General features: G+C 37.8%; 22 protein-coding genes, 2 long non-coding RNA genes, 1 other non-coding gene and 2 pseudogenes across 50 annotated transcripts; 15 read left to right on the top strand and 12 right to left on the bottom strand.

Annotated features, from left to right (window-relative positions):
* Positions 1–30265: 30265 nt before the first annotated feature.
* On the top strand, positions 30266–36099 carry gdf10a (growth differentiation factor 10a). Its single transcript, XM_087803119.1, has 3 exons — positions 30266–30596; positions 33344–34365; positions 34431–36099. The coding sequence occupies exons 1-3, from the start codon at positions 30413–30415 to the stop codon at positions 34620–34622; spliced, it is 1398 nt and encodes a 465-aa protein (XP_087659245.1). The 5' UTR covers positions 30266–30412; the 3' UTR covers positions 34623–36099.
* Positions 36100–40243: 4144 nt separating this feature from the next.
* Positions 40244–43382, bottom strand: znf488 (zinc finger protein 488). Of its 2 annotated transcripts, none has more exons than XM_087803366.1 (4): positions 43038–43382; positions 42500–42719; positions 41405–41636; positions 40244–41321 (listed from the first exon to the last, which is right to left on the bottom strand). In XM_087803366.1, the coding sequence occupies exons 1-4, from the start codon at positions 43190–43192 to the stop codon at positions 40351–40353; spliced, it is 1578 nt and encodes a 525-aa protein (XP_087659492.1). In that variant the 5' UTR covers positions 43193–43382; the 3' UTR covers positions 40244–40350. The 2 variants fall into 2 exon arrangements, with proteins under 2 accessions (XP_087659492.1, XP_087659493.1); XM_087803367.1 differs by having other exon boundaries at positions 42993–43053.
* Positions 43383–46130: 2748 nt separating this feature from the next.
* Positions 46131–73747, top strand: antxr1d (ANTXR cell adhesion molecule 1d). Its single transcript, XM_087803365.1, has 18 exons — positions 46131–46409; positions 51410–51481; positions 51593–51664; positions 52663–52744; positions 52987–53017; positions 53097–53170; positions 54159–54227; positions 54301–54381; positions 54456–54516; positions 62671–62769; positions 62853–62922; positions 64852–64930; positions 65091–65186; positions 65244–65282; positions 67021–67119; positions 67182–67346; positions 68316–68396; positions 72941–73747. The coding sequence occupies exons 1-18, from the start codon at positions 46261–46263 to the stop codon at positions 73196–73198; spliced, it is 1677 nt and encodes a 558-aa protein (XP_087659491.1). The 5' UTR covers positions 46131–46260; the 3' UTR covers positions 73199–73747.
* A 557-nt stretch (positions 73748–74304) lies between these two features.
* On the bottom strand, positions 74305–89863 carry rrp12 (ribosomal RNA processing 12 homolog). The gene is made up of 33 exons (XM_087803364.1): positions 89678–89863; positions 88158–88387; positions 87667–87750; positions 87532–87608; positions 87362–87467; positions 87175–87291; positions 86084–86222; positions 85893–86020; positions 85730–85828; positions 85577–85668; positions 84600–84812; positions 83406–83520; positions 83205–83347; positions 83017–83138; positions 81801–81865; positions 81582–81741; positions 81359–81513; positions 80408–80475; positions 80254–80347; positions 80029–80187; positions 79888–79968; positions 79721–79826; positions 79553–79660; positions 78804–78961; positions 78647–78738; positions 77631–77786; positions 76545–76717; positions 76371–76478; positions 76268–76311; positions 76125–76197; positions 75328–75395; positions 75182–75264; positions 74305–75119 (listed from the first exon to the last, which is right to left on the bottom strand). The coding sequence occupies exons 1-33, from the start codon at positions 89814–89816 to the stop codon at positions 75017–75019; spliced, it is 3858 nt and encodes a 1285-aa protein (XP_087659490.1). The 5' UTR covers positions 89817–89863; the 3' UTR covers positions 74305–75016.
* Positions 89864–90677: 814 nt separating this feature from the next.
* On the bottom strand, positions 90678–101159 carry ubtd1a (ubiquitin domain containing 1a). The gene is made up of 5 exons (XM_087801983.1): positions 100399–101159; positions 98973–99062; positions 93424–93651; positions 92208–92393; positions 90678–91389 (listed from the first exon to the last, which is right to left on the bottom strand). The coding sequence occupies exons 1-5, from the start codon at positions 100448–100450 to the stop codon at positions 91175–91177; spliced, it is 771 nt and encodes a 256-aa protein (XP_087658109.1). The 5' UTR covers positions 100451–101159; the 3' UTR covers positions 90678–91174.
* On the top strand, positions 92313–104831 carry LOC148069723 (uncharacterized). Its single transcript, XR_015712964.1, has 3 exons — positions 92313–92441; positions 92500–92569; positions 104707–104831. It is a non-coding gene; the product is annotated as an uncharacterized LOC148069723 (long non-coding RNA).
* zdhhc16a (zDHHC palmitoyltransferase 16a) lies at positions 101313–106088 on the bottom strand. 3 transcript variants are annotated; one of them, XM_087801979.1, is made up of 11 exons: positions 105960–106088; positions 104991–105235; positions 104728–104922; positions 104546–104634; positions 104195–104223; positions 103978–104111; positions 103794–103877; positions 103641–103726; positions 102085–102208; positions 101945–102015; positions 101313–101883 (listed from the first exon to the last, which is right to left on the bottom strand). In XM_087801979.1, the coding sequence occupies exons 2-11, from the start codon at positions 105216–105218 to the stop codon at positions 101781–101783; spliced, it is 1143 nt and encodes a 380-aa protein (XP_087658105.1). In that variant the 5' UTR covers positions 105219–105235; positions 105960–106088; the 3' UTR covers positions 101313–101780. The 3 variants fall into 3 exon arrangements, with proteins under 3 accessions (XP_087658105.1, XP_087658106.1, XP_087658107.1); XM_087801980.1 differs by lacking the exon at positions 103794–103877; XM_087801981.1 differs by lacking the exon at positions 105960–106088 and having other exon boundaries at positions 104991–105241.
* Positions 106089–106805: 717 nt separating this feature from the next.
* mettl18 (methyltransferase 18, RPL3 N3-histidine) lies at positions 106806–111221 on the top strand. The gene is made up of 2 exons (XM_087801982.1): positions 106806–106939; positions 110321–111221. Exons 1-2 carry the CDS (start codon positions 106847–106849, stop codon positions 111212–111214), a joined length of 987 nt encoding a protein of 328 aa, XP_087658108.1. The 5' UTR covers positions 106806–106846; the 3' UTR covers positions 111215–111221.
* A 2431-nt stretch (positions 111222–113652) lies between these two features.
* Positions 113653–115314, top strand: LOC148069720 (uncharacterized). Its single transcript, XR_015713000.1, has 2 exons — positions 113653–113831; positions 114128–115314. It is a non-coding gene; the product is annotated as an uncharacterized LOC148069720 (long non-coding RNA).
* Positions 115315–116177: 863 nt separating this feature from the next.
* sufu (suppressor of fused homolog (Drosophila)) lies at positions 116178–125400 on the top strand. Of its 2 annotated transcripts, none has more exons than XM_087802798.1 (12): positions 116178–116538; positions 116770–116904; positions 117081–117217; positions 119913–120055; positions 120485–120570; positions 120707–120779; positions 120945–121098; positions 121635–121737; positions 121832–121966; positions 122849–122987; positions 123943–124011; positions 124071–125400. In XM_087802798.1, exons 1-12 carry the CDS (start codon positions 116390–116392, stop codon positions 124158–124160), a joined length of 1413 nt encoding a protein of 470 aa, XP_087658924.1. In that variant the 5' UTR covers positions 116178–116389; the 3' UTR covers positions 124161–125400. The 2 variants fall into 2 exon arrangements, with proteins under 2 accessions (XP_087658924.1, XP_087658923.1); XM_087802797.1 differs by having other exon boundaries at positions 116184–116538; positions 120942–121098.
* A 2111-nt stretch (positions 125401–127511) lies between these two features.
* Positions 127512–135270, top strand: LOC148069718 (E3 ubiquitin-protein ligase TRIM8-like). Of its 2 annotated transcripts, XM_087801973.1 has the most exons (8): positions 127512–127667; positions 128462–129044; positions 131347–131442; positions 132644–132877; positions 133755–133786; positions 134076–134191; positions 134653–134856; positions 134916–135270. In XM_087801973.1, the coding sequence occupies exons 2-8, from the start codon at positions 128472–128474 to the stop codon at positions 135107–135109; spliced, it is 1449 nt and encodes a 482-aa protein (XP_087658099.1). In that variant the 5' UTR covers positions 127512–127667; positions 128462–128471; the 3' UTR covers positions 135110–135270. The 2 variants fall into 2 exon arrangements, with proteins under 2 accessions (XP_087658099.1, XP_087658098.1); XM_087801972.1 differs by having other exon boundaries at positions 134653–135270.
* Positions 135271–135686: 416 nt separating this feature from the next.
* npm3 (nucleophosmin/nucleoplasmin, 3) lies at positions 135687–139019 on the bottom strand. The gene is made up of 5 exons (XM_087802799.1): positions 138879–139019; positions 138620–138708; positions 137153–137272; positions 136996–137089; positions 135687–135980 (listed from the first exon to the last, which is right to left on the bottom strand). Exons 1-5 carry the CDS (start codon positions 138946–138948, stop codon positions 135880–135882), a joined length of 474 nt encoding a protein of 157 aa, XP_087658925.1. The 5' UTR covers positions 138949–139019; the 3' UTR covers positions 135687–135879.
* Positions 139020–140489: 1470 nt separating this feature from the next.
* oga (O-GlcNAcase) lies at positions 140490–153005 on the bottom strand. 2 transcript variants are annotated; one of them, XM_087803350.1, is made up of 19 exons: positions 152573–153005; positions 152155–152206; positions 151333–151430; positions 151107–151237; positions 150874–151045; positions 150688–150786; positions 150333–150617; positions 150096–150254; positions 149842–150032; positions 148827–149078; positions 148540–148743; positions 148247–148421; positions 146392–146445; positions 145325–145410; positions 144315–144419; positions 143549–143640; positions 143292–143484; positions 143062–143221; positions 140490–141785 (listed from the first exon to the last, which is right to left on the bottom strand). In XM_087803350.1, exons 1-19 carry the CDS (start codon positions 152736–152738, stop codon positions 141649–141651), a joined length of 2811 nt encoding a protein of 936 aa, XP_087659476.1. In that variant the 5' UTR covers positions 152739–153005; the 3' UTR covers positions 140490–141648. The 2 variants fall into 2 exon arrangements, with proteins under 2 accessions (XP_087659476.1, XP_087659477.1); XM_087803351.1 differs by lacking the exon at positions 146392–146445 and having other exon boundaries at positions 152573–153004.
* Positions 153006–154445: 1440 nt separating this feature from the next.
* On the bottom strand, positions 154446–166881 carry pprc1 (PPARG related coactivator 1). 5 transcript variants are annotated; one of them, XM_087803342.1, is made up of 14 exons: positions 166595–166881; positions 164954–165052; positions 164727–164879; positions 163762–163839; positions 160444–162061; positions 159829–159882; positions 158751–158811; positions 158505–158578; positions 157288–157945; positions 157015–157215; positions 156878–156956; positions 156696–156817; positions 155403–155554; positions 154446–154882 (listed from the first exon to the last, which is right to left on the bottom strand). In XM_087803342.1, the coding sequence occupies exons 1-14, from the start codon at positions 166673–166675 to the stop codon at positions 154779–154781; spliced, it is 3534 nt and encodes a 1177-aa protein (XP_087659468.1). In that variant the 5' UTR covers positions 166676–166881; the 3' UTR covers positions 154446–154778. The 5 variants fall into 5 exon arrangements, with proteins under 5 accessions (XP_087659468.1, XP_087659471.1, XP_087659470.1 ...); XM_087803345.1 differs by having other exon boundaries at positions 157288–157942; XM_087803344.1 differs by having other exon boundaries at positions 164727–164876.
* On the bottom strand, positions 155622–155758 carry LOC148069715 (small nucleolar RNA SNORA76). The gene has a single exon (XR_015713109.1). It is a non-coding gene; the product is annotated as a small nucleolar RNA SNORA76 (small nucleolar RNA).
* Positions 166882–170623: 3742 nt separating the features above from the next.
* Positions 170624–196779, top strand: ldb1a (LIM domain binding 1a). Of its 3 annotated transcripts, XM_087801974.1 has the most exons (12): positions 170624–170835; positions 173757–173881; positions 187495–187597; positions 190078–190122; positions 190348–190423; positions 190744–190846; positions 191394–191566; positions 191647–191769; positions 191859–191936; positions 192003–192126; positions 192627–192769; positions 194946–196779. In XM_087801974.1, exons 2-12 carry the CDS (start codon positions 173854–173856, stop codon positions 194997–194999), a joined length of 1050 nt encoding a protein of 349 aa, XP_087658100.1. In that variant the 5' UTR covers positions 170624–170835; positions 173757–173853; the 3' UTR covers positions 195000–196779. The 3 variants fall into 3 exon arrangements, with proteins under 3 accessions (XP_087658100.1, XP_087658102.1, XP_087658101.1); XM_087801976.1 differs by lacking the exons at positions 170624–170835; positions 194946–196779 and adding an exon at positions 193240–193856; XM_087801975.1 differs by lacking the exons at positions 170624–170835; positions 173757–173881 and adding an exon at positions 185253–185487.
* Positions 196780–200651: 3872 nt separating this feature from the next.
* On the top strand, positions 200652–213804 carry prom2 (prominin 2). 2 transcript variants are annotated; one of them, XM_087802821.1, is made up of 24 exons: positions 200654–200810; positions 202942–203260; positions 205876–205940; positions 206007–206212; positions 206445–206565; positions 207392–207455; positions 207521–207610; positions 208083–208279; positions 208453–208527; positions 208644–208707; positions 209118–209262; positions 209326–209478; positions 209546–209669; positions 209755–209843; positions 210609–210693; positions 210791–210934; positions 210990–211058; positions 211128–211220; positions 211291–211344; positions 211715–211795; positions 212005–212073; positions 212140–212229; positions 213378–213490; positions 213562–213804. In XM_087802821.1, the coding sequence occupies exons 2-24, from the start codon at positions 202951–202953 to the stop codon at positions 213593–213595; spliced, it is 2535 nt and encodes an 844-aa protein (XP_087658947.1). In that variant the 5' UTR covers positions 200654–200810; positions 202942–202950; the 3' UTR covers positions 213596–213804. The 2 variants fall into 2 exon arrangements, with proteins under 2 accessions (XP_087658948.1, XP_087658947.1); XM_087802822.1 differs by lacking the exon at positions 213562–213804 and having other exon boundaries at positions 200652–200810; positions 213378–213494.
* A 4072-nt stretch (positions 213805–217876) lies between these two features.
* Positions 217877–220834, bottom strand: hps6 (HPS6 biogenesis of lysosomal organelles complex 2 subunit 3). The gene has a single exon (XM_087801970.1). It carries the CDS (start codon positions 220482–220484, stop codon positions 218028–218030), a length of 2457 nt encoding a protein of 818 aa, XP_087658096.1. The 5' UTR covers positions 220485–220834; the 3' UTR covers positions 217877–218027.
* A 58620-nt stretch (positions 220835–279454) lies between these two features.
* Positions 279455–390471, top strand: LOC148069709 (A-type potassium channel modulatory protein KCNIP2). Of its 5 annotated transcripts, none has more exons than XM_087801984.1 (9): positions 279455–279693; positions 384762–384860; positions 386311–386435; positions 386498–386567; positions 386667–386737; positions 386807–386914; positions 388479–388583; positions 388651–388713; positions 388773–390471. In XM_087801984.1, exons 1-9 carry the CDS (start codon positions 279618–279620, stop codon positions 388818–388820), a joined length of 765 nt encoding a protein of 254 aa, XP_087658110.1. In that variant the 5' UTR covers positions 279455–279617; the 3' UTR covers positions 388821–390471. The 5 variants fall into 5 exon arrangements, with proteins under 5 accessions (XP_087658110.1, XP_087658111.1, XP_087658114.1 ...); XM_087801985.1 differs by having other exon boundaries at positions 384762–384864; positions 386315–386435; XM_087801988.1 differs by lacking the exon at positions 384762–384860.
* Positions 301196–301913, top strand: LOC148069710 (uncharacterized; annotated as a pseudogene).
* Positions 390472–390522: 51 nt separating the features above from the next.
* On the bottom strand, positions 390523–394944 carry cox15 (cytochrome c oxidase assembly factor COX15). The gene is made up of 9 exons (XM_087801977.1): positions 394788–394944; positions 393471–393652; positions 393285–393407; positions 393035–393221; positions 392788–392955; positions 392064–392145; positions 391134–391288; positions 390952–391065; positions 390523–390890 (listed from the first exon to the last, which is right to left on the bottom strand). The coding sequence occupies exons 1-9, from the start codon at positions 394860–394862 to the stop codon at positions 390759–390761; spliced, it is 1218 nt and encodes a 405-aa protein (XP_087658103.1). The 5' UTR covers positions 394863–394944; the 3' UTR covers positions 390523–390758.
* Positions 394945–395456: 512 nt separating this feature from the next.
* Positions 395457–399103, top strand: cutc (cutC copper transporter homolog (E. coli)). Its single transcript, XM_087802497.1, has 9 exons — positions 395457–395533; positions 395594–395664; positions 395725–395784; positions 395851–396060; positions 397223–397258; positions 397329–397462; positions 397535–397562; positions 398226–398331; positions 398408–399103. The coding sequence occupies exons 1-9, from the start codon at positions 395505–395507 to the stop codon at positions 398517–398519; spliced, it is 786 nt and encodes a 261-aa protein (XP_087658623.1). The 5' UTR covers positions 395457–395504; the 3' UTR covers positions 398520–399103.
* Positions 399104–402050: 2947 nt separating this feature from the next.
* Positions 402051–418001, top strand: abcc2 (ATP binding cassette subfamily C member 2). The gene is made up of 31 exons (XM_087803397.1): positions 402051–402280; positions 403818–403997; positions 405778–405918; positions 405987–406127; positions 406199–406321; positions 406387–406442; positions 406825–407074; positions 407137–407318; positions 408053–408230; positions 408295–408549; positions 409447–409512; positions 409590–409727; positions 409787–409933; positions 410215–410299; positions 410403–410469; positions 411046–411172; positions 411334–411510; positions 412012–412179; positions 412318–412498; positions 412854–412992; positions 413048–413150; positions 413227–413446; positions 413513–413667; positions 413924–414079; positions 414402–414728; positions 414801–414902; positions 415598–415741; positions 415872–416030; positions 416780–416946; positions 417073–417267; positions 417722–418001. Exons 1-31 carry the CDS (start codon positions 402236–402238, stop codon positions 417849–417851), a joined length of 4704 nt encoding a protein of 1567 aa, XP_087659523.1. The 5' UTR covers positions 402051–402235; the 3' UTR covers positions 417852–418001.
* An 869-nt stretch (positions 418002–418870) lies between these two features.
* LOC148069705 (rho GTPase-activating protein 19-like) lies at positions 418871–428591 on the top strand. The gene is made up of 11 exons (XM_087802462.1): positions 418871–418953; positions 419190–419437; positions 420467–420547; positions 424456–424665; positions 424751–424977; positions 425637–425723; positions 425821–425886; positions 426369–426551; positions 426616–426711; positions 426827–426943; positions 427923–428591. The coding sequence occupies exons 1-11, from the start codon at positions 418904–418906 to the stop codon at positions 427926–427928; spliced, it is 1371 nt and encodes a 456-aa protein (XP_087658588.1). The 5' UTR covers positions 418871–418903; the 3' UTR covers positions 427929–428591.
* Positions 428592–431937: 3346 nt separating this feature from the next.
* On the top strand, positions 431938–525294 carry slit1a (slit homolog 1a (Drosophila)). Of its 7 annotated transcripts, none has more exons than XM_087801968.1 (37): positions 431938–432403; positions 440118–440189; positions 442410–442481; positions 444971–445042; positions 480091–480162; positions 480506–480577; positions 482352–482423; positions 482851–483014; positions 486779–486926; positions 493323–493394; positions 496305–496376; positions 496446–496517; positions 496643–496786; positions 497697–497860; positions 498391–498414; positions 502310–502454; positions 503558–503632; positions 503701–503844; positions 503906–504049; positions 504117–504283; positions 505449–505581; positions 508476–508544; positions 508615–508686; positions 508752–508823; positions 514278–514349; positions 515244–515407; positions 515489–515613; positions 515683–515780; positions 516024–516163; positions 516237–516330; positions 516404–516541; positions 518180–518408; positions 518885–519015; positions 519262–519416; positions 520636–520924; positions 521453–521664; positions 522711–525294. In XM_087801968.1, exons 1-37 carry the CDS (start codon positions 432201–432203, stop codon positions 522947–522949), a joined length of 4602 nt encoding a protein of 1533 aa, XP_087658094.1. In that variant the 5' UTR covers positions 431938–432200; the 3' UTR covers positions 522950–525294. The 7 variants fall into 7 exon arrangements, with proteins under 7 accessions (XP_087658094.1, XP_087658092.1, XP_087658095.1 ...); XM_087801966.1 differs by having other exon boundaries at positions 519262–519455; XM_087801969.1 differs by lacking the exon at positions 498391–498414.
* A 1920-nt stretch (positions 525295–527214) lies between these two features.
* On the bottom strand, positions 527215–533352 carry LOC148069703 (peroxiredoxin-like 2A). Of its 2 annotated transcripts, XM_087802552.1 has the most exons (7): positions 533259–533298; positions 531505–531697; positions 530407–530577; positions 530160–530251; positions 528806–528946; positions 527760–527924; positions 527215–527696 (listed from the first exon to the last, which is right to left on the bottom strand). In XM_087802552.1, exons 2-7 carry the CDS (start codon positions 531668–531670, stop codon positions 527601–527603), a joined length of 831 nt encoding a protein of 276 aa, XP_087658678.1. In that variant the 5' UTR covers positions 531671–531697; positions 533259–533298; the 3' UTR covers positions 527215–527600. The 2 variants fall into 2 exon arrangements, with proteins under 2 accessions (XP_087658678.1, XP_087658679.1); XM_087802553.1 differs by lacking the exon at positions 531505–531697 and having other exon boundaries at positions 533259–533352.
* Positions 533353–534236: 884 nt separating this feature from the next.
* LOC148069702 (peroxiredoxin-like 2A) lies at positions 534237–535927 on the bottom strand (annotated as a pseudogene). Its single transcript, XR_015712986.1, has 5 exons — positions 535526–535927; positions 534844–534935; positions 534646–534786; positions 534409–534573; positions 534237–534352 (listed from the first exon to the last, which is right to left on the bottom strand). The product of XR_015712986.1 is annotated as a peroxiredoxin-like 2A (transcript).
* Positions 535928–541010: the final 5083 nt, after the last annotated feature.

Below are 541010 nucleotides of genomic sequence, written 5' to 3'. Positions count from 1 at the left end.
CACACCCACGTCCGCTTCCCCCTCGTCCTCCAGCTCCCATCTTGTTATGGGGAGGATTTGTGGGCCGGTTGACAGCAGACCTCATCTATGTAAAACCCATTTACCTGTTTTTATCATTTCATTTAGCATCCCAAATTAAATGTTCAAGTCAGGGAGGACATTTTCAATCCCATGCTCGCGTCTATCTCCACCCGGGCGGCCGCCAAAGCTTCTTATCACAAACACGCTAATAAAAGCATCTTTGAAAATTCACAATCTTGGGGAATTAAAAAAGGTCACTGTAGTACAACCGATGCTCCTTGGCTTGGTCTGACTCTGAGTGTCTCAAGAAAGAGGGTCTAGGCACATTTCAGCAATTCAAACTTGACAGTGGCTCCTCATTTATTGAGTTAAATCGCATTTTTTAAAGTCCACAAAGGATTTTTACATTTTATATTTTTCTCTTGTTTAAATTAACAACATTTATTTAACTACGTTTATTTTAACTTCAAACTCAACATTGCATATGAGGTGTCATCTCTCTCAACAACCCTCTAAGTAATGGTGACGTGAACTGCACTAATAATACTTTGCCGCCCAGCCAACCAACAGCTTTTCACGACTCTGTCCTGTGGTTCTGGGGAAGTGTAACTTCTGTTCAAATGAATCATTTGTTTCTTAAAAAACATGTTTTTTGCTCATTATTTCTTATTTTTCTTAGATGTTATGTGTTTAAGATAGTACAGTTAGGGAAGACAGATCCATGTGGGAAAACATTATCACTGTCCACTGTTGCACAATCAAATCTGCACATGAGGCATGCTTGTAAGACATATCACCAAGAGTTCTCAAGAAGTTATGATAAACAAACTTCACAGCGACTGTTAAACTTGTCAGCTACAGTAAGAAAAATGTCTTTTTTTTTTAAAGAACAAAACAAGATTACCTTGTTTATTAATTACCTGGTGGTTATTGTGATTCTGTGATTAGGTCATGGGTCAAAATGTATTTTTAATTATTAAGAAATTAATAATTTCTTTATTAATGCCTGATGAAGACCTGACATATATGTATAAATAATAACAATGTACCAATATTCATTGACTATAAGGAGATAATACAATAAATAACATGGGTAATAAATCATGTATCTAGAGAGCAGGACCTCGGTTCATCAGTCCGACAGTTTTGTTGCAAAATAAAAGTTGATTTACACAGAATCTTTTTTCATACTTGCAAACTTTGTCACTCATAGCTTGTTCCCAGGTGAGAGGAGTACGTAAACGAAAAACGTGTATTTTTTATTCTTCCCAATTTTCCTTAAATCTCCAAATCTCCACTTCGACAGCAGCACAATCACTGAAATGAACTTCATCTAAACACACACGAGTCATGGGAGGCGGAAAACAAAAGACAACATTCTCAGAACTGAACAAAGCCGGTGGTAAAGTCATTAGTGGACGGAGGTTCAGCGACTTGGTGTGATTTAAAGGCTGGAGGAGGGTGAAGAAATGAGCTCATGGCTTCTCAGTAAATTCTCAACAACACTGACACTAGTCTGTTTTCTTTTCAGACACACAGTAATACCAAAGCCATCTGACCTTTGAATTTTACTTTCTGACAATAACCCTGGACTCACACTAAAATATGTTCTGTGTCCAGAGAGTGATGACACTCACAGGTCATCAGTTCACTCAGTCGCATTAGTCATATATCAAAGTCAAAGGTCAACAGACCAAACTTTATCTGTTATTAAAGTACATTTACAACCTTATCTAAACTAGAGAGTCACAGAAAAACAATCTATGTTAAGGTCCACAAACAAGTTGGAAAATAAAGCAATGGGCCGCTTTCTTCGTTATAAGCTCCGCCCAATTAGACAGAGGGCTAAAATATTCTAATGGGTCAGGTAGCTGTCAATCAAAAGAGCTGATTTGGTGTTTAAAAGATGGTTGGATTAACCTATGAAATATTGGGAACATGTAAAGTGAAACCGTCGTTATGAAGACATGTTATAATTTAAAAGTAGGTTTACATCTGCAAATGTTGTTTTATTTTTAAATTCAACAGGCGCATTTTACTTTTAGCACTCGTTTCCTGCCTTAAAGCGCCGCTACGTAATGCAAATAAAAAAGAGAAACCAATCCTATTTGTGGAAAACGGTGACCCTGTGATTCTTCTTGTGGATTCATTATTAGTACCGAGATATTTGATCAAACAGTCATGTGATCGTCTACGCAAAAAAAAAAAAGTAGCTCGGTACTATCTGGTAATGTTGGTGACACTATTATAAATTAAACGTTCATTCTGAAAAGGTTTGGAATTTAATATTTAATTATTTAAAAAAAAAAGTCAACCTTTGAATATAGAAGTTATTGAATTAGATAATTAAAAAATAATAATTAAATGCTTAAAAAATAATTTCAATAAAACAAATTCAAAGTTTCAACATGTTAAATATTATATTCAACCCTTAAATATCTGACATCCACACTGAATACTTCTCCCATGAAATAATTGTTTTCAGTTCAAATCACAAAAGCTCAAATATTTTTTCACGTCACTCACTGTTTGTTTTTCTAAAACTCCACGTGTTATATTCAGAGCCCAGGAGATCAGGAGCAGAATTTGTGGGTTTAGATAAGGTTTGGATAAACGCTCTGCCCCTCTAGGTTCAACAAAGCAGAGAATTATTAGCCCGCGGGATGGTTTTGAAAAACACAGCCGTCATACACCATTTGGATTATCAGCAAAACACAGAGGTGAACTGCAGCTCATGTTTTCAGATCAGGCGGTGAGATTAGACAGAGGCCGATGAAAGAGCAGCTGCAGCCAGATAAGGTTGATGCAGAGCTGCTGGTGAAACAGTGATGAGTTGTTCACGTGATTTTACAATTGAAGATAAGGAGGTTCATGAGGGCCGTTCATTGTGTTGAGTGAATATTATTAATAAAAAGGGGACACTTTGTAGTTTTTGTTTACAACATCAGTGATTAAATCCTCCATGCTAATGTGCAGTCATAGAATGTGCTCAATATTAAAAAAAATTTAATTCTTTTGTGGTCACTAGGAATATCTTCCATGGTGCCAAAAACAAATGTTTCTTAAGGGATATAAAATAATCTGCATATTTCAGACAATCAGGTCTTGTTTGTTCAAGAGCTGCAGCCATGTTGTTCACAGAATTCTGCAACAAAATTCAATTATATTCATATCCAAAGGATGAATTTGAATATTAATTGATTTTTTTTATGGAGTTTGATAGTCTAATCCGAATATTTCAAAACTGAATTTTCGAAATTGTGTCATCCTACCAGAATCCAATCGAGCGCTGAGACACTTAATCAAACTTTTAAATTCACATCAAGCTGTAAAACCCACTACATTAGTTGCAAATAGCTAAAATATTCCTGTTGGAAACCGTGAATTTAGGCGCCAGGGCTTCTACGTCATCATGTGATCGTCTGTGTGTCGTGTGATTGGCTGAAAACTTCATCAAGTAGTTGATCCTCTTATGATTGTCCACTGACACTTAAAATTCAAATTCAACCTTTCAAATATATACAAATTAATCAATTCAATTAATAAACCAAAAAAAATTCAACCTTCAATTGTTGAAAAATGCATTTGATTAAAAAAAAAAAACATTTTTATAAAAAATATGAAAAGTTTAAACTTCTGAAATGTTAAATTAAACCATTAAATATGGTGATGTCCCTTAAATACTTCCATAACACCATAACCAGAACTTAATACTCGAATTGTGTATTCAAAAATGTTTCAATCAGGCACAATTCTACAAATGTCTTTGTAGAAATCAGTTAAAACCGAAATAATAAATTCACCTTAAATTTAACTTTGCTAGGCGTGAGTTCAGTCTTCTGAGAATTGGACGTCACTGAGTGGCAAGGACGGTCTTCTCTTTGTCACATATCTTCTCCAGCACAAGGTTGATCAACACCTGCTCTCCATTACTTTTCTCTCATCAAAGTGACAAAAAAAAAGCGTCACGCCTCGCCACGTCGAAGATGTTCCTAAATTAGAAAACTATTAAAGGAGAGGCGCCGACGAACGCGTGGCGAGTGTCGTCGTTTATCTTCATTTACGCCGTGATGGTGTCCACAGAGGCGGCTAATTGAAAAGAGGCTTGAGAATGCGATTGTTAGCAGCCATAATAATTGACTCCGCTCGGCTCGTGTAGTCCGGGGAGTCATTTGTATTCATTAGCGTGGATTCAAATTATGTTTGTGATTAAATCGTGACTGTGGCAGGCAGAGCAGCCGCTGACAGGGACAGACACTGATGTGACCTTTGCTCAGGGTCACCGACTCTTTGCCTCTCACCAGCCTCCTCCGTCTCGTCGTCATCAATCCACGTCAGATTCAGGTTGAGATGTTAGCTGTGATGAGCGCGAGCCGACTCGCTGAGCAAACAAACCATCCGCCTCTGAAGATCAAAGACTTTGGCAGCTGACTTTTCCTCCTCTTTGTTTACATGGATGTCGTTTGTTGTGTCTCACGGATGCCATTGAAGCTGCTTGAACAACGACTCTGAGATGCTGAAGGTCGTTGTCATTATATTGCACTTCAAGCCACTGAGCAGAAGAGCTGACGGCCTCTGTGTTGATGAATCTCAGTGAGAAACTTCATCAGACGCTCGCTGCCAAAGGTCATATTTGAATGGTCTGAAAGGTCAAAGGAAGGAAAAGCCACCACAGACATTTTAATAACATCTGTAGTTCATTGTCCATCACTTAAAAAAGGAACTTAAAATTAGAGAGATTATGAGAGTAGAAAATATCAATACCCTTAATTATCAATTATCGATTTTTTTTCACAATACTGTATCGATATTCCACCGCCCTTGAGGGATATTTTGTATTTTAAAATATTCAGTGCATTTGTTTATTTTTGTGTTGCAATCAAACTTAAGGCTGGCAGATGTCCATGCGTCCTCCACATCTAAAGGAACAATGAAATCCTGTGAGATTCTGGTGATGACTGAGGACGAGAGGATACAGTGGACTCCAGCAGCTTTTAAAGCAGATGTTTGGACATGTTTTGGTTTCAAAACAAATGAAAGTAGTTACGAGTTCTGTTAAATGAATACATACAATTGTGATGAATCTGTTTCTGCTCTGAATTAAAAAATATCTGTAGTATAAAAAACGTAATTTAGGCAAAGAATAACCCTAAAGTCTGGAAGGATTATATGCATATTTTTAGTTTAATACAAAATGTTAAGTTATATTGTGAGGAAAAAGTAGAAATGTTGGGATATTAATACAAGTTTGTATCTCCCTACTATCATCATAGACATGGTATGTTATGTCCAACACAATAATTAGCATCTCGCGAGTGTAACTGCCAAGAAATGGAGAGTGCCAGCCCCCTGCTGAGAGGCTGCTTGGCTGCCTCAAACGCCTCCTCTGCAAGCTTCAGAATTAGTGAGCGACTGTAACAAAACAAAGGTTGAAATGTTTCAGCTTTTATATCAATAAATACTCTCTAACAATTGATTTACACAAACAACAAAGTACATACTGTTGCTTAATGACGTCCAAGCAGAGGGAAACAAACTACATTTTTCTTGGTGCTACACTTATCAGTCTTTTGTTGTGTAAGGGGTACGAACCAGCAACTAATAGTCATTTTATGTATATCCATTCATCAACGATTAAAAAGAGACCCATGGTTATTGCAAAATTGAGGAAAAGACAAATTGTTGGGTGTGTTTGATGAACACAAATATCTTAACCAATGGTCTCCCTGAAAGAAATGAAAAGATATACTGTCCTGTAACAGACAGTATGGTAAATATACTCATTTCCGGCCGGCCCCCGACTAAGAGTATGGCACCCCTGAGTTACAGCGTCATTCATTCAACTCAAATCTACAACGTTCAACCTAGAAGGAGACTTATCTTTAAAAAGATCATATGCAAAACTGACTCAAATATTAAATCTCAGTCATATATAAAACCGTATATAGTTAGTACCAGTAGATGGAGCTCAGATCTCCCTCGTCACATGACCTCCTTAATATCAGTTTGACTTCAGAGGAAATGTCATCATCCGTCCAAAAACACGGTGGGTCAACTCTGGTGACGTTGTGAGTTATTTCTAGTCATGGCTTGTCAGTGACTGACGGAGGGACATCCTGGAGCGGGCGCCACGAGAACAGATTTCCCTTCAATTAGTCATGAATCACTCTCTTAAAATGCAGGAGCTCCGTGAGCAAACACTGGGAACATGCAAACACACGTGTGGAAAATCCCAGTTTCCTTCTGACCCGGCTCTGCACCGGGCTGCGGGAGAAGAGCAGCAGCTCACATCAATGGAGCTTTTCTCTTGAGGTGAAGGGAAACCTCTTTTCCTCTCACACACACACCGAGCCTCAGAGGGCAACCCCCTCACACACTCCCACGCTCAAGGCCTCCGTAAATGTCAGACCGTGGGAGAGAGGGTTTATCTTGGAGCTGTTTGGTATTTTTACACCCAACTTTACAGCCTCCCACACACTCGCACACATGTTCAGCATCTATTCAACAAAATATTTTATTTTTTAAAATGCATACATAGAGTGTGTTTTACATCTCAAATGTTTCCTATCAACAATTATCAGTATTATTGGTAACCTTCACTCAACATATTATTTTTTTGATCATAATAATAATGTCACTACAAATATCTACAAGGATTCTCTCCTATATCTGGAGGTGTTCCGGGGCCAACTGGGAGGAGACCTCGGGACAGACCCATGACACATAGGAGATACTGGGTCTCCCTCTCCGACAACACTCCACTGTTCTCTCAACAGATGGATTCATGGTTGGATGGATGGATGCATTGATTAGGGATGGATTGTTGGATGGATTGATGATAAATGGATGTATTATTGAATCATGGAAGATAGATGTATGATGAATGGATAAATGGATGGAAGAAAAAATCTATAGATGGGTGGATGATGGATGATAAATGGATTGGCAATGAATTGCTGACTGGACGTAGGATTAATAGATGGATGTTGAATGGATTATGGATGGATGGATTGATGGAAAGCTGAATCATAGATGACCGATGATGAATGGATGGATATATAGATTAATGATGAATGGATGGATGGTTAAATCATCGATGATGGATGATGAATCGATGGATACATTATTGATAAATGAATGGATGGATGGGTGATAAATGGTTGATGAATTGATGAATGGATGTAGGATTGATGGATGGAGGATGAATGGATGGAGGATGAATAGATGGATGGAGGATGGATGTATAATGAATGGATGGATGGATAAATTCTCAACTCATCTTTATTTACAAAGCACTTTAAAAACAACAGCCCTTGATACAAAGTGCCGTACAACAACATAAAATTATCACTTAAATAAGAACAGTTAAAAACACGAGGATAATATAATAATATAATATAATACAATACCAAATAAAACAAGTAAAAACTAGTAAACGGAACTCAAGATTAACTAAGTTAATAAATAATTAATGGAATATGATCAATGGATGGATAATAGATGGATGGATGTTTAATGGATTGATAATAGATTGATGGATGTTTAATAGATGGATAATAGATGGATGGATGTTTAATGGATGGATAATAGATGGATGGATGTTTAATGGATGGATAATAGATGGATGGATGTTTACTGGATGGATAATAGATGTATGGATGTTTAATAGATGGATAATAGATGGATGGATGTTTAATGGATGGATAATAGATGGATGGATGTTTAATGGATGGATAATAGATGGATGGATGTTTAATGGATGGATAATAGATGGATGGATGTTTAATGGATTTTAGAATAGATGGATGGATGTTTAATAGATGGATGGATGTTTAATGGATTGATTATAGATGGATGGATGTTTAATAGATGGATAATAGATGGATGGATGTTCAATGGATGGATAATAGATGGATGGATGTTTAATGGATGAATAATCAATGGATGGATAATAGATGGATGGATGTTTAATGGATGGATAATAGATGAATGGATGTTTAATGGATAGATAATAGATGGATGGATGTTTAATGGATGGATAATAGATGGATGGATGTTTAATGGATGGATAATAGACGGATGGATGATGTTTAATGGATGGATAATAGATGGATGGATGTTTAATAGATGGATAATAAATGGATGGATGTTCAATGGATGGATAATAGATGGATGGATGTTTAATGGATGGATAATAGATGGATGGATGTTAATGGATGGATAATAGATGGATGGATGTTTAATAGATGGAGGGATGTTTAATAGATGGATGGATGTTTAATAGATAGATAATAGATGGATGGATGTTTAGATGGATGGATGTTTAATAGATGGATAATAGATGGATGGTGTAATGGATGGATGATTGAACAGATGACGAATAGATGGAGGATGGATGGATGATTTATGGATGGATGGATGGTGAATGAATGGATGTATAACAAATGGATGGATGGTTGAGTATATGATGGAAGAATGTGTGATTGGATGGATAATGAACAATGGATGGATTATTGATGAATAGATAAAACCAAGTGCAACAATAAAAATCAAACATCTCTTAAATCAATGAAGACGAACTAATACATGCTGTAAAAAGTTTATTTATCGAAGAAAAATCATCTTCTATTTCAGGCAAAGTAGATGTTTAAGTGTCTCCTCACTTTTAAGAGCTAAATAGTCTCATCAGGTCCAATATAGCAATTCCTGTGAGTTACATGTGGACACACAGTCGGTGGTGCAGACAGATCCAGGCGTCTGCTAAATAACATGTGAATCGCATTAGCATTCATGCTAACTTCAGGTCAAGAGAAAATATTCTCCAGACAAGCTCAAGAGTCAAGAAAGTGTGACTCCAGATGTGTTGTTGAGGGCAGAAGAGCTCAGTGATGCTGAGGGTGTGAAGGGTGTTGACGCCCACTGTGGCCTCAGACCAGCTAAGATTTGCTTAATGTTTTCATCCAACAGTAAAAAAAAAAATCTCCTCACATTCACCCACAAGAGATCCAGCTGTTGTTTGTTTCTCCAACATCCCAAACGTGGCGTCAGGAACGTTGACAAAGGCTGTCTCCCTCCCTGCTGCTCCATCCAGGAGCCTAAACTACTAATGGCCCCCTAATGTATGAACGCCATTCTGCAGACATTAGTCACACTTACTCCTTTTCCCTGGCACACACACAAACACGCACACACACCCTCGGAGCGCGACAAGACATTCGTCACAGTGGCAGCGCCTCCTATGGTTGTGTTGCAGACGAAGGGCCAAGGCCAGCGGCGGAGGGTCTAAATCCTCCTGCACAAACAAAGCATGTCAGAGGGGCCCGTCAGAGGCTTTCTTTAGAGAAGAAGATGTTTGGAGGACAAAGGGAGGGCGGCGCGACCGTGCCACTGACTGCTGCAGATAGAGATGTGTGTTCACCAGCTAGAAAAGGCACGTCGTCGTGTGTGGAGAACCTTTTGATCGTATAGGAACCTCTTTGAGATTTTGTTTTAAAGTAACTCTAATGAGATCCTGACGTCTTCATCCTCACATCAGGGAGGTGGACGACCAATAAAGTGCATTTAATGCTTCATTAATCTGAATTAAACGGAGAGTCTTTGGAGCATTAATCAAAGTTTATGCATGGAAACCAACAACGTTTTATTGTCCAGACATGTCAACAAACTGCGCAGCTGTCGGAGAAAATTTCTCTTTGATGAATTAATCACATTCATCTTTCCGCCCACGAAAATAGTCCATCAAGTCCCTTTGTATTAAATTCATTTCTCTCTTCATTGATTCTCAATATGACGTCCTTGTGATTGATTTTCATCATTTATTCAATGAAAGATAAGATTTTCTAATTATTCCAATATTCTAACATCATTAATCTCAATCCATTACAACATTTAGAAACAAAAACATCTTTATTTGCCAAGTATACATTATCAATATACACAGAAATGTTCTAATTTGAATTTTGTGCACAAACGAAATATGGAAACAAAATTACAAATACAATTGGAATAATTTGAAAAAATATACAAGATAGTGTAAGAAAAGTCTGTTAAATCTTATTTTTTAAGCTATTGTTTGCATGTTTATCAGTCAATATAATACAAAAGACAATGGAGCCAAACTTCAACGACAGACCAGTTGAAATAAGAGTTGATGGAAGAACAATACTTGCTTAACTGGATTTTTCTGACCCCGGGAAAATGATGTTTAGTGACTGTTGATATTTTATTCTGTTAATATTAGTACATTAACAACTTTATTGAGACTACACACTTAGAGAAAACAATGTTTGTAAAGGTCCAGCTGATTGGATAAGTTAGACAATGAAACAATAGGTTGCTTTCTTTGTCATAGGCTCCGCCTGTTGAGTCCAGGATAGCAAAAAGGTTTCATTGGATCAGCCAGCTGTCAATTAAACTAGCCAAGTTGATGTTTGTAAGATGTTTTCACGATACCATATCGATATGTATAGCATCATAGAGTTTGTTTTAAAATTTGACTTTTTTAAATGTATATTTTACTATTTTCAAATCATATTTTATTTTTTCATTGTTATTTTATGGTTGATTTTTTGATTAAGTGTGTATAAAACAAAAACAAAAACATTTTTATGAAATTTTATTGTTGGTTTTATTAAATCACAGCATTTGTAAATGTTTGTGTTGCAATAAAAGTTCTGGCCACTAGATGCGAGCAGTCATTACGTCTTCTGCGGCAAAAGGAGCAATTGAATCCGACGAGATTCCAGCGATGACTGAGGATGAGAGGATACAGTTCATGTGGTCTGTAAATACTGCAACACGAGTAAAGTACTCAACAATACTACGAATATATCCTTGTTACTACAGTATCACGATATATTGTATATTTTCTTCTGTAATGTGATACAAAATATATTCTACACAATACACACCCATTAAATGTTGTGAAAGGTAAAGCGAGACCATCATCACGGAACCATCCCATAAATTTTGGCGCCGCAACATGATGCAGACAAAATATCTGGAAAGTCACTTCTTTCCTTTCACTAGGTGAAGTCTGGACTGTCGATGCTCGACGTTCTTTGAGGACTTCACAGTGTAGGATTGATTTCGTTATGCTAATTAGACAGAGGTATGGTAGAGTTAAATGTGTCAAACTTGACTGACCTATAAATGATGATATACACCTCATGATTTCTCTCTCTACTAAAATCCCTCTCCTGCTGATAAGGCTGTAATGTTTAATCACCTCCTCCACTCTCTGAGGAACATTTTCCGCTGACTAGACTTTTTCACACGTCTGGAAACCTAATACTTTTTAACAAGATGAATCAAAAATACTAGCAAGGATGTTGACACACGTGGTAACAGTAGCAGCAGAGTAGACCAGACATGTGACCGCCTGTATTTGGATCACGTTGTTGGTTGAATATTTGGACGTTGCGGGAATTATCAATAAATATAAGAATATAAAAGAGTTCCAATTATTTTTTAATTTAAAAATACAGACACCACACTTCATGCAAGCTTATGACCTTAGGCTGTCCCTTAATGAGTTTCTTGCTAAATCATTTTCCAAATGTGATCGAGTCTGGGTGTCCCCCTGCCTCTCGCCCAATGACACTGGGATAGGCTTCCATAAGGGAATAAGCGCAACAGATAATGAATGAATGAATTAATACTGCATCACTTCAATATTTGAACTGAACATGTGAATAAGTCACATTAGGTGCCTATTAAGAGTTTCTGCTGCGGCCGCAACATAGAGTTGCTCCTCAAGTAATTTTTATTGTATTTTGTATGCAAAACAAAGACCAACCAACAAAAAACAGAAGAGGACCGACAGGTACCAGACACAAACAGGTCTCGTCCATAGACCGAGGAACCAGTTTTTTAAGACCGAAATACAGTATTCCTTCTTGATGTGCTTTTTAAAAATGGCAGGTTTGTTTCCTGCATTAAGAGTCTGGCTGCTGACTCATCATTCTGTCTAAACCAATCAGTGGCCGGCAGTCAGTCGACATGGCTTGTTTGGAACCAGACAGGAGATCAAAATAGTGTCTGCTTCAAAGTACTCTTCTGGTGAAAACACAACACAAACCGGGTAGAATCAGGTTGAGTTAAGCAGAATCTCTGGTCGTCACTAGTGAATGCATGAGATGCTTCTATAGATGTGTAAAGAACTCACAGAGTTGGACAGTCAAAGTGACTGAAATGTTACCAGTTGTATTGAAAGAGAGTCAGGGGGTAAACCTAAAGCGTCAGCCGCTAGCCGGGTCAGTGGCCACCGATTTTTCGGAGGCCTCTGTGTTCGCACCGGCCTCTGCGTTCCCAGCTCTCCTCCCCTGAAGCACGGTGGGTGAGTTTAGAGCAGCCCAGCAGGCCGTCGCCCGTCACAAAAGCCTCTTCCACCGCGGCCAAAGACGACCAGCTGGTGAGAGTGAGCTCGGAAAGTGTGTTTAGGAGGCGCAGAAATAGCTGCTTCAAAAATAACAACTTCTTTACGGCGCTGACCTACACCGAGAGAAAGACTTGGATGTTGAGTTGGAATAAATCATGGTGTGGATTCATCAGAGCATTTTATCTCCTCAGCAGGCAGGCCGGGGCTGATAAAGCTGTTCGCTAGCAACGGGAAAAAAATAGGAGCACGAAACACAGAGAATGAATAACGTGCTGGCTGTCGTGGTGCGAGGAATCCAAATTAACTTCAAGTCAGAGCGCTGCCGAACTTGTTGAACAACTCCCGGCCGGAGCCGCGGGGTGACGATGACCCGAGAGTCCGCAAACACGCAAGAATGTGAGATAATATACGGGAGAGAACAAAACAAGGGCAGAACTAAAGAACCCTCAGGAGCTGGCTCAGCTGTGCTCTGTGAAGGAGACCCTGACAAGCGGCTGATGATCATCGCCTCTCATCCAGTCCTGAAAGAACACCAGTGGCCAACGAGTGCTGTGCATCTGTCAGCTGTCGTTTCGCTTCGACTCGAGACGAAAAGTGTCCACTTCCTTCCTTTCAGGCCTCTCAACGTCTCATCACACTCTCTTGCCATGTTCGCTAAAGTGCTCGAGAAGAGACTGGAAGATATTTTGCAGTCCAGAAACAATCAGATATCTTCCTTCAGGCCTGTCAAAACATCTGGATCGCTGCCATCTGGATGTTTAAGGACACAAGTGTTATTCAAGCTCACATACTGTTGAGCTCAAATCTAAACTTAACTTTATTTCACAGACTAAATTGAGTTTTCTAGTGAAGTAACATTAGTCTGTGACTCTCATTTCAGTCAAGTTTACTCTGAAATGAATATGTGAACTACACAATTATTAGCAAGTGAGTATTTTGCCATATGGTCATTTATATCCATATTTTTACTTCAACCTTTAAAAACTTGTACGTCTATTGGATTTAAGCGTGGCAGGTGATGTGTATTTGTGTAATGAGTGAGGATGTGGCCTAAGGAGATCAACACTATAGCTAAAAGAAGACCTGGGCCAAGTTTAGTAGAATGAATTTTGACTTTATCCGACAGTTTTGTTTCGCTTAACAGGTCCTATAATCTGGTGAGCCCTATAGTCCGAGAAGCAGTTAGTCCCACACATGCCTCTAGTGGGTCGCTAGTTGTTAGCCCAAGATTAAACTGTATATAATTGTTAAAGTGCTGTGTTTCTTTATTCATCATTATTTCCCACATGAATGACTTTTAGATGCGAGAAAGTGAAGAAACAGTAAGTGGAAGAAGGTGGAAGAGGCGGACGGGATTAGTTTTAAAAAGAATGGCTCAAAGATAAAAACATTCCAGCTGAGGGAGGCGGAGTTATAACACGCCAGTGATCGTAAAACTATGTTTTTCTTTCTCACATTTGTTGCACATCTGCCTCACAAGGACACTTCAGAGTGCATCGATACTATCTGGCTCCACATGCGGTCACATTCCGCTTCGATTGCTTGTTGTGGTCGAGCAAACTCTTGGGATAACTGACCTGATCCGTGTTCAAAGTGGCTCGTGCTGATCTTTGCTGACACGTCGTTATTATTGTGCTATTTTGGGAGCGATCTTCACGCCACAATAACAGGCTTGTATTGTTGCAGATCGAGCCAGAAATTAAACAAACCACTTTAAGCTCGGCCTGAAACGATTTCATGGAGTCCAGTCGAGTCGGACTTAATGTGGTGGATTTGGGTGGATAATAGCAGGAACGTTATGAATTCCGAACACACTCTGGCTCCACGACAGTGATATCATGGGGCCTTCTTTGACTCGGGAGGCATACGGAAGCACTTCAGAGGATCCCGGCTATGGTTTCACTTTTCATTCCCCCCAAAAACCATGATTATTCTTTTGAGTTTCACTCCGTCGGAACTGCTCTCAGACCTGGAGGCACCACGGCAATCCTCCGGCTCTGTGATTTGCATGTCAGATTTTATGGGAACCCCTCTGAAGAGAGCCGCTCGTTATTAGAAGTCCTTTTAAAAAAAATGATCACATAAACATAAACAAGGCTCTGGTGATGTATGAGCACATGATGAAAGAGGCAGCGACTAAATTGTCGCTCTCTTTTGGGAATAGCGCACCCTGGGAGGTCAGGAGCACCAATTTACACTTCACTAATGATTTCATTTCCTGTTTATAAACCAAATGGATCACGTGACCACTGGTCCCAGTCTGCACCGAATGTAATTGTTTGTAAAGGTCACTAAAAGTGATGCTTTTAAAATATTGATGTGATTTGCTCTTTGACTAAATCATTCATTTATCAGCCAATGATTGCTCTTCACACACACTTGTGTCTGTATTTGCTTGTCCAGAGAAACACAATCAGGCCCAGAGTTCTGCTCTGTGACTTCTTTCATCCATCACTTCAAGGGCTTTTAAACACACAACTCTTACATTCAAATTGATGCTGCTGAGATTTGGGGTTTTTCCTGGCTCCTGCTCAATGTAAGGCTGCCTTCAGGCTCAGGTCACGGAGGTCACGCCGCACCTTTCCTTACGTTCAACTCTCATATGAAAGCATCAAAGCGCCGTGGAGGCGACGTGTGTTTCATTCAAACTGACCGCTAATCCTTTCGAGCTTCATCAACACCACAGCGTCAACAGTGATCTTGATCTTTCCTGCTGCATTCCTGCTGTTAGACCAGAGTCTTTATTACGTCACCGACCGACCAGTTACATGTCGGCATAAGTTCCACAGACTGACCTTCAGATAAAAGCAGCATGTATAAAATAGCATGACTGGTGAAATAAAATACGTTTTATATCTTGCCCCAACGCTGGCTCAACAGTGAAACTGGTCTGGTTTCTATGAGGGTTGTCTGTTGGCAATAATCTAGCCATACAGTAGGAATCACAATACAGGGACAACGATACGATATACTGTGATACTGTAGTAACAAGGATATACTTGTAGTATTGTCGAGTACTTGACTCTGGTGTTGCAGAATTTTCAGACCAGATTTGTTTTGAAACAGGAATATGTCTAAACATCAGCTTTAAAAGCTGACGGAGTTGAGTGTATCCTCTCGTTCTCAGTCCTCGCCGGTATCTTGTGGGAATTCACTCCTTCCTTTTGTTGCAGAAGATGTAATGACTGCTGTCATGTAGTGACGTAACAATTTGTGAATATTTGCATGTTCATTTTTAAAAAATGATACAGTACTGTTGAATATCACTACAGTATAGTTGAAAATGACCTTTAAGTTTACCAATATTTTTTGACAGCACTATTCTCTATGCAGTCTGCAGACTTATTATCTGAGTAAACACGGCAGAGAAAACACTCTTTATCCAAAACATAACACTTTTCTGACAACAACAATCAATGCAAAAGACGTTATATAAATAGTTTTCTTTCTGTGTGCCTTGGTAATACATGACAAATGAGATACATGGTGGTGGACTTGCTAGTGAAGCTACATGCTAACAGAGCAGAGAACACTTTTCCTGGTAAAGATCTGGACCCTCAACAACAAGAAAGCTGCTTTAAGCTGGTCTTCAATAGTCAACATTCTTCGGTGTGGACTGATGCTACTTCAGGCCTTCTTCTATCCTGCTCCATCATTTTTTGCTTTGATGTGCTGTTGACCTGCTGTCATTCGAAGACCCCACAGATGAATTCCACTCATTCATTTTCAACTAAAAGTCAATAAAAATCCTCGAAACTGGAAACAAATGTTTTCATCTTTCATACAAGCAGCTTCTCCTTCATAGCGTGATCGGGAAAACTGTGTAATGTCTAGTTTATCATCTGGTCCTACTAATAAGGGCTGCGTGGGCTGTAATTCTCTTGACTTGAAGGTCTCTCATTATGATTTGAGCTGGTTGAAGATCCCTCCCCCTCTGAGTCCGCAACGATTTGAAGTCAATCCAGCAGCACCTATGAGAACTTTCTCTGGCAGCTGGTGGACAAAACAACTTGTTAAATACTCTAACAAAAATACACAAAAAAACTGTCATTTTTAGTGCTCAATATCTATAAAATCCAAACGGATTTCGGTTTCAAAAATTCAAACCGAAGGTTGACCTGACATCACTTTCTCCATTGGCCGCTGACCTTCAAGTTCCCACACTGACAGCTCCAAAATATACACAAGGAATTTGGCCAATGTTAGACACACTGCCATCGAGTTTCAAAAATCACAAGTTGGCGTACTGAGGTTGTTGGCTTGCACGCCCAGCAACGTCACAATGGACTTTGACAGCTCTGCTCACCTTGTTTGACTTCAGAACACGAATCCCAGCAAGATTTGAACAAAAAGTTAAGCATGTCATGTCTTGTCACGATAATGCACTGATTCTGTGATTCTGGTGCTGCCAAGTTAAACATAATGCTCAACATTCAGCTTCTGTCCAACTCCATCCCTCACAGACCTTCTCTCCTACAAGACTGGTTATGCAAAACTAGTTCCTTCGGGGAAGCAACATGACGAGCACGAAAAATATTTTTAAAAGATGGCAAATGAGTAAAATGGAAAGTACAATACTTACACAATACAGGGGGCAACGATATGTTATATTGCGATACTGTATATATTTTTAGTATTGTCGAGTACTTGACTATGGTGTTGCAGAATATAGTCGTAGCTGCTGAAGTCAAGTGTATCCTCTCGTCCTCAGTAATCGCAAGTATCTAGCAGGATTTCATTTTTCCTTAGCTCAGGGGAATGTAATGAATGCTGCCATCTAGCGGACAGAAGTTTAATTGCAATTGCAACACAGATAAAAGAAGTATGATAAAATCTAATTTGAACGCCATATACAGTATATATATATATATATATGTATGTGACCGAAATCCGAGCTGAACGATTAAAGACCGGTGGAACTGACTTTGCAGCTGATGAAGACACTGGAGCTGCTTTTCCTCAAACTGCCACTGCAGTTTGCCTACCGGCCTGTGGTTGGTAGAAGATGCTGAGGAGGCTTCGATCATTTAACATCTGCAGGAAACTCCTCTGCATGTTCTACCAGTCTGTGGTGGCCAGTGTCCTGTTCTATGCTGTGGTGTGTTGGGGTGGAAACGTGTCCAAGAGGAGTGTCAACAGGTTGGACAGGTTGGTCAGAAGCTCTGTGGTTAGAATGAAGCTGGACTCACTGGTGACAGTTGCTGAGAGGAGATCACTCGACAAACCAGATGCAAAACCAATAGACTCAGGGACTCATTCATTCCTTGTGCTATTTGATTGTATAACTCTGAGTTTGGGGGCAGGAGTGGAGTGAAAAGATGATGTATTCTCTTCTATTCTTGTTCTTGTTTTTATGAAACTTGCTGTACCTTCTATTGCCTGCTGTGAACTGGAAACCCAATTTCTCGAATGAGATCTCCAGAGGGGTTAATAAAGTCAATATATCTATCTATCTAGATATGCCAATAATTTCTCACACCCCCTTTTTGGCAACGGAGCTATCATCTTTGCTGATGACTTGTTCATCTGTTATGCAGAACCTCAGAATGATTCAGATACAAGTATATCTGCTCAAAGAGTGTAAAAACCTATATGTTATTGTTAAATCTCCTTCAGATAGCATCAGGATGTGGTCCAAACACACTCTGACAGCACAACAACAGGGTGACAGAGATATAATGAGAGATAATCTGGCACTGACGGAGGTCCACTGCCGCGAGAGCATTGTCTGTGGCGGAGCTAATAACGTCCAGCCAGGCTGTCTGATCCTTGATCCTTGGCCCGGGTCCAGACCGGGCATGCTGCTGCTGTCCCTCCACCTCTCATCTCCACTCCCCGATCTGTGATGGGGGAGGGCCGGACCTTTGATCACTGTCTGCCTGTCATTTGGCATTAGGAGCTCTGGGAGAGGGGACTTCTCTTCGGGACCCGGGTGGACCAGAACGGTGCCGAGACAGTGGAACAATCGGGCCTGTGTGGTACAACAGGCGTCAGGGCGTGAGCAGACGTCCTCTGGTGTGTGCCACATGTCTCACCCCTGACACTGTCATGACCCAATAATCACCCCTTTTACAGCTTTATCGCCCCCAAATAGGCCATGTGACTTGTTTGAAATTAATCTTAATCTTTAATTTTAACTTAATACCAGCCCTGAGCAGAGGCTGTAAAGAGGTTCCAAGTATTTCAGAATGTTGTGTTAGGTCTGCACCAATGACTTTTCTTAATCTGATATTACTAAAAAGCCTCTTCTTAAAACAAGAAAGACGTCTGAACTTCCTAAACTACCTTTTTTAAGGAATGCAGCTGCTCTAGTTGCCGATACTTTTTTCGATATTTTACAAAATCACTTCTATCGAAAAGAAAATTATATTACACAGTACAAATCCCAAGTTAATTTTTTTTCACTTTTAGTCAGTTTCTACTCAAAGCCTTTTTCTTACATGAAAAATAAACAACAAACAGTTTCCAGTTTAAAAGTACACTTGGTAACAAGTGACCAATCAATCTGATGTTCCCTGCATTTGACAGTTTTTCTTCAGAAGAATCAACACATTATCAAATTTCCATCGATCAGCATTTTGTTTCTAGCATGTTAAAGTTACTTTTACCTTTTCCAATACCTCTTACAACAATGCACACCTTACAAACTGATGGAAGTAGACTGCGACGCAGCACAGCACCTAACCATCAGGAACAATTATGGTAAAGTGTATTTCTCAGGGACACAACAACACAATTTTGTCCAGAGCTACTGCTGAACCGGCACTTCAACCCAACCATCCTACTCTTCTTAACTCATGCATGTTGCTCATTAGTTTTGCTATAGTTAGAATTACTTTAAATGTGAGAATGAACACTTTTATTTTAAGTTTTTTGGTAAGATGGTAGTGAAGGGAAACCATGATAACTTTCTCCAAAAGCCTAATTTTCGACATTTTTGTGTCGTTTAATTTTATTTTTGTTACTGTATATGTGACCTTGTCTGTGTTGTGTTCTTTCAGTATTGTTTTGGGGCGAAGTGTAAGTGTGTGTTTTTGTGTAAATAAATTAACGGCTTTGCGTAGATAGTTAACTTGCATCAAGAGAACGTGTTGATAATCACTGGTGCTGATATGACTTTACATGGTGAATGTCTAGTGTTTTGCTAGATTCAGATTTGTATTCATAAATTATAAACCAAAGTGAAGCTTCAAAATGTACCAAATATGCCTCTAGTGTTCATCTCTGTGGTGTTCAAGTTTGAGGAAACACAGACTTTTCCAACAAACAAATAGAGCCGCAGTCCCTGTATCTTGTTTGACTCCTCAAATGGTTTAAAAGGTGGAACAATAGCCTGGACTGCGCTCGCCAGTGTGACAGCACTCCCATACATAAACATGCGCACACATCCTGACCACGCTTGCATGTTCAGGAACATCTGATACTCCTTCTCTTCTAAAACCCACTGTGTCAGGAGACTTTTCTGAAAATGATTTGACAATCTTGGCGACTTCAAGGTTTCACTTCACATGGAGAATGAAAGTTGCGTTTTGCGCATCTGAAAGCATTCATAAATAATAGTTTCGTCCTCCAGTTAAAGCTGTGATAAGAATAACCAAGCTCATCAATCTTAAACTTATGGAAGAGTGATGACAACGTCAAATTTGTTCACATGAAGCAATCTTCAATCCAGATTTTTTGCCATTTGTCATCCATAATCCCCAGAAAACAAGTACCAGGCACTGAACATTGATGCAACAATGCAGATTTAAAGTAGGAAGGATCCCTTATAACTTGTATTGACCACCCAGTTTACCTCAGAGAGAGGAGTTAGAACTTTCTCTCAGGACTGTAAAACTTAATCACATAGGAGGCCAAAACCTTCTAGCAATCTTCGGCAAGGGCCAAACTAATTTTATATTTACCAAACTGTCTCGCAAAAGTTCATTCCTTCATCCTCACTGGCGGTTTTCTGTAGTCTATGAGAAGTTAAGAAGTGTTTGAAGTAATTGTCTTTCATTTTCATGGCCTCAAACTTCTGCTGCACAAACCGAGAAAAAAGAGGAATTATTAATTCCACACCCTGTTTCACACCCTATTCTACACCCTGGTTGATCTCTGAAGTTGCAACAACTTCACGTCAGTAATGTCGCTGCTATTGCAGTAGTCAACAAACTCATCAACTGCCATGGTGCAGGTTCGAGTCCTGGTCAAGTTAACTATTAACCAAGACCATTATTGAATCATGGGAAAAAATGTTATTGATTTAATAGTATTAATTCAATTAAGTCAAGTCGTTTTTAGTTTGATTAAGAACCGTAAATATTGACATTTTTTATTGATGGTTTTATTCTCAGTTTACGAACAAATGTTGAGATTTTTATTTTATTTTTGTATTGCAATTGGCAGCATTCATTACATCCTCCGCTGTAAGTAACAATGAAATCCCGCAAGATCCCCACAATGACTGAGGACGGGTGGATACTCCATCAGCCTTTAAAGTTAAACAAATGAAAGCAGTTACGACTTCGTCGAGAGTCATGTGGTCTATAAATTCTACAACACCAGAGGCAAGTACTCGACAATACTGCAGATATATCTTTGCTCCTACGGTACCACAATATGTTGTATCGTTGACCCTGTATCGTGATGTGTATCTCAACATAAGATTCTTGTCAATACACACTTGTCATACATTCTTAATTGTTTGTTTATTTAGTGTTGAATGTAAAATATCAAACATATCTTTAACCTAGAGTTTTACAGTAACTAATAGGAAAGAGTGAGTTTAATTGGAGAATTGTGTGAACCGGCCTGGCAGGCAGGCCAAAATACGAGTCACTTATTCAAGACGAGGAAGTGGACCACAAAAGCCTGTCACTGATATGAATTGAATTTGCATTCCACTGAGATTGGCCACCGCCGCTGAGGCCTTGACCTCTCCACAGCACATGATGACCAGTCAGCACCTCTGAAGTTTGTGTATTTGTTCTGTCTGCTACTCAGCCAGCAATAACACCCCAGAGACAAGCAAACGTCACAAGTGATCCCCACTGACCGGAATTTATACTTGTATTTCTCATCGCCCCCAATAATCAGTCACTTTTCACCTCCGTAAACCTGCGATCATCACGTCACCGCAGCAACGGTCACATCCAATTAGACTTGGAGAAACGACAGGAGGCCTGAACTCCCACTAATGGAAGGAGATATTGCTGTTATTACTCTGGGGGGACAGTTATTGGGAAATATCACACGGCGTCTCCATAAATGATGGAGACAGAAGCAAATTAGAGTCAGGGTCCATCTGACAGATGCATCGAGCTCAGACAAGGTTCCAATATTACCACCCAGTTTTTTTTGAGGGCAGTGAAAAAGATAGAACTGAAATCATTTTTTAAACAATGTTTTATTTGTATAATGTTAACAGAGAAGCATCAGCAAATACAAATATATCAATACAAATTATGCATGATACTGAGGGTGAGAGGATACATTTGACTCCTAAACAAATTAAGCAGTTATGACTTCATCAAGAGTCATGTTGTCTGTAAATTCTGCCACACCAGAGTCAAGTACTCAAAAGTACAACAGATATATCCTTCCTTATCCTCCTTCCTACAGTATTATAATATATGGCAATATATCGTGCCTGTGTTCCTACATCATGATACGTATTGTATCCCCAGATTCTTGCCAATACCCTGCACTAATAGATTTTAATATCAATTCACAAAGAAAGATACTTGACAGAGTTTTCACTGAACAGCAAATGTTCTTGAGCCGAATTGGAACTGTACTGTCGCCACACTGATTTGAGAAATAAGTGAACATTGATTACTTTTAGAGCTGAAACACTTACTCCTAATCGTTCTAAATGTGTATGAGTCCATATTAGGAAAACCACCAGCTATCCAATGCAGCCATTTAAAACCTCTGAGAAGAAAAAAGTTGGAGAAAAGACATAATAGAACATGGTGTGGTTTGTCAGACGGGCCAATCCTTCATAACTCTGTTTGACGCAGCTAACCACCGGAGGCACTTTCGCTCCGTCGTGAAATCCGAATAATTAAAGGATTTAGCCGATCAATCTTCCACTGCAATTTCCTCCATTCAGGCTGGATCCCAACAGGGTTTCGGGGCAGCCTCTGGAGGTGAAGGTCACAGGCCTACGAGTCGTGTTCAGGAAGTAACAGCACACAGCTCAGCCTGTAATGAATATTGGGCGTCAGAGTAAACATAACACCAGCAGCTCGAATCACACGTTCCTGCCTCAAACAGTGAACAGAGAGTTTAAATACTCCCAAACCATTAGCTATTTTGAAATATTTCAAATGATTATATTATTCAACAAGTTGTCAAACCCACAACTGTTCGACAATTAGACACCTGACTTTTGTTGTTCCAGGTGCATGTTGAATGTTCTACAGAATGTTCTTCTGGACAGCCAGAGCAGCCACAGCTTTCACAAGACACCTATGAGAGCATCTTTAGGTCACATGCTTGCCTTACGTTTTCGCAAATCTACAAGCATTTATCGAGAAGTTATTAAAGAAGTTATTTTCTAGATTAAAGGGATCAGCGAGAAAAACAATTCTGTCACTTATTTATACTTTTCTTTTTCACTGAACACAATATTTACTTGTGTATGTTATTTTTTTTAGTTATCATTGGTGTTACTTGTGTCATGTGATCATTTATGTGTGTCACAACAACATTTTAACATTTTTATTATGAATTTATGTGAAGAAGATGGAGAAGAAGAGGTTTGTTATTTCTCTCTTGATGACTTGTACAATAATAATCTGCTAGAGAAGAATTAAAGTGGGAAGAATCAGGCAGTGGAGGGACAAAGAACACAGACTTGTACGTCAGAGAATATCCATGAACTCACACACATGCGATTGACATTTATTTTCCTAAATCAGAGATCAGTCCTTCCATCTGGTGGTTTCAGAAAATTGTCACTCAGCGAGATCTGAAGCACAATACTTCTCTGTGTGAGCACAGAGGTTCCCCAGAACGACTTGGAATCAGTTGGATGTCAATAAACGATAAAGTTATATTCCCAAGAAGAAGTGAGGACCGTGGGACGTTCTGCTCGCTAAAGTCGCACGAGGTCGAGTCTTTCCACTTGAGCTGAGCTGGATGATTGAGGATCAGCGGTCACCTGAGTCTTCAGGCTCCTCTATTAAAGGCTCAACAGCAGGGAGGAGAAAGAAAACCCCAAAACACAAAACTATTTATTGAGACAAATTCGGAGCAGGAAGAGAAATATTTGGGTAGTTTGGCGGCAAACGGTCGCCGACATTGGAGCGGCCCACGGTTGAAGTAGTGGGGGGAACAGCCGGGCCTTTGTTTGTGAACAGAATGGTGCACTCCGTGGGGTCACTGCAGGAGGCCCAACATCACAGACACGAGGGCACACACACACATTCTCCTCTGGTCACACGCACACATGCACACGCACACAAAAACTATAACATTCCTCTGCTTCTATGAATGTTTTATTAACCATGTGAATGGGTCACAGAGTTACACCCCCAACCATAACTATCGTCGCCATAGTCACACACACGCTGGTCATTCAAACACAAACAGTTGAAATCACACACATGTTCCTGAGCTAAGTGTGTTGCAGTATCGCCTTCCCTCATCTGAAATATTTTCACTAGCATTTTTGTATCTTATGTTTTCATTATTATTTTTATTGATCATTGGCTTCACTTGAAATAATGTAAAAATAGAACATAATGTGTAACTATTTTAACATTTATTATTTATTTATTGAAGACCAGATTGTGGGCCAAATAAAATCTATAAAGGAATTAACATGAAAATGTGATCTTCTCGTCTCAACTAGACTATAACAAAATCTGTTAGAGCTCAACTACCTTGGGTTGAAAACAACTTTTAAAATCAACTATTTCAATTACTATTTCTCTGCTTAGTCCCTCAGTTGTGCCAGGGGTGGGTAAAGCCGGCTTGCCAGTCCAACAGAACCTACATTTTTAGCTTTGCCAAGTGGATTATGTCTTTGTTGTCGGTTACCAAAATGAATGAGTTAACATATTTTATTGAAATTAAAACAAACTCACATTTAACCAACCACACCGACTCTGCTGTGATTGGTCAAGCATCAAGGTTTTTCACTGGGTGGCGTCAATCCTCTCCACCTCCAAGGGATTCGTTGTATAATCAAAGCGGTGGGATTACACCTGGCCGGAGGAGGAGTGAAGGCATTAAGTCGTAATGGACTCCCCTCTTGTAGCCTCTCATTCGCCAAGATTTCAGACGGGAGAGAACTTAATAAAGTAATAACTTCAAAACATTGTCACTCACTGCATCTTGGAGAGAAGGACTTCAACATTTCAAACTTATGAGTGAGTCAGGAGAGAGAGACACAACTAGTTACTTCCAGTTATGGACAATCCAGTATGTTTCCGTTTGTTTGCCCTCACTTGGAAAAAGGTTTCCTCCCTTGTATGATTGGGTTTGACACCCTGATTAGATAGTCATGTTATAGGGAAACCTGAGTAGATCAGGAAATAATCAGCATCTCTGTTTCCGCTGCTTAACCTTTGACCCCACTTTGGAGAAGTAGAGATAACGGATTAATATTTGTGAAAAAGACAATAAGTGATCTACCTAAGCAACCAAATCATTTTTCTCAAGGTGAAAGGTTCCGCCAGTTTACATCCCAGAGTTTTGGCCAACTGTCTCATAAACAGCTTTTAAACTATTATACTCGGTAGACCTCCAGTTCCTGTGACCTGTGCTTGTGTCTACTCATAAAATACTTCTGCGAACATCAAGAACATCAATCATATTCCTCCCCTTCTATTTCCGAGGGCAACTGTCAACCACTCAGAAAGATGGTCCTACAGTTGATCCAGAACAAATCCTTCATACCAACCTGGACTCATCCATCAGAGTTCACAGTGTCACAGAAAAGGTCTCAAACACACTGAGGTGTGAAAGTCAGAGCATTTCCAGAACCATCATCCCGTACACACACTCTCAGACACACACATGCCGGCCTTTAAACTCCTCACACTCTTTCACACCTCTACAGGGAGCAGAACACAACTTGTATTTGGTTTGGATGTCCCCCTGAGGAGACCTCCAGGTTGAACAAGCTGTAACTCACCGCAGACCCGCAACACCTAGGAGTGGTCGGAAGCTGCAAACCACACATTTCAACGCTGATACACGACAGTGGTCGTTTCCACATTTTTAGAGAATCTAGACGCAAAATACTTTTAGACCAAGTGTGTCAACTCAAAATATTTTTGCAGGCCAGAAAAATGTATATTTACCATTTTTTTGTAACAGGAATGATGACTTTGTCAGCTTTGTGTTTGTTATCTCTTCCCCCAAAAATTATTTCCTTCAACTAGGAGTGTCAACATCTACGTGAGAAAACAGTTACACGGATACAAAACCGTATACTTTTTTTTTTCTTTTTAAAGTCAAAAAATTGTGTTAAATGAAGTTGATGTTTCTGTTATGTTGGTTAAATGTAATATGTAATTGTATTTAATATAATATATAATGTATAATTGTATATATATTATATATAATATATATACTGTATATACAATTAGATATTATATACAATTTATATACATTTTAAATGTAATTTTATATAATTATATATATATTTTATATATATATTGTAACTGAAAAAGAAAGGTGGAATATTGGAGATAATAAATCCGTGTAAAGCGGTTACACAACGGTAACAAGCTTCAGTTAAAAGTGTAGAAACCATTGTAAATGTTGAAATATCTACCTTTGACATAATTTTTATGGAAATTAGAAGTCCCTTTATAAATGTTGACATCAATAATCTCTGTCCCTTATCTTATCCTAAACCATTAGACATAGTTATAGGTCACAAAATTAACATTAATCTACTTTGAGCAAACCATCTGGCGGGCCAAACAAAATGACTTGGTGGGCCAGATTTAGAACCCCGGGCCCTGGAGTTTGACACGTGTTGTGGACAAACCTGTGGGCCTCTCTCTGACTACTGAATCACATTCTAGTTCTGGACCTGACTCAAGTGTTTAGATCCAACAAACCACTTCCATGTGTCCCGGAACAAAACATGATTTTCCAACTTCACAGATGGACAAAAACAGTGAGCCGTCTCTGTGTGGCGTTTTACTTATGTAATTGGATCTGTAATGCTCCTTTGCTCCCAGTCATGGATGGAGATAATGCCCAACATTAATCTCACACTGGCCCACATACTTGGGGTCAGAGGTCAAAGCCATTTCATGTTGTCATTCCCGTGCTTGAACTTGAATCAGCCTGTCGCCTCCCCAGGACTATTTGTCATAATGGACTGGTTTCAGATATCACTCACACAGTGACACACACACACACACAGATCCTAGGTGGTTCAAACAACCTCATAGCAAATGTCGCTGTTTAAATGACTTGAGTAGCACTAAAAAGCTAATTAAAATCAAACACAACATTGTGATCAAGTTACTTGGAATCGAGAAAATGATTCAATTTTAAATTTTAAATCAAATAAAATTCACATTTTGTTGATCCTTCACAGAGTTAATGGTGTAATTTCAGCCTCTAAACAGCCACTATTAAATCATAGCAAGTTAAGAATGCTCAGAAACTGATAATGATGTCAGTGTTTAAGATAAGATTATGAATTTGTTTCATGGAATACACAACGATAGTAAGGATAACTTAAGCCTCCAAGAATGAAAAGACAATATCAAAATCACATTTCCTCTGAGAAGTGTCCTTTTTTTGGCCCCTACTTTTGGAGTTAGACAGCTAAAGGATTTTGGCCCCTTGAGTTATGGAGTTTGACACCCCTGATTTACAGGCCATTTTGGACAAGAAACATCAGCTAAATGAAGTCTAAGTCTGAACTAATTCAATATTGATAAAACAAACTTATTTTGGCTCACACCGTCTGAAAAAAGGGAGACTTGTTGCTAAAGGGAGAGAATGAAACAGAGACTCCTGTGGGGCCCTTGGGAGCCAGAAGGGTTTCTTAGTGCATGTGTTAATGTGCATGTGCGCACACACATATGTGTGGTGACGGAGAGTGACCCGAGAGGCCCAGCTAGTTACAACTTCACTGTTGGAGACCAGCACTTCCACAAAACAAGCATTGTTAACTCAAACCTCCAGACACCACAGACCCGACTTGAACACATATTAAAAATGAGATTTTTCTTTTTTGTTAAATAAGGAGTGTGTATATTTGTTGATGGTGTTCGTGAAAGTTTCTCACACCCACACTGTGAACAATGTGGATGACTGTCAGCGACAATAACCCTTGGGTGGTTGCCGGGTCTATTATTGTAGGTGTTTCAATGCTAATTATGTGTGACTGAGAGAACGTCGAAAACAGTTACTGGAAATCATGTGAAAAGTTGGAAATAGTGAGTTAGAATTGCCTGTGAAGAAGAAAAAACACAGATTGAACGGTGGCTTTGTTCTTAACACAACTCTGCCAACATCATTATTACAACAACGTAAGCAGTCATACGCTCGGTGGCTGGGAATTTATTCAACTTTTACTTTTCCCTCGGGATCTATCAGATTATTATTTAAAACAAAAACAAACAGTGAGTCCACCGTTGTGAATTGAAATAAAAAAATATTTCTTTAAGTTTGGGTTGGTTATACCTTGGGGTGTGTATTGACAAGAATTTAAGTATCATGTTACAGGGGCAATAATACGATACATCATGATAGTGTAGGAAGAAATATATATTTGCAGTATTGTCGAGTACTTGACTCTGGTGTTGCAGAATTTACAGACCACATGACTCATGATGAAGTCATCATTGGTTTTAAAACCAAAATATGTCCAAACACCAGCTTTAAAAGCTGCTGGAGTCCACTGTATCCTCTCGTCCTCAGTCATCTACAGGATCTTGTGGCATGTCATAGTAAATAAAACATTTTAAAACATTTTATTTTATACACAATTTATTGATATATTAACCATAAGATAATCATGATAAAATAAATTTAATACCAAAAAACTAAAATAATAATAACAATAATTTAAAAAGTAAATAGATTTAGGCATACAGTGCAGTTGAATATAGCATTGTTAAAAAAACTTATTGCAATAATTTATTGCATCAATATTTCCTCACATCCCTAGTTTACTATATGAGCTTTCAACAAGATATTTATTTAGTTGAGAAGGTCAACTCCCCTTCTTCAGATTCCCCCGAGGAGCCACGCCTCCAGAGCCCAGCATCACAGGTCTCATCATAATGAGGCTAAAGAATGAGCACTTTTATTGTTTAAGGTTATTTTTGTACACTTATTATGTTGAGATAAGTTTGTTCAAGAAACATGTAAACATCCAACCATTTTGTTATGTCGGTTCAAACGATTGGGCAATGTTTCTAACCATCTTGAAATTTCATAGGTGACTTTATTTTCACTTTGTTGTTATTGTTATGACATGTAAGTAAGTAAGTAATTTTTATTTGTATAGCGCTTTTCCAGACCAGGGTCACAAAGCGCTTAAACAATCAAAACAATATTCAATAAAGTATATACTTTAAAGGTCAAGATAAAACTGATAACACAACAGGAGTTCTAGAAAATCAAGGAAAAGCCTGAACAAATAAAAATGTCTTAAGATGGTTCTTGAAGGAGTCAGTAGATCCATCAAGCGCAGAGAGAGAGGAAGATCTATACTATAGGAAGATATGATACTCTAATGTAAATGCATGTACCAAGCAGATATCCATATAGATGCACAATATATACACTTGCATACTACATCATATCTATTATCCCTGTATACTAAGTTAAGAAGAAAATATAACCATTAACACTATTTTTTTTAGATGTATACCTCAGTATCCTCAGTTGTAAGTAAGTAAGTAAGTAATTTTTATTTGTATAGCGCTTTTCCAGACCAGGGTCACAAAGCGCTTAAACAATCAAAACAATATTCAATAAAGTATATATTTTAAACATCAAGATAAAACTGATAACACAACAGGAGTTCCAGAAAATCAAGGAAAAGCCCGAACAAATAAAAACGTCTTATGTAGAAGGGTTTAAGAAAATTTTAAGTTTTTTTGAGAATAAGGGAAACATCCTATACCATAACTTTAAAACTATTGAAATTGTTAACTAGAATTCAGAAACAAAATAAAGTTGTTAAACACACTCACCACAAAGTTATTCTGCCTTTATGCCATTAGTGCCAGACTTACTAACTGTAGAACTCCAAGGAAAGAGAAAAGAAAAAGGGGAAATTAAAAAAACGCCATTAACAAATCAAACCAGGAAGTGTCAATATGTTCATGACGCAAAAAGCAAGTAGAAAGCTTGAATCTAAAGTGATATTTTTTTTAAACACAATCATAAAATGTTATACAATGTTAAGTTAAAGTGCCATAATGTATTTCAGTTTGTGATTTTAAACAGAAGTTGAAAACAGGTGTCCCAGCTAGTCCTTTGGAAAGAAACAAGCCTTTTTAAAAGAACCACATTGAAGTATTGCCGCCTTAAATAAGACCTTATAATTATGGTGGAATAAAAACCTTCATAGCAGACTCAGTTCATATGACGTTGCTGTGGAATTAGTAAATCCAGATATATCCTGGACATGAAGTTCTGAAATACATTTTATTTTATTTATTTATCCTTGATAGTGTCATGAATTCTTGTAACGTTTAAGGGGTTAAACCACCTATCCCGGGTTAAGTGGTCCGGGGGCGGATCGCAGCATCAGCAGGAAACCCCTCCGGACGGACCCGGGCCTTCAGGACCACATCATCACCGCATCACGGAGAGGAGGGGCGGCTGGAACCCTGACCTCCACTCCTGGCTCAGACCTGCTAAATCCTCGTTGGCCGACAGCAGGATACGTCAGCCCCTCCACAGCTCCACTGGAACCCACTCCAGCCCACGGCAGTCCTTTACACGCGAGTGTACAGAAGTCCAGCATCCACGGGACCTTCATCTGGCAGGATCGGGACCCTTTATTCTGGCTCTACTCCACACCCGACCATGTTTTCCTCGCACTTCCTCCTGGTCCACCTATTTCTCGGGGTCTGGACCACGTCGGGCAGTTTTTCAGGTGACCTGGACCAGGACATGGTCTCGCAACACATGTCCAGAATCTACGCGTCTTGCATCCCGGAGAACCGTCTCAGAGAAGGGAATACCGTCAGAGGGATCAGAGCCACTCCAGGTGAGTCTTCGTTCCGAATCTAAAAAAAAACTTTTTCTGCCGATTTTTAAATGAGCCCGTAGAGTCTCCGGAGAGAACCGAGTGGTGACGGAAACGACCGAATATCCACGTTTGTTGCACATGTCCCAGTAGTTTGGATTCATTCATAACTCACTTTGTGAAATGCAGCTTCTACCATTAAAATGTGATTTTGTTGATACTCTTCAACTGTTTTATCACCACATTCTAGATTCCATTAAATACAGTTCGAAAGTCAAAAGTTTAAACTTTCGAAAAGCAAAAACTAAACAAACATTGAGTTAGTTAAAGGTAGTATTTTAACATGTTTATTACAACGATGATGTCTAACAGGTTGAACTTCATTCAAAGAAACTTGAATTAAAACGTATGTTGGCATTTATTATCTAAATCTAAAACTGTTAAAAGGTTTGTAATTGCTATCATGTCAGGAGCAGTTGAAACAAACAGAGAAGTTGAAAGAAAAATAAGAAATTGTATCATGTTTTTATTAAACAGAGATTGATCCTGCTTCATAGAAACATTGTTTATGTTCTAGTGTTTTTAAAAGTATTCTTTTTTTTATGACCATTCATCTGTCTCTTATACTGTCACAAATTATATTATAACTTAATCATAATTGTATTATAATGTTTTTATATGTTATGCTGTTAGTCTAATATATTGTCACTTTATTATTATTTTAACTATCATTTATCTTTCTCTTATGCTCTTTATGAATTATACTGTCATTTAATGATTATTAATATATTTATTTATTATATTTATTTATTAATTATTTATATGATATTTGTATTTATCCCTTTTTTGTCTCTTATTTCTGTTATCTCACTCATGAAGTTCTGTAAATTGACTGATTGTAACTATAAAAAAGATCTTCATTTGATGTAAACTAGGTATGATTATCGTCAAACACGCCTTCATATTTGAGGATGTTTGTCCAGCAGTCATGAAATAATTATGGTCGGCGTCTGGCCTGATCAATGACCATGACTGTCTTTGTGCTGAAGAATGCCTGCGACTGGGTGTCTGTCATCAGTGACAGTAAAGCTACTGGGTTGCTAGTGTGGCGACAGGACACGTGTGTTGCTGGAGTCAAGAGGCTTAAAGCGGCGGTCACTGCTCTCTGTCTGATGCTGTTTTTACAAACATAACTCACACGTTCATATCCCGGCGACGCTCTGGGATGGCGGAACATAACAGGCGTATATTTTTACTGTAACACAAGGAGAGATGTGAGGAGTTCTCACAACACTGTCAGATCTTTTCAAACACTTGCTTGAGTCTGGATGTGAGGAGATGTCGACCGACTCTGGCTTAAGTAGAAGCTTTAAGAGAGGCTGAAGTAAGCACTTCCATATGCAGGCGGGATCCAGGGTAATGTATATCTCCTGAGTGCTCGCCACTTCCACTCTGGTACAATGGACAATAACTCTGCTGTTGAAGCAAATGTTCGTCATGAATATGCAGCTCAGAGTCAGAGTTCCTCCTCAGGGCTGCTGCTGAAACCCTACCTGCAGCTGTGTGCTGTGCCCTCGAGCACTGGAGGGTGTTAATGTCTTAATGTTTCATTAAACACCCTCCCATATTGTTTCCCCTTTTTTTTACTAACGCAATTAAATCACAGAGTCAATATTTACCTCTACCAAGGAGTGGAAGGATGACCCTTGAAATTGTCAGGCTTGGTTAGATATAGACAAACTAAGAAAGTCATGACATTCTGTAGTTGTTTTTTTTATTCATGTTATATATTAGTTTAAACTTTGTTTTTGTTGTTTTTTTGTCATAAACTCCAACTCTTTTGTACATATCAGTCACAATCACAGTCAAGACAATAATTATCAACTATAACCAAACCAATTAAACTGTAATCAAACAACTTCCAAATATTATCAAACCGTTTTAAATCATAATCAAATAATTTTCAACTGTAATCAAATAATTCCAACTGTAATCATATAATATTCAACTAGAATTAAACAATTTTCAACTATAATCAAACAATTTTAAACTGTAATCAAACAACTTTTCAACTGTAATAAAACAACTTTTCAACTGTAATCAAACAACCTTTCAACTATTATCAAACCATTTAATGTGTTTTCCAACAATTTTCAGCTGATCTGTGATTTTTGCGACAACTTGTGAGATTTAGTTATCGAATGTTGAACCCTGTGTGTTAAACTCAGAAGTGTGAGTTTGAGTCCCTGTCTTTGCCATGCAATCATTGACTCATTGAAGTTGTTATTTTATTAATTTTATTGTTGTGTTTCATGTGGAAAAGTTTCTTATCTGAACCATATGCCGTCAAAGTGCCTTTCTAGTTTTCAATTTAAACTTTTAAAATGAAATAAATAGTCAAAAGATGAAGAAGTAAAAAACATTGTGGACTTTTCATAAGGCTCCTTTCATTTAATAAATCTGTTTTTCTATATTTTGGGCACATTAAAAATGTGTGTAAAACATTGCAGTATTTAATTAAGTGGTGAAATATTTTTTAAATTGTTTGTTTTAATGTTTATATTATGTGTTTTTTATTGTTTTGTTTAACTAGTTGTCTAGTGTTTGTATATCCAATCTAATTTTGCATTTATAAATGTAAACATAAGTAAGTCACAGTAATCACACTGATACCACGGTTCCCATAATGCACTGCAACAGTTGAAGCTGGAGCTAAGGTTACAACAGATACCATGGTGTCTGACATCTTGACTGACTTGTCTTCTCAGACTCAGCTGACCAGAAGATGGCGTTCTGGTTCAACCTGACTGCAGTCCAGGACTCAGAGGTCATCCTCTCTGCTTCATTCCACTTCCTGGTGGAACGACGTCCTCATCAGAAAAACTGGTTCTGTAAACACTTCAAGAGGCCGTCGTGTCGACCATCCGCCACACCGCCTTCTCAGTACATCAGCCTCATCTTTCGATCTGTCCAGTCCAGGTCAAAGGTCAGCGCCTGGTCAGTGGGGTCTTTACTAGGCAATGTGACCTTCCACCCCCACAGGAGAGGGGCGTGGCAGATGAAAGACGTGACCCAGGTCATAAAGCAGGCCCGAGATAAGGGTCATGTGCTGGTGTCAGTGGAGGTCGATGTAGGGCAGTACCAGAGAACGTCGTCTCCCCTCAACTCGCCTTACCTGCTGCTCTACGCTGATGATGTGGCGCTGTCCGAGCCCAATAGCGTGAGCGCGGGTCTTCAGAGGTACGACCCCCTCAGCGAGGGAGGAGAGCTCTTGAAAGGACGCGTGAGAAGGGAAGCAACTTTGCTCCCGGAGCCCATCCAGAACAATGAGCTGCCTGAAGTGGACTTCATGCCTGAAGGTCACAGGAAGGATGACCTCTTGGACAGCACCTGGTACCAGCCGGTCAAGCCCAAACTAGAAAAACCAGAAAAGAAAAGACAGATCCAAGAAGGTGCAAGGATTTCCAAAGAGGCTAAGCCGACCTCGGAGCGCCAGCCGCCCGACAACTCCACGGAAAAGCGACACAAGGAGGGTCGCGCAACACAGCGGCGACACGACGGGAAAAAGATCAAAGGAAGCCCGCAGACACAATCTCCGGTTCTGAACTTTGATGAACAAACTATGCGGAAAGCCAGAAGGCGGCAGTGGGCTGAGACGCAGCAGCAAGGGTGCTCCAGGAGGAACCTCCTAGTGGACTTCGCTGACATTGGCTGGAGCGAGTGGGTCATAGCCCCGAAGGCTTTCCAAGCCTACTACTGCGCCGGCACCTGCGGGTTCCCGATGTCCAAGGTGAGGGTTCAAAGTTGGACGAGTAGGCTGAGTTCAAAACATTGAAATGTAATTTGTTCTCTCAGGTGGCGAGACCGTCAAACCACGCCACCATCCAGAGCATCGTCAGAGCCGTGGGGATCATTCCCGGCGTTCCTGAGCCCTGCTGCGTACCCGAGAAGATGAGTCCTCTGCCGGTCCTCTACCAGGACGAATCCACAAATCCAGTCCTCAAGATCTACCCCAACATGTCCGTGCAGTCCTGCTCCTGCAGATAAGAGCTGGTGACTGCGGCAGAGGACCAAACACCCATGCCTGAGACACAAAACAGAAGCTTTCCAGACCAGACACTTCCGACTTTGTTCTCGCTGAGAGGAACCAGTCTTCTGTTCTTCTCCAGCAAACTTGAGGAGACACATATCCAGGGTTCTGGTGCCGCTGGAGGAAGCGAGTCGTCGCCTCACAGGTCCTGGTGGACCAGAATGTTCAAGTGTCGTGTCGCCACTTGAAGCTTCAAGCGGGAAATGCTGCCAGTGGTGTGAGGAACATTCAACGTCTAACTATATATGAAGTTTAGAAGTTTTGCACCCAGATAGTTGTTAGTGAACTAAATTAGTTTAAAAGGTTTTTAACAATATTAAGTGAAGAAAAATTAATCCTACAAAACCCAAATATTTGAAGATACAAGAACATTATCTGTTGAACATATTACTGAATAGAAAACCTTATATTTGGTTTCATGAAATCTGATTAGACTCTAAAACACCAAGTCATCAGAATATTGAATGGTTTAATTCAACATTTCAAATGAAGATTTTGAAAAAACAAAAATGAAAATTTAGTTTTTTGCTCATTGATTTTTTTTTTTTTAGTCATTGAATTCAATAATAAATATAAATAAATAAATAATAAGATTTAAAAGGCTATGAATTTAAAAAAAAAATTAAATGTCAAACAAAGAAAATACTCAATTAATTGAAACACACATTAAATATTTATCATTTAAAATAGAAACTACAACTATGACAACAAGTTTCAGAGCTTCTTCAGAGCTAGTGCAAAAAATAAATACATAAAATAAACAATCGTATTACTTTTGTTCCAGATGATTTTGTATTGATTATTTTTTGAGTTTCAATACTTTTGACTAATCTACTTTCAATATAAAAAATATTTAATTAAAGTGTTTAAAAAAATGAAATGCTTAACCATTAAATATTCTGATGACACGGATATATACTTATATACGTAAATCCACAGTGTCCCCAAAAAGGTTTTGGCAAAATTTCCCAACTTTATAATTTGTTTAAAGAATCTCTTTGCTCATTTTTTTTCAGGAATAGATGAGAGAAAGTTATTGAAGTACAAACTCGGTCAAATGTGACATTTTTAGAAAATACTTCTACAAACTAAATCTATAAATAATTCACGAGGTTGTCATTGTGATATATCAACTTTTCTAAGTTAAGGCTGCAGTTAAGTTTTTTGATGGTTTTTAGGCAAAAAAAACAAGTTGCTTTTGAATTGTTTTTGCTAGTTACGATGAAGGGCCGATCGTGATGAAGATATTAGCAACTCCAGGAGAAACTTTGAGGTGATGAGATGATGTTCGGCAGCTTCCTCATGAACAGAGATAAATACATATTTTTATACACTGTACAGCTGTATTTACGTTGTGTGTATTTACGTTGTGTGTCCAGGCTGCATATTGTCTGGATGAAATTATGTTACTACAAAAAGTGAAGGTTTTTGTATCTTGAATGTGAAATGTATTTTTCTGGCTCATTAGAGGATTGTGTCTATTGTTTAAGTTATGAAAAAGGATAAAAGAATAAAAGTAATTTAAACAAACGTGGTTCTTGTTTGCATCAGATTGTGTTTGTCCAAACAAAGCTAAAAGGGCAGCGGCTCTTTGAAACCACCACAAATGCAGGAAGGATCCACTCAAAGATACCGACATTCCCCTGGAGCCCTTTGACCTGTTATTAGCCCACACCAAAGGCTCGGGAGTCTTTTGTCCAGCAAATAATGTCACTGATGCAGCCGCTCTGGATTAATGGTTGAAGGAGGAAGCCTGCACACACCAATTAAGACGTCAGCCACTTGAACTTCAAAATCTTCGAGCATCTGCCCTCCTTTAGCAGGATGTTCTCGTTATGAGTCGCTCCGCAGATGGAGGCAGGAACAGAAATCCCAAACATTCAACCCAGATTCTTGTCACTCTTGTGGCAGGAAGGAGGAGGTGCGTTTGTAAACAGCCTTTTGATTATCAAGCCGTGATCCTCTGGTTCCTCTTCAGAAGTTGTGCTCGGAGCTTCCACATCTGTTTGCAACAACAAGGCTGCTTTGAAGGTTTAGCGGAACGCCGGACAGTAATTTTCCGTCAGAGACGTGTCGTAAGGGCTTGTGGGAAGACAATCCTGAAGTCTCCCTCTGCTATTAAGTCGTCTCCTCTTGATATTCAGGATCATTTGACTGGAGTAAAGATTTTCACCGATGAAACAAGTGCACAACATCACACATAGATGTGTTTATTGTCAATCTGTTCATTTGATAAGTTTTACGATAAAGTGGAAACGATACCATATATTGTGATACTGTAGGAACAAGGATATATTTGTAGTGTTCTTGACTCTGGTGTTGCAGAATTTACAGACCACATGACTCATTTGTTTTGTTTTGAAACCAAAACATATGTCCAAACATCAGCTTTAAAAGCTGCTAGTGTCCACTGTATCCTCTCATCCTTAGTCATCGCTGGGATCTTCTGGAATTTCATTGTCTTTACCTGCGGACGGTGTAATGGCTGCTGCCATCTAGAGGCCAATAGAAAAATCAAACTATTTTATCCACACTTATAAAACATCAAATTTTGCTAAATATAAAATATTATTTGAAGGCCAAGAAGAATCAATGCAGTGCATTTTGATGTATTGTGGTAAATAAAATTGATATTTTCTCAACCTCCTAATTACACGAGGGGCCAAACATTTTTAGAACTTTTGGTCGTGGTGTGAACTGATATTATACTTTCCAAACAGTCTTTAACAGGGAGTATCAAATTCCCATCATCCTCAGTTTTACTGATATTGTTAGTCTCTGTATAATTGTTGAAATCAATAATCTAAGTTCCTTATTTAATCTTCATCACTGTTTATAGGTCACAGTATTGATATGAAAAATGATGTACTTTGATTCTGTATCAACTATCCGACGGGCCACATAAAATGACCTTGGTAGGCCAGATTTGGACCCCAGTCCTTGAGTTTGACACATGTGGTTTATGTTTTTTTACCAACTGCAGAGATGCTAAGGTTTAAATCCAAAATAAATAAAAGTTGAACAGATAATGCATTTTGCTTAGAATGTCGTTTATTGTTCTGTAATTCATCGACTGTTTGGATGAGTTTGGTTTAGATTCTACTGTTGAAGTGTCCATTAGCAAGACACACAGTGTTGGAATATCAGGAGAACCATAATTCAGAAATAAGTGTGAAAGAAAAGAAGAAATATGAAATATCTAAAGTTAAACAATATAATATATTGAATGTGGAGTAATTAATACCACTTTAATCACCATTAACTTTTTATACTTTGAACAGTGTAGAACTACAAAAGTAATCATATGGAAATTTAAGTGACACCCATTCATTTTCTTCCGGTCATGGGGTTTCTGGGGGGGTCTGAAAAGGACCCCAGTCTATTTATTTTAAAATTGGTATTTTTCAATTCTTTAGGAATTAACCTAAAAAACTATGTTTGTTCTAAAGAAAAAACAAGTTAAATAATTTTTTTTATCATGAGTCAAACCCACATCTGGACATTATTCATTATATTTCCCATTCATTTGAAAATGTGTTTAATGTTTAATGAAGTGTTACTTAATAAAGATGAATATTTTCAGAGATAAAATCCTGGAAAAGAACAGTCTACCAGTCTCAGGGATGAATGGACAGTCCAGCTCCGGCTCCAGTCAAGAAGTGATTGCAGTTATTATACAACATGTTTAGTTTAGCTTCAGCTGAGATGTTGATGACCTCACTCTGATGACTCGTCCAACTTCTCCTCCTGACTGATTCCTTTCACGCTGTGGACCGTCGGTCTGCTCGATGTCAATCCTCCAAAATCAGGCTCCAATCTGCCAATTAGCCGAAAATAAAAGCAAGGAGCGAGAAACCAAAGACAATATTTGTGTTTCCATGTGAATAAAAGGAAAGAAATACGTCTGTTATTAGACAACGGAGACTGTGTCTGGGCTGAAACAACTTTTTCCTGAAATGATGGAATAATACGCGTGTTCATGAGGAGGAAACACTTTTGATCACGTATTAAATCATGTTGACAGCCCAGAGAGAAAATCATTATTACAAAAATACTCAATAAAAACATCTACTTTTAAGCACTTCCAGTCAAAATGTTCCTCGAAAAGCGTCTTTTATGTGATATTTGACAACTCAGCTGTCGACTTCATCCTCGGTCATGATGGAAAATGTTGCTTCTCGCCACTATGTTGAGTTAAAAAAAGAAGCTGCGGCCAGTTTTAAACGTCTTAAAAGACTGCAGAACAATGAATGAGTTTCCTCATAAGAGAAGTCTCTCTCTCTCTTTCTCTCTCCTCGCTTCATTTACCTGCCACAGAGACGACTATTGATGCCTGAACAAACATGTCGAGCCGCTGACTGGGCTTTCTGCTGTGTGCAGATTAAGGATAACAAACTGGCAACTTCTCTTTCTGTGACCACGAACATGACTGGTGAGACATCCTCACGCCAGAGTGGAGAGGTTTTGAAACCTCCGGCGGCAACACACACATTAATGTATTTCACCGTTTTCTTTCTATTTTGTTTTGCTAAAGATTTTTGTCATTTGTAATTGATCTCATGTGTAAGAAACATTGTCCCTGATCCCATTCCTATGGTGGCCAATGAGTGAAAAAGTTACATAATCTGAAATAAAATTACAAAAGAAATGTTTTTGATTATTATTTTAATTTTGTTTCAGAATTTCGTTTACTGAAACTATAATTTTCTCTCATGGTTTTTTTAATTGTTTAAGGAGAAAGTCATTTGTTTTGCACTCCTAGGACACCGTACATAACCTCGTCCTTTTGAGGTAATGATTGGTGTTTTATATCCTGGTACAGCCAGATTAATCTTTTACAGTAGTAGATTTTTTTTGCAGTAAAATTGACATTTTCTAAACACATAATAGAACTTTACGGGAAATACGATACAATAGAAGAAAGTGGATGTTGAACTAGGCCCCAGAAATTCTCAGTTACATCTCTAAAAAAATTAAAACTTTTCAGACAATAATAATCATCAATGAATATACATTGTATTAATGTTTTCTTTCTGTATGCCCTGGTAGAAAACACACCATGGATCGCCCCTGGGCCCTAACCCAGTGGCTGGACACCACGTGCTATATACAAAAAAAATTTACACAAAGAAGGCAGATTATTTTTGTCTCGTTGATTCCATCTTTTGTAATAATTGAAAAATAGAAGAAAATAAAAGTATTGTTTACGATATGTGATTATTTGCGTCAATACATTTTTATAATTTAGTATGAAAATCATGGTTTTAATCATAGAATGAATGAGAATTGTGGATGAAAATATTGTGTGATGATTCTCATATTATTTTTGGACATTTTAAGAGCTTGTGAAATGGAGAGGACAACGGTGGTTGAAGGTTTCATAGAAAGAGAGAAAAAAAACATTTCTTATCTATCATTAAATGATAATATCTGTCGACCCATCATGGAAAACCAGGATATTATTGAAGAAAAACACAACGCATTTGCTTGTTTTTGGACTTTAAAAATGTGCATACACACCAAATCCATACAACAGATAAACGGAGGATTTCTTCCGACAATCGTGAGCTGTCCTGCACGTCCATAAGGCACAAACCCAAGTCTCTCTCGCCCTCTGGTGGACACTCTGCTCTCTACATTCAACCATGAGCGAAATAATAAATAAGTCTTTGTCCTTTTTTTGTCTCAGTTATGCGAGGTCATGTGTCTGGACAGGTGGTGTCTCTCCCGGAAGTACTCGTGGCAGATGGGACAGGTGAGTTTCTCCTCCCTCCTCCTCCTCACCTGAGACTCCGCCGCGAACTCCTTCTTGTGGTGGGAGCGCATGTGGAACACGAGGTCAGAGGTCATGCGGAAGGAGAGGTTACACTTGGCGCACCAGTTCTGCACCGAGACGCCAAAGGAGGTGAAGGTAGGCGGGAGGACGGTGAGGGCCGAGGTGGTCTGGACCGGCGGGGCGGTCCTGGGCCAGTGCTCCGGCGCGTAGTGGAAGGCCGTGGGCGGAACCACGTGTAAATCCGGGCTCAGGATGTTGGCCATGTACCCAGAAACGCTGCTTCTGGGGGGGAACTCGTCTTTGCGGCTAGAGGGCGCTGTCGTCGCGCTGCTGACACTGAGAGTCTTTCTATTTGGTTTACAAAAGGCGCTTTTCTGCCCGCCCTGACTGGACAGAACCAGGGAGAAGGCACTGGTTCCGCTGGCCTGCACACCTGAGCTCTCACCTGGCTCTGGGTGTGACCCACCGTCGGGCATAAAGTCCGATTTACTCCCACGAACCTCACTTTTACATCCCGATTGATCCATCTTGTCTCCTCTCTGTTTCAGGTCCGCTCCGCTGTCCTGACCTCTGACCTGCTGCGTGATGTTGTCCCCGTAGGAAGTGTTGGTCTTCTCCAGCAGAACGTTCTTGCAGGTCTTCAAAAGTGGACCGGTCTCCTCGTACTTCCTCTTCTGTGGCGGCGACTCCACGTCGGCGGTTTTACGTTCCAAATCTCGGGCGATGTTGTGAAAATCTGTCACTCGATGATCTCTTTTGGTCTCGGCCTGTTTGCGCTCGTACAGGTCACGACCCCAGGTGTGGCTGCAGAGGAACCGGCAGTGGGTCAGGAAAGGGAACTTGTTCTTGAACGTCTGGTTGCATCGACCGCATTTAAAATCTGCAGGAAGTAAACAAACAATCAGTAAATTCAGTTCTCAATCAACCGGTTTGAGGAAACCTGAGTACCCAGAGGAAACCCACCTTCTCCGCAGCTTCTGCTGGTGACGTCAGTAAAGCCCAGCAGGTGCGAGAGTTCCTGGTCGTACCACACCAGCAGCTCTTCTTCCTCCTGGATGTCTCGGGTGGTCCGGACGTACAGCTGACCCGCTTTCAGAAAGGCCTCTGTGTTCTGCTCCTCAACATTACGCGCCGCCTGGACTAACCGCAGCCACGACAGAACCAGCGCTGAATTACGCATCGCCTCAGGGTCCACCTGTGTCAGGAAATCATGAATTAATAAAAATGTAGTTTAAGCTCATCTTTCTGGTACATTTATGTTAACTAATCACTTTTAAATTCTCAAACATTGAATCTAAATTTTCATTTTTGTAAACGTTTTTTGTTTAATGTATTTCAACATGGTTTTTGGGACAACAACGACCTGATATGTTTTTTAACTAAACTTAAAAGAAAATATAGAAATAAGACAATTGAATAATCATCACGATTATTATAATATTTATTACACAATTTATTTAAATTTTCACAATCTTTTGCTTATTATTTTTACACAGATGAGCTTTGGATAGAATATTTCTATTGTTATTATTTTCACTATACTATTTTTTTTTTTTATCAGAAACGTTTTAATATAGAAAAATAAACATTTAGAACATTTTTATTGAATTTGATATGCTTAGAGTTTTTCATAATGTGTTTTTTTTTTGTGCTTTTTATTATGTTTGCTTTTTAAATATTATTTATGTGAAATGTTGTGTTTAGGGACATTTATACATATATACTGTATATATGAGATGTAAACATGCTGTCTTGTGTTTGTAATTTCTAAATGTAAAAAAAAAACACTGCGGTACTATGAGGACGGGGTGTTTAATATAAATATAATCGTATTTAATTATAATAATTAGAAAAACGATCATTTCCAATTAGATATTTAATCAATAAATATATACACGGTTCATGTCATTATTATTAATAAACATCTTGAAATAAAATAATACTTTGTCGTTGGGATTCAGCATTGATCACCTTATTGTAATGTATTTATATTAGGAATATAGCGTCACTCGTCGACTGGTAATAACACGATCATCTACCAGGACACCAGGAACTCACCCTGAACACGTAAGACTTCATCCTTCTGTCGGTCGACTTCTGCGCGATGAAGGCGATGGTGTCGTAGAAGGTGTGCTGGAGAAGACACGGACCGAAGCACGCGCCCGCGGGGATGCTGCGCGTCACCACCACGCTCGTGAACACGTCCACGGGAGGCTGCGGGGATTTGCTGTCAGCGGTCCAAATGGACCGAGGCAGGAAGGCGTGATCCATCGCTAGACTGGGAGATGAAAGAATCCAGAATCATCTCAGCTCTTCAAATGGATCGAACAGGAAAAGTACCGAACAGAACATCTACTCCGAACGTTGTGAACAAACGACACGATGCGACCAGAGACTTTTAACGTCCTTTTTTTTTGTTTTCTCTCTCAGTTTCTCCTTTTGTCTCCATATCTGCTCAACCAACTGTCTCCCCCCACGAGCATACTAAAATATTGACGCCATTTCTCCGAGAAAAAGACTTCAAATCAAGAGTGACGTCTTTAATCCACACCTGAACTCTTGTAAAAGCATCTTTGCGTGGATCCGCTTCTCTCACCTGCTGGACATCAGTTCTGCTTCTTCTTCTCCAGCGATAATTCTGTCGCTCCTCAGTTGTCCTTGTGTGTGAGTGAGTGTGAGTGTGTGTGAGTGTGTGTTTCTCACTTTATCTCCTCTCAGCCACTGAAGCGACGCACATTCATCTCGACACATGCGCAGTCAAGCGACCAATAGAGTCGCTTTCTGACCAATAATGAGGCTGATTATCATCATCACCCTCTTCAAGATCACTCTCCTCCCTCACCTCCCGCTTTCACTGTTCTCCTCCTTCATCACTATCCTCCTCCTCCACTCTCTCCTTCATCGCTCTTCTCCTCCTCCACTCTCTCCTTCATCGCTCTTCTCCTCCTCCACTCTCTCTTTCATCGCTCTTCTCCTCCTCCACTCTCGTCATGCACTTCGTCCTCCTTCACTCCATCATTCTTCTCCTTCACCACCCCTCTCTTTCACTCTTCTCCTCCTCCACTCTCTCCTTCATCGCTCTTCTCCTCCTCCACTCTCTCCTTCATCGCTCTTCGTCCTCCTTCACTCCATCATTCTTCTCCTTCACCACACTTCTCTTTCACTTTTCTCCACTTTCACTCAATCACACCCTTCTCCTCCTTTATAACTTCCCTTTTTCTTCACTCCTTCGTCACCCTTCTCCTTCACAACTTTCCTCTTTCTTCACTCCTTCATTACTCTTCTCCTCCTTCACAACTTTCCTCTTTCTTCTCTCCTTCATCGCTCTTCTCCTCCTCCACTCTCTCCTTCATCGCTCTTCTCCTCCTCTACTCTCTCCTTCATCGCTCTTCATCCTCCTTCACTCCATCATTCTTCTCCTTCACCACACTTCGCTTTCACTTTTCTCCTCTTTCACTCAATCACACCCTTCTCCTCCTTTATAACTTCCCTTTTTCTTCACTCCTTCGTCACCCTTCTCCTCCTTCACAACTTTCCCCTTCTTCACTCCTTCATTACTCTTCTCCTCCTTCACAACTTTCCTCTTTCTTCACTCCTTCATCACCCTTCTCCTCCATCACAACTTTCCTTTTTCTTCTCTTTCATAACTTTTGTCCTTCTTTGCTCTATTATCACTCTTCTTTTCTGCGACTCTTCATCATACTTCTCCTGCACTCCTTCCCTAACTCTTCTCCTTCATCACTCTATTTTTCCAGGACTCTTCATCATACTTCTCCTTCACCCCTTCCCTAACTCTTCTCCTTCATCGCTCTTCTTTTCCGGGACTCTTCATCATACTTCTCCTGCACTCCTTCCCTAACTCTTCTCCTTCATCGCTCTTCTTTTCCGGGACTCTTCATCATACTTCTCCTGCACTCCTTCCCTAACTCTTCTCCTTCATCGCTCTTCTTTTCCGGGACTCTTCATCATACTTCTCCTGCACTCCTTCCCTAACTCCCCTCCTTCATAGCTCTTCTTTTCCAGGAATCTTCATCATACTTCTGCTGCACTCCTTCCATAACTCCTCCCCTTCTTCACTCCTTCATAACTTCACCTTCTTCATTCTTCTCCTTTCCCCTTTTATCACTGCACTCCTTCGTCACTCTTCTCCTCCTTCACACCTTTATCACCTCCTGCACTACACTCTTCTTCTCCTTCACTTGTTAGTTACTCTGAACATGACGTATAAACAAGTTTAAAACCCAGATATTTGTAATTGTTTATTTGAAGTGAAACTGCATGGTGGTCTGCTGGCAGTCAGATGTATATGTTGAATATAAATGTCTAATGAGCGTTTCATTCATGATTCTACATCAAAGCTTTCACTCAAATAAACATTCAGTGATGCTTTCAAGTTCCTCTTGTCCAAATAAACTGAGGAAATTATGTTTCTAATGTAATACAGGTAATTGTTAGTTGATGACTGTCTCATGTTGGAAATAAAAGTATTCATGAATGCTTGAGGTCACATGTGTCTTAGATCATGAGAAACTCTTTGTTATTTATTTTGTAAAATACAAGTATTTGCTTTGCTTGTTTGTTTTGATGTTGTGACATTTATGTTCTGGGATATTAAAAATTATTTTGGGAAGTATTTTTCTACTAATACATTAATGTTTCTGTTTGTCTTTTTCTGACTCTTGGTGACAAATTCTGAAGCCCTGTAGTATAAACACTGGAAAATAGACTTTATGAAAGGACACTTTACGATGAAATAACTATAATAGATAAATCAACTTTAATTTGCCTAACTTAGCGACTGTTCATCAACATTATTATAAGCTAATACAATCAAGTAAGTTATTTTATTATTTCCCCTGTGATCTTTGTTTTTATGAATACTCTAGAGCAGTGGTGGGAAAATAAACTTCCTCAGGGGCCACATTTTATACAGTGACTGTTTTGCTTACTCGCATGTTGAAGTCTTCCTTTTCAAGATGCAGTAAGTATCTCATCATGACCATGTTTTCAACGTATTACTTTATAAAGTTCTTCGCCGTCTTAAATATAGCGAACGAGAGGTCACTAGAGTCCATTATGACGTAATAATGGCTTCACTCCTCCTCCAGCCAGCTGAAATCACATCCGCTTTGTTTATACAACAAGTCCCTTTGAGCTGTAAACGTATGGGATTGATAATGCGCAGTGACAAACCTCGAAACTTGACCAATCGCAGCAGAGTGAGTGTGGTTATGGTAAACAAGATTTAATCTCCAGAAAAACAGTGTTTTCAGTGGGCGGGGCTTAAAATCATTTTCTAATGTATATATTTCAATGAAAAGAGAGTTTAGTACAAACAGACATAAACTGATGAGTAAAATAGAGTCTTATACTACAATAGAGACTTAAATCAACGCATCAGTTGACCTCTAACAAACGCAAATTAAAAAGCAAATCTAATAAAATCAAGCTAAATAGGCTTAAATTATTTTTTATTTCATTATCTTATGTAGAAGCACTTTAAAGCTGATTTTATGTTAATTTATATCTGTTGTTTTATAAACACAAAATGACCAAAACTAAATCCATATAGTCATATTTGAAGTTGAACTAGTAATGAATCAAAAAAGGGGGAAAGTGGAGTTTTGTGTCTCTCCTCGGGTGTCGCTCCTTCTCTCCATCCTGTCTCTTGTTTTTTTCCTTCTCTCGGAGAGGCCGGCTCTAGCGGATCCTGGATCTGTGCAGGGCTGGACTGTCGAGGACAACACACGCTCTCTGACGGGGAATCCTGGCGTGAAGATGTGAAGATTCTCGACTCTCCGACGACAACAGCGGTGAAGATGTCGAGGACTCCGACTCTCCTCGCCGTGGTTCTGCTCTGGACGTTCGTTCTCGGCGTGTGTGTGGAAGGACAGCAGCCCGGGCAGGAGGAGGAGGAGGAGGAGAGGTCCTGCCAGGGAGCCTTCGACCTCTACTTTGTCCTGGACAAGTGAGTTTATTTACGACTCGAACTTACTTTCTCGTCGTTGCCAAGCGACAACTAAACCTTGTTTTAACTTTGTGCATTCTTGACAAAACAACCGGGAACAGCGCCTGAAAACTTTGTAGTTGCTTTTGTTATTGTTTTTTTCTTTAATATATCTCCTTTAACTATAGTTATAGATGCTCCACAATAGCGGGACACCCCGAGAGTTTAAACCCGGGAAAGGGGGAGGTCAGTCGGATAGAGTTTCAGCTGGTGACGCCTGCGGATACAGCTGCTGCCCTGGAGATACTTTGTGGTCGAACTAGTCATTCTCTCCAACTTCCATTGAAACTGATAAATAAGATCTTTGTCTCGTCCAGATTTTAAAAATGATCAACAAAATCTCTGACAAAAGAGTCTCAAGTCAGGCTAGTTTTTAACTCAAGCTAACACACTGTCAAACACGAGCAACAGCACACGTTAAATACATTAAAGTACGTAATGTATTAAAGTAATAACTATATATTAACTGTAAATAAATAAGGATTTAGAAACACGTGCCCACTTTTTCAACTTGAGCAAATTCAAGCTAGCATGCTGTAGCTAGCTGCAAACATGTTAGCTAACCGTTGCGTGACTTTAATTATATTAAGCTAGCTAAGTAAGCTAACTTAATAGCTTGCTACAACAATATTACAATATTCAGTGTTTTATTGTGTGTGTGTCTCCAGCAGGTTTTTGTATAAAATGTTGAGGATTAATTTATTCATAACAATTACATTATTGTCTGTCCTTTAAAACAAACCGAACTGAAATCAGACAGGTCTTGTAAAGACGGTTCCGGTGATAAAAGTACAATTTTCCTGTGATAAATATTAAGAAAGTTATTGATTAATAAAACTGGTGAAAATGCATTAATGTCTGGTCAACCTTCATAATACTTAGTCAATATGTTTCAATATTGTAGGTGTGACTTTTATACTAAATCCGACTTTCTTAACTTGCTTAATATTACCCCATTTTACATAGGTCATTGGGAAATTGCTAAACAAAGAAACAGTAAAAAAGGTTTCAGTTTGTAATAATGTTATCATTGTTACTCATTTATGTTACATAAATGAGAACATTTGTCTCTCAAAATATGCCAGGAAAAAACTAATGAATAGCCCAGATTGAACAAACATACCACATAAATATACATTATGGGAAACATAAAACACAGTTTCAAAAAAAATACTTAAATAAACACAATACAACAAATAAAATAGGTGATTTTTACATTGAATTTGGTATATAAAATGGAAGGAAGTCTGTGTTTTATGCTTCAGTCCTGTAATGTTTACTTTGAACTCAGAGACCAATTAACTAATGGGTGTGTTTCTCAGACTATAGATAATTAACATGACCCAGTTCTATAACAAGTCAAATCTTGTCTTCCCTGAATCCACTATCTCAATGTTTTCTTTAAGAGATTGAATCAAATGTGGATTAAGGTCAACAATATGTTTCGTTAAACTTTATGGAAGGTCCAAACATGTAGAAAAACCCTTAATATAAAATATTTAAAATAATTCTAGTGAAGCTGAATTAATTAAATACTGTATTCTTTGTGAGAACATATTGTTTATTTTATTTCAATATATTTATAGTTTATATTACTGTTTTCACTTGACCATCAAAAAAACAAGAACCATCTGAACCTATTTCTTCTCAAAACTTCTTCTGTGATTACATCTAAAATAACATAGCTGTTTTTCAACATTTATTTTTGTGGTTCCTGTTACAGAAACTCCTCATAAATGTCTGCTGACCTTGCAGTTTGATATTTTTTTTTACTTGAATGCATAACATGTTACAACAAGTTGGTACAAAGAATAGTTAAAGTCCAAAAACCTGACAAGGTACAGTTTCGAGTTTCTGTGCAACAGTTCATGGGGGTTAAGAATCTTTTTTGAAAATAAGAGTTGAGTGTTTCGTTTGCCCTTAGTCGCCGGCTCGTGTTTACTGACTGACATTTAATGATATTTCACAGCAACATCTGTCCGTCACTCCTCAGTCTTTACCCTTTGCTTGAAAAAGTTTAGGAGGTGCCCGGGGAGCGTGGCATGTCATGCATGGCTGATGCATGACATGCCACGTCTGATGGTCTGGACCTGCAAGTCTCTGCAGGCCTTCAGGAACCTGCTGATCTTTGTGCTCAGATGGCAACATCCACTTCTTAAATGCCACCGACTGACCTAAAACACTGTCTCGGATTTTACACCTACTCACTTATTTTGCTTCTCAGAAGTCCAACCCACAGATTGTTAAACCATTAAAATGCTCCTCACATGACTTCACACACTAAATATCAGGCTGCTGACCTATAATAACAAATGAGGTTTGATTGAAGGTCTTTGACAGTGTGTAAATACCAACATACTTATTCATGATTTAGCTGTTATACAGCAAATTGGAGTATGCATGAGGTCTTCACATGTCTTGTTTATTTATGAATTTCAATTTCATCTGGTCCTTTAAATCAAGTATCAGTACATTTTTACTAAACACTCGATGAGTCAAACCTTTGTATACATCACTAATTTACAATCAAACCATTTTTAAATGAAGTCATCAAGTTTAAACTATAATCATACAATTTTCAACTGTAATCAAACAATTTTCAAATTTAATCCAACAATATTTTACCACAACCAAACAATTTTCAACTATAATTAAACAATTTTCAACTGTAATCAAACAATTCTCTACTATAATCTAACATTTTTCTACTATAATGAAACAAATTTCTACTATAATCTAGCATTTTTCTACTACAATCAAGCAATTCTCAACTATTATCAAACAATTTTCTACTATAATCTAACATTTTTCTACTATAATCATGCAATTCTCAACTATTATTAAACAATTTTCAGCTTTGATCAAAAGAGATATTTTAGAGATTGAAAAGGAGAGAAGAGAGAAGATCTCTTTTTTTTCCCCACTTATTGATACTTTTACGTCACATACATCACTAAACAGAATATTTACCTAAACATTTGAGTAAATGTAATTGTATTTATTATTAATATTACAATTACACTATAAATCTTCTTTATCCATGTTATACTATAATGTATTCATTTGGGTGTCATGTGAGCACTACATTTTCCGAATTCATGATCTTAAAAGTCATTCATTTTTTCTGTCCAAAATAAAATGTTGATTTAGGTTTTAAAAATGTCTTAGATAGATGGATACAATAGACAGTAAAAACATGATAGCATCCACGTTTCGCATCAATGATCCGATCATGTCGGTGGTTGTTATCTTCAGGCTGCACAGATAATACAATTACTCTGACAAAAGCTGTGCTCTGGCTTTCTTCAGAGGAAGCTTCACAGAAGAGGAAGCGATTGTTTAAACCTCCAAACAAAAGGACAATCATGAATGTAGCAGCTCAGACTTTCTCTCTTTACGAGCCCTGCTCTTCACATGCGGACCCTCCCCTCCGTCGGTTGTTTGATGTCGTCGGACCGTTCGACCCACACTAACAACTCCCCTTGTCGAGTGTCAGAGCTGCACCCCTCGGCTGCACATGCTGCAGTCTTTTCACACCGCGGACCCCCAACCTGTTGTCGGACTATCTGCGTGCAATGCCACCATCTGTTCCCCCTCACACAGTCCTGCTGCCATAAACAAGGGTACAGTGCACACACACACACATACACTCACACCAGCTGGATCCTACATGGTGTCTGCTAGCGGCAGACTACTGCATCTGTCCCTGTCTAACCTCCACCCTCTGGCCCAGCAGCAATTAGCCCCCATTAGCGGCCCCCTGGGACCGGCCTTCATTAAGGAGAGTGTCACAAACACAACAGTAGCAGGATGAGCAGCAGCTTTCACCTCTAGTTCCAGACTAATGGAAGGTGAAATATCATCACATACACGGAGGAGACGATCGTCCTGAAACCTTGTTTATGTGGATTCAAACTGCTCCCTTTCCGACTCATGGGATCTGCTAACAACTATAATCATCTCACAGCGAGACTTAATGATATGATTGAGTCAATTGAAGAAACCGTCACACTTGCTTCAGCAGAAACACAAGTTATATACACATACGATTTGGTCTGGGGTTGATAAACAATACTTTAAAGATAGAACCAGAGTTTGAGAGTAAAAAATGCCTAAATAGCTCTACATTGTTGCATCGATCAATTTTCTACTGCTTATCAAGAGTCAGGTCATGGGGGCAGCAGCTGGAACAAAGAGGTCCAGACTTTCTCTCCAAAACCATCTTCTGAGAAAACACTAAGGAGTCTTGCTCGGATGACTGAGCTCCTCACATTATCTCTAAGAGAGAGTTCACATGGAGAAAAGTATTTTGCGTCGCTTGTGTTTTGTTCTTTGGGTCGCAAAGTTGGTGACGTGAGATCAGGGGTGTCAAACTAAATCATACAATATCCTTCAGATCACGGTCTCAACAAAATGTATATTTACCAAACTGTCTATAACAAGAAGTACAAGTTTGACATTGTCTTTTAACATTGTCTTAAACTGTAAATTATCAGTTTTACACTAATTGGAAGTTTCTGAATAACCGTTGACATCCATCGTCCATATTCCTTATCTTATCTTAAAAATGAGTCTCTTTATAAGTAACCATATAGACATGAACATTCACCTGCTTTGAACCAACCATCTGGCGGGCCACGTGAAATGACTAGGTGGGCCAGATATGGCCCTCATGTATTTGACACTTGTGACATAGATGAATAATGGAGGGTTTCGTCTTTTGGCTCAGCTCTTTCTTTACCACGACAGACGATGCAAAGACCCTGTGACCTGACACAATAATCCTTCAATCCCTCACTCGTGAGCAAGACTTTAAGATTCTGTGCTAGTTATTACTTTTACAATATCTCCTTCCCCTCTGGACACAAGTATTTTGTAGCTGAAACAGTCTGTAAAAATTGTTTTACATGTGACTTGGAAACAATACATCATTACATGTCATTATTTTGTATTATGTACAGATCTGGGAGTGTGAAGCATCACTGGATTGAGATTTACTCCTTTGTGAAGCAACTGGCTGAAAAATTCATCAGGTATTTTTAATCAAAAACCAATATAATGAATACTTTGTTTTTTTTATGTTTTCCTTGTACTTCAAACTGCTTTTTTGCGCCTTATGAAAGAAACTGGTTGTTTTTTTGCAGCCCGATGCTGAGAATGTCATTCATTGTCTTCTCCTCGAAAGGAACTATCATCATGAAGCTGACAGAGAACAGGTAAGAGACAGGCGGTCCTCTGATGCCCTCGTCTCCAATCTCGTGAGCAGGTCCTCACTTGTAGGTAGCGGAGAAGAATTTTGCTGACAGATTATGATTAAATCTGACGGAGATTCAATCGTATGGCTTAAGCAAAACAAAAGCTTATTCAGAAATTCAATCTTGGGGGAACTTGTTATCACTTTTTGTCTATAATATACACCAGGATCTTTAACTAGTATTTCCTTCTAAACCTTAGCTATACAGATCAAAAAGAAATAGAGAATTAAATAAATAATTTAGCATTCATGTGTTGAAATTATCTTTCTTAAGCCCCGCCCACTGAAAACACTTTGTTTTTCTGGCCAAACCAAGGTTTGTCATTGCGTGTCATCAATCCCAGAAGGCTCTACCTCAAAGGGGATATTACGCCATAATGGACTCTAGTCTTCGGCGTTCGCCCGGATTTCAGACGGGGGAGAACTTTATAAAGTAATAAGTTCAAAAGATTGTCATGATTAGAGACTTACTGCATCTTGGAGAGGAAGACTTCAACATTTCAAACATGTGAGTGAGAGAGGAGAGTTTTAAAATTAGTTGACCTTTAAATCTTCAGTTTTCTGTTTTAACTTTACGTCGCTTTCGTCTGTTCCTTTATCTAAACTGGAGCTCCCCGGCTTACCGTCAAAACATAGCTTTTTTGACAAAATGCGACAAAGTGTCCCAAAGTGCAACGCATTTTGCAAATCATGCATCTATTTTTAATGGGTGAATGGGAAGTAAGGATCAACACATATATGTATTAAATCCTCCACAAATGTACTTGAAGTTATTAATTATGTTGAATCGTATTGATATTGTATTTCTACACTATATCAACTTGACTTCTATAAGTCATAAAATTCCGTTTCGTCATTTGTAAGGAAAATAAAAGACAGGAAATGAGAACTCCACCTCACAATGTTTACAAGGCTGATGGTTCGTCTCTGCTCCTCGTCTGCTTCCGTCTTATTCCACAGGGAGGCCATCACAGACGGGCTGACCGCTCTGAGGAAAGTTGTTCCTGGAGGAGACACGTTGATGAATTTGGGCCTGGAGATGGTAACATTTACTCCACTAGAAGATGTTTAATGAATACAGCTCTGATCATTTTTAACATGTTAGGAGTCACACATTAAGTAGCCACACATATATTAAATTATATATATATATATATATATATATATATATATATATATATATATATATATATATATATATATATGAATAATAGCTACATTAAAAACACAGTATTGTTTGGATACAAATTATCTTTGCAAGTCTCCATTTTGTTGTGTTTTCAGGCGAACACCCAGATCTATCATGAGAACCATGGTAAAGTCTGCTTCTGCTGTAATATATCATGAGTGGTAATGTCGCTGGAATAGTGATCATCTTGTGTCACGCTCCACAGGAACAGCCAGTGTTATCATCGCGCTAACAGATGGAGAGCTGAATAACTGGCAGTTCGACACGGCTCAGAGAGAGGTGAGACATACGAGGCTTTTATTTTCCAAGCTAATAAAGTTTACTGCTTAATCACTCTCATGAGCGACACTGATGATTATTACTCCATCATATTTATTATTCGTTAGATTGTACGTGGAAGAGAAATATTCATCACTTCCTCTAGTTGAGGTTCTGCCGATTGTGATTTATGTTTTTGCCTTACAACAGAGATGCTAACGCTTAAATAAAAAATACATTTAAAATATAAAGACAATGATTTTTGCTCAGAATCTATCCTGAAAAATGTTGGTTATTTTTTTTGATTTGTACTGTAGGGGACATTTGGACCCCTCGTGGATGAGTTTGGTTTAGATTCTTTAGGAAGAAATCTACCATTATAGTGCCCTTAAGCCAGGCACATGGTGGGTTGTCGTGAAATGTCAGAAGCGTCTTAATTCATATAATAAGTGTTGAAAAAAGCTTATAATTAAAAAAGAATATAAATATAATATTTTGAAAAGGAAATTAAGATATCGACTTTATCGATTTATCGATTTATTTGGAAAACACTTAATACCCACCCACCTTACTTAGTGCCAACAAATCTGTTAACTCCCATGATGCCTTTCTACATACTGCTCCATTTAGTGTATGGCACATTGCTGAATTTAAATTTTTTTAAGTTTATTTTTGCTTTGCCAAAAGTGATCGACAGCTTTGATCTGTTGGCTGGGCGGCAAAGCATGTGGCAGCTGTTCAGGTCACTGTTACTGAGAGTTGTTGAAAGGGATGGGGTCTCATATGCAATGTTGAGTTTGCAAGTACATATAATTGTTAAATAAAAGTATTAATTTTAATTATTATTAATTTAAACAAGTTAAAAAAATGTAACCGAAGCCAGAATAAATGAGGGATGATAGTTATCAAGTCTAAACTGGTGGTGCGGAGAAATCGTCTTTGTCTGATCCCATACGGAGGTATTTGTAGAGGAAAATGATCCGTGAATGTTAATGTCTACCTGATCCAGGCTGAGAGGGCCAGGTCGATGGGAGCCATTGTTTACTGTGTAGGTGTCAAAGAATTCAACCAGACCCAGGTAAGGACGCCAGATTGATACTGAAGATGTTGCAAAAAACGCTCATTTTGTTTTTGGCCGCATGTTTCTTTAGCTGGCAACCATCGCAGACACTGTTGAACACGTGTTCCCAGTGTGGGGAGGCTTCCAAGCGCTCCGGGGAATCATTGACTCGGTATGAAGCAAACACCCCACGCATGGATAGACTCTCACACCATGGATCTCATTGTCCTTCCCTTCTGCTCTCAGATCATCAAGAAGTCCTGCATCGAGATCCTGGCAGTAGAGCCGTCCAGTGTGTGTGCAGGAGGTAACAGTCATGTGGTCCTCAAGTTTGGATGTCATCAGGCTAGCCTGTTTTATATGTGTCATGTGACGGCGAGCCGGCCGGACATGGGGTTAAATAATCGCACCGACGCTTTTGTAGTGACACAGAGCGTATTGTCATTCCGGCCCGGGGAAATTAGCATGAAGGATTCAGCCCAGCATGTGGCGGAGGGAAAGGGGGAGGACACGGGCTCGGTCGGAGGAATTAGCCGTGACTCTTTAAGCATGGCTGCTCCTCTGGCCTAGTTATCACATCGCATATCTTTGAGTTATCTTCAGGTTTTAACGCTGTACAACTCCACTGATTAGGTTTTGATTTACCTCCAAAAACATATCAAGGACAAATCAAGGTCGACAATATAGCAATTTATAAATGGTTGATAAATTTAAATGTTTATTCTTTAAGTAAATTTCGATTTTTGAACATACTTTTAATTCATCAGATTTGAATAATAAAAATATGAATTAACGTGAGTTAACTAGGACAGGAGGTAAGTAAGTAAGTTATTAGTATTTGGACACATTACTCATTTTTAAAATAAAATGTAAACACTCACGTTATCCCATATATATATATATATATATATTTTAATATATATATATATATATATATATATATATAATATAATATTAAATTTAATTATTTAATTGTTTTATTTAATTATGTAGTTTACAATCAGTTCAATCGAGACAAAAATTAACATTTTTAAAATTGAATTTATTAAATTAATTTATTAAATTAATTTATTGAATAAATTAATGAATACACGTTATTAGTGTTTTAGTTAATCCATCATTTCCAATGAAACTATTCCACACCACTGGCCCTAGACCAGATGATTAGAAAGAGATGTAGACTGAATTGATTAGCTTTGACATATTAGCTTTAGCACCGTTGTGGTCTGGACGAGGTCATCTTGATCTTTAAATGAGCTTCTTCCTGCACGAGTCACTGAATCATCTGCATGAATGTGAATGTCCCCCAACAGCCTCATATTCCTGTCGATTGATGAGAACCTTAATGGTCAGTGAACTAAGAATCTTCAGTCTAATTAGCAGAGGTCAAAGATCAGAGTTGAGGCCGGCGTGTGTCACACATACTGACTTTTAATGAGTATGATGTCAGAACTCAACACAAATATTTCTTAGAGCCATGTGGAAGTATATCTGTGTCATCAGAATATTGAATGTTTGAATTTAGCATTTCAAATGTTGAAACCTTTTTATTGAATGTTGCTTTTTTTAAGCATTGAATTTTTTTTATACTTGAATTTTAAAATACAAATATTTTACTAATTGATTTCACACATAGAGTTTGCTTTACAATACGTTATTTGTTTTATTTACATCCTTTCAAATTCAATATAAATATGTGTAATATTGCATAATATTGCCTACATTGAAGACTTAATTTAAAAGGTTACGAATATTTTCAGAATGAATGATTTCTTTTTTTTACATGGGTAACAGAATGAATCCATTTTATTGGAATATAATCATATGGTGAATATCTGTGGGATTCTTTATTATTTACTGAGTCTAATCATAGTGACATGTAAGCTTAAGTGACGGTTAAGAGCCTAAATATACTGCCAAAAATAGGAGCTAAACAATTTCAACATGTCAGACTTCAGCCCCGGGGGCAAAATACTGGCCGCCACGTCATTCTCTGTGGCCTGTAAAAGCTTGAGATGTTGACTTGAAATATTTAAATATTCTAAATGTCAAATTGTTGCAACTCAGTTTTGCCCAGAAGAAAATAAGAATAATTTCCAAAAATTCTACAGTAACACTTGTTACTTGTACCAATTGTATGTTGGACAATTTGCTCAAAGATCTGTAGTATTACACTGCAAGGCTCCCTAGTATTACTCCTTGAGTCTCCTGAGTATTACTCAATGAGGTTCTGCAGTATAATATGAGCGTCCATAGTATTACCATGCAAGGCTCTGTAGTATTACTCTATTAGACTCTGTAGTATTACTTCATTAGGCTCTGTAGTATTACTTCTTTAGACTCTGTAGTATTACTTCATTAGACTCTGTAGTATTACTTTGTTAGACTCTGTAGTATTACTTTGTTAGGCTCTGTAGTATTACGTCATTAGACTCTGTAGTATTACTCTATTAGACTCTGTAGTATTACTTCATTAGGCTCTGTAGTATTACTTCTTTATACTCTGTAGTATTACTTCATTAGACTCTGTAGTATTACTTCATTAGGCTCTGTAGTATTACTTCATTAGACTCTGTAGTATTACTTCATTAGAGTGTAGTATTACTTCATTAGGCTCTGTAGTATTACTCCATTAGACTCTGTAGTATTACTTCATTAGGCTCTGTAGTATTACTTCATTAGACTCTGTAGTATTACTTCATTAGACTCTGTAGTATTACTTTCATTATGCTCTTTAGTATTACTCCAAAAGGCTCTGTAGTATTACATCATTAAGATTACTCCTTGCGTCTCCTTAGTATTACTCCAAAAGGCTCTGTAGTATTACATCATGAAGATCACTCCTTGCGTTTCCTTAGTATTACTCCAAAAGGCTCTGTAGTATAAATCGGCAAGGTGCTGGGTTATTAGTCCGTGGGACTCTTTGGTAATACTTCATGAGGCTCTGTAGTTAGGAACATTACTAAGTAATACTACGAAGCAACACAGGGCTTAATGCACCTTTGAATCCGAAAGTAGAAAATCCCTTAAAGAAAACAAACCTCTGCCAGGCTGCTGCTCTGCTATTTTGTTATTGCCCTTCATTTATATAATTCAAATAAACTATATTGTTGATAGGAAACAGCTCAACAGGATAGTGACATTCAACACAGCACTACAAAATTACTAATAAACGCTGAAGATCACGTAATGTCCTTATCAGAGTTAATTCAAGCCAGATTAACAAATATACTCGTGCTCAATAACTTTAAATTAACGTGTGCATGTGATCGTCTCTGCTGACATGACCGATAAAGTTTCACGTGTCATGTCATCATGGAACATGCATGATACCATGATTGTGACGCTGGTACCAGGCGGGAACTGTTCTTGTTCTTTAACTGACATGATTAAATGTTTTTGCCGGAGCCACGCACACACTCATGCACACAGTCACCGTGACACACACATCCCTCATGTTGATAGGAAGTGACCAGACCGAGCTGCCCGCAAACAGGCCATCAGACTGGACAGTGAACATTGGGCCCCGCTATCGGACATGACAGCACTGATTACACACACACACACACACGCACGCACACACACACACTGGCCTGAGATTTAACATGACAGCAGAGATTGCTGCTTTCATTAGCGTCTGACCCTTCCCTCCCCACTGTTCTCGCCCCTCCCTGCCCTCCACTGTCCCATCCTACTAATGTGATTGAGGACCACAGTTGGGACAAGCCCTCTTGCTTTTTTCCACACACACACACACACACACACACACAGACGCTCACATGCACACAGTCCTCGTCAAAGTCTCAGGTGAAGATGTAGACGGACGTGTGGTCAGAGACTGGCAGGGAGCAGCGAGCGGAGGGCGTGTGTTGAAGTCAGCAGGGCACCACCAGTCCTGCCCACCATGTGTCTGACAACCCTGACCTTTCGTCGTCAGCGTGTTGCTGCGTGTCACTGTTAATATCCCTGAATATCTCCTGCATGATAATGGATGATGGAATTAAGTCTGACATTTCTTTAAAAAAACATAACAACAAACGTCAAATTCAGCCGCTTCAGTAGAAATAGTGTTTTTCGTCTGTGAGCATGTGCGCAGAGGACATAGAGTAGAGAGTGGAACTAAGATGCTGTTGCTGATGCAGAAAAATGATTTGACACGTTAAAGCTGTAAAACCTTCTTAGACCAGATTATTATTATTATCCGGTCACATGATCTAAGTGAGGCTGTCGATAATGACAGCGATGAGTATTATTGATGTAATGAATTGAATTGATGAATTGAGCCTCAAAGAATGAAAAGATCAAAATTAGACTTCCTGTTTGGTAAATATCCTTTTTTTTTACCTGCGATAAAGACTACTTAGCGATTTTGGCCCCTTGTGTGATTTGATTAGTTTTACACCCTTTTTTTGTATTTGTGAATTAAATAATAATAAAAGGTACAACAATAATAATAATGATTTAATAAATGAAATAAATAAAATGAGAAGGAACCCGACACACACAGTAAATAGATTAATCAATCTGTGGATTGTCAATATTTTCAACTCATTTTTGTATACAGTATAACTGATTATATTGTTTATACTCAAGCCATTTACTCTAGTTTTTATCCATATAAATCCTTTGTTTTAATTTTAATTTATAGAAGTAGTTGTTTTTAACCAGATCTTAGAATTTCCTATTCTTTTTTTTTTTACAAGATTTTAATCTTTTTTGTAAGAATCTCTTCAAATTTTACCTTTTATTTAAAGTCTGACTCAACTATCACTGTTCAAAGAAACTTTCTCTTAGTTATTCAAAATATTTTGATGAACTGAGTGTAGCATATTTTACATTTATTTGATGAGTTTTAAGAACACTTTCATTAAGGGAGCTTAAGAGGGAGCACAGTAATAGTGTTGAAAAACTCAAGCTAAAATCACATCTGTGATTGAAACTATGACTAATAAACAGGAAATGTTCAATTTACTATCAAAGGAATTAAAGAACTAAATGAATCAGATTATATGAAATATAACAGGCTAATTAATCTGTCGCCACAACAAGACATTCTCAGGAGAAAAATGAAAACCTCCATCAGTCGTCCTCATCAATATTCAGCAACAGCACAGAGCAGCTTTTCATGGCGGCAGCAGAAGAGAGAATATTAAACAGTTCACTCACTATGGCAACTGGAGTGTGACTGTTATTTTTCTAATCACTCCGTTATTGTTCACAACGTTGAGAGAGCATTACTCAAGCTGTGAAGCGTAGGAGACAAAGTCCGGCTCACAGATGGCCGCAGGTTTGATTCCTGGTGTTGATGCATCATGTTGAAGGAGACCATAGTTGTTGCAAGTATTTGTAGAAAATAACTTTAAACTCCCACGGTTGGGAGTTCCAGGTCAGAACATGAGGCGTCCACATGTTGATGCGTAGTCACCCCAAAGAGGCACAGATGAGTCCAGATTTGTTTTAGATAAATAGAGAACTTCCTCAGTCCCATTTCATCTGTGATGGTTTTGATATGGAAAATAAACTGTTAGTCATTTTGTAACAACCTAGTGATGACATCACAGCCCACACTTTCAAACAGATTTTTAAAACTTTTTTCCAGAAAATTAAACTTCAAATTAAGGGTTTAAGGTTACTTTCTACCACATACTAAATATTTATGTTAACAAAAAGACTATCTTTGTCATGTCTACTTTTCAATCTACTTCCTGGTCTGACCTCAGGAGCATTCTGATTGGCTGACACGTGGATTATAGCTTTTACTGTCATCAGAGGTGTTTTTAACTATGAAGTTTGATTAATTTCGTAATTTAAAATAAATAAATGTATAGATAAATAAATGTAAACATTTCACAATAAATAAAGTACTTCTATTTTTTATTTGTTAAAGATCAGTGCTACTATTGTTTATATAACCATTTTATTAATTCATACATTTTAACATAGTTTTTTTTTTCATTTATTATTTTATGTATTTTGTTATTGTAACATCTTTTTATTCATGGTTTTATACATTTTGCTTTTTATTCATTTCCATTTTTCAACTTTTCATTTTTTATTTGATTTGACATTTTGCTGCCAACATGTAAATTGATGAGGGTTGAGCAAACTTCAAATAAATAAAAGTTAAATCAATAAATAATTTATAAAATATACACAGAAATAACACTTTCCTTCAGCATAAATAAAATCAGAAGTCATTTATTTATTTCCACATTTTATTTTTTAGTTACATTTATACATTTAATATTAATTTATAGGTATGTAATTTATTGTGTAATATAATATATATAATATATATATTGAGTATATATATACAGTATATACAATATATATATATTAAGTCTGTTGCTAAAGGTTTGACAGAATGTGCTACACATGGATTTAAGTGGAAACTGAAGAGATTCTTGACTATTTCTGGTCCGCCTACACACACTGACACACTGTGTGTGTCTGTGTATGTATATGTATACATATATATATATATATATATATATATATATATATATATATATATATATATATATATATATATATGTATATGTATATGTATATGGTGCTCTTGACGTTCTATAGTAGCTGTACCATACAGCTGACCGTACCATACACACCTACATGCACATGATTCGACTTCCTCTGCAGGCAGAAGCTTCAAATGTTGAGGTGTGAGGAATGTTCACTTCCATTACCCACAATCCTGCTGGAGGAAAAGACACTCTCAAACAAACAGAGCACATACACGTGTACAGCTATGCGGCTACATACATGCTAATGTCAGGTGAGTCCGAGTCGCTCTGACAGTGCTGTGGTGTTGTCAGCCCTGCAGGCATGTTTTCTAGCGAGTGTGTTTTGCTCGCTCTCTAACATATGCTGGGCAGCAGCCACATAGACACTCCAGCATATGCTGGCAAGCCTCTGTCAGAGCGCTTTAACAATGCCCGCGGGGAGCAAAAGGTCAACGACGCACACACACACACACATGCCTCTCGGCTTCCTCGTGCACCGAGACATTTGTGAATAGAACAATTGTGGAGCACATTATGGCCTTTCCACACGTACACGCACAAGCACACAGATATAAATAAGCCGTAATGAGGCGTGCAGGAGTTTCTACCAGCTTAGCGGAAAACATCGGACATAAACTACAACCTTTTTTTCTTTCATCTTGTCTGCAGTTGTAAACAATAATTTAGCAGCTTCTTCTACAGTAGGTTATAGGAAAACTAGATGACCAGAAAAAAATTAATTTAAACTAGGGTGACAAAATTTTGAATCTACAAAAATAGGACTCTACTACGAGGAGTTGTCGCAAAAGTTTTACAGTTAGAGGGTAGAAGTGTTTTTTAAATTGTTCTTACTAAGTTAAATGCATATTTCGGAATACCCAAAAAGATGCTTGGCAACTTTAAGAGAAAAGAAATTATATCTGCAGAAAGTTATATGTACTCAACAGAATTATGGTCGGTAATTTTTCTGTATAAATAATTAGATGTCTTATGTTAATTACATATTAAATATAAGAGAGATATTACATTATAAGATATAGATAATAATATAAGAGGGACGTTACAGATGAGTATTATGGAGCGGTTTGGATCATTTTAAGTGTGTATTTTTAGACAAAGAAAAGTAAGCACGGTTTGTGACCCTCATGTGAACATATATAAGATAGCCATTTTTGATTTATATTGATTTGATATTCTATTTATGACTAATGCAAACATTATAAGTAAAGCAACTGATCACAAAGAAAAAGAGACGTACATATTGTTTCATGTTTATTTTTCATCAGACTTCTCTTTGTAGAGAATAACCTTACTTTTCAGTCAGTAGTACCTCAGGATCAAGTTTGTCAGTAAAACAAATTTTTAAATAAGTGATTTGGTTTAACAAGAAGTGTTTTTGTCAGTAAGGCAGCTATTTTTTTTTTTTTAACTCAAGTGAAGGCCACTCCTTTTTTAGCTTCCTCCACTGTTTTACATCCTTCTCCTATATATATCATGATACTGTAGGAACAAGGATATATTTGTAGTATTGTCGAGTACTTGACTCTGGTGTTGCAGAATCTACAGACCATATGACTCTTGACAAACTGCTTTCATTTGTTTTGTAACCAAAATGTGTCCAAACATCAGCTTTAAACCCTGCTGGAGTCAACTGTATCCTCTTGTCCTTAGTAATTGCAAGGGTTTTTCAATCTTCTTTTAGCTGCTGACCTCATGACGCTGAAAATAATTCCCTGTTAATTGTAAATAAAATCAACACTTTATTTTAAACACACTTAATTGAAACATTTAACATAAAAGAATCATGATGAAATGTAGATGTTTTTAGAAAATATAATTTTTTAAAACCATTTATGAACGTCAAAACAGGATAATGAAATACAATTTCTGGATATTTAAATGTATGGATAATTTCTTACACCCCTATTGAAAAAAACATTTCTTTTCATTTGTTGCAGAGAGTTTCCAGGTCGTCGTGAGAGGAAACGGATTCCTGCACGCCAGAGACACCAGCCAGGTGCTCTGCAGCTTCAAACTCAACGACACACACTCAGTGGGTGAGAAACATGCTCATGATATCCATGAATGCAGAAATGATAAATGACAAGACTCGACAAGTTTGTTTCTGTGTGCTGTGCAGACGAGAGACCGGCCCGAATGGAGAACACCCTCCTTCTGTGCACGGCGCCGGTCGTGGAGGAAGTCGGGAGGTGAGCTCATCAAACTTTCCTAATATTTGAGAAAAGTCGTGCCATCGTTGACGTGTGTGGAGACAACACAACATAATGTCCTTGAAGAAATTAGGGTCAAAGTCGTCAAGAGTCTGTGATCAATCAGTGTTTGTCACGGCTAACGAAGCCAGACACCAATCACAGGAGCCCAAGAACACGACATAATGAGAGTCTCGCCGCCGCTCGTGTCCGCCTCACACTTTGAGGAGAGAACGAGGAGAGTCAGCAAGGCTGTTTTTAAAGTTCTCCTCCCAGGGTCTCGGCTTGATTTGGAAGTTTGGGACAGAACTGGGGGGCCACGGGCCAGGCTAGGAGTGGGCTGGTGCATAATTAGATATGGTGGCCTGCAGCCTCAGACACCTCGCAGTCATCTTCTGTCTTGTTGCTGTCACTTAAATTCCTCTTGTGTTTTGAGCTCGTCCTGTGACGTCAAACGGGAATTTTTCGTTTGTCTTCTTGAAACATCTTTAAGTTGATGTCAAAGCAAGTCATCGATCAACACTTTTCTACTACAATTAAATGCATCGCTTTGTTTTTATTTCATGGCTGTAGAATAATGATCATATGTTATCATTTATACAGCTTTGGTTATATAGTTGAGATTTCTAAAATAAACCTAAAGGGGACGGTTCATTGGGGCGAGAGGCAGGGGACACCCTGGACAAGACGCTGTCTGTCGCAGGGCACACAAAGACAGACAACCATTCACACACACACTCATACCTCTGGACAATTTCTCCAAGTTCCCAATCAAACTGTATGTTTTTTGGACTGTGGGAGGAAACCGGAGTGCCCAGAGTAAACCCACGCAACACGGGGAGAACATACAAACACTACACATAAAGACCACAAGTTGCCTCCCTCCCGACCTGGAAGCAAACCAGCAACCTTCTTGCTGTGAGACGCTCGAGCTAAGCTAAATAGTCAAAGTAGTGAGCAACTTACCCAAGCTCCCAACACTGCTCCTTCTTGGCCCCCCTCCCTCTCAGGGAATTCAGCTGCCTGTGTTTCGCGGATTTCTTCTGTCGTTGCATGTGTAGGACGTACATTTTCCTGAATAAGGAATTTGTTTAAAATATGTACATGTCTGTGATCGTTCAGTAGTTTTTCTTTGAGAAGCCTGTGAAGTTCAGGCACTTCCTCAATGATACCATAATGACTGTAATATAGGAGCAATACCATCAAAGTATATCAGTGCCATCAGAATATTGAGTGGTTGAATGAAACATTTCATTTTTTTTAATGTTGCCTTGAAGGATTTCTCTCCTCTGGTCAGGAAGCATGTGCAAGGAACCATCAGTAGATTCTGATCCACAGACCTCAGAGCCCGAATGATTTTTTATAGAGGTTTACATTATAATTCCATTAATTCTCAAATATATTTTTCTAAATTGAATATTTTCTATTCAATTCTTGTCGTGGTCTAGTGCTGCACAAGCCCGACATTCCCTCTGTGGATCATGGAGACTCTAACAGTGGTGGTGATTGAGGGGATGAATGCAGCGGGAAGGGAGTGACAGTGCTGAGGGGAACAGGAAGAGCTCTCTTCCTCCCATCCCCCCATTCCCTCTCTGTTTCCTCCTCCCTGCACCCCCCACCTTGCTGTGACCTCCCCTCCGTCGCCCCTCGCTCGACTCTAAACCCGCAATAATGCCCCCCTTGTATCTGTCCCCCAAAACCATCGACTCCTCACAAGAGGTCTTTCTCAATTCTTCCCCCGAACCTTTGAGCATGAGTCCAGCTGTGCGCGTCCACTCGTCCCACCAGTGCCGTCTGTGGTTCCCCCGTGATAGTCCTGGGTCGGATCCAAGAGATTCCTTCTGTGGGTGGAGAAAGTCAAGACGTATTTTTGTCCGAGTCAGCATGTTAGTGAACAAGTTAAGACTCATCACAGCGTCTGTGCTGCAGGGTCATCTTCCTGCAGGTGAGCATGAACCAGGGTCTCTCCTACATCACCAGCTCGGTCCACATCACCACCACAGAATGTGTGAGTCCCCGACACCACCTGACTTCCTGCTTTACTCTTCTTAAACCTCTTCGTCTCCTCTGTTGTGTGTGTCATCAGAGGAGAGCGTGAGTACTCTCTGCTCCTCATCTCCCCACCTCACTCTCGCTCACTCCTCCTCACACCTCCGTTCTCTCTGCAGTTTGACGGAACCATCGTGCTGGTGTCGCTGCTGGTGGTCTTCCTGCTGCTGGGCCTGCTGTTCATGTGGTGGTTCTGGCCGCTGTGCTGCACCCTGGTGAGTCTCTCGCCACAGTTCAAATACATTCAAAACTTATCTTATCTTATGTTACAGGTCATCAAGGAACCTCCTCCACCTCCACCACCTGAACCTGTATGTATCCCACGCTGCTGTTATTGTCAATAAAGTTTTCCGTAGATTACCAATTCAATAATCTCCCCCCAAAACTACGACTAAAGTTTATTGTCATAAAACATCAACTTAATTTTCACTAATAAAACATTTTCATTTATTCACTTATGTTCTACTGCTTATTATATGTATGTAATCCAACAATTTTCAACTGTAATTGAACAGTTTTCAACTAAATATCAAAACATTTTCAAATATAATCAAACAATGTCCAACTATAATCTAACAATTTTCAACAATAATCTAATCATTTTCAACTCTAAATAAACAATTTTTTAACTATAATCAAACATTTTTTAATTATAATCAAACTATCTTCAACTATAATCGCACAATTTTCAACTATATTCAAACAATTGTCAACTAAAATCAAACAATTATCAACTAAAATCAAACAATTTTCAACTATAATCAAACAATTTTCAACTATCATCAAACAATTATCAACTAAAATCAAACAATTTTCAACGAAAATCAGACAATTTTCAACTATAATCAAACAATTTTCAACTATAATCTAATCATTTTCAACTGTAATTAAACAATTTTTTAACTATAATCAAACATTTTTTAATTATAATCAAACAATCTTCAACTATAATCGCACAATTTTCAACTATATTCAAACAATTGTCAACTGTAATCAAACAATTATCAACTAAAATCAAACAATTTTCAACTTTAATCAAACAATTTTCAACTATATTCAAACAATTGTCAACTGTAATCAAACAATTATCAACTAAAATCAAACAATTTTCAACTAAAATCAAACAATTTTCAACTTTAATCAAACAATTTTCAACTATAATCAAACAATTTTCAACTTTAATCAAACAATTTTCAACTAAAATCAAACAATTTTCAACTATAATCAAATAATTTTCAACTATAATCAAACAATTATCAACTAAAATCAAACAATTTTCAACTAAAATCAAACAATTTTCAACTTTAATCAAACAATTTTCAACTATAATCAAACAATTTTCAACTTTAATCAAACAATTATCAACTAAAATCAAACAATTTTCAACTAAAATCAAACAATTTTCAACTAAAATCAAACAATTCTCAACTATAATCAAATAATTTTCAACTATAATCAAACAATTATCAACTAAAATCATAGAATTTTCAACTATAATCAAACAATTATCAACTAAAATCAAACAATTTTCAACTATAAACAAACAATTATCAACTAAAATCAAACAATTTTCAACTATAATCAAACAATTATCAACTAAAATCAAACAATTTTCAACTATAAACAAACAATTATCAACTATAATCAAACAATTTTCAACAATAATCAAACAATTATCAACTAAAATCAAACAATTTTCAACTATAAACAAACAATTATCAACTAAAATCAAAGAATTTTCAACTAAAATCAAACAATTTTCAACTATAAACAAACAATTATCAACTATAATCAAAGAATTTTCAACTATAATCAAACCATTTTCAACTGTAATCAAACAATTTTCAACTATAAAAAAACAATTATAAACTATAATCAAACAATTTTTAACTAAAATCAAACAATTATCATCTGTAAATAAAACAATTTTCAACTATAATCCAACAGTGTTCAACTGTAATCAAACAACTTTCAATGTAATCGAACAATTTTTCTATGTCTATTATCTTGCAACTATTGATGGTGTTCAAATGTTTTTGTTGTGTTCAGGAATCAGACGATGAAGATGGGATGCCCAAAAAGAAGTGGCCGACTGTGGATGCGTCCTACTATGGTGGACGAGGAGTCGGCGGCATCAAGCGCATGGAGGTAGATACACTCTGGGATCACATGATGGGATGTCTAAGCTCTGCTAATCGCTTCTATCTCAGGTGCGGTGGGGAGAAAAGGGCTCAACAGAAGAGGGCGCCAAGCTGGATAAACCTAAGAACGCAGTAGTGAAGATGCCAGAGGAAGAATTTGAGCCGTACGAGCCCAAACCTCGAAGACGCCCACGAGCCGCTCCGCAGCAGAGGAGGTGGTACACACCCATACAGGTAAGGCCTCGTTTTAGGATAGGATTCAGATAGATGTTTGGCTTTTTGTCTGAATTTATTTATGGGTTTGTTTTTTTCAGTATCAGTACATTTGTGAATTTTTTAACAACCATACACTTTGAGTAAAAGACGTTTGTTTTGTATACATCACTCACTGACAATCTTAGAATTTTTCAACTATAATAAAACAATTTTCAACTGTATTCAAACTATTCTCAACTATAATCAAACAATTTTCAACTATAATTAAACAATTTTCAACTGTTATTAAAGTATTTTAACTGTAATCAAACTATTTACAACTATAAACAAACAATTTTCGACTATAATCAAACAAATTTGATCTATAATCAAACAATTCTCAACTATAATCAAACTATTTTCAACTATAATCAAATAATTTTAAACTTTAATCAAACAATTCAACTTCTATTAAAATAATTTAACTGTAATCAAACAATTTTCAACTAAATATCAAACAATTTTCAACTGTAATCAAACAATTTTCAACTAAATATAAAACAATTTTCAACTGTAATCAAACAATTTTCAACTGTATTCAAACTATTCTCAACTGTATTCAAACTATTCTCAACTATAATCCAACCATTTTCAACTATAATTAAACAATTTTCAACTATAATTTAAGTATTTTTAACTGTAATAAAACCATTTACAACTATATACAAACAATTTTCAACTATAATCAAATACATTTGATCTATAGTCAAACTATTCTCAACTGTAATCAAACAATTTTCAACTTTAATCAAACAATTCTCAATAAAATATAAAAACATTTTCAACTCTATTCACACAATTTAGAGATAACACGGCCCTGATGATGTCATGATAAATCAGTATTGAATTAAATGGTAAACGATAAATAAACGAGTAAAGTAAACTCTTGATCAATATTGATATTGTGTTGTCAGATGTTAAAGTGAGGATGATGAAATGTCTCTGCAGGGGAAGCTGGACGCTCTCTGGGCTCTGTTCAGACGAGGCTACGACCAGGTGTCACTGATGAGACCTCAGCCAGGAGACCAGGTGAGACGCTCTTGAGCAAGTATGAGTGAGATTTCAACTCCGCATGTAATCAGCAGAGTCACTGTTGGTGAAAGACGCTCATTGATCCTCAGCAGAAAGACTTAATGTGACTAACAGCTCCTGATGTCTTTCTTTAGAGAGAAAATGTCTTCAGATTTGGTTGATTTGTGGCATCATTTGTTCAAGTCAACGTCATATATAATATTTATCCTAATTCATCTCAACCTCCAGATGTTGAAGAAGTGATGATCACTGCTTCATTTATAATCCATGATTAAATGCTTCACAAGGATGGATTCCTGCACATTTTCACATTTACGTTTTTCATTCATTATAACAGACAGTATGAAATATTCTTATTATTAATGAGTGCTTTTATCATCAGATGATCAACAATCTTGTTTTTTTTTGTTTTGTAAAAGATCGATGACACTCACCAAGACCACCAAAGATGAAATATCCCATCAATAAATGACACTTGAATTTAGCGGAGTCTTAAATCGTGACATCATTGTGCGGCAGACAAGGGCGTGACAGCGGTGGCCCTCGGTGTCGCATCCCATAACCCCGCAGACATGTTTCCATCATCAGGCCGGTTGTCATGGCGAAACATCTGCTGCCTCGTAAATGGCTTCATTGTAGCTGTCATGTCTCTCGTCATATCTGCCTCACAATTTATAGACGGCTCCCTCGCTGTGCGGCGACCACGTGACACGGCGGCGCGAGTCTATAAAAGCAACGGATTGTAAAGTAGTTTTATCTCCACGATGGTCTCGGCTCTGCTGGCCTGGAGAACAATGAGCCCCTCGACTCTCTTCACGCACCATTAACTGAGCAAGATGAACGATTCTCAGACACACAAATATACTTCTGACAAAACACACAAAGTTGTGAGTCGCTTCTATACAACTTATGTGAAAGAGTTACAAAAGTTTCTGAAGAAGCTCATGACTGGATGTATAGAAGTATATCATCAATATTGAATAGTTTTATTAACATTTCAAATGTTCAAACTGCGAATTATTTTATTCAAAACATCGTTTTCAACCATTAAATATTTTATTTTTTTTAATTAAATTCTATAATCTACATTTAAAAGTTGAATAGTTTTTTATCATAACATTTTTCAAAAATAACCTTTCTATATTCAATAAAAAATATTTAGATCATTGTGAGACGTCGCATGATTGGCTGAAAGTTCCATGAAGTAGCTCTGTACTGTCTGGTGACACTATTTTACTAACAGTTTTATATTAATTTAAGACTACAAATTAAAATATATTGGATTTACAAAATGTACTTTTTAATTATTGGTATTAGAATATAAAACTCAATGTGTAAAACAAACAATTCAATTTCAAAATATTGTAATAAAATGTTTTAAACCCAACAAATTCAAACGTTAATATAGAAAACATTGAAATCAAATGATTCCCCAAAACAATTAAACGCATAAAAAACATTTAAATAGGATAAAAAGTTTCAACATTTGAGATGTTAAATGAAACCATTCAATATTCTGCTGACACTGATATGTTTCTATGAAGCTGGTCTCGTGATGAAGATGTAAGGCCAGTGAGCAGGTCAACGTTACCTCTGCCAAGGAGCTTATATGACTGTAATATAACATGGTTCATATTTCATGTTCTCTAGTTCTATCTGGATTCAGGAAGATTTTGAAGGTTTGTCATTCACTTGTATGGCCTCTCACTGCTGCTGTTCACACACAGCTTTGTTAGGAATTGAAAAAATCAAACACAATCGCGGACAAAAATGTTCTATTAATACTAAATATAGACGAGTCTGAGGCTTCATATGAGGAATATGATGTACATTTAGTTTCTGGCTACTTTGAAAACTTTCCTGCTGACAGTTCTTGAATCATGATGTGATGGTTTGAGCTCCTTGGCAGAGGTATGCACCGTTTTAGTGCTTTTCTGGTGAATTTGTTTACAAACTGAATCTCGGTAAATCAGTCTCTGCTAGATTAAAAATTGGAGACGGAAATGCGAGTCTGCAGCGAGACGAGCTGCTCAAAAGCACATCGAGCAGAGAGAAGGTTGTTGGTTAGATTATTAAGCAGCAGCTCGTCCAGCTTTCTCCCCACATTACTCCTCCTTCACTGACTCTGCAAACGGCCATCAGCGAGCAGCCAGTTTCTGCCACACTGTCCGTCACACACCGTGTGTGTGTGTGTGAGAGTGTGTGTGTGTGTCACTCCCAGTTGTGTGTCTCTCTCCTCGCTGAGCGTCACACAAACAGATGGGGAGTTTAAAGGCCACGAGCGATATTGTGACAGAAGAGATTCTCTTCTTTGTCTGCAGAGCTGACACACACACACACACAACCTCCCCTCGCTGTTCTCAAACCAGCGACATCTAGTGTTGAACTCACACAACAACAAGTTAAAGTCATGTGAGTTTCCGCCTCACGTCTTCTATTTAACTGTTCTGATCGCCACACAGCATGTTGAAACAGTGCCATCTGGCGGTGGGAGGCCGAATCTTTCAAAATGAAATAGAACTTTAAACTCATAGAGAAAGTAAATTAGTAAGTAATTATTCAAGAAATACCTTTAAAAGCAACAACAACAACAAAGGTCAGCATTAAGATAATCATTTTAACTTTTAAATAAATTAAAATGAGGTTAAATCTTTATATTGTTAAAATCATTACAGGGTTTTTAGTCTATTTTAGTTACAAATTATAACGTGGAATTAAAAATCAAATACCAAGTAACTCGTACATTAAATGGCCATATAGAAAATCAGATTTGGAATATCCTTACATTGAACATTTTTACCATGATTATGGTAGAGGCTCATAAATTGGATCAGACCAGTTCATATAACCAATGTCTTCCCTTCTGCTGAGTTGAAATGATTCTCGAAATAATTCTAAACAAAGTAACTCAACCATCTCCAACTGATTGAAACTCTGCTACAAATCTACAGTTAACTTGTAAAAATGTGTGTTTTCTCTGTCTTTTCATGTTGAACAACAATTGAAGTAGAGTTCAGAAACACTTCCTGTGGTTTTAAAACCAAAATATGTCCAAACAGCTTTAAAAGCTGCTGGAGTCCACTGTATCCTCTCGTCCTCAGTCATCGCCGGGATCTCACAGGATTTCATGGATCCTTTAGCTGCCGTGTATTAAATGATTGTTGCCATTTAGCAGCCAGATGTTTAATTGCAACACAAAAATGAACAAACATACAATTTACTGAAATATAAACCTTAAACAACCTCCTCACTTCTGAGCTGTTTATCGAGCAGCCAAAGCTTCCATTCAGGCCATATGTTGTGAGACACACACACATACACACACTCACACACACAGTCATATTCATGAGCTTGTGTAGTCATTGTGTCCATATGCTCTCTGGTGTTGTGTTGCTGCTCACAAACTGGTCTTTTCACGGCAGCCCGGACACAAGAGTCCAGCGGTCGCCCCCCACACTGGGCCGTCCTCGACCCATGACACGCCCCCCGACACAATGAACACACAAAGCTCTGCAGCCTCGCCTCCTCTCAATGGCCCTTGTGTGACTTTAGGGCCTCTCTGCTTAATAAAGTGTTATAATCAGACCACCAAGAGACACACACAAATCCATCCTTCACACGCTGACACAGCAGAGTGTGTGTGTGTGTGTGGGGGTGTGTGTGTGTGTGTGTGTGTGTGTGTGTGTGTGTGTGTGTGTGTGTGTGTGTGTGTGTGTGTGTGTGTGTGCGCGACGTGGAACAATAGGAGAGCGCTCTCTTCTCTTCCACTTGTAAATGATGTTAATTGTGTCGAACATCTTTTACATCCAAACAAGAGGCATAAACCCACTTGTGTTCGGCATCAAGAGGTCGACACACATCAGTCGGAGAAGTGCTGCACAAATGTGTGTGTGTGTGTGTCTGTGTGTGTGTCTTGACTATTGTGGTGCAGGTGTGGAGGACACATAGAAGCAGCTCTGTCAGCCTTCAAACACACTAACTTCTGTCACACACACGTAAATACACAAACAAGCACACTCCACAGTGTACTGCAAAAACATACATACACACACATATAAAAACACACACATATATTTATATAGACACGTAAATACACACTCAAGTACCTATATATATACAAACACTAACATAAATACAAACACACGTAAATACACACACACGTGTATTTATATACCCACGTAAATACACACAATTACTTATATATATACAAATACAAACACATAAATACACACACAAGTACAAATATATATACAAACACTAACATAAACACAAACACACATAAATATACACACATATTTATATACACGTAAATACACACACAAGTACATATATATATATACAAACACTAACATAAATACAAACACACATAAATACACACACATATATTTATCTACACGTAAATACACACACAAGTACAAATATATATACAAACATTAACATAAATATACACACATATTTATATACACGTAAATACACACACAAGTACATATATATATATATATATATACAAACACTAACTGTAATCCTCTTGTGGCCTGCAGGGGCGCTGCATCAGCTTCCAGAGAGTGAAAGACGAGGCGTCACCTGCAAACCCCCACAGACCTGCTCGCTCACGCCCCACAGAGGCTCCGCCTACTTCCCCACCAGCACCTGCGGAGCAGCGACCTCTGGTCTCCCATCCCGTCCCGCTGACGAAGCCCCCGCGTAACACTCCTCCGGCCCGTGCCCCCCCTCCCGGGCCTCCCCCGAGTCGACTCCCCCCCGGACCTCCGCCGTCAAGACCCCCGCCGAGGCTGTGACACCGTGTGACGTTTGTTGCTGGACAGCAAATTTATGAAGCTTAGTCATTTTGAAATGTAGACTTGAGCGCTCTCAATATTTCTTACAAGTCTGATCCATAAATGAGTGAAAATACACAAATGTGTCAGATCTTGTAGTCTAGAATCATTAAATATGTATTTTGAGGTCAAAGATTTCACACAACAAGGCTTTGATTTGATATTATTCCACACAGAAGGTTGGAAGGAAGTTGAACTGAGGATGTTTTGGACAAACAGGAAGTTGATCTGGACTATCTTGAGCGAGGGAGCAGGTCTGAAAAAACGGTTCTGAAAGTCGGGTTTTTGTGCCAGGATCGGTGGAAACTTGTCAACATCGTCAGACTCGACAACGTTCAACTGCAGGACAGTTTGTTGAGCTTTTATTTATTGTCTGAGAAAAAAAACAAAGATGGAGCTTTTGAGTTTTATAAAAAAGTACTTTATTTGTATCGTCACGGTTCCTCTGCTTTAACCGACTGAAATGATGTTTGTATCGTTTCTAACTTTAATAAATGTTCATTTTTATGATTCGTTGGTTTTTATTGAAGCAGCTTCTCTTCAATGTAGTTTCGTTTTCTGCACACGAACAAACAAGCATAAGAACTGAGCAAAAGTCTTTCTTTTTTCCGAACAACAAACCGATGTGAAAAGTATGTTTTCAAAACAGAAAAATATTTTTTATGAATCGTGTTTCTTTTGACAAAATGTAAAAATTAATTACTTTTCTTTCACTAATGTTGTGTTTTTATAATTTATGGACGAAAGAAAATTACATTTTGTTTCCATAACATAGTTGATTTATGAGGTTTGGTGGTTGTTGACATTGAGAGAAGAGTTTATTACCAAGTGTAACTACTTCTGGAATTCAAAAATAAAGAATACAAATTGGATTTAAAAAATAAATAAAAATCAAGGACATAAAATTAAAAAGGATTTATAGCATTTATTTAACTTACACCTGAATATCTTGATTCATTATTAAAAACAAGTGTTAAATATCATGTTTTTATTGCCCTAAAATAAATAAACATTGGGATTATTTAGAACATTAAGAAAAATATTAATGAGTCCATATTTCAAATTGAAGGACATTGTTTTATGAAAACCAAGATTAAAATAATGAGAAATATTTTCATAATTCAACAAACATCACATTCACCAAACCAAATTTCTAAAAACAAAAAAAGTTGTTGAAATTGTTGAATGTTGAAAGTATTAAACTGATTTAGAAGAAACAAGTATCCATAAGATTAAACCGTCGATCAGGAACTTTATTTCCAGTTGCTTTGTTTTTACTGAGTTCTACAACTTTAAGAAAATGTAATTTGTGTAATTTTTATTAGTGTTCATTTTAGGTTATATTACATGTGTTCCTTGATTTGTTGACAGCTTTAAAAGAACAGGATGGATGGAAAAATGATGAAAAATGTTTTATTAATTTTAATTTTAGTTTGTGTCTTTATTGCTCCACGTGATCAATCTGTTCACTTAGAAAATTAACTGCTACTTAAGTTTGGTTTGTCAGCATTTAAATCATTTTATTGCTTACTGGGAGAGAGCAAGATGCATCATGGGTGATAAAAACCGTAAAAAGATGAGACTGATCACGTGAGAACATCAGGTTCAAAGTGTGACTCACAGATTCTTGAGTGTCTCGTTTCTTTAATGTTTTCCTCACGGTTGTTAGAAAAGAGAAACAGCGACACCACGTGGCTGAACAACAACATCAAATAAACGTCACCAGCAGCAACTCACACAAACTTTAAGTTCATTACATTTTAAACATTATAAATCTCTTTAGGATTTTCCTCTCTTCTTCTGCATCTTCTTGCCCGACCGCGCCCCCTTCTGGGCGCCTCTCACCATGCCCTTGAACTGACCCTGTAACTTTGCACGTTTCCTGCAAACAAGTAGGTTCAGATGAGCGAGCCGAAACATTATGACCACCTGGACTGAACGCACCTGCGGTTGAGCTGAGACTTCTTCAGAGGGATGTAGGCGTACGGGTCCGGTTTACCCTTTTTCTTCACGTCCCCTTTGCCTTTCTGACTCCACAAATCAAAGAGTCACACGTTTGTTCTTCACGACGAAGACGACGCTGGACTCACCTTCGACCTGTAGTCTGATCCGACTTCCTGCTGACCCGACACAGGTCTGTGGATTCCAGAACCTCCGGCTGATCCACGGAGGAAACAAGAGTTTAACATTGAAGCAGTTTATGGAAATGTAGTTTCTATTAAACTAATCAAACATTCAATTTTTTTTATTTTTTTTTAATATTTTTTAATAACCGTTTTAATATTTAAATGGATATAGTAAGGTTGATTTTTATTTTTTTAATAATAGAATTTAGAAGAATTTTTAAAATAAAAAGTATATACATATATTGTTTTAAATATTATTTTTTAACCATATATTTAAATTCCAATAATAAAAAAATGCATGTTGTAAATTTAATATTTTTGTTTGTAGCCTTTTAAATTCCATATAAGAATGTTTGTATAATAGAGTCACCAGACAAAACCAAAAGCATGCAGCAATTATGTGCTTCTACGTTGTCACATGATCGTCTGTGCGTCACATGATTGGCTGACAGTAGCTCGGTACTCTTTTGGTTTAGTCTGGTGTCTCCATTATACCAACATTTTGTAAAAGGCTACAAATGAAAAACATTGAATTTAGAATATTTATTAAAATATCAAACTCAAACATTTTAAAATAAATTATAGTTGAAAAAATGAATGATTAAAAAACAAAAAAAAAGGAATTAAACATTTAAATGTTGAAATTGTTGAAGTCAATATTACAAAAAAAAGAATATATATAATGCTTAAACTAAATCATTTTAATGTCAAAGGTTTCAATGTTTCAAATGTCAAAGCTAATATTCAAAGCTCAGTCATACCTTTGTACTTCAGCTCCGGCTCAACATCCATGTCGTCGTAGTTGTCGCCCTGGAATTTCCTCTTCTGTGTTTTCTTCAAAAACAAAAGTTTAATTATTTATGATTATTATTGTCCTCACATGGAAAACGTTGGTGTCACTCACAGTCTTCACTCCGGCCTCCTCCAGGATGTCCTTCACGTCTGCGTCTAAACAGTTCAAGGTCAGTACGAGGATCAAAACAACAAACACAACAAAAAGTTTCCACCTTTGTCTTTTCCAGGCGTTTCCTCCTCTTTGATGACCAGTCGCCCGTCCGCGGTCACCGTGAAGCCGTGTTCCACCTTCGCCTTCTTCTTCCGCTCAGGGTTGGTGGCTGGTGGGAGGAAATCAGAGTTAGGTCTTCATTTGTGCGGCGTGTTGTTTTGTCGACTGAACTCACCCAGAACTCTCTGAGAGACTTTAGGATCCAGGAAGTTGAGCGGGTCGTCCTCCTCTCCTTCCTTCAGCCAGGTTCTGCCCTTCTTCTGCTTTCCTGCTTTCTTCTTCTGGCCTCCCGTCTTCCCTTCGTCCTCCGACAAGTCGCTGTCGGACTCCGCCAGAATTTCTTCGATGCTGAACCACAAGAAAATAGGTTTACAAATAGAAGTTTCATTCAGTGGTTCCTCGAGGGGCGAGTGCGCCCCCTATGGCAATGAAGCTGCATTTAGCTACAAGATAAACATGTCGACAACTATAAAGCGAACTCTTACTACATGTATGGATAAATAAATACATGAGTGAATAAAGATTGTCTAAATAAATAAATAACCTCTGGTTTTATTTTCGTCAAAAAAAACAGTTTACATTTCCGTCTTTAAATACATTTATTTACATTTAAATTTTAACTTTTATTTAATTGTGCATTTATGTATTTTGTTATTTAAACATTTATATTTATACATATCTCTTTTTCTTCATATAAATTTTCTACTTTCGTATACATAAAAATAAAAAGCTAAATCTATAAATAAATAAATGCATAAATTATTAAACTTAAGAATAAAGAAAAGTTTAAACGTATTAGTACAAAAATGTATACATTTAGATAAATCTCTAATACGACATGTTAATGAAATACAACGATATCTTATTATTTGCCAGGTGTCTTTGAGAAAAGCATAAACATATTTCTCTGCTGTTGAATACCGTAATGACCGTTATAGATGAACCTTTGAGAAATGACGGTGACTAACAGGTAGTCAGAGGCGTCTGCATCATCACCAAAGACAATTTAATCAGAAACTAGTTCAGTTTTAGTTTATTTTTTATTCGTTTATAGTTTCAATTAGTGTTATAACTTTCTCCTCCTACTTCTGTAGTGTGTGCATGTGCATTGTTGTTTATACATTATAACTATTATTTATGATTTGTTTTGATACATTTACGGTATGTCTTGATCTAATTTGTATGTATTTTTGTGAGCTTTAATAAACTCAAATGTCTTATCTTAATCTTATCTTAAAGCCTTCAGAAAGAGTCGTCGTACCTCTCAGACTTGTTCTTCGCCACGTCCTCTTCGCTCTCAGAGTCGTCCTCTTCCTCTCCTGCTTCTCTGCGTCTCTTCGCTCGAGCTTCAGCTTTGCGGATGTTTGCAAGAACCTTGTGGTGTTCGACCGGCAACATGCTGCTGACCAGCTCGAACCTGTGGAGAGAAGAAGTGAGAAGTGAGTCAGTTGACATTTATCTGGGCTCTACACACGAGTGCTTCATCATCCAATGAAATCAGAGCAGATTATAGAGATTCAAGAAGCAAGAGAACATTTTCTTTATAGCTCTAATAAGCATATTTTTCACCAAATCAAATATTTACTTCAGTTTATGTTTTTATTTGTCGTCCATGACGTGTTTTTTACCATTTTGTTTTTGATCAATGGTCTAAAATTTACACTTTACTCTGAATTAATTTTGTTTATTCACAAAGTGATGGGAGTAGGCTGTGACGCACCATCTTACCATAAGGAGCAATCAGATTGATCCTGCAACATCTCGTCTGTGTTTATGTGGTTTTTATTTAATGTTTCTCTCATAATTAAAACTGTATAAATCAGGCATTTGAAAGGTTCAATTATAATCAGAACCAAATGAGAATTAAAACATTAAGGTAAAAAAAAGTTACTTTTTAGAAGTTTTTAGAAGTTACATTCAGGGTTCCTAAATTTATATACAAGACTTTCAACGACTTTTGAAATTAACATTAAAACCAACTTGACTTAATTATTTATTTTTATATAAAAAAATGTTTGTACAGTACATGCCCCCTTTAATGTACGATTCATAATGTTACATTTGATGTATTTATACAACTTCAAACAAGTGTTTCTAATGTCAATTAGAGGTCATTGATTTTTATAGCTAAATAAAAACCTTATTTGAAGTTTGGACAGGTTTATTTTCATCAGCAGAAACACTGGACTTTAATCTCACTCAAGCTTTTAAATCTTCTGCCGACTTGCTTTGCTACAAATCATTTGAACCTTCACTTCTCTTCTGTCTTTCACTGACCCGAACTTCCTGATCAGCCTGGTGAAGATGTTCTTCAGTTTGGTCCTGAAGTGCCTCCTCATGTCGTCCTTGACGTTCCCGATGCCTTCCATCTGCGAGGAGAAAGACGTGCAGCTGAAGAAACCGGAGTCAGAAAACACTCACAGTCTCTTCTTACCATGACGTTGACGTGTGAGCCCAGAGTTTTGGCATCCATGATGAAGAGGATGACTTTGATGAAGCCCAGCGCAGCTTTGACGATCTCCCGCGTCCGAGAGCTCAGCAGCAGAGACACGTTGAAGAGCAGCTGCTTCATGGCCTCGGACTCAATAGAATCTGAGAAGATTTTTGGGTTTCATTCCAGAAATATGCGACCACATATGGAAGTAAATCAGTGTCATCGGAATATTTAATGATTGAATTTAACATTTCAAATGTTGAAACATTTTTCATTTAATTATTTTTTAAATCATTGAAATTAATTTATACATTAAGATTCAAGTAGCTCGGTTCTCTTTTGGTATCGTCTGGTGTCATACCTACATTTTTATATTGAACTTAAAAGACTATTGTATTGACTATGAAAAAAATATTCAATTAAGAACATTTATGTTTTAAATATAAGAATACCAAACTGCATGTGTAAATTATTTTTTTCTTTATCAAACTATTCAAATCAAAATGTATTTAATTGTAATATAGAAACCATTTATTTTGTATGATTTAACTCAAAGCTTAAAAAAAGATTTTAACAGGAAACAGTTTCAAAATTTACAAATAATTTCTTAGAGTGATGAAGAATTCTTATGTTATTATTATTTTAATGTTTGTCTATATGACTCAAAATCAATAAAAAAGATGTTTAAATTTGTTTAAATCAATCGTTCAATATTCTGAAGACACTGTCAGACACGTCAACACTCTGACCTTTGTACTCAAACACCAGCCGGGTCAGCGCCAACACGGTGCAGGTGATCATGGTGACTGTGCCGGCGAAGCCCGTGAAGACCAGAACCAAATACTGCTGCATGGCATCTGCACACAAACAAGGTTCAGACCAGAGCTCCAGACCAGACCAGGGTCTTCAAGGAAGACCTTTTTTGTTGCCGCAGAATCTGACGAAAGCGTTCCCGATCTCCACCAGGAGACTGTAGGCGTTCTTCCGGGCCCCGACAGACACTTCTTTGGTACAGATGATGACCTGCAGGAACACCAGAACTTGTTGAGCAGCTCGGAGGACTTCAGAGACTTCTTGTCTTGACCTCGGGCAGCAGAGCCGTGATGAAGTCCTTGTGTTCTTCTCCTAGTCTCTTGACGATGTTGGTGAGACACTTGAGTCTGGGCTGAGAGAGCAAAACACGTTGAGATGATCCGGACATTCAATGAGATCCAACCGGACTCACTCTCTTGGCTGGAGCGGACGCGTTCTTCAGGGTCTCCAACAGAACCAGCTTGAAAGTGTCCAGGTTGTTCACCACGAAGGAGCGACAGGCATCTCGCTCTCCTCCGCACATCTCCTCCAGAACCCTGTAGGCCTTCTTCTGCATGCCGGGCTCCTTCACCTGGACACACACACACACACACATGAGCCACGACCCACACAGCCAGAACTTCAGGTGGGACCGGACCTCTAGGTACGGCCGGATCAGCTGGAAGGTTGTGGTGAGTGAAGCCTCGTCCAGGAAGGGCGTCATGGCGACGATGAGGTCCATCATGGCCAGCCTGAGGAGACACACATCAACATTGATGCTCATCAAGCGACAGACGAGTCGTTCATCTCACCTGGTGAAAGAATTACTGTCCGAGCTGCTCAACGTCTCTGTGGCTTTTCCCAGGAAAGTGAAAACCAGCTGAGAACCAGAAGAAACAAAAACGTAACAATTAACAAGCAAATAAATGTTTGTTCACTTTTGTGTTCAAATTCATTTCCGGCCTCAAGATGGCAGCAGTCATTACGTCTTTTTTTCATTCATTTTCTTTTACTGCTTAATCCCTTATGAGGGTTGCAGGGAGGCTGGAGCCTGTCCCAGATTCCCAGGGCAAGAGGCACCAGTTCATCATGTCCTCCGCAGCTAAACACAATGAAACGACTGAGGACGAGAGGATACAGTGGACTCCAGCAGCTTTTAGAGCTGATTTTTGGACATATTTTGGTTTCAAATAAAATAAAAGCAGTTACGACTCTCGCCCAGAGTCATGTGGTCTGTAAATTCTGCAACACCAGAGTCAAGTACTCAACAATACTACATATACATCCTACAGTATTGCAATATATTGTATCGTTGCCCCTGTATCGTGATACGTTTCGTAGAAACAACTCTTGACAACAATACACGTCACTAATCAATAACTCTTCTCATCAGGTTAAGAAACTCTGGTCATACAGGCAGCAGAGGGCGCTCTTGGGCAATTTCTGGATCTGCCCTCTGGACACCTTTGCTTTCTCAACATCCTCGCCTGTGTCCAGAGAGTGACATGGTCATGTTAATATATGTACAACTTTATTGAAACTACAAATAAACAAAAAAACATGCATTTGAAGCAATCAAAGCAATAAAAGATTTCATTGGTTCACCTCGCTGTCAATCAAAACAGCTGATTTTGTGTTTGGGAGATGATTAAACTCATGAAATGTGGTGAAGAAGGGAGTGTCTTCGAGTCAGACTTGCTGTGTTGTCTGGTTTAGAGTTGGAAGAGTCAGAGTTGAAGATGTTTAGGTGTGACTCGACTCACCTGCATGTCTGCGACCGTGAGGTAAACCTTGATGGTGTCCAGAACCGCCATCCTCTGGAAGACGGACTCTCCAGCTGCTAGTGGTTGACTGTACACGTTGAAGAGGATGGGCAGGAAGTTCTTGGAGAAGCGACCCACTTCAGCTTTCTCCTCGTCTGCACACACACACACACCAGAGTTAGAACAACTGCAGCTTCACCTCCTCCTCAGATGTTCCTCCTACCTGAGCTGCAGTTCTTCACCACGGTACGCAGAGACTGGCAGACCGTCAGTCTCAGGTCCGGTCTCTCGTTGATGGCCGTGCCCAGGGTTCGGGCCAGGCCTTTGAAGGACTCCAGGAGGTCGACAGGGTTGGTGCAGAAACCCGGCAGCATGGTCCAGATCTGAAGAGAGACACGTTGATCCATCATCTTCACACGGAAACCACTCATGAAGGACGTACCTGCAGCTGCAACGTCTGGTAGACTTTAGCTTCCAGTTTCTGTCCGGCCTGCTCCAGTTCCAGAGCTGGAACACATGATTTTAGAAACTTCTCACTTTTGATATTGTCTGGTGACACCATTACACCAACATTTTTTATTAACTGCAAAAAATATTTTAAAAATTGAATTTAAAACGTTTAATTTTTAATTATAAAATCAGAATATTAAACTATTCATTCAAGGATTCATTTTAAATATATTTATTTAAAAAAGTTTCATTATTATTAAAAAACGAATTCAGGTCACAGTTTTATGGCACGTGGACAAAGGAAAACGTTAAATTAAATGAATGTGCAATTCCGAGGTAAATCTACCGAGTATATCAGTGAAATCATATATTTGAATTTAAAATTAAAAAATTCAACTTTGCATTTTGTTCATTGGATAATAGCTTTTTAATTGAATGATTGACATATTTATTGACAAAAATACAAAGTTTGATTATACATAGACTCAACTGCTGCCAAAGAGATAAAGACACAAGAAAGCCGAGGCTTATTTCCATTGTGGTCCCTTTGTGTGTGAGAGTGTGTGTGTGTGTGTGTGTGTGTGTCTGCGAGTGCATGTGTATAATGTCAAGTGGGGTAATATTTGGGTGTGTGTCTCCACACAGAGAAGTTTGGGTAGGGAGACAATTACAAAGTGCAAAAACAAAAAAAATGATTCTAATAAAGAAAAGATAGCATTGCATTCAACAATGTTTATATTGAAAAGTTGAATTTGTTTTTGAGAGTTTGATTTTTCAATTCTAATATAAAAATAAAAAAATAAATTCAACATTGTTTAATGTGTAGTCTTTTAAATTCAATATATAGTACAAAGTAGAAAAAATGATCTAAATATAAATTAAGAACATTTATTGAGCAAACTTTTGAAAGAAATTGAATATTTTTTATTTACACATATGATGATATTCTAACAATTTTCTTTACTTTTTTAATTCACAGCCTTTTAACTATTTAAATAAGTAGTTAGTATGTTGCTAACCATGGCTGGAAGTTTGATCAAGTAGCTCCGTCTTCTTTTGGTATTGTCTATTACACAAACATTTCAATATTAAATAATATAGAATTTTGAAAATGTACTTAGAATTAGAATATTAATTATTTCAATAATTCAAAAGTTTAAAATTTAATTAACAGTTAAAATGCTAATCAATTAAATGAAGATACTGACCTCTCTGGTGAAGCGTGGAGGCCAGTGGCAGGAAGTAGGAGGTGTAGAAGGACAGGCGAGCGTTCTTCACGTGGTCTCTGATGACGGGCACCAGCCAGCTGCGAGGAAACTCCAGGTCGTCGCTGGAGAAACAACATGGACTCACAATGACGCATGAAAAATCTAACCTCAGAGGTTTAATAACTTACTCGTATCCCGTGATGTGAAGAGGCACAGCGTTCAAAACCAGCTCCGGTCCCATGCTCTCCACAGCGCCCCCTACAGCCAGATCCAGCTCCCCGCTGTAGGCGAAGTGAGGAGAGTTGCGTAGATCGGCGAGCGACTGCAGAGACTGTCGACGACAAGGACCAGGTGAGTGACTCGTTCACGCCGACTCCTCACCGACTCACCTTGGTCATGATGTTATGAGCCTGTTTCCCTGCGACTCTGAAGAAGCAGCGCAGCACCTGCAGCACGAAGGGCCAGGCGGCGTGGAATCGGTAAGACAAGCCTTCCTCCACGATCCTGAAGCACATGCACACACTTGATACTAGAACATTCAAATGTTTGTGACATCATCAGTCGTCGCCCGACTGTGGCCTCGCCACTCTCCCCCTCTTTCTCCATCCTCCCATACCTCTCCCCCTCTTTCTCCATCCTCCCATATCTCTCCCCCCTTTCTCCATCCTCCCATATCTCTCCCCCCTTTTCTCCATCTTCCTTTATCTCTCCCCCTCTTTCTCCATCCTCCGATATCTCTCTCCCCCCTTCTCCATCCTCCCATATCTCTTCCCCCCCTTCTACATCCTCCCATATCACTCCCCCTCTTTCTCCTTTCTACCAAATGTTTCCCCCTCTTTCTCCATCCTCCCATATCACTCCCCCTCTTTCTCCATCCTCCCATATCACTCCCCCTCTTTCTCCATCCTCCGATATCTCTCCCCCCTCTCGCGATCCTCCCTTATCTCTCCCCCTCTTTCTCCATCCTCCCTTATCGCCCCCCCTTCTCCTTTCTACCAAATGTTTCCCCCCTTTCTCCATCCTCCTATATCACTCCCCCTCTTTCTCCATCCTCCCATATCTCTCCCCCTCTTTCTCCATGCTCCCATATCACTCCCCCTCTTTATCCATCCTCCCATATCTCTCCCCCTCTTTCTCCTTTCTACCAAATGTTCCCCCCTCTTTCTCCAACCTACCATATCACTCCCACTCTTTCTCCATCCTCCCATATCACTCCCCCTCTTTCTCCATCCTCCCTTATCTCTCCCCCCCTTTCTCCATCCTACCATATATCTCCCTGTCTTTCTCCATCCTCCCATATGTCTCTCTCCTCACTCTCCACATCTTCCCAGTCACTCTCCCTCTCTCTACACCCCTGTATCTTCTCCCTCTATCCCCCTTTCTATCCTCCCACTCTTCTTCCCAGTCAGTCACAGCAGAAAACCGTTCACACAGATTGTCTGGGACTTTTTTTTCTCTTCTCTCATAAGTAGGCACTTAAAATAAAACTTAAAAACTGAGACTGAATTGAAGACGACTACAGTGAAGACAGTTTCATGATTAGTCGGTCAGTAAAGGGTCAAAGAGCAGCAGGAGCCACTCACTTGAACATCTTGCAGACGTATGAGGAGTTTCCTGACGAGGCGCCGGACGTGACCGTCCCGATCTCCGCCATGTGAGGAGCCACACACTCGGTCAGGAGCGTCTTCAGAGTGTTGGCGGCGGCCGAGTTGACTTGAGCGTGCGACGAGAGCAGGCAGGTGGCGGCGGCGGAGAAGAGACGAGGCAGGTGACCCAGACTGAGAGAACTCTGCAAGCTGTTGTAAACACTTTAGAGAAGATTCTGCAGCAGCACCAGGATTATTATGAAAGTATATCAGTGTCTTCAGGATATGAATAGTTGAATTTATAATTTCAACTGTAAACCTGTGAATTACTTTATTGAAATGATGATGTATACTGAGAGGGTGAACTAGGTTTTTTTAAACAAATATTTTAATTTTTTTCTAATTCCAATAATAAAAAAATGACCATAATACATTCAATACATTTTTCATTTGTCGATTTAAATGTTGGTATAATAGAGCCAGAAAATACCTAAAAAAGAACAGAGCTACTCGATCATGTGCTTCTACGTCACATCATCTTCTGTGCGTCACATGATTAGATGAAAGCTCGATCAAGTACCTCTGTCTTTTATTATTGTCTGGTGACAAGTTCTAAGATAATAAATATGTAGATCGTACAAAAAAAAAGTACATTATTAACAATAATTGTAAACAATACAACATAAAAATGAGAAAAGTATAATGTATAATATAATATGTATAATATATATATATATAATAATGTATAATTCTTATATCGATTAAATTTAACCCTTTTCTTTTAGCTATGGTAATTCAATAAATTACGAAAAATGTCATCCATTTTTATTAAAAAGAAAAAAACATTTCAATATAGAAATAACTTGTAAATAGTAAATAATTCAATATAATAATTTGTTTGAAATTTTTAATTAACTGGCGTCATTATTCTGATGACGCCTTTATATTTCCATAGAGGATAAATAGACGGTCACCTGGACAGGTGCAGGTGAGCCTTCTCCATGACGGCGAGCCAGGCCAGCAGCGGCTGCAGGTCGTTCTCACTGGGCAGGTAGTCGTACAGAGCCTGGGCCGGCAACAAGAAAGTGAGTCCGGTGCCGACGAGGGTTTGATGTTCGGGCTCCTACCGTGATGATCTGAGCGTTCAGTTCCACCGACAGAGTGGCGGCGTTTGGTTTCCCGCTGAACAGCTTGTGGAACGCCTGCATGGCGCTCGCCGTCACCAGCTTCAATGCAGAGAAGACGTTCAGACTCAAACCCTCCAACATTAGAAGGAACTCTGTCACTCACCACGTGGCTGAGCGTCATGACTCGCAGCAGGGTCTCACAGCAGGACTTGACGGCCGGCGCCGGGAACGTGTTCAGGAGCTCCTTGACCAGGCCAAGGACGTGCAGCGTGGTCGTGTCTTCTCTGCTGCCTGCGAGTTATGAGCCGAGGTCAGAGGTCGCCAGAGACCGACAGCAACAAGTCAAAGTCTCACCTCCGGCCGTCTCCATCTCTTTGATGCAGAACTTGGCCGTGGTGGCGGCGGCGGGGTGATGGGCCGGAGCAGAGTCGCTGAAGAGGAAGTCGCTTCCTCGGAGGATGGAACAGACGCCTTGTTGTGCTGCTTTACGCACCTGAGAGAGAAGAGGTTAGTTTCACCTGATAGTGGCGTTATATTACTTCTTTTTCATTCACAGATATATATTTTTCATGATTTATTATTCATAACTATTTTTGATTTAATTTATTTTATCGAGTATTTACAGGTGCATGTTGGGTTTCATGAGGGTCTAGCAGATTGTACCAGCCCCCCAGTACTTTTGTATCTTGTTTCATTTCTGTGCTGCTTTTTCCCTTATGGGGGCTTTGTGTGGTTTTTTTTTATTAAGATGTTATAAGGGGTTTTACGCACAGAAAAAGTGCTAAGCAACCTTTCCACGTCAAATTCCATATGTATCAACACTGAAAAGAGCGATACAACGTTCATAATTCTCGCACGGTCTGTAGGTCGAGGATGCCCGAATCAGCTGGTTCGACCATTTGGCGGCACTCAGTGGCCATGTTGAGATGTTCACATAAAGTTACATTAACGATCAATATTGATCATAAATTAAAACACAGTAGTTAACTTATTAAACGTATTAATATGTTCTCATTCAAAACGCATATAAATACACTGTCACATGATTTGTTCATTTGTACACGAAACGTTTTGATTTTTAAATGTAATAATAACTTGTGTGTGTGTGTTGCAGTTGCGTCACACATTTATATGAAACTCAGACGATCGGACCATCTTCATCAACTTCATCATCAATACTCAGCACTTTAAGTTACTGATTTACAGTTTTATTCTTGTTTTACTCATTTTGAGAAGTAAAGTGCCTAAATTCTTGTCGCAAACAGATTCATCTGAATAATTTTGTGCTTCGTCATCTTCTGGATTTCAGCTTACAGACATATTTAGTAGAAGATCCTCGAACTTCTTAGTGCATGAGGCTCCAGGTGAACTGAAATAAACCACCAGACAAAAACAAGATTCTCCATTCTCAGACTCTTGGGTAAACAACAGAAGCACAAACAGACCTTGGGTTTGGTGTGAATGGTGAAGCTCAGCAGGCCGTGGTAGGCCTGGAGTGTGGTGGGATAAGTCCAGACGGACACGTCCTGTTTTCTCAACAAAGTGGCCAAACACGACAGGATCTGAGGGATGAAGGAGATTCTGAGTCTGAGTTCTGTTATTAGTTAGGAACACAGACAGAAAACTACAAACCCATCTGAGAGCTGAGCTGGTTTCAGAAGTCGACTGTTTGGACATGACTTCCATCAGAGCCTTGGTTGTGTCGGAGAACTTGGACATGAGAACTGGAGTAGGAACCCTGGAGATTTAGAGACCAGGTTCTTTAGAGGTGCGTCTCTTAGATGGAGGAAGTGACAACAAACCTCTTCATGATCAGGTTGAGCAGATACGCCACGGCGGCCTGAGACTCGGCCGTGTCCACGACCTCCAGCGTGGTCATCTGTCCAGAATAAACTGATGACCTCACATATTTGTTCTGACCGACTCACAAAACCTACCAGAGCAGCAAAGTACTCGGTTTCCGTCTCCTTCCCTCCTTGACCTCGGATCACCTCAGTGACGGCTGCCAACACCGCACAGATCTGATCAACAACACAGTCAGCATTTCAGATGTATCATAGTTCTTTTATGGTTTTCATTTCGATAACTAAAAGTAACATACATAAACACATAAATATACATATATATTTTATATACAATTAACATTAGAGCTGGGATTGAACCTGCAACTTCTCATTCCACTTTACCGTCTGAGCTATGACCCGTATCAGGATATAGAGTTAACAATACAATAAAATGTGATAAATAGTAATACTGTAGGAACAAGGATATATTAGTAGTATTGTCGTGTACTTGACTCTGGTGTTGCAGAATTTACAGACCACGTGACTCTTGACGAGGTCGTAACTGCTTTCATTTGTTTTGAAACCCAAATATGACAAAACGCATCCCTAGTTCTGAGTTTTGTAACCGACTTGGCTCTACTCACCTCCTTGTGCGCAGCAGAATTGGACTCCCAGAATCGCTGAACTTTTCTGAATGTCAGGTTAGAACAGTCCGACAGCCCGCTGAGGAAAGTACCAGAGGTCCGGTCCGAGAAGGCCTGGTCCTGCTCGTCCTCCATAAAAGCATCTTTGCCACTGGAAGACTTGAGGTCCTTCTGACTCGTCTGCAGATCATTGTGCAGCTTCAGTGCGTCAACAGTGAGGTCACTTTTACCTTCAGTGGGTTTGAACATGAATTAGTTAAAAAGCAACATTACTGGACAAACTTTGTCTTTATCTTGACAAACACAACAAATAGAAACTTTTACACCTTCTTTCCCAACTTTCTTAATAAGAAAAAAAGTCAAACTTGTATAAAAAAAATAAACATTTAGTCTAAGTGATCAACTGTCACCTTAACTTTCTTATAGAACGTCGTATTTAATTAATATGATAATATTATTATATTGTATGTTACAGCGATTCCGATGCTCATTCCTGCCTTAATGTTTTTAACTCCCTCATCCGACTTCTGTACTGTGTTGCCTACTTCAGTTTTTTGTCATCTTTTTTTCATTATTATTACATGTATTATTATAATTATATGTGTACTGCATGTTTGAACTTTTACCTACAGTGAACTTGCTGCTGTGACAAAAAAGATTTCTCAACTGTGGGACATGTAAGGAATATTTTATCATATTACGCTGAATAAAAAACTAAATAATTTACCATAATACTTCGACACCTATTATTACATTAACCCTTCTTCACCATTCCATCAGACCGATGGAAAGTGTTACACTTTTTAACAGTGGCTTTTCTATTTATATTTGTTTATTTTTTACTATGATGCACCATGAGCAGTGGTGTTGTGGGTTAATGTATGTATGCTGTATACAATACAATATTTTTAATAGAAAGTTTAACATGAATCACAAATCATACTGACTGCATGTAAAGAGGAGTTAATATTGCATCAAGAAAAACAAAGTTAAATGTATTTGACCGAATAGTAAACAAATATTGTCGTAAAAAAATAAATAGTTTATGTGGTTTCACAAATGTAAATAAGAAACACGATAATCATTTAAGAGGGTAAAACACAACTGTAAGACTAAAAATGAATTGAAATTCCATCGTATTTTAGTTTCTGTGGTTGTGTTTATGTCTCTGAGAATGTTTATTTACAGGTATCATTATTGGTATTGTAATTTATAAATAACAAATCATTAAACATTGAGTTGAGTTAAATGTTATTGCAATCTAATATAACATATTTAAAAACGTAATTTGTGTCAATAGTCTGGTCATAACATGTTGTTTGAAAAGTTCAGCTTTCATCAACTATGATTTCAAACTACACGTAAATGTTATTAACTGATGACACGATGGCAGTTTTAACATTATGAACAAATACCAAGTGAAGTGAAGTGAAAGAGATTAATATTATGAAGTGTTCATATCTGCTGGTGTGTGTCGCAGGATCCATGGCTGCCGGACCCACGTGTGAACACGAGCTCACCGGAGGGACGACTGAAGAAGCGGCTCTTGGCAGCCTCGCGGTGTCGACTAGTTTGCGGGTTTGAGTCGCTGCTGTGTCCTTTCTTCCATCTTTTTAGCTTCGATCCAGTTCCAGATCGTAATTTCCCCGATTTGACCATCTTTGGAGCGTAAACACAGACAGCCTTAAAAGGTTGCTCGCTCCAGATGACTCCGTCGCACAGGTGATGACGTATACGGCACGCATTTGATGTTGCAGTTGTTTTGGTCTCCAGCAGAGGGTAGTGTTTTCATCTTTATATTGCAGAAATAAAATACTTTCATTCAACTAATTCATAATTTTAGTTTGAATACAAGTCACCAAATTAGAGTTATAGAAACGAATTCCCTTTTTCATTGAATAATATTTTTTATTATCTTATCAGAATTTGAAAACATTTATTACCAGTAATGTTAAAATAACAAATTGCAATGTGATGTTGCAGTGTTTTGGATACAGATTAAGAGATTTAATAAAATTATGGTAAAATAAATAAAAATAAAAATGATAAAGAAAAAAAGGTATATAAAAAAAATGAAAGGAACTAAAATAATAACTTACATAAAAATTGGCATCTGCGAATTCAATCATTAAATTAAATAATAAAATGCAAATAGTTAAATAATTGAATTGTTCATGATGGGTAGAAAGAGTTTTTGAACTGGATGTTGTTTAACCACATAATGTAAAATTATTGTATGAATTTTCTTTTGTTTAATTGAATTTATGCACACAGACCTTATAGTTGTTGTCTATTAATATATGATATTCTATTTTATATTTTCCATTTCATTTAAATATAAGTGGATTATTTGTTGCATGTTGAGCTAATTATTTCTCTTTCTCTGTAATAATCATTCATAACATGTGTATCTAGAATAAAATGCAAGTTTAAAAATATATTTTTTAAGAACATTTGAGTTTCAATGTAACAATTCTCTTGTTATGAGACGATGAAGTGAATATTTAAACAACAAAGTCATTCAAAATGATTGTTTATTGATAAGCTCCAGTACAATGAACAGTAAGTGCACATCATCGCAGATAAACCTGTTTTCATGTGGAGTGACTGCATTTTTAAAATACAATAAAACCTTTTTTCGTCACCTTCCGTGCTCTACTCCTGGAGCTGCAGTGCTGCACAAAATGACAAAAAAACGATATTTACACAGAGTTTCAGTCACAGCTCTACCGTGAGAAACGAAGCCAAGAGATGTTCCTTCAGATGTTCAGGCAAACAAACAAGGAGTGAAGAGGGAAGGAGAGTTTGAGGTTCACACATGATGTTGGAGGAAGAAAAAAAGGTTGTTGAGATTCTACTCTTCTAAAGTGTTTCAGTGCATATCGTTAATTCATCTGGTTGAAAAGGAAAAAATACAAAAAGGAGAAATATAAAAGCAAAATCTTTTATATAAAATATACACAAAACTGCTGCTAAACCTTTGCACCTCTTCATCTGTCAATCGAGTTCTACAAGCTTCACACGTGGATGGGCACGGGGCCCATGTTGACGATCACTTGAACCACAAAGTCTTTCTGGATTTTGGTGTCTTGCAGACGAGTCTTGTCGGTCAGGAGTTTCCCAGAGAAGAACCACCTCTGGCGAGAGACGTCGATGTCCTCCACTTCAGCCAGCTGCGTCTTCAGCTCGGCGATGGAGTCGGCCATGCTGGCTGTCAGACGCACGTCTTTACCTGCAGACATGCTTTGAGCGTTAATATTTGTACAACAAAAAATATTTTTTTTAAATATCTGAGATCAATACCGGATCAAGTCAACAGGGGGCGTGAAAGTAAGAGTTTTAGTATTCTCTCAAGTACGTATGGAAGTTTATTATCTTATTATATTAGTTGAATTTTACTCATCTTGTTTTTTTTAAATTGAAATGTTGTTGTTTTATAAGCATTAAACAATTGAATTAACTAAATCAAATATTTATAAATTATAGTTTGATATTCTAATTCCAATAATTTACAAATATCCTTTTTAAATGGATTTTTTAAAATAAATTGCTAGTCTTTTAAATTCAATATAAAAATGTTAGTATAATAGTGCCACCAGACAATACCAAGCGTGTACCGAGCTACTTGATCTTTCTTCATCAATTATGTGATGTGCAGAATATCACGTGACTGTTGTATAAAAATGTCAAAAACATTGAATTTAGAAAATGTATGTATGAATTATTGGAATTAATATGTCAAACTGTACGTGTAAAAAAGTGAAAATATTCGATTTTTAAAATTAAATGTCTAAAATAAAATAAATTAATAAATAAAGCTTTCTATATAGAAATATTGAATTAAATTATTAAAAAAAAAAAAAAAATCAATACTTAAAAATATGTTTTAAAATATCCAAAAGAGTTTCAACATTTGTAATGTTTAACTCAACCAATCAATATTCTAACGGCACTGATATACTTCCATATACTGAATTTCTCCTATATCTTCAAACAGTTAAACAGAAAGAAAATATGTATAATATATAAAAATGCGAACATTATTTTTACCTGATGAAAGTCGAACCCGCAGCTGGAACTCCTGCCTGCAGGGCGGAGCTTGGACTTGTTTCTGAGTGGAATCAGACACTTTGTTTTCATTGGACGTCTCAGTGATGAGATTCAAAGGTGGTGCCAGCGTGTAAACTGGCAGTTGGTAGTGATTCCCAAGTTCATCGTAGCTCTCGGTCAGAGAACCTGCAGCGGAGGAAGACACAGCACCATGAGAGGAAGACTGACAACAAGGTAACCCTTGAACAGTGATTTATAAATTAGTATTGAAATGCGTTTTTTTTTTCCTCAGGTGGAGGCTGAAGGTCTGATCCGGGCTCCTGGCTCGACAAGGCGTGTTCACACCAAGCAAGATCAGCTCAGTGAGTTTCATTTCAGTTTGTTTGTCTTGAAGATAAATTTATTTGTGTTTCATCTCTTGGCCAAAACTATATAGATGTTCATTGATGATTCATAACTGTATGTATGCGTCTGTGTTCTCGGGGGTTTCCACGCAACCAGGGGTCATCTGCAGGTCGTGCTATGATATGAGCACGATATGATTCAGAAGCTCTTCATTTGTTGTCTTATGTTTTAATGTTGTTGGGTTTTTAAGAAAATAATTATTAATTCAATAACTTTAAATTATTTATTTTAAAAATATTAGAATTTCAAAATGAATGACTTTATTTATACATAGAGTTTTATATTCTAATATTAGTTATTCAAAAAAGAACCATCTTCTAAACTCAATATTCTCTTATTTCATAACCTTTTAAATTCAGTGTAAAAATGTTGGTTAGGTCATTTTAAATAAAAAATGTAACCTTTCAATGTATAAATAATTTAATTTAATTATTTAAATTTGAAAAGTTACATTTATTTATTTAATATTCTGAAGACACTGATTTACTTCCAAAAATACATTAAATATCAAATTTGTCAAAGAAATAATGCTGAAAGACCACGATTTAAGATTTAAGTTAAGGGTATCTGCCAGGAAAATCTGAAATTGTCCTCAGGAAAACACACCGCAAGGATGTACTCACTAAGATATAATATTTGTAACATGATGTACTACTCAGGAAAACGAAGTAGTGAGACTGTGAAGGAACAAATCTCCTCCCATGACGCGCAGGAGCTCTTATGTAAGAGCAGTAATCTCTAACATTCTCTGTGTGTCTTTGCGACGACACATTGTCACATGTACACATGCTGTTGTAGTTTTGTATTGTACCGTGTGGGAGAGTGATGCAGGCTCCGTCCAGGATGGCCTGGGCCAGCTCCAGGTCGTTGCACTCTGCAGCCAGCGCTGCTGCCCTCAACGCGTCCCAGATCTCTTTACGGCCGTCGAAGGCCGGCGCCGTGTCCCAGAACTCGTCCCTCTTGCTGAGCAGCTGTCCCTCCGTTATTGGGTACTCGCTCTTCCATTTGGGTCGCTCCTTCTTCAGAGGCTCGTTCCGCCCTGACAGAAAGAATGATAAGTATATAAAGTGGTGTAAGAAAATATCAGTACACTTAAATATCGAGAGCAATCAATATTATCATGTTAATATTCATAGCATTTGTTAATATTTGTGTTGCATACAATCTTTCGGCCGCTAGATGGCAGCAGTCATTACGTCCTCCGCAGCTAAAGTAACAATGAAATCCTGTTAGATTCCAGATATGACTGAGGACGAGAGGATACAGTCGACTCCAGCAGCATTTAAAACTGATGCTTGAACAGGTTTTGGTTTCAACTCAAATGAAAGTAGTTTTTTTTTGTTTTGTTTTTTTTTAGAATCCCTTATTAGTCCCGCGAGGGGAAATTCAGCCATTCACACATACTGATGTGAGTAGGCTGCACACTTGCGCCAAGTTCACCATCAGGAGCAATCAGGGTGAAGTTAGAACTTCCTCAAGCGTCATGTGGTCTGTAAATTCTACAACACCAGAGTCAAGTACTCGACAATACTACAAAAATATCCTTGTTACTACAGTATCATTATATATCTAAATATACTGTATTGTTTCCCCTGTATTGTACATATTTTCTTGTTCACACATGAATCGGTTCCATTTTCATTCTTTTATTCTGTATCTGTATACAAAAAAACATTTGATTGTGTTAAAGAAACTGGCAATAAAGGTTTCTGATTCTAAAGCGGTAATTATTATGACGACAATTAAGAAAAAGCTATCTTGAAACCAGTACACCCTGTTTATTATCTTGATCTTTAAAGTATGTACTTTTTTGAGTATTGTTTTGATTGTTTAAGCGCTTTGTGACCCTGGTCTCGAAAAGCGCTATATAAATAAATATAACTTACTTACTTACTTACATTAAATCAGTGATTCCCAACCTGTGGGCCTTGAAGGTATTGCAAGTGGGCCGTGAAATAGTTTCCAAAATGGTATCATTTTTTGTGTGAGGGTGGATTTAATTATATAAAAATAAAAATACACATAATAATGTTTTAAATGTTAAAACTTGTTAAGTTTATAAGTATATTAAACATTTTTAAATATTTTTAAATATTCTTTTCATTATATTGTTTTTCCTTCGAGTATCATACATGTGACAAGGAAATGCGAACACATTAAAATGCCTTCGTATTTATGAGGACAGAGATGGGCCGCAAAGGTATTTTTTTGAGACTTAAAAATTGAGCCCTGAGTTGGAAAAGGTGTGGGACCATTGGATTAAAGGCACCCTCAAGGTTTTTTGGGGTTTTTTTTACATATTGCTCCCCCAGGTGGCAGAATAGTATAACTGCAACGTCATAGATCCTTTGTTTCCTTGTGTGTGGACATTTGTTCACAAGATAAAAACTTGTTGTTTCAGTTTGTGGTTTGAAAAAGTCTCTCAGTACTTCGTTCTTTCTGAGCCGCTGCTGTATAGTAGTTCGGTGGTCATGTGACACTTGGAGAGTCTCCGGGCGGGTTGTCCAGATAAAACTGTTTTGAAGGACATAATTAAAATAAAATCTATAACAAGGGCGTTAAACTTAATCACACAAGTGGCTAAAATCATTTGGAGCTCTTAGTTGCAGGCTTAAGAAAATGTAAATTTAACTCACAGGAAGCATTTTTTTGACATTCATACCTGAGAGGCTTAATTTATCAACTTATTTATCTCTGCACATTTCCACCTTCAACAAAAAATAATAATATTTCCCTTATCTTATCCTAAACACTTCTTTATAGATATATCAACATGAACATTAATCTGCTCTGATTTTTGAGACAACCATCCGGCGAGCCACATTAAATGACTTGGTCTCAAGAGTTCTACTGATCACTCGTAGATATGACAAAGACCAGTTTGATATAAAATCCACAAGAACCGAACCAACTCAAATTTTTCCATCCTGGTGCAGATGACTGTAGTGTCGTGCCAGCTGACAACACACACACACACACACACACACAGCAGTGGATTATAGTCAGTAATCAGGTTGCACATAACAGGATTTATCTCGCCTGATCCTATAAAGTCCAAGGGTGGAAAGATGAGCAGGACGAGAGTAGTAGTTGAAGGACAAATAAACAATCGATGTTATGATCGGTAGTTGAAACTCAGTACAACTACAAACTCTTAAAAAAAAATGTCACAACATGAATGTATGGTTAAGTATGTTAATAAAAAATGTGAAGAAACTAAAATGAAGGAAGATATTTTAGGAGTTTAGACATGTCTGACAAAATAAAATGTCTAAAATGTCAATGAATATAAATATATATAATATAGTGTAAAAGTTTTTAAAGGAGGAATAATGTTGATTGAAAGGAATTCAAATCAAAGTGGTCTCACTCAAAGGACCACAATTTTAAACACAGTCAACAGAACATAAAAACAAACTTTTGAAAATAAATAATAATAAAAACCTTAAAAAATAATCACAAATAATAAATAAATAATATAAAAAAATTAACAATTAAATAAAAAAAATAAAAAAAACTTTAAAAATAAATTAAAACAAACTCAAAAAGATAATAAGGATCTTAACTGAACATGTCTGTGTTCCTTTTAATTGTTCGCGCCATCAATTCCAATATTTCTCTGTGTTTTCTGTCAACATACACAAACTGTCCTTATATCTCGATAGATAGACTTTATTTATCCCTTGATACATCCATCTTTCATCCTTTGTTAGAGCAACTAAGTAAGTTTTGCCCAAAAAACTAAAAAAAAGACTTTGATGCTCATTGCTTTTGAATTTGTCATGAAAATGAATAGTTTGGTGAGGTTTTGAGTTTGACACGTGTAACCATAACTTGGAATACTTGAGTGATGTTAAACATTGTGTGTCGGTTGTATCTGGATTCATGCTCACATGATGGGTGTCGTTACACACGAAAATAAAATGAAAATTATTCAACAATGAGGTCAAATTTGGATGTTCGGAGCTGAGCTCACACAAGGAGTAAAAGAAAATGTGAATTTACCAGAAGTGTGAGTCTGATAGCGATTATTATTTTTATTCTTAGAGGCTAAATTAATGTAGAATATATTTGCGTTTGTCCTCCTCTATCAAACAAATTCCTTTCTTTCAAGATACTTTTTACTGTTATTGTTAATCACTGTGTATTTGTTGCTATCCATCGAATCAGTTCCTTCTCTCACATTAAACATTGACATCTTTATAAGTCCCAATATCAACATTAATCTACCACATAAAATGATAAATCACATGAGTTTGACACAAGTGACGTAGACAAAAGTATCGATAATATATTTTTTTCAGCACTGGTATGTTTTTAAATATGTGTAACCTTTTTTTTTTATCATCAAAACCATCAACGTTATTATTTATATTAACATTTAATCAACGTAACACAAAGAAAAGGTGTCAAATAAAACTGAACAACAAGTTGGTAAATAAAGTGATGATAGCGAAACATCACTTACGTCTCCACACTATCTTCAACGGTGCATCCGGGGCGTGGTAGTAGTTGAATTCCCTGGAGTTAGTGACACCCATGACTGAGAGTCAAACTACATCAAGATGAGTCTCGACTCCAGCTCTGCTCTCAGACACTCAACAACAACTGAAGCCTGTTCTCTGTTTCAATAAAACCTCTCAAAGGGCCGCCAAAAATATCACCTGACGATTCATGGAAGGAGGAATAATGAGCAGGTTGGGCATTGAAGATAGAACGCCGGCTCTTTCAAAGCCTAAGCCGATCAGCTTTATTTAGAGAGCAGATCAAAAATACCTGCAGGCAACATGCTAAACCTATTAGCAGCTGTTGTTAGCATTTCTGTGAACTGACCATAATACAGAAAGCTTATATAGACTGAAAGCTTATGGCGAGAGGCAGGGGACACCCTGGAAAGGTCGCCAGAGACACACAAGCACACACACCTACGCATTAGTTAGAGTCCTCAGCTTTAATGCCAAGCTTCTTAATTAAATAATCTCATAAAAATAACTTGTGATTATGAAAGTGAATATGCAACATCTCGTTCATTCATTCATTTTGGGGTTCACATTTTTGCAGACGTCAATACGTGTGAGTGTGTGTGTGTGTGTGAATGCTTTCGTGTCTCTGCACACACAGCTTGGACAGAACGTAATGACGGCTGCCATCTAGCAGCAGGAAGATTAATAGGAACTCAAAAAATGTACAAATGGCATGAAGATTTGTCATGTTAGATTTCAATTAAATTTAAAAAATACATATTTTATTTTATACACACTTTATTGAAATATAAACCATAAAACTAAGATAACAATTAAATATAATTAAAAAATATATTGCGATATTTATATTTTTAAATTTAGATGTAATTGTTATGAATTTGATCATTTTATAGAAAAGTTGGACATTAATGTCCAAGTTACATGTTTCAGAATTGGTATATCGTTATAATTCCTGGCCAAAAGTACTAAAGATCGAGTCAGAGCATTTTCTGAAGCGAATGAGAGAAGTACATGCAGCAGCTTCAAGGCTCCAGATATCCGTTTTTTAACTTCTAATATAATTTAAAGTATCGTATTTTCAAAATGTATTAAAAAAAATTACACAGAGAATAATTTTAAAAAAAAATCTAAATTCAATATTTTTCATTTGAAGCCTTTTAAATGTAATATAAAAAATGGTATAGTACCACCAGAAAATATATTTTAATATTGAATTTAGAAAATGTATGTTTTTGAATTGTTGAATTTAGAATTCTAACCCTGTAAAAAAAATGTAAAAAAATCAATCATTCATAAAACCTTTCTAAATAAAGATTTTCGTATTGAAATATTTAATAAAACAAAACTACATAATAAATTATATTATGTATTAAAATTATGTATTAATTTAAATGTAACATTTCAATATACAAATGATTGTGTTAATACTCAATAAAATACCCAATAAAAGTTAAATAAAATCAATAAAAGTCGAAGTTTCAACATTTGAATTTGAATCGGAGTCAAATCTCATAACATTTAAATGGAACGTTAATCAGTTTTCAACCCTTCTGTGACAGGTTAAGGATCTATAGCACGAAAATGTCTGAAATGCTCTTGTTTACATGAAAATGACTTATCTGTGGAGTTTCTTCTTGGATTAAAAACCAGGAGGATAAGAGACTCTCTGTACCTGATACTTGATACTTCAAGGGCGTTAAGTTCATTTTTCATTTTAAAATGAATATTTAATGCTTTGCCTCACATTCCTGACTGCAAGAACGACACACGTATGTGTTTTTATGAATAAACAGTATGAGTAAGCAACATTATATTTTTAGACCGTTTCAATTATTAACTCACAGTCGACGGAAACAGATTCAAAATGTCAACTTACCTCCACGTTTTTTATTCCTCGTCAACGACCGAACACTCGCTTGTCCATCTGTCCTACTTTGTCTCCCTACACAGCCCCCCATCACCGTCCCTGAAGGAAAGAAAATGCTTAAATAGTTTAAAATAAATGAAGTACTAATACTAAAGAAAGACTTCTGTACACATTACATACAAAACCGATAGAGCTGTGTTGATGTTCAGTTACCAAGTGCTTCTAATACAACATTCCAAATCTGGATTGTAAAAACATTTAAGTAGATGTCTTCATGTTCCGCACGTGCTCACCAACAAAAGACATCTTTATAGACAAAGGTAACATGGACGTGATCTATTAAAGCCTTAAATAAAACAAAGACAAATGGAACAAGGAAAAAAATCTTCCTGCATCTAAGTTGAAAAACAACTGGACTTCCTGCTTTTATTTTGGTAACACACCCTGGCAGAAGAACACACAGTAGCTCCAACAGCTTACATTGAGCGTGCTAACTATCAGGTAGACGGTGTATCTCTTCTGTGCCTCATGCTGAGTCCGACTTGACCTTGGCTCAAGTGTTTCCTCCTAAGCTAACCAGTCGCACACACAGTTACACAACCACTCATATGTGCACAGACATCATTGAACTTCATATATGTTTTTTTATCTTTTTAATCACAAGTTGACTTTATTAATGGTTCTAAACCAGTGAACATATTGTTTCATATTATTAGTTACATTTGTTTTTATTGTGTTTGTTATGTATAGTTTGCTATGCTGTTATATTTATATTTTTGATCAGACCTAAAAAATAATAATAGTTTGTAAATTGCGTTAAATTCCTAGTAGATTAGATGATGTCGATAATAATAATATTACATATAATAATAAAGTCGGAAGCAAAATTGTAGTAGGACAACACGAAATGAAAACCGTAAAATTCCTAATTTTAAATATCTCAAAACTTAAAAAACATGTATTTCACGTTAGATTTTGATTCTATTTAGTCCACAAAATGTATCCTTTCCAGGAACAAACCGGTTTATTATCGCATTTTCTCTTCAAATAATCATTCTTATCCAAAGTATTTTTGTTTTATGTTGATACAATGAACCAAATAATCAAAACAAGATAACATCTGAGGAGAGACCGCTTACTCAGCACGTCGACCAATGACAGCTCAGCAGTCTGTGAGCTCAGACGCGCTGACTTGTTTACGTCACGTGTACAGCCAGCTGACTCGGGCACGCGCCTCGACCTCATGCAAACCCCTTTTTCTTTCGATTCAATAACTTTATTAGAATTTAAATATAGGACAAAAACGAATGATTAAATTAGATTATTATTAAGAAGAAGAAGGCTCGTTCTTCGCATGGTTTTTAAAACGTAGATAACTCCATATTTTAAAGTGTTTTGACTCCTTATATCGGTCATTATTTGGATAAAAACGTACCAGAGATCCAGTCTGCGAGGTGATGCATGCGCCTGCAGTTTGCTCGCCACATCCGAACTCTCTCGAAGTAAACAGAGACCAGCAGCTTCTTCTACTTGGGTTCTTCTGTCCCGCGACAGACGGTGACAGGGATGTGTTCCCGTCGCGTGCAGGAGAATATGGAAGGTATTCAAAGACGACGTTTGGAAGAATCACCTTCAGACATGCTGGAGAAAGACGAGCTCTAATCTCGTCGCTGTCAATCCTCACGCATGCGCACAACTCAACTAGGGCTGCCGTACCACGTTTGTCAAACCGGGAAGCGAGAAATAGTCCTTTCAAAATAAAAGTCCCCCAAAGTCGATGTTCAAGGTAAAATACAAAAAAAATGATTTTGTTTAATGGATTCATCTAAAATATGAAGATGAAAATATGTTAATGTATTTGCGTGGCAGTATTATAATTTAATAGACAAACATGTACCCTCTTCTGGTTTTAATGTGAAGTCATGCGGAAGTAACGCTTTGTTTATTTTTATCAAATAGATCCAATATTGCTGAAATACTTTTGGTTGATAATATGAACAGATTTACAGGCAGTATTTCCATTATCCGTAGCATCTTAACAAATATATCGAAGCATCAGAGATGATACATGTCAAATCTGCTCTCATCCCTTAATCCCCTTTTGTCCTACAATATGTATCTCTTCAATATTCATCTGCCTCTCTTCTGATCACTGAGATGCAATGTTGACACCAGATGATGTTTCAGAGTGTTACAATATTGTCCTTAACTCCCTATATGTTTCTATCTGCTAATATATAATGTAACAAATGTGACGTTTAAATGCTGTGCACTTAAAAGAATTCCCCCTCTATAGGTTATTCTGTGTAATAACAGAATTTCATAAAACAATTCATTTCAAAGCCTGCATAAGAATTGCAAAAAACGTGTCATTTAATGCATCAATAATTACACTGATATAATCAAACAAATTGTCTTTCTTACACAACAGAAAAAACTTTGCTAAGTAGAAATTGTACTAAACATCAAATACACATAATGATTTGATCAGATGATAATGTTGGACTTTCAAGTTGGGAAGGGAAACAATGAAAGTGTTAAATAGTTTGAATAAAAATATGAAGTTTTTGACGATACAAGCATTTATAACCTGCTCATCAACTCCAGTGATATGTCAGTCGTTAAAAAAATTATTTTGAAACGCATCATTTGTCAAGTAGAGAATCCTTTGAGAAACATGACCACATCGCTGGAGCCTGTCGTGGATGATAACGCCATGTTCTTTGAGGTATTGAAGGTTGACCCCCAAGTGTTCCTTTAAAACATCGCCATTACAGCCCAAACAAAAAGCCTGAAACCCTAGAGACTCCGTATGAGTCATACAGGTATCAGGTCCTTTTTGAGTGGAAGGACGTCCCACGTCATACCATCACCACACGGGCTGTGGCCGGAGGGCAGGAGGACTCGGGTCACCCAGTGACTGAAACGGAAGATAACAAATTGAGTCAAACCTTTGATAACACCTGAAGAAAAGCACACACCTCTGCTTCTCCACACCCAGGAATATTCTCCAGTTGTTGAGTTTGCCATAATGAAAAGGGTTTTTGTACACCTGATGGAGACGCAGTGTTAGTCAAACATTGAAACATTGATAATGCGATACACTATGTTACACACTCACTCGTCCCCACGAGGCCAGTCTTTTGGTTTCTCTTGCGTTTATATGTTTTTCGATGCTGGTTTCTCCTCTAGATATTAAAAAGGCGTGCCAGAAAGTCAGAGCACCCAAGGCCACGCCCACAGTGCTGCAAAACACACATGGTTGGTTCCTCTCAACACAACAGCAAACACACAATCACCATTTGTCAGCAAAATCAATTGTGGAAGGAAACATAATTGAGTAGTAAATAGTATTTCTGATGTTTTAGTCAATCCGTGGCTCAGTCCCTCAAGTTCTACTCACTGGTGACAGTTGCTGAGAGGAGATCGCTCGACAAACTACTGTCCATCAAGGATGATGACAGTCATCCTCTGACACTGTCATCAGTGAACAGAGAAGCAGAATGAGAGCACGAATGCTCCTCCCAGATGCAACACTAATAGACTCAGGGACTCATTCATTCCTCGTGCTATTAGATTGTACAATTCTGAGTTTGGGGGGCAGGAGTGGAGTGAAAGTATATTGACATTCTATTCTATGTTAATCTTTGTATCCTTTGTCTTTGTTATTTGTCTTTGAGCTATGTTCTTTATCTTTAGACTTAGATTGTGTCATCTTGTACTTTCTTTTTATAGAAACGTTGTTCTTGTTCTCATGTTTATGAATTATCATCTGTATTGCTGTGGTATTGCTATTTGGAAAAACAATTTGTAAACAAAAAAAACAAAACAGATGTAGGGCTTCAGTAACATTTTAGAGATGTTCTTTAAAAGAACCAGACCTGACTAGTCTTTAAAAGAAATTAATGAATAAAACAAAAGACAAAACAAAGGGGACCAAGTGAAGACAAAAATATCTATTCAGATAAAAATAAAAAACATATGGATATAATTCTGGTAATGTTTCATTTGTTTAATGTCCAATATAATAAGAATTATGTGAAATTAAATAAAATAGAAAGGTATCAATGGCAGGCAGAAATAGAAATAACCTTTTTTTTCTTTTAATCTTAAATCTTTAATCTTTAATCCATAAAATTGTTTGATTACAGTTGACAATTGTTTGATTATAGTTGTAAATTGTTTGATTATAGTTAAACAATGTTTGATTGTAGTTAAAAGTTAAATAATTATATGTGAGAGACGTATACAAAACATGCAGGTGTTTAAGTCAACGTGTACGATTTCCATTAAAAACTTACACTTTCTGAAACTGATGGTTAGGACAAGAGGAGATTAAAAAACATACTAATAAACAAAAATTAGTGCTACATATGGCGAGAGGCTGTGGACAGGAAAAAAAACATGATACAGTCCTTATGACAGTAAAATAGGCTATTTATTTAGCCAATCAACTACAGTAATTATTTTCTTATCAGAAGAAAATGTGTGTAAGAACACAAAAAATATCTGTATACTATCTATATAATATACTGTGAAAACAGATATTTTTAAAAAGATGATCATTTAAAAATAAAACCGTGATATGAAAATGTTGTCATACCACCCAGCCCTATCACACACACATCCATGGAATACTTGAATTAAACTTGAACTGGGAGGACTGAAACTGCATACCTAGTAAGGACCCACATATAGATGATACTTTTATGAACCATCCGGTCTTTGTAGGTGTACGGAGGTGCAGGTGTCTGATAGCTGGTCTGCAGAGAAAACAACATTAATATGAAGTAACAAACACGTAGACTAGAGTGTTTTTGAAGTTAGTACTTGGCCCGATGGTAGAAGCCCAATAAGAACACCCATCCCTGTCACCGGCACCCCCGGCTTTTCCGTATCCAAATGTTTGAACCTCTGGAAAACCCATCCAGAGAGTAAGAAAAAAGTGTCACTGTAACCAAAGAGAACAACAGCAAAAGGAGGAGGAGCCAGATAAAGTTGTCCAAAATCTTACTTCAATAGCGTCATATGCTTCAAAGAAGAGATTCCTTCCACTGATGCTACAGTAGACGCAGCCGAGGGTCGTGAAGAGGCAGAAGGAGAAGAAGTAGCGGTGGTTGAAGTGGCCGATGCAGTTGTTCAACCAAGCTGTTGCAGACTTTAAGGAAACAAGAACAGTGTTGTGTTTTGTTGGAAAATCAAGGTTGATTTGACCTCATCTTGAAGGATACGACAATGATGGTCCATTTTCAGAATGCATCTGCAAACACAAACAAAATGATCATCTTAACAATCAATTCATTTACAAATAATTTGAGCGGATAATTTGCTATTCACTATTAACATAGCAACATTAACATATAACTTAAATACAATATTGTATCCACCAATCAGCCATTATTAAATAGAGCAGTGTAGGAGTTGACAATAATAAGCAAGTGGGGTGCAGTAATTAGTGCCTCCTGATATTTAAATATGTAGTACTGTGTGCAGGAATAAATCCATGAAACAGCAACCACGGACAGACCAAAGTATTTGACACTAGTGGAAGGAATCTGCTCAAGAAAAGATGCATGACTGACCGGTTACAGATGCCACAGTGGTGTGTCCTTGCTGGTTTGGGAAGAATGCATTTTTTGCAGACAGACACAAACGGACTGTCATTTCTCTCCTGCTTCAGAAATGTGAATTAATTATTCAATCATTATTGTCATGTAAACCAAACTATTTGTCATGTGAACAGGACAAGCCGGCGACATCGTACAGTCGGAGGGTATCCTGGCGAGGTCTTGGTAGCCTTGTAGTAGTGGAAGGCAATCATGACGATAATCCAGTTTCCATAACAAATGTGCCAAGCGATCCATATGGGTGAGTAGGTGCGGAGAATCAGAGGGAGCAGGACGATGTAGGCGATCAGCACGCATGAGCTGATCAGTATCAACACCAGAAAAACAAACACCTGACCGGCAAAGAGGAGTGATTAAATAACAAATAAACAGAGCAAAGGTGGAGGTGATGTTTACTTACTGTGCCAAACCAGCGCGTCACGTAATCCACAATCCACAACACAGGCTCAAACACGGCGTCAAAAACCACATCAGAGTCTGTGAGGGAGTTGAACAAGAGCGACTTCCCGATCACCCATATGTATGACTTCAGTTCACGTAGCCACAGTGGCAGCCTGCTCCGGCCTCTCCTGGTACTCCATCGTGGCAGCAAGCAACGCTGGAGAGAACTGCTGTGACACCACCGCATCCTGCATCTGTGACAATCTGCAAGACACACAATTCATTTTTAAAACACTTTCTCTAGAAACAGCAACCACCATTGCTGAGAACTACCTACTATTGAGAGGAAAAACAAAAGTTTTATTCAGAGCTGCGTGACATTTGCATCCAGTTTTAGATCTTGAAAAGCAGCTGCAATAAATGAGTCCTCAAATAAAAGTGTGCAATAAAGAGAAGATGGAATTCATTTTCTAAACTATCTTAAAAGGAAAAAGTCATATCCTAGTATCGATGTTGCTCCATATCATCATTAGAAATTGGTCCCAAATACCCTTGTACTTGTTTTGAGGCAAACAGAAATACAAATGATTATAAACATTTCTTTCTATGTATTATAACATTCTGCATAGTGTTTTATTTTTAAAAATAAATAGTATTTATTCTGAATTATTAGCATGAGACACATGTCGAGATGCAATAAACCTGTAAACTAGAGAAAATAAGTGGAAAAAAAACTCTATATGATTTACTTTACTGTTCTCATCTGAAGATTGGATGACTCGTGAATATGAAACCGTCCACAATGCAAAAATGATTAAAGACCTCTGAGTTAGGTGAGAAACAATACATCTCAACCTGGTGGTCAGAAAAAGAATCCAACAAGAAGGTGAAGACTTTGATTGATTGAAAAACATTAATGACCAGATAAACTAGTTTCATGTTGACTAATGACTTTCAGGAGTGGCTCATCTTTGTAAAACATATTTACCAGTCAAAATGTAGGCGTTTACACTCGCTTAAAGGTCTTCACTTTGTTGGTAATTCGCCCGTCAGACTTGGAGTGGAAAACCACGATTCACTGTGGAAAAGTACAAAACACATCAACATTAACTCAAGCAGACATTGTTTAACGCAACCGTGAGACATAAACATCCAGTCTCGCAGCATTCCAGGGTGGAGGCAGCGGTAGCTTAACCACCTGGGTTGTTTTGAACTGCCATCTCAGCATCTTTTTGCAGTAAACTTAAGCGCTACTGTTTCTTTCGCAAACGTATAACATCGATAATAAAGGCATTCTGATTTAATAAATACACGTATGAACTATGAGTTATGCCAGCAAACCTAAAGCTTGTTTAATCTCAAATGACATCGAATTCAACATCTGATCGTCCATCACCACGTTCACGTCAAACACAACGTTCGGCAAACTGCATCCCTAAGTCTTACTAACAAGCGAGTCCAGCATAATCTTCAACTCCACCCCGAGGAGTGACTTTTCAAGAAGAGAGCGAGAAACACAGCATTTCTAGCAAAGATATCAAAAACAACGTCCCAGTACCATCCAAATCCTGAGCCGTGGATATTGCGCATGCGCATAAGAGAGCGAACTGCATTGTGGTCCTTCGAGTTTACTTTAATACCGAGCGTTGACCGACATTTTATTTGAGCAAATCAAAAATGTTTTCCAATGTGCAATGAATACTTAAAATAAAATAAAAATACAATAAAATAAAGTTATTTAAAAAATAAAAGTTTGAGTTATGGGAGTTGTAGTTCTTGTAGTTCTGACGAGCTTCCGGTGTCCTAATGTCCGCTCACATGTGCACTTCCTAACCAAACACGTTGGTCTTTATTCCTTTATATTTTGATTTAGACATGTCGTTTTGTTTCAACTTCGATTTGCAGACGAACACTAAAGATGTTTCTCCAAAGGAATCGAAGAATGAAGAGGAAGTTGATGCCAAACATGTGAGTAATAAATGATAATAACTGACTGTAGTTTCTCCAACTGAATTGTTGAGGTGACACTTCAATGTAGCAGTGATTCAAATACTTTCCACGTTATATTAAATATGTCTTTCACGGAAGGAGGTGTTGTCTGTGGGCGTGATCCAATGAGTGAGTGAGCAAGTTAGTGTAACGTTTGAGGAAGAAATATAGACAGTGATAACTAATGTTTTTTTTAAAAAACATCTCTTTATTAATTTGTACATTAGATGGTACATCACACAACCAATGCTTCAATAGTTGATGTTTAAGTTCCAAATAAAATAATCAAACTAAATTAAAATAGAAACAACGACTAATAACAAGCTTGTCCAGCACAACTTTATATTTAAACAATTGAAGAAATAGAATTAAATTCTATATGTTGACAATAATAATAATAATAATAATAATAATAAATCACAAGGCAACTTTATTTTTCATCTAAAAGCTGATATACAACGTTACGCTTCAAGCAAACATATGTTCAGTAATTTATATTTCTTTAGGTCACATAGCCAGCAGAGCATTTATTCAGAATAAAGAGTTTTGGATTTAGTGAAAGATCTTTTCCAATAATTTTCCACTTGTTTCTAACTTATATATAGTTCATTCTTACATGAACATCAGTAGGTTATGGTTGACACATCATCATCAAAAAAGGAATGTGACTAAGTTAACATTTGAGGTAATACATTTAATCAAAATAAGTAAACTTGATGATAACATTTAAATTATTCATTTAGATTACTTGTCAATAACAACGAGTATTGCTGAGTGGACAACATTGAAACATTAAAATTAACTTGAGCCTACATAGTTTTTCTTGTAGCAAAAAGTCAAATATTAAACTTTAAAACATTTAGCACTCAAAAACCTTATGGAAGCTCTTAAAAAAAAAAGATATCTTGTTTAAATGTTAACTTAAAACAAACATGACAATAACAATAACCAATGTTATGAGATCCTGTCAGAGTAGAAAAGATATCTTTGCTCATCATAATTTTTCCATTTTCTGAGTGATCTGTTACAGAGATTTTTATTCTAGAAATGATTGTGATAGTTGGATTTGTTCTCCTTAACCGGGATACTTCTTTTTTTATCAATGAACATATGAATGAATGAATGAATATTGTTCATTTCGGGCACGACAGTTTAGATCATCAACATCACATTTCATCATAGTTTACATTTTGCATGCATGTCAAAAAAGGGAAAGCGGGAGAAGCCGAAGCTTATCTACTCCTGCCCCCATTTACCTCAAAATAGTAGTAGTAGTAGTAGTAGTAGTAGTAGTAGTAGTAGTAGTAGTAGTAGTAATAAAGAAATTAAATTATAGATATAATCATATCTTCAAACAGTGCTTGTTTCACTTTGGCTTAACCGATTATTGTTAGGTATGACGATTTCCACATAACATGTTACAACAGTAGATCACAATTAGTCCGGTCAACAGACGGATGTCCAGTTCATTTTGTATATGTTGGATGGAGTGAATACATATTAAAAGAGCCAATTTTTATTTATAGGTCTCTTTCTTCTGTTACGTTCTCAGTGCTGATTTTCGCCAATTCTTCACAAAATTTGGCTAAAACTGTTGATTCCATTGGAAAATCTCTTTTGGAAATTAGGATTCCAAAAACCACAAAGCAGAAGACAGAAGAAAGCATTGCACATAGTTCAACAAGATATATATTTATATATTTATTTATATATATATTTCAACATACTTAGGAAATTCATAAAATAAACAAATTAAAATATAAAGTGAATATGTAATCTATTTAAAAGAACATACCTTGTTTTATCTGTGGTGGATTTTTGTTCACTGGTACGTAAAAAGACATTATATTACTAGTCATAGTGTTCCTCATTCAACTTAAACATATTATTAAAATTGTATTAAATGTTTCACTGTAGTTTGTATTTCAAATATGACTCTATAATTCTCATTTCTCTTATCAGTTAATTTAATTCCTCTTTTAGTTTCTCTTGGATGCAAAATGTACTGTTTTCTGAAATGAAGATTACACTCAAACTTTAACAGTTGATCTGATGATGGGAAGGGAAGCTACATGTGTTGCATCATAAATCATATGGCTGTTTGTCATGTGGTAGTCATTTAGTGTTAGTTACAGGAAAAGACTACATTTGCTGTAAACCACTGCAGTGTTCTTTTATCACAGTAAAAACTTTCCACTGTAACTTTAACACATAATTGAAGAGTTTTTTGTTGTAACACCGATCATTAATACTAAGGAACTGAATCAATTGTTATTTATTTTAATCGGACAAAACTTTTTTTAATTTCTCTTGCCACACGTTTTTCAAGTGAGCTAAACATCCATGCATTGTTTAGGTGTGTATTGGTAAGAATCTGACGTATGATACGCTTTACGATACAGGGCCAACAACACAATAATTAATTAATTAATTATTTAATTAATGTCCTTTCAAACGTCTTCCTGTTTTGCATCGTGGGTCTGAGAGGACCACAATTTCCTGTATGCTGTATGTCTTTATACATGCTTATTTGACGATAAATGAACTTGAACTTGAACAATATTATATATACTTGATATACTTGACTCTGGTGTTGCAGAATTTACAGACCACATGACTCTTGAACTGCTTTCATTTGTTATGAAACCAAAATATGCCCAAAAATAAGCTTTACAAGCTGCTGTAGTACACTGTATCCTCTCATCCTCAGTAATCCCCTGGATTTAATTTGTTTCTTAAAATTAGGAGGATGTAATGACTGTTGCCATCTAGAGGCCAAAGGTTTATTTGCAACAAAAAAAATTAACAAATACTGTGAATATTTTCATGTTAATTGTACATACATTTTCTTTTTTTTTAAATCATTTGAAAGACTACGTCTAAGAATCAGTACATTGCTGTTGAATATTGATACAGTATTGTTTATTTGAATTTATTGTATTTTGTTAATCTCTTTTTTTTCTTCTTTACTTCATATTATTTCATTATTTTATTCTGTACTGCCATCACAAATATCAGTAGAAATAAAAGTGCCTGATTAAAAAAAACATGGCGATATAAACATCAGGAAACTGTTTATCTAAGAATCAATATTTCCTCACAGCCTTAGTGTCAGAATCATTCATACTAATCACGTTAGAATTCAGATTTATTCTAATCAACTGGAAGAAGCTTAAATGTAAGCAGCAGATGCAACTCTGAATATATCAGGTGTGAACGTGTTCAGGACAAGAATTATCAGCCACGTGTGTCACGTATTTCGAGTAACCAGCTTCCATGTATTGTTGATGACTCATCTCTGGGAAATGTATGAAAACGTTGCAACACTTTCACTCCCCTACTCTCCTTGTGTGTCGACAGACGGAGAAGAGAAAGGAGGCCAAAGAGCACCTCCTCCCCTGCGACCCACAGCTCCTCCTCACAGATGTGGTGAGAGAGACGGTCACGATCGGAGCTCTTCCTCCTCTTCACTTCCTCAACGAGACGGTCTTCGAGAGGACCGTCTCTGAGAGGGAGGATGACGAGAAGATTCTGTCCCGCACGGCGGAGCAGAGGTCCGACCTCATCTCCGGGGTCTACGAGGGTGGGCTGAAGGTGTGGGAGTGCACCTACGACCTCTTGGAGGTGTTGGAGCGAGGGGGGGAGACCTTTGGTGGGAAGAGTGTTTTGGATTTGGGCTGTGGTGCCGGCTTGTTGGGGGTGTTGTCTCTGAGGAGGGGGGCCCGGCGGGTGGACTTCCAGGACTACAACAGCACCGTTATTGAACAGCTCACGGTGCCAAACGTTATTCTGAACTGTGATGATGATGATGATGAAGACAGTGAAGACGAGAGTGAAGCAAGGAAGTCTCAAACTAAAGATAATCAAGAGGCCGAAGGGAAAACCCCGCCTAAAAAAAGAGCATTAGATCCATCCGAACACCCGCTCATGAGCCGGTGTCGCTTCTTCTCCGGGGACTGGACCACGTTCCTCCCTTTAGTTCTGAAAACCGACCCCCAGTACGACATCATCTTCACGGCAGAGACCATCTACAACACAGACTATTACCCCTCTCTACACCTAACTCTGCAAAAGCTGCTGGCGCCAGACGGACTTGTCTACCTCGCCACCAAGTCCCACTACTTCGGGGTTGGGGGTGGGCTGCACCTTTTTAAGCTGTTTGTGGAAGAGAAGGGAGTTTTCTCTCTGGACCACTTGTGGGACGGCGAGGAGGGTCTTCAGAGACATGTTGTCGTGCTGCGTTTTAAGAAGTGAAATAAAAGGTTTTCAATATTCTGGTCTGTTTCTTTTCAGTGGTAGCAGCATCAGCAAACGTATACATTTTCAGAAGCATTTTTAATAGCATATATTTTATGGAATAATGATTAATACCATTAAATTCTAGACTGACTTGAATGATTTACCTTTGATCTCAATCTTAACCATTTACAGTATATGCATTCTAAACTATGAGTGCAGAATTTCACCATAAAAGACCAATATTGAAGACTATTTTTTCTTCTTCGTGTTATTCCCTAGATTCCATGAATTCCGAAAGTGGAGCTGTGACTTAAAAACCTTTTTGTTCAATTTTGATCTCAATCTTAACCATTTGTATATTTTCTCAAATAAGACTCCTTGATTTCACCTTTTAAAGTGTAAAATACTCAAGGTGGGTTGTCTAGAATGTCATACTTCAACCCAATACCTTTGAAGAATCATGGTTGTTTTTTTCTTTTTTAAGTAATTCCTTTATTTACAAATAAAATCCAAGTTGATGATGGAAATGAACATTATTATTAAATGTTCTTTGAATTGGGTCGCTGGGAAGTGCTAAACAAATTAACAAAATCACAAAATATAAAAATATAGAAATACAATTAAAAACTCACCAAACAACCTCCCAAAAACAAATTTAGAAAGTCACAAAAACCTTTTTACACACTACTGAAATAAATTAACAAACTATTGAAATAAATTAACTAACAATTGTAAAAAACACATTTACAAACTATTATAACGTTTGCACAAACTTTATATAAGAAAAGATTAACAAAGCCATAAATTAAACGATAAACGATTGAAACAAATGTACATACTCCCCAAACAAATATGATAATTAAGCAAACTAATTTCTAAAATGTTCATACAAATTTACAAACTCAAACAACCGATTTCAACTATTGAAATAACTTTACAAACTATCACAACACATTTATAAAATATAAAAAACAAACCATTGAAAAGGTTTTAGATACTTTTGAAACAAATTTCGAAATTATTGGAATATATTTACAAATATTTATATGTTTCAGTTGAAATCTGTTTAATAAATTGCACTTTTTATATTTTCGAACAATTAGACAAAATCTATCACTTGAAACCAAATGATGAAACATTAACCATGAAGCGGTCATTTACACTTTGCACTTCCTCTGGAAAGACATAAACCAGTCCAGTGATGGGTGAAGAGGGGCTGAGAGGTGTTTATTTGTCACAGGTCTTCAGATGCATGTGGAAGAACGACGGGAAATGGGCTCAGTGACCTTTGCCAGTGATTCCCCCACGTTCAAACAGCAGCATGAAAGCCAGGTTTGTTTCTGAAGTCTGGCGCAAAATGTCAATTGCAACTTATCCCACCAGCCCAAGGATGTAGATTGAAAGTGGATTCTAGGCACATCAATGGTGGGAGTGTGTGGGCTCTCTGATTGTGCTCATGGTTCGAGTCCCACTCTTGCAAAGGTTGCTACTCATTGTAAGACTCCTGCAGAGATGATGATTCATGGCACTTCCTCACCACAGGAAGGCTGTGAAAGACACACAGGTTTCAAATGCTGCTCGAGGAAACATTTTATTTTATCTCAAAGCGGAAAACTTCTTTTATAACTGAAACTGTGTGGAAACCCCTTTTTGATGGATCAAAATCTTCGGACTTATTCATGTTCAGACTAGTCGAGCAAGTATGAGGAAATGAAATAGTTCAACTGATAAAGTGGAGATAAAATAACCGTTTATTGAAAATATAAAATAAAATTGTAATATTCATTTAAATATACTTTGATAAACCAAAATACATATTGGAAGTATATCCCTAGTACATTGGACCTATAGAGAATAGTGTACTTTGAGTATATTTTTGTAAAACTAGGAGTGAATACTTAGAGCACTGGTAGTATAGAGATGAGTTTACTTGAAAGTACATCTTTGTACGTAGTTTTGTCCTGAGTTGATTTAAAGAATCCATTTATTTTTTGATCCTTCTATAAGGATTTTTTCTTAGGGTATTGTTCACAAACATGTCACTTTTAACACTTAAAAAAACTTCAATGATTTCCTCATCATGGTCGACTTTTTCTCTGGAAACAACCGCCCCCGACACCAGGACAACATCCTGTTACCCAGAATGCCCATACAGGGTAAACCATCCCACTCAGATTGACACACAAGCCGACACTTTGAAGACATTCTGCTTTCATTGATCTCAAGTCTGTTTGCTTAGTTGTGACCTCAACAGGCTCGTAGGGGAATTCCTGGATTCTACTGTATGCTTGATGGGAAAACGGGGCAGGGCCAGTCAGATGTTTTTCCTCAGAAGCTGTCGTGTTGATTTACAGTGAGGGGGCGTGCTGACCACTCCCACTATTTCCTTTTTACTGGGAAGTGACTGTCAGGGTTACGGTACAGAGGGAGTGAGCGCATTACAAGGAGGAGGGAGGACGGCCAATGAGTGATGCCAAAGATGTATTTAAGGTGTTTCCCCCTGAATGTCCGACAGTGCCTCAATCTTCCTCGGTACGTGAGGAGAGAGAATAAGCTGCTGGGAAATCATTCAAAAAAGGAATTATTTATTAGTTTACCTTCAACTTGGGAGCAGACGAGAGGTCAACATAAGGTAAGAGGGTCAGTTGTTTGAAATGGAAATTGATTGAAAAGATAGAAATAACTTATAGATAGAAGTCGACTTCTCTCTCTCAGAGTGACTGAGCCGTAAAACTTAAATAGTCTTTATTTCCTGGTCTAACTGACAGAAAACAGGAGCTTCCTGAAAGTGCTCAGGTGTGGCTTTCCATGGAAGGTTCAGTGAACTTTACCACTTGATCTGAAAAGAATGTAGAATTCTACTGATAAGGTTGATGATTTCCCTCGACTGACACTGTCAATATTGACCCGTTCTTTCTTTTTTCTCAGGTTACGGGTTGATGAACTGATGAGTCATTCATACATTTCCCAGGAATACTCAAGTTTGAAAATGGATGTATCTAAATTGTACCACATTTGAAAGGTTTGTATGATGCTGCAGTACTTTTCTGTCTTTGTGTGTTGTGTTGTGTTGTGTTGTGTTGTGTTGTGTTGTGTTGTGTTGTGTTGTGTTGTGTTATGTTAGTCTGTCCATTAATATTCTTTCCCAAGAAGTCCCTTCAAGATCAGGTTTAGAATAAACTTGAGTCATGGAGGATTACACAAAGTTTGACTGGATTTTACAAAAAGATTGGGAATATATTGGCAATTAGACAATGTCTCCATGACACCAACAGATTAAGCGTTAAAGTGAAACAATAAATGGAAAGATATCGTGGCTGTGAAGTGCAAAACAAATTTTAGATTTTAAGGAATTTAGTGTAATTCCATTTAATGACTGAATAAAGTTAAATAAGTTTCTGAGCCCTGGGAATGACAGCATTACAAACCCTGGACTCAGATTTTTAAATGTGTTTGTCAATAGTTTGTAAATGCGTTTTAATAGTTTGTAAATATGTTTCAATAGTTTGTAAATGTGTTTTAAAAGTTTGTAAAATAAGAGTTTGTAAATTTGTATGACAGTTTGTAAATAGTTTCAATACTTTATAAATTAGTTTTGGGATTTCGTAAATGTGTTTCAAAGCTTTTTTAATTTGTTTAAAGCGTTTGTAATATGTTATCTTCGTTATTGTCATTTTGTTTCTATTATTTGTGAATGTAATACAATATTTTGTAAATGTGGTTCAGAATGTATTATTTTGCTTCAATACATTTGTTTTGAACTTCCCAGCCTGCAAAAAGAACACAATGAGCTGAAACAATTCAATACTTTAATTTCTTCATTGAGCACCATTTTTGACATGTATTTGAGGTCCAGTATTGATCGTATGGAATGCCCTGCTATGAGAACTGAATTCCATAGATGGCAGTGATTTTGGGTTTCATCTATGGGCTCAGTTCTTCTGGAAGAGCACTCGTGTTCCGACCTGGAAAACACACACACACACACACACAGACATATATATATATATATATGTATATATATATATATATATATATATATATATATATATAAACTGTATATTCCTCTGATGCAAGAACATTTCCTCTCTTCTAATAAAAACTATGGATTTCAATCTCTTTGTTTGTCATCTCTATCAAGAAACACTGACTGTGACTCATAGAAAGATCAATAAATATGCACTAATAAAAGATTTAATAAAAACACTTTGATTTGATGCTGATTTAAATACAACATTCATATTTGTGTATTTTATGATGAACTAATGTACGTTATGGCATGTGATTTTGTTAAATCTGCTGCTCATGATTAAAGCACAAAACATGCTGAACCCCCAAAGCTACATAGAAAACAACTCTTTAACCTTAATAATGCCACTATGAACACACATATGTCTTCAAGAGCTGAGAAAAAACATCAGCTCACAAGAAACAAAAGAATCAAAATGTTCTGAGTTTCTCTTCTTTAGAATTCTGAATCATGGCTGGAAATGACATCACGCTCTCAAGAATGTTAAAAATACCCGCCACGTACAGATGTGAGGTTGTGAAACTATTTGAAAGATTAAATGTTCCTTTATCACTAAACACTTTTGTTATCTTCCATAGATTCTCCAACAGTTGTTTGACGCTTACATCTGTAATTGTTATTACAAAAGTGCAGTTTCAAGTTATGTATGCATTTATTTGATGTAGTTTTATGTTGTTTTGTAATGTAGTTTTTTGTATTTATTTATTTTGTATTGATAAAAAAGAAAATCAATATTATAAATCAACAAATGTATTCATTAATATCATTCACATGTTAATGACAGGCAGCGTGATCTTTATTCGTCGATAGGATTGAGTTTGATGATAGTTGAGATAAAGAAATCTCAACATATTACTCCGATTCCAAAATGTGCTCCTTGTTTATGTGACGTAAAGTAATCCAAACGATCTCATTGGCTCTTCAGAACCGTCAGTCAACGGGGTCATCGCTGAGCGCGACCAATAGGAGCGGCGTTTATTGTGGAGGCTGAGCAGCAGCAACAGGCTGGCTCGCAGCTCGTTCTCTCGAGTCGTTACACGCTTATTATCGAGGACATGTTGTTGCTTTAATTCGCTTTTAGCCTTCGAGAAGGTTGGAGAAAGAAACGCCGGTGCGCTCGCGTCTCTCCCGGCAACTTAAAACGGTTGGAGGCGCAGGCTATGGAGGAGGCGCGGCCTACCAGCGGTGCTCAAGCCCACGGGCTAGTGTCGCTGTTTCCCCCCGGACTGCAGGCGATCTACGGGGAATGTCGACGACTTTACCCCGAGCAGGCCAACCCGCTCCAAGTCACGGCTATTGTGAAATATTGGTATTTGTATTCCTCTCTTTATTTATCTTCTTAGACTGTGATTATAAAGTTCTATAACTTGTAAATAAAGTTAGCTGCTGAGCTAAAAGTAATAACATGCAATTGCTACAACAAAGTTAGCTGAACATAAGCAGTTAAATCTTTATTTTATTCATGTATTAGTTGATGTTTCATGTTTGTGGGATGGCAAACATCAATGGTGGTCATCTGTGTGTTGTGTTTGTCCTCCAGGTTAGGAGGTCCAGACCCCCTGGACTACATCAGCATGTATAGAAACTCAGGATGTCCAGCTCAAGACATCCAGGAACATTGGCACTACGTTAGCTTCGGCCTCAGTGACTTGTATGGAGACAACAGAGTTCACGAGTGAGTCCTTTAAGAGATTCTATATTCAATGTTCTTTACATGTTGACCTCCTAAGGATTCTCCTGCCACTTGGCACCGAGCTGTTGTTCTGCTCCTCATGCATATGTGAAGAAATGAAAGCACAGCTGGTGTTTATACAATCTCACCGTGACTCTCTGCATGTGTGTGTGTTTCAGATTTGCAGGCGGAGACAAACCCAGTGGCTTCGGCTTCGAGCTCACGTTCAGACTGAAAAGGGAAGTGGGAGAAACGGCACCGCCGACCTGGCCGGCCGAACTCATGCAGGGCCTGGCGCGATACGTATTCCAATCAGGTACTCTTCATCCTTCAAAATTAAAAATAGTATTTTGATCATCTAATTTAACATATTTTGGGACGATAATTTTTTCTCTTTTTTTAATAATTTCCTCAAGCTTTCCCACTTTTGTGGAGACAACCATCAAATTAAGGGGTGTCAAACTCAACTGACACAAGGGGCCAAAATCTTTTAGCACTCTTGGTTACAGGCCGAAGTAATTTTGTATTTACTTAACTTTCTTTAACAGGGAGTATCAAATTCCTGTGAACCACAGTTCTACTGTACTTGGAAGTCTTTTTGACTTTGCTGATGTAGTTTCTTCCCCCGTATCTTATCCCAACCACTGGGATATTTATAGATCTTTAGAGGTAAGGATATGGTTAGGTCATTTTTTGCATATTTGCTCTAAAGAGTTAGTCACAAAAAACACAACAACACAACATGGGAATGTTTTGTGTTGTCACTACAGAATAAAAGAATTGAATAAGATGAACACATACCAAAGCAGCCATTCTGCGGCATCTAGTCATAAATCTTAACCACCATACATTTTCACACATACTTAAAGCACAACATAAGTTGTTAGATACCCATGTACAAAATACAGCTGTATAAAGGGAGCATTCTGATTATTATTATTACTGTTATTATTATTCCTTATTGTTTTTTTACTATGTTATTATTGTTTTATGGACAGTGGGTTTAATGTAATATGTAATCATGTTGAATCTTTGCTTTAAAAATGTTGGTAGAGAAATACAGAGAAGGTCAGAGGGAGCTGCATTGTGCCTTTTGTAGATCTGGAAAAAGTCTATGACAGGGTGCTGAGGGAGGAACTATGGTATCGTATTGAGGAAGTCTGGAGTGGCAGAGAAATATGTCATATATTTTTTATTGACATGTATGCCAACTGTGAGACAGCGGTGAGGTGTGCTGTAGCTGAACAGAGACGTTCAAGGTGGAGGTGGGACTACATCAGCTTTCTGCTCTGAGTCCCTTGTTTGCAGTGGTGACTGACAGATGAGGTTAGACAGGAATCTCCATGGACTATGATGTTTGCAGATGACATTGTGATCTGTGGAGAGAGAAGAATACATGTGTGTGAATGAGAGGAACCCAAGTTGAACCATGAAGCTACAGGGAGTGGAGATAATGAAGGTGGAGGATTTTAAGTATTTAGTGTCAACAGTCCAGAGCAGTGGAGATTGTGGAAAAGAGGTGAAGAAATGTGTTCAAGCTGGTGGAATGGGAGGAGAAAAGTGTCAGGAGTAATGTGTGATAGAAGAGTATCAGCCAGAATGAAAGGAAAGATATACAGGTCAGTGGTGAGAGCAGCCATGATCTATGGTCTAGAGACGGTGACACTGAGGAAAAGGCAGGAAGCAGAGCTGGAGGTAGCAGAGATGAAGATGTTGAGGTTCTCTTTGGGAGTGAAGCAGATGGATAGGATCAGGAATGAGTCAGAGAAACATGTTAGATGTTTAAAAGATAAGGTCAGAGAGGCCAGAATGAGATGGTTTGGTCATGTAGAGAGGAGGGATAATGAGTATATTGGTAGAAGGATGCTGGGGTTGGAACTGCCAGACAGGAGGTCTAGAGCAGGGGTGAGTAACCCGTTTTAAAGTATATATTTTAATTGTATATTGTTTTTGATTGTTAGAGCGCTTTGTGACCCTGGTCTAGAAAGGCACTTTACAAATAACTATAACTTACTCACTTACTTACTTACTGACTTTACTTCAGAGTGAAAAATGAAACAAAAAAAATATTCAATGTTTAAAATTTGTGGGTTCCCTTTGAAGTGTTTTTTACTTAATTTTGTATGTTGACATTCATTTAAAATAAAATACATTATAGATTAATAATCAGTATAATGTAACCTATGATTATTCTACTCCTACTGTGTGGCTCTGCCATAAATGCTTCACAGACCAGTACCGGGCTCTGGCCTGGAGGTTGGGGACTAGATTGTTTTTTTCTCTCTGTTGAAATCAACAGTCCCATACATTAGTCACCTCCAACTACAGGGCATTGTTTTGAACTCAACAAGGCATCTCTTTGTTTCCTCCAGCTGGAATCATTTTATATTTGTGGGTGGGCTCAGCCTTTGAGCAAAACCAATGCTGATTCAGGGTGTTCAACGCCCTGATTTGTCCCTGCATCGTTTCTTTTTGCCTGCTTCCACCCACTTGGTCGACAAAGCTTGGTTAGAATTTTAGTTTAATGCTTTCTTTACTTTTAAATCTTTCTGTGCTGAGATCTGTTGTTATTGATCTCAGTCTAATCACATCAGGTCGAGTTCATTTATACATTTTTTAAACCATTGTTAAATTTGATTACAGTTATAAATTGTATTTTTTATTGGTGTTGTTATAAACGATTTTCAACCATGATAGATCAAATTTCAACTGTGATCAAACAATGTTTAAATGTAATCAAACTCCTTTCAACTATATTCAAACCATTTTTAACTATAATCAAACATTTTTCAACTATAATCAAACCATTTTTAACTATAATCGAACAAATTTCAACTTTAATCAAACAATTTTCAACTATAATCAAACTATTTATAACTATAGTCAAAAGGATTTCTACTGTAATATAAGAATTTTCGGCTGATCAGACAAATTTGGAAAACCTTCTCCACTAGTTTGTTCTACGCAGCGAGTGTTCTAGATTCTTCATATTGTTTATTTTCCTATTGCAGAAAACACATTTTGTAGCGGTGACCACGTATCATGGCACTGTCCTCTAGACAACAGCGAGTCAAGGATCCAGCACATGCTTCTAACAGAAGATCCACAAATGGTGCCCATTCAAACCCCCTTTGGCTCTGTGAGCTTTCTTCAGGTGAGTTTTTAATCACAAACATCTGATTCAGGTGCTATTTACTAGTTCTAGAAATGATGTTTCAATGTTGATACATTTTATTGAAATATATTGCGGAATAGTTACAACCTCCTCAGAGCAAGAAGTTTGCTTGTTTGCTTCCAACTAAAGCAACCTGCATCCTTTCTGTGTGGAGTTTGTATGTTCTCCCTGTGTTTGTGTGTGTTTACTCTGGGTTCTCTGGTTTATCCCCAATTCCAAGAGAACATAAATATGACCTTGTATATATTTTGGAATCATCCCCAGAGATTTAAATGTAAGAATTGGCTTGACAGTTAGCATAACACCGCTATGCTAGCATAATAATGATGTGAATTGTTATTAGTTCTGCTTTTTTGTTTAGTTTTATACCGGAGTCACTTCTTCCTATGATGATTTTTTTTCCCGTAGATCGTCGGTGTTTGTACGGAGGAGCTAAAGGCGGCGCAGCAGTGGAACGGCCAAGGCATTTTGGAGTTGATGCGCGGCGTCAGAGTGTGAGTACAGCTTGTGAATCTAGCCTTAACTGCTTCATAAAACTGACTGCATTGATCTAAAGAAGTCCCTGTTTACCTGCTGGTTTGTTAAGTTTATACACATGTAGACTTTTGTTGACGAGTGTCTTGGGAACAGAGCTGGCGGGCCGTGGTTGATCACTGACATGAGGAGAGGGGAGACCATTTTTGACATTGATCCACATTTACAAGTAAGGTTTTATTAAGTCCTGCTGACTTTCTTTCACACCACAAGCAAACCAATGTAAACCATTTCTAAGAGTAGAAAGCAGAAAGACTGTTATGTTCCTCACCATCCTCACTATTCTGATGACGCAGTGCTAATGTTTGCGTGTCTGACTTGCTCTTCTAAGCAGGAGCGAGTTGACCAGGGGATTGAAACCGAGGGCTCCAACCTGAGCGGTGTCAGCGCCAAGTGTGTGTGGGACGATTTGAGCCGGCCGCCCGAGGACGAGGAGGATAGTCGATCCATCTGTATCGGGTCTCAACAGCGGAGACTGTCGGATAAAGGTGAGTCAAGTCGTGAAAGAAAATCCCTTTGGGGTTAAGAACTGAACCTTCTGCAGCGCTTCCTCCACGCTGGTAAAAACTGATATGCCTATGATAGTTACTGCGAGAGTCAACCTGCTTTGTTGCCTAGTAATAATGCTGAGACAAACATAATCACACTGAATATATATATTGCGGGCAACAGAGAATGTAACAATTGTTATTCACACATCTCCTTGTGTGTGTATTTCTCCTTGTGTGTTTATCTGATTGTGCATGTGTCTCTGCATGTTTGTATCTTCTTGTGTATGTCTGTGTCTCCTTGTGTGTGTGTCTCCTTGTGTGTGTGACTCCTTGTGTGTTTTCACTCTGTGTTTATTTTATTTTGTGTTTGTCTCTTTGTGTCTCTCCATGTATTTACTATATATCCTTGTGTTTGTATGGGTCCTTGTGTGTGTCTGTCTTTTTCCATGTGTGTGTCTTTGCCTCTCCTTGTGTGTTTGTGTGTGTTCCACATTCTCTATTTCCTATGATGATTTGCCCTTTTGTGTGGACAGATACTGAGCAGATCAGGGAGACTCTAAGAAAAGGACTGGAGTTCCACGGCAAGGCAGCGCTGCCCCCCATCAACAGTCAGAGATCGAGTCACGACAGACCTCAGTGAGTCTTCTTCACACACTCGTGAGAAAAATATCTCTACCTGCAGTTTGCTGCTTCATGCTGACGTAATGCTTCCTGTCTCGGTCCGCCTCAGGAGCAGGAAGGACAGTCTGGAGAGCGAGAGTTCGGCAGCCATCGTTCCTCACGAGTTGGTCCGAACGCGACAGCTGGAGAGTGTTCACCTGAAGTTTAACCAGGAGTCGGGCACGCTGCTGCCGCTCTGCCTGAGGTGCTGGTTCTCTCTCTCTGCCCTGCACAGAACACACTAGGTCACCTTCTGACTAATGCTGCACATGTGTCATGTATAGCTATGTATTGGCAAGAATGTGGTGATATAATTCATATCACGACACAGTGGCAACGATACAATATATTATAATATATTGTGACTTCAAGAAGTCGTAACTGCTTCCATTTGTTTTGAAACCACTATATGTCCTAACATCAGCTTTAAAATATGCTGGAGGTTATGGAAGTAAGTAAGTAATTTGTATTTATATAGCGCTTTTCCAGACCGTATCCTCTCGTCCTCAGTCTTCCCCGGGATCCCGCTGGATTTGGTAGTTCCTTTAGTCTGGCAGGACATAAAGACTGAGTTTGATTGCAACATAAAAAAGCAACATGTAAATTAAAAAAATATATATATATATATATATTTTAATTAACAATACATTGGATTTTTAAATATCCATGCAGATCCATGAATATCAAAAAGGTATCACACCCTAGTCGTGTTGTGTCCGTGGAAGTCTGGAATGTCGAGCGAGAACTCGTTTTAGGTGACTAATATTCTCGTCGACGGGTGTATGAACAGATGATGGTTAAAAAGAGATAAAAGCTTCTCAAAGGCATAGAAGATGAGGAGAATCAGAGTACAGAGAGATCTTTGAGTGATCCGGCTGAGACGTGCCGAGACTTGAGAGTCAAAGGTTGACTTCTGAGACCTGAGGTGAATCATATTAACGCAGCCTGACTGACAAATATTGATAAAAAATACTTTGAAACCTGCAGCAGCGTGAGCTAGAGTTCAACCATCAACTCTCCACTTCTAACCAGCCAACGTTGACTAAGTGTTTGTGGTGTTTAACACAGTTTGTCTATTTTGGGACAGAGGGCGTCTGCTTCATGGACGACACTTTACCTTCAAGAGTATCCATGGAGACACGGCCATCACGTTCGTGTCGACGGGAGTCGAGGGAGCGTTTGCTACTGAAGAGCATCCGTATGCAGCCCACGGGCCTTGGCTGCAGGTAAGAACTCATGCTGCACTGCTCTTCTCTCGGCTGGCTTTTGTCTGCAGCTACAGTCACTTGATTGTCATTAGTTCATGTCCACAGAAGAATCATCTTTAAAGTGACCAAGAAAACCCAGAGAAATTAGATGCTGTTATTTGGAAAATTTTAAATAAGTGAAATATTTTGTAGTGATTAAGTCTTTAAAATGTGATACAAGAGCATAGTTAACATTTGTCTTATAAATAATAGTTTATTGTTATTCTTGTTTTATTATTATGTTATTATATCATTATTGGCTTTCTTTTGCACTGTATGTTTAATCCAATATGTATTTATTTTTAAAATCTTTTTTCTGTTTCTACTCTCCGCTGTGACATCTCAAATTTCTCTACTAACAAATATCTTAATTTTTTGGTGACTTTTAGAGAAAGATTCTAAAAACAAGTACACTAAGCAGCAAGAGATGAGCACAATTAGAATCGTACGTTTTAATAATTCACTGGACAGTTTAGGGCCCACATGTTGCCCCCTGAGGTCTAATCTCTTTACTTGTTCTCATTGATTTAGCTAACGAGTTGAGTTAAGATTTAACAGTGAACTAGTTAACACTGATGCATTTTGGGTGATGGCAGCACTAAGACATAAACAAGTCTCTTGCTTTGTGATTGTGCTCTGATATGGAAGCTTTTATTTTAGGAGAATCTTTGTCATAGTGTAGGTGTAGTCCACATTTTTTCTTCTTAAGAATGGAAAGATTTTATTATGAGACTGAAGTAAACTAACGGAGCTTATGACAAAGAAGGCACCCATTGGTTGATTTTCTATTTAACTTGTGGGGTGCTGGTCCAATCAGCTGCACCTTTACAAACAGGGTTTTCTTTGTGTAGTGTCAATAAAGTTGTAAATGTACTAATATTAACAGAATAAAATGTCAAGGTCATTAGCCATCTAACTGTGTTTGTGTGTGTAGATCTTGTTGACTGAAGAGTTTGTGGAGCAGATGCTGGGAGACATTCAGGAGCTCAACTCTCGCGAGGAGGTATATTAATGTAGCTTCACCTTCTATAAGTTGTTCTCTGACGTGACGATGAATCGCAGGCGAAGCTGCCGAAGGAGTACAGCTGGCCCGAGAAGAAGCTGAAGATCTCCGTCCTGCCGGAGTCCGTGTTTGACAGTCCGCTACAATGAGACGTTAGACGAAGGAAAACAAGCGCAGCTGAACACACATGGACGTGAAGTTGTGAGACTGAAGCCTCTGAAGACTGTTTACAACATTCCTCACCAGCCTCGACCCTCCTTCAACCTGCCTGACCGCATGGTTGACCTCCGCACATACTTACGCCCAGCAAAAAAGGGATCTGAACCATCTCAGCCTTTCTGCTCAGACGTCTCAACTCTGATGTTCTAAAGTTTGATGTCAACAAATGCTGGACATTTTTCATCACGAGATGCCAAAGTTGACTTTGTTACTGTTTCTTACGAATGACTTCATTTAATGAACCTTTTCTGTCGAGGTAGATTTGTTTCTTTACTATCACATTAAAAAAAGTGTCTTTAATTTAAAAATGTCACACATATAGTTGAAACTGCATTTGGTCCATTTTTTCAATGTCTATTCAGACCATATTATGGACATTTGTCTTAATTGTTCAATCCCCAAAAGGTTGGGTCAATTAAAAATGTATTCTCAATTGTTTTGTTTTTTGATTGGCAAGAAAAAAATATTTAAAGTCTTAGTTTCTTTGTTAAAATGAACAAATTGTGAAGATGTATTTTTATTGAAAAAAACAAACAAGCTGTAAAGAGTTTTTTAATAGAAGTAAAAGATAAGTTTTTAAGATGTTTTTATTTTTTAAAATCAAAGTTTTGAAGTGTGTTTTTATTTTTAATAAGGGAGAAGCAAATCTACCTTTTTTCTTTTCTTGTTTATGTCACGTCCATCTGTTCAGAACTTCTCTGACCTCTGAGAAATTCCTACGCAAGAGTGTGGATCTTTCTTGGTGCTGTGTCTACATTAACTACTCTGCTAGTAGCTTCAAAACAGCTCTTCTCCAAGTCTCTGTCAGATGTCGAAGCTGAAAACCTCTCCAGACATATAATATTTTGTTGTAGATCAACGTTTTTCTATCCCATCAACCTTGTTTCTAAACCAGAACAAAGCCCTCGTCAGTGCCTTTGATCTTCTTGCTGTTACTTTTTGGTTTGTCTGGATGTTCCAAAACCAGAGTGTATCAGTTCTGCTGCTGGCATCTCAAGGTTACTGTAAATCATTTTAGGTGTGAACAAGATGTTTTCCTTCACCTGGCAGTCTGTTTTTTTTAAGTCTTTAACTCTGTTGTGTGTTTTTTTTATTATTATTTCCTGACTGTAACCGAAGTGCATTAAAGAGTGTAGATATTTACACAAATAAAGATGAAAGTTAATATCATTAGAGAGCATTCTGACATCAGCCGTGTCACTTCCTGCATCGATCAGTGCGTAACATGTTTTGACCTTTGACAGCGTATTTAAATGTCAATTTACTGGCTTGTTGGCCTTAGAAAAAGCAACGTTGTACCAACTACACAAGAAAATTGAAGTGTTTATACAAGATAAAAATATAAACAGTTATTTACTGAAGTATGGAATTGTAATTTAGGATGTTATGAAGGAAGATTTGTTTATTTAATCCAAAAGAATATTGTCTAGCAACCAAAAGGTTGTATATATATAAATATATATATATAATAATATATATATAATATATAAATACAAGAAAAGTTAGATGCTTCAAAGATAATATTAATTTATTTTAAAAGGTTTTTGATTAAACATTTTTTATAGTATATAAAGAAACAATCGACCTACACAAGATGGTAGATAAAGTGAAAAACTTAAAGTTCACAAAATAGAAAATAACTTATGAATGATTTTTAAAATACTTTTAGTCCCAAAAATATTGAGTTGAGTTGATCTTTAGCACTCTGTTACAGACGAGCTTCACTCCTTCTGAGACTTTCAATATATGTCCTTATTTTGGTATATAATATGACACTTTGTTACTTATATTCCAATTTTCAAACTAAAGAAAGTGTTATGGTGTGCTAGCACCTTAGAGTGCTAAGCTAGTTTAAAGTTCTTCACTTCAACTACCATCTTATGCTGGTTTATTGTTTAACGTTTTGAATTGAATTTATATTATTTTTGATTGACACATCTAATTTTTCATGGATTTTTTGTTTAATTAGATTTAACCAACCTTTTTTGATAGGCAATGTTTTTATGATTGAAGCATCTTTTGTAGGTTAAATAATTAAATAGAAAAAAAATCTACCTCCATAAGGTTGATGTTTCAACCAAATAATATGTTCAATCAACGAATAGTTGCTTCCATCAAACAAAAATATTCTCAATCACAAAAAGTTATTTCAATTGAAAATAATTTAAATTTAAAGACGGGCTTGAACACATAAACCTACATAAGATCGTAGTTAAAGTGAAGAACTTTTAGTTGCCTTCATTCTGAGGTGTTAGCACCCCGTAACACATTCTATAGTTTGAAAATTGGAATAAAATTAACATTTTAAATATCAAAACTGGGAAATTGTTATGATATGAAAACATTGAATGTCTTAGTTGGAGTAAATCCTCTCTTATGGGGTGCTTTAAGCACCTGCTATAAGCAGGTATTTAAACGCAATACAACAAGATCAGTTAAATGTCATTGTTTCAAAAGTAACAAGAGCTGTCTCGCCCGCAGTTGATACAAAACTCTGCAGCGAGAATTCTGACCTGCTCCACTAGAAGAACTCACATTTCTCCGATCCTTAAAACTTTTCACTGGCTTCCAGTTTCTTTCAGGATCAACTTTAAAATTCTGGTTCTTACTTTCAAATCTATTCATGGTCAGGCTCCTCCTTACATCACTGATCTGATCCAGCCTTACACCCCAGCTCGGGCTCTGAGGTCTGTGGATCAGAATCTACTTATGGTTCCTCGCACACGGTTCAGGACCAGAGGAGAGAAATCCTTCCAGGCTGTTGCTCCTAAGCTTTGGAACGATCTTCCTCTCTCTTTGCGCTTGATGGATCTACTGATCCTTCAAGAAACATCTTAAGACGTTTTTATTTGTTCAGGCTTTTCCTTGATTTTCTGGAACTCCTGTGTTGTTGTCGTTGTGTTATCTTGACCTTTAAAGTATATATTTTATTGAGTATTCTTTTGAGTGTTTAAGCGCTATACAAATAAAAATTACTTACTTACTTACTTACAAAGCCTGGAAAGTGTTGACACCTTTGATAAGAATACCTTCAAAGTGACCGTACGGTTGCATTGATACGGCCACATGTCGCCCGCGAGCCCTACTATTAAAATATCCATCAGCTGTGTAATTTGGTAAAAACTAATTTAACCGTTTATAGCCACAAGTGCAGCTAAAAATACCAATAAAAAGCTTTTATTAGAATTCTTCGGGAGAAAGTGGAACATGATGACGTCAAAAGCCCCGCCCCTCCCCGCCCCCTCCCTCCCTCCCGGTGTGTGTATCCAGTGTGACGGGTCACGTTATGAGCAGAGGATCATCTGCGCTTCAACCTTCAACCTCCCGACATGAAGCGATCACGAGACGGTGGGACCGGACCACGAGCTCCCGGGATCTGATCGGAGGAGGGGATTGAACCAGCGACCAGCGACGACATGGAGCAGCAGAACTAGTTGGTGAGCTCGAGTCTCTCTCCAGACACGTGAGGATCTCCAGAGAAGATAAGAGGAATTTATTGGATGTTTTTTCTATGTTTACTTCCAAGTTTCCACAGTCATGATCGGTGGTCGATCACATAACCAATGCACTCGTCGACGCTTCAAAGTTTCACATGAAGTAAAAAAAAGGAAGTAAATAAGGAATGTTTTTATTGTTCTGAGGGATCATGTGCAGGTGAGCGAAGGCAGAGGGAGATAAAGTCAGAGGAATTCAATCATTATTGATATTTTCAGGAGTAACATGACATGGAGACAGACTTGATGACTCACCAGGAGCTGATGTCATTAAATTAGTCAGCATTTGTTTCTCCTGTCAACAGTTCTTACTGAAGTTTCCAAAGATGTCAGTGAAAAGTGAGATAAAAGTCTCTTATGTAAGTGTTTGTGATGCAGCTCCACCTGTTTGGACACTTGAACCATCTTGACCTCCTCAGTGCACAACATTCCCATGATATCAGCGTCACAACATCCAACATTTTTTATTTATTTTTTGTATATTTTTCCAAGGTTTGAATTATTTTAACTGAATATTTAATGAAACCACGTTTTATTAAAAAAGTTAAATTTATGTTTATTGAAAAATCCATTGACTAAACAAATGATTGAATGTCACCTTTGACCTGAATGAGTCACCAGAATCTTCCACCGACTGAAGATCATCCGCACCTTTGACTCCTTCATCTCAAATAACCTTGAGATTTTTTCTCACCGCCGCGCCTGCACTTTTCTCATCACTACACTCATCCCTGCAGGGTCTGGATCATGGAGCCTGGTTGGAAAGAGGGTTTCGAGGAGGAGCTTCTGTGTCCGATCTGCTTGAACGTGTTCCAGGATCCGGTCCAGCTGCCGTGCAAACACAACTTCTGCCGGAGCTGCATCTGTGAGGCCTGGAGCAAAGAGCGGAGCGCCGTCCGCTGCCCCGAGTGTAACCATGACTACGACCCCAAGCCCGCCATGGAGAAGAACCTCAAACTGGCCAACATCTCCCACAGGTTCGACGCCCTCAACAATGTAGACGGGGCCTCGACTCTGCTGGAGTGCGCGCTGTGCAGGCGAGCTCCGACGCTGCCGGTCAGGAAGGTGTGCCTTCGCTGCCGGGCCCCCTGCTGCCAGACCCACGTCCAGACGCACCTGCAGCAGCCCTGCACGGCCCCGGGACACCTGCTGGTGGACGTGGAGGAGCTCAGCGCCTGGACCTGCCTCGCCCACGAGCAATACAGGTTGTTCCACTGTGCCGAGGAGCAGGTTTCCCTGTGCTTCTACTGCTGCGTCTCCAGCTGCACCAAGAGAGGCCACAGCGTGACTGACGTGGACACACAACACGTCAACATGAAGGTGACAAACACACACGACTTCACAAACTAAATCAGCAAATACGATGAATCAGAAGTGGAATAAACTCTGAAGCAAATAGAGAAAACATCCCTCAGGAATCAGATGAATATTAACTTCTACACAAGTATACAATTATTAATATTATTATTATTCTGCTTTCAAATATATTTTTATTTTGATCATACGTTTTGATGATTTATTTAAAAGATTGTGTAAACTTGTTTAAACTTACAATTTACAGAATATTCACTGCATAAGTTTTTGTGTTTTTTTTGCATTTTTGTGTTGCGATCAAACTTCAGGCTGCTAGATGGCAGCAGAAATTATGTAAGTAACAATGATGACTGAGGATGAGAGGATACAGTGGATCCAGCAGCTTTTTAAAGCTGATGTTTGGACATATTTTGGATTCAAAACCAATGAAAACAGTTACCACTTCGTCAAGAGTCATGTGGTCTGTAAATTCTGCAACACCAGAGTCAAGTACTCGACAGTACTACAAATATATCCTTGTTACTACAGTATCACAATATATTTTATTATATTAACAGATTCTCGTCAAAACACACCACTACTTAAAAAGTTAATCTTTTATATTAAAAACTACAAAATAAAATGTGACATGATTTCTCATAAAGTGAATAATCGGGTTTTTAAATTACATTATTTTATAAAAACTCTGTGAATAGCATAAGTTTCACTCGGATGTTGAGCATCAACGGGTGTCTTGAATGATTGATTTTTTTTTCATCATAGGCTTGATTATCATTTAAGATTTGTGCCAAAATAAAAAAAACACACAAACTTGGGCCAAAACTTTTCTCCAAATTAAAAAAAACATTTCTAAACTTTGAAAACAAACATGTTTTATATAAAGGAGGATAAATTACATGATTATGAAATGAATACGTAAATGTACAAATAAATGTGCAAATAAATTTAAAAACCTCGAAAAAAGTAAATAATATTGAATAAATAATAATTATAAATTACTTCTTATTTAATTATTTTTCAAGAACAAGATGTTCCCGTATATAAACATTTATTCAAACATTATTTACCTTTAATTATTTCGGCATTTTGTTATGTTTAAATGTATTTTTAGTATTGAGCTGGAGACTCAACAGAAAGGCAATCCAACGATAATGTGCTGAGAGAGTTCTCCAACCTCTCCACAAACATCTCCTCAGAGCTTCTCGGCAGGAAACCAGAATCTCCCGGAGGCTCTTCACTTCCTCGTGTCCGTCAGAATGCCGAGGCCGCTGACAACAGACGAGGGAATATTTGTCCGGAGATTGTGAAAGAGACTCTCTGTTCGCTGCTCCTCATTTAAACATGAGCTTCCTGGCAACCAGAGGGTCTAAATAGGACAGTGACCGACTCTGGATCTAATCTGGATGAAGCTAGACTTTCACTCTCCAACACACACCGTCTCAGGACCGAACTACCTTCTTTATGGCCTCAAAGATTCTTTGAATGGTTTACCTTTGGGTTTTGTCTTTATAGAAACATATTTATATTGAATTTAAAAGGCTACCAATGGAAAAAATATTATTCATTTTAATTTTTAATTATTTATTTAGAATATCATTAGAAGTTCTAACTATGTGTAAAAAATATAAATATTTTTTGAGGATTTAAATCATTTAATTATTAACAAATTTGTCTGGATGTCTTCTGGCTTTTTAATTCACATATGAATCCTTCTTCTGTGGTAAATGTTCCTGGTCTGTTGGCTAGCATTAGCATAGCATTACAGATAAAATAAATAGTCAACTATAATCCCAAATTTATAAAATACAAACTGTTTTTAAACCAAATTATAAATGAGTATATAAGTGTTACAGTAGTAATAGTATAGTAGCATCTAACAAAACAGTTCTGATCCAGCAGTGGTTGTAGCTTCCTCATGATGTGCAGGTTTATTCAAGCGTCCTCAGAGTTGTTGTCTGACTGTTGAGCAGCTGAAGTAGACGTTGCTGTGATACAGTGAATGTGGAGGAATGTTTCTCTCTGGATCTGCTGCTGTCCTTCAGTGAACGTTGTCGGTTGAAGACTTCTCTGTGGTGCTGACATGGAGGCTCCGTCTCCTGGTCCAACAGCCTCAGACGGCACATTGATTTCTGGATCATCCTCGGACGGATTATGTTCCTCTCTGGCCTCTGACTTGAGAGATGGATGAGGATCACGAGGATGTGTGTGATTGTTGAGCTGCATCGACGCAGCTGTCGTCCAGAACCACTCGCTCTGATCCTCCTGCAGTGGTTGCTGGTTCCAATCCCGCTTGTGTTTGTCGTCACAGACCCTGTTGATGAGGCAGCAGAACAAAGTGGAGGCTCGAGTGCAGAACATCGACGAGCAGATCACGCGGCTGGAGACTGACAGGACAGAGATGAAGGTACAGTCCAGCCTAAGATCACAAATACACATCTACACACACAACAATTTTTTCTACTCCATATATGATCAGTAAATACTTTTCATTTCCATCCTAAATGTAGCTAAAATTATTGTACAATACCTGATGCTGACCTGAGATAAAACTACATCTAAAATCAAACCCTAAAAAAAACTGTGAGAAGAGAGATTAGATGTGTACCTTCTTTGCCATGACCTTTTGGAGCTGACCTCTCCTCACTTAAACCTTCACTGAGAGGTCAGTCGTCTACACACACACACACACACACACACACACACACACACACACACACGTAAAGATGGATGCAGAGACACACACACACACACACACACACACACACACACACTCACACACACGTAAAGACACATGTAAAGACACACACACACACAGACATGTAAAGAGACACACATAGACATGTAAAGAGATAAAGACACACACGCGCATACAAACACGTAAAGACACACACACATGTAAACTGACACACACACACACACACAAGTACAGAAAGAAACGCAAAGCCACACACAGACATGTACAGACGCATAAAGACACAAACCGACACGCATAGACCCACAGACGCGTAACGAGACACACGCAAAGACAAGCATAGACACACAGACGCGTAACGAGACACACGCAAAGACACGCATAGACACGCACACATACACACGCATAGAGACAAAGACGCACACAGACACATAAAGACACACAAAGGCACTCATAGACACACAGTGACATGTAAATAGACACACACAGACGCATAAAGAGACATAAAGACACACACAGACACCAATAGACACACACAGAAGCATAAAGAGACATAAAGACACACACATACACACAAAGACACGCATAGACACACAGAGAGACATGTAAATAGACACACAAAGACACAAATAGACACACAGAGAGACATGTAAATAGACACACAAAGACACGCATAGACACACAGAGAGACATGTAAATAGACACACAAAGACACGCATAGACACACAGAGAGACATGTAAATAGACACACAAAGACACGCATAGACACACAGAGAGACATGTAAATAGACACACAAAGACACGCAAAGACACAAACACAAATGTATTTGTAAGACGAGATGGAAACATGTTTCCAAATACATTTTATGGTGTGAACATCACAATAGTGTGTGTTTGATGTGTGTGTCTGCAGGACGACATGTCTGAGCTGAAGGCGTGTCTGAGAGAAAAGTACCAGAAGATGCACTCACTCCTGCAGACCAGCCAGTCGGACGCTCTGCTGGTGCTGGAGAGCTCCTTCTACACATACGTCAGGAAGAACTCCCAGCAGGCTTTGCAACTCAGGAGGCAGCAGCAGGAGGCCAAGAAGATCCGGAGCTCTTTGCAGATGTTTGCACAGAGAGCCTGTAGCATCAACATCATGAAGGTGTGTCACATGTTCGCTGCCCTCACTCTTTTCTTTTGACTGACGTGAGTGTAGGCTCATTGGAAGTTATTTTTTATATCACGAAGGAAAGAAATACTGATGAAAAGACAGAAGTATAAAGTGGTAACTTTAATATCTTGAGATGAGGAGTTTAAAAATGTAATTAAAACTGAAAATACATTTTATTGAAACTATTCCAATGTTGAAAATATTCATGAGTGACAGGACATTGGATGTATATCGGTACAGTTAGAATATTAAATTTAACATTTCAAATGTTTAAACTTTTGAAATACTTTGAGCATTGAATCATTAAAAGAAACATTTCCAGAATGTATTTCTTTGTCTTACAGAGTTTGATATTCTAATTCCAATAATTAAAAATGTTTTTTCTAAATGTAATTTTTTTAATTAGTAATAAAATAACTTAACACTGTAACATTTTATATTAATTAAAATTAAAATTATTCATTTTCGATTTGATTGAAATTCAAATATCAAACTTCAAACTGTCTTTATTATTTAATATTTTTCAATCTAGAAATAACTGAATTCATTATTTGATATAATCTTTTTTTTAATATTCTGCTACAAACCTCGTTCACCTGCTCTGGTGTCAGAAATAAGAAATGAATTGAAGCTCAAGTTTAAAAAATAAATGTGTATTTTATGTCAACTGACATGTGTTTGTGATGTTTAAATTGTCATGGAAATGTTTTACTACACAAAATGGAGGCCAGGTAAAAGTAACTTTGTACTTACTTACTTTTTATTGTAAACTAATGTTGTTGTTTTTTTTTAAACCTGAATGTAAGAAAAGGACTGACTTTAAAAAAAAGAGATAATTATTGTAAATATTGTTCTTTTCTAATTTCAGAACACGAAACCTTACCAGCTGCTGAGACATCGGTAAGTTGTACTTCAAAATCTTCCTTTAAAGACTGACAGAATGAAACGGGTGATGAGGTTTCATGATGCACGTTTAAAAGTCCACTCTCTGCTTTATAATCTTTGGCTCTGATCTACTGATTCAATGAATCCTGGCATCATATTCAAACTGAGAGTTCCATCTAGTGGTCTTTCAAAACTGTTTCATGAAGCCTCATCAACGCATCACTAGTTCTACTTGCACGACTGAAGATGTGTATGAAGAAAACAAGTCTGTCATTTGTGTTTGATTTATTTTATTTTTTTGCAGGACAATCTCACATCTCAGCAAAGCTCCTCCTCCACTGTCTATCCACAAACTCAGCGCTCACCATGTTTTCTCTGAACTTGCTGCCAAGGAGATTCATTTCAAAAAGATCCTTGAAGGTTGGATTTTAATATTAATACTTTTTAAAAAAAATGCAAATTACTGTTAATTTTTACTGTTAATGTGTTTTTTTTATCATTTAATTAAAAAAAGTTCTATCAAAAAGAAAATTAACTTTTTTAATTGAATAAAAACAAATTAAATGGACTGAGGCTACTTTTTATGAATTTAACATGGACACAAACAACTTACCAATATCTTTTTTATTCAAACTATTCTGTTTAATTCATTTTATTGAAGCAACTTTTTAAAAAATTGAAAATATTTTATTTTATGCAACTATTTTGGATTGATCAATCTACCCACATAAAAAAAATGCTCCGTTTATGAGGATGGGCTGAAATATTTTTATTTTGAATGATGCTACATGCTTCATATATATTTGACAAGAGCTCGCCACAGGGGGCAGCACCGAGTGCTTTTAATTATAAATAAATTGATCACATTTTTTTCTACTCAGAACCGATCCAAGTCGTGCCTGATCTGGAGGTGGACCAGTCTCAGCAAAAGAGGCGGTACCAAGAGAGTAACCTGGAGAACCCCATTTCCCATGATGCACCTCTGCTGCTGTTCAAAAATTCCTTCTTGGCCGACCGCAGGCCTCAGAGTCTGTCCATGAGCTCTGCCAACAGACACGGTCACTTCCTCAACGCCCATGTTGCAGGTCCGTGTTCTAGTTCCTTGCAGCCGTTCGATCCGAGCAAACTTCTGATTCGCTCTCAGAACAACTTGTGTTGCTCCCGGGACTCGGATCTGTCAGGAGAGTTCAGGTCAGGCCAGACCCGGCAGCAGCAGCAGCAGCAGTTCACCATGACTGGACCGCTGGACGCCTCGAGGACTCGCCGGCACAACAACCTGTTTGGACTTTACAGCCACTTGTCGTTGCCTCACTACGTGACCAAGTGATTCTTCGCTGAGATCAGCACAACCCTGACGGATTTCCACAAAAATATTTCCACTCATTGATTTGCTGCTGAACCATCTCTGGAGTCTTCGTGCCGCATCTGGACTTTAAAGTTTGGGGAAAAGAAATCGAGGGACTTTGTTGACGAGTCAATAAAAAAAGTTGTGGCCTTTTGTTCGTGGTTTGTTGCTTTAACTTTAAACATTTCTTATGAAGTCTTGAGATTAAATTAATGAACCGGCATTAGTTTTTTTAATTTTATTCACAGAACAGATTGTGTGAACTCTAGGTGAGCTTCATCAACACACAATAGTGCAACAACACCAAGTGTTTGAAGCATTAAATGTACAAAAAGGTTTTTTTTTTTTTTTAGTTTATGGTACTTGCAAGGGTTGTCGGTCAGACTTGAGTTGATGGTTCATGTTCAAATTACTGTGAAAAAAAAAAGACTAAATTACAGCTTGTTGTGGGTCTTTGTCGTCACTCACCATAATTTTCCTTCAGAAGTGGAAGAGCTAAGCCTGGAGTAGAAAAATAAATATACAGATGGTCATAATGTTAGGGCGAATGCCATGAAAATAAGAACAAAGTAAGTTTTCTGAAGAATTTATTCACATGAGTAGAAAAGGTTGTGGTCACTGACATAGAAAAGACTGACGTGTGTAAACATTACAAATGTTTGGATTCAAGTCAATTATTCTCATTCATTCACTCACAGAAGTTTATAAAATACATCTCATAAAACAAAGAAGTGACTGAGATCAACATGTGTTTGTGTGTCTTCTAAACATTCGGTTTCTTCTTCGCTGGTTTAACAGGAGCCATTTCCTCTTCGTCTTCATCGTCATCATCTTCGGACAGATCTGACTCTTCAGGCTCTGATGCTGAAAGAAAACAGAATTTAGACGTCAAATGATCTCAGTTGATTCCAGACCACAGACACCATCACCATGGTGTAAATTTCACAAACGTCATTTAGCAGGAAGTAGGAAATAAAATTCCAGCTTTTGAGTTAAGAGCAGTGCGTCAGCCATGCTCCACCTGCCTTATAATCCTTCATTATCAGGGTCATACTCTGTTTTTTAAAATGCACATTTGCCATCCATTCATTTATTTATTGTTTCTAATTCATTGTTTTATTCATCAAGTTATTTAGAACAAATTTTAGATCATCGTCCAGTTAATCGGTTTCAGATCATTTAAAAGGAAAATTTAAGATTAGTGATAAATCAATACTTCCCATGGGTAACAATCATGGACTGCCATTGATCTCTTCTTGAAAGTGTGGCCTATTATCCCACAAAATATATAATTTGAGTGTAGAATTTAGAGAAATTGATCAGTAAATCATAATATTGTAGAGATTGGACACGTATAATTAATTGTCAAAGACTAGTTTATGATTAAATCAATAATTATCTCAATGTATCAACATTGAATGGATGTGATACTGGCCTGATGACAGTAGTACAAGGGGCAGCTCAGGGAGATTATGCGTTTGCTCAGACAAGAAATAAATGAGGGGGAACATTAGTAAGGTGGGTGCAGTAGTTGGTGTCTCCCACTAACTTCTTTAGTTCTTCAAGTTTATCTGATGAAGACAAAAGACTAAAAGCTGTTTTACAATACATTTAAATATGTATTAATGTGTGCAAAAAATGGTTTGCGTGACTATGGAAGTATGTAAAGGCATAATGTATCAGTTAGTTTATCATCCACCAGTTGTACTCCTGTCAACTTTTGTGTTTTATTTGTGTTTATTTTTTATAAATCTATTATGACATTTCGACTGAAGGCTCAGCATAAAAGTTTTAAAATGTTTAAGACATACAAAACTGATCATCCAGTATTTTAGACTCTGTAGTAAACTTTTGTACATATAAATAGTTTTCAACGTACCGATCAGGTGGAGCCCGCTGACTGTCACAGGTCCTGTCCCGGCTCTCAGTCGGATGGTCACGGGGGCTTTCAGTTCAAATTCTCCCAGACTGACCTGAGAACAGCCAAACACACATCAGCTCAGACCAGGACAAACATCTCTCAGAAGAGCTGCTACCATTGGCAGACAGTTGACGTGAAGGTTGGCGATGGGCACAGAGATGGTCTTTCCTTGGTGGTTCATGGCCGTCACTTCCACCACATTGCTCTCCTCCTTGGCGCCGTCGCCGAGACAAACCTGAACGATGTCAGAAAAGGCTTAGAAAGGTACTTTCTGGGATTTTAAATAGATACTGGAAGTATAAAGAATATCAATACACCTAAATATGGCAATGGTTATCCTTTATTAATATTCAACAGCATTGAATACATTTTTTATTTAGCAGATTTAAAATCATATTTTCTTTTTATCATACAAGTAACTACGTTTAATTTTTTGTGTTTCAATTAAACTTCCCGCCACTAGATGGCAGCAGTCATTACATCCCCTGCAGCTAAAGAAACAATGAGAGCCCACGAGATCCCGGTGTAGGTACAATTTCGGTCCCCCCTACAATATCGGTCCCCCCACTTCCTACGTGATGACGTCACACGCGTCATATGCGAACGTCTCTTTAAAATATTTTTTATGGGTTAAAATAACGTCAACAGAACGTTTACATGATACTTTTTACCACACATGAAACATTTATATTGACAAAAAGACGATCTTCGTCAACATAATCACTTTCCGTTCTTTCATTTCCTGGTCTGACGACACACGTGACTTTGAGACCAACGGAAGGGTCCGCGCTACATGTGACGAAGCCGCTGATTGGCTGAAGCTGTTTTACTAATAATAAAGCACAACTGTATAATGAAATAAAAATCATTCGAGTTCCGAAATAATTCGCTTTTCAAAAAAAAAGTTAGAATATTCCCCTTTCAATAACTTGTCTGTAGTTCGGATCATAAACACCTCAGTAATTATTTAGGTTTCGATTTTTTTAAAATCAATTATTAAATGTACATATGCCCACTTTATTGAACGAGTCATTTTTTTAAATTGTCATATTTGTATAATGTATGCACTACAAAAAAAATCGTGTTTTTTTAACACTACTGGCAATAAACATTTTCTAATTTTCACACTATTGAGATTTGTTCTCTTCATAATACTGTTGGAATATAATATATATATATATATATATATATATATATATAATATAATAACCCTCCTATATTGCTTTTTGTTCTCAATTGTAAACGGGCTTGTAGAACAATGAAACATGTTTAGGCTGATTATTCCAGTTGCATAATACGTACAATTCTACAGTTAAGTCTGTTTATTTACACTGCAACACAAACAAATGACAGAAACAATGATCACTGGAACCTTCTTTGTAAGACTTTTCTGATAATTCATTTAAATCCATGTGAAGTTTTACACACATATTTACAAGTTAGTTCTGTTATTTATGTACAAATAAAAGCAAGAACTAAGTCTAGCAAATCATAAGTTGAATCTTCCTACTTGAGAGCCATGATAAGTTTAGCCATTTCACACAAAAATAAGTTCCAGTTGAGAATAAGATAAAGTACAAACCGTTCTGAGCTCCAGAAAGTGCTCGAGGTCTTCTTCTTCTTCATCTCCCTGGAAAGTGTAGAAAGGAACTTTGGACGACAGCTCGCAGTCTGGACATGAAAACAAACCCGGTTAGTGAAATAAATCAGGTTTGTGAGTTTAGTGAAGCTTGTGAGGAACATAAATCCAGTCAAGTTATATCTCCATTCAACCACACCTGGACCCCTCACAGACGCACGTGCGACCACCAGAACCAGACACACTCCTCGTCAACACTTACTGAACAAAAAACTCTCCAGCTTGGTTGGACCGCCGTGACCGATGTTGATGGAGTCTTCGTCGAGAGACATGTTTGTTCAGAACTATGAGCTCACACTTTCAGTAGAATGAAGAAGCACGAATGTCTCTCACGTCGCGGCTGAACGAGAGACCTGACGTCATTAACGTGCGCCAGTCGTGCTGCTGATTTTGGTTTAGCGTTTAAAAGAGAAAAAAAATCGAAAAAGAATTTCAAAGATGAATTACTATATTACTTTGATACCGATCAGATAAATAAAAAGTATCTGGATATGTATTACTTTTTTTGAAAATCTGAAAATCTGATTTATTTGACAAAGCTTCTCCATTAATTCATTAATTATATTATTTTAAATCAATCTTTATTTATAACAACTCAAACGTAAATATTACCATGTATACAAAATCAAAGTCGTTATAAAAGCAATCAGAAACATTTTTAATTTGGTATTTTTGTCAGGTCCTACGTTTTTACAATGACACAAGCTCAATATAGATTGATACATTTAATCCCTGTCCTACAGCCTACGATGAAAAAATGTATAATCCCAAGTATAATTTAACATATAATTGTTCCGTGATTATTTGTCTCTCTGGTTGAGGAACCTTTTATAAAATGTGTTGGTGATGAAACGTACAAAAAACGGTTAATGGTAATAAAAATCTATATGAGCCTAAAAAAACACCTTTTGACTGTTGGTACTGGCACAGTAGAATGTTTTCAGCATGTTCCACAGCAAATACAGCAATTTTTCATAAAAAATTAATCAAAATAAAATAAGAACAAGAAAAAAGAGAAAAAAAGAGAAATAATAAGATGATACAATCTAAGTCTAAAGATAAAGAACATAGATCAAAGAAAAATAAAAAAGACAAAGGATACAAAGACTAACACAGAACAGAACATCAAGTTACTTTTACTCCACTCCTGCCCCCAAATTCAGAATTGTACAATTTAATAGCTCAAATGAGTCCTTGAGTCTATTTGTTTTGCACCTTGGAAGAAGCATTCGTGCACTCATTCTGCTTCTCTGTTTACTGAAGAAAGTGTTCAGAGGATGACTGTCATCATCCATGATGGACAGTAGTTTGTTCAGTGATCTCCTCTCAGCAACTGTCACCAGTGAGTCCAGCTACATGTCAACCACAGAACCAGCCCTCCTGATCAACCTGTCCAACCTGTTGACACTCCTCTTGGACTCATTCCTACCCCAACACACCACAGCATAGAACAGGACACTGGCCACCAGACTGGTAGAACATGCAGAGGAGCTTCTTGCAGATTTAAAATGATCGAAGCCTCCTCAGAAACTACAGTCTACTCTGAACTTTCTCATACACATGGTCTGTGTTGCAGGACAAGTCCAGTTGACTGTCCAGCCACACACCGAGGTACTTATAGTTGTCAACTATCTCCACCTCGTCGCCTCTGATGGACACTGGACGTGGCTTTGTCCTGGACCTCCTAGTGTCCAAGACCAGCTCCTTGGTCTTTGAGGTGTTCAGCATCCATTTCTCTGATTGAAAGTCAGATTTTGAAGTTCATTTTTAGACATTTTAAATATATTCTGGAAAAAAGACAAACAAGGGCAGACATGTTTACATATAGTTGTTTATTCGTTTTAAAGTTATGCATGTTAGGTATAAACTTTTCACTGTAAACTTTGTAACCCGCCCATCTCTAAATACAGAAAATCCAAATGTACATGAGGAGCCCTCACTTCAGGCTCTTCAACAGGAAGTGCCGTGACAAATCCAGGCGCTTCCTTTTCTTCGAGGAAAAACAAAATCAAAAAAAAAAAAAAAAGGCAGAACTTCATTCAATATACAAAACAATAACTCAATAAACAGACAGCTCTTCTGTCGTAGAACTACAGTATGTTGCCAGCAGAGGTCATCCATGCTTCTTCCTCGCAGAACTTTTTTTTCTGAAGACTCTCTTAACACATGATTAACAAGAGTCAAAGTGCTGTTGATAAAATAACAACAAACAAAAAACATTCAGAAATGAACAATAAAAGGCAGAGAAATCTCTGCTTCCAGAAGCCCACAGCAGTGTGTGGAGGATCTGTGCCACTTGGGTGACGTTTGGATCAAACCGTCAGAGCGGTCTGGAAGGCTCAGTCGAGAAGAACATTCATTTGAAAGTGTGCGACGTGGAGTCATGCAAGAGAATGTATGCTTGTAAACAAAACTAGCTGTGACTCCCATTTCCCAATTGTGAAACCAATTTAGAGGATTTACACCAGAGAAAATTTGGTCCGATATAGTTTTATATAAAACTTTTTATTCTCTAAACCTGGAATCAGAAGGAAACCCCTAGTGACCTTTAGGAACACCAGCAGGTTTTGACCTATTAGATGAACTCTCATTGGTGGAGAAAACAGGAGAATGAAGGGTAGAATCTCAGCCTGAATTATTCCACGAATAGCAAAGACCGTTTTGCCTAAGCATGAGGCAGACATTTTAAACCTCGGTGGACCCTCGACTGCAGCATTACAATGAGAAATGAAGGCTTAAAGTGTCGTCATCTCCAGGAGGATTGTGGGAAATAAATGAATCAGAATATGTCTGACATCTACCCCCCTCCCCTCACTCGCCGGGGCTTCCCAAAGCTACTGAGCTGTAACATCTGCGGAGAGAACCGGGAACAAACGTGGGAGACAGGTGTGCTTCGGAACACCGACGGTGAAATCCTTCTTTGGGTGGACGTCACCGGTCGACTCTACACCGTGTTCGCACAGAAAGTTTCCTCATAAGCTGCGTCCCATAATAATAATGTCTTTGGGGAAGCCCTCCATCTTGGCCACCTCGAAACATCCCAGCTTACCATAGAAGTCCAACATTCTCTTGTCAGTCTGACGAACTTTGCAGAAAGCTCCGTGAGAACCTAGAGAGACAGAAGAAGGACATGAGTTCCAGCATGTGAACTCCTTGAATATACTTTATTCATGACACAGAGCCATAATTCCATTCCAATCTCGCAGCAGTGATTACATGAACTTTTTTTTATGAACAAATCGTAACTATTAGAGGAAAGATTCAAGACCTGCTAGGATCCTAACACAACCGGTATAGCTTTCTTGGACATAGACACGAATCCCAATTCAATGTCATATGACCAATCAATAATCGATTGATTAATTAATTGTTTGCATCCCTAGCGCAGATGGCGCTTGACTCGTGGTCTGAGAGGTTGCGGGTTCAATCCCAGTTCCGGACAAGATTGTGGCGATGTGTTCCTGAGCCTTGATTGCTCCTGATGGTTGAGCTGGCGCGCTGCATCACAGCCTACTCCCATCAGTGTGTGACTGTTTGTGTGAATGGATGAATGCGTAACTGAGTGTAAAAGAGCTTTGGCTGCTGAATAAGCATAGAAAAGTGCAATATAAGTAACAGCCATTTACCATTTAACACAACTACAGTACTGTATCACAGATATTACTCAGACAAAACTGAGGTTCTACTAGTTGGCCCTAACTAATGATCCAGCTTTTCAAAATGGACTTGCTCCTGCTGCTAGCACCACTGAAAAGAATCTTGGTGTTTGCTTTGATCAGAACTCGATTAATTTGGCTCAGTCTCATAGACTGCCTAATTTCAGCTTTCACAACACTTAAAAAAATCAGGCAATTCCTTCCTTTGGATTCTGCTGTGAAGCTCATCCATGCTTTTGTTAGCTCCAGGTTAGACTATTGTAACTGTCTTCTGTCAGGATGTGTTAAAATGCCTCTCAGAACTCTTCAGCTCATTCAGAACTCTGCAGCTCCTGTCCTGGGTAAAAGGCGCGAACACATTTCTCATGTGCTGCCCCGTTTACATTGGCTTCCAGTAGAATTTAGAATATTTTAAAATGTAATTAAAAATCCTTCTATTAACCTATAAAGCCTGACATGCCCTAGCATCAGCATACATCAAAGATATAATCCAAACATATCAACCTACTACGATGTTACGATCCTTAAACTCATATCTATTAGTTATACCACAAATCTCTAAATGTAGATTTGGAGCCAGGGCCTAAAGTTTTAAAGCCCCTCTTCTGTGGAACCAACTACCAGCTTCAGTCTGGAGGGTAGACACTACAAAGCCTCGCTGAGCAATACTACGAAGCCTCACGATGAATACTATGGGGTAGTCCCAAAAATATGGCACGTCTAACTCACCATTCGCCTTCAGAGAAGACAGCAGACATCCCATCATGCTTTTGGCCACGCTGGGGTCTGTGACGTTGGCGTGAATATCAACCTTGATAAGAGAGGGAAAGTTGGAGAGGAATGACTCTGGAAGACCCTCCTCTTCTTCATGGAAGCTCAAAATCATCTTCTGCAAGAGGTAAAAAGGAAAATGAGAAGAAGTAGTTATTGTTGGTAAAGATATTCGCTGAGTTCCGCACCTCAGCTTCTGTGAGGTCTTTCTGATCATCAGGTTTGTTGTATTTCTCCTGCATGAAGGGAATCCAGCTGAGCTGGCACTTCTTGATGAAGGGATTCACGTCAACTGTGCCCACAGCGTAACCACAGATCCCCTCGTCGTCCTCCAGCACGAAGCCGTAGTCCGGACTCAGAGACAGAAGACCACCCACTAACCTGCCCAAACAAATGTGTGGCGTGACCAAAGATCCTCTGAGATGAACGAGTCTACTGGTTTTACCTGTCTCCGATGAGATCCGGCTCTTCCTCGGGGAACGGAGCATCCTCCATCCCTTCACAGTACATTTCTTTACAGATTTTGTAAACGGAGGCCTGGAAGAACAAGAACACGCATTACGAATTAAGAGGAGCCAAGAGAACAGAGAAAATAAATAAACATTATGACTTATTTGGATCAAAGACTATTTAAGTATCTACTTAGAATTAATTAACCATTTCACATCAGTGAAGATCATGGAGGTCTAATTTCACAATGATATGATTCCAATACTAAAATCAAAATGTTTTCCGTTCTGGCCCACCAGGTAATTTTGTGAGGCCCATCGGATGGTTAGTTCGAAATCATGTTGACCTATCAAAATGTTGTGTATACAATATTTTTGATGACAACAATTTTAGAGAGACTTTAATAACTGAATCTGATGTGAATTTGATACTCTGTGTTAAAGACAACCGGCAAACAAGAGGGGTAAAGATTTTGGCCCCTTTAGTGTACCACGCAGAGTAATACAACAGCTTTGTGAAGTAGTACTATGGTCCCTTGTGGTGCTGCTTCTTAGCCTAGCAAATGAATACCAAAAGATTCTGTGCTGTGCTCCACAAAAAACGAACACCATATTAAAACACAAGGGGCATCAGATTAAAAGGCGCACGTCAATTTTTAAATAAAATTTTCATTTGCAGTGTGTCTTAATATTCCAAAAAGATTAAGTAATAATAAAAATAGACATAGGACAACAACTTATGATGAAAAAAAGTTCTCTCACCTCATCTTTGGGGAAATATGGCCTTATTGAATACATTTTGGAGGTTGGTAGTGAAGGTGGAGGTTGGTAGAAAAGATCGTTCGCACCTTCTATTGGCAACAACCTCTGTGGGAATCAGAACAAACAGGTTCAGTCTTAGGTGTGTTGTTCGGGTCTCTCACTTCAACTACTGCTAAACCAAAAAAGAAGAGGAGATAGAAGCAAACAGCTAAATGCTTTAAACTAAGAACACTGACTAGGAGAAATCCTCTTCTTTATTGATCTGACAGTAGTGAACGTGAAACTTCCCGTGATTTAAAGGAGCGCAGCGCAAAACTGATATTCGCTTGTGAATTGTCACCAGGGAGGTCTGTTGGTCTGACTAAGGTCCTGCTGGCTGAAGGAGATGCTCCTCTCCCTTTTGTATGGCATCGCAATATTTCGCTGCGCAACCCTCCTGTTGAGAAAAATAATGATGCTTGCGCCAAGAGGGGTCACTCCAAGACAAAACATTTTGCCTGTAAGATACTGAGTTGGCCAATTAAACGGACAATTAAATCTCCCTTTTTTTTATCTCCCAGGTTGGAATAGTTGTTTATGCTTTATCATGGAGTTTCCCTTTTTTAGACATGCGTGCCTTTTTTTTCGCTGGCGCTGCGATGCGTGCGCTTGCAAGGGTTTGAGAGCTTTCCTGCAAAGAAATGGATGTCATAAAAATAAGACTAGCCATGCTCGCTTGCGCCGCGTGCGCGAGGGAAGAGCAGCATCTCCTTGGGCAGTCGCTGAAAGTGAAAGTAGAATTCATTAATTCAAAAAGCCATGTGAAAAGAGTCTGGCCGCTGTGGGCTTCAGGTGGGTCACCTTCCAGAAATAACCCCAAATTTACGACCTGACACCCCTCTAAACATGAGTCACGATCAGCTGACCTTTGGCAGACCAAACCCCTTCATACCTGCACACAATTCTCTCTTTTTATGCACAAACACTATCTTTTTTCCATGTGACTTCTGTGAATTAAGTACATTAGATACCTGGAACTCTCCTGCTAGACCTCCCCTAAAGGCCCAGGGCTCTTGGTCTCCTTTAAGGAATTGTGCTGATGACTGACTACGACACCCTGTTGGGAGCAGAGCCAAGCGGACAGTGTTACCACAGGATGGGGCTCTTCGACACAGATGGAGTTGGGGGACGGGAGGAGGAAGGGTCAAAATGTATCAAGTAATCAAATATTTTACACTAAAACACTGTCTTGTAGTTGGTTTGAAAACTAAATAATTTATCAATTAATTTAGGATAAAAGGGGCTCGAGCACCTAAAGCTTACATTTAAGATTCAAAGTAAATCTCATTCACTTATTTAAGTTTGAGAGAAAAGATTAGGCTACTTAATGTTGTTTTGATGAGGTAAAGTGCTCGACCCGTCTCTATGTAAGCTTCAGCTGCTGTCACCCCCGTAATCTCAGCCCCCCCCAGTGAAGTCACATCTTTTCTTCCTTGTCACGTGACCAGAATGTTGAGCCACGAACACAGATAAAAGATCATGCAACGTTCTCACCCACATTCCCCTTGGCTAATCCCAATTTTGAATGTTAACTTTCTGAGCCAGGTTGAAGAGCAAGCCCTGTCAGGTGACACAGCGAGCGCGCCCGTGAAAGCCTAACACTCCTGAAGCGTAAACATGTTTGTGATGAGCTGACAACACAGCATACAGATGCACCCACAGGGAGGATCGCTGAGCTCGCTTCACTAATTTTAGGCTAATGCTCAGGTCTGGATTGTTCAAAAAGACAATCACAGACGCCCACAAACATATATATCATCACAATAAAACAGCGGGAAAATTCAACTTGGAATCCTTGGTAGTGGGTGCATCAGGCTGGTCGCAGGCATTTGCCTAAGCCTACTGACAGAAACGAAAAAACGTTAGAGAAAGCTGCCAAAGAGAAACGTTTGGGAGTTAAAACTTCAATTCAATCTAACAATCGCTGCGCAAAAATGTGACTTCATCCAGGAGGCTGCTTTCTTTTCCCTAAACAAGTGTCGGACCAGTTAAAATCATTGACATGGAAACAATTTTGACAGCGCTGCACTGTGCATACACGGGTCACTGTCCATCCAACAGCAGTAGAAACTTGTACTGTGGATTCTTCCATCTGTACATGGTGAAGGGAGAAAACAGTAGAAACCATGATTAGTAAGTGTTCAGCACAAGTTGCAAGAAGGTTGAGACTGAATGCCACGTGCACGGCTGCTGAAGCGGGAGAGGAGGGTGTTGACTCGGAGTCTAAATCACTATTGAACTGTCATGTAAATCTGGAGGTTAGATATGATAGTTTGTACGTGGTGTCACCAGGATGGGTTTGCTGCCTGCTGTGTCCTCTGCTCTACAAACAGCCATACTGGCCAGAAACCTGTAAACAAAACTGGCTTACAAGAATAATCAACAGGCCATGCTGGTGCTTGAGAGTAAACAAAATTATGAAGATTTTCTATTTGGACAGACTGTATCAGGGTTAACCGTTAAATAAACACCACACCCTCTTGTCTGAAGTTGATAGTACTTTAGACCAACTTCCAGCTAACAATTAAGCCTAAGGTTTAAACTGTTCTTTATATTCTTGTTAATTTCTTATTGATTTTTGTGCACATTTTTTTCTTCTGTAGGCTGCTGTTTCGTGGCAGGAATCCCTAATTTACCAAAGGAAAACACAAAGGGATCAATAAAGATGTATCAATATATCTTCTAACGATCTATACAACTTCCTGAAAATACTACATATTATAACCACACTTTCAGTTCAACCATTTAGTTTACCTGGCAGTTTTTACCAACTCTGCCAGTTTTTTTCTCTCCTGTAGAAATGAGCTTTCAATCAAGTATATTTTAGTTAAATCCCTCCAATAAAATAAAAAAGTCAGGCAAAGAGTAAAATACATCCGTTTGAGACGTTATATAATTGTTTACTGATACATATTATTAAATTATGAATTCAATATAAAACTGCAGACTCAAAAAAAATCTGCAAATCATCCAATAGTCATAAATCGTCCCAAATATAGAACCATCTATTAACATCCTGAGACCTTAACCTTAAATGTACAACTATTGATACATATTTCATTTAAAACAAAAAGCAGGATTGTAGGATAACTTCTACTCCATATAGGACTACTATACTCTAATAAACAAATTAAAACTCATGTTTGACAAATAAGTATAATAGTAATAGTAGAATTAAAGATAATAGAGGAGTTGACAAAAATACCTTCTTTGAAAATAGTTTTTAGAAGGTCTGAGATAACAGCCTGAGCCTCAGGTGGTTATTTTTTAATATAGTTCAATTCATTTTTAAGGTGAGGAATTGCAAACTTAACATGGATCTGTTGTAAATTCAGGAAGACAATAGAGAAAGGTGTGGTGCTGAAGTCTACCCCGACACAAATTATCCAGAGATTTCCTTTTAGACTTTTCTCATCCTTGTTTCACTTCAACTTTACACAAAAATAAGATGCAAGTTGTTTCTTCTTTATGCACCAGAATGGCCTCGATTGTCAGTCAGTTTATCTCCAAGCTCGCGTGCGCGCTGGGCCATGGAGGGAAAGGGTTGCAGACAGAGATGAAAGCAAGTGTGTCTGTGTGAAAATGTGACACAGCGGGACCCAGCAAGCAGCAGTAACCCTGCTGGTTCACCACAGCAACCCGGTTCAGCCAACTTCAGTGGGAGAATGTCAGCCGTGCAGGAAGCATTCGGTCGATAAGAAGATTATACATAAATATTGTGACATACAAATAAAATTAATCTTTAAAATAATAGATGTAGCTGAGTTTTAATTATCGTAATAGTTCAATGTGTATGTTTAACATGTGTAGGATTGGCTGCCATGTGTGGTACGATACACACTGACCACCTACTCTAAGAAAGGCTGACGTGTAGTTCCCCCCCACATACACACCTAGCCACTGGACAAACGACTTGACCATAGAAATGATGCTCTTGATATCCCAGATGTACGGGTAGAGGTCGTAGAGGATCATGCGGTTGGCTGTGTTGGAGAGGCGTGTGAACATCTGGATGACGGAGCAACACATATCCTCGAACTTCTCTGCCCTTGAGTTCCATTCTACCACCTGCAGGCACAATTAAAAAAAAATATTGTTCATACACAAACATCTGAAAACATTAGGACAAACACTAATTTGACTACTTTGAAATTGAAATTAATTTAGCCAGGCTGATCCAACCAACCTTTTCTGTTTCCTTTTGTTTACAGTTGACACTCACAACGCTGCTATTGGATCGTAGCCAGTTGAACTCCTTCAACATCTGCACAGATTTTGGTCCATGTTCGTACGGCAGGTAAAATAATTCTGCCAGCAAGCACAAGTCTTCAATAGAAAGGGGCTCCACAGTGAAAAGGGGCTTCTCATTGGGACCGGGAACAAAAACGTCCTGCACAAACACAAGAGGAAGTTGATATGTTGTTCCTTTGTCCCAATAATCTCATTTTATATAAAGAAATGTCATCTTGACACCTGTTTGAGCAGGTCATCAGTCTGCATCGGTGCAATGTCACTCCCATCCTCCTGGACCACCTCTTCAGGAGATTTAGACTCCAGCAAGACCTCCTTGTCTGTATCCATGGGCTTCAAGTCCTCCGTCATCTTGTCCACATGAACCAGATGGTCCTGTTTCTCGTCTGGCTCAACTTCCGATTCGAGCCCATCCTGCTTTTCAACCACCATCTCCATCGGCTCCTCATCAGAATCCTTCTTCTCCGCCTCCACCTTAATCAATCCCAACAAGAACACATCTTACGTTGAGACAAGATGGGTGAAACTATAGGGACAACCACGATGATGAACAGAGTAGTATTGCAACAAACAACTTACTATTTTCATTGTCTGGATTGAAAAGACAAAACAATTAAATAAATAAAAATAAAAAAACTTATATGCTACTTGAAACTAGACTCGAATGTTTAAACGTTTCATTTGCAAGCTGCTGTAGAAGTCTATTGCCAACATCCCTGCCATTGTGTTGTCACTACTGCTGGTCTCACAGGCAGTTTTCAAAATCCATTTAATTTTTATTAATAAGGGTTCTAATCAATTCATTTCTATTTAGCATTGGTCTCTTGAATAATGATAATGGCTTGAATGTATTAAAATCATTATAATCAGGCTGTAGCTATGGGTTACCTGACAAGGAAGCCTATATGGACAGCCTGTAGAGCGCAGGACATACATGAAATAAAACCTCAGTTATAACTGCAACAGTAACTTAAGTGGAGATTAATGTTCATATTGAAATAGTGACCTATTAAGATGTCGGTGTTTAACAAACCTTAAGAAACAAGGATTATTGATGGGAACAATTATGCAGAAATAAAGGAACTTGATGGACGCCTTTGCTGAAGTGGAGACAATCTAGATACAGTATATACTCTCTGTTGAGGTAGTTTGCCCCCTTGCTTTCTGTGAATGAGTTTGACAGCCCGGTTTTATGAGGATGCAGATCTTAGTAAGAAAGAACTTGAGTGTGTCTGACCTCTTCTTCCTCCAGTGGTGTCTTGTCCATGAGAAGAGGGTTTGAATCCAAACACAAAGGTGGCATAGTTGGAGACATGATGGGCTGCTGGAACACAGTAGTGACAGTGGTGGAGGAGCACAGGGAAGGAGGAGCCATGGAAACCACATCTATGGCTGTACTTTTGGGACCACTCTGAGGCACCTGACGGCCTTGAGAGAAAGAACACATGTCACCAGGTGTGTCCCTTGAAGAAGACTTTTCAAGAGTCTTACTGTTGTACTGATGAGGCACGCCAAACTCTCCCAACCATTCTGTGAGAGCAAGTTTAAGGGCAAGCTGTGGGCTGTAGAGCATGTCCGTCTCTAACTCTTCATCGCTGCCCTCGTTCTCTAACTTGATCTGGATAGACACTGCGCTGTCCTCACCATCCGCTGATAGAAATGAAACATGTCACTTCAAATTGACCATCCAATAATTAAACAAAGGACAACAATTAATTGTAAACTCACTCATGACCACATCCTTACGCACACCATTCATGTTGGATTTGTACCACGTGGCAAGGGTGTGGATGGCTACAAAGTTAGACTCAAATTCACAATTGGGGTTTGTTAAGACCCCCTTTAGTCTCGGGATGAGTTCTGTGGATCGTCCTTTATAGGGCCCCAAGAAAAGCCTCTTCTGGTCATAATCGTTGGCATGTATGTTGTCCCAGATGACGGGGGATCGTCTGATGATTTTGGACACCTCTTCAATGGATTCTACTGTAATGTCTTTGGACACTACCTTGGGACCTAAAAAAAATGGAATTTCGATATTAAGTTTGAATTTCATTTCAATAGAAGATGACCGTAGACCACTCACCTGTCCACAGTATATCAATACTAGGTAACAACTTCTCTCCCACTGTGTGGAGGTAAGGGGACTGAGACACATTTGGGTAGCAGAACGTTCCACAGTACTCTGTCATCATGACACAAAATTTAAATTGTTTTAGAAACCAGTACTCAATGCTCAATTTGGTAAAAAGACTAGACACAATTGATCTACCTGTGGGACAGAACAAGAAGGTTTCAGGCTCGCTCAGGTACTGGAAGATCTCGTTGGTGATGGAGACCTGAGCGTGTGCAAAAGAGCTGAACACCTCTTTATCAGCAGGGCACATGTTGTGGTCGATGTCATCAAAAAGTAAGGCAAATGACTTGCAGCCAAAATGAGAAACCTAAAACGGCAAAATAAAAATCAGATGTAAGGTCGAACAAAAGATTAAATAATAAAAGTACCTGATCAAGTTTTCTCTTCAGTGCAATAATCTCTTTCGGGTTAGAGAAGGTGATGTCCAGTCCAGGGGAGATGGCATAGATGAACTCTATTCCATGATCTTTAGCAGCACCTATTAGAGTCATCAGTTGCTCTACAAGAAAATTGTCAGAAAGAAACAGTACATCAGCATCATCTTCAGGTTTATATTTCACACAGTCCATCATCAAAAGTATGAAAAACACTCACCTGCTTCTTCAACAGAGTACAATTCTCTCCAAAACATTCTGTGTTTATAGTCATCTTTAGGTGCATAAAGATAAGTGTTGAGCCCCCATTTCTGTTGCCTGTCAATCACAAAAATGTTACAAGAGTAAAACACAGAAGTATATGAAAGAGGAGTTTTATAGTCTACACATGTAAACAGTTACATGGATATCAAATCATAACCATTTCGAAAACACAATAACCTTTAACAAGTTTTTGTCTTCTATCCTCCTCTGATTTAATGTATCACTAATGTATAGATAGATACAAGTCAACCATTATTATTTTGATATTAATATGATATGATATTATATTATGATGTTCACCAATGATGAATGTGTGTTTTGGTCCTGTGACGTGGGTTTGAGATGAGAGTGAGAAGTTTTGAGACTTTGTTGAAAGCAACAACTCACAAGATTTTGACACACACAACTCACAAGACACACTGACAATTTTAAAGAAAATGATTTTAAGTGCAGCTTAAAGTCAAAATTCTATAGAAAAACACTGTAAACTAAGTTATGTGATTCATCTATTATGGTGGCCTAATATGGTGGCCTATTTTTTAAAGTGGGTCAACAAGATTTTTTGTTTGACAACAAGTGGAAGGGCTTTAATGTAATGGGATAATGAAGTGTTTTAATTGAGACAGAATCATTTAGTGGTTATATGTTGAAACTGCATGTAAACGGTTCCACAACATTAAGTAGCGTCGCTACACATGTAGAAAAATTAAAATGTTGACATCCGTAATATTAAAAAGACCAAAGTTTACATCCACAAAGATGCTGTAGTAAAACACACCTCCTGAACAACTCCTTCCTCTGTTCCATTGTCCATGGTCGCCCGTAGAAGCCTGCATAACAAAAAAAGGATTTGTCAAGGCTTTGTGCAGATTATATACCAGATGATGTAGAATGTCACTGACAAGACATGCATTGCATCTCAGTAACTGCCAGTAGTCGTTTCATATTCATGTCAAGAGAATTGTAAATACATAAAGAGTCGACTGTTAAGTAAATAGCATGTTCTCCTCGCATCTGTTTGTGTCTCTATCATGAAAATGTAGCTTTTAAATGTGTATTTCTACAGATGCTGGTCAATTATTGATCCTGCAGCGGCCATTTCACCTCGCAGGCATGAAAGCCTTTGCTTTGTTGACCTACTTTTACTCGTGCACATGATGAACAAGAAGGATGAGGCATATTTGTCAATGTTTTACCTTCAACGACACCACTGATGAATTTTCTGTGTCCGGATAATTCGATACCCAGGATCGGATGGTCCACGGAGACGGGGGCCTCGACACAAGCCTCGGTGGGGCTGGGGCTCGGCTCTTCGTCCACTTGGGGCGCCTCTAAAATATTGTCTTTTTGGACCATTTTCATAGATTCTGTGACTCCCGGGACTGGATGCAGTCAGGTGGAACCCTCAAGAGTTGGATAGCACGGAATAAGAAAATCGCGTCACCGTCTGCATGGATTTAATGAACGAGTCTGTCAAAATTAGACCTGCGGGTTCATAAACTCGACATCAATTATTAGCACGGAGGTGTGGCGACAATTTTTATCAAAGTTAAAAAGCTAAGAAGGCCGTTTGTTTACGTCTGGTCGTTCTCTAGTCGTCGATCTGTTGCGAGTCCAACGCGTTCTTCCTGTTTACTCTGAATGCGCATGCTCAGCTAGACTGGCTCAAACCAGTAAGAACCAGAACTGGGTGACAAAACAACGCAAAGAGGATACGAATCTCAAGATGCGCAACACAATTTTGTTGTAAATACAAACAACAGATGGAAAACTATTTAAAATTTGACATAAAATCTAACAGATTTAAAAATGCTTGATTAAAACGGGTTTAATGACTAAATAAGCTATTTAATTAGATACATGGTAACAAAAAAACGAAAAATGTTAACTGTTTTCAAGACAGTCCCGGATGATATTTTTGAAATTATTTCAATTAGTGCTAATCCAAATATTTATTTAACATTAATTTCACACGTAATATATATTCTTATTTCCGATATAATGGCGTATTAGCGACTGTAATTGCCGTTATAAAACAAACCGCTATTTACCATCTTGTCAGCTTTTACTGTTCTTTGAAATTCCGGTCCATATTTGGAATAAGACACAAATTCACCACATTCAAAACTGGTGCTTCTGTCGGAGAGATCTGTCAATCATGTGCACAACAATCTGCACGATTTCTCGGTCTTATTTCTTAAAACGTTAGGGGGGCTGGGTCCCTGACTCTCCAACTGTGGCCGGGCGATTTCCTCAGGGGCCAAATTTTTATATAATGGCTGTTATTGATATCATATAAAATAACCTTTAGCACCAAAAAATATTTAATTAATTTAAATAATTATGGGATAAATGCCGAATAACAAAAACCCTATAACCATATATATAGGGACAAGGAATAAATAGAAATACCAACAAAATAGTTTCTTCATGATCGTTGACCTCAAAGGGCCACACTTTGTCTGTGTAGACCTAGAGCTATAGGGTGGGGTGCGTGATATTCAATAATGGATTATACTGCTTTACCAATTCAGTGTGGAACCGACATTCACAATAGCAAATATATTCAACAACTTTATTAGCCTGCATATTACCAGAACAAACTAAAACTTGGATATTGCAACTTTTATTTCACCCCCAACTTCATCCATACTTGTCAGCTTTTTTTTGTTGTTGGCATTTTTAATATTTATAGTAATGAGCTCAATTGGAATAGCTCTAAAAAAAAAAAAATCAAAGCTCACACAACACACAGTAGGGAAGAAATAAAGCTGTAAAAACACATTCAAGTATTATGATCTTGATCAGAAAAGTTAAAAAGCACATGTTTAATGAGGGAAATTTTAAATGCAGATCACTGCAAAAGATAATCATTGTAGGGCATTATGGGCTCACTGGAGGAGGAGCTGTTGAAGTTTAACAAAACTATTTTACTAGTTTTAATTTTTTTCGTGAATTTCTCTGAGGAGATGAATAAAGTATCTATCTATCTTTATCTATCTAGTAGCAGAGTATTGTCAAATGTCAAGTCAGATTAAATAATTACAGTTCGAAAGAAATAAAGAAGCCTTTGTTGTTTTTTTTTTTATTTCCATGGTTCATGTCATACATCTTCTGACAGTCCAGGAGTTCCACTTCACCCCTTTAAAAATCATTTTTCATAACAATTCAAATTAGACTTTACATTTAAATAAATCTGTGACTTATTTCATTTTTTTTTCTTCACTTTTAGCGATTTAATTAGAAATATTCACTTCAATAGAAGGTGTAAACTTGCAAAACAAAATGAAATACACCAAACCAAAGTAAACAAAAATAAAGACATCTGTCGACAAGTGTTGCAGGTAGATGAGCCGGACGTGGGCTCTGAGGTAAGAGCTGCATCCTCTGACGGGCCGTTTGTTACCTCTTCAGATTCTGCTGAGCCCGTTTCAGTAAAGTGTCGAAGTCTAGTGCGTCGTGATGACTGGCCTTCCCTGGCAACGGATCGTACTCCCTACAAGAGTCTGAACAAACACACAACATTGGTTTAGACAAGGGGAAGAATCATTTCTACAATTGTTAAGATACATTTTTGTTCCGTATCTTATGTTGCTATGGTGACGCCAGTGTTTATTGATCTACCAATGGTGAAACTCATTTCAAATGTTGGAAATCATACTTTTGTTACATTTAAGCATTTTTAAATAACATTTTCAAAAAAAAAAAAAAAAAAAAATCATCATTTATTTACATATAGGGTTTGATATTCTTATTCAAATAATTTAAAAATACATTTTCTTTTTTCAGAAGCCTTTCAAATTCAATATAAAAATCTCTGTATAATAGTGATGGTAATTGTACCAACATTTTGACATTGAATTTAAAAGACTTAAAATCAAATATTGAATCAAAATGTATTTTTTAAATTAATAAAGTTACAATATCAAACTGATTTTTTTTTTTTTAAATATCCATTCTCTTCTTCCACTGCTAAACTACTTCCACAGATACTGCATATTAAAGACCCTACATTAGTTCTCTCACCTAAATCAGCATAAGTGCTCTTGCAGAACTGCCTTCTTCCACCAAAGCACAGATCAAACGGAAGCTCGTTGGCTTTCCGCAGTTTGTTTCCACTTTCAATAGCGTTGAAGGCGTCAGTGGTTTTGTAATAAGTTACAAACCCGTAGTTGTCCCTGTCAGAAGAGGGGTTCACATTAGCCGGGGGTCACAGGTAGGAGCGACATGACAATTTACACAGGTGGGTGTGGCTGTTCTTAAAAGAGCCTTCTGGGAGGAAGATGCCAGAAGACCCCAGTTACGACGAGCCTGACTTTCTTCTAGCACTGACGCTTGGCCCAAGAGATCATGGCAGGATCAGGAGGGTTCAAAGACAGTGCACTTTCTATGTGTCACCATATGATTGATGATACTTTAAGAGTGGCCAAGTTTAATGCAATCATTTCTTTATTGAGGTTTCATTTTATTAAATAATTGAATTAAGAATTCTAATATCTTTCAAATGTCTATGTAGAGTTTAAAAATTCCAATAATGTAAAAATAAAGTTTCTAAATTCTTTATTATTTTGATATAAATTTTTTAAAAGCTACCGATTACAACATGCATTTAGAACATTTAAGAATATCCAGCCGTTTAAAAAAAAGGGAAAATATGTTTTGTTAAATCAAAAGTATAACCTTTCAGAAGATTATTCAATTCAATAATTCAAAAAGATCATTAAAACAATTTTATAAAAAGGTTTAACATTATAAATGTAAAATTGAGAAAATGTAAACGGTACATAAATCTCACTTCACCATGAGCATCCTTAAGTAATGAACAGTAAGGGCTATATTAATGGTGGGGTAGGTGATTTTGAAAGCTTTGTGAGCAAGTTGAGAGCTTAAAAAGCCATTATGGTTATAAATCTATGGCTGTCTCACACCCAAAGCCATAAAGGTTCACATTGATTAAAGTAATCACAGAAAATAAGAATGTGTTGATTTAGCTAATACAACTTGTACAATTGTAGAAAAGTATTTTTGCCATATTTTAAGTATTATTCATGGACAGAAATATGAGATTCTCTTCACAGCCAGAGGGTCAATGTTGATCATTTGAATGATCTCATAAAAAGCTTTATTCTTACAAGGTAAAATTATAAAGAACTTGATGAATACTACAGTTTATATAACAGACTATGGGCAACATTAAGATTAAGGCTGACATGCATGTGCTCTACAGAGATATTGACTTCTAAAGTTGGAGCACGTTTTACACAGAAAATTAAATCAGATAGTGTTTGAGTCAACAAAACATCTGCTCCTCCAACTCACCCTTGATCTCGGAAATGAAGCGTACACTCCTCAACTTCACCGAAATAAGAGAAGCGGTCCTTCAGCTCCCGCTGGGTCATTGTCCCGCTAATCCCACCGACGTAAACAACACGGCGTTCCTCCTGCAGAGCGTCGCTTCAGTTATTCCTCTTCAAGAATCTTTATATAAAATATCCACTTACGATCGCCTTCTCCTTTCGCTGCTTCACCTCCTCAGGGTTGGGCTTCACAGGACAACTGTAGCTGCTCCGATATGAAGGACTGCAAATGAAAGTCAGCTTAGATTTGAGGGAGGAACAGACACAAGTCAAGAGTCTACCTGCGAGAGCTTCTTCCTCGGCTCCACTGAGCTCGTCTTTGAGGGGATCTGGACCTGGATCTAGAACGACTCCAGGAGCCAGACCGGGAAGACGAGTACGAGTACCGTCTTCTTCTGGGTGGGGAGCAGGACCTGGACGAGGACCGGGACGAGGACTGAGACAAGGACCTGGAGCTGCTTCTGGAGCTGCAGGAGCGATACCTGCTCGAGACGCAGTAGTATTTATGAAGATGAACATGAAGGAAACTTTGGCTGATCTGGCTGCAGCCTCACCTCTTCCTCTCTGGAGATCGAGATCTGGATCTAGAAGAGCCCGAGTCTGAGGACAGAGGACTAGGGGAGCGTTGGGACCTTTTCCTGGAACAGTCCACAGATCTCCCTCTGGGACCGGGTGAGCGAGAAGCTTCATGGTCGCGGTAAGATCTACCACTCGGGCCTTGTCGTTGGTGGCTTGCCTCGAGGCTCTCCTGCCTCACTGGAGACACATCAGGGGTCTCTAAAAGCAAAGACCTCTCTGGAGCATCAGGGCTGTGGCCCAGACCTTCAGTCCGTGACCCTCTTGGATCTTTAGTTTGAGGTTTGGAACACTGGACAGATGATTTCTGTGAATCTTCCTCAGACACTTCCTTGATGGGCTTGATTGTGATGGAGGCATGTTTCTTGATGTTCCAACGTTTGCCAGCGTCTGCCTGATGGATGTCGCCGTCAGGGAGACAGTAGTCGTGGTCCAGGCAAGCAATGGCGGCTGAAACCGTGGGTGCTGGAGCTGGAACCGTTATGAACTTGGAGCGGATCCCCGGAAGAGGGCGAGCTTCGATCTGAATGACCTTCAACTTCAAGGTCTCTGAAGTTCTTTCTTTTCCCAGGAGGGCGGCCGGAGCTAGAGGTTTCCACATCTGGGGTGGAGGAGTGGCTGGAGGAGTGAGCGCTGCTGGAAATATGAACACAAGAATCAACACATGAGGCGACTCATCGTCCATATTTTTAAGATAGTCAGTTTTTATCTTTAGTTGTGAACAGAGCCAGATGACTTTTCATGGAAGCATGTCATTTGATAGGTGGTGAATGATAGAAAACATCTTTGACCCTTTGGGGATATACCTTTCGAAATGTTCAAATGAAAGCCCGAATTTCTCAATGTTAAACATTTCAATAAATCCAAAGTTTCAAGCATTAAATTATTTTAACAAAATAAAAAACCAAACTGCCATGTTGAAAGAAAAAAAATATATATATTTTGTAAATGAATGCATAACTAAATTCTAGAAGAACCTTTTTTTCCCACACACTTATTCTAAGAATTGAACAACATTTTTTGGAAATCTGCCATAATTAACACGCCAGTACTACAACATCACATGATCATGTGTACGTCATACGATTGGCTGAACGTTACATTTGGTTTCTTCTGGTGACACCATTATACTAACATTTAAACAAAAGTTTCTCCATGAGCCAAAAAAAAAATGGAGTTTGTTTTAATCATTTACCTGCAGTATTTGCAACATCGCTGGCTTTCACTCGCTCTACAGCAGTACTAGCAGTTCTGGCCACAACAACCTCCCTGTGAAAAACAAACATTAGCTCCTACCATCAGAGAGCGCAACAGTTTCTGCTGACACGTGCGGATCTGCGGCAGGTCTTGGCACAACTGAGTTGTCATTTTAAACTAAGGCGACTCAGAAAAATCCTCCGTCACCCACACAGAGCAGCGTGGAAGCTGTAGGGTAACTCACCTGGAGTTTCCTACAGCTGCTGCTCTACCAGAGACCTCCGGCACACACTTCTCCTCTTTGGCTGCAGAGCAAGAAGAACAGTAGAGTGAGTTTCTTTAATACCTTAAAATGTGACCAACTGGTGGAAAAAACTAAAACCCTCCATTTTATCAGATGAATCTGCCTTCTCCGACATATAAAAGATAAAGACGGTTAAGGAGCAAAAAACTGTAGTAAAATGTATGTCTGAATGACAATTGTCATTTTTGGTTTAATTTCTGTGTGCAAACTATAATTGAGACCTTAAGATCCAAGTGTAAAATGATCAACATGAGACGACACTGTAAAACAAAAAAAGCATTTTTTTTGTTATGAAGAATGCATACACATTCTTCCCGTATTTGACGGGAACGTTTGTGGAAAATGGAATTGAATGCAGATCATGCTTGAATTTGTGCTAACATTGCAAAATATAAGCAGGATGTAGATAAAGTAATATTAAAATATCTTATTTCATAATTCTGTTATATCTGGGCATAAATTCAAATACTGAACAGATGGAAGAAACATTTGTCTGGAGTAATTGTGTCAGCATTTATCAATGACATTAAAAAGGAGACAAAAATAAGCATATCAAATTAAAGAAAACTACTAATACGCAGCAATGATGTATAGTGTATTCTGTGCAAGTAAAATGTTCAAGCATTTTATTCGTAGTAGCATTTTTTCTTTCTGTAGTTTCCCTGTTCAAGTGTCGTTTTTCAATAGAACTTACATTTTAAATATATATTTATACATTTACAGTTTAGAACTAAACTGTATTTTCCGGGACACGGGGGTTTCACACTGACAAAGACTATAAGTGACTTCAATAGATCTGCTGACGAGGCAGAACGTCAACAGCTGAAGCGCCTATCTATACATGCCCACTTTGGTCAGCAAAACCTACAGAACCAGCGATCTTGACAAAAGAAAATCCCTTTTAAACCACTTGTGTACAAGTCAGAGTTTCTGCAATACTACAGGGCCGAGCAGACCATTGATGCCGACAATATGGAGCTTCTCGGATCATGTGACCTGTAGCGTGGCCGTCGCTTACCTTGGGTTTCCTCAAACTGCTCCAGCAGACTGGTCAGATCAGTGGCTTCAATACCTGGAATGAGAAATGACCAACAATACAAATGTGAAACTAATTTGGTAAATTATTAAAAAATATAGCATAAAACTCACTAGAACTCATTTTAGCCATTATCAGCCGAGAAGCTTTCGTGTGTCATTTAAAAGGAAACCAACAACTAAAAATGTTGTTTTTATAGTGTTTGTGTTAAAATATGTCCTTTGGTCTCTAAAGAGGTTTTGTCTTTTTCCCCCACTATAATGGCAGTTGTCATCTTTGTAACCAACATAAAAACCTGAACAAAGTACCTCCTGAAAGCCAGATGTGTAGCTTTGACTTTATTCTTACTAAAAAATAAACTACAATTCAACAAGTCTTTTTTTTCTTTTTTTTTTAAGGGCCTTTCACAACAGCCCCAGTTATGAAAGTGAGCCTATAGTAACACAGGAGGGTCTCGGGAGGGAGAAGTTAGACTTAAATTCAATTTTATTTCAAGTGTCTCATCATAAAGTTATCTCAAGACAATATACATTTGAAGTAAGACTATAGTTGATTAAGGGAAAACAGATCCCAGCAATGAACTTATGTTCAACTCACCCATCTCTGTGGTAAAAGACTGGATTAACTCCTGTGTCTGGTCCCTTCTGTTCTGGCCCGGTACCGTTATGGGTTTTGCCTTCTTTAAGGCTGGGACAGAGGGTTGTGATGCTTTGGTCGGGAAAACCACTAGAGGGGCTGGAGCAGTTTTTCTGGACTGGGCCGCTACTTTAATTTCACTCGTTTTAGCAGCGGTGAGTTTTAACACAATCTCGGGTGTGGCAGGTTTGACCGACACCATCTTGGTCTGATTGTTCTCCACAGACACGACTCGCTGACCATCTGAACATGTGACAACTTTCACAGCTTTTACTAAAACGGACTCTTTCGGGGGACTGATGATGGAAGTGGTTTGCCGAGTCGATACCGGACAAGGCACGGCATCTGAAGGGTGCGGGACCGTCGACCCAGTCGAGGTGTCCACCTTAGGCGGAGGTTTGGCTGCAGATGTCGTGGATACTTTGTTCACCATCATGTAAGCCGGTGGAGCCAGAAGAGCCTCGGGGGTTGGTGGCGCACATGGCCCTCTTGGCTGCCAAGCAGGTTTGACCTCATCCTGGTCCTTCTTCGCTCCTAGCAGGTTCTGGCACCGGCCCTTGGGACTGGGGTCTGGCAGACAGGGAATAGGGGGAAGTTCTCTTGGAAGCTCTGGAAGTTTTGGCCATTTGGTGCTATGGTCTTCCTGTTTCTCAACAGGAACTGGTTTCTTCTGCTGTCTTAGCCGCCGGTACTCTGCTAAACTAAGGGACTTGGGTTTTGGTTCGGGGACGGGGGGCTCGGGGACAACGGGCTCAGCAACGAGGGGCTCAGCAACGAGTGTCATCGGTTCAGTGGTTGCGCGAGATTCCATCATGCCAGGATCAGGGACTTCTTGGGGGTGCTCCATTTGTGCTGGAGCACTGGGTTGGAGTCCCTCGGGGTCACATGGAACACTTGTTCCACTTATACTTCTTTCAAGAGTCAAAGAGGTAATAACCACTGGACTTCTTTCAAGCTTGTCAGGACTTTCTTTTGCTGCAGGTTTTGAGCTCCGAAGAACTCTTTTCTCCACCACGCTAGTCTTTCGCTCCTTTTTTGACTTCCTTTTCTTTTTTCTATTTGAGGATTTCTTTTCTTTCACCTTCATTTTCTCTTTGACTTCATCTCTTGTTGCTTTATAGTTTTCTTGCATCTTGACTTCTTCCTCATCGTCATCATCCACCACTATATGCTCTGAGCTGTCTTCTTCCTCGTACACCTTCTGCTCAGTCGAGTCTTCCACAGCAGCAGCAATGTGCATGTTCAAGTCTGGGATGGCCACGATGGGCTCTCCATTCTCCCCCTGATCCACCACCTCCAGTAAGATGCCCCCCGCTGGCAGCATCTGCTCTCCCACGTCCTCGTCCAGACAGATGGTCATGCAGTACGGGTGCATGTGTCGGACGATGTCGCCCAGGTTCAGAGAGAGACCCTCCAGACTCTCCTGCTCCAGGTTGATGGACAGCGGCAAAGTCAGTTCGTCCCATTCAAGGTGATCGGTCGCGGGAGAGTCCTGTCTGAGTGGGCTGAGCGTGAGAGAGCCGTCGTCCTCTTCCTCGCCATCACTTCTTTGGAGAGAATTCCGTTTTCTTGTGATGCTCTGGAACAAGCAAAACATTCATTTTAATTCAATTATAGGGGTCTAAAAAAATGTTGCTACGTATATCACAATATTTTTATTTACCATACTGTTCCGATATTCAACAACACTATCAATTTCTTGTTTTTGTAATATTTTTTTTCATCATAGTTATTTTACAGTTTAGATTTAAATAAACTGGAATAAAAGGAGGAAAAGCACATAGGGAATTAGAGGGGGGCCGGGAGACACTTTAGATAAACTTTATTGATCCCTCTGGAAGTCTCCTTCAGGAAATTGTATTGCCAGCATACAGCAACAGACGATAGATTCATGAAACAAGAACAAAGTGTAATAAAAAGAAAGTGCAAGATGACACCATCTAAAGATAAAGCACATAGATCAAAGAAAAATACAAACATAGAATATCATCATCTTTTCACAAAACCCAAATTAAACAGCCCAATAGCTCAAGGAATGAATGAGTCCCTGAGTCTATTAGTGTTTAGTAATTTCACAATAGTTTAGACCTGTGTCAATAGCAGCAGGGGCAAAAACATTATTTTTAAAGTTTACCTTCTATAAACTGTTCTCCTTTACATTGCGATGTTTTATTATTTGATGCTAAATCTAGCCATATTTCTTTGTATACTTATTACTGCTGAAATCTTAGTCCGCTTTGCTTTTTTGCTTTTTTAATCCGTATTAATAATTACTCTGTTCACATGAAATAACTTGGCAGTCCAGTTTGGGCCCCAGGGCCTTCAGTTTGACATGAAGTTTAGATTGTTGCAATGACATTATTCTTCCAGTGGGGGGAGCCAAAAACTAAAATCTTCTAAAAAGTTCCATTTTAACATTTTCTGATACGAATTTTTTATATAAATGTTTGTTTAATTCAATTCAATTTTATTTAAAGTGTCTTATCATAACAAAGTTATCTCAAGACACTATACAGTTGAAATGTTTAGTTTTCTGAATGAAGGTCTTTATATAAAGTTTTATAAAATACCCTAAGCATTGCACATCTGTGTGATTCAAAGGATAGGGCTAAACTGGACAGCCTTATTAAGAAGGCGGTTACATCCTAGGGCGCCCCCTGGATCCTGTGGAGGAAGTGTGTGGTAGGAGGATACAGAGCAAGCTGGCCTCCATGAGGAAGAACTTATCCCACCCTCTCCAGCACACACTGAGGAGCTCCATCAGTGATAGGATGCTCCATCCCAGGTGTGTGAGGGAGAGGTACCGCAGGTCCTTCCTCCCTGCTGCCATCAGACTCCATAACAAGAACACACCAAGATAATTATTTAACTGCACCTTTCTTGTTATTTTTGTAAATATGTTGCATTTATAATATGGTGCAGATTTCTATTTTATTCTATTTAGATTTTTTTCATTTTATTTTTTATTTCTGGGTGTTTTTATTTTTTGTATATTGCCGTTTAAACCGAATTTCCCCTCGCGGGACAAATAAAGGATTCTGATTCTTCTTGGCAGAATTATGTAGTTAATTTAACAATGTACAAGTACAGCCTTCTTTCAAAACAAGGGTTGCTGAAATGCTTTAAAAATGAAGGCTTAATATCCAGAGAACAACTGCCACACATGCTTTATAACTTTAACAGGATTTAACATATGACAGATGGACTTAATTGATCCCTCTGGAGGTCTCCTTTGGGAAATTGTTTTGTATTTTGTAATTGTATGTTCAAGTTTATTACCTTTGCAGGTAGTGGTCTTGAAGAATAGGGGGAATCCTTCTCTGGTGGTGATCTGGACAAACATAGCAATCTCCGTAGCTGAGGAGAGACGAATTAAGGTTAATTTGAACAGAAATCGATATTTGCAGTTAAGTTTCAGGTGATAAAATATCTCGCTATGCGCTGAAGTCACACCTTTTGTGAATCAGATTCAGGCTAGTTTATTGGAATCGTTAACATAATTTGCGTTTTTCTGATATACGATTATACCGAGAGTGCTATTTTATTTACATTTATTCTCAAAACCTTGTTCATTTTAAAGCAGGGAAGACTTTTACATGACTTAATTATTCAAGTTATTACAAAAGTGTTATTATTTAGTTCTGGACTTTTTGTGATCAGTTAATAAACTTGACTTGGATGTTTTCACTTTGTTTCACCAACTTGTCAACTTCACAGACAGTCTACCTATTTTTTCAGGTTATAGGGAAACAAAGTTTGCAACTTTTTTACTTTTTGTTATCAAAATGCTGGTAAACAATAACCATTTATATGAATAAATACAAACTTTGTATTCTATAACATTGGCGATAACTTTATTATGTTGTGTGAAAGAATGATGTGTGGATGTGATGACTAGTACATTGGCTAATGACTAATACAACAACTGGTTGATATACTTCTAGTTGTAGTAACTCAAGGGAGAGGGGGATGAAAGACTAGTGGAGGTATCAGGGAATGATAACTTTGCTGCAGGAGGATCTGTGAACACTTAAATTAAAAGTAGAGTGAGAGAAAACGTTATGGATTAGAAAGAGAGAGAGATAGAGATATATATAAGATGTACATTTAAGCATAATAAGGTTGTAGTATGAAGGATTGTGCATTTGCAGAAATCATCAAATTGCACTGAAAAAAAGTATTTCTACCACTGAGGTACGCACTCAAGGACCCGCCTGAGTTATGTGTGACAGCTGGGCACTCACCGGAGAGACCTCTCTGCCCTTCTGACCCGACAGCAGATCCGAGTCAGGCAGTGTGTCGAACGGGGACAGGTTTTCGTCATCCACATTATCCAGGATCTCAGTCAGGGCTGTGAGCAGCGTGGCCTCGCTCTCATCGTCTAGTGATTTACCCTGCTGAAGCGTTCAAATAATGTTTTCCCCTCTAAAAAACAAATGGATTTGATGACAGAAAAAAAAAAAAACCTTACCTCCATCAGGAGGTTGTCATCAAAAATAGAAAGAATAGAGGTAGAGTCTAAGCAGCTTTGAAGAGCATCCAGAGATTCTTCTGATGTCAACTCAGTAGTCTAGAAAGAAAAACATTTATTACATACAAAATGTCTCAAAGGATTTGATGGACCCTTTTTTTTGACTCCATAAGAAATTATTCCATAGTAGATCTACAAAGTCTTTCAGAATCTGAAAAGGATGATCAATAAATGCTAATACAGAAAAAAAAAAAATCTAATGTGAGAATCAATAGTATGTTTTTTTTCTTAAATATAGAAACTGAAAACATTTAAATATCAAAAAGAAATGTCTTGTTCCTACCAAATAATTGTCTTCTTTAACGTCACTTCAACTCTCACTGACCCAGTTTTATCTTAATCATAATTTAAGCCCTTCGTACAAAAAAAACGAATTATTGTATTTCTGGGAGTTTAAAATCATAGAGTACTTGACAATGTACACAAACATGAGGGATTAATCAAAGTAAATGGAAAAATATCATGTATATAGTAGTCATGTGCTTATTGGAAAATGTATTATTCTAAAAGAAATAGTTTTCTTGTGGACATTATTTAAAACTACAATTTTATCCCAGACCTTCCATAACTTGTCCAATCTGATACCAGAATGCACTTTCAACTGGTGTGCTATAGAACCACGTGTGAGTCCACACATGCAGTCAGACGAGTCTGACCCTCACGATACCCCGTCCACATCAGGAACAGACACACGTGTTACAATACAACACAAACGGCTCGACTCAGACAACACTATAGTGTAGTAAAACAACATAGTAATATTTAATTTGAGACTTTTTAAATCAACAGACTATAAAATAATGCGGTTTCTGGCGTGCATTTTCAAACTGTTTTACTGCGCATGTGCGGAAGGAGCCCACATGTGATTCAGACTTTACCGCATGTGTTTAATGAATGATATTTTTAATTTTATTTCAAAAGGGATTCAAATATCAACATTGCAACGTTTTTACTCAAACAAAAGCATACATGTCATGGTTTTATTTTATCCCAAAATAAGACCACGTCACCGCAATGCACCGGCCTTTTACTTTAAAGTGACTTTAATGTGAATTTACTGACTTTGATGCGCTTTAAAGACAATGAAGAGACAGTGACGCGGATTTGTCCACGAGTGCATGTCTGCTAGCTTGTTGCCATGTTGTTACCACGTGTGGATGATTCAGAGGATGACCAAAACGTTAAGTTATGTTAAGGTAAATTATATTGATCACAAACGTGTATAAATATAGAATACACACAGTGTTGGTGTAACACTTGAATATTATACGACTGTCATGCTTTATTTCAAATTGAGCTCGTCACCAAATGAACAAATTGTTAAATAAATTAAATTCCCACATCAACACAATTATTTGATACAAACATACGAATACGTGCATATTGTAGTACTAATAAAGCTGGTAGTTATAGTACAAGTATATTATTATAAGCACTGGAGCTCCTGTGTTGGTATCCACGTGTCAACCACACTGGTCCTCTGGCAGTCACAACACTTTCCACCATCACACAAGAACACACAACTTCTACACGACGCACAAGAACGTTGAAACGTAAAGAAAAACCATCGCAAACACTCACGTCATCTAGTGTCTTGAAGGGGAAAAAGTCCATGTTGCAGGCAGTGAGAGTATCCTCGCCTGCTCCCCACCGCGACGCCATCTTGCTCCGTGGACTCGCCAGTCGAACTAGTTCCACAGACAAAAGTTATCAATGGTGCAGCCGGCTGCAGACACGTGGTCACACGTTCCCGGCAAAATGACGTGTAAGGAGGAAGCGGGGTTCAGAGGTCGGCTGGTCACATGTTGTAGTTTTGTAGGCGGTGTGGTGACTGACGCCTCCAGATGCAGGCGAGTAGAACCTACAGAAGTTCCACTGCTTTATAAACGGTTCCTCTAGCAAAGAGTGTCGCCATAGACACGTGGTAGAAAGTCTTTATACGAGTCTGAAGAAGCTTTCACGCTTTATACGTCATAGCCTTTGTGACGCTACAAATGGCGTGTACATTTTATGTAGAGAAATAAATTAGTTTTATTAATACTAGCCTGTAAATGAAAAGTGTAGCTCAAAATACAAGCAAAAATCTGAAAAACAAACATAAAAAAATTAATATACCAATTTTAATTCAAGAATAACTTTTTATTCATTCTATATTTACAACACAAAAAAAATATTGTGATGTTTTAACAGTAGTTTTTTTTTATTATATTAATTCATCTTTTTATTTCATTTGTATATTCTGTAATGCCAACAAAACAAATTCCTTTTAGTTCTTACAATGCTGACAATAAAAGTTTTCTGATTCAGAATCTGAAAAAAAAGACTACTCACACAAGTTTACTCTTTCAAACTCATTTTTTTGCTATTTTATTAAATAGTTCTTAGCAAATTATTAGCTATGTGGATTAATCTTCAAACTCCTTAATATTGATAATAGTATTTATTTATTAATAAGACAAGACGTTATTTATGGTGACTATGAGCATTTAAAATGTATTCACTGAACTAAGAAGAGGATGTTTTAGGGCAGACACATAAGTCTGTAATGTAGTCAATTTTACAACTATTCTTTGCTATTAAATAGCATTAACTTTTTATGATAGTTTTTGTACGGTTTATATTTTAATAAATTGTGTACAAATTAATTATATATATTATATATTTATTTGTTTGATTTACAAGTTACATGCAAATATTTTGAGCTTTTTTTCATTTTTGTGTTGCAATTAAACATCCGAACGGTAGATGGCAGCAGTCATTATGTCCTCTGCATCTAAAGGAACAATAAAATCTTGCGACATCCCGGCAATGACTTAGGACAAGAGGATACAGTGGATGCCAGCAGCTTTTAAAGCTGATGTTTGGACATAATTTGGTTTCAAAACAAATGAAATCAGTTACGACTTCATCAAGAGTCATGTGGTCTGTAAATTCTGCAACACTAGAGTCAAGTACTCGACAATACCACAAATATATATAGTACATTGGTTCCTACAGAATCATATCATATCAATTTATCTTATCGGTGCCCCTGTATCATGATACATATCGTATCATCAGATTCTTGACAATACACACCTCTATTAAATAAACTGAACTCAGTAATATAAATTGAACATTAATTTAAAACAAATCAATAACATGTAAACACTGAGAGATTCTTTCTGAACAAATGTTCATAGACAATGTGTAGCCAATGTCAAATATTTCACAAAAATATTATTGTAAGTAGACTCTTGTATTCCAACTACGACATGAATGCTACCAGAAAATGTAGCTCTGCAGGACAGTATTATAATGTGTAACTATCGCCATGGCAACTATAGAATTCCCTTTCAGTGCTGAAACTTGAAATGCAGCAATAATGAGTCCAGCTCTGCACATAAGCTTGAGTACAATGATGAGGGATAAGAACAGGAGTACCTGGTCCAGCCTTGATGATCGATGTTGTCCTTCCAGCACTTCCTGTTGTTTCTTTATACGTTTGTTAATTAGTGTACAGTTTATTGCATTTATAATATCGAGACATTTTATTAAATCCGACTACTTCATGCAATAATAGGAATATTTATCCCCTTTAATTCAGTCTGGTGAAGTAGCCTTATCACGAATATTTCAACATACAAGTTGAAAAATTACTACGTTTTTTTAATTCAACTAAGATCATTGGTTAAATCATGTGGAGAACAGAACAGGTGTAATCTTCAACTTCGTCCACTAGATGTCTATCGAGGTCCATTTAAATGATTGCCAAACCATTTGTTCCCTTTGTCTACATGTAACTTGGCTTCTATTCAGTATACTATGTTACTTTACTACAGGCTTTATGATAAGAAGCTATTTTTTATTAATTCATTTTCCTGCGAAATTCGATGTATCTTCTTTATTTAATTTATCGTGTCATTTAAATCAATAGTTTATTTGTTTATGTTGTGTCAAATTAATCATATATTTTTCGTTGACATCAGTTAAATACTTTTTTTCATTTAATTTACTTTGTCACAAAGATGTGTACGAACAGGACCTTAAAGCCACCTCATGCTCAATTGTATTTTCTTTTTTTCTCACCCTCAGTGTGTGTTGTTGTTTGATTTTCTCACTGTTCGATCTATTCACTGATCAGAGTGTTTAACGTCTGTTTATATCTCCCCCTCAGAATCACTGATACAACATGTTTGAACATTTAAAACACCCATCTCTCGATAGTGAGCAACAGCGTCACCTGCAGGTCAAAATAGAGACCGAGCCAGAGAGGCAAATATAAATATCGTACATTGGATTAAATAACATGTTATGTATTATTGAACGTGGAACCTCATCTTAACAAAATCAGCAAGAAAAAATTAACTCATGATATAAACATTTATAAATGAATACATTTATAATATACAAAAACTCAGGTAATAACTAAAATATAATTAAAAAAAACATCACAATGTATTAATTTCCTGTATTCATGTCAGATCAATTATCTCAATTGTTTATGTTTAACATCTAGAAGACTGAAGGCTCAGTTTGATGTTGTAAATGTTGCTTGGCTGAGAAAAACAGTTTCATTCTATTTTTATTTTTATTAATTTATTTACTTGTTAGTTTGTTTCTATCTCATCATTGAATTTTGGACAGAAATCAGAGATTTGTTTTAAACTTATTCAACTGTAATCAAACAATATTCAACTGTAAACAAACAATTTTCAACAGTGATCAAACAATTTTCAACTATAATCAAACAATTTCAACTATAATAAGAAACATTTCAACTGTAATCAAACAATTTTGAACTGAAATCAAACAATTTTCAACTAATATCAAACAATTTTCAACTATAATCAAACAATTTTCAACTATAAACAAACGATTGTCAACTATAATCAAACTATTTTCAACTATAATAAGACAAATTTCAACTGTAATCAAATAATTTTCAACTATAATCAAACAATTTCAACTGTAATAAGACAAATTTCAACTGGATTCAAATAATTTTCAACTATAATCAAACAATTGTCAACTATAATCAAACTATTTTCAACTTTAATTAAAAATGTATTACAACTATATTCAAACAATTTTCAACTTTAATCAAACAAGACATTTCAGATATTTAAAGGATCAGAGAGAAGAAAAGTTCTTATTATTTCTGCCCTTTATTTATACTTTTGTTTTTCACTAAACACAATAATAGCTTTATACTTGAATTCAGTTTTTAAGAAGTGTGATGGAATGTCTTCGATCAGGACCTTCACACAGTTTGTTTTCTGACTTTGATTTAAAGAGGATTTGGAGACTTCATTGCTAAAAGATTTCGAACTACCTGTTGTCTTCTTGACATCAACATGTCATCAAAATGGTCATGTTTCTTCTTCTACGGTAAATGGGATGTAAATCACTGAGCATGTGAGGCTGCTGATGAGCTTCTTTGTGTGTTTCACAGAGAGGAAGCAACACCAGCGTGGCCCGACACACTCCCTAACTGCTGCCTAACTCTGCTCTGCCGTTGCCATGGATACAGTGCCCTGTCTCCCCCTCTCGCCGTTTGTTTGGAAGGATGGGGCTGGAGTGGAGAAGTGGCTCTGAATGCTGCCTCTGCGTCATATTCATACCAGTGGAACTGAGAGCTCCCTCCTCCTTTCCTGTCTTTCCTTCCTTCTCATCATCCAATTTGCACACTGCTTGATCCCTCCATTAGTGTCTCTGCTCCGAATCTGCTCATCACACTTTTCCTCTGTCTCTGCTGGCTCAGCTCGGTTTTTCCTCTGCGTGGTTGACCCCGGCGGACTTTTGCGAGCAGGCTTGGGTGCAGAAGAAAGAGAAAGACAAAGGTGAGGATGAGATGTTGATGTGTGAACTCGCGTGTGTGTGTGTGTGTGTGTGTGTCGTCTCTCTGTCACGCTGTTTTAGTTCCGTGTTGTCTTTACATCCTGGGCTTGTTGTTGAGCTGCGTCTGCATGTTTTCGATGATGACACATGTGAGTTTGATGTATGATGATGTAACAGTTGTATGTCTTAATAAATTAAACATCTTTTCTGACGCTTTTGTGTCTCTCAGCTGCAGATATTTCTGTCAAACCTGCAGATCTGAATTAAGCTGTGAAGAGACGAGCGATGACCTGCAGAGACAACAGAAAGTGATGCGTGTGAAGGAGAAATTAACGGAGGGAGAGAGAGGGTGAGGGAGAGATAACGAGGGTGAGAAGGGATGAGTGTGGGGGGGTGAGTGAGAGAGAGAGAGAGGGTGAGAGAGAGGGTGAAGAAGAGTGACTGATAGAGCGAGTGAGTTACATTGAAAGAAAGAGAGGGTGAAAGATAATGAGGAAGAGAGAGAGGGTAAATGAGAGATAATGAGTAGAGTGACTAAGGGGGGTGAGTGGGAGAGACATAGGGTGGTGGAGAATGAGTGAGGGAGAGGGAAAGAGTGAGAGGGTAAGAGATAATAAGAGAGCGACAGAGGATGAAAGAGAGACAGAGAGGGTAAAGGAGAATGAGTGAGGAAGAGTGAAAGAGAGAGGGTGAGAGATGATGAGTGAAGGTGAGAGGGTGAGGGACAGCGATAGAGAGAGTGAGAGAAGGTGGAGGAGAGAGAAAGAACGGTGAAAATAGTCAAGAAGTGATTGAGTAAGGGAGAGAGGGTGAGGGAGAGTAAAAGAGATAGAAAGAGAGAGGATGAGGGAGTGAGAAGGAGGGTGAGAAAGAGAGGGGGTGAGGAAATGAGAAGGAGGGTGAGAAAGAGAGGGGTGAGGGAGAGTGAAAATGAGATAGAAAGAGAGAGGGTGAGGGAGTGAGAAGAAGGGTGAGAAGGAGAGATTGTGAGGGAGTGAGAAGGGCGGTGAAAAAGAGAGGGGGTGAGGGAGAGTAAAGTGAGATAAAAAGATAGAGGGTGAGGGAGTGAGAAGGAGGGTGAGAAAGAGAGGGGTGAGAGAGAAGGAGGTTGAGAAAAAGAGGGGGTGAAAAGGAGGGTGAGAAAGAGAGGGGGTGAGGGAGTGAGAAGGTCGGTGAAAAAGAGAGGGGGTGAGGGAGGGTAAAGTGAGATAAAAAGATAGAGGGTGAGGGATTGAGAAGGAGGGTGAGAAAGAGAGGGGGTGAGGGAGAGTGAAAATTAGATAGAAAGAGAGAGGGTGAGGGAGTGAGAAGAAGGGTGAGAAGGAGAGATTGTGAGGGAGTGAGAAGGGCGGTGAAAAAAAGAGGGGGTGAGGGAGTGTAAAGTGAGATAACAAGATAGAGCGTGAGGGAGTGAGAAGGAGGGTGAGAAAGAGAGGGGTGAGAAGGAGGTTGAGAAAGAGAGGGGGTGAGGGAGTGAGAAGGAGGGTGAGAAAGAGAGGGGGTGAGGGAGTGAGAAGGGCGGTGAAAAAGAGAGGGGGTGAGGGAGGGTAAAGTGAGATAAAAAGAGAGAGGGTGAGGGAGTGAGAAGGAGGGTGAGAAAGAGAAGGGGTGAAGGAGAGTGAAGGAGGTTGAGAAAGAGAAGGGGTGAAAGACAGTGAAATGAGATAGAAAGAGAGAGGGTGAGGGAGAGAGAAAATGAGATAAAAAGAGAGAGGGTGAGAGAGTGAGAAGGTGGGTGATAAAGAGAGGGGGTGAAGGAGAGGGAAAATGAGATAGAAAGAGGGGGAGAAAAAGAAACAGGGTTGTTCATTGTGTCTCAGACATGAGTTCAGAGACAGTGATTGACGTCTAAGTGGAGTTTGTGGATCTTGTGGTCAGCTTTGGTTTGGAATGTTGTTGATGTTTTGTGGGAATATTGGACACATGAGAAGTTCAGTCAGAACTCTGGTGAGTGACAGAGGGTGGAAGATTTATTTGATCATGTTTAGACAGAACTCTTTCATCCACCTCGTTGATCTAGATCTGATTTCTTCTTGTTCTGGGTTTGACCCGTGCTCTCCTCCCACAAGGTAGACAACCATTGCTTTAAGAAAGGTTGTTGATGTCAATTAATTGATGATTCCAAAGATTAAAAAGTAAAAAATAGTGGAATGTCTGGACCTCTTAAAACAAATGAAGAGGTCAAAGGTCAGAGTCATTTAGGATGGATCCAGAGTAGTGAAGGGTTGGAATTGTTGTTTTTAAAAAGTTTTTCTTTACACATAGAGTTAGATATTTTTATTTTATATTATAAAAAAAAACCAATCATCTCCATTCAATATTTTATGATTTGAAGCGTTTTAAAATCACTAGAAAAATGTTGGTATAAGAGTTACATATTACTAGACTAATCCAATATCCAACATTTTTATATTGAATTGAAAAGACTTTGAATTAAAACATATTGGAATTAGAATATCAATCTCTATGTGTAAAACTATTAAATTATTAATTAAAAATGTTTTAATGCTTTTTTTCAATTAAATTAAAAATAAAATACTTGAAATGTTTCAATAATTTTAAATGTTAAATTCAACCATTCATTATTCGGATGGCACTGATCTACTTCCTCATTTACACTCGCTGTGGTGATGAAGGCCGAGGAGATGTAAACTGTCTCTGGACTCGTTGTACGTTCTCGTCTCTCAGCAGCAGCAGAACTAGATGAAGCGTCACACGTGCACTCTTGCATGAACCCCTCCAGACCAACACACGCTTCAGGACTTTCTCCATCTGTCACCTTTTTTCTAATTCGTCCTCCTACTTGAGAGGCAATCTGCCTATTAATGATTTAACTTCCTGTGTGTGACGGAGCAGGAGAGAGAGAGAGTGTGTCCGTGAACACTCCCTCTTATCTCCTCCCCTCGTCTGTTGTTTTCCTCAGTCCATGCCAGCAGCAGCAGCAGCAGCAGCAGCAGCAGCAGCAGTGTGAGGACCGAGAGACGCCGATTCATCCGGAGCACAGACCAACATGTGAGAAGATGTCTGTTGGAGGTTGTGCTTGTCCCGGTGAGTCCTTTCTTTCTGGCTGCTGCTGTGAAGGATGACTTATGTGTGTAGAGTTCAACACCAGCCCGGGTCAGCTATGAACAAGTGTGAGGTTGTGTGTGTGTGTGTGTAGGACGAGAGACACACAACTAATGGGTACTAATTGAGTGTATCAAGATACTCTCTTGATGAGTCTTTTCATTAATGTTTTTACTCATTAGTCCAGCAAAGTTTCTTTCAACTGATAATAATGGAGTTTTATAAAAAGAACATTTCATCCGTACAATATTGTTGAGTTCAGTTGCTGTAAGAAGGTTTATTTAGTTAAGTGCATTCATGAAGCTTGAATAGTTATTTCATTTTTTAAATCGATTGAGTTAAAAATATAGAACACATTACCAACATTTAAATATGATGATCTAATATATATATATATTATATATTATTATATATATATATATATGCATAATCAAACATTATTTACTGTCATCAAACCATTTCAACTGTAATCTAAATATTTGACTTGTAAGTGCTGTTTGCGTTTAGCATAAAGTTATGTTGTGTTCCTTTCAAACCGGATTAGGAAAATCATTTCTGCATGATCACTTTTATACTTCCTCCTTAAGAGACCCAGACTAGTGTAATATATGTGCAACATCACCTGCTGCCTGTAAACACTCCAGGAGCTTGATTTGTAGATTGAAGTTGACAGAATAAACGTCACAACACTGGAGCGTTGGTTGACCTACTTTATTATTCATGATGTGTTTTCACAGTTGAACTCGTTGTTGACTCAATACATTTGAATTTGAACTGTAAAGTATTCACTGCATGTGTTGGTGTGTAGCTGGATGTCACAACAGACTTTCACAGTCCTGTGACCTTGAGTGTGTTTCAGAGAACAAGTTGTTTTGTTGGGTTTGAGTAGCAGAGCTGGAGGTTCTCTGCTGGAGAAGTAGATTGCGACACTTGCACATGGCTTTAATCATCTCAACTTCAACAAGTTAGAAGGTATTTACATACAATTTACTACTCAAATACTGAGCAGTGCAGCTGCTGAAAGTGGTGTAATCACTCCTTTAGCATTGTGTACAAGACAAATCCTCCACACACTCTTTAAACTGTGAGGGAAAGTTATATGAAACAAACTTTAGTTGAAACTAAAATGAAACAAACTTTTTGGTTCCATTAGACTTCAGTTCAGATATGAGGCAACGTCCTGCTTTAGATGTGCTTTAATTTTTTTCCCCAACTTTCTTGTCTATAGTTGTCAGAAATGAGTCCAAACAAGCCTGGATGGTGTGTTATGTATGAGTTTCTAGCTCAGGCTGCGACTCTTCTGGAAACAAAAGAAGCATGAAAATGTATTTGTTTATTGTTTGTGTATTTATTTTGATCTCATCTCATTCTGTACATCAGTTTCAATAAATTTGTACACATTGAATTAACCCTTGTGTTATCTCGGGGTCAAGGTGAACAACCTCCACCACTGCATATGTATTTATGGAAGCCAGGGAGGTCGTTGACCTTGACCCCGAGAAAACACAAGGCTTAAACACATTTGTACATGTACATCACTCAAGTACGACAATAGAACTAATATCAACCAAATAATAAACTGAAATCAAACAACTTCTAACTATGATCAAACAATTTTTAACTGTAATGAAACCATTTTCAACTGTAACAAAACAATTTTCAACTGTAAACAAACCATGTGTAACTATAATCGAACAATTTTCAACTGTATTCAAACTATTTTCATCTGTAATCAAACAATTTTCAATTTTAATCAAACAATTTTCAACTGTAGTCAAACAATTTTCAACTCTAATAAAACGATTTTCAACTTTAATCAAACAACTTTCAACTTTAATCAAACAATTTTCAACTATAATCAAACAATTGTCAACTATAATAAGACTATTTTCAACTTTAATCCAACAATTTTCAACTATAATAAGACTTTTCAATTTTAATCCAACAATTTTCAACTATAATAAGACTATTTTCAACTTTAATCCAACAATTTTCCGCTGATCAAACAAGATATTTTAGAGATTGAAAAGGAGAAAAGACATAAACAGGATTCAAGCATCTTCAATATAAGTTCCTCCTAAATACAACCCACTGCAGCAATAAATCAACAATAAAATATGATATTAAATGGACACGTGACACACAACAGGATGTGCCTAAGACCACTGAGACTATGACGAGTGACGAACTCCCGCAGTCAGTCAGTCAGGAGTCAGAAATTGAAGCATCTGTGATCTCAGAGCTTCAATGATCATGTCTGTGGGCTCTTCATCTATCAGAGGAACAAAACCTCTCCAGCACTCCTCCAGTGTGTACGACCACTTATCTGCTCACTTCAATCAAACAAGTGACACAACTTTACGTGCCGCTCACGTACCCTCATGGATGTGCTGAGGCAAGTCCGGGCGCTGAAGGTTCTCTGTTACAGTGCGAGAGCTGTAAATCATTACATCGCAGGCTTGTTTGTTTGCATTCCTGAATGACAGAAGATAGAGGATCATCTTGTACTGAGGCGTCGATCGTGTGTCCGGAGACTGTCGGCATAAATTACCATGCAGTTGTGCTCCTGGTTCGACTTCCTTCCCTCATCACTTTGACATTAACTTCCAATACAAGGTGTAAAAATAACAGTTGTTTTGTTTTCTTATATTCCATCCACTTCAGCCAGAAATCTGATTAAAGGAGTTTGTGTATCTCTGGGTTTTGTTCACGAGTGAGGGAAGAATGAGGTGTGAGATCGACCGGATTGATTTGGGCGGCGTTAGCAGTTATGCAGACGATGCACCGATCTATGGTGGTGTAAAGAACAAATCTCTTGGTTTACTAGTTGATAACCATCAGCTATGATTATGAGCAGTGGGTAGTTAGGAGTGTGTACTGGCGAAGGTCTGGCAATATGATATGTATCACAATACAGGTGCCACGATACGTATCATATTGTGATACTGTAGGAACAAGAATACCTTTGTGGTATTGTCTAGTACTTGACTCTGGTGTTGCAGAATTGACAGACCACATGACTCTTGATGAAGTCGTAACTGCTTCCATTGGTTTTGAAACCAAAATATATCCAAAATCAGTGCTGTAGTCCACTGTATCCTCTTGTCCTCAGTCGTCTCCAGGATCTGGGATTACAATGTTCCTTTAGCTGTGGAGGGATAGAAAGGAATTCTGTATAGAAATCATTGAGATATGTGAATTGAAGTGTATCGATATTTTCTCACACCACAATACAGGGGCAACAAAAAAACAACTGTGATATATTTATACTGTGGGAACAAAGATGTATTTGGTTTCTTATACATGATTAAATGGCATCGATAGTATAGAATTAGCATAGCATAGCATATCCATGAAGGTTCTAATTCATCCAGGTAATTCCTTGGTTTAGAAGGCGAGTCTCTTCAGAAATCTGAAGAACCGAAGAAACTTTCCTGATGAGAGGTGAAACATCATCCCAGACCTCTACACAGCCAAATCAAGTATGTATTTGCAAGTTAGTACTTGATTAAAAAAAACAAAAAACAGTTATTTTGAATATCAATACAGTATCATTAAAAAATAATTGCGATATTTAAGTGTATCTTACACCACCCCGAGTAGTGACCCAAAGAACAAGATGGCAGGTACAAGTGGCTGAAATGAGTTTTCTTTGGAGAGTGCCTGGATTCTGCCTCGATGATAGGGTGCGAAGCAAGGTCATCTGGGAGAGTCTTGCTGTAGAGCATCTGCTCCTTTGCATTAAGAGGGGTCAGTTGAGGTGTAGCTGGGCCTCCCTGCTAAAGCCGCTGCCCCCGCGACCTGACCCCAGGAAAATAAGACAAAGCAAACGATGTAAACTGAAAGTGAATATATCTTTTGTTGTTGTTGACATGAACTCCATAATTAAAATAGCATTCATGACTGGATGAATGCTTGTCCCAGATCAGACTCATCACTTCATCCACTGATGTCCAGCTGATGTGACTTTGCAGTGAATCATGGCTTTGCTGCATCAAAGCATCCGTCCCTGCACAGCCAATCACATCCTTTGTTCCCACTAAATGGTAAAAATAGATTGTGCACCGTCGACCCCCTCCTTTCAAATGATTCACCCACTCAAGCACACTCCCCCCTCCCTCATGTCATTCCCTCTTCCCTTGTTCAGGAGTGTGTGAGAGAATCGGAGCATTACCTCATGCGACAAGTCACATGACAACGGAGGAAAGTGACTTGGAGCGGAGGCAAGATGGCAGCCAAACAGAAATGATTACACAACAACGTGTGCTTTTCCTATCTCTTGGTACTCCGGTTGCCTCCCCTCTGCTGCTTCTATCTTGTTTGTGAGATCAAAATGGCTGAGCTGAGGCAGAGAGAGGAGGAATGCGTGGGAGACTGGGAGGTGTGCGAGGATGGTGGGGGGGGGGGGTAAGGATAGGAGACGTAGTCTGTAGTCTGTCGCATCTGCTGCATGCCGACAGGATGCTAGCGCGAGACTGGCATGTGCCACTCGGACGAGAGTGGGAGTGAACATATTCCATGTTGCATCAATAACAGTAGGCGGGGAACCGTGGCGTCGCAAGACGGGTTCACTTTCAGCTCCAGGCAACTTGCAGCCCCTTCTGTGTGGAGTATGTACTGGGTCTACTCTGGGCACTCTGGTTTCCTCCCACCGTCCAAAAAAACATCACATTTGTCTGTAGTGTTTGTCCGAACTGTTGTGTGTCTCTGTGTTTGTATGCTCTCCCCGTGTTTGTCTGTGGGTGTGAGTAGAGTTGAAAGAAAATATCGATATTGATACATTTAGCACAATATTGAACAGCATTTTATTCCTTTTTTTTTACTCCCCCGAATTTGGGGTAAATATCAAATCTTGTCATATTACAAAGTATTTGTATTTATTTATTTACATTCAAATATTCTCTGCTGTTGTTCATTTTTGTGTTGCGGTTAAACTTCTCGCTGCTAGATGGCAGTATCATTACATCATTACGCAAAGATGATCAGTGAAATCCCACAAACTGACTGAGGACGAGAGGATACAGTGGACTCCAGCAGCTTTTAAAGCTGATGTTTGGACATGTTTTGGTTTCAAAACAAACGAAAGCAGTAACGACTTTGCCAAGAGTCATGTGGTCTGTAAATTCTGCAACACAAGTGTCAAGTACAATACTATGAATATCGCAATATATTGTATAGTTGCCCCTGTATCATGTCAATAGATTCGTTATAATATACCTATGTGTAAGTGTGTGTACTGCAACATAGGGTCCACCTGTTGGGATATGATCGTGACCCTGTAAAGAGAATCATTTTGATTCTTCTTTTTAATAATCTTTATAACTATGGCCTTTTCCAACGATCCACATATATCTGCTCTTTCCTTCTTTTTATTCTCTATTTCCTACCTTTCTACAGTAACAAACCTCTTTAGTTTAGGCATACCACCGTACCTTCACTCTCTTCTTTACTTCTCTGTATGACATCCAGTACTTTTATGTATAACTGTCATCTTAATAATAATAATACTAATATAATTATTAACTGTATTTTGAACCAAAAGTGTTCAGAAGAGGAATTTCATTGAATGGAAAGTACAAAATAAAATAATTGTCAGAAGTATTTAAACAGACTTTTGATCTCATGAGTTCCGCATTAATACAATCGTACGACTGCATGATGCCCTATTTTATCCAGTTCCTGCCGAACCTTCTCGGTATCACACATATTTTCCATCTTACTCAACTCCCAAGTAGAAAATTATTTAATAAATTTAAAAAAACATTTAGTTTAGTTTATTTTTGATTATTCTATTTGTACTTTTTCCCTGTTGTGTTTCTGTTTTTGCTGTTGGAAGTAGTTTCCTCTGGCGGGACTGATGGAGGATTATTAATTTCATCCACAACTGATTGATAAATGACAGATACAAAGATGCAGAGATACAAAATGTATATTTGACTCAGTAGTTTAAAATCTAAGAGAACTCATTTGTTGACATCAGAGTGCAGACAAGATCATCACAAAAGTCACTTCCCCTCTGAAGACGGCAACACTCTGCGTCTCCTCGTCTGTTTCCTTGTTGCTGTCACAGCAGCAGGCGTCACAACAGTCTCTGACAGCTTCATGTTTCCTCTGTCTTGTCGAGCAAATAGAAGAATCTGGACGTTCACAGAACACATTTCCTCACCAGTGACTCACATTTACAAGTCAGCTCACTAAAGAGAAAGTCTCCATGGAATTTCGTTAATAAACAATGAAGGACAGGAATTTCCATCAAGCATATGTTGCTGTACTATCAGGCAGATCTACGCTTCAGTGGAAGAAGTAAAAGCTGAAAACCATCCACCCACTGAAATGAAAAGCAAATATTGTATGAAGATCTATGATGTATGATAAAGATGTATTTGATACTAAATCTTAAAGAACACTCAAGATGAACACATTTGAAAATATATGTTCATATGACACCTATAAATGATCACATGACTCCCATAAATGATAACATAACACCCATAAATTATCCCATGACACCCATAAATGATCACATGACCAACATAAATGATCACATAATACCCATGAATGATCACCTGAGACAGCTCTAGTAGAAGAACTCGCATTTCTCCGATCCTTAAATCTCTTCACTGGCTTCCAGTTTCTTTCAGGATCAACTTTAAAATTCTGGTTCTTACTTTCAGATCTATTCATGGTCAGACTCCTCCTTACATCAGTGATCTGATCCAGCCTTACACCCCAGCTCGGGCTCTGAGGTCTGTGGATCAGAATCTACTTATGGTTCCTCGCACACGGTTCAGGACCAGAGGAGAGAAATCGTTTCAGGCTGTTGCTCCTAAGCTTTGAAACGATCTTCCTCTCTCTTTGCGCTTGATAGATCTACTGACTCCTTTAAGAAACATCTTAAGACGTTTTTATTTGTTCAGGCTTTTCCTTGATTTTCTGGAACTCCTGTTGTGTTTTCAGTTTTATCTTGAACTTTAAAGTATATACTTTTGAGTATTGTTTTGATTGTTTAAGCGCTTTGTGACCCTGGTCTGGAAAAGCGCTATATAAATAAAAATGACTTACTTACTTACTTACCCATACATGATCACTTGACCAACATTAATGATCACATAACACCCATAAATGATCATATGACTCCCATAATAGAATAGAATAGAATAGAATAGAAAACGTTTATTCATCCCCAGAGGGGAAACACACTTTTACAACAGCAGCAGCAGGACAATGAAAATAAAGTCCATGAAAAAAAAAAAGAAATAGTAAAGAGATAATAAAATAAAATAAAATAAAACGGTCTTAAAAATATACAAATGATTTACAGTATTACAAAATTAGCACTATTAACAGAATAAAATAAAGTAAAATAAAAAATAAAATAAAATAAAATAAAATAAAATAAAATAAAATAAAAATAAGATAAAAACAAAAAATAAAAACACATAGTAATTGATCACATGACCCACATAAATGAGTACATGACCCATATAAATGATTACATAACACCCATAAATGATCACCTGAGACCCATACATGATCACATGACCAACATAAATGATAACACAACACCCATAAATGATCACATGACAACCATAAATGATCACATGACCCACATAAATGATCACATAACACCCATAAATGATAACCTGAGACCCATACATGATCACATGACCAACATAAATGATCACATAACACCCATACATGATCACATAGCACCCATAAATGATCACATGACCCACATAAATGATCACATAACACCCATAAATGATCACATAACACCCATAAATGATCACATGACCCACATAAATGATCACATAACACCCATACATGATCAAATGGCAGCCATAAATGATCGCATGGCACCTATAAAGGATCACATGACACCCATAAATGAACACATTACACCAATATATGATCACATGACACAAATAATTTGCACATTACAGTATACATATATCACATAAATGGTCAAGGCTAATGAAAATAATTTAAAGAAAAGACACAATTTAAGTATGAAGTAAATATTGTGTTCATTCAAATAAATTGATAAAATTATTATTATTATCTTATAATAATGTAAATATTAATGTATTTGATTATGAAAATTGTTTGATTACAGTTGGAAATTGTTTCATTAGGTGATAACTGTTTGATTATAGTTGAAAATTGTTTGACTACAGTTGATAATTGTTTGATTACAGTTTTTATTTTTATGAATAATCGTCTGTATTGCTGTGTCTAATTGGAAAAACTATTTCCCAAAGAAGACCTCCTGAGCGATCAATAAAGTTAGCTACCTAACCTAGCCTATAATTCTTGGATTACAGTTGAAAATAGTTTGATTACATTAGGAAATATTACTGTTGGAAATTGTTTGATTTCAGTTAAAACTGTTTGATCACAGTTGAAAATCATTTGATTACAGTTGAAAATTATTTGATTATAGTTGAAAATTGTTTGATTATATTTGAAAATTGTTTGATTATAGTTGAGAATTGTTTGATTATAGTTTAAAATTGTTTGATTAAAGTTTAAAATTGTTTGATTATAGTTGAAAATTATTTGATTATAATTGAAAATTATTTGATTACAGTTGAAAATTATTTGATTATAATTGAAAATTGTTTGATTATAATCATGGTGTCCTTGTTATTTATGTCCTTGATTTTTTTTACCCTTTAAACACAAAGTAAAAGTTGTTCTTAACTGGAAGAAATGTGTATTTTTATTACCATTATACTTGTTTCTTAGGTGAATCTTCCGCAATCTATTTACTCCACATTGAGTAGAAGTCAATTTGTATTAGAAACCTGGAGATTATTCAGCCATTATAGTTTGTTGGTGTCAATGTTGATAGTTTCATGCCTGATGTGTCATGATTAACCAGCAGAGGTCGCACTGGAGTCACCTTTATGAAAAACGGATTCAAATATAGAAATACTAGCACTATATAGTTTGTTGGATGTTTTGCTGATCTAGAGAATCTCAGGAAAACATCTTGAGCTCATCCAGAATATGGGAAAAGCAATACGATCACATTTCAAATCTCTCACTCACTGATTCTTTGTTTACATGATGCAAACGTGATTTCACCTCACATGTTTACAAAGCATTTTCTCGTGATTTAGAGTCCAGCTGTAGCGGATCTCTCTTCCTGATCAAATCTGAACTTCAGTCGCTCTGATTTGGGTCAGATGTATTTACTCCCCCTCCCTCTCTCTCTCTCTCACCCCCAGCTCGTCCACCCCCCCTGGCTCTTATAATTACAAGCAAATGTCTGAACAAATTGAGCTTTAAAAGGCACTTTGAGACCACAGAGGATTGTTTCTGCCCTTCAGATGTGTTGCTTGTAAACATCAGAGTGGTTATTGATTAAAAGTGAGGCGGCAGATGATCACATTATATCGTCGCAGCTAGAGAAGGATCGACAGAGCAGTTTTAAAGGAGTTTAGTCATCTGAGAAGTCCATTGTTTTTTCACAAGCTTGTTCAAACTCCTGAATTAACCAAAGCTATTGATCACGACTGAAAGAAGATGTCGCTCGAGCTCATTAAATAAGCACTTAATCATTTCTTCACAGATAAAAAGAAGGTTTTTTTGTGCATCAAGTTATACCGTTTGTGTGGAGAGTTTGATGTATAATTGACGTACTTGCACAGAAAAACATTTCGTGAAGAAAACAAAATAAAGTATTCAAATTTTCAATAGAATTTCTAAATTTATATTTAATTTTGGATACATTTTTACTGAACTGCTTTTACTAAAAATGAACTACTGACATTTAGTTTAATTTAGCTAAGGCCAAAATGATGTGTCAATCAGAGTGATTATGGGGTATCAATCCATCCCCACCGTCAAATAATGAAAATGATTTCAGGCACACAGGTTTCATCACACAGTTTGAAAACATACAGTGGTTAAACAAGTACTCTAAAAATGGAAATACATCAGTATCAGAATTTTGTAAGGTGAAATGTAACATAGCACATTTTGAAACTTCTAATTGTGTAATTGAAATGTTGTTGTTTCTGTAAACATTGAAATTTTTATTTTTGAATGACATTATTGCTATATTAACAGGTTAAATTGATTTATATTGAAAAATTGAATTTAATAATTTGTATATTGAAAGGCTGAATCTGTTTTTATTTAATTATTGAATTTAATAATTTTTCTATTGGAAGGTTTAAAAACATTTTTATTGAATACTAGAATTTAACAACTTGTATATTAAAAGTTTGAATTCCTTTTTTATTGAGTACTTACATTGTGTGTTTATGAAATTTTGATACGTAGTTAATTTTGAATAAATGCATTTCAAAATATTTTAAAAATGAATTATTTTTAAACGTAAATTATGTAAGTAAGTGAGTAAATATTTTTTATTTGTATAGTGCTTTTCCAGACCAGGGTCACAAAGCGCTTAAAAAATCAAAACAATATTCAATAAAGTATATACTTTAAAGGTCAAGATAAAACTGATAACACAACAGGAGTTCTAGAAAATCAAGGAAAAGCCTGAACAAATAAAAATGTCTTAAGATGTTTCTTAAAGGAGTCAGTAGATCCATCAAGCGCAGAGAGAGAGGAAGATCTATACTATAGGAAGATATGATACTCTAATGTAAATGCATGTACCAAGCAGATATCCATATAGATGTACAATATATACACTTGCATACTACATCATATCTATTATCCCTGTATACTAAGTTAAGAAGAAAATATAACCATTAACACTATTTTTTTTATTTTGTATACCTCAGTATCCTCAGTTGTAAGTAAGTAAGTAATTTTTATTTGTATAGCGCTTTTCCAGACCAGGGTCACAAAGCGCTTAAACAATCAAAACAATATTCAATAAAGTATATATTTTAAAGATCGAGATAAAACTGATAACACAACAGGAGTTCCAGAAAATCAAGGAAAAGCCTGAACGAATAGAAACGTCTTAAGATGTTTCTTAAAGGAGTCAGTAGATCCATCAAACTTTCTCGTCCAAATACCTGTTTTCAGAAATATGTTTGTAGTTAAAACCGATTTATATTTGTATTAGTGTTTATTTATACATCCATAATGTCACATAAAAGTAGAAAAACCAGAGTAATGTTCTAGATAAATGGACGGGGGCGGGACGGTCTTGGCCTCTGAACGCCCTGACAATTGTGTCCTAGTATCTGACCCGTGTCGCGGGACAACAGGGACCTCAGACAGGAGCTGACCCCCCGGGGGGCCCCCGGTCACAGGGCCGACTGGTCCCGGGCTGCGGGAGCGACGTGACGGGGTGGGCGGGGGAGGAGGTGCGGAGGCGGGGCTTTTGTTTGCTCAAGTCTCGGCTGGAACAAAGACTGTTGTGGAGCCGCTACATCCCCGCCAAGCTAATGTTGCAAACAAAGACAGAAGAACCGTAACACCAGGAGCCGGACGAGAATCCCTTGACCGCGTTTGTTGGCTCTATTTCCCGGGAACATCGCGGTGTCCACCGGAGGTGTTTCCCCGTCCAGCTTCTCCCGCTAGCAGCGAGGCTAGCTGGCTCAGAAACTACGAGGTTGTTCGTGGAGCACCGCGGCTCGGTGAACCTTTCTCTGCAGGTAACTCGCTAGTGCACCCGCCGTGGCCTCGGTGCAACTCCCCGGTTGTAACCCGGGTGCAGACGAGCTGGTTGTTGTCGGGCCGGTAGTTGAAGCACCGCGGGAAGCGATGGAATCCGACCTCCCGCAGGCGGCGGAGGAGCGAAGGCCCAGCGGGTCCAGTTTACGTCTGGCCCTGTGCTAGCATCTTTTCTGCTTCATAGCATGTTTAACGTTAGCATTTCACCCAAACACTGCTAGTTTACCCCTCAGCCTCTCACGCATTGTTTTCAACCAGCACGAATGACAAAACATATTATAAACGATTATCTATTGTCTTATACAGTATATATAGATATTCTACAGCAGTGTATTTCTGGGCTTCAAATCATATTATGTTTGTCCTAGTTCTATGAAGGTTTATTTATCAATAAAGTGTATGAAATGATAACTGTTTAAAAGACAATTGTGGTATTTTTGTATTGCAATTACATTTCTGGCCTCTAAATGGCTGGCTGAGGATGAGAGGATAACATCGACTCCATCTGCTTATAATGCAGATGTAGTCAAGAGTCATGTGGTCTGTAAATTCTGCAACTCCAAAGTCAAGTATTGGACAATACTGCAGATATATCCTTGTTACTACAGTATCACAATATATCATACCCTTGTATCTTGATGCACATCTTCAGATTTATGTGGTCAACTGCTTGTTGGTCAGAGGTCAAACAAGAAATGCAAGTATTGTCTACTTAACATTTAATGTATGGGTTATGTTACCTCTAATAATTAAATTATTACATACAAAGTTGAATATATTTCCATCTTGCACTATAGAATCGTAGAATAATATTGTGATATGGTGGGAAAAATGATAAATTTGTAGTATTGTCGAGTACTTGACTCTGGTGTTGCAGAGTTTACAGTACACATGACTCTTGACGGAGTTGTAACTGCTTTCATTTGTTTTGAAACCAAAATGTGTCCAAAAATCTGCTTTATAAGATGCTGGAGTCCACCGTATCCTCTCGTCCTCAGTCATTACCAGGTTTTACCAGGATTATATTGTTCATTTAGCTGCTGAGGACGTAATGACTGCTGCCTTTTTGCAGTAAGTTTAATTGCAACACAGAAATGAACGACCTTTGTGAATATTTTCATGTTAATCTTTTTTTAGATGGAAAAAAAAATCTACATTTTATTCACAAGTTATTTAGATACAAATCATAAAAGAACTATGATAGAAAAAATAAAGTATTATTTGAAAGCAAAATCAATATTTTTAGCAATTCAGTCCTTTTTTTATCAATGGGGTATCCTGAACTAAACTCTAAACCGTCTGCATCTTTGTTGAGGACTACAGATGGAAAGTAGCGTTGTGCTAAATCTGGTGCGACTGGTGTGAACTGAGCTGAAAAAAAGATTGTTATATACAAACTGCAAACCTTACATGAATGTATTTAAGGTGTTTTTATTTATATTTGAATATTTTTAAAAGTACAACTTGGGATTTAAGAAAACAATGATATTTATTTCTAGTGCAAAGGACAATATTCCATAAGATGTTTAAATGTCTAATGTTAAACATATTGTGAAGGTGTTTGAAACATCTTTCCGAGACCTTGTGTCTGCTGCAGGTCCACATTGAGATGTAGGAACAACATTTCATTTTTAAAACTGCCCTAATTTGTGGTCAAACAGCTTATCTAGGCGGAAAAGGGTAACGGTGCGAACGGGTGTTGGGGGATGGGTGGGAGAGGGAACGAGAGGGGGAGATGCATGGATCCCTTCATCAGCAGAAAAACAACAAACTAGAACATAGCTGTTTATATTCCCTCACTTGTTTTCACAAATCCACCCCCTCCTCACTTTACTAGATTGAAGGTGCATTAGATAATGAAGCACAGAAAACGTTTTGGCAGTCGTGCTCTTCGCTGCCATTAGATGACTTGGACGATGCTAAATCAAAGTGATCTAAATCTTCTCTCTAAATCTCCTTTCCTTTTTCTAATCATCTCTGAAATACAGGCTGTTCGTCAAAGTCATTCAAGCTGTACTCTCCAAAGGAGCCCCCCAACGGTGGCAGCTTCCCCCCCTTCCACCCAGGCGCTATGCTGGACAGAGATGTGGGGTAAGTTGTTTGTGACAAAACTCATCAAATGATGCCAACATTCACAAATGCCAATATAGCATCACATCATCTGTCGGGTCTTTTACAGCTTCATTACTAAACCTCTATAAAGTAAACACGACAAGATTTATGCTTTTTATAAAGCTTTCGAATAAAGTCTTCATAGTAGAGGTCATTGTTTTTGCGCACCTCTTTTGTGTTGATGTTTTTTTGTTGTTTCTAGTTGTCGCCATTCATTTGAGTAGGAAAAATCTCATCATTATTAACTCTGCATGTGTCCTGGTTTATGCAATATTGTGAGTAATTTGCTAACTTTGCAGAATTCAACCCTTTTTTTTGTGAGCAGCTTTTACATAATCAGTTGTAGGGATGTCCCAAAACCAAAATCTTCAATTCTATTCCAATACGTGGGCCTCTATACGCCCTGTTGTGTTCTAGTATCTGACCCTTGTTGTAGGACAACAGGGACCTCAGACATATGAAAATATTCAATACCCAATAGCATTTTCAATACCACAATGATATTACTAAAAAAAACACTTTTAAATTTAAAATAAATATTTTATAAGCAAGAACAATGGAAAATATAACGTGCAACAATGAACTGAACCACACTTAAGTATTCTTGATAAAGCAACACTGTCATTGTCCGTACCAAAGTAACAGCAAAACGGGTGAAATGGCAGCAATGACTGAAAGAGAAAGGATACACCAGTCTCAAGCATTGTGGCTTTCAAACAAAGTTCAACATTAAAAATGAAGGCGCTGACAGATACCGGATCTTCCATGTTGCTCCAGATTATTTGAGACTGTTAATGCACTTCATTGTGCATTGTTAATGTAATTAAAAAAAAACTTGTAGGAAAAGTACTTTCCTACAAGTGCTTTCACATTTGATTAGAGAAAGTATATAAATGGAAGCGTTTCTAATAAAAGGTGTAGGGATGTCATCTGTGTCGGCATGTTTTTTATTTTATTTATTTTGCTACCTTTACACTCCTGTGTACTCCGCTACAAATGGACTTTCAATATTATTTTTAATTTAACATTTATAAATATTTTGCAATCAATGCGCCCTTAATGATTAACAAAAAAACAAATGTTTCTAGCACCCCTGACTAAATGATGGGCGAACTCTGAAAAATGATGGTTCCCAATACTATATTTTATTTTCATAGCTCTTTCAGTGTGTTGGCAATTGAATACGGCCCATGGAATACATTGGTTACATTTCCTTTTACTTTAGTGGAATTGTTAGGACAACTTTTATACAATGAATCTTTAATGTAAGTTTACTCATTATATTCGCAGTACATAGACAGAGTATTGACATCTTTAAAAATAAAAAACCTGTAGGTACATCTGCTTGATGTGTAAGAAATATTGACTTTGGGATACACAAAGCTTACGATGCAATATATCAAGCTCACTATGTTTCGATAGGATATATAAAAGCTCAGGATCCGATATATTTCAATATACTTTAATTTTCGTTATGATTTCAAGGAAAACTACATTTTATGTAACATCTTGTAATTGTTCCGCTGTCTTTTGGTTTAATTATTATTACTGAAAGCTAAATATCTAATTCTTAAAGAATTCCTTTGCCTCGACTACAGTTTTACGGCTATCTCTGTATATTAAGGGTGGGTACTGACATGGATCTCTTGATAATATTTGTATCACGATACAATATTGTGATACTGTAGGAACAAGGATATATTTGTAGTATTGTTGAGTACTTGAATCTGGTGTTGCAGAATTTACAGCTTTCATTTGTTTTGAAACTAAAATATGTACAAACATCAGCTTTAAAAGCAACTGGAGCCCATTGTATCCTCTTGTCCTCAGCAGTTGCTGGGATCTTGCTGGATTTCATTGTTTCTCTAGTTGCGACGGTTGTAATGACTGCTGCCATCTAGCAACCAGAAGTTTAAAAAAAGTGTAAATATTTGCTTGTTAATGCTAAATAAAAAAAAAAAGTATTTTACACACACTAATGGAATATAAGTAAACCAAAAATGGATCTATGTTAAGAGATTGATAGATACTTTATTCGCAATCCTAGCAGCACTGGTAACGGGTAAATGCGTCTTAAAATAAAGTATGCAGACTTCTGGGAATTCAAAGAAAAAATATTCAATAATGTCTAACAATAAACAGGCAGGATGAAGACTTCAATTATACTGATATTAAGATATGTAGAATAGACTTTTAACAAAATATAAGAATCAAAATGTATATGATTTGAAAGCAGAATCGATCATGGTAATGTTTCAGCATTATCGACGTTGCTGCCACACACTCATTCATCTTTGACATATGATGCCACGCATATAAGAAAATAAACATCACAGAGACCCATTTATATGCAATTAATTAAAATACATTTTAATTTTTTTTATCAATAAATGGCAATTTGGGGGATTTCAGTAATTTATGCACTTCTTTTTTTATTGTTTTTTTTTATTACCTCACAGGCCTACACCCATGTATCCTCCATCGTATATGGAGCCTGGAATGGGGTGAGTTCTGAATTTTTAGTAGTAACATCTATCCATGATATGAAATTAAATGTTCATTTAAAATATAAAAAAAAGATCCTTGAGATGCTAACGGTTTAAAGCAGCACATGAGACCAAATGTAAGAAAGGGAGCGTGAGAGCGTTAATCCTGCAAATGCTGGTATTGAATGATTTAATCACCTTAACATGACATTATTCTCAATATGATTCTGACCACTCTTCCAGGAGACCCACTCCTTATGGGAACCAGACAGATTACCGGATATATGAGCTGAACAAACGGCTACAGAATTGGACAGAGGTAAATAAAACTTCATATTTTCGTTACGTCACTGAAGCTGATTTTTCAAAGTTTTATATCATTTTACTTTGGTAAATTTCAATCAGTATATTTTAAGGAACACTCTGGCTTAACATTCAGGCTTTTAATAGGATTATATGCTTAGTGCAAATGTAATTGGAAAGCCAACTGGGATGTGCAATTGTGCACGATTAACTCTGCAACTGTTCAGTTCTGGTTACTATGTTTGAAGTTTTATCCTTGCAGTTCATCAGGCTAAAACATATTGTGTTACTCTTAATCCATCTTTTGAAACTCTAGAACATGTTTCTTTTCCTCAGGACTGTGACAATCTGTGGTGGGATGCCTTTACAACAGAGTTCTTTGAAGATGATGCGATGCTTACAGTTACCTTCTGTCTGGAGGACGGACCCAAACGATACAGTAAGATTCATCAATGAACAAAAAGAAAGCTTTCGCTAAATGTGGTGCCCATAGGAGACGTATAACACACAACGAGAGGACATGGTTTAGTACATACAGTATTATGCAACATCAATAATAAATTAACAAGATAAAGTAAGTTAAGTATGAAATAAACATTTTGTTAATTGAAATGGAAAAATGTATATTGGAGGCAGAAATAGTGACTGATTATTGTATATATATATACTGAAACTTGCAAGACAAGACTGAACAAAAATAAATAGTCAAACATATATCTATGAAGTATATTTTTAAAGGGTTTAAAATACAAACTTCCTTGATGAGCCTCTAGTTTTAAAGTGGTTTAATGTCACTGCAATTCAATCAATGTTGATTCTTGAGAAGACGATCAACAATAAGTTTGACAGATAATCAATCACCCTCACTTGCTTCTGCTAACTTTATTGGCAGCTGGATGAGTATAAATTAGATTTAATGAGACATAATTTTTTTTAAATGTTGAATGTTTCAAAATAAAGTGAATATTGCTCTTTGTCCCTCACAGCAATCGGCAGGACGTTGATTCCCAGATATTTTCGGAGTATCTTTGAAGGCGGTGCCACGGAGTTGTTCTACGTTTTGAAGCATCCAAAGGAATCTTTCCACAGTAATTTTGTTTCTCTGGACTGTGACCAGTGCACCATGGTGACCCAGAACGGCAAACCCATGTTCACACAGGTACCGTGTTCTCCTCCATGATGCAGCATTCCTGAATCTCTGTTCCTTCAACTGAATGTTCTGCTTGAATTTAACACCAGGTGTGCGTGGAGGGACGCCTGTACCTGGAGTTCATGTTTGATGACATGATGCGGATCAAGACGTGGCACTTCAGCATCAGACAACACAGAGAAGTTCTGCCCAGAAGCATTCTGGCTATGCATGTAAGATATGTTTCACAATAAAATGAATGAGACTCGGAGCGATTGTTACTGTATTCACACCTTTCTACTGTGTTGCCTCCTCAATCCAGGATCCCCAGATGTTGGATCAGCTGGCTAAAAACATCACCAGATGTGGGCTTTCTAACTCCACGCTCAACTACCTCCGTGTAAGTGCATTCAGTCGGAACTTGATCTAAAGCAGTAATGTATAATATATATACTTTTTTTTTCAGTTATGTGTGATTTTGGAGCCAATGCAAGAGCTCATGTCTCGACACAAGACGTATAGCTTGAGCCCCAGAGACTGTCTGAAAACCTGTCTCTTTCAAAAGTGGCAAAGAATGGTCGCCCCTCCAGGTGTGTTGCATGAATGCCGTCTTTGTTCTTTATACATTTTCAGAAACTGATGTCAAAGATGAGATTTAAACAAACACAGTTTAAATCTTAAACATTACTTGTGTACAATCATAGAATTGAACTACAATGAAACATTTTTTAACTCTTCGCAAAACACGTTCAACTCAATTTTCTACATTAATCAAACCATTTTCAGCTTTAATCAAAAAAATTTCAACATTAATCAAAAAATGTCAATGTTAATCCAGCCATTTTCAATGTTAACAACATTTTTTAACATTAATCAAACTATTTTCAGCTGCAATCAAACAATTTTCAATGTTAACAAATTATTTTTTAACTGTAATCTAACATTCTCTGCTGATCTGACAATATATTATGAATATAGATTTTAAGATGATATTTTAGAGATGGGGAAAGAGATAGAGCGAAGGACAGTGTTGCGTACTCCTTTCAAAAGACTGTTAGATATTCAAGCTTTTTAAAAATTCTATTTGCAGCTGAGCCAGCCAGACAAGCACCAAACAAACGGCGGAAAAGGAAGGTGTCGGGCGGGAGCACGGTGGGGACAGGCGGTGGCGCTAATAACAACAGCAACAGCAAGAAGAAGAGTCCAGCCAACAATTTTTCTCTCTCCAACCAGGTACACACTAACACTTTCTTCTTCTCTCTGCTAACACTTTCACGCACAGAAGTAGTTTGACATTATTGTGTGGAGGTCATCTGGAGGTGGGTTTGTAAAGCAGTGATGGGCAGTCCCTGGTCCTTTTGGGGCCATGTGTATGAGTCACACCCATAGTAAAGAATTTTTGTGTAATTCTAGATGTTATCTTTGAGTGAACAAGACCCGAGGTGGATTTTGAACTCACTTATTAATTCAGCACTTGAGGATCAGGGATGCCCACTACTGGCCAGAAGGGGGAGCTCTGACCCAGGTCTTTCAAAGCCTTGGATGTGGTGGTGTTGATAGTTTGGCCGTATCCATTTTTGAATTTGGTGTCTGTGGTGATAAGATTTGGGCATCAGGTTCCTCGCGTCCGTACAGCCAGTCTTCCGCCGACCCCCCCGGGTGCGATGGGGATAACATGAACTGGCCCTTACTGTCCCCCATAGGACGTGATGATGGTGGGGGAGCCCACTTTGATGGGAGGGGAGTTTGGTGACGAGGACGAGCGTCTCATCACGCGTCTGGAGAACACGCAGTGCGATGGCGTGAATGGCCTGGAGGACGAGGACAGTTTCAACGGCTCTCCTCACTCACCCTGGAACAACAAAGCTCCCTCCAGCCAGGAGAGCAAAAATGACTCCCAGTCTTCCCAGTAGAGTTTTTGGAGAGTTTACTGGCATCCACCAGTGCCGACACGCTAGTGAGAGATTTGAGATTTGGGGCCTTAAGCACTTAATGTTCAACTTGCTTTTGTTCCTTTTTTTTAAGAATATGGAAGTACGTCAGTTTCATCAGAATATTGAGTGATTTGAATTCAACATTTCAAATGTAACCTTCATTCAATTAAATATTTTCTATATTGAAAGGTTGAATTTCCTTAAATATTTTCTAAATAAAAGATTTGTTTGATATTTAAATTCCAATAATTAAAACCGTATATAAATAGCAGCCTTTAAATTCAATAATATAGTATTTTTTTCCACCAGACGATATCAAAAGAGTACCGAGCTACTTGATCTAACTTTTAAGCCAATCATGGTGGCCCATTATACCAGCCATTTTACATTTATTTTAAAAGTCTACAAATAAAAAAAACAAAGTTTAGGATGGAATTAAAATATCAAATTCTAAAAGTTAAAAATTAAAAAATGTAATTAATTTTTTATTAATTGTTTGATATTGTTTAATTCAGTAGTTGGTATATTGAAAGATTGAATTTGGTCTCCACTTAATATTAATATTATTCTTATATTATTTACTATTCATATTTTTTGTACACATTTAGTTTAATATTATTACAATCCTTTTAAAATAAAGAAATAATTCAAATTCAATATAAAAATGTGGTTCTACGTAATCCATGGATCCTCGCATGATTTGCTGAAAGTTGGATCAAGTAGCTTGTTTTTTTGTTGGTATTGTCTAGTGACAATATAATACAAATATGTTATATTGAATTTAAAACAATATGAATGAAAAATGTCAACTTTAGAAAAAATAATTGGAATTATTGGAATTGGGATATAGAACTCTAAACAATTTCCCAAAAGAGATCTTGACGGGGATCAATAAAGTTTATTTAATTTCAAACGTAAAATCTTTCAATATTGAAAATGTTTTTTTTTTTTGTAGGTTAATTGTTTAAAAAAACAGCATCTCCATTTAAAATAAAAAAAAGTTTGAACATTTGAAAAGTTTTTGGTCAATATTCTGATGACGCTGATCTACTTCCTAATAAGTGCGGCTAAAACAAAAGCAGAAGTTCAAAGGTGCTCGTTGAATGTCTATAATGGCTCAGAGGTGCAACATTGAAGAACCCACTTTAGCAACTACTGTGTTGCATCAGTGGTGCTCAGTCTTGGCCATCGTCAGCTCCAGTCTTCTCGGCAGATTGTTTCGACTTCCATTGCCGACAACCTGTTCGACGTAGCCCACCTCGATAGTCCGATCGTGCCAGTGGGTTCTTGTTCCAACCTCGGGTCTCTCCCGTGTGTTTTTCCTTGACGACGCACCAGTGTTTGTGTTGTGCTCATGTCACAGGAAACATGTCGACTTTCATTTTAACTTATTTCTGTTTTGCAGGTAATTGTGTGTACTCTTAGTGTTGAAATTCAACAACCAGTTTTTAAAAACTCAATATTTGTTTTTGTAGGACCTGGTTGGAACAAAAACCTGTACAGTGCCGGAGCTTGAAGACCGGAGTTGAGAACCACTACGCAAAATCTTAAACACACATTCACAGTCTTATTGATAAAGCAACACTCATGTACACCCACATACACACTCCAGCTCCAACACACCAACCATACAGACAGTTTGCCAACACCTTCTACGAAAACATTGAGGTACTGGAGAGACGTGGCCTGTCTGGACCAGAGCACCGCTACAGATAAAGTGTGTTTTCATTTTCTATGTTGTTGTTTTTTTTCATTTTTATTATTTTTATAAACAATTTCTAAAAAAAAAAACAGACAAGAAAACAAACACCCCAGATTATTCTTTGCACTGTTTGAAGTATTTACTCCAGTTTATTTTGAATGGTATTTTGTTTTTCTTATTCTATAAATGCTAATGTAAGAATTGTAAACCATCAAAAACTTGCAGTGTATCGATGTATAAGTATCAGTGTTTGATCATTCTTCTTGTGACGTTGATAACTTTTATGTAAGTCTATGCTTGATATTCCAACATGTCACCAGGTCCTGTTAAGGCTTGTTTTTTCAGGTCACAACCACAACTTGTTCATTTGTTGCTGAGAATGTGAAACCAGACAAATTGATTAACCGCTGCCTCCTGACAAAAATATCGGTTGTAAAAACCCACTGTTTTTTCCCCCCAGATCGTTTGCTTTTGTCTTGACGAATCAGATGACACAGCAAAATGTGCCTTTTTGAAATGAAAAGTGTATTTGGGTTTACGACTTGTAGTGAACTTTTCAAATAGTTGACAGAGGCACCTAAGGTAGTCATCAGATTTCGAAGAATAAAGGTCATCAGAATAAACAATTGTTTGTCAACAATCATGAAGAATCAGTAGCCTGTTAAAATGTGCTGCTGTTGATTGACAAGGAGATGGAATTATTGTTCTACATTTTGTTTAAATAAAGTCAACTGTATTCATAACTGCAGCGTGTACACGTGGCTTGATGATCACACCAGCTTGCACATGTCTAACTCATGTGATATGCAATTTAAGTTCGTGGTTCCACAGTAATGACGAGCGGTTGTGGCCTGGAAACCTTTCTTTCCCTGTAAATCTTCAACTCTCACCTGATCCTGTTCTTTTCTTTTCTCTCTGGGGCGCGCTCTGTAGAAAGGTGACATCGAAAACTGAAATTTGCTACTCAAAAATATTTTAAAAAGTACATTTTGACACAAGTGTAAGATATTAAAAAAAACAACTTTTGTATTAAGTTTTCCCAGAAATGTTTCTAATCTCTCACTCCAGAAAGCTGCAGACCAAGAAGCTCCATGTAAAGATATTGAATACACTGTTTGATGAAGAATCATTTTGTTGGCTTTACTCATGTTTGTGTCCGTGCTTGTATATTTTTTAGCTAGTCATTTCTGTAAAAGTTCTTCTATGTATTCCTCCCTAGACTTCGACTCCATCTAATGTAAAGAGATGAAATTACTTCTGAACTGTTTGTTGTTTTCTTTGAACGTGATTTCAAAACGGTACAATCACTGATGGAAAACTGTTGCCCTCATTTTAGCAAACTATTTATTTTTCTATGTACTGACATGCTATTTTAGGTCTGACCCGCCTGTACAGTACGTGTGACAAAACATGGAGGAGCTGATGAATACTTTACTGCTGGTTGACGCTCATCTCTTGGTTTTGTTTTGGCTCAGTTCGTCCGGCTTGGTGGGTCAGTTTGGTCACTGTCGACTGATATTTAATAGCCATTTCTTTTTGCTGTGTTAGGTCCCTGATCCGTCTGAAAACATATCAGATGCACAAAATAAATAACCACATTTAGAAAACGAGTGTCTTTTTTTCTAGATTGAATCTTGAATTGAATTTATTTTTAATATGAGTCGTATGAAAATAAAGCTTAATTTATAGTGCTTTATAGATGTCTTAACTTTAAACTTTAAATCTTAACCTTGTTTGGAAAAGTGTTTGGTTTTATTTGAGACATCGTGGAGGAGAAAACAAACTGAAGCAGATTTTATTTCCACAAATGCAAATATCATGTATATATTTTTGCACATGATTTCTGTGTGGATTTACATCTTGTTTACAAAGAAATATATTCAGCGCAACATATCCAGAATTTACATTTTTAAGTATACTGTATTTTATGTTTGTTTGCTGTAGTTGCCATCAGAACAGATTTTGACGTTTCTATGATTTTTTACTTTTTTTAAATTCTTTTGGCCTTATTCAGACCATATATCTATGACTTACACTTGGCTGTGTCGTGGCCGAGACTTGACAGCAGACTGCGTGTGATATGTGTTGATGAAATTGTATTACTATTTTATTCCCTCAATTAAAAAAAAAAAAAAATTCAATTAGAGCCATATTATCACAATTCGTTATATTAATGCATTTTTGGTGCAGTTAATGGTTTAGTTAAGAAATTAAGTCCATCACTCCAATGAGAGTGGATTTTCAATTATAAAAAAATAAAAAAGCACATAACTTAATTTTATTACACCAATAAAAAGATACAGTATTCTTCTAATAGAGTAAAGCCCTGCAGCTGTCTGCGACCGTAAGTTTAGAAACAGAACACGCTTCTTTCGATGTGGACTGATGCTATTTTCCGATTTCAGGCTCACTTTATCACTTTTAGCCAGATAAGCTAGCTAAGGTTTGATATCTGTTTGTAAAGATACAATCATTCATTCTGACATTATATATATATATATATATATATATATATATATATATAAAATGTTAACCCAATTTGTCATCAAATCTCCAGGCATTCATACCCACATTAGGCCTAATAAAAAACATTTGTTTCATCTCCTAAACCAGAATATAAACTATCGTGAAGTTAAGGTCATGTCAAGTAAGATAACTTTCCAACTATTTAAACCATTGTCTATTGGGCGATATTTGCAAAAATATCAAATACTTTCTCTGACTGACTCTCGTGGTATATATCATCATAGATGTCTTCCCCTGTCTGACAAACATGGCTGCTGAGTGTTAGAAGTGGTTTATTTTCTTAAAGCGGTTGAGATTTTTAATCCAATTCTGTGCACACAACATTAAACTGTCCTGGCAGCTGGTTAAAGGATGATCCTCTAACTGAAGCAGGCGAAGCAGCAGGGATGTTGGGCTCACGACCAACATAGAGGAACGACTCCCGAGTGCTTGACTGCCTGCTGTGTTTTTCTAGTGAGTCAAGTTCATTGAAGGATTGAAGTGTTATTTGAGTCAGAACCATCAGACAAGAATATCAACCCAAAGAAGTTCTCATCGTATATGTTGAGTACCAGAGAACAAACGGTCTAAGGGAGGTGAGTAATCGCTCTCTTATTTATACTTTGAGGCTAAGCATGTTACAGCAGATCGTTGAGTCATGTTAGGTTAGATGAGGTAGAACTTTATTGATCCCTCAGGAGGTCTGCTTTGGGAAATTGTTTTTTTTCAATTAGTCACACCAATACAGCAATTATTCATAAAAATAAGAACAAGAACAAAGAAAATAAAGAGAAAGAACAAGATGATACAATACAAGTGTAAAGATAAAGATAAATAACATAGATCAAAGACAAATAACAAAGACAAAGGATACAAAGATTAACATAGAAAAGAATGTCAGGATACTTTTACTCCACTCCTGCCCTCAAACTCAGAATTGTACAATTTAATAGGCCGAGGAATGAATGAGTCCTTGAGTCTATTATAGTCTATTATGTTGCCATGACGATGCCACTTGAGCCATGATCGACAAATAAATGACAAACTTTATGGTAAAACATGTTGAGTCAGAGACGCATATTTTCATAAGAAGTTCTGCACAAAAATACATTTCATTTTCAAGAAGCACAAAAAAATTAAAAATAATATTTTCCACTACACATTTTCCTAATTATGTAGGAATGATGCATATCATGCATACTGGGCACATGACACAAATAAACAAGAACACGACATACATAATAAGGTGACATGAATAAATGAACAAATGACACACAAAATAAAACAAATGTATCAAATAAACGATTTGTTTAATGAAATATAAACGTATAAATAAGAGGCAAAAAAGAAGTGAAGGTCAATAGTGAGTCTATATTAACCCCATGAGTGGAAGATTTTTTGTAATTTAATGAAATTACAATTGTAATTTTCTATAAATACATAATCTATGTACAATGAATATTGGCAATCTTTAAAAAATACACCAAAAACCTGAGATAATATTTCAATACCCACTTGTAACAAGCCAAAGTATCATCTGGCTCCACCTACGTCGTATATTCCAACACAGACGAACACATAAAGATAGATTAACTTTATTATTTTCTTCTACTGTCATTTCTAACCTTCCTTTGCTGTTGAGGTTTTTTTCCCCCACATGCATTTGTTCACTGGCTCTTGGTCGCATCGTGACAATAGAAGTGACTCTTCTCTGCCGTGTGATAAATTGTGAGATATATTTGTATATTAATTTGTCCTTCTCTACAGCTGCTTCATGAATATTCATTCTGGATGAAAGCTGTCCTCATTAAAGGTTTTAATATGATGGAAAATCATAATCCTGCTGCTTTTAATCAAAGACCAGAAACTCAGTGTCTTTGTTGTAACACAGTCAACTGGACAGAGATCAATACAAGGTCTATATGTTGACCACTGCTTGATGAGGAATATGAGGCTTATTACTCTGTGTCACTGGAGAAGGCATTTGACCCTGAATCATGTTGTTATGAAGTCAGATCTGTTTCCAGGAATCAAATGAAATATTTAAGGAAGTGTAATCTTCCTTCAATTGCAACTGCTATATGTTATATGTCAGCAGTCGTTAACAACAAGTAGCTGTTGTTTAAGATAAGAATCTATTTCCATGGATTGGGCTACAGTGTACACATTGTGGTCTTTTTATTTTGCAATTTATTTAGTTTGTTTAATTTTATACCTTCGCCAGTTATATAGAGGTATAAAAGCAATAACAAGTTTAGGGTGTCGTATTAATCCTGAAATGTGTTCATCCTCTGGTGATGTATCCATTGTCTAGCAACAGTTTTTCATAGATATAATTATCATAAATTTAAGCTTAGTTGTTGTTGTGGTTCATTAAATATTAGACATGATAGGACCCGAGCTGCACAGCCTACATTTACACGTGTATAAGTGAGTAATCTTTGTATTTTTTACAAAGATTTAATCTGTGGATTCATGGTTTATTATTAACATTGTTAGTTAAAACTTGCTCTATGCTACCAGTGCAGCTATAGTTCCCTGTCAAGAGCTTATAAACAATTTAAAGTTTTACCTTACCTTACCTTATGATAACATCACTGTGGCAAAGAAAAGTGCCTTTAGGAGGCAGAAACCTTGAAAGGACCAGGCTCAGTCAAGTCAAGTGGGGGGAGAAGATACAGAGGGTAGAGAGGGGGGAGAAAAGGTGAGGTGTGTGTGACTGTGTGTGTGCAGGTGTGTTTGATCGGTGTGTGTGTGTGTGTGTGTGTGTGTGTGAGTGAGTGTGTGTGTGTGAGAGTGATGAGAGAAGAATCAACAATTTTAACCAAAGATTAACTTTTATTTCAGGATCATTAATTCAGTTTCCCCAGACTGTATGAGATGATTTCCAGGAAGCTTTGTCTAACAAATATCCTTCATTCACTCTTGTCTCTTCTTACACCACACCTCCCTCCCTCTCTCCAGGACCCTCCTCCCTCTGCCCCTCTATCTCTCCGGGCCTCCCCCTCGCTCACAGTTCTGGACCCGGACACAGGCGGCTTCACAGTCTTATCAGGTTTCTGCAGGAGCATCAGCGTCACAGACTCCCCTGCAAAGGTCGTTGAAAGTGGTCTTCACGCTCGAGCAGTGAAGGGTGAGTTCAAATCCCTCTGCTCGTGTTATTAGGGAGTCGAAAATATATTTGAACTTTGTTTAGGTTCCGACACGTCTCACTGTGCCTTTTTATATTATTGACTCAGAAGTGACTTATCCAGTTTTTTAAATCGTCATATCTGGAGGATATGAGCTATTTGTTTTGAGGAAGTTGTCATGCCTGATAAGAGAATACTGTGTTCTTCTGAATATTATACTGAGACTTTATTTCATCATCATTACACACATCTCTAAAGAGAGAAACAAATATTGTATTGTCCTCAGTACAGGTATTCAGGCTTGATACACACTTTAAATGTGGGCTCTCAGAAACAAGAACTCTTTTAAATCCCCCACCATGTGTGTCATGGTTTCCCCAGAGACTTGACCCATATCTTGATGACAGAGTAAACACAAACCTGGTTTGGGACAATATATTTTTTGTTTACTTATGTGATCAGTGGAAACCTGTCATGTTCTTTTTGAACTTGAGGTAGCGAGTTATTGGAAAAACTGTGCGATCATACAATGGAATAGTCTCTTTGTTGTCAAAGAACAACATTGTTGGTAGAGTTCTTTACAATAACACTGCTTGCTGCAAACAATACACATCAAGCAATATACACATACAAAAAAATTAATTTAGAATAATAATGGAGAAAAGTTTTTAATAAGTTTATTAAAACGTTTAAAAAAAAAGTAAATTAAAGAAAAGAAAGAAGAAATAAAATTACAGTAGAAATGTATTACTATCACGTACTATCTTTTCAGGCTGTTGCTCCTAAGCTTTGGAACGATCTTCCTCTCTCTTTACGCTTGATGGATCTACTGACTCCTTTAAGAAACATCTTAAGACATTTCTATTTGTTCAGGCTTTTCCTTGATTTTCTGGAACTCCTTTGTTGTTCTCAGTATTATCTTGATCTTTAAAGTATGTACTTTTTTGAGTTTTGTTTTGATTGTTTAAGCGCTTTGTGACCCTGGTCTCGAAAAGCGCTATATAAATAAAAATTACTTACTTACTTACGTATTACTGTATTACTACGATGTATTGTTATGATGATGACATGTTGTTCTAGTCTAGTGCCACACTTTATTCGACTCAAGCTTTCAACAGAGTGAAAAAGTCTCGACATTAAAGATTTATTTGGTGAATTGAACAGTCAATCTTAACCGGCTGAAGTTCTAGTGAAAGTTTTAATTACCGACACTCAGTTCAAGTGTAATAATGTCGCTCCACTTCGGCGCGTTATCAGGGCTTTTGTTTTTGTGCGTCTCCCTTGAGAGGAAGTTTTACATCCTTGAATTCAAAGGTAGGAAATGAAATACAACACACGCCTTAAGCAAGCAGATAGTGAGAAAACATTTCTTTTAACATTTGTATCTCTTTATTAGATATCAGAAATTTGCAAATGCATTTGCTACATATGTCAAACTCAACGCCCGGGGGCCAAGTCTGGCCCTCCAAGTCATTCTATGCAGCCTGTAAAGCTTTTTGGAAATAAATGCACCTGCCGTTTCTGACCCATTGACCTATCTAGCGGTGTGTATTGGCATGAGTCAGGCAATTTAATGTGTGTCATGATACAGGGACAATTATACAATAAATTGTGATACTGGAAATATTTGTAGAATTGTAGAATTTACAGACCACATGACTCTTGATGAAGTTGTAACTGCTTTCATTTGTTTTGAAACCAAAATATGTCCAAACATCAGCTTTAAAAGCTGCTGGAGTTCACTGTATCCTCTCGTCCTCAGTCATTATCAGGATTTCATTCTTTCTTTGGCTGTGGTCGACGTAATTACTGCTGCCATCCAGAGGCCGGAAGTTTAATTGCAACACAAATATGAACTAACGGCGTAAATATTTGCCTGTTAATCGTAAATAATAATCAAATTATTTAATTTTATACACACTTAATATAAAAAAAGAATAATGATTAAAATATAATATAATTTGTAAAAGCCAACGAAAGAAATGCAAAAATAGGTACTGTGGTGTTAAATTTTGACCCCTATTTTAAGTGGGTCACCTGGTAAAGTTGTGTTGTGAAGATCACATTTTAAGAGCTTTAGAGTTCATGATGGTCCAAATAAATACATGTAATCAAATGTTGTGCTTTATCTAGCTTCCTGCCATGAGATGGGGACTTCATAAACCATTCATTCCAGTCCACTCAAGTTCCTCCTCCGGGGTCATCATGGGTCCACATCGCAGACCCGGAGCTCACCGGTGGCAGTGCGTGGCTGCAGTGGGACTGTTGCTGCTTCAGCTCAGCCTGGCCCAAACCATCCCGCCACAGGCTTCCTGCTCAGCAGACCAGGTCCAGCATAACATCACGCAACCAGTCTACCCTGACACGTCTGGCAAGGACACGCTGGCCACCTTCATGTCAGCCCCCGTCCAGTCCTTCCTCCACACAGTCCAGCCCAGGCCCTTCCCGAAAGGTCAGTTTAATTTGTGTGTCATTAATCATCAGCCTTAACATGAGCGCTCCACTTCTCCACGAGTCCACACAAGAGACGCTCTGCTCTGGTTAATCAGTACGTTAATGAGGACGCTTGGAACCCACAAGGTCAATGGTTAACCTCCGTCTGTGACTCTTTAGGTCAGAATGTTTCCTCTATTACTTCCTGCTTTCATAAAACAAACAGTCATAAAACATTGATAGAACTTGAAAGTCTCTTGTACATTTCCACCGGACAGAGACTCGTTCATCACCTGTCGGGTGTGTCCGCCACATAAAGATCTACTTGTTGAAGTTTTAACTTCAGTGCTGAGTGAGAAATCTTTTATAATCTTCCTGAAAAACAAGCACAGTTTTATAAAAAATAAAACTAGTACAACTAAATACTAGTATGTCTGATAATACTAGTACTAGTACCTGCTACAGTTCATCGTAAATTGCTATCTTAGCTAATCTAGTGGACCAGACAGAGTATATAGTTTACCATATACCAACCTTTATAATCCGGGGTGCAATACAAAAAAAAAAAAATGTAAGTAAGTAAGTAATTTATATTTGTAGAGTGCTTTTCCAGACCAGGGTCACAAAGCGCTTAAACAATCAAAACGATACAGAATAAAATATATACTTAAATGTCCCCGTCATTTCTTTGTGCCTTTTGTGTCCCAATGTCTGCGCCGTCTTCAAGGAGTTAAACGTGAAGGGCAGCTGTTGCTATTTCAAGATGTTTGAATTAAAACATCCATGATTTATATTATTGTGTATCTATTTTCCATCTACTTCTCTAACATTCAACAGGAGGTAGTAGAGGTTTTGACTGGCCCACATGCAAATCTCGCCCTCGGGACATTTTAAGCTCTGAATATTTAGCTCCTATATATTGTTTATATGTAAATCAATAATATTTCCACTTTTAAATATATAATAGCAATGAGCTCAATGAGAAAACAGGTGGCAGTAGTTGTATGAAGCAGGTGAAGAAGAGTTGTTTGTGAATCATTTTAACAATTTCTTGAAATCCAGTCATTTGTTTTTAGGTTAGTTTGCCAACACCAGTAATTCAGATCAATGTTAAATCATAACAGAGTCGTCTCAAGACAATTAAAATGATACTTTCTAAGAGAATAGAAAAACGGGTCCCAGACATTCACAATGCATGACAGAAACCTTCATCAGAACCAGACTCGGTGTGAACGTCCTTCTGATCCCTCACCCTCTTCCCTGGGTTTCACTCCGTAGACACATTAATTATTAACCCTATTGTTCGTTAGCTGCTTCAAGTTAGTGACTATTGTTGTCTTCAGAAACTAATTCTTCTTCACTCCTTGAGAACAAAATTCCCCCTACTCTCTATAATTAGATGTGAGGCACAGATTGTGAGAATAACACAAATAGACTTGTTGTGTGAGATTTTGTGGATCTGTGTGACACACTTGTGCTCTGACACGTTTCTTTTATTTTTTCATGTTTTGTATTGTTGTTAAAATTCTTTCTTGTCGTGGAGGTTTCTAGTTACTGACACAGGGAGTTGAGTTTCCACATGGACAATACGACTCTATAAATGTGTTTGTACGGAGCACTGGACTCTTTGTTCTGCAGGCTTGGTGGGAAAACACATCAGAGAACAGACAGTAGAAATGTTGTGAACACAACTGGCCTCTCAATCTGTGTGTGTGAATAATTCTCAACATGTGCCGCGACCATCTCAGGAAGAGGGTTGCTGGTGCAGTTTGTATATTTTTGCTCGGGTCTACTCCCACATGCCTGTCTTCTTGATTGTGCGTGTGTGTGTGTACATATGATGTAGTGCATGTAGCTGAGTGTGTGTTTGCAAGTGCTTGTGTGTATACTAGGGTGGTGGAGATTCACTGATTCATTGGTGCATTGATACAAATATGGAAGATGCGGCTGCATCGGTAGAATCAAGGTGCATCAGATTTAATTTGGGGTTGATTTCACGAAGCCTTTTTGCATCGGAATAAGCAATGGTACCATTGATTTCCAAGGCACTGACACAGAAGTAACGAGACAAAAACCTGGACAAAGATGGATGAACGAACAACGAGACATGTGATCTTAAAAAGACACACGGGTCAAATTTTGCGTCTCTAGACAAGGCTGCAGATCTATCCGATATGCTGGCAGCACGAGGAACATGATGTGGATATCTGTCTGTGGCTGTTCCTCCCTCCCCTCAGATGTTGAAGCTTTCTGTTAACATTTCTCAAGAAAAAACATGACACTAAGCCACATTAAATAGATCATGCCATCAAATAAGTAGTGTTAAATTGTTGTTTAATAGTCCTTTTAATAGTTATTTTGTTCGTATTGTTAAAAGTTTTAAATGAATTGAAAATGTTAATTTTTACATTTTGATTTCCGATATTCTTCTAATAGAATACCATTGTTAGTTATCTGCCTAAACATAATCAATGATGTAAGTTTTCAAGTTGAATTTTTTTTTGTTGCAAATGTCCTGTGAAAGATGTTAAGGGTGTCAACCGCTTCTCACCCTAAGTAGCTGGGATTGAATCCCATTCAGCGTTTACAAAGAAATACATTATATAATCATATACACTTCATGTTTACCTGCAGATCTGATCCAAGAAATCTACAAGGATTACCAGAGAGTCACAACAGATCAAACTCTCATTAAGAAAGTAAGATCATTATAAAATATTGACTCAACAAAGTTGACTCAAATATATGTGTTTGTTTTCTTCAAGATATTACGCTACGAAGTAGGTTTCCTGGTGTGTGTGGCCATCGGAGTCGTGTACATAGTCCTGATGCCCGTTGTGGGTTTCTTCCTGGCCTGCTGCCGCTGCTGCGGCAATTGTGGAGGAAAGATGTACCAAAAGCAGACGTCATCCGTCCCGTGTCGCAGGAAAACTCTGTACTGGAGCGCCTTCATCACCACCGTCATCATCCTGTGAGAATCGTCACCTTTCTCGAATTAGCTCCGAATCAGAGCCTCGCCGGCTGTCATTGTGTGGGTGTTTGTTGGTCCGGGAGTGTGTGTGTTTCAGTGTCCGCGTCTGCGTCTGTCGGGGTGTGTGTCAGTGTGGGTGTGTCTGTTAGTGAGAGTGTGTGTGTGTGAGTGTGAGAGACTGTGTGATTCCTCATCATAAGATCCTGCCTGTGATTGACGTCTGTGTTTTTAGGGCTGGAAACGTCTGCATGTTCAGAAGTAACCAGGTTCTGAATGAAAGTGTGGAAAATGGTTTTCAGGATCTAAATCAAACCTTGGACAATGTCCACACGTTCATACACTCCGTGCCTGAGGTGAGAAGAAACATTTGTGTAGATCATGTGACACGAGGGTCACAGCTTGTTGCTTTTTACGTGTTCGTTAAAATGTGTCACATTGTTAGAGCAACCAGAAGTCTCGAGTTCGAATTCAGCTTGAGGTCAGAATTAAACTGGATCTGTTCTTCATAAAATCGACCAGAAGTAGTGGTTTAGGAAAATATTGATACTCTTAAACATCGCAATTTCATTTTTCACGATACTGTATAAAGATTCAATAACATTGTATTAAAACAAAAAATAGATCATACTTTTTTAAGGCTTTTTATTTTATTTGTTATGCTATATTTGACAACAATAAAATAATTCTGAGTTTTTCTCTGCGTACAATTAAAAATATATACGACATTTGTTTATTTTTATGTTGCAATTAATCTTCCGGGGACTTCGTCAAGACTCATGAGGTCTGTAAATTCTACAAAAACCAAAAACCCACTACAAATTTATCCTTGATCCTACAGTATCAAAATACATTGCAGTATTTTCTATCATTGTCCCTGTATTATAATGCATATAACCCTAACGAAAATACAATTTTGTCAGTCAAAAAAGAAATTTGGTGACCTAGAAGGAAAAACAAAAACCACAAAAACAGGATAAACTTTGTTTTCTCTTCAGGGTTACCTATTATATTTTACTCTGTCCTTTCATAGCTTAAATCTCCAAGATGGATTCATGAGTTTTCCCTTGTCTTTATCTGCTCAGGGAATATTTGAGTTTGTATTGCAAACAATTTTGAGTTTTGTCAGCAAAAGATTTTGCTGACGTGTGTTGATGGCATAATTTGTTCTCTTCAATCTAGCAAATGAGTGGTGTTTTGAACGGCAGCTCTGACGTCGTGGATGCAGTCTCAAAGAACATCGACCGTAAGTTCTGAACATGAATGTTGGATCACTGAGCAACAACAACTCCTGCTTGTTGTGATCCACAGATGTTGGGCATCAGCTGGGTCTGGCAATCCAGACAAGACTCAGCGGATCTCTGGATCCCTCCTTGGAATCTGTGGGACGTCTGGATCAGGGTAAGTCATCGCACGCTCAGTCATGTTCACACCTCGGCATGTGACGACTTGTGTACGTCTGTTAGTTTGAGAAACATGACTTTTATCACTTTCAGGACAATATGCAGACAAGCGCAAAACTAAAGCAAAGAATTAAGTAATTGTTGACTTGATTAACGGTTACAGAACATGTGTATGTATTTCTGTGATTTGTATGTTTGTGTATACATGAGTCTGAACACGTAACCTCCTCACTTTGTACTTTTGTGATGCAAGACATTATTTTGGAAATAAACAACAGACTTATTTACTGTTAATAATACGTCTTTAATGTTATGTTTAGAGTCAACGTTACCATTGTAGGTCCAAATCTAGTCAGAAATGTTGTTTGAAATGATCAAAAACTGGCCAATATGCTGCTTATATATTATTATTATTATATTATATGTTGTTACAGTTCACAGCATTTTTTAAACGTGTGAATGATTGACAGAGACAGGAAACGTCGACCGACAGGTGAATGTTCTGAGCTCGACACTAGATCAGCTTCAGTCCAACATGGATGTCCACCGGGCCGACCTTGGAGTGGTCAAGACCGACCTCGGTACCATCCTGTCACGACCCAACTGTGTCGGCTGCAGTGGCGTGAACGATGAGCTGCAGGCGATCGAGCTGCCGACCTCCATCAACGTGAGTGAACTAACCATAAACTCAAAGACAAACTTCTGTGAGGCTGAGAGGTTCAAATCTTACACATGTATTCAAGTGTAATCTTGGTGATTTATCTCTTATTTTTTTGGACGTCTAGCTCCACCTGCTGTTTGTTTTTGGTGTGACAATAATCCAACGTTCTTTTCCTGCAGAATTCCAGCATGTCACAATTCCAGGCTGCTCTAGATGAAGTTGTCCAGATCAACCTGACCGCCAGAGTCAAAGAGGTTTGTCATTTTGACACAGATTGAGAAACCATCATGTTAGATTGAGGGAACCAAAAAAGAGAAAGAACCATTGTCACGCCTCTCATATTTCTCATATCTATTCATTTATACTTAAGGTGAACGACATGTTGGACAAAATTCCCCAGACTGTGACGGACGAGACCAAAGAAGTCGCTCAGAGTGAGTTTATGCTACATCCTTAGCAGCCAAAAATGTTATAGATAGAATAGAATCAAGTAGCTTGATACTCTGGTGGAACTTTTATACCAATATTTTATATTATTTTAACTTAAAAGGCTACAAATTAGGCTTTTAAAATGTATATATTATTAAAATTCTGGACTTAGAATTTCAAACTCTGTTTAAAAATATCCATTCATTTTGAAAATATTAACATTATTAACTAAATCATTCAAGAAAAACTGATTCAACCATTTCAATATATAAATTATTAAATAATGAATATTTATAACAAATAGTTCAATGCTACATCAACACATTTTCAATAAGAAGTTTCACAGACATACATACAATTGTAAGAACACTTGGCATCACATTTAAGTCATTTCAGAGTTTTCCTTTGTTTTCAGCGATCAAGCAGCAGTTGGAACAATTCTCTGAGCTGACTGGGAGAGTCGACTTGTCCGTCATGTCCAACCTGGCCGACATGCTGGCTCAGGCAAAAAGTCAAATAGAGACGGTGAAGCCGCAGGTGGAGAGAGGCGAGGAGATCAGGTAACATCGACAGCTGATCTGTGCCAGAGAAGTAATCTCAAAATTTCTAAACGTCTCTTGCAGGTGGGCTGTGTGTCTAGCCGTGTGTTGTGTCGTCCTCCTGGTGATAGTGTGCAACATCCTGGGTCTTCTGCTCGGACCGACCGGTCTAAAACACGGAGAAGACCCGACCCAACGATCCAGCACAGCCGATTGTGGAGGCACTTTTCTGTTGATGTAAGTCGGTGACCAAATGTTGTCCACACTTCTGCTGTCAACATCTGTTTTGTATTTGTTTCTCCAGGGGGGCCGGCATCAGCTTCTTCTTCTCCTGGCTCTTCATGATCGTCGTTCTACTTCTATTCGTGCTGGGCGGGAATGTTTACACTCTACTGTGTCAGCCCTGGAGGAGCGGAGAGCTTCTGAAGGTAAGGAAGCACATCACAGCGTCAAAACAAACGTGAAGCACATCACAGCGTCACCACAAAGGTTTACCTTCTCTTCTCTTCTCAGTTCATTGACAGTCTAGACGTGGTGTCCCAGCTGGGCTACGGCAATAACTCTGGACTTCCAATGGACTTCAACATCTCAGATGTCTACAGGTGAGTCTTTACCTGTAGACTAGTTTGATACAAGGAAACTCATTTCACTCTTATTTCAACCAGAGGTGTTACATGTTTAAATGTGGGTTTGATATAATTATACCTCTTTTAACAGCTACTTTTCTTCAAAGTCACGTCTGAATATATGACATTTAAGTCTCTCTGAAGTCATGTGACTAGAATAGAATAGAACCTGTTTAGTGTCAAAGTAAAACATTGTTTGTGCAATTTTCTTATTTTTTTTTATCATTGATGGTTGTCCCAAAATCGGAGTAGATTAATGTTCATTTTGATATCGTGATTTATAAATCTCCTCTAGAGATCTCCTTCGGGTAATTGTTTTCGAGCATACAGCAACACAGATGAGTAATAATCTTTTCACTCCACTCCTGCCCCCAAACTCAGAATTGTACAATCTAATAGCAGGAGGAATGAATGAGTCCCTGAGTCTATTGGTTTTGCATCTGGGAAGAGCATTCATGCTCCATCTGCTTCTCTGCTCACTGATCAACCTGTGATAAAGATGCTAATGTTTAAGATAAATTGACGAGATTATGTGAATAAAAACATCAAACCTTTCATGCTATTTTTCAACGTTGGTCCTACCGTAGGAGTTGAACCATCAGTAGAACTTGACTCTAACAACTCCTAACAAGTAAATACATAAACATAACAGCGTTTATAAATAATTACAATGCTATGACTGAACTTAATACGTTGTTGCAATGATGATTTTAGCACAAAAGTTTCATTTTATTTTCACAGCGAGTGTCAACAGAACCAGCCTCTGTGGTCGGCGCTACATTTGGAGAAGTTTGTGGCTCTGGAACAATTACTGGACATTTCTAGAGTGAGCCATTGATGAGCCATGATGTTGATTTGATGGTTGTTTGAGTCTTGCCTTTGTAAACTAACCAGGGTTTTTGTTGGTGTGTCAAACCTCTCAGTACACAGATGAGATCCAGCAGCAGTTCGACAACATCAACATCACTCTGTCCACTGTCACGCTGCTGCCCCCGGAGGTCAAACAGAAGCTGGGCAGCTTCTCAGCAGAGAGTGACAACCTAGACTTTTCTTCTGTCTCTCAGCAGGTATGTGTGGCTCATAATCTTGTCGACGTTTCTATGTCTCAAATCTTTCCCTCAGTTAAACAGTGTTTCGCAAATCAACCTGAATTCGACTGCGGATCAACTGGAGGCGCTTGCCGTCCCACAAGTGAGTCTCGAGTCGTGATGGAGATTCGTATGTGTCGCGTCGTAACTTCTGTCAAACCTTTTTAAAAAGCCAAACAGTGAGACGAAAACTGACATCCAGACCCAGGCCGACAAACTGAGGCAGCTTCAGAGCAACATTGAAATCAACACGTTTCCTCTGCTGGTGCGTAGTCTCGTTGTTTTTGATCAAATATGTTATTAGATTTTCTGTTAATGAATGTGATGGTTTTCAGCAACAAGTGAACTCAACCATTAAAAGCCTGAAAATCACCACAGGAAGTTTAAAAGTGAGTATTTTTTAAGAAATTGATGATCATGGAAAACTTTGTTACAAAAAAGACACAGAAATGCAAAAACAGGAACAATTTCCAATAGTCTACAAATGAATAACTGAGGAAGCTTCAAGATGGATCAACGGCCATCCCACTTCGGACACCATTTGTAACAGGTAGCTTGAAAAACAAAAGGTAGCGCTAATGATTCACCATCTAAAAACATAAAAGTTGACTTTGAATGTTTTGCAACCAGTATGTTGTTTTGTGTCCTGTGACTCACAGAGTCCACCTGTTCATGGTGTCCCCCCGCCTCTCAACCAAGGTAGCTGGGATGGACTCACCTGTCTGTCTCTCACCCGTCTGTCTACTTTGTCTCCTGCAGGTGGCGGTGGACGGTGTGCTGACAAGTGTGGACGCTGCACAAACATTCCTCAACACAAAAACTTCACTGATCGTTAAGACCGTAAGTTAAGTCACATGAGCCGAACGTGCTTCATGTGCTTCTTAAACGCTGCCGGCGGGTCAAATGTCGAGTGTCTCTGTAAACTTCATTTAAATATGTTAACATGCATGTAACAGCGTCATTAAAATTCCAGATGGTCGTACAGAGAATTCTCAAGAATCCACCTGGAAAATGTCTGGAATGTAACTTGTTTTTTTCTCGACGTTCAGGAGAGCAGAGACTTTGTCAACTGTCAGCTCCGCTACTTGGAGGCTTTCGTGGACTGGGCCAGACTGGCGGTAAAAATATTCTCTACAAGTTGACATCTGACATGTTTTCCTTGATGGACTTGAATGTTCCCTCAGATCACCGAGCAAATAGGTCGATGTGAGCCAGTTTCAAAATCTGTGGACGCTGTAGAGATCATTGTCTGTTCGTACATGACCGAGTCCCTGGTGAGTCCAACCTTCACTTAAAACAACAATATTTTATGAATTTGATTCAATAGTTTTCAATAGTTTGTACATTTGTTTCAATAGTTTTCAATAGTTTGTACATTTCTTTCAATAGTTTTTAATAGTTTGTACATTTGTTTTAATAGTTTTTAATAGTTTGTACATTTGTTTCAATCGTTTTTGATAGTTTGTAAATTTGTTTCAATAGTTATTAATAATTTGTACATTTGTTTTAATTATTTTTCAATAGTTTTTACATTTCTTTCAATAGTTTTTAATAGTTTGTACATTTGTTTTAATAGTTTTTAATAGTTTGTACATTTTTTTTCAATAGTTTGTACAATTGTTTTAATATTTTTTAATAGTTTGTACATTTGTTTCAATAGTTTTTTTTACATTTGTTTCAATAGTTTTCGAAATTAGTTTCAATCATTTTCAATAGTTTTCTAAATTAGTTTCAATAGTTTTCAATAGTTTGTAAACTTGTTTCAATAGTTTGCACATTTGTTTCAATAATTTGTACATTTGTTTCAATAGTTTTAAATAGTTTTCTAAATTAGTTTCAATAATTTTCAATCGTTTTCTAAAATAGTTTCAATAGTTTTCAATAGTTTGTAAACTTGTTTCAATAGTTTGCACATTTGTGTAAAAGTGTTTTTATCTACATCATGTCGCTGCGCTGATGTTGAAATAAAAAACATTTTCAGACATTAAATCCCTTTTAATTGATAACATGAGCTTATAACCAACATCCCTCTGTGATGACAGTCACTTCTTCTCAACATTGAATGACTTTTATCGTCTTCAACAAAACTGCTGTTTTGATTGACACTCGGCTGATAAAATCATATATAATCATAATATTTGAGTCACTCAATGGGCAGGGGCTTACTACAAAGCAAAAGCAGCCCATTGGTTAATTTTTCTAACTTGTGGGGTGCTGGTCCAACCAGCTAGACCTTCACAAACATGGTTTTCTGTGAGTGTGTAGTGTCAATAAAGTTGTAAATGTACTAATATAAACAGAATAATATCATTATTAATGAACTAACTGATGATGTTTGAGTCTGTTTGAGTCACTCTGGACAAATAACATATTTAGTTACAAGTCAGAAAAGTTTTGTCTATAAGATCTTTACTCTCCTTAGAATGCCTTCTGGTTCAGTCTGGGCTGGTGCATCGTCTTCTTCATTCCCAGCATCATCTTGTCCATCAAACTGGCCAAATATTACCGAAAAATGAAGTACTCTGACGTCTACGAGTGAGAAGAAACACAAACACACACTCTTGCCTCTCGCTTCTCCACTCATACATATTTTTGTTTGTTCACAGAAACGCGATGAAATTAGATCGTCTGCATCGATGACGACCATCAAAGTCACACCTTCTCTGAGCGGATCTCAGGGCGACACATTTTCCAGTTACAAGTCTTACAAGTTGACAAATGATGCCTGATAAGTTTTGTAACTATTTTTGTACCGTGATTTGAGTGTTTTTGTACCTGCAGGTGAGTCACTGTGACTCTGCACTTTACTTGATTCCTGCTGAAGTAAAAAAAAAAAAAAAAAATTCTCTTGTGTCGTTTATTTAGACTTTTACACAAGTCGTACTGGAACGTTGGTGAGGAGAGAGTGAAAGTTCACTGAAAGGATGATCTTCAAATTGTTGTGATCAAGCGAAACACAAAGAGCTGTTAGAGGGCGGCTCACTTTGAAGACACGTCCATGTGGTGGCGCTATATGACTTTGAAGGTAGATTTGTTTTTTAATTTTTCATCAAAACAGTTGTTTCAATTCAAAGAAAACCACTTTATTTGAAGCAACTTTTTATTAAATGAACAATTGATAATATGGTCCAAGTACAAAAAGATGACTTTAGTCAAAGATAACAGTTTCAGTAATTAAAAAAAAGTTTGAATCAAAAACAAATCTACCCTCTTATCACGCGAGTTTGATCTCAAATAAAATCCATTTGTGTCTCTATGCTCGACACGTGTTTATTGTTTGCTTCTGTGAAGTAACTGCTTTTTTTTCGGAGGCCGAAACCTGGACTTCACCCAGATTCGGGGAAGCATTTGGTTATCTTATCAGCTGTTTTGTTTATTTAGCACATGTGTGTCAAACCCAAGTTATTTATGTGGCCCAGATGCTTGTCCTTAATGAAAGTAGATGAATGTTCACGTTGATATAAAGATGTCGGTGTTAAGATAAAATAGGAAACAAAGGTTATGGATCTTTGGGGTGTGTATTGTCTGGTGATGTGATACTTATCACGATACAGAATAATACGATATATCGTAAGACTGTAGTAACAAGGATTTATTTTTAGTATTGTCGAGTACTTGACTCTGGTGTTTCAGAATCTACAGACCACACGACTCTTGATGAAGTCCTAACTGCTTTAATTTGTTTTTAAACCAAAATATGCCCAGACATCATCTTAAAAAGCTGCTGAAGTTCACTGTATCCTCTCATCCACAGTCATCGCCAGAATCACGCAAGATTTCATTGTTGCTTTAGCTGTGCACGCGTAATGACTGCTGCCATCTATAATTAACATTACAATGCATGTTAATTGTAAATCAAAATTTGTTATGTTTTATTATAATATATATAACACTATAGAATTATAACACATAATGAACTATGACACAAATAAAATGTAATTTGAAAGCAAATAATATTCAATATAAAAGTTCTATAATCACATTTTTACAGATTGAACCTCTAATAAATGCTGATCATGTTTGACTCATGTCAGTCGAATGACCGGGATTATTAATCCATGAATCTATGGAGTGACGTGAGAGCAGCTCGTGATAAATCTGAGGAATAACTGATACTTGTAATCTCTGACTCACGGCTGAGCAGGAAGCAGGAAGCAGCAGCGTGTTCGGATCACAAGGTCGTGTCTATAATTATCCAGCATGGATGACATCAGAGCTCTTGTAACACGAGAGGCAGTCGAGTGAGACAAAGAGAGGTCAGAGATAAACTGATGAGAGTCGCAGCTTCTCTTTTTCCACTTCTGCTTTCTTGTCGCCTCTCGGGAGGAAAGATGTCACCTTTCTCTTCTCTTTCACTCTTCCCTCCATCACAGTCCACCACATCCCATGTGTTTAAAAAAGACATTACTTCAATATTATGTAAATATTTGTGTATTTGTGTCCCAATATACTTATTATTAGAATAACATTTGAGGTATTCCTTAAAAATATGTTGTGTTGAACTATTCTTTCATCGTATTTTATATATATACCCATCGACTTTGTATTGAAATATATTTGTATACATTATTTATATACAATGTGTGTTAAAATAATAAAAATGATTATTTATTTTTTAGGAAATGTAATTGTTAATTGTCTAATTTTATTTATATCACTTTTTTTTCTTCAATAATACAAATAAATATACAAGTGTGTATGTGTACAAATCTACTTATTATTAAAATGCAAATCTATATATTAATTATAAATAAAACATTTTAAGTACATCATTTTAAGGCTCCTCCTTACATCACTGAACTGATCCAGCCTTACACCCCAGCTCGGGCTCTGAGGTCTGTGGATCAGAATCTACTTATGGTTCCTCGCACACGGTTCAGGACCAGAGGAGAGAAATCCTTCCAGGCTGTTGCTCCTAAGCTTTGGAACGATCTTCCTCTCTCTTTGTGTTTCTGATCTACTGACTCCTTTAAGAAACATCTTAAGACGTTTTTATTTGTTCAGGCTTTTCCCTGATTTTTTGGAACTCCTGTTATGTTATCAGTTTTATCTTGATCTTTAAAATATATACTTTATTGAATATTGTTTTGATTGTTTAAGCGCTTTGTGACCCTGGTCTGGAAAAGCGCTATACAAATAAAAATTACTTACTTACTTACTTAAATACATGTAAAAATGATGACCTTTTATTTCAAAGTGAAATTATAGATCTAAAGTAGTTTCCTTATTAGGCTTTTTTAAATAGATATATATGAAATTATTTGATTATATATTAGTATCTACCAATTTACCAATAATTAAAATATAACTTTTACATTATAAAATTATTTTATACAGTCTAACATAAAAAAACAAGTTAGATTGTTGACGTTGTTTTTTATAAATACATTTTATATAAATAATTGATTTTCAATATTGTATAACAGTGCTGTGATATAACGCTTGAATCTAACTAAGTCTTTATTGAGGCGAATCAACAACAAAAGAAGATGAAATAAAAGAATCTTCAAACAAATGAATGTCAGAATCCAAACTTTTAATTTGAACTTTAACACATGAACATATTTAGGATCTGTTGGTCTTCACTGAGGCAGAATCTAAACCAGACGTCTTCAGTGCTGGTGAAACTCTCACAGTCCAGAGAAATCTTGAGATTCTTCACGGGTCGTTCAGGCTCTCATGACTCTCACAGATATGTGACACAGGGCCGGTAATTAAAGCGCGGCGCCGTGAAAGAAGGCACTAGTGACGCTTGTGCAGATGTTCTCTCCTTTTTTCACTTCCTTCATGTAGTTTGTCTGTTTAAAACGTCATTTTTCACTTCCGTTTCAACCTCATATGACTTTGATCACAAACACCTTTTATCAAGGTCGGGTCGTGGGGGCAGCAAAGAGGTCCAGACTTTCCTTTTAACCCCCTCAAGTTTGACACTTAAAAGGTCATTAAAATAATCAAATGGTGGGTTAACATTTTTTGTTCAAAACCCGATTAAAAGTTGAAGATTTAGGAAACAAGTGGACACGACAAGAGCTTCAGCTGTCGTCGTGTCTCAGGCCCGTAAGTCAGTTCATCTTCAGATCAGGTTTCACAAACAATACTGCGGAGATTTAAAAAAAAAAAAGTGCAACAAGTTGTTCGGTACAGAGTAGGCACACAGACACACACGAGGACAGCAACACAATTATAGGCCTGATTGAATTCCACTGCGAGTCGAGCAAGAATGTCTTGTGAGCCCCGGACAAGCAGAGTCCTGTGAGGAGCTCCGGCCGATCAAATGATTCACGTCACCTCACAAGAGTTCAAGTTCTCTCGCCACGAAAACTCACTTCCCACAGATTGTTCTGAGCAACACTGATCGTTAAGTTAGTGATTTCATTCTTGAAGAGATAAATAACAATATTTACACAAGTCAGTATCTACAGAGCTTCATTGTCAGTAGTCATTTGATACGTTTCAATAATGCATTTAAATGTCAAAATGTTGATGTTTTTCTAAAGGGAATCAATCAATTTGTACATATTGAAGGAACTTTGTCATTTAATATACGTTATAATTATTACCTTTATTAAAAAGTGATATGAAAAATAAAATGCGCCGTTTTCTTTCATCAATCAATTCTTTATATACTGAAGAAATTACTTCAATTACGTTTAAATAGGTATGTGTTACATGACTTGTTAAAATGTAATTACTAATTACTATTTAATAAATTGTGTTAAGATTTTGATAAATATAAAATGATGGAAATTCTTAAATTATATCAATTAAAAATGTTTTTTTTTTTTTTCAATGAAGGATATATTATTTTTTTTATAAATATATATATTTTAAAATTTGTAATCTACTCCTGCAATCCAACTATTAAATAAAACTAAACTTATCATTTTGGCAAATAAAAGGATGAAAGAAAAACTAAAATAAAAAAAAAAACAAGTTTTTAGCAACACCGATTGTTAAGTTAGTGATTTCATTCTTTATAGATGTGTAAGAGATAAATAACAATATTTACACAACGAGTATTTACAGATCTTCATCTTCAGTGGTTATAATGAGTGATTTCTTTCATACACAGTTAGAGTTGATGTGCTGAGTCCTCTGAGGGAGTAGATCCGTGCGGGTCAGATACTTCCAGGGTCAGGCGAGGAGGTGTCGGAGGAGGGAAGGACGGGGACTGGAGGATGTCGGCGTAGTTCTGGCTGGGCTTGGTCTCCCTGTGAAGGACCTTCCTCAGCAGAGGCTTCAGCAGTCCCATAGTCAAGAGACCAGCCTGGGGGTCCGGGAAGGGGGCGGGAGGACTTGACTCGGAGAACGGTGTAGGGGGCGGCAAGTTCGGGGCTGGAAGGTTTTTCAGGATTAAGTTAAGAAGCGAGGTGACGGTGGCGTCCTCGGGGCACAGGGTCCACAACAGGTCCAAGTACGGGTCCAGCTCTCGGTGCTGGGTCACCTCGCAGAGCAGAGTGGTGAAGATCTCCTTGTTCAGGAGTGGACTCTGCTTGCTGAACTTCTGCGCCAACTGGGTGACCCGCTCCCACTGCTGTCTCCGGATGAGGATCCTCAGAGCCTGCAGGATGGCCTTGGGCCGCCCGCTCACCAGCATCACATCCACCTCCAGATCCTGGTCTCGACTGAGGCTGTTCAGGACGCAGAGGGTCCGCTTGTAGAGGGGCACCTTGTTCTCTATGAGGTCCTCTCCTCGCCCGCAGTTCCACGAGGACGAGACCAGGCTGAGGCCCGGAGCAGCCGAGCCCTGCTGGTCCTGGACCAGTTCCAGGAACTGAGCGAGCCAGGCAGGTTGGAAGTTCAGGATGGAGCAGCAGAGGAGCTCGAAGACCGGCAGAACAGACGGCAAAGTGGACTTGTGGTCCCCCCTGTAGCTGTGCTTCGGTCCTCCATTAGTTAGTGGGACGGAAGCCCCACAGGTCCCGGCGGGGCTGAGGACAGTTTTCCAGACCTCCGCTGTGGCTCGTGTGGACAACACGCCCTCTCCGTTGTAGTGTAGCTGCAGCGCCCGCTGAGCTGCCTGCCAAGCCTGACGGGGGAAACTCCTGAATATGGAGTTCAGGTAGAGAAGATTGTCCTTGTCCATCTCAGACCCGGACAGCAGCCTCGTCACCTCCTTCTCCACCAGAGCCTCGCACACCTCCTCCACCTCCTTCTCGCCACCCTGCACTAAAGTCTTCTTCACCTCCTCCAGCGAGACCAGAGCCTTCAGCTCGGCCTCCAGGGAGCCTCTGAGTTTTTCCTGCCCGTCGTTCAGGCCACTGTTCTGGACCAGGTTGAGGTAGACCCGGAGGATGCCGGCCAGAGATATGGGCGCCTGGAACCTGCCGCCGCTCTTGAGCGCCTCCACCGTCAGCCGCGTGCTGCTGAGGCTCCTCTGCTGGTAGTACTTGCAGGCCTCCTCGAAAACCGCCTCCACCAAGAGGGCGCCTGAACTGAGCGACGACGACTTGGCGTCTGGATCTCGCCGTGTCACGGCGTACAGTCCGGTCTCCGACAGAAAATGAGGCGAAGGATGCGTCAGGAAAACCCCCGTGCTCGGCAGGACCACCTTCCCGAGATCCCTGCCACACTTCAAGTCCACAAGGAGCAGAATTTCACCGGCAACCACGGCCAGAGCGTCCTGGATCACGGCACAGGTGATGGACTCCAGCGCGGAATTCTCCGCGACCTTATAGACCTGCCGGAGCGTCCCGTCTCTCCGCAGGTGACAGACCCACCCGGTGCTGAGCAGCAGCAGAAGATCGCCCCCTGGTGAGGAGCTGAAGCTACAGATGTCCGGCGGGTCCACGGCGGATAAAAACCCTAAACAGTCCAGGACCAGCTTCTGAAAGTCCGATTCTTTCGCCGTGACGTTTTTCAGTGGAACGCTTCGACCCGTGGTGCTGACCCGGAAGAAGTCCTGCTGCGGGAACCAGGTGAGGAAACACCTGGAGACGGGGGACGAGGCGTCAGGAAGTAGGTGGACACACTCGCCGCCGCCGACCACCGTGAACTTAGGGTTGTTGTAGAGCGTGATCTTCACCCCGCCGAGGGTCACGCCGCCCTCCAGGACCCCGAACTCCCGTCTGCAGACACAGTACCTGAGCTTGTTGGTGGCTGAGTTCTCGGAGGGGGGTCTCTCCTCGCACCACACGATGAGGTTCGCGCAGGCGCAGACGGACAGGATCCGGGCTGTGGGGCTGTTGCACAGGTCGGTGGTCTGCAGGAGGGTCCAGCCTTCCTCCTGGAACCTCCAGAACTCTGCCTTCCCGCTCTCGAACACCACCAGCACCGCGGTCCTCCCGCCCTCCCCGCGCAGGTAGCAGACGTCCACCACAGGCGGAGGTCTGCTCAGGGTCTTCTGGACCTTCTGCTCACTCTTGTCAAAAGTCACAAGACCGACCTCGGGCTCGCAGACGTGGACGTGACGTCCATCCGGACTCAGGCGGACCCTCGACAGGCGGGTTTTGAGGAGTTTTAACGTCTCTGGGAGATGTTTTCCGCCGGTGAAGTCTGAGAAGTCCGCCCGTCGCTCCAACACAAACATGTTGAAAGAGCCACAGGTTCCTCAGTCACACCTCGAGCTCGTGTCCCGGCGAGATCCTCGGAGCTCCAGCGAGAACTGCTGACACTCGTCCGGACATCTTCAGGAGCGAATATTAAAGTCCAGCTAGAGAAGAACCAGAGAATCTCTGAGAGGCTCGTCAGCCTGAAGACTCGCGGATGCTAACAAGCTAACTGACATCACGGGATCGATCATTTCCGGATACCAACGATGATTTGCATAAGAGGCGGACCTACGAGCGAGCAAAGATCGTCTACTGGCCAAGAGTTGATGCTTAAGAGTTTTCTGTTAAGTTTTCTCGCTTCAGTCTGTTGAGTCTCTGCTGCTTAAAACTAGAACACGTGATCCATCTTCACTTCAGTCAATACTTTCCTTTTGTAAGCGTTTTTCTTTCACTTTAAGTCAATAATTTCACCTGAAAGTGATTATTTGTCGAATCATCAAAACTGCTGTTGTTGAATATATTTATTATTGTGCCTAATAAATTATTTTTATTTAATCTTATTCTCACAATTTCTTTTTTGTTTCCTTTATTATTATTTACCTTTTGTTTTATTTAATTTAATATAATGTGTTGTATGGTTAATCTTTTATTTTAACTATATTTGACAACCTACATTTCCCCCATGTGGGACTAAAGTAACATCAATCAATCAATCAAATGTACATTTCCCACCTTTCAATTTTCCTGTTACATACAATTAAATAATAAATTATTTAAATGAAATAAATGCATTAAATAATAATAATTGTCCGGCCAGCATACGGTTAGATTAAGATAAGAAGTTTTTAATTTTTTTTTTTTTTTTTACCATTTTTACAACACAAATGTTCCAAACCACCGTCAACTTATATGAACAATCATATTGTAAATGTGTATCTAATGTGTATAAATACCTTTTTAAAACTTAAAAGTTATTAATTGAAATGAGGTTTGGCCAGACAAAAAATATATATTTGGATTATTTGTAGATTAAATCTTAATGTGTTCAAATTTAAACATAAATGTTTGTTCCAACTATTGTCAATTTAAATAAATAATGACATTGTCCAACATAAGTGTAAAATTGTCACCTTTGTGAAACATCTTTGACAGATTAATTTACTTTAAATAATTGAAATATCTTTTCAAAATAATCTAATAGCAAAAAAAGTTTCCATTATATATTAAATTAATTCTTATGTTTTCTCCAGAATTATTTTTTCTGTTGGTTGTCTGGTCTCTTTCAGGATCTGAACTAATACAAACTAAAATCAATATCAGTTTTCTGTAACCGGATTGATTGTTTTCACTTTGCAGGGTCATGTGAGCTCGTCTAATCTGACCCCGTGGTAACCTCTGACCTCCCCAGAATCAGTGCGGAACTCATCTTTGAACGGTGTGACCCGTGTTGAAACGGCACTCAGGTTCCACTTTGACACAAACATGTTGGACAAACAATCGCCGTCATCTCAGGCACGAGGCTCAAGTCCACGTGTGAACCAATCAAACGACTCCATCTGAAGCACTTTCGCTCTGCATTCCACACTCATGTGTTCATGCTGGAAATAAAACCTTGTTTTCATGACCCTTTGACTGCATCTCTCTTTAAAACAACGTTGATGAATCTTCTGCTATTAAAAGTGAGAATAGATAGATTGTAAGGTAGAACTTTATTGATTGAAAATTGTTTCACAATACAAATTGTTGTTCTCGCGATAAACATGAAACTGAAAATAGTGACGTCATGAGCCAGAGAGCTCGTGACACCAATGATACATTTAAACACAACAGACTCAAACTGATCACGTGATCTATATCTAGAAAATAATTGATTCATTTCCTACTCTCACCACAGGAGGTCGCCGTTGACCTTTTTGTGGGTGAAAGTGAGTGAAAAATATTTTAGGTGGGGCTCTATTCCAGTACTTTTCCCCCCATCCTAAATATTACATTTAAAAATCAACACATTAATAGTAAGTAAACGTTATCTGTAAAGCGCCTTTAATCAAATCACTTTAAGTTAATGATGGATAATAATGTTTATTATGCTCCTTGTTTCATTCCAAATGAAAACATGTTTTAATTATACTCTTATCTACATAATACAGAATAAATTAAGATATTTAAAAAAACCAACAAACAACTAAAAACCAACCTGTCGTCTGCGCCAGAACAATAGAGATGTTGACTGTTTTGATTGAATTGAAGACTTTTCTTAAATCTCCTGACATTCATTGTTTGTTCATAACCGTCATGTTTGCACTGATCGTTTATAACTACTGTCCCATAATGCACTGTAACTGTTCAAACACTAATAATGAATCTGACAAGAGCAACTATTTTATAATAGAATGTTAATTATTTAGGAAATTAAACACGTTTTCTATGATGTTTGGCCAGCAGTTTTTATTTGTATTAGTTAGTTGGACAAATCTGAGCTCTGTGTGTGTTAAGGTGTGTGCGTGTGTGTGTGTGTGTGTGTGTGTGTGTGCATTCATTCATGTGTGAGTTATAGGAAGCAAGAATAGAGAGAAAATCTACTCAACTTGCTGATTTCTCAACTGCTGCATATTTTCTTGGATGTTATCTTCCTCCTGCTTCTTACACAAATACTTCCTGGTGTTTTTTCATCCTGCACAGAATCATGTCTGTTTATATTAATCTTATCTTCTTCCACCTTAGTTTCCTGCTTATTTAGATTATATTAGATGGATTTTATTAATCCCTCTGGAGATCTCCTGCGGGAAATCAGGTATTTATTTACAACAACATGTCATGTCACTATTGTGTCACTGACTTGATAAAAGATGCTGCAGTCTTGCATCTAAACACCACAGATCTCCAAGTGCTTGAGGGAGAATACAGTCTGATACTGTTGATAATAATGATGACGAAGAAGAAGATGGAGAAAATGGTGAAGATTCGGCTGCTACTGCTGATGATGATAAAGATTATGATAATGATGAAGATAAATGTTATGATAATGATGATGATAAAGATTATGATAATGATGAAGATAAAGATTATAATGATGAAGATAAAGATTATGATAATGATGAAGATAAATATTATGATAATGATGAAGACATGATGATAAAGATTATGATAATGATGAAGACGATGATGATAAAGATTATGGTGATGATGAAGATGAAGATGATGGCAAAGATTATGGTGATGATGAAAATGATGATGTTCATAAAGATGATGAAGATGAACATGAAGATATTGATGATGAAGATGAAGATGATGAACTTCACTCAAAAGTCTCATCATTCCATGTATGAAATATTTCTCTTGATCTGTACTTGGACTTTTGTTGAGACAGAAATAATAATTATTTAATTTCCATAATTGTTGAGTCTTTTGCTGCTTCATGTGACATCTCTGACGCTTGATAATGGCTCCCCCTGTAGGCCCGAACACCAAACTGAAAGTTTTTCATGAGCTCTCTAGACTCAAGCTAATGTGAAAGGAACCACCTGATCACAAGTTTGACCACAAGGTCAAGGATGAGGATGAGCAGGCACTCGCGGCAGGAACGTCGTAATGATCTCTTATGTTGCAGACGTGGTCATGCTGGGGGTCGTGCTGGGGGTCATGCTGGGGGTCAGTGGAGGACAGGAGATATCTGAGACTGCAGACACAAGACAACTCGGATACCTTGAATAAATGCATCCTGCGCTCAGTGCTGAGGCAGATCCCCCCCAGTCTTCTGAACCTCTTCTTTGTGTCGCCCCAAGATTATCCTGCAGCTTCGACATATTTAGAAGCTGATTATGCAAATGTGACTTATCTCCAGTCAGAGGAACTGATCCTCGTCTCAGAGGAACGTACCTGCAGCTTCAAAGAGTCTCATTACAGTCATTGTGTCTGACTGACGACAACAACACACTTCCTCAACCACACATCCTCTAATGACGTCAGTCACGGCTACACTGTTTCTACTGCACAGCATCCCAGCTACTCTGGGACACAGAGACACACATCTTCTTGAGTTGTGTTGTTTTTTCATGCAACTGTATTGATATTTAACAGCACTGTGTCTATATCTTCAAAATAATTTATATTTTATTTGGATTTTAAACCATATTTTATTTTTGTCATAAATATTCCATTGTTTTATTTTTAATTAATCATGTATAAAATATAATATATTAATTGGATGAAATAGAGAGAGAGGAAGATCGTTCCCAAGCTTGGGAGCAACAGCCTGGAAGGATTTCTCTCTTCTGGTCCTGAACCGTGTGCGAGGAACCATAAGTAGATTCTGATCCACAGACCTCAGAGCCCGAGCTGGAGTGTAAGTCTGGATCAGATCACTGATGTAAGGAGGAGTCTGACCATGAATAGCTCTGAAAGTAAGAACCAGAATTTTAAAGTTGATCCTGAAAGAAACTGGAAGCCAGTGAAGAGTTTTAAGGATCGGAGAAATGTGAGTTCTTCTACTAGAGCAAGTCAGAATTCTCGCTGCAGAGTTCTGAATCAAATGCAGGCGAGACAGATCCTTCTTGTTAAGACATGAAAACAAACTGTTAAAATAGTCCAGACGAGAAGAAACAAACGGATGGATTATAAGATCCAGATCATGTTGTGACAACATTTTCCTAAGTTTAGAGATTTTTCTCAGTTGAAGGAAACAGTTTCTGGTCAGTTTTCTACAGTGTTGAACTAGAGACATGTCTTTATCAAATACAACACCCAGATTTCTCAGGTTTAGTTTGACAGACTGACCTAAGTCACCCAAGTACTGACTCAACCCTGGAACCTTATCATCAGGAGCAATCACCAGAGTTTCAGTTTTGTCCACATTTAGCTGCAAAGTGTTTTCACTCAGCCATTGTTTGATTGTTTGATTTCTAGTAAACAATTGACTAAGCTGTTCGGCCTCTGGGGCTCAGTTGGATCAAAAGAGCAGTAGAGCTGGATGTCATCAGTAAAAATGTGATAAGAAACATCAGGAAATCTCTAAATGATTTTACCTAATGGGAATCAAGTACAGCGAAAAAATTAAGCACCTAAAACAGAACCTTGAGGGACTCCACACAACAGATCCGCCGATTCAGACTTCATTTGATTGGCAGATACACTGAAACTGTGCCCAGAAAGGTAAGATGAGAACCATTGTAACACAGACCCAGACAGTCCCACTTCATCTCTCAGTCTCAGCAGGATCTGGTGATCAACTGTGTCAAAGGCTGAGGACAGATCCAAGAGAACCAGAACAGTGAATTTACCAGAGTCAGCCGACATCATGATGTCACTGGACACTTTCAATAAAGCTGTCTCCGTAGAGTGATGTTTACGGAAGCCAGACTGAAACTTCTCATGGATGCTGCTCTGTTCCAGGAATAATGACAGCTGTTCAGAGACCACCTTCTCCAAGATCTTGGACGAGAATGGAAGGTTAGAAATAGGCCACAAATGAATGGGGTCAGTCGGATCTAAGTCTGGGTTTTTGAGTAAAGGCTACACAATGGCATGTTTAAATGCATTGGGAAAAACCCCAGTAGAAAGAGAGAGGTTTACAATATTGGTAACCCAGGGGCCAATTACATCAAATACTTTGATGAAGAGCCTACAAGGAAAGACGTCGTCTGAGCAAGAGGAGGGTTTCATCTTTAAAGAGTCATACTTATGCCACACACTGGAATCCAACTCATGACAGAGGGGCCAAATGGGGTCAATCTGGCACTCTCATAGTCTGTGTGAAGCCTTTGATACTTTTTGCTCCTCAACTTGGGGAAAAAGATGTGTTACGAGCAAAGAAAAATCTGATCTTACTAAAATTAAAAGTTAAGATGCATAAACTTGTAACATGATTTTTGCACCTAAGAGGCTGGATGGTTTTAAACATGGGTGTCACACAATCTTCAACAGTCTTAGTCACAGTTCAAACAAAATGTATATTAAATTATAAATATGTTTTTCCTTCACCACACAGATCTTGATGCTATGCTAACTATTGCAACTGAATCCTTTCTCTCACCTCTGCTCGTCAGCATCCTTCATCACATCCATCAGTCTTCGTCCAGGATCGATGCACTGAAACACCTCTGTGGCCGTGAGAGTGATCGACACGAGAGAGAGAGTGAGACCTGCTCAAGAACCAGAACCATCAGTGTTGCTGTGAGTGTCTCTGAAGTTGAGTTAAAGAAGCTGCTGACATAACTGAATCATTGAGCTCGATACAACTTTGTTTACAAACACTAAGATTAATCTTGCAGGCGGAAACCTCGAGCAGACCCAGACTCAGTGTGAACACGTAGATAGTGTTTGACTTGTTGTACATTATAAATCAACCTGGAATTTGTTGAAAGGAAGTAAATGTAAAAAAATAATGTCATAGTTATTTTGTGTTAATCAAAGTAGTAGAAAGTCTATGATCACTTCAAAAATGAAGGATTAAAAAAACATGTGAAAATCATGATTCCTGTTTGGCCTATGACTCCGACAGATAAAAGATTTTGTCCCCTCGTGTGATGGAGTTTGAGCGGCTGGACACACAAAGTAAGACTTGAAAGACGTCGGTCACGGACGAGCCTCTAAACTCCTGCTGCTCCTCGTAGTCGTGCATCATCCCTAAATAGTTTCTTTTGAAGGATGCGGACATCAGGGGCGGTGGATTTACAGCTGTTGATCCTGTTTCATGTCGGAGCAGCGACCGGTGTCTGAGGTGTAAATGAGGTCGTAGATCAGGGAGAGTGTCGGCCTCAGATGGAGCTCGGCTGATGAATGGATTACGTCGCCTCGTTCCAGAAAAGCTCCAGGCAAACAAACCGCTGTGCTGTTTGTGTCCCACTCACAGGTGCAGCAACACTTCCATTTTCCTGCCAAAAAAATCCTCCAGTGAGAAACAAAATCAAGTCTTGAAACGAGTCGACTGTTGAATAAATAATGGACAAACATTATGTTGCGGTTTCATTAGACACCTCTCGCCACGAGCAGGAGAAACATCTCAAACTTGAACTCTTTAATTCTTCCTGTCCGTGTCGGGGGGACAAATAATGTCCGCCAATTTGTTCAATGTTACTGAAAATGAAATGAATGAGATGAAGATGAATGTTCATGATGATATTGTGTCTAGCTAAGCTAGGTAAGGTAAATGTATATAAATAAGGAATTGATCTATTCAATTAACATTTTGTATTTCCAAAAAGCTTGTAACCAAAAAGTATTTTACACACGGGTTTACTTCTTTATACGTTTGAATCAATTTTAAAATCTTTTAAGGAATGAATTGATGTGGACTTTGAACTCTGAACTGGATTTATTTGTAAGTTTTTCACTCTATTTTCATTTGACTGTGTTTTACTCTAATGTGCTCTAATGATTAACTTTAAATAACTATTGTTTTTCATCACATTGTTGCTACTGTTGTGTTGTTTTTAATGTTGTGTGCAATTTTTGTGCAAAGAGCATTGTGAGACTGACAGCATTAAAGCTGATATACATTAAATGTGTTATTATTATTTCCTCGTCTTCGATTCCCACCTCTTTTATGCATATATATCGCTTTTTTATTACCTTATTATGGCCCTCCTAAGATGCCATATTTATGGTAGTGTCGGGTAAAGGAGGAGAGATCTGGAGATAGTTCAGATGGATTGAGTCTCAAAGAATAATTTGACGGTATGTAATCATACGTCCTGTTGAAGAGAGTTTGGTGTATATTAAATGTGTTTAGTCATGACCCTGACTGATTAAACATAAATATTCAGATTCTAAATTCAATATGATTCAATAAGAAGGTGGAAGATGAGAAAAATATATATTTGGTTCTGTGAAGAATTCATATCCAGAGTGACTAAAAGACAAAATTCTCTTCCCACTGAATCATGAATCCACATCTTGATGACTCACTATTTTAATAACAGAACAATATTCATGGTCTTCAGAGCAGACTCATTTAACACTCGCATTTGTCATGCTGGTGAGATCATATGTTCCTCTCTTCATCTTCTTCACTTCGTGTTTGTCTTTCTTCATATAAGCAGGTCAAGAACTAGAGCTGCTCATATGAAGATGAAGTCTCTTCAATAACGAGACAAATAGACCATGATGAACACGTCACTGAAGTGATGGATGATTCAGTAGGAACGCCATCACACAAGATGCCATGATTAGACTCACACACTCTCTCTCACACACACCTACTCACACACACAGATACACACACACACAAACACTCACACACTCATACGCACACACACACACGCATGCAAACACAGACACACACACACAGATACACGCACACACACAAACGTGCATGCACACACACACACACACTCACACATAGATACAAGCAGACACACACAGATACACGCACACACAAACACGCATGCACACACAAACACTCACACAGAGATACAAGCACACACACACAGACACTCACATACAGATACACACACACAGGCACACACATTCGTGCACAGACAAACACATGCACACACACATGCATAGACACATACATACACACACATTCGTGCACAAATACATGCACACAGATACACACATACACACTTACCCACATACACTTACAGACACACACACATTCGTGTACAGACAAACACATGCACACACATTCACAGACACACACATACACACTCAAACCCAGACCGACATGCACAAATACACACATGCATACGCACAGACACTCACACACACATAAAAACACACATACACGCACACAGACACACAATGATACACACAGACCCACTAGGGCACACTATGATAGATGCACAATTAAGCAGAAACTGAGACACAAGGACACAGACACACATAATGACAAAGACACACACAGACACACACAGGGGATACGTGTCAGAATGAAACGGCAAAAATGATGTTTGTGTTTCAAAAAACAAAACAATCTGGACTCTCAGGAGTTTCTTGTGTTGACGTTACGTTCTATATCATCCTCTGAGCTGCGATTGTGTTCAGCGGCGGTTGATTAATCCTGTCTGGTTCGTCTGCTTCACTTTGATAATTTGCATCTTGATTTAGAGGCTGAAGCGAGTTGTGCTCCCGAGTCGCCCTGATAAACAAACTTGTGGAGGAAAGTGGAGCATCAGTGTTGTTGCTCTTCACTGTCACTGAGAAAATAAACATCACAACAAACAAATGAGGATCAACTGAGACAGTTTCAACCTTCAAAGATCCTGCTGAGAGGGAAACCTTTTACACACTCGAGTCAAAGTCACCTTGACATGTGTTGACAGTATCTTTGTTCCATTTTTACAATTGTAGACTTGAGTCAAACACATGTTTGGTTTGATTTTTCAGACACATACAATCAAACAATTTTCAACTGTAATCAAACAATTTTCAACTGTAATCAAACTACTTAAAACTGCAAACAAACTATTTTCAACTATAATCAAACAATTTCAACTTTAATCAAACAATTTTCAACTATAATCAAACAATTTCAACTATAATCAAACAATTTTCAACTATAATCAAACAATTTTCAACTATAATCAACAGTTATTATCTATAATCAAACTATTTACAACTGTAAACAAACAATTTTCAACTATAATAAACAATTTACAATTATAATCAATCAATTTTCAATTATAATCAAACAATTTTCAACTATAATCAAACAATTTTCAACTATAAGCAACAGTTATTATCTATAATCAAACTATTTTCAACTGTAATCAAACTATTTCCACTATAATCAAACAATTTTCAACCTAGCAAATTGTGAATAACTTTTCACCTTCAACATAAAAGAGATGATAATGGAAAAACGTCTCTTCTAATTGTGCAATTAAACGACTGTGAGCCATCAATCTATATCACCTGATTGCCTCATCAACCCTTGATAAATAATAGATAATAGAAAATGAAAACTCTTAATTCGCTGAAGTTTGTATCTGCAGAAGTTCAGAGTCTGAGGATTGTCCAGCAACATTTCCAGATATGAGCGTCAGAGATCTTCTATGGAAGTATATCAGTGCCAGAATATTGAATGGTAGAACTTTGATTTTCTTTATTTAAATATTGTTTTTTAAAGCATTGACTTTTTAAATGGAACAACTGAATTCAATTGGAGGATTAGTCAGTGAGCTTATCTGTTATCTCAGCTGATGATTGACAGTTTTCTGAACCACCTGTGGCGTCTCTCTTCTCTTTCTTCTTCTTCTTTTTACTTACTTACTTACTTCTTTTTCAAAAAAGTCTTCGTCCATCCATCGTGTTCTTCACACGTGTCGGCGCGGCTGCAGGTCCAGACTCATTATTCCTCTGCTGGTGTGGAATGATCCAGCAACAGTATAGATAACACATTAACATTGACCCGAGTTCTTGATTTGCTTCACCAAACATCCTTTTAACGCTTCAGCCGGAGGTTATTTATCGTGACAGGATATTGACGATCACAGAACGTACGTCTTCACCGACCGGTTTTAGTCTTTCAAGCCTTGAAGCATTTATGAGACGCATTGAAAGTTCCGTGAATCAAGGCAATCACAGTCATGGGCGATGATTAATCGTGATTAATCGCATATTCAAAATATTCTCTCTCACCTAAGAAATTCTAGTTTTACTCTCTTTGTTGACAACCATACTCCCTGTCTCTTATCTTCCCTAAACATTGACATCTTTATAGGTCACGATCACAACTTGAACATTAAGATTTCGGCCCAGAGGCCATGGGAAATTCTTTTCTTAACAAGGTTTAGCAGTAGGGGAGAAATAAATCGTGACAACTCAGAGCACAGAGCAGGAGGCAGAACTGCAGTCCTACACACTCTTCTGCAACAGTCACCTGCCTTTAACCACATAGAGAGGAAGAATCTGCCCTGTTTAATAAAACCAAGAACAAATGTCTGCAGTAGAATCTAATTCAAATAAATACTTCCACTACTGTTGCGCAGGACAGGAGAATTAAGTGTGGATTGTTGAATATCCGATCCATGTCCTCAAAAGCTTCAGTTATTGATGAACTCATATCAGATAAAACCATTGACTTATTCAAACCTGTCTGTCTATAGATGATTACGTATCTTTAAATGAATCAACACCACCCAGCCACACTAACTTTAATGCCCCTCGACGCTCTGGTTGAGGAGGTGGAGTCGCTGCTATCACCAACTCATGTCTGTCAACCTTTACTAGACCACAATGTGATTTCAACTCTTTTGAAAGTATTATACTTAGTATATCTAATACAACCTTGATATCAGGTCAGTCACTTCTCTTTGCAGTACTCTATCGTCCTTCTGGTCCATATTCTGAATTCTTGTATGAGTTCCGTGAGTTCTTGACCAGGCTGGTGCTTAAATCAGATAAAGTGTTTTTAGTTGGTGACTTTAACATCCATGTTGATATGGTCCATGATAGTTTAGCTAACAGGTTTAACTCTATCCTGGAGTCATTTGGTTTCTCTCAGTATGTACATGTACCGACTCACTGTTTTAAGCACACATTAGATCTTGTCCTAGCGGACGGACTTGAAATAAAAAATGTTATTGTCTCTCCTCAGAATTCACTTCGATTCATAACTTTTGATTTTATCTTAAATGACCCAAGTCTACAGAGCAGGAGCACTCTCAAAAGATGTCAGTCTGGGAGTGTCATAAAAAAATTTAAGGACTCAATTCCCTCAGTGCTCAGTAAAATGCCTAGCCTCAGTGTTTCAGGAAACTCTACCCATAGTCACCATGACTTTGATTGACAGCTTCACAGACTCGCTACATAACACGCTTTACTTAATTGCACCACTAACTCAAAAGACTGTTAACAGAAGTAGTCGTGCTCCCTGGTATACTCAGGAAACATGTAAATTAAAACAGGATTCTAGACGACTAGAGATTAAATGGCGTTCATCAAAAAATGATGAATTCTACCAGGTCTGGCAAGATAAGTTAAAAATATACAAGGCATCTCTTCGGAAAGCCAGAGCCAGCTATTACTCATCACTTATAGAAGCAAATAAGAATAACCCCAAGTTCTTATTCAGCACTGTAGCCAGGCTGACACAGAGCCATCAGTCCATTGAGCAGTCCATCCCTCCTCATCTCAGTAGCAGTGACTTCATGAACTTTTTTAATGAAAAAATTGTAACTATCAGAGGAAAGATTCAAGACGTCCTAGATTCTTCTAATACAACCGGTGCAGCTTCACCGGACACAGACACTATAACTGATATATTTGGACTCCTTTTTACCAGTGAGTCCTCGACAGCTGTCCCTGATTGTTTCCTCCTCAAAGTCCACAACATTGCTGTGTCTCAAATCGCATACTAGCGTACTAAAAGTTAGTATTTTTAGTACGTTAGTGTGTCTCAATTCTTAGTATGCGAAATTTAGTGCGCCATGCATACTAAATTGGCATACTAACACGCCCACAAAACTAGCATGGTTCGATGGACACTAACCATACTAAACAGCCGCCATTTTAGTGACGTTTTAAACGAAAGTTACGTCCAATATAAATGCATATATATTCATATACTTAAATGTGTATTTTCAGCAGCAGTAGGAGGATAAACACGTCTTCGCTGCTGATACCAGCTTAAATATCTCGCGATTATTTAGATTCTCATATTTTTTCTTTATTTCTTTTTCTAAAGTTGCAATACGTGCTGCCAGCAGGTGTCGGCGATAGCGTTCAAACAGCTGCTTGAAACATCGTTAAATAGAAGTAGAAGAAGAAGCTGTCATGTGATTTCCGGTTAGTGTGTAGCTTCAGGGTTTGATTTGAGACATACTATCTGCGGAGAATTTGCGTACTAGTTAGTATGCATACTAAACTGATGCATACTAACTTCTAGCATACTAAGATTAGTATGCGATTTGAGACACAGCACATGTCTTCTGGATCCTATTACTTACCTACTTAACTTTCATACTTGACATTATTAACTTGTCAATGACATCAGGCTATGTGCCTCAGATTTTTAATGTTTTAAGTTGCAGTAATTAAACCTCTGCTTAAAAAACCCACTCTTGATCCTGAGGTTCTCACTAACTATATGCCTATCTCTAATCTTGTCTTCATTTCAAAGATTCTGGAGAAAGTGGTTATGAGTTAGCTCTGTGATTATCTCTATAACAATGATCAATTTCAGGTGTTTCAGTCTGGTTTTAGGGAACAGCACAGAGACTGCCCTGGTAAAAGTTAGTAATGACCTTCTAATGGCTTCTGATCAGGGCCATGTTTCAGTTCTTTTTCTTCTAGATCTCAGTGCTGCATTATAACTATAACATAACTTTCACTGTTATGCTGATGACACCCAACTCTACTTGTCAATGAAGCCAGATGAAAGAAATCCGCTAACACAACTACAGTCCTGTATTACAGATATCAAGTCCTGGATGACCAAAAACTTCCTTTTACTGAACTCGGACAAAACTGAGGTTCTACTAGGTCCGCAACTGCTCAGACAATCGTTAACTAAGCTAGCTTTCCAAAATGGACTTCCCCTGCTGCTAGCATCACTGTAAAGATTCTGGGTTTCTGCTTTGACGAGGACTTATCATTTGACTCACACATAAAACAAATCCTACAGACTGCCTACTTCCACCTTTTTACATCTAAAAAATCAGGCACTTCCTTCCTTTGGATGCTGCTGAAAAACTCATCTATGCTTTTGTTACCTCCAGGCTGGACTATTGTAACTTTCTTCTGTCAGGATGTTCTAAAAAGTCTCTCAGACTGCAGCTCGTGTCCTGACTAAGACTAATAGGCGCGAACACATTTCTCCTGTGCTGTCCTCTTTACATTGGCTTCCTGTAGAATTTAGAATATTGTAAAATGTAATTTAAAATTCTTCTCTTAACCTATAAAGCCTTACATTGTCTAGCACTAACATACATTAAAGATCTAATCCAAACGTATCAACCCTCTAGGACCTTAAGATCCTTAAACACTGATCTATTAGTTGTACCACAATTCTCTAAATGTAGATTTGGAGCCAGGGCCTTCAGTTTTCAAGCCCCTGTGCTGTGGAACCAACTACTGCCTTCAGTCAGGAGGGCAGACACCTTCTCAATGTTTAAAAACAATCTTACTTTTCGATAAAGCCTATAATTAGGACTGACTCGGGCTTTGCCTGAATCAGCCCTTTTTGTTTTTCTTAAGCTGCTATAGGCTTAGATTGTTGGAGGAGTTTTAGACACTGAGCTCTGTATATCCTTCCTTTTCTGCATTTAATTAATCAACGGTGCAGTTTAAACCCACACTTTTTATTTCTCTCCCGGAGCCCCAGCGCTCCACCTCCAGAGCTGCTGATGATCCAGGATCTCCACCAAGTCAATGACCCAGAGTTCTCTTCAGCACCTCCATGGACTCTTCTATACTCTCCTCTTATCTCTCACTGTATCCTCCCTCACTCTTCTCTCCGTCCATCTGTCTACCCCCCCATCCTTCCTCCCAGTCGGTCACAGCAGGTCAACATTGAGTCTGGTTCTGCCAAGGTTTCTGCCTTGTTAAAGGAAGTTTTTCCTCGCCACGCTGTGATTTACTCATTATTTAGTTGCTGGATCTGTTTTTACTTTCTCCACTATAGTCTCACTTCAACTGTAAAGTGTCTTGAGATAACGTTCTTATGTTAAGAAACTTTAGAATAAATCCTGCCACTAGATGGCAGCAGTCATGTCCTCCGCAGAGATGAATGAGGATGAGAGGATACAGTGGACTCCATCAGCTTCTAAAGCTGATGTTTGGACATATTTTGGTTTCAAAACAAATGAAAGCAGTTACGACTTCGTCAAGAGTCATGTGGTCTGTAAATTCTGTAACACCAGAGTCAAGTACTCAGCAATACAACAAATATATCCTTGATCCTAGAGTATCAGTATATATTGTATCGTTGACCCTGTATAGTGATAGTATCGTATCAACAGTTTCTTGACAACACAGAACAATGTAACTCACATTATTTTGTCCATTGTGTGTGTGCGTGTGTGTGTTTGAGTGTACATAGATAGATAAAACTTTATTGATCCCTCTGGAGAAATTCAGGAAATTGTTTACACAAATATGTGTGTTTGGGTGTGCGTGCGTGTCTGTGACTGCTTGTGTGTGTGTTTGTGTGTGTATGTTTGTAAGTATGTGTGTTTGTGTGTGTGCTTGTGTGTGTCTGGTAAGTATGTGTGTGTGTGTGTGTGTATTTTTGTGCGTGTATGTGTGTGTGTCGATCGATGCCTCTCGTGTGTGTGTGTCGATCGAGCCCACTAGAGCCACTTGTTAGATCTTTCGTGGGATAAAAAACCTTCCCAGTCACACGTGAACGAGTGTGTTATCCGATGATCTCCTTCGTTCCTCCACACGACTGATGTTTACACGTGTACAGTGTGTTCCAGATGAGACTTGGATATCAGGAGCTCCTGCCTCAACAGAGAGATAACAACTTCTGGGAGCACTTGTAATCTGCTGCTGGCAGCTCGCTACACTTTAGAGATTAGACTATTCAAAGTATGATATTGGAAAGAGGTCCATACAAACCACATTTTTGAATTACAATGTCCTTCTTTTTCAGCCCTTCTCCTGAGCCAGGCTTAGGTCTAGTAATCATGAGCAGTGTGACTGTGCGTTCAAACTCAAAACAATTTGTTTGAGTACCTGAGTTGGTTTCCAGCAAAAAGACACTCCTATGGAAGTATTTCTTCAGCATATTGAAAGGTTGAATTTAAAATTTTATTTCGTTATTGACATGTTGTTTTTTAAGCATTCACATTTTTTTTTACTAATTGAGTTTGATATTCAAATTCCAATCGTAGTGTTTACAACAAGTGTATAAAAATATACTTTTTTTTTATTGATAGCTTTTTAAATTCAGTATAAACATTTGTATAACATTATTATTATTATATTTCTATATGAATTGAAAAGGCTGATGGAAAATGTATTTTGAATTATCGGAAAAAGAATGTAAAACTTTATTTGAAAAATGTTCCATTTAAAAAAAATCAATTATATAAAAAAAAGCTACTTCAATCTTTTAATTTTGAAATTATAGAATCCAATTATTTAAATAAAATCAAGGCTTCATTTCTTTCAATATAAAAGGTTTCAACTATTGAAATGTTAAATTGTAATTATTCAATATTCTGAGGACACAAATAAACGTCCATACACCTCCTGATCCGTCTAAAGTGAGTGTAAAGTCAAAATGTTGATTTAGAAAGTCAAACATTATATTTTTTAATTGATTAATCAGTGTATTAATACAATCATGACAAAAAAAATATAAAATTAAGATACAAAGCAAGAATTTTGAATCTATTTTCCACTACTAGAGACGGAAACAATATACGTATATAACAATAATAATAGTAAGTAAATAAGTAAGTAATTTTTATTTGTATAGCGCTTTTCTAGACCAGGGTCACAAAGCACTTAAACAATCAAAACAATATTCATTAAAGTATATACTTTAAAGGGCAAGATAAAAATATAATATTGATAGTAATAATAATAAAGTAGGTTCTGTTCAATCCGTTAATGTTGTGAAGTGTATCCGAGGGTAGTTTTATGAAGCTGGAGTTCTAAATGTATCCCTCATATTCACATATTCTCACTTCAATATATTTCTCGTAGCGTATTTTTCTCCCTGCAGGCTAAACTTCTCTGTGTGATTAAAAAGACTCTGAGTTCACGAGTAACCCTGGAGAATAATTGGGTTATTTTTCTGCGTGCCTCTGAAAGTGAATTGTAATAATCTCCTCGACTCACAATTTCCCTTCATTATCTTCACTTCACATGTGAATCAAAGACGTGTTTGTGCTGAAGTTCTCATGGTGACAGAAATGATGACAGAACATTATTTATGATCATTCTTGTTGTGTTCATTCACGCAGACTTCAGGTTTTCTTCACTCGGCTGCTGATGTCTGGCTGATATAACCTTTCAGTCTTGAACCCTATGTTGGTCTGTTTGGTTTGTGCTGCAGAAGTAGATCAGTGACATCACAATATTGAATGTTTGATCAAACAATTTTCAAAGTTAATTAAATTATTTCTGTATTTAAAGATTATATTAATTTGTATTTAATTATTTTTTAAAATAATTTATATATTCAATGATAAATATTGTTATATAAACATATACATAGATTTGTTTAGCCTTTTAAATTAAATGTTTACTATTATACCAACATTTGTATATTAAATTGAAAAGGCTACAAGTTAATAAATAGATAATTTAGATAATTTATTTCGTAGTTATTGAAATTAGAATATCAAACTTTACGTGTAAAAAAATAAATAAATAAATTCAACAATTGAAATAATTTGATAAAAAATTCAAAGTTTCAACATTTGAAATGTTCAACAGACATTCACTGATACACTTTCAAACAGAATGACACTTTTATCTAGAGCTTATATTCATAGATCTCATTTTTCAACATCCCAGCCACAGTTGTGTTATTCCGGCATGATCTTAAACAAACACACACTTGTGAAACATGATGAAAGTTTCCTGCAACAAATGTAGTGCTCATCTTCGTAACATATTTGTCTGACAGTATGTTGTCCAAAAGTATTGACGTGAGACCTTTAGAAATATATTTTTATTATTTTACTTTGTTGACAATTCCTGTTGGACGTTCCTGCGCATCTATGCTGAGGTCCACAGATGTCTGTCAATCAAACTCTGCTGCCATTTTCACATGTCCGTCTCATGATCTCGTTAAATTGACTTCTGATCGGAAATATTGACCAAACATCCTTTGAAACAAGAGTTATAATGATCCTTGATCATTAGATTGTGAAACTGTTTTTCCAAGTACACCTACCCATCCCTTAAGTGCAGAACAACATTGACAGGCTGGAGAAGAGAAAAAATGGGTTTGAACAGAAGTGATTTAAAATGAGTTGTGGTTGGTTTCAGGGATTCAGGATCTCGTGGTGGACGTGGTCGGTCGATGGTTCTGCATTAGTCAAGACAGAACATGAGAAACAAATTCTTAAAGGGCACCTAATGTGCTGATTTAAGTGTCTCTTAAATTGTTGTAGGACCTCTATTATACTCATCAGTATGTTGCCTTCTGCACAAAACTCTCATTGAATGCTCTTTAAATGCACATGCTGTGTCTCAAATCGCATACTTCTATTAGTATACTAGAAGTTAGTATGCATCAGGATAGTGTACGTACTAACTAGTACGCAAATTCTCCACAGATAGTATGTCTCAAATCAAACACTGCCGCTACGCACTAACAGGAAATGACGCAACAGCTTCTTCTTCTACTACTATTTAACAATGTTGCAACCAGCTGTAGGAACGCTATCAGCGACACCTGCTGGCCGCACGTTTTGCAAGTTTGGAAAAAGAAATAAAGAAAAAATATGAGAGTGAAATATTCGCGAGATATTTAAGTTGGTAACAGCAGCGAAGATGTGTTTATCCTCCTACTGCTGCTGAAAATGCACCTGTAAGTATAAGCATATATATGCATTTATATATGACGTAACTTCCGTTTAAAACGTCACTAAGATGGCAGCTGTTTAGGGTGGTTAGTGTCCATCGAACCATACTTAGTTTTGTGGCCGTTTTAGTACACCAATTTAGTGTGCATGGCGCACTTAATTTTGCATACTAAGAATTGAGACGCACTTACGCACTAAAAATACTAACTTTGATTACGCTAGTACGCAAATTCTCCACAGATAGTATGTCTCAAATCAAACACTGCTGCTACACACTAACCGGAAATCACATGACAGCTTCTTCTTCTACTTCTATTTAATGATGTTTCAACCAGCTGTTTGAACGCTATCGCCGACACCTGCTGGCAGCACGTTTTGCAACTTTGGAAAAAGAAATAAAGAAAAAATATCAGAATCTAAATAATCGCGAGATATTTAAGCTGGTATCAGCAGCGAAGACGTGTTTATCCTCCTACTGCTGCGGAAAATGCACCTGTAAGTCTATGCATATATATGCATTTATATATGACGTAACTTCCGTTTAAAACGTCACTAAGATGGCAGCTGTTTAGGGTGGTTAGTGTCCATCGAACCATGCTCAGTTTTGTGGGCATGTTAGTACGCCAATTTAGTGTGCATGGAGCACTGCATTTCGCATACTAAGAATTGAGACGCACTAACGCACTAAAAATACTAACTTTTAGTACGCTAGTATGCGATTTGAGACACAGCACAACTGTTTTGGCTGGAAGTCTCGTCCAAGCAACCACGCCCACTCTGCTCTGATTGGTCACAAAACACAAGTTGCATTCAAGGACTCCCGTAGATTTCACACTCACCCCAAAAACTCCTGTTTTGTACATTAAAAACGAATAATAAAAATAAGGTTTGCTGCTTAATGTGCACATTACAAAAACACCTAAGGGCAGAAGTAACTCTCACCATGTTTAAATAAATATTTATTTTGTTTCACGATTAACATGTAGGTACTTAACTGATTGAGGGCTTCTAGGGGAAGACTTTGCACCGGTGTGACATCCGAATGTATCATTTAAACTGTAATCTCGTTTGGCGAGATTTCAGACGGGAGAACTTTATTAAGTATTAACTTAATTAACTTGAAGAAGACGACTTCAACATTTACAACATGTGAGTAAGTCAGAAGAGTTGGGTTTTCACATCAGGTGCCCTTTAACTAATGGACACACACAAGATTGTGTTAAAGCAACTCATGAAAGATGATTTTTAAACGTGTACAACTTGTCATTCAATATTCCCTCAAAGATGTTGTTTCATCGTCTCCGTTATTGCAACTGTGTCTGCGGCGATGATGAATAATTGGATGAATCTGAGAAGACGATGAACACTGGAGCGCTCGTATCATTTACATCACAGTGTCAAACGTAATCTTTTACAGTCTACAGGCCACAAATCTAACAGGAAGTGGGAACCTGATTTTAATATTGAACAAAAAATGTATTGCTGAATTTTCTCTTTATATTTGAAATTGTTAAGTTTAAAAAAAACCATTTATTTTCAAGGTCAAACTTGCTGCTATGCACACACATTTGTTGACTTCAGCGAGGCTATTAGTAGAGCGGCGTGCTGATGTCAGCATGTTTACAAGACGAAGTTAAAAATGCATGAAAGTATATGAAAGAAAAATGTGAGGACAGAATGTGAACGTGTGATCTTTATTATGGAGGAAAATCAGTGCCATTAATATATTAATGGTCGAATTTAAATTAAGTATGGAAATTATTATTAAAAAAAAAATTATAATTTAATTGAACAATTTCTACATTGAAAAGTTTAATTTATTTTTATTAAACAATTTAATTCCAATAATGCAAAAATACATTTCCTGAATTCTCTATAAAATGTTGGTATAATAGTGTCACCAGACACGCTGGTGATCATGTGAAGACGTCGCTGCCTCGTCATTCATCATGACTGATTCCAAAGTAATGCTATTGTCTGGTGACACTATTGCATTTTTTATATTGAATTTAAAAGACTAATTAAAAAAGTATTGTATTTAGAAAATGTACTTTTGAATTATTTAATCAAACTTTATAACGCTATAATTCTTTAACTCTAAAATTAAAATATTAAAAAACATTTTTCAATAAATAAATTAAGTTTCAACATTTAAAATGTTTAATTAAATCATTCAATATTCGACACTGATATACTTCCATATTTATGAATGAAGAGTTAGAGTAGAAAATACTTCAGTGTATTAAAATCTGTAAACCTTTTTTTTTCTGACTCATTAGCGCCACCTGTGGCAGTAATCCTCCGTGAGCCGTGGAAACAAAGATTAGTGTCTCGGGAGGAATCTGTCAGATTTAATGGTGGAGGAAAGTTTCATTGCCTGCAGCGACTCAACAAACTAATGCACGAGTAACATCTTCCACTGACCTAACTACCTAATTAGGTGAAAACACTTCGCTGTGACTTGAACCGAGCGCTTCCACTGCAGCAATAGTTTTATAAAAGTCGCAGTAATGAGCATGAAAACAGCCACGAGTAAAACTAAACTGATGATCGGACATTTCTCTGCATCGTGCGGGATTAATGTGATGATTTAAAAAAAAAAAAAGAAAAGCTGGACAGCAGCTGTTTTCATTTTGTTTAATATGTCAAAGTACAGGCATTGGGGAACCTCAGCAGAAAGTCTTTTTAATGCTTCAACAATCACGGAATTGCTTTTAGTCGAGCTTTTAAAATCAAGAGACACAACTTTGACCAATTCCTTCTCAAATTGCTCAATTAGGTGCGAAAGCTTTGTGAATATTGCTGCTGCTCATGATTATTTCATCCTCACTTATTTGGACTCATGAATAATGGAGGAGTCGTGTGTGTGTGTGTGTGTGTTTGTTAATGTGTGTCGTCCTTATCCGACGAGAGCAGCCACCAGATCATTGAAAAGACAGATTAGCGGCAGAATCCTTGTAGACCTGTGACAGCAGACGTGGAAGTTTAAACACTGCTGAGCGACTCACAAACACAAACTTGTACACAAAAGGGGTAAAGAAGTGTGAGCAAAGAGGTTTAGTGTGTGTGTGAGATAAATAATGTAGCAGCTGGTTCTCTGTACTCCTTTCTGTTGCCTTAATTCTGGCAGAGTTCCCGAGAGTGTAGTCACGAACCCAGAGTGTGTTCTGTGATGATCACGCATGACGACACACACACTCATACCACACACACACACCTGAATTCATATTTAATTCCTCCTAGAGTCTCTTGTTGGTCATCAGAAGTGTGAAGTCAGCTTCTCTTTCAGTTTTTTTTTTAAGGATTAAAAAGTGCCAATAAAACATGGTGGTCAACAACAAGATGGTGCAAGAGTGTTCTCAGCAGTTACACAACATCCTGAAATACAACCGAGGGAGCATTAAAGACTGTAAACAGCATTAATGTTGTCTGTGGACGTTTGTTTGTCTCAACCTCATCTTTCATTTACTTTCGGCTTCAACTAGTTTCAGTTTCAAAAACTCACTCACACACAGAATATTCAACTACAAATATTTTCAACTGTAATCAAACAATTTTCAACTTTAATCAAATAATTTTCAACTATAATCAAACTATTTTCAACTTTAATCAAACAATTTTCAACTATAATCAAACAATTTTCAACTTTAATCAAACTATTTTCAACTATAATCAAACAATTTTCAACTATAATCAAACAATTTTCAACTGTAATCAAACAATTATAAGCTGTAATTAAACAATTTTAAACTATAATCAAACAATTTTAAACTATAATCAAACCATTTTAAACCATAATCAACATTTTAAAACCATAATCAAACATTTTAAACCATAATCAAACAATTTTTAAACCATAATCAAACAATTTAACAACCTTTTAAAGCTTCCTCCTTGTTTATCTCATGTCTTTTTAAAACAAAACTTTCATATATATCGATATATATAGATATTTCTATGGTTGACATCTATGGTAAGTGGAAATCTTACATGTGCTGACATTGCTTGTTGCTTTTGTTTTATGGCAGCAGAGATTTTTTTCTCTTCAATATTTGTTATCAGTGATAGAAAAGGCTTTTCTGGTTTAATTCTCACTCCAGCGAACAGCAGAGGATCTAGATTAATGGACTTTCTTCCACTTCTGAGGGAGAAGAATGCAGGCTTTTGTGTCGGAGCAAAGTGAAATGAATGTCTTTGCTTCACTGCGATAGTTCTGCCAGGATACAAACCTTCTGATGTGAGTCTGTGTCATGGTCTGTATTCACTTCACGTGACAAGATAATCATGAATTGAAGAATTCAATTGGATGATGCAGTAGATGTTCTTAAAAAAGCGAGAGTAAGCCACTGTTTGTAGTCCAACCATTGTGAGGTTGACTGACATATCACAATCCAACCATTTCAACCATCTTGATTCCTATACGATACCTTTAATGTAAAATTGTTAGTTGTTTTTAATGCTTAATTATCATAAAGCATGTGGTTTCAATTGCACAGACTCACAGGACAAAAAAAACGTTCAAATTTTCACTGAATTTCTTCAATCTACCTCCATTTTTCAATGAATTTCTTTGATTTACCTCCATTTTAAACATAATGTATTTGATTCACCTCAATTTTCACTGAATTCCTTTGATATACCTCCATTTTCCACTGAATCTTTTATGATCTACCTTCATTTTTCACTGAATTCCTATGATCTACCTCCATTTAACACATCATTTATTTGATTCGCCTCCATTTTTCACTGAATTCCTCTGATCTACCTCCATTTTAAACATCATTTATTTGATTTACCTCCATTTTTCATCAGGTTTCCAGCTCAATTGTGGAAATTTAAGTAAGTAAGTAAGTAAGTAATGGTTAATCGTCAAGTAAATAAAGGGGTCTTTTCTTGCTAGAAAAAAAGAGTTAATTCTGGAGAATACTCAAGGTGATTAATTTTTCTTTTATAGATTTCTTTTAGGTATTTTTTTATTTGTTTTGTTGGCTTCAAAATTGAGTAATCGTCCAGTTGAACAGACTGAAAGTCGCTTCATGAGTCTCATTTAGACAACATTTTTCATGCAAACTACAACAAGAAAAGAAAATTAATGAATGATATCGACTCTGGTCTTTTTAACACATCCTTTCATCCTTCAGACCTGGATATCTCCGAGGACGTTACGTAACGGACCCTGAGGAGCCACATTAAAAGAAGAAGGTCGGAGGTGCAAGAGATTTCCTCACCTCGGTAATTAAACGCTGCTCCAGGAATATGAATCCACTTGAATGTTCATTCATCTCCGTAGATACTTATCGGAGCACACTTGTGGACGCAGACGTTTCTCTCCTGCTGTAACAGGAAAGAGAAAAATGGATTTTTTAATTCCTTGGGTCTGATCTCAAGAGGCTGCGGCATGAGGAAGAATGTTAATGTTGAAGGAGGAACCTGAGATGAACCGGAGCCGGACGGAAAGTGACCAAAGAAAGTCATTGAAAATGTGTTACTGGGTTTTTCTTTTCACCAAAAAAAATGAAAAATAAAAATTTACATTAAGATTTCTTGAAATCAAATCAAATGTTTAATGCTTAAGAAAATAAAAAATAACCTCAAAGTCAATTAGATTTTATTAATTAAGTCTAGTTAATTTCAGCTTAACTTCCTTAATACATGTAGAAAGATGGTATCAGCTGAGATGTGACTTTGAAAAATATAAAAGATCCACTTAAAGTCACATATACTGTTCAGGTGTTTTTAGTTTGATTAATAAAAGTATTAAAGCATGCGTCGAACTTGAGGTTTAGGGGCCATATCTGGCCTGAAAGTCTGTTTTTGTGTTTCCCAGGAAGATTGGTTCAAAATCAAAGTAGATTATTGTTGATTTTGTGACCTCCAAGGATGTTGGTCTTTAACATACAAAGGATGTATTTCAACGTTAACTAAAGTAAGTTTTGTTTAAGTAATTATATAATTGAAATTAAAAATGATAAATTTAATAATTAAGTAGCTTCACAAATAAAAATGACTTACTTGCTTTACCCGGGAGACTCAAATTGTCACTGGAAGTCTTGTTGTCCATGAACTCTGTTCCTTATCTTATCTCAAACTTTGACATCTTTATATCCATATAAACATGAATCTACTCTGATTTGAGTCAACAATCCGATGATCCGACGGCAGGATTTGGCCTCCAGATCAAGAGCATGTTACATGTGATCTAGAACAACTGTATATCAGCAGTTAGCATAGCAACATGCTATCTAGTTACCCTACAAGCAACTGCGCTGCAACATGGATATATACAAATATTTATTACCCTCAAAAACAACCTTGATTTAACCTTTACTGGTTGAATTGGTTATAATTTTTATTAAAACTGTTGCAAGGAAGATAAAAGTTTTTTTTTCCCAAAATACATATTCATGCTGACAACTTGAGCTCTAACTCAGGGTCAAAGGTCAATACGGTTGTTTCTTCCCGTACTCCTCGACAGTTCACAAACAACCATTCTCTCACGATAAAAAAGAAGGATTTCTGTTAAAACGTTGATGCCAGCTAAAGTCAAACCATCATTTTGATTTGAAAAAAGTAGATTCAAGATATTTAATAGCGATTAATCGTGAGCCTGCCTGTGATTCATCCGATTCAAATGTTTTTGTCAATGAAAAGAAAGAGGTGTAAAGAAATGGATGTTGCTCTTGTTAAGACGCTCTTCCTCCTCCCTCGTCTTCTTCTGCTGTCTGATTATTGATCGCTGCGATTTCCCCTGGACTTAAAACGGTAGCAGCAGCTGCAGCCGTCATCGATCATCTCACTTCTGTGGGTGGACAGACGTGGATTCAGAGTTTATGTTATCGGGCGGGTTAACAATTGAATGCTCTTACACACACACACACAAGCACATGCACACGCACACACGCACACACACACACACACACACACACACACACACACACACACACACGCACGCACGCACGCACGCACGCACGCGCACTCACGCACGCACACACACACACGCAGACACACACACACACACACACACACACACACACACACACACACACACACACACACACACACACACACACACACACACACTTGATCAGTTTGATGAATGGCTGTGTATTGATCGTGGCTGGATAGATGTGATGATGTAGCTCAGGAGGCAGACAATTACTCCTTCACGTCCTTCTTTCCCGGGAGTCGAACCCAGAACATGCGAGGTGACTTTGAATGAAGGAAGGATTTTTCACTGTCAGGCTTTCTTAATTGGACGTATTTCTCTTGTCGCTGACAAACTTTGAGTCTGAACTACTTGAACTGTTTCTTCTAGACTCAGATGGAACTTGTTGATGACTCTGATGCTGAGGGTCAAACTTGAGGCCTGCAGACCACTTGTGAGACGTGAGATGATAATCTCTGTGTCTTCATGAGGGGGGGTGGGAGATGTACGGGGGCTGTGTAAGAAGTTCCTAATATATGTTCAGTCTTGAGAAAATTTTACACATTTGTTTTGAACTAAAATCCAGAATTGGAACAAATATCATCACATATAGTTTGTAACGCTTTGATTTTAAAGTTAAGAAACACACATGTCACATCTACACACACACACTCAATCACACTCGTAAACTCACATAGACTTGCAAAGACACACACATACACACACGAGCACCTTCATGCTCATGCTATCACATACACGTGAAAACACACACAAACAAATACAACAAAAACCTACAAACACCTACACACACAAGCAAACGTGCACATTCATGCAAAAACATATTCACAAACACACCTAAAAACACGTGCAAACAACTACAAACACACACTTTTAAAATAAACTGAAACTGAAACATATGCAAACACCTACACACACACGTGCACATGCACACTCAAACACCTACAAACACGCACAAACACACACACTCACCCACACACACAAGCACATATGCGCAAACACCTACAAACACAAACATGCGCACACACTCAACCTCCCCTCCTTTCCGCACACACACACAAGCTCAAAGACATTCACACACACACCTACCTACAACCACACGCATTCCCCTACACTAACACACACACACACTAACACACACATACACTCACGCATTAATGTGAGCAGGTGCAGCAGCATCTGTCTCATGTCACTTGTTACCATGTGTGTCATTTTAGGTCCAACTTTATGTCTTTGATGTTTTCCCTCCACATTCTTCATCATTAAACCCTCAACTCTTGGTTTCTTCCCCAGAGCTGCTGAAGATTGATTTGCTTAACAGTGTCTCAGCAGGAGTTTTTGCTTCTTTACGAATCTTAAATATTCCTTTAAACTTTAGATCCACTTCTGAACACAAGCAGGAGGGATTAGGCTGAGAGTTTAACCCACACACATACACACACACACACACACACACATACACACACAAACACACACACAAACACACAAACACACACATACACACACACACACACACATACATACACACACACACACACACACACATACACACACACATACACACACACACCCCCACACACCCCCCCCACACACACACACAAACACACAAACACACACATACACACACACACACAAACAAACAAACACACACACACACACACACCTATAAGCACACATACACACCTAAACACACCTAAACACACACACACACGTATATAAACACAGACACACATGCAAACACACTTGCACACACACACATATACACACAAACACACATGCACACACATTTGCACACAAACACACCGAAAGACCCACACACATACGCACAGACACATGGTTTTCTTATTGTGTAATAAATCCAAGCTCTCACGTTGAATGTTTTGTTTATTTAAATATGTTTTCATTCACTTTATTTAACAAATGAAGAAAAAACGTAACTTATCTTATATCAAACTGTCAATCATCCAAATACGTTACCTTTAGGCTGAAGTACGAGTTCATCAACAACATGTTGTGTTTCTGGCCTCAGGCTCCGACAGCAGGTCGACTGGCAGCTGCTGAGTCACGCACACACGCACACACGCACACACACACATCTGCTGATGAAATATTGACTAACAAATACGAGGAAGTCCATTTACAATGACCTTCATATAAACCTCTGTGACTTTGAAACATTAATCAAGCTGTAATAATAACCTATTATTACCTAATAATAAGGTAGGTGTGTGTGTGAATGTCTGAATAATCACCTATTATTACATTTATTAAAACAATATACATAATCTACTTTTGAATTTAAGTTATTTTAAAATATATGCGTATATTACACATGTAAGTAAGTGAGTAAGTAATGAATATTTGTAAAGCGCCTTCCTAGACCAGGGTGACAAAGCGCTTTAATAATCAAAAACAATACACAGTTTTTTTTCTGAATTTTCAAGTCCGATTTAATAGGTGCCACCTGATCCAGTATTTCAACACAATGATTTGTGAAACAGTGAATCAAATTGTCCATGTTAAGGCAATTATTGTAGCAAAAGGGTGAAACATAGCAGAACAGGGGGAGGGTTTCATCTTGCACACCAGTGGCGAAATATCAGCCAGAGTGACAGGCTTAAAGAAGGCCCACAAGGTGGAGACAGGCTCAGTGATAGCAAGGTTTTTCTATTTGATCAATTTAATTTGGTCAGTTAAAAATTTCAACAACTCATTGCTGTCAGCTTCCCAGAAGACAGGCGTGATTGGAGCAGGAGGACACACGACAGAATTGATCGTGTCAAACAACACTTTGGGGTTTTTCTTATTTACTGTCACCTGAGGTGAAGTCTGTGCACCTCAAGTTTAGTGGACTTTCAGAGATGCTCAGTCTTTTAAAAAAGTCTCTTGAAACTCAGGAGATCTTTATTTGTCTAAGGGCCCCGTTTTTTTGAATTGTCAAGTTCCATTTAACAGGTGCCACTTGATCCAGTATTTCAACACAATGATTAGTGAAACAGTGAATCAAATTGTCCATGTTAAGGCAGTCGTTGAAGAAAAGAGGGTCAAACATAGCAGAAAAACTGTCTGTAGTATCGGCTGAGATAACACGCCTCTGAGACCTAACTTTCAAGGGCTTAGACTCAGGGATGAAGTCAAGGTCAAACAAGACAAGAGAACTTTCATATTCATTTCATGATTTTGTTAAAGTAGTTAATGGCCCAAAAATGTCACTCATTGCCTTTTAATCCTCACACACCAGAGCAGAACAGGAATATGCTTGATGTTATCACTGGAAATTATAAAAACCCAACAAAATCACAAAGATAGCTTCAGTTTCTTCTTAAGTCTACTTTATATTTCTATGCACAAAATTTTTTTTATAAACTTTGAACGTCTTGAGTTTGACTCAGTTTACCATCAATTATATGATTTAACACAAGAAAAACAATGTGTTTTCATATAATTTGATCTCATGTCATTTTATTTAATTTGATCTCATTTTGTTTTATATAATCTCATTTTATGCTATTTTATCTCCTTTTTTTCTTATATTACTCTATATGATCCCAACACTCTTATCTAATTTATTTTTATCTGATTTAATTGTATATAATCCAATCTAATGTTATTTTGTTTTATTTTATAAATTAAATATATAAATTATATACATTATTAAATATAAAATAATATCTGATCTGATCTCATCACATTTTATTTTATCTATTTTTTAAATATATAATCTCCTCTCATTTTATTTTATCTGGTCTCTTATATAATCTCATTTTATTTTATATAACCCCATTATTTTATGTAATCTCATTTTATTTTAAATAATTTTTTTTCATATAATGTCATACTATTTAATTTCTTTTTCATATTAAATTGATATATATATATATATATATATATATATATATATATATTGAGATATATATTGAGATATTATTATCTAATCTCATTTCATTTTATTTTAGACATCATTTTAATTTATATAATCCCATCACAATTATATTATATCATTTCATTCTATTGTATATAATCTCATCAAACAAAGATGAGATTCTGGGATGGATCATGGTCACATTATTGTGATCATTAAGTTGAGAAGAGTCGAGAAACAATAATGAAGAACCTGCGCTGAAGATTCAACATCATCATCATCAACTTCACAAACATCTCACAGCGTAGAATGTCTTCTGTACGTTGAACGACGTGAAGTTGGTTTAGCTCTGATTCAACACGGAGAATAAAGGTTTAAACACGCAATCTTTCCTTCATGCATTATTGACACTCATTCGACTCACGGCCAGATGTTGATGTCTGGAGAACCATAAAGCCTCTGAATCATTCATGTGTGTGTTCAGCAGCAAACAAACACACACGGAGATCAACAAGAGCTGCAGCCAGAAGGGAAATAAAGCAATATGTGGCTGATTAAGCATTTAACCCAAATTAATTCCAGCAATAAAAGAGGTTCAGAGGACACAGAGGAGGAACAGTCTCGTTGGGCTGCACTTGGAACAAACAGTAAATGGATATTAGACGAAACACAAACCTCACAATTAACTACTTTTATTTACTCACTGAAAGAGAGAGTGAACTTTAAACTTTAAACAACTCTGCTGTAACAAGCTTATACTTTTATTTGAAACATGTCTGAATTCTAAAAATATGTTTTAAAGGACCTTTTTTGTGTCTTTATTTCCTTAAAACCAGCTTTCCAGACCTATGTGAGTCTTTTCTTAAGTTAAACCTGGATCCTGAAGAAAGATTTTTGTCTCTTCTCACTCGCTTCATGCAAAGATCATGGAACTCTGTGATCGTTTGTTTTCTGTCCGTGAAACCTTCTCTCATTACTTTCTGTCGTGTCTCTTCCTGTTGATGCTTCAGCCTCTTCCTCCCTCCGTAACGTCTCATCTCTGTCATGCCACCATTCCCTCCTGCCAGGAGATTAATTAGCCTCCACCTCGGAGACGTGTCGTTCATCCTCTTTTCTGTCCTCGCGTGAAGATCGTAGTGGCTCGGAAGTGCAGAGCAAAACATTTAATCAAATTTACAAGATGTTGAATCAAATTCAAAAGATATTCAAGCAAATTCCAAAGATATTAAATCGAACATCTTGTATTATAAACTATTGAAACCAATCTACAAAATTCAGAAACCCTGACAAATATTTAGAAATATCTAACAAATCCACAAACTTTGCAAAGATATACAAAATATTGAAAGAAATGTAGAAACCGAAATGCAAACGTGCCAAATATTTAAATAAATGTACAGTCTCTGTCATACATTCACACAACATGAAAACTTTTACAATAAAATGACAAAAATGAAACTACAGTAACTTTGTTTGTAAATGTGTCAGTTCAAATTTTTTCCCAGCCACGATAAGGTTGTTTTAAAGTTCTTCTCATGAACAAGAACTTAAACTAAATATGTTAACTTGATGTTGAGTCATTTATTGAAAAGTTGATCTTCGTCCACCAGCAAGTTCTGGATCATGGACACCAGCCGAGCTCTGAGAATAGAACCTCAACAAAGAAGGTTCAGCAGGAAGATGAAGCGGATGTTAGACCCTGAGCTGCACTCAGCAGTCCTGACATAACTTCATGTTTGTGTCGGAGAAGAAACTGCCGACAGTATTTTAAACTTTCATGATCTTTCAGGGTCTAAAACAGCGTTGTGGGCGGAGCGGTGTCAGCCCACGTTAGCGAAGAGCCGCAGTTGGAATGATGAGACACAACAACATATTTATTCAGTTCCTGCTCTGAGTTTGGATTTCTGGAGGAAAATAATTCTTTATGTTATTTTACTTTCATTAAACTAAGGTTTGCTTCCATCCATGATTCCTTTCCATCTCTATGTTGAGTCTCATGAACTACACAAATCTTTTAATCCTGCATGTTGTCTGATTCTCCATCCATGATCCCTGACCGGCATCAGAAGGAAAACCTTCTCACGGAGCTTTGCAGCAGTTGTCGCTCCTAGAGGAACATGTGGAGTCGGTTTGTTCGTTAATGATTTTGCTCCTGGTGTGTGAATGTAAAGGATCGTCTTCATGAGTTCCCGTATAAGTCTGTACTTCACTCCCTCCATTCTGCTGATCTTATAAAAAAGACTCTTTTCTTGATTCATTCTGTTTTCTTCATATGTTGTGTTGCATTTGCATCAAAAGAAAAAAAAAGATGGGTGCAGGGGCCAAACAGCCCTTTGCCTGGTATTTATAAGGCCTTGGTCAAATTATTTTTTAAATGAATCATTTTTTTCAACATATACTTTAATATTCTATTCTTAAAAAATATTAGTTGAATTTTTGTCCTTTTATAATTCTTAGCCTAATAATTTCAATATATTAATTCATTATACCAACATTTCTGAAGGCACTGATCTACTGTACATCAATAAAAAATCTCAAATTTTCTGCAAAACATATTACAAATTACTTTTCAAGCTGCTATGTGTTTACCTTGTTAGTGTTCATTAGTTATCTGTGTATAGTTTGAAATCACATATTATATAAAACATGCACGTTTTCAAAAGTTGATTCTTTGAGTGTAAAACCTGTTTTTACTTTGACACACAAGCTACGTGACAAGATTTCATATTTTCAGCCATTATTCAGTTAGAGAAATTGTGACCATGAAAATACACTTGTTTGCCAGGCTATCGTGGATTATGCTTTTCTAAAGTGTTGTTTTGCTATGTCAGGGTTGTAAAGCTCTTAACACCAAATAACAAAATAAAAAATGTAATCTCAGATGAATGTTGTGGTTTGACATTCCCAAAGAAAAGCTGACAATAATGGTTGTTGATGTAAAATGTATTTGGGTGTAGGAGGTGAATATGTCAGTTAAATTTAATATAATAGATGAAGCCACTGTTGTTTTTTCGATTCTTTTGACGGACGAGAAATAATAAATAACATTTTTAAAAAGCAGAATTTTTAGCTCCAAAAAATCTAAACCATCAGTCTTATACAGTGGTGAGTAATATCATTTAATCCATCAAAATAAAGTATAAAGTCAAGTTATAAAATCAAGTTAAATGTGCTAAAATTATGATTTTATTTTATGGAACTTTTTTTAATCTTAATTTTAATCTGATATAAAAGCACATTTTTCCAAATATGTTTTATATTCATTTAAATATTTTAAACAATAAATACTAAATCCAAAATTGAAAAAACCTCCTACACCTACAGTGATATTTACGGAAGTGTTATCATAGAAATAAATCCAAAATTGACTTTATAGTTTCTGATATTTGACCTCATGAGGGCCACATAATTTAAGGGACACATGTGGCCCCTGTGCTTTAGTCTGGTTCCTTCAGAGTTCATATAAACTGTTGTTTTGCATCCAGTTGTTCACTTTTTCATCCTATTGAAGAACAAAGTTTGAGCGACACTAATCGTCGACATTAAAGTCACATGATCATTTTATCTGTTGGTTACAGTCACGAGATTACACTCCTGTGCAATGTTCTTTTCCTGAGGCTCGCTTTATACAAAACGTTCTCTCTTTGTTTTCCCGGCGTTTTCTTCCACCATGACAAAATCCTTTATCCCACAGCCTTTGTTCTCTTCCAGCGTTTCCTCATTTTCCTGATGTAATCTCATCACCAAATCTTCTGTTGCGACGCTCAAAGCTTTCGTTTCACAGAAACCCAGTTTCAAAGCAGACATTCATCGCCTGTATCTCCTTCCCTGACGAAGGTGGACGACTCTCAAGTGATCATGGTTGTTCGATCTCAGACGTGTCTGATGCAGGAATACTTGAAGTCTCATCCTGTGTCTCTGGTTATTGATTCTAGCCCCGGACTTCCCTCCTGATTCACATCAACACAGCTCAGATTAAACAAAGCTTGACCTTTGACACCAGACTGATATTCTTGTGTGAACGATCAATGAAGGCCAGCAGGGGGGGTGAGAGAGCACTCACATGTTGAGCAGCGGGAGCTCCGATGAACGATGATTCATGATAAATCATGTGACTCATGTGAGAAAATATCTTTACTGCAGGTTCACTCTATTGCTAGAAGCTCTGTTTCTGTCATCATTACATCTTTTTACACTTTATTTGTATGTTTTATATAATAATACTCTAATTATAATAATAATAATTCATATTTTCTGTATAAATCACTCACAGACAATATGTGTGATATCAGATTCATGATGTGTGTCATGTGAACATTATATCTGTCATTAGATAAATTATGTGTGTCATGTGAACATTATGTTTGTCATTAGATACAATATGTGTGTCATGTGAACATTATGTGTGTCATCAGATACATTATTTGTGTCATTAGATACATTATGTGTGTCATGTGAACATTATATATGTTGTTAAATGCATTATGTGTGTCATGTAAACATTATGTTTGTCATTAGATACAATATGTGTGTCATGTGAACATTATGTGTGTCATCAGATACATTATTTGTGTCATTAGATACATTATGTATGTCATGTGAATATTATGTTTCTCCTTAGATACATTATCTGTGTCATGTGAACATTATGTGTGTCATTAGATTTATTATGTGTATCATGTGAACATTATATGTGTCATTAGACAAATTATGAGTGTCATTATATGTCATTATGTGTGTCATTAGATACGTTATGTGTGTCATGTGAACATTATGTTTGTCCTTAGATACATTATATGTGTCATTAAATACATTATGAGTGTCATTAGATACATTATGTGTCATGTGAACATTATGTGTGTCATTAGATACATTATGTGTGTCATGTGAACATTATGTGTCAATTGATCAATCAATCAACTTTATTCATAAAGCACTTTAAAAACAACAACAGTCAATACAAAGTTAAAACACACAAAAATAAAACGATATCAAATGGAACAAGTAAAAAGCACTAAAAACAGCTTCAAGTCTCATGCTGTGTTAAAAGCCAGAGAATAAAAGTGTGTTTTAAGACGAGATTTAAAAATGGACAGTGAAAAGGCTTCCCTGACACTCATGGGGAGGTTGTTCCAGAGCCGGGGTTCAGCAACAGAGAAAGCTCTGCCCCCTCTGAGTTTCCTCTTGGACCTCATTACTACTAGGAGTTGATCAGCCGAACTGAGGCAGCGTGCAGAAGCATGATGGTGGAGTAGCTCTGAGAGGTAAGACGGGGCAAGGCCATTTAAAGATTTAAAAATGAATAAAATAATCTTAAAATGAACTCTAAAGTGCACAGGCAGCCAGTGGAGGGAGGCCAGGACAGGAGTTATGTGATCCCTCTTATGTGCCCCAGTTATGAGCCGAGACACAGTTGCACTGACTGGAGACGTGCGAGGGACGACTGGCCGACCCCAAAATAAAGTGTGTTTTAGTAATCCAGCCGGGTTGTGATAAAGGCATAGATTAAAGTTTTAAAGTGCTGTCTTGGTAAAAAAGTACTTTACCTTTGTGTGTCATTAGAATAATTATATGGGTCATGTGAACATTATATATGTCATTAGATACATTATATATGTCATTAAAACATTATGTGTGTAATAAGATACATTATATATGTCATTAAATACATTACATATGTAAGTAAGTAAGTAAGTAAGTAATATTTATTTATATAGCGTTTTTCGAGACCAGGGTCACAAAGCGCTTTAACAATCAAAACAATACTCAAAACAGTACATACTTCAAAGATCAAGACAACACCGAGAACAACACAGGAGTTCGAGAAATTCAAGGAAAAGCCTGAACAAATAGAAATGTCATTACATACATTACATATGTCATTGCATACATTACATATGTCATTACATACATTACATATGCCATTAGATACATTATATATGTCATTAAATACATTATGTGTGTGATTAGATACATCATAAATGTCAATAGATATATTCTGTTTGTAGTTAGATACATTATATATGTCATTAGATACATTCTGTTTGTCATTAGACACATTATGTTTTTCATTAGACATAATACTGTATATATGTCATTAAATACATTATATATGTCATTAGATACATTATGTGTGTCATTAGATACGTTATGTGTGTCATTAGATACATTATATATGTCATTAGATACATTATGTGTGTCATTAGATAAATTATACATGATATTAGATACTATATGTTTGTCATTAGATACATTATATATGTCATTAGATACAATATTTGTGTCATTAGGTACATTATATATGTCATTAGATACATCATGTGTGTCATGTGAACATTATGTGTGCCATTAGTTACATTATGTGTGTCATTAGATACATTATGTGTTTCATTAGATACATTATGTGTTTCATTAGATACATTATATATGTCATAAGATACATTATATATGTCATTTGATAAATTATATATGTCATTAGATACATTATTTGTGTCATTAGATACATTATATATGTGATTAAATACATTATGTGTGTCATTAGATATATTCTGTTTGTAGTTAGATACATTATATATGTCATTTGATAGATTATATATGTCATTAGATACATTATTTGTGTCATTAGATACATTATATATGTCATTAAATACATTATGTGTGTCATTAGATACATTATATATGTCATTAGATACATTATATATGTCATTAAATACATTACATATGTCATTAGATACATTACAAATGTCATTACATACATAAAATATGTCATTAGATACATTATATATGTCATTAGATAAATTATATATTTCATTAGATACATTATGTGTGTAATTAGATACATTATATATGTCATTAGATACATTATATATGTCATTAAATACATTACATATGTCATTAGATACATTACAAATGTCATTACATACATAAAATATGTCATTAGATACATTATATATGTCATTAGATAAATTATATATTTCATTAGATACATTATGTGTGTAATTAGATACATTATATAAGCCATTAGATACATTATGTGTGTAATTAGATAAACAATATATAGTAAGTAAGTAAGTAAATAATTTTTATTTGTATAGCGCTTTTCCAGACACATTATATATGTCATTAGATACATTATGTGTGTCATTAGATACATTATATATGTCATTAGATACATTATATATGTAATTAAATACATTACATATGTCATTAGATACATTACAAATGTCATTACATACATTACATATGTCATTAGATACATTATATATGTCATTAGGTACATTATGTGTGTCATTAGATACATTATATATGTCATTAGATACATTATGTGTGTCATTACATACATTATACAGTCATTAGATTCATTATATTTGTCATTACATACATTATATATGTCATTAGATACATTATATATGTCATTAGGGAATATGTCATTAGATACATTATATATGTCATTATTTACATTATTTGTGTCATTAGATACTATATATATGTCATTAGATACATTATGTGTGTCATTAGATACATTATACAGTCATTAGATACATTCTATATGTCATTACATACATTATATATTTCATTAGGGAACATTAGGTGTGTAATTAGATACAATATATATGTCATTAGATGTATTATATATGTCATTAGATACATTATGTGTTTCATTAGATACATTATATACGTCATTAGATACATTATGTGTCTTTAGATAAATTATATATGTCATTAGATACATTATATATGTCATTATTTACATTATTTGTGTCATTAGATACTATATATATGTCATTAGATACATTATGTGTGTCATTAGATACATTATACAGTCATTAGATACATGCTATATGTCATTACATACATTATATATTTCATTAGGAACATTAGGTGTGTAATTAGATACAATATATATGTCATTAGATGTATTATATATGTCATTAGATACATTATGTGTGTCATTAGATACATTATATATGTCACTAGATACATTATATATTTCATTAGATACATTATGTGTGTAATTAGATACATTACATATGTCATTACACACATTATGTGTGTAATTAGATACATTACATATGTCATTACACACATTATGTGTGTAATTAGATACTTTATATAAGTCATTAGATACATTATGTGTGTAATTAGATACACATTATATAGGTAATTAGATAAATTATATATGTCATTAAATACATTATGTGTGTGATTAGATACATCATAAATGTCATTAGATACATTATATATGTCATTAAATACAATACATATTTCATTAGATACATTATGTGTGTCATTAGATACATTATATATGTCATTAGATACACTATATATGTCATTACATACATTATGTGTGTCATTAGATACATTATATATGTCCTTAGATACATTATATATGTCATTTGATAGATTATATATGTCATTAGATACATTATATATGTAATTAAATACATTACATATGTCATTAGATACATTACAATTGACATTACATACATTACATATGTCATTAGATACATTATATATGTCATTAGGTACATTATGTGTGTCATTAGATACATTATATATGTCATTAGATACATTATGTGTGTCATTAGATATATTATATATGTCATTAGATACATTATATATGTCATTACATACATTATGTGTGTCATTAGATACATTATATATGTCATTAGATACATTATATATTTCATTAGATACATTATGTGTGTAATTAGATACATTACAAATGTCATTACACACATAATGTGTGTCATTAGATATATTATATGTCATTAGATACATTATATATGTAATTAGATACATTATATATTTCATTAGATACATTATGTTTGTCATTAGATAAATCATATATGTCATTAGATAAGTTTTGTGTGTCATTAGATACATTATATATGTGATTAGATACATCATAAATGTCATTAGATACATTCTGTGTGTAATTAGATACATTACATATGTCATTACACACATTATGTGTGTCATTAGATACATTATATATGTCATTAGATACATTATGTGTGTAATTAGATACATTACATATTTCATTACATACATTATGTGTGTCATTAGATACATGATATATGTCATTAGATACATTATTTGTGTAATTTGATACATTATATATGTCATTAGATACATTATATATGTAATTAGACACATTATGTGCGTCATTACATACATCATATATGTCATTAGATATATTATACATGTCATCACATACATTATGTGTGTCATTAGATACATTATGTGTTTCATTGGATACATTATATATGTCATTAGATACATTATATAAGTCATTAGATACATTATGTGTTTCATTAGATACATTATATATTTCATTAGATACATTATATGTCATTACATACATTATTTGTGTCATTAGATACATTATATATATCAATAGATACATTATATATGTCATTAGATACATTTTATATGTCATTGCATACATTATGTGTGTCATTAGATACATTATGAATATATCATTAGATACATTATAAATATCATTAGATACATTTCATATGACATTAGATACATTATGTGTGTCATTAGATAAATTATATATGTCATTAGATACATTATATATGTCATTAGATACATTATATGTTTCATTAGATACCTTATATATGATATTAGATACATTATGTGTGTCATTAGATACATTATATATGTCATTAGATACATTTTATGTCATTAGATACATTATGTGTGTCATTAGATACATTATATATGTCATTAGATACATTATATATGTCATTAGATACATTTTATGTCATTAGATACATTGTGTGTGTCATTAGATACATTATGTGTTGCATTAGATACATTATTCATGACATTAGATACATTATGTGTTTCATTAGATACATTATATATGTCATTAAATACATTATATATGTCATTAGATACAATATATGTCATTAGATACATTATATATGTCATTAGATACATTATGTGTGTCATTAGATACATTATGTGTCTCATTAGATACATTATATATGTCATTAGATACATTATGTGTGTCATTAGATACATTATATATGTCATTAGATACATTACGTGTGTCATTAGATACATTATGTGTTTTATTAGATACATTATTTATGTCATTAAATACATTATATATGTCATTTGATACAATATATATGTCATTAGATACATTATATATGTCATTAGATACATTATGTGTGTCATTAGATACATTATATATGTCATTATATACATTATGTGTGTCATTATATACATTATATATGTCATTAGACATATTATGTGTGTCATTAGATACATTTTTTGTGTTATAAATACATTAGACGTGTCATTAGATACATTATATATGTCATCAGATACATTATATATGTCATTAGATATATTATATGTTTCATTAGATACATTATGTGTGTCATTAGATACATTATATATGTCATTAGATACATTATGTGTGTCATTAGATACATTATATATGTCCTTAGACACATTATGTGTGTCATTAGATACATTATTTGTGTTATAAATACATTATATATGTCATTAGATACATTATATATGTCATTAGATACATTATATATGTCATTAGATACATTATATATGTCATTAGATACATTATGTGTGTCATTAGATACATTATATATGTCCTTAGACACATTATGTGTGTCATTAGATACATTATGTGTGTCATTAGATACATTTTATATGTCATTAGATACATTACGTGTGTCATTAGATACATTATTTGTTTCATTAGATACATTATTTATGTCATTAAATACATTATATATGTCATTTGATACAATATATATGTCATTAGATACATTATATATGTCATTAGATACATTATGTGTGTCATTAGATACATTATATATGTCATTAGATACATTATATATGTCATTAGATACATAATATGTTTCATTAGATACCTTATATATGATATTAGATACATTATGTGTGTCATTAGATACATTATATATGTCATTAGATACATTTTATGTCATTAGATACATTATGTGTGTCATTAGATACATTATATATGTCATTAGATACATTATATATGTCATTAGATACATTTTATGTCATTAGATACATTGTGTGTGTCATTAGATACATTATGTGTTGCATTAGATACATTATTCATGACATTAGATACATTATGTGTTTCATTAGATACATTATATATGTCATTAAATACATTATATATGTCATTAGATACAATATATGTCATTAGATACATTATATATGTCATTAGATACATTATGTGTGTCATTAGATACATTATGTGTCTCATTAGATACATTATATATGTCATTAGATACATTATGTGTGTCATTAGATACATTATATATGTCATTAGATACATTACGTGTGTCATTAGATACATTATGTGTTTTATTAGATACATTATTTATGTCATTAAATACATTATATATGTCATTTGATACAATATATATGTCATTAGATACATTATATATGTCATTAGATACATTATGTGTGTCATTAGATACATTATATATGTCATTAGATACATTATGTGTGTCATTAGATACATTATATATGTCATTAGACATATTATGTGTGTCATTAGATACATTTTTTGTGTTATAAATACATTAGACGTGTCATTAGATACATTATATATGTCATCAGATACATTATATATGTCATTAGATATATTATATGTTTCATTAGATACATTATGTGTGTCATTAGATACATTATATATGTCATTAGATACATTATGTGTGTCATTAGATACATTATATATGTCCTTAGACACATTATGTGTGTCATTAGATACATTATTTGTGTTATAAATACATTATATATGTCATTAGATACATTATATATGTCATTAGATACATTATATATGTCATTAGATACATTATATATGTCATTAGATACATTATATATGTCATTAGATACATTATGTGTGTCATTAGATACATTATATATGTCCTTAGACACATTATGTGTGTCATTAGATACATTATGTGTGTCATTAGATACATTTTATATGTCATTAGATACATTACGTGTGTCATTAGATACATTATTTGTTTCATTAGATACATTATTTATGTCATTAAATACATTATATATGTCATTTGATACAATATATATGTCATTAGATACATTATATATGTCATTAGATACATTATGTGTGTCATTAGATACATTATATATGTCATTAGATACATTATGTGTGTCATTAGATACATTATATATGTCATTAGACATATTATGTGTGTCATTAGATACATTTTTTGTGTTATAAATACATTAGATGTGTCATTAGATACATTATATATGTCATCAGATACATTATATATGTCATTAGATACATTATATATGTCATTAGATACATTATATATGTCATTAGATACATTATATATGTCATTAGATACATTATGTGTGTCATTAGATACATTATATATGTCCTTAGACACATTATGTGTGTCATTAGATACATTATTTGTGTTATAAATACATTATATATGTCATTAGATACATTATATATGTCATTAGATACATTATATATGTCATTAGATACATTATGCGTTTCATTAGATACATTATATATGTCATTAGATACATTATATATGTCATTAGATACATTATGTGTTTCATTAGATACATTATATATGTCATTAGATACATTATATATGTCATTAGATACATTATATATGTCATTAGATACATTATGTGTTTCATTAGATACATTATATATGTCATTAGATACATTATATATGTCATTAGATACATCTTGTGTTTCATTCTATTAGCTTCACCAGGCATTCGTTCAACTGTGTCTGGACATCTTGAATACGTTCACAGTGAGTGACCAAACACTGTCAGATAGTCTATCTGTGAACATCACAGACGACTGACCGCTTCATATATGTCATCACTGACATGTGTTCTCTCTCTTCACGCTGGTGGATGTCAGGGCGTCATCATTTCCTATAACAAGATGAACCTCTTTCACTGTCCAAGGAATCTCCAAAGTCTGATCCAGGGGCCATTAGCAGCCCCTGGATCAGACTTTGGATTGATTCTATGAGGCCAGAATCTGTTTTATAGAAGGTTTGATTTAACTTTTAAGCTAGATTTTTACATGTTTAAATTAAATATCTTAAGTTTATTCTTAAAACCAAATTCTAATTATAAATACATCAAAAGTATTTTTGATTTTCTGGGTAAAATTCTTAATGTTGTGTGAAACTTGAGATATAAATGTTTTATAATCAGAATCTTTGAATGAGAGTCGTCTTGACATGCTGTCATACATTTCCACCTCTTTTGATGTACCCCTGCTTTTTTATTTCAATTGAATTAAACTTTATTGATAGTGTCAAATCATAACAGAGTTCTTTAAAGACACCTTACAGTTCAAATAAAACGTTAAATGTTTCAGACTTCATCACATTGAGCAACAGTGGCTCCTTCACTTGTTCTTGGGAGTACCTACAGAAACATCTGGCAAAGTCAGACACGAGAAGTTCTTCTTACCACTTCTGAATCAAAAATAGAATGAAAAAAATCTTCTATGAAATGTCATGGCTGACATTCCAACTTTTAACTGCCCTGCTGTTTCATGAGCTCCTTGAATGATCTCTTTTCTTTGCTTCCTTCCAATTTCTTTACTCGTCCAGACGCCGCCCGGCATGGTTCTCTCTTCTATTTCATCTCGTTCACCTTCTCTCTCTCTCCGTGGGTCAGTGCTGGAGAGAATGTTGTCAGACTTGAGATGGAACTAACTGGATTTTAACAGGTTGTCTCTCTGCATCTGCAGCTCTGCCCCGTCTTTCTCTTTCTTTAATGTCTCGAGCTTTCCTGAGAGAATGGTTTAGTCTCACTTATGTCTGCAGACGATCACCTTCTTCACCTTCACGAATAAACAATATGTTTCAATTTAAAATGTCAAAAATATGATTTTTGATTTATGATCGACGGGATTGGTTGGGATAACAAGACTACACTATTAGAGATGTGTATTAACATAAATCTGAAGATACGTATCATGATACTTTTTTTGAATTATCGAGTACTTGACTGTGGTGTTGCAGACCACATGACTCTTGAAAAAGTCGTAACTGTCAGTCAAATAACCAACAGTCCAAATATCAAAATTTGCTTGAGTCCACTGTATCCTCTTGTCCTCAGTCGTCACTGGGATTACGTGTGATTTCATTGTTCATTTAGCTGAGGAGGATGTAATGACTGCTGCCGTCTAGTGGCCAGAAGTTTAATTGCAACATACAAATGAAAAAAGCCTTGAATACTTGCACATACTTAGATCTTCTTCAGATCCCACAGACAACAGACCTTTTCCCCCCGAGGCACGACTGAATCCAGCAGCATCTCAATAAATCAATGTTTTGATACACGATTGAAATGTAGCTTCTTCAGATTAACTTGTCAGCAACAGCAGAGGTGAGACACTTCCTGCCATCTGCACCTCGGCGACCTCAGTGACTTTGACCTTCAGCTTCCTGCTCACAGATAAGAGATGGAGAAGAAGAACGAGTCCAACGCTGCCGTAACTGATTTGATGTCACGTTATCTTCCGCACCAGATCAGCCACTGCCGGAGCAAATCTGCTCTCTCAGGTTAATGGAGCTTCACGAGTGTTTCACACACGACGAGCGCTTCTGGTGCGCAGGTGTGCCCGACTATCCTGCCCTCCAGAGAGAAGCCAGGGGTTTATTTGTGGAGTAGATTCATCTTCTGGACGCCACATCTTCTGCTCTTCACACACAGTGAGATGTTCAGTGACTGTGTGGATTTAACGTGTCACTCACTGAGCACTTTATGGTGGAATGAAGCAGCAGTTATGACTCCCATGAACTGCTCATGAACTAAACACGTGTTTGTGTATTTCAAATAAGCAACATTGTATCTTTATTTTGTCATCTTTATCAGCATTTATACTTCATAACAAGAGCTTTGACTGTTGCAGTGCATCATGGGAACTAGGGGCAATTTCAAAATATCAAGAAGTGGGAAGGGGTTAAAGTTTTAAAAATTGTATTATTTATTTAATTCAATCACATATTGTCAGTTTCATATTTGTAAGTTTTTAACAAGTGTACAACACATACTACAAACAATTTTCAACTGTAATCAAATCATTTTCAACTATATTCAAACTATTTTCAACTATAATAAAACTATTTTCAACTGTAATCAAATAATTTTCAACTATATTCAAACTATTTTCAACTATAATAAAACTATTTTCAACTATAATAAAACAATCATCAACTATAAACAAACAATTTTCAACTATAACCAAACAATTTTCAACTATAATCAAACAATTTTCAATTATAATTAAACAATTTCAACTATAATCAAACAATTTTCAACTATAATCAAACAATTTTCAATTATAATTAAACAATTTCAACTATAATCAAACCATTTTCAACTATAATCAAACAATTTTTAACTGTAATCAAATTACCAAGTTATTTTTGCCTCTTATTTGAACTTTTTTTATTTCACTGAATATAATATTTTACTTCAATTTAAATTATTGTCAAATGTTTTTTTAATGTCATGTGAGCATTAATAGGTGAAATAACAAGTCATCCATGACACACTCAGAGTAGAGCTTTTGTTTCTACTGCAGCCATCAGCACAGATTCCAAACAACACAAACATGAAGACCTTCCTTGTGTTTGAAAGATGCTTGAAACTCGTACATGGCTTTGATGGCTTTATTGATGGTGAAGGAGCATCTGTGGTGTCGTTGTCACAGCCTCTTTGTGTGTCTTCAGTCCTAGATGTGTAACGTTTCCTCCAAATGAGTCGACGATTTTCATTATTTACCTGAAAACAACACTGTTAATTGACCACAAATCGGCCGACGTGTGTTTGTGGCTTAAATATGTGTTGTTGACCAACACAAACCTTCATTGAGAAAAACTTGACAGAAATGTTCTGTCGAGGACTCTTTCACTTCTGTCTCCTTCCTTAGCCCCCCAGTAATACAGACAGAAGAAATCAAGTGTGTTACCATGTATTTCAGAGAGGTTTTAGAACTTCACTTTTATTACACTAATGCAACCCAACAAAGGTTTTGGGAGAAAGTTTGATTTGTTTCCATTCTCTAAACACTGTTAAAGGCAACTTACAAACACTTCTGCTATTTAATATTATATCTAATAATTCATAGGTACCGTTTTGTGTATCAGGGGAAGCAATACGGCCGACCAAGTCAGTTTTAAATATTTTTAAAATTATTCTGATCTTGTCCTCAGTTACATTTTGTTTCTTATAAACAATCAGGTCAAAAAGATTTTTCTTTTATATACATCACCCACGTACAATAATACAAATTTCAAACCATTTTTTAACTTAAATAAAAAAAAATCTTTTAACTGAAATTAAAGTAAAGTTAATTAAAACTTAATAGAATATTTATTCTATTCTTAAAGGGAAACTAAGGTTAAAACCCGACTCTCCTCACATGTTTCAAATGTTGAAGTTTTTTCTCTCCAAGATGCAGTAAATCACTCACTCACTTAAGTTTTCCCCTCATCTGAAATCTGTGCGAACAAAAGGTTACGACAGCGGAATCAGTTATGACATCATAATGGCTTCACTCCGTCATCTGTAAACACACCCCGCTTTGTATATCCAAATATACCTTTTAGACCTTTACATTAGTTATCTTTTTAATTCCTGTAGGTAGATGTTCCCACATTTTACCTCTTTCAAATAAATTAATTTTTTTATAAAAATGTATTTGAATAGTTGGTTTTATCATAGAGTCCAATGAAAAGATCTCCTTGGCGAAAGTATACCCTTTCTGAGAGCTGTATAAACATCAAGAAACCACATATAATCCATGATTCGGGGCTGATCTTAAATGAACTATCAATGCAGTAGTTCTGCTTTTTTTTAAAATCTCATCTGGCAAGTGAAAGCTATGTATCTGCCAGATCCAGGGAAGGTTGAGCAGAATGTTGATGAACTCTAATGAGAGACTTGAAATGAAAAAAAAGAGAAGCAAGTCTATTGTGAAGATGAAAACCTTGCGGGACTTTCTTATCAAAACTATTAAAACGATACATTTATAAATCCAGGTTGCTGTTCAGCTGCGGCTCTCTGACCTCTGCTGGGATTAAAACATGTTTGAGCAATTATATCTGCTGCGTTGGTGAGAGATCAGGCTGCTACAATTTAATAAAGCAGCGTCGTTTCCTTGGGTGGATCCAGGCTGGATCACGACGACGGTTTGGCAGCAACGAAGGTTATTTTTAAGTGGGATGACTGAGGCGCGGGGGCAGCGGAGGCTCATTGATCACAGTAACGGCTGCTCTTTCTGATCAATACGAGCCACATACAAGCCTTCAGCCGCGATACGAATGGGAGCTCAAACATCGGCGCGATCCAGGAACCTGTAGCGTGAAGCGAAACTCTGAAGTGGAGCTTCTAATCTGCCAGAACTTAAATGTACTGCTGTGACGTCGTGATGGAGGCTTGAAGCTTCCTTTTCTTACATTGTGCGACTCATTTTGCTAGAACTCCGGTCCAGCATATTTCCCTCCTGCGACGCCAATATCAGGTTGTGATGTAGGCCTAAAGAAATAAAAGCTCTGGACAGATACGATTATTTATAATAAGACCAGCAGGAAGCAGAACCAGTGAGTGCATCAGTTCCATTAGAATGTTGAATAGTTGAACTTAAAATTTAAAAAATAATCAAATAATTGAATTCAATACTTTATATATTGAAAGGTTTCATTCGTTCTTTGTTTCTTTATGAGTATTATTTTAAATAAATGTTTTTTTTTACACATAGGGTTGATATTAAAATTCCAAATATTCAAAAATCTATTTTCTATATCCATCTTTTGGTATTGTCTGGTGTTGAATTTAAAACACTATCAATTAAACAATACTCAATTTTTACCATTTATTTTACAATTATTGGAATGAGAACTCAACCTCCTTGATTTCAATTGTTCAATAAAAACAAATTAAACCTTTTAATATAACATTTATGAATAACATAAATTACTTAAAAATGATGACCGACTGAACGGCCACTCAAACACACTTTTTATATTTAATTACAAGATTAAAATTGTATAATAAACATTGATTACAAGATTAAAGTTGCGCAAAAATGTTTTTTTTCATTAGATTAACGACATTAATCTCATAATATATTTGTTTGTACAACTTTAATCTCATAATGAATTTATTTAATTAATCTATTAAAAAAATCATTAAATGGCACTAATACTCTTAAAATATCTAGTGTACATGTAATGCTTAAAACCTCCAAAACATTTTAATTAAAAAAAACTAAATCAAAGTTTAAACATTTAAAATATTAAATTCAACATTTCAAAAACTTTTATCTCCTTATTTTCAGCTTTAACGAATAACAATTGTCATTTTATTTCCATATTGAAAAAATAGATATCTTGTGTCCAATAATGTTCTTCCCTCTCTGAATGGAAAGTGTGGAGTTGGTGTATCTTATTTTACATCAACGGTGTGTCACATCTAAACCATATTCACTGAAGGTCTTGCCAGACATTATACAGAGCTTCTCATATGCTGAACGGTGACTGACGTGACCCAAGATTAGTGGTGAGTTTCCTGGCGACGTTTTCAGCTCAGAATCAAGAAGCTAATCCCTCCTTCTCTGCTTCTTGACTCGTTTTTTTTTCTGTTGCTTTGTTGTGTAATCCTCTATCTTCCAAAATGGTTGAAACCCCTCTGGCTGTGTTGACAAACATCCATGCCGCCCTGAAATGTTCCATCTTGATTTATATATTAGCTTGGATCACGAGGCACGAGCTGGAATTAAAGCCTGAGATCGTCTCTTCCTCAATAAGCAAACACTTCATTTTGACACTTCATTAACCAGACATTATCTTTCATTAAGCGGCTCCACATCACTTATTCAACGCTCCGAGGACGAACACAATCCCTGGCACACAGATGAACCCGCCACCACAAACCAGATGCCGACATATGAATGTACAATATTTAGTCAATTTAAGGGATGGAAACACATTAAGGTCAAACCAGAACCACTCATTTGAGAGATGGAACAGTAACAGAAATCTAGACTTTCTGAATATTTTTAAACCTCTTTTTAAACACATTTGTCAAACTCTATCTACATTTATAAACATTTTAATTTGATGATGGTAATTCTGGTGAGATTTCACCTTTTAAAAGTGTAGATTTGTAGAGAAATATCTCATTCAAACAATTATTTATGAATTATTCAATGAACACGACAAGCTCTCTTGTGTAGTGCAAAAGTAACAGAATATTAATATCAAATGTTTTAAATTGAAAAAAATGTACAAACTCTGAAATAAACTTTCAATTTTGTGAAACAGTTTTACAAACTCTGGCTCAAAATTACAATATAGTGACACTGATTTACAAAGTTAAAAAATAAAAATTCCTGAAACAAATTTACAAACTCTGACACAAAAATATAAGTTACTGAAAGTAAATTACAATTTACTGTAACAAATTGACTAACTCTGGCTCAAAATTACAATATAGTGAAATTGATTTAGAAAGTCTGAGACAAATTTACAAAGTCTGAAATTAAATTACAAACTCTGTTACAAATACAAGCACAGAAAACAAAATTTCAATTTTGTGAATATTTGCTGTAACAAATGGAAAAAACTCTATAAAAAAATTGCAAATTCCTAAAACAAATTAAACGTCCCTTCAGAAACAAATTTACAAACTGTGAAACATTATTCAAACTCTGAAACATAATTCAAACTCTGTAACATAATTCAAACTGTGAAACATAATTCAAACTCTGAAACATAATTCAAACTATGAAACATAATTCAAACTCTGAAACATAATTCAAACTGTGAAACATAATTCAAACTCTGAAACATAATTCAAACTGTGAAACATAATTCAAACTGTGAAACATAATTCAAACTGTGAAACATAATTCAAACTCTGAAACATAATTCAAATTCTGAAACATAATTCAAACTCTGAAACATAATTCAAACTCTGAAACATAATTCAATATCTGAAACCAAATGACTTCCAGGCCACCGTAGGAACACCTCCCAGCAGTCGTTCCTCTGGTCTTCTCCCTGCCAGGGCGTTGGTGCGACTCCAGTGGTGACATGAAAACAGGCCTCTGGCAACCGTAATGGGACCAAACATTTCAGGGGTGAGGTCGCTTTCCGGCCCGTCAGACTCCATCATCCTTCTGCTCGACACGTCCGCACTTCTCTGGTTTGCTCTCTCAATCATATCCTGCATTCCCACCATCCCCTCCTTCACATCCATCTCTCTTAGGGGACTTTTTCCATCCAGGCCAGACTGAACGTGATCTATCACGCTTGATTTTTATGGGCAATCACCCCCCGCCCCCCCACCACCTCCGGCTGTTTAGCTGTCGCCTCATGAGCCAGGATGGATCGTTATTGTCATTGTTTGTCCAGAACTATTCATCTGTGAGCCGTGACGTCATGGGCCAGAGTACTGACTCCATGATAGTCCATGAGAGGTGAGGAAGGATGCTGCTGATTGTTGTGAAAAGACATTTAGGATTTATGATGGTTCAGATATCACAACACGCTGGAGCTCAATCAGATCAGCGATAAAAATAGAACCATCGAGTGAACATCGAGTGTCATCAGAATATTGAATAAATTTAACGTTTCAAATGTTGAAACTTTTTTTTTTTTTTTTTTAATAAAATTTGTTGTTGTATTAAAGCATGTTTTGAAAATGTGAAATTTGAATTTCTTTTTCTAATAATAATGTGATTTTTAAAAAATCGAAGATTTTCAATGTTAATAAAAAAAATTAAACATAGAGTTTGATATTCTAATTATAATAATTAAAAAATACACTTTTTGATACCTAGTCTTTTAAATGAAATATAAAAATGTTGATATAATAGTGTTACCAGACAATAACCCTGCTTTGGAATCCTCCATGATGGATTGAAGAACCAGTGCTTAGGAAAAAAATGTTATTATTATAATTTGACTATGAAACTATGTCCAAATTATCTAATTCATCCAAAATATATTCCAATCTATTGATTTCATTATAAATATTTTATATTACACCATTTAATATGGAAATCATTGAAAATTGAACCCCAATAACATTTCAATAAAGCGAAGTCAAAGTTTTAACATTGAAATGTTCAATTCAATCACTTAATATTCTGATGACATTGATATATTTCCATACATTTGCCGAATTTTGAAGTTTGTTTAAGTCTTTGAAAAGAATGAAATATTTGGTGCCCCTAATTTGAAGACTGTATATGTGGGGTGGTAGCTAACGGCTACATCAGAGAGTCGCTGTTGCACATCAATAAAACGCCACTTTAAAAGAAACCACTTTTCTCTCGGGGGCGTCAGAGAGGTGATTATAAACCAAGTGTTATGGGTTTTCAATGTTGTAATGTTGGTGAGCAAAACAATTGAAGGAACCAATAAAGAAATCAATCTGAGGTGTGTGGTTGGTTTGTAAACAACAGCTTCTTGGTCCACTGAACACTTTATCAGCCCTGACAGAACATGCATGTGCTCATGTTCACACACAAACTAGTTTAGAGCTTTTTTTTTTTTTACTTTTAACCCAGTTTACTTCATAAATAAATCTCACTCACATAACATTTTTATCCATCTATAATTTATGAAGTAAATATTTTTATGTGTCAGCAAAATAGCTCAAAAACTGAAGCACGGCATTGAAAAGATTAGATCGATTGTGTAAATATTCAGACTCATTCATCACTAGAACATGTAAAAAAATAATCCAACTGTGACAACCATGAAGGTTATAAGGGTTTAATACTGGAAGTATATCAGTGCCATCAGAATATTGAATGGTTGAATTATTTTTTTTCATAGTTAGATAGACTAGATAGTAAAATCCCATCTTCACACATTTGCGTTCATATGCTTCTCCAACTGCTGCCCCCCATGGTACAGTTCAACAATGAACACAGCCCTCTGAGATGTTGACCACAAGACCAGGTCCAGGACTAGTTGTAATAACCTCAGGCCGAGAGATGAGTTTCTGGTCTAGATCAACCTGCATCCAGTCCCAGACAGAGTCTAGAAGGGTTGGCACCCCCTTCTTGCAGATGTTTCTTTCTGGGAGTTGTCTTGCTCTCACAGTAGTAGTGGTCTTTTTGTGTCTAGGCATTTGCGGAGGGAGGGCATTGTTGGTAGCTCTACTTCCTTCCAGGATGATTGCCAGTTGACTTAGGTCTTGGTCTCCAAGTGTAGCAGCCCTGGGACAAACTGGTTTTGCTGCTGGTGAGGATGTAACTTGTGTTGCAGGAGTTTGACAGAATGCACAGGAAGGATCTTTACCAAACCATACGTTTACATTCTTGGGCTTGGGAAGAACATCATAGGTGGCTCTGATGTTGAAGCTAATTTGGTTTCCTTCCATTTCCCAAAGATCCTTCCATATCAGCTTGTGATGCTTCACCTGTTTGGACTGCTGTTGTGTATCTGTCTGCTTCCTCTCGTGCCGAACCTGGTCAACCACCAGACAACATTTTTCCTCTGGGTTGATGTTGCCTTGTGCCATGTGGGTCGACTTGTCCCAGTCCAAACCCGCCTCTTCCATGCTGCACCTGTACGGCTTCAGAGGCGATCCATTTCCTCCCAGTTGCCAGTCTGGGAGCAGACGCTCGGATCTTCTCATCTTTAGACTCAGTCAGGGTCATGTTCAGCCTCACCTCAGGGCATTTGAACTCCTTTGGCTGTCCTTGTAAGTGGCTTTCAGGTGGTCTTTCAAATCCCTTGTTGGCACCTTAACTGACAAGGAAGGGAGATGTATTCAATTCTACAATTCCACAAATAAATGATGAAAAATTCCATTATTTTAAACAGTTATGTCAAGTGAAGGACATTTTAAACTGAATTTTATCTTATCTGATGGCTTACACTGATATATTATGAAAACATTTGTATTATCAAAAAAATGTAGTTTTTTTTAATTTAATAAATGTACTGTATGTATTTGTGTTAAATGGGGTGGTAAATACAGTATAAATTGTCGCCTCTATGGGTCACAATGAAGAAGCTATCAGAAAGAAAAATGTTGTTTGGCTTGTAATACATGATGCGTTTGTTTCATTAAAATGTTTTGACCTTGAAATTGCTGTCTCGTAAAATAGAGACAAATATTATTTATATCATGATATTATATGATGATAAAGTAATCGTGAATATCATTATTATTTTAAATAATGCAAATCAAATTTTCCATGTCAAAAGGTTGAATTGTATATATTTTTAAATAATTGAATAAAAAGATTTGAATATTTTCAAAATGGAAACATTTCTCAAATAGTTTCAAAATGAATGTAGAGTCAATTCATCATGATGATAATGTATTGGAATTAGAATTTAAAACAAAAGGTCATTAATTTAGAAAATATATATAAGAATATATATGCTTTTTTTTTTATTCAATAAAAGCAAATTCAACCATTTGACATTGAAGTGACAATGAGGACACATCTGAGGGATGGATGGTCAATTGTCTCCTGATAAACACTCACAAAGGACAGCTCCAGATAATGGTGTCAATGAGAGGAAGCTCTTTTGTCATTGTGAGGACATGCGGAGCCTCTGAAGACAGAAAACCTGCACCTCACGTTCAATGTTCACTCATAAAATTCACATTCCAATGTGTGTGTTTCAGGGAAAAGAGACCAGCACTAAATACGATGTGAGGACAGACAGGAGGTCACAAATTCTTGGATGACAGGAATTTGTCTGCCTCACAGGATGCTATCCCTCAGGCCAAACAACAGTCCAGCCGACATCTGTCAGAAGACATAACAGCCTTTACATGCTTGAAGGGACAGCAAACATAACCGTGAGTCACAAGATAAGACGAGTGCGTTTCAGAGATGGTAGAATCTATGATCGCCTCTGTCTCACTGTCTCCATGTCTATCTTTGTGTCTGAATGTTGCCTGTCTTTGTGTCTGTATTTTGTTTGTCTTTGTGTCTGTATGTTTTCTGTCTTTGTGTCTGTATTTTGTTTGTCTTTGAGTCTGTATTTTTTCTGTCTTTGTGTCTGTATTTTGTTTGTCTTTGTGTCTGTATGTTTTCTGTCTTTGTGTCTGTATTTTGTTTGTCTTTGTATCTGTATGTTTTCTGTCTTTGTGTCTGTATTTTGTTTGTCTTTGTGTCTGTATGTTTTCTGTCTTTGTTTCTGTATTTTGTTTGTCTCTGTGTCTGTATGTTTTCTGTCTTTGTGTCTGTATTTTGTCTGTCTTTGTGTCTGTATGTTGTCTGTCTTTGTGCCTGTATGTTGTCCGTCTTTGTGTCTGTATGTTGTCTGTCTTTGTGTCTGTATGTTGTCTGTCTTTGTGTCTGTATGTTGTCTGTCTTTGTGCCTGTGTGTTGTCTGTCTTTGTGTCTGTATGTTGTCTGTCTTTGTGTCTGTATGTTGTCCGTCTTTGTGTCTGTATGTTGTCCGTCTTTGTCTCTTTATGTTGTCTGTCTTTGTGTCTGTATGTTGTCCGTCTTTGTGTCTGTATGTTGTCCGTCTTTGTCTCTTTATGTTGTCTGTCTTTGTGTCTGTATGTTGTCTGTCTTTGTGTCTGTATAATGTCTGTCTTTGTGTCTGTATTTTGTTTGTCTTTGTGTCTGTATGTTTTCCCTCTTTGTGTCTGTATGTTGTCTGTCTTTGTGTCTGTATTTTGTTTGTCTTTGTGTCTGTATGTTTTCTGTCTTTGTGTCTGTATTTTGTTTGTCTTTGTGTCTGTATGTTTTCTGTCTTTGTTTCTGTATTTTGTTTGTCTCTGTGTCTGTATGTTTTCTGTCTTTGTGTCTGTATTTTGTCTGTCTTTGTGTCTTTATGTTGTCTGTCTTTGTGTCTGTATGTTGTCCGTCTTTGTGTCTGTATGTTGTCTGTCTTTGTGTCTGTATGTTGTCTGTCTTTGTGTCTGTATGTTGTCTGTCTTTGTGCCTGTGTGTTGTCTGTCTTTGTGTCTGTATGTTGTCTGTATGTTGTCTGTCTTTGTGTCTGTATGTTGTCCGTCTTTGTGTCTGTATGTTGTCCGTCTTTGTTTCTTTATGTTGTCTGTCTTTGTGTCTGTATGTTGTCTGTCTTTGTGTCTGTATAATGTCTGTCTTTGTGTCTGTATTTTGTTTGTCTTTGTGTCTGTATGTTTTCCGTCTTTGTGTCTGTATGTTGTCTGTCTTTGTGTCTTTATGATGTCTGTCTTTGTGTCTGTATGTTGTCTGTCTTTGTGTCTGTATGTTGTCTGTCTTTGTGTCTGTATGTCTGTCTTTGTGTCTGTGTGTTGTCTGTCTTTGTGTCTGTATGTTTTCTGTCTTTGTGTCTGTATGTTGTCTGTCTTTGTGTCTTTATGTTGTCTGTCTTTGTGTCTGTGTGTTGTCTGTCTTTGTGTCTGTGTGTTGTCTATCTTTGTGTCTGTACGTTGTCCGTCTTTGTGTCTGTATGTTGTCTGTCTTTGGGTCTGTATGTTGTCTGTCTTAGTGTCTGTATGTTGTTTGTCTTCGTGTCTGTATGTTGTCTGTCTTTGTGTCTCTATGTCGTCTGTCTTTGAGTCTGTATGTTGTCTGTCTTTGTGTCTCTATGCTGTCTGTCTTTGTGTCTTTATGATGTCTGTCTTTGTGTCTGTATGTTGTCTGTCTTTGTGTCTGTATGTTGTCTGTCTTTGTGTCTGTATTTTGTTTGTCTTTGTGTCTGTATGTTTTCTGTCTTTCTGTCTCTCTTTCTCTCCTTAATACAAAGTGATTGTATAGAATTCAAACCATTGTTAATTGTAAGATGGCAGGAAAACTCTCAAATTTAGATACTAAAGATTTTGATGAAATCATCTTGAAAATTTGTATGTAGACTGGGACTGGAGGGGGGATAATGAAAATGGCCAAATCAGGCAATGTTTATTTAGTGTCTTCTTGACATGCACTTCACCTTGATTAAACAAGAATCTGGGATTATAATCCAGATTAGAGCCAGAGCAGATGCTACAAGGGATAACACAGAAAGAAAAACAGAGGTGCCTTGTTTTTTAAAAAAAGACACTGAATCAGAGAAATGAGAAAAAGATGCAGCAGAATAAGAGAAAGTGTTTTCTTCAATTCATGGTTTGGTTGAAACTGCTTTATTCCAGAGACTATAATCCACCTTTGAATCGAAAAAACACATTATTGAGGGTGACGGTTTATGTTTGGAGGAGACTGGTGTGAGGTTCACCGCCACTTTCAATGCTTATATCTGTGTTTTCTTCTTACCTTTACTTTAGGAAAAGGTTGATGATCAGTCGAAAAATCTGCATCCTACCACCTGTATCTCGACCAATCAGGAGGCAGTATCTTCCAACAATCAGTAACTCCTCAGGGTCACCTTGAAACAGGAAAGAACCTTGTTGGCTTCAATTCTATACGCCATTAAATACATTTATCTTTCTTCGTCCAACACAAATCATACTGGCTCATTTTAAGGAAGACTTTTATTGTCAAGCTGGAAGTTCAAAGCATTTTGAATTTCACTTTCAGGACTTACGATGACGACGGCCATTAAATCCCTAAAAAAAGCATTTGATTCATATTCAGGTCACTAGAGGAAATAAATGCTTATCAGAGCAGTTGGTTGGCGACTTTATTGTCACTATTTAGAGAACACTTTGAACTGTTTTTTTAATATTCTTTTAATATAAGTTTTAAGGCCAGATTTTCTCTTCGACAATACAAAGTATTGAAGATTTTCTTGTAGGTGTTTGAAAAGTTTGGGTAGACATAAGATAAGACACAAATTTATCAAGTTTTTAATCGATCACATGATCAATCAAGACGACCATCAGAGGCCATTTTTAAAATAAAAAAGCAGTATTTTAAGATCTTATTAAGGTAAAAACAAACATAAGAAAAGTTATTCTTTATTGGTAATTATCGCAGTTTTCTGGGTCACTACGTCTCACAATATGAATTTGAATTCATCAGATTACACCAAAGTCACAGTCCTGCTCAGAGACGCCTCAGTTCTCTAATTTTTTCACTTTGTGTCGTCAGATCCAGTTTGAAGTCCTTTAATCTCACTTTGTTCTCTTCTTATTTTTTATGCTCGTCCTCACTATCATTCAGAACCCTCCGCCCCATGCCGTCCCCCATTTAACACACAACCAAATCCAATCAGTCTCCATTGGGCCGTATCTGTGAAAATACTTCTTGGTTTTAGATGAGCCTCGTGGTTATTGTGGAGATAAAACTTTTTAGATATAAATGAGGCTCAGCGGGGGGGACGTCTGCTCTTCATGAGCTTTTAATTTGTCATAAATCATATTTCCTGATTATATTCTGTTTTTAACAAAATTACATAAAAGTCAGTCTGGAATATCATTGTGTGGTTTATAACTTTACATCTTTAAATCCAGTGAACGCCCTCATTTAAGTTTTTTTTTACATGAAATGTCAAGTTTGACATTAAAATTAAAAAAAAAAAAAAAACAGGTTTTGGATTATCCATCCATCTATTCAAGTGTTTTTCTCATTTCCAAGACTCTGTAATGCAAGTGGTTTCCCTTCATGAGGATGTGCTGAAGTGTAAAGTTACCTGTGGTGTAATAATCATATTCACATTTACTGCCATGAAATAATTACCCGAGTGCTCTTTAAATTCAAAGTGATGTTAATTGCTGGACTCTGATTTACATGCCACACACGAGCGAATAGCTTCGAGAACTGACACAGTGAGAGGACAAGGATGTTCGAGGTCGACAGTCTGAAGATCCAATATGTTCTTTTTAGATGTCATCCGGTTCTGCTGGACGGGTTTCACTCCAGGGAATATAGAAATATGGAAGTATTGAATATGAATTTCACTTAAGAAAACACTTAATTTACAGTCTTTACATTTTAAAACCATGACATTTCAAGCATTGTTGTGTCTGTTTCAATGCGTGAATGAATTAAATTGTAAAAAAAAAAAATGTGGTAAGATATTTAGTGACAAAAATGATTTGTTTTAAAAGATGAAATTTGATGGTTTTTCAAATTCTGATTTCGATGTAACTAACCACTATGCCACGAGAACACCTTGTATAGCATCATTTATGCATGTGACCTGTGTTCTATAAAGAGCTGTCAACATGTTATAAAGTTCATATATTGTAAATTATGATAAAATGCTGTTTTTTTCATTTAATTTTGATTGTTCTAAATGATAAAAAAGTGTTTATTTTATCGGTCATTAATAGTAAATGTTAAGAATTATAATCATTTTAAAGCTTTACAATGTAACAATGGCAAGATAGATAATACACTTTCCAATAAAAATATATTTTTAATTGCTTGTTTATTCCAGAACAGACAGAAAAAGACAAGTTATATTCCTGATTAGTTTGTCTTGAGCCATTATAGCATTTAAATGTTTTTCTCTAGCATTCACTGAGGTAAGACATAGACCTTCATTGTTACCACTTAACACTGTTGTTTTAAGTCAGATCACAGCACCATCTACTGGCCTGGAGGTAGATTTAAACAGTTTTTTTTCTGCTTATACAGCCTGAAACAAATCACAGGACCAATTATAATTTTGATTCCGACAATGTCCTGTGACCTTTTCAACATCTTTTATGTATTTATGTTTTGGGCACCAGTTTAATCTCATATTTGCGTAGGTACTTGGCTATAAAAGGTAAATAAGAGTGTCAAATGAGCTTTTAAAGTGTTTATTAATCAAATGTACATGGTTACAGGTACAGGTTTTAATACTCAATCTACACATTCTATTCAATTCAAACAACTCACATGTTTTCTCTCATCTGCGAAAGGGCCACCCATGGCTGCTGTCTCACGCTGCCTGATCCTCTTATGTTGATATGTCATGGAATTCAAAATGGAAGTCTTGATGCTTTGTTCTGTTTTTCTCTGTACTGTCAACTCCATAAAAGGTTTATAACACTGGCAATAAATGTGTTTTCATCCTCTTTGTATACATTCTATATTATCGTCATTTTAACTTAATTTTAAAAGTTACATAAATAACATTATAGTTTATGGTTGGATGAATCTAATTCTTATTCGACTCCATTTTTTATAAGTTAAAGATTGAAACTAACACATTCGACCGATACATAATCAGAACATGGCATTAAGAAAAACAAAAGCAATAATATTTATAATGCTTTTTTTTTTTTTAAAAAGAAAGAAGATAAATCAAGACAAATAAAGGTTATGTACTGTGTTGTACTTGTAGTATTCTAATGTTTATTTTTATTATATTTACCATTATTTTATATATTACTGCTTTTGTTATTTATTTGAAAAAAGTATCTGCGTTTAATAATTTTATCTGAACTTTCTGCTGGGACAATTCAATTCCTTTATTCTTCTACTGAGGTAAGAATTAAGGAATCAATCAATCGATCAATACGTTTAATACATCTTTTCAATTCGCATTTGAAAATGTCAATATTAGAAATGCATTTTTGACATTTAGATTGGTAAATGTGATATTGACTGAGGATGATGAAAATATATATATTTTTAAAAAAAACTATTTTTTTTAGGTAAATTTAATATTTAATATTTTTAATCATCACAGTATTTTATGAGCGGGGGTGTCACTAATATGTGACGTCACTCATTGTGTTTGTTAAGTCCGTGGACATGAGCGCGTGACTGTGGCGTCACAGGTGAGTGAATCTTCTTCTGTCAAGTTGAGGGTCCACCAATCCTCTCCTCTCCACGCGCACGAGCAGGCGTGGTGCCGTGGACGCGCGAGAGAAGGCGCTCACACACACAGAGACCGCAGGAAGTGGCACTTCTTGATCTGGACGCTCCTGAGATGTCGCTCTAAAGGTCAAGCTGCACTTCTAAGAGCCGGTCATCCACAGGACGGACTGAAGGAGGTCGCAGGGAGATACTCCAGCACACGCGCGCATTCCGTTGGTGAAGATGAAGGCGAAGAAGAACCGAGACCAAAGCCTGTCGGACTCCAGAGAACTGGACGGATCCTACGACCCGCTGACCGGTGAGTTCTGAACACACCTGTGCGTGTTTTTGAAAGATCCAGTGTGTGACATCCACCTGTCAGAACTTCTAGCACGAGTCAACCTCGTCCCCTCACTATGATGTCACTATTCGTTAATGAACGTCAAATTAAAAACATCACTGAAGGTGAAAAACACACTGGATCTTTCTAAGGTGAAGTGAGAGTTCGTGTGTTTCTGCTCGTGTTTGCTGGCCCGGTTCGGTGACTGTGAGGTTCCGAGTTGAATGTGCGGCTCGTGCTTTGGTATCGATCTTCAGTTCAGTTTGTATTCGAGTCACAAGTGTTTCTAGGAACGAGATGTTTCTGAGGGTTTTGTTCAGAAGCAGCAGATGCTTTGAGTTGGAAGATTTTGAGCGTTTTGTCAGTAAAATACTGCTTTTGTTTATTCTGTTGTAATGGACATGCTGCCTCAATGAATAGATGATATTCATCATTACTTTATCATCATATAATATCATGATATAAATAATATTTGTCTCTATTTTACTAGACTGTAATTTCAAGGTCAAACCGTTTTAATGAAACAAACGCATCATGTATTACCGGCCAAACATTTAACCTCCTCATAGCTTCTTCATTGTGACCCATAGAGGCGACAATTTATTTGTACCACCCCCTTTAACACAAACACATACATTTATTTAAAAACAATGTTTTGATAATAAAAACGTTTTGATAATATATCAGTGTAAGCCAAAAGATAAGATAGAATTCATTTTAAAATGTCCTTCACTTGACATAACAGTTAAAAAAACAGTGGACTGTTTCTTTATTTATTTGTGGAATTGTAGAGTTGAATACATCTCCCTTGAACACATGTTGTTATTTGTATATAAGAAATAATTATATCAAAACTGTGCTGACATTGGTTCAATAGGAATTTGACATGTTTGTTAAATCCATGAGGGACTTTACTGGACATGGAAAATGGAAGAATTTATATTTACAGATTAAAACCTTCCTGATGTACTTCACCACTCTCTCATTTATACTCTTTATTCTTTAAAACATACATTTTGACATTTTGTAATGTCATGAGTTGGACCTGAAAATAATTTATTATAGGTTTCCTTCAATGAAACGTGTAATAGGTCTTGACTATCAAGTTAGTGTGTTTTCTATCCTGGTATCCCTGAAGATGTTGTAAAACAGTGAAGGACACTGAAGGACCCTCCAGGAGTGAAGATGTGAGGTCTTTTATGTGCATGTTATCTAAGCGCTACATGTGGGATGATCTTTTGTAGAGTTCATTGAAAGCTTGAGTAACACAAGATATTTTCACTTAAGATACCTCAAGATAAATCAGATATTTGTGTTTATTTTTAAGTTAACGAATAAGTTTGTGTTAAAAAAAATACGTGGTAACAGAAGAAATGTTTGTCAAGGTCCAGCTGATTGGACCAGCTCCCGAAAAATTAAAAATAACCAAATAATTTGTCAAAAATTTCTGCCCTGATAAATATTTCATTGGATAAGCCATGTGTCAATCAAAACAGCTGATTTGGTGTTTGAAAGTGGGCTGTCAAATAGCATTTTATTTTATCATGGTGTATTTTCATTTATATTTAAATAAATTGTGTATAAAAGATTTGTTTTTTTGTTTTTTTATTAACAATTTCCATTAAAACTTCACGCCTTTTGTTCCATTTTGTGTTGCAATTGAAATTTGGCCACTAGATGGCAGCAGTCATTACATCCTCCACAGCTAAATAAACAATGAAATCTTGCGAGATCCTGGCGATGACCGAGGACGAGAGGATACAGTGGACTTCAGCGGCTTTTACTTCGTCAAGAGTTATGTGGTCTGTAAATTCTGCAACACCAGAGTCAAGTACTCAATAATACTACAAATATATCCTTGTTCCTACAGTATCACTATATAATACAATGTATCGTATCGTTGCCCTTGTATCCTGATATGTATCATATCGCCAGATTCCTGCCAATTCACGCCCCTATATTTGAATTAGTTCTATTACTCTTGTCGTATTTCTGGTCGTGGTCCCATTTGAAAAGGTACTTGCCAGACTGTATATGAATTTCAAGTTACAAAACATTGTGGTTTTACACTGATTCTCCTGTTTTTCATTCTACTTCTGCTCTAGCCTGTATTTATATATTTGTGGTTGAAGGAGAAAAACTCAATTGTAATTCAATGTAGCCTCTGTTTAGACCCCCTCGTGATAATAAATATTAAAGATTTTGTTCTCGGCACAATATAATATTTGACGAGCAACAACAACCATCAATAACACGAAAATCGAACTTTTATTGTCGTTCCTTCTAGCAGGTAAGAGCAAGAAGAGTTCTCATTGTTCAACCAGTGGCCGCCTCTAATCCTGTTTATATGCTTGACCACATCTGTCCACCCGAGAATCAACTTGTCTCCGTCCAGACAGATTACAGAGACTCTGTAATCCCATTCCCACAAGGCCAGCAGTTCCAGCTGCAGATTATGTCCACCTAACACTGAGAGATGCTCAGGCGTGTATCACACCATGTGTTGACATGTGAGGTTGGCTCATACTTTTCGGTGTGAGTGGGCGGGAGCGAGTGGGTTTGGAAGCAGCAGCACGTTGTCTGCAGTCTATTGTTGAAACTAAAAAAATGTGGAAGAATTTGTTCCTGTTAATGGAAAAAAGGTCCTTTAGGTGTCACAACTTAGTGTTAATAAAAGTGGTTCAAACCCACTCACTCTGCCTTCATGTTATTTTTACTCACTCTATACATTCCACCTCTATCTAAATCCAAATTCCGTAACATTTCGGGTAATTTATTGCCCTTTTTCTCCAGATAGGATTCATGTAAATGAGCGCTGAGAGGCGGGGAACAAGTGTGTAGGAGTGATTTATGTCTTCATTAATTGTAGGAACATTTTAGGAGCCGTACATTTCCTTGTGAGGTTCTTTCCAACTTTTGAGTACACCTCAGCCTCAGCCAAACATAAAGACGGAGAATCATTCCACTTGTTCTCGAGCTTGTCTTAACAGAGGGAACATGAGCTGAACATGCATTTTATAGAAGTTTAAAAACATCAAGATATCCTCTTTTTAAAACATCATCCAAGTGCACCTGATGTTAGGTGTTGGACGTTATGGTTAACTCAACATACGATACTGTGACAATAGTTGTCTCTAGATAATGATAACATCACTATATCCTAAATATTTTTAAATATAGGAATGCAACAACTATTAGAAAAATTCAACTTGTCACTAACTATGATTGAACGAATGGATTTGTCTATTTCAAATATATAAATAAAAAGTACATTCAAGTTTTTGTTTGTGTTTCCACAAGTGTTTTGTAATAAAACAGTGTTATTTGTCAGTGCAACAGGACATTGAGCACAATAATATACTGCAATAGCATTTTTTTTTTATATCCACTTCTATTTATTATCAGACTTTTGTTTTTTAAAAGAAAATCTTCTTGGATGAAATACAGCAGGAGCGAGGATGGATTATTAAGTGGGTTTTCTGTGTGGGAAGGTTGACTTCAGGTGAGTCATTATTCCAACTTAGAAGCTCTGTTTGTGAGCACAGTTGACCCATGTTGCTTAAAGGTTGACAACATTTCAGTGAAATAGTACATTCTAGCTTTGCACTGAAGTGCTCTCCTCTGCAGGTATGTGTGTGTGTGTGTGTGTGTGTGTGTGTGTGTGTGTGTGTGTGTGTGTGTGTGTGTGTGTGTGTGTGTGTGTTGCGGAGATCACCGGGCATTCCCCATTTTGTTTGAGAGTATCAGATGAGAGATGAGAGGTTATTACAAAAGAGCGTTGCAGTGATCTTCTCTCCCACCACACAAGAGCCTCTCAACAGGAATCCTATCACTGACTCAAATGAACACTCAAACCAGCTTCATTTTACATCCACGAGCAGCTGCCGGAGGAACAGTTTTGTGCTTTTCTTTTCCCAAATCTGAAAGAATGTCAGCGCAAACTCGATCACACATCTATGGAATTAGAGATTAAAGTGTCGTGTCAGTCGCACTGAAGAACAAATGATCTGTCATAAGGTTCCTCATGGTGATCCTACAATCATTCATTTTCAACCCCTAATACCCTTATTTGTCCAAAAACAAGCAAAATTAATTAACTTTTTTTTTTTTTTAAATATCGACTCAGTGCTGATGTTCTTAAGTCATGTGAGGTGCAGTTAAGTGAGGTTTGTGTCCATTGAGCTCACAAAGAGCTAACATTGTCGTACATTTGAAGGTCAGAGCAACAGCATGGGAGCCAGAGGAGCTGACCTGTGACTGGATATACAGCATACATGTGAGATATTCCGACTGAAAACTCATTTTATTACTGAAGACTATTGTGTAATCACACCATCAACCCATGCTCAGTGACTGCGGCGCACCTTGATGCGTCTGCTGCTAAAACTGACTCCATAATTACGCCTGTCGCTGTAGTTTGAGTGGAGAGTCACCGTCTGAGCCAATAGTAATAGCAGCTGACAGTACGTGTGATTGGAGGTGACGTACCTGTCCGGGCGAAATGTAAGCACGGGAATCTCAAAGACTGAAGAGATGTTCTTAATGTATTGGTTATCTTTTATTATATATTTATCTAGAGCAGGATTGTCGTGGGCCACTTTCAGCAAACATGGCAGCAAACTATAAACACACTTTATAAGAGTGCAGACCTCTGTCAAGATAGCTACAGAGCAAGGGTTCCCACACTTTTCAACCCACGACCCCCAAAATAACGGTGCCAGAGACTGGCGACCCCCACTATCCCCGGATGTGACTGACAAAAATAAAATAAAATGTGAGGCACAGGCCATAGACACTAGGCTTATCCAAATACGGGCTTAACGACAACACAAAAGAACAGAGCAGCCTGTTATGATTTTACAATAAGAAATGTATTGTAATATGAAAGCAGAATGCCTCAGTCAAAATAATATCCAACATGAGTGCACATTATTGCTGTCATGTACAAACTGAACTTTGGATAGAAAAATAATAATAAGAAGAACATCTCAGCCAGTGTCATATCCACGAACGTAAACATATTTACATTGTTGCTGTGTACTTGTGCATTTACATTTTGGCAACTATTTTTTTCCTGTGTTAATCTCATCTAATGAGACGACTTAATGATGACTTGCCGGCTGACTATGATGCGGCTCAGATATAATATAATCTATTTTCCAACTCTATAATCACATTTTACATTTACTGTCACACCCAACTGTAAACACCATACGCTCTGCCTCATTCACAACACGTTATGCTATATTCTCATAACGCTACGGATACCAGTAATTTTAATAATTATGGCTGAATTTTTCTGTATTTTATCTTTTTCAAATTTATTTGATTTATTGAAATCATTTTGCGACCACCCCCCCCCCCCCCCAGAAGGTTCCCACGATAAAGCACTCAAGGCCAAGGGGCCAATTCTTTCCCACCCAAGTCATTTTATGTGGCCCACAGCATGGTTGGCTATTATTAAAGTTAAGGTCTATATTATGACCCAAAAAGATCCTAAAGTTCATGATAAGTTAAATAACTAAGATTGTTAATGTCAACAATTATACAGAGAATTACAATACGAGTAAATGTCACTGATGTGCTTGGTGAGTTTTTGACAAACACAGAGATGATTGATATCGAGCTAATTACAATATCACAGTACTGACTCGTACTTCAAGCTAAATTTACATTTTATTTCAGCCCCGAAACTTAGGCGGCTGAACGATTATGGCACCTTTTGTGTTTGAGTTGACTCAAACACACAACGCAGATCACAACACTGATACATATATATATATATATATATATATGTATATATATATATATATATATATATATATATATATATATATATATATATATATATATATATATATGTATATTTATATATATATGATATTTTGATTGTATAGATTGCTAACGCCGGTGCCAACACAGTCTAAATATATGTACATGAACCCAGTCTCTAGACGTCACCACAAAACTTGTCCAATAACCACATATTTTTCCTCCACGAGGCTAACACATAAACTTTACAGCCAATCCGCTTTATCAAGTCTTGATCATGTGATCATGTGGCTGTAACATTAACCAAAGCACGTTTTGTTATTGGGTACGGTTGCATCTGGGTGGGTTCTATTAGCATGTAGGTTTTATGCTTTTACTGTTCCCTTCTTTGACAGTCATATCCTGCTCATTTAGAAAAGCTTTCCAAAATTCCCGTGTAGGAGTCTCAATGTAGAGTCCTGGAGTATTTTTGACACCAGATTTTGTGCCACTTACAGTCAAATAAATTGGATGTTCGCACACGGAGCTCTCATGGTGGTACGTTCCCTGCCATCATTCTGAATCATTTGACTGGCACTCTCCACTTACCACCCTCTAATTCACTCTCTCCGCTGTCTCCATCTCACTCCTCCCCCTCTGTGTGTCTCCACTTTCACAAATCAGATTATATAATAGCTTATATATATATTTATGGCCCTAGAAGACTGTTCTGAATCCCCTCCCGGAGTCTTGAGTCATCTTCCTCGTTCCCTGCATCCCACTGCTCACAGTCGCCAGCATTCCTATTGTCCACCCTGTATCCAGTCTCTCCATCTGAGCCTCCCCCTCAGCCGCCTCCTTCCCTCCTCTACAAGTCTTTCAGACCACAGTAGGTCCTCATGCAACTTGAAGCCAGAATCAATCCTAATGAGTTTATTTTTTGACCGACTCAAAGAGGCCTGGTAGATGGTTAATTAAAACAAGGCCTGCTCACCTCACTTCCCTGTAAACACAATTAGAACACAAGGTGGGAGAACAAAGACACAGCCATAGGGGGGAAGGACTTGCAAGGGAAGAAGACATGATGCATGTCAAGTGGAATCAAAGTGCATCAGTTTGTTGTAGACGCTGAAGAACAAGCGGCTTGAGTGACGGCTCGTATCTGCTCTTTCGACAGAGAGAGATATCAATCACTGTGCTGGCGTTTGTTGTCTCGTCGCTCACACATATGATCCACATCCCATGATGAATCAGTCACGTTATATGGTTATTAGACTGATTTCAAAACACTGACGTATCAAAGAAACACAGTTTAGAGTTTGCTACAATTACATAAAGGTCGTTTGAAGGGCACTTTCCATCATCGCTACTGCTATTTACAATCTTTACAAGAATTTACAGACCACATGACTCTTGATGAAGTCGTTACTGCTTTTTTTTTTTTTTTTAAAGAAAATATGTCTAAACATCAGCTTTAAAAGTTGCTAGAGGCGACCGTATCCTCTTATCCTCAGTCATCTCCAGGATCTTGCAGGATCTCAGCTGGAGCGGAGGACGTACAGATTGCTGCCATCTAGCAGCCGGAAGTTTAATTGCAACACAAAAATGACAAGAACGCTGGTAATTTTCCAAATAATAAAACTGAATCACTGTATTTTATACATACCTTATTGAAAAAAAAATCTTTACAGTACTGTTGAATATAGATACACTATTTTGAAAAAAAATACTGGGATATTTACAGTAAGTGTATCTTTTTACACCCCTAGAAAACAAAACTCATCCCGTCTTAAAAAATTATGAATTATTGCTATGATGTTTTTCTTTAAAGTGAAAGTTCACCCAAAACTCTAATTTTACTAATTTTCTACTCACCTTCATGTCGACTAAGCATTATTTTCAGAGAAAATGTATGAGGCAACTTTTCCTCAGAAAAGGTGCTAAAAACATCTAAATGCCCCAATAGTTTGTAATGTTCATCTTGTATTGAATCCTCGATGAACACAATTTCTCCAGAAAAAATGTAAGAAGTCTAGCAGTCTAACAGTAGCAAGAGATATAAACAGGAAGTCCTCAGGTAATATCTCGAGAGCCTCCAGTGTAGATAGTGTCCACACTGGAATCGGTCGCAATATTTACCCAGAGTAATTTCAGAGTAGTTCCAGTTTATAATGCTTTTAGTCTTTCAACACCTGCCACAAACAGACATGACATAAAGACATGTTTAATTTTTCCCAGAACAATTCTTCTCATCGTGGCTTCAATACAAGACACATTACAGACGAGCTGTATGGAGGTATCTGGATGTTTTAAAGCGTCTATCTGGAGGAAGTTCATCCCTGGGCGCTCAGAAGCTACATTGAAATGAACATACATTTTTGTCTATAACTCTGAAAAGAAACTCAGAATACTGTAAAAAATAGTCCCAATCCTTAGTGGAGTTAAGTTTGAATTTTGGGTGAACAAAACCTCTAAAGCGAAATTATTTTTAACTAGCAACCCACAAGCAATGACAATAACTCATTTTGGCATCACATTTGTGAAAGTTGATTAATTTTATTTGGTTCTGTGATTAATGCTAGTTCTGAACAGCCTTCAGTGAATGACAAATCAGCACCGACAATAATGTAATAATCTGTTCTTTGTCTTATTATTAAATTGATTTATTATTGCAAAGTAAATATTGAGTTATTTTGTGAACAGAAATACAGACAAATGAACTCCACAGGTAATTATAAAAGCCATCTTTTGGTCGTTTGTTTGTCTATTCTATATATTCTATATTTTCGGTGATTCATAAAGTTTAAAGTACAGATGGCTTAAAAACCCCAAAACAAAACAATAATATTCATAATAAAACATAAAAAATATTAAGATTTGTTTTTAATAGTGTGTCCTCCTCAAGTAATAAGCTGTTGACGTCTTAAAATACCAAAGGGTGAACCAACTTTGATATGTTTTTTTGTTTGTAGGTTAAGGTTAAAGCTGTATTTATACGACTTAAAATGAAAAATCCTGCCCAATGACTGAAAGTCCTGCCACTGTAATGCCCCACATCATTGGATTAGTCATGTTTTCAGGTGGAACGGTAGAATGTCGGCATTGGAAGGACTTGAACTCAGTTTTCCTCCATCGTGTAAAGACAGGAATTCAAGTCTAAACTACTCATGTAAAATGATAATTCACTTCATTTAAGCAACTCTTATGGGGACCTTCTAACCAAGTATCTCTGGCAGCTAAAGTAACTCACACTTTAAGTCTTTGTTGGCAACACATGTTCAAACGAAGCTAAGTCGTGTTCTGGATTAGATCACAAGTTTCATGTTGATGCACAGAAAACCCTGAAGTTACAACTGCTGTCTGACAGGATAGCGTGAGAAGAAGAGAAAAGGAAGCCTGAGGTATCTTTCTGACGAGATTGTAGTACACAAGAAACACACAATAGTACACAGTTACAAGCCGGAGAGATGTTTCTGCTGAAAGAAAGGAGGTGTAATCTTATGAATATACAGCGACTGCTGAATGTCCTCAAGTCACACATAAGTTAAAATCTTTGCTTTTAAATGACTAATACGTGTTACTAGCTACTGTAGAGTCCAGGGTATATCTTGATGCTCTACTCAATATGTTTTTTTAAAAGGGTATTATCAGATGTCGGAATTTCCAAAATTAACATTAATAGTAAATGAAGTCATGAAAAGTTAGAGAAAAGTCGATTTTCTCATCACAACATGATTTAAGGTAAACTTAACAATCAAACATCATTGATTCTCTCATCCAAGTGATACCTTAAATCCCAAAAGGAATTTTCCTAAGGGATCAATAAAGTTACTTCTATTTATCTAAACATTTCCAGAGACGAAAGATAAGACAGACACACGTTTTGTCAAGAAAACGTTCATCATCAAAATTATCTAAACATTTCCGTTCGTGTCATCGCTGAGGTTCAATTCGAGTAGTTGTTCTAAAGGTAAACAACAGGAGAAATGTTTTCAGGAAGCTCAGGGGTGACGTTCATTGCAATGGAATCTAATGTCATTGTAAGTAAACAAGCTGTAATGGACGACCAGCTCAGCCAGGCAAGTCAAACAGTGTGAATATATTTAAACAAAGTAACTCATTGTGTAACTTTGTTAATGTAGTTGCTGGATCGACCTAGAGTCTTGGATGGATTGTCACTTCTTTTAGCAACAAAAGAGTTCATACATTGATCCGTCAGAAGTCCTCATTATCTATTTGACGGTACAGTACAACCCCGCTACTCCCTTAGGACCTGAATTAATGTATTCCATAAGAGGTTCATCCTATCTAGCAATTCCAGACATGAGGCAGAGAAAAGGGGCTTTGCTACTACGATGGCTCCCAGATCATTTGAGCTTGAATATCTGAATAAAACACAGAGCAGATTCATTGACTCTTAAGATGCAATAACTCCTGAATGATCAGTGGCCAATAAAAAAGGTTTCTAAATGTTCCATCAGTGGTGTACAGCAAATATAACATCTAACAATTGATAAATACATGAAACTGCAGATGAACAACTGAGAGGGAACAAGACAAGACGCTTCCGGTGAGCCTTTGATCGGCTGCTTCAACGTAAGCTCCTGCAATAATTGCCAAAAACAGTCGTTTTAACGACTACTTGTCCGGATTTTATCCTCATATCACTTAAGATATGTATCAAGCATCTATGATCTATGATCGTGATGCTCTTTTCAACATCAGAGAGTCGATGAAGGACTTCACTCGCGACAGTTACCAACGTCCGGTGAACGTGTTTCCGGCTCCGCTTCTCATCGACTCGGACTCTGTGGAATATCGTTTGATCTCTCGGGTACCGGGCGATTTCCACAAGCGATCGAGTCGGGCTGGAGTACAGGTCAGGATGAGACGCGCAGTCGCGATCGCTCGGAACAACTCTGACGTCATCGAACGTCATCGATGTTTGATCGACATTCCTCTCGCTGAAGAGAATGATGACACATCAGCGCTGCCGTCTGTCCAGACCTCAACGAAAGGTGGTAAGCTTTTTTCATTTCCTCTCTTTAATTCGGCTTTTACTACTGAGTTGGACTTCAGTGACAGCTGGTACCCACGTGACCGCTGTTCGCTTCAAAAGATCCCGCTCTGCGCGCCTGTCAGTGAAGCGGCGTCGTCAGTGACGTCATCGGTGCTGAATGTGGGACTTCTTAATGTTCGCTCCATTACTAATAAATCCTTTATTCTTAATGATCTTTTCACAAGAGTTAATTTGGATTTATTATGTCTTTCTGAGACTTGGCAGAGAGAGGAAGAGTTTATTCATCTGAACGAACTCTGTCCAGTAGGGAGCGCTGTTCTGGGGAAGCCTCGCCTCTCTGGTCGTGGGGGAGGTCTTGCTACTGTTTTTAGGGAGAGTTGTTCTTGCAAAGTGATTCAGACACAGGAATTCACTTCTTTTGAATTTCAGATGATCTTGGTTGGTTCTACAAGACCTTTCTATTGTGTGTCAATTTACCGCCCGCCTGGTCCTGCGTCCTGTGTTCTTGAAAGACTTTAATGACTTCTTATCTTCCATTATTCAAATGGAATCTGTTCTTATTCTTGGAGACTTTAATCTTCATGTTGATGACGTCACATCTTGTTCTGCTAAAGAACTTTTAACTTTAACTGAAGCCTTTAATTTTGAGCAACATGTTTCTGAACCCACTCATCAAAAAGGCATTTTAGACTTAGTTTTTACTCTTGGCCTGGACATTTCTAATGTATCTGTACATGATGTCCATCTGAGTGATCATTCTCTTGTCTTGTTTAACCTGGACTTCATCCCTGAACCTAAGCCTTTGAAAGTTAGGTCTCAGAGGCGTGTCATCTCAGCCGATACTGCAGACAGTTTTTCTTTATGTTTGACGCTCTTTCCTTTGATGACTGCACAGACGTGGACAGTTTGATTCACTGTTTCAGTGGTCATTGTGTTGAAATACTGGATCAAGTGGCACCTTGAAAATTCAGAAAAAACGGTGCCCTTGGACAAATGAAGATCTCCTGAGTCTGAAGAGACTTTGTCGAAAGACTGAGCGTCTCTGGAAGTCTACTAAACTTGAGGTGCACAGACTTCACCTCAGGGATCTGTTGACTTCTTACAATGAGATGGTAGAAACTGCTAGATCTGATTACATCAGAAAACTGGTAGCAGCAAATAGGAAAAACCTCAAAGTTTTGTTTGACACGATTAATTCTCTCGTGTCTCCTGCTCCTCAAATCACGCCTGTCTTCTGTGAAGCTGACAGCAATGCATTGTTGAGATTTTTCATTGACAAAATTAAATTGATCAAAGAGAAAATCTCTCCCCCTTTGTTGGGAACCCCTACTGTCTCTGAGCCCATCTCCTCCTCTTGGTCCTCCTTCACTGCTGTATCTTTGAGTGATATTTCAGCACTAGTGAACAAGATGAAACCATCCTCTTGCTCAGATGACGTCCTTCCTTGTAGGCTTTTTATCAAAGTATTTGATGTAATTGGCCCCTGGGTTACCAATATGGTGAACCTCTCCCTTTCCACAGGGGTTTTTCCCAATGCATTTAAACATGCCATTGTGGAGCCTCTGCTCAAAAAAACAGGCTTAGACCCAACTGACCTCAGTAATTTCAGGGCTATTTCTAAGCTCCCTTTCTTGTCCAAGATCTTGGAGAAGGTGGTGTCTGAGCAGCTGTCTTTGTTCCTGGATCAGAGCGACATCCATGAGAAGTTTCAGTCTGGCTTCCGTAAACATCACTCTACGGAGACAGCTTTATTGAAAGTGTCCAGTGACATCATGATGTCGGCTGACTCGGGTAAATTCACTGTTCTAGTGCTTTTGGATCTGTCCTCAGCCTTTGACACAGTTGATCACCAGATCTTGCTGAAAAGACTATGGGATGAAGTGGAACTGTCTGGGTCTGTGTTAGAATGGTTCTCATCTTACCTTTCTGGGCGCAGTTTTAGTGTATCTGCCAATCAAATGAGGTCTGAATCGGCAGATCTGTTGTGTGGAGTCCCTCAAGGTTCTGTTCTGGGTCCTTTATTGTTTTTGCTGTACTTGATTCCCCTCGGTAAAATCATTCAGAGATTTCCAGATGTTTCTTTCACATTTTTGCTGATGACATCCAGCTCTACTGCTCTTTTGACCCAACTGAGCCCCAAAGGCTGAACAGCTTAGTCAATTGTTTTCTAGAAATCAAACAATGGCTGAGTGAAAACACTCTACAGCTAAATGTAGACAAAACTGAAACACTGGTGATTGCTCCTGATGATAAGGTTCCAGGATTGAGTCAGTACTTGGGTGACTTAGGTCAGTCTGTCAAACTGAGCCTGAGAAACCTGGGTGTTGTATTTGATAAAGACATGTCTCTTGTTCAACACTGCAGAAAACTGACCAGAAACTGTTTCCTTCAACTGAGAAAAATCTCTAAACTTAGGAAAATGTTGTCGGAACATGATCTGGAGCTTGTAATCCATGCGTTTGTTTCTTCTCGTCTGGACTATTGTAACAGTTTGGTTTCATGTCTTAACAAGAAGGATCTGTCTCGTCTGCAGTTGATTCAGAACTCTGCAGCGAGAATTCTGACCCGCTCAAGTAGGAGAACTCACATTTCTCCGATCCTTAAAACTCTTCACTGGCTTCCAGTTTCTTTCAGGATCAACTTTAAAATTCTGGTTCTTACTTTCAGAGCTATTCATGGTCAGGCTCCTCCTTACATCACTGATCTGATCCAGCCTTACACCCCAGCTCGGGCTCTGAGGTCTGTGGATCAGAATCTACTTATGGTTCCACGCACACGGCTCAGGACCAGAGGAGAGAAATCCTTTCAGGCTGTTGCTCCTAAGCTTTGGAACGATCTTCCTCTCTCTTTGCGGTTGATGGAGTCTACTGACTCCTTTAAGAAACACCTTAAGACGTTTCTATTTGTTCAGGCTTTTCCTTGAATTTCTCGAACTCCTGTGTTGTTCTCAGTATTATCTTGATCTTTAAAGTATGTACTTTTTTGAGTATTGTTTTGATTGTCTAAGCGCTTTGTGACCCTGGTCTCGAAAAGCGCTATATAAATAAATATTACTTACTTACTTACTTACTTACAAGTAGGAGATAGTTCTAAGTCTCTGTCATAAAAAAAGTAAAATAAATAAATAAGCAGCTGTGTGCATACGATTGCTCTGACGGTTGTTGGAGGTGCACATGCATTCTCTCGCTCATGTGATTACGCACTCTTGGTACATGAGGCCTAGAACACTAACTTGTCAACTTACACAAAAAAACTAAACATAGAGGCCAGGAGTGAACGTCTGTGATCATAAATACGTCAATTAATAAAATTTCCTCATTTTAGTTTCATTATTCACATCATGCTACACAGTTCTTACCATGTTATATTGTATATATATTATAAATCCTGTAACATTTACGTCTTTTTTTCCCATTTGATCTCGTGTTTAAGAAAATCACAGTGAAACTGAAACTGAAGATATTGAAAACGTAACATTACTCATTTACAAAGGGTTTTGAGATAACTTAAATAAAATAACATTATATTGATATAATAAATTGATTAACAAGTTTAAATAAAAAAAACCTGTCGAGAACTGAAGTCATAAATGGTAATATGGTTTATATTGATGCCAATAATGACGTTCACTAGAGGAATCAGCTGAATCATAATTGAGTGACAAACATGAGCATCTCTGTCAATTGTCGTCCTCGTGATGGTTGTTCCCTCGGTGCTTGAGTCATCCTGTTGTTCGATTTTTACCAGCGGTCAAATCCTCACAGTTCTGTCGTCAGTCTCCCCTGGAGAGAAGCTGAAGTCAGCAAATAAACCGGCGGCTAAATAAACTTGCTGTAAAACAAGGTTGAAGAGAACCTCAGGAATTTGACAAACCCTGATATTGTTCAAGGAATGTTCTGTTTGTGGTTGGAATGCAAGCCGGGCTGGGTTTCGTCAGAACATTTTCAATACTGGTACTGATACCAATAGCTTGGCTTTGACACCGGCTCCTGAATGATACTGTTTTCGATACCATTATGATCAATTCTAACAAAAGGAAAATGACATTGCACATAGTACACATCTTGACTTAACTTTTGAGGTTTAGTAGTTCCCACTAATAGATGTTTTCTTGTAGAAAACAATAAATAATAATCATTTCTGATGGAGGAACACCATTTGAAGCATTTCGGTCGGTGCCACAAAAGAACCCAAGTTCCATACCCAGCTTATAATTCAAGTTGGAATGCTTAATGTTCAGTTGAGCCTGGCGAGGTTATTTCCGTGTCCGGACTTCCAGCGTGGTGTTACACACAGCTAAAGAAGTACAACGACATATTTGTGTACTTCAAAATCCATTTGCTTTGATCATCCCAGCAGTACTTCCCCCCACTCGGGGTGTTTGCTTGCTGGCTGAAGGGTTTGAAAATCCAATTCCCCTCCACTCATCTTCCTCTGGCACTGGTAAACCGATTACACACTCAGCAACCTGACGTTCCGTAAGTGCTTCTCCCCTGGCACTCGGGCCTGGCACCAGGGTTTCATAAGACTTAATGGAGTCCACTAATCAACCCTACCGGACTCGTACACTCGGCAGATTTGATTGATTGGTGGAATGACAGTCGTGGCAGCAATGGGATTGTTACTGACCCGGAGCAAGGAGGCGACTGTCGGCACACTAAGAAGATATTCCCAAACCTTGTTATGTATATTGAGAAGAGCTGCTCTGCCCTATGAATGTGTCTTGCAAACTCAACATTGCCTATGAGGTGCAGAATCCACTCGGTAACGCTGACCTGAATGGCTTCCATAATGCTTTGCTGCGCAGCAAACCAATCACAGCTGTCGATCACTTTTGACTTAGCGACAGACGTAGAATTTAAATACAGTATTATAACCACCAATAAAGCTTTAAATAGCAATATATAGAGCAGTGTGTAGAAACGAATCATAGGAGTTCAACGTTAAGTACTGTAAGTAATGTTGGTGGAGTTTTTCCTTCCAAGCTCTGTGGTCAGGTCAAAGTTCATCTGCAGTTCACATAAATCATCTTTAGGGCTAGCTTTTAGCGTTTGGCTAGCCCTGTACTCAGAAAATTTGATGTTTTGTTTTTTTAGGCAGAATGCCTTAAATACCTTTTTATTCTGTTTTCAACAGTATCTTAGTGAATGTGACCTGATTCTGGCCTGTTCCTCACCTCTGCCATTTTCTTCTGCATGATCGTGCTCTGCTCATATCGGACTTTCTCAAATCTTAAATAGGAAGATTGACTACATCATTGTGTGGATGAACGCATGTGGTGTAATAATTTATGTATCTTAAACGTTTGTTTGGCTTCTTGGTAACAACTGTTGTAAACTGAAGAAAAACTGAACTGAGTTGAATTTTGGAGAAAAATGGTCACCATTGATATTCACAGTTGATTATTTCCCTGTAAATCTGAATTCTATATGAAACAAGGACCTTGTTTTTACCATATTGGTGCCTTATTTATCCAAGAAAACGGTAATGGTTAATAGAACTTATTCAAGGAAATTGTCTTTAACAAAGCAACATCCTTTTACAACATCATGCATGTCACACAGTCAACCGGAACCAACAAATAAAAACAATGTGTCTGTCATTGTAAATGTCAAAAGCGAAACCCCAATTACAACTTGACCAAGTTCTGACCTTTAAAGGGCTCAAGTTTGGTGCGCGTCAGAATGTTATTTCCCAGTTGTTTGTGTTTTTAATATGCCAGTTTGACTTTCTGAGCGTCGCCCCGCCGTCTCTGTGACCTTAGCATCCTTCTGGGACCACACTGGACACTTTTCTATTGCCAGGACTCTTTTGGCTGGTTGTATATTAGAGAAAGTCATTTGAATGTTTTCAATGAGTTTCCTAAAATAGATAAGAAATAATGACTTTTGAAACAGATACTTTTCCAGTCACGTTCAACGTTATTGTATAAGACAGTCTCTTTCAAGGACTATTCTTGATCTCCTTAATTGCAAATATCAATCCGACTATTCAAACTACAACATTTCAACAAATAATTTACTCCAGACTAAACCTTTAGTTTGAATCTCCATGCACACCTGTTCTTGCTGCTCTCTCGTGTCTTCAAAAAGCGTTTGCTGAACTCCCTCTTCTGTTTTGAAATTCCGACCTCGCCACATGTCTCCTACTGACCATCTGTCCTGTGACTGATTAGTATTGTGAGGTCCTTGGGTTTGGAGGCAAGATCAGAAGTTTATGTTCGGCTTGCTTTGATTGGTTAGTTAGTAGATGCTCAAAGGCTTCTCTCTCTAAAGGGTTAAAACATTTGGTTACTAGCAGGTATATTTAAAGTCAAAGGACGGTCTAAGGGTCTGTTCTGTTCTGTTCTACTCCTGCACTGCACAGAACAAACTATAGAAAAGACCAAAATAATTGATTAATAAAATAACTATTTTTATTTGCCACTAATCTTACTACATTTACAACTTTAAAAATGGAAATAGAACAATGGGTCGTTTGCTTTATAAACTCCACCCATTGGGTGGGAGCACTAAAGGATTCCATCGGATCAGCCAGCTGTGAAAACAGCTGATTTGGTATATGGAAGATGATTAAATTCATGGAATTCATTTTTCGACTAAAAATAATCAAGTTATTAATTTAGAGTCTGGTCATGACAGAAATGTACACAGTTAATTCTTGTATTGTATTGTACTCACATAGTTCTGAAGGCACATCAACATACATTGTACATGTCAATAGTTTGAAATATACATTTATATTATATATATTTTTTTTCACTTTGACTTTTTAACTTTTTACCGTTGATGTAAAATAAGTGTGGATAGAGGAGGAATAGGTAGCATCAAAATGAAGAATAAGATGATGAAGGGAATAAAAAGGAGAGGGCTAGGAAGCATGAGGATGATTTAAGTACAGGAAGGATTGGAAACAAAAATGGATGACTTGATGAATCGGGACAAGAATGAGTGATCAGGACAAGGTGAGAATGATTGATAGGAATGATAAGAAAATTGAAACGGAACGATAGTGCAGGATGAGAAAGACAGAATGAATAACGGCTTGGAAGAAAAAGAATCAGGAAAAAATGTGTTCGAAGCAATCTATAGCTTCCTGGAATGAATTCTTTCTATTGTTGTTTACTCAAGATAAAGTTAAGATAAAAGCAAAGTTATAATCTCGACAGTCAATCCAGGTACAAATGTTGAGCCACACCCACTGAAGGTCATTATTAGGAGAACGGCTGGTGTAACATTGACATGTTGAAACAGGAGCCTGTTGTTTCCCTCTGACTGCTGACAGTGACGCTCTGCTGGAGCATCAAAGGAGACACCAGTGATGGAAGGATCCCCTGCTGCCCGTCATCCTGATCACTAGTATTTGGGGAATAATGCATTTAATTAGAGATTTTACTTACTTACTTACTTACTTTTATTTAGGACATCAAACATAATGTCATGTTTTTTCATGCACTCGATGATCCTTTGTTGTTGGACGCTCATATTTATAATTCTTCTTTCCTCTCTCACCATTTTCACCTCTACGCGTTGTTATTATGATCACAGAGGGAATTATTTTTTCGCCAACAAGGGTGTTTGTAAAGGTCAGACTGTGACCAGACACGGCAACAGCCTGGTCTGTGTCTTTACAAATGATTCTGTATAAATGTCTCATTGATATTCCAAAGCAGATTTTGACATTAAAGGGTCATCAATTTTTTTTTCGGACAAGGGTCCGGAAGTCTATTGCCAATTCTTTTCTCCTCTTTCACCCACCCCTTCCTCCTTTATCGTGTTGTCATGTGAATACATTTATCAGTTGTGATGTTTTCGCTTCTCGTTTTACAGCCGGAAAATGATGATGATGATTAAAGTGGATTGAAAGTTAATAGTTTCAGCTTCCATGCCTGGACGAGCATAGCGAGGCAATAGTGTGCTTGTGTGTGCGTCGGGGGGATATTTGTCACTAATTTATTCGCATTAGCCCTCCAGCAGGGCGAGGACACCAGGGTTAACTTAGATTTATGTGCGGTTAAAGCCTCCTTCCATATCTGAAATAGCTTTTATGCAACTTTATGATTTGATGTTAATTGAAAAATGACGTGAGTGAAACACGTTTTTCATTCTCTAGAAGAGGTTGTTGCTCTATTTGGTCACCTTCTTATTTACATGTCCATGTCCTCTACATATACAGAGTTAAAAGTAAAAGATGAAGTACTTGCAAAATAAAAAATAAAAAAACTTTTCCGCAAACTAGACTGATTGAAATGCTGCGTTTATTACTAAATTTACAATTTTGGCTCCATAAACTTCCTCTACTTGCTCAGGCAGATTTTAATTTAATTAGTTGACTTTGCATAAACCTTTCCCTGGTTCTCATAAATGCAAAAGTTGGCTCTGCTGGAAGGCTAAATTTAAACTTATGAAATTAAAAATCCATGCCAATGTCTACAATGTACTTTGTTTAAGTGTGATCAAGTTGGTGACTTTGCCATCTTAAGAGTTCTCTTAAAGTTAAGAGGTCAGACCGAGTGTTGCAGCATTAAATGAGTGTATGGATGGACAATAATAATAATAATAATACAATATAAAACAATTAGAGGTGAATAAGTATATATTGACACACCTAAATATTGCCACATATTTTACACTTACATGGTAACATTATATTTTAAAATATATTGATACTGAAAAGTACCTTTTTTTGTTGTTTTTATTTACAATAAAAATGGATATATTCACCGCATTTGTTCATTTTTGTGTTGCCATTGAGGTTCTGACTGCTAGATGGCAGCAGTCATTACCTCAACCATAGCTTTCGGAACAACAAAATCTTATGACGTCCCGGCGATTACTGAGGACGAGAGGTAACAGTCGACTCAAGCAGCTTTTAAAGCTGATGTTTTGACATATTTTGGTTTCAAAACAAATTAACACCAGAGTCAAGTACTTGGCAGTACTACATATATATTATTGTCGTACAGTATCACAATATCTCACAATATATCGTATTGGTGCCATTGTATTGTTATAAGGGCTTGGTAGGACCGAAAATGTTCGAACAATCACCTTACCGATTTTCTACTTTTTTTCTATATCAGTTCTGTGATATTAATTTGGACAAAAAGAAAATGACATAATCCATAATACAGATCTTGAGTATAGTAGTTCAGCTTTGGTAAATTGGCACTCAAAGCATTGCAAAAGAAAACTTCACTTCAAGTGAACATTTTTATTCAGAAAACTCACATTATCACATAACGCCGCTGTATACAAACTTGGCACTGAAAGACAAAGCATGTTTATTTACTACCGAAGCATTTTGGCCAGTGCCACAAAAGAATCGAAGTTCACTATGCCATAATAGTGATACATCTTGTATCTCCAGATTCTTGCCAGTACACATCCTTAATACACCGTCGTTGCTCACAATAACTAAGCTATTAATATTAATGACTCACGACTGGATCTAAGAGTAATAAGTAATATCAACTCAAAAAAACCCTGGAAGTAAAAATGTGGGGTCGTCTGTTAAAGGCAGTCAAGAGAACTGCTGCTGAGTTTAGGTAAAAGGACACACTCACTCCTGTGAGTCTGAAAGCTTCTGGAGAAATAAAGATGGTTATTATTAAAATAGATGTTTTTGATAACTGAAAGCACATAAGCCGCATTTGGGATTCCTTTAAGAGTTTGTGAGGGTTGTGGTCAGAGCTGTTCTGTCACGGAGCGAGAAAATGACTAAATATAGTTGAATTACAAGGTCAGTTCAATAATTAATAATCAGGCAATCCCGGAGAACATTCCAGATCAGCCCATTGAAAGTCTTCCAAACTCGATTCAACAGTCATTGCTTATTAGAGCAGAGCGACGTCCCTCATTGTTCGTTCTATCTTTAGCTCTGCCTGCAGACGAATGCAGAGCTGCTCGCTTAAGGAACTCATCGGGAAAGAACAATCACCGACTGCTGCTGTAAAGACGAACACACACCTGACAGTCTCTCTTGTTGCTCACAGGCAAGTGTGTGTCACTTTCTGCACTGTCTAACTGAAATGAGAGGCGAGAAACGATGGAAGCAGACGGTGGAGGAATCCTTTTAAAAACTCATCGCTGACACAAAAACTCATCAACTAACAAAATACTTTTAGGGACTTCTGGTGTCGCTACTCACAGAGTGGATCACTTCTCTTCAAACCTTCAACAAAGCCAGAATTCATGTTCAATTTAACACTACTACACTTTTTGCAAGTTTTCAAAGTTGGTGAACAATATTTGATTGAACTGAAGGTAAAAAAAAGGGCAACAATAACAACAAGGGTTACTGTAGAAACAAGGATATATTTGTAGTATTGTCGAGTACTTGACTCTGGTGTTGCAGAATTTACAGACCACATGACTCTTGACGAAGTCGTAACTGCTTTCATTGGTTTTGAAACCAAAATATGTCCAAACATCAGCTCTTGGACTAAATTGTATCATCTGGTCCTCAGTCATTGCCAGGATGTTGTGGGATTTCCTTCTTCCTCTAGTCATGGTGGACGAATTCTTTGAATATTTGCATAGTAATTGTAATTAAAAACAATATTTATTTATTGTATATAATGCAGCCTTAAGGGATCACAAGCCAGTGTCTTTTTAAAACGTTCCCATGTCCGGATAAATGCAGAGGGTTGTGTCAGGAAGGGCATACGACGTAAAATCCGTGCTAAAACCAAATATGCAAATCACAACCATGACTTCCGTACCGGATCAGTTGAGGCCCGGGTTAACAACGGCCGCCATTGGTGCCGATAACCTACAGGGCAACAATGGAAATTTGGCTACAGTTGGTCGAAGTTGGAGGAGGAGAGGAGGACGGCGGGTTCAGAAATAGAGAGAAAATTGGAAAGAAGATAAGGAGACTTGGTGGTGGAATGGGAAGTGCAGGATTATATAAAGAAAAAAAGGTTGGCAAAGAAAAAGTGGGACACTGAGAAGACTGAAGAGAGCAGACGGGAGTACAGGGAGATGAAGCACAAGATAAAGGTAGAGGTGGCTAAACAAAGCGCGAATGATGACTTGTATGCTAGGTTTGAAAGTAAGGAGGGAGAGAATGATTTATACAGGTTGGCAAAACAGAGAGACAGAGGTGGGAAAGACATCCAGCAGGTTCGGGTGATCAGGATAGAGAGGGACATGTGTTGACAGGTGCCACAGGAGTAATAGGAAGATGGAAAGAGTACTTTGAAGAGCTAATGAATGAGGAAAATATAAGAGAGCAAAGGGTAGAAGAGGTGACTACTGTGAACTATAAATTAGCAGAGATTAGTAAAGGTGAAGTGAGGCAGACATTGAAGAGGATAAAGAATGGAAAGTCAGTTGGTCCTGATCATATACCTTTATATATATATCTCTATATATTTCTATATCTATATTTATATCTACATCTATGTCTATGTCTATATAGATAGATTGGGATGGAGTGAAAGAGGACATGAAGTTGGTTGGTGTGAGAGAGGGGGATACAGAGAACAGGGTTAGATGGAGGAGGTTAATTTACTGTAGCGACGCCTGAGGGAGCGGCCGAAAGGAAAAGAAGAAGAAGATTTATTTATTTTATCAATATTTTTTTTAACCCCTACAAGCGTCCCATTTCGTCTGCGCTATTTTATGAATACATTTAAGTGTTGACCATCACAAACGCGTCAATCAAATCCATTGTCCGTCTGTACCGACAACTTTGTTACTGTGCAAGCTGAGGATGAAACCTTTGACTGCTGATCTTCCAAACTGGAGGATAAATATGAGGATTTGGAGGAAAGGTGCGCAACAAATATCCTCATATTTGTGATTCAGGAAGGTGTGAAAAATCAAACAATCCAAAGGATATTTTTACACAACAAATTTACCTTTAATTGATTTATTTTTTTCAATATTCAAATATTTCATCCATGAATACTAAATTTAATTCAATCTTTTTAGTCTTGGGTTTTAGTTTGGACGATAATATTTTTGTAAATGGTGTTATTCAGTCTAAATAATATATACTTTTTTAAATGTCATGAAACACTTGATGAGCCTTTTTTTTTGACAAAATAGTCTGGGTTGATCCAATTCTATTTGGCTCTTTGACTTAAAAGCGTAAAGCGTCCTAAAGTGAAATTTAACAAGGTAAACACGCCAAACTGTTAATGAAAGTTCTTGTCTAACTTGTTTCAGTTAGGAAAATGTTATGTTTGAAGCTAGTTTGTTTCACAAGCATCGACCGATTCAATCTCTGTGCAAACATCCAAGTGTGGCTGACGATGACATGTGTGGTGATGGAGGCTCTTGTCTCAGTCGTGGAGGTGCTGACAGAGAGCAGCTGTGTCATCATGCTTCTGAATCAACAGTGTGTCCAGCTAATAGAATATCTTCTACCACCAAACTCTATTACAGCAGATAAGAGCCTCGAGGTAACATTAGAAATACAAGACCAAACGGTGTTTTCATGGTTTGAAGTTCTTCCAATTACATTCCCAAACTGAACTGCAAGAAGATGATTAAATTGCTGCTCAAATCAATGTGTGCTGAAGGCGCCGGTAACACTGTGTGTTTGTTTGTCTTCTGACCAGAATTGAAGCGGAGATGAGTCAGAGGTTCACCTCACATCACCTGTTGAAGTTTGGGAGTCACATAACAAGAACTTTGTTGCAAATCTTGAATCATTTTTGAAATTCCAAATCGGCTGTTTTGATTGACACACGGCTTATCCAATAAACTCAATGGGCAGAGCTTATGACAAAGAAAAAGGCTCCGTTGGTTAATTCTCCAACATTCCTGGGGGGGCTGGTCAAATCATCAGTACTTTCACAAACATAGTTTTATGTGACTGTGTAGTTTCAATAACTTAGTAAATGCACTTATCTTACTTTTTAGAATATAAGCAATATATATGAACAGGTCTAGTTTCATACATTAGACACGTTGGATTAAAAGGTGAATTAAGAGCTATGAAGCTAATATAGAGCCTCGCAAGACTGGTTGGTAGTTTACCAAAGTCAGTCTTTATAGACTTCATGTTTTTGGATAATGTATTCTGAAGCCATATCAGTCATTGTAGGAGAGGTTAATTCTTCATTCTTAATGTTAAGGCAAGAATGGCGCTGTGAAACAGCCCGCTGGTAGAGGTTCAAGAAGAATATGAATACAGTTGAATAGCACAAAGTTTTTTGTCACAAGCCTGTTGTCACGAACCGTCTGCAGCCTTCACTGAAAAGGCAGTAAATGTATGAAGAAAGAAAAAGTGCTGTTCAGAGCTTTAGGGCACTTAAGCAAAACAAGGTGTCAGGAGGAATTTAGGAGCCACGATTATGCTGCTGACATCGTTCGTGTCTCATTTGTTATTCAAAGTGTGGGCTAAGTCGGCCTCACCTGCTGACTCTGGATCAGAGGAAACAAAAGAGTACAAGAGACTCTGACAGAATATTTAACTTACACACTTACGTTTGTCGCACTGGGAGCTTCTTATTTAATATTAGCCTCAGTAGTTTCTCTGAAAATATGCAGAGTCATCCAACTTTTTTTTTAAAGCCGGTCACAACCTCCAGGTGGCTTTTCGGATATGCAAAAGGATTTTTAATAAATGATCTATTTTCCTTCCAATAAATGCTCAAAAAGAAACTGTTTTTCCCAGTTTTTCTAAACTAAGAGCATTATATTACAGCAGATCGACAGTGATTAAATGTCCATTTAATAATTCATTAAAATTCACAACTTCACAGAATTTACAGATCACATGACTCTTGAAGAAGTCGTAACTGCTTTCATGTCCAAACATCAGTTTTAAAAGCTTCTGGAGTCCACTGTATCCTCTCATTCTCAGTCAATCGCCAGAATCTTACAGGATTTGATTGTTCCTTTAGCTGCAGAAAACGTAATAACTTCCACTTCCTGCCATCTTTTGGCCGTAACTGTAATTGCAACACAAAAATAAAACAAAGGCGGGAGTATTTGCATGTAATTTGTGATTAAGAATTTTTCCCTACTTCAAACCTTTATAACATTTGGAAAAGAAAAGTGCTGAATAGGACAGCAGGAAGTGGTAGTGTTAGTAAGTAAGTAAGTAATAGTTGTCTGTAGAGATATTGCGTAACACATGCAGTATGCGAAAAGGAGTTGAATGTTTCTATTGACAGAGAATGATTGGTCCTTGAAAACCTTGTTGAATCCACATGGAAAATTGACTGTTGTTGGGGTATTTTGCAAAAAGTACAGTTAAACATATTTGAAAACCTTATTTTATTTATATATTTCTGAATATTGATGAACTTCTTTGTTTTCCTCTAGTGCTGTTGCATGTACAGTTTTTGTTTTTCTACTTTCTGCAGTCATTTTAAATGAGTTTTCAACTAGGCTGCACATTTTTAATTACAGATTAGTGGCAAGTGTCCGAGAGGGCTTTGTGATGCATGAGCAGGGAATTCAATTAACAATCTGACAGGAGATACCAGCATGTTTTAAACGGATTATTCATGTTCCAGTTTTTGTGTTTAATTAAGACTTTTAGGTTTTAAAAAATTGAATTCACTTGTCTTTTAAGTTCAGAGGCAGTTGGCCCCGAATTTTCTCCTTCTCTATCCCCCAAAACCCTCATCGGTGACAGGGCAGCATCTTTAAGATGCATCGCTTCATCCCTCTTGATCTCCTGCTGCACTTGTATCGACTGTCGTGATCCTCATAACAAATATCTGCCACATTGAAGGACAAGCGTCTCATCTGCATAATTTAGGAACACACGCACACAAATGCACACACGAACGCACACACACACACACACACACACACACACACACACACACACACACACACACACACACACACACACACACACACACACACACACACACACACACACACACACACATAAACATACAAACTCATGGACACATGCACACCTGAACACACACACAAGAACACACACATGAACACACACACAAACACACACACAAACGCACACACATAAACACTTACACTCATTGACATACAATAACAAACATGAACACACACACACGTAAAGACGCAGACAAACACACACGAACAACCACATAAAAACACACACTTGAACACACACAAACTCATGAACACTCACATGAACACACACACACAAGAACACTCACATGAACTCACATAGGGACACACACGCAAACACACACACATAAACACATACACTCATGGACACACAAAAACCGTCATGAACACACACACACGTAAAGACACAGACAAACACACACACACGAACAAACACACATGAACACACACATAACAACGTTAACACAGACACACACAGGAACACACACTCAAGCACGCACTCACACACATACAGGTGGAGTCACCTTTGAAGAGATGATGACAACAGTAATGGATTCATACTGTTAGCGCTCCAACATGAGGCGCCAGATGACGAGTGCACACGTCTGTCAGACGCACTGAACTCGAGCATTAAATCATGAGTTTGTCCTTTTTGCGTTTTTCACCTTGTCTGACGTGAAGTGCTGGTTCAGGCTAATGATTTAAAAGGAGGATGATTGTAAATTGAGTGAGTCAGAGGTTCATTTCTGACTTTCCCTCCTACTTCTCTAATCCTGAAGAACTATGTTATCGTTTCCTGCCAGCTGTGGTCCAGGTTGGGGATCTTGGGGTCTCTCGTCTACCTCCACTCCATTTATGCTAAATTTAGAAATGACAGAGACTCTGGCATGATTGACTTCTGAGCAATAAGTATGTATGAAATATATCTGATGGAGAGCATAGGTGTGTATCGGCAAGAATCTGGCACTATGGTACGTATCACGATACAGGTGCAACAATACGATATATTGCAAAATATTATGATATTGTAGTATGTATTTGTAGTATTGTCAGGAACTCAACTCTGGTGTTTACAGACCACACGACTCTTGACAAAGTTGTAACTGCTTTTATTTGTTTTGAAACCAAAATATGTCCAAACATCAGTTTAATAAGCTGCTAGAGTCACTGTATCCTCTCATCCTCAGTCATCACATTGTCACTTTAGTTTACTGACTGTGGATGTTTGATTGCAAAACAAAAAAACGAACAAAAGTTGTAAATATTTTCATGTTAATTCTAATAAAAATGAAATTGTATTATTTAATTTTTTTCCATTATTAGATTATATTCAATTGAAAGATAAAATGCGATTCAAAAGCCTAAATTATAATTAAAAATCCAAAAAAAAGTCAGCAAATAACAATAATATAGAAGAGCAAACACACTTGACTCTTCTGCTGCCATTCCATTCGTTCTGTTACATCCTGCAACCTCCCTCTATTCCCTCCTTCTTCTCACTCACTTAAGCTACTTAATGAACCTGTGTGTGTGTCGTCACTAAATGCATGTGTGTGCGTGAGAAACCCACACCACCCGAGGGTCGTCCCATGTGTATATGAGCCAATTATCTTTAGTTACTTGTTTCCTAAGGACTCCTTCGAAACGAGGAGGAAGAGGTGAGATAGTCGAGGCAGAGAGGATTGTTGGTGAGAGAAGTCAGAGGTTACAGCCAATCAAAGAAGGAATCCCAGTCCAGGAGGAATGCAGCTAGTTTGGTGCCAGAATAACGATTCAATCTGCCTTTTCAACGATCTTCTGTTCGATGTGGCTACTTTCTCTTTATCGCTTGTGTTATCAAACACATTGTTTTTCGGGCCTTTGGGTCACCTTGACCCTGAGAAAACTCAACGGTTGATCCAGACAAATGGATAATTCAGGCAGATTGGTCTTTCAACTGTTTTTTTAACCTCTTTGCAAAATTTGATTTTTATTTTGTTGTCAAGTGTTATATTGTTTTTTGTGTGGTTTCACTGTGAAATTAGGCCAATTGTCAAATTGTATATGATATTTATTTTTAAAATCTGTTCCATCTTCAACATATAATCAGAAATCTTAGATCTTTTAATGATTAAAATAGTTTTAAGTAAAAACTATTTATGAATTGTTTTCACTCTTGTTTTTTATTTTGGAATGGAGGTTGTTTTTGGCCTTTTCTTTCATCCCATTCATTAATTTATGGGAAAAATAATTGACTATTGATTTATTTGTTAGGTATCATAGGATCAGATGATTACCCAAAAATAATAACACAGGTCAATTGCAAAACATTAAATACACAAAAATAATGCCACAACTCAATCTAATTTTTTTTACCGTACCGGCAATGATCAATTGGTTTAAATATTGATGCAAGCAATAATAATATATAATAAATAACATAATGTTTTTTCAATTATCTTGTTAATTCCTGCATCAAGCCAACTACAGTACATCAGCCCCAAATCAGGAGAAAAAATATCGATTACCCAGACCAGACGACAAAAAGATGTATGTATGGCTTTGAACTAAGGGAGGAAACCACAGCGGCTGGAGTATCCACTTTATTATTGGAGGGTTATATATGGTTGGCTCTCCTAATAAATCATATTTCTACACTCTCCTGCTAATGATGCTTGTTTTTTGTTGCCACCTGCAAACACAACATTGCATCAGTGATTTCTCCAGCATGGCACAGATTTCTCAAACTTTTAACTGGAATCTGGAGGAAGTAATTGGAGCGTCTGTCAAGATCGTTGACTAATTAAGACAAAGACTCGCCGGGACTCAATGACCTGCTGGACTCTCTGATCCAGTCTCAGCCGCACAGGTCCGGTTCTCTTGTTGCTGACAGTCATGCTGTTGTTGGTCCTGCACGCTTCACATTACAAACACGCACACACATACACAATGGCCGATCCAATCTTGCAAAAGGTTGTTATAATAACATTCATTCTGTGTCCCTCTGAAACTTGAGATGGTGGAGGAACAACAACAAACCAAACTTCAGTCTTGGTTGACAAACAACAGCATTATATTCCGATGGTGCTTATATAGCATAACATTATTTCTATTTACTTTTTCGTTCACATCATTTACACGCTAACGGGATAGCTAGTCTGTTGCAGGACACATAGAGACGCACAATCCATACACAGGTAGGAAAGTAGTGAGCATTTATTTTTTCCTTTTTAATTTGAAGTCTATTTGAACTTGCAAACTCAACATTTCAGATGAGGTGTCATCCCTCTCAACCACCCTCACAGTAATGGTTACCTGAACAGCTAACCTTAATGCTTTGCCGCCCAGCCAACCAATAATAATCTTTTGACATTATAACAGACATATCATTTAAATGCAATATTGTAGTGACCAATCAGCCATCACTAAATAGTGTGTAGAAAGGCATCATGGGAGTTCACTGTTTCGTTGGCACCAGGTGAAGTAGGTGTTGCAGTTGGTGTATTTTTTTGTTTAGTGTGAAAAATGAGAAGGTGCTTCGATAATCCTGACTCTAGCTTGATACAATATATATAAATATGTATTACCGTGTACAAAAATAACTGTGGAAGGTAAGCGTGATATGGAACTGTATTTTAATTTATTTTCTCCCTTGTGTCATTAAAAAAACATTAAGTATCAACAATATGAGCGGATCTGAATGAAAACCCAAATCACACATTCTTTTAAATATCTGGAGGGATTTTACATCCAAGCTAATCCTTTAAATGAATAATTAGAATAAAAGTGATGTCCTCCTAGAAATAAGTTGTATTTTCAATCTTCTTGTGGCACCAGCCGGATTAGCAGCGTGTCAACTCTCTGATCAAACAAGTGTGTGTTTTCATGTCCTTTGAACTGAGTAATGTGTGTCAGATGTTTGCTCAGATGAAGGTCATCTCAACAATTAACCTCGCGAGGCGGCCGAGGGAGCAAAATCCACAGCAAGACGTCGGATCTGAGCACAGCAGACGCTCTCGGAATTAAACAAACACTGGCACACAAACAGCTTTTACCACCGTCTCTTGGGATTCATCGTTTTGATTTTGATTTCCTGAACGGCTGGTTCTCCTGTACGACCAAACGGTAGAAACAAAAACATGAGGCAGCTTGGATTGAAATTTTGATTCGATTTTTTAATTATCAATTAACCTGCAAATATCTAAGACATTCGCTCATTTTTGTGTTGCAATTTTCGGCTGCTATCTAAAGAAAGAATACAATCCTACAAGATCCCAGCGATGACTGAGGACAAGAGGATACAGTGGACTCCTGCAGCTTTTAAATGTGATGTTTGGGCATATTTTCATTTCAAAACAAATGAAAGCAGTTACGACTTCGTCAAGAGTCATGTGGTCTTTAAATTCTGCAACACCAGAGTCAAGTGTTTGACAATACTACAAATATATCCTAGTTCATACAGTATCACAATATATCATATTATTAACAAATATTCACTTAATTTAATTTCTTCTCCTACATGTTCCCTCTGTTGGATTTCACTAAGCAAATTTCAGCATATAACAACATTGTGTATTTACCATGCTATGACAGGTTTTCTGCAATTCAATTATTTAAAAGAAACCCAATATATCATATTTACTACAGTATTACCATACATCACAATATATGTATGTATCTACACATTCTTACCAAGACACATCTCTATGAAGTCAGGGAGACAGATAGTTGGAAATGTTGGACAGGACAGACAATGTTGGAGTAAGAATTTTTGAGATGTAGAAATCAGTTGATAGATACTCAGGAACGATACATGGATGAGACCAACCAAAAAGACATCCTTTTGAAAATCATCCACAACATGATCTCTATCAATCATTAAGTCAGTTTAAATAATTTACGTTTTTGAGAATTCACGAAATCTATTTATTGCTGTTTAAAAAAAACTCTCAGATATCCGTAAGACATTTTTACGTGTCAGGTTTGCTCACCTTTTACCGTAACATTTTGAAGGAGGATTATGTATCTATGCTGCAGCATGTGCATCATCTTCTCATTGAACCACATTTAAAACTTGTTCAACTAAGTAACTCAACATTATCTGTAGGAAACTCCACTTCAGGTTTTCAACCTGAAAACATTGCCTAAGTGAGATTGCTTGGCAACTTGACTGTGAAAAATGGAGTGTATTTATATAAAGAAAAGTGCATGTGTTTAAGAAACGGCTCTTCTAAATATGCCTGACATGTCTCTACAGAGTTGAAGTCTTGACACTCTGTCAGTTTTTTTGTTGGAAAACATGTCCTCAGCATTTTCTACATTTCCTCCTCCGACGTCTAGTTTATCAGTGAGTCTGAGTCTGAAACACACTGGAGTGAAGCTCATCATTGTTTTAATCTGCAGATGGATTGTTAATCTATGTATCCATCTATTCAACAGAGCAGCCGGGCTGTCGTAGATCAAGCAAGTCTGCCTTTTAACAGTTCAGTAAGTCGACATGATGTGTGTTTTCTATGCAAATCAGTGAAGTCTTTTGTCACATTTGCAGTTCTTTTCCCGGGCGGTCCGTCATCTCCACCCACACAAGACCATTTAAGATTCAGTGCTCTGGAAACTTTTCCTGGGAGAGTTAAAACCGTCAAGTTCAACACACACATACACACAGCGTGTTTTCTCAGCTTTGTGACGAGGAAGATGATTTGTGTTGTTGGAAAATATTTAAAGTCATAAAATGATGTATAGTCACCATAAAAACCTTTTTTCATAATTTCCAGCCTGAACCATCTTTACCGCGATCTGATGAAGATAATATAAAACTTTATTATAGATAAATAAATCCTAGAGCCTGAGTGCCATCCTATTTCTACCGGGGGCTCCTTCACTCGCTACCATAAAAAAAACAGTCTGTTTCCGTTTAGAATCCGAAATCAGGTAATGAAGGTATCACGTGGTGCACGCTGGTCGGGGCCTCTTCCTATTGGACGACCTTTCCATGCCGCAATCCAATCAGATCGCCTTATTATTCACATGACTATGTTGTTGTGTTGGGCTTAGAAATCTGCCGCGAGATTCACACATGTACTTGAGTACAGGCATTTCTTTTAGCAAGATGTTTTTACGAACTGGTTCCAGCCAGATCATCGCAAAATCTTCATAGCTTCCGCGTCGGCTTCCGCGTCGGCTTCCACGTCGGCCATGTTGATGAAGATGTGAAGCCCTGATGAAGGGGCAGAGATAGCAGGGACCAATCAGCGAGCTTCGTCCAGAGTTGGGACGAATTTTCGAATCCCAAACGAAATCGGATCAAGCTCTCCCAGAGTGTTTTTAGGGTAGCCAGTGTAGGAGCCCCCGGTAGAAATAGGGGGCTCACCCAGGCTAGAAATCCTATTGGAGGTCGTGGAAAAAGGTTCCTTCACTTTTTGTGAATTCTCTGTAATTGGATTTACACAATAAGTTCTATTTTCCAGGTACATGGTGCCTGAATTATGTTCTTTTCTCAGGTTAGAAATGTAAGTGTCGACTATTTATGGTAAAATTCATTTGGATTTTTTACTTTTTCATTTATCGACTTTGTTGGTAGACATGAACATTATTCTTGGGGCTCTCCTGTGTTTCTTTGAAAAACGTTCTATTTATAAATTATTTTATCAATTGTGTTCACTGTCAGATTATTTTGATTCTCGCATGAGGGTTGTTGAAATTTAACAATTGAATACATTCAGACGGTTAAATCTCACCACAGCATGCTTTGTTTTAGTTGACTAACCTTTATATACCTTTGAAGTCACATTTTAAACCCGCCAACAAAAGAAAACAACTAATCTTTCAAAGGCGGAGAGGATAACTTTTGAAAGGCGGAGAGGATAACTTTTGCTGTATTGTTTTGTGCCTGACGTTGTTGGAAGCTGACCTCGCTACAACCACAAGAAGATGAAGTGTCCGTGGTACCAAATAAGAAACTGCCTTGGGTTTTAAAGAAGATGCAGCACAGACAACAACCACCATGTTCAGTGAGTGCAGAGAATAATAAAAGTGTGCCCCAGAAAATTGCATCCTTAATCACAATCTCAAGATTGGTTAAATAAAATATCATTTTTTATTTCCCCAAATTGTCCAATTCAACCTAACAAGTTACTGCGGTCACACCCATTAATTGATTTATTGATGGGGTTGAGTAGTTCAAAAAAAAGGTGAAGAAAAGAAAATTAAAACCTAAAACATATTTAACATTTAAAAAGTTCTAAATAATTCAATTACAAAAATGTTTCTTTCACAAGCATGTCCTGTTTATTCTCTGTCATCATGAGAGCAATATTAATACAAATCTGAGGGCCACATGTGGCCCAGGGGCCGCAGAGTTCCTTCTGGAAAGTGCTGTTTGCGTCTGCTGTCTATCAACAGTGAAACCACTTGTTGCTGGTTTGGAAATCATTCAAGCCAGCCAATATTCTAGCCTGCAGACAAAAGACATCCATTGGTGCTGAAACAAAAGTTGATCCGAACAAACGTGTGTGTGGGTGAGCATCTCTCCGGCCCCCGACTGCAGCATGATTCACCGCAGTCGGGAGTAATGAGGAAGAGTTTCTCACTGCAGAGACCAGCTTGTAGATGAGTTCTGTGAGAATCATTTAGAAACAAATGAGTTGAAGAGCCCCCGTCCTCATTGTGGATGTAATGCAGGGGACAGACAAAAAGTGAAACTTTCAGTTCTTTTTTTTAGAAAGTTCATGCACGTTTCTAAAACCTGGATTTTAATCATCTTACTCATTAAATTGCTAAAAAAAAACAAAAGAAAACCCAAAAGATTGTTCAGCCGTCAAATAATTCAGTAAACAGTTTTATTTAAATGTAAATTTATTGACATTACACTATCAAAGGCAAATTATTTTAAATAAAAATGAACTAATGTGCGTCTTTCTTCATCATAAGCTCCGCCCATTGAGTCAGAGAGAGATATTAAAGATGTAATTGGATCAGTCAGCTGTCAATCTAAATGGCTGATTTGGTGTTATTCTGAGAACCGAGTTAAAGTTCTCAACATTTTTCCAGATCCAGAAATGTATTAATCAAAAGTTACGCAGTTTTTTAGCACAATTACCCATATACGGCTGTTGCCATTTAAAAATAATCACAAGAGAAAATGAATTCAACTAAATGCTTACAGTGATGAGTTCACTGAGAGGGAGGCAGACAAAAGATAGTATTACTTTATAAGTATTAAAAAAAAACCAATATTTTCCTTAATTCACATATTCTATTGAATGTTACATTAATAAATCCAATAAAATATATTTTAATGTAAAGAGCAAAATACAGGAGGAAAAATATGACATGTATCTTCTTTAAAAAGATCAACTGGTTTGTTATAAATAGAAAATAAACACAAATAAATAATAAAATGAAATATAAAAAACAAGTCTTTTTTTAAGAAACTGTCATGAATGTTGCCTTTGATTTTACTCTTTATTTAACGTGTTTTCACGCTCTTACCTCCCAAAGTCATCGTTTAGATCAAGTCAATGATATATTGGCTCTCATCGTCAAATTTGGAGGTGAAACGGGTCGATACGGGGGTTCAGCAGCTTAAGGGGGGGTTTAGAGAGCTTTCATGGGGGAAATGGTTCTGTAGTGGAGCCATGATGCTGAGACTTTAAAATCAGCCGCTCCATGTATTATAGATGAAAGTTGTGAAGCCATGAAGTTTGTTCTTCTCCGCTGCTAAAGCTGCCATCTTCCTCCGTCGCCGGATGGAATACCAGATGAGGAAGATCAGAAGGAGAAACACACGTGAGATGGAGGTTAAAAAACACAATAAGAAAAATGTATGGACGTTTTTTGCTCACAAAAGTGTTTTTTTGCCCATTTACAGCAATCAGTATTTCTTGATTGACATCTGTAGATGATTAAGTATCTCCAGGAGATAATGAAGAAATCAAACCTCCAGATATTTTCATCCACAGGAATCAAACGTCAGTTATAACAGGAGCTTTTAAGTTTTTAATTGCTTCTTCAGACGATCTGTTTTAGCATCATTAAGCGTCCCTCCAGATAATGAGCCTGGAAATGGAAATATAACGACGTGTACTGGTGTCATTGTCTATATTTTCGTGTCTTGGTTTGACACAGAACACGCTCCGACTGTCACTGAAGCTGATGATTAAAAGGGGAAACAGAGAAAAGATCTTTTAGCTGTTTTTCTTTTCTGGAGTGGAGATGCTCATTTGTGATCATCCATGTCAGGAGGCCACACTTGTGGTGATGAATTGAAATCTCTGAAGCTTTGATCAGAATTTGGTTGGGTCCTAACACTGTAGTGAAAGTGTGTTTTTGTTAGGTTCACTCTCTTAGGTACACACACAAATGTAACTTGTGTGTCTTTGATGCGACAATGTCGGCCTCTGTTGTCGACACAATTGTTTAATGGAAACTTTTAGGGAGGGTGAATCATGTGACAAACACAGACAATTACATTCTGGTGGTGATTTGAATTACCATCTGGATCCACAAATCTTCAAATTTGACCCTCTAGAAATATTTTAACTTTTAAGGATAATTCAAATGCTAAAAAACTGTTTAACTACAATACATTAAGGACACATTCACCTTTTTAAAAATCTTTTATTTTGTTGTTAGTCAAATTATTAATATTTACTCTTCCCCAGGATTTTGATAGTTGCTTAAGGTTGAAATGGCTGATGTCATCTAGTGGCCGGAAGTTTTATTGCAACACAAAACTGAACAAATGCCACGAATACTTGCATATTAATTGTAAAAAAAAAAAAAAAAAGTAGTAAATATTTGATGCAACCTTTTTAAAATGATAAACTGCAAAAGAAGTATTGTAAGTAAAATAAGTTTGATATGACTTCAGCCAAAACAAAAGTCAAACTATTCAAATCGATACAGTGCTGTTGAATATTGATAGTATCGGTGAAAAGAAATTGCATTTTAAAATGTATGCATATTTCCGTCTAACCCAAACTATAGAATAGTGTGTCAGATTAAATACCAAATTAAACTAGAAAATCCTTTTTACATATTGTGTAATTGTGTATTGTGTATATTTACAATTGTTTCAAGTGTGTCTTTAAATAGACGGCGATTGAAGACGCTACTTTTCGCTGACTAGTCCAGGAAGTACATTTTCTGTATATTTCTACTCTAGCATGGGAACTTCTTGGCATCACCCAGATAAGGAATAAAGGCGAAGTAAGAAGCTGTAAAACTGCTTAACAAATTCATACTTTATGAATTTCTAGTGTTTTAATTTGTGGCAAACATTTTACTAATCAGTTAGGAAAGTGGGTGACTGTCCACCCACTGATTTCCCATGAGCCTCTTTGTGTGAATACATTTTAGGCTACAAAAATAATGTTCTTTTTCACCATAGAGAGGTAACTTCGGCTCACACCCACTCGCTCTCTTACACAGCAGATGTTTATAATAGCAGAGAAGAAATAAGAAAAAGTTAGAAATCAATACAGTTCAGGCCAAAGATCATTGGTTTTGCCGTTTGCCGTAACATTTGTTGTGCAGAAGTTCACCTGGATTCACCTCTGACACAGAAATATGGAAAGATATTTTCTTCACTGCTTTTCCAGTTGTGTGATAGTTTGAGGCACATAACGCGGTAATTATCAGCCGAGTCTGTGATAAACCTGGACGACGAGCCTCGACAAAGACGTGTCATTCGTGAAGAAAGACGACATTAGAGGAGTTGATAATGGTTGTGGAGCACAAGTGTCATAATCAAAGTAGCTCTTAATACTCTTAGAGAGGATCACGCTGAGCTCGCGAGGAGACTGTCAGGCGGAGAGAGTTTCTTCCTCTGTTGCGGCTCACACCGCGAGTGGAAAAAGAAATCCTTGCTGCAGGTTTATTTGCTGTAATTGTCAGGCAACCTTGACGGATTGCACCTCTGAGGCAGATGTCTTTGAAACAAACTTCATTTTCTTCTGAAACATGGTGAAACGGATGAATTGCAACAGACGGACACGCAGGTGTTGGAGTCTGTGCATGTATTAGTCTCTCTTCAGGTGGAGGACGAGGAGAGGACACAGAGTAATTTTGATGCTGGTACGACTCCACAGACATGTTGACAAACTCTCCATGTCATTTTTTAAGGTGTGTAAGAAAAAATATATATATTTTATTCCGATTGAATTGGATCAGTATCACTATTTTTTTATCCACTTTCTTTTCTGGTTTATTCGTCAATAAAATGTGTTTAGAATAAAATGTTTTTTTAACTTTATTTACAATTTTATTTTCAGCGTTTGCTCATTTTTGTGTCGCAATTAAACTTCCGGCTGCTAGATGGCAGCAGTCATCATGGAACAATGAAATCCTGCAAGATCCTGGCAATGACTGAGGACGAGAGGATACAGTGGACTCCAGCAGCTTTTAAAGCTGAGGTTGGAAATATTCTGGTTTTAAAACAAATAAAAACAGTTAAGACTTTGTAAAGAGTCATGTGGTCTGTACATTCTGCAACACCAGAGTCAAGTACTCGACAATACTACGAATATATCCTTGTTCCTACAGTATCACAATATATCACCATATATTGTATCGTTGTCCCTGTATTGTGTGTGATATTAGAATTGTCAGATTCTTGCCAATGCCCGCGCCTATCATTAAGACATGTTATTATTATTTTTTTTAAGCCTAAATAATCAACATTTTAAAGGTCATTGGTCCCTCTGAACTGATGACCTTTTATGTGTCAAAGTCACAGCCCTGGGATAAAATCAAGGTCACAAGGCCTTTCAATGTGGCCCAATGGTCGCAAAACTAATCAGATGAATGTTAATATTGATATTATGACGTATAAAGATGTCAGTGTGTTTAAGATAAGATAAGGGACATATATTTTGAATGGCAACGATAATAGCAAATCAAACTCCTACTTCCTGTAAGTTAAATATAGACGAGAAGAATTTGGTCTCTTGTTTGATTGAGTTTGACAAGATTGTTTACTGACAAACAAGTTGATAGTGACGTGATGAAGAGAGTTGAACTACCAACTGTCTTCAATGTTACATTAGATTAGTGATTAATAGCCAGGTGAAAGGTTGTTTTTTTTGTTGGTCATATTGTGTAACTCAAAACCACACAAAAATGTAAGCAGTTTTATTTCAAGAATTGTTTTAAGTCCAATTACACCAGCAAAATGTGTGTCCTTTATGGTTCTTATCTTGTTACAACAATATTATTTTGGCACAGTCTGAAAAGTTTAGTATTTCTGCAGCTCTCAAATGAAAATGGACCCAGAACCACCTGACTATCATTGTGGAGGTGAAGGGGTTAATGGTCTGGCCTGCTTGTCTTGATAACATCTGAAGTTCAAAAGGCATTATGTTGTAGCATTATCAATGTAGAATCATGTAGGTTTCGCTGTAAGCTGTAGCTTCTACCCATGACTGCAGCAGAAACCATGTTTGCACATTAAAGTCTTTAGTCACGACTCAAACACACACAAAGTTCAAGCCTCTGCTGGTGAACTGAGCTTCTCACAGATTCTGAAAATGGAAGCATAGATTTTCTCCTCCTACACTGTCAGGCGAGCTCAGAGGGGCTTCGTCTTTCCCTTCAGTCACAAAACACCTGCTGCCAGTCAGGCTGAGAGAAAGGGAGGGAGAGCAAAGGAGAGAGAGGAGCTTGTCTGAGTTCTAGGAGTCCATCTTGTGGCAAGTTTGTTGACTGCAGGGTCGGACCTACTTGAAGTGGTTTATAATTCTGTTTGTGTATCGTTAATAATCGGAACATACAATACGTATCACGATACAGGTAAAATTATATGTAGAGATATGTTTTGATATTGAAGTAATAAGGATATATTGGAGTACTAATTCTGACCTGCTCTAGTAGAAGAACTCACATCTTCCGATCCTTAAATCTCTTCACTGGCTTCCAGTTTTTTCAGGATCAACAGAATTTACAGACCACATGCCTCTTGACGAAGTCGTAACTGCTTTCATTTGTTTTAAAACCAGTTGTTCACTCACTTATGACCTTGACTGGTTAACTGATAAAACTTGGGGTAGATAATCTTAAAAATCGTGTGGCTGATGTTCATCCATCTTTTACCAGAGGCTTTTTTTATATCTCTCTCTTTTTATCTCTTCTTTCTCTATCGTAGATGTGAAAGTTGATTCTCACCTCAGTGAAGGTCACAGTGACACAGTGTAAATACATCTATTTGTTTACAAATATAAGAATGTTGCTCAGGATAATCCAGACTGAAGATTTTGTACATCACTAATCTTTACTGTTCGTGCCATGCTTCTGTTTTTTCATCTGAACAGAAAACCATAATCTCATCAGAGAAACAGATTATGTTGAATGACAAACGAATATTTTCTAATCTACAACAGATTTGCTCTTTATGAGGCTTGTGTTTTTTTCAATAGAAATGTCGACTTTTAGACTTCATTATCCCTTTTAAACTGTTAAAAAATACATATTTAGACAAACTCTTCTTATACTGACTTTGCCTGGAGTTTTCTCGCCATCTACCGGTTGTATGTGGTTAGTGCAGGAATGTAATCGTCACGCGACTTCAATAAAACTTAATTTATTTGATTATATTATTGACATTTACATCCAAACTAACGAGAGTGAATCACTTTAAGTTGAATGAAACATGACAGCGATTCATAGGAAAATAATAAATAAATAAATAAATAATAACCCAAAAGAAACAGGAAGTTGCGCAAATATTTAAATTGTATATTAAATTGTATTGTGCAAAATGATTAAGCTTTAAAACATTTGTATTAAAACGTTACTGAAATAGTGCCGTCATATGTCACTCTGGAAAACACAATACTCTTACTGAGACATTTGCAGCTGACAGTGTCCAATAAAAGCTTTTAATAGAAAAAGGTTCTGGAACTGATAAATACACATTGTAAAATAACGAATAAAATTGATTTATTAAATGGGTGATGCTGAAGTAATGATGCTACTGAACTGTTCTTTTCTTAAAAGACTCATGAGTCGATTTGCTTTTGTAAATAATAACTTCATTTTACAAATACAATTTGCTTTTCTAGAAAGGCGCTTTACAAATAACCATTACTAAGCTTTGGAAAGATCTTCCTCTTCCTTTGAGCTTGATGGATCTACTTTTCCTTCAAGAAACATCTCAAGAAATTTTTATTTGTGCAGGATTTTCTCTGATTTTTTGGGACTTATGTGTTTGTCTTGTGTGTCTTGGGCGCTTTAAAAATAACCATTACTTATTTACTTATCTTAAGAATCTGGACTTGCACCTTCAAAGTATTGCCACAAGATGGCGGCAGCGTCGCAGAGTTTTACAGCGTTTCTCTGTTTGCAACTTTCTACCCTTCAGTTTTATTTTTATTTTAAATGTACCTTTGTTGCGTGGTTTCATCGTGGGGTACTTCTTATTTATTTTGTTTATTATTTTAATCTGCTGGTTATTGTTGTTTGGTTTGTTTTTTAATTTAGTTTTATACAAAACAAACAACTCCTCTAATTCTGGCAACATTATCAAAAAAAAAAAAAAAGAATTTGTGGGAAAAAAAGAAACCAAAATACACAATCAAAAATGCATATTTATTTTAATTATACACAGTTAAAGAAATATTAAATCAAGCCATTTATTTATGATTATTTCACACACACTCTATTTTTCAGCTTTAGCATGATGGTATACGATGTCATGTTAAGTGGATGTAATTGCTTCACGTGTCACAGCGACCGCACATCCCTGAGCACAAGTGTTTCCACCTGTCTTCCTTCTTTTCACTCCTCCATCCGTTTATTTCTCCACAGTCACATGACCCTCCTGAATAGTGTTGAGTTTCAGCAGCTGCTGCCTTTATCTGACGCACACACACACACACATACACACACACTACTGTACACACCAGTGTGGATGCTGAAATATCAAACTGTCCTCGTCTTCTCTGTGGAGCGGAGGAACCGTCTGTGACATCATGACATCATGACATCATGACATGAGTGGGATCAGGCGGGTCGAGGGTCTCCGCGGTCACACTTTTAATGATGGATCCAATTTAGAAAGACTGTGACGCAGCAGCAGGAGGTCAAATGTGTAAAAGTCTCTCTCGTCGCCAGTCTTCACACGCCAGTCGCCACTCAACTGGTTTAACTGCCTCAACAGCAGCACAGTTCTGTTTTAAAAGCAACGTGTTTCATGAAGATAAATGAAATCTACCTCATAAATAAATTGTAAGTTTAAAAATATAGATATATTTCAAAGGTATTGATTTTTCTCTCAGCGATCGTATGAAATCACCTGAGCTTTTTCTCTGATCTGAAAACAGGTTTATATCTGGAGAATAAATGTGCCGAAGAAAGGAAGGAAGAATATTACACAAAGAGAAGAGGCAGAGATGAAGAGGAAGGACAAGATGAGAGATGTAACAAAAACGGATAAAATATATAAAAATAGCCTTTATTTCAACTGTGAACTGCCTGAGAAATTTACAAATTCTTTACAAAATATATATATATCTTGACAAAACAAATAAAATACCTTATTGTGGAATGTTGTATATCAAATAAGTTGAGAAATTGTTTTTAACTAGATTTTTAATATTTTAATGAAGAAAAAAAAACCAGCAAAAATCTCACGATAGATGGCTCTGCTTCAAGATGGTCTCATGGACTCATTTTCAGTAGTTTATAGACTTATTTTCTGAGTAAATTTGACAAAAAAAAGAGCGTATTGACTCATCCAGGGTCACATGCTAATGTTACTATAGAGAAGAGTAGCTCTTTTTTCAAAATAAACTACTTTCAGACAGTATTAATCTATTCTAATGAAATAGTAAAAAACATTTATTTTGTGTGTCTTGCTGGACTAGTACTGATAACCGTTTGTGATACAAAACTTTATCCTCTTTCAAGTTCTGCCAAGAGGGTGATCGACTGGTTTGGCCTGTTTGTGTGTTCATAGAATAACTCAGAATTCAATGTTAAGAAACTGTTGTCCGATCACCATCTGGATGTACAAATCTTTTGAGGGATTCTGTTAAGATGGAAAGCAGCATGAGCACTGTGGGTTTGTGTGCGTTTCTACCGCCACCTGCTGTCTCATTAAGAAGATTCGACAACATCAATGACGGTTAAATGATAATTTAACTGAGGTGGAAATTCGAACATGGAGGAAAATGAGTTGCTTAATGTTTGTTGACATGGGTTGTTGTTTCAAAGTGTGATGTCCTGCTGAGCCTGTGATGCTTGACTTACTCCTGGTGGACCTATTTATTCAGGCTAGAGTTGACACCGATTTCCCAGGAGAGGATGAGCCAACCTCCGGTCAGGGAAAGAAAGAAAGAAATGTGAATTTCCATCTTCGCAGCCTTTGAGCAATACGCTCCAGTGAAAAGTGAGAGTGACTCCCTGGAGGATTCTCTCGTCGTCTTCTGAGGACGAGTCGATCAATGTGCGCACAGTTGTGTTCTCCACACGCAGCTTTGTGTCATGTGACGCTTAACCTTCTGCAGACACATGTGCAGATACTCATGAGGAACTACACCAGAGACGCTGATGACGTTTGAGGCCACGGCTCTCGGAAGAATAAACAGAGTGAAACAAGTTCTTCAACAAAATACTACTTTAAGCTCAGAGGTAGCAGTTCCAAATATATTTTTTTAAACTTTGGAAGTTGTTTTGGGGACAGATGTTCGCTTCTGATTGAACCATTTTATGGACTAAAAAAAATTGCATTTCCAGAAGAAAATGCAGCGTGAATGTTGAATCTGATGAATCTGTAAACAGAAATGAGTGGTCAAAGTAAAAATGATGTTATACATAAGGAAGACTGATGTGAAAACGTTGAAATAAACTTAAAAAGGTTGTAAAGAAGAAACAAAAGGAGAAAAGAAGGAGAAGAAGAAAATGGAGAAAAAGTAGAATTTGTAGAAGAATTAGTAGTATAAGCACAAGAAGTAGTAGCGGGAGTAGAATAAGTAGCCGTATAAGTATAAGTAGTAAAATCAGTAGTAGAATAATAAGCAGAAGTAGTATAAGTAGTAGTGGGAGTAGAAGAAGTAGAAAAATGAGTAGTAAAAGTATAAGTAGAATTATTAGTAGAAGAAGAATTAGCAGTAAAAGTATAAGTAGAAGTAGTGAAAGTAGTAGTAGAATTATTAGTAAAGTCGTAGTAGTAGTAGTAGTAGTAGTAGTAGTAGTAGTAGTAAGAAGACAAACGTGTTCTTAAGTTGAATTAAGTGTCTAGGTGTGAGTAGATAAATGTACCTGAAGGTCCAAGTGGAAGGAATGAAACATGAGTTGAAGAGTTTTCCTATTCAAGTTTCTGGGAAAAAAGGGTCCAAAAAGAGAAACAGAAATAATTATAAAATGTTAAAAGTTTGACAAAAAAAAAAGATTTTCAAAAATATTGATTGATTATAAAAATCTTTATACAATGTTTACCATACTGCCCAATTTTACTTTCACTACAAGACTAAAAAAAGTGTATATGTTTTTTTATGGATAAGGTTTAATCATTTTTTCCAGTTGTGGTCTCTTGGAATTTGTGAGATTTAATAGATTTAAAAATTAATTCATTCCATGAATTTGTGCTTCTTTGAAAAACTTGACATTTTTTTTGAGATTCAGGAAGTTAAATATACTTCATCTAAAGTGACTATGAAATGTTAAAGGTTTGACAGAAAATTAGGATTTCGGGAAAAAAGACAACAAGAACTTTTAAGAAGATAGTCAAAAAAAAGGTTAGCAGTCAGGAAACATTGTTTTCTTGTTGTACTTTCACTACAGGACAGAAAACAGTGTCCTCGGAGGAGCCTCTCTGGAGGTTTAATGACATTTCCAGTGATGTTGATTCCTGTAAGAAGCCATATCTTTCTGAAACACCTTTGCTTGGTGTTGTTTTAAGAAGTCAGGGAGAGGACTTGAGGTCGTCCGCCAATAAATGCCGACAATGACCTAAAAGCCTGATAATATTTCTCAAAAGTGATTTATTTCTAATAATAAGAAAAGTCGGAAAACAAGGGGATGTATGGTAACCAGTTGCCAGACAGACAGACAGACAGACAGACCGACAGATAGATAAATGCTGGATTATTTCCAATTGAAAGTTCACACAAACACTAATTATTATATTTAATATGACGTGCGAGAAGATGTCGAAATAACAGTCGCAAAAGTACCTCAAAACGAGACTTATACTTAAAATGTAAATGCTCTCTTGCCACTAGATGGCAGCACTAATTACATCCTCCGCAGCTAAAGGAACTATGAAATCTTGTGAGATGTTTGTGATGACTGAGGACAAGAGGATGCATGGACTCTTTTTAAAGATGATGATGGACACATTTTGGTTTTAAAACCAATGAAATGATTCCATCTCTGCTCAACCTCTCATCAACTTCATCAAACACTTGATCTACACATTCTACTTTCTTCTGTGTGACACAAAGATAATGTCATAAAAAAATATTAATGAGGCTTCGAAAGCCTCTCCACAAACACAGAGGTTGGCAGTGAAAGGATCTATTTGTGTTACAGTCAACAGTGTCGCCATTAGCGAGAAAAACAAGTGGAGACAAATAACAGCTCGACCTGTTGGCTGCCAGCAGCACGTCCTGTCAGTGAGTACGTTCCACTCCGACAACATCTTATGAATTATTTACTCTGCCGAAGTTTTAGGGGGAATTGTCAAAGCGACAGCAGGCACATGTAAACTTGTGCCTTTGAGAACTCTCCAGAGAAAACTTATTTTTGGATATAAACTTATTTCAGGTAATTCAAAGTAAAAAATACTAGGGGTGTGAATTGTCAAGAATCTGTTTATACGATACAATACCACGATACAGGGGCAACAATATAATATTTCATGATACTGTACATGGAGTAAACAAGGATGTATTTGTAGTATTGTCGAGTACTTGACTCTGGTGGTGCAGAATTTACAGACCACATGACTCTTGATGAAGTTGTAACTGATTTCATTTGTTTTGAAACCAAAATATGTCAAAACATCAGCTTTAAAAGCTTCTGGAGTCGTCTGTATCCTCTCGTCCTCAGTCATCACCGAGGTCTTGAGGGATTTCATTGATTCCTTAAGTTGTTTATGTGAAGTACTTTATGACTACTGCCATCTATCGGCTGGAAGTTTAATCGCAGTAATAATACTTTGATAAGAATTTGATTTTCATGTAATTATAGATACAAAAAAAATCAAATTCTTTATTTTTATATTTATTGTTTTACACAGAAAACATATAAACCATAAGATAACTATACAAAATATATTCAGAGTAAAAAAAGATTTATTATAAATGTTCTTGTTAATTATTTATTATAATAGAATCATTTTATTTCAAAGGTACTTAATTGAAATATAAAACATAAAAAGAAGTATAGAAATAGTGACTGGTGTAATCTAGTAGCTGGAAGTTTTTTTCTATTTTAGATGCACTGTAGTGTACAGAAAACATTGAATTGTATGGTTGTGTGGATACTTTCGGCTTTGATAAATATTTCCTAGTGAACAATAATATTGACACAACAGCGACGACAATGAAACACCTGTGAGTTCTTAAAACAGAAGAAGATGGACGTCAACAAAGGAGACATCAGTTGTTTGCGAGCGTCCTTCTGGACATTACATCGATTTTCTCTCTGACCTGAAGTCGAGGCGTGTGTGTCTGTTGTTTGTGTGTGTGTGCGTTGCTCGCGCTGGTAGAAAAATCTATGGAGTCTGCGGTTGCCGTGGTAACAGTAATCACGTTTAATCCAGCATCAGGGAGAGAAAGTGGAGATAAAGATGGAGTGGCAGCGGTTGAGTTGGGTGATGTAGAAGAAGAGGAGAAACCTTAAATCGTCATCATATGCTTGAGAGAACTTCAGCGAATAATAAAAGTTCAAATTGAAAATCTTGAAGAGTCTAATGTTGTCCAAGTGGCCCCTACATTCATCGTATTTATAGCCCGATCAATCGTCTGAGATTTCTCAGTTACAGGTCCTTTGAACTGTTTCATCATCTCCTGGCTGGCTGGTTTCAAATATAGAAGAAGCAGGTTTGGAAATCTTTTTTTTTAAGATGGAAATTTCTGTCCTCTGAATCCTCTTTGTCAGAGAACCTGTGAGGCCGGGTCTGGGTTCTGTTTCTTGATCATTTAAAACAAAGCACTAGTGCAGGGGTCAAGTCCAAAAGATCTACCTTCATCAGATTTGCTCGACATAAGTAAGTAGATACTTTACTCAGATGACTTGCACTGAGTAGACTGATAATCATTCATGATGGACGGATGTGTGGATTTAATCATCTTTGTAGAAATTAACGTCCATAAATAAGTAGAGTTGGATAGTGCAGGAGTAACTTCCAAAAATGTCCATGAGACCTTAAGCCTTAAGCTTGATTTCCTACTAAAAATACTAAAAAAATAACCTTTCATTCGTTGATCCAAATCAACGTAAAATCATAATTTGAACATGTCAATCATATTCAAATAAACTACTAGACACGAGATTCATCTCTCCATGATCGTGAAGAAATCGAATGAAAACATGAAATAAAACTGGATTAACATTTTATATTTTTTAATGTTAAACATTACTGACGTGGATCACACTTGTTAATGAGCTCCTAGAGCTAAATGTGTAAATGTCAAATACACGGTTATTATCAATAATACTGCATTTACAGAGATAATCAGTGGCTTACTTTAAACATCTTCACATGAAGTTCAGGCAGAATAAAAATGTAAATCAGAAACTACTGAGCGCTTTGTCTGACCCTCTGGGCGTCAGCAGAATTTGTGGTTCAGCTGCCGCGCGCGTATTATTATTATATTTACAGGATAAAAGTGGTAAACAAATAGCCATCATGTGATCGTGTATTAATGTGTGTTTTTAAGGATATATCGCCGATCACGTCATCACATGAGGAAAACCGGCTTTAGCGGCTTTCATTTGAACCCGCAGCTTCATTTTGGTAGATCTAATGTGATGTTTCTGTGACTCTTGTAGTGAAGATTGAAAGAGATTAAATGCACATAATTAGTTTGTTATATTATAAAAACAGATTTATAATTCCTTCTCTTTTTTCTGAATTGCGTTAAATGCCTGTTGGGAAGTCTTTATACTCTTTTCATCATACATATGAACTTTGCCGTGCGTACACTGAAAGAGGGGTGGGGGGGTCAGATTGGCTGCTCTGCATGTCGTCAACCAATCAGGGCAATAATTATTTGATTTACATACAGAGCAGTCGATCTTACCTCTCTTCTTAATTTTTTAATATGATATTGTATAATGTCACGTGATCTATTCACAATAGCTTTGCAGTCGACCAGTAGATCAAAATCGACGTATTTAGCGAATCGGGCTGTAGCAATACTTTAATCTTACGTACGATTCTATACTATATTTTCAGCTCATGTTATGAAATGCATATATACACTTGAATACTTTTCTGAACCTTTTGAGGTGACACTTAATGTTAGTGACATCATGTAAACGTTCTACTCCCTTTTGGTTGAATTATTAACTGAAAACCATAACATGTCCAAACATCATCTCTAAAAGATGCTGGAGACAACTGTATCCTCTTGTCCTCAGTCATCACCGCGATCTAGCTGGATTTAATTGTTCCTCTAGCTGCAGAGAACGTAATGACTGCTGCCATCTAGAGGCCTGAAGTTTTATAACAAAACAAAAATGAACAAACGCTGTCATTATTTGCATTTTAAATAAAAATTAAATATAGAATTACATACACACACTTAATTGAACTCTAAAACATAAAATAATGATGATATAAAATGAAATATTAAACAAAAATAATGATGATACACTGCTGTTGAATATCAACACAGTAACTTTAACAGGAATATCAGTATCTATTGGTGTAACCATTTTTTTTCTTCTTTCTCTCAAACCCCTTCTCGTGAGTGATGAAAAATCCTTCTTATATTCAGATAAATATAACATTTTTATTTTTTATCATTATATCGATATGCAACACAACTGTATCAATTTTTAAAAATCAACAATTAGCCGCATTAGTTAATTGTTGTGTTTTAAATTGAACTTTTAGCCGCTAGATGGCAGCAGTCTTTATGTTCTCCGCAGCTAATGATAAAAACATTAAAAAAAAAAAAAGTGAACAAATAAATAATGTAAGAACAATGTGTCAAACTCACATCTGGTTCCGGGGGCCAAATCCAGTTGTCTTAAATAAAAGTAGATGCATGTTCATGTTGATATTGTGACCTATAAATGTGTCAGGCATTAAAATAAGGAACAGAGATGATGGATGTCAACAATCTGAGTTTAAACTTGGTTTGAAGGACAAAAAAACGAGATAATTAAGATAAATCGAGCCTCAAAGAATGAAAAGACAACGAAAAAAATCATATTTCCTGTTGGATAAATATACTTTTTTTTTAGCCCTCGACTAAGACTGTTAGTAAAGATGTTGGCCTCTTGTGCTATTGGTTTAAAGGCTCTCACGCTACAGGTCCCATCATGCATTGCAAGCAGTGCATTTTTCAATCACGTGTGTTAAATATGGGGGTCTGAGGGTCGCTACTGTCCATCATGTTCTAATGTGGAGGGACAGCAAGTGTGAAACTGATCTGAAATATGAGCCGATGCAGGTCCAACACGTCAAACTCTATTACCGCCCGGACGTCCAGACCCGCGGTGAGATACAGCAGCCATCTTTCATCCTATTGCTGCTACATATGTGATCAATTCAGCCGACACCGTTCTTCTTCTCCTCTCTCGTATGACTGTCCTCTTCATGTCCCATTCATTACTTTCTTTCTCTTCTCTTACACCCGCATTCTCCTTCTCGATTTGACACCCATAATCTCTGTTCCTTATCTTAAACACTGACATTTTCATAGGTCAACATATCAACTTGAAGATTCCTCTACTTTGATTCATAGACAACCATACGGGCGAGCCAGATTTGGAGCCCGGACCATGAGTTTGCTACGCATGGTTCTGACTATTTTTTCTTTTAGTAAAAATCTCTCTCTCTTGTCATTGTTTTTGTCTTATCAATCTCCATCATTTGATTATTTATTTGTTGACATCGACCTTTTTTTGAAAATATAACAACACTAAAAATGTGAAAACAATCTCAGGACATGTTAGACACTTGAGTTTATCTAATTTCATCTTGATTTCTTTCTCAAGGTTTCATCACTTGTGCACAGCAGAATCACTTTAATGTCAGAGAGTTTGCACATATTAAGATGACATTTTAATGCTGAAACAATACATGGCAAGCTTTAAAATAATAAATTAAAATATATAAATATGGATGGATGGATTAAATAAACCATTTTATTTACTCATTTTAACCTGTGTATGGACTTTATGTGAAATGTTGGTCCTAAGAATGATTTATTTTCTTTAATTAGTAACTGATCTTTTTCTATTTTACATGAGTATTTATAAGGGGTGTGTTTTGGCTAGAATGTGGTAAAACGTCAAGTGACAAGAGTAGAGGGGCAACAATACGATATATTGTCATATATTGTAATACTGTAGGAACAAGTATATATTTGTAGAGTCCACTGTATTATAAGGCTGGACCTAAGGACTGCTGCCATCTAGTGACCGGAAGTTTAACTGCCACATAAAAATGAACAAACACTGTGTGCTTGCATGTTTATTAAAATCGAATTTATTTATTTTATACACTTGATTGCTATAAAAAACATAAAATACCTAGGTTTTTTTGATTTGATTGATTTGAAAGGAAAAAACAATTGAGAACATAATAAATAAATATAATTTTTATGATTATTTAAAATATTAATATAGTGCCATATTTAAGTGTATTGATATTTTCTTACACCCTTTGTGTTTATTAAGAGTCAATCTTTAGATGTATTTTGTGGCTGATTATTGATCATTTGAGCAAATGGCTGATTATAAACTTGAATAACACAATGAAAAACAAGTCTGAAGTTTGTGTGTCACATACACACATCAAACAACACGTCGGACAAATAGTAGGAATTCTTGTTTGATAACTATGGCAGGCATGAATTACTTATACATTCCACCTTCCTCTTCTCCTCCTCCTCCACTTCTTCTTCTTCTTCTCCAGCGTCTCTTTTGTCTCATGAATCAAATGGAAAGAGTCGTGAGAGACAAGAGAGGCTAATTAATGGCTGGGCTTTGTTTTCCTGCCGTCACCAGGTTGCGTGAGCAGCCGTGAGTAAAACCACCACCTGCCACTCCAGCCAGCATCCTCGTAGTATTTCTCCCACACATACACGCCCCCCAATTTACCCATCGCAATCCCCGTCAGCCTATGAGAGGGGAGGAGGACGCTCTCGGTCGCGTCTTCACATGATTGACAACCAGCGCCCTACAGGTGGAGAGAAGGAGGGAGAGATAGGGCGAGGACGTCCAAGAGAGCAGGGAGTGAGTGAGGAGAAGAAGAGGCACTTTATTTCCTCGCCTCACTCTCTACCTTGAGATCCAGCAGCAGCAGCAGCAGCAGCAGCATCACCGCCGCGTCGACATGAGCCAGTGCCGGAAAAGGTGCAAGAGGCAGCTCACCAAGGTGGCTCGCTATTTCTACCGCTTCCTCATGGGAACGCTCACCCAAGGTAGGCGCCACAAACTTCCTTCAGCCAGACCTTCAGCGGCTCCTGCGAGTGAAGGAGCTCCTCTCTTCACTGGTCTTCATGCCTGGAGCGATAATGGCTGTTTCTGGGATATTTTTGGGAATGTAAATTCATCAGTTTGTGAACCACCTGCTACAAAAGTGAGAGTCCATATGTTCTACAGGTTTGCTGGGATGAAGGTTCGACAGAGAAGAACGTTTTGAAACATCTTTCATGAAGATGATCCTTCACTGTAAAGTGTTTCTTCTGATATAAACTCAAATGTCTTAACTTACAAGGCAGCAGCAGGATTCTTCACACTGCACTGCAGCTTCTATGGCAGTGGATGCCAGTTACATTTCCTCGGGCCACATCATGTACTGTAGTGAGGGGGCCTGGAGCCCAAATATATAAGTAATAGTATAGTAACATGGAAACAATGTCTGAACAAAGTTGACTCTGGTGTTGCAGAATTTACAGACCACACGACTCTTGACGAAGTCGTAACTGCTTTCATTTGTTTTAAAACCAAAATATGTCCAAACATCAGCTTTAAAAGCTGCTGGAGTGGTCTGTATCCTCAAGTCCTCAGTCATCACTGAGGTCTTGAGGGATTTCATTGTCCCTTTAGTTGTAGATGTGAAAGACGTTATGACTTCTGCCATCTATTGGCTGGAAGTTTAATCGCAGTAATAATACTTTGATAAGAATTTAATATTTGCACGTTAATTATAGATACAAAAAAAATCAAATTCTTTATTTTTATATTTAAATCAAAATACCTGCTGTCTTCTAGCAGCGTGAAGTTTAACAAAAATGATCAGATGCGGTGAATTGTTGATTTTAAAAATCCACACAATGCTGTTAAATATCAAAGGTGAAAAACCAAAAATGTGATATTTAAGTATATCTATTTTTTTTAAACCACTATAGTTTATATCAAAAAAATACCGTTTTCATTCCATAAATCTGTCAATTTATGTTTGCACAAACAGTATCGATATGCAAATGATGTTTGGTTGTCATTAAGTGACATAATAATGGAAGAACTTATGTAAACAAACATGAAAGAGCAACGCTGAAGTGGGAGGTTTTCCCTTTTCTGTGGTGTTGTCGTCATGCTGACATCCTGAGGTTGGTTTTGTTGTAGTTATGGTAGTCTGTGTGTGTGAAAGATTCTTGTATAGCAGCGACTTCTCGTCATGACGTCTTAAAAGCGTCACTGAACTCTGAATTTTCATCCATTTCAATATAGTTTTCAACTCATTTTGTGTTGAAATTCAACTTGTTCTTGGACAATATAAGGCATCATTGCTCAGACAGTGGTTGGCGAGTAACTAAGAAGTTGCTGGTTCAATCCCAGCTCTGTGTGGGATCGAGTCACTGAGCTAAACACTTAACCATGATTGCTTCTTGCACAGCCGGCTACCATGTTGTAAATCGCTTCTGAGAAAATGTCTGCTCAATGCATAATGTGAAGTATGTAGTTCAACAGTCATCGAGCTTCTCGGTATAACAAATGTAAAGTGAACCAGTGAACTCCCTTGATGCCTTTCTACACACTAAACTATTAAGTGACAGTTTTTTTTATCACATTACACTATTTAAATTCTACCTCTATGTTTCCGTCTATAGTTATTAACAGCTGAAATTGGTAGGCTGGGCGGCAAAGCATTATGTGAGCTGTTTTAGGTCAATGTTACTGAGAGGGTGGTTGGGATGGATGACAGTTTATAGGTTCTGTTGAGTTTGAAAGTTCAAATAAATGTTGTTTATTCAAACCAGAGAAAATAAGATTCGATTTAGGGGGAGGGTTCAGAGCGTAACTCCAGAATAAAACGAGGGACTGCAGTATAACGAGGGACCAAAAAAAGAATCCACGATGAAAGTTATAAGTTCAAAAAAGTACAATAAGGTTTAAAATGGTAATAAAGAAATATAAATCTTTTGAACCTGACAATAGCCGCATTAATGCAGTGAAAGGGCTGCCTTAGGCCCCTGGGTCACACACTGAATTTTATAAGGAATTTAAAAGAAGAAGTCGAGTTGGAGGGGAGCTTTAAAAGAAAAGACCCAGAGGTGTGTACATCCAGTGTGTTTCCTTGAAAACTGCTTCAGGACAACAAACTTTCATACATGGAACGTCTTTTCTGAGTCTTTTGTGGCTCAGTGGCCCCAACTAGAGGGCAGAAGTGTGAAGAGGGTGTCGAGTCCGTGGTGCTGTTGCTGCCTCCTGAACTGTGAGCATCTTGTGTTAATGTGTTGATCCGTCCTCACACCTTACGTTACCTGAACACTTGTTGTCCCCCCTCCTCTCACTTCTACCCTCCCCCTGCTCTCGCAGATCTTCTGAACTCCATTGACAAACTCTCAGCGGGAGCAAAGAAGACAATCACACATCCTTTTATTCAGCTCACATCATTCCACTCTCTCTCTCTCTCGGCTCTCACGGACCTCTGTGAAGCTAATCTGTGGATTAAAACAACTTCTTTAAACCCCCCATAATCCCAGACTTATCTGAAGAAATATTTCCTCTTGTTTTGTCCTTACACTGACTCACCTGGCTAAGGAGGATATTGAGATCTTCTGCTGCGTTTTCTTCCTCCTCAGACTGAAGATAGATAGAGACCTTTTTCTTTTCAGTTGAGTCCCTGCAGACATGAAGCGATGTCCCAGTGACCTTGTCATCGGAGCAGAGTGGAAATGTAAATGTAACATCAGCTCAGACTCTTTGTTATCTCTTCAAATGTTCTTAGTCCACCAGAGGAAGAGTCTCTAATTACAAACCAGAGTCGTTTTCACCTATTTTGGCTTTTTGACGAGATACATTTTTGTGATGTATCTTGATACTGTAGTAACAAGGATATATTTGTAGTATTGTTAAGTACTATACTCTGGTGTTGCAGAATTTACAGACCGCATGTCTCTTGACCAATTCATAACTGTATTCATTTGTTTTGAAACCAAACATCCAAACATCAGCTTTAAAAGCTGCTGGAGTCCACTGTATCCTCTCGTCCTCAGTCCACGTCCCGATCTCACAGGATTTCATTTTTCCTTTAGCTGCTGAGGACGTAATGATTTCTGCCATCTAGAGGCCAGAAGTTTAATTAAAACACATACAGTAGGTGGACAAGCAATGTGAATATTGTCATGCTAATTTTAATTTGTATAAGGAAATTGAATTATTTTATTTTAAACACACTTCATTGAACTGTATAAGATTGAAGAATTATGGTTAAAAGTAAAATCTGATTTGAAATTTAATTCCCAAGTCCTTTATTAAATGTATTTATTTTATCAATACAATACTGTCGAATATCGATACACGGCATTGTGACAAGAAATATTGCGGTATGGCATTATTGTAAAAAAAAAAAAGGAATCGTTTTTTCTAGCACACAGTTAATTTTAATATAAATAATAAAATAACTATGATAAAATGATGTATCAATATTTTCTTTTACTCTCCTTCGAGGGAGGAATGAACAAAGTTATTCATGTCATCATCATCAACCTGGGGTTGAGTCGAGGGGGCAGCAGCTTCAGCAGAGAACACCTCAAAGCAGAGAGGAACAGGCTCTACTCCAAGTCTCTCACGGATGACTGTGCTTCTAATCTATCTCTTGGAGATCCAGACACTGAAGAGAAAAGTAATTTGGAGTCGATCATGAACTATTTAACGAAGACAGGATTTTTAGTTCAATTATTCTGGTTCAAACTTATCTAAAATAAATAAAGACTATAACAATTTTTCAATGTTTAGTTCTGTTGTTGTTTAAAATAATTTCTCTGCTCATGGACGTCACGATGGTTTAACCTCCAATATCTCTGCGTGACCTTCACACCTGCATGTGTAACGACACAATAACCCAACAGAGTCAAGACTTCAGTTCATTATTTTTTTATTTTTCTCCACTATTTTTGTGAGAGTCCCAACACCTAAAGAATGAATGGGAAGCTTCTCTCGGACGCAGCGTCCAGTCCACATACATACAGGACAGCGTTACCATGACGACTGGCTCCTGCGTGTCTGCTTCCATCAGAGTTTGCTTTAGTGAGGCGGCTGAGCTGAAAAGAAGCGTCTTCGCGAACAGACTTCATCAAGGTTGTTCAGATTTTTACAGCCATTATGATGTTTCTGAGAGGTTCCAGAGAAACTAGTTGTTCAGCTCAGATATTCAGATGATCTTAAACTCTTATTGTAATGTTGTTCATGAAAAAACTCTAACTATTTAACCATATTTTTGGTTATTTCTTATTTAAAATGTACCATTTAAACAGAGTATTTTCCACTGTAAAAACCACAACTACAAATACGTTTTGCAAACCACCTGATAACTCTGAAATGTTAAATTACAAAGAATCTTTTTCTTGTGACATAGTTTACATTTTCTACACTATTTGATTATTTATTTGGGTCTGTTAAACTTCACTTTACTTCTGAGTACCGCCTAATGGTAGAAGAAACAAACCTTTTATTATCAATATCAAATTGGGAAATCTTGATGTGAGCAAAATGTTTTGATATCCATTTAGATGCGGAATAGACTGAATCTTGTCTGTTATGAGTGGTAACAATGAATTCTTCTATGAAAGGAAAATATCAAGTGAATTGAACCAGATTTATGCCCGAGGAGGGAAGACATTGTTTTTTCCTGGTCATAATGAATGTGTGCGATGTAATGTTAACGTTACAAGATAATATTTAATTTATAGAATGAGTGTACAGGTGCAATAATCTTAATAAAACAAGTAATTTATATGCTAAAATACAGGAGTGAATATAGAGATATGATACGTGTTATAGACAAAAATACAACAAGGATATATTTGTACTATTATCGACCACATGACTCTTCACAAAGTTGTTACTGCTTTTATTTGTTTTTAAACCAAGATAGGTCCAAACATCACCTTTAAAAGCTACTGGATTCCACTGTATCCTCTTGTCCTCAGTCAATAACAGGGATCTCATTGTTCTTTAAGCTGTGAAGGACGTAATGGCGGCTGCCATCTGTTAATAACAATATAATCATTACATTATATACACAATACATTGAAATATTAACCCTAAAGGTACAAGAATAAAACAATAAATAAAGATTTTAAATAAAAAGATAAATTTAGAAAACTAAAAATAACTGGAGACAGTGCTGTTGAATATTGACCTGGTATTGTGAAAAAAAATGTAGCAATATTTAAATGTACAATATTTCAATACATTCATGTCATTAATCATTTTGTGTTGACCTGCACTACAGTCTGAGGGAACAACAGCACTGATCAGTTGTTACTCTAATGACTTCATTATTCTCTGGTGGACAAACGTTAGGCTGATGGTGTGTTTCTTATCTTCGCCTGCTTTCATGCCAAATTAATAAAAGTGCCATCAAGCCACGTTCACACGTCTGTCAGCGACGTTATCTCCGGCTCTGTAGAATCATCGATCTTCCCTCTAGCTTCGCTCTTATCTCAGACAAACGTCGTGGACGTGTTTCTAGAGAAGCTCCTTATCCAGCCTCCTTGTTGACACGCCGGCGTCTCAGCGAGCCTCGGCTCTGGGTCGCGGCTCGTCTCGTACCATTAGCAGACGACAGACTTCCGCCGGAATGTTTCCTGTCATTTGCCAACATGGCGTCCCGGCGGAGTCGTTTTCGTTTCTGTCATTCTGTCCACGAGGATGTCGACGCAGCGACGAGAGACACAAATAGATTTCATCAGTTTGCTTTATTGGGTTAAGATCTTGTGATGGGGACAAATTGGATCGTTGCGGGGAAAGGTTATGATGCTAATTAGGCACTGGCTGCATTAGCTCCTTCATTTCGGAAAATGGCTTCAAGGAAATCAATCTTCCGGACACGACCGGAGCTCTGGCTTCACTGAGACTCTCATGTATAATTTATAATTTGATATAAATTGTATTTATGTTTTGACTGACAGCATGTTGGCAGCAGAGATCTCACCCAACGCTTATTAGCATAATTGTTTGAAGCTAAAATACAACAAGTGTGTTTGACTGTCTTAATCAGTCAAGTTTGTAGCCAAATAAATATAATTTATCATCGTAAAATGTTGACTTTATTTCCCATGAGGCGGTTCTCATGTGCCCCTGCTGAATGTGGGTCAGAGGACCACAATTTCATTTATGCTGTATGTCTCGATACAAGCATATTTGACAATAAAATAACTTGAACTTGAACTTGAATGGGGCCAGCCTCCTCTGACTAAAACTGCAGATGAAGTCCATCAAAAATAATCTATCACGAGTGTCAGTATCATTAGATACTGTACTTGATACTTGACACTCCTGTTGTAATTTATGGAGTTGGAGAGTGTAACACTTGAAGTCTGGGGCCCAAATTAGTACAGCCCTGTCTTTTTATGAGGCCCACGAGAGCTTAATACATTTCTAGTTGGTGTTAAATTAAACAATAATTAAAAATACAAATGAAGATTTCATATTAACAGGTCAGGCAATCAATTTAAGATGGGAATGTGGTAAATGTGTTTGTGCTTTAACACTGAAGTCCCCTTTAAAGACGATTATTAAAACTAATGGGCATCACCAAAACCTGGACTGTATAAAAAAAAGAAAAGTCAATTCATAATATTTTGATTTGATCCTTTTTTTTATTCCCATCAAAAGTTTGTTAAATTGGTTTATTTGTTTATCATGGCTTATGTATGAGAGGTGATACTCTAGTAGTGTTGAACAAGAACCATTTAGAGTAAACATGAATCTTTATTCACACAACCACTTCCCAGCTTCACCTGAGTCTCGTCCAGAAGTATGATGACGACACTGCCATTGTTGGATGCATCAGGGACAACAGCGAAGACGAGTACAGGAGTCTGATACGTGACTTTGTGGACTGGAGTGAGAGGAACCACTTGCAGCTGAACACCTCAAAGACCAAGGAGCTGGTCTTGGACACTGGGAGGCCCAGGAAAATCCACGTCCAGTGTCCATCAGAGGCGACGAGGTGGAGATAGTTGACAACTATAAGCACCTCGGTGTGTGGCTGGACAGTAAACTGGACTGGTCCTGCAACACAGACCATGTATATAAGAAAGTTCAGAGTAGACTGTAGTTTCTGAGGAGGCTTTGATCATTTAACATCTGCAGGAAGCTCCTCTGCATGTTCTACCAGTCTGTGGTGGCCAGTGTAATGTTCTATGCTGTGGTGTGTTGGGGTGGAAATGTGTCCAAGAGTGTCAACAGGTTGGACAGGTTGATCAGGAGGGCTGGCTCTGTGGTTGACATGTAGCTGGACTCACTGGTGACAGTTGCTGAGAGGAGATCATTGAACAAACTACAGTCCATCATGGATGATGATGGTCATCCTCTGGTTGGATGCTTCAGTGAGCAGAGAAGCAGAATGAGTGCACGAATGCTCCTACCCAGGTGCAAAACAAATAGACTCAAGGAATTATTCATTCCTCGGGCTATTAAATTGTACAATTCTGAGTTTGGGGGCAGGAGTGGAGAGAAAGTATCTTGATGTTCTGTTCTATGTTAGTCTTTGTATCCGTTGTCTTTGTTGTTTTTCTTTGATCTATGTTCTTTATCTTTATCTTTAGACTTATCATATTGTTCTTTCTCTTTATATTCTTGTTCTTATTTTATTTTGATTTAATTTTTTATGAAAAATTGCTGTATTTTCTGTGGCTATTGGAAAAAAACAATTTCCCGAAGGAGACCTCCTTAGGGATCCATAAAGTCTTACCTTACCTTACCTTATTTTACCTTATTACAGCATTTTGACATCATTTTGGCATAATGATGCAGATTTAAAGGACTAAAAAATGTAAAGCCCCACAAGAAAAACCCCCACAAAAGTCTTCAACACATCATTCATTCATTTGCATGTTGGCATCATCTCATCTTGGCTGTTTTTATAATGTGACATACTGTATGTGAACACATTTTTAACTTTTTCAAATATTTGTCAGTGTATATGTAGGAAAATAGTCATTGCATTGTCCACACACAATCTGTTAAAAATGCCACTGCCAATATTTGCTTCTTAATTGTTGATATTACAGAGATAATGTGGTGTTAAATCTGGTAAATAAAACACCACAACATTAAATGTATGAATAATTCTTAAACCTGTATTTCAAATCTCTTTTCAGTTAGAAGTGCTGAGTCATCATAACAGGGTCCAAATTAAAACCAATAAATAAATCTATAAAACTGGAAAACAATCAACTGATGTTTCTACATGGGTTTATAGTTTATCTCTGATTTCATGAGGGCCACATTAGTCCAGTCAAAGGGCAACCTGGGGGCCACACTCCACTCTGCCCAGTGTGTTGAAGTTCAAATGATAACAATGAAGTTCTCAAGTTTTATTAACTGCTGAGAGTTGAGAGTAATTTTAACGTCCAGTGAAGCTAATAGATGAGAATCTTTGAGGAAATGGATCGTTGATCTAATCATGTGTATCCGGGGAAAAGTGGAATGTTTTAACAGGATTCATGTGTTTTGCTGCTCAGTAAAGAATTTCTACGACAATCCTGGAGCAAAACTAAATATAACCGTGTGCGTGTTGTTGTTAGCAGCTTGGTAACAACACATTATTCGTCCTTAAATCATGTTTCCTGATGAGCGGCAAGTGGCGGCGTAATGAGCGATATCAGATGCTGCTCATTACAGCGTAATAATTGCTTTAATCAACTATTGTGATTTGAGTTCCTGCCCTGCACCACTCTACCTCCTTGACTTCACTTTTCTGATGCTAGCATGACTTTAGATACTGAGATATTTTCTATTTTATAACTCATCAAGTTTTGACTCACTGCAGCAATCTTTCCTTTCAGTAGATTTTCCGAGCACCTTTACTCACCGGAGATTATGAGCAAAGAGATTGTGTTATGAAGCCTCCATGGTAAATAAAACATGTGTGTCTACACCTGTGGCCTCCACCGAGAGTTCAGAGCACTCACCGGAGCAAGAGTGTTTGTCTGCTTCCTGCTTTCAGGGCTTCGTGTACGAGTTCAGTGATTTGCACAAGGGTTCCTGGATTCAAATTAGATTCTGAGATTCTTCGAAACCTGCTAATATAATTTAGCAGATGGTCAAAGACGGGTTGGTTCTGGTACTCTGGTACCATCATGGCAGCAGGTTCAATACATTTTCAATTGTGAAATGGTGACAAAGTGAACGTGTTTGAGTGTGGGGGTGCGGGGGTTACATTTTAGAGGTGTGTATTGGCAAGAATCTGGTGATACGACACGTATCATGATACAGTTTTAACAATACGTTATATTGTGACACTGTATGAACAAGGATATATTTGCAGTATTGTCGAGTACTTGACTCTGGTGTTGCAGAATTTACAGACCACATGACTCTTGACAAAGTTGTAACTGCTTTTATTTGTTTTGAAACAAAAATCCAAACATCAGCTTTAAAAGCGGATGGGTTCCACTGTATCCTCTCGTCCTCAGTCATTGCTGGGATTTTGCAGGCTTTCATTGTTCAATGTAAGTAATATTTTACGTAATATAACTAAATATCTCCATATTCATTGTAAAAAAAATACGTATATTATTTTATTTCAAACTCACTTTATTGAAATACCAACCTCAAAAGAACTTTGATTAAAAAGTAAAATATAATGTGAAAGTCCAGGAGTCATGCTAAAGAGGAGCCTGAGGCAGGCGTTCCTCTCTGAGTCTCTCCTGGATGACTGAGATCCTCACTCCAGGGAAAAGTCATTTGAATTGCTTGTTTCCACCATTTTGTTCTTTGGGTGACGAGGATGGTTACCAACAATTGATGAGAGATGGAATGTATATAGTTAATGTAGTTTTGTCTTTTGGCTCAGCTCTTTGTACACCACAACAGACGATACAGAGACCACATGTCTGTAAGAAAATACATACCCTTAAACACCGCGATATTGTTTCCACAATACTGTATTGATACTCGACAGCACTGTACTGTTTTTTTTATTTATTTACAAATCACATTTATTTAGAGCATTTGTTCATTTTTAAGCTGAAATTAAACTTTGGCAGCTAGATGGCAGCAGTCCTTACATCCTCTGAAGCTACAGGAACAATGGAAACTCACAAGATACCGGAGAAGCCTGAGGACAAGAGGATACAGTCACTTTAACATTGTGTGTTTACTATGCTATGAGAGTTTTCTTACAATTGCATTTTTTTTAATTAAGTCAATATATCTATATCCGTGTCCTACACTATCATAATACATGCTATAGTTAACCCTGTATCTTGATACTTATTATATCACCAGATTTTTGCCAATATTATTATTGTATTTTCTCTCACTTGTGGAGAAGACCCTGAGACACAGACATTTCACCCTTTTTCCCAGTGACCACCATTGTGTGAAACTAAGGGATTTATTTTTCTTGGTCTATGAAGTGATAATTTCATGTTTGTTTCTAGAATGTTTGGGCTTGTAGTTGCTGGCACTGGTTACTATAGAAAAAAGGATGCAACGTTCAGGTTTCTAAAGTGGGTTGAAGGTATTTATATCTTCCCCAGAGTTGTTGGGTTCAACAGTCTCGCCTCTCCTCTTGTGCCTGACAGATATCGTTTTACACCTGCCTGTCACTCCTCTCTCCCGCTGATAACAATGGATCGGATATCACTTTTAAATTTGATTTACCAAACGTCAGCCGCCAGTGATGGCAACGGTGTGTGTGATTGTGTGTGTGATTGTGTGTGTCACACCGGGAGCTCAATTGTTCGTTACAACTGACTCTGGGCTGAAGTCGCTGCTTCTGTGTCTTCTTCACTGATGTGACGCCGAGGGGCCTCGGAATGAGACGCTTCATCTCATTTCGCGGCACCAGAGACCAAGTTAATACGCGGCTGGAGGTTTAGTGTGTGAGCGTGACCTGAGAATCATTTAGAGTTCAACTTATAGATGAGAGCAGAAGTGAGTCACGTTGAAGAAACATATGAAAAGTTGAGGTGTTTGTTGGAAATGATATGTATCATGATACAGGGACAACAATACTATATATTGTGATATATCATGATACTGTAGGAACAAGGATATATTTGTAGTATTTTTGAGTACTGGACTCTTGTGTTGCAGAAAATAAATCTGCTGGAGTGGCTTGTATCCTCTCATCCTCAGTAGTAATTCTATTTTACCTTTAGCTGTGGATGATGTATTGACTGCTGCCATCTAGCGGCTGGAAGTTTAATTGCAATATAAAAATTAACACACACTGTTAATGTTAAATTTAAATTTTAAAAATCATTTTTTTTGTTTTTAAAATCCCTTTATTGGAATATAAACCTTAAAATAACTACAGTACATAGACTTATATAAAAAAACATGATGTGAACGCCACAAAAAAATCACACCTAAAGATATGATATTTGTACGGTTCAGTTGAATACTGCTTTATCAGAACCCTCCCAAATACAAACCAATTATTCTGTATTCTTTGGATGACAAAGACAAAAAGAAAGGGCTGATGCCAATAAAACCAGTTACAATTAGGTAAATACATTAAAAAAATGGCATTGAGACCTTTCTTGACTCGCAGTTCGAACTTGTGTTCGGATTCTGCTTGGATACTAAAGCCATAAGTATGGGAGACAAGGGATCATGTACGTTGGAAAATTCTGCACTACAATTTTTTTATGGTTTATATTTCAATTAATTTCGTATAAAATAAAATACATTTTCAATTTAAATATTGCAATATTGCAATAAACCTCTGGCCTCTAGATGGCAGCAGTCATTACGTCCTCCGCAGTTAGATCCCAGCGATGACTGAGAATGAGAGGATACAGTGGACTCCAGTATATTTAAAGCTGATGTTTGGACATATTTTGGTTTCAAAACAAATGACAGCAGTTACAACTTCGTCAAGAGTCATGTGGTCTGTAAATTCTGCAACACCAGAGTCAAGTACTGGACGAATGTGGTTCATGCCCCTTCAAACTGACTCCTGCTCTCTCCTGAACCACACTTTGACACTCCAAGAGACCTGATTAGAATCTCACATCCGTCCCTGTCGGCTGTTGTCACCTCATTTACAGTCAAGTTCAAATAGAGGCTATAAATAACTTGCACAAGACCCCCGAGGTGCTGCTGAAGTTCTTCTTTAAAAAAAATAAATGTATCTTTTTAAACAAACATCACACAATCTTTTCAAGAAAGACATGGACAACTTCGATCACCCTGAAATAAAGCAACATCTCAACTAAAAACTATGTCCAGGAAACTGGCATCTGAGTTCACTAGTGACGTCAAGTCCGAGGTCCTTGTTTGAATTCATGAAAGTTACGACTCTCAACAAAAACGCTCAATTGTCTAGCATCAGTTTTTTTCTATTGAAATCAAATTAATTGAAATCACGATGTAATGAAGGCTGTCATTTGACACTTGAACACTAACACTGACTTTACAGTAGGTGGCGACAAAAACAAAAGCAGACGGAGACGAAAAACAGCAGTGTTTTTTTGCTTTTTCAATCATGCAGACGATCACGTGACGACGAAAAAGCACTTGTGCATCAATTCATCAATAGCAGATTCCAAAGCGAGGATATCGTCTGGTGTCACTATTATACCAATGTTTTATATTGAATTTAAAAGGCTACAAATGAAAAAGATATTGAATTTAGAACATGTACTTTTGATTTATTGAAATTAGAATATCAAACTCTATTTGTAAAACATTCATTATTTTGAAATATTGTCTTTTTCAATTCATTATTAAACAAATTCACCCTTTTAATATAAAATGTATGAATTTTTTAAATACAAAAAATAAATAATGTAAAAAAGAACTAAAACATTTCAATAAAACGAAGCTAAAAGTTTCATAGCTGTAATCCAACCCTTCAATATTCTGATGTCACTGACATATTTCCATTGAAGTTTGGTGACATCATCGTCCGTCACTTCCTCTGAGTGCTCAACTTTGCTCACGGCTGTTGAAAATGTAATCCTGATTTCATCCACCTTCTGTCACTCTCCATCTTCCTGAAGAAAACCTGTTTGTATCTCAGCTCGCTGCTGAAGGAGCTCCTCAGTCCGACTCACACCTCGGAGCTTTAACCCTCGTCTGCCCGGACCCTCACCCTCCTCACCCTCCTCCCTATCAAGTTCTTGTACGACTCCATCTCTCCCTCCTTACAGGAAAAGCGTGAAACAACCCTCCATCCATCATGTGCAACACACACACACACACACACACACACACACGCACACACACACACCCACACTCTCACACACACACACCTCATGTTCTAAAAATAAACTGCTATTAGCAGCAGTGTGGGGATGGACGGGGGGGAACAGGCGTGACTAGTGGAGGGAAGAGGAATTCATTTCATCTGAAGAGATGAAGGGATGAAAATTGAAGGGAGCAATTTTGCTAAGCAAGAAAAGGCTTTGAGATTTTCTCTCTCACACACACACACACTCCTGGATGTCTGGCACTTTTTTAAACATTTGCAACATGATTCAGGTAAATTGCTCTCAGCTATATCCATAATTACCTCTGCCAAGGAGGCTGTGTTTTTGCCGGCGTTTCTTTGTATGTCAGAGATAACCCTCCCATCCTTTGGCAAGAGTCTATCCCGGCTACTCGGGGCGGGAGGCGGCCGAACAAGGTCACCAGCCTGACATAGGACACAAAATAATTTGTTGTGGTGCATTCTGGGATTGCATTAGTGGTTATTAGCACATTAATAATAAGTTATAATAATATATATAATAATAAGCAAACTCCAAAAAAAAATACTTATGCCTTCAAGATCGTATTAATCTACTTTGATTTTGAGACAAGCATCTGGAGGGCCACATAAAAATTACTTCGCAGGCCGGATTTGGCCCCCCGACCATGAGTTTGAAACATGTAAATAAATGGTTAAATCGTGCCTGGACCAACAACATGATCGTTGAATTATTTCCATCCCTTTTTTTCATCTTTGGTTGTGACAAAGAAAAGCAATTTGGGCCACTATAATAGTGTCAGACGCTTCAACAAATTCCTTGGTAATAGTTTTAACATCGATTCTCTTGACGCAGGACAGTGTTTCTCGTCTGTTTTTCGGTTTTGTCAGGGTCTGCGTGAGGAGAATACTAATCGGATGTAAATGTGCTTTCAGCCCTTCCAGGGAGATTCTAAGATGAAGATGTTTGTTATGATAGAATTTGAAGGATGTATACATTTCACGTCGACCTAAGATGGTGATTTTCTTGTCTTGTCCATGCGTACGTACTGTCATCTGAGTTCGTCTTTTTCTTCTCAGTGAACTTGACCTGACCTCATCGCACACACACACAATGTACACAAACTAAAGTTTTCTGTTTGCTTCATGAGACGATACTCGGGAACATAATGAAAGGAAGTGACTTATTTCAGTTTTGGTGTCATTAATGAAAAATGTTTGTCGAAAATATAAACAAATATATATAATGTGATTCAAAGGACTTTGATACACTCAAATAAACAAATCAGTTGTACTTTAAGTTTCATTATAACAGCAATTTCACGTTTAAAAGTTTAACTAATGTGTTTATTTGAGTGTGTCTTAAATAGATGTTGGACTCTATTGTACTCATCCCATGTATAAGAATATATGCAAATGTGCAGGAGAAGAGAGTAAAGGATTTCACATTCGTCTCTCACTCTTATCTTCTGGCATGTTTTAAGACGCGGACTAACGACTGTAGTTAGTATAACTTCGGGAATTAAGACACGGATTACATCCTTGAGCTTCTTTCTTGAAGACAACGGTCCAGTCATGATGGTCGTCCAGTGAATTCAAAGCTATTCAAAGAACGTGATGAAACAGATGAAACAATGACTGAAATGAAAGCTTTATGAGGATTTAAATGCTTTTATTTGAATTATCGTTCTTATCTTTGAACTGCAAGAATTAAGATTTTCTGTTGGTGAATTAGAAACTCCTGCTCTGAGGAAGTAAAGAAACAATGTTTTTCTCCCCAGATTATCATGTAAGTTTGATAAACCTTCTCGTTCTCCATACTTCCTTTCAGTGTGCCGAGCTGTTCCTCCATCATCAGCGTCTTTCTCTCTCTTTTGTTCAGCGTCAGAAATCTTCGAGAGGTTTTCCTCGTCTCATCGTAGAGCTCGAAGATACAAACTGAAGGCTTCCTCTCTGGTTCCACCAGTCCAAATGTAGATACTAGGGTTAAAGTTGATACGATATGTATCACGATACATGGGCAACAATGTGATATATTGTGATACTGTAGTAACAAAGTTATATTTGTAGTATTGTCGAGTACTTGACTCTGGTGTTGCAGAATTTACAGACCACATGAATCTTGATGAAGTCGTTACTGCTTACATTTGTTTTTAAATCAAAATATTTCCAAACATCAGCTTTAAAAGCTCCTGGACTCCAGTGTATCCTCTTGTCCTCAGTCATTTGCAGGATCTCGTGGGATTTCATTCTTCTGGAAAGTTTAATTGCAACACAGAAGTGAAAAAACAAAGTTAACATTTACACTTTAATTGTAAGTAAAAATATCGAATCATTTTATTTTTAACACACTTTATTGAACTGTTAACCATAAAATAACTATTATTAAAAAAATATATATAAATATCCTTTTAAGGCCAAAAATTGATTTTTTTTTTGCCAAAATGTATTTGATACAATACTGGTGAGAAATTGAGTTACAAATATTGCAATATATCATGAATATTTTGGCCTAGTACAATGATCCTTTGCCTCAACCAATGTCTCTGAAAAACCCTGCAAAGTTTTTCAATTAAATAATGTTTTCTGTACGCTTTACCTCACTAGATGTCGCTCTCCTGACCCAACAGATCTGTTGCCCTTTGAACACCCTTTTAGAAAATACCTGACATAAGAAAGGAGGTGTTGAATTAGAGAAGCTACAAGGTACTTACTTTACTTTTTTAGCATTTGAAATATCATTCATAGCCATTCGCTAGGTGAGGCAGGTACAGAATGGGGGTCAAGGATTTGTGTGTCCAAAATTTGGTGTTTCTGTCATTTCCTGAGAAATAAATAATAATACTAAAGTTATTTTTTATTTATCAAATACCATTCATTTAAACATTGTTGCTGTTGTATCCTATTAGGCTTAATGATGCTAATATGTCATGCTAATTGCTAATGGTTATTAAATGCCGTTTAGTCAGACGACAAACTCTAGCGTCTCCATCATCCAGAAAAGTCGCACACCTACATGAGTTTTCTGGGAAATTTGGTATTAATAATTCATTTTCTAATCAGCAGCCGTCGTTGATGAAAGAGTTGGTGATGTGGTGGAAGTGTTTTTACGTCCTCGTCCACACGTTCCTGTGGCAGGTTGATCTATTTCCTGCTAAATATAGAAACACTGCTGCTGGTCCAGCCCGGCTGCTGCAGCCTATGTCGAGGCTCGGAGAAGATAATCAGTTAATTGTTCATTTCAGGTAACAAAGCACAAACAAAATGTGTTTTCTAAAAGAGCAACAAAGTTTCATGAATTAACTTTGTGGAGTTAAAGATTATTTTATCACAGCTGGAAATAGAAAAGTATAAATAAGAGGCAGAAATAATTTGAACTTTACTTATTTTATTCTTTTAATCCCTGAAATATCAAGTTTGATTATAGTTGAAAATTCTTTGATTACAGTCGAAAATTGTTTGGTTACTTTCAAAAAATGTTTGGTTACAGTCGCAAATTGTTTGATTTCAGTTAAATTTTTTATATTGCAGTTGAAAATAGTTTGAAAATAGTTGAAAATAGTTTGATTATAGTTTGGTTACAATCGAAAATTATTGGATTACAGTCGAAAACTGTTTCATTGCTGTTGAAAACTGTTTGATTATAGTTAAAAATTGTTTGATTACAGTTTGGTTACAGTAGAAAATTGTTTGAATACAGTTAAACTTTTTTGGATTTAAGTTGAGAATTGTTTGATTATAGTTAAAAATAGTTTGATTAACGTTGAAAATAGTTTGATTACAGTTAAAAATTGTCTGATAATAGTTTGGTTACAGTCGAAAATTGTTGGATTATAGTTTGTTTACAGTCAAAAATTATATGATTATGGTTGAAAATTGTTTGATTAACATTAAAAATGGTTTGAATATAGTTTGGTTACAGTTGAAAGTTGTTTGATTGTAGTTTAAAATAGTTTGAATACAGTTGAACATTTTTTTATTTCAGTTGAGAATTGTTTGATTAACGTAGAAAATAGTTTGATTACAGTTAAAAATTGTATGATAATAGTTTGGTTACAGTAGAAAATTGTTTGAATACAGTTAAACATTTTTTGATTAAAGTTTAAATTATTTGGTTACACTTTTGGTTTAGTTGAAAATAGTTTGATTACATTTTATTATCGACTGATTACATTTGATATTTTATTGTAGTTTAAATTAAGTTAAAAGTACAAGACAAGCTTGAAAGAAACTTTCTTCTTGAGGTTACGGGTCGTTGCAGTATCTTTTCTCGGGTCTATAAGACACGTTGACATCACCAGGATGCACATCATGGCTTCTCTCTAGAGGGTCACTGGTCACTTCAGCTGAGGCTGCTGGGATGAAAGTGTCTCTTCCACTCAACCGTCCAGGCATGAGGAGAAGCTCTGCTGGTGACGACCTTGACTGTCAGTGACCTCTGGTTAACAAGAAGGAAAGACAAAAGCGCAAGAGGAGGAAGAGAGAGAAAAGCAGGCCAGTGTGTTTTAAACTGAAAAACATAAACTGAGGAGGAACAAACACAACACAAGTGATCAGCAGGTTTGATTTAAAATGACTTCTCTGTGAGGTCATGGATGAAACCAGGTCAGCTTGTTCTAGTCTCATCTGTGCTGCAGAGCAAGTGTCAGGTCTCTGAGTGAACCTTGACTGCCAGCAGAAACTTCATGTTGCTCACATCAAGTCTTGGAACCAGTCATTCTGTTGATAACAACAACAACAACAACACAACTACGTCTGCGAATGTGTCACTCGCTTGTCAAGCTTGTGAAGTGACGCTCGTCTGTCATCTTTTCATTCTGGGTTAGACTGACGTATGTCGATTGTGTGTCTGAGGGAGAGTGTGTGTATTTGTCATAACCTTAAAAATTGAGTTTTTATTGTGTTTCAGTTTGTAATTAAAAATTTGCATAAAAATAATTTTGTCGGATCAAATGTGAACTTCTCTGACAGTTGCTGATGTCAATAGTTTTTATTATTATTAATATTTAAATAAAAAAAATAATTAAAAAAATGTTTGACTTTTATTACAAACTCCGTCATTAATTAAAAAGGTTTGCCTATATAAGTAGAACATATGTGGGTCACGTATGGTAAGAAATAGTTTGTGATAACAGCTTTATCACATTTACATCATGTGACTTGTTGTTATTTTTATATCACTGTGACCTTCAAGTCACCTTTTCATTGAGCAGATTCTTCTTTACCATCCTGAGACTAAAACGATTCACTCTCTTTGCAAAAAATGTTCCAAAATAATTTTGTTTTTCAAGTCATTAAAAAATGTATTTAAATAAAAATATATATTTTTGTTATTTAATTTTAGATTTACATACTTATTTTTGGTGTTCTATGGATAGTTACGGGTGGGTTAGCCACTGGCTAAGCTAGCAAGTATAGGGTTTTGTTATGGGTGGTTCTTAAAACGTGAAAGGGGCATGAATCGGAAATGTAGTATTTAGGGAGTATTATATATTTTGAAACTTTTTTTTAACTACAATGTTGTTTTGTTTAAGCATTGGGTTATTTTTTTAATAATTGAATTCAAAATATTACCATATTGAAATGTTGGATTTGTTTTTTATTCGATAATTGAGTTCAAGAATTTCTATATGAAAGGTTAAGATAAAGGTTGAATTGTGCTTTTAATAATTCAATAAAAAGCTTATAAAATAAAATATTCAAAATATAGTTTTCAAACGTTTTTTTCCATTTCTTATTTCAATAATTTAAAATTTTAAAATTTTAAAATTCAGGGACTTTTAATTTCAGTATAAAATGTTGGTACTATTATACAAACATTATTATATAGAATATAAAAGGCTATAAATTAAAGTATTTTGAAATAAGAATATCAAACTCAATGTGTAAATAAAAATAATTAAATTTAGAGAAGTTTTAAAATTTGACTTATGAATTAATAAGAAATAATGAAATCAAAAACATAATTTCAACCATTTAATATTCTGATGGCACTCATTTGTATTATCATTTTTACTATATACTGACACGTTTAAAAGTTCATGGAAGTCATATACGACCCAAATACTCGTGGACACCTCACTGTTTGTGACAATAAAACCAACACCGTGACCGACACAAAAAACAACGTCCTTGTCTCACTTACACACCATCGTCTGCACTTTGAATTAATTTGTGATGTTTCATTAGAACCATGATGGATTTAATGAGTCGTACAAGTCTGACCGGAATAATTTTACTGCAGCCATTAGCTCTGGGATTTTTCTGAAGACAGTTTTCTGCGTCTTCATAAGTGGGACGACACTCGCGTGTCCTTGTTGAAAGTCAAACTAATCACAAACTGACTCAATGTTGTGTTTGTATCAAAACTACGGCGTCCTTGAAGGTCCAAACTCATGAGTCTCATCCATCCATCCCTTCTTTTATTCTCCTCTCTTCCTGGTCCACGTCAGGACGAGTTATACGATCGTCTCGTCATCTCTGTCGTTCTTTGTTTGTCTTTTTCTCTGTTGATGAGGTGTCACTTCGCACCGTCTGGCCGTCCAACACTGTGCTCGGCTGCTTTCCTGCTGTTCCATCTGTCCGTCTGCCGTCGTGCCTCCCCCATCACAGGCGTGTGTACACGCACAAACACACGCACACACTCACACACACACACACACACACACACACACACACACACACACACACACACACACACACACACACACACACACACACACACACACACACACCCCCCCACACACACACACACACACACACACACACACACACACAGCCGGCGTGAGCTCATCAGTTCCCACCTCCGGTTTTCCAAATCTGATTCCTCTCGAGACTATTTTTAGCTCCACTCCACACCAGCTTCCACGTCATGACCCGGGTTCCTGCTCGCTTGAAGGCAATTTGTGTGTGTCTGTGTCTTTCACGTGCTCACTTCTGTGAAGTTGTGCTTTCTAGGATTTCCATGAACGTCTTTCCCACTGGTGCTGGCGAGGTCAGACACTTTGTAACGTCACAAGTGATCCGCTGTCTTTTTTTTTTCTTTTTTTTACGCTACAACTCTGCAGTCGGTTTCAATCGTCTGGTGTGTGTTGTGTGTGTGTGTCACACCCATGTGACCTCTGCTGTCGTAATCACACGAAGGGCCGAAATCTTTCAGCACTCTTGGTTTGATATTTACTAAACTGTCATCGACAGTCTTTCTTTTATTGGACGTCTCTGTGTAGTTGTTGACATCTATGATCTAATCTCTCTTTTGTCACAGTCCTTTTATGGTCTATATTTCAATAAAATGTATATCAAATATTTTCTTTATCTACAATTAGTATGCAAACATTTTGTGTTGCAATCAAACTTCCGGCCTCTAGATGGCAGCAGTCATTACGATGACTGAGAACAAGAATTGAATATATAATATATATATATATATATATATATATATATATATATATATAAGAGTTTAATATTTTAATTCCAATAATTTAGAAAAAAAGTTTCTAAATTCAATATTTATGAATTCTTAAACATTTAAATTCAATACTAAGATGTTGGTATAAAAGTGTCTCTAGACTATTTTATTTTATTTGAAATATACCATAATGAAAACGCTGCTTCTACTTCGTCACGTGAGGGTAGAAGAAATTATGTCATTATTTCATGTTTCAAAATTTGTAAAGCTAAATTCAGTCATTCAATATTCTGATGACACTGATATACTAAATAAAACAGTATCATTGGGTTACTAATCTTGAAAAAAAAAACTTTCAAATTCCTGTCAAAAACTTGTCTTTGTAAGGTTTATCTTCAATGGTGGACGGAGGCCGCAGGCGGCGTGTTCAATCTTATCATGGGGCACAAATGGCTCCTGGGCCTGGCTACAGAGGATAATATTAATAAAGGAAAACTAGTGTGTTGATTTAAGTGTGTATTAAATAGATGTTTGAGTCTTGTATCATCAGTATGTGTCTGTTTGTACAAAACTCTCTTTTCATTAAAATTTGAATAACATTGTAAACAAAACGACGGTAACTGATGGTGTCTCTGAAGTCCAGGATTGATTTATGAACCACCAAATAGAAACATACCAAATGAGCCTTGAAGACTCCACTTTGAATGTGTGTGTGTGTGAGTGTGTATCTTTGTCGCCGGGCATGTGCCGAATACCAACACCGCAAAGTTTTAGACGTTTCATGTGCAGACGAGGCGGCGGGAACATCAGCGTATGTGTGTTGAGTGGATCGATACAATCACCTGTACAACGTGATTAAATATTGTGTGTGTGTGTCTGTGTGTGTGTGTGTGTGTGTGTGTACATATCCAAACCTGGGTAATTGATGCTCTGTGTCGTATCCATGACAACAGCCTCTCCTTGTGACTCTTGGTGGCGACAGGTTTCACACAATAGAGCATCTCCTCTCCTTGTCTATCACTTCCCTGACTTTGGTTCGACCTTTAGTTGGGATCTTCTGCTGCAGAGATATTGAGTCTGGACGTCAGGTTGAACAATCACGTTTATGCCTCTCGTCCCGTGCCAAGAAAAGAAGAAAAAAGTCTCTCTTCACTTCCAGGGTTCAGCTCAGGATGATGAGATGAGGCCACAGACTTGGCATCAGCTCAGAGTTGCTGCTTGAAAATATTCGATTTATGAAAAACCTTTGAAAGTCATTTTAAAAAAAAAGAAGTAAGTTTTGTTTTGTCATGCATGACAAACACAAACAGCGGCGTCTAATGACGATATACCGCCCTCTAGCGGAAGTAAGAGAAACTATTCAGTGAACCATTGTAGGACTGTATTACACGGTTGAAAGTTAATTTAAAAATATATATTATTATTCTTTAATGTACAAACACATGTTGTGCACTTCTGAGTAAGTCACCTTTAGTGTTGTTTTTCATTCAGACATCCATAAATGTAACACAGAACTGAAAGATAACGTATAGACTCATTAAAAGTTGATTTTTTTTTTTACTGAACTTAATATATTAAAAAATCAAAAATTCTGTGTAAACGTAAATTGACTGAATGATTAACTAATTCAAAATTTTGCAGAGATTAAATACAATTTTTATTTGTGTTACAGCTGCTTCTATTCAAATTCACTTTTTGTCTATATTTTATTTAATTTTACCACATTGATGACAAACTTCCCCTAGATGAAAGAACATTAAAATAATATGTGTTGATTTTTTTTCATTGAAAGGATTTTAAAAGGGTGTAAAACATAATTTATATATTTATTCAACTAAAATATTGTATTCTAGTTGTAGCATTTAGCATCTCTGTGGATCACTTTCAACTCTTCTACAAATGTTTCCTCTTGAAGCACAAACACATTGATATTTCGTTTTTCAAATGAGCTCTTGCTAAAAAAAACACGTCAGTTTGCAAACATTGATTTTTACCTTAGTTTGCCACATTTGATTTATATTAAGTTGGATAAGAGTTTGACATTTTTAATAAGATGTTTTAATTTATTTTATTTTGTTTTGGGGTTTGTTTGCTCTTGCTGTGACATTACAATTTGTTGACATTTTCCACATTTCCACTTTTTCCTTTGTAACTTTTCAATTGATTGAAAATCGACTTCATATATGGATGGATGGATGGATGGATGGATGGATGGATGGATGGATGGATGGATGGATACTTTCATGATCTCACAGAGAGAACTTCTCAATACTGGCAGCATTTATTTCAAAGATAAACATCAAAAATACATATCGATTTCCATTAGATTAGATACAAAACAAAAAATACAATCTTGATAATATTCTGCACAAAAATCTAAATAAAATACAATCTTCATTTAATACAAATTGCCAAAAATAAAATCGTCATGAAATCGAAATACAATTCGGAAAAATACAAAAATGTAATAATGATAAAATATAAAAGAAAAATACAATTGTGATAGAACACAAAGTACAAAAACACAGTCTTGTGCAAATGTACTCCAAAAATAAAGAAGCAATAAAAATGCCAGATAAAGTAAATATTCAAAGGAATAAAGATGCTACAATAAAGTTGGTTACTGGTCTGGCAGCTCAGGTTGGTTCAGTTATTTCAGGCACCAGTGTTGTATATATTATCTCTCTGCGATATTAAGTCTGTCTTTAAAGTTCTAGCAGCAGATAGAAATCAATATATACAGTATATTTTCAACAGGAATCAATGCTTTTTCTGACCACCAGATGTCGCCACCAGCTGACCTTGGGTTTCACACTACTTTAATGTTGACTCATGGGATTCTCACGTGACGTTGAGCATCGTAAAAGAGAAGTGAGTGACAGGCGAGTCCACGTGTGTCTGATGTGTTGGTCTAAACACACATGGATGGATAACAATGAAGAGTCCGTGTGACGACACGTCTTCATGTTTGTCCTTTACAAGCTGGAGGAGACGAGTCTCTGCTAATTCCTGCTTTCAAACACATGAATAATGCATCCGTCATCACCAGAAGACTTGAAGCCATTATCTGACTTACGAGGATGAACATGTAAACAACTCTCCTGGTTCAGCAGCTTCCCCTCAGTGATCTCAGCATCTCTTACCGTATATTTAGCAACAGGAGGAGAAAAATCAATGGCAGCCTAAAAGGAGGCACGTGGCTCTGAGGTAAATCAGCTTTAGTTTGGGAGCCGAAGGACTTTTGAGAGTCTCGGATAACACCAGGAAGAGAGTTCGCTTTTAGGCAGGGTTTCAGATTTGTGTCCTTATTTTTGACTGACAAAATTAAAATGTTTGGGAGATCTGTCACTCTCCATGGTAAACCAGGATCCATGGATCCATTAACAAAAATCTGTTAAAACGATACGTATCATGATACAGGGGCAACAGTAAAATATATTGTGATACTGTAGTATCAAGGATATATTTGTAGAATTGTCGAGTACTTGACTCTGGTGTTGCAGAATTTACAGACCACATGACTCTTGATGAAGTCGTAACTGCTTTCATTTGTTTTGAAACCAAAATATGTCCAAACATCAGCTTTAAAAGCTGCTGGAGTCCACTGTATCCTCTCGTCCTCAGACGCCGGGATCTTGCTGAATTTTATATTCTTTATTTTATTGTCATCTGTTTTTGAGGTATTTAGCAAACAGATAGACAATCACTTCACCTTGCTCTACTTGAATAAGCTAGCTGGGTATTTGTGAGACGTGCTTTTAAAATAGTCCCTTTTACAACATTTTCTGTATTTGTTATTATTTACATTTTTCTTTTTGTAATGTCACGTTATTGAAAAGATGTGTTCCATAAGATTTTTTTTTTCAAAAGCTGCCACTTTGCAGTTACCATTTTGCGTTAATAGTTTTTAATTTTGCAAAATGTAACTTTTTCGAAAAACAACCCCAAGATTCCTTTATCCGCCCTTTTTGTAGAAAATAATAGTCATCGTTAAATGTTTTTGTTTGAATTTAAGCGAGTAAATAATTAACTTTTAAATAGAAAATAAAAATAAAACAATATCTGAAATAATCTTTACATAATTTAGTTGTTTAAGTCTTTATTTGTGTCATTTGAACTCTTGCTTGGTATTTTTATAGAAACATCTTCTCAGGTTCTTGATTATATTAGAGATGTTTTTAATCCACATTTGTCCTTTAAAATAAGATAATCTCAAGCTCTCCTCAGTGTGTAAATCAGTGATCAAGAGAGCACATTTTTATACGACCCGGTTCATATTTCTGTCTCTCCAGCGAGTGTGTGGTTCAATATTTGTGTTATGGTTCACGATGTCTGCGATCGAGCCGAGCGTCTCAGCCGGTTCACTTTAGCATCTGAGAGCAGGAATGGTTTGCAAACGTCACGACAGATCAACTTTCATGTCATGTGTGTTGAGAGGCGATCAACAGTTGACTGGTAAGAAACGATGCAGACGAAGCTCATTTGTCAACCGTCTTGACTCTCCCTGGAGAGGCAGAAGTTTGGGAGACAGTGTGAGGACAAGACAAACAGGATACGTACCCCTTCTTTCCTACTCTGTTATTTTTGTACCAGCGGGTGCAGTGATACTCTCAGCGGGATCGTGGCAGGGAGGAGCAGACCATCAAGTTGTTGTGAAGGAGATCTTTCTGCAGTGCTGTTGCTCTGTGTGCTTGTATTGATGACCACCTTTTTATAGTTTTTAATCCCAGAATAATCCACAAGAACACATGACGGTTTATTTTTTACATCATGAATTGAAGATATCAGGAGCTTTAAAACCTGATAGATATCAAAATGTTTTTGCAAAGACACTGGCAGTAGAAAACACTATACTAATGAAAAAATATAAATAAGTAGACATTATTTTGAAGTAGGTAGCTGTGCACTACTGTTTAAAAAAAGTATTAAACGTATATATATAAAAAAAAAATATATCCTATATTATTGTTAGGTTAGGAAACTGATTTCACAACAATTTTACTTGCAAGGAGAGTTTAGTACAGAACCTTCCAATCGAATTTCCTATTTTTACTTTAGGTACATCAGTGATTTTCAAGAATATGGTATTGGTTAGTTTATCCAAAGATTATTGTCTTTCAATTAAAACGTCCAATATGTTTACTCAAATACATACATAGTTATCATCCATAAACTTGTATGTGTAATTTAATGTGTGTGATTAAATACATATAAATGTAATGAAATTAACTATGATGGAAATAAACTTTAATACAATTGATCATTTGTGTTTTGCTTATTTCGAGTAAAATAATAAATAATATCAATTAAAATCATTTTAAAAAGGCATTACTAAATTGAACCAACACATAATTTAGGAAATATGTTTTCATAATGATAATATAGCTTTACTTTTATTGCTTAACAATGTCAACACCCTTAACGGCCACATTATAAATGCTATTAAATGATAATGAATAACATTTATTACGATTTAAAAAGTTACTGGAGAAATATTGCAAGTGCAAAAGTATTCATTGGACTCATATCTTTTAACAAATAACAAGTCATCGCCTCTGTTACTCGCTTGTTTATTTAGGCAGTTTAGTGAAGTATCAACCTCGTTGTGGCCCCCTAGTGGTTGGCTGTCTGCAGGTTAATGTAGTGCTTTAGGAATATTTTATGTTTTGTTATCCTAGTCCAGTGGTGGGCTATTACATTTCCTCAGTAGCAACAATTCATACAGTGACTGTTGTAAGGGGCCGTCAATCAAAAACAGAGGAGCCCAAAAGTATAAAATATAGTTATGAAATCAAGCTAAATATACTATTAAAAAAAAAAGTAATCTGTTATAAAATATTTTTTTAATATTCACTATTAAATAAATACTCCAAAGTGACAAAAGTATTACAACAAAAACCTATAATCATATTGTGAGAGTAATTATGAATAATAGAAATAAATACTAAATAGAACTGATAGTTTCTAGATGATCTTTGACCTCATGAGGGCCACATAAATACAGTCAACGAGCCCCACTTTTACCAGGTCTGTAAATCAACATTAAAATTCGATAAATTGTGCAGCCTCAGAAAAAAGGAAAAGGTAAAGAAAAAAAAAGGGCAACAAAAAAAGACATTTAGAACAGAAACCGTATAAAGGATGCAAAAGTTTCATCTTAAAGAGACGACAAGAGTGTGATTCATTTCTTATGGGCTTCCAAAAGTAACATTTCGAGCAATAAACTTTAATTTCCCTCCATTAGTTCTTCAAAAATACATTTCCCGTTACCGCGGAAACCACATCAGTCAAATCAATGGAGGTAATGCCCCCCCCCCTCGACTCTCCCCTCACTCGGGAGTGGAGCTGGTGTGGGACACCGGCTTCTCCCTCTCTCTCCCTCTCACTTCCTGACAAGCTTTGCCAAAGACCTGCAGCTCATCCCACATTTCCTCAGGCCTGAGGCGGGGGGGCAGTCGGAGAAACTTCTGGACACATCGGATGTCCGGAGCTGTGAGGCTCCAGGATTTTGATTTGCTTCTCAAAGTGGATAGAAAGTGTCCGGAGCGGGAGGTTGGGACGAGCGATGACTGAAGATGTTGACTCTGGACGGTCTGGAGATGATCGCCGTGCTGGTGGTCATGGGTCTCTTCATCAAGGTCCTGGAGCAGTTTGGGATGTTTGAGCCGGTCGGAGGAGAAGGTAAACTCCACTTTTCTATCCGCAGTGTTGCTCACTTTAGTTTAGAGTTACCGACACTTTCTCTCAGACAGACACACACACACACACTCGTGTAACCAGAGCCGCGTGTGAGACCCCCTCCTGCCCCCCCCCCCCCCCCCCCCGAGTGTGGGCTTTTACCCTCCGATCGATACCACCGTGGACTGAGAGAGTGCTGCGTGAAGACACTCGTCTCGGCCTCCGTGTTCATCTCTGCTCATTACCTTCTGAAGATGGACCATAGTGCTGATTATAATGCCAGCAGGTCAAAGGTCAACCTGTGGTGGATAATATCACAGTCTCCAGATGAAGGTCTTATTGATTTGTGGGGAAAAAGTCAAATCATTCAATAATCATTTGATGTCAACCAATTAGGGAGGATTTGAATCGTAGTTCTTTCTTAATGTTCATATTAGGCATCTTTATAGATTCTTGCCACGCTACACATAGTTGTTGAAAATAAGAAATACGTTTTTTAAACTTATTAAGTGATCAGATGATTCAAGACTTACAGTTTCATGAATTATTCCAATGGTTCTACATGTTAGTGTAATTCAACTTTCTTCAACAGTCTACAACGTTTAGTCTAATAACGTTTGTCACAAAACTATAGAAATGATCAATAATTTTAACTTTTCGTCAAAGGTTTAAGTCGCTCTTGTCATTACTACCTCTGCCAAGGAGATTATGCAAAAGAACTTGGAAAGACAAATACATTTCCACTTAAACAACACTTAAAGGATTTGAAAGTGATGCATTCAGGAACAGATGTTTAAATTTTAGGTGTTTTTAAACACATTTTTTGACGTACTAGAAAAGATATCCAATAATTAATGCAGGCTTCACTTAGCTCAGCTCGTTTTAGCCGCATCACCGCGTCGTGCTCTGTTTGAAGATTTTCCTCTTTAATAGTGCGAGCTGTGATTTGTGTCATCCTTCATGGTCCAGTTTTGAAGACTTGCAGATTAAAAAGTTTTCTTAATGGCTGTTTGAGCTCCTCTGATGTCACTGCTGGACCCGACCCAGGACTCCCCCACTCAGCCCAGAGTCACGAAAAGATCTCCAGTCTCATCAACTCTGTCTTCACCTGCATTTGTCTTCATCCACCTGCATCTACACAAACATCAGCCCGCGACAGATCGAAGCAGCAGAAGCTCATATCCTGACGAATCCTTCTGGAAAATGGCAGATCTGAGGAGAGCAAGTGTGTTTGCCAACTCCTGCGAGTACTTAAGCTAATGAATTCCTCTTCACGGAGCGACCCGGTCCAGATGGCAGCGAGACTGTATTACTTAAGGCTCCGCAGAGTCACGTGATGAACCGTTCTTTGACACTCAGAGCGTGTTCTGAGAGTCGTCTACACGCATGACCATCAGACGATCGTCTCGCTCGTGAATGATGGAACTGGCATCATTTGTTGTGGTTAATGATCCGCCTCCGTGTTCCTGCTCGCCGTCAGATCTTCGCCAACCGAAGAAATAGATTATTTTTCTGTTTGACCTTTACATGGAGTTTGTTGTCCGCCGGTGAGACGACGTGTCTTTCGTCTTCCACATGTGATCATCGACTGTTGATCTGACTCACTTGACCTCTGGTCAACATTCAAAATAAATAAAGAGAGCTTGTGGTCCAAGAAGTTGTGGGTTCATTCCAAGCTCCAGATAAGATTAGGGCTCTATAGGTATAGGGTACCATGTGTTCATGAATGAGTACTGGTACCTTCTCTTCGATGATCTAATTTGATTTATGTGTGTCTTAAATTGACCTTGGACCTCTTTTGTACTCATCAGTATGTGTCTGTATTTACATAGGAAGGTGATCTTAAGCCCTGCCCACTGAAAACACTTAGTTTTTTCTTGAGTTGAAATCTTGTTTACAATAACCACTCCCTCTCTGCTGTGATTGATCAAACATCGAGGTTTCATCTATTCCGATTTCTCCACCTCCAAGGGACTCGTTGCATAAACAAAGCAGGTGTGATTATAGCTGGCTGGAAGAGGAGTGAAGCCATTATATTGTCATAATACACTCCGCTCTCGTAACCTCTCGTTCGCCCAGATTTCAGACGGGGGAGAACTTTATATTAAAGTTTAAAACATGGTCATGATGAGAGACTTACTGCATCTTGGAGAGGAAGACTTCAACATTTGAAACATGTGAGTCAGGAGAGTTTTCACGTTAGTTGACCTTGAACTATACTTCATTTTAAAAGATACATTTTAGTAAAGTGACTTTACACATAGTATAACTCTTGCGTAAGTTTTTCAGCTTTGGTAAATTTCTACTACAGAAGTTGCAGGTTCAACCCCGGCTCAGGATAACACTGTGTCCCTGAGACACTTGTGAAACACACCGTGATTTCTCCTGATGCTAACTTGCTGCGCCACAGCCTACTTCCATCGCTGTGTGATTGTGTGTGAATGGACAAAATAAATTTCTCTAAGGGGATTTGTAGAAAGGTGTCTGTTAAATGTAAAATATAAAAGTTTATCACTTCCAAGGTTTTATGTTTTTTATCTGTTTGATCACAATTAGATTAAGATTGTGTTATTTCATTTATTGTAAGGTCTGTGTTCTGTGGGAATTTGGGATTTTTTTCTCTAATTTTATATCTTGAGTCTCTTCAAATGTGTACACGGTGTCGCCTTAATTAAAAACAATAATAATGTCTAAATATGAAATATGTCTTTTAATATCTTGAAATTGTGACTCAATTCAAATATAATCCTACAGTTTTTTCTTGAAAAACCAAAAGTATTTTGTTTCTGGAGTGCAGGTTTGAGACAGTAAGTTACTATGGTAATTTAACAGGAAGTATGAGTCTCATTGCAATATTGTATTTTTATTATTGGAGGCTCAATATATCTAAATGATCCCTCACAAAATTACCTAAATTAATTTCCTTCGACAGTTTTCCTATTATTGAAAGTTTCTGTATATTGTTGACACAAATAAACTTTTATTACTTTTCTTATTTAATAAAAAACAGCATCTTTCTTCCATAGTAAAATGAACATTGAACTACTTTTATTTTGAGACAACCATCTAGCGGGCCACATCGAATGATTTGTCTCCTGGATTAAGCCCCCCCGACCTGGAGTTTGCCAAGAGGTTATTTACTGAAGAGAAAAAAATTGTGTAAACTAATCTTTGATATACATTAACATATCAAGAGATGCTAATTCTACTTAATCTTGTCCAAGTATTCCAGCTGATTTAAAATCAAGTTTTTGTGCCTGTTATGGTAAAAACAAACAAAAAAACCGAACTGAAATGAACTTGACCATCAATAATCTTTTTGGCCACTGCTTGGATAAATAAACTTGTGTGTTATATTACTGACAAATCTACTTTGACATAATTTTAAAAACTTTGAAGACACATAAAACATACTGCTTTACTAGCTTGACCTCATCTCACAAAGTCTCATCCAGGCTTTAATATTAAACAGTGTTCTCTTTAATATAAGACTTTTATTTTTTTTAATATAAAACTTTCTGAATCTTCCACCACTGGAACATACATATTTGGCTCTTTAAATGATGATATCTGATTTATGTATCATATTTAACTCATGATTAAAATGGGATTTATTAATTGGAATAATATACTTTCTCTATTGGGGGTTTGTTATTAAAATATAGGAAATCAGTGGTAAATTTGTCTTCATATAGTCGTATAGTTAGACATCAATTCTTATAAATGATGCCAGGTTTTGTTTTGTCAAGATTTTTTTAAATGAAAGCTATTTGATAAAAATAAAAAAAACAATCCAGGATTTATAATGAATGTTTTTTTTATTCTAGAGGAAACTCATTAGCAGTTAATGGTTCACGACTTCTCCAGATATCATTACATCATTTTTAAGATGAGGTTTCTGCTCATGATTATAAGCCTGCAGCGTCAAAACTGGACTCATCAATTACAGCTGAAGGTTGGAGACCCAGCAAAGAGAAGCACATTTATTTGACCATTTTTGCTCATTAAATGAAAACCAAATTATCTTGATTCCATAAGGAAAATGTCTTCTAGTTAACAAGATTCTGGATCACTTCCTTGTTTACCTTTTTATCCATCCATCTTGTTATTGTTGTGATAAAATATTTCAATAAAGAATCAGAGATTGTTGTCAGCAGCTTCTAGTTGTGGTTAAAGAGTTCTGTACTCGGGTGTTTACCTGGTGAGACGAGCGTGAGACATTATTTTAATGAAGCGTTCTGAACCTTATTAAACACCGACATGTTCACACTTTGTGATCTCGGGAGGAAGTTACGGAGAAACAAATGTAGAGGAAAAAGCTAATTAAATGCAGCCAGGTCTGGATGTTTACAGCGTCGATTTAAAGCTAATGGCTAATGGTTTGTTCCAAGTTTATGAGTGTTTATGAGTATGATTGTAAACAGACACAGAAGAGTATTGATTGCTCTGTGTAGTAATACTACAAACATATTAAGTTTAGTTACTATTTAGTAAACATTCTGTAACCATGAACCATTAAAGGTTTGACGGAACATTCAGACAATATTTGAAAGCTTTATTGACAAAACAAATGTAGAAAACATATCTTTTGTTGTAAATCTTTCATGTATGTTTTCGTTTTTTTGATTGTCAATCATGTTTGTCTATAATGGGATGTTTTAATTAGAGATGAAACTAAAAAGAACGATACAGCTGTTGAATATTTCAATTTATTGACGTCAATGTCAGCTCTGACTCAACACCAAAGTTAAACCTTTAATTCACTCTTCTGTCCTTCATTTAATCCACGTCCTTCCTTAAATTATTTATGATTTATATGTTTTATTTGGTGGAAAAATACTTTTAGTTGGCAGAGAAAACTACTAGAGGCAGGAGACTGTTTATTAAAACTTGTTTTCAAAATATATTTCCGTTACAAATGCTACAATGACACACAATACATTTGTGTAGAAAATATAGTGGCAAACATCTCTGAACACAAAGACTGATTATTTCCTTAAATAGACTTTTACAGTTCACTCTCCTTGCGTTCTTTCTTCTGTTCAAGTTGGGGAAGGTATTCTTCAAAATGTTGTTTATGATACAAAAGTACTACAGGGAAAAGAAAATCCTTATTTTTAGTATTTGGCATTTACAATAAAGATCATATTTTTACGATAATTTGATTATTAATCCTCTGAAAGATAAAAAGTACAATGTTTTGACGGCTCTGTGTGTTCATCAACTCTGTCAGTACTTCTTTCAGTTTTCTCCACATTCTTAACTGCTGCTGCCACCTGCTAACTAGCGTCAGTTTGCTCACCTTTTTACATTTATTCTGCAAATCTAGTAAACTTTGTATTAGTTGAACTCATTTTCAATAATGTTGTAGGTCGATGATTTTCTTGAGAAAAATAATAATTTTCCTTCATGTTAATGTTACGCTTCATTGCTTATAAGTTTCTTTCTGGTTCAAGTAAGAGTATAAATGTGTACTTCAGAGGAGGCGTAAGTACTTATTAGCTGCTGCAACCCTTTAGCGGCACGTGGAGGTCATGTTGAGAAGTGCACTTCAAAGATAGTGATTCATTACAACTGAACACATGTCTGGAATAAGATTTGTTGATTTATTTTTTTTACAAACCTATATATATATATATATATATATATATATATATATATATATATATTTCTTATAGACACTGATGAGTCTTGTTGATTATGACCAGATGACAGTGGCTACACATAATTTTGTATATTTTCACTTTACACTCTTGATCACACAAACTTAAGCACATGAGTTAAAGCACAGTAAGAGTGTGTGTGTGTGTGTGTGTGTGTGTGTGTGTGTGTGTGTGTGTCCTGTGTATCCTTGTCACAGATCTCTCTGCAGTGAAGCTGAGACACGACGATCAGAAGCTGGATATTAAAACACACAACTTGTTTTTCCCATCTCCCTGTCTCTATGTGTCCGTCTTTCCATGTATTATTCAGGATCATCGTCAGTTTGTGTTGTGTTGATAAAAAACGTCTTCTGAAGTGTGCGCTTTATTTCAAGTGTGTAATGATGAATCAACACAAACCTGTCCTTGAGAATAAGCCGAACGGGCTCACTGGAGATTTATGCAGCTTAGCAGCTCATGCTTACTCCTTGCCCACGTGCTCTTGAGCATGTTGAAGGGCCCGTGACTTGATTTTTAACATTAGAAAGAAGAATTACTGGTTTTATGTGTGTGTTGCCCAAATCATCAGTAATTAATTGTGTTTCAAAGGCGTTTTGTGATGTAATGATAGAACCACAAATTTGAGAAATGTGTGAGTTATATCATTGGAGATATGAACTTTTATTGGATAGTTTTTGAGGAAGAACATGACTTCACTTTTTGACTGTACTGTAGAAGAAGTTTGAAACTCCTCCGAAACATTCATAAAACAAATCAACGTATCATCGGCAAACAAAGATAGTTGACGCCATAAAAGACTGTCTGAAGGGGCCCTGAGTCAAGGATATATTTGTAGTATTGTCGAGTACTTAACTCTGGTGTTGCAGAATTTACAGACCACATGACTCTCGACTAAGTCTTAACTTCTTTCATGTGTTTGGAAACAAAAATATGTCCAAACAAAAGCTGCTGGAGTCACCTGTATCCTCTCGTCCTCAGTCATCGCCAGGATCTTGCAAGATTTTATTGTTCCTTTAACTGCGGAAAATGCTGCCATCTACACTATATATATATTGATATAAGAAAGGATGCTTTATGAAAGGGAACATGCTTTAAACAGCATTTTTATGTTCGATTTCTCATCATGTGTTGCGGAACTATGAAGCTGCAGCTTCTAACAACCCTTTTAGCTGCTTTTAAAGTTTTTCCCTCTTTGTGTGGATCCATTAAGACGCTCCACCTGATTTCCCTCCTGGCAGGAAGCAACAGCAGTGCTTATGCTTGGATGGAAATATGTTTAGAGGATTGTTGTGAGCAATGCAAACTCGATTGTTATTGAGTGCTTTACACTGCTCCAAAACAGGAAGCCTTTAGAAGAGCACAAACACGTCAGTGCTGGGAGAGAATGAATTAATGTCGGCCGTTTTTTGTTGTTGTTTTTTACCGAACCCGGTCATAAAAGCAGAGCCATGTGTATCTATTCTTCTGCAGTTAAGGGAATGTGTGTGCGACGGTGTTGTTAAAGGCCTGTGATCTTTCATTACGTTCCCTCTGGATGTTGCTCTGCTGCTGAATCTAAATGAAGGGCAACAACAAAGAAAAGAGTTGGTCGAGCAGCTCACGTCCGACTCTTACCTTACACTGCCCCCCTCAGGTGTCCACGTCAATTGATGCCAGGAATGTGAGGTGGATTCTGCTGCTCTTTTTACTTGTCTCAGCTGTATTATACAACTATATAAGATGAAAACATCGATTGATACATGATTGAATTTTTATTTTATTTTGAAAACTAACTTTTTGATAACTAACAAAGATATATTTGTAGTATTCTCGAGTACTTGATTCTGGTGTTGCAGAATTTACAGACCACATAACTCTTGACGATGTCATTACTTCTTTAATTTGTTTTGAAACCAAAATATGTCCAAACATCAGCTTTAAAAGCTGCTAGAGTCCACTGTATCCTCTTGTCCTCAGTCATCGCAGGGATCTCAGGATTTCCTTGTTCCTATTAGCCGAATATGATGTAATGAGTTCTGCCATCTGGAAGTTTAATTACAACCCAAAAATAAAAAACAACAATGATATTATAGACACTTCTTTAAAATCAAGATAATCTGATAAATCAAAAATAAATCAAAATAAAATCAAAATTAAAAATAAATCTGTAAATTGCTGTTACATATTGATACTTTAAAAAAATAAAATCCCAATACTTAAGTGTATCGATATTTTCTTACACCCCTCAGCTATTGAAGTGTTTAAGTGCCATCTGAATAGTAAGTGGTTGAATTAATCAATTAAATGTTTACATTTTTTTCTTGTATTCTTGTTTAGCATTTTGTTTTTATTATTGTATAATTCAATCATTTATATCGTAAAATGTGTGCTATTATGATGAATTTTTTAATAATCTTTTTTTTAAAAATATTTACAAAATTAAAAAATGTTTTTATGCATAGAGTTTGATATTCTAATTCCAATTACGGATGAATAAAATCAAAACAATTCAATATTTTCTATTTTTAATATTTTAAACTCAACATAAAAGTGTTGGTATTCAACCTTTAAATATAGAAATGATCAAATTCAATTATTTCTAAAAAAAAAGAAAAAGATTGTTCAACGCTTAATTTCTTTTTTTTTTCAAAGTCAAGGCTAAGTTTAACCATTCAATATTCCTATGACACTGATGTTCTTCCACACTTCAGCTCTCATTGACACATAACAAGCTGATACTTTCCTCATGAGAGTGTCTTTGGACACATTTTCTCCCAGTTAAGGCCCCAGAAATGTCATTCGCAGCACCTTGCAGTTAAATGATCTGTTGTCGTCCCACATTGAGAGCTAATGGGGTATGCAAAGGATCTCTACTTTGATGTTTTTAATTGGAAATAGTCTCGCCAAGAGTCATTTATTACTGACTCGCACTACTTCACTTCCTCACATGCACTCACTCACACTTTTGGACACTTCATCAGTTCTGAAAGGACTAATTGTTGAGCTGGGTTTCTAAATATGGAAGTTTTTCAATTACTTTCGGTTTCAGGCGAGCAATGCTTCAAACTGACGGATCATCTGAGACTTACCAACCTAATATTGTTATGGTTTGGTGTCGGGGCTGTTGATACTACTGGAAGTTTCCAGAAGTGTTTGTCGGGTTTGAAAGCAACACTGGATTTAGCCTGATGTTGCTCAAACTGATAAGAATAATCATTGTTCTTCAATAGAGTGTTTTTGGTTCAATGATTCTTCACAAAAGAAATACTCATTACTGTCCCATAATGCACTGCCACAGCTGACAGATGCCAGACAAAAATGGACCGACAACGACACACTTTGTGGTGAAACTTCTCGAGCAAACCCGATGGAATTAATATGTAGAGTAAGTTAGGCAAAATGACATCAACTGCCAGTGAACTGTTAAAGCTTGTCAATCAAAAATGATTGATGACAGTTGTTTGTGTCAATTAGTGTGTGATGAAAAGTGTGTTTGAATCTTGTGGATGAGAAAAGTCGGTTGGTGTTCACCATAAATAAGGAAGACGATCATATCAATCAAACACATTCTTATTAAAAGTAGTCAAGTAACATTTTTACATGACCTTTTTTAATCTCTAAACCAGGAAGTAACCAAGGGAAGAGCAGCCTCAGGACAAATGCTTGACATAAACTCAGTCCTAGAGGGGAAAACCTATAAATCTTTTTCTAGGCTAGTGACCGTTGTGTGACCACTAAGCTGTGCTGCATAACCACTAGAGGGTTCTGTCTCCTTCTCAAACATCTCCTAATCCCATTACAGCAAAAAACTTCCAGTAGTTATTAGACAAAAACAAATGTTTTAATGTAGATCCACTTCAAAAGGGTACTAAATTATAGCAACGTAACAGATTAATCATGTAACTTTATTTACTGTATTTTTACCATAAGGTGCACTTCAATTTGACAGTTTCTGTTGGGTTCACAGTAAAAAGGAGTTATTCTACTATTTTGAAATTTACAAACATTTAAATCCCTCTATAAGTACAATAAACACTTGTATGAATACAATGCTTTTACTTGTCATATCTTTTAATTAATAATTCATAAATGCTTGTGCGTCGTCACTGTCAATGTCTCAAAACTTTATTGACACCATACATCACATGACCAAAGCACACATCCCTCATTGGTAAACAGCAGCTCCGGGTCACTTGCAGGCATTTTTACCTTTGTGAGAAACTAAAGAGGAGATTATTATCTTATTGATTTTTCTTAACGATTATGGTCTGTTATCTGTGTAACTGTTTACACGTGTAGAAGTTGACATCTCTAATCTGCGGTTTACCATTTTCTGTTAGGTGCCAAAAGAAAGATGGGATGGAAAAAAACAACCTTATAGTTACAGTTCTTAAGAATTCTCCATCATATCAAATGGTAAATAGAGAAATGTAACATTATCTTACTTTAAAAATGTTATATTTAAAGTTCCTGAGTGTAAATCATTTAAGAAACGTAAATGTGATTTAAAATCACCTTATTTAATATACATTACAATTTTTTCTGAAAAATAAGTCTCATCAGGATTAATATAAAATAGTATAGGTTAAAAAACAATGTAGAAAAGATAAAATAAAGTGCTAAAACAAAGAACTTTAACAAGTTATGTTTGGTGTAGATCGTCACAAATACTACATATGTACTTTATTTCAACATGATCAATTTGTAGTTTTACTCTGGCGAGGAACGCATCGATTTAGTTAAAGAACCACATGTGGCCCCCAGACTGCAGCTTGCACAAGTCAGGTCCTGCTTCATGCTTCATGATAATGATTTATATTACGTAAATGCTTGAAATTAAACAAAAATTGTAATCAAATGTGGAGCCATTAAAGATGTCTTAAACATTCGTCTTACTATTAGTTTGAAGGTATAAAGTGAAGAATTGTACTCCATAGAGTTGCACTCAGACAGTCTTTTAAGTGCACTGTGATTTATGTGGAGTGGTGCAGAGAGGAGCTTTTAGCATTTTCTTTGCTTTATAATTATACTTTTTATGCTATAATGCGTCTTTTCATCCAGTATCCTCCAACTTTTATTGTCTGTGTTACATAATGGAGAGACCGACTCATCTTAAGTAGCATTTATTCACACAACAATGTAGGATCTTTTAATCACTTTGAATTATATACGTTTCCTGCTGTTTAAGATGTCCTTAGAGGAGGTTTTAAACCTGGATTGAAAAAAAACATGTTGTGGAAGCCGATTCTGGAACGTTACTGCCCCCTGCTGTCCTGTGAAGCTTGTTGCTATCAATTGAATTTCGATGCTAAAAAGGGTATCGAATTATAGATGGAATAGATAGAGTAATGAATGTAGAGCAATTTTATTGGCTTAAGAAAGACTCAAAATAGGTTGGAAATGAGCTGCTTGGCAGATGTCTGTGGTCTTCTGTGCTTTTTTTTGGTTTAGAGTGTAGCCTTGAGCTCGTTGACCTTCTTCTCACTTGTGTTGTGTATTGGCAAGAATCTGGCAATAAATATGTATCATATATTGTAATATATTGTAATACTGCAGAATTTACAGACCACATGACTCTTGACGAAGTCGTAACTGTTTTCTTTTGTTTTGAAACCAAAATATGTCCAAACATCAGCTTAAAATGCTGCTGGAGTCAACTGTATCCTCTTATCCTCAGTCAACGCCTTGATCTTGAAGAAGGTTCCACTGTTCCTTTGGTGCCTAGAATGTTACGACCGCTGCCACCTTGTTGTCAGAAGTTCAATTGCAACACACCAATTAAGCAGTGTGTTTGTTAATTTGAAGTTATTTAACAAAATAAAGTCTTGCTTTTAAATATTCATAAAGTATCATGAAAAGAAATGAAAAAATATGGTGATGTATTTAAGTTTGTCAAGATTTTCTAACACCCTTAGGAGCACACTTTAATGTTCCAGATATAAAATGAATGCTGCTTGTATTTTGTGGTGCTGTTTTATTGTGAAATACATTTTATATTTAAAAAAGACAGCAAATAGTCAAAGGTCAGTGAGCGTCGTCGTCCTGTTATCACAGGAACATCACGTCCTTCTTTGTTACCTAAAAAAAAACAAAAAGCAAAAGATCCAACATCTCCAGTTCAGTGACTGACACTTGAAATCAGCCTTAATCTGACACACTTTCATCCGTCATTCAACTCGGTGAAAGTCAACGCCTGGCCTGAATATGTCATCTTTTTTGCAAAACTATGGAGCTTAGGTTGTTTATAAAGACATTTTGTCTGAGATCAACTTTTATTTGTTAGATAAAATACAATAAAAAAGACTCAACTCCTATAGTCAAGCTGGGAAGAAGACTAAAAATACAAATTAAAATTTTAAATGTAAAAATGAAATGTAAAAACTTGACCAATCATTTTATTGTCCTTTTAAAAATGATTGGATAAGTGATATCTCAATCAACCTTGGTCTCTATGGAAGTATATCAATGGCATCAGAATATTGATTGATTGAATTTGACATGAATTCATTAATAATTAATTTAATTAACATTTTCAAAGGTTGAAACTTTATTTTGTTTTTAATTGAAAAGTTGGTGGTTTTTTTCTAAGAATTTGAATCCGTTTTTTAAACAAACAAATAAGATTATTTTGTATTTCAATAATTCACAAATACATGTTCTTTTATGTTTTGCCTTTTAAATTAAATATAAAGTTTCAACAATTGAAATGTGAAATTATATTCATTATTCTTAAGGTACTAGTATAATTTTATATGCCCCACCCACTAAATAGTAAAAGAAAACATTTGCAGCTTGTGGATGTGAGTTCAGCTTTAACACAAGACTTTGAAGACCATCTACCCCATTCTAATGTGACTTGTGTTTCACTAAGCTTAGGTTCAGTTAACAACAGGCACATTTTTACATTGATGTTTTTACTGTACGCAAACTTTAGTGCATTGCCTGTTTTCTACAAATTTTAATTGTACTTTTACTGGGGTGAGGAAGATCTGGGCGTTTGTGCTGAAGCTGCTGCCCCGTGAACTACGCTAGGATAATCATAAGACAATGAAACATTTAGTTATATTTTTAAATTCCAATTTCTTTATTATTATAGTTTTTATTTATACAGTTTAACTCTTTTTTTAATTTGTATTATTTCATTATTATTGTATGATTATGTTTCAATATGTTCACTGTATGTATTAAATGGTTATTGTATCTTATGTTTAGTTTCAGCTGTCGTGCGGTTATTATTATAATAGTAAAATATTATTTTAGATTAAAGGTGTCCAAAACTTAAATTAAACTGTCTTTGCTATTGGATTACACTTATTTAAAGATGGACTATTGTTCACTGGACTGTGACGCTGAGTTTATGCTCCTGCACGATTGACGAGATCATTCTTCTCGATGATTGCTCGTCACGTCAGCGACGACGTGTTGTTCTGAGAGCCGAGATGTTTCTTGTGCAGCAATTAGAAGCTGCTATTGACTGATGATGAGGTTCCTTCATAAGATTCAAGGTGGCGGACGCCCCCGGCTAAAAATAGCCTTTTGTTTCCTCCACTCTCGCCTCCCATTGTCACCATAACTCACACACAGTTCGTAGAAGCAAAAATGAGCGGCTTTTTCACGTCCACATTTCTTGATGTCTGGTCGAAATGTTTGTCTCTGAAGGTTTCGACTCGCGAAGCTTCGAGTCAGAGATTCATTAATCATTCATGAGACAGAAGAAGCTCCCCCTGGTCCTCCCTTCGCCCCGACTTTCTCCCTCTTTGTCCCATGATCACTCTTTTCTTGGACCAAGCCCAACAGCTCAAAAAGGACAAGAAGATAAACATGTTGACGAGGTCATCGTCGAGGTGTCCTTCATCTTTTTTTTATCATATTATAAGTTGATGACGGAGTTCACAAAATACTTTGGAAGGCTATTCCTGGCCTCTCTTCTCCAGCCGCAGTCTTGATGGTCTTGGACTTCCAGATGAGAATCTAGAGGCCACTCTGAGTCTCTATATTAAAGCAGATCTGGGCAAAGTGCAGCCCGGGGGCCACGTGTGGCCTTCATGAAAGTAAAATTATAAAATTAATAATAAGAATGAACCAACCAAGTACACTTATAAGAACATTTTCAAATCAAAACCAAATAGATTTTAGTATTATACCAGGCTGTGATAAAATAATAAACAAGATTAACTTTGAAATAGTACTAAAAATAATCATAATAAAAAGTGGATCCAGTGTTAAACATGGTTCATAAATCATAGTCCGGCCTCGGGGCCAGATTTGGTGTTTGAGCTGTGTTTGTGAGTAAATCAATGAAGCGTATCATGTTTATTACAGCAAACACAATAAATGAGTTTGGACTGTTTGTCCCTAGTTTTCTTTACAAGTCATATTTAAATATTAAATAACAAGGACCGTAGACCTTTTTTGTCCCCTAAAACAAGTTGAAGTATTTATTTTGTTTGTATGTATTTTGCTGATTTGTATTTTATTATCGAGAAATTCAGCACTAAAATATAAAAATAAATATACAGTGCTTCGGGGGAAACGTTGCAGGACCACAAGCAATAAAAGAGATAAAATCTGCAAATTAGCAGTTTTTCCTCGAACTTTCACACGCAAAGGAAATGGAAGCTTCTTTATATATTATACATATTCAACAGCACTGAATTAAATTCATTAAACCTTTCTTTTTTGGCTTTTAAATGGTACTTGATTTTTTTTAAATGATCTATTTACATATACTTGTGGGTGCCTTCTTCAACTACCTTAGAAGGCAGCTGTAACTTTAGGCCAGGAGCTGATGTCATCAGGTGGTGCAGAACCTTCACTGGGTGTTTCGTACCTTAACCACAAAACTCTCTGGGTGGTGGGCCGGCAGTGAGTGGCCAGCTCACTGCCCACCTGCCCCTGGCCTCCAGCCTTCCTCCTCACGCTTACTCCAGATCCAACATGAGGCGCGTTCCGCCTCCTCCCCCATTCCACAGACGTCTTGCTTCTTGTTCCGCTCATCCACGTCAAGAACTGACATCAATCGCCATGCTGACTTAGCTGGAAAACCCCTGCATCCAACCTCCACGGGAAACAACCATGTCTGCCAGCCCTTGTCTCTGCATTCCTGGATAAGGGGCTGGTACTTTAAGGTCTTCCTCTCATGGGCAACTTCGCAGCCTTCCTCCCATGGAATGGTTAGTTCAACCAATATTATTTTCTCGTCCCTGGTTGACCCTAGCACGACGTCAGGCCGGAGGGTGGTTTGGGCCACCTCTGGGAATTGCAGTCTCCTTCCCTCATTAACCCTCATTTCCCAGGAGCATACAGATTGAAGGATGTTGGACATCCTTCTTGCTGCCGGAGTGGACCTGGCACCTTCGCTGAGAAAGGTGATTGCTCTCCCTGGGGTTGTACCTGCTGCTCTCTTCTACACTCTTTCTCCCTCTATGGTGTCCGCGAGTGAGAGGAGGACTTTATCGTGTTGCCACCTATACCGCCCTTTGGTTAAAACTGTTTTACACCCAGACAGTATGTGTGCCAGGGTCCCCCTTTGGCGGCAGAGTTTGCAGATTGGATTCTCTCTGAGCCCCATCTGAGCAGGTCGAAGGACCCTATCATACACAGACCTTAAGAGGAAGGAGATGAGATAGGGCTCCAGTCGCCACATTTCTTGCTAACCTGGGAACCTTGTTCCACTGCCCTAGCTGTCCGATTCGCCTCTTCTCTGCTTCGAACCTCCGCTTGCACCATGTCACGTCTGGTCCTTGCCCTTTCCTCTTCCACACGATTAAAAGTGAGCTGAACCGAGGCCTTGCCGGTGGACACTTGGTTGTCGATGATGTCTTGCAGCTTTAGTGAGCTCACTGCCTGCTCCAGGCACCTGGTTGTAACACCTGCTTGTTTTACCAGTTCATCATTGGAATCTCTCAGGCTAAGTACAACTCTGCACTTCGCCATCTTGTACTCCTCCACGACTGTGATTGCAGCTGCCCAGATCGGATGTAGAGGCACACTGAAGAGAAACTTGGGGGAATGCCCAGCTATCTTCTTAGGTGTTTGTTTGCCTTCCTCTCAATGACCTCCACAGCAGTCATAGGGAACTCATAGGCAGACCATGTTGGTATAGCCAGGTCTTGAAGTTGCCTGGGGGTAAAGATTTGTAAATCTTCTTCAACCACTCCTCAGTCTGCTTCATAGCCTCAGCAACGTTGGTGCCATCTGTCAGCGATGCATTGAACCTTTTCCCCAGATACTTTATCGGACTGTCCTTGACGGATGGAATGGCCTCACCCTGGACTTGAGGACAGAACTTGCTAATCCAGCGTCTGCACTTCCTGGCCTTGAACAGCATCCCTGCCCACGAGGCAACACTGCCCAAAGTTTCTAGTACCCATGTTGCTTGGACGTGGATAACGGTTGTTATTGTGATGTCATCCATGAACGCTCTAGTTATTTAATAAAGTGTTTATGATGAAATAATTTCACTTTTAATTTACAATTATAATGCAAATATTCACAGCGAGATCCTGGCAATGGCAGAGGATTAGGGGATTAAAGCTGAATCTTGGACAATTAAAAAATGAAAACAGTTATGAAAGATTAGGAGAAATATATTCTTGTGCCTGTGGTATCACAATACATCTCACAGTGGCGGCTGTTAAAAAATATTCCAGGTGGGGGTCTTTTCCAGTACATTTCCCCTCCTATACCATTGAAAGAATTAGTTGAAAATAGTCTTATATTAAACTTAGACAATATTAATTACATTAATTTCATGTAGAAATGAACACTGACAGCTAGTGATGAATAATACATGTTTTTTACGCTCCTTGTTCCAATACAAATGAAAACACATTTTAATTATACTATAACATACATCATACAGAATAAGCTAAATTATTTAAAAACTAAAGCAAAACTATTAACAACCTGTCCTCTGCACCAGGAAATCAGTAATATGTTCTACAAACGTATCAAAAACAGAGCAAATAATAAATAATAATAAATTTAAAAAATTGAAAGAAATTCATAATCGAACTGGCGAAAACTTGCGTCCTCAAAGAAAGAAACTGTGCGCATTACCAAGTAAGCTAATTGAGTTATTGACAGTGTGACAGTTTACCGTTATGTATTTCAACTGACAGGGCCTTCTCTGTTACTTTGGCGGTGTGTATGAGTTACAAAAACACTTGTGACGCCCAGATAGACTGAATATGACGGCACTAACCAAGATTATAATCAGAACTTATATTAATGCAAATATACTTTATCAATGTGAAGACTTCTACACACATACAAAATGATAAATGTTTATTGTAAAAATTAAAAAGGATACATTTTAATAAACATTTTTAATTAAAGTAAATTAAAAAAGATAAAGAAATGAAAAAGTGAAGAAAAAAATGCCAAATCAGTGAGAGGGCGGCACCCCAGCACCCTCTATGGGCCAGCCGCAACTGACATCAGTACCAGGTACAACTCGTGCGTTAGCCAGTACCATGTAATATTATCAGTGTTGAGCAATCATTTTAAAATAGTACCTTAGTTACAGTTCCTAGTTACTTCTTTCAAAAGAAACTAAGATACTAAGATACTTGTTACTTTCAAAGTAACAAGTTACAAGGAAAAGTACGTTTTGTATGAGAGGGAGAAAGGCAAATTTGCCAGTGAAAGGTTGGATGCTGGGACTAATTAATTCTGAAAAATGGTAAATAAAAACAATAACTGAAAAACAATAAAAAAGATAAACAAATACAAATGAAAAAAAGAAAATAAATCAAGGGTGCACTGATCGTTACTCTTGTGGCTGATCACCTATTTTTGGAGAGTTTCAACAGGCCGATAATGTATTGATTTAAGTGTGTCTTATTGAAGAAGGAACCAAGAGGTTGATGTCAGTGATCTTGGACCAATAACCCTTTACGACACAACAGTCTTAAATAGATGTTGGACTCTATTGTATCATCAGTATGTGTCTGTTTGTACAAAACTCTCTTTTCTTCGAAATATTTAAATTATAAAATGATCTTAAGCCCCGTCTAGACCCCTTTTTTTGGAGAAAAAAATCTTGTTTACCATAACCACACCCACTCTGCTGTCATTGGTCAATCATGAATGTTTTTCACCATGTGTCATCATTCCCTGAAGTCTCCACCTCCAAGGGACAGTGATGTTTATGCAACTTTTGCACACAAAGTAATAGAAAGTCCATGTTTTCTGTTTGTTAATTTTGAAGCGTTAAGTTATACAGTGTTTCGCATTAAGATTCAAAATAGCATACGTTCTTGAACGCATCACAGCAGTCCCATTGTCGTCGACTGCATTATAGTCGTGTGAGAAAGAGTCGCAGTCAAAGTTCTTGTTTGTTCCAGTTTAACTCATCCATGTATCAATTGTTAATTTATTTTAAAGTAGTAATAAAATACAGTTCTAACTATCTATCATTGTGTATTAATATGAATACTATATTGTAAAACCAATTAATTCAGAAGAGGAAATCTGAAGTCTTGAAGCACCTTTAAAATTAACTCTCTTTGGCTCCACCAAGTGACCCGAGGGAACTGAATGTTTTTGCGTGAAGTAACGAGTAATGAGCAAGTTGAAATCACGAAATCACAGTAAAGATTAACACATTACTGTCATTTACAAATGAACTTGTTACAGTATTTGTTATGGTGAAAAACTAACGTAGTTTCTGGAAACATTACTTATTAACGTGTTACTCTCAACACTAGGTTTTACATTTACATGGCATGTAATCGTGCGAAATAGGAGAAAATCCATTACATTTGCAGACACAAAACAAATGTAATGAACTGTCATACAGCGAGGTAACTCTCTCTATATATAAACTTTACAGGCTGATCTCTTGGTATCTCTGGTTCTGGTGCAAGACTCAACATGTCTTCTTCAGATGGCCACGTTCTGACCTTCTATGAAGACATTTATCTTCTATAATAGTTCTATAGTTCAAGATTCCATGCCAAAAGTGTGAATATTACACGTCTCTATTTGGTCTGTATGCAAATGATAGTTTGAGTTTCAATCCATCACGCTCCCTTCATTAAAGCACCTTTTGCAATTTTAATGTTGCAATAACTCCCGACTGCATCTCTCCCCCGCCTCCCCCTTTTCATCACAATGAATCGCTCCCGTCGCAACACTCTCTGTCAGCGACTACCTTCATTCCACAAGTGGCACCTCCCCTCTCCATCTCCGCCTGCCTCCCTCTGTCCCATCACTGACCCAATTAAAACGGGGGAGGGACACACCAGTGAGTGGGGGAGACAGAGAGGCAGAGACGAAGGACAGACGGGAGTTGAATCGGACAGTTTGAGCTCCAGCAGAGAGGGTCAGGAAACAACCTGCCAGGGCACACAGTGAATTGTCCAAACTTCGCCTGGAACCACGACAAGCGTTTGGCAGGCTCAGACACGGTGGTGGGGGGTGGGGGGTGGAGCAGCAGTAGACGGTCCCGCTCCCACGCTTTTCACCGTCCTCAACGTGGGAATGCTGAGAATAACAATCTACCTTCAGTAAGGCAGGCGGGTGGGGTGCCGTGTGGACTCAGGATGGATGAGGATCGGCAGATGGAGGGAGACTAAGCCCGCGACGGAGGAGACGACGGCTGTGTGCTTTGTGGTCGGCGCTGTGGAGGGGGTGTCGTTTGTCCCCCCGGAGAAGGAGAAACTGCCGCTTCTGAACTAGAACGAAGGGATGCATCTGTTCTTTAAGGATAAGTGGGAAGTGGAGGGGCTGCAGACGGTGGGCATCCTCCTGGTGGTCTGCAGCTCTCTGAAACTGATGCACTTTCTAGGGCTTATCGATATTTCTGTGACAGGTAAGAGAAACGGCGCCTGCATGAGAGAGTAACAAGTCAAGATGTTGCTTCTTCCGTTGTCTCGGTGACCGCGGTAACATGCCGCTTTAATGAACGCCCTGACTCATGACGTTCATATTGATGCTTCATTTCCACGGTGCGGTAGTTCTTCCCATTGTCACCACGGCAGGAATCCTCGCCGAGGCGATCGTTGCTCGTGGTGGAAGTTGATTCATTGTTGGACTGCGGGGCAAAGTTTTCAGAGCCTCCTATAGAACAGGTTAATCGCCTCAGCTTCAGCACTAACAATATTAACTTGCTGGAACATTTGGGTAAAAGGTTGGATTTCAGGTGTCAAGACCCTGGTCCATCACTGTTGGACTGTGGGAGGAAACACAGAACACCAACGCTCCTTAACGTTCAGTCAATAGGTCTTGACAAAGTTTCAGTTTTAGTCCACCTTAAATTAGGGGTTCAGCAAGGTTCATATCTTGTAAGCATGATCATTCTACATCATCTACAATAAAGGTCCCTAACTGGTTTAATGTTCGCATTATATTGACTGTTCTGTCTTTGGATCTATTAACTAGTTTATGCGTTTATTTTTTGAGTAAACTTGACTGAAAGAAGCATCTTGATGTGTCAAGAGTCAAGGACCAAAGTTACTTTAGAGACAATACAATATTTTTGTAAATCAGGATCAATTTAAAAAAACAAAAACTTTCAGACAGTGATAATCAATATAACAAAAATGATTGAAATTATTATTTTTTTCTGTGTGGACTGGTATTGGTCCTCAGAGCATTGATCTACATCACATATGTCAAACTCAAGTGTCAAATCTTCTACCGATCAAGGATGTCGTCCAAATAAAATGTATATTTAGTTTATAACAGTTTGTCCTTCTTCTATGGATATCATAGTCTTTCTACCTAACTTTTACTTCTTCTGGAAGTCTCTGTATCTTTTCTGACATCAAAACAATTCTCTCTTAAATATGGATCTTATCTTAAACACTGTTATCTTTATAGATCATCAACCTGAACAATTCGATTTTGAGACAACCATCTGGCGGGCAACATAAACTGAGTTGAAGGGCTGGATTTGGCTCCTCAGCCACAAGTTTGACACATACAGTATGATTAAACTACATAAGTGTCAAAGTGTGAACGGCCTGCAGGACAGATTTGGTTCATTCTTTGTAGATAGTAGGGAGCTTGGGCATCTGTCAGAGACGTGGATAAGAAAAAGCAACAGTTTTGGTCATAGAGTTCTATTCTCTGGACTTGTATCCAGTGCTGAAATGAAAGCAGGATTTGCCTGAAAACTCATATGTGTCTCCTTTGGTCATATTTATTAAATCAGATAACATCACAAAGAAATACTCGCGTGCACAGCACACTCCTCGTATACTGACTGTTCCATAGATCTGATTCTACTCGCTGCTAAATAAAAGCTGCTTTATGATTCATTCTTCCCCCTCAACACCTTTGTTCTGCATTTCCTGTTGTGGAGTTTTTACGTTCTCCATGTATGTTTACTCTGGGCACTCCAGTTTGCTTCCACACTCCAAAATCAACTCGAGATTCTCTGAACATGGGTTGCCCAGTAGGTGGTTAAGATTTGTTAGAGATTACCTTTCCAGGGTGTCCCCTGACTTTTATTAAATGAATTCTGGGTACTCAAAGAAATAAGTCTTCTGCTCTTTCTCTTACCCTTTGTAAGCAGGAAATTACATCCACTTACATTTGATGACTTTTATTATCATTATATAATGGCTGTAGAAAGAAGAAGTTAAATTCAACATCCATTTGTGTTTACGTTTGCAACTAGATCTTTTTGGTAAGAACATAAAATGGTATAAATAATCAAGAGAATGGTTTTAAAACTAGTTTTAATATCTATGATGACAAGATGTTTCCTCACAGCCTTTGAACGACATTTGAAAATGATCCTTGATCCACTGTTTAGCTGCCTTGGTAGGACTGAACCTGGTCTATAGGTTTGGGTGAGACTTAAACTAAATACACTATCCTTATGAATAAAGTAAAACAAATATAAAGTGGCTTCTAACTTCATAAACACAAGTTGATGAATCTTTCAGCAAGTGCAAACAATAACTAGAATGATTTGTTCTCCCATCATTGACTCCTCCATCATCTTGACAGTTGTGTTTGTTATTTAGAGACAGAGAGGGCCTCTCTGTGTACTCCTTTCTCTCTCTGCACACTCACTGGGCAATGACGTTTCTACCATTTTCCTTTGCTGATTTTCTGTCGGAAAGTATTTTTAACTTCTAAAGAGACCTACTTGAGAAACACAATGTGCACCACAGTCTGTCCGGCTGTGTCTGGACCGACGTTGGTCAGCTGGTAATGTCAGCATAAATATTGTCTTTCTTTTAAAGATAGAATTACAATATTTTTAATCGTAAAGTGACTCTGAATAGATCATTGATTTTCTGCATCCTTCATCTGAGACAATAATAACTGGTGTTCATTTTAGAGGGTCGATGATTGATGCCATTCATGGCAGCCTCGCAGGCCTTGGCCCAGTACAGTAATCTAACTTTGATGATCTTTTTCTGTCATTTTTCTCGCCTGTAGAAGAAGCCATAAGAAAACTCTCAGCTCTCTGCTTCATCTCACTTGTACTGGTAATTGATGTTGTTGTACGGTACATTGCATTAAAGGAATATTTGTGTGTATTTTATTAGGGTTAAAACGGAACAATGTTAACAAACACCAACTTGTAATGTATGGAAATGTAGTGTGTGTATTGGAAAGAAGCTATCGATACGTTACGTATCATGATACAAGGGCAATGATATGATATATAGTGATACTGTAGGAACAAGGATATATTTGTAGTATTGTCGATTGCTTGACTTGGCGGGCCTTGAGTTTGAAACATGTTCTTTAGTTGATGATGATGTGTGTTGTTCCCGGGTTAGCATCAGCTCATCAAGAAAAAGTATTTCTGTTAGTTTCTGTGTTTGTTTTAAAAAAAAAATCTATTTTTCATTTATGACTCGTCATTGTGTCCATTTGAAGCTCTTTGTGTGATTTCCAGATCGTTTGTTTGGCCTGTCGATGCTCCACAGGGTAGATGATCAAACACTAATTTCATAATTGTCATCAGGAGCAGTGGATAATGATGTCACGCTGCTCGACACATCAATAAAAACCCATGCAGAGCTGGTTACCTATGAGACGATGATCTCATCCTCTGAGCAAAATCCTTCCTTTTCTCTATTATTCCTCCATTTAAAGAAAAACACCCTAATTTGCCTAAAAGCAGCAAAAACTGCGAGTCTTCAGGGTCGCATGAATACAGGCTGACAGTTGAAGCACTTTGTAGTCGAGAAGCGGAGCTTGTTCCTCTGACCAAGGCCCTCATAACTCATGTGCCGTGTGTCCCAGATAAGTGAAGATATGGACGCATCAACACATGATAACACTGTGATTGTTTGGCTCTGAGCTCAGTGGTTGTGTGGAGAAATCAAGATGTTTGTTTTGCCGGATCGTTCTGTTAAATTTACATTTATTTTGTCGCCACGGAGATACAGAACATCCGGCAGCACGTTGATAATAACAATACAGACTATATCTCATATTTGACAGTAACTCTGTCACTCTGAGTCTGGAAGTTTGTTGCCATCATAAATATTTCAACAAGTTTTTTTTGCAAGATAAACGACATAACCTTTGTTAATAAGAGGTACATAAAGTTTTTGTCAACAATACGATCTATTGTGAACCTGTATGAAGAAGGATACATTTGAAGTATTGTCGAGTACTACTCTGGATCCTGAAAGAAGCTGGCAGTCAGGGGTTTCGGTTCGGGGAAATGTGAGTTCTTCTACTAGAGCGGGTCAGAATTCTCACTTTTGTATTAACTGCAGGCGAGACAGCTCTTTCTTGTTTGGAAAGCAGTTCAGGCTCTGGGGCTCAGTTGGATTAAATGAGTAGTAGAGCTGGATGTCATCAGCGAAAATGTGGTAAGAAACATCAGGAAATCTCTGAATGATTTTACCGAGGAACTGTGTCAAAGGCGACAGATCTGAGAGAACCAGAACAGTCATTTACCCGAATCAGCTGACATCATAACTATGATTAAAAATAAACTATTATTTGAAAGAAAAAAAAAGAAAAAACAAAGATATTAAAATAAACAATGAACACAGCGCTGATAAATATCAATACAGTATAGTTGAAAAATGTTATTTAACTGTGTATTTTCTTACACCCCCTTCAGTTCAATGGCTGTTTTCTATTTTAGTGGAAGATCACTGGAAGGGGTTGTAAATTTAACAGACATTTGTTGTTTGTACCTTTTAATGCTTAAAGTTTCATCAACGACCTTCAAGTTTAGTTGGAAAACCAATCCTGGTCTGAACAATAGCTGGTGAAGATAATGAAGCTGTGATTTATTGCAGCAGGTTCTAACTTATCCTGCTGTTGGTTCCTCCTCTGAAAACACCTTTTCTTCCCACACTTCATGTGTCTTGACGTTCATTTGCTTTCCGTGTGTGACGTCCTGCTCACGTCCAGAGTCAGGGTCTCTCAGGCCGGCTGCTGCTCAGGGACACATCACAGGCTTCTGGTTCCTGTTTGTTTCCGTCCCGGCCTTCATCCAGAGACCACTCGGGTCCTGCCGATGGGGGTGAGAAAACTATTGTCATGGAAACAGAGAGGCAGCAGAGGTCGGCTGGTCTATGTGTGAGTCTCTTCATGGGTTCACTAAAATACTACCACGAGGGTTGATGTGGAGGAGATCATGTTGTGAGTGAACATAAGTTAGAAACATGTCTGTCATAATATGTAATCTATCGTCAATTATTAACGTTCAGGTACAATGTCAGCAGTAACTTGTGACACTATTGTTCAGTGAAAAAATATATAAAAATAAGACCATTTATATTTGAAATATTTTATTTTAGATTTCCTGACAAAATAGTTTTCAGTTTCTTCCTCATATAATCCTGTGAAAAAGTGAACAAATACATTTTTGGATATGTAAAGTGAATGTGAATGATGCAGGTCAAAGAGGTTGATTGATAATGTGACTGAGGACATGTGATGATAGGAGAAGACAATGATTGGTCGAGGACGTTTGATAGAAGAAAAACTATGGCTGTGTCCCAAATCGTGCACTTCTGCAATACTTCACTTTTGTGCACAAGTGCACTCAAATTATTAGTCTGCAAAAATGTAGTGCGCAATGAGCACTCAATTGGCGCACTCGAATGGCCAGAAAATTGAGTGTTATACACGTATGCACTCAAAATATTAAGTGTAAATGCAGTGCACGATTTTGGGATACACCCCATGATTGGTCAAGGACGTGGTCCAGTGTGTGTAAAAGGGGAAAGACCAAGATTGGTCCCATAGACATATATACTTAGACACCGCATCGACTGCTGTATACAGGGCGACCATCTTGGTACAGTGTCACTCGCTCCTACAGTGCATTACGTCTATAGAGGAATGCTGTGTTTACACTATAAAAGTCATCGTAAATCGCTCATTTGTCAAGCTTGTTTCACGTGGTTTGCCAAACCTCAGACCAGATAGACAGACATTATTAGAAGGATTATTTTACTATATAAAAAAACATTTTGAAGTGATAGATGAAACAAATATGAAAGGTATGCTGAGGATAATGTCACAATTATGATTAGGATCACTGCAATGTAATAAGAAGTGCAGCTAACAAATGACAGTTGATTGTTGATACTACCTCAGTAATAGATTTTTAAATAAAACCTTCTTAGAAATTAAACTAATTTGACAGAAGTTATCCCTTCTGATGCAACTGGACTTGGAACAATATATTTACAAAAACAAATTATTAGCAGTGTGTTAATGGAGAAAGAGTCTCAAATTCGCATACTTCGCGTACGTAATAAAGTTTTACCTTACCTTACCTTACTCAAAGTAAGTTTTTTTTAGTGCGTAAGTAAGTAAGTAATTTTTATTTGTATAGCGCTTTTCCAGACCAGTAAGTGCGTCTCAATTCTTAGTATGTGAAATTCAGTGCACCATGCACACTAAATTGGCGTACTAAAACGTCCACAAAACTGAGTATGGTTTGATGGACACTATCTACCATAAACGGCTGCCATCTCAGTGACGTTGATGTTGTAAACGGAAGTTATATGTATGCATATATATATTCATATACCTACAGGTGCATTTTCAGCCAACAGTAGAAGGATGAGACGTCTTCGGTGCTGATACCGGTGTAAATATCTTGCAAATATTTCATTTGTCATATTTTTTCTTAATTTCTTCTTCTAAACTTGCAAAACGTGCTGGTGGCAAACATTGTTAAATAGTAAGTAAGTAAGAAAGTAATTTGTATTTATATAGCGCTTTTCCAGAACGAAAAAGCTGTCACGTCATTTCTGGTTAGTATTGGAGATAGTGTTTGATTTGAGACATACTATCTGTCGAGAATTTGCGTACTAGTTAGTACGTACACTATCCTAATGCATGCTAACTTCTAGTATACTAAGAGAAATATGCGATTTGAGACACAGCACAGGAGTGTTCGAGGACGTGTGATAGGAGGAAGACCGATGCTGATCAGTTTAGTGTACGTACTAACTAGTACGCAAATTCTCCACAGATAGTTCGTCTCAAATCAAACTCTGCTGCTACACACTAACAGGAAATCACATGACAGCTTCTTCTTCTACTTCTATTTAACGATGTTGCAACCAGCTGTTTGAACGCTATCGCCGACACCTGCTGGCAGCAGGTTTTGCAAGTTTGGAAAAAGAAATAAAGAAAAAATATGAGAATCTAAATAATCGCGAGATATTTAAAATGGTATCAGCAGCGAAGACGTCTCATCCTTCTACTGCTGCGGAAAATGCACCTGTAAGTATATGAATATATATGTATTTATATATGACGTAACTTCCGTTTAAAACGTCACTAAGATGGCAGCTGTTTAGGGTGGTTAGTGTCCATCGAACCATGCTCAGTTTTGTGGGCGTGTTAGTACGCCAATTTAGTGTGCATGGTGCACTGAATTTCACATACTAATTGACTAATTGAGACGCACTAACGCACTAAAAATACTAACTTTTAGTACGCTAGTATGCGATTTGAGACACAGCACATGATTGGTCCAGTGTGTGTAAAAGGAGGAAGACCATGATTGGTCGATGATGTGTGACAGAAGGAAGACCATGATTGGTCCATGACGTGTGACAGGAGGAAGACCATGATTTGTCAAGAACATGTGACAGGAGGAAGACCATGATTGGTTGAGGACATGTGATAGGAGGAAGACCATGATTGGTCGAGGACGTTTAATATGAGGAAGACCATGATTGGTTGAGGACATGTGATAGGAGGAAGACCATGATTGGTCCAGTGTGTGTGAAAGGAGAAAGACCATGATTGGTCGAGGAAGTGTGATAGGAGAAAGACCATGATTGGTCCAGTGTGTTTAATAGAAGAAAGACCATGATTGGTTGAGGACTTGTGATAGGAGAAAGCCATGATTGGTCGAGGGTGTGTGTTGATAGTAGGGAGATCATGATTGGTCCAGTGTGTGTCAAAGGAGAAAGACCATGATTGGTCGAGGACGTGTGACAGGAGGAAGACATGATTTATCTTAAAAAGTCATCAGGCCGGGCCAGCACACAACTTTTTTTGTGTTTATGTGTGTGTTTGTGATAGAGTGGGTGACACTGTGTTCTGTAAGTGCTAGTGTGTCTGTGATTGTGTGTCTTAGGTGCTAAAGTTGTGTTTGTTTTGTGTGTGTGTGTGTGTGTGTGTGTGTGTGTGTGTGTGTGTGTGTGTGTGTGTGTGTGTGTGTGTGTGTGTGTGTGTGTGTGTGTGTTTTTAATGTGAAAGTGAGTGAAAGACACTGTTAGTCCATGTGTGTCTGTGTTGTATGTGTCATTGAGAGAGTGAATGACACTGTGTGTGTGTTTGTGTTTGTGTGTGCGTATGTGACTGTGAGAGAGTGAGTCTATGTCGGGTGTATGTGTGTGAGAGTGAGAGTATAATACTGTGTCCTTAAGAGAGTGTGTAACACGGTGTGTTTGTAAGAATGTATGTAACAAAATGTGTGTCTCTGTAAGAGAGTTTGTAACAAAGTGTGTGTAAGAGAGTGTGTAACAGTGTGTATCTAATCTTGTGCCATGGTTGGTAATTGCAGGTAATCCTTCAACCAGCCAAAGCAAAAAAACCATAAAGCAGCGTTTCCTCAAGCTGCTGTCCTGCTGCAACCCCCCTGCTGCCCCTTCAGTCAGTGAAAGCAAGTCCTCGCTCACTCTCAACACACCTCAACACAACCATGTGTCTTGGGACCGACACATCGAGTACATGTCATACACGGTCACATGATCCCGTCCCTCTTTCTCTGATGAAGTTTCGGTTTGTTGAGTGTGGAAGTGTGTAACTCTGATCATGAAAGTAGAAACCTTTTGATGTTTTTTTTTAAAACTGATGGTGAGATGCATCTTTCATGAATTCACAGGAGAAAATGTTTCACACTCATGTGCTTCTTCCTTCACTTCTTCTGTCTTCCCTCTGAAATCTCATCCCGGAGATTAAATCAGTGTTTGGTTTATGTGGCTCTGCTGTAGTGAGAGCAAACATAAATAGATTTCATGGCAAACCAACGTCAGTCGCTTTTATTTATTTTATGGAGTTTTGAGTCTGAGAACTTATACCTGGATTACGTTTCTTTTTCTCTCTTTTCTCACATGTATTGATGAGTAAAGATATCAGGAGTCGCCAACAAATGTCCAGAAATATCGGTTTATTTTCAATAGCCTCGCAGAGTCCATTTATTGAAGTGGTTTTATGTCTTCATTAAACTGAACTAGTCAACAGCTCTCAGACATCTGCCAAGCAGCTCCTTTTCACCCCCAATAAAAAAACAACTATTTTATTGTCGTAGATTTATTTCATCCATTGGGTCAACTTTGACGTTTGAAATCTTTCTATTAGTGGAACTCTAAAGAGTAGTTTTTGATGCAAATCCCTCTCAACAGAGAACCACAAATCCTAAATGGAAATCCAGAGTATCACCACCAGTAACATATCCCTGTATTGTCATGTTAGTGTTTTACGTTTCAAATCCCAACAAAATTGCCAATTCAAAATATTTTAAAGGCAAAATATCATGGTAAGAGGTAGGAGTTTTAACTTTAAATTAATTAAAGTTATGTAAAATCTTTAAAGTTAGGATTAGGATAAGATAAATGTTTAGGGTTAGAGTTAGAGCTAGAGTTAGGCTTGAAGTTAGAGTTAGGGTTGGTGTTAGGGTAAGGGTTAGTGATACTGTTAGAGTTAGGGTTAGGATTAATGTTTAGGTTAGGGTTAGAGTTAGGGTTAGGTTTGAAGGTACAGTTAGGGTTAGGATTAGGGTTTGAGTCTGGCATAGTAAGTGTTTAACTCAAAATCTGTCAAATGAAAACCGAGAAAGAATAATTATGATTATATCACAGCCTCTTTAACATCTTTTACTTGAACTTCAAACTGTAGTTTTCTTATACTGCCTGGCTTATGAATGTTCGCTTTGTATTTAAAGTTTAGCACGTCATCTTGAGTGACTTTATTTCAAAACCTATTTCTAGAATGTGTTTACTTGTGTCTGCCTCGCTCTTAAATGTGTATCAACAGTAGAAAAGGCAGGAATGTTAGCGTCATCTTTGTGAAGTTGCTCAGTCATGCTGCTGACGTGTCTCTTCTTCATGCAGACAGCGTAGAAGATGACTTTGAGTTGTCCACCGTGTGTCATCGTCCGGAGAGCATGGACAAGCTGCAAGAACAGACCAAATTCAACAAGAAGGAGCTTCAGGTCCTCTATAGAGGATTCAAAAACGTACGTCTGACATTAATCATCTCTAATGGGCGACAAAAACAACCACATTTTTTGTGTCACAGGAGTGTCCGAGTGGTGTCGTGAACGAGGAGAACTTTAAAAACATTTACTCCCAGTTCTTTCCTCAGGGAGGTGAGTCTCAAACAAACATATTTAATGTGTTTGTTTAAATCTGCTAGTTTATGAGATTATCTTGGCTAGTTGTTAGCTTGAGCTGTAAATCTTTTTCAGACTCAAGTATGTACGCACACTTCCTGTTCGAAGCCTTCGACACAAACAAGGACGGCTCGGTTAGTTTTGAGGTGAGTTTGTGTTGCTTGTGTTGTTAACAACAGTAGGTCACCTGGTAACTTGTTTCTCTTATTGAGCAGGACTTTGTCTTTGGTCTGTCTATCATTCTGAGAGGGACGATTAATGACCGGCTAAACTGGGCGTTCAACCTCTACGACCTTAACAAGGACGGCTGCATCACGAAAGAGGTAACACACTTTTGTGTGTCTCTGAAGGTCTGTCCACACGTGTTGTTGTGTCATGAGGCTGTGTTTCAAAATGGCCGCCACGGCGGCTAAAGATCGTGAACTTTTACCAAACAATTATGAGATTTGCTTGTCGTTCTTTCCTTTTTTGCATCACACAAACTCCCCTCATGTCTTTCCTCCTTTGATGAATAAAATATAAATGTTTACTTATTCTTCTTAGAATGTATGTGTAGACTATTCATCCCAACAGTTAATGTTTCTAACAATCAGGCTTATGAGAAATAACAACACAAGAGTGGATTTTGTGAGCACCTAGTGGACAGTTTTTTGACGGCCATCTGCATCAAAAATGAATAAAAGTCAACATTTCTTATGACTTATTTCTTACTTTTTACATATTGCTTTAAAACAATTTCCAACTTTTTTATTATTGCTTATATATTCTATTTTTTTTTATTAAATTAAAACAAAATGGTATAAAATGTGATTCCTTGTGACAAAATAGAATGACAATAACAATTCTTGAATCCTTACCTACGGCGAAATAAAGTGAAATGAAGTTTTTTTGAATAGACGCTACATTCAAACCTTAATGGTATTATTATTTCTAACATTTCAATTTGTAGTTTGTGCTGTGTTCAAGTGTAGGAATGTTTAACGTTTGAAACTGTTTTAAGTCGGTTTCAACGTCATTTATTACTAGTATTGGTTATTGTGTTGTTACCTGCTTACTAGGAAGGTAATGAAATGTTATTAATATCAAACTGTTGTATTTATTGCTTATATTTTTATTATTTTGTTTTAATATAAAGACAAAATGTAAAGGAAACATTTTTTCTAGCTACTGGAAATAAGGACAATATAAAGTTCTGAATTCTTAGTTAAGGTGGAATAAAGAGTTGATGGTTAAATAGAAAACAAAAATAGAACCTTATATATATGTACATAGATCATGTAAAACGAAATATAATAGTATAAAATGGAATACCTAGTGAATCAGTAGAATAAAAATACAAATCATTAAACCCTATTTCAATAGGTAGGAATACAACTACTACAAACTACTTCAAGGAATGGAATAATGAAATAAAAGTTAATTAATAGACACAACATTTGAACCTTGATGATATTATTTTGTTGTTAAAACATTGTCCTTTGCTTGTGTTCAAGTGTAAGAAGGATTTTTTCATCATTTCAGAGCTGTGATTTTAGTCCTTTTGTAACACAGCTGTTTCTTTTTAATACTTTTGATATTTTTAAAAATACAGACATGACAAAAAAAGAAGGCAGTTGGATCTTAAATGTGCAGTTTCATATTTACGTTTTTTTTTTTCAATTTATTTTCACAACACATTTAGCCAAGACTTTTTGGAAAAAGAATCCTATTGGGTAAAAAAATGAATTAATAAATGAATTTAAAAAAATCGAAATTTATACATTTGGCACTAAATTATATATTTCAACATTCCAAATAAACATACAAACTAACAATAATAATAACTTAAATGTATGAAAAAAATTATAAGTGAACTACTCAAATATTTGTTATGTTTTTATTACGCAGGAAATGCTGGACATCATGAAGTCCATCTACGACATGATGGGAAAGTACACGTACCCCACTATGCAAGACGACGCTCCGAGGGAACATGTTGAGAGCTTCTTTCAGGTCCTCTTTCCTTTCATGTTGGTTGCAAACCTCTCAGACAAAACAATTGACCTCGATTTTCTTGCAGAAAATGGACAGAAATAACGACGGTGTGGTCACTATAGAGGAGTTCATCGAGTCCTGCAAGAAGGTGAGAGTCAGTTCAGTGTCAGAGGGTGTCGATGTTAGCGTGTTGCTCTTCTCTTGCAGGACGAGAGCATCATGCAGTCCATGCAGCTGTTTGACAACGTCATCTGAGAGGAGAAATCTCAGGCCAGGGTGGAGTCATGGTGTGTGTGTGTGTATGCATGTTGAAGGACTTCTTCCTTCTGAGGTGGAAACCAGAGGCAGAAACTTCCACTTCTTTTATCCATAGTGGAGCTCCGAGCAACAATTTTTTCCAGTCCGAGTAGAGACTTCCTCACAGAGATGTTTTTCCCTGAGAAGCAGCCGGCGGATGACATCGGCACCTACTTTGATTTACTTCCCGATCCTGCTGGAGACACGTCAGCTCATATCCACACTGGCTTCTTTCTTTGCAGACGACTACCTGTTTTATCCTCATGACTTTTGGTTCAGCCTCGGTGCATGTACGGACCCGGATCATCACCACCACCTAGTGGACAGATGAGACATTCACAGAGAGACGGAAAAATGGACGATTAGTTAGTTTTCCAGGTGTTATTTTTTAACGATACGCATGATGTCACTAATATTCATTATGTACTTAGAAACGCTCCAAAGTCTGCTCACCTGCTCCCGGACATTCACAGGTGCCTCACCCTCTGTCTGTGTGTATGTGTGTGCGTGTGCGTGATAGGAAGAGTTGTCGTCCATTCCCTTTCCAAAATAATCAATCATTCATCAGAAATGTCATTGAAAATTAGATTTATAACTATCAAGAGCAACAAAGAAGCAGAAATAAACTTTAGTTATGTTACATCTCCAACACGCAGCCAATTCCCACCGGAATTTTTAATGTATTTTATTGGCTGTTATCATTTTACATTTATTTGTTGAATTAAAATGAGCTCAATGGACAACATGCTATTTTGTTTATTAGCAGCAGCTTCACAATTCTGTTTTTAGAAAACTTGAAATTGAACCGATTCACTATAAAGATGCATATCCACAAATATCTGATAATATATATAAATCATATACAATATGTATAACATGTTAAAGAATGATGAGCAAAATATGGTATTTATAAAAAATTGAAAAAGTTTCGTCTTCATTTGAAAGCACAGGAAATGGTAATCATTTATACTGTTACGATAAGAACTTGAAAACTTCTGTATAGTTAAGTATTCGAGTAAGATTAAATGCAAACAGAATGTTGTTTTTAAAACAAAATAAATAGTGAAAGATTCTTCTTTAGCAGTTACTGTAGTTAGAGTTTCAGTAATTGACCTCCAAGCTGTTTGCTAATGCGTCACATGGTTGTAGAAGATCAACTTAAAATCATTATTGGTGTGTTGTTTTTTTTTTTTTTGTCCATTATTTACATCCAACCTGTTGATTTTGACACCAAAGAGAAGGAAGATTAAAAAACAGAACAGGAGCTAATCAGAGACAGAAGAAGTGCTGTTGAGATATTAGTTCAGTTATTCTGCTGCTGCTTTTATTTTGAAGGTTTTGCTCCTGATCTAGTAGTTTGGCTTTTGATATCATTTGGTATTGAACAGCAATAACGTTCGTCATGAAGCAGCAGTTCTTTATTTTCCACTTGTGAGGATCATGTGACTCTGATTGTCTCTTGTCGCTACCGATGCTCCAAGTTGTGGCCACAAGCTAAAGTCTCTCCCCGCATGTACTAGAACAATAGAAACTACTAATCTGTTGTACTGACGTCTAGTTAGCGAGCTAGCTTCAGCTGGTTGCATTCAAATTGACATGTGTATATTTTGTACAGAGACAATAAAGTCACAGTTACTATGCAGAAATGACTCCAAAACACTTTGATTATGAAATAATCGGTTTATTTCTAAGCAAATAAAATGTTCAATATACATAAATAGATTCAACAAGCAGGCAGTGGTGGTCACAGGTAAGTTGTTTGAACATAATTTGTTTGATTTGTCGTTTAATTTCCACTTATTTTGTCTCGGACGAGATAAAACAATTGATGTTTTGGTCCTCATTATTTGATTTGTTGGATCAGAGAGTCTGTTGAATTTGTGAAGAAGCAGATGGTTACTTGGGCATCCTCCGGAGTTCTGCGAGAACCCATATGGCGAAGGTGAGAAGTGCGACGGAGCCGGACTGGTGTATGGCTGCGAGCGGCGTGGGCACGTACAGCAGTAATGTGCTGATGCCGAGCGCCACCTGAGGACGGACCACAACCGTTAGTCTCAGGACTTACCAGGCGGACCTGAGGAGCCTCTACCTGTGTGTACGCCATCGCTGTCAGGAGGCTGATGGCGACTTTGGCTCTCCTGGGCAGCATCATCCTCCGAGAGAACATGTAGAGACCAGTGATGGCCGTCAGAGACGACACCGCCTGCAAACCAGCGCCACAAACATTTGATAGAATCCAACTTTTGATCTATCGGTGAAGTTTTGACGCACCAGAATTCTGTGATCGAACTGCACCGTGGTGGGATTTTCAAAGAAGTTGTGTAAAGTGGGTGAAAAGGCCAGAAGGTCATCAGGGATCCATCGTTCTCCCATCTTTGGGAAGGAGTTGTAGACCAGACCGGCATCTAACCCGGCAACAAAAGCACCTGAAAGAGAACAACTTTCTTTGTGTCTCGCATGATTTCTCTATGACAGGCGTGTCAAAGTCTGTCGACATAAGGGGTCAGATTCTTTTACCAGGTAAATATAAAAAGACTTTAACTAACAAATGTATGAGAATGATTTTGGTATTATCTTTTTATTCTTTGAGCTCAATTTATCTTTATTATCTCTGATTTTTTTCTCCGTCTCCTCAATAATAGACAGATACTGGATAGATATTTAAAAGTATTGATTTTTTTTTTAAATAGATAAATCATTTCCTTTTAAGGATTATAGTTTCTACTTAAATAAAGTGTGTATAAAACATAATCATTTTATATTTCTATTTAGAATTAACAGCACATATTCACAGCGTCTGTTTATTTTTGTGTTGTAATTTAACAGTCATATTCTCTGCAGTTATAGGCACAATGAAACTCTGCAAGATCCCAGCAATGACTGAGGACCAGAGGATACAGTCCAACTTATATTTTGGTTTCAAAACAAGTGAAGGCAGTTACGACTTCATCAAGAGTCATGTGGTCTGTAAATTCTGCAACACCAAGTACTCGACAATACTACAAATATACAAGTACTCGACAATACTACAAATATATCCTTGTTCTTTTAATAAATGTCACAATATACTGTATCGTTGCCCTTGTATCATGACGCGTATCGCCAGATTCTTGCCTATACACACTCCTAATTGACATGGATGAGCTCTGTTCACTGACTTGGTGGCACGGATTGAGTTTGACATGCTCTGGGAGCCTGTACCTGAGAGAGCGGTGAGGAAGACGAGGCCACCGGTCCCTTTAGCAAACCTCCGGAGCTGCTGCAGGCGTCTTGTCTCTGCCAACTGTCAACCACAAACAATACTGTCAGGGGGGAAAAAGGAAAGAGTTTTTCTGTTTTTAAAACTTGGAATTACATGGAGAGAAATAATAAAATAAAAAAAATATTTAAAAAGGACAATTTAAAGCAAGTATTTTTACACCATAATCCAGAATTTGAAAGTTATAGAAGAAGGAATGGATTATACTAGCAAAGTGATGGAATATGATTCTAATTCTACTTCCTGTTTCTGACCTTAATACTAAATTGTAAGTAAGTAATTTGTATTTATATAGTGCTATCCAGACCAGGGTCACAAAGCGCTTAAACAATCAAAACAATATTCAATAAAGTATATATTTTAAAGGTCAAGATAACACTGATAACAACACAGGAGATCCAGAAAATCAACGAAAAGCCTGAACAAATAAAAAAGTCTTAAGATGTTTCTTGAAGGAGTCAGTAGACGCATTAATTTTTCATTTAAGTCAGGGGTGACAAACACAATCACAAGGAGTCTGGAAACATGAAGTCTAATTTTTGTAATGTTTTTTTCATTCTTTGATGCTCAAATTAACTTTCATACAACACCAGTTTTACTCTAACTGTGGATTAATCTTATATTAATCACTTGGCTTATATTGATAAAAAATGAGGAAGGCGCCACCTTGTGGGCAGGCAGCAGCAGCGTCAGCCCCGTCCACAAGCTGGCGCAGTAGAGCAACAAGGCAGATCCGAGGTGAGCGCTCAAACGATACTGGCTGACCCGAGGCACGTCATGCGACTCCGGCCTCTCCTCCAGACCACTTTTCACCATGTACCACCCCAGTAACCCCTATAGAAGAGACACCAGGACAACATGAACACCGGCTCACGACTTGTCGCCCTTGCTAGCTGGGCATTATAGTGCTCACCTGGAAGAAGACAAACCCACATAATCCCAGGACTTTTCCCTTCATGGAGCGAGTGAAGTAGCCTTTCTTCCAGAAGTACATGGTGGGGAGGATGTAGGCCAGGCCGACCAGTCTGCCCCACATACGGTGACCCCACTCCATGTAGAAGATAAACTTGAACTCCGGCAGCGTCATGTCGCGATTCATTCTAAAAACATCAAAACCATGTTCAAACATTAATGGATTTAAGGTTAATTATCCAAAAACTCACATCTTGAACTCGGGAAACTGTTGGTATTTGGAAAACTCAGCCTCCCACTCGTCCTGCGACTGCGGAGGCTTCATTTCTCGGACCAGATGCCAGTCCACCATGGAGAGACCCGATTCTGTCAATCTGATATCAAACGTTAAAGTCGATCAAAGAGCTTCAACATGAACAAACTTGGACGCCATTTACCTTGTGACTCCTCCCAGGACGACGGCACCGACCACGAGTCCGCTGCAGCCGAGCAACCAGCGGCCCAACGTGCGGTTTGTGGCTGCGTTTGGGACGGAGACTGCAGTAGAGGACGCTCCGACCTCGGCAGTGATGGTGCTCTGGGTTCTCCTCACAAGCCATTGTTTAAGCTGCGGCGTTTGCTAGCAGGAAAGATATTAAACAGTAGTAAGGGTCCATTTTGATACAATTAAATATTGCCTTTTTTTTCCCAAGATGATGTTTCGATACAAATTTGTTTTATTTCTCTATCATAGTTTTATTATACTTTGTATTTCAATCAAGTGTTTGTTAATGGCAGCAGCTTTTATGTCCATCATGGCAAAATGAACAATGAAATCCTGTAACATCCCAGCGATGACTGAGGACGAGAGGATACAGTCGGCTCCAGCAGCTTTTATAGCAGATGTTTGAACATATAACATATATAACCAGAGTCAAGTACTCGACAATACTACAAATATGTCCTTGTTCCTACAGTATCACAATATATCATTGTCCTTGTATTCTGTTGCCAAATCACATGACATTTATTTTAAATATAAAAGATTAAAAAAAAAATCCAAACACTGTGAAGATTATTTGAAATATTGGGAACTATACGTTAGGATGGTGGTTCACTTTATTTATTATTATTATTATTATTATTATTATTATTTATTTAATTATTTGTTTTGCAGCACATTTAGGAACAATGAATGTGTAATAATGGTGCGTAAATAAAGAACAATATCAAAAAAATGATGTAATATTTCTACGTTAGGATCGTTAATCTATTTTCAGCTTCTTCGACCAGCCTGTTGAACTCGAACTCATCACCCCACTGTCTACTCTACACAGTGTTATCCAACTATATAAGGCAAAAAAAATTCTAAACTTTTTTAACTGCAAATATACATCGAATTTTAAACATAATTTAGATACAACATGTATCTAACATATTATAACTTTTGTTTCTCATTTTAATGTCCTTAGAGTGACCTTAAATAACTGTCGATGCATGAGACTGAACATGCATTTATTTAATGATCCGTTCATTTCTTGGAAGGTGTCAGACTTGAGCGGATCCCAGCTACTCAGGGTGGGAGGCAGGTTCTAGACAGGTGTCCAGTCCATCACAGTGAACATTAATAAGATCAAAATTGATAATCGAACGAGACATCACAGATACCATCAATTATGACCAACAAAAAAACATTATAATCGCAGACATTAAGTAATAAACAGCCATTGACCTTTAATACTGATCGATGTTAGCCGTTAGCTTCAAACACTCACATGTCTTGGTTTCAATCCCGAGGCAACATTCCTGCACCCACAGAAAAGCGTCGTCCGGAGAGAAGACAGCAGCATGTTGGCTGAGCTGAGCTACAAGGGTGTTGTGATGTAAGTGAGGTTTGTTGGATAACGAGCTGCAGCATCACACCGGCGCCGCCATGAGCCTCAACTCTGACCCCTGACGTCACGTCCACTCGAGCGGTAAAACATTTTTATTTTTTAAACAAACACGCGAATTCAGGCGGGTGATCATTTCAGAAATAATTATTTATTATTTGAAAATATTTATATATAAGAAATTATATACGACATTTCATAATTCGCATTACGTCAGGTTTGCTCATTACGTTTGATAATATAACGCGTATCCCAGACGGGAGGAGATTTATAAAAATTCAACATATTTATAAAACAACTGTATAAAAAACTCATATTTATGTCAAAAGGGTTTTATCGTTTATAATTATTTTGTTCTTAATCCGGCCGCTACAGTATTAATACAAACTTATATCAGCCCGCCCACTGGGGATGTCTCTACTTCTACAGTTAACTATACCAGAAACACTACGTGCAAAATGGTCGGATTGTATTCATTCATTATTTTAGACTCTCTAGACATGACTTGACCCTCCAGCAGAGGGCAGTGGTTTCCATCAAGCTGCCGTAAGTCGTCGAAGAAGTCGCGACGACAAACATGTTGTTTGACAACAAACTTCAATGAAGCGACACAAGTTTGAGGACGAAAGGTATTCAGTGCAGAACCTTCAGGGTGAACACGTTTATTGAAGTGTCTTCTGTGCCGCAAGCATGTCTGAGGGGTTTCTAATGGAGGTGTGTGTGGACTCAGTGGAGTCTGCTGTCAATGCTGAACGTGGAGGTTAGTAACATGTCTGACACGAACATAGAAAAAGTCATGAAGGATAAATGTTTGATGCAGGTGCTGGTCGACTGGAGCTGTGTTCTAGTCTCATGGAGGGAGGACTCACTCCCAGCCTGGGTGAGAAATTATAACTTGATTAAACTGGAAGAATGTTTTTAAATCTCAGTGTTTTTCTTCCTGCAGGTCTTCTGGAAATTGTTAAAAGATATGTCAAGATTCCAGTCTACGTCATGATCCGGCCCCGCGGCGGAGACTTCTTGTACTCGAGTCAAGAGGTGGAGGTGATGATGAAGGACCTGGAGGTGATGAAGGTTCATGGTGCAGATGGACTCGTGTTGGGAGCCCTGACGGAGGACGGGCGTGTGGATGCAGAGCTGTGCATGGAGTTTCTTGGTAGGTCGCCCTTATTCAAACTATATGTCAGCCTCAATCTCTCAAGGGGCCAAAATATTTTAACAATTAGAGTCAAGTGCCGAACAAGACAGGGTTTTTTTCAAATTTTCTGTAACAGGAATCATATTAATCTATCTCTATTATCGTTTGTTTTCCAAACAAACTTTTTTCTGTAGACGTCAGTTTTGTTGGTATTGTAAGAATAATTCTTAACATGAATAATCTCAACAAATGTTCCTTGTCTTATCATACAAACATCTTTATAGGTCACAAAATGTACCCAAAATCTATACGTAAAATTACTTGGTTTGAATGTATTTGGCCCCCGGCCCCCCCCAAAATTTGACACATATGCTTAAAATGTTTCTCTAAACCAGGGGTGCCCAATCCCTATATATATATAAATATATATATATATATATATATATATATATATATATAAAAGAAAAAAAAGAAAATGCCTTTATACATAGAAAATAAATCATTTAAAAAAAATCTATAGATAATACCTGTGTGTGATATCTATATTGTTTATACATTTATTTTATTAGCCTCCGTTCTCAGGTACAAGAAAAAACACAACACATAATTAATTAAAAATAAAACAACTGAAATTCAAAAGGTTTTATGATGTGGACACATGTTAAAGTGGGCGGAACAAAAATGAAAAATTAATTAATTAATTAACCTTTGAAAGTGTATGGGCTAAATTTAAAAATCGATAAATAATAGTTAGGATTACAGTAAGTAAATCAGTGCCGTCAGAATATTGAACAACGGAATTTAACATTTCAAATGTTGAAACTTTCCATTTTTTCAAGCATTTAAAATATTTTTCGAATAATTGAATTAAATAATTAATGCATTGAAATGTGAAATTAGTTTTATTGAATAAAACATTTTATTATATTTTTGAATATTCTCATAATTAATTCATTTTTTACACATAGTTTGATATTTAGATTAGTAATAAGTAATACAAAATATATAATTCTTGAATACAATATAAAAAATATTGCAATTGTGAATAATAATACCAAAAGAGTACTGAGCTACTTCAGTCACATGATTGTCTGCTAATATACTTCCATGTAGGATTAGAACAAACAAATAATCCTCTTTGTTATTTTTAAGTGGCACTGACCACTTCCTCTCTCACCAGCTGCAGCTCGCCCACTGCCAGTGACCTTCCACAGAGGTAACTTCCTCGCCATCATGCCACTCGATCAGGGTCTTGAATAGTGTTATCTATTTTTGGAACTCTGCAGCATTTGACATGGTTCACGATGCGTCCGTGGCACTGGAGACTCTGATCTCTCTGGGCTTCCAGCGAGTGTTGACGAGCGGCTGCGACAGCTCCGCCCTGGAGGGACTTCCTGTTCTAAAAAAACTCATTGATCAAGTAAAAGTTTTCAGATGCTGAAGTCTGTTCATGAGCAGTTGTTCATTTATATTTTTATCCTCCTCACACCAGGCTAAAAGTCGAATTGCGGTAATGCCAGGTGAGTGCAGATGTTTAAAGGAATTAAATCAGTGACATTAGAATATTTAATTTAATATTATCAAGTTAAAACTTGTAATTATTTTATTAAATTGCTTCTCTTTTTTTAAAATAATTTAATTTATTAAATTCCATTTTGATAGGTGGAGCTACTTTTTATTAATTAAAAAAACAAAACATTTTCAAAATTAATGATTTTTTGAATCCACAGGATTCTATTTCTAATTTAATTGGTTGCCTTTTAAATATTACTACAATAGTGCCACCAGTAAATCATTTTCTTTTTACACATGGAGTTTGATCTTCGAATTCCAATATTTCAAGAATACATTTTTTAATTCAATATTTTTGTATTCTTAGCCTTCTAAGTTAGTAAGTAAAGGTTATTTGTAAATAAACCTGGATGCTTGATCAATCACAGCAGAGTGGGCGTGGTTATGGTAGACAAGATTTAATCTCCAGAAAAACAAAGAGTTTTCAGTTTTAGTGAATTGAAAGATGTATTCTACAATAATTAGATAGAATATCAAACTCTATGTAAAAATATTTTATTTTAAATATATGCTAGTTTCTTTAGTCAATCATTAAAAAAACAAACCCCTCTTGATACATAAAATGGTTGAATTCAATTATTGCAAAGAATTATTCAATTCTTTGTTTCCAGGTGGTGGAATCACGGAGAGAAATCTGCAGAGGATTTTGGAAGTATCCGGAGCTCTAGAGTTTCACTGCTCTGCGCGTTCCAGCAAAGAATCAGCCATGAAATTTAGGTGTGAAAAACAGAAGGTATATTTTAGGTTTAAAAAAGTCTTCACAACCTTCTTCTCTCTTCACAAATACCCACAGGAACCCCTGCGTGTCCATGGGAGCCGCTTTGACCGCTCCCGAGTACAGCCTGAAGGTGGCAGACGTGAGCAAAGTCCGCACATTCAACGCTATCGCCAAAAATACATTGTGATTTATGAAGAAGACAAATGTGATTATTTTAACAACTACTGAACATTGTTTCTTCTATTCAAAAGTTCAATCATAAACTCTAAAACTGTGAATTTATTCCTCTTTGAATGAGAGATTTCATCAAAGTATCTTGATGATAGTTTCTTTCCTTTTTTTTTTTTCACTTATTTTTTTATCCCCTGATGGCGATGATGTCACAGGCTAAAAATGTCTGCTACAACAGAATCCAAAGTGTCATCAACAAACATTTTATAAACAGTTAATGAGTGCTAAGGCTGATGTCATGAGTAGAGACAAAGTTCACCAGAAAACTACTGTGTAAAAGTAAATTGTTGACAAACGATGGCCTCATGAAAACTAACTTTGTTCATGTTTAAGGTGCGTCAGAGGTCAAACCTTTTTAGTTCCCAACAGATTGACCTGTTTGAGGTGATCTGGGCCGACCCCCGATGATGTTACACTACGTGTGTATATACATTAATTAAAGTCTCAAGTAGGCCTTAAATTAACAAACAGCTTTAAGGTTTAATAGTTATTTGGGTTTTTTTCAGGAAACATGAAATAAAAAAAGTAAAAAAAAGTAAAGTTGTTTGTTTATTTTGCGTAACCCCCAAATTTTCTGTGTAAACAGTAACTTTTTAACCAACAGGAACGGCTAGACACGATTTCATGATCTCCTTGGCAGAGGTATTGAATGTAGAGAATGAAAAACTGGCTGTAAAGACACAATATCGGTGTTATAAGTATTAAATAAACAACATCTAAAGATGACTTGGTATGATACGTACAACTAGTCGTTTATACTTATCAAAGTAAAACATTTGAAGATTAAAATATATTTAAGATGGAAATAAAGATCATAAGAATATAAAATGGTTAAATGTAACATTTGAAATTTTGAAACTTTTTTTTCAATATTTATTTTTAAAATACTTGAAATCAATAGTGTTTTATTTAAATGTTGAATCTTTTTTTCTTTTGAATAATTGAATTTAAAAAATCAGATATTTTTTTTCATTATTAAATATTTTTATTTTATATACACATACAGTTTAATATTCCTTACCTTATTCTTATTCCAATAATGTTAAAACATGTTTTTCTAAATATTTTAAAATTGGTAGCATTTTTAGTTCAATATAAAAGAAGTTGATATAATTGCATCAATTATTAAAAAAGAAAATAACAAATTCAAACTTATAAGATACACGTTATTGCCTTCAATTACAAACAGACACATACTGATGATACAATAGAGGTCCAAGGTCTATTTAACACACCTACACATCAACACTTTAGTTGAACATTCAACAAAACAAAAACATTAAAAAAATATATATATATATAATAATTATTTATTATACTGATACTTCCATGTAATTTACTGTACTTTATTTTGCTTTGTTGGTGGTTTCTTAACATGATTTTTATTTTTTATTTTTATTAAACTGTATAATCTGATGGATCACGTTTTGACATTCGTGACTTTGACTGCAAGTGTATTAATTATAGGCGGGTCTCAATAGCGCCAATGATAATGACCAGAGTCACCTTTAACAACAAGATAAATGAATTCCATGTTTGGCTCTGGAGTCACGTTCATCCTCCAGTCATCCTGAGTCAGCGTGTTGTTATCAACTGTAATGATTAACTCTTACACAGAGTCACCTTCTTATAATCTCACCTAATAAAACTCATTATTTACGAGTGTCAACAAGAAGATGCTGTGTTGCATCTTTCTATATTTTTTACTTCACTGTTAGTGAGCTTCTTATCACCTGCTTTTTACCGCTAGTTTGAATGAATTAATACATCGAAGGTCATCACGAACTGTGGTGACCCTCAACTTATTGAACTGTGCACACAAACGTTATCCAGTATTATCTTAACAAATGTTGCTCGACCATGTGGTTGGAAATGTAGTTTAATTTATTACTAACAATTGTTGCTTCTACACAACAAGTCATCATCTCACTTTTCTCAAATAACACAACCGTTGACCTCTCAATCTTTGTCCAGCTTCCCTTTGCAACCCCCCCATCTGCTATTTATCATTTGCTTTGTTTGTACAATCCGAACCTAAACATTACCTTCCATTGACCCTAGAAAGAAACCCCACGGGTCTCAAACTCTGGCCAGGGGGCCACCACAGGTCAAACCTTGTGTAGACAGGGCCACAGACTTGGGAGTCAGTGAGAGATGAAGGATGATCATCTCACGGCCGCATGTTCGAGTCATTATGACCACTGCTGTCATGTCGACAACAACATCTGTGAAATGAATCTTCTGGCATGTCCAGGATGAGTCTTTGCTGGACCTTCTGCTTTTTTGGGGGCTATTTTCAATCTCATATCTGCGCCTGCCAGTAGTTTCACTTTTTCTGTCACACGTGCTTTGATTCTCTGTGAGATAACAACTTGTTAGATTCTTCCTTTTAGTAGTAGTTTTCTGTGCTCAATGTTTTCCTTTTGTTTGGAACATGTAGAACAAACCTGTGCAGGACCTGGGGTCACATGGGACCCTCGTCTCTTAATCTGTGATCACTTAGATTTTCTTAATGTTTTATTTGAACACTATGTTTAAATGTTTTTTTTAATTGCTATACATTTGGTTTTCCTTTTTTTGTACTATGGCGCTTCATAATTTTTTTATAAATTAAAATGTTCAGCCTTAAAAAAAATGATTTTATTGAACATACGGAGGTTGATTGAGAACTTTGGGAAATTGAGGTATGAGTGTGTGTGTGAATGGTTGTCTGTCTTTGTGTACCCTGCCTGGCGTCCTGTCCAGGGTGTCCTCTGCCTCTCACCCTATGATACTGGGATAGGCTCCAGTCTCCCCGCAACCCCGGTAAGGGATAAAGCGGTAGAAAATGAATGAATGAATATTGTTATTTATTGCATTTATATTTTTTAGAATCTGGGTACATGGCGGAACATTGGTCGGTCAGATGATTTATCTCAAACTCAAAATAGATTTTATATTATGTTGAAATTATAAGATATAAATGTTATAATGTTGAAGATAAGATAATCAGATTATGAAGGTTATTGTCATCTTACTCATGTGTTTAGATCTGAGTTAGTAAAAAAAACAAAAACACGTTTACAACCATGAAAAATAGTCTTAAAATAATGTCAAATCAATCAAAGATCAAAGACAAATCGCCCGACTCGCTCTCACGGCACGCTGTTGATTTAATCTTCTCTGCAGGATTTCATCTCTTAATTGGTTCCACATTTTTCTTCTTTTATGAGTTACGCCATGTGTTTAGGTTGATATTCGGTAGTTGTTCCATTTTGTTGGATTTGTTCTTGTTCTTGAGTCGCTTTCTGACGTCTTCTCTCGCTTGTCTTCACTTCCTCTCTCTCTCTCTCGCTGCTCTTGAGTCGTGCAGAAACAAAACATGACAGGAAGAGCGTTGTAATGAGGACTACTCCCTCCCTTTTCCATAAACACATTCCCGGTGTTACAGACCTCCCCCAACACTAGGAAACAATGTGAAAAAAACCCCAAGTCATGTCTCTGTGTTTCTCCCTCTGTCGCAACGTCCAATCATCTACCTGAAGCGCTGAACTTTAGACACATGTGAGCAGTGAAGAGCATGTGAAACCTCTGCCGACGTTCATAGTTGGAGCTGCAGGAGCGACGGATGGTCTGATCTCTGCTCAGACTTGAGAATATCTTTGTCCGCTCAGGGAGCTGTGGTCGTGGACCATGTGTGCTGCGGTGTTGGATCAGTACTGTGGCTCTGTCTTCTGGGTGAGTACTTGACAACACATGACATAACACATGACTTTTTATTTGAAATAATTTCAAATGATTTAACACAATTCATTTTACACTGATTTAAGTGATGATTCGTTGTGATTGAATCATATTTTTATACTCTTGTATAACAAAATTATTCTAAAAATATTAAAGTTTTGTGTATAAATAAACTTTCATGTGTTTAAAAAGGAGCCATTTTTATACTTCTTAACTTACATATAATATTTACGTTCCATAATAAAAGTCCAAATCGTGTTTCTACATTCTTCACCTTTGAGCAGACTGGACTTTAAAACCTACGGTCCTAAAAAATCTGACTCAACATGTTTATGATTTCCATGCTTATTCTCACCGTCTCTTATTGTGATTATATAAGAACTTGTTTTCATTTCTTTAAAAAAAAATGTTTTTGACTTTTTTTTTTAACTCTTGGGCTCCGGTTTCCTCCCACAGATCAATAGAGCGGTTCATTCTGAATGCTAATATTTACTTCAAGTTATTTTAAATCTAGTCGTTCATTGATTTTCCCCTTTAAAGGGCCTGCAACCTGTCTATTGCCCCTTTGAGCTGGGACAGACTCCAGCACCCCTGCAACCCTATTAGGGAATCAGCAGACGATAAAGATAAAAGGCAGCATAATAAAGACAATAAAGTGGTTGACTTGTTGTGGTTCAATCACAGCCCTGGATAAGATTGTGATGTTTGTGCGCTGGGTCGCGGCCAACTCCCATCAGTGTCTGAATGGGTAAAAACTGATGTTATTCCCTTTAAAGAAGTAGTGAAGGTAAATGTAAGATAGATTGATATATATACAATATATATATATATATATATATATATATGTATATACACACTTTATTGCTCTTACAAAGGGAAATTTTAAGCAAATAGCAAATAAAAGTACAAAATAAAAATAAAAACACATATCAATGTCCGATAATACTGGATACAAAATGAAGAATGTAGAATTGTGAACATAAAACAGCTAAAAAAAAATAAGATTAAACATCCTAAGATATAAAATATAAACAGGAAAACAATTTATGTGTGGAAAAAAAATTAAAATGAAAAGATATTTTAAGAGTGTGTGTATACAGACAGGTCACTGGTTCTTATCCCAGCTAGAAACTAACCCAGTAAGACTGAGGACATTCTGAAGCAGCACACATTGACGACTAACCGTTCTGTTGCACACTCACACATGGACCACTTTGGATTGTATTACCAACTGTGGGAGGAAACCGGAGCTCCTACAAAAACATCAGTGAACATTAGATGGATAGATTGAAGGAAGGATGGATGGATCTAGGAAGTAGATGATTAAGGAATGGCAGCAGATGAACCTGTGGTTTGCTGGATGAACGTCTAAAGATTGATTGATGCTGGAATAGAAGTAAATAACCATAGAAAGATATTTGTATGACATAAACCAGATGGAATATAAGATTTCATAGATGAGGCAACACATGGTTTGTTCAAACAGCAGAGCTGAGTCGATCACCTTCTCTTCTTCCTGCTCGTCACACAGAATAACTCGTATGTGGCCCGTGAGGATCCGGATCTTCCATTATGTGTGGAGCAGACGGTTCTGGTCTGGATCCCCCTCGCCTTCCTCTGGATATGCGCCCCGAGACACCTGATGCCTCTCTGCAGGCGACGACTCGCCAAAAGTCAGGCGCACATGTCCAAACTGTACATGTGCAAGCAGGTGATTCACACATTTCTGCCTTCAATTGTTGTCGTTTTACATCCTGATATAATCTAATAATAATGATCTGTTTGAAAATGAACTAATATCAGGCAATAATGATGAAATAAATCTTTACAAACTGTTTATATTACAAGGAACTAAAGTAAAATTACAAAACAATCCATTGTAGGGGTTTTAGAAAATATAGATACTGTGATATATTGCGATATTTCTTTTTACGATAATGTTGATCTTATTATTTTTTAATTTCAAGCGCTTTGTAACCCTGGTCTAAAAAGGTGCTTTACAAATAGGTATTATTTACGTACTTACTTTACAAAAAAATAAAATATATATATTTTTAAGTATTTGAATGGTGTTCAGTTCAATAAAGTATGCTTAAAATAAAATAATTCGATTTTCCTAATTTACAATTAAAATGCAAATATTCACAGGGTTTTTTCATTTTTGTGTTGCAATTATACTTCCAGCCACTAGATGGCATCAAGTACTCGACAATACTACAAATATATCCTTTATACTACAGTATATATCGTATCTTTCTACACACTGCTCTATTTACTTACAAATGTTTGGTCGCTACAATACTGTATTTTAATTCTATGTCCATGTAGCTATGTCAGCTGTGATTGGTTGGCTGTGCAGCAAAGCATCATGGGAGCTGTTTTTTAGGTTGTTGTTACTGAAAGGATTGTTGAGAGGGATGACACGTCATATGACATTTTGTGTTTACAAGTTCAAATAAATGAAATTAAATGGTTACTTCAAGATTTTGTTTAATGTGGGGGGGTTCAGAACATAACCCCGCAATAAACAAGTGACTGAGTGATTGTAGAGAAAAACATTGTTGACAAAAAGATATTAGTAATGCACCGAAAACTGACAGTACAGGAATATTTTAGCATATTTTTAAGTATTTCAGTGTCGTCAGAATATTGACTGATTGAATTGCGTATTTTAAATGTTTAAACCTTTTTAATTTGATTGCATTGAGATTTAAAGGCTACAAATTACAAAATATTAAATCAATTACATGTAAATATAAGAATTACAAAACTTGATGGGTTAATTATTTTCATTTACTATTGTTATTATTATTTTTTTTTTCATATCATCCTTTAAATATATATCTTTTTAATTCAATTACTCAAAAAACGGACACCATGTTATCTTAGGGTCAAGGTGACCTGAAAACAACATCTTGACCCAGAAGCAACACAAGGGATGCCACAAACATATTTGTTTTCGGGCCTTCGGGTCACCTTGACCCTGAGATAACACAAGGATTAAAACATTTCAATAAAAAACTCAAAGTTAAAATTCAACCATTCAATATTCTGATATAATACACTGACATACTGTCATAAACTTGACAGAAATATAACAACATCAAAGATTAATAGTAGCAGCTGAATATAGGCCACAATAAATAAAAATACAAATATTTATCAAATATAATATTTAATATTATATATATTAACTGTTTGAAAGAGAAACAACACCATCAACAAACTACAACTTAATGTTCTGTAAAAAAAAAAAACAACTGAGAATAAAAGAAAGAAAAAATGCTTCTACAGAGACATGAAAGAAATCTGTTTCATTGTCTCTTGTTAGTTGTCTTTAGGAAATCCACATTTTGAACAATAACTTTTCCAGCATTGAAGCCAAAAGGTTGTTGAGATATTTGTTGAGAAGTCGACGGGATGCTTCCTCCATTTGTGTCACACACTTCTGTTGTAGTATATGTTGATGAGATGATTTGTCTGATCCTCAGATCGTCGTGTCTCTGCTTCTGCTGACCGCCATCGCCTCGCTGGCCGTCACGCTTGGACAAGACTTCGGGCCGAACAAAGACGCTCAGCCCAAGAACGCGGACGTCTACTATGCTAACCCAGTGTTGTACACAGCGTCATGGGTGAATAAGACACAGGAAGTCATGTTTGTGATGTCGTCTCAGAGACTGAACTTTTGTTTGTGGCTCAGATTCTGCTGCTGCTGTGTCAGGAAGGAGTGAGACGCAGAGAAGGAGCTGTAGATTCCTCAACTCTCTTCCTCTTCTGGCTGCTCCTGGTCATTTGTGAAGTGTTTCCCTTCCAGACTCTGTTGAGAGAAGCACTGAAGCTGGTACGACACTTTAACACGCTCGTGTGGAAACATTTCTCAGCATTTATTCATTGTCCATGGTTGACCTTCAGGGGGCGATCAAGGACATGCCGCGCTTCTGCCTCTTCTACATCCACTTCGGGCTGGCGTTGGTGTCGCTGGTTCTCTCCGCGATGGCCGACGTTTCGTCAGAAGAGCAGGCGTCTACAAAACCGGTAGTTGAATATCCAAAATGCACATATTCTGATTTGAGCTCATTTTGTTTTCATTTAAATCTCAGAACCCTGAATCCAGAGCAGCTTTTCTGAGTCGAATTACTTTCAACTGGTTTAACGGGTGAGTACATGTGCTGACTTTAGGAGGATCAAATAAATATGGCTTTTGCTAGCATCGACTGGCTCTTCTTCTTTTTTTAACTATCCACAAGTCTCTCAAAACCTTGATCACAACTTTCCTGTCATGTTTGTTGAAAATTGTTGGATTATAGTTGAAAATGGTTTGAATTCACTTGAAATAGTTTAATTATAATTGAAAATTGTTTGATTATAGTTAAAAATTGTTTAATTAGTTGAAAATGGTTTGAATTCACTTGAAATTTGTTTGATTGTAGGTTAAAATTGTTTGATTTCAGTTGAAATTTGTTTGATAATAGTTGAAAATTTGATTATAGTTGAAAATGGTTTGATAACAGTTAAAATGGTTTTATTTTTTACGACAGGATGGTGATGAAAGGATACAAGCAGCCTCTGGTCCAGGAAGACATGTGGGAGCTCCAAGATGTCGAAACCACAGCAAACATCAGCAGACGCTTCCAACAACGAATGCAGTCCGAGCTGGAGTTGGCAAGAGTTCGACTTCAAAGAAAGTCTCCCAAAAAGCAGAGCAAGAAACAAGAGAAAGCAGAGGAAGACACCTTTGAAAAGAGCAACGGTCTGAGAGAGGGAGTGAGCCACGATGTGCTGATCATGGTGAGAGGAAAACTATCAACTAGAATGTTGCTCAAAGGCTCATCTTCAACCTCTTGTCTCAGGAGGAACGAGGGAAAAAGAAGGAGAAGAAAAAGAAGGAGAAGAAGGAGAAGGAGGAGGAGAACTTTCCGAACTCCTGGCTGATCCCTTCCGTCTATAAGACCTTCAAGTGGATCCTGATTGAGTCGGCTCTCTTTAAACTCCTGCAGGATCTTCTGTCCTTCGCTAGTCCTCAACTCCTCAAGTACTAACCTTTATTCAAATGACGCACACGTTTACTGATATCATTTTACTTTATGTTATGGTTGGACCTAAACAGCTCTTAGATCGGGAAGAAATCTGGATCAAAATTTAAAAAATGAATAGATGATGATCTTTAGTAGATGTCTTTTTAAAGTTTCTAAATTATGTGATCACAGATTATCTTTCATATATTTACATTCATTTATATTTTTAAGGAAAATAGAAACAATTTGAAGGCTTGATTTTTGGATGGATTCGTTTTCATTTAGTCACAAAGAGATGACAAGTTTGGAAGAATCCCTTATTTAAAGACATTAAAAGACAAAACAAGACTTGAATGGCTTGAATAAATGTGCCAATAATTTGAGAAAAAATATTCTTATATCAAAACATTATTCTTGTTAAATAAAATCCGACATAAACACTTGCTTAGATGTAAGTTTTTGCAGTGAACAGATGGTTGAGGAATAAAAGTCAAATTTCATCATTTAAAAAGCTTTGATTTTATTGTTAAGATCGATTTCTGTAATAAAATAAGACTTAAAATTAGATATCTGTATAAAATGCCTTAAATTCACAAACATTTACATAATACTAAACAACAAACTATAAATCACATTTATCTAAGAAAAACAGCTAAAAAAAAACTCCATCCTGTAGCTTTGTTGTAGTTTGAAACCCCTGCTTTGGTTGATAAATAACATTTTATTAACCATTCTGGATGTTTCTTCTCAGATTGATGATCTCCTTCACCCAAGACAAGTCCAGCTACGCCTGGGAAGGATACCTGTACGCGGTCCTGATGCTGGTCGTCGCCATCCTTCAGTCTCTGTTTCTGCAGCAATATTTCCAACGTTGCTTCGTGTTGGGGATGAAAGTCCGAACAGCCATCATGGACGCCGTCTACAAAAAGGTTTGCAATGAAAGAATTTTCTTCTTTTTTTTTTTTTAAGTAACCATTTCTCTCTCTCTTCAAGGCTCTGGTGGTTTCTAACGACACACGGAAAGAGTCCACGGTGGGAGAGACGGTCAACCTTCTGTCGGCGGACGCCCAGCGCTTCAACGACGTCACCAACTTCATCCACCTGCTGTGGTCGTGTCCGCTCCAGATCGCTCTGGCCATCGTCTTCTTGTGGCTGGAGTTAGGGCCCTCGGTGTTGGCCGGGCTGGCGATCATGGTGCTGATGGTGCCCATCAATGGACTGCTGGCTACGAAAGCTCGCGGAGTTCAGGTGAGTCGACTCACATGAAGATCTTTCTTATTGTGTTTCCTGGAAGTATGTCAGTGACTTCAGATATTGAGGGGTTGAATTTAATTTCTCTTTTTTTGGAACGTTAAAAGGTTTTTTACACACATAGAGTTTGATATTCTACTTCCAATAATTCAAAAATATGTTTTGTATATCGAATATTTTTTGCTCTGTAGCCTTTTAAATTCAATATAAAAACGTATATTTCCAACATATTTATACTTCATTTAAAAGGCTACAAATAAATATTTGAATTCAGAGAATATTTATTATTATTATTATTTTATTAATAATTTGATTAGAATAACAAAGATACGAAAAAAATCATTCATATTGAATATATTCAATTTTTTAATTCAAATATATAAAAAACGAGTTCAAAATCAACCTTTCAATATAGAAATGATAACATTCAGTTATTAAAAAAAAAAACATCAATGGTTGAAAACTCCCAAACATTTCAATTAAATAATTCAATTTTTAACATTTGAATTTTTAGTAAAATTGAACTTATTAAATATTTATTTTTGTATACATTTAGTATAATATTTTATTTGCAATAATTAAAAAATACATTTTATGAATTTAATACTAAAAATTATAATTATATTTTAATCATTGAAATTACAAAAGAAAAATGTAAAGAAAATGCACCATTTTGAAAATATTATATTGTTCCATTCAACTATTTACAAAAAAATGAAATGCTTAATTTTTTTGGGCAAAATCTAAAATATATAAATATAATATAAATTCAGCTTTTGAATTATTAAATTCAACCAATAAATTTGAATTTTAAAATGAATTTACTTCCATACCTGAGCAAGACGCATTAAAATGATGTAAAAACAAGATGTTCTTTTTTTTATCTCGCTACAGATTGAAAACATGAAGTACAAAGACGAAAGACTGAAAATCATGAATGAAATTCTCAACGGGATCAAGGTAATTGAACCGTAGTCACTATTTGTTTTGTGCGACTGATTGATCAGATGTGCTCAATCGTCATTTCTGTGCTCCAGATCCTGAAGCTGTACGCCTGGGAGCCCTCGTTCAAGACTCAGGTGGACGACATACGGGACAAAGAGATCAAGGTCATGAAGAAGTTTGCGTACCTGACATCCGTGTCCACCTTTATCTTCAACTGTGCTCCTTCTCTGGTTAGTCGTCAAGACCAACTATGTCATATTGGCTTTGACTCAACCTGGTTCATCCTCAGGTGTCTCTGGCCTCATTTGCCGTCTTCGTACTCATCAGTCCGGAAAACGTGTTGACGGCGGAGAAAGCTTTCACCTCCATCTCCCTTTTCAACATCCTCCGATTTCCTCTCACCATGCTGCCCATGCTCATCGGTGCTATAGTCCAGGTACGTATTTCATTTAAAAAACATTCAAATTTCAATGAAGAAAATGTCTTTCAATGTGCACATTATTTAATTAAATTATTTAATAAAACAAATTCAAACTTTCAATATACAAATTATTTATTTCAATTAAAAAACAACAACATTTAAATAAAATCAATCTAAGTTTGAACATTTGAAATGTTAAATTAAACCAGTAAATATTTTGATGACACTGAAATACTTCCATAGAAACTTGTTTCCTATATTTTTGTAATTAATGACATTTTTCTTCATTGTTTTAGACGATGGTTTCCAAGAAGAGACTGGAGAAGTTTTTGGGAGGAGATGACCTTGAGGTCGGCGCCATCCGTAATGACCCGAGGCCAAGTAGGTGGACTTTCAAGCCTGTCACTTTAAGAAATTGTGTTGGTATTTTCCAAATTAATATCGGAGGCCTGGTTTGACTCATGTTTTCTTCTTTTTGTCTCAGACTCTGCAGTTTTCATTGACAACGCTTCCTTTGCGTGGGAGAGAGAACAGGCGCCGCTGCTCAAAAAGTATGTTTTTCTATTGACTTTTAAGGGCTAATCCTGGACCAGGGTCCCTAAATTGATTTGGAAGTAGAGTCACTTTACGTGGGCCATCTGATGGTAGAATAATGTTCATGTTGATATCATGCCTTATAAAAATGTCAGTTTATGATAAGAAACAGACATTATTGATGTCAACAGGTATACAGCGAATAATAATAAGAGTAAACATAATGTTAAAGGAATTTGATGTGTATTTGCCTAAGAAATAAAGAGATAATTACAGTAGATTCATCTTCCAAGAAGGACTGTATAGTTATAAATATAGTGTTAATGTTCTGTTTTCATAAACTTCATAACAATAGTCTAATATGTAATCTCTCTGTATCTGGTTGTGTTTAGTTAAAGTTTCACAGAATTTTAAATTAGTCTTAAATTCAACTCTTATGCCTTTTTTCCTCTTATTTGTCCAACCTTTAGTTAAACCAGAAAATGAAAAAAAAAATGTTCAAGTGTGTTCTACTTAATGTTTGTTTGATATCAGAGAGAATTTCTTCCTTATGCTGTGCTGTTGTCAATAATTGACGAATCTTTGATTCCTAGCGTGAAGTTGGACGTCAAACCAGGTCAGTTGGTGGCCGTTGTGGGGGCCGTCGGATCCGGCAAGTCTTCACTTATATCGGCCCTTCTGGGAGAAATGCACAGCACCAAAGGCCACGTCAACATCCAGGTGACTTTACTGATGATACCGAATTCTCATGATCGCTGTACTTGAACTTGAATGTGTCATAAATATAACATCTAAAACTAAACTCCATCCCAACAAATAAAAAAATGTTAACAGTGTCGGTATACTTTGAGATTATAAGAAGCGTCTTTGCTCGTCTCCAGGGATCCGTCGCCTTTGTGCCGCAGCAAGCTTGGATCCAAAATGCCACCTTGCGAGACAACATACTGTTCGGCTCTCCTCACGAGGAGGGAAAGTTCCGGGACGTCATCAAGGCTTGTGCCATGGAGCCGGACCTGGAGCTGCTGTCCGGCGGGGACCAGACTGAGATCGGTGAAAAGGTGAGATGCAAGATTTTGTTTAAAATGAATATTGGTGCTCAAGATATTTCATGAAGAGTAACAGAGACCTTAAAGTAATATATCTTATAGCAATTTCTTAATATTTTCACCTGCTGCTGAAGAGAGTTTATATTTATATTTTACTATTTTCTCCTCAGGCTCGGGGGTCTTTCAGCAGGTTTTTTCTGTGACAAATCTGATTTATATTTGGTTATTTATTGTTTTATGGATTTCTATTTGGTTTTACTGCAAATTTTGGCCATCGTGTCTTACATTTAGTGTTATTTACCGATAAGAACTTCCTGTTTTCCTGTTTGTTTACATTTGTGGCTCAATCATTCCGTCACAAAACTCCAGATACAGAAACCTCCAAACACTGGGATGTGTATGTTTATAAAAGTACAATTTAACAGATTTTATTTATGTTAATCAGAACGAATACACAGTGATTCCTCTTTCTAATGATGTTGGACTGTTTTTACAATGTTGTTGCTTCCTCAGGGGATTAACCTCTCGGGGGGTCAGAAGCAGAGGGTGAGTTTGGCAAGAGCCACCTACAGTCAGGCAGATATTTACCTACTGGACGATCCTTTATCTGCTGTGGACTCTCACGTGGGTAAACATCTCTTCGACAAAGTAATAGGACCAAAGGGAATACTGAAAGATAAGGTTTGTGCAAACAAAATAACAAATATTTTCTAAAATACACTATATCTCGTCTGTTGTAAAGATGTTAGCAGAAATTATAGTAGTTACTAAGAAGGTATAAAAACTGACATGAGTCTTCATCTTTCACTCTTTTCTCAGACTCGAATCCTGGTCACTCATGGAGTAGGCTTCCTGCCGTACGTTGATGAAATTGTGGTCCTGGTGGACGGGGTGGTGTCAGAAATCGGATCTTACAAAAGCCTTCAAGCGAGCGGAGGAGCCTTTTCCGAGTTTTTAAATACATACGCCAAAGAGCAGAGCAAGGCTCGCTCTGATTCAGGTAAAAGTCTCAGTCACTCCCTCAGACCAACAGTCTTGTTTATTCATAAGCTACTGTATAATGTGTAAACTGTATACTGTATATGTAATATCTATTTTTATGTATTCTAAAAATGTTAAAACATATATTAAAATTCAATCTATAAAGTAACTATGATTAAAATGATTTAGGATTTAAAGGCCAATCAAATTCCATGCTGTTAAACACAGATATTCTGATAAAAGAATATTGCCATATATCAGTGTATTGGTATTTTCTCCCACACTTATTCGTCACAGGAAAACGTAAAACAGTCAAAATATTGAGCACAAATGGATGAACTAAAATATAAATTATGTGAAATATTTGCCAACAGTTGCAAGTCACTTGTCAACCGAGGATGTGGAGCTCATCCCTGACAGAGACGACATGTACCCTGACTCTGCTCTGGAGGACACGGTGTCCTTCACGCTGAAGAGGGAAAACAGTATCCGACGCAGCCAGAGAAACGGCAGGTTGGTATTTCAAGATGTTTCCCAAGATCTCAGCCACTCATCATTTATTTTCTAGTGTCAGGCTGCGAAAGAACACGTCACTAAAGAAACATGAAGATCCTGAAGACAAGAAGAAAGGGCAGAAGCTTATCGAGAAGGAAACTATGGAGACGGGACAAGTGAGTCTCTCTCCTGGTCTTCATATATTTTCAGGCGGACGTCAGTTCACTGGTCGTGTTTTGTGTTTGTCTTCAGGTGAAGTTCTCGGTGTACCTTCAGTACCTGCGGGCCATGGGCTGGAGTTACTGCGCCGTCGTCTTTGTCATCTTCTTCACTCAGAATATTGCCTTCATCGGTCAGAACCTGTGGCTCAGTGACTGGACCAACGATGCCGTGGATTATGCAAACATCACGTATCCTAACTGGAAGCGAGACACAAGGGTCGGCGTTTTCGGCGCTCTGGGAATTGCTCAAGGTACCAGTTGGAATTCAACCAACAACCTTTGAACATGTTCATCATTGAAAACTTTTGTTTTGACAGGCGTGCTCGTGTTCCTTGGGACGTTGGTGGTGGCCAACGCTGCACTAAATGCTTCTCGTATTCTTCACTCCAACCTTTTGGACAACATGCTGAGAGTTCCCATGGTATTCTTTGACACCACGCCCATCGGACGGATCGTCAATCGCTTCGCAAAGGTACTACTTGGGCTTTTGAGACGCTTGTAAGTAGGGCTAGGTATTGCAAACTATCTGGCGATGCAATACGCATCATGATACAGGAGCAACGATGCAATATATTTGGATTATTTTCAGACCTTTTCAGACCCACATAAGCACAGATGATTGACTTGATGGTGGAAGTGATTATGCTTCAGAAATATTAATGACCTCTTATATATACAGTATATATATATATATATATGCTTAATTGTGTTTTTTCCTCTTCTTCAAGGACATTTTCACTGTAGATGAGGCCATCCCTAATTCCTTCCGAGCTTGGATTCTTTGTCTACTTGGGGTTTTAGGTACGCTGTTCGTCATCTGCCTGGCCACGCCCTTCTTCACCATTATCATCATCCCTCTGGCTATAATCTACTATTTCGTACAGGTTTGTATGTTTCTATGTTCCTATGTTTGTGTTTCAGTGAGTGTGTGTTTTTGTCTGGTGTCAGTCTGTGTGTGTTTTTAGGTGGGTATTGTTTGTGTGTGTGTGTATAAATGTGTGTGTCTCTGTATGTTATAAACTATAAATGTTTTTTGTAAAGTTGTATGATGTAAATATAGTTGAACAGTTAATTTCTTACATCGATTAATAAATATATCAAACATTTGTTAATCAATCTTATTACAAGGATTTTATATCATGATGTGTTTCACTGAAGATTCCAGATGGATATCTTCTGTCTAATACATGTGTGTTTCTTTCTCAGCGCTTCTACATTGCTACATCACGACAGCTGCGTCGTCTGGACTCAGTGTCAAGATCTCCCATCTACTCACACTTCAGCGAGACGGTCTCGGGTCTGTCGGTGATCCGAGCGTACGGCCACCAGGAGCGCTTCCTGAAGCAGAACGAGATAACCATTGATCAGAACCTGAAGAACGTCTACCCCTGGATCGTGTCCAACAGGTGGCTGGCCATCCGCTTGGAGTTCCTGGGAAACCTGGTGGTGTTTTTCTCTGCTCTGTTCGCCGTCATTTCTCGAGATTCTCTGGACAGCGGCATGGTTGGACTGTCTATATCGTACGCCCTGAACGTTAGTGGATCTTTCCTTCAACACAACAGCTGCTGGTGAAAGTGGTCAACAATAACATTGATGTTTTTTTAGGTGACCCAAACACTCAACTGGCTTGTAAGGATGAACTCTGAGTTAGAGACCAACATCGTAGCCGTGGAGAGAGTCAACGAATACAGCCAGATTGAAAATGAGGTATGTGACACTTTTTTTTGTAGTCGACTATCTTGTTTTCTTTTGTTAATTGTAGCCAAAACAGCTTTTCTTTGTCTGTACTCTCTCTCAAGAGTTATTAGAGTAGAACCTGGAAGGGAGAGAAGTCAGTTAAGGTAGCTCTGGCATATTTCTAGGATGATTCTCAGGAGGTGTTCCGTGCATGTCCTGCTGGGCTGAGACTTCGGAGGAAAGACCCAGGGCATGTTGAAAAGATGAATGGATGAATGGGTGGAAGGATGGATGGGTGGAAGAATGAATGGCTAGATAATGGATTGTTAAATGCATGCACAGATGAAGCAACGATGGATGGATGAACAGATAAATGATGGATAGATGGATGGATGGATTATGGAAAATGAATGAGTGGATGATAGGTGGATGGATGGACAGATAAATGGATGGATGGATGATTGAAAATGTGTGGATGATGGATGGATGGATGATTGTGTAGAGGGATGCTGTCAGATGGATGAATGAATGAATGGATGGATGGACAGATGAATGGGTGGCTGATAGTGGATAGAAATTAAATAAATACAGGATTAAAGATGTTAAAATGGAAGAATAGGAAAAAATGAAAAAATCATCTGTCTGTCAAGGCATCAGCATGAGACGCAACATCGGCTCCATGTTTTTTTTGTCACTGATGACCTTTGACCTGTGCGCTCTTCCAGGCCAAGTGGATCACAGACTCCAGGCCTCCCCAGAACTGGCCGGAGAAAGGAATAGTCCAGTTTAAAGACCTGAAAGTCCGTTATCGGGCTGGATTGGACCTGGTCCTGCACGGGATTTCCTGTGACATCAGCAGCACAGAGAAGGTATGAACATATATATGCGTATAAATATTTCTACATGAAGATGACAGTGTTTGAGATAAGAGATGATGGATGCCAGCAGTAATACAGAGACTGTAGTTCCACTCATTATTGTTTTTAATTCTGTGTTCAGATCGGCATCGTGGGCCGAACAGGAGCAGGAAAGTCCAGTCTGACCAACTGCCTGTTCCGAATCATCGAAGCTGCAGGTGGAAAGATCATCATCGATGGAGTTGACATCAGCAGCATCGGACTCCACGACCTCAGGAACAGACTCACAATCATACCACAGGTGAACACAAAGACACATGTCTACTGGAGCACCACACTATGAACTCTTGTCTCTGTGGGTGTGAGTGTTTGTTTTTGTGTGTGTGTGGGTTTATATTTGTGTGTCTGTCTGTATTTGTCTAAGTGTGCCTGTGTGTGTATGCATTTGTGTGCACCCCGGTTTTCATGTGTGTTTGTCCGTTTGTATTTGTGTGTATATGTACCTGTTTATATTTGTGTAAGTGGGTTTGTATTTGTGTCTGTTTGTATATATTTCTGTCTTTGTTTGTCTGTATGTTTGTTATTTTGTGTTTTTGTTTTTGTATTTGTGTTTGTCTGTATTTGTGTGTGTATATTTAGTTTGTATTTGTGTGTATCTGCCTGTTTTCATGTTTGTTTATGTGTTTGTCTTTGTGTGTTTGTGTGCCTGTTAATTTTGTCTTAGTATTTGTGTGTTTGTGTTTCTCTGTGTTTGTATTTATATGCTTGTGTGCATTTGTTGCATGTGTGTGTGTGTCTGTACTTGTGTGTTTGTGAGTATGTTTTTGTTTGTATTTGTATGTGTCTGTGTTTGTGAGATCGCCTGTGTGGATGTGTGTTTCTTCATGTGTGCATTAGTGTAGGTTGGAATGCATATTTTACTGTGGGTGTGTGTATGTGTCTCTGCATGTTGTTAACAATTAATCTCTATATGAATTGTGTGAATAAAGCTGAAACGTTGAAGAAATATTTCCTGGGACACCAAAGTATAAGCTCTTGTTTTGGTGGCAGGACCCGGTCTTGTTCTCCGGAACCCTCCGGATGAATCTGGATCCGTTTAACACGTTCAGTGATGAGGAGATCTGGAGGGTGTTGGAGCTTTCTCATCTGAAGGACTACGTGTCGGGACTTCAGGAGGGATTGATGCACATGGTCACAGAAGGAGGAGAGAACCTCAGGTCGGTCCAGATCTTCACTCTGTTCTGCTATGTTTTGATTTAAGATTTTCTTCTTTTTTTTTAAACATCATTATCCCTGATAAACGTTTCTTCATGGTTGTCGTACATCTTCTTGTGTTGGTCTAGTGTGGGTCAGAGGCAGCTGCTGTGTTTAGCGCGCGCTCTGCTGAGGAAGTCCAGAATCCTGATCCTGGACGAGGCTACAGCCGCTGTGGACCTGGAGACGGACGACCTGATCCAGACCACCATCAGAAAAGAGTTTTCTTATTGTACCGTCCTCACCATCGCCCACCGCCTGCACACCATCATGGACAGCTCCCGGTAAATGATGTCTTTATTGTAATTATTATTAGAGGTGTGAGAAAATATCGATACACCGTGTTATTTATTTTCACCTTATCAATATTCAAAAGCACTTCATCATATATTTATTTATTTACATTTTCAAATTATCTTTTATTTTTAACATAGTTATGTCAGGTTAAGAATCTTACTTATCAGTTTAAACAGTTAAGACTTTGTCAAGAGTCATGTGGTCTGTAAATTCTGCAACACCAGAGTCAAGTACTCGACAATACTACAAATATATGCTTGTTTATATAGTATCACAATATATATATATATATATATATATAATATATATTGGATATACGATATTGCATATCGTATATCCAGCAATACACGCTTCAAGTAATTTATTGAAATGACTAGAGAAACAGCTTCAATCTGTAGAGGAGCTCCTGAATCAACACTTCTTCTCACTTGTTCTTCTCAGGGTCATGGTTCTCGATGCCGGCAGAATCGTGGAATTTGATTCTCCGAGCAACCTTATGGCAAAACGAGGACATTTCTACTACATGGCGAAGGATGCAGGAATCACACAATCAGAAAACACATCCCTGTGATCGTCTCTTTTAATGCACCAGATTTGTATTATTTATCGGGAAACATGTGAAGACAAACTGTTTGTAAATATGATGTTTCATACAAAAGTTGTTGTGTGATGTCAATAACTGTGTAAATTGAGTTTTCAGAAATAAAATGTATTCCATGTACACCTGCACTTACAAAACTTCTTCATTTAACAAATTAAAGTGTAGCACAAACCTCTTGGTTTGTTTCAAAATCGGTAAAACTTCTGACAGCTCTATATATTGTATACCTAGATTATTATTATACACGTATGATGGCGGGGGAGTGCAAAACTAGTTTACAAAATTGTGAAACAAATTTGAATACTTGAGTGACAGACAGATAGCTGGAGTGGTCTTTGTCATAAATAAAGAAGTTTTGTTTACAATTAAAAAACATTAAGGAATGTTTTGCTTTATTGATAAACAACATTTTTCAATAATGAGAATCAACTCACTATTGATTGAAGTAACTTTTTTGGGATGAATAATTAAATAAACTGTTTTCTTGATTAAAGACACTTTTATAATGTATTTATCGTAATCTTTTTAAATTGTTGAGCGTCTAAACTAAAGCATATTATGAAAAATATTTTTATTTAGTTGTCTTAAAGTTTTAAAAAAAAAATCAATATCTTTTTTTTTTTTAAATCAATTTAGTTTCGTTTTTTTTATTGTTGTGACTATTTGATTGTGGCAGCTTAAAAAATGGAATAAACAGAAAATCTACCTCATATATAAATGTTTTTATATCACACACTGCCCTCTAGCGGTCTGTGGTGCTGTAAAAGTTTTCTGTTCTTTTTAACATGCTTGAATGTTATTGAGCTGATATTTAACTGATATCTATTTTATTTTTATTTATTTTTTCGAATTAAGGCGCTAATGTTCACGACAAAGAGTGTTCAAGTTTCTTTTAAAGAACTAAAATATGAAGATGAATTAACTTCCTCAAACATTACGGGCCCTGATGACGTAGAAGACTCCCTCCAATCAGAAGACGAGCCCGGGAGCTACACCAAAACAGCGGAAGGTTCAAAACGAAAATGGCGGCTGAAGATCATCCTCATAACAGTTGTTGCAAATTGGAAAGGAGGTATTTAAACATATATTATTTTGCATTAGGCAACGTTTAGAAGTTTGCTTTACCTCGTATAAAGTTTAACAGTGGACCGAATGACAGAGAGTTTGTTAGTTTTAAGCACAATGTTCGTGTTTATCAGTCATGCTACGATGTTAGCAGGGCTAACATAATAACTTTCCTTTTTTACTTTTAAGTTATAACTCTAACGTCGTTATTTTAACTACCATTGTCTGCCTCTCTTCACACAGGGTGACCAAATGCAGCGTGACCATCAGCCAAGAAGCGTCTTCCAGCCAGCCGGTTATATTTAATCCAGATTTCTTTGTAGAGAGGTTAAGACATGAACACCCACAGACCTTCACTGATCTGGTTCTTGGCAACATCACCAGAATCATTGATCTCCCAGGCGATGAGTTTTCCCAATTTGTGGGTGATTCTGATGCAAAGGTTCCTTCAGTTGGGTTCCTGCGCTCCTTTAACTTCCTGAAACGAAAAGGTTTGTTGAAGAGCTCTAAACTGCATATATTTTAGTTTTCATTTCTAAAATCCAAAGGAATGGTGCTTGACTTCTACAACCTTAGTATTAATGGATGAAATAAGAAGCAAAAGTGCTAGAGTGGAGTGCGTATGAGTGGTTTCAATTTAAGGGGTGTAGGAAAATATCCATACACTTAAATATCGCAATATATATGTTTTTTTCAAGATACCTTATCTTAATTCAACATCATTGTACTATTAAGTACTTATTGTTTTTTCTGCTTTAGAATTACATTTTATGGTTTATATTTCAATTAAGTGTGTATAGAATAAAATAATTTTATTTATTTTTTAAATTAGTACATAATACATACAAATATTCACAGCATTTCTGTGTTGCAATTAAACCTCCAGCTGCTAGATGGCAGCAGTCCTCTTATGTCCTCTGCCGCTAAAGGATAAATGTAATCCTAGAGATTACTGGGGACGAGAGGATGCAGTAGACTCCAGCAGCTTTTAAAGATGATGTTCCGACATATTTTGGTTTCAAAACTAATGAAAACAGTTACGACTTTGTCAAGAGTCACGTGGTCTGTAAATTCTACAACAACAGAGTCAAGTACTCGACAATACTACAAATATATGCTTGTTCGTACAGTATCACAAAATAGAGCAATATGTTGTATTGTTGGCTGTGTATTGTGATGCGGATCCTCTTGCCAATATGCCACATTCTTGCCAAAAAGTCAATCCATCCATCTCTCTATCTACACACTCGTTCTCAATGTGTATGTTTTCCAAGTGCTTAAATGGATTTCCTTCGACAAGTGGGTCAAAAAGTCCCAAGTCTCCCTCGACTCTTGCTTTAAGTAGCTAGAATTACCTCCTGCCCTGTACTTCCTGCTGAGGGAATATGTGCCACGAATGAATATTAGTGTAGAAGATTTCCCCTCTTTGTTTACTTTTAAAGAAAATGTATGATGTTATTGTTTGTATGTTTAAGTAATATAATTCTTAGAATATCTTTAAATATTGGAATGTTTTACAGAAAAGGGAGTGGTCTTTGGTGCACCACTAACAGAAGAAGGAATCGCACAGATATATCAACTCATTGAATACCTGAGTAAAAGTAAGTATGATCAAGTTTTAATTGCACTTGTGATGTGAATTAAGAATCCAACCAATCAGTACAATAGAACCAAACTTTTAAATCAATCAGTTGTCTTTATAGTAGTTTTTATGAATTTACTTGATTTTGAAAGCCATGTATGCTAGAATAGACCTATGCAAAGTGCGGCCTGGCCTTCATTATATCAGATGTAGATACTATTCTATTTTGTATTTCTTTCTTTTTTATTATTAGTCTCTTTATATGGCTATAGGGTTTTTGTTTAAGGACTTTAGTCTTTAATCTTTATCATTTTTTTCAGTATTAGTAAGTAAGTAAGTAATATTTATTTATATAGCGCTTTTCCAGACCAGGGTCACAAAGCGCTTTAACAATCAAAACAATACTCAAAAAAGTATATACTTTAAAGATCAAGATAATACTGAGAACAACACAGGAGTTCCAGAAAATCAAGGAAAAGCCTGAACAAATAGAAACGTCTTAAGATGTTTCTTAAAGGAGTCAGTAGACTCCATCAAGCGCAAAGAGAGAGGAAGATCGTTCCAAAGCTTAGGAGCAACAGCCTGAAAAGATTTCTCTCCTCTGGTCCTGAGCCGTGTGCGTGGAACCATCAGTAGATTCTGATCCACAGACCTCAGAGCCCGAGCTCGGGTGTAAGGCTGGATCAGATCAGTGATGTAAGGAGGAGCCTGACAATGAATATCTCTGAAAGTAAGAACCAGAATTTTAAAGTTGATCCTGAAAGAAACTGGAAGCCAGTGAAGAGTTTTAAGGATCGGAGAAATGTGAGTTCTTCTACTTGAGCGGGTTAGAATTCTTGCTGCAGAGTTCTGAATCAACTGCAGGCGAGACAGATCCTTCTTGTTAAGACATGAAAACAAACTGTTACAATAGTCCAGACGAGAAGAAACAAACGCATGGATTACAAGCTCCAGATCATGTTCCGACAACATTTTCCTAAGTTTGGAGATTTTTCTCAGTTGAAGGACACAGTTTCTGGTCAGTTTTCTGCAGTGTCGAACAAGAGACATGTCTTTATCAAATACAACACCCAGGTTTCTCAGGCTCAGTTTGACAGACTGACCTAAGTCACCCAAGTACTGACTCAACCCTGGAACCTTATCATCAGAAGCAATCACCAGTGTTTCAGTGTTGTCCACATTTAGCTGTAGAGTGTTTTCACTCAGCCATTGTTTGATTTCTAGCAAACAATTGACTAAGCTGTTCAGCCTTTGGGGCTCAGTTGGATCAAAAGAGCAGTAGAGCTGGATGTCATCAGCAAAAATGTGATAAGAAACATCTGGAAATCTCTGAATGATTTTACCGAGGGGAATCAAGTATAGCAAAAACAATAAAGGACCCAGAACAGAACCTTGAGGGACTCCACACAACAGATCTGCCGATTCAGACCTCATTAGATTGGCAGATACACTAAAACTGCGCCCAGAAAGATAAGATGAGAACCATTCTAACACAGACCCAGACAGTCCCACTTCATCTCTCAGTCTCAGCAGGATCTGGTGATCAACTGTGTCAAAGGCTGACGACAGATCCAAGAGAACCAGAACAGTGAATTTACCAGAATCAGCCGACATCATGATGTCACTGGACACTTTCAATAAAGCTGTCTCAGTAGAGTGATGTTTACGGAAGCCAGACTGAAACTTCTCATGGATGTCGCTCTGATCCAGGAACAAAGACAGCTGCTCAGACACCACCTTCTCCAAGATCTTGGACAAGAAAGGGAGCTTAGAAATAGGCCTGAAATTACTGAGGTCAGTTGGGTCTAAGCCTGGTTTTTTGAGCAGAGGCTCCACAATGGCATGCTTAAATGCATTGGGAAAAACCCCTGTGGAAAGGGAGAGGTTCACCATATTGGTAACCCAGGGGCCAATTACATCAAATACTTTGATAAAAAGCCTACAAGGAAGGACGTCATCTGAGCAAGAGGAGGGTGTCATCTTGTTCACTAGTGCCGAAATATCACCCAAAGATACAGCAGTGAAGGAGGACCAAGAGGAGGAAAGAGGCTCAGAGACCGTAGTTCCAAACAAAGGGGGAGAGATTTTCTCTTTGATCAATTTAATTTTGTCAATGAAAAATCTCAACAATGCATTGCTGTCAGCTTCACAGAAGACAGGCACGATTTGAGGAGCAGGAGACACGAGAGAATTAATCGTGTCAAAGACGGTTAAACATAGCAGAAAAACTGTCTGCAGTATCGGCTGAGATGACACGCCTCTGAGACCTAAATTTCAAAGGCTTAGGTTCAGGGATGAAGTCCAGGTTAAACAAGACAAGAGAATGATCACTCAGATGGACATCATGTACAGATACATTAGAAATGTCCAGGCCAAGAGTAAAAACTAAGTCTAAATGTGGCCTTTTTGATGAGTGGGTTCAGAAACATGTTGCCCAAAATTAAAGGCTTCTGTTAAAGTTAAAAGTTCTTTAGCAGAACAAGATGTGACGTCATCAGATTCAGAAGATTAAAGTCTCCAAGAATAAGAACAGATTCCATCTGAATAATGGAAGATAAGAAGTCACTGAAGTCTTTCAAGAACACCGCCGCAGGACCAGGTGGGCGGTAGATTGACACACAATAGAAAGGTCTTGTAGAACCAACCAAGATCATCTGAGACTCAAAAGAAGTGAATTCCTGTGTCTGAATCACTTTGCAAGAACAACTCTCCCTAAAAACAGTAGCAAGACCTCCCCCACGACCAGAGAGGCGAGGCTTCCCCAGGACAGTGCTCCCTACTGGACAGAGTTCGTTCAGATGAATAAACTCTTCCTCTCTCTGCCAAGTCTCAGAAAGACATAATAAATCCAAATTAACTCTTGTGAAAAGATCATTAAGAATAAAGGATTTATTAGTAATGGAGCGAACATTAAGAAGTACCACATTCAGCACCGATGACGTCACTGACGACGCCGCGTCACTGACAGGCGCGCAGAGCGGGATCTTTTGAAGCGAACAGCGGTCACGTGGGTACCAGCTGTCACTGAAGTCCAACTCAGTAGTAAAAGCCGAATTAAAGAGAGGAAATGAAAAAAGCTTACCACCTTTCGTTGAGGTCTGGACAGACGGCAGCGCTGATGTGTCGTCATACTCTTCAGCGAGAGGAATGTCGATCAAACATCGATGACGTCCGATGACATCAGAGTTGTTCCGAGCGATCGTGACTGCGCGTCTCATCCTGACCTGAACTCCAGACCGACTCGATCGCTTGTGGAAATCGCCCAGTACCCGAGAGATCAAACGATATTCCACAGAGTCCGAGTCGATGAGAAGCGGAGCCGGAAACGTATTCACCGGACGTTGGAAACGGTCGCGGTTATAATCCTCCATCGACTCTCTGATGTTGAAAAGAGCATCACGATCATAGATCCGAGATGCTTGAGACATATCTTTAGTGATATGAGCATAACATCCGGACAAGTAGTCGTTAAAACGACTGTTTTGGGCAATTATTGCAGGAGCTTACGTTCAAGCAGCCAATCAAAGGCTCACCGGATGCGGAAGTATTAATTCATTGGCCCAGAAAATATTTAAGAAACATAAAAATGGCAGAGAGCAAAGAGCAAAAGTGCTTTTATACGTTATTATAAAAGGGTTATATGAACAACAATAAAATGATAACGTATGCCAAAATTATGAGCTTGATTTTGTACTTTTCGCTAGTTTATTTTTGCTTCCCTCAAAACGGCAACTGTTTCAAAAGTTGCCACTGAAGTAATTAAGTAGTCCACCAATGATCTAGAAATTGATGATGTAGAAGTAGTAGAAGATTTTTTTAATCTAAAGAATCTAATGTGACTTTACATCAACTCAACTATGACATATTGCATTATGGTATTTGTGTCAACATGTGTCACCATTTTTCTCCGTTTCTATTAACTCTAAGATCTACACATGGAGGGGTTGTTTCGTGTGCCTGGAAACATCATCAGACAAACGGCTCTTCGGGAGATGCTGAACGCTGGAGCAGACATCGACCTCGAAGCAGGCGACTTCCACCCGAACGATGCTGCCACGTTACTCAAAGCTTTCCTGGGAGAACTTCCTGAGCCCCTTCTCACACATAAGCACTATCACGTTCACCTGAAGATTACAGGTGTGGCTCGACTCGTACTGCCATACAACTTCATTGTTACATTTCTAAACTCATGATAATCATCACATTTGGGATCATTTTTTAGATCTGACTCGGTTTGACGAAAAAGGGGAAAAGACAAAAGTGCCGGACAAGGAGCGTCAAGTTGAGGCGTTCCAGCTGCTCTTCATGTTGCTTCCTCCGGCCAACCGCAGTCTTTTGAAGCTTCTCATGGATCTGCTTTATCACACTGCTCGCAACCAACACGTCAACAAGATGTCGGCCATCAATCTGGCCACCATGTTTGCTCCACACATCATCTGGCCCAAGAATGTAAGGAAGAATAGAATCTTGTCTGATCTTGACGGGTGCTGATTCAAAAATGAGATAATTGAACTATGAGAAGTAGCAAAGATATTTTCAATGATAGTGTCTGATCAGAAGTTTATACCTTTGGTATTGTTAAGCCAAAATAATTGTAGTAACATCATGACTCTGAGGAGCGATAGTGCAAAGAAAAGACTTGCAAAGAAGAATATTAATGTGTGAGAAATACACCAGAGATGAGATGAGCAAATAATAAACTACAACCAGGAAGAAGTTTCTATACACATTGGTCGACAGGAAGTACTTTAACTATTCATCAGTTCTTAAGTCAGGACATCTTCCAAAGCTGTTACAGACTTTCCTGCACTGACACATGGGTTTCTCAGTCTCTGGTTCACTAAGATCAAATACAATGTCAACTGTTTGATTGTTGCCGACTTATTTATAAAGACAAATCTATCTTAAGGGTATTTCATTCATAATTGTTTCAAAATATCATCATATATCCGGACCAGAACATTACAATTCAAAATCCTGTTCTGCCTAATCTTGCCTAATATTAGATTGAATGTATTTAATTTGATGTAATGTTATGTTCTTCTTTTCTGTTATTTACATGTTTAATTTATTTTGGCAATTAATGTGTTTTGCTTCTTTATTCAAAGGTGATGGCAAGTGATCTGCAGGGAGACATTGAGAAGTTGAACAATGGCATCGCTTTTCTTATCCGGCACTCTCAAAAACTCTTCAAGGTCAGGACGATTTCCATTTATAATTTCTCATAATATTCTATACAAAACTGCTTTTCTATATTTGTACGATTCAAAACTTGTGTTCTACCTCATTAAGGCTCCTGTCTATATAAAGGAATATTCCCACTTGTTCTTCGCTGGATCCAAAACTCCTCAAGCAAAGGTAAATCTTTCTTTAACTTGCTTTAATGGATGTTTTGAAGTTGATTCTCGATAAATGTTCTTCTTCTAACATTGTTTGTGTTGACATGCATGTATCATATTTTACAAGTTAATATTCTCCGGTTGTTCCATCTTTGTTTGGCTATATTATTTTCAAATGAGCATTCAAGTCCTTCATTATAAATGTTCTAAACCTTGTTAAAAAATGTAATGATTAAAAAAACACTCTGCATACAATCATGGAAAAAATGGTATACGCCAGTGTGAGGGAACCTTTTTTTTTATGTTTTTGCAAGTCATGAAATAAGCTCCTTAGCAGAGATGCGTCTCATTACATTTTTAGTTCTATATGTCTGTTAAAAGCAGGAGCCAAATGTGTTGTAAATGTTTATTGACGATATCAACTGTAAAGGTTTTGCTGACATATTTTATATTGTGACCAAACACAATTTCAGTAAATGTTTTTTTGTTTGTTTTTTTCAGGATGACTTGACGTTGTGCTCCAGAACCAAAGATGAATCCTTGCATATGCAGAAAGCGAGTTCCTCCAGTTTAAAAAAGGAAGAAACTGAAGCTGAGAATTACACTCAGTCTGCTCTGCGGGAGTTGTACCAGCAGGTGAACAACATGCCTCAATCTGCCAAAAAGAAGAAACTCATCCGACAGGTTAGTAGTTAAAGTTTCATTAAAGGTAGATTCATGTTCTCTGTAACCATCTTTATTGTGTTAGTTTGAAAAACATCCTTTGTCGTCACCGACCATCGAGTCTCCGAGCCCGTTCAACAGGAAACACTGGCGCTCACGTTCCCTCGGGGGGATGATAAAGGTCAGTCTCCTCCAACTCTACCAACCTTCTTTGAGTCATTTCAAATGTCAGTCCCTTTCATCCGAAGTCTGTTGATTTTTTGATCAACTTAAAGTTCTCATTGTCTTTCAAACAGAGAAAAGTGTTGGGAAGTCAATCATCTGTTGAAAAAGAAAATGGAAGACCTTGCAGTCCAGTATCCACCTGTTCAGTTGAAGGACTGGGGAGAGAGAAGACTTGCGGCGGTGCGCGGGTGAGTGTTTCTCTACTGATATCATCACAATTCATTTAATTTACTTGTCAATATTGGCCATTACTTTACAGACGTATCATATGGCCAACATGCTTTTTCCTGCTCTGTTAATCGAGCCTGTGTCAGGTTTGATGCACATCACTTTCTTTGATCACAGCTGGGAACAAAGGCAACCTTACATTTTAATAATAATAATAATAATAATAATTATAATCCGCTCACAACTAGTCTAACCACATTCACAATAGATCTCAAGCAAGGACTTCTAATTCATCTGTTGAAGTCTAAGGAGTATGATGGAGCAGCTCTGACCGCTGAAATATGTCTTGCATGTATAAATCAATGCCCTCCAATTACAGCATTCAAACTGCTTGCTGGTTCATACTATTTTCAATTTGATAATATTCTTACATGACATCATAAAAGGTCAATTTATGAACTCATCAGTATGTGTCTGTTTGTACACAACCTTTCATTTAAATATTTATCATTAATACTTTTCTGGAGATAAAATTTTGTTTACCATACCTACACCCACTCTGCTGCGATTGGTCACGATTTGTCAAGACATGTCATCAATCCCCATTATTACGTCATAATGGACTCTGCTCTCGTAACCTCTTGTTTGCTGAGATTTCAGAAGAAGAACTTTATAAAGTAATAATTAGGTTGAAAGCTGTTGAAAATGTTTGATCATAATGCAAAATGATAGGATTGTACTTGAGTGATGTAAATGAAACACAAATCTGTTTGACTAAAAGTCTACTTGTTTACAAAATAACAATTGCAAAATAAAGTATTTCCATCTCATTTTCAGCACAGCTCAGTTCACTGTCATCTATAAGAAAAACATTTGCCGTTTATCACAAACATACTCGTCTGCATTTTGTCTCCATGAAGCATTCATCACTGATGATGATGATGATGATGATGTCTGATGAATGAAACATTTCTTACCTCTTCTCTCTTTCTCCCTCAGGAATAACCGAGAAAACAGCATCGCTTGTCACACCTGCATTCATTGAAGTTTTTTTTAGTTTTTATTTTTAGGATTAACTTTAGAATGTTACCTACATTTATTTGTGAATACCTTATTTTGGTTATCCTCTCAAGATAATCCAGCAACAAGCTGTATCGTCAACTAAACCACTTTTTATTTAAAAACACTTATTTATTTTTAGAGCCACCGTTGAATCCAATGATTTCAAACATCCTAGTTTCTTAGTTGAGTTTATTTAAAGCCAAAAACAATGTGCCTTAAAACCCATGCATGGTTACTTTACCATTTAGATATGCCTTAAATTAGAAAAAGGAATATGTCTGTATATGATTTTTTTTTGTTTGTTTTTGCAATAGATCTCAAAGCCTGATTGACAAGATGAAAAGAGAACATTTGTGTTTTGCAAAAAGTTTGGACCATCTCAAGTGCATTCAATGACTGTGACTTTTTATACTACTGCCATTTTTTTCTTCAGGCTAATTTTATGCAATTGATGTTTTGTTTTTTGAGTGAAAACTTTTAGAGTTGTCTTGTTGTTTAACATATTTGCCCTTAAGGATAATTCTGGAACTGTCTTTTGTATTACTTGTTGCTTGTAGTGTTTCTAGGTCAAGTTCTTCCAGTTTTGAATATAACGAATATGTGAAACTATTTCTTAGTTCCTGTGATTCCACTCGTCTCACAATAAACCACTTCAAGCATCATTCCGTGTATTTCTTTTGTTTAAATAATGTGAAAGAAATAATAGTTCGATGGAAGCGAGGTGCAGTTTCACAAACGGCCACGTGTCGCTGCTGTGTTGCAACTAATCGAGAGGAGCCTCTTAAGGCGGGATCCGGTAAAATGTTCTTCTGTGTTCAAGGTTCAATTGTCTCGTCAACATCCATGAATTAAACGGGAGGCACTGATGATGTTAAACAATATTTATTAGTAAACTACACTGGAATTTATCAGCTTGTTTTAACTCTGATGCTATATGAGTATGATTTATTATAATTTAATATTCATTGCTTAAAATGAACAAGGGATTTACCTAAAGAAGAGAAAGTAAAATTGCAAAAACTAGTTTGATGATTAAACACTTAAGTAATTGTTAAAAATAATTTTAGACAGTAACTCCAAAATGAAACCAGAATATAAAGTGTAGGAAAAACTACCTTTTTTTTACCTATGTTACACAGTGATAGAAGAAGTGGATCAATAATCAACTTTTCTCCAGAAGAACCTGGTTCTCAATACCAGTTCCACACAGGTGATCATCATCTGTCTCTTATGTCCATTCTGAGCCCTATTTAACCCACTTTCTTCCTCCTCTCCAGAAAATCTGAAGCTCCTGCGGGACTCTCTCATTCCAATCTTCATGGGTCTCAGGTGCGAGTCCAACAGAGCTGCAGTCCTGTGGAACCACGTCCATCTGGAGGTGGCTCCAAGTCTCTTTACTTTGGCATCTTAGTTGACATTTTCATCAAATGTGTCTGTGGGATGAGTCGGTGGCTCGTAGTAGGAATGTTCTCTTGATAAGGAATGCTCCAGTGTGTCATTATGGCGTCTGTGTCGACGCTTGTTAGGCATTGTAAGTATATGTTGTAAACATTTCTGAGAGCTCCTCGGCTCTGTAAATATACAACAGAAGACGTCGAGCCAAAGATGGGAATAGTATTGTTTTACAGCCAAAACTCCAGAGGGGTTTTTATTTAGAATTCCTTCTCCGGATTACGCAGGATGACTGTAAGACGAGTCAGGCAAACTGTAATCAACTGCACATTACCAACGACGTTGCACATAAAACCCTCCAGCGTATATGGACTTGAGCTCTTTGTCTCAGACGGCACAACACAATAACCAATAACTTGATTGATCAATACTTAAGAGCTTTAATGCTCTTATATCCTAGTTAAGGATCCACTTTTGATCATACATTTTTCGATTTCCATTTGCATACATGTCAAACTTAAGGCCCGCGGGCCGAATTTGGGATGCCTGGTCATTTTATGTGGCCAGCCAGATGATTGACTCTTGTAGTAGATTGATGCTCGCGGTGATATGTTGATCAATAGAGATGATCAGGAATGTAGATTATAAATAATGTGTGATTGAGTTTGACACCCCTGTCTTAAATCATTTAAATAAGTTGGACGTATTAGTTTTTTAAAGATACAAATTATAAAATATTTGCTAATAGTTACAGTTAGTTCTTACTACACCACTTAAAATAATCCACTAATATAATATAAACCTGCTATCTTATTTTCATCACTTGTATTTAAATAATACAAAACAAAACAACAAAATTAATCCCAAGAAAGAAATTGCATGCACACTTCTATTGTACGCAAACCGACTAAAACAACAACGTAAAAAGTCTAAAAATATTGAGATTAAAATGATATAAGTTAAAATGAAATGGATCATTTGATGCACTTTATGGCATCATTAGGGCTTGACGTCACTTCCTACATTTATATGCTATATATATATATATATATATATATATGTGTGTGTGTGTGTAAAAACTGTATGATTAACAATCTAGCTGTTTGAGCAATCATTGCCGTGTGTGTTGTTACTTTGTGGAGACACTTTTGTCTAAAATATTAGTAAGTAGTATTCTAACAATGCTATAGAAGAAATATGTTGGTTGCGTATAGTGACGTAAAGATATATTTGATAGATTGAGTCTCTGAAAATGATCCTTACGTCCTAAAGAACAGATTGTTCTTAAAGACAAAAGGAGGCTTTTGAGAGTGGGTAAACTCAATCTCACGGTTTCTTATTAATGAAAGATCTTCTTAAGCTAAGAGAGACTGGGAAACAGATCCTTCTTTCACAGCGTTCTTAAGAGCATCCCAAAGAAGATCGTAGCATGTAAGAGCTTCTCAACAAATCTGCAAAACCCGGCCATCCGACTCATACGTTTGGTGAATACACATTAATTATTTACCCTATGACTTTGATTCCACAATCGTGTGAGTTTGACCCCTGCATTCTTTCATCTCAAACCTATTGCATAGTTTTATGCTTTGAAACCTCGGAGACAAAGATTTTCATAAGTTGCTTATCAATGCTCCTCAAGGTTAAATCCTCAATCGCTCACTTGCGTTATGTGTCATCTGGTAGAAAAACTGAGCTCATCGACTCTCGGAGTCGAGATCCGATGAATTGCAAATCCCAGATCGGGAAAAGTTTCCTTTAGACTGCAATTACATTGTCAACAGTGTTCACAGCACATCCGCTCCTTTAACTAATGTCAACCGTCCTGGAGTTGTATTTATTAGGCTTTAAAGTGAATACCGTTGCACAGATGCTGCTTATTATTCAATTTTCCCCTCTCAACAGCAGCGCTTATGTCATCAGTCTTTGAGTCTACTAGGAAATGCATGGTTGCGGCTTCATCGGAGGTGCCAGCTTCTCCCATTAATCGCAATAGCAGAGGCGTAATGGTCATGTGTGTAACTATCATTGGAATCAATCTGAGAAAACATGGTTGCTATGATTCAGGTGACACTTCTGTGATCTGCATGTTAAGACTCTCCCCTCTTTTTTTTTGTTGATGCCTCATCCGATCCTCTTTTCTCGCGTGTAGGCATTAACACACGGACCGTCCCCTCGCAGCCTCGGGCAGGGGTTATGCAGTGTCACACATTGTGGGTCTCTCCTTCACAGGGGGGGTCGGCCTGGAGGCTACCTGAGAGGGGGGGTTGTAAATAGAGTGAATGTGGACGGAGGAGAGAAGAGGGAGAATGAGTGAATGAAAGTAAGTTCAGGCAGGGTTCTGAGGGGTCTGTTCTATGAGGAGGGAGAGGAGGGGTAGGGGTGGAGTCGGGGGCGCTCTGCTATTTGTAGATCCTTGTGATGGATGACTGGTGTGTGTGTTTGTGTGTAAGAGAGATTTTTAGTGTGTGTCTAAGAGAGAGAGGGAGAGAGAGAGCGAGAGAGAGAGAGAGAGAGAGGTGGGTTTTTCTGCTCTTTCTGCGTTCCCTCTCTCAGAGCTGAGTGGGACTGAGAGGAGGACAGAGACCCAGACGTGTGCGGACCAGAGTCCACAAAGAGTTTCTCAAGAACAGAAACACATTTCTCTTCATCTGTCTTGGATTTCAAAACTTGACAAGAGAAAGAAAAAAAAGGATTTGACTCGTCTCACAGCTCTGGATCATTTTTTTTATTTCTAGATTTTTAAAGTAATAATCCAGAGGACTACCACAAGGGCTTTGAAATTTGTCCGGGGAATTCTGCTTCTGGAGGATCTTTTCGGTCAAAATGCCAGTCGAAAAGAACAGTTTTGGGTCTGGCCTGAGCATCCTTGCCAGGCAGCCGGTCTGTGTGGTACTGCTGGCTGCCTTGCTCATGGGCAGCGCCAGTGCATGCCCGGCACTGTGTACTTGCAGTGGCACCACAGTGGACTGCCATGGACTGGGTCTGAAAATCATGCCAAGGAATATCCCCCGCAACACCGAGAGGCTGTGAGTAGCATCTCTTTTTGTGTGTCTGAGATGCAGGTGACAGAGAAACTCCCCCAGTGTTTGGATCTGTTTTAATTGTGATTCCGCAGTGCTGCACATGACAGAACAATAGGCTGGTTCCACGCATGTGTGTCCATCAGTGTTTCTCTCAGGTATAAATAGAAGATTAGAGCCAGCAGATGTGTGCTGCCGTCGACACGTGTCTGTACTTAAGCGCTTGTTAAAACTCACCTCCCTGCTGCCACTTCGATTCTAAAACGTTTATTTTTTTGTTATATAATTCAGCAAATGCATGTTTTCCCTTCCCTTGCTGCAACTCCTCAAATTGTTCACTCGTGGAGAAAAGCAAGTGAGCAGCTGAAGTGAAACTTCAACTATCATGTAACTGTCTTGTAAAAACTGACAGAGGAAGCCGCCGGCTGCAGTGGAATCTCTCTTCTTACATTGAAATATTCATCGTGAAATCAGGAGTGAGGAGTGCAAAAGGAAATAGATTGTTCTATTTCAGCTTCCAGAATATCACTTGTAAATAAAAGATGGGAACTTGGTGGAAGAAGAGGGAGAGAGAGATTGTCAGGGCACAGAAGACTTTTACTTTTTCTGTGTTTAATTTCTATAAGCACCTTCACTGGCCTCAACCAATATTTCATGTTTTTCATCAAAATAAAAGTTGGAAATAGAAGCAGGGAGGCTCATTTTGTGGTTTCCTTTTACATGAATGACCATTTAAAGTAGAAATATTCCCCCAGACCAGCCCCCCAACGTTTATGTATTCAAAGTTCTGTGCATTGATGGATCATGTGAAGTGAACTGGACTGTATCGTCTGCATATACGACAATAAAAAAGCTTTGAGGATTTATTAGCAACATTGTAGGAGTTATGTGGCCTGTAAGTGCTTTAAATATGTGTTCAGTACTAGTTTACGGGAACTTACACATATGTTTGTATCCTGACCAGTCAAAAAGCTGCTTTCAGACACTGGGACGGGAAAATACAATTAAATAAGTTGCTTATTCGATTGAGCCCAAGACTTGATTTATTAAAGGGAAAATTAGCATCTGTTATTTTTTAACTCCTATTCATTGTTAAATCTTTTTCTCACATATATTAATACTTGGACTTGTACTCTTTTTGAAAGGGAGTTTGACACAATCAAGAGTTTGGAGTTTGCAACTTTGCAGTGTCAAGTTCCAGGGGCCAAATCCAGCCCGCCAAGTCATTTTATGTCTGGATGGTTTTCTTAAAAACTACTAATAAGATGGACACAGTCAGACTGCATGGTTTTCTAGATTAATGATCTTTTTGATACGGTGACCTATAATGTTGTGTTTAAGAAAAGATCAACAATTGTACAGCGACTTTAAAAAGGTGTAAAACTGAAGGACTTTGACGGTAGTGTTTGGTGAAAACGTTTAAACAGAGATTATTAAGATGGCTTGAACCTGCAAGAAAAAAAAAGACAATTTTCAGATGCATACTTGCTGTTAAGGACAGTTTGTGAATATACATTTTGGTTTGGTATTATGTGTCCGTTTTTTCATACAAGTTTCTTACTTCAAAGTAAAACTTTCGATATAAGTGAAAAATCTTACATTTTAATGTTGAGTTTCAAAGTAAAGAGTCAACGATAAGATTGTTCAGATTATTGTGTTTCTCTTTGTGTAGACTGTGTGTTATTGCGTGCATGTTTGAGTTGCTAAACCCCAGAGTGATGGGGGGTGGTCTCTGGTTATGGGGGTGGTTTTTATTTGCAGGGTGTCGCAGCAGACAGCAGAATCCCATTTGCACTTGTCAGTGTGGGTTTGGATCAGGTTGACCTCTGCACCGCCGCTCAGACCACAGACGATAATGAGAACGAAAAGCTACATGTGTAGCTCACACCCTCGCATCCTCCTCCCCGATTCATCTTTTCTTATCTCGGCTGCATCCCGAAACCCCAAATCCGTCTAGGAGCGGGTTAGCTATGAAGGCCGGGGTGTAGATGGTTGGAGTCTCATCTGTGAAGGAGTTAATTTGGGAGAGAGGGGGTGGAGCCGCGAGTCGGCGTGTGCCTTCATCTAATTACCTAATGCAAGTATTGATGTCTCGCTCCCCGGCAGGTGAACATCCCACCATGATTTGTGCGTCGCTCCACGTGGGGCGACGAACGCGTCCACCAGGTTTGATGTATTCACAGACGAGCCGTTGTTTGGCACCAGTGGCACCAGTGCGGGCGTAGAAACCATCGGATCCATCATTTAGCCTGACAAGAACAACGGCCGCCGACACGGCTTGTGTGACAGTGGGAAGAGCAAGACGTGAAAGACAAAGAGAAGGGAGTGAGGTTCAGAATCGGGGGAGTGAATGAGTACAAAGGGGGGATAATTCAGGAGGTGGCTGGCACCGTGACTGAGGTCGTAATTGCTAATGAATAGTTTACCAGAGGGAGCAGGGGAGAGTTGAGCAACTTGGCTGCCGAAGAGATGAACAATACGATAAGATCCAGAAACCAGAGGAGGGATAATGCCCCGGATGAATGGAATGAAGATCATTTAGAGAATGTTTATGCTCTGTGGAGGGAAATTACAGGACAGGGATTCAGTCGACTGCCTGCAGCTCACAGCTGTGTTCTCTGAGGAGCGGCTGGATTTCTGGGTTTCAAACAATACGTATCAGCACGAGCTGGACGTCACAACTTTTGATTGTTGGTTTCTCATCTTCATTCTCGTGTGGAATAAATCGGGCCAGAGATCCACAGACATGTGACAACCCTGCGTGAACACGGCCGCTCTGCATGTCTGTCCAAGTGTGGCTGCTTCTTAGCAGAGCGAGGAAATTCAATTTGTTCAACCCACCGAGATCACCTTTCAACTCTCACAAGTCCATCTTCGCTTTCAAAGCTCACGGCTGTAACACATTCACACTCTCTGAGTGTGTGTGTGTGTGTCTTTGTCTCTGTCTGTTCTGATGTGTGTGTTTAACTGAGTATGTTTTTTGTGTGTGTGTGCCAATGTGAGTCGGTATGTGTCTGTGGGTACGGGCCTGTGTGAGTGTGTTTCTGTGTGTGTCTGTTTTTGTGTGTGGGTGGGTTAGTGCATCTTTGTGTGTATTAGTGTGTTTTGATGTGTGCGTCTGTGTTTTTTTTGTGTGTGTGTAGTCTTAGCCTGAGTGATTGGGTGTGTGTTTGTGTTTGTCTGTGATTCATTCTCCTTGTTTCATGTTTGTTGGTAATAAATACTCAATACACAAGTGTGAGTTAAGTGGAAGATAATCATTTTATTTTTAAGGTACATTTGAAATGTGCTTCTGGCTTTTTTTGTTACCAGAGTTGATTTAAAAAATATATATAGTATATATATTAATTTGAAAATAGTGGAAAGTTGAAGGCTTTTATAAGTTGAAAAAAAGGCTTAATTTTTGCAATAAAAATGTCCCTTTTTCAAGCTGGAATGTGGCGTCAGACTCCGTATCCCAACAATATTCATGACTCAGTCGAAACTGCTTTCACGAGACCTAAACCCAACAAAAACTTCAAGGCTGTGGGAAAATGTCTATCTTGGTTTGTTTGAGTTGTATAGGCATAAGATCTGCTCGTGTTGAACTTTCCTATCAGTCATTTTGCTCCTGAGACCTGACTGGGCAGAATCACATCTGCAGAAACAGCCTTGAAGGCGGGAAAACATTTAGAGACACCGTCTGCTGCGCTCTTGGCACAGAAGCGTAAAACATGCAGTTAAAGGCTAAAGCCGCATATCAATAAAAAAAAGTGCTTGTTTTGTTCACGTTGAGCAGAAATCGAACTCTGAGCGTTGATGGAAATATTTCTGTTGAGTTTGGGTTGTTTAGGTTAAAACTTTCTGTTGTGATGAAGGTCGTCCGTCACTCTCTCTCTATATACTCGCTGACATCTCCTGGACTGAGATTCCACTCTTCACGGCTCCATGGCTACACTCAAAAGCTGCCATATAGCTCCATGCCGTCGCTCTCGAGCAGCTAACTGCACCGTCAGTCTGTCTCACAGTCGCCTCTTCTTCCATCTCTATCGCGTGTTTCACGGCCATATGTTAAGTCTGGCAGCTACTACTAGACACCACTCGTGTCTTCTCTCTAAAAGCTTCTGTGAAGGAAGAACGTCCAGTCTGTCGATATTTAAAGACTCTTCCTGCTTTCTATCAGACTCTAGCGTTTTATTCTTTTTTTTGTTCGTTTATTTGTGTGTGTTTGGACAACATATGGCCACAGACCTGCCATTCGTCTCTCCTGCCAAGACAAACCTGTTCAGACAAATGGTCCTGTGGCGCTCACAGCAGTCGGAGCAGGTTTCACACCTGAATTCCTCGTCTATCAACATATTTTTTTGTTATATTGATACTTCAACTTACTGATGAGATGCCATCTTTATTGAGTCCAAATTGGAGTTATGATAGACGTCTTATACATACATCAAATATTCATTATTTTGAAGATGCATGTGTTTCATTGGTTTAAAAAATTGTTAAGATAATCACCAGTGCCATTTAAAAATATAACATAAATGTAAATAATAATAAAACATTTTATTTGTATTACCCTGACTTTTAAAAGTCGCTATTTTTGAATGAATTAACTTTTCTTGTTGTGTCAAAGTCAGAGCCCTGGTAATATCATCCCACCAAATAATTTGTATGTTGCTCAACAAAATGTTGCTATGGTTACCTTAAAGATGCCAGTGTTTAAGATGAGGAACATCAATCATACAGAGACTAAAGATAGGAGTCAAACTAAGGGCGAGTTAACCAACAATAAATAATTTATTTAACGTTAAGATTTTATTTAGTCAACTCTAATGTAAAGTGAGGGGGATTTCAAACTAAATGCTATACTTACTAGTGGCTAACTGAAGTGAAATTGACCAAACTGTAACACATTGTTTTGGAATATTTATTAGTCAGGGCTATCAAACTTCAACACACAAGTCGTAAAAAATTGTAAATTTTTCTAACTAGATGTATGATTTATATATCTTTTCATCAAATCATCTTATTTCTGTTTTTTTTACCTTCAGCAAACAAATGCTAGTCTAACTCTCTCTTGCCTCTTATCTCGTCTAAAACAACATAACGGGCAGAAATTCTTATAAAGTCTACTTTCATATATAAAGTTCATATATAAAGAAATACTGTGAACTTGACACGTTTGCGATAACATTATTTATTAACACTCAGTTTCAACACATCAAGATCATGACATTTACAGTATTTTCCTCCACTAATAATTCTAGAGTTCCATTTCCTGTAACGTTGCTCAATTCAAAGCAGGTCGTCCCCATCCGGGTGAGCCCGGCAGCTGGCACAAATAATCCTAATGACTTTTCAAGGATCGTAGCGCTGCTGTGAGTTATCGAGAGCGGCTGATGTTTGCTGTGCGAGCGAGCGCTCCAGGCATCAATCACTTGGCACGTTCGACCAGGGATCTGATAGTGATGTCATAAATCCAATGCCTCTCCAAGAAGTGTGAGCTTTGGGAATCCTTAAAATTCCATAGGATGAGATGAATCGGGCGGGAGCAGTCGGAGGTGGAAATCCCTCAGAAGGAATAAGGAGTCAAACCTAATCATTTCCCAGAGTTGCAGCAGCAGAGAAACAGGGAAACATGTTTGATGTGAATCATTCTGTCAAGTTACTTTGATTGCAGATACGTTTTTTTTAAAAAGTTTTATTGCACAAGAACAATAACTAGACAACAAATATGAAAGTGTGTATGTACCATTAGACTATTGAATGGTTAAATTTAACATTTAAAATGTTCAAACTTTTTTATTGAGTTTTTGAGTATTTCTAAATGAATATTTATTTTTACACATGAAGTCGGAAATAAAAATGTCTTAATTCAATATTTTTTAATTTGTAGCGTTTTAAATTCAATTTTTTTTTAAATTAATTCAATATAAAATTGTTGGTATAACAGTGCCAAGACAATGTGCACCAGACAAACCAAAAGAATACTGAGCTACTTGAACTTGACACACAGAGGATCATGTGACTGATTGATCCAATAATATAAATTAAACATTTAATTTGGTATTTATTGATTAAAATAATGAAAATAAATACATGAAGAAAACAACATTTTTTGGACAAACTTTGTTGTTAAAGCTTCAACATTTGAAATGTAAAATTCAACCATTCTATACCCTGATGGCACAGATTAACTTTCATACACCAACGAATGTTTTCCTAAACCTCTACTGATATTTTCTTATCATTTAATGCCAAAAGTTTTTCAAATGTTTGTGTCTTTACGTTAAAGATCTGCGCCTCGCAGAAGGTCATTTTATCTGAAGTCTGCCAGAGCGAGCGCTCCATATGTCACGCCGTCTTAAACTGCGACGCGCTCATGACTTTTTAAAGGTAAATAATGCGAGCGTTCACTTGTTAAATGTCACTCGGAATGCCACGATATATCATGAAATGGTGTGTGTGACATTTAAACACTCTCGTGGGTCGCAGCAGCATTTGTTGGATATAACCAGGGAAATGTGTGCGTTAGTAAAGTCAGATTCTTCACTCATTGATATATAGTTTTATTCTTTATAATGCACCACAGATTCTCTTGTATAACCGTTTAACCCTGACGTGTCAATCAACCACACAAGGAGCTCACATTACTGATCACTAGTGAGCCAAACAAAATGTTTATTTACCTGATTGTCTGTGACAAGTATGAGTGTACTATTCTCAATGTTGATCTATCAATATTATCTCTGGGTTTTTTCTACCATCAAATTCCTTCACTTTGACGTCAGTTGTAATCTTAATCTTAATAGTTCAACTATATAATATCTGTTCCTTATCTCACAACATCATGACGCCGCGGGCCAGCTCTGGCCCCCGGGCCATGACTTTAACCTGACCACAGTGTGTCTCTTCCAGTTACAAATGGGATGTCATCAACGTCCTGAATTAAGTCCGGATTTTGTTCTAACTTTTGTGTGTGTGTGTGTGTGTGTGTGTGTGCGCACCTGTAATGAGCACCACATGTGTGTGTATATGTAGGAGAGCCAAGGCTAATGAAGGCCAGTCCGTTATTTATTTCCCGTGGCCTTGTCGCTTGCCTGTCATTGCACCTGTGTACACACACACACACACACACACACACACACACACACACACACACACACACACACACACACACACACACACACACACACACACACACACACACACTCTACATCTGTCTATAATGACTATTCGTCTAGTGCTGCATAGTGCTGTGATCCCTGGAGTGGTCGTTAAACCAGAGAGGAAAGAAACAAGTTTTCTGTTGAGGTGAAGCCAGAAAGTCTAGAAGAGACTCCATTGAATTCTTCTTCCACTTGTGGATTTACGAGCGCCGTGCTCGTCCTAAAGTTAACCTGGAGTTGTCAGAGCAGTGGTCAGCCACACAGCGGGGAGTCCGCTCCCATTATATCCACACCACTTGGCTTTCTGGCCTTGTGTCGCTCCCAAAATCCCCTCCGCTGGCTCCCACTAATCCCCAGCACCAGTAGAATGACATGGTGGGAGGAAGGGGGCGGGGGGTGTTGGTATTGATGGGTGATGGTTGGAAGAAAAGGACAAACCGACAGCTTGAATGTGCCTCACATGTTAATTACACCTTTTAAAATGGAGCATTTTAACTGGATACAAGTGTGAAGTGAACCTTGATTCTCTACAAAATTAACTGACCTTTTATTTTTGTTTTGTTTCCTCACAGGGAGCTGAATGGAAACAACCTCACACGTATCACCAAAAGTGACTTCGCTGGACTGAAGTATCTCAGAGTACTGTAAGTTGTCAACAAACTATTGTGTGTCCACAGTACACGTTTGTCCTTCTATTAGCACATTTAGTCTTTATAGTGCATCTTCTTCTATCTTGTTCTCTTTCAAGTATCACTCACTTCTTCCTACACTTGGTTACGATCGGATCAAACTCAAACAAGTGCTATTAAACACTAGATTAAAATAGTATGTTACTGTTGATATTTATAATATTATTTATTAAATATATGATTTAATATAATTGAAAATGGACATGTTTAACACACATTGAGACACAGACACACAAATGCACACAGAGAAAGCGATAAACAAACACATAAAACTACACATTCACACACAAACGCTCACACAGAGACAAAAACACGTAGACACACAGAAAAACACAGACCCACACACTGATATACGCACAGACCCACACATACAGGGACACACACACCGATAAACATATACACACACACACACACAGAGAGACACACACAAACAGAGAGACAAACTCACACTAAGGCACCCACGTACAGGGACACACAAGGCAAACACACAAGTCACACACATAACACACCTAAAAAGATACATGAACCATATAAACACAAACTCACATAGACACATTATATCCACACACACACACACACACACACACACACACACACACACACATACACACACACTGAGGCACACACACACACAAGGCACACACATAACACACCTAAACAGATACATGAACCATATAAACACAAACTCACATAGACACATTATATCCACACACACACACACACAAGGCACACACATAACACACCTAAACAGATACATGAACCATATAAACACAAACTCACATAGTCACATTATATCCACACACACACACACACACACACATACACACACACTGAGGCACACACACACACAAGGCACACACATAACACACCTAAACAGATACATGACCCATACAAACACAAACTCACATAGACACATTATATCCACACACACACACACACATAACACATGCACACAGATACAGACCTAGTTATCCTCTTCAATCAAGTTGAGAATTGATGATTGATGAACTTTTAAACTGTTTGCTGCTGTCACACCTCGTGACCTCGACAGACCAGCGGTTTATCTTCACAGTCAACTGTCGTCCATCCTGCCAGCCTTGAATCAACACAGCTGACTCACCTCCACTGTGTGTCTCCGTTTGTGTGTGAGTGTGAGGAAACACAGACACTGCAGGGACCAACAATCGCTGGAGGAAGTTGACAGGAAAGAAAAAACCCTAGTTAAAGTCCTCGACTGAAAACCTCAAACTTGTTCATTTAAAATTCATGACACAATCACACTTTTCTCTGGATGTTTATGGAGTGTGAGCAGCGATTAGCATTTAGATTCGACCGCGGTCCAAGTGGACTTTTACATGTTATGAAACCCAGTTGGCTCTTTCTCTCCTGACCTCCTGTTGTGACTTCCAAAACTGTTCGCTCGGATAGTGCAATCTTTTTAAGCACCGTGGACCAGTTTCATGTCCACATTATATTCACAAACCAACCTTCAGATGAGAACAGTAAACAAAAAATTGCATCTAAGCATAATGCTGAATCAGCAGTTCCTCGACTGTTTTTGTAGATGGTTCCATCTAGTGTTTGTGTTTCACTCAAACATCAGCCAAACTAGCGCCTTGACCTGTCACAAGTCAAAGGCTAGTTTTACCTCCTAGAAAATCTGGACTTTTTGAAAATAAAACACCTTTCAGACAGTAATAATCAATCCAACATAAATAATGTAAAAAAATAAAAATCTGTCAGTTCCCTGGACCGAGGGTTGAGAAAGCTGAGTGAAGCTCAGGTCGAGTTTGGACGTGCATCTGAGTGTGTTGTGTATCGTTGTCAACACTCCAAGGTTGGTGTCCAACAAACACAACCCTTTTCCCTTCAGAGTGATAATTGTTCAACTTTGCCACTTTTTCGTCTCCCAAGTAGAGCCCAGCAGAAGCCACACTTACTGCGCCACCTTGAAAATCTTTCCTGGCTCCTATCCTGGCTTTACTTTTTGTTTTTTGCCAAGAATCCACAGAGTGCCCTCAGTCCACACCGCTGCCCTGCCATGGGTGTGTGTGTTTATTTGTGTACGAGTGCTGGTGTACACACTGCTGACCAAACTCCTTTAACCTTTTTGAACTTCAGCAAGTGTGGTCAAGTCTAGGCACCTTATAAATCTGCCTTCTCTGTGGTCAACAGGCAACTGATGGAGAACCAGATCACCGTGATCGAGCGGGGAGCGTTTGACGACATGAAGGAGTTGGAGCGACTGTAAGTACCACCCAAGATTTAGGAGAATTCAAGGTTTATCCCCAAATTTGATCGGCAAATGAAATTCTCACTATTTGGCCGACCATGATTGACATGATGTGACTAACAGCCGGCAGCTAGCATTAGAGGTGGCTGAAGTGTAGCACGCTTCCTTCTGGTCACATGGTCTTGAGCGTGGGATTTTTTTTATTAGCTCTCATTTGTGGGATGTAGACGTCTCCCCACCCTCACCCAAGACCTCAGTGGAACACCACCAGAACTCCTTAAACTGCCAAGAGTTGTAAACAGACCAACCCAGTCAACCACACCTTAACCAGCCCATTAGCAGATCAGTCTTGAAGAACCACACAGCAGATGACTTCACACCAATCTTTAGTGGTTCACCCATGAAACACAAGATCTAAAATACACATTTGGGTTTGTTCAACTCACCACTTTAGCCTTATTTTTTACAAATGGAATTGATCCTGAGATATTACGCTGCTATGGTAGCTCAGAAGTGCCAGTGTGAACATTTTTCTGACAGGGATTTCTCGCATAAACATAATGCCAACTAGATGTGTTGTATTGCAAAACCTGTTCAAATGCACGGACAAAATTAATCAAACATTTTGCAAACTCAATTTAGCGTATTGCAAAACTCGTTCAAACCAGTGACAGCTGGTGAAAAATATTTTAGGTGGGGCTCTTTTCCAGTACATTTTCCCCTCATCCTATATATTACATGTAAAAATCAACACATTAATAGTAAGTAAAGGTTATTTGTAAAGCGCCTTTAATCTAATCACTTTAAGTTAATGATGGATAATAATCTTTATTATGCTCCTTGTTATGTTCCAAATTAAAACATATTTTAATTATACTTTTATATGCATCATACAGAATAAACTAAATTATTAAAAAAAACTAAAAACCAACCTGTCGTCTGCACCAGAACAATAAAGATACTTTCTAATAAATTATGACAAACACACACAAATAATAATCTACAGAGTTCTAAAAATATACAAAATGATCAATTTTATTTAGTGTATTGCAAAACTTATTCAAACCTGTTGCCAATGTGATTTCAAGGTATTGCAGAACTTGTTCGAAAGTAATCCCAACTTGATTTTAACGTACTGTAAAACTAAAATCTGAACTAACCAAGCTATTGACAAAGTGTGAAAGTTTACTGTTATAGTTTTCAATTACCATGATCACTTTTTACAGCACCTCGAAATCATATTCAGTGACGACTCTTACTTTTGCGGCGTGTATGAGTTACAGAAACGTGACGTCACTGATCTGGCTCTCCAGAAACCAACTCCCAGATAGACCAGATATGACGAATGACGGCACTAAACAAGAGTATAATCAGAATGTATATCAATGGGAAGATAGTTTATGAATGTAAAGACTTCATTTTCAAACTTGATATGGATAAATTATAATAAACATTTTCAATTAAGATAATTTAAAACATTTGGAAAAGCGAGCGCCAATGCTGCCAACGAGATTGTAATATTTTAACGGCAAAACTTGTTCTGACATCTTGTTATTACAAAAGCTAAATGCTTCAAATGGTACTGTTTCTTTTTATGCCGATGAACAACAACCACTTGGAAACTGTGATCGCGATAGAAAAACAGTTAAATGACTATGGATACAGTGCTGTCAATATCAATACACGATCATGGAAAAGATTCTGCGATACATCATTGTATCAATATTTTATAATGCATAATTGTTAACCTCACTAAAATCATTTTTTCAATTACATTTAATACATTGATAACCTCTAAGTGTGGAAGTTTTTCATCACCACTGTTGCTCATCGGGATTGTCTGGGACCCGTTTTTTTTCCTCTTATAAAGTCTTATTTAAATTGTCTCCAAAAATAAATCTTTTAAGATTTGACACTTAGAGTTCATTAATGGCTCCAACATACCAAACCTTCACCTTAACTGAGTTCTTCAGGTGTGGCACACGTCCAAATATCTGTCTATGCGTCCACGTTCTCCGATAACCTGCCTCTGAGACTTGAAACAGGTCCATGTGTTCCCCTCCATGTGGCTCAATTTGAGGGGAGCTGGTTGTGGTTTCCCAAAGATTAGCAACAGTCTGTTCTTCATTAGCTAAAATGGTAAATTTGCATAAAGTAGTTTGAAGGTTTTTCTACTCAGTTGCCAACCTTGTTTCCTGTCGCTGCTTCCTCTGGTTTAATTTGGGAACATCTTGTCTCAATATTTATCTCAGATTAGATCGGCTGGTAACAGTTGTTTAGAGGATGATATTCTGTTACACTGGGAAAGTCACCGGAGGAATAAATTCAGTTCAATGGAGCATTGTGATTCCAGAGATAAATAACAACACTGTCTCGCTCCAGCAGGTTCACTGCCGCCTTGCTTTTGCTGGATATTTATGTGACGTCCAGCCTGAAACACAAGAGCATTTCTGTGGCCGACACACGTACGAACTCACCAGTTGATCACATGTTTTCTCTGCAGACGGCTGAACCGTAATCAAATGCAGCAGCTTCCGGAGTTGCTGTTTCAGAAGAACCCGGCCCTGTCTCGACTGTAAGTGCAATCAGCTCCTTTGATTCGTGTCCTTCTGTCAGAACCCACAAGGTTCTTCGCTGGGTTCAGATGTCATCCAGGATTCATCCAATACTGCTACTTTTGAAACGCTGATGGTGCCAAAGAATGAAAAACACTTAAACTTGGCCAACTTTTTTCTTTTTCCTTTCAGTGGTAGCATTTTTGTTTTGCAAAGCAATAATTCTAGAAATTCTAAATATATTTGTTTGAGGGACTTTGCCAGCTGAGATCAGGTATTTTTATAGATACTGTTTTAATAAACAACTTTCTATACTGTTTTTTATTGAAAATGTTTTTATAAAAATGTACTTAAAAATTACGTTTTTACACAAAATGTTTAGTATTCAATTTTTTAAAATAATGATTCTTCCATGCAAACACTACTTTTAAAAAGTATACTATTTTTTGGTGTTTCTTTAAATGTATTTTTCCCCTCATGGGACTAATAAACAAATATCTTCTTCTGTTGAAAGTACCGGTGCCGTCATGGTAACCATCTGTATTCTAAACATCTGTTGTGCTAAAGTCAGTGTGAAGTCATTAACGTGTTTATTCCTGGTCAGTATCTTAGATTTTAATGAGATGCCACCTTTAGAAAGAAGAATGTTTGACTCTGGATTGTATTTAATTAGAGTTTGGCGTCACATCTCCTATTGTTTTCTTTATACATGTGTCATGCCGGTAAGACTATCCACAGATTCCAGGAAATGAGGGAGCATTTGGACATTTCAAAGTTATTTCCCTCTCATCTTGTCCTCTCAGCTTGTGATCTTTGTTTTAGTATCTGCTTATCATGCCTTTGATGTTCGACACCATCTTGAATCCATCTGTAAACGCCTCGTAACTATCTCCTAATGTCACCCTGCGTTATGACAAAGGCGGTGCTCGAGGGCAACAGATCCTTGTCTTGTAGGTGGCCAAATAGTTGTCTGACTCCATCTGGCAGACGGAGAGCAGGAGCAGACATTACTGGTCCACGGGGAGCTCGATGGTTCTGCTGAGGAAGTCATGTCGCGTAAACAAACCTGATCCAGTGTCATGTGAGAGGAAGCCGGTGTTTGATTGACAGATGTGTTTGATCGACGGAGGTGTTCGAAGGACAGATGTGTTTGTCGGACAAATGTGTTTGACGGACAGATGTGTGTCCGTGGCTTCTTTAACATGAGGACTTTAGGAACAGCAGGAAAAGACGACGTTTTTTCTACATGTGTGTCAAAGTCTTCAGCGGAGTGTCTGAGCTACACGGTGGGTTCTGCTTCTCATCTGATGCGGTTCGGTTACAGCTCTTCCGTCTCCTGCCAACAACCTTTAATGGAATTTAAAGATTCCTCGTTCCCAAAGGAAGAAGGTTGTGCTGGTCTGCATGTGTGAGAGAGCGAGCTGAAGATACCAGGGACACGGGATGAAGTAATAAGAATAGAATAAGACTTTATTCTGTTAGCAGAATAATTCAAAAACTGTTTGACTTAAATCATGTTTTGAGGAAAGCTTAATGATGAGACAGATTTTTGGATTTATTGTTTTATTATTAAGTGACAGGAGGAAATTGACCATTTAGGAACATTTCAGTGTTTTAAATGTTGGTTTTAATCTACCTTCACTGTAACTTGAATGCATCTTTAAATACATTAGCTCAAATCAAAGTAGATGAATGTTGGTGACCTCTAGAGATGCCAGTGTTTAAGATAAGATAAGAAACGGACTATTGATGGCAACAATTATACAGGTTAGGTTAGGTTAGGTAAATTGTTTTTTTCCAATTAGACACAGCAATACAGACAATTATTCATATAAATAAAAATAAGAACAAAGAGAAATAAAAAGAAAGAAAGAACAGAGAGTACAAAGTTAAACTAAGGATTGTGATAAGATGTGTTTGATGGGGTGTTTGACGCTCCTGATCCAAATCTAGATCAAGGAATCAATGAAAAAGTTCTGTTTGTGGTGCAGTAGGAACTGCAGCGCCAGTGACTGTTTCTGTTTTGTAAGCCAGTTACATGCGTGACATCTTAATGATATTTCAAATGCAAAGAAAAAAGTTCTAATTGAACTTGAGCCTTAAATTTGAGGTTTTACATTCCTTAACTTGCTTCTCGAAACAATCAAGTCTGTGGATACAACATTCCACTGAAGTGCTGTAGGTAGATACTTTCTGTTCTGACAAAGTGCCTCATTATCCACTCCCCCGCGTTGCGGCCTCGTTCACCGCCTGACAGATCCGGGCCCTGATGCATGAGCGGGCGAGTCCAGGTGATTGGAATTGATTGGAGAAGATTAGAGATAGTTAGAGTTGGTTAAAGCTGTCTGTGATGGATGACGGTGACGACGAACATCAGTGAACAATAACAGTGAAAATAGACTTGCATTCATCAGCAACCTGTTGCCCCCCCACCCACCTCTGACATCTCCTCATCCCACTTCCACTGCTTCAGATCTGTAATCTACTCATCCATGTCTGTAATTACTGCCTCGCTCAGTGGGAGAGCAGGAGGAAGGAAGGACCATGGGTAGGAGGGAAAGGTGAATGTTGGAGGGGTTCGTCTCTTTGCTGGCCTCAGGGGGGGAAAGGCATCTGGTTTGGGCTCAGAGTGGGGGGGGAGTTCTTGGATGTTTTGTGATTGTTGTTGCCACAAACACATTTCAGCACAGGCTCAGAGTTCACTCTTGTCTTTCTCTGGGAAGTGTATCAGCTCCATCAGAATATTGAATGATTGAATTTATTATTAAAAAATGTTGGAACTTGGACTTTGAATTTTAAATCAAGCTCAGTAATGTGATCGTGTGTTCGATCAGGTAGTTCGGTACTCTTTTGGTATTGTCTTATGGCACCAGTGTACTAACATTCATTTATTTTATTTAAAATGTAAAAACTGTAAAAATATTCCAATGATTTAAAAATAAATGTTCTAAATTGAATTTAGTATATCAAGCTCTTTGTAGAATGATTCAAATGTTCCTTCCTGTTTTATTATCACATTTTCCATCATGAACAAAACATTTTTAATGGAACAATATTTTTTGTTTGTTGTTAATATTATTTTAACCGCCCTTAAAGAAATTCTCAGGGCTGAATGTTCTGGAATTTGAATTTAATATACTGTATATATATATATATATCCACTAGAGGCCAACTCATGGTCAAATCTGACCAACCAAGTCAATTTATGAGGGTCGCCAGATGGTTTGCTAAAAATGAAATAGTTGATATAGTGACCTAAAAAGATGCTAGTGATTCATATACAATAAGGAAGAGAGATTATGGATGTCAACAACTATACAGAGAATTCCAATACAGGAGAACTGGAGTTGAAGAAAAGGTATAAAATTAGTTTGGCCTGCGACTAAGAGTGCTTAAAGATTGTGCCCCCCTGAGCTAATGTAATCCAACCTGCAGATCAATTGCAGATAATTTTGTTTGAGTTTAGGAACACATTCCCACAAACTAACTATGAAACACTGGAGCGGTAACAAATGTGCACCGACAGAGAGGGAAAGGGAAAATATAAATAACACTAATTAGATGCAACGAGACGCACCACAACACTGTAATTGCATCCTTGTGTGCTAATGTGTGGATGGCTGGCGTACTCCGGGGATAACAATCTCTATACGACGGGAGATAAAAGAGCAGCTTTAACAAAGTGCTGGTGTAAAGTTACCTTAGTCTGTCTGTGTGGAAGACTATTGAGTTGTCGGCTCATCCACGCACTTGTTCTGAGGAGAAGGATCCATTGTTTGAAAGAGGAAAGTGTGCTTCTATCATTCATTTTTGGTATTTTTAGATGTGTAACGTTGTCTTAAATCAGACCCTGAACTTGTAGAATTTTACTTTTTGTTGATTTTGTGTGAGTAATCAGATTAGTTTCAATGTTTTGCTAATTTCATCGGAATTCCTTGTCCCTTTGTTTTATTTGATGAGCAACTTTTCCACTTTAACTCGAGCAATCGTGATTTGAAAAGCTTCCTCACTCACTTTTGTGTATGTTGCTGCTAAACATCTTTAAATACACAATGTACAATTGAATAACTTAAATAAATCAACTTCTATCCGACAGGTAGCAACAATGTGTTGTTGCTGTCCATACAAGATTGTTTTAGGGTTGCTAGATGAAAGTTCACCAGGAATACAGTAAGGCTGTGGTTGGGACTCGGACTCCAAATAATGCTGTTTCACAAGACGTGTGATCAACCTCCCATCCCACTCACTTGCTTCCATGTTCAGTTTATTTATTTTTGAGAAAAAATGTAACCTCAGATGTGCTGATCTCAACTTCTCACCACTTCCACTCAAAATAAAAGCTTGGACGCGAGACCTGGATGCTATTTCAGTGATGAATTGATGGGTGGTGAGAACCTCTCCGGATTCTTTTCCACAGGTCACTTGTGTCCACATGTCTTGCTCATGTCCTTGTCAGCTGCTCAAGTCGGGTTTTATGGTTTGTTTTATGACTCAAACCGTCTGTGAAATAGATGTGGTCCAAACCATTGAGGTGGACCCGTCGAGGCCAAAGTGAACAATTTTGAATAAATTCATACGAAAGATAAATAAATGCAAATGAAGAAGAGAGAAATGGAAAGTAGAAGATGGAATTTTGAATGAGGAAGCTATTATTTATATTTACTAACAACTCGGTGTCCTTCCTCATGAATAATGCAGCAGATGTTTGAGGCTACTTAAATATTCCCTTTAAAGCCACATCAGGCCTGTGTGTGGATCCAGTGTCTGCATGTTTGCTTATTCCTGGAGCTGCACAATCACACCACATTAAGTCCATAATAGCTGTGAGGTGTGTCTGCATGAATGTGTCTGCACATGTGCCGCAGCATCAGGAACGGGTCATTATGAATTGATACAGCATGAATAAGACATCACAGTGTGGTCTAGATCCGTCATGAGTAAACACACGTAGGGATTTCACTGAAGGAAGTTCTTCCTTCTATCTGTGCCAGCGCTGACAGTTTTATCTTCGTGACGGCCGACTTGGACTAGCCCAGATTAGATCTGACACACACTTGGGAGAGAAGTCAACCCTCGTGTCCCTGCACAGACGCTCGGGGTGACCAGGCTCGGATGTGTGGAAGGCTGGAATCTGGATGGTTTTAAATCATCAAGTGAATAGAACTTCACCTGGATTTATGATCTGTATCGTCTACTTTGGTCTGTCATGTGTAAACATGTGACTTAACTTTTCCATCATATGAAGCTGGACTTGGGTCCTCATTTGAAATTGACTTTCAAGTAATAAAAAAACTTTATTTCCTTCTCAAAAATACTATTTTTAGGACATCATTCATACATTAAATCACAGGAGTTTGAAACCAACAAAAAGAATATAACAATAGTGCTATTCTACGGGAGGTTGCAAAAAGTATCTGCCCCCTTCAACTTTTGCCATGTTAGGACCACAAACATAAATATATTTAATTAAAATCCCATGTGAATGACACACAAGCGAGAGGTAAAGTGACAACACTGAAAAGTGAGGTGTCACTCCCAACTCGTCATATTTTGACGTTCAAGTCAAAGTGAAAGTTTAAGTTGTGCGTAATACACTGATATAAAAGTCTCATGTTTGCGTAGCTTAAAGGACATTAGGCGCTCCCTCATTGACGCTTTGTCCATACTGTAGGGTTGTCACAATAACACATTTATTCGGTATGTAAACATTGTAAGAACATTACTTTATTTGTTTTTTTCCTATGCATGCAAATCAGTTAACAATTGTTATAAATCAAACATTTTTATTGAGATAATCCATGTTATAATTTATTTACACAGGTGTGGTAAACAAAATCTTTTCATAATTGTTCCAGTTTATATTTAATAGGAAAAATTATAATCATAAAAACAATTATTGAAATTGATAATTCCTTATATCATCTTAAAAACTGGCATCTGTTATATGTCTATGTCAACATCTACATTAAACTACTTGGATTTTGCTTTTTTGCATCGAGTCCCGGGCTTTTATATCATGATGTTTTTTTAATGTATATTATATGAAGAATATTACAAATATACATTTTATTATATGAAATTTATGAAAACAATAGCCCCAAATAACCCCCATCCACCCCATTGACAATTAAATATATATGTGATTAAAATCAAGGTTGATAGTGACAACCCAAATGGTGTGAGTTTTCTTATGTACGCGTGGCCTTTAGTGATATATTTTTGAACTATAGTCATCGCCTCACAACAGCGTTGTGAGTAAAGCAAAGCACAAAGACTGAAACGCCGGCTGTTTACTTTGACTCGGAGAGGACTACAGTCTGGAGGGAAACATCAGTAGGTGCGGTCCTGCAATATTTTTGCTCAGGAGATCTCATCCGGTTGCTTTAGAAAAGTGCGTCGTAATAAGTGGAAAGAGATTTGGGGATTGTTAGTTGTGTCTCTGTGTGTAATTATGGGTTTAAAACGCATCCCTTTGTCCCACTGAAGGAGAATGTTTGGTCGAACTCCTCTCTCTATCCCCCGACTTCACGTCTGTCCCTGTGTTTGTGTTCCCGCTGTCTGCGGTGAGAAGATTCATTCTTCGATACGTAGCACAGCTCGGAGTCGCCACAGACTCCAGCTGAACGTGAAACTGTTGACCAGATGAATCAGCACCGCGTTACTCTGGAACTCAGTGTTTATTTAAGGATCAAACCTCAAAGTTTAGTCACAATTCTAAAGTGTGGCTTTAAAACAAACGTTCAAATGTTCTGATCAATCTCAGTATTTGATATATATATATATATATATATATATATATATATATATATATATATATATATATAAAAGTTTGTGTGAAGTTATAATTGGATACTAACATGATAATAGTAAAGATATATAATTTGTATGTATAATGTCTTATAACTATCCATTTTAATTCAATAACCATATTTCCTTATATATTTCTAAAGATAAAGAGGGTCTTGAATTAGTTCTAAAATTATGGATGATGGACTGGAGGATTGGATTGATGGATAGGTAGAAATAGTTGAATGGATGGAAAGCGAGATGGATAAATGACTGGATGGGTAGAAATATGGAGGGATGATGGAGGGATGGATGGTTCGAAATATAGAGTAGGGTGGGTAGAAATATAGTGGGATGGATGGATAAATGGCTGGATATGTAGAAATATAGATGGATGGGTAGAAATATAGAGGGATTAATGGGTAGAAATATAGAGGGATGATGGATAAATTGCTGGATATGTAAAAATATAGATAGATGGATGGGTAGAATCGTAGAGGGATGGATAGATTGATGAACTATTCTCTTGTTTGGTCTTCACTATTTTCTTGGACGAACAGAAGGCAGTCGTCTGCGCAGGAGACTACAGTCATAAAAGACATGAGCAGAGTCGGTTGATGGAACAAAGTAAAGAAAGGAAATTTCAATCTAAATTCATAACACTTTCAATACTGTGTGGCTTTTTAAAACCACTCCTGCTGGCATCTCCACATGATGCTGTGATCTCATTCCCTCAGAGTGACGCTGTGCGTTACATGTCTTCTTTGTGAGTCTTTGTTTGTCAGATACGCTGCGTTGCTTTGTGCGTGGGGCGTCTTTCATTCCTCTTTCTACAGTAAAGCAGGAAATTACACAGGGATGGAATTGATTCGGATTCCTGCTGGTTCCACTGCACACGTGCACAGACACCTACCCCACCCAAACTAGTCCTGCTCAGATGCATTTGTTGTTTTTGTGTGCATGCACTTGATTCTGGACTTTTGTGACATCTGTTGTTCTGCATCGATCAATAAGGTGTCTGATCGATGCAGAACAACAAGAGGAAGAAACCTGTGATTGAAAGTGAATTTCAACTGATGCACAGAAGGTAGAAAGGAAGAGAAAATGTGTTTGTTTGAGATTTTTCCCACTTTTTATTTGACTTGTGGTGATTTAATGATTTTTTTCTTTTAGACTTTCTGTAAATAGGCAATTAAGTTTGGTCCTGGACTTGCACTGATAACAGATTTTGGCCCCTTCATTAAGTTTGAGACCCCTGACGCAAATGATGGATAAACTCAAAAAGTACTTCGAAAAGTACTGGCTGATCAGTCTCAAGACTAATTGTGCATGGGCACCTCACAAGCTAGGAACCTTGGCTGATGGATTTCTTTCTGCTATGTAGTACCTTAAAGGGTGTACTTTGGAAGTCCCCGGACTGTCATGGAATTCAAGGGAGCCATCAGGGTGGAGATGTTGGTCTGAAAGGGCGTTGTGGACTATTTGTGCTGCGCCTCAAGAAATGAACAGAACTCAATGGAGACCATCTGGAACACATGCTGTAGAACGTAGAAGAAAACTCTGAAGACTCTCATGTTTAGATACATTTTTTTTAAAAACATTATAGAATAGTTTTAACCAAAATGCATTAACTTTGAGATAGGGACCCATCCCGTTTTTTGGGTCACCTTGTATACATACAAAAGTTAGCTAAAGCTAGCATGGTTAGCTTTAGCATTTTTTAAGGAAATATTCTCTTGTGAATTACAGAAAATTGTCTGATTTTAACCGTTTTAACTCAACACTTTCTTTCGCACACAACACACACGTATGCAGATACTATTTTTGGACTCCTACTCATCTGTCCTTCAAGATAAATGATGTTGCAAGATCGAAAATAAAAAGATTCGCAGGTAAGTTGCAGAACACCTTTGAGATTTTTGGTGACCAGAACAACATCCGGCTTCTGTTGTGGTTCTGATGTCTTGATGATACTGTTTTAACTAAGTCTTTAAAGATCAGCTTAAGATTGAGTTTGATGTTGGTGGTTAATGGTAATGTAGCGAGCGCTTCACACTCCATGTCAATGGAAATGCAGTCTTTGTTTGACTGTCGTTGAATGACGTTGTGAACTTTAGGCGGCAAAAGAAAGGGAAAGACGTTGGCGAAGACAATAAATGGTGCGATGATATAGAAAATTGAGATGACAGAGAAGACAGAGAAGAAATATTTATTCTCATCTATACAGCACAGAGATGGAGCCACAGACACCTGCTACCCAAAAGTCTTATTATCACTTCAAAGCTGAGGAAGACCTGGGCGACAGAGGCGCTTTCACTGAGGGTGAAACAGCCCCCCTTCTTTGACATCAATGCACACAGCCCTTAACTGTACCCCACATCCTCCCTGTCAACTAACTTGTCCTGGCATCCTTATCGCTTCCCCTCATTCCTCTTCATATTACTTCCACCCTCGCTCTTATCTGAGTCTGTAACACCTGGCCGCCTCCGTCACCCCGTCTCCCAGATTTCTTTCATTCCTTCTTCTGGGTGGATTTCTCCATCCTCTGACTTATGAGGGGGTCTGTCGGACTGGAGGCCTATATGAGCCTCTGGTTACGGTAATGAGCTCGCAGGAACTTTCATGTGGAGATCAAGCTGGTTTGCTGGAGGGGGTTTTTTGGACGCTTCGTTCGCTCACAGGATTGTTTCTCATGGAAAATGAGAGCAGTAGGTCAACACAGCATGTTTTTGCAGAAGAAAGGCAGTTTGAAATATAAATTAATGCATGTTTGTCGCTTAAATGGCTTTTTACAACAAAAAAAAATACACACACACAATTCTGGATATAATTTACATTTTGTAGAGAAAAAATAAAATGTGGAAGCAAGAGATGATGATTAATATTGGAGAAAAAAAATCTTAAATTTCCATAGTAATCTAAGTGGCCAGAATGATGATATTTTTATCCTTTTTAAAACCTATTTAGATAAGTACCTCCACCTAGGAGGTCATGTCCATCTGTCTATCAGAAAAAATCATGAATCGGGAAATGTTGATGTTGCAATAATATCAATATTTTGGTTGTTTTATCGATTGTGTTCTTGTCTGGAAGTATTTCAGTGGCATCAGAATATTGAATGGTTGAATTTAATCATTGAAATTTTGAATCTTTCATTTCTTAAAACTGAAATGTTGTTTTTAACTATTATTCCTTTAACTATTGAATTTAAAAAAAATTTATATGGAAAGGTTAAATTTGTTTACTTAAAATGATAAAATAATTGACTTTGAGAATTTATGGGTTTTAAAAAAAAAAAAAAAGCATTACTTTAGAATCTGCCATTATGAATGGTCAGTGCTTCCACATGATCATGTGCATGTCACATGATTGGCTGAGAGTTTGCGCAAGTCACTCAATACTCTGTTGGTATTGTCTGGTGACACTTTTATACCAACATTTTTTATATTGAATTTAACATACTACGAATAAAAAACAAACAAACATGTAATGCTTAGAAAACAAAAACATTTCAATAAAAAAAAAATCAACATTAGAAATGTTAAATTATACCATTCGATTCTGATGTCACTGATATACTTCGATATTTTGGATGGTTTATGTCTGGATCCAATACTTTTATTGAATAAATTGTCACTCTTTCTTTTTCTTACTTCTACATTCCTCATCACTATTAATGACATTTCAAATGGTAAAAACAGATCAAAATCCTAAAGATGAAATAAAGGGCAGTAATTGGGTGAGACTGAAAAGCTTGAAGCTCTCTTTGTTGTTGCTTCCTGTTTTTTTCAGAATATAAATTGCACTTAAATTCCTAAAAATGATGTGATAAATTGAGAGTGCCTTCTAATGCCTGATAATGTAGTGCGCATTTTATATTAATTCTGGTTGTGCTTACTGATCTCGAACCGGGTAAAACTATGGAGCTGCACCACACTTAAAGTGCCTTATAATCTGTTGCGCCTCATGAATGAAGATTAAATTGCACTATAAATCCGGTACGCCTTAAAGAATATGGTACTTTAAGCAGCCCTCATTTCTCAAGGTAATGTGGTTTTTGGGACTTATTTTAAAGTTCTAGTTGAAGAGAAACTGATTGCCGAGTTCACATTGACAGTTGATCACCAGATCCTGCTGAGAAGACAGAGATGAAGTGGGACTGTCTGAGTCTGTGTTAAAATGGTTCTCGATATACCTTTCTGGTATATTTCAGTGTATCTGCCAATCAAAAAAAGGTCTTAAACAGCTTATCTGTTGTGTGGAGTCTCTCAAGGTTCTGTTTTGGGTTGTTTATTATTTTTGCTGTACTGTACTGTAATGTAACCTGGGTAAAATCTGATCCAACCAACTAAAATGTTGATCCAACTGAGCCCCAGAGGCTGAACAGCTTAGTCAATTGTTTGCTAGAAATCAAACAGTGGCTGAGTGAAAACACTTTGCAGCTAAATGTGGACGAAACTGAAACTCTGGTTATTGCTCCTGATGATAAAGTTCCAGGGTTGAGTCAGTACTTGGGTGACATAGGTCAGTCTGTCAAACTGAGCCTGAGAAACCTGGGTGTTGTATTTGACAAAACATGTCTCTAGTTCAACACTGCAGAAAACTGACCAGAAACTGTTTCCTTCAACTGAGAAAAATCTCAAAACTTGGGTAAATGTTGTCAAAACATGATCTGGATCTTATAATCCATGTGTTTGTTTCTTCTCGTCTGGACTACTGCAACAGTTTGTTTTCATGTCTTAACAAGAAGGAGCTGTCTCGCCTGCAGTTAATACAAAACTCCGCAGCTATAATTCTGACCGGCTCAAGTAGAAGAACTCGCATTTCTCCGATCCTTAAAACTCTTCACTGGCTTCCAGTTTCTTTCAGAACCAACTTTAAATTCTGGTTCTTACTTTCAGATCTATTCATCTAGTCAGACTCCTCCTTACATCACTGATCTGATCCAGACTTACACCCCTGCTCGGGCTCTGAGGTCTGTGGATCAGAATCTACTGATGCTTCCTGAACACGCTTCCATACGAGGAGAGAAATCCTTCCAGGCTGTTGCTCCTAAGCTTTGGAACGATCTTCCTCTCTCTCTCTGTTTGATGGAGTCTACTGACTCTTTCAAGAAACATCTTAAGACATTCTTATTTGTGCAGGCTTTTCCTTTGAATTTCCATGACTCTTGTGCTTGTCTTTTGCGTCTCTGCCTTTAAAGCATGTATTTTAGCTGTATAATGTTTTTGATTGTTATGTTGCTTTGTGGCCCTGGTTTAGAAAGGCGCTTTACAAATAACCTTTACTTTACTTTACATCCTTTGTAAGGTCCTGAATATTGACATTTCCCATGAACTCAAAACAGTGTTTAATAAGCCTGAGTGATGATTCAAACCAGCTACTCTTGTTACGATATTTACGACCGAGGAGCTTAAATAAATGTCATCAACTGCAACACCAAAGGAAGCAGCGTTCTTCCCTCTGTGTGAGAGTCATTGTGTCATAAATATGTGAATGAGTCGTATCCAGGGAGGAAGGCCATGTGACCGGAGCGTGTTTGAACAGTCGGATGCTCTTTAATTTGAGCCCAAAAATGTGCCTCCGTAAATTGCCTCCAGTAGCCCCCTTATAATCTTCCAAAAGCTATTTCACCCAACATGTGTCTCTGGCATGTCTGACTGACCTGGCATGTGTGTGGCTTTTAATCCTGAACGCCCAGACACACACCATTATGGCCCCTCCCGCTGACACCTCTATTGAGCGCCGAGATTTAGTCGGACATGTCACCAGTTAAGATCTTAACTTGAATCATTATAGATTCATCTTCAACACAAGCCAGGATCTCGTGAAGGAAACATTCTAATTTCTCTGTGATTACATTAAAGCAACAAGATTGATTTAAGTTGTAAGCTAAGACTTTTTTGTGAAAGGTCGTACAGAGGCCACTTAATCGATTTCAGATCCTTTAAAATGGCAAGATGTGATAAATCCATACTTTCCCTGAGATACAATCAATGACTGCCATTCCATTTCACACAATATCATGACATTTGTGTGGAGACATTTTGAGAAATTGATCATTCAAACACAATATTTAAGCCATGTTTTGTGTACTGCATTGTCAAAGATGACAAATGTATGAGGCTATAATACCACAGATATCATTGCTTTTGAATGTAGAATTACAGAGAAATTTACAATACAATCTCTATATTTTATTCATATAACACTGTCAAAGATGAAAAACGTATGATTATATTGCTTAAAATGGCCAATTTTTTCTTTGGCCCCTTGTGTAATGATGTAATTTTATGAAACTTGGCAGCCCTTTGGTATTGTTATTCTCTGTACTATCTTTGACATCAATAATCTCAGTTGCATATCTTAAACGTTAGCATCTGTATAGATCCTGATATCCACAATGACTTTAATCAACCTGGATTTCAGTCAGCCCTCTGGGAGGGCCACATAAAATGTCTTGGCGGCCATGTTTGGACACTGAGCCTTGAGTTTGACCCATGTGAGTTACAAAAAATGAACACATGTGACCAGTTAGTTACCCACCGTTCATATCCTGAACGTATTCTCTCGTCCATGTCCAAAGTATTTGGAACTGTGTCAGGGAGAAAGTGGGATGTGGCCGACTCAGGTCAGATGTCTTGGCTTTGTAGTCGACATGTCAGTTTTATGAACGACTTCATCTCTGAGTAGCTGGAATGTTTTTCCAGTCAGCAGCCTCCTCCAAGATGGATTTATAATAAATACCTTGTTGAAGTCGTCGGAACCTGAGCCAGCTACCTGGGTGGGTTCTGCTATTGACTCCATTCTTTTTTCTTTAAATAGAAGAGTCGGCAATAGTTTCTATGGAGACTGAACTGGCAGTGTGGATGTGTTTGGCCCTTAGGCAATCTCACCGTCAATCACCTTTACACCTGTGTTTGTAGATATAAAAAGCAGGAGCGAAGGAAAACTCATAAAAGCGTTTATTCCCAGTTAATGTGGTTTAAACTTGAGAAGAAAGTCTTGACAGTTTGACTCTTGTGTGTGAAATGATGTCAGTCAAGAGGCTCTCCATGTTTGACGGCTCACTTTCCTCGTCGCCCGTTCCTTCCTTCTGTCCCTGGAACGTTCTCGTCCCGTCTGTTTTCTTTATGAAGTCGGGACAGAAAGTCAAATGGAGTGTTGCGAAGTTTACGGCGTGGATCGGAGGGGTTACAGAAGCACACTCTTGTTTCCCAGGCAGGCCCTGTGTCACGGTTAAAGATGTGTCCTAACATCATTCCCATCACCCCTCGTCCCCTCCACTTCCATCCCTCCATCCCTCCCTCTATCTCCAGAGAATTGCCTGCCCTTTTGCTCAAACCATTCCGTTTCCTCGGAGCTCATTGTTCCTTCGTTGCTAGGCAATAGCTGGGGCCCTCGTTCGGTCACCTTGGATACGGGGGGGGCCTGGGTATTTGGTGTAGGGTCAGGCCTGCCAGAGGTGATGTGAAGGTGTGTGTGTGTGTGTGGGACACGTCGGCGCACAAACAGGGCTATGTGCACACATTGTTAGCCCTCTAAGTGTGTGTGGGTGCATGCATTTGTGTGTGTGTTTGGTTATGGGTCAGGCGTGACAGCGCTGGTACAAAAGTGTGGGGTGTGACCAGCCCCTCCCTCGCCATTTATTAGCCTATTCAATCGCCCACTCCCTTGCTCAGAGGCTGGGCCAGGAGGCAGCGGAGCTGTCAGTCAACAGCGAGGGGGAGGGGCAACGTGGGATGCCTAGAAAACAAAACATAATTATCAAAAGACACAAATGCTACCACTTTATCCGGAAGTTGGAAAAACAAACGGGAATGGTTGTTATCAAAAAAAGAAAGTAGATTATAAGTCTACCTCTGTTTTCATCATCCATCCATCAAGTGTTTTTCTCTCTCTTGCTAAAAAACACACAACGGGAGAGTGTCTTTGTCTACTGGTCTCTAAAATTCCAATCCTCAATCGTCAAGCTGACCGAGGCTTTCGGGAGCCCTGGAGTGGCTTTCATGAACCTGCATCAATACATGCAGTCATGGACACACAAACAGCGCTACACACCCCCGTGGCTGCTAGATCAAATGAAGGGCCCGAACGCTTCTTCGTGTGGTAGTAATGCTCGCCCGGTTCCCATATCAGTTCTGGAAAAGAGAGTCACAATTTTAAGAATTTTCTACAATGAAAGTTGGGCCAAGATGGACGCTCAGTATGACGCTACGAAGTCTTTTTCCTGTTCTCCACATGAAAACAAAAACATATTGATATGTTCAAATAGCATCTTTTAAATCTGATATTTTTTTGTCGTCTATTCAGAGTATATTTACTTAACAGGAAGTTTGATTGTGATAAAGTCTTTTCATTATTTGAGGCTCAATTTATCTTAAATATCTCTGTTCTCCTTTACCAAACATATTCCAGTTTTCCTGTTATTTTTTAAATCTATAATCTCTGTCCCTTATCGTATGTTAATTCTTACATGTTTATATGTCGCCATATCAACAAGAAGTTTAATATACTTTGATTTTGACTGTCTGGCGAGCAACACAAAATGACTTGGCTGGCCGGATTTGGCTCCTGGAGCCATGAGTTTGACACACAAATACAATTAAAATACACTTACATTTTGTTAAGGAGCGTCGCTGAAACCATTTGTCGGTCCACACTGATGCGGTGATGACCCTGGACCACTGCGGCTTTTGTAGCGACTCACTGACCTTTCTCTGTGCTTTTGTTTGGGCCGGTGACCTTGCATTATGTGGATGTGTGTATCCGAATGTTGTGCGACTCCCCTTCTCCATAAATCACTGTCAGATTCCAATAGAACAAAACTCCTGCCTGGAGCCAGGACAATGGGGTTCATAGTGTGTGTGCATGCTAATCTTTTTTTCATATATATTTTCTTTTTTACCCTGCGATGATGTTTTTTCTTTTCCCGTTGTTTGTTTGGCTGATGTAGTTATTCATGTTTTGCGATTGGTTATAAAAACTGTGTATATTAAAGTTATTACTTTTTCTATAGTTCCATCTTTATTGAGGGTTTGTCCTTCACTTATATAGCTGTTAGTGTTGTTGCTTATGTGCACAACTAGGTTAAAAACTTGACTTTGTAGTACAGAGTGTGTAAATAAATCCACCTTTATGTGACTTTAATGAAAAAGTGTTGTTGTTCATTCAAACATATAGTATAGAACACTCAAGGCCCAGGGGCCAAATCAATGTAGAAGTTAGTATTGTAACTTATGAAGATGTCAGTGTTTAAGATAGTATAAGGGACAGAGATTTTGGTTTTCAACAATAAGAGTAAAATTTGAATATGTTGGAAAATAGGAGATAATTAAGATAGATTGAGCCCCAAAAAAGACAATATCAAAACAGACTCCTACTTCCTGGTCAGTGAATGTATATTTGTTTGGCATGTGACTGATAAACTTTTCGCCCTCTTGTCTGATCGAGTTTGTCTTCACAACAAATCGGAAAATTTCTTCCCGCGAGTTGAAACGATCTTGGAAGTTGTTTTATTGATTTAGGTTTTATGCTGCATTTTCATAAAGACATCTGGAATTAACTCCTTGGCAGAGGTATGTACTGTTTGTGCTTTTTCAGTCTGCTGTGTCGTTGTGTTGATGCCAGACACAACATTTATCACCACAGAAAGTATTCAAAGTTGACTGTCTTCTTTGCTCCCTGAAAAAGTTCCGCCCGAGTCCTTTGTAAAGCGCCGAGTAGTTATTTTCTCACGCTGTATTGGACACACAACCGTTTCAACGATGGAGAACATGAGGGTTGGGGAAATGAGGTTGTCGACTGTCGCACATCAGAATAACCGTCGCTGCATGCATACATGTCATACTTGGTGTGTGTGTCTCACACACTGATAAATAAATGATGTTTGAAATGAGAGCAGCTCTCCACAGACCGTCATGAAAAGTGCCGGTTTATGACACACACACACTCACACAGCAGTGTGCGCTCCATCTACGGCTCGACGGGCTGCAGAAGTCGCCGTCACATGCCTTTCCAGGAACGTGTCGGTCTTCCGAGCGTCTTGGTGTGTGTTCCTGCACTCTTCGTCAGATTACTCTGCATTCCATCTGTGTTGATGCTGAAGCGATTACACACACACACTCACACACACACACACACACACACACACATGCGTATGTGAGAGAAGCTTGGGAGCTTTAGGGAGCTCTACAGAGTCAACACGGTGATAAAGACAGGATTTAGATGGATCCTAATATGAGGAAGTGGTGCGAAGGGAGAGGATTTGGACCCGGTGTCCCTGCAGGTCCAGGCCTGACGGAAGCGCTCACTTTTGTAAACTGGCTTGTGTGTGGCGCTGACTCATAGTTCCTGTGCCGGCTCTGTGGGATGTCCCAACATATCATTACGTTTCTCAGGAGAGCGGGTCTTGAAAGAGAGACTTCCTTCCAGACTTAACCTCACAAACTGATCCTGCTGATCAATGAACTGGTTCTCTGGATGATCTGGGAGCACTACTGTGGTGGTGTTGATGAGATAATGCAGGACATTCAGAGGTGTCGAAGAGCAGAAAGTAAAAGTAGGGTTGTAGAGTTTTCAAACATTCCCTTTCTAGACAACAAAAGGTAAAATGAGAGAAAGACTAGTGGTGAGTTTTGGATACTTTGGTCATTTGCAGAAAAGCTTCTAAATGTTCATTGTAGTCACATTGATTTTTTTTATTGCATTATCTACAACTTTAATAGTTTGATGCTTCATATTTTTTTGGCTAGTAAAAGGTTGAGTACAGAGCATGAAATAAAAGAAAGAGCAAGAGAGAGATTGAAAGAGCTTGCTAACGGTTGTGAGAGAGTAAAGGAGTGAGAGAGCAAGGGGAAAGTGAGTTCGAGGGAAAAAGCACAAGAGCGAGAGCGACTGAAAAAGAGTTCCAGAGAGCAAGAGATAGAGAGAGCGAAGGAGAGAGATAACAAGAGATAAAAAGTGTGAAAGAGTGTGAGAGAGTGAGCTAAAAAGAGCAGGAACTAGAGAACAAGGGAAAGAGCGCACAAGAGAGACAGAGAGAGCGAAAGAGAACGATATTTCACAAGAGAAAGAAAGGAAAAGAAAAGAAAAAGAGTGACGGAGAGAGAGACGGAGAGAGAGACATCATCTTTAATAATTCACACTTGGACAAAATTAAAAAATGGTCAATATTATTTAATCATCAAAAAAGATCTTGATTTAATTGTCGATCTTGTTTTTACTTCATTGAAAATGTAAACGTGGGTCTGTTTTTGTTCAACAGCTGAACAGGATAAGAACAATTTTAAGATTACATTTCTCTCAAACAGATTTTTCTTCCTCCTCTAATGCAAAACAATCTTCCCGTCTGTGAGAATGAAAAAAGTGAACTTCAGACTGTGAAGTTTTCGTTTTACAACCACGTCCACTTAACGTGTTGTCATCCTGCTCTACTTCCTTATTACATCGTCGAGAAAAGCTGTAAAAATAAACTTGACGAGGAAGTTAAACGAGAGGTTTATGAGCTCGACTGTGCCGTTGCTGAAGTCAATGAAGTGTAGATGGTTTCAAGTTAACTGTCCGTCTGACTGACGGGTACGTGTAATGGCTGTCAATGACTGAACACACACGTGCAGAGGAGAAGTCTCGTCTGTGAGCATTAGCGCTGAGGAAGTGAAGATCCTGGAGTTAAGTGGAGCAATATCCTGTCATGATCGCGTGAATAAGTCACTCTAAACCGCTGCCATCATGAGGCAACAATCGGTGTGTGTGCGTGTCCAGAGTGAGGCGAGGGTCCCGAACAAGACGAGTCAATCCGCGGTGATTTTGAGGCAGTTTTCTGCACATTGATCCATCATTGACAGAGTTAATGAGCCTGGACGTGAGGCTCCACTGTCGCCACAAAGACATAAAAGCGCCGCAGCTATGACAGTCCTGCTGTGAGACTGGCCTTCAGGCAGACACCCGGGCGGCTGCTGCTGGGACCCCCAGGAGGGAGGAGGCGGAGGAGGAGAAGGGGGGTGGGTTGGAACCAAGTTTGAGGAGTTCAAATGTTTCTTTCTTTGCCACAATTACACACAAAGTTTGTGTGTTCAATAACTTTTCAGGATCATAAATCAGTGCAAATGAATGCATATGCATTAATAAGCGCACACAAAGAAACACACACATATACAAGCACACATAAAGTACATAGATACAGTATATGCCTGTGAAAAACGCACACACACATGCATAAACAAGTACACATCCGAACACACACATACCTTTAAAAACACTCAAACACGCGTAGATGTATGCATATAATACGAACACAAACACATTTTTAGACAAGCGTGTGCACAAACACACACACACACGGATATATGCATTTAAAATGGACTCATTCCAAATACAAGCGCACATACACACACGGACATACACACACAAAGAAACATAGATATATGCATATAAAAACACCCACACACATTCGTAAACAAGCGCGCACACAGACACATACAAAACACAGAGTCAAACACATGCTTTGATAAGCACACACAAACACACACACACATGCATAAATTCAAACACACATGCAAATACACACACACCGGCAAGCACAGACACACACACGAGCACAAAAGCCTGCTACTAGGTAATCTGTTGGTTATCTGTCTTTTCATTCCTCTGTGTCAACAGCAAATAAAGCGAGGAAAAGAAAATCCAGGAGCAAATATTAGCCTGAGAAGACAAAGACATTCCAAACTTGCTTGTCACTCTCACTCATTGATTTTTCTTAATTCCCATCCTCCTCTGACTCTACATCTCCGTACACGAAACACAGTTGTGTTGTGGTGTAGTCTCTTTGTTTTTAATATTAGTTTGACCTGGAAATAAATTTAAAGTCACAAGACGAGTCAAATCTGTATCATTAATTTGGTGTTTATTATCACGGAAACTTGTGTTTTTTTTTGTTGTCAATATCACATCATAAACCAAGATATTCCAGCCCCTGCCTGTCTGCCATCATCCTCCCTTCAACGCCTCGGGGGGGTTCAGATGTCATCCTCATCCTTGTCAAAGAAGTCTAATGGATCGGTCACGCTCAGGGCCTCCCAACCTGACTCACAGTGCGAGGTCAGGGGTCACGGCTAGGGTGAGATAGAAACCTCGGGGAGAGGACATCCGCTTTGCCTTTCCCAGCCGCACACGCGGAGCCGCTTGTGTGTCTGGCTTATTTTCTCTGTAAACACCTTGTCAGCGTTGGCATGTGGGATCGCCGCGCCGAGGATTTGCAAAGGGCAATAAAAATCCAGCAAAGAAAATAAATAACCGGAATCGGCCATGTAGCATTGTCAGGTGAGCACATAAATACATGCTTTCTCAAACACAGCCGCCCGCGTCTGGATTATCCATCACCGGGGCCTCCTGTTCTTCTGGAGGTCAGAGAGGAAGAAGAAGTGAACGAGCGCGTAGACGTGTAGCTTCTGTACGTCTCGTGGTGATTTACTTTAGATCATTGTGTTTGAGTCAAGTCAACATATGAAGACGTAGAGTGAGTTAGTTATGGTGGAGACTCTGCAGAGACTCAAACTGCTCATGTCTTATTAAGAGTGTAAGAAAATATCGATTCTCTAACAAATTTTGCAATTTTTTTTTTTTTCAAATATCGTATCTATATTCATCATCACTGCATGGATCTTCATATCTTTTTTTTTTATCTCTGTTCTTTTATGGTTTTTATTACAATTAGGTTTAATAAATAAAATAGATTTTTTTTAATTGACATTTGGCGTTTTTTAATTTTTGTGTTAAACTTCCAGCCACTAGATGGCAGCAGTCATTACGTCCTCTGCAGCTAAAGGAACAATGAAATCCCACAAGATCCCAACAATGACTGAGGATGAGAGGATACAGTGGACTCCAGCAGCTTTTAAAGCTGATATTTGGACATATTTTGGTTTCAAAAGAACTGAGACCAGTTGAAGAGTCATGTGGTCTGTAAATTCTGTAACATCAGAGTCAAGTACTTGACAATACTTCAAATATATCCTTGTTACTACAGTATCAAAATATATTGTATCGTTGACCCTGTATCGTGACACGTATCGTTCTAATTTGACTACTACAATAACTACAACTTTAACTCACACTTCCCCGATCCTTAAAACTCTTCACCGACCTATAAATAGATAAGTAAGTAAGTAATAATTATTCGTAAAGCGACTTTCTCAAACCGGGGTCACAAAGTGCTTAAACAATTGAAACAATAAAAAATTAAAATACATACAAGGCCAAGACAACATAGAGACAAACACAACAGCCAATCAACAGCCCCAAGAAAATTAAAAAAAAGTCTGCACACATTAAAATGTCTTAAGATGTTTCTTGAGGGAGTCAGTAGATCCATCAAACACAGAGAGAGAGGAAGATCGTTCCAAGGCTTAGGAGTAACAGCCTGCAAGAATTGTTTTCCTCTTGTCCTGAAGCGTGTTCAGGAACCATCAGTAGATTCTGATCCACAGACCTCAGAGCCCGAGCTGGAGTGTAAGGCTGGATCCGATCAGTTATGTAAGGAGGAGTCTGACCATGAATAGTTCTGAAAGTAAGAACCAGAATTTTAAAATTTATCCTGAAAGAAACTGGAAGCCAGTGAAGAGTTTTAAGGATCGGAGAAATGTGAGTTCTTCTACTTGAGCAGGTCAGAATTCTCGCTGCAGAATTTTGTATCAACTGCAGGCTGGTTTTGACACGAAAATAAACTTTTACGATAGTCTAAACAAAAAGAAACAAACATTTCTATATAAATATTTTTCATTTACCAAGATTATTAATGTCAACAGTTATACAGAGACCAACAATAACTTTTAAAATAAAGTTGAAAAAAGGATTATAGATCTACCATCTTTATTATATGTTAAGAGCTTGTTCTGCATCTTATTGAGTTGTTTTTTTAAATCCACCAAATCCTGGAATCATTTCTGGAGAGATGTACAAATTTCTATCTTTACTCTCTATTTTTCATGATAGGTAATAACTGTCACTAGCATTGTTCTCCATCCTCCAACGTATCTTTATTATCCTTTGTTTCTTTGGCTCCGCCCCTCACACTGATGGCCACAACTGGAGTTTTAATTTCATGGCCTCTGGTCTTGGCAGAGGCTGGTTTATTGTGTGCCAGGCAAGTCTCCGTGACACACGGCTTCCTCCGGTCGCCGCAAATATTCCCAGCTCCTTTCATCGTCGTCCGTGCAGAACTCCGAGCGATAAAGTTGTTTCAAGAAGACGCGCTGTCAGCATAAAAAGATCCCACAAGCAGCCGTGCTGTCGGCCGTACCCCGACTTCTCCATCACATCTGTCATCATCATCCGTGTAAAGATATTGGCCTCGTCTTGTGGTGACTATAAAAATGTACTGACAGGCCTTCATTACTCTCCACGCTCGACTCGCCGCCCTGCAGGGTCATCTTAGCAGGAAGCTAATGCTAGCAGACGATGATTGATGTTAGCAAGGATTGATTTTTATCACTGATCCTTCGTTCAGTGTTCATTCATGACTCACTTCTGGAGATGAATTATGATGTAGAATCACACAATTTTTACTATTTCATTGAGAATAATTTTCACTTTGAGACAGCGCCCCCCACAGTGCACGTTATTTTGGCCCTTGACGTCTCCAGCTGCGCCTCCGTGAAGGTTCATTAATCCTCGACTCCCAAAAGGACATGAGATCGTTCATTAAGGAACCCACACACGTGTTAATGATAGAAACCATGATCAGTATCCAGGTGGTGTTTTTTTTTTCCGAGGGGCCAAAATATTTTAACACTACATTTTTTAATTTTCTAACAAGGATTATCAAATTTCAATCACCTTCAGTTTCACCCATATCTGAAGCCTCTTTATATTGTTGACATCCATAATATCTGTTTCTTATCTTATCTTAAACACTGACATTTTTATATTTTTACTTGAACCACCATTCAGTGAGCCATGTTAAATTACTTTGCCTTGAGTTCGATATATATTCTTTCTCGTGGAATCTTAAATTCTTGAATATTGTATAACGACTGATCTAACAATGACCTGACAGGGAGTAAACAAGCCTCAAATAACAGAAAAATCAGCATTAAAATGTTTAAACTCATGGCCCAGGGGCCAAATCCGGCCCTTTTTCATTTTATGTGGCCTGCTGGATGTCAAAGTAGATTCATGTTAATTCTGTGACATGTAAAGATGTTTAAGTTTGTTGTAGGAAAGATAATCTGTTTGGGAAAGGACAATAAACACAAACATAATTTGGTTAAAATAACCAAAAAAACATCATCAGAGTAATACCAACAAATCTTTAAATATACATTTTGTTAGGCTCCTGACTTAGATTTCTAAAAAAATATTATGAACCCTTGTATGAATAAGTTTGACATCCCTGATGTAAAACCTTTTTTATTTATACAGTATATATATTCCATTTTTTTTCCAATAACTTTTAATTAAAAAATAATTCAGATTGATTAAAATTAAGCTTGAAAAGTTGATTTCCTAAGTATGCTTACTAAAGACACAAGTTTTTTTCTTTTTAAAGCAATTATGTCAGTGACTGAAACAATCTATAAGGTGATTTAAACGATGATCAAACATCTGCATAATTGATTGTGAAGACGAACTGTGAACTATTTCAAACAACTTTTCTGCTTCTGTGTGAACGATTGTATTCCAGAGTCAACATCCAAAACAATCACTTAAGTCTATTGTCGAGCTCTTTTTCTCAGGACTCACCACATTCACTGCTGCACAGCTGTGACCGACACCATTGTCCTCCACGTCTGCTGCTGCCCGTCTCCTTCAGAGACTCCCTCACATACTTCTTCTCTCTCTGGCTTGCTGACCCCACACATTCCTCACGCTCGCTGCCACACGTACACAAAGCAAACCAGCTCATCATAATCCTCTGATGATTAAAAGTACACGCTCAATACACACCTTTGTCTGAGCTCGAAAAACATGTGAAGAGATTTTAATCTTTGTGAGGGTGGTTGTTTAAAAATATAAGTAGATTCATGTTTATGTTCATGTTGTGAACTTTTGGGACGCCCAGAGTTTAAGATTAGATAATGGGCGAAGATTACAGATGTCAACAATCATACAGTAACAGAGACAATTTAGATCTATTGAGCTTCCAAGAATCAAAAATAATACCGCAATCATACTTCCTTTTTATCTTCCCCCCCACGACTTACACCCCTGAAATAAAAGAAAAATAAGTTCTCAAGACACAATAAATAAAGCTTTACCTGATTTAATGTTGAATCTTGTTCCATATGTCTTCCTGAATCCTCTCCCAGGTAGATAAGGAGAACTCCTCAAGCAGGATTAAAATTTGCAACCTTTTGCCTCTTTAGCCTCCAGTACGGGATCGGCTTTATACAACATGTGGAGCCAAACCAGTACTTTTCAGACGAAAACAGTATCTCGAAATTGAATACAAAATCAAACCTTGTTGTTTATTACAGGACTGATGTGTTGATGAGGCCTCGTGGAACAGTGGATGAAGCTTCATGATACAGTGTCTTTATTTTTAAAGGACACTAGATGGAACTCTTAGGCTGAAAATGATCCCAGGTTTCATTGAATCAGTAGATTAAAGCCAATATAAACCACACAGTAATGAAAAAATAAGTAAGAATACTTTAATTTTCTATCCAAATATATATATATTTTTTAACCAACGTTTTAATTTTCTATTCCAATTTTTTTTTTTTCAGCCAAACGTTTTTTTTTCAGAGTTGAGTTAAGCTGGCACTGTTCTAAGCCAATAATTAAGAGGGTTGCAGGTTTGATTCCTGAGACAACATTGTATCTACTCATCTCTTACAGCTGTCACTGAACCAACTTCATGAATCACACACACACGGACACACACACACCTGGGAGAAGGTCTTTGTCTGCGTGTGAGTGTGTTCTTTTCATGATAAGGTGAGACGAGCTCAGAGGGAATCGTTGACTTGACATCAGCCACAATAGAGTCTCATCCGTCATGATGAACGATAGACACACTGAACTGCCTGAAGCCATGATTGCTCCTTCACTTTAGATCCCTGCTGTCTGACGAGACATCTTCATCATCATCATCATTTTTATTACCATCATCTTCATCAACATCTTTATATTCACCTTTCATGTTCATTTTCTCCATCAAAATCTTAATCTTATTCATCATCGTAAAGGGGTTCCTGAAGTCTATGCTGAAAATCAAGGCCTCAGAGATGTCGAGTCTGCCTTGTCAAGTGAACTATTCCAAAAAAATATATTTTACTGTTGACCTTAACCTTCTGTACCACTCAGACATGATGGTTTCCACATGAGTCCAGGACTGTGAGAGCTTACGGGATTTGCTGCACTCTTACTCTGCGGCCATGTTGGTGAAGCTGTTATCCATGATCGTCGTCTTCACTTCTGGAGCTCCTCACTCTCTAATGACATCAATGATGTGTCTGAGTCGGTCTGACGTGTCGACTGAAGCTGCTTCTGACCGCGCGTATCTTCGTGACGGTGCTCTGATCTGGTATCAGCGGGCTGCGGTCGAGTGTGGTGGATCTGTCATCAGATCAGCTCCTCCACACTGACCCACACCAGCCTTTCCGGGAAGAGCCCGACATCCGATATCCAGGATCGGTTTTCCACTTTCTCGATAGGCAGCCGTCCATGCGGAGGTTCCTTAACCAGTTTATCTGGACCACACACTCGTGTCTGTTGATGGGATGGAAGGCTGGAGGCTGGATTACATCTGAGATCTTTCTGAACCTCCAGTCTGATGACGATCTGGGCTTTGCTTCATTTTCAATTATTCATTGAATATTTGAATTTAATAATTTATCAATTGAATGACTTTGTAATAAGATTACAAAGCAGTTGAGCATTTAAACATTGAAAAAAAATGTATTTGATGTAACTTTTCAGACTAAAGTAGGAAAGACAAAAAAAGATAAGAATAACATTTTTTTGAAATATATTTATTTGATGTGTTTTGTAAAGTATGTTTTTGCACATAGAGTTTACTAAAAACTACATTTAATATATAAAAGTGCCTCCAGGCAATACTAAATTTAAAAGGCTATGAATTTAATTTAGTATTGTATATAGAATTTAGTTTTTAATAATGAATTACATTATCAAGCTCTATGTGTAAAAAAATAGTTTTGAGAATAATAAAAAAGTTTCCATATTTGAAATGTTATATTCAATCATTACATATTGTCATATACACCTGTATACCGATAGATAGATGGATGGATGGATAGACTTTGTTAATTTATTATGGCATCAAACAATCAAACACTCATTAAACTTGACACAAATTGTGGACTGTGGGAAGAATCCGGAGCTTCTAATGAATGTTTTATCCAGGTATTGACCTGTTGCGTTGTCTGTCCTCGGCCACGTCCCTTCAGGTGTTCCCACATCGTCTCCTATTGTCCTTGCGCGACAGGATGATGGATGGACAGGGTGCGTCCGTGTGATAAGAACCACTCTAACACCTCCGAGTGTCGGCCATGATGGATTGATGAGCATGAAAGGTTCAGAAAGTGAAGGGAAATTAGGGAGACTTTTAGACGTTCTCTTGTCTGTCCTCACCACATAAACTCTTTCTTTCTCCCGCCAGGGAAACCAGGATGGACCCGCATAAATATACTGATGAGAGTTTTACACCCACATCATGAATCATTGATGCTGAAGGAAGCAGCAGTGTGTGTAATAATGGCTGATTCCATCGTGATTTACTGTGTGTGTGTGTGTCTGTGTGTTTCCATAAGGCCCTCATGTGGACTTGATAAGTTGTGTGTCTGTGTGTGTGTTTGTAAGTGAGTGGGTCCGAGTGTGTGAGTTTGTGCATGTAAGAGTGTGTGCAAGTGCATGTTAATGTGTGACAGCTTTGTAGTGTGTAAGTGTGTGTTTTTGTGTCTGTATAAATGTGTTTGTGTGTTTCAGCAAGCTATCATGTGGACTTGATAAGTTGTGTATGTGAGTGTATGTGTGCTTGCATGTGTATAATAAGTGTGTTATTCTATGTGTGTATGTATTTTGCATTTGTGTGTTTTCTTGTACTGTATTTGCAAGTGTAAGTGTTTGTGTGTGTTACAATAAGACCTCATTCAGACTTGACAAGTTGTGTGTCTATGCATATATGTAAGTAAGTGTGTGTTTGTTTGTGTAAGTGTGTGTGTGTTTCAGCGAGCCCTCATGTAGACTTGAAAATGTCTGTGTGTTAGTGGGATGCATGTGTGTAATTGTGTGTACTTTTATATGAGCATTTGTGTGGATATGAATATTTGTGTGTATGATTGTGGATATTAATCTTTCTGTGTAAGTGTATGTGTGTGTATGTGAGTGTGTGTAAGTTTGCGTGTGTGCTTGTGTGTAGGTTCGTGTGTGTGTGGCTGTATATGCATGTGCGTGTGTGTAAGTGTGTGTGTATCTGAGCACTCATGTGGACTCGATAAGTTCCACTGACATTGTGTTTTCTCTCGGCGGTTGTTGAGTGTTCCAGTCTGGGAACTGTGTGCGTTGCTCATTGGTCGGTGAGCTGCAGATGATTGGAGTGGAGTCGAACCATGAAATCCCCCTCAGGTCCCTCCACCAGGAGACGGCTGGTGTGTGTATTTTCAGAGCGAGAAAACGAATGAGACGCAGATAGTGTGCTGGCGTTGTGAAGTTTTCAACATCAACATAAATCACTTTGTGGGCGGAGAGACACCGGACCATATAGAATCTTCTAGAACCGCCTGTGAGGTCCAGCAAGGGTCTGAAAGTTAGTTTCATCAAGATGAACGAGGCAGTTTGTGACTCCATCAATGTTTCAGATCATTAATTATAATAAAATCTTCACCTCTTGAAACACAAGAGCTAAGAAACTAATGTTTAGTCGAACATTCTAGTTTTGAAGCAATTAAAATTGTAAAATAAAAATACAAACTGATGCTTTTATTCTGGATGGTTTCAAGTTTTAAGTTAAATAAATGCATTATATAAACCCAAATAACAATTGAAATGGTATTAACGTATTTTTCGAATTATAAGCAGTAAAACCAGAGACACTGACTTGTCTTTCAATATTCGCCAGCTCATGTGGAATTATCAGGACGTAGGTTTTGTTCCAACGATTGAAGAGATGATCATCAATGTTGAGAAAAGGAGGAGCTCACAAACACTTTCTTTTGTGTTTTGGCAAACACCCAAATCCCCTCAGGCCTCCATCCATCCTCCATCTCTCTTCATGTCATCCCCCATTATTAACACCACCCCTTCCTTTTATACATCTTTGTGGCACAGCACGAGTGTGTCGATGTCACCAGATGTTTTTTTTTTTTTTCATTATAAGGTGAGAGCTGAACATAATCCAGTGATAACTTCTAGACTTCTTTCGTCTTCAATTCATCTGATGGAGTCAAGAAAGTCCTGCCAAAAATACACCGTTTTTTTTGGTCTGATGTTGGAACAGGCGATGTTATTGTTCAGATGCATGGCGCAGCAGTTTTCTCTGCTCATGGGTTTCATGGGAAGCTGTTCAAAAGCTTTGTTATTGCTATTTTAAACATTTTGGTTCCCACAATGAAATATGTTTGGTGTATTGATAATGAGCTTTGCCCTGCTTGGCCTCGCACTTTCACTCGGAAGAAAAAACTATTCGGCGAGTATTTTCCAGTCTCATGTAGAAATCATTTCTTTGGAATTCCCCGAAAACTTTTGTCATTTCTATTTTTTCTATTGTGTTCCGGCAGCCGAGTGTTCATATTCCAACACACATGGAATACAGGGGCAGCGATAGGATATGTCGTGATAGTGTATGAACAAGAACATATTTGTAGTATTGTCGAGTACTTGACTCTGGTGTTGCAGAACTGCTTTAATTTGTTTTGAAACCAAAATATGTCCAAACATCAGCTTTAAAATCTTCTGGAGTCCACTGTATCCTCTCATCCTCAGTCATCACCGGGATCTTGCCTTTAGCTACGGGGGAACATCTAGTGTTCAGAGGTTTCATTCCAACACAAAAAAGTAAATATTTGCATTTTCTGAATTGTCTATAAATTTATATATATATATATATATGCACTTAATGAAATACAAACACTGAATTATAAACAATAAAGTAACTATGATAAAAAAAATAAAAAAGGAATAGATAGCAAAATAAAAAAAAAAAAACTATACTGTATTATAAATAAACACAAATATCACAATATATCATTGACTTGGGTTTTGCCATTTTTTGAATTATCTGTATTATCAGTTCCTTAGCAACACTGGCATCTTTGTAGATCGCGATATCAAATTCAACTTTAACCTTCTTGGACTTTTTTAGCCAATATTTTGGGGGACCACAAAGATACACTCGATGGGCCCGATTCGGCCCCCTTGCCTTGACTTTGACAAATGTTTTAAATAATTTAGAATCTCCGTTATGAGAAATCTGATTTAAAGCACAGAAAACTGTTTATCAAGTAAAAAAGTTTTTAAAGTTTTTATTAGAGTTGTTTAGTGTATCGTGGCTCCAACATGTGTCTTGATCTTAGTATCGCTCAGAGGTTTGTTTAGAATCTTTTTTTCTCTCCGCCCCCTTCATGTGTGTTTGTTTATGTGTGTGTCTGCTGGGTTTCTGTGGGAGGAAGAAAGTAGTTAGCAGTTCGTGGCAGCACACTAGCACTACTTTTAACAACCGTCTCGCACCTCATTAACTCTCTTAATGAGAAAGTTATCAACCACATTCCCTGGCCTGCTCGCCGTCTCTCCCGCTCGCATGGAAGAATGAGAGTTTGTCGTCTTTCTGTTGGCCTTTTAAATAACAGTCTGTGACCAAATGATCTCTAATGTTTCTCATGATGTTGCAGATTATCATGAGATTATGAGAGAGAGATGCAAATCTCTTATTTAAACCTTAAAATCTGATCATTTGTTTTTGATATTTTCGTCAAACAACTGAAAGAGTTTGTCGTTGTTGCGATGAGATCACATAAGAGTGATACTGTGGAAGTCTGCCCCGACATACACCCTTCTTGAGCATTTGATGTGCATATCGTGCACGATGACCGGCTGATCTTCATTCACTCTTCCTCTTCTTAGGATGTCCTCTTCATTTCTTCATCATGTCCTCTTCATTTATTTATCATGTCCTCATCATGTCCTCTTCATTTCCTTATTATGTCCTCTTCATTGTTATTTTGATTTTCTCATAATTTCCTCCTAATTTCCTTATCATCTACAAATCATGTCCCCTTTATTTCCTCATCATGTCCTTTCCATGTCCTCATCATGTACCTGTCAATTCCTTTTTATGTCCTCAACATGGCCTCATCATTTTCTCAGCATGTCCTGTTGATTTCCTCACTGTGCCCTGTTCATTTCCTCATCCATCCCTGTTCATTTCCTCTTCATTTCCTTATCATGTCCTCTTTATTTCCTTACAATGTTCTCTTCATTTCCTTACCATGTCCTCTTCATTTCCTTACCATGTCCTCTTCATTTCGTTACCATGTCATCTTTATTTCCTTACGATGTCCTCTTCATTTCCTTTTCATGTCCTCTTCATTTCCTTATCATGTACTCTTCATTTCCTTATCATGTCCTCTTCATTTCCTTATCATGTCCTCTTCATTTCCTTACCATGTCCTCTTAATTTCCTTACCATGTCCTCTTCATTTCCTTATCATGTCCTCTTCATTTCCTTATCATGTCCCCTGCATTTAATTATCATGTACTCTTCATTTCCTTATCATGTCCTCTTCATTTCCTTATCATGTCCTCTTCATTTCCTTACCATGTCCTCTTCATTTCCTCATCATGTCCTCTTCATCTCCTCTTCATGTATTTATCATTTCCTCATCATGTCCTCTTCATTTCCTTATCATGTCCTCTTCATTTCCTTATCATGTCCTCTTCATTTATTTATCATGTCCTCTTAATTTCCTTATCATGTAAGTAAGTAAGTAATATTTATTTATATAGCGCTTTTCGAAACCAGGGTCACAAAGCGCTTAAACAATCAAAACAATACTCAAAAAAGTACATACTTTAAAGATCAAGATAATACTGAGAACACAACAGGAGTTCGAGTAATTCAGGGAAAAGCCTGAACAAATAGAAACGTCTTAAGATGTTTCTTAAAGGAGTCAGTAGATCAGAAACACAGAGGGAGAGGAAGATCGTTCCAAAGCTTAGGAGCAACAGCCTGAAAAGATTTCTCTCTTCATTTAATTATCATGTCCTCTTCATTACCTTATCATGTCCTCTTCATTTAATTATCATGTCCTCTTCATTTCCTTATCATGTACTCTTCATTTAATTATCATGTCCTCTTCATTGAATTATCATGTCCTCTTCATTTCCTTATCATGTCCTCTTCATTTCCTTATATTGTCCTCTTCATTTCCTTATCATGTCCTCTTCATTTCCTCATCATGTCCTCTTCATCTCCTCTTCATGTATTTATCATTTCCTCATCATGTCCTCTTCGTTTCCTCATCATGTATTTATCATTTCCTCATCATGCCTTCATTATGTCCTCCTCATGCCTTCATCACCCCCTCATCATTTCTTACCTCATCATATCCTCTTTGTTTCCTCTCCATGTCTTCCTCATGTCCTTCACTGTCATGATACATTCTATAAGCACGGCTGGCGTTGCACCAGCGTCAACAGAGCAGCAGATAGAAATCTGGGTTTAATGATGTGAATCAGACAGAAACCAGTCATTACCTTCAGCGCGCTGCTCATTTACAGGGCAGGCGCCGTGAGCGACGTCTTGATAAGATTGTTACTCCTGCAGAGTCGTTTGTAAACGATCACACTGTCAGACTAAATGCAATTATTGTTTGAGGTCCATTAAAAGCCTCCAGAATGTGAAAGTCAGGAGTTCATACACCTGAAAACATGTGTTGCGCCATCATTAGGCCACAATGGAAATGAACTGTGAGCCGCAGTAATGAACTCACTGCCCAGCTGGAGGCGAGTCGTGCATTCATCCCGCGCTCGTCCACACCTGTGATCAAGTAGAAGTGCATGAAATCATAACACAACCGGCCTGGAGTTTGACATCATTAGAGGGTTCTGGTGAAGGACCCGGAGGTCTGGAGCTGTCGCCGGGGGCAACGGCAGCAATTCATCGACTGTACAGGAGGTGGTCTGAAGACTGGCGTGTGTCTGACGATGTCCATGAAAGGAAAAAAAAAACAGCTATGAGGTGAAGTGATGCTGTGGAGGTTGTGACCTCTGCGACATGTTGTTCACAGGTCTTTAAAAACGACTCTCTGTTATTAAACATCCTGCTGACGTTCAAACTTCCTATCGTCATTCATTCAATGTGTTCCCAAAGTGTGTGAGTAGATGGAGCAGAAGTACACCAAGATTAACCTCCTGATGTTGTTGATTCTCCACATTTAATATTCAGAAGAAGTCTGATTGTAGGAAGCACCTGCTGTGAAGCTAGAAATGAGTTGATCTAAAATAGATTCTCACGGAGAATTACAGTTGTTGGTGATGACAGCATGTCTTCACGTCCTCATCATTTCCATTTAATTCCCTCATCGAGTCCTCTTTTTTTCCATTTAATTTCCTCTTCATGTCCTCTTCATGTCCTCTTCATGTCCATTTCATTTCCTTTACATGTTCTATATGTGTCCTCATCATGTCCTCTTCATATACTCAGCATGTCCTTAACATTCAATTCAATTTTATTTATCAAAACAAAGTTGTCTCAAGACACTTAATAGTTTAAGTCAGACTATATTGGAGAAAAGAAAAACAGATACCAGCAACTCAACAATGAGTGACTCACAGTTTGGCGTGTCCTCATGTCCTCCTCGTCATGTAAACTTCATGTCCTATTCCTGTTTATTAACCTCTTCATGTCCCCACCATGTCTTCTTTATGTCCTCTTCCAACCTCCAACATTGTTTATATAACATGACGGTTTGCTCACTCGGATTGACTCTGAAAAGCTTCCATAGATCAAGTTCATATTGTTGAGCTCACACATGAGTTAAAGTTGTTTGTGGGAAAAATTCAAATTGTATAAATATTTTTTTTTGTTCTTATCCACTGTCTCATTAGCTTCAAAGTCTGAGCGAGAACAAAGTTCAACACACAACGAAACCTTCGTCATTAGAAACTCTCTGGACAAACATATTTTTGTTTGTGTGTAACAATCGCGACCACAACAAAAACGAATCATTGCAGCAGCTCCTCCATAATGACATTCCCATCCAAACTCAAGTTGAAACTGCAGTTATAGTTTTGTTTTGCACACTGGAGTGTACGTGTGTGCTGTGTGGTCGTGCATGCTTAAACGCTGCATTATTAGATTTACTGTCATATGGTTGCAATGAAAACTGCGGCGGCAGGCTTCCCACTCTGCGGTGACAGTTCTCATATGTTTGTAAAGCGAAGCGGGCTTCCTTGAAAATTGTTTTAAACTAATCAGAAATGTCACAGAATCTCTGAAGCAAGACAGTCAAGGCCGAGCTCAGAAAAAATACCACTGAGGGGTAACCACAGACTATGTAAAATACAGCCTGGTCTCCCACAGAAATGTCCTGTTTGCCATTTTAAGAACGTGAGGAGAAGAAATGTAGCGTAGCTAAATTGAATATTGCTTTGGCTGCCATAACATGAAGCAGTTTAATCTATGACGGACACGGATTCATAGATCATTTGTTTCCTTACGCTGCGGAAACTGACCTCGAGGCAGTTTTTATGTATAATTGATCTAATTTGACTTAACAATGAGCTACAATAAACCGAAGTTCAGATAATTAAGTTAAGATACAACAATGACACCTAAATACTTTATAGTTAAAATATCTATGAATAAAAAAAAAAAGAAAAATGTCAAACTATAAGAATGTTTTTTTCCATGCAGATTTATTTACTGTTGACAAGCGATTTAAGTCTCATTTTTGCCTTTTAATATCTTGAAACAATATTTTTTTCTAGCGTTGTCAGGTGAATATGAATCTAATCAGACAAAACAAGACATAAATGTTTGCTCGGGTTTACTTATGCGTACGTATATCGTCAAGTCCAAGGGTGTCAAACTCACTTGCTAAAAGGGCCATAATATTTTCGCAGTCTAGCGAGACGACCAACAATTTTTTTTTTTTTTAACAAGCAGTCTCTAACAATTGAACTTAGCTCCATAGCTAAGCTAAGCTTCTCTTCATAGGTCATTAATAAATATATTTATCTACTTTGACTTTGAACCTACCGTCTGGTGGGCCTCATAAAAGAAAAATGGTGAAAAAAAACAAATTAAAAAGCAAATCACCCCAAAAAAACAGTGGAGGGAGAGAGAACAGAGTAAGTTCAGAGTGACTGATCTCTTTTTATAACTGAAAGAGCTTAAATTATTGAATATTTTACTTATGTAAGACACAGATAATTAGACGATTAATTTCCGAGTAAAAACTGCTGTTTAGTGACATCACAGCCACTAAATTCAGGCCTGACAGCTCAATGCGTCACGATTGTCATTGTTCCCGGGAACATTCATTCCGGGGAAGTCATTATTAACGTGTGCACCGCAGCATCTCAGCGTCTGTCTCAGCGTTGTTATTACAGGAAGGTGACGGGAAGGTAAGAAGGCTAATGACTCTTCAGGAGGAGCTGGGTTGACACATTCCACTCTCTCTCACACACACACACACACACACACACACGCCTTGATAAGATGAAACATCCAGACTCGAGTGAATCACAATGAAATTGTTTTCTTATCTTGGTTTGGACTGAAGGTCGGTCATATTGTTTACCTTGTGTCTTAATGGATTCAATTTGAGGCAAAAATGTTGTGTCTCATAAAAACCATGTTCCTCATATCCTGGAATCCCAGACATACTTCCATGCTGGTTTTAAGGTTGTCGTAATGATTCAGACAAAGTGCCCAGACATGGTTGCATGTTCGCCATGATGTGCCTCTCCAAAGTGGAAATCAGCTGTAAGTGTTCCGACAGTTTCCTTTTCCAGAGCTGAGAACTATTCGTCCAAGACAGAGTCGATGAAGTCATTGCCTCACCAAGACTCACTGAACGAGTCCCTCTGGGTCACTGGTGATGATTTATATTTAACACCACAAAAAAACTTCACATTTGTGGAGAAGGGAAAGTGGGTCTTATCTTGGGTAAAAAAAAAAAAAGTTTTAGAATATTTTCAAAGAAAAAAAATCAGATGAAAGACAAGAGAGTATTTAAACGTCTTCTTTTGTTCCTTTTTTTTGCTGATTAAATAAATTAACGTCTATAGAACTAACATCTACTTTTTTTCTTTGCAGGGACCTGAGTGAAAACTTCATCCAGTCCATTCCCAGAAAAGCTTTCAGAGGAGCGACTGACATCAAGAACCTGTAAGTGATTCATGTTGAAAGATTGTTTTTACTTCATTAGCACGTGTGAGTTTGTTCTGAAAACACGTTGTTGAGTCTGGATCATTGTCGGGAAAAAACTTCAAATTTCTTCAACTAAATGGTTTCATTACGTCATAAATTAAACTGAAACTGTCTGTAAATCTTTCAGCATATTGAAAGATTCAAAATATATATATATTAATATATATACAGTATATATATATGGAATAACATGTGACTCAAAGATAGAAGTGTGGAAAACCACGCTGATGAGAAACAGTTGCTAGGGACGTATGACCCGTTAACCCTTCACTAACTGACTTTCTCTCTGTGCTCTCGACAGTCAGTTGGATAAAAACCACATCGCCTGCATCGAGGACGGATCCTTCAGAGCTCTGAGAGGCTTGGAAGTTCTGTAAGTGCCCTCGAGTGACTTCATTCAGCCAATCCCTGCCTCTGTTGTGGAAGCTCTTGTTCAAACCAACACTTTTGTCGCGCCGCTAACAGCCACAACTAATGTATAGCCTTAGTTAGCGAGGCCGCGGCGAACACGCCAACATGCTCCTGGTGCGCCTCTGACAGGGGCCCCAGCAGGGAGCACCATGAAGTGAGTGTACCCCACCATTGACGGCAACCACCCCCCCTGTCCCCACCTCCTCACCCGCTCTCTCACCACCTTTTTGTGGCAGGTGTGACTCCCCCACTCTAAAATGAAAAAAACATCCTCAGTTATGAACATAGCAAAATTTAATCAACCACCCTTTGTTAAAAAAATGTATGTAAGTTTTTTTTTTTTCGATGGCGGGATTCTTTGTTGTGTTTGTGGTTTTTACATTCTTTCCTTTTACGGGGGGTTTAAAGAGTGAGAATAGTCAAACGTGTACCTGGCGTGGATGGATTGCAGATGTGTGTAGAGATTTGGGTTGTCGTGATTTAACGTGCATGAAAGGATGGGGGTTGTTTTGATGTGAGGTTTCTATGGGGGAGGGGGACAGGTTGTTGAAAAGGGGGAGCAGGTTGATGTATGGTAAAGGGTTATTAAGATGATTGAAATGACCTGATTTTCTCACTGCAGCTGATGCCTGTGCGTGTTGTATACACTCTTTATACATCTGTGTGTGTGTGTGTGTGTGTTATATACATTTTTTATACATGTGTGTGTGTGTGTTTCATACACTCTTTATTCATGTATGTGTGTGTTGTATACACTCTCTTTACGTGTGTGTGTGTGTGTTATATACACTTTTTATACGCGTGTGTATCTGTTACATACACTCTTTATTCATGTGTGTGTGTGTTATATACAATCTTTATACGTTTGAGTGTGTGTTATATACACTTTTTATACGCGTGTGTGTCTGTTACATACACTCTTTATTCATGTGTGTGTGTGTGTGTGTGTGTGTTATATACAATCTTTATACGTTTGAGTGTGTGTTATATACACTTTTTATACGCGTGTGTGTCTGTTACATACACTCTTTATTCAGGTCTGTGTGTGTTATATACACTTTTTATATGTGTGTGTATGTTATATACACTCTTTATACGTGTGTGTGTGTTACATACACTCTTTATTCATGTGTGTGTGTGTTTTATATGCCCTCTTTATACATGTGTGTGTGTGTTATATACACTTTTAATACACATGTGTGTGTGTTACATACACTCTTTATTCATGTGTGTGTGTGTGTGTGTTATATACACTCTTATACGTGTGTGTGTGTGCGTGTGTGTGTGTGTGTGTGTTATATACACTTTTTATACACGTGTGTGTCTGTTACATACACTCTTTATACGTGTGTGTGTGTGTGTGTTTGTGTGTGTTATATACACTATTTATACATGTGTCTCTCTGTGTAAATGTGTGTATTATTTACACTCTTTATGTGTTTGTGTGTGTGTGTGGTGTATTTTATATACACTCTTATGTGTGACTGTGTGAATGTGTGTTCGTAATAAACAATATACAGTATATGTATGTCTATGCATATGAGTGCATTATATAATACATAACATTTTTTTGTGTGTGCATCTTTATGTGTGCGTGTGTGTTTGAGTGTCCATAAGTGTGTGTGTTAGTCTCTCTGTGTGCGTTTATCTGTAGGTGCTTATGTGTGTGTGCGTGTGTGGTTCCTGCATTAAAAAAGGGAAAAGAGAGAATTTCTGATATCTTGTTCTTCTTGCAGAACTCTGAACAACAACAACATCAGCAGCATCCCTGTTTCCAGCTTCAACCACATGCCCAAACTACGAACATTGTGAGTCCCGCCACAGTCGTCTTCTCCACTTGAAATAATTGAACGTATACAGGCAGTATAGGAAAATAGTTACGGCGTTGCAGGCAGTGTTTGGGGGGGCAGTCCCGACCGCAGAGAGCCACAGAGAGGTTCTGTTAGCAGAGCCAGTTGTAATTATCTTCTCTATCTAAAGAACAGCAGAAATAGCTGGTGTGACCTTCAGAGCATCCTGTGTCATTACTGGATCTTAAATCATGTTGAAATCAAGACACTCTCAGTGTTTCAGTCGGTCAAAGTTGACATCATTTATGTTGGATTGCGTCGTCAACATCAACAACAACGGACCTAGTAGAAGGCACTAATTACCACACACACCAGACTCTAAAAGGATTTTGTTCTTGAAATGAAACACTAACGTGTATTTTTGACCTCGTTCTCCTCACAACAGCCGTCTTCATTCCAACAACCTTAACTGCGACTGTCACCTCGCCTGGCTGGCCCAGTGGTTGCGGCAGAGACCCACAATCGGCCTGTTCACCCAGTGCACGGGCCCGACAGAACTCCGCGGTCTCAATGTGGCTGAAATCCAGAAACACGAGTTCAGTTGCTCAGGTGAGTTCTAAGCTTGTGCGACATTTACAAACGTATATATAAAACAGGATTGTAAATTCTGATGATCACTTGGTGAGTCCTCAACACCCCTGACTACTCCATTGGTGGAAACATTCCAACATCGCTTCTTCTCAGTGGTCCTCAAGGCCACTAGATGTGAGTGTTCCATCCACGTCAGGTGTGCGTGTGAAGTTTACAACACAAACTCCAGATGAAACAGCAACTGGCGCTGCTAATGAGAAATACTGAGTCAGAATTCAAATGAAGGACACGTTCAAGGTTTCGCTAGAAAAATAAACATCTTAAATAAGAGTTTGCTGTTTGGACAGATCCGAGCATCTGCGGTTGATTTGTGTTTGCGATGTGCTGTTTCAGTGGATTTGTTGTGAAGAGGAAAATAAACAGTTCTGGTGAGTCTACTTTGGGAAGTCATCAAACACACCAGCATCATTACAGAGTAATAACTGGTATTGCCACACAATATTTTCCTCTCCAAACGACTGTTTTTGTCAAATTATATCCAGGCTTATAAACAAGACACTTAAATAAATGGTAAAAACTCGACATTTCTCACTGACAAACTTTTCTTTGTCTCTTCCAATGTACTAGAGAGTGTAGATACATGGACAGATGGATAGACAAGATGGATTTATAAATTGGTGGATGTATTCATAGATGTAAAGACGGATGTACTGATGGATGGATAGATAGATGGACAGACGGATGGATGGATGGATGGATGGATGGATGGATGGATGGATGGATGGATGGATGGACGGATGGACGGAGGGAGGGAGGGAGGGAGGGAGGGAGGGAGGGAGGGAGGGAGGGAGGGAGGGAGGGATGGATGGATGGATGGATGGATAGACATATGGATGGATAGATATATGGATGGATAGACAGATCGATGGATGGATGGGCAGATAGTTGTATAATGTATGGATTGATTAATGAATGGTCTGAGAGATAGATAGTAAGATAGATGGATGGATGGATGGACGGACATATAGATAGATAGATGTTGGATGGATATATGCCTTGATGGATGGATGGATGGATGAACAGATGGGTGGATTGCTGGATTGCTGGATTGACTGAATTATACATAGTTGGACAGATTGATGGATGGCTGGATGAAAAGATGGAAGGATAGATGGATGATTGATGGGTGAATGGATGGATGTTGAATGGTGTTTGGACAGGTGGATATATGGATGATAAATGGATGACTCAAATTCTTTAGGAAATAAGAATCTGTCATCCTGGTTCCTATAACATTCGTCTGATGTTTCATATATTAAACAGTTCTTTGCATGAGTGAGAACAACCTGAGCCGAGACTCTTCTGCTGCTCTCACTTCTGTTGTCACCCTGCAGCTATTTCTGTCTCACCACAAAGTCATGTTTCAACTGTAAACCCAACCATTCTTTCATGATGCTGTTTCTTCCTGCTGTGGAAAATGTGATCACATCTGTCAGTCATTACAGAAGCAATGAAGACGAGCAGCTGATGATGTTGAGAAAATGTTGTGCTTCCTGAAGAATGATGTTGAAACTTCATCTGTTAGCTCATAGTTAGAAGTCTGTGGGCGACAGTAGCGAGTGAATAAGAGGTAGATCAACACAGGAATGAGGGTCAAAAAGAGAGAGTTTGGGGAAACAAATGACATCAAACCAGCTCAAGTCGACCTGTCAGAGAGCTGTCGGTGTCTCGTCTGCTCCAGCTGTGCTCTGCACTCCGGCTGATCCCAGGCCTGTCAGATGTGCCGTGTTAGATCAGAAGGTAGTTCTGCTCTGCCCCACACCTGATCCCAGATCTGTCAACTCTCTTATCACGCACCTTCATCACGTCTTGTTGACCCCATTCCGGCTTCTGGAGATTCATGGAGTTGTGTTGTTGTTGTTTTTGTCGACACCAGCAGATATATAACAGTTAAAAATGTCTCGTCATGATTCTAGTTCGATCAAATTCCACGTCAATACGTCTTAAATATTCTGAGTCGTATTGACTCCTTCTCTCTCTGGTCCTTCATATGATTCTCCCGCTTCTATCTGAGCGATGATGGAACGTTGATCAAATATTCATGATCTGAAACTGAGATCAGTGAATCTGTGTAAATCAGGCCATTTAAAAGTCTGTTTTATTCATGCTATCTGGGTTAGACTCACATACACACAGACACACACACATCTGACACACACAACGTGACATACACACATGGAGACACACATTGAAACACACAAACAAATCTGACACACACACACTTAGAGACACAGACACAACGTAACATACACTCATACACAGACATATATTACACACACACACACAAACGAACACACACAAAGAGACAAACACACTCACACACAGACACACAGACACACTCACAAGGACACGCACACTCACATACACAGAGACTCAAATGAACACAGTCATTCTAGTGATGCTCTTCAACACTTCACTGACGGCAGCAGCTTTTTGAAAAGGTATCCAGAGACGGCGTGATGGGATGATGGTGTGATGGGATGATGGGATGGTGGGATATGTGCTCTGTATGCAAATGGGAAGTTGAAGTGTTTTAAACAAGAAGGGAGAAGGTTGGGGGTTGTAGCGCCGGAGAAGACGGGCTCAGGAGGAACATTTGCACAGAGATCAATGAGTATTATTGGGGGACCTTCAATCGTCTCTCTGGTTCTATTATTCATGTCTTTCCGCTCCACGTACGGTCACACTCTTTGATAGATAACCCAGTTTCTCACTCACTGATTCCACGAAACCACAACCACGATGTGTTCCGCCGGAGTCGTCTAGGGATTCATCCACGAGTCCTTCACAGTGGTGCCATGATGCCACGATTGTGCGTCGGCGTCAACAGTCAGGAAGAGTCGAGATCAAACTCTTCGTGTTGTCGACACAGGAGACACAAGGTTATGTCAGGAGTTGGCAGTTGAATTTCCTGAGGGGTAACCTGAGCATTCAGGTTACAAAGACAATGACCGTAGAAAACTATTTGTTATAGTATAATAATATAATAATAAGAAAATTAGAAATGTTATTAAGCAACTATAGAAAAAAGTTGTTTAATTGTCTAATATTCTATTTTATATACTGTTGTGTAACAAATAAATATCGCAATATTATTTTCCTAATATTTTTATAGATATTCAACAGCACTGTATCAATATTTCTTTTTTTACATTGATGTTATTCTTTTAATTGTGTTTTGCTTCCTAATCATATTTTATTTATTATAATAGTTCTTTTATGGTTTATTTTTCAATTTTTCAATTTTTTCAATTTTTTTTTTTACAATTAAAAGTCTAGAAGGCAGCAGCCTTTTCTTCTTCCAGAGCTAAAGGAACTATGAAATCTTGCCAGATTCTCAGATGACCCTTGTTGACCCTTCCTCATGATACACAGTGTATCTCCTTATTCTTACCTATACACACCACTAATATATACATTTAATTGATTACGATATCAAGATAGTTCATTTAGAGGTACAAGAATTATCATAATTTATTAAAAGAAGAAAAAAACAAAGACTTCTTAGAGATTTTATTTAAATGACTATTAAAAATAAGAACAAAATAAATATCTCTATATGATCAGTTTCATACTTTTACTCCGGATCAACAGAAATACAGTCAAATGGGCTTCATTCGGCCCTCGAGTCACGCTTTGCCTCGCTCTGTGTCAAGGTTGTTGTCTGTACGTTGATGAGTAGAGCGAAGGTCTCACATCTCTTGTGTGGTTTTTGTCTTCAGGTCATCAGGAGTCGTCCGGCGTGCAGCTGTGCAGCACCGGTGGAGGCTCCTGCCCGTCCATGTGCACCTGCAGCAACAACATCGTGGACTGCAGAGGGAAAGGACTCACGGATATTCCTGCCAACCTGCCGGACAGCATGGCCGAGATGTAGGTTTCTCTTTCTTGTTCACCCACACCAAAAAAGTGAAAATTTAAGGAATTTGTGGTGAAATGTCAACTGAAAAGAGTTGAAGAGAGCGCAGACCTCTGCCAAGCAGCTTGGTGGTGATTTTTAACCCGATATTATTTCCTGATGTTTAAGTTATTTAACACCTTTCTAGCATTTGAAAAATTGACGTTAGCCTTGAGCTCACAAAACTTTGAGTAAATTAAGATATACACACACAGACGCACACAGGAACACACATAGAAACGCAGACACTCACATCCACACACAAACACAGAGACTCTTACATGGACACACAGATATGCGCACGCACACAGTTCACTCGGTCACATATGTTTGATATTTAATTCTGTTAATATCAGTTAATTTACAAATGTATTGACACAATACACTCAGAAAACCATGGTTGTGAAGGTCGAGCTGATTGGAGCCCCCAGTCCCCCCACAAGTTAAAATAAACCAATGGGCCACTTTCTTTGTAATAAGCTCCGCCCATTGAGTAGCAAAAGCTTTCAATAGACCAGGCAGCTGTCAATCAAAGCAGCTGATTTGGTGTTTGGAAGATGATTAAAGTCAAGAAATGTTGTTATTAACCGACTGAAATGATTCAAATGATTATTCATTATCAAATGAGTCCCTTTTTTCAAGTGAAACATCTACTAATATTGACTTATCTTAAGAATCATTTGTCTGCACATGAACTATTCAAACATCTCAACATCAATCCTGGGATCACATGAGTCGCCTTGAACAGTTCTTCGTGTCTCTCCCGTATCAAGGTTTGAATATTCCTGTCAAGAGTCGACATGGAACGCTGTGATTTATAAACCATGATGATGGGGGTACAGGGGGGGGGAGTCGGTGGTTGCGTGTTATTTCAAGGAGCATGTGTGAAGTGGGGAGGACAAGTTTCTAGGTCTCCTCCTCCCTGTGGGGTCTGTTTATAAATACCCTGCTCGTGTAGAAGTCACTGATCCCATGTTCCCCAACAACCCTGACCCACTTCCACGAACCGCTGTGCTAAATTTCTTCTTTTGGACACTAGGAAGTGTTTTGATACGTCAAGCTAATGAAGTAGCATCATGTGTTTGCATGCGTAAGCATCAAAACGTCGGATCTGAGTTGTACTTCCTCCAAAATGTATGGTTAAAATGTTTTCCTGGACTGAATATGTGTTGAATATTGAACGGGCATCACAGCGGGCTGACAGCCAACTTCGGACAAGTTGTTGAACTGCTGACTTCAGCATGTTTTTCAAGACTTTTAAATATTGTTCACTTTTCTCCTTGACTGTTATCTTTGCGGTGGAAATCCCTGCTTGACCCGGGAGTCCTGGGGCCAAATCCGTCCGCCAAGTCATTTTAGGTGGTTTATATCAAAATAGATGAATGTTATGCTGATATCCTCATCTATAAAGTTGCTAATGTTCAAAATAAGATGAGCAAGAACAGGAGCTTTCAATTTGTGATCAAGTGCACTTAAACTGCTTTCATTTTGTCCAAAATTGATTTGCCTTATAATATGTTGCGCCTTATGTATTAATTCTGGTTGTACTTACTGACCTGAAATTCATTTTACGTGGTGCTGAAAAATCTGTCGAAATGTTGGTAAACTACTTTGTAAAAATGCAAAGCTCAGTAGTTACTTACTTTACTTTTTGAGGCACTGTACTATTAGGTGGCATTTATTACTCCACGAGGCACAATAGTATACTGCCTGAGGCGCCATGGTATTTCCCCGGAGACGCAGTGGTATTACTCCGCGAGGCGCTGTACTACTACTCTGTGAGGCGGTGTAGTGATACTGCGCAATGTGCTGTAGTATTAATCTGCTAGGCGCTGTAGTATTACTACACAAGTTACTCTAGTATTACTCAGCGGGGTGCTATAGTATTACTCCGCAAGGTGCATTAGTATTACTCCGCGAGATGCTGTAGTATTACTCTGCATGGTCTTGTATTATTACTTGACAAGGTGCTGCAGTATTATTCCACAATTTGCTGTATTATGTACAGCATACATATCATGTATTAAGTGCTAAGTATACTCTGTGAGGTGCTGTGGTATTTCTGTGCGGCACGGTGATATTACTCTGGAGGCGCCGTAGTATAATCCGCGAGGCACCTTGGTATTACTACGAAGCCCCACCGCGCTTAATCTTATAATGTGGCGTGCCTAATTTATAAAAATAGAACCATTTGTTTATATTTTCCCTTATAATAAGAATAAAACATAAATCTCCTTGGAAGAGGTATTAATGGGGCAAGTTTGTCGCACAAACAAAGCAAAAGTAACTTGATAGTTTCCTCCTTCAAATGTTTTCATGTACATTTCTACTAGAGTTTGAAAGCAGAAAAACTATGATTGCGTCTCGGAAAAGTAAAAACAAGAGGAGTCAACATACATGGATTCAAAGACCACATTTTCATTTCCTCTTGTGCCACTTAAAATAACTCAATCAGAAGCAAACAAGGCCGTAAAAACACTCATTGTGGTCTTGCGGTTCTCAGCACATCTCTTCATGCGAGGCACGACCTTTAAATGTCTCGCTGCCCTTTCACATGTGATCGGTACTTAACAGAGCTGATAAACTCTCGTGTTCCACTTCATCCGCGACAAGATCAGGGCTGGACTGTTCTGCCCAACAGAGTCTTGCTTTTTGCTCTCCATATTCCCCAAAAATTCTGTATTCTCACCCGTCGCTTGCCAAATCACTGCGGGCGGTATAACGAGGCAGGTCAGCGATGAAGGAATAAAAATAGGGGAGATTGAAAGGGGGGGAGATCTCGCTCAGTAATTTGGTGCACCAGGTTTGATCCTCGCTTGAAGTTCATTATAAAATCAGTTTCAATTACAGCAAGGCGGGCTGCCTGGTATCAAGGCCAGCCTAATGCCTTGATAATGAGGCACTCAGAAACACACACACACTCACACACACACACACATGCGGCTCTCATTACGTACAAATGCTAGAGAAGTACAAACCCTGCCCTGCTCTCCCTAATGAATGCCAGTGTTGTGTTTATGGCTGGTGGATGTGAGCTGCTGTTTGTACTTTTTTCGGTGTAAGACCAGGCCCATGGAGCCTAAACACTCCCGCGGCCGATTATTATGGACTGTAGTCTGAGACGGCCGTAACCCCCTCCCCTCGCCTTCAGCCCGTGGACCTTCCATCCTGCTCTGGATTCAGGCCGGATGAGAACGTGCTTCTAATGAGAGCTCAGACTCTTATGAAAGGGATGAAGACACATTGATCGTGTTGCTACACACACATAGAGACACACACACACACACTCGTGTTCCCCGTGATTAATTGGAGGAAAAACATTGATTCTCCGGGAGATTTGTCTTTTTCTCAGCAGCATTCTCCCTCCGTTGGTCGGATTTAGCCGCCAGCGCGTATCGATCCGCTGTGAGCGACAAGTTTGGAAAGAAAAAAAAAAGTTTCGGGAGTTTGTCTTGTCCTGCTTGTTGGTTTACGACCGGAATCTGCAGAAAAACATGAAACAAGACTTGTCATAATTGTGTGCTGTGATTTAAAATCAAGAAAGTGCAAAACCTATGCTTTTTACACTTTTTATTTTGTCGGTATAGTGTAAGCACGATTAGTCACAGTAATTTTACTTGTACAAGGAGCGATTTATACGGAGCGTATTTATAGTCCGATTTCGATTTGATTTTCAGTTGCATCTTTTCACTGCATCGTAATTATCTGAGAGACGAAAACCCAAACCTTGTTCACGAGAACGGACCGTGAGTTCAAGAGGCGAATTGATGCAGCGATCCATGGTGGTAAAAAAGAGAGTCAAGTCTAAGGCTCTTGTTATACCAGTCGATCTACAACTCTACCCTCACCTATGGTCACGAATGGTAGAATGCCTCTTATTTGGTTTGTTACACTTGTCTAACTAATATATATTATATATATATAAATATATATATATAATCAGATATATATTTTTATCCACACATTTATTTGATTGCTTATTCATTTATTTATGTATTTATACATTTATTAAAATATAATTATGTCATTTATCTTACTTTATAACCACACGTGACCAACACAACCAAAAGGAAACATCAGAAGGGTCGCAGCGTAGCTTGAGTCGCTAGTTTGTGTTGCTCGGTCTGCTTGTGTTTTCTTTTAATAATTGAACAGTGCTGCTGCCAAACAAGACATTACGACACGTCTGTCCTTAAAATAAGGTGACACAGCGTTGCAAACCTTTTTGTTCACGTGTAAATGATAAAAATTACAATTACAAATTAATTAAATTTGATCAGAGTAATGATATTTTTATTTGTTATTTCCACCCATCGATTCATAATAAGAATTTCACTATATATCAATTCTTATTCTTGAATTACTTTTTCATTCAAGGAAGCTATTTCTAGATTTGAATGGCAGCTGAAGATGACACTAGATTAACACAACATGTAGACGTTCAACCAGCCCTGAAGCTGGAACACATGCAGTGGCAGACTGGATGATGAGAGGCGGCGCTAAAGCCACCCGGTCCGACCGCCGGGCCACATGGTGAGGGCAGGAGAACCACAGCCCTGCAACTGCCGCCGAAAACCCACAGACACATTGAACAGACAGACAAGAACGGGTCGAGAGCCTGTTCGCCGCAGGAATCTGTGGTCTGGAATCACCGTCATGCCAAGAATGTCAATTGGGCTCCTGATCCTAGTCTCTCCCTGGAATGAAAATGCACCCGTGATAGGGGAGAGGGAGAGGCTGAGGGTGAAGAGGGGCTTCATGACTAGCAAAACATTTCCCTCCTAATAAAAGACAAAGTAAACAATGTTTGCTCACGGGCCACACAGGTTTCTTTATTTCCATCAATGTATTGCTTGTCTTATCTTTTAATGTCTTTGTGTGAATGTGTGAGTGAGTTTGTATTTAAGCATTATTTACATGAAATTGTTTTTTTTTCTGAAGAGACCAACATATGCAGAAGTGGCCCTAATTGGTGCCAATCAAAACTGTTTAATGACTTTTATTTTGAAATCAGCCTTTTGTACAAATAAAAGGGAAGTTAAAAGGTACTCCATATATCTCTGTGATCCCAGACGTACGCAGTAGTCCCGAGCACAGATCTAGATCGCGAGGCAGGACGGCCAGACGGGTCCACAGCTGGCTCCCTCTGGGCCCCGCTAAGCCTTGTTAAGGACACTTTTAAAAGCTGTGAACTGACCTGCAGATAAACAGCCCTCTGCCAGCTCCACCAGGGAATCAGTCACGGGCCGAGCTCAGTAGCTCGCGGACACGCCCACACTAATGGGCTTCAGTCGGGTCTGTGTGTCGCTCTGCAGCGTCTGAGGCTGACCAGGGTTTGTTTGTGTTTGTGTTTGTGTGCGCTCAGATTGACTGTGTCGTCATGTTTCTCATGTAAAAGCCTCACAACAGGTCATATGATAGATTTTGAGCATCTGTGAAATGATTTAATGCTCTTGTTCTTCCATGTGTGTGTTGTGCAAACCTCTTTTGATATAATTATGATATTTCAAATTAAAAAGTGTTCTGAGTTACATAGAGAAAATAAAAATAATATTGGGTTAAAAATACAGTGAAGTGATTCATAATTATATAAAGATTATTTTTATTAAATAATTTGACTTAACAATTTGCATATGTATAGGTTGAATTTGTGTTTTGTTTTTTTCGGAATTGAATTAAAAAAATGTAACATTTTCTTTCTTTCTTTTTTTCACTGGTAGATTTTGATAATCAAGTTCCAACAATTCAAAAATAAAACTTCTAAATTCAGAATTATATAAAGAAAAGGAAAGGTATCTATGTTGTGAGGACTAAGACAAGAACCTCAGATCCAGTGATCCTGAGCTGCTTGGCGGAGGTCTGCGCTCTCTCAGTTTCTTTTTCTGGTGTTTTTGTTAGTTAAACAGAATCAAGTGTGATAAATATCACTCCTGTCTCTTGTCTCACATGCTTCACTCCCAAACTTCCAAATCTTTCCATCCGTGTGTCGGAGCAGGTAAATGTAAACTCTGGAGATTCATGTGTCACCACGGTGGCTCGTGCGCACAACAGTCCAGAGACAAATCAGAGGATGATCGAATGCAGGATGTGGGAAAAGTAAAACAGTTTAAAAGAGGGAAAATGATTATATTCAGTTAAATGCTTAAAATAGAAGTCTTCCCCCTGAAGGCATTTTCCCGAGCACTTCAGCGTTCCGACTGTTTATTGGTTCTGAAGATGTTATGACTCGGACATGAGTGAACACAGCTGTGGAATGGATCGCCGTCCATCTAATCAGGCCAATCAGGAAAGGTCGGAGGTGACGGGACGGATCGCTCGGCTCCGAAGTCTTTTGTTTGGTTAACTGATGGTATCTCTTCTCTCTCCTCTAGTCGTCTGGAGCAGAACGGGATCAGGTCCGTCCCAGCGGGGACCTTCTCTCCCTACAAGAAACTGCGTAGGATGTAAGTTGACTCAGCCTGGAGCTGCACGAGGAGAAGGAGGTGGAAATAAAGCAGCAACAAGTGTCTGTTTCAAACACGTATGTAATGACCGCTCTCGTCTGACCGTGCACCGGTTTTTTCCCCCCGACGGTTCAGTCCAAGTGTGGGTTTTTGCCTGCGTTGGCAAACTTCAAACCACAGCTGGGATGATGAGGGGAGTCGAGAGTGTGCCGGAATGAATGTGGAGGCTTTTGAGCCCTCGCTGGGAACAGGCAGTGACGGCTGGTCGTTGAGGTTTTTCACCCGCTCGTCCACTCACCCAGCCAGGCCTGAGTGGACGCTCCAGAACCTCGGCCAGACCCCAGAACTTCAGCACTGTCACAGACGCGCGAGCGGTGGAAACACAGGGTCAAGTTTATATAGAAATAGAAATCAAATACCATCCTATTTAATTTGAAGGATACAACTGTTCCTGGACAAACAATCTGGTCATGGTTTATCCCCACGAGACCACCAAACTGCTTTTCGGCAATTGGATCGGAGTCTGCGGTTGCATTCATTTCCGTCATACCGGAAGTAGTAAGGGAAATTTTTGAAACTTCCAGGAAGAGATAACAAAAAAACAACCTAAAAAAGACTTTGAAACAACAAACATAAGTGGTTTTGGAGACGTTTTGGTTTTCACGACATTTTAGACCAGGGTTTTTCAAGTAAAACTTTCCTATGGTTCATATTTTCAGAAGGATTTAAGCCTGAGGGCTGGACGACCTCGGAGAACTTATGTATTCCAAACAATATTTTTCAGTCCATTCGTCATTAAATCTTTTTCACCTGAACATTTTATGTCACTTTCAAGGTTAACTGGAGCTCCTCGGCTTACCATAAGAAAGATCAGAGAAAACACTTTTAACTGCTTTATGGTAACACAATTGTTATTTATTGGTATTGCTCAAGTCAGTTCAAATAGCTCAAAAGGGCTGGATCTGAATAGCCCTGAATTTCCTCTGAAATACGGATAAATATTGATTGAAGATGTTATCGTATTTACTCATACCGAGTTAAGCTGTTTTTAGATGTTTATTATGAAGTTCAGAAAGGTCTCTAGAGGTGGAACAAATAAAACACAAACCAGTTTATCACTTCATCAGGTCGGAAACCTAAAGAGGCAGTGTTTTCGCAAATAGAACTGACCTCCGTTTCTTGTTACTTCTGGATTTAGCACCAAACGTGCGTGACCTTGTGACCTTTGAAGAGGCTCCGTTGCTCCAGCTGGCAGGTCCTACCAGCTCCGAGTGTGTTTCCGACAGAATCCTCCTCGACACCAGAGGCTGGATGCTGGTGCAGGGTCAGACGTTTCACTGGTGGTCTGCAGCGTTTTAAGGAAATATTAGTTTAGTGTTTCTCTGTGGATATTTTTGGCTCGTGCAGGCATGTGTGACCCGCCATGTTCCGTCCCTGTAAAGACCAGCCACACACGTTGTCCTTCACCTCGTCTTTCTTTGGACGACCAGCTCTCGACCTTCAGGACGTCGTCACAGACAAACACAGATTTTGGCCGAAAGTATTTTCCAATTATGTAAGAAGACAAATGTCTTATTTGAGCGCCTGAGGCTTCAAACACGTCGCTCGGATCCTTAGACCTCGTCCTCCAGGATTCTGTTACCAACCGTGAACTTTCAAACACTCGTTTTTTTATACACTATAATGGAATTTTCTAACAGCTCATCATATTTGACTGTTTTTTTGTTATACTGTCTCTTTTTTATAAAATCAATTGCCATCATAGCATATTAAAACTCACAGTTATTTAATGAGTTGTATTGAGAACATTTAAATAAAGATAATATATATAATTAAAAAACAATTAGACAACGATCAAACCATTTTACTAGATTTAATATATAGAGCATAATGACTCTTTATAATCTTACTTTTCTTTTCTTTTTCTATTTCTATTTTGTGCCTTCAGTTTTCCTCCTTTACATTTTTTTTTGTTATATAAGTTTTTTTCTCGTTCTTTATTTCAGTTTCATTGTTCCACATAGAGTCAAAGTATTTAATGTGGCCCAGAGAGCAGATTTCTGCGCTACTTTTTGTTTATTTCAAGTTAGAAAAAGAAATTGCAAAAAAATGCAAAATTTATCCCCATGTCACAATTGTAAACATTGATAGATAGATAGAACTTTACTGGAAATAAAAAATATAGAAACAAGTAATTAAATTATTAAATAATGTCTAAAACTAAAAATATATGTTTTGTTGTTTAACAGAAAAACAACAACTTTGAATTATTACATTTTAAATGCCAAGAATAGAAATATTTACTTTAGAAAATGTGTGTTTAAATTAGAATATCAAACTCTATTTGGAAAAAAAATGCTTTCATTTTGTAAAATATTTGAATTTTTTAATTTAATTAAAGTTCAACCTCTCAATATTATTACTCAATATAAGTAATTATTGTATCGAATTGTTGAAAAAGAAAATTCAACATTTAAAACATTTCAATTAAAAACAAAACAAAGTTTCAACATTTAAAATGTTAAATTCAACTAATAACTTATACTATGGCCCATGTGTCAAACATGGTCTGGGGGCCAAATGTGTCCCGGCAGGTTACTTTATGTGGCCCGCAGGGCGGTGAGTTCAAAATCAGCGTAGAATAATGTTCATGTGTATATAGTGACCTATAAAGATAAAGAGACGCACAATAACAGTAAAACTTAGGTTGATGGGAATTTGATTCTCCCTGACAGTTATAAATATAACATTTGTTTTTGCCATCAAACAAAAGTGCTTATAAGATTTTGACACTCCGGCTTTTATGCATAGAAAATAGGTTTTCAGCAGCAAATCAAGTCTAAGACGTACTCGTCTTCAGCAAACACTCTCAGTCTCTAATTGTTTAAAACAACGTCCTTGTTTCTCCAGAGACCTGAGCAACAACCAGATTTCCGAGATCGCACCAGACGCTTTCCAGGGACTTCGCTCCCTCAACTCGCTGTAAGTATCTCTGCCGATGTATGTTCATCACAGGCTCGTGAGTAAAAGTCTGTGTTTTCACTCTTCCAGAGTTCTGTATGGAAATAAGATCACAGACTTGCCCAAGGGCGTGTTCGACGGCCTCTACTCTCTCCAGCTGCTGTAAGAAGTGCCGTCTACACCCACATAGTCGTAACCTTCACATCAACTCTGTACCTGTTTGGAACATGAATAATAGATGAGGAGAGAAAAAAGTCTGACGAGATATTTTTCCTCGCTTCTCTCAGGTTGTTGAACGCCAACAAGATTCACTGCGTTCGTGCTAACGCCTTCCAGGACCTGCAGAACCTCTCGCTGCTGTCACTCTACGACAACAAGATCCAAACTCTCGCCAAGGGCACCTTCACTTCCCTGAGGGCCATTCAGACTCTGTGAGAGCAACACACACACATGCCAGCAACACACACACATGCCAGCAACACACATGCATCCCAGCAACACACACATGCCAGATACACACATATGCCATCAACGCAGACACATCCCAGCAACACACACATGCCAGCTACACACACATGCCATCAACACAGACACATCTCAGCAACACACACACATGCCAGCAACACACACACATACCAGCAACATACAAGATTCCAGCAAAACACGAACGGACACACACAGGGACTCAAGCCGAGCCGTTAAACATGAGCCGACACACACACAAGTCGATCTGTGTGATCCTAGCAGAGTGTGTAAAACTGTTGTCGTCACAAACGCCTGAAATCTTTCTTTGTCTAGAGCCAAAAGAAACACACACACTTACACACATAGACTCAGAAACACACACCTAAATACACAAACACTGACACACACATGTACAAAGGCACTCACACAAATACACACAGACTTAAACACGCACGCAGAGAAACAAACCGACACGCAAATCACAAAAGTTTGGTCCAAGTTTGTCAGAAGTTTATGCCTGCCTCCAGACTTTCAGACAAAACTTTCCATGAATTTTAAACAATCGATCTGAAGACTAACATTAATAAATCTGAAATGCAGTAAAGTTTGTTAAAAGGTCATTGACCTCCAATCATTATTATTATTATGATATTGAGTGTTTGTTAAGCAAAATAAGTGAAATTGTTTTGCCTCATTTCAGTTTTTTCTATAGAATAAAAGCGCTTTAATAAAAACCTCAGCACTTCATTTTAAAATGACATTCACATTGAAATGTATACCTATAAAAAGTCATTAATATGAGATTTGTCTTTGTTGTTATTTGTATCTGTTTTTTTTAATTCACTTCAAGCATAAAGTTTTCTTCTTCTCTTCCAGTCATCTCGCTCAGAACCCCTTCATCTGCGACTGTAACCTGAAGTGGCTCGCTGACTACCTTCGCTCCAACCCCATCGAGACCAGCGGCGCCCGCTGTGCCAGTCCTCGCCGTCTGGCCAACAAGCGCATCGGACAAATCAAGAGCAAGAAATTCCGCTGCTCCGGTAGGCTTATGCCTCACACTCTCTCTCTCTTTCCCAGACATCCCCTCGTATCTGCTATTCAGCTCAGTCCTTCTCCGACTTTTCCTGGTGCCCCAGAATCAATATGTTCCTGGAGAACCACGGAGCGGGAAGAGTTCCTAACTCTTTCCTCGAATCGTTTCACCACAGTCAACTGCGATTGACATGTTCCTCTACGTGTCTCCCGCCACTCTCTGACGACCCAACGTTCCAGACGATTCCCTGCCAGCTTCACCCCCCCGTTCCCGTTCTTATCCAGGTCATGCCCACATCTGTGTTAGTCTGGCACTCGTCGCTGTTGAGACTTCGCACGTCTTTATTGCTCCGCTGGCGACAGACGATCTGGGCCTCCACATGTTTTTCATTTTTCCCGTCATGTTCCCGAGCACTTTTTCCATTGTTGCCATCCTCATCCCGTCATATATAAACTTTATATATGACTGTTGTGAAGCATAACGAGCCACAGCTATGCAGACTGTTTTCACTGACATCCTTTCTTTTCTCCATCACAGCCAAGGAGCAGTACTTCATCCCAGGTGAGTCTCCAATGCCCCCCCATCATTGTCTCCCATCTTTCCTTCATGACTCACTATCTTTCCGTTACTAAACTGCTCCAACTGGGTAAATGTTTTCACTAAACAAAGGAAGAACGTTCCACTGGGAACAAACCAGTGTGAAATAACTTAAATCATAATAAATAATTTAATAATTTAATCATTTTTAGATCTAGAAAATGTGTTTCTGCATGTTTGGAGCATGTGTGGAAGGAAGGAAGGAAGGAAGGAAGGAAGGAAGGAAGGAAGGAAGGAAGGAAGGAAGGAAGGAAGGAAGGAAGGAAGGAAGGAAGGAAGGAAGGAAGGAAGGAAGGAAGGAAGGAAGGAAGGAAGGAAGGAAGGAAGGAAGGAAGGAAGGAAGGAAGGAAGGAAGGAAGGAAGGAAGGAAGGAAGGAAGGAAGGAAGGAAGGAAGGAAGGAAGGAAGGAAGGAAGGAAGGAAGGAAGGAAGGAAGGAAGGAAGGAAGGAAGGAAGGAAAAGGAATATAAAAAGTTAAAACATAGAATGAATGAGAAGAAGGAATGGAGAAAGGGAGGGAGGAAGAGAAGGAAGGGAGGTAGGAAGGAAGGGAGGGAGGCAGGGAGGGAGGGAGGGAGGGAGGGAGGGAGGGAGGAAGGAAGGAAGGAAGGAAGGAAGGAAGGAAGGAAGGAAGGAAGGAAATGAAGAAGAAACTAAGGATGGAAGGAAAATGGAAGGGAATGAAGGAAGAAAGAAAGAAAGGAAGTAAGGAATAAAGAATGATAAAAGGGAGGAATATCATGAACTATTCTGATGCCACTGATAAACTTCTATAGTTTCTTATCAATGTACAGTTGAGAGGATTAAAGTGCGACCACGACTGTGAGTGTTGCTGCAGTTCTGAACGTGTTGGTTCTGAGGTCGACCTTGATTTAGATGGAAGGAAACGTTGGAAAAACAGCTAGAAATTCAGGATCTGCTGTATTTATGTGTGGAAGAACTGCTAACTGGACCTGTGAGGACCGCGTTATAATTTGATAAACGTGCGCCTGCTTCCTCTCGCGGCTGTTTTTCTAACGGTCTCAGCAGATAGACTCGGGAGGAAGTGGCTCTTTGCTTTGGCATGTGCACCCGCAGTCACTCACCGAGAGAGAGAGAGGGAGAGAGAGAGAGAGAGAGAGAAAGAGAGAGAGAGGGGGAGAGGACCGAGGGGAGGGAAAGTGTGTCTTTTCTATCAGTAAAGCCTAAGAAAATAAAGCCGTCTAGAGGAGCTAGATTCCTATCAGGAGATGTTTCCGGGGCCTTAACAAGAGCACTTTCAAGAAAATAACTAGGAGGGGCGGTGTGTGTGTCGTATGTGTGTGTCGTGTGTGTGTGTGTGTGTGTGTGTGTGTGTGTGTGTGTGTGTGTGTGTGTGTGTGTGTGTGTGTGTGTGTGTGTGTGTGTGTGTGTGTGTGTGTGTCGTATGTGTGTGTGTGTGTGTGTGCTCATGCTGCAGTGGCTTATGTGATTCGGAGACGTGTGTGTGTGTGTGTAAATTAACGTGGCTTTGTGTGCTAAGCTGAGATAAAGCTGCACGCCGGCTTAGAGAACAAATGGGAGGCGATGTAAGCGCAAGAACGATCAAAGGAAAGTGTGATTCATGTGAGGTTCTCCATCCCTGAATGAGGAAAGAATCAGAACATGTTGAATCCCGTGACACGACCATAACGAGGAATCGACCTGCAGGGAATTCTTCGGAACTCCTGCGATGAGTCACATTTTGGTCAGAGAAAAAAAGTGATAGTAAAAGTGTCACCACCGCGTTCTTAGGGCGACGACTCAGACTCGCGACTCCGCCACATCCTTCGGGGATCAAAGCCGGCCGCTCCGCTTTCATTGCTTCCTCCTCGGCAGGAAATGCCTTTTCCTGTCGTCGGGCCAAAGCCAGGGAAAAAAGTCGGCTAATGACCTGCTGCACTTCGTCCGTCTGCACCCTCCGACCAGTCGTGCGTGAAAGTCTTTTCACAAGTCTGAGATGGTTTCCAGGAGTGCCAGCGAGCAAGGCTTGACACTGTGGAGCGGCGGCGTCAAACTCAATCACACAAGGGGCCAAAATCTTGTAGCACTCTTGGAAATAGCTTCATGTTTAGCAAGCAGTCTATAACAAGGACCAGATTCCAAACATTTTTTCCTTTTGACGTCAGTTTTACTGTTATTGGAAGTCTCTGTATAATTGTCGACATCCATTAAGTTTTCCTTGTCTTAACTTAAACAAGGACATCTTCATAGGTCAACATATCAACATATTTAAATCTACTTTGAAATTCTTTTAGTGATGGACCAGAGTGAGTGTTTTCAGCACATGATACAAGCCTATGATGTCAACATGTTGTGTGAAAATCTGCATATTTTAAAACTTTAAGGATCTTCTTCTACAACGTCAGATCAGTGTCCGAATCCAGTCGCAAATAGGAGAGTATATTTGCAAGAATGTGGCGATACGATCTAATATTGTCGAGTACTTGACTCTGGTGTAGCAGAATTTACAGACCACATGACTCTTGATGAAGTTGTAACTGCTTTCATTTGTTTTGAAACCAATATATGTCCAAACAGCAGCTTTTAGTCCACTGTATCCTCTTGTCCTCAGTCATAGTTGGGATCTTGCGAGATTCCATTGTTCCTTGATCTGCAGAGGATAATGACTGCTGCCACCTACACAAAAATAGACAGAAGAATATTTGAATATTTGCATTTCAATTGTAAATAGTACAAATGTAATACTTTTGTTGTATTCACACTTTATTTAAATATAAACTATTAAAGAGCTAAGATAAATACAGTGATCTTAAATTTCGATACAGTAAGGTGAAAAGAATATTGCAATATTTATGTAAATTGATTTTTTTTATAAACATATGTACTTGAACGTCGCATCAGTTCAAATTAACATTTAAATCTGTGACTAGATCTAAAAAAAAAAAAATTAATCTTGAATAATGTAAAACTGAAAAAAGTAAAATATTATCGACAGTTTAGATTTAGATACATGGAACTTTATTGATCCCTTCTAAGAAATCCTTTGGGACAATACGGTTCAAATCACCAAACAGCAGCAAATAGAAGAACAAAGCACACGTTTTGTATTTTATTCTGTATATTTTATATATTTATAGTTGATTCTAAACATCATTAATGTCCCATCAAGAGTGTCACACGTGCGTCAGGTTGTTGGTTCGAGGCCTCCAATTTCGTGGGCGTTTAGTTCCTGCTGCTGGAGGTTCTCCTAGCCCGGGCGTCGCTGACGTCATGGTGGGACCCCTGGAGGCAGGGAGGTGCGTTGTGCGAGCATGCGAGACGCAGAATATTAGCGGGACAGAAAACGCTGTTCCCTCTAAGTGGAACATTCGCTCTGGAGCCACACACGCATGCAGCTTGTCGAGACACACACCCTAAGTGGGTCTCAGGACTTGTGTATTATTGAGAGGATCTGGATCACGTCATGTCTATTCATAGACAGAGGAGGCGCTGGAGTCCCCTCACTTCCTGCGCCGGTCCTCCAGGCAGGACAGACGTCTCCCTGCATCACTCTCCTCTCATGTCCGTCTCTTCTTTTTCGCCTCCTTCGCTTCCCTCCTGCATTTATTCATGTCCCTCAGGTGCTCTCCTGTGACCTCACCTGTCTGCTGCTGCTCTCCAAACTCCTCTGCTCGACTGACTGCCTAAATCCTCTCTGGCATCCTTATCTCTCCCTCCCTGCTACTGTTCTTTTCACCCCACTGCTCCCACTTCCCTGAAATATTTCATCCATTCATGCTAGAGATGAATAAAGCAGGGGCGGCGTCTGAGGTCACCTGAGGTCATCCCCCTTCACGCGACTATTGAGCTGCAGACACTAAAATCTGATCAGGAATTTTCTCTTTTTTCCCCTCTGTCAGGTACAGAGGACATCCGTCTGAACAACGCCTGCAACAGTGACCCCGTGTGTCCCCCGAAGTGCCGCTGCGAGTCCAACGTGGTGGACTGTTCCAACCTGAAGCTCACCAAGATCCCCGAGCACATCCCTGCGTCCACCTCAGAGCTGTGAGTCCTGATGCTGCTAGATCCCCTCTGAGAATGCGCAGGGTTTCTTTCGAACCTCACGTCCTCTAAGGCGCTGTCAGCGTACTTCTATTTTACCAAATTAGATCAAAGATTCATGGAAGAGGAGCATCCGGATAGTCAGGACTTATTGTGTGATGCACAAGTGTAAACTGTGCAAAAACCCAGAAATTGATCCAGAAAATAACAGGTAATAAAATATAAACCCATCCAAGAAATAATAGATAATAATAAAGAAAATTACAGAAAGTAATCCAGAAAATAACTTCAGGATAACCAGCAAGTAACCAAAAAATTTGTACAGAAAATAAACCTGTAAATTACCAGAATTTAAACTTGAAAAACCAGTAGAAAATACAACACTAAATTACAACAGAATTAACAATAAAATACCTAAAAAATAACGAGATAGGAACATAAACACCCTGTAACACTTTAATCTTTTGATAAGAAACTAAATTATTTAAATATCAAACTAAGGTAAGGTAAGGTAAAACTTTATTGATTGAAATTGTTTTTTTCCAATAGCCACACCAATACAGCAATTTTTCATAAAAAATAAATCAAAATAAAATAAGAACAAGAACAAAAAGAAATAAAGAAAAAGAACAAGATGATACAATCTAAGTCTAAAGATAAAGACAAAGAACATAGACAAAGAAAAATAAAAAAGCCAAAGGATACAAAGACTAACATAGATCCTAACATCATGATACTTTTACTCCACTCCTGCCCCCCAACTCAGAATTGTACAATTTAATAGCCAGAGGAATGAATGAGTCCCTGAGTCTATTAGTGTTGCACCTGGGAAGGAACATTCGTGCTCCATCTGCTTCTCTGCTCACTGATGACAGTGTTCAGAGGATGACTGTCATCATCCATGATGGACAGTAGTTTGTTCAGTGATCTCCTCTCAGCAACTGTCACCAGTGAGTGGAACTAAGTAGCAGATAAAATATTTGGTGAAAATCAAAATAATCTCAAGACTAGTTGTTTAGTTAATTTGCTCCGTAATATTCTTCACTGAATATTGAGACAAACTTATTCATTTCTGACTTTAAATTCTTTTGTCTTCTCGTCTCCAGACGACTCAACAACAACGAGATCACGGCTCTGGAGGCAACAGGGGTTTTCAAGAACCTTTCCCAGCTGAAGAAAATGTAAGAAAGTAGACCTTGTTGTCCTGAGGATCATGGTCATGTTCTCACGTCTTCGGTTTGTGCGGCAGAAACCTGAGCAACAACAAGATCACGGAGGTCGAGGACGGGACTTTCGAAGGCGCGTCGTCCGTCAACGAGCTTCACCTCACAGCCAATCAGATCGACTCTGTGCGGAGCGAGATGTTCCGCGGCCTGGACGCGTTACGCATGCTGTGAGTGTGGAACTCTTCTGGCTCCTTGAGCTTCTTTCTGACCTTGAGTTTGACCCTTCAGGATGCTGAGGAACAACAAGATCAGCTGCGTTCACAACAACAGCTTCACTGGACTACACAACGTACGACTTCTGTCTCTGTACGACAACCAGATCACCACCATCGCCCCGGGAGCCTTTGACACTCTGCAGACCCTCTCCACGCTGTGAGACCCTCAACACGCCTTCACAGGTGGATCAATGTTGGCTCACCTGCGCCCCCTGTCTGCACAGGAACCTGCTGGCTAACGCCTTTAACTGCGACTGCCACTTGTCCTGGCTCGGTGATTGGCTGAGGACCAGGAAGATCGTCACCGGCAACCCTCGCTGTCAACGACCCGCCTTCTTGAAGGAGATTCCACTTCAGGACGTGGCTCAGCCCGACTTCCGCTGCGAAGACGGTGAGTTGCACACAGTTCTGGGATTTTACTGGTTCACTTTTGTGTCTGAGAATGTCTTTAAAAGAATATACAGTTTCAGTTCTCTGGCCTTATGGACAATATTCCCATGTCTGGATAATAAAATTAGCAGCTTTTCATATTTTTTTCAACATAATTTATTACATTTTTGTTAATAAATGAATGTCGTTTATGAAAGTTTCAAAGCTTTTCTACCTTAATTTATTGCCCCATAGAGCGTAAACAAAATATTTTTTACATTACATTTGATCAAATTTTATGTAAGGTAAAGTCCATTTAAAACTTTTTGTGCTAGCTTAGCAAGGAGCTAACCGAGCTAATCATTCTGAGGTGAGTTAAATTAGTTTTTTATGGTTCTTTGCTCATGTTTACTGCCTCATAAAGCTTGAAAAGTTAAGTTTTTACATTTTATTTCAACAACAAAAAAAACATGTTAGTATCAAGTGCTATGTGAAGTGAAGTACATTTTAAACTACAGTTGCTAGCTGAGCTAGTAGCTAACCGTTCTAGCTGCAGCATTCTAGGAAATAAAATAAACGACTTTAACATTTCATTTGACCAAAACATAATTTTCTATCAAATGTTATGTAAAGTTAGGTACATTTTAAACTGTACTTGCTATCGTAACCATGCTAGCTACAGTCTTCCTGAGGTAAAATTTACCACCGTTAACTTTTTTAACTTGTGATTAGAAACAAAAATCTTTAAATCTACAAATAAAATCACATTATACCTCACATCAAATTGAGCCTAAAGTGGAGCCTGAACCTGCCGTGACTGATGAAGATTTTAACTTGTCGATACAGTAGAAGACAAACTGTGAAGCGCACTGAGATCATGGGGAATAATGAGAGCTATTGTTCGCTCTTTGTTTACTAAATAGATCACACTCAGCACTTCCTCGGCTGCCGGTCGATGTCGGTCGGAGTTGAGCTATTGAGCTGTTTGTCTTATTGACCAGTCAGCCTATTTGCACCTGAATGAATGAGTCTTCAGACCTTGTGCAGTCACCACTTTTGTCCTCGCCGGTCGATATCACATTACTGAGAATCCTTTATCTTGTCCTGCTCCACTTTTTCTTGCCTCAATGCCAAGCCGTCGTTTCTTGAGCTCTTTGTCCAGCGACTCCATCTTCCTTCTCTTGCAGGCCAGGAGGAGTCCAGTTGTGTGCCGAGACCACAGTGCCCGAGCGAGTGCACCTGCCTGGAGACGGTGGTGAGATGCAGCAACAAGCACCTCCACGCGCTGCCCAAAGGCATCCCCAGAAATGTGACGGAACTGTGAGTTTCTTCTCTTCTTGTTTACTTACAATTTGGGATCTTGGTTAATAGAGTCCTTCTGCAGGACTTGAGGTCTTTTGGGTCCCTGGAAATTTATAATTTTAAATGTTTATTGAAATGTTGGATTTTTTTTGTCAGCATTTAATTATTATTTTTTAAATAATTTAATTCAATCATTTTTATGTTGAAAGGTCTTTTTTTTTAAATAATTGCAGAGCTGCTTAATCGAACAGTCACGTGATTGTCTGCGTGTCACATGATTGGTCGAAAGTTCCATCAAGTAGCTCAATCTATTGGTATTGTCTGGTGACACCAATATATAAACATTTTTCATATTTTATTTAAAAGTATAAGATTTAAAAAATATATTGAATTTATGATTCAATTTTCGATCATTTTTTTTTAAATTATTGCAATTAGGAAATCAAACTATGTGGAAAAATATTGATTTAGAAATGTTCTTTAAAAAAAAAATTCAATCTTTTAATATAGAAATATTTGAAGTTAATTATTTAAGAAACTATTCCATGCTTTCAAAAATAATTCAATAAAAAAAAAAAAAAAGTTTGAACATTTGAAATGTTAAATTCAACCATTCAAATTCTGATGGCGCTGATATGCTTCCATCATCAAGGTTTTCAAAACAAAAATTGAAATGTCAAAAAACAAAAAAACATTTCACAACTGTAGGGCAGTCTTCCGGGGCATTTCCAACTGGGAGGGGACCCTGAAGCAGACCAAGGAAAAGTTGTTTTATGCATATAGCAGATGACTTACAACAATTTCTACTCATTTGAACACACAATCAAACATGATGGGAGAAGGCCGCGACGCAGGTTTATCAGGGGCAGTTATCTTCTTGCTCAGGGACACAATGGCACAATCTTATCCGGAGCTGGAATGGACCCAGTGATTTCCTTCAAGATGTTTGAGGAATATTCCAGGAGCTCCACATCCAGGCTCTTGACTCTCTCAGCAGCATGATGACGACCTACAGCCGTCGTAGTCTGAGCAGGAGAGGGTGAAGAAGGTGAAGAGGAGCGATGAGGGAATGGACCACATTAGCGGAGACCATGAGAAAAATCTGGAATATGGAGAGGCGAGGAAGCCAACAAGCCCTGCGGTGGTTCTGTCAGACATTCTTCTCTGGAGATCCCTGCAGACCTGAGGGCTTGAACCGATGTCACTCCTTGACTCTCCGCCAGTCAGTGTGTGTGTGTGTGTTTGTGCGTACATTGTTGTGCGAGGGCCAGAAGTCGGTCCACGGGAGCAAAAGGGGAGAAAAGGGACGTTTCTAATGAGCAGTTTTCCAATGGAAAGGCTAAAAGGAAAAGGTCTGGAACTTTCCAATACTGCTCTGAGCACTTGACTGACTCACACACACGTAAACACACACACGTAAACACACACATGCTGCGAAGGCCTTAAAGGGCTGTCATTGTCCCAGCAGGTGTGACCAGGTGTGCCCCTCTGATCCTGGCTTTCATCTTGTCATCTGGAGAGTTTGCTGCTCCGTCATTATCCCGAGTGTCCTGTAGACCATCATTACCTATCATTACCCAAACCCCCTAACTAGCCGGATACCCCCCACCCCAAGAGAAAGCCCCTGCAGCCTCAGACCATTTATCAAGGTGACAGTGTGTTACCGTGCAGTCTGAGCAACACAATCCCCTTTTATTCATTCACACAACACAATTTATGACAATCGTGTGCGTGGCTTTTTTTGGAACAAAGACACACCAAGTCTACACAATCTTGACGTAGTATGATGGCGGAGTCGTTTTTTAGAAACCGACCCTGCAGCTGTGCGTCGCACTCAGAGGAACACAAAGTACCTTTCACACACAATTACACACAAACCCAGCTGAAGTGTTGGCACTGATTCAGGCGGTCGCTGCTTCAACACACTTTTGTGTGTTTGTGTCTTGTTATTGTCAGGTGCACCGTTTATCAACAGAACCCCCCGAGGGATACAACCACACCCCTTTTATACTGCCGCGCACACAACAACATCCGCTGATAATAAAAAAGAGATTTAGCTTTTCGTCTAATTCAAAAACACAGTTTCTAAAAGATCTTCTAAGATTTAATTTATCTAGAAAAGTAAATCTCTTGTCTGGAAGAACTCAGATACGCAGACCAGATACGCAGACCAGATACGAAGACGCATGTGTTAAGAGATAGATGATGGATGGAGAGGGCTGGATGAATGGAGAGGAATAGATGGAGGGATGGATGGAGATAGATAATGGGAGGGAGGGAGGGAGGGAGGGAGGGAGGGATGGATGGATGGATGGATGGATGGATGGATGGATGGATGGATGGATGGATGGATGGATGGATGGATGGATGGATGGATGGATGGATGGATGGATGGATGGATGGATGGATGGATCGTGAATTGATGGTGTAGTGAACATAGGGCAACATGGATGATGGGTTGGTGATGGATGGATTGACAATTGATTGATGAATGGATGGATGATGGCTGGATGGATAATATATGGGTGGCGGATGGATGGATGGACGAAGGTTTTTTTTTCTTTAGAAAGCGAGTCGGGAAGTCGTAGAGAGAGAAGTTAATTTGCAGAATCTGCATAAAGAATCTTCTTTACGTGACTTTTGTGTGGACGAGAAAATAAAGAAACAGAAGAACGACCACAGACTCGTGTTGTGACGCTGAATCCTTTCTTCTAGCAACACATTTGAAAGACAGTTGGTGGTTCAATTCTGACCACTTCAACCATTAATGAGGTCATTTCCTGAACCGCTGAACGACAAGAAAAACAAAGCTTTGTCGAGTGTCACGCCAACATGTTGTGTGTTTGACTCTCTGTGAAGTTTCTGTGTGAATCAAAAGCATCCGAGTATGAACTCTGATTTTCTCTCCTCAGGTATTTGGATGGAAACCAGTTCAGCGTGGTTCCAAAAGATCTGTCCACCTTCAAGTACCTGCAGCTTGTGTAAGTGTAGTTGTGTTGTCGTGTCTTCTTTGTCTCTTAGTCGTGGTTTTTGAATTGTTTTCTCTCGCAGTGATCTGAGCAACAACAAGATCAACTCTCTGACCAACTCGTCGTTCGCCAACATGAGTCAGCTGACCACGCTGTAAGTGTGTCGTCTCCACGACAGGAAGATGAACATCTCTCATGTGTGTCCATGTTTCCTCTCAGGATCCTGAGCTACAACTCGCTACGCTGTATTCCCAAAATGGCTCTCAGTGGACTTCATTCCCTCCGACTGTTGTGAGTGGATTTTTTATTCATGCTTGTTTACACACATCCGTCTGTTCTCTCTATCCATCCATCATCTATTCATCCATCTGTCTCTGCATCCATCATCTATTCATCCATCTATCCATCATCTATTCATCCATCCATCTATCCATCCATCATCTATTCATCCATCTGTCTCTGCATCCATCATCTATTCCTCCATCTATCCATCATCATCTATCCATCCATCCATCCATCATCTATTCATCCATCCATCTATCCATACATCCATCATCTATTCATCCATCTATCTCTGCATCCATCATCTATTCATCCATTTATCCATCTATCCATCATCTATCCATCCATCCATTCATCCATCCATCATCTATTCATCCATCTATCTCTGCATCCATCATCTATTCATCCATTTATCCATCTATCCATCATCATCCATCCATCCATCCATTCATCCATGAATCATGTATTCATCCATCCATTTCTCCATCAATCATCTATTCATCCATTCATATATTTATCCATCATCTATTCATCCATCTATCCATCCATCTCTGCATCAATCATCTATCTATCCATCTATCCATCCATCATCTATTCATCCATCCATTTCTGCATCAACAATGTATTCATCCATCTATCCATCCATCATCTATTCACCCATCCATCTATCCTTCATCATCTATCCATCCATCCATTCATCCATCCATCATCTATTCATCCATCCAACTATCCATCCATTGTGTATTCATCCATCCAACTATCCATCCATCGTGTATTCATCCATCCATTTCTCCATAAATCATCTATTCATCCATCCATGTAACTATCCATCATCTATCATCCATCCATCTCTGCATCAACATTCTATTCATCCATCTATCTATCCGTCCACTTATGTCTCTTGGCCTTTTAAAGTATATACTGTATATACTAACTGTGTTTTGTTTTTGATTGTTAAAGCGCTTTGTGACCCTGATCTGAGAAAATGGGCTTTATAAATAATGACTTACTCACTTACTTACTATCAATGCTTCCATTCATCTATCCATCCATTATTTATTCATCCATCCATTTCTGAATCAATCATCTATTCATCCATCTATCCTTCCTTCATCTATTCATCGCTGTATCCAACCCTCCTTCAATCTTTATCTCTGTCTGGTCTGTGTGTGTTTTTGTTTATCAGTTAATCTCTTCATCCATCTATCAATCATTATCCACCCTTCCAGAGAAATGAGAGAGAAGTTAAGCGTTTTTTTTCAGAGGTCGCAAAGAAGCATGGAATATTTAATTCTGGAATAGTTCGTAATCTCACTCCAGTGTCAAGAGAGTAACTTTCTTAAATGTTCAGAAATGTGCAACATGTCAGGCGTCTCCTCAAAATAATTCCCCCAAAATTCTTCGACACAAGATGTCACAGATAACAGATGTCACAAGTGAATAAATGAGTAAATAAATGAGCTGTCAAGGAGGAAACATGGGTGTGTGACATATGATGACAGTTCAGACAAACACAGACCTCTGACCTATTTAAAATAGTAGCAGCTCGTCCAAGTATTGACGTGGACATCCCTGTTTCACTGACGCTGATTAGTGAGCTATGCTGTTGACTCTGACTCAAGCCCTTGGGCAAGTCTGTCTGTAAGTGAAGAACCGAAGATCCTGCCGGCACTTTGTTCAATTGGACTTCGGCGGTCCGACCCACGGTATCCTGGACTCGGTGTGCGTGTGTGCGAACATCCTCCGCTGGCTCGGCGCCCGGAGTACGTGTGTGGGAGTCGAGCTAGCGGCCCTCCATGTGCGCTCGTAGCAGGCGCACTTTTTACTAGTGACAACAAAGCTTCAACAAAGCCTTTTTTTACGACGGATTCCACTAAAGCCGCGCCATCATTACGGGACACAAAGCGTAAGAGGCCTTTTAGCGTGGCATGAGAGTGAAGCTCGGTCATCATTAGCTGCCGCCTCGCTCGCCTTTGATCTCTAATGAAGCTCCAGCGTTACTTCTGCTCTCGCTCACTCACGCCACCTTGAAATATTCCCCCCTTGCAAATGTGCTGGACGCCATGTGAGGCCTCAGAAGTATACACAAGACTCACACGTACACTGTCTGGAGTGACTTATCCTCACGACTTTGATGTCTTCACCGTTTCGCCCATCAATCAAAAGCCATTAAACGTCAACCTCTCTCTTCAACTACACTTAGCTCCGTGTCGGGGACTCCACACTGGGTTCAAAGGTCATTGGTGGGAGCTTCACAGAGGTGCGACTGGCTGATGCAGACCTTCATAAAGCAGCGGCTCTGGCTTTACGCAGCTGTAAAGAGCAGCAGAATCATTAACGCTTGCCGCTTCAAACAGAGCAGGTCGCGGTCTGGCGCGCTTGTGCTGCGGTTTGGTGTCGCTCTCTTCATACGTGCATGATGTTGGATTCATAAGCTGCTAATTGGCCTGCTGGGTGATGCTGGGACTAGAGCTCTGGGCGAGAGAAAGTGACGCAAAACTTCTCCCAACTTTTTTTCAAGTCTATCCAAAACATAATTCTTCATTGAAAATTGAAAAAAAAAATAATACATTTTTTTAAATAATTGGAATTAGAATATCAAAATATATATATTAAATTTAGAAGACGTGTTTTGATTTTCCATATAGTGAATATATGGTGACATATAGTTGATATATGGGGACACATAATGAACTATGACATAGTGAATATAGGGGGACATATAGTTAATATATGGGGACCCATAATGAACTGTGATATAGTGCATATAGGGTGACATATACTTAATATATTGGGACGCATAATTAACTGTGATATAGTGAATATAGGGGGACTTTAAGAAACATCTTAAGACGTTTCTATTTGTTCAGGCTTTTCCTTGAATTTCTCGAACTCCTGTGTTGTTCTCAGTATTAACTTGATCTTTAAAGTATGTACTTTTTTGAGTATTGTTTTGATTGTTAAAGCGCTTTGTGACCCTGGTCTCGAAAAGCGCTATATAAATAAATATTACTTACTTACTTACTTACTTATAGTTAATATATGGGGACACATAATGAACTGTGATATAGTGAATATAGGGCGACTTATAGTTAATATATGGGGACACATAATGAACTGTGATATATTAAATATAGGGCGACTTATAGTTAATATATGGGGACACATAATGAACTGTGATATATTAAATATAGGGGGACTTGTAGTTTATATATGGGGACACATAATGAACTGTGATATAGTGAATATAGGGGGACTTATAGTTAATATATGGGGACACATAATGAACTGTGATATAGTGAATATAGGGGGACTTATAGTTAATATATGGGGACACATAATGAACTGTGATAAAGTATATATAGGGTGACATATACTTAATATATTGGGACACATAATGGATATATAGCAAATATAGGGGAAATATAGTTCAAAAAGAGGAACATATATAAAACTGCAGCCTGTCCCAGGAAATGAACAAAATATTTTAGTCAAGTTCAAAGTCCTACAGTCACTCTTCTACAGCCCAGTCTCCTGATGCTCTCTCTCTCCACCTCTCAATGTCGTGAATCTACATGATTATCAAGAGAATTGAAGCCATTTATATTCCAAATGAATCAATAAATCATGCTTCAATTTGGAGACTAAGAATGAAACGTAAATCTTGAAGTACCTCGCGTCATTAGAACGTTCAAGCCGACGGTCGTTTTAACTGGTTGCAGGTGAACACGTCTCTAACAGGTCTCAGCTGCGCCGCTCTCTCCGTCCAAGCCTGAAGTTAAATCACCATTTTGCCTGTCAGGCTCCACATCAATTTTTCATTCCCAGATCTTGGGCCGGGCCGCCTCGTCGTAGGTAGGATGGAGTGATGTAATGGTCTGCAGCTGTCAGTGGAGAAGAAAAGAGGCAGGAAGACAGAACGCTGGTAGGAGAGTGGATCGGGTTTCGTCCCCGAGACTAGCTGACTGCTTCCCCCATGAGAGACCTGCCGGGCTGGCACACTGTTGTTGGCTCGGTGCCCGCCACATCCAGTCTGTTCTCCCAATAAGCATTGCTTGCTGCACCGGTTGTCCCGTGAAGCCGGCGTTTCCCGGAAAGTGTACTAGGACTGACCAGGCTCCACCGTCTCTTCCGCAGATTAACCCTAATTCTCAGATCAAAGCCAGAAGGAAGTTTTCAAAGTCTCCTCGCCCAGGCGGACCGAGCAGATGTGTCATGTGCCGGCGGTCACATTAGCATGTGGTCAGGAGGTGGTAATGACCTGCTGGATTACGACCGCCATCAGTCATCCACTTGTTAAGCCGAGTCGGCTTGTTGCCTTGTTTCCTATTTTGGAGAAAATAGGAAACAAGGCCGCCTACTGGTATGCACTGTTGCTTGCCGGCCTTGCCAGGCAGATACCGGGTACCTGATTTTTTCTAAAGTAGGCTGAGCTTCACGTCTCAGATCAGGAGCTCAAACACACTATAAGAGGAACCCTGACAAAGTTCTTGAGGGAAAAGCTTCATGGCCCAAATGCTACACTAGCGGGTTAAGTAGGTCAACCAGGTTATCCAAAGAGTTCAAATGTGAGGCAAATGTAAACTCGAAACTCTAATCCAGTTGCCTTCACTTTGGAACCCTTTGGATAACCATGGATGAATGAAAACCTACAAAGACATTTGAAACGTTATTTTGTGTGATAGAAAAAGCTCATCCAGCTACCTGGTCATGGGGAAACAACCCTGTGATGGATGTGAAGGGTCACGATAAGCATTCCTTGACAGTTTAAAAGGACCGATAAGTGAGTCCTAGTGTCTTCAAAAGTAATGATTGACTCTGACGAAGCGCACCTGAATCTACTTCAGAGACAGGTAGTGTTCCCGAACAAAGGAGTGACACGTGTGGATGCAAAGATAAGACAAGGTTGTCAGACTAATGTTGGTCATCGTAAGAGTCTGTCGTGTCAAATCAGCAGCGGTTCTTCTCTCTTGCTGGTCTTAAACTATTCAAGTTCACGTCAACACAAGTTCCTTCAGGTGTGAAGGAGTTCAAAAGGTTCTTCCTCACGCTAGGATAAAAGAAAAGGTGCTGTATAGTTTTGAACATATTTGTTTCTGGCTCCCTCTACTGTTATAAGAGTGTAATTGCAGTGAATTCTGCAACACCAGAGTCAAGTACTCAGCAATACTACAAATGTATCCTTGTAACTACAGTATTACAATGTATCGCAATATATCGTCGTTGATGTATCTGTATCGTAAAATGTATGGTATCACCAGATCTCCAATACACACCTAGTTTCTACCTGATTAACGACAGTTTTTGGTTAAGAGTGGGAACCAACTGGAGTTTTTGAAGGTTGTGGTGATTGTGATTTTCTTTATTACTTCATGCAAGTAAAGTGACCTACAAATTTGAATATATATATATTTTAAAGAAATACCCCTTGTAGCTTCAACCCTTTCTTCTTTCCTCCTATAGGTCTCTCCATGGCAACGAAATCTCTGAACTTCCAGACGGAATCTTCACTGATGTCGCCTCGCTGTCCCACTTGTAAGTGTTTGACACACGCGCGCGCATGCACACACACTTACACTAACACACTCACACACACACTATAGCCTTCTTTTATACCCTGGAGTAGACGTTGAGGCAGGACCACAGTGGCGGGTCTGTAGTCCTGGCGGTCCCTCCCTTAATTGAGCGTGTGGTTGGACCCACAAACATACAGACCCGTCCACTCTCTCATCTCTGTGTTCCACATCCACAGTCACGCTGCTGCTGTTTGTTTGGCTTTGTGTGTTTGTGTGTGTGTGTGGCTGAAAATACACAATCTCAGCAGTGTCGACCTACGGCAGCTGCGGGTCAATAAGCCGATCAGTGTTTGAGTTTTTAAGAGACGAGTGACGTGGATCCATTGATCCCCGGTCATGTTAGCAGATGTCAGTGTTGGGCTGAAACATGAGATTGAATATCGATCCAGCAGATCCTATTGATCCACGGGAGTGGTTAAGAATATGTTGTGTTAATCCCCCGCGTGGACACATTGCTTAAAACCAGGTGTGTTCCACTCTTGTGTAGATTCCAGAACTTGTCTGGGTTCCTTTTCTCTAGATGAAGAAACAGTGACACCTGGCGGCCTTTTATTGTACTTCCGCGAATACACGCCAAACTTCATTTTCAGCGACGCAGTAAATAAATGAAAATATATATTATTTATAATAATAATAATACTTTTTTTTGTAGTTCTGGACACTTCAGCAGAAATAGACAATCTATTAAAGGGGGTAAAAATGTTGAATTGAATTGCTGGGATCTGTTTTTTCTTAATCAACTATAGACTTACTTCAACTGTATAGTGTCTTGAGATAACTTTCTTATGATAAGACACTTTAAATAAAATTGAATTGAATTAAAAGGCATTCGTCCTTACCTTGTGTTCTCCAGAGCCATCGGTGCCAACCCCCTGCACTGTGACTGTCGTCTACGCTGGTTGTCCGACTGGGTCAAGACCGGGTACAAAGAGCCTGGTATCGCCAGATGTGCCGGTCCGGTCGGTATGGAGGGGAAACTGCTGCTCACGACTCCCGCCAAGAAGTTCGAGTGCGGCGGTGAGTCCATGGTGTTGTCGACACAGAAGAAGAAGAAGAAGAATGTAACAACATTATCTCCACATGGTTGGTCTCGTCCAGATGACGTGGACACGGACGTGCTGGCCAAATGTAACCCGTGTGCGACCGGGCCCTGTCAGAACCAGGGCATCTGCCACAGTGACCCGCTCAATGTCTACAGATGCAGCTGCCCGCCAGGGTTCAAGGTCACTGAAACAACTATAGGGGTCAGGAGTTCACTTTTGTGACGGACATTTTTTTATTTGGGTCAACAGGGTAAGAACTGTGAGACGGTTCTGAACGCTTGTGTCAGCGACCCGTGTGAGAATGGAGGGACGTGCCAGGTGAGCGAGGAGGAGGAGGGAGAGTTCAGGTGAGTCTGTCCATCATCTTAGCATGTAGAAACAGAACTGACATTGTGTCTTTGTGTGTCTGTGTTTGTGTCTTTTTGTGTGTCTCTGTGTGTTTTGTTTATGTCTCTGTATGTCTGTGGGTTTGTGTGCGTGTCTGTGTATTTATATGTGTGTGTCTCTTGGTGTGTCTGTCTGTAACTATGTGTCTCTTTTTGTCTTATTGTGCATGTGCTTGTGCATGTTTTGTGTGTGTGTATTTGCAGTTGTGTGTGTCCACGGGGCTTCGAGGGACGCACGTGTCAAACAAACATGGACGACTGTGAGGACAGCGACTGTGAGAACGGCGCCACCTGTGTCGACGGAATCAACAACTACACCTGTCTTTGCCCTCCCTATTACACAGGTACACAAGTGCTCACGTTGTTGTGTAGTTCATTGTGCTGACTGTGTGTGTATGTGTGTGTGTGTGTGTGTAGGGGAGATGTGTGAGGAGATGGAGGATGTGTGCGCTCCTGGACGAAGCCCATGCCAGCATCAGTCAACCTGCCTCATCACCTCCTTTGGTCCCAAGTCAGTTTGTTTGCAGACGACTCACACGTGTGTGTGATCGTGATTGATGATGGTAGCGTTGTGTGTGTCACAGGTGTGTTTGCTCTCCTGGTTACGTGGGCGACGACTGCAGCGTCGACTATAACGACTGTCAGGAGCATCGCTGCCTGAACGGAGCCAAATGTTCAGACGAGCTGAACGGATACTCCTGCCTGTGTCTGGAGGGCTTCAGGTGAGAGACTCGTCTCATGACTCGTCTCACTCTAATGACTCGTCCCACTCTGATGACTCGTCTCATGACTCGTCTCACTCTAATGACTCGTCCCACTCTAATGACTCGTCTCATGACTCGTCTCACTCTAATGACTCGTCTCACTCTAATTACTCGTCCCACTCTGATGACTCGTCCCACTCTAATGACTCGTCCCACTCTAATGACTCGTCCCACTCTGATGACTCGTCCCACTCTAATGACTCGTCCCCTCTCATGAATTTTCCCACTCTAGTGACTCGTCCCCTCTCATGACTCGTCCCACTCTAATGACTCGTCCCACTCTAATAACTCGTCCCCTCTCATGAATTGTCCCACTCTAATGACTCATCCCACTCTTATGACTCGTCCCCTCTCATGACTCGTCCCACTCTAATGACTCGTCCCACTCTAATAACTCGTCCCCTCTCATGAATTGTCCCACTCTAATGACTCATCCCACTCTTATGACTCGTCCCACTCTAATGACTCATCCCACTCTTATGACTCGTCCCACTCTAATGACTCGTCCCACTCTAATGACTCGTCCCACTCTGATGACTAGTCCCACTCTAATAACTCGTCCCCTCTCATTAATTGTCCCACTCTAATGACTCATCCCACTCTTATGACTCGTCCCACTCTGATGACTCGTCCCACTCTAATGACTCGTCCCCTCTCATGAATTTTCCCACTCTAGTGACTCGTCCCCTCTCATGACTCGTCCCACTCTAATGACTCGTCCCACTCTAATGACTCGTCCCCTCTCATGAATTGTCCCACTCTAATGACTCATCCCACTCTTATGACTCGTCCCACTCTCATGACTCGTCCCACTCTAATGACTCGTCCCACTCTCATGACTCGTCCCACTCTCAGGACTCGTCCTGCTCTCATGACTCATCACGCTGACTTGCCCCTCTCTCATGACTCATCACACTATCTTGTATCCTCCCGCTCTCATGACTCGTCACAATCTGAAGACTTGTTCCCTCCAATGACTGGTCCCACTCTTATGACTCGTCCCCCTTTCATGACCAATCCTGCTTTGGTGACTCCACCCTCTCATGACTCGTCCAACTTTAATGACTCGTCCCCTTTTCATGACTCATCCTCCAGTCGTGACTCGCCCAAATCTCATGACTCACCCTCTCATGACTCGTCTCACACTCATGACTCACCCTCTCATGACTCACCTTCTCATGACTCGTCTCACACTCATGACTCACCTTCTCATGACTCGTCTCACACTCATGACTCACACTCTCATGACTCACCTTCTCATGACTCGTCTCACACTCATGACTCACCCTCTCATGACTCACCTTCTCATGACTCATCTCACACTCATGACTCACCTTCTCATGACTCGTCTCACACTCATGACTCACACTCTCATGACTCACCTTCTCATGACTCGTCTCACACTCATGACTCACACTCTCATGACTTACCTTCTCATGACTCGTCTCACACTCATGACTCACACTCTCATGACTTACCTTCTCATGACTCGTCTCACACTCATGACTCACCCTCTCATGACTCACCTTCTCATGACTCGTCTCACACTCATGACTCACCTTCTCATGACTCACGTGTCACGTCTCTGGTGTGCAGTGGTCAGCTGTGTGAGGTCGCGCCCTCCCTGCTGTCCCTGTGTGAGCTGGCTGACTGCCAGAACAGCGCCCCCTGTGTGGAGAGAGGCGGACGCGCCTATTGTCAGTGTCCTCCTGAGTTCGGAGGTCCTCGCTGCGAGAAGCTGGTCAGTGTCAACTTTGTGGACAGAGACTCGTACCTGCTGCTGTCGGACCTGAAGAACTGGCCTCAGGCCAACATCACTCTGCAGGTACGATTAGATTCAATCATTTCGTTATTAAAAGGTGGAGTTTGTTTTTATTGAATATTTAAATGTTTAAAAATTGAAAAAAAAAAATTTCACACAGTTTGAAATTCCAATAATTTAACATTTTTCATTTGTATTCTTTTAAATTCAATATGAAAATGTTGGTATAGTAGTAACACCAGACAATGCCATTGCTTTGGAATCCGCCAATATGAATTGACGCACCTGTGCTTCTACATGGTCACATGATCATCTGTGCGTCACATGATTGGCTGAAAGTTCACTCGAGTAGCTCGAGAATATCATAAAGAAAATGTAACGATTCAATGTAGAAATTATTGAATTCAAAAAAACTAAATTCAAGCCTACATTTTCAATAAAATGTTAAATATAACCATTCAATATTCTGCTGACACTGACATACTTTCATATGACCTCCAAACTGTTATGACGACGTCATGACCCCGACATGTCTGCAGGTCTCCACTGCCGAGGACAACGGAATTCTGCTGTACAATGGAGACAACGATCACATCGCTGTGGAGCTCTTTGAAGGACACGTGAAGGTCAGCTACGACCCCGGCAGTCAGCCAGGACACGCCATCTATAGGTACGTATCAGAATTGCCAGTTCAAATTTGAAAGATTTTTTTTATTGAAAGTTTTTTTAAGCATTGTATCATATTTTTTAAATAATATAATTAAAACAATTCTATATTGAAAGTTTGAATTCGTTTTTTAATAATTGTCTTATGTCCATATTTCAAGTTTAAAAAATTGAAAAGTTACATTTAATGATTCAATATCCGATGACACTGAAACATTTTTTGCTGATGTTTGTGCTTTCTCTCTCGCAGCACTGAGACCATCAACGACGGTCAGTTCCACACCGTGGAGCTCGTGACCTTTGACCAGATGATGAACCTGTCCATTGACGGTGGTCTCCCCACCACCATGGATAGCTTCGGGGCGGTGCGGCCCCTCAACGGCGAGGCTCCACTTTACGTGGGGGGTAGGGGCCCTCAACAGAACACACCTCCCTCCTCTGCAGGCACTCTGAACTACTACACTACTGTCAATCACCCCCCCTTCCCTCTCGCTGTGTCTCCACCGCAACCCTGCACCCCAGACCCTCCTCTCCCCCAAACCCTCTTTTTCTCCCCCTAACATCTGCACCCCAGTCATGACTGTGTTTGAAAGAGAAGATACAAAAAACAGTAGCATGAAATTGAATATATATATATATATATATGTATATATATATACATATATATATATATATATATAATATAAATATATATCGGTATATATACATATCAATTATTTGGTTATTATAACTAAAGATAAGCTAACATTTTTTAAATTTGATTTGACTTTTACTTTATTTCAAACTAGTTCTTCAAATTCTTTCAGTAGATTTTAATAGAGAAAAAAACGTAATGGGAGTATATCAGTGTCATCAAAATATTTTACAATGAAATTAAACAATTTATGTAATAAAGAGCCAATCATGCGATGTACGGATGATCAGGTGACTGATCAATCTAGTCGCTCAGTACTCTTTTAGGTATTGTCTGTTGCTAATATACTTTTCTTTTTTTTAAACTAAATTTCAAAAATATGAATTTTGAAAATGTATTTTTCAGTAATTGGAATTAGAATATTAAACTCTATGCGTACAAAATAATCTTGAAAATATTCACGGTTATTTATTCAATTATTTATTAATACATAAAACATTATTATATTGAATAGAAAGACTATGAATTTCAAAATATAAAATTTAGAAAAAAAATAATTCAATTATTGGAATTAAAACATCAAATCTATGCGTAAAAAAAATCATTTCAAAATAAAATGATTCTGATTTATTTAATCAATTATAGAATAAAAACAAATCCAACCTAATAATATACAGATTATTGAATACATTTATTAAAAATAATATTAAAAGCTTAAAAAACAACATTTAAATAAACAAAATTCAAAGTTCAACCAAAACCTCTACCATTCAATATTCTGAAGACACTGATACACTTCCATAATCTTCAACTATCAAACACAGTCGATGTTTGTTTCATGTATAACGTAGTAAACTATTTTTACTTTGTGTTATGTTGTGCAACATTTCCTTCATACTCCCGTCATTACTCTCATACCAGCCCTGTGTCAGACGTCTGTCCGTGTCGCGTAAAACCTTCCTCCTTCCTCATCGCTCCTGTTCTCTGCAGGGATGCCGTTGGGAATGCACGCCAGCGCCTTCCATCTATGGCAGATCCAGAACAGCTCCAGCTTCCACGGCTGCATCCAAAACCTGTACATCAACAACGAGCTGCAGGACTTCACCAAGACTCAGATGAAGCCTGGCGTGGTGCCCGGATGCGAGCCCTGCAAGAAGATCTACTGCGTGCATGGGATCTGTCAACCTGACGGGGCTCAGGGCCCGGTCTGTCACTGCCAGCCGGGCTGGAGTGGATCCCAATGTGACGAGGCCGCCGCCAACCCCTGCCAGGGCAGCAAGTATGAACCGCTTTTAAAGTGTTCATCCATTTTTTATGAGTTTATGCCTGGTGTTACCCTCACATAAAACTACAGTTAAAAACAAAACAACCCCAAAACTGAGTATATATCTATATATAAATAAATATAGATAGATAGAAGAAAAGGTTACAGAATACATAATTTAAACGTTTTTTTAACATTATATTGTAGAATAATAATTACAGTGTTAGTTTTTGTCAACAGTTTTTGCAAAACAAAACCTAAAAAATGGCTTCACATTAAAAAAAAGGAAACTTAAATGAACATATATATTTGGAATTATTTTGTTTTTGTTAATATATTTAATTGTAACATTAATTAATTTGATTACTTTTCTTTAATACAATTAAATTGTCTTATTTGATTGAAAATTAAATCATAATAATTATTAAATATATTTACTGAAAACTTTATTTCGTAGATATTAAATACATATCATTCAATTAAAGATGAAATATATTCTTTAAAAGAATATTGAAAATAAATCATTGAATTGATGTCGTTCAGGTGTGTCCATGGAAAGTGTATCCCGCTCGACGCTCAGTCTTACCGCTGCGAGTGTACGGAAGGTTACCGCGGCGCCCTCTGTAACCAGCAGGGGGAGCTCTTTAACCCCTGCCGGCGGCTGACCTGCAAACACGGACGTTGTCAGATTTCTGACTCTGGAGAAGCTTTTTGTCACTGCGAGAGTGGATACACTGGAGAGCTGTGTGACGCAGGTGAGTGACCTCATGACACTATTGTTCCTATTGTACAAATTGTCATAAAAAAAAAAGAAGTAATAAATAAAGGTTCAACTGTCGATAAATTCCCCAAAACAACATTTGAAAAGACTAAAGAGAGAGTGGCAGTAGTGCGAGTATTGAAATACATTCTGGATGTTTTTATAATTAAGTCTAATATTTATCACTGTACATATTACAGTATTTCTTTTTTTAAATGGCAAAAAAATTAACTTTCTTGACCTGAATATTCAACAAAATATATTTAAAATACTAAAATGCAAAAAAATAAAAACGTTTCTGATTTTTTCTATTACTAGAACATAATATAAACACAGAATGAACTAAAATGTCCAAATTAAATATTGAAATATAAAATAAATTAAAATAAAATGAATAATTCTTGTTCATACTTAAACTTACATCTTTTTGACTAAATATTTGATAGAAAATACCATTATAGAAAAATTATTTAATACTTACATAGGTAATACATCACATTAGAAAACAATATTAAATAATTGAAATATAAATAATTAAATTGAATGTATAAATATTAAGTAAAAAATAATATAACGATTTTTTTTTTTGAACTTGTTTATTAATTGTTTATTGTCAATTCACATCAATCACAGATGACATATCCATAATATGTAGTATACATACAACAAGGTACTCCTATTCAAGTCACCCATCAGGTATATCCAAGAAACACTGTAATACAAAGGAAAATCAAAAAGAAAGAAAAAAAAAAGAATACGAAAACAAAAAAAAACAAAAAAAAACATCAACAACCTTTACCTTTAGACAAATTAAGATAGAGGCAAATATAACCATTTTTTTACTTCATCATGTTTTTTCCGAAATACGTTGTTCTTAAACATTGAATACATTTTAAACATAAATAATGTATGTTATGTTATTATTTATGTTTAAATATATATATATATATATATATATATATATATATATATATATATATAAAATCGCTTAGTGTGAGAGTGCAAGTGTATAATACTAAAGTAGCCGCTGCTCTCCCACAGAGTCCGAGTGCAAAGGCGAGCCCGTGCGCGACTTCTACCAGGTCCAGCGAGGCTACGCCATCTGCCAGACGACACGGATGGTGTCGTGGGTGGAGTGCAGCGGCGTCTGCGCCAGCGGCAGCTGCTGCGCCAGCCAGCGGATGAAGCGCCGGAAATACACCTTCGAGTGCAGCGACGGAACCTCCTTCAGCGAGGAGGTGGAGAAGACTGTCAAGTGCGGCTGCGTGGCCTGCATGTAGCGCCGCCCGCTCACACCGCCCGCCGACGCCACCGCCGGCCGGAAGAGAGAAAGAAAGCAAAGGAAGGAGGGAAGAGAGAGATTCTAAAGAGTATATATAAAACCTCTATCTATATATATTAAGGACAACAATGCTTGTAAAATAGGACATTTCCTGCCCGTCCGAGAGCGTGTGACCTTCACACCACCAACAACCTGCAACATTGTTCCGAGGTCCACTAAGCTATTCCCGTCCATCATCACACTGAGGTGACCTTTGACCTGCCAGTGTTGCGTCGGGGTCAGAGGTGTGTCCGATCATCATGTAGGAAGAGCGAGAGTCGCTCAGAGTCGACTTGACGTAAAGACTGCACTGAACAGCAGCGCTGAAGCACACACACACACACACACACACACACACACACACACTCATAGAGCTGAATGATGTGGCGTCGATCCCCACAATACCCAGCATGCATTGCCTCAGGATGACGTAGAAACCCCCCCTCGAGCAGCTCCGCTCGACGCCTGCAGTATTAAACTTGTGCAAACTGTTGCATGTTGCCAGCAAATGTGTAGATTAACATGAATATTATTCAAAGTGGCAGAATTTTCTCAGTATTTCTTTTTTCTTTTTTTGTAACATTTTCCGTGTCATTATGTAACCGCCTCTTTTATATAGAAGTATATCAGTGCCAGCAGAATATTGTTTCAAATGTAGAAACTTTGTTTTTGAACTGTTGTTTTGATTAAGCATTTCATTGTTTTTTAAATAATTGAATTTTAAACAATTCGACTTTTTTTACACATGGAGTTTGCTATTCTAATTCCAATAATTAAAAAAAAAAAATCTAATTTTAAACATTTTCTAAATTGTAGCCTTTTGAATTCAATATAAATATGTTGTTATTAAAGTACAAAGCTACTTGATAATGTGATTCACTGTTTGGTGGCAATATTATACCACATTACAACATTTCTATATTGAATTAAAAAGGCTCGGAATTCAAACATATTGAATATAGAACATTTATTTTCAAATTATTGGTATTAGAGTATCAAATGTATGTGTAATTTAAAGAAAATCAGAAAACAAATGCCAACTTTCAATGAACACTTTAAATTCAATAATAAAATCAATTAAACTATTTCAATGAAAAAATTAGGACATTTAATGTATTAAACGCAACCATTCAATAATTTGATGGCACTGGTTTACTTCCATACTTTTAGCCCCGCCCCCCTCGACAAAAACAAGCCCCGCAGCTCTTTATATCGATGCCTAACAGATTCTAATATATATATATTTGTATTTCATTTTGGTATAGTATTTTTCTATGTTTCCGGAAGATTTGGATTTAGTGTTTTCATTTTCTTTTTTTTAGTTGCTCTGATTAATTGGCGAGAACAAAAGCTGTACAGGAAGCAGTTTAGAAACATGTTTAATATTGTATATGTTGTCTTCCATGCATCAGTGCTTGTTTTTCCTTCTTTATTTATTTTAACTAGTGTTCCAAACTTTCACTTATTTTCAAATAAAATAAAATCAAACAAAAAAAAACAAACACGTAAACAGTTTGCAGTATTCCTGCTCCCTCATTCGTGGAGACTCAGAAGCGCCCGCCCCCTTTCTTCCTCAACTCGCATCCTGATTGATCCGTTTCATCCGAGGGCTTGTTTCGTGTTCTCACTGATCATTATAAGCTGCTGTCGAGCCGGAGGATGATTTTTCTTTCCTCCTGGAACATGTGAATCATCCAACTACTGACAGATGATCCAGCCGTGGACGTTTTTGAAGATGTAAATCTGTCAGTCTGGACTAGAGTGCCAATCACAGTGACCACAGCCTGAATGTATAAACGTGTACAGATGAATATTCATGAAGTGGTAACTTGTAGATGTTATTTAGTTTGTATAGAAATCACATACTGTTTTTCTAAGTGACGCTCCGAAGGTTTTTTTGTTTTTTTGGGCTGATCTAAATGTTTCTTGAAAGTGTGAAGCTCCTCTTCATGTTACATTCGTTGTGATCCCGGTGATGTTAAGAAAACTGCTGAGTCGTCACTGTATCTCTGAGCTATAGTTCTTCATCTTTGTGAGCTTCCTGCACTTCTCTGTGCTGGACGTACAACTTCCTGGTAGACATCTTAGTGGTGCTTGAATCTCAGCCGCAGTTATGAGCTATTTACATGTTATTGTGAAGCACACAATGTCCATGTTGTGATGAAAAAGTCTGTTTCAGTTTGATGGTGGATCGAGCCCAAGATGCTCCCGATTAACGCTGAATGTACGTAGTGCCACCGACATAATGTTTACCAAACCTCCACTCTTCATTCATTAAACTTTAATGTGTGTGCTTTTGAAAAACTGCTCTTTTGTTTCATTTCAACGCACTCACCACTGAGTCTTAGACTTCTATTGGACATCTATGTTTGGATTGAAATTCTCTCACCTGTATCTTATATTTCAAAGGAAGAACTGAATCCATTATTTTTAAATCCATTAAAAACAAATGTAATTTATACAAATAATAATAATAATAAATAAAATAATAATAATAAATGTTGTATTAAAACATTTTCAACAGTTGTTGATAAAGTTATTCACTTAGATGTTAAATATAGATACCTAAAGTCAGACATCTTTAGAAGACTATTAGACATATAAAGTTAGACATTGTTTACAAGACTATTAGATGTCTAAAGTTAGAATCTTTCAAAGACATTGTTCATCTCAAGTTAGACATCTTTAGAAGACTTTTAAATGTCTAACCTGGACTCTGTCCCTGAAGCTAAGCCCTTGAAAGTTAGGTCTCAGAGGCGTGTTATCTCAGCTGATAGTTGTGACTGCAAATAGTTTTTTCTGCTATGTTTGACAATCTTTTCTTCAATGATTGCCTTAACTTGAAAATTTGACTCACTGTTTCACTAATCATTGTGTTGAAATACTGGATCAAGTGGCACCTGTTAAATCGAACTTGAAAATTCAGAAAAAACGGTGCCCTTGGACAAATAAAGATCTTCTGAGTCTGAAGAGACTTTGTCGAAAGACTGAGCGTCTTTGGAAGTCTACTAAACTTGAGGTGCACAGACTTCACCTCAGGCATCGGATGTCCTCATTCAATGAGATGGTGGAAACTGCCAGATCTGATTACATCAGGAAACTGGTGACAGTACATAAGAAAAACACTCCTGCTCCTCAAATCACGCCTTTCTTCTGTGAAGCAATGCATTGTTGAGATTTTTCACTGACAAAATTGAATTGATCTACGAGAAAATCTCTCCCCCTTTGTGTGGGACCCCTCCTGTCACTGAGCCCCTCTCCTCCTCATGGTCTTCCCAATGCATTTAAACATGCCATTGTGGAGCCTTTGCTCAAAAAGCCAGGCTTAGACCCGACTGACCTCAGTAATTTCAGGCCTATTTCTAAGCTTTTCACGCCTTCGGCCCAGTCTGAGGTCCTGAACACTCTGGAAAAGTGTTTTCTTCCTGGATCTCTCTGTATTTGGCCGCATTCATCTTTCCTTCAATTGCAACCAGTCGTCCTCTCCCTGTGCCAGAAATTCTTCGGTCTATAGAGTAATGCTGTGTTTACACTATCACTAATAGCTTATTTGTCAAACTATTTTGACAGGGTTTGTTTTTTAAACCTCAGACCAGATAGATAGACTTTATTAGAAGGAATATTTTACTATAAATATCTATTAAAAAAAACATTTTGAATACGATGAATTTGATAGATGAAACAAATACGGACCAAAACGTTTGAAAATTGGTCCAGAGTTCAGCGAATAATTGTATTTTAAGATTGAGAAATACCTCTTTCCTTGTAGTCGTTAATGTGCTGCTGCCTCTGATGAGACTGTACCAAGATGGCGGCACTTTATACACATCCTTCTACAGTCGAAGCGGCGTCTATGTATACATGAGAAGAACCATCTCAAGGAGGATCAGAAGAAATGGACAACACATGAGTTAAATATGAGTGCCACAGCAAAGGGTCTGAATACTTATGACCATGTGATATTTCAGTTTTACTTTTTTAATACATTTGAAAAAAAATGTCTACATTTCTGTTTGTTTTTTTCCTGTCATATGTGGTGCCGAGTGAACATTAATGTGGAAAAAATGAACTCAAATGATTTTAGCGAATGGCTGCAATGACACAAAGTGAAAAATCGAAAGTGATCCGATTACTTTTCGTACCCACTGTATATATAGAAATAAAAACATAATGTTTTTTTTCTCTCCATTATTCCGTTTGACAAGGATCCACAGAGACAACAACGATTGTGATCATGTTTTTATTTCAGTCGTAACAACAGAAGCTGCATAATCAACATTGCGACAATAGCGAGACACGTTTGTGTGTTGGAGCATCAAACCGGCTCATCTCAGGACAGAGTTTCGAGTCAGGTTGTCATTATCACACATTCGAGTTACACTTGTGTCTGAACGTTGACTCAGGCAGGCGTTAGTAAAAAAAAAAACATGTGTCAGATTCGTCATTCTGGACCCGACCCAGACAACAATCTTGTTCGTGCTCATTTCACAGCTGGACGTTACTGAGGTGCGACGCAGGACGGAGGTATGTAATGAAAACAAGTCTAAGGTGGCGTCAGCTCTACTGTCAATCAAAGTTTCTAATGCCCGTGTGACTCCTCCCACACAAAGCTACTTCAGAGGCACAATCCTCTTGACCGCCTCCAGAACTGAAGATTTCTCGACTTTGTTTCCGAACTCTTTCTCCCGATGTTCAAGTAGAATTCCCTACGAACAAAGAGGTTTTTTAACACGTGTTGACGACTCTTTGATGCATTTCATTTTATGTACCTGATCTCCAGCGCCAACAACAAACACGCCTCCCAGAACCAGGCCCTCTCCGTTCATGTTGCCCTGGTAACCAGACCTCCAGGCCCGGTAGAAGTTCTGCCACACGCCGAGGCGGATGAAGGCCAAACCGCCCATCTTCCTCTCCAGAGGGCCATAGAAGCGTTTCTGCAACCACACAAAGGCTTCAGGTGATATTTTACCTGAATTTAGTGACTTTATATAATAAATTATGTTTTACCTCCCCTGACCACGCCCACTTTGTTGCCACACAGAGAGCATTAAAATATATATAAAGCTTAAGTAGTATGGAAGTAAATCAGCGTCATCTGAATATTAAATGGAGTTATTTAACATTTCAAATTGGATTTCAATTTTTTTTTAAATGGAAATGTTTAATTGAATTTTTTTGGGAAATAATTAGATCTAATATTTAAATATATCCTGAAATAAATGTTGGTTTAATAGTAACAACATTTGAATTTGAAAGGCTAGGAATTAAAGAATTTAGAAATATTTTTTTGATTATTGTAGAATATTAAACTAATTTTGAAAATATAACCGTCTTTTTTTAAATTCAATGATTAAAAAACAATCCAATATACAAATGATTGGATTAACAAACTTTGATGAGTTCAGTTCAACCACTCAATATGATTTTTTTTAATTATTATTTTGAATTAACTCAAAGACAATTCAAATTAAATGATGAAAGAAGTTTCAAATAAGTCCAGTCAAAGGGCCACATGTGGCTCAGTGGTCGCGCTTTACCCAGGCGGGACTCAAATCTTGCCACAGCAGCAAATAAAGGGAGAAGTATAGAGTTTATCGTCGACCGCTAATAGAAGTCTTTCACTGTCACTTCTTCAGGCGGATCAGGTTGTATCAACATCAAAGAAGCTTAAAGTACATGTTAAAATCTCGTCCTATAAAGATGTCAGTGTGAAGATACAAATACTTCCAATAATGATTCTACATGTTTAAGAGAGTTTTGTTGACAACTAATATACACTTAAGGGTCCTTTTTATGAAGTAGAGGTGCTGCTGACCTGTTCGTCCACATAAATGTCTCCAGCGAAGTGCGGTCTGAAGTCCTGGATCTCTGTGCCGAGGTCTTCTTTGACCACAGCGACCAGAGGGACCCCGAGCTCTTCCAGCTGGGCCTTCAGAGAGGACAGCTCAGAGGCCTCCTGTGGACACCAGGGAGAAGATCAGTGAGGATGGATGAAGAAGGAGTAGGAGGAGGAAAATAGGAAGAAGAAAGAGAAGTAGAAGAATGATAAAAAGAAGAAGAAGAAAGGGACAAATAAAAAGAACAAAAAATCCAAAGAATAAAAAGAAAAAAGAGAAGGAACATGAAAGGTATGAGAATAATAATAAATAAAGTAGAATATTAAAAGGGATAACAATAGGAGGAAGAAGAATAAATGAAAATAGGAAATAGAATCATAAAAAAGAATAAAAAGAACAAAAAGAAGGAATAAAAAGAAGAAGAATAGGGGGAAGAATAAGAAAAGAAGACGACAAAGAATAACAATAGTCAAAATAAGAAGAACAAGAAAAAAAACAAAAACAGGACAAATTGGTAAAGGACTAAGGAATAAAAATTAAAAAAAAGAGGAATAACATGAAACAGAAGAAGATAAAGAATAGTAATGGAAGAATAAAATAAGAAGCGGATGAGTAAGAAGAAGAATAAAATAAGAAGAGTAAGAAGAAGAATAAAATAAGAAGAGTTAGGAGAAGAATAAAATAAGAAGAGTAAGAAGAAGAATAAAATAAGAAGAGTAAGAAGAAGAAGAAAATAAGAAGAGGCAGCAGAAGAATAAAATAAGAAGAGGAAGAAGAAGAAGAAAATAAGTAGAGTAAGAAAAAGAACAAAATAAGAAGAGTAAGAAGAAGAAGAAAATAAGAAGAGTTAGGAGAAGAATAAAATAAGAAGAGTAAGAAGAAGAATAAAATAAGAAGAGTTAGAAGAATAACATAAGAAGAGTAAGAAGAAGAATAAAGTAAGAAGAGTAAGAAAAAGAACAAAATAAGAAGAGTAAGAAGAAGAATAAAATAAGAAGAGTAAGAAGAAGAAGAAAATAAGAGGAGTAAGAAAAAGAACAAAATAAGAAGAGTAAGAAGAAGAATAAAATAAGAAGAGTTAGGAGAAGAATAAAATAAGAAGAGTAAGAAGAAGAATAAAGTAAGAAGAGTAAGAAAAAGAACAAAATAAGAAGAGTAAGAAGAAGAACAAAATAAGAAGAGGCAGAAGAAGAATAAAATAAGAAGAGGCAGAAGAAGAATAAAATAAGAAGAGGAAGAAGAAGAAGAAAATAAGAAGAGTAAGAAAAAGAACAAAATAAGAAGAGGCAGAAGAAGAATAAAATAAGAAGAGGAAGAAGAAGAAGAAGTCACCTCTCTGCACAGAAATCATCCGGGCCTCCTCACAGCCATGACGACAGCTCCACTTCTCTCCCACAGACTCCTGGCCTTGATGACATCACCACCTGCACACACACACACACAAACACACACACACACACACACAAACACACACAAACACACACAAACACACACACTTGTTAACACTTCAGTCATGAACTCAGACTATTGTTGTCTGATGTTGAGAACTGAGATTGAAAACATCAAATGTTAATTCTACCAGTGATGGGGCGCAGGTCGGCATCTTCCAGGAGTTCCAGAGACGCGGTGGAAACCTTCGGCAGACACAGATCCGTGTTGGCCAACAGGATTCCAGCTATAGCGGCTCCCACTGCACCGAGACCCAACGTCCACATGCCTGCTCCAAACAGCTCCCCCTGCTGGCCAGACACTGCACACAACAGATGAGAAGATGGTTAAAAGTAACTGACGACATTTTCATCAGTGTTATTTATAACGTTTACACTTTCATCAGCATTTTTTTAAGATGTTTTATATTGACATCTTGAGTTCAGAAATAGTAATTAGGAAATACAACATGTTCTTTAACAGCATCATTTGATAATTTGTATTTGGAGAGGTGGAACTTGTTTAATTTTTTTAATAATTGGATTAAACTTGTTTGTTTGTTTTCACACAGCGTTATATTTTATAATCCAATGATTCAAAAATAAATCTTATAATTCATTTTTTTATGCTTACCCTTTTAAATTAAATACTATTATACCAAATGTTTTATATTACATTTGAAAAGGCAACGCATTAAAAAATATATTATTATCAAACTCTGTGTGTAAAAAAAACTTACTTTCAATTTTGACTAAAAATATCAACTTTTCAATATAAAAACCATTGAATTCAATAATAGTTTATTAAAATACTTAAAAACAACAGAATTTCAATTAAAAAAACTTTCTACATTTGAAAGGTTAAATTCAACTATAATATTCGGATGTCACTGATACACTTCCATAGACGAGGTCATCAACACTAAAAACAAAATAACTATTCAGTGGGTTCAAGATGGCCATCAGATCTGTGTCACCAAATATGTTCTTCATGAAAGAGCAAATTCCTTCTGTCAGAGCGTCTCGTATTTCTATTCAAGACATAAAGATTCCAGGCAGGTGAAAAAATGTGTTTCCTTGTAACGTTTGACCTCAAAAAATACAATCAGTTCAATGTTTATGTTGCCTGATCACAGAGTAGAATATGACTTTTAAACCGTCCACACTTGAATCTCTGCAGCAGGAAAACACTCGTCACAACAAACGAATGTTTGGACTGTGGTGGAAAGTGCTGATGAATATGTCCTTGCCTGAGTCAGGAGAGACAGAATAAGGCCTGGAGGATTTGACGTTAGTTTGGTGAAAGTGAGCAGCAGCTGTCGCCTTGCTGTTCACCAGAGAAAGAGGAAAGCCACAGAGAGAGCGAGACCGCCGAAGAGCTGAAGACGCTCTGGACAGAACCAGTATGGCAACCATGGAAAAGACTTCACAGTCAGGATGTCACTGGAAGACAGAAGAATGTCTTTTGGGTGAAAACTTGAGTTAGTATTGGTTCAGATAAGCACGGACGATCAAATGACGAGCGTGTGTTAAACGTTTGTTACACAACAAGCTACAAATTAAAATGTTAAACACAAATAAAACTAATTTGGATCCATTGAAGCAGCGGAATATACAAAAATCAATGGATCTGCTGGAATAAATGAACATTATACTGACTTGTCTCCATAGTTTCTCTCCTCAACACACAGACACGGCCGTGTTAGAAGACGACTGCAGCGATGGTTGTAAAACACTTGATATCAGCAGCACCAATAGAAAGATTTGACTTGAAGGACAGCTTGTGGCGTTTTTTTTTTAGTTTGTTTGATAGTGAAGCACACTTTAACTTTATCCGGGTCAAACACTGGACTGTTATCTTTCTACTTATTCACATCATCATATTTATTTTCTCCCGGATGAAGATGTAAACACGTTTATTCTACATGGATCAAAATACATTTGTTTGATAAAGGTTGATGAAACTTTAAGCGCTTTCATGAGGAAGAGGTCACAAGATATTCACACAAAACATTACACGTGGCACGTAACCTCTTAGTTGGGAGTGACTCGAACAAAAGGACGTTTGCAGCAGAACAAGAGAGGCGAGTCTGAGATGATCGCAGTGACACAATGAAATCATATATTTTTCTATTTTTTTGATGATAGAACACATTTGTTTTTATACTTAAATGGATTTGTTTTAAACTATTTTTATATGAAAATATATGGTTTCTATTTTTTAAGACAAAGTTTTAGATTAAATATATTTTTAAGGAAGTAGTGAAAGAGTTTGAACGAGGTGAAGTCATTGCTTCAGGTCAGGTCACGTTGTAGACACCACTAAACAACTGACCATAACTTTCATCACCAACAAACCCACAGATAAATAGTTACATTTAAAGCCTTACTTGACTATTTATTTTATTTATTTTTATATTTGTTGTATAATGAAATGTTGTTACGCTGATCTTTTATAATATTATTGCTTCTACTATTAAACTACTGTATTTTTATTATTTACAAAAAGTATTTTAATTGAAATGTTCAACTCAGAACTGAGGTTAATCGTTTGCACTTTATTTTTTCAACTGCGCTGTTGTGAAAGTGTGTTTCCCCTCTGGGGATGAATAAAGCTTTTCTATTCTATTCTATTCTATTCTATTTAGCTGAAGAAACATGTTTTACTTTGATGACAGAAAGATAACAAGTGTTATCTTGATCAATGAACTTCACCCATTGTTGACCTTCAGATGAACCAACACCGCAGCCATGACTCGATCTTACGTTCAGATACAAACAGGTTGTGAGACGATGTGAGTTTAAGACAGTTTTAATATCATTTATTTGTGTGTTTAGTAAACAAGTTTACATGTCAGTCTCCAGTCGAGCTGTTAGCAGCTAGCTTGGCTAACACTCATCTCAATATGGCGTCGGCATCGATTCAGGATTTTGTACCAAAACGTTTGCGAACTGCAACTGTTTGGTTGATCAATGAAGTGGGAATAAATAGTGATAAACTCACCTGGATCAACGAGGACGAACACAGCAGCTTAACTCGACGATTGGCTTGTCAATACTAGTCGGCGCATGCGCAGTGTACGATGTGTCGAGCAGGGAAGCTAACAACAGTAGCATGTTAGCACGCTTGAGATGATGATTTAAAGTCACGTCAGGTAAACAATTTTCTATAATTATTGATAAAAGTAAGTTAACGAATTGAGGTTAATGTATACGTAATGGTGAAGATAATTTGATGTTAACTATGTGGAATAATTATTTTACTTACAATATTGTATCAAATAAACACAAATGTATTAAATGTAATTTAGCTCTATATCGTGATTCAATTGCTTTAATATTTCTACTGTTTGTTCTTAAGTTTGTCATTGTTTGTCCCTTTTTTGTCTATTTTTACTCTTTATATTATAAGGTTCTACCGTACCGTACCATACCATACACTTGCTAGCATAGCTAGTTGAACTACAACAACTACGGTTGCCCAGAAGTTCAAAACACATTTACAGGCTCAGAAACATAACTACAATTTCTGAAACAATTCAAACTTTTATAACGTTCTTTTAGAATCCGTAAAATATTTTCAATAGTTTGTATTTGTTTTCAGAGTAGTTTTTCATGAGTTTGTTCATTTGTTTAAAGAAATGTTAAATTTGTTTTGCACTTCCGGGCCACTGATGATGTCATACTGGAATAAAGAAGATATAGAACATACTTTACAACACGCATTGTTTTATGTTTAATTGTTGTTCAATTGTTTAATTAAAGCCACGACTCAACAACTGTAACGGACATGAAATGATTTATTGGTGGATTCCACAGCCGACGGACACCTTGAACAGAGTCTTGCGAGTCAGAGTTTGTGTGTAAACATCAGAGCTGTTCTCTCATCAGAGTTTAGAAACAGATCTTCACAAACACACACAACAGACAAACTCGCCCGACACAACCGCTTAATTGTGGCCCTGCAGATGTTGAACAAATATCATTATTTCAAATCTATGATGAAGTTTCTTCTCTCATCTTTCTGGCGGTCCTCAGCACTGCTAGCATATTGACTTTATCGCCAAACTCCTTCTCGCGGTGCTCCAGGAGGACTCCCTGAAATCACAGTCGACATGAAGGATTCACAGAAATATACTTCTTCGTTTTGTCACCTGATCTCCGGGGGCGATGACAAAGACTCCGCCCAGGACTAGTCCTTCACCCCTCATGTTCCCTCTGAAGCCCCTCCTGTAAGCCCGCCACAGGCTGATCCACACCCCGAGGCGCAGGAACATTGAGAGGAACATCCGGCGCTCTTGTGGGCCGTAGAAACGTCTCTGTGAGGAAAGTGTTTAAGCAGCTTATGTTATTCAACCGTGCTTGAATGAAACACTTTCACAATCTCCGACCTCCTGATCCACGTAGACCTTCCCAGTGAAGTACTTCTTGAAGCAGTCCAGCTCTTTGCCCAGGTTCTCTTTCACCACGGCAAACAGAGGAACTTCAATTTCCTGCAACTGGGCCTTCAGGGAGGACAGCTCAGCGGCCTCCTGGTCAGACAGAGAATTCAGTGTTAGTGTTTCAACACAAAGAGACATGTTACACACCTCCCTGCACAATAATCATCCAGGCCGCCGGACAACCAAGACCACGGCGCCGCTCTTCTCCCACAGAGTTTTGGCCTTGTGGCGTTCATGAACTGACAACAGAAGAAGAAAAAATACATGTTTTTTAAAAATCAATTAAAATCAAGGTCAACAAGTTTTTAGTTGATTTTATTATACAGTTTCTAGAATGAAAATATTTTAAAGGAAATGGAAAAAAACAATAATGTATGTCTGAAATGTAAGTTTATCAGTGGCATCAAAAAAAATTAAATAAAATAAAAAAGTTGTATAGACATAATTTTTAAGCATTGATTCTATATTTAAAGGTTGAATTTCTTCAAAGAAATAAATTCCATCCTTTATATTTGTATTATTCATATTAACAGTTTTGTCAAATAATTGAATTTAAAAAATGGAATATTTTTGGAATATTAAATTCAATTAATTAAACCTTTTTACACCTAGAGTTTATATTATAGTTACAATAATTTAAAGATGTATTTTTTTTATTTATTTGCCTTTCAGCCAATCATGCAACACACCGAAGATCACATGACTGTTCAATCAAGTGGCTCAGCCACAAATGAAAAAAAGATTGAATTAAGACATATATAATGTTTTAAAAGATTTTAACATTCGAAAATTAAACATTCAATATTCTGATATACTTCCATAGTCTCACCTCCTCCGGTGGTCTTCAGCTCGGTCTCCTCCAACACCTTCAGGTCGGCCCACGTCGGCGCCGTCTGGAACCAGTCGCTGACGGAGCTGATGAACTCGGCAACAAACAGGCCCACCGCCTTCAGGGCCCCGATCACAGTCACCATGGTCCGGCACCTGAGACCACCTGCCTCAGCGGAGACGTTCAGGTGTTTTTATTCAACTCATCATGGGAAAGAGACGAGGTACTCACCAGTCAGAGGTCGTCGCTCGAGTGAAGAAATGTGAAGTTTTCTGCTGCAGCTTTAAGCCGATAAACTCCTAATTAGTGTGAAATCCTCGCTTATGTGAACCTAGCATGGTAGGAATGTCTTAAAGCTGTGAACCAGACCAGGAATTAGGTTGTGCCTCATGTGCCTCAACGACTGACGCATTATTGCTTATTATCATCTAAAATAAAAAATAGAAACATAATTACACAGTCAGTAGAAATATAATTTAAACTGATGTATACTCAAATAATATCATCATTGGTTAATTATTTAGTTAAGTGTATGAAATTGTTTTTTAAATACCGGTAGTTATTTATATCTTGTTTTACCTTGCTTTTAAGCAACACTGACCCCTGTTGTAAGCTAATTGAACTGCAAGAGAACAAAAAAATCGAACTTCCTTTTCAGATCATTTGTTAAAAAGTATATTTTATTTTACTATCTTAATATTTCTCAATAGTATTTTCCACTTTTTATTTGTGAATAAAATAGAAATACATACAGTATATATATATATTTTAATAATATATGTATATGTTGCAATTTGTTTAAATCAAATACTGAATATTTTCATAGTATATAAAATATATAATTCGCAAGTTAAATAAATTAAACTACTGTTTATATTCGATAATTTATTGCTATTTTCCCGACAGGGACACTGTTTTGAAAGCAGCATTGCCCTCTGTAGTGGGTTAGTTGAACTGCAAGATTCACTCATGCGAACATAAAATATGGAAATATAAATTGGGTCAAAGGTAGGATAAAAAACTAACTTCTGAATTTTGTTGATATTTTTATTCGCAAATAAAACTTATTTTGGTTATATATTGTTGAATTAAATAATGATTTGAACACTATTGATTTTATAATGCCAATTCGTTTTACTCATATTATTGATCAAAGTATTATTTTTTGATTTGTTATATATTTGTCTTTTTTGAATATTTATTTTCACACTGTGATTAACGTATAGCAAATGACGATATTGTTTTTCAAATATTAAAGATGATAAAATATTCTATTATTTGATGTTATTTAACTAATTTATCCTCATTTATTAATTATTTTACAAAACTAAATCACAGTTATCTTATAAAATAAGATTAACTTAATTAAATATAATTGTACAAATGAAGTTTTATTTATATTTATCTATGAACCATTTTAATGTGAAATTATCAGACTAAAATGCATTTTAAGTGTCTTAAATGAAGCTTAAATGTTTTTGTTCGAGTGCATGAGAAGTTCATTTATCAGACTCTTACACAATAACAGATTATCTGAATCATAAACGTCTGTTTATCTTGAAAAAACATCCTGAAGTTATTTATGACTTTACATGGTTCAAATTATAAACATGAAATTAACATTTATTTTGTATTATAAAACATAAAATGAGGAAGGTGCTGTGGATTGACATGAGATGAAGGGGTTCTGTAACCCTGAGTGTTGCATTCCCTCTGGTTTGTGTGAGTTTGTTGTGCGTTAGTTTGTGTTAGTATTGCTATTACAATCGTTTATTATCGACCCAAACATAACATCAAAAGGTGTGGTAAAGATTGCGTTCACTCATAAATGAATAAACACAGATACAAAAACATACAACAAATTCAATCTGATGTGGGGGACTGTTTGGGACAAGCAGCCAATCACAGCCTCAGATTTGTACCCACCTCCTCCGAGTCTTGAAGAGTCATTGCTCTACACGTGAAGCTGTAATTGAGGCCAATAGGACGAGTCCTGGTGTGTCTGATGTTAATGTGTTGAGGAGTGTGAGTGTGTGTGAAGATCTGACACTTTGTTTTCCATCCATTCAAATTGTTGACAAACACAGATTCTCAGAAGTTGAGTGAGAAAATTAATTTTCTTACGTAACGACGGAGGCTGACTGAGGTGAATGAGTCGTACCTTTCTGAGATTAAGCAGATGAAACTGGTTCTTGATCACAACAGCACAAGGGGTGAACCCTGTGTCCTTGAACCCGAGCAAAGACAAACAGTTGTTCGACTTGCCAGAGTTACCTTATCTAATCCTGTTCTGTCAAGTTACTGCCAAACACATTCAGAACTTTCCAGAAGCTGCATTCAAAGTCCTAATCATGACGTGACCTAAACAATATAAATATATAATAACATCACAGACATTATGAATCTATGCTAGCAACACGAACATTATGAACCTTGCTAGCAACACAAACAATATGAATATATGCTAGCATCACAGCCATTATGAATCTATGCTAGCAACACAAACATTATGAACCTTGCTAGCAACACGAATATTATGAATATATGCTAGCAACACGAACATTATGAATATATGCTAGCAACACAGACATTATGAATCTATGCTAGCAACACAAACATTATGAACCTTGCTAGCAACACAAACAATATGAATATATGCTAGCATCACAGCCATTATGAATCTATGCTAGCAACACAAACATTATGAACCTTGCTAGCAACACGAACATTATGAATATATGCTAGCAACACGAACATTATGAATATATGCTAGCAACACAGACATTATGAATCTATGCTAGCAACACAAACATTATGAATCTATGCTAGCAACACGAACATTATGAACCTTGCTAGCAACACAAACAATATGAATATATGCTAGCATCACAGCCATTATGAATCTATGCTAGCAACACAAACATTATGAACCTTGCTAGCAACACGAACATTATGAATATATGCTAGCAACACGAACATTATGAATATATGCTAGCAACACAGACATTATGAATCTATGCTAGCAACACAAACATTATGAATCTATGCTAGCAACACGAACATTATGAACCTTGCTAGCAACACAAACAATATGAATATATGCTAGCATCACAGCCATTATGAATCTATGCTAGCAACACAAACATTATGAACCTTGCTAGCAACACGAACATTATGAATATATGCTAGCAACACGAACATTATGAATATACGCTAGCAACACAGACATTATGAATCTATGCTAGCAACACAAACATTATGAATCTATGCTAGCATCACAGACATTATGAATCTATGCTTGTACCGCAAATACTATGAATCTATGCTAGCTACACAAACACTATTAATCTATGCTAGCAACACAAACACTATAAATCTATACATATTTTTACTTTGATCATATTTATTTTATGGTTTGTATTTGTATAAATTGTGCAAAAAATATATATATATATTTTTTTAGTTTTTACAATTATGATCCAAATTCACAGTGTTAAGTTATTATGTCCTCTGCAACTGAAGGAACAACGAAATCCTGAAAATCCCGGTGATGACTAAGGATGAGAGGATACAGTGGACTCCAGCATCTTTTAAAGCTGATGTTTGGACATATTTTGGTTTCAAAACAAATGAAAGCAGTTACGACTTAGTCAAGAGTCATGTGGTCTGTAAATTCTGCAACACCAGAGTCAAGTACTCGATCAAATACTATCAATCATGATATATCGTATCTTAGTCGCTGTATTGTGGTACGTATCTATAGATTCATAATAATAGATTTAATCTTTTTTAATGACAATTTTCTCCCTATAAACATGTGCACCCGTGATACTGCTGCCTTGTTTTATGGTTTTACTCCACTGAGGGGCCCAGTGAGTGAGTAGGTGAATGTTCATGAGGAGCTGAACTCTGAGCCCAAAGTGTTTTCAAGTCATACAATAAACATTCTTCTTATCCTCCTGCCGTATTGTTGTACTTCTATCTCTGTCACTTAAACTATCAACTCAATCTTATTTTCTACACACATCCACGTTAATGAATCAACCTCACAGTGACAATAAAACTTTTTTTCATCCCACATTTGGCTGAATTTGATCCATGCTGTTCTCCTGTCTTCCCAAACATTCATATTTGAAAGGGAATATTCAGTTTCATTTTTTATTGTCACGTTTGTACTTTAATATGTTTGGTAATCGGCTTCTTTCAATAGTATATATATATGTATATATATTTATACTGTGGACTTTTGTTGGGGGAACATAGAAGGAATTACATGGTACCTATGACAATAAACGCTTTGAATCTTGGATCTTGAATAGCAGTCAACATAAATGAAGGGATGCCGAGATGTTCCCACACCAGAGCAGTAATCCTTGACCTTGACTTGTTTCTACTGATATTCTGTCTACAGCAGACCTGGCCCTTTGACTGTATTTATGTGGCCCTCGTGAGGTCATGTAGAAACTCATGTAGTTATCATTTATAATATTCATTATTATTTATTATTTATATAAATATGAATATTGTAGGACTTTTGTGAGTATTTGTTGCCACTCAAAAAGATTTAAGTAAATATATAGTAATATTTGAGAGTTTTTATTTGTATTTTTATATCAGTAAGTAAGTAAGTCATTATTATTTGTAAAGCACCTTTAGCAGACCAGGGTCACGAGACGCTTTAACACCAAAACAAAACACAGATTAAAATACATACTTAAAAAGGGAGTGAAAAATACAGAAGCCCCAAGATATCTCAAAACACCTGCACCTGCACAAATATCGGATTAAAAAAAGAAAATCTCAATTGTAGCATATTTAGCTTGATTTTATTGCTAGAATTTCTGCTTTCCTTTCGTTTATTTTTGCTTGATGGCCCCTCACAACCGCCACTGTGTTAAATGTGGCCCCTGACGGAAAGGTATTTCCCGCCACTGGTCAATAGAAATTAAGCCTCTTTAATCTTTTAATCAGGCTCGACGACATCTAGAGGTGAACTCGCAAATTGCAATCACAATATAACAAAAACATAACAGTTAACAACTACACTACTATTTATCAATAACATTTTAACTCATAAATATGCATCAAGTTTAACACAGATATTTACTGAATTTTGTCAGAATTTAATGACAATAATTTAATAGAAGATACTTATGTGTAGTGACACGTTGTCACACCGTTATCTGTGGTGAGCTGGACGTTGGAGCCGAACAAGAAATCCTCCTGCTGGTCAGTGATTAACAACGAGACGCAAACAGGCATAGGAGACGTTTCTCTGATAGTGGCGACATGAGCACACGTAACTGTGACCTGTTTTCATCCACATTCAGGACGGAACAAACTTTTCACCACCGCTCCACTCCAGTCAAATCTTGTCCATGTCTGTTACAGTGACCTTTGACCTCCGGTTACGGAGACACAATCTCAACCCGATCACTTAAATAAAACTGACCTGAACCCTCGTAGCTAAGCAGAAGCTTTGTGG

This window comes from Callionymus lyra, chromosome 11 (assembly GCF_982586985.1).
Source record: "Callionymus lyra chromosome 11, fCalLyr1.hap1.1, whole genome shotgun sequence".
NCBI lineage: Eukaryota > Metazoa > Chordata > Actinopteri > Syngnathiformes > Callionymidae > Callionymus > Callionymus lyra.
This window is presented reverse-complemented; position numbering and strand designations above follow the sequence as displayed.

Coding starts and splice junctions, on each gene's coding strand:
- gdf10a (XM_087803119.1), top strand. CDS start 30,413: ATGTTTTCCTCGCACTTCCTCCTGGTCCACCTATTTCTCGGGGTCTGG. Junction 30,597..33,343: donor AGGGATCAGAGCCACTCCAG/GTGAGTCTTCGT, acceptor TTGTCTTCTCAG/ACTCAGCTGACCAGAAGATG. Junction 34,366..34,430: donor GCGGGTTCCCGATGTCCAAG/GTGAGGGTTCAA, acceptor TTGTTCTCTCAG/GTGGCGAGACCGTCAAACCA.
- znf488 (XM_087803366.1), bottom strand. CDS start 43,192: ATGTGTCGAGATGAATGTGCGTCGCTTCAGTGGCTGAGAGGAGATAAA. Junction 42,720..43,037: donor GCAGAACTGATGTCCAGCAG/GTGAGAGAAGCG, acceptor TTCATCTCCCAG/TCTAGCGATGGATCACGCCT. Junction 41,322..41,404: donor CAGCAGAAGCTGCGGAGAAG/GTGGGTTTCCTC, acceptor TACTTCCTGCAG/ATTTTAAATGCGGTCGATGC.
- antxr1d (XM_087803365.1), top strand. CDS start 46,261: ATGTCGAGGACTCCGACTCTCCTCGCCGTGGTTCTGCTCTGGACGTTC. Junction 52,745..52,986: donor TGAATTTGGGCCTGGAGATG/GTAACATTTACT, acceptor TTGTGTTTTCAG/GCGAACACCCAGATCTATCA. Junction 65,283..67,020: donor CACCTCCACCACCTGAACCT/GTATGTATCCCA, acceptor TGTTGTGTTCAG/GAATCAGACGATGAAGATGG.
- rrp12 (XM_087803364.1), bottom strand. CDS start 89,816: ATGGTCAAATCGGGGAAATTACGATCTGGAACTGGATCGAAGCTAAAA. Junction 83,139..83,204: donor CTTCACATCACGGGATACGA/GTAAGTTATTAA, acceptor TTGTTTCTCCAG/CGACGACCTGGAGTTTCCTC. Junction 79,661..79,720: donor ATTCTGCGGCAACAAAAAAG/GTCTTCCTTGAA, acceptor GTTTGTGTGCAG/ATGCCATGCAGCAGTATTTG.
- ubtd1a (XM_087801983.1), bottom strand. CDS start 100,450: ATGTGGCGAGCAAACTGCAGGCGCATGCATCACCTCGCAGACTGGATC. Junction 93,652..98,972: donor GAGGAATAAAAAACGTGGAG/GTAAGTTGACAT, acceptor TCTTTCTGTCAG/GGCGGAACGAGCCTCTGAAG. Junction 91,390..92,207: donor GCGGGTTCGACTTTCATCAG/GTAAAAATAATG, acceptor GCATGTCTGCAG/GTAAAGACGTGCGTCTGACA.
- zdhhc16a (XM_087801979.1), bottom strand. CDS start 105,218: ATGCGGTGGTGTCACAGCAGTTCTCTCCAGCGTTGCTTGCTGCCACGA. Junction 104,635..104,727: donor CGCCAGGATACCCTCCGACT/GTACGATGTCGC, acceptor TTTCTGAAGCAG/GAGAGAAATGACAGTCCGTT. Junction 102,016..102,084: donor GACTGGCCTCGTGGGGACGA/GTGAGTGTGTAA, acceptor CGTCTCCATCAG/GTGTACAAAAACCCTTTTCA.
- mettl18 (XM_087801982.1), top strand. CDS start 106,847: ATGTCGTTTTGTTTCAACTTCGATTTGCAGACGAACACTAAAGATGTT. Junction 106,940..110,320: donor AGGAAGTTGATGCCAAACAT/GTGAGTAATAAA, acceptor GTGTGTCGACAG/ACGGAGAAGAGAAAGGAGGC.
- sufu (XM_087802797.1), top strand. CDS start 116,390: ATGGAGGAGGCGCGGCCTACCAGCGGTGCTCAAGCCCACGGGCTAGTG. Junction 116,539..116,769: donor ACGGCTATTGTGAAATATTG/GTATTTGTATTC, acceptor TTTGTCCTCCAG/GTTAGGAGGTCCAGACCCCC. Junction 121,738..121,831: donor TCGAGTCACGACAGACCTCA/GTGAGTCTTCTT, acceptor GGTCCGCCTCAG/GAGCAGGAAGGACAGTCTGG.
- LOC148069718 (XM_087801972.1), top strand. CDS start 128,472: ATGGAGCCTGGTTGGAAAGAGGGTTTCGAGGAGGAGCTTCTGTGTCCG. Junction 132,878..133,754: donor GTAGCATCAACATCATGAAG/GTGTGTCACATG, acceptor TTCTAATTTCAG/AACACGAAACCTTACCAGCT. Junction 133,787..134,075: donor TACCAGCTGCTGAGACATCG/GTAAGTTGTACT, acceptor ATTTTTTTGCAG/GACAATCTCACATCTCAGCA.
- npm3 (XM_087802799.1), bottom strand. CDS start 138,948: ATGTCTCTCGACGAAGACTCCATCAACATCGGTCACGGCGGTCCAACC. Junction 138,709..138,878: donor GCTGGAGAGTTTTTTGTTCA/GTAAGTGTTGAC, acceptor TTTCATGTCCAG/ACTGCGAGCTGTCGTCCAAA. Junction 137,273..138,619: donor ACTTTCTGGAGCTCAGAACG/GTTTGTACTTTA, acceptor GACATCGTTCAG/GTTTGTCTCGGCGACGGCGC.
- oga (XM_087803350.1), bottom strand. CDS start 152,738: ATGAAAATGGTCCAAAAAGACAATATTTTAGAGGCGCCCCAAGTGGAC. Junction 151,238..151,332: donor GTACTCTGTTGAAGAAGCAG/GTGAGTGTTTTT, acceptor ATTTTCTTGTAG/AGCAACTGATGACTCTAATA. Junction 149,079..149,841: donor CACCACTGGAGGAAGAAGAG/GTCAGACACACT, acceptor GGATTGATTAAG/GTGGAGGCGGAGAAGAAGGA.
- pprc1 (XM_087803342.1), bottom strand. CDS start 166,675: ATGGCGTCGCGGTGGGGAGCAGGCGAGGATACTCTCACTGCCTGCAAC. Junction 159,883..160,443: donor GTCTTTTACCACAGAGATGG/GTGAGTTGAACA, acceptor TTCTCATTCCAG/GTATTGAAGCCACTGATCTG. Junction 158,812..159,828: donor GCAGTTTGAGGAAACCCAAG/GTAAGCGACGGC, acceptor CTTGCTCTGCAG/CCAAAGAGGAGAAGTGTGTG.
- ldb1a (XM_087801976.1), top strand. CDS start 173,854: ATGTCTGTTGGAGGTTGTGCTTGTCCCG. Junction 190,424..190,743: donor GGCTACAGAATTGGACAGAG/GTAAATAAAACT, acceptor TCTTTTCCTCAG/GACTGTGACAATCTGTGGTG. Junction 192,770..193,239: donor ATTTTTCTCTCTCCAACCAG/GTACACACTAAC, acceptor TGTCCCCCATAG/GACGTGATGATGGTGGGGGA.
- prom2 (XM_087802821.1), top strand. CDS start 202,951: ATGAGATGGGGACTTCATAAACCATTCATTCCAGTCCACTCAAGTTCC. Junction 205,941..206,006: donor ATCAAACTCTCATTAAGAAA/GTAAGATCATTA, acceptor GTTTTCTTCAAG/ATATTACGCTACGAAGTAGG. Junction 208,708..209,117: donor GACCAAAGAAGTCGCTCAGA/GTGAGTTTATGC, acceptor CTTTGTTTTCAG/CGATCAAGCAGCAGTTGGAA.
- hps6 (XM_087801970.1), bottom strand. CDS start 220,484: ATGTTTGTGTTGGAGCGACGGGCGGACTTCTCAGACTTCACCGGCGGA.
- LOC148069709 (XM_087801984.1), top strand. CDS start 279,618: ATGAAGGCGAAGAAGAACCGAGACCAAAGCCTGTCGGACTCCAGAGAA. Junction 279,694..384,761: donor ATCCTACGACCCGCTGACCG/GTGAGTTCTGAA, acceptor TGGTAATTGCAG/GTAATCCTTCAACCAGCCAA. Junction 384,861..386,310: donor TGCCCCTTCAGTCAGTGAAA/GCAAGTCCTCGC, acceptor TTCTTCATGCAG/ACAGCGTAGAAGATGACTTT.
- cox15 (XM_087801977.1), bottom strand. CDS start 394,862: ATGCTGCTGTCTTCTCTCCGGACGACGCTTTTCTGTGGGTGCAGGAAT. Junction 391,289..392,063: donor CTTCCTCACCGCTCTCTCAG/GTACAGGCTCCC, acceptor GTTCTCTTTCAG/GTGCTTTTGTTGCCGGGTTA. Junction 390,891..390,951: donor CAGCGATGGCGTACACACAG/GTAGAGGCTCCT, acceptor GTCCGTCCTCAG/GTGGCGCTCGGCATCAGCAC.
- cutc (XM_087802497.1), top strand. CDS start 395,505: ATGAAGCGACACAAGTTTGAGGACGAAAG. Junction 395,534..395,593: donor CACAAGTTTGAGGACGAAAG/GTATTCAGTGCA, acceptor CTGTGCCGCAAG/CATGTCTGAGGGGTTTCTAA. Junction 397,463..397,534: donor TAAAAAAACTCATTGATCAA/GTAAAAGTTTTC, acceptor TCCTCACACCAG/GCTAAAAGTCGAATTGCGGT.
- abcc2 (XM_087803397.1), top strand. CDS start 402,236: ATGTGTGCTGCGGTGTTGGATCAGTACTGTGGCTCTGTCTTCTGG. Junction 406,443..406,824: donor ACTTTCAACTGGTTTAACGG/GTGAGTACATGT, acceptor TTTTTACGACAG/GATGGTGATGAAAGGATACA. Junction 411,173..411,333: donor AAGGCCACGTCAACATCCAG/GTGACTTTACTG, acceptor GCTCGTCTCCAG/GGATCCGTCGCCTTTGTGCC.
- LOC148069705 (XM_087802462.1), top strand. CDS start 418,904: ATGGCGGCTGAAGATCATCCTCATAACAGTTGTTGCAAATTGGAAAGG. Junction 425,724..425,820: donor ACTCTCAAAAACTCTTCAAG/GTCAGGACGATT, acceptor TACCTCATTAAG/GCTCCTGTCTATATAAAGGA. Junction 425,887..426,368: donor CCAAAACTCCTCAAGCAAAG/GTAAATCTTTCT, acceptor TGTTTTTTTCAG/GATGACTTGACGTTGTGCTC.
- slit1a (XM_087801962.1), top strand. CDS start 432,201: ATGCCAGTCGAAAAGAACAGTTTTGGGTCTGGCCTGAGCATCCTTGCC. Junction 480,578..482,351: donor CTGAGAGGCTTGGAAGTTCT/GTAAGTGCCCTC, acceptor TTCTTCTTGCAG/AACTCTGAACAACAACAACA. Junction 503,633..503,700: donor CTTTCCCAGCTGAAGAAAAT/GTAAGAAAGTAG, acceptor TTTGTGCGGCAG/AAACCTGAGCAACAACAAGA.